Source organism: Nyctereutes procyonoides, unplaced genomic scaffold (genome assembly GCF_905146905.1).
Source record: "Nyctereutes procyonoides isolate TBG_1078 unplaced genomic scaffold, NYPRO_anot_genome, whole genome shotgun sequence".
Taxonomy (NCBI): Eukaryota; Metazoa; Chordata; class Mammalia; order Carnivora; family Canidae; genus Nyctereutes; species Nyctereutes procyonoides.
The window spans coordinates 5,710,098-6,177,365 of NW_026575025.1; the positions used below are offsets into that span (position 1 = coordinate 5,710,098).

General features: G+C 58.1%; 9 protein-coding genes across 19 annotated transcripts; 4 read left to right on the forward strand and 5 right to left on the reverse strand.

Annotated features, from left to right (window-relative positions):
- Positions 1-18,939: 18,939 nt before the first annotated feature.
- On the forward strand, positions 18,940-35,184 carry CD81 (CD81 molecule). The gene is made up of 8 exons (XM_055314260.1): positions 18,940-19,098; positions 28,955-29,069; positions 32,214-32,311; positions 32,945-33,019; positions 33,369-33,473; positions 33,884-33,985; positions 34,463-34,549; positions 34,631-35,184. The coding sequence occupies exons 1-8, from the start codon at positions 19,033-19,035 to the stop codon at positions 34,691-34,693; spliced, it is 711 nt and encodes a 236-aa protein (XP_055170235.1). The 5' UTR covers positions 18,940-19,032; the 3' UTR covers positions 34,694-35,184.
- Positions 35,185-35,791: 607 nt separating this feature from the next.
- LOC129503165 (basic proline-rich protein-like) lies at positions 35,792-37,849 on the reverse strand. Its single transcript, XM_055315137.1, has one exon. The coding sequence runs from the start codon at positions 37,847-37,849 to the stop codon at positions 35,792-35,794; it is 2,058 nt and encodes a 685-aa protein (XP_055171112.1).
- A 481-nt stretch (positions 37,850-38,330) lies between these two features.
- TSSC4 (tumor suppressing subtransferable candidate 4) lies at positions 38,331-40,912 on the forward strand. Of its 3 annotated transcripts, none has more exons than XM_055314292.1 (3): positions 38,331-38,465; positions 39,427-39,530; positions 39,797-40,912. In XM_055314292.1, exon 3 carries the CDS (start codon positions 39,837-39,839, stop codon positions 40,674-40,676), a length of 840 nt encoding a protein of 279 aa, XP_055170267.1. In that variant the 5' UTR covers positions 38,331-38,465; positions 39,427-39,530; positions 39,797-39,836; the 3' UTR covers positions 40,677-40,912. The 3 variants fall into 3 exon arrangements, with proteins under 3 accessions (XP_055170267.1, XP_055170250.1, XP_055170258.1); XM_055314275.1 differs by having other exon boundaries at positions 38,337-38,465; positions 39,691-40,912; XM_055314283.1 differs by having other exon boundaries at positions 38,426-38,560; positions 39,691-40,912.
- A 730-nt stretch (positions 40,913-41,642) lies between these two features.
- TRPM5 (transient receptor potential cation channel subfamily M member 5) lies at positions 41,643-57,274 on the reverse strand. Its single transcript, XM_055314301.1, is given in 25 exon segments — positions 41,643-42,133; positions 42,420-42,474; positions 42,758-42,830; positions 43,453-43,585; positions 43,877-44,058; positions 44,522-44,675; positions 47,019-47,193; positions 47,313-47,445; positions 47,639-47,757; positions 48,192-48,450; positions 48,545-48,637; positions 48,853-48,965; positions 49,211-49,356; positions 49,619-49,742; positions 49,824-50,099; positions 50,101-50,358; positions 50,664-50,782; positions 52,324-52,426; positions 52,795-52,986; positions 53,152-53,216; positions 54,298-54,481; positions 55,377-55,543; positions 56,170-56,350; positions 56,858-56,984; positions 57,244-57,274. Coding segments are annotated over 24 exon segments (3,528 nt in total). The 5' UTR covers positions 56,975-56,984; positions 57,244-57,274; the 3' UTR covers positions 41,643-42,026.
- Positions 57,275-70,869: 13,595 nt separating this feature from the next.
- KCNQ1 (potassium voltage-gated channel subfamily Q member 1) lies at positions 70,870-393,470 on the forward strand. Its single transcript, XM_055314312.1, has 16 exons — positions 70,870-71,298; positions 118,435-118,525; positions 153,415-153,541; positions 153,939-154,017; positions 154,441-154,537; positions 155,120-155,260; positions 164,388-164,498; positions 165,308-165,403; positions 167,629-167,751; positions 168,597-168,741; positions 219,203-219,323; positions 315,590-315,665; positions 320,830-320,924; positions 321,832-321,878; positions 323,138-323,199; positions 392,262-393,470. Exons 1-16 carry the CDS (start codon positions 70,919-70,921, stop codon positions 392,484-392,486), a joined length of 2,016 nt encoding a protein of 671 aa, XP_055170287.1. The 5' UTR covers positions 70,870-70,918; the 3' UTR covers positions 392,487-393,470.
- A 30,448-nt stretch (positions 393,471-423,918) lies between these two features.
- CDKN1C (cyclin dependent kinase inhibitor 1C) lies at positions 423,919-425,853 on the reverse strand. Of its 2 annotated transcripts, none has more exons than XM_055313776.1 (4): positions 425,712-425,853; positions 424,825-425,502; positions 424,188-424,322; positions 423,919-424,057 (listed from the first exon to the last, which is right to left on the reverse strand). In XM_055313776.1, the coding sequence occupies exons 2-3, from the start codon at positions 425,495-425,497 to the stop codon at positions 424,189-424,191; spliced, it is 807 nt and encodes a 268-aa protein (XP_055169751.1). In that variant the 5' UTR covers positions 425,498-425,502; positions 425,712-425,853; the 3' UTR covers positions 423,919-424,057; position 424,188. The 2 variants fall into 2 exon arrangements, with proteins under 2 accessions (XP_055169751.1, XP_055169742.1); XM_055313767.1 differs by having other exon boundaries at positions 424,825-425,507.
- A 7,326-nt stretch (positions 425,854-433,179) lies between these two features.
- On the reverse strand, positions 433,180-446,550 carry LOC129502248 (uncharacterized). 8 transcript variants are annotated; one of them, XR_008662926.1, is made up of 3 exons: positions 440,717-440,855; positions 439,241-439,319; positions 433,180-435,105 (listed from the first exon to the last, which is right to left on the reverse strand). XR_008662926.1 is itself a non-coding variant. In XM_055313799.1 (3 exons), exons 1-3 carry the CDS (start codon positions 441,095-441,097, stop codon positions 434,760-434,762), a joined length of 636 nt encoding a protein of 211 aa, XP_055169774.1. In that variant the 5' UTR covers positions 441,098-442,933; the 3' UTR covers positions 433,180-434,759. The 8 variants fall into 8 exon arrangements, 3 of the variants coding, with proteins under 3 accessions (XP_055169774.1, XP_055169780.1, XP_055169779.1); XM_055313799.1 differs by lacking the exon at positions 440,717-440,855 and adding an exon at positions 440,887-442,933; XM_055313805.1 differs by lacking the exon at positions 440,717-440,855 and adding an exon at positions 441,041-441,389.
- SLC22A18 (solute carrier family 22 member 18) lies at positions 440,774-460,784 on the forward strand. Its single transcript, XM_055313787.1, has 10 exons — positions 440,774-440,917; positions 444,001-444,098; positions 445,098-445,258; positions 445,478-445,610; positions 452,628-452,746; positions 453,467-453,574; positions 454,600-454,700; positions 458,175-458,276; positions 458,488-458,608; positions 460,549-460,784. The coding sequence occupies exons 1-10, from the start codon at positions 440,774-440,776 to the stop codon at positions 460,734-460,736; spliced, it is 1,275 nt and encodes a 424-aa protein (XP_055169762.1). The 3' UTR covers positions 460,737-460,784.
- Positions 460,785-463,032: 2,248 nt separating this feature from the next.
- On the reverse strand, positions 463,033-463,537 carry PHLDA2 (pleckstrin homology like domain family A member 2). Its single transcript, XM_055314660.1, has one exon. It carries the CDS (start codon positions 463,472-463,474, stop codon positions 463,079-463,081), a length of 396 nt encoding a protein of 131 aa, XP_055170635.1. The 5' UTR covers positions 463,475-463,537; the 3' UTR covers positions 463,033-463,078.
- Between the last annotated feature and the right edge of the window lie 3,731 nt (positions 463,538-467,268).

Here is a 467,268-nt window from a genome sequence, read left to right on the forward strand (position 1 = left end):
AAGCAGACCTGGGAGTGCCCGGGGGCGATAATTAGACACTGGATCATGATAAAGATTGACTGGGTGCCTGGGTGGCTCAGTTGGTGAAGGGTCTGCCTTCAGCTCAGGTCATGATCCTAGGGTCCTGGGATCGAGTCCAGCATTGGGCTCCCTGCTCAGCGGAAAATCTGCTTCTCCCTCTCCCTCTGCTCCTCCTCCCTACACGTGCTCATGTGCTCTCTCTCTTGTGCTCTCTCTTTCTTTCTCTGGCTCACACTCTCTCAAATAAGTAAATAAAAATATTTTTTAAAAATGTTAAGACTGATGGAGGGCCAGGATCCCTGGGCCCTCCCTCCCTGGGGTGGAGAATAGAAGTCCCCAGGCTCCTAGACACAGGAACCCCATGCACCGTGGCAGGAAAACCCACAGTATAGCCCTGATGTGGTCACCACCAGACCTGGAGATGGCCACGTGCATGGGCTGGCCGGGCCCCAAGAGCTGGAGCCTGTGAGCAGGCCTCCCGCCAGGTGTCTCCTCTTCTCTTAGACTGCAATCTGGGGTCTGGGGATGGATGTGGTGTCTGCCTGGTGGTGTCCCCCACCTGGCGCCGTCAAACAGCAGGCACGCAGCCCTGTCCCTCGAGCAGCGTCCATGGGACGTGCTCCAAGGGAACCTGCCCAGTGCCTGAGGCCATGTGATGTAGGAGCCAGACACTTTCTGTGGCCACAGCCCCATGTGGATCCTCGGCTGGAGTGTGGGCACCCCCCGTCGATGGCCACTAGGACATGGAGCAGGAGAAGCTCCATTTGAGGGGCATTATTACCTTCGTATTGGATGCTAACTGAAGCTGCCCAGCGACCCAGGGTCTCGGGTGAGGCTAGAGAGCGCTCTAATGGAGCCGATGGGGGTGGCGGTGGCTCTTACGGTACCATGCTACCTGGGGGGGTGCCAGGAGGTGGTGTGGGCAGGGAGCCCCCAACACACACACGCCCAGTGCAGGCTCCAGAACTGTGGGAGGAGGGCCGGACTCTACTATCCCTCAGACAGTGCCCTGCGAACAGATCTCGCCCACTGATGAAGAGCCGCTGGGGCCCAGGTGAACAGACCAGGTTCTGTGCTGAGGCCCAGCTGCCATCGGAGGAGGAGGAAGCAGACCAGTTCCACCGCCGCCCTGCACACCGCTTTCCTGCCACAAGGGAAGGATTGAGCAGTTGGGAGAAGCCCTGGGTCTGGTTTCTGCTGACTCGTGGGCCATGGCTGGCAGCCGGGCCATGTGGTCAGGTGGGCGGGTGATGGAAACCGAGCCTGTGGGAATGACCGAGGGAAGTGCAGCAGGGTGCCTGAGAAGGACGTGTCGAAGCCCATCGGGAGGATTCCGTCCGGGTTTGGAGGATGACGCATCCACAGCAGATATCCCGGAGTGCTCCCTGGAGGTGGAGTGGCTGCGGGGGCAGGGGGCCATGCAGACATGGGCCAAGCCTACACACATTCCTGGATCACCCTCTGAGACACCAGGTGCCAAGAAGGGCTGTTCTGTCTGCCACAGAGGAAGACGGGGTGCAGCGGGCTGGGCGGTGGAGGCCCTGCTGGGTGGCCCCGAGCACGGCTGGCCAGGGACGCTGATACTACATTTGAGGTCCCAGGGCTGCGGATGTGTCCCGGCCAGAAGGGACACTGGCTCTGGGCCGGGCTTTGCTGACCGGCAGTGGACGAAAGTGCTCAGGGTTTTCCTGGAGCAGGACACAGGGCCCCGAACTGAGTGCAGACCTTCATCACTTCAGCCCAAGTGAGCCCAGCTCACTTCATAGCCCCTGGCATCTGACAGCAGGCAGGCGGGCAGGCAGGTGGAGAGCTCTCCCCTCAGGCCACCAGGCAGTGAAAGCGGTGGTCATGGGCAGCACGAGGGCCTTCACGCATGTGTGCTCATACACAGTGTGGCTGGGGCTAACGGAGAGGCCCCTGTCCTGGGGACAGACCGTATTTCCCGTGGGTCTAGAGAAGGGGTGCTGGGGGGCATGTGGGCGTGATGACTGTGCTCTTCTGTTGCTACCCAGATCTACCCGGTCATCAGACCAGGGCTGCAGCCACTGGGGCCAGGGCAGAGTGCTCCCCGAGCCAGAAACGGTAGCGAGGTTTTTGAAACCAGTGTCAGCCTTCCCGGAGCCTCACCCCACCTGGCAAAGCAAGGGTCTCAGTGGAAACAGCTCTGTGGCATGGGGATCAGGATGAGGATGGACAGAGGGGAGGCAGTGCCCACGCAGGGCGGCTGGGCGGCCGGGCCTCAGGGCCCTTCCAAGGATACAAACAGAGAGAAGCAACAGGAGTGGCTGACAGTCTGGAACCAACGGTGAGCACGTAACAGGGGAGGTTCAACATTGCATCAAGAAGGTGGGAGGCCGGGATCCCTGGGTGGCGCATCGGTTTGGCGCCTGCCTTTGGCCCAGGGCGCGATCCTGGAGACCCGGGATCGAATCCCACGTCGGGCTCCTGGTGCATGGAGCCTGCTTCTCCCTCTGCCTGTGTCTCTGCCTCTCTCTCTCTCTCACTGTGTGCCTATCATGAATAAAAAAAAAATAAAATAAAAAATAAAATAAAAAGAAGGTGGGAGGCCATGCTGCCTCTTAGCGCCATGATAGTAGGAGGCCCCAAGGACAGCCCGTGGATGGCCAGGGGTGCCCCTGCCCTGGGAGCCCACATACCTGGGCCGCCAGACCCGGAGACACCCTCACAGGGTATGACACCCGGACGGGCCAATTCTACTACTGTGCCACCCACTGTGAGCTTTGTGATCATTTTCCTACAAGGATCTGGTCAGGGACCAGGGGTTGGCCAGCGACGTACATCATTAAAAATGAATATTTGGTTTTATTTTATTTTTTCAAAGATTTTATTTATTCATGAGAGGCACAGAGAGAGGCAGAGACACAGGCAGAGGGAGAAGCAGACTCCCTGTGGGGAGCCCGATGCAGGACTCAATCCCAGGATCCTAGGATCTTGCCCTGAGCTAAAGGTAAACCCTCAACTACTGAGCCACCCAAGCAACCCCATAACCCTTGATGTCTCTGAAGCAGTGAGAGTGTCTTGTGTGTCTCCATGGGGTAACTGGTGGCTTCAGGACAGGGGCTGGTCTCCGGAGAGGTCAGGCATGCATAGAGCCCTGGGGCATAGAGCCCTGGGGAGTGAGGAGGACAGGAGACTGAGTGACACCCCAGTGGCCAGGCCCATAATCACCCTGCCCAACCAGGGCAGCCGCCATGTAGGCCTCAAGTCATGGTCTAGCTGGTGAACCCATGCAGGTGCCAGAAGAGGGCATCCAGAGTGCGTGGACGCCCTGTGGTCCTTCCCCGGCACCTTGCCGCCCGCAGGCCTTCCAGAGAGGCTGCCCCTGACTTGCATCCTTTATAATAAGCAGGCCATAGCAAGTGAACCCCTTTCCTGAGTTCTGTGTGCTGTTCTGGGAAATTGTGGAACCTGACAGGGATCACGGGAACCCCTAATGTCCAGAAGCACAGCCTGGACTTGCAATCGGTGCCCGAAGTGGGAGCCACCCTGTGGGCCTGAGCTGCTCACCCGTGGGGTCTGACGCCCCTCCTTGGCCAGGTGAGTAAGAATCTCAGAATCGGCTTACGGGCCCTTGGCTGGTATCCAGAGACTCAGATTCAGTCGTCAGTGTTGGAAAGCAGGCTGGAGGGGCCACTGTAATGAAGCTGCCAGGCCGTCCACACACCCTCGTGCAGCCTCGGATGGATAAGAACCTGCCCACCCGCTGGAAGAGTCCCATGCCCGCTTCACCTCCTGCCCAACCTGCAGTCCTGATCCCTCTTACTTCCTAACATTTCTTGTTGCTTTTGTTTCTTATGATCCAATTGGCCAGACTGTTGGTTTTATTTACCTTTTCAGGGAAGCTCCTGGCTGGGGACCCTCTCCACCGCACCCCTCCCGCCACCACTTCGCTGGCTTCTGCTCTCGACTGTCTCCCTTGGTGGCTTCTGCCGAGCATCTTCCAGCTTCTGCAGCTGGCAGGGAGCTCAGCTCCTGGACCTTGGTGCCGGATGAACCCCAAGACCCACACTCCCTGGTGCCACTTTGCTGCAGCCCGCAAGGTCTGAACGCAGCTTTTTCAGTATCATCTGCCTCTAGGTATTTTCAAATTTCCATTGTGATTTCTTCTTGGGGCTTTAGTGGTTTGGAGTGAATGTTTTAAATTATCTGGCTCTTACGTGTGGCCCATGGGAAGCCGTGTCCTCCAGCTCATGGCGGGCATCGGGGGGTTGGGCTCCAGGTGGAGAACGGCCCAGGCCAGGCCCCACGTCCGCCATCCGCTGAACACCCTGGCCAGCCTGGCCCAGCTGTCCATGGGCCGCAGCCTGCCTGGACCACGTGACAACAAGCTCCCCCTCCCTCCTGTGGTCAGCTGGGGACTCTCACCCCACTGCAGGCTTTGACTTACTCCTGAGCACCAGAGATAGGCCCTGGTGCCATGAGAAGCAGCCCACGCCCCTGGCCACGTCCCTGCCACCCATCCCTTATCTGGTCCCACTACTACCCTACCAGTGCCCCGGCCTGGGAGGTCACAGGCTTCCCAGGTCTTCCTTGTGGCTCTTCCTAGAACGGCCTCTCTGGACTCCACAGAAAGCTTGCAAATTCTCCAGAAGCTGCAGCTGGACCTCACTCAGAGTTTCTGCTCAGCATCTGCCACCCAGGAGCCATCAGGTAGCAGGCAGCAGCCCCCCACCCCAGCGCTAGGTCACTTTCAGGCCATAAGGATCCAAACTCAAAAAATGCCAAAGGAGTAGCTGAGAGACTGAGCGGCTGGGCGGCGGCCAAAGACCAGCTACTGGGCTGATTGGAAACAGAGCCCCGAGATCTGCCAGCTGCCACCTCTGTGCTGGTCTCAGCCCTGGGGCTGCAGCTCCTGCAAGGCCACTGCTGAGGACCTCTGGGCACCTCAGGGCTGCCCAGGGTCGGGGTGTCAAGGTCTCCGGGCTCTGGAAGGGGAGCCTCGCCTTCCCCACCTGCCAAGCTTTCCCAGGTCCCACCCCTGCGGCCCAGCCTGGGGGGCTCTTCACAGTCCCTGCAAGGGTGGGTCCTCAGAGACCTCCCTGGAAAGGGCCCCACTGTCCCAGAGGTGTGCCCTCACCTTGCACACAAGCTACGGCCCAGAGCACCAGTACTAGAGGCCACAGGCAGACCCTTGCTCTGTCTACCCAGCTGGGCTCTTATCTGTCCACCGGACAAAAAAGCACTAAGCCTGGCCCAAGGCAGTGGCAGCAGCCAGTGAGGGAGGGAGGCCACCAGTGGGCAAGGGCTGGGCAGTATGGCCAGCCAGGGATGGGAAGTCAGGGGTGGTGGGAGCCACCCTGGGGGCCGGGGTCCTGGCCCGGCTAGTGGGCCAGCTGCTCAGCCTGGCTGTTGTTTAACCGAATGTGTTGGCTGTTGTTTTCTAAATCAAGATTTCCAAAAACTTATTACGGACAGAATGAGTATTTCCACTACTTAGGATAAAGCAAACACACCTCCTTAAATCCATTAATTTAGGTGCTTGCGGTTGCTGTGATTAGACTTTCCTGAGTTTCTTTAGCAGGTTTGCATGCATGTTCGTGGAGGCATCTGCGGCCTTCTCTTGGGAGGAATTCCACATTTTCCAATTTCCTCCTTTCCTGCCAGGTATTCATTCCATTTTGCATTCTCCATAGAAGCCTGGATCCGTGTAGGACGCCGCCAGACATCCTGTGGTGCCTCCCTGGCGTCTGACTCCCATAAGGACTCTAGAATCTCTGCAGCGAGACAAGCTCCAAGCTGCAAGGAAGTGAGGAGGCATGCGTGTATATGTGCACACTTGGGTGTGCATGTGCACACAGGTGTGCATGCGTGTATGTTGGGCACAGATGACATTCCATGCAGAGGAAATCAAATGCTCAACTGCCTGAAGGTGAGAGACCCAGTGTGTAGGAGCAAGGAAAGCTGCGTGTGGCATGTTATCGAGGTCACGTGGTTCAGGAGCGGAGATGAGGCAGGTTGGATGCCATCAAGCTGGGGTGGCCGCAAGGGTGGACAGATGGGAGACAGGACGAGGCGATGTTGGTGTGCACCATCCCGTGTTCTCTTCCTGGGCACCTGACTGCATCCTGGCCAGTGGATGTGGGCAGGAGTGGCTCCTCCAAAGCCCCAACCCCATCCCCCGGCACTCCCTTCCCCTTGCACTCCAACCCTGAAGCCCTCATGCCCTGCTGGCCTAGCTCAGGATGGAGGAGGGCTGCCCCATACCTGACTGTGCCAGGAGTGGCTTACAGAGCAAGCAAGAATCTTGTGGTTGATTTGCTCTCATGCTCCTACCTCAATGGCAGCCACCAGGGCCTCTCCTGGACAGGCCTTACTCCTCCTCTGATCTCTGCCGTGCGTGGTACTGGGCCTTCGTCTCAACAAAGCTCTTAAAATTCCATCTCTCTCTCTCTCTCTTTTTAATTTTATTTATTCATGAGAGACAGAGAGAGAGAGGCAGAGACACAGGCAGAGGGAGAAGCAGGCTCCATGCAGGGAGCCCGATGTGGGACTCGATCCCAGGTCTCCAGGATCAGGCCTTGGGCTGAAGGTGGCACTAAACCGCTGAGCCACCAGGGCTGCCCCTAAAATTCCATCTCTTAAAGTGACTGGTTTCCAATCTTGCAAAGTTCTGAATTTCCAGATATGTCTCTATGTTTGGTGTCATTTCTGTGGGCAAACTGGGCGTTCCTCCATGAGCCCATCACTTTCTGGTTCTGCTCAGTTGCCACAGTGGTTGTCACAGAATTCCACTAGCGTCATACGGATCCCTGTCATTCCTCCACTGTTGGGTGTCACTGCCAGCGGCCTGGCTGCTACACCAATGTCATATCATTTTAGGTTTAGGATTTATTTGTTACCACAACATAACCTGGTCTATCCTAACTGCTACAGAAATAGGTTCTCTGTAGGAAGGAGCTGCCATTAAAAAAAAACCACTTAAATTAATAAATACCCATAGAACCTCCATGGTGCATGACCTTAAGCTTTGTAGCTCATGTGATTGGTCTCAGCTTGACCGGACTCAGACAGGCCCATTCCCACTGCAGGGAGTCAGCTGCTGTCAGCAGATCTTGGTGGTCTTGGGGGGCACTAGCCTCGCTCTAGGCCTCTCTTCCTCCAGAAGGTGGGCCTGGGTATGCTGTCCTGATGAGGGCAAAGGTGGGTCACAGGACTGAGACTGGAGTTGAGGGGCAGAGCTCCCCACCCACAGCGGGAGTGCCACGAGGTTGCCTAGCAACAGCATGGGCAGAGGTGAGGGTGAGGCCTGGGGACCCTAATACAATGTGTCATGGGGGGTGCGTGGGGACAGATAACTCCAGTTTTCAAGTCAAAAGCTGCTGGACCAAGAGAAGTTGCACCCCAACCTGACGTGCTGGTCACCTGGTGATTCTGGACCTGGAGATGGACACCGTGACCAGATGAGCTTCAGTGAGGCAGAGGATGTGTCTGGTGGCAGTGTCCTCCTGGGCAAAATGCAGAACCTCTGTATTTCCCAGCCTTCCCTAGGGTAGCTCCAACCAATGGCAAACACGGGAAGTGAGATAAGCTCCTTGGTTCCTTTCAAGGTGACCCTGGAGGACACATGTTCCCAAAGACAGCTGGAAGGTGATGAAGAGCTGGTCAACCCGCACGAGACCACAAGTGAGTGGAAAATACAAACCCTGTGCGTTGGGGGCCCAGGTGCACCCACAAACCCTCGGGAAGCCTGCATCTGTGCCAACTCCCAAGGATCTGGGGGTGCTCCCAGGAGCACTGTGGCTGTGAGGACCAGGCAGTTGAGGCGGGGGGTAGAGTGTTGAGCACAGGAAACTTGGGCAAGCAGACTGCCCAGGGGGAGGCCGGGAAGGCTGGGGAGGCAGGGGAGGCTGGGGAGACTCGGGGGTGACTGTGGAGCCACCTGGAAGGATGGGACACGCTACGAGCTTGGGGTTTCCAGCCTCACCAGTGAGACGTTGTGAGATTGACGAGGCCCAAGGGGAGGCAGTGGCCTCACTCGCAGAAACGGAGGGAAGTCATTGGAGGCAGCCCGGGTGGTGTAGAGAGGCTTGTCCCACAGGGAAGGCACAGAGATGGGGCCCAGGGAAGGGGAGCTTGGGCCGGTCTCCTTGGCTGCAGCCCCTGGGATCCCGCTCCGTGCTGACAGCAGACCTCCTGGAAAACTTCCAAGGGCACAGCATTTTGATCAGCATTCTCCGGAGAAGCAGAAGCCGCAGTGTGTGCGTGTACACAGCAAAGAGGTTTGTTGCAAGGGATTCACTCATATGGTGACAGAGGCTGAGATGTCCTGAGTGCTGCAGTCCGCAAGCTGGAGGCCCAGGAGAGCCAAAGGTGTGAGTGCTGGTCCAAAACCCAGTAGGGGGGATCCCTGGGTGGCTCAGTGGTTTAGCGCCTGCCTTTGGCCCTGGGCGCGATCCTGGAGTCCCGGGATCGAGTCCCGCGTCGGGCTCCCGGCATGGAGCCTGCTTCTCCCTCCTCCTGTGTCTCTGCCTCTCTCTCTTTCTCTCTCTCTCTCTCTCTCTCTCTCATAAATAAATAAATAAATCTTAAAAAAAAAAAACCCAGTAGGCTGGGGACCCAGGAAAGTCCAATCTGTCAGCATGGCTCTGAAGGCAGGAAAGGTCTGGTGTGCTGGCTCATGCAACCAGGCAGGAGGTGGTCTTTCCCACCCAGCCTTCAACTGATTGGGTAAGGCCCACCCATGTTAGGGAGGACGATGTTCTACTCGGTGTATGCAAACAAATGTTAATCTCATCTGGAAACAGCCTCACAGACACCTGAATTAATGTTTGCCCAAATGTCTGGCCCCCATGGCCTGGTCAGACTGATGCCTACAGTTAACCCTCACACAAGGCTTCTGTCCCCATCGTGGTGTGGTTGGTGTCCCACTTGACCGACTCCTGCGGGACCACGGAGTCCCTACACCCCCTTGCTTCTGGAAGCTACTAAATCATTGCCAGGCAGGTGCTTGGAAGCAGGACAGAAAAGAAACAGTACTAAGTGCTTTGTCTACTGGGGCAACCGTGACAAACATCACCGCAAGGGCAGCTCCAGCCACAGACACTCACCGTCCCCCAGTACTGGAGGCTGAAGCCTGAGATCCAGGCGCCGGCAGGTGGGCTCCTCCTGAGGCCTCTCTGCGTGTGTGTGGATGGCCGTGCTCTCCCTGGGTCCTCACAGTGTCGGCCCTCCGTATGTGTCTGTGTACTGATCCCCTCTTCTCATGAGGACCTCAGTGACCCCAGTGACCCTGTGCCACCTAGATCACCCCTGTAAAAGCCCATATGAAGATACAGGCACATGGAGGGTTAGGACTTCACCATATGAACTCGGGTGGGTGGGGCTGGACAATTCAGTCTGTGAAATAAAAATGCGGATGCTGGAAAGGCAGGAGCACCCGGCTGGACATTACCCAGTGAGGCCAGTGTATGCATTTCCTATCACCACCGGAACATGGAACAGACAATCGCATGTTCAGGGGCTTGGAACCCGTGTTCTGTGGCTTCGCACACTCCAGAAGCCAGAAAAGGACCCCAGGGGGCCGCAGGGCCACATCCTTTGAGCAGACTCTAGGGGAGGATCCTCTCCTTGCCTTTACCAGCATCTGGAGTCGCCCTCCTCGGCCAGTGGCCGTCCTCCCTCTGCAAGGCCAGGAGGGCAGATCTGTGTCCTGTTTCCATTCTCTGCTAACTCTCCCTCTGCCTCCCTCAGGGGCCTTGTGGTGACACCGGGTCAGATCCCCCCAGCTCAGAGGCCCGAATCACACCTGCAAAGCCCCCTCGGCTGTAGAAGGGGACATTTGCAGGCCTCGGGGTTAGGATCCGGGTATCTCCGAAGGCCACTATTTAGCCAACCACAGCCAGAAAACCCACCAGCCGACTGGCATGTCCTGGGGAGCCCCAAAGGACACCTTGCTTGCCAGGCAAGGAGGAAGACGCTGGTGAGCGGGGCTCAGCGCCGCCAAGAGCTGCATGGAAGCCAGTTGCTGGAGGCCAGACTGAGGGCAGGAGATGCCCCTTTGGAGACAGACTCTGAGAGCAGCCAAAGCTGTGGTGGCCAAAGCAGCAGAGGCCAGGAGGGGGTGCTGTCACAGGAGCAGCAAACCTAAGAGCCTGGGGCTTAGGGACAGCAGAGAGCTCTGACTCGTCAGGGAAACAAGGCTTTCCTGGGCTGAGACCTGTGGGCAGCCAGGAGGTCCTGCTCCATCTCTACCATCACAAGAGATCAAGGGGGTTGTGCAGGAGGCTGAGAGCGGCCGCCCTGTTTCTGGTTGAATTGTGTGCCCCAAATTTCATGTGCAGGTCCTGACCCCCGGCACCTCAGCGCTGACTGTTTGGAGACAGGTCCCTTAGAGAGGGGGCTCAGGTAGGATGAGGTCAGAGGGGTTGGGCTATTCTGCACGTGGGTGCTGTCTCGCAGGGGTGCAAAGAGACTGACCTGTGAAAGTGTGGGCCGGGCCTCCTCAGTGTGGGCGGCCTCTCCCAGCCCGAGGGGAGCAAGGGAGGGAGGGCGAGCTTGCTCCCTGCCCTGTCTCTGCCCCACATCTGCCTGGCCCATGGTCTCCTGCTTTGGAACTTGGACCAGAACATACTGGGTGGGCTCTCCTGGTCCTCAGGCTTCAGATTGCTGACCTTGGGACCCATCAGCCTCCATGACAATGGCAGGAGCCCATCCCTTATAATAAATCTATTAGTGCGTATTTATCCCACCGGTCCTGCTCCTCAGAACCCTGACCAACGCAAAGCTCACCTGAGAAGCACGTAACTCCCAGTTGCTGGGCCAGCCTCCTGTCTCTCTGCCAGGGCAGATAGCACAGCCTTGGGACATGGTATGGGGCCAGGAGTCTCCTGAATGGGTTCTGTTCCTCCCCCATCAAAAAGGTGAGCCTAGAGGAATGACTATGACAGGCAGAGGTCTTGGGGGCACATGTCTGTGTCCAGCAGGGGGGAACACAGAGTGACCCACAGACAAGATGGCCTCTCACCTCGGCCACTCTGGTGCTGCCCACTGGGCCCATGAGCAGAGCAGCCCTGGGGACAGATGAGGAGGCCCCTCCCACCAAGCCTGTCCCACAGGCCACCGGTGAGTCCCTGCTACAATACCATCCCTTGGGAGGTCAGCCGGTCACTTCAGAGACCTCTGCCTATGAGGGGCAGCCCTGCATCTTTAGCAGAACTAACACAGAGGACAGGTTGGTCTGCTCTGAGCATAGAAGCTCAACCCACTCTGCGTGATGAGGGTCTACAGAGTGTTGGATTGTCCAGCACAGGACCTGCATACAATGGCCCTGGACCACGGGACTCGATTTACAATGTGGCAGGAGGAGCTGCAGTGGGCCAGTGGCCATGCGGGTCCTAGCAGAGGCCACATCACCTAGAAACCACCACCGCTGGCCCCACAGAGCATTGGGTGGCCTTTGGAAAGGTCAGCTGAGTGAAGTAAGTCAATCGGAGAAGGACAAACATTATATGTTCTCATTCATTTGGGGAATATAAATAATAGTGAAAGGGAATATAAGGGAAGGGAGAAGAAATGTGTGGGAAATATCAGAAAGGGAGACAGAACATAAAGACTTCTAACTCTCGGAAACGAACTAGGGGTGGTGGAAGGGGAGCAGGGCGGGGGGTGGGGGTGAATGGGTGACAGGCACTGAGGGGGGCACTTGACAGGATGAGCACTGGGTGTTATTCTGTATGTTGGCAAATTGAACACCAATAAAAAATAAATTTATTATAAAAAAAAAGGAAAGGTCAGCTGAGGCCCTAGCTTGGGGTTGAATGGGAATGAAGTGTCACGTTGTAGGAAGCAGTGTTCACCCCAAATCAATAAACATGGGCACTCTGTCCCCAACAAGGCTGGGACAGAGGGGTAGAAGCAGGAATGACCCACCTGGGGCCTGTGCCCACTGCCCTGTCCACTCACAGCTGTGCAGGTTGGAGGGGGCCACAACTTGACCTAGACCTCTCTAGGTCTCTACCTCTCTGTTCCTGCCCCTACACCCCTATGGCTGTTGCCCTGTCACTCCAGGTCCTTTGTCCAGAGACAAGGAGTCCTTAAATGAGCAGGGGGATGTGGCCATGACCATCAGAAAGCAGCAGGACTGCAGTCAGGTGACAGGGCCCTGGGCTGTCCACAAGCGGCCTGTCCAGGGCTGTTTTATTGGCTTGTGGACAGAGCAGCAGCCCTCCTGGGAAGGGAGTGGGCCCCAGGGGCTCTGACCCTCACGTGAGGCTCTGACTGGCCGCTGCCTAGGCCAAGGGAGGTGGCCACTGGGAGGGAGGGGATGGGGCTCAGGCAGCCTGCCCTGGCCCTGAAACCAGCTGCGGGGCAGCGGCTATAGTCTGTTGTCCTCCAGCAAATGCCCAGGGCCAGAGGGAGCTGCACCACCGACCTTCACCCTGGGGGATGCCTGTCTCAGCAGGAGGGAGCCTCAGCTCCAGGGATGTGCCCTGGTGCCACACGAAGCCTTCCCCCTGCAGGCCTCGTCCTCTGCTGTCCGCAGTCCTCCCCACAAGACCTCCGGCATGGATGTCTGTCCCACAAGGAACCTCAGCCAGCTCCCCAACACCGAACTCCAAGACGTCCAGGCCTCTTGCATGGCGGGCACACCCGAGTCTCTCTTCCTGAGGCCTGGCATTTTGCACGTGGTGGGCACGGCATGCCCACCCTGGTTGTCAAAATCCTCAATGATTTCCGTCCTGGTTTCGGCAGTTCCAGGGTCCCCATGAGGCTGCCTCAGCCCCCCCACCCAGGACACAGTCAGAGCACCCAGGGCACATCTAGGAGCACTGTGTCCAGGCCCCTCCAGACTGGCTGGCACGATGCAGTGCTGGCGGTGAAACACTGAGTCTCACCTGGGCCTCCGGGGTGGCCGTGACCAAGTAGCATGGACCAGGGGGTGTAAACAGCAGATGTTTATTCTCTCGTGGTCTCAAGGCTGGGAGTCAAAGACCCCAGCGTAGGGCGAGGGAGAATCCGGTCCAGTGCCTCCCCACAGGGCTGGCGGGTTGCTGGTCATCTCTGGGGTTCCTGGCAGGTAGAAGCATCACCTTGGTCTCTGCCTTCACCTTCACACACCTTCTCCCAGTGTCTGTCTGCTTTCCCTTTGCCTGCTGCGTCCACCAAACAGGACCCTCCGGGCCTGGGCATCCCCAGCCCCAATCCCAGCAGGACAGTTCTAGCCTGGGCGTCCCTGCATCCAAACAAGCTCCGGAGCCCAGACAGACCCGCCTTCAACCAAACTTCCCATTCTCTGTCCACTTGACCTAGGCCTTCTCTGTTCCTGCCCCTACAGCCCTATCTTGCAGCCACCAGACAAAGCCAAAAATATATACGCCCAAATCAAGTGCACCGAGACAACCCACTCCTGGCTGGCCACCTCCATCTCCCTGGAGCAACCACCTCCAATCAAATACACCTCAAACTTCCCCGTTTCCACCCTCATGGAATTATCATTCACACACCATAAAATCCACTCATTTGAAGTGTATAGTTTGGGCCTCCCGGTTGGTGGAGGAGACTCTTGGTCTCAGGGTTGTGAGTTCGAGCCTCGTGGTGGGTACAAACGTCACTTAAAATTTTTTGAAATCTTTAAAAAAATTTAAAAATCAAGTGTACAGTTCAGTGTTGTGTGTGTGTTTTAAAGCATATTCACAGGGTTGTGCAATCATCACCACCGATTTAACATTTCAACATCCCCAAAAGAAACCCTGCCCATCCCCCCCGAACCCGGCCCCAGGCGAGCACGAATCGGCTTTCTGTCTATGGATTCACCTGTTGGCAAACATCACAAATATTTCACATCAATGGGATTATACGACATGCGGCCTTCTGTGTCTGGCTCCCCTCACGCTGCATCCTCAAGGTTCCTCCGCGCCAGCCTGTGTAGATCCCATCCTAGTCTACGGCCGGATGGGATTCCGCGTCCTGGATGGGCCACACTTGGCTGGTCCACTCATCACCGGTGGCCCTTGGGACGTGTTCCCCACCCCCCCCACCCCCGGCCTTTGGCTGCCGTTTGAGTGTGCATAGGTTTCCGTTTCTCTGGGAAGCATCCGAAGGGGAACTGTTGGGTCACACGGTGACTCTATGTTTAGCCTCTGGAGGAACTGCCCGTCTGCACCCTGCGTGGCTGCAGCATTTCCCATCCCCGCCAGCTGTGAGCAGGCGCTCTGTGTCTCCACGCCCTCATTCCTGCATCTCCACGCCCTCATTCCTGCGAGTGAGTAGACACTAGCTTTTCTTTGGTGGCCGTCCTGACGGGCGGGAAGCCATCCGTACCTCCCTGACGACTAGTGATGCTGCTGAGTATCTTCCCGTGTGCTTATTGGCCATTTTCCGTCTTCTCTGAAAAAACGTTGATTCAGATCCTCTGTCCATTTTTTTAAGTCGCGTTATTGGTGGGGTGGGGTGGGGAGGGAAGTGGAGGTTGTTAAGAGTTCTTCGCAGGTCCTAGCTACTCATCTTTTATCAGATCTATGATTTGCAAATATTTTCTCCCATTTCGTGGGTTTTTTCCACATCCTCCGTGATATCCTTTGACTCACCAAAGTTTTAAAGTTGGGCCACAGGTCTAACTAACGTGTTTTTTTTTTTTTTTCTTATGTGGCTTCTGCTTTTGGGTTCGTGTGTAAAAAACTATCGTCTAACACAAGGCTGAAGATGTGGAGGACCGAGAGCCATCTGAGAGCATTTTGAGTTGATTTTTGTGCATCACATGAGGTTGGGGCCCCTTGACTCCATGGTGAACGGATGCACCCAGCTGTCCCAGCACTGTTGAGAAGACTGTTCTTCCTCTCACCGAATTGTCTGCCCCCCATCACCACTGTACTGTTGAAACCAACAGACCAGCAATGTGTGCAAATGTCCCTGGGCTCTAGGGATCCTCAGTCTGGCTTCACACGGTCTGGTACACAGGGGCACCACTGTGGCGTGATGACCGCAGTTCCCACTGAGCTCCTGTCAGGAAGTGTGCGTCCTGCAATTTTGTTCATCTTTTTCGAGGTTGTTTGGGCTCTGAGGCCCTGGCGGTCCCCAGTTATCTTCAGGATGAGCTCATGAAAAGCCCGCCAGGGTTTCAACAATGACTGTATGGAGGCTGTGGCTGAATTTGGAGAGTCCCAGCTTTGCAACAGCACCACATCTCCCAATCTGGGAGCCCTGGGTATCCATCCACTCAGATCTTCTCCATTCCTTTCCACCACGTTCCGTCACTCTCAGTGTGCAGCTGTGACACTTCCTTTACTAGATTTATTACTGGGTATTTTGTTCTGTTCCCAGCCATTGCAAGTGGGGGCGTCTTCGTGACTCCCCTTTTTGGGCGGTTCATTGCTAGTGTACATTGTTAGCACGCTGCTGTATTCGGATTATAAACTTTCTTTTTTCTCTTCCTTTTTTTTTTTTTTTTAAATATAAAACCATCCTGTGCCAGGCCTGCCTTCCAGTCTCTGCCAAATGCTGGGATGGTGGCTGACTCCCTCCTGCAGCACACTCTGCTTGAACGGCCTGTTTGCTTCATTTGGGTGGTCCTCATCTATTCCCCTGGGAGACCAAGGGGCAGGGGCGGGGTTCAGTGACCCCCCCGCAATAGCACCTGTGCTCCGTGGGAGCCGTCAGCTCAGCCCCTGCAGCTGAGCCTGCCAAGAAGCCTCTTAGTCTAGCAAGCCTAAAGGAGGCAGAGACCTCCCACCTCCCCTAGGCCAGGCCCTGCTCCACATTTCACCCGCCCAAGAATACTTGGAGCAGCATTACCACAGATTGGGAAACTGAGAAACCAGCATGAAATCGCAAGGAAGACTCGGAGCCAGACCTGGGGTGGGGGTAGAGCAAAGGCCCGCTCTTCCTGCCAGGCTGTCCACCCCCTGGCCATCCTCCTCACAACCCCAGCCCCCTTGCCCTCAGGGCAGCCAGCCCCTCACAGGATGGTGTCTCTCCCTGTCCCAGGCACACAGTACAGGCAAGTCAGTCCCTCATTCTCTAGCAGCCCCTCTGGGTGCTCGTCCTTTCTCAGATGTGCCCCCTGAATGCCCACCTGCCCCCATTGCTCCAACCTATGTCATCTCACTGCCACCCGTGATGTTTAGCTTTGCATGTCAGGGTAAGCAGCTGCCGGGTGACCAGACTGGCCGTGATTTCTGGGGGCATCTGGAAGGGTATCCCTGGACGACATGAGCTCGAATCAGCAGACTCGGCACAGTAGATGGCCCTCCCCAGAGTGGGTGGGCCTCACCCAGGCCCCTTAAGGCCTGGATAGACCAGGAGAAGGAGGAAAGAGGGATTTACCTCCTTGTCTGCCTCACCAGCTGAGCTGGGACATCTCATCTCATCTTCTCTGGCCCTGGAATTGGGACTTACACCGCCGGTGCCCTGGTTCCCAGGCCTACAGGCTCAGGCTGAATCATAGCATCAGCCTTCCCAGGTCCCTGGCGTGCAGGCGGCAGGCAGTGGGGCATCCTGGGCTTCTCGAGCATGTGAGCCAGTGTGAAACGTTGGACCTCCTTACATCTCCTACTGCTGAGTCTCTAGAGAGCCCAGAACCACTGCTGGTGGGTCCCCTATAGTCCCCACAAGGTCAAGTTGGTGGGCCACTGGGTAGAGCACTTCAGAGGTGGTCCCAGGGCAGAGCCCACCTGTGCCAGGCACCCAGAGGTGGCCCATTTCCCCTGTGAGCCCGGGGGCCTGTAGCGTGGATTCCTCTGCGGGGCTGAGGCACCTGCTGACATATGCCCCCATTCAGTGCAGCAGCCAGGCCTGTGCAGAGACCCTCAGGTGGCCCCCCGCCCCCGTAGTCAGATCTAACACAGCTCCATGCTGGGCTTCAGACCCAACTGCTGGCCCCCTACATCAGCATCTAGCTCTCTTGCCCCTTTCTGCCCCCATCTCCTGGCTTATTTCTTCTCCTCCAAATGTACCCCCTTTGCCTGGAATGCTCTTCCCCAGCAGTGCCCAGGTCTGGCTCCTTCTCAGTCCTCGGGGCCTCGGTGTACCATGGACTCCTCCATGCCCCCAGCGCTGGGAGACTGCCCACCTGATACTATTAAATTATCCTGGGAATTCCCGCCCTTCCCAGCATTGACCTGATTGTTGTGGGGTGACATGCATCACCTCGAGCAAGTTCTAAGGTCCTTGCGAGATGAGGTCCTGGCTGTCCACCTCCCGCAGCCAGGATCTAGAGTAGCACCTGGGACGCCCACTAACTAGTGGATGCACACCTGAGGACAAAACACGCTAGCTGGACTTGACTTGCTCTGAGGGCCGGTGGATGGAGCTTCTGCCCTCCACCTAGCTCCCTGATGGTGGGCTCATGAGCCCCCTCTGCTCCCCTTCCCAGAGGGCCCCGGGAAGGCCTTTCTCAGAGGATTCATCCCACAGCTTTGGCAGGAAATGAACCTATCACTGTGGTCAACGGGGCCTGATGGGAGAGCAGAGTGCCCAGGACATGTACGCAAGCATCCTGTCACCCTGGAGACCTCTTCTGCCTCCTTTTCCACAAAAAGAATCCTAGCAGGGCCACCTGGGGAGCTCAGTCGGTGAAGCATCTGCCTTCAGCTCAGGTCACGATCTCAGGGTCCTGGGACAGAGCCCTCCATCAGGCTCCCTGCTCAGCGGGGAGCCTGCTTCTCCCTCTCTCCCTCCTGCTTGCACACTGCCTCTCCCTCTCTCTCTCAAATAAATAAATAATCTTTTTTAAAAAAAGGAACCCTGGCAGACCCCAAGTGAGGATGTAAGCCATTTTTATTATAACGTTATCTCAACACACACAAACACTACACTATGTACAAACACATGCGCATGGCTCTTATACAAGCAGGAAGCCAGGATGGACTTTGATTTTATTATTATATTTTATTTATACCCCAACTTTTTTTTTTTAAGTAGGCTCCACACCCAACACTGGGCTTGAACTCACCATCTCCAGATCAAGAGTCCCATGCTCTACCAAGTGAGCCAGCCAGGTGCCCCCGGAACAGATTTTTTTAAATTAACCACCAAGAAAACTACAGAAATAAGAGTACAGAGACAGGAGTAAGCTAGGGCTGCTCCGGCTAATAGGAAGCTGCTGGCCACCCAGGGCCATTCCCACTGCAGTGAAGTACAATGAAAAATCTGGGTCCTGCTGGGTGGTGGCACTGGCCCCGTGTCAAGGGGTCAGCAGTCATTTGTGCCAGGGTTACACAGAACATTTCCACTTCTTCATCCGAGAGTCACCAGGCCATAGGTCCGCTCTGTCACCTGGGGAGAAGCACTGCCCACTTGACGGCCCCCTCCTGGCGGCATCCCCATCAGCCTGCCCCCGGCCCCCATCTTCAGAAAACCAACTTGACTGTGGGGTTGCCCTCCACGGGGGTGAGCAGAGTACACAGTGTTTGGAGGCTGTCCTACAGGTGGCTGGGGTCTCCTGGACATTTAACACCGGTCACCGTCTCAGGGACCTTTCCAAGCAGACACTGTCACCGTGCTCAACAACTGCCCTTACCGTGGGATGACCAGGATTTTCAAGCCAGGCCGGCTGGCTGTCAGGCTCATCACCCACCCTGGAGGGCACTCGCTGCTGCATCACCTCCTCCAGGGAGCCTCCTTGGATTGTCCGAATCGCCTGGGGAAGGCCGAGAGAAGGGGAAGGTGTTCGCAGGGCGCCGCTAGGCCGGCGTTGGGCTGGGGACACCCAGGTCTGACCCCCGCCGAGCGCGCGCTCCGGGGGCGGGGCCGGGGTGGGGCGGGGCCGAGGGCGGGGCCGGGGCGGGGCCGGGGGCGGGGGCGGGGCCGGAGCGCCCTATAACAGGCGGCGGGGGCGCGCGCGCGGCCAGAGAGCGAGCGCGCAGCGGCGGCGGTCGACCCAGCGCGCCCCGGCCCGGCCTCCCGCGCCCCGCGCCCCCGAGTACCCGCGCCCCGAGCACCCGCGCCCCGGGCCCGCGCCCCACCCCGCCGCCCGCCAGGCCCCGCGCCCCGCGCCCCGCGCCCCGGCCCGGCCCGCCCCGCGCACCCCGCAGGCCGCTCGCCGCCCGCGCCGCCATGGGGGTGGAGGGCTGCACCAAGTGCATCAAGTACCTGCTCTTCGTCTTCAATTTCGTCTTCTGGGTGAGTCCCGGCGGGGGGGCGGGGGCCGGGACGCCCCGAGCCCGGCAGGCCGCGCGCCCCACTAGGCCGCGCGGAGGGGGCCACCTGTGGGCGCCGGGCGGGGGGGTGGTCCTGGGCCGGCAGACGGGCGGAGGGGGGTGCTGCGAGCCGCTGTCGGGGCGCCGGGGCCGGGCCGGGGCGTCCGGGGGGCCGTGGGGCTGTGCCCGCCGAGCGATGGCGGGCGGCGCGGCGGGAGCGGGCTCGGGGCCGCGGGCCGCCGTGAGGGGGACCACCCTGCTCCGCGGGCACCGAGGGGGCTCGGGGGGCGGGGCTCCCGGCGCCCCGCCCCCATGAGCTCATCCGGGCCGCCGCCCCTGGAAGGACGGCGGGGGGGGGTGGGGGGGGTGGGGGGGGCCGGGGGGCGCGCACTCGGTGCGGGTCCTGGGAGCCCTCCGCTCCAGGTCGGCCCAGCGAGCCCTGCCGCCCCGGGGATGGCCGTGCGGGGCCCCCAGCGGCCCGCGCCTGGTGGGGCCGGCCCCCTGCACTGCCCCCCCCAGCCCGGGGTTGCAGCCTGCGGCCGCCAGGACCCAGGACGCGGTAGAGGCTTTGAGGAGAGGGGCCAGGGCGGGCAGGGGGCCCCGTGGAGCCGAGCGCCTCTGGGCCCCTCCGGAGCCTGGGTCCCAGGGGATGCCCAGGTCCGGGCTTCGGTCTGAGCTTGGACGTCCACCTTGGAAAGAGGTAGCCACTGGATGTTCATCTTGGGGTGCAGGAGGGTCTCAGGGGCGTCAGGCTGCTGACCTGCAAGTCGCGTTTTCCTGGCCTGGGTGGTAACTGCTGGCCAGGAACGCTGGAGCTTTGGCTTTGTTTCGGTTTCCTGCCTGTGTTGGAGTTGGGGAGGGGCCCCCAGTGGGTGCAGGAACCCCTCTCCTGGCGCTGCCCTGCCTCCTCGTGGCCAGTCATGTCCCCCATCACCCCCCCCCCCGCCCCCCACAGGACCTGGGAACCTTCCTGGGTGGCTCTGTGCTGCTCGCCACCCAGGCTGCTCACTCCTTCTGGGAAAGGACCATGACAACATCTGCTGGACAGTGTATTTCCCAAGTAGACGCAAGAGGGTAAACTTTTAAAATGGTCCCCAGAGCAAGTGTGTGGGATTGGGGACATCTGTTTCCGTTCTGGACATCCGAGGATCCCAGCGTGGATCTTGGGGCAGTGAGGTGTTTGGGGTGGCAGGGACAGAGACTGGACTGAGCTTTAGCTGAGGGTGAAGTGGAGGCATTGCCCCCCGCCTGGGTGGGGGGCACAGCTGGGGGTCGCTGTGGCCACTGGCCTCTGCCTGGGGAGTGGGGAGCACGGGGACTGTCAGGATGGGCCAGGTATGACCTTAACCTTGCCTGGGGTCTTTGCCGAAGAGGTGGTGTTGAGTGTCGATTTAGTATTTGCCTGCTATGGCCTGGGTGTATAGGGGTTGGGGTGAAGGGACACCCAGACACCCCTCTGTTGGCCTCTGAGCCCCTCCCCTACCAGCAGAGCCTGGATGTGGGTTGAGGACCCTGACCAGGAAGTGGAGGGTAGGCAGACATAGAGGCTGTCTTCTGGAGTAGATTCTTGTCCTTGGGCTGAGTGTCAGCGCTGGGGTAAGTCCCTCCCCGCTGCCCAGCTTGGGAGGTCTCCAGGGCAGCCCGCGCTCACCTCCCAGCTCTGCTTGAGCGAGTCCGGTAGTTCCCCAGGCAGCTGGGCAGAGGCCTGACACATCCCCAGGGGCTGCTCTTCATTGAGGCTTGAGGAAACGTTGCCAGGCCTCTCCTCTCCCAGCCACCCAGCTGAGCACTCAGCGCTGCGTCCCACGGTCCAGTTGCCTCGGTCCCACCCACCCCTGCAACAGACATGCAGAGCTGAGCAAGGTGGGGCTGGGGGCCACCACTGTGACAGAGCCCCTCTCTGTGCGGGCGTCCTGCCTCACCTGGCTGGCAGCATAGTGCCGCGGGGCTGGTTCTGGGTGGTGGAGCACTGTCCCCTCTGCTGCAGTCCTGGGCCTTAGAGTCCTGTCCCCTGAGGTGGACGTTTTCCACGTCCTGTCTCCCGGGGCTGGCAGATTAGCTAACACCCTTACAGGAGAGCTCAGGAGGTGGTCGTAGGGCACGGATGGCCGGCAGGAAGACTGCTGTCCTGCTGTCCTTGGCCGGTGTGGGCAGTGCCTTGGGGAAGGGGTTTCGGATGCCCCAGAGGGTGGTGGGTGAGGGAGGGCCCCCCAGTGCCTGGCCTGACTCGCTCACTGTGCACCGTGGCCACCGTACAGGAGTGGGTGCTGAGGGGGAGCCGGGAGGAGACTTTGACAGTGGGTACCTGCATCGGGGCAGTTTTAAAAGTTTCATTTCAGAGAGAGAAAAGGCTCACACATGGGAGCAGGCCTCAAAGGCAGCCAGGCTGGCTTCCCCAGGAAAGAGTGCGTCTCTCCTCCTGGAACCAGGACTTTGGGGCCCCAGGTGGCATGCACTCAGCATGCCTGACCACAGCCTGACTTTGGGGCTCCCTGGCCTGGCAGGCATCAAGCCACGAGTAGGACTGCAAGCAGCAACCGTGGCCAAGCCTGGGAGACGATGGCGCAGACACCCTGCCCTGCAGCGTGGAAATCCTCCCGGTTGGGGGTGGAACCCGGAGCTTCCTGGCAGAAGCCTGTGACCCTCGAGGCTCCTGCTGCTGGGCATTTCAGGAAGAGCAGAGGCTCCCTCCCTGTGACCTGGGGCAGGCAGCTGGCATGCGTGAGCCCCGCTTGCTTTCCTCATCTGTGAAGTGGGTACGATCACAGGCCTCTCTCTGGAGGCTGGCCAACGAGAGCACAGCGTCCTGGGCCTGGCCACTCCTCTCGCCTAATGCCTTCGGTGGCCGCCTTCCAGAGGCAGGGCAGCCAGACGGGGCTGGGAACAGGGCTGATTAGAAGCCTCACTAACTGGCATTTAATTCTTGCTTCCAGACAGCACATGACTGTCTGTCACTTAGTGGTGCTCTCGCCTTCCTTCCGGGAGAGGGGATGTGTGACCCTGCCAGGCTCTGGGTGGGGGTGGGGATTTCCTGTGCCGGCTTCAGTGGGGTGGGCAAGTGGATGGAGTGAGTGTCAGAGCTTTGGTTGTGGGATAAACGGCTTTGGGCTGAGACAAGAAGAGGAAGTCTGTGGTCTGTCCCTGGAGTGAAGTGGTCCCCCTCCAGGAGGATGTCCAAGTACCAAGAGGCCTGGGACCCTGGCTGGTGTGGTCCGCACACCCGGCTCAGGTCTGCCTCCAGAAGTTCAGTGGATCCCCTATCTCTAGCTTATACTGCTTCTAAGTCTGGATGGGGAGACCGACCCGCCCCAAATCATCCACCCCATGGCTTTATTTCAGCACCTGAAACCCTGTGAGGGTAGAACCTGGGTCATCCAATCAATAAGCCAAAGTCCAGGCCCTGTGGGAGAGGCTGATGATCGATCACCTTTGCACTGGCCCAGTGTTTTGGGGTGGGGATGGAGGAGACACACAGGAGCTCTGCCTCTGGCCCTGGCACCCCAGGCCCCAGCCCGGGGCACGTGGTGAGGGCTGGGTGGTTTTCAGGCTTGAAGCTGCCCATGGCCAGGTGCCTCGTCCTTGACTGAGAACTAGGCCTGCCTGGAATCGGCCCTCAGGACCCTCCTCCCAACTTATTTTCTAGTGTGTCCTACACAATGTGGTTTGATCCAGTGTGCTTCCAGAAAACCTCTAGACCTCTCAGGATCCACTCCCCCCAAAATACACATAGTTTCTACTTTGGGGCCTGGCCTAAGCCCCCCCCGCCCCGATGGCTGAGCAGGTGCTGATTCACACAAGACCACTTAGGGGCTTCCAGGTGCACCCCCAGATGCTAGGGGAGTCCCCACGGGCAGGCAGGGGCCCATGCCCAACAGGCTGGCTGAGGATTTCCCTTGCTGCGTAAGCTAGGTGCCAGGGACGGGGAGGCCACCTTCCCTGGGCATGACGTGGGGGCTGGCCAAAGGGAGGGTGCTCCAGGCCTGGGGGTGGGGGGCTGGCAGCACAGCCAGGTCCTGAGGGTTCATGTCTCCTTGTCCCCGACTCTGACTTTGGAAAGTTAGTGCTCCCCACCTATCTCTGGTGACTGGGTGACATGGTCATTGTCAAGATGATGAAAGACAGGAAGCCAGGGCCACCCGCCCTGCAGAGTCCGTGGCTGGGTGACCCACCCTAGCATCTGTGCCGTCCCACACCCGGGTTGGCCTGGGTTATAAGTTGCCCTGGGGGGACGTAGAACAGCTCCCTGTAACCTGTCTTACCTGTGCTATCGCCTATGGGTGGTTCTGGGGTTGATTCTGTGCCGCAGCTGACGGCTGGCTCCTGACAATGGATGTGAAGCTCAGGCTGTGGGACCTGTGGCAGGGAGGTGCCTGTGTGCGGCTGGGGTAACGGGAGTGAGAACTATCCGCCTCCCTGGGTCTCCAGTCCTGGCGCTGGGAGGCCTGAACCCAGGAGTTCGATGTCCTTGGTCTTGGGGGGAAGATGTGGGGGCTTCAAGAGTCAGTGGGTTTGGGAACCACCAACCGTGGTCCTGCCGCAAGCTCGCAGGGAGCTCACCCTCTCACATAGCTGTGGCTCTGCTTGGCCCGCACTGCTTCCTATCCCAGGGGCTCGGCCACCCACCTTTCGGACAGGCGACCTTTCACTTTGTTGCCAGGGTGATAAGAGCTCCAGCTCATACAAGGTAATGCTCCCCAGGGCCCTGGGCTGGAGCTGCCCCCTTGGGGCCTGGCCATCATCAGGCTTGCTAGGGCACTAGGAGGCTGAGGTCCCCAAGTGACCACGTGAGGAGGTCCAGTGCTTCACAGCCTGGCATAGCTCCAGGGCTGGGGCTCCCCGGGACGGGACCAGGCCGTCCTGATGCACCCTGGGAGCCCTCCACCTGCTCTCTGCTCCCCTGCCTGAACCCCCACCCCCCATCTCACTCTCTGGTAGATCTGGGCCACCCAGATCCTCCTTGTCCAATACATGTGGCCTGCTACAGCCTGACCTGTGTCCTTCTCTGGCAGGTCCCTGGGATGTCTGCAGGGGCCCAGGAGGCAGAGGGGCTTCCCACAGTGCAGTGGGTTTGGGGCAGGGGAGCAGGACACCCCTGGCTTCACTACCCAGGGATTGGGCCGTGAGATGAGGGTCTGGCCCTGAAGTGGCTCTCAGGTGCCCCTAGATGTGGCAGGGATGTGGAAGGGGCCTACACTCACTTCTTGGTGGCAAGTGGCTCCTGCATCTCCTTAGCTGGTGGGAAGGCCTGGGTCATGACCCCTTTCCTACCTACTCTTGGATGCGGGCCAGGAGGCTTCCTGAGGTCCGGGGGCCTCTGGAGAGGCTCTGCTTCCTGCCCAAGGTGAGGGTCTCCGCTCTTCCCTCCACACTTCCCTCCATACTTCCTGCCTTGAGTTGCTCCCAGAGGCCACAGTGGGGGCAGATGCCCACCCCCCCACCCCCCCAGGAAGGCCTGAGTTGGGCCTGTGTCACCCAGGGAGGAGTCTGGCCCTGTCCGCTCATTGTGCGTGGGGAGCGAGGGTCAGGGTGCAGGAACCCAGGACCCCTATGCAGCCCGAGGGGTGGCGTCAGGACCCCCCCTGCCCTGCAGCCCATCCTAAAAGCATCTGTGCCGTACCTCTTCCCTCTGACTTAGCCCCATGTCCCTGAGAGCATTTTCAGCCTTACTTCCTGCCTCTGGCCTTCAATGCTCTGTTGGTCAGGTGGGGGAGGGGGGGTCTCCACCGGAGCCCTAGCCAAGTGGGTGCTTCCTGGCATGTGTTCCCGCGAGTGGACATACCCCTGGATGTGGGGGGTCAGGGAGCAGAGCTGGCCTGGAGCCTGGTGCCCCCGCCCTCCTCGTGGTGGGGCTCTCCCCCACACACCCCTCCACCCAGGCACCCTGCGCTGCTGAGAGGGTGTGAATGACGTGCGCTGTCCTTGCTGCCTGCGGCCCCATGTGGGTGGAACTGGGCTGAGCACTCGGGCCGTGGAGGCCCTGCCAGCCCAGGACACGGCCGCCCCAAGCCTGTCCGGGCAGCACCCGCTCTGTCTCATTCCCTTTCAGCCGCTTCTTGGAAACGGCAGGCGGGCCGGGCAGGAACCCAGCGTGCCTGGCAGTCCCCTCCTGTCTCATCTGACGCCGTTAGTTATTAGTTCTCAGAACGGAAGAAAAAAGAAACAGAAACAGAAGCTTTCACAAGGCCCTGAACCGGGCGCACCATCCCTGCTGCTGAACCCTCCCCCGGGCCCGGCTCGCTGGCACCCTCCCCTGCACCCCTGCCTGCCCTGCTGCCAGGCTTCTCGGGGCACGGCTCTCCCGGGGCCGGAGCAGGTGGCAGCGGTGACTCTGGGTTGGGGGCGACACCACTGCTGGTCCACTTGCTGGGACTCTCGCTGCTCGTGTCCTCGTGAGCCAGCCGCGTACAGTGGCGTTGTGCTAGGCACCATGGGGATGTTAGCTAACTTTGTACCTTCATCTTACAAAGGGGATAAGGACGCACAAAGACATGGAGGTGACCCCAGGGTGGCGCAGGGCACACACTTGGCCGCCGTGCTCCGGCCCCGCCCTCTGCTGTGACCCCTGCTGTCCCCCAGGGCTGGACTCCTGTTCTGGAACATACATCCATGCTCCACCATTCCCCTTCTTGGATGCTCAGACATGGGATCTGTGGGCAAGACGTCAGCACGCCATGTCCAGGTGCTCACTGCAGGCCTGGGGAGCCCCAGGGAGCGTGGCACATCCGGCTCCTCACCTCGGGGCCCAGGTGGCACCGGCATGGCAGTCTGGATCCTTTGGGACCCAAAATATTGGCCCCTGAGAGCCTTGCTTACAAGTTCCACCTTCAAGGATTGGCTGGGCCGCTGGGGGTTTTAAAACGGCTTTATGGGGCATGAGGTACACAGTATGTATTTCAGGCGCACAGCTTGCTGAGTTTTGACATGGGCAGACCCCTGTGGCTGCCGCCGCCTTGTGATCAATCGTGGACACATCCATCAGTCCCCAAAGTGTCCTGGGGCCTCAGGATCCCTCCTCCACCCCAGGCGGCCAGGGCCTGTGGTCTGTCACAGCGCCTAATTAGCATTTCTGACACCTTTGTATAAAGGGAACTTTTTTCTTCTTGGTCTGGCTTCTGTCATTCCTCACAGTTATCAACTGAGTGGCACACTTCTTTCTGCCGCTGGGACTCCCCTATGTGGCCGCACCCCCCTTTGCCTCTGTTTGTCCCATCTGACCGCCAGTGAAGAACAAATGGGTGGGGCCCAGTTTGGGGCTGGCCCAGGTCGTGGTGTGGACACTTGAGTCACTCAGTCTCTGGGTGAACTCCTGGGGTAGCAGGTGCGGGCCAAGAGGCCAGGAAGCAGACCGCCCCACTGCTCCTTCCACATTCCCATCAGCATGCAGATGGGGGGACAGGAGCCCTCCCTTCCCTGCAGACGGCTTTCCAACCCCCTTTGGGGCAGGGTGCCACCTGGGTGGGCCTCTCCCTTGCAGGCGACCTGAGGTGAACATCTGCCCCCTGCCACGTGGGTTTCCTCATCCGGAAATGGGATGGTCCTCCCACCACTGTGTTCACCTGGCCCTACCCAGGGGGTCTGCTCAGGGAGGGCAGACTGGGGCAGCAACTGGGGGCACATCAGCACCAGGCCCTCCCAGCTACAAAGGTGGGACCAGCTTCCCTGTTGTTACCCCGCAGGTGTGAGGGCCTGGGGGCCACAGAGGAGTCTGCAGGAAAGCCCTTCCAAAGGGGCAGAGGTGGCAGCTGGAGGTTAGGAGGAGTACAGTCCAAACCACACTTCTGTTAGGACTGTGCACCCACCCCAAGACACTTGTCTCCCCAGCTCCTGCTCCTGGGGTGAAGGGGCTGCACGAGGAGCAGTCCCAGCCTGGCCAGGGGGCCTGCACCGCTGCACTCATGGGGATGGGGAGGCTGAGTTGGGGCTTGTGGCCAGGGCTCTGGGACTACAGAGGGACTATAGAGGGAGGCCCAGGACAGGGGCTTCCCCACCCCTCCCCCTCCGCCCTGGAACATCTCACAAAGGCAGCTCTGGACCACAGTTTCAAAACAGAACAAGTAACGGTTTCAAGCCAGAGTTACCACGGCAACCCTCAGCCTCGTTGCGCTGCTGCCTCCCTTGGAGCCACAGATGGCAGCCACCTCGGGAGGAGCTGAGGGCTCTGGGGCGCCCGCCCTGCCCCCACTGTCCCATGGGCCCTCTGGCCTCTCCTGTCAGTGACAGGTGTCACAGAGAGGCACAGGGTGCTGGGAGCCCAGGGCCCTGCCCTTGGAGGGCTGTGCGGTGTCCACAGGGCCGTGGGAGGGGACCCTGGCCAGAGCAGGTGCACAGTAGGCCCTTGGTGGACCTCCCCATACTTGCTGGAGTACAGGATGGAGCTGCAGAGCCTTGGCTGGCCCTCCCTGACCAGACCTGGAACTTTGGGAGAGGTGTGCTGGGAAACAGAAACCCCAGGCTGGAGGGGCGTGGACAGAGCACCCTCGCTTGGTGTGTGGAAGCCCAGCCCCCCACCCCCAGTCTTACCAGTAGCTGAGCCCAGAGGAGAAAGGCCTGGGCAACTGCTGGGGCTTTCTGTGGGGCGGCCTGCAATGCTGGGGCTCAGTCACTCATGCCCCACTGAGCAGGTTGGCCCCACCCACCATGTCAGGGGTCTGCTCCCTGGCCGGGTCTCGGGGCAGGTGCTTTCCTTGAGGTCTACTTCTCAGTTTCTGCTCCCCGTAGGTCACATAGCTCTGGTCCTGTTGCAGGGGCAGGGGGCTGGGGTCAGTGTCTGGTGCTGCGGAGGCGGGTTGGGGGATGGCCTCAGTTGCCAGGCCACGCATGGTAGGAAGAGGAAGCCAGGAGCGGATGGCTGCGCAGCTAGGCCCTCCAGCCTGCGCCAAGGCTTGTAGCCCTGGGAGCAGATTCCACCTCAGTGGGGCATCCAGGGCTGGGACAGCCCTGCAGAGAGGAGGCCAGGGACCTGGAAGGTGGCCTGGAGGGCAGCAGGCCGCTGGCTTGGGCTGGTGAGATGCTCATGTTGTAGGCCAGGCCCTGGTCTTTGTTTCCCTTCAGGGCCTCCCCCTCCCCACCCTCCGTAGGTGCCCTGTTCTCGAAGGACAGTGAGTCTCTGAAGGGCCTACCAGAGCCGGAAGCTCCTGTTCTCCTGCCAGGCTCTGAGCACAGCCCCCTTTCCTGCCCCAGCTGCTCGGGCAGCCCCTCCCCTGGCCTCTGGGAGCACAGCGTGCTTCCTTCCTCCTGTAGTGGCTTCCCTTCCCAGGGCTGACAGCAGCAAGGATTTATCCCACAGACGGCCGGGCCCCTCGCCCTGCAGCTTCCTGGATGCCACCAGCCTCTGTGGCCTCGCCTTATCTAGTTCCTCCATCAGCCCCACCAGGGCCCTGGTGGCATCAGATCCCCACCCCTCTCTCTCCGGGCACCAAAGACTTGGAGTCCCCTCCATGGGGTTCCCAGATGAGCAGAGGGCTGCTGAAGCCACCCCCTTGGAGGAGGGCCTAGCGGTCCCTGGGGTGCTCAGGTCTGGTGTGGACTGTGGCCAGATTAGCAAGTAAAAATAAAGGACATCCAGTTGAATTTGAGCTCCAGATAAAATATAAGTGCTGTTTTGACATAAGTGTGCCCCATCAGTATCGGGGATGTGGGCCCAATATCCAGGCCTTCCTTCCTGGGGCATCTCAAACACAAGGTCAGTGAAACAGACATGTGGAGCCACCTGGAGGGGGCCACCCTGGGCCCACTGGCCGGTGGAGCCGAGGGTCCCACACCTGCCTCAGTGGGCGTTCAGGGGATAGTATAGCCCATACTCAGCACTGCAAGTAACCCTAGACCCGTTCTTTCCCCAGTTGGCTGGAGGCGTGATCCTGGGTGTGGCCCTGTGGCTGCGCCATGACCCACAGACCACCAACCTCCTCTATCTGGAGCTCGGGGACAGGCCCGCACCCAACACGTTCTATGTAGGTAAGTACATGTGGGGTGGGCCCAGGACCTGGCTGGCACTGGGCTGGGGGCCAGCAGGAACGAGATCCACCAGGGTGTCTGCCAACAGGTAGTCAGGAAGGGCTTCCAGGAGGAGGCAGGGCATGGGCCAGGCCAGTGGGGCTTGCTGCAGTGCTGGGCGGCTGGATGTGGAGGAGGCCTGCCAGCAGGGGCTCTTGGGGAGAGAGAGTGAGACAGAGATACTGTGAGTGGAGTCAGGTCAGCCTGGGGCCCTCGGGGGGGCCATTCGGAGGTGGTCCAGCCTGGCTGGGTGGGGGGTGCATAGGGCAGGAACCAGGCTGCCAGGCAAGTCTGGAACATCCCAGGGTGTGTGGGTGGTTGGGACTCACCAGTTGGCCTCTGGGGGCGGACTCGGGGCAGGAGGGGGAGCTGTCTCATGGTGGGTATTTCAGGGGAGGCTCCCTGGGCAGGGGCGGGGCTGGATGCCTGCCTGGGCTGCTGAGGCCCCTGAGGGGAGGGGGACTCTGGGCCCTGGGTGGGGCAGGGGCCAGTGTGCCTCAGGCCTCCCCAGCCACACCTTGCTGCCTTATTAGGCTGCGTGTCTGCCTCCCAGGCAGCAGCTGTGCCCTCAGGGTGTCCGTGGGGCTGGGGGTTGAGCCCCCACCCCTGCTCCCCTTGCCTTGCAGAGCTGCACTCCTCCTTAGGTTGGTCCTGAGCCAGCGGGAGGCAGGGCCTGGCCCTCATGAGGCTCTGGAAGTCTTGTTTCTGTCCTTTAAAGGAAGGCCTGGCATGGCCCTCCTCCTCCCCAAAGGCCTAGCAGCAGGGCAGGAAGTATGTGTAGGCCTCTAGGTTGCGGGGCTCTGTATTAGGACCAGAGCCACCCCACTGGCCTGGTGCACTGCGTGTGGCCTTGACAGGGTCTGGGTCCTTCCCAGCTGGTGTTCGGTGCCCCCCCCTCCCCACACACACACACTTAGGATCACACTCAGTTGCTGGAGTGGGGATGGCCCAGGACACCCCAGGAGCATAGGGGGCATGTATGCCCCAACCCAGCCCATGACCCTCTGTGATCTGCAGGGTCGAGAGGTCTGACCCCGGAGCATCAATGAGGTGGCCCCTTTCTTCCCTGGAGATGGGAGCCTGTGGCTCTGGCAGTGGCCTCCCAGGGCCAGCTGACCTGGCGGGGAGGGGGGCTCCCAGGCCTCCATCTCCAGATTCCTAGGCTCCCCTGGGTGGTGGGGCCTCTCCCAGGTTTGAGTCTCTGGAGGACAGGGCCCCTCTACTTGCCTGCTCCAGGGATGCACATGGGGACCCCCACCAGTGCCTGGGCACCCTCAGGAGTGGGACTTTCAGCTTTGCCCACTTGTCCTACAGGCCTTCCTCCCAGAGGTTGCCTCCCCTTCCCCACAACCACTGGGCAGGACCCCGCATCCTGCCCGTGGGCTGCTGCTGTCTGTGCACCCTCTCCGGGACCCAGCATGCCATGGGTTTGGGCAGTGGTTTGGGAAGGGGTCACCCTCCTGCCCCATGGCCAGAGCTGCTTCTGCACTTAGAGCCCTCCGTCTGGCCCAGCATGGTAGAGGAGCTGAAGGCTCCCTGGGTGCAGGCCAGGTATGGGCTGGGCAGGCTGGGGACACTGGTTACAGGCTCGGGCCCAGGCTGGGAGGAGTGAGGCTGCAGGACTGTGCCCGAGCTCCTGCGGGGAAGAGGTCCCATAGGAGAAGCTTATAGGGGGCAAAGCGGGTGTTGTCCAGAGGCTGTCCCTCACAGCTACTACATTGGGCTGTTGCCATGAGGCTGACCTTGACTTACACACTGAGGGGAGCCTGCCCTGGGGAGGCAGCTCCAGCCCTAGGGCCACTGGAGGGCCCTAGGCCTGAGCTGCTACTGTGTCCCCCATGGGCTGCTGTGTCCCTGCCCATCAAGGACTGGTCTTCTAGAGCCTCCCACTGGCCTCAAGGTGGGCCAGGCCTGCCAGGGTGGTGGGGGAGCAGATGTACGCCCTGACAAGGGTTCTTTGTCCGATGCTGGCAGGGAGGCAGGTTAGCAGGGCACACTCGACACCCCAGGCAATGCCACAGGGCCTGGTGGGTCCCCAGCCACACTTGTGGGAACCAGACCCCAGGGTTCTCAAGGAGCTGCGGGTCAGATGCCTGCCCCTGGGTGTCTGGCCCCTGGCATGACCTAGAACATCTGGCAGCTCCTCCCTGCACCTGTTGCAGTGTGCCCAAGCTCCCGTAGTGAGACGGGATCGGGGACCCATGTTTCCTTGAGGTCCGAGGGCAGGGAGACTGAGCTGCAGGGTGCTGTGCCCCCTGAGCAGGAAGCCCCTGAGCCAGCCATGGCCGGAGGCCTCTCTTCCGCCAGGTCCACCAAGTGCTGTGCAGAGGCTTTGGCCAGGAGGAGGCCCTCGGCCATTTCCCAGCACAGCGTTTGGGCCTGGACGCCAGGCTGGCCAGACCCTGGAACCTGGGGCCTTGGCTGTATGGACAGGGGCTTGGGCTGCTGTGATGGCAGGGGGACAGGCCCAGGCCCAGGATTGCTGGAAGGCCACAGTTGGCATCTCCCAGTGGTCTCAGGGCCCTGTGTGGGTGGGCCAGGGGCATCCGCACTGGTGGCCCTCCCTGCTTGCCCAGGAGCACGTGCCCAGCCTGGTGGGCAGCCCCTGTGTGCAGTCACCACGCCATCCTCCATGGGGCCAGGCCCCCTCATCCAGCAGGCTCCGGTCCCCGGGATCAGGGCCTTGCAAGCTGGCTCAAGCCCCCTCCTGGGGTTATGTCCCCTCCTCTCCCCTTGGGCCAAGAGCAGGGCCCTGTGCACCTGGAGGGGATGATCCTTTGTGGTCATCACCTCATCCCAGGGGCTCTTGGGAACCAGAGTGGGTGCAGGCTGCACGGGCCTCACCCCGGGAACAGTTCGTGTGAAGCTCTGAGGGCAGAGCCTTCTGAGTGCTCGCCCCTGCCGGTCAGTCCCACCGGGCCCCCTCAGCAGCCTGGCTCCAGGTGCAGACATGCAGGGGGGTGCTCACTCCGACGGCCAGGCCGCAGTGCCCTCCACTAGCGCAGGGGGGCCCAAGTCCTGGGCTGGGGGTGGGACACATGGCTGGAGAGGGGCCGTGGCCTTTGGGACGCTGCTCACTGAGGGTGTCCCTGCTCTCCCACAAAGGCATCTACATTCTCATCGCCGTGGGCGCTGTGATGATGTTCGTTGGGTTCCTGGGCTGCTATGGGGCCATCCAGGAGTCCCAGTGCCTGCTGGGGACGGTAAGGTCGTGAGCGGGGCTGGGGGACACAGACAGAGCCTGGAGCTCTGCTGGGGCACCCCTTGCCACTGTGGGAGGCCCTGGAGGGGGGCTCGCAGGGCAGCCTGGGGACCTAGCCCAGAACGTCAGCCCCCAGGTTCCCTTTCTGGTCCTGAAATCCGGTTCTGGTTGACTGCTGGGATGTCTGGTTCCAAACTCAGAGTTCCACAGTTTTCCTCTCTGGTTTTAGTAAAAAGCCAGAAACAATAGGGCCATGTCCCAGTCCTTGGGCCAACCTCCACGGGGACACAGAGGCCCAGGCAGTCGGGAGATGGGGCGGTGGGTGGCCGTGTCACGATGCCCCCTTCCAGTGGGCAGAGGGAGAAGTGGGGTGTGGAAGGGGCTCCCTTGGGGCCCTAGCCCCAGCCTGTAGGGCTGCTGAGAACACTTGGTATGTCACTGCTGGGACTGAGTCTTCCCCCTCGCTGCCTTTCACCTCCGCACGGCTGCTCCCTGGATGGGACGTGCGGAGTGGAGACCAACCCCACACATGCACCTGCGGGTCACTCGGGCGTCCGGCATCTGTGTGGCCCCACGCCTGTTCTCACCCCGCATATCTCTGCCCTCCCCTCTGGGTCCTGCATGGCCTTCCCAGTTCTTCACCTGCCTCGTCATCCTGTTCGCCTGTGAAGTAGCTGCCGGCATCTGGGGCTTTGTCAACAAAGACCAGGTGAGCCCGGGAACACGGTGGTGGGGCCCATCCCAGCGGGGTCAGGAGGGAGGGGTGCCCGCCTGCTGCTCACCTTGGGCCTACCCTGGGATCACAGGGTGCTCTTTGGGGCTCCCCCTGGGGCCTGCCTGGTAGAAAGGCCACGGAGGGCTTTCTGGAGGAGGTGGCGCGGGGGCTGAGGAGAAGGCAGGGTCACCTGTCTCCCAGCCTCGAGTGGTGTTGGGGGGCAATCCTGGTCTACCCTGGAAGCATTATCTTCTCAGGAGAGCCAGGTGAACTGCTTGCCCCCCTCCCTGGGGTGGTCCTTGCTGTGGGGTGACCTCGGCCCTCCCGCATACCCTCCCCCCAGATCGCCAAGGATGTGAAGCAATTCTACGACCAGGCTCTGCAGCAGGCCGTGGTGGACGATGAAGCCAACAATGCCAAGGCCGTGGTGAAGACCTTCCATGAGACGGTGCGGCAGGGGGTGCTGGGGGTGCGGGAGGGTTGTCCTCCGTGAGTGAGGCCCAGCTAGGGTTGAATCTGGTCTCCGTGGGGCACTGGAGACCTGGAAGCCCTTCTGCTGGGGGGCCGTGGAGCCCTATCTGGGACCTCCCCCCCACGGGGGGGATTGTCTGGGACCTGCAGGGCCCCTGTGTGAGCCAGATGGGCAGCAGGAAGTCCAGGGCGCGGGGGTCTCTGAGCAGCACAGCCAAGGGTGGAGGGGATGAGGAGTCCTGGGCTGCTGTTCTTCCTGAGGAGCAGACCCTCCCTGGCTGGGGCACCCCTGGGGCTTGGGCAGCCCACGGGGTGTATGTCCCTGGCCGTGTCCCTGCGGTCCTCTGTGCACACAGCCCGGGCTGACCGCAGGTGTCCTCCATGCAGCTCAACTGTTGCGGCTCCAGCACGCTCTCCGCGCTCACCACCTCCATGCTCAAGAACAGCCTGTGTCCCTCTGGCAGCAACGTCATTAGCAACTTGTTCAAGGTACATGGGGCCCACTGGGCCGCCCAGGGTTGGCCCCACGTCGCGTCCAGCAGCCCAGCTGGGTTGGGCCCCTGGCTCCTGGTGGCTTGTGCGGCTCTGCACACAGCACATTCCGTGTCCACATCTACTTTATTTATTTTAAAGATTTTGAGAGAGAGAGAGCGAGAGCACGAGCAGGGCGAGGGGCAGAGGGAGAAGCAGACTCCCTGCTAAGCAGGGAGCCCAACATGGGGATTGATCCCAGAACCCGGGACCTGCCCTGAACCCAAAACAGATGCTTCACCCACGGAGCCTCCCAGGCGCCCCCTCCACGTCTGCTTTAAAATGGACGTGAGATAACCTGGCAGAGACCAGGCCCTGGTGGCACGTCTTCAGGGAATCGAGCCCCTCCTTTATCTTGCCACAATGACCCCGAGCCGCTGCACTGAGGGGCCCGAGGGCCTGCACTCCTGACCGTCGGCGGGCTGTCCCCCACAGGAGGACTGCCACCAGAAGATCGATGACCTCTTCTCGGGGAAGCTGTACCTCATTGGCATTGCAGCCATCGTGGTGGCCGTGATCATGGTGAGTACACGGGCCAGGCATCCACGCGAGGTGGCCCCACAGTCTCTGGGTGCTGACAGTCCCACCCACCCGTCCCCGCAGATCTTCGAGATGATCCTGAGCATGGTGCTCTGCTGCGGCATCCGGAACAGCTCCGTGTACTGAGCGGCCCCGGCTGCACCTGCTGCGGGGAGGGCCGCTGGGAACCCTGCAGGGCCCCTAGAGTGACCGGACATTCTGAGGAGGGGCCGTCAACGCCTGTGTATATAACTTCTCTGGTATTACTCTGCTACACTTATTAGCCTTTTTACTTCTGAGGTTTTCTGTCCTGAAGTCCCCCGTTACCTTTTGGGGCTGAAGTCACCTAGAGACGGCGTGTGAGTGGGCCTTGGGGACCGTGAGGCAGGGGCTGCTCTGCTTCTGCAGCTGCTTGGGGGCTCCGCCTGCTTAGTCAGGCCTCTCCCAGGGGCCCCAGGGCCCACCCACCTGCCCACAGGCCGCACGGCTCATGCCTTTTAACCCTCGTTCCTGTTGCCACTTGTCCCGAGCCGGGTCTGCCAGCAGCCTTCACCTTCAGTGCACCTGTCCTCTCTAACTCGTCACCTTCAGCTGTAATTACATCTTCAAAGTCATTCAATAAAGAAGGAAAAACCGGGCATGCTAACAAACTGTCTGGCCCCTTCCTGTGGCTGCGGCATCTGAGACCCAGGGCGCAGCTGGAGCGGCAGCTGGGCCGGCATGGGTGAGGCTTGGCTCAGCTCAGCGGACCTTGCAGGGTGTGAGGGGCCCCTTTGGTGGGCCCGGTGCCACCGTCAGCAGCTTCCACCCAGCCTCACCCCCCTACCCACTCTGTGGACACCACTGCCCAGAGGGGGCACTCAGGCAATGTGGCGTAGGGCCTGCAAGACTCCCCTCCATCCTGGGGGCCCTCTCTGTAGAGGACAGGCACACTGACCCTCCCATGCTCTGAAGGGACTCTAGGTGTTCCGTGGAGAAGCTGGGGAGCAAGGTCTCAGCCACTGTGTGCGGAGTCCACCCGACCCACCCCCGTCCTGGACCGGGGCCCAGCTGCCTCCTCCCACCCCCACCCCCTCGGGAGTGCTGGGTGATGTCACCATGAGCTGAGTGCAGGCATTGACCTGGTGTATGCTGAACTGGCCCCTTGAGGCCATGAGGGCCTGGCTGGGATTCATGTGGAGGGCTGACAGCTGCCTCCCTTGGCGCTTGTTTTGGAAACTGGCCCCAGCCCTACTTTTGGGGTCATCAGGTCTCAATGAGGTCTGCCCTCCTGCCACACCCCTCCACCTTGTGTGCCAGGGTGGGTCCCTGGGAGAACAGAGTGGCCCAAGGAGCAGCCCTGCTTACTTGCCCCTGCACGACCCTGGGGATCCTGGCCTGCAGGCACAGCACAGCCAGTCTGTGCTGGGGAGACAGGGGCTGGGGGTCCCCAGGAGGGCGGGGTCCCCGGGGCGCCCTCGCACAGAGGCACACTGCAGCTGCAGGCGGGGCTGGGGGGCCCCAGGAGGGCGGGGTCCCCGGGGCGCCCTCGCACAGCGGCACACTGCAGCTGCAGGCGGGGCTGGGGGGCCCCAGGAGGGCGGGGTCCCCGGGCGCCCTCGCACAGCGGCACACTGCAGCTGCAGGCGGGGCTGGGGGGGTCCCAGGAGGGCGGGGTCCCCGGGGCGCCCTCGCACAGCGGCACACTGCAGCTGCAGGCGGGGCTGGGGGGCCCCAGGAGGGCGGGTCCCCGGGGCGCCCTCGCACAGCGGCACACTGCAGCTGCAGGCGGGGCTGGGGGGTCCCAGGAGGGCGGGTCCCCGGGGCGCCCTCGCACAGGGGCACACTGCAGCTGCAGGCGGGGCTGGGGGGGTCCCAGGAGGGCGGGTCCCCGGGGCGCCCTCGCACAGCGGCACACTGCAGCTGCAGGCGGGGCTGGGGGGTCCCAGGAGGGCGGGTCCCCGGGGCGCCCTCGCACAGGGCACACTGCAGCTGCAGGCGGGGCTGGGGGGCCCCAGGAGGGCGGGGTCCCCGGGGCGCCCTCGCACAGCGGCACACTGCAGCTGCAGGCGGGGCTGGGGGGTCCCAGGAGGGCGGGTCCCCGGGGCGCCCTCGCACAGCGGCACACTGCAGCTGCAGGCGGGGCTGGGGGGGTCCCAGGAGGGCGGGGTCCCCGGGGCGCCCTCGCACAGCGGCACACTGCAGCTGCAGGCGGGGCTGGGGGGGCCCCAGGAGGGCGGGGTCCCCGGGGCGCCCTCGCACAGCGGCACACTGCAGCTGCAGGCGGGGCTGGGGGGCCCCAGGAGGGCGGGTCCCCGGGGCGCCCTCGCACAGCGGCACACTGCAGCTGCAGGCGGGGCTGGGGGGGTCCCAGGAGGGCGGGTCCCCGGGGCGCCCTCGCACAGCGGCACACTGCAGCTGCAGGCGGGGCTGGGGGGGTCCCAGGAGGGCGGGTCCCCGGGGCGCCCTCGCACAGCGGCACACTGCAGCTGCAGGCGGGGCTGGGGGGCCCCAGGAGGGCGGGTCCCCGGGGCGCCCTCGCACAGCGGCACACTGCAGCTGCAGGCGGGGCTGGGGGGTCCCAGGAGGGCGGGGTCCCCGGGGCGCCCTCGCACAGCGGCACACTGCAGCTGCAGGCGGGGCTGGGGGGGTCCCAGGAGGGCGGGTCCCCGGGGCGCCCTCGCACAGGGGCACACTGCAGCTGCAGGCGGGGCTGGGGGGGTCCCAGGAGGGCGGGTCCCCGGGGCGCCCTCGCACAGCGGCACACTGCAGCTGCAGGCGGGGCTGGGGGGGTCCCAGGAGGGCGGGTCCCCGGGGCGCCCTCGCACAGGGGCACACTGCAGGTGCAGGCGGGGCTGGGGGGGTCCCAGGAGGGCGGGTCCCCGGGGCGCCCTCGCACAGCGGCACACTGCAGCTGCAGGCGGGGCTGGGGGGGTCCCAGGAGGGCGGGTCCCCGGGGCGCCCTCGCACAGCGGCACACTGCAGCTGCAGGCGGGGCTGGGGGGGTCCCAGGAGGGCGGGTCCCCGGGGCGCCCTCGCACAGCGGCACACTGCAGCTGCAGGCGGGGCTGGGGGGGTCCCAGGAGGGCGGGTCCCCGGGGCGCCCTCGCACAGCGGCACACTGCAGCTGCAGGCGGGGCTGGGGGGTCCCAGGAGGGCGGGTCCCCGGGGCGCCCTCGCACAGCGGCACACTGCAGCTGCAGGCGGGGCTGGGGGGGTCCCAGGAGGGCGGGTCCCCGGGGCGCCCTCGCACAGGGGCACACTGCAGCTGCAGGCGGGGCTGGGGGGGGTCCCAGGTAGCTGCCCGGTGCTGCCGCAGGCCATGCTGGGCGGCCCCGGAAACGAGGGGTCCCCGGGCTTCCCGAGCACTCCAGGACCGCGGCCCCGAGAGACGCGGCCAGACCGGCCGTCAGGTGGGCAGCAAGGCCGGGCCGTCGGGACCGCGAGCCGAGCGCTCAGCCGGCACCAGGCCCGCCTGCCCCCTCCCACGACCCACGAGGGGGCGGCCCGCACTTCCGGCCTGACCGGAAGCACCCGGCCAGGATGCCGCGTGCGACGATGCACTTCCGGTCTGAGGCGGCCGCTGTGCTCGCGACTTCCAGCAGGCGGCGCTGGGGCCCCGGGAACGCGGCGCTGGCCGTTAACCCTGGAGCATTCTGGGAGTCGCAGTGCTGCCTCTTCCTCCTCCCTCCTTTCCCTCCTCAATTCCGGCTCTTTGCGCGAAGGAGAGCCGACGTTTCCGGGGAGGGGGGTGGAGAAAAGCGAGGACGCATGCGCAGGGGCTACGGGACCCGACAGGCCTCGGGAGTAGCGTCCCGGTGCCTTGTGGGAGGTGTAGTTCTTCAGGTGCGGACGCCGAGGCGCCGGGCCGGCGGAAGACTCGGTTTCCCAGGAGGCCGAGCGCGGCGAAAGATGGAGGCGGCCCGGCGGCTTTGAGCCGGTAGGCTTGTGGCGCGGGAGCGAGGTCGCCTTTTCGCAGCCTCCTTGCCCCACATCCCCGAGGTGTTTCGCGTCTTTGGTGGCTCCCCGAGCCTGGTGAGCCGCGGCCCGCGTGCGGCCAGACCCCCGCCGGGGCGGAGACAGCCGGCGCCGGCTTCCACCACGGGCGGCCGAGCGCGCCCCAGCCCTGCCCCCGCCGAGCTGCCGGCCTCCGCGGAGAAGCCCGGGAGCCGCCGCGGCCGCTCGCTGTCGCGGGGCGCTGTGCCCGACCCCGGGGCGCCCGCCGGCCCGGCCGCCCCCCAAGGTCGCGGTGGCGCCCCGCCCTCCGGGGCCTCTTCCCTCGCGGGGCCGTGCCCGGGCGCCGGCGGCCGCGCCTGGCCCCCTGCCCGGTCCCCCTGGGCTGGCAGGCGGGCGGGTGCACGGGTGAGGCGGGGCTCGGGACGTGCCAGGAGAGGCTGCTGCCGGCGCCGCGGGCTTGCCCCGCCCGCAAGGATGCCCCGGCGGCCACTGACCCCCACTTCCCCGCGGGCCTGACGGTCAGACGCAGAGGCCCCGGCTGCAGACCCGCGTGGAGCCCTGGGCCGTCTCGGCAGGCAGGGGCAGCCCTTGCCTTGCCCGGGCAGGCGGCGCAGCTGCGCTGAGCAGTTCGTAGACGCGCCGCCTGGTCGAGCGCCGTCGCCTAGCGCAGAGCCTGCTGCTGCCCCGGGGTCAGGCCCTGGCTGCTGCCTGCCTAACCCCACCCCCACCCCCACCCCCACCCCCAGCGGGCCCCTAGACTTAGCTCAAGAGGGCTGAATGAAGATCTTCCCAAAGGATCTGCGCCCAGGCCTGCCTGGGCCTGGGCCCCGGAAACCCAGGACCGCCCGCTGGGGGTCCCACTGGGGGTCCCACTGGGGGTCGCGGTACCGCTTTGCCCTGGTGCTCCCTGACGATTTGTCCTTCCCACCTTCTGCCCGCTACAGTGGAGCAGCTAAGTGGAGCCGGGACTGAGGCCACCAGGCGCCTTTGCCGGGACTTCACCCGCCAGAATTCTGGTGTCCGCACAGACGTTCATCAGACAACGGAGGTGAGACGTTGCGGGGGGAGAATCTCTGTCCTTTGTTTGCTAGGACATAGCTCTTCCTTTTGGCGCTGCCGCCTGCCTAGGGACTGTGGGTTTCTAGGAGGGGCCCGTCCTAAATGGGTGCAATCTTCAGAAACAAACTTACTGGGCTGTTCTGGTCTAGGTGTGGTGGCCCTGGGACACATGTCTGAGGTAGGGGTAGGAGAGCCCCTGGAAGCCGAGCGAGGAACAGAGGATGACGCTCTGCCTTCCGACACCGTCTCTCTTAGTGACTCGGACTCCGATTTCAGCTTGCCTGGCAGTACTGAGATGGAAGCTCTGCCCCCGGGGGTGCAGTCTGGGGAGGCCCAGGGGGACTCAGACCCCGATGAGACCCCTTTGCCTTCGAAAGGCCTCCCCACAGCCTCAGTACAGCCCTTCCACCTGAGAGGCACGAGCTCCACCTTTTCCTGGCGCAGCCGCAACATCTTTGACTGCCTGGAGGGCGCAGCCAGGCAAGACCTGGGTGACCATGAGGATTTCATGCAGCCACCGGCATCCTCACACCAGCCTCCAGGAGAGGGCCCGGGCAGGGCCAGTCAGAGCCCTGCCCCCACTAAGTTGCCCCCCATCCCTGATTACATGGCCCACCCTGAGCGCTGGACCAAGTACAGCCTGGAAAACGTAGCCGAGGTCAGTGAGCAGAGCAATCAGGCTGCCGCCCTGGCCTTCCTGAGCTCCCAGAGCCTGGCTGGCCCCAGAGACTACATGCCGTCCTTCAACCAGGATCCCTCCAGCTGTGGGGAGGGAAGAGTCCTCTTCACCAAACCAGCCCGAGCTGGCGAGGCCAGGCCTGAGAGGAAGAGGGCCCTGAGGAAGGCAGGAGAGCCAGGCAGGGGTGCCCCTGGGGACCTGGGAGCAGCAGGGGGTGAGGGCCCTGTGGAGCTGGCCCACCTGGCAGCAGAGCCTGGGAGCCCAGAGGCTGAGGAAGGGAACAGCCCCCACGGGGGGCTACAGGAAGTGGACGTGCCACAGGGGGCTGCCCATGCTAGGTCAGCGGCGGGGCCCCCAGTGGTGGAGACTGTTGGCTTCCACGGTAGCAGGAAGCGGAGCAGGGACCATTTCCGGAACAAGAACAACACACCTGAGGCCCCAGGTGCAGAGATCTGAGAGAAGAGACTGCCTGGCTGGCGTTTCCTGACCATGCGGTGGAGGAGGGCAGCCGGGATCACTGGCCACTTGGAGTGGAGTGGAGTTTGGGGCCCCCCGCCCTGGAAAGGGAGCCAGCGGCATGGGCTAGGGCTCGGGATAGTGGTCTCTGAAGCAGACAGCTTGCCAGTGGACAGCAAAGACCCTGGCCCACTACATGCCTGTGGGGCCACAGTAAAGGTTTTCGGTGTTGCTCAGCCTTTGTGTGTGTGTGTTTGTGTAGATCCTGCACCTCGGCCCATTGTCCACCATGCTGTACACCCAACACCCGGTTCTCTCATTTGAGCCTCTCCAACTTAATCTCCAGCGGACATGGAAGCTTTTTAAATGCATGCCTGGGTTCACCAGCAGGTCCTCTTTCCAGCTCTCCTGATCCAGAGCAAGAGGTGGAGAAGGCCCCAGGCCCTCGAGGGGGCAACCCCACAGTCCCAGGTGTCCAGCTTCTGCCCCCAACAGGGTGATGAGATGGGTCTCTAGGAGGCCGGAATGTGAGTGGGGACAGGGACCCTTCCTCATCCGGGCCATGTGTGATGATGACCAGTGTCCTGGTCACATCGCCAGAACAGCTGAGCCGTGTGCAGGGGCACTGCTGGTGTGACTGGCCCAACCTTGGGTTGGGGCGCATGGACCCCTGAGGGTGTCAGGGAAGGCAGACTAGACACAGATGTCTCCCCTGCTCCTGGTGGCGGGACCTAGCAGAGATCAGCCATCCTGTCCCAGGATGTAGCTCGGGCGAGCACAGGAGCCAGCCCCCACCCTCCTCCCCAACACACACACACACACAAACACACACACACACACGGCAGGTTTTCTCAGGACAGCATTTTCCATGTGAGCAGTTGAGGGTGTGCAGGGGTGGGAACCAGTGTGCATAGGAAACCCCTGACCCCAGGTCCTAAAGGGCAGAAGTTATAGCCGCTAGTGTTTTAAAAAAAAAAAAAAAAGTCTTTTAACAGGCAACATGAGTCTGATAGGAGACAAGTACAGGCCCCAAAATTTGCCCACCAGATAGGTGCTTTGGCCTGAGCTGGGCAGTTTTGGGTAAGGGCCCACAGGTTCCACCAGTCTGGGGGAGGGCCTACCATATACACCACCGTGCTTCCAGGTGGAGAGGGTGCCTGGCAGGGCAAGGGGTGGTTTCTTTTGACAAGGCTGAGAGCTACGTCCCACTGAGGGCTGCACTAGAGGTAGGGGAAGGTTGGTGTGTTCATAGGGCCTTGGGATGGCCAGCTAAGGGCCAAGACCCTGCCTGCCCATCCTGATCTGGGGCTCGGGGAAAGGTGGGCCCTGTGTGCCAGGAGTCCAAGTAGCTCAGGTGTCTGAGAGCGGCCGGCCAGCCTCTGGGTGCTTCCTGCCGTCTGCACCCCCTCTGTGGTCAGCAGAGGCCTGCTGGTGTCCACCTTTGAAGTTCTGGGAGTCTGGTGAGGAAGAAGGACCCCTAGCTGCTGGGTGTCCAGGGGGGTAGGCCCAGGGAAGGGAGTCTGAGTGGCCATGGCGTCACGCCTGGCTGAGGTGGTGGGCTTTGGCAGAGGGCACCTGCCCCACCCTAAAGACCACCTCCCACCAAGGGCCATGAGAGGCCTGGGCCAGTCCCCTTGCGGAACAGAAAGGCAGATGACACAGCAGAGCTTAACAGCCTTCTGCCTGCCCCCAGGCAAGCCTGTGCCCCTCCCGCAGCCCTGTCTTCTCCGGACACACACTTACTCCAGGAGGTGCTGCTCGGGGCCATGGAGGACAGGAGCACTGTACAGTAGTTGATCTAGAGGAGGGAGAGCATCCAGGGAATCCCCGGGGCCCCTGCTAGCCCATGACCCTCCTCTTTGGGGTCTGTACTCGAGGGAATGGGCGTGAGAGCAAGGCTGCAGGTGTGGACAGTGAGGGATCACTTACGGGGGCAGGTACAGCTCCTGCACCCCCCAGGGCCTCTCCCTACACTGCCTGCTGAGTCCAAGCCTGGCTGTGGGCCCGTTAGTTTGGATGTTGGGGTGCAGGGCTATGGGTGAGGGCCCCAGGTGAGAGGAGCATGAGGTTGGCCTGCTTACCTGTGACTCCAAACGCTTGATGCGCTTTTCTTGCTCTCTCAGGCCCCCGAGGTACTGGGCTACAGAGTCCACCCTGTAGCAGAAGCTGGTTGGCATGGGGTGCTCTCCATTTGGGCAATCTCTCCATCCTCCCTTTCCCTGGTCACCCAGACCCTTTGAGTGGGTTTGGGGTCACCGAGGCCTCTCTGCATGGAGTGGTCTGCCCTTGCCCGTCATCCCCAGATCAGGGTACAGAGCCTTTCTGCCCTCCCTGAGAGTTTGATGGGCTAAGGGGTTGCCAGTGAGGGCAGGGGATGAGGGCAGGCAGGAACCGCAGGCCTGATGGGACAGTGGGCACAGACCGTTTTAGGGGGACCCAGGGGCAGGGGCGGGGGGAATTTGTTCAGGAGGCCGCAGAGCAAGGAGGGGCCCCCCTGCCCCTCTCAGCTTCGGCCACCCCCACTCGGACCTGTGACTGGCAGGGAGGGCCACGCCAGCTTTAAGCCGCCCGCTGCCCAGCAGTGATGATGGCAGGGGTCTCGGAGGGGCTCTCACAACCTCAGGTGCCCCACTCGGGGTCTGGCCCTCCTTCAGCAGGCACCTCACCTGCCCTCCTTGCCAGCCCCTCTTGGTGGCCTGTGGGGTGGGGGATGCAGTCCCTGGTCTCCAGGCCAGGGGGTGGGGGGCTCCGGGGCGCCCGTAAAGCCCCTGTGTACCTGTGGGCTGTTTTTCGCAGCACCTCCTCCTTGCTGTCCTTTCTCTGCTTCTCCAGCTTGCTCAGGTAGTTCTCTTTCTGGACCGCCTCCCAGGTGACCATCTTCTGGTCCAGGGGCTCCGGCAAGTCTCTCTCTGGGAAGCCGGGGTAGCCACAGGCTTGGCTGGAGCCAGGTGGGCCCCAGGGCCAGGGGAGCCCAGGCTGTGCCCAGCGGGTATCCGGCCCCAGGAGCCCTGGCACCAGCGAGGCCCGCCCCCGGCCCTACCGGTTACTGTGCACAGGCCCTGGGGATGAGGTGGAGGGAGGGCAGGGGGTGCAGCCCGTGTCAGCTGCTCTGGGCCTTGGGGGCTGAGGAGGGGACCCGGGCCTCTGCCCACTTGGCACCTCGCCCATCCCCCTGCACACGGCCTGCCCTGTGTCCTCACCCAGGTGCACCCGCTTCTGCTCAGCCCCCTTCTGGAAGACCCTCTTGATCACCAGGCTCAGGTGGCTGAGGAGGATGAAGGGTGGCGCCAGGGCGGGGCGCTCGTGGTACTCCACGATGAGGTGGTAGCGCTGGAACTTCCAGAACGTGTCGGCGTTGCCCTGCACGACCTGGAATGTGTAGCTGTGGGGCAGGCATGTGGGCAGCGGTGAACACACAAGCACCCCATGTGCTCCCATCCTGTTCCCTCTGCGGCCTCAGACTGCTCCTGGGGCTGTGGGGTCCTCGTGGACAGAGCTCCCACCCTCTTCTCCTGTGATTGCCTCTAGCCGCTCATCTCGCTTGCGGGCTGTGTATAGAATGGGGTTCACTCTGCCCTCCGCTCTCCCGGACAGCCCAGGCTTCCCAGTGCAAACCTGCCCTGGCAGCCGGCCCCCACTGCAACCCTTCCCCACACCTGTCCTTCACTGCATCACCCTCCTCCAGCTCTGCCAGTTTGGGATGACACCCTACCTCCAGGCCTCTCCCCACATAAGCCCCAGACCCTTGGGGGCAGAGAGGCACTTGCAGCCCCGGGTCTGGAGGGTTGGGGCACAGGGGCCACCGGGACCACCCACAAGTAGAGGGAGAACAGGGCTTGGGCCACCTGAACATGGCAATCAGCAGGTTCATGAGCAGCACGTTGGTGACCAGCAGGAAGGTGACCAGCAGGAGGATGACCAGCCAGTTGGCGTAGAGGTTAGGGCAGGATGGGGAGCCCTCGTGCAGTCGGGGGTGCAGGGAGCAGTTCACACGGGATTCTGAAACAAGTGGCATTGGGGGGACACCTTATATGACACTGTCAGATCTTGAGAGCTTGGTCCTAGGGTTGAGGCCATCCAGGCTCTGAGGGCACTGGCTGCATGGCCCACCTGTCCTGGCTGGCTGGGGATTAGTTGGCTTAGCACTGAAAGTTCCTGTCTTAGGACACCCCAGTCCTAGCACATGAGGCCTATGGTCAGCCTGTGGGCACTGGTCCCATGTTCTCCTCCTCCTGACCACAGTCTCACCTAGGGCCACAGGTTCTGGAGGCAGAGCCAAGGCATCTGGGTCCTCCTCTGTGCCCCCCAGTTTCTGCTGGTAGTTGTATGGATTCCCCACCACCACCGAAGGTTGTGGTGTGGAGAGAGCTGGCCAAAGCAAGGGGTGACGGTGACCTCGTCCCCCGCAGGACTTGTCAGGGCCTTCAGGGAACTAAGGCCTGTCACATGGCACCCAGCTGGAGGGTAGGGGCAAGTCTACACCATCTCCAAAGTTCATGTGGCCTCACCACCCTTAACTGATTGCTGCAGACACTGTGGACACAGAGTGCCCTGGGCCAGCTCGAAGAACATGCTCTGGGCAGTGGAAGGATTGCCCGATCTGGGAACAGGCTGAGCTCCGTGTGCTGGGCAGGCATGCCCGTGGGGGCGGCGGGGGAGGGTGCTGAGGATCACAGCTGCAGCCTGTCACCAGCCTGACTCAACGACCCTCTCTCCCCAGCACCCAGACTCCAAAGCCACGAGACCCCGTGACTCTCAGACGGGCCACCAGGCTGGAGATTAAATTGTCCCCAGGTCTGAAGCCTGGCACACAGGGATGGGGAGGGCAGGGTGGTGCTCTGGGCCCCAGACCGACAGGCTGCACATCACCCGGGGGGTGGAGTTCCCCAGAGGCCCGAGCAGACAGGAAGCCCAGCCCAGGAGCGGAAGGGGGCTGCACAGGACCCTCAGGGAGCTGGCCCTGGTCACGGCCATGGTACTACAGCACTCTGCCCTCCCTGCGTGGCCCCAGCCTCTTGGGGAGCAGGGGCTGTGACCCCACTGCACACTGTCATGCGGCTGGGGCTGGCCAGCCGGAAATGTGGCCCTCCAAGTGACCCCGGCACCCCCTGCCTCCCGAGGGCCCTGCAGGACAGAGTGGGCAGGGGCCGTACAGGGAGGGAGGCAGGTTCTGCTGAAACTAGGCCTGGAACATGGGGGTGAGCAGACACCCAGGAGTCACAGGGCGAGGGGACGGGCTACACAAACAGACCAAGGAAGTGGGCCTCCAGAGCACTCTCGTGAGCTGACTTCCACGGCAGCACCGCTCCCCATCCCGGCGGCCTGTTTGTGTCACTCTTACCGTGTGTGGCGGGAACACTGACCTCACCTCATTAGCTTTGTGGTGGTCGGGGTCGGGCCTTAGACATGGTGCGCCTGTGATTGCCCTGGGGCCCCGGGTAGCCCAGCCCTGCACCAGCCTCCGTGAACGCCCCCCACCCTGGGCCCCTGGCCACCCTGGGCCCCTGGTGCTGCCTCACCTTCCCCAAGGGACTGGTTCCCTCTCCCCCTCCTCCTCACAGCATCCTAGCCATCCCCGGGGTCTGCTCAGGTGTCCCCGTCCCCCATGCTGGGGCTCCCTGCTCCTGTCACCACCCGGCCCCCCGCGGCAGAGCAGCTCTACCCCCACTGTACCCACGGTCCTGGAAAATTCTTGGAACCTCCACTGGCCTCAGCCCACATGAGCGCCGCCTTGGAGATACCTGCACCCTCTGGTAGGCCACACACACAGTAGGTAAGGCACACACTTGGCTGTGTCCCCAGGAGCAGCAAGGGTATTGTCAGCAACGGCCTCACAGCACAGGGGCCTGGCCTCGGGGGGCACAGGGCCTGATGCGGAGCCTCTGGCAGGTGGGTGGGTGATGGGGGCCTGCTGTCATTGCAGGTCCTCCAGGAGGGCAGAGGCTCTGGGGTGTGGGGCTGGCCTCGTGACGGGGAGGGGTGGACCAGGGCAGCCCCTGGTCCAGACCATCCCAAAGCAGAGGCTGGCCCCTGCCTGCTTTGCAGTCTCCTCACACCTCAGTTTCTCTCCTGGGGCCCAAAGTTTGGGGGCCCTGTGACCAACAAAGATCAGCCTAGAGCTGCCCCTGGGCTGTGGGGCCTGGGGGCTGGCCGCAGAGACCCCCATCTCGGCTAGCTCCTGGCTGGGGCCTCACGTGGCCCCAAAAGGCCCCTCTCAAGGGCCCCATGTCTGGGTGTTCTAAAAGGAGACTAAACTGGACCCCATCTGGCTGCACCCTGAAGTTCAGGTCCCACTCCCAGCAGCCTCAGAGGCACTGCCCCTCCCCGGGGCCGTGTGCTGACCATCGATCTCGTCCAGTGGGATTTGCCCAAAGATCTGCAGGTAGGGCCGGTAGAGCACGCGGCGGAAGACCCACTCCAGGCGGCCGTCGTGGGGGTGCAGCAGGGCCTGTGTGGTCACACCGTAGGCCACAAGCCACACGCTCAGGAAGAAGAGGAAGAAAAAGACGTCCTTCATCTCCCGGGGGCAGGGGGAGGGGAGGGGAAGAGAGGAGAGTGTCAGTGGTCATCGGGCTGGGGGGCGCCATCTCGCCAGCCGCCGGGGGCCAGGGCAGGCTAGGTGCGGCAGGGGCTCACCATGCGCTCCACGATGATGATCTTGGGGCCCAGCTGCTTGTGGATGGCAAAGATGTGGATGAGTCGGAGCGTGAACACCATGAAGTCAACAGCGAGCACTGTGCGACCCGCCTCAAACACCGAGGGCACCATCCTGGGGGAGGGTGGTGGGTTGGATGGGCTGCTAGTGCCCACAGACGAGAAGGAGCTTCCTCCTGTGTGAGGACACACAGCATGGGGGCCAGACGAGCTGGGATTTCTGAGGCCTTCTGCGGCTTCATATGCAGGTGGCCCGGCCCACTAGCCCAACTGAGGTGTCCCCCGTCAGGCCTCTGGGCCCCACAGACCTGCAGGTGACACCGACAATGAACAGGAAGATGGCCACCATGTCACACTTGTTCCAGTTATCCTCCACATAGAGTGTGAACTTCTTCACCAGATGTGTATCCTCATTTGTGAAGAATCCCTGGCAGAGGGGCAGGCAGTCCGTTGACGGCTCATGGGAGACAGCCCTGCCCTGCCCAGCCCAGCCCAACCCAGGCTGGGGTCGGTGGGGATCATGGCTCAGCCCAGAGCTGGGATCAGGCTCAGCCTGGAGCAGGGATCAGGGCTCAGCCTTCAGCTGAGATAATGGCTCAGCCTGGAGCTGGGATCAGGGCTCAGCCTTCAGCTGAGATCAGGGCTCAGCCTGGAGCGGGGATCAGGGCTCAGCCTTCAGCTGAGATAATGGCTCAGCCTGGAGCTGGGATCAGGGCTCAGCCTTCAGCTGAGATCAGGGCTCAGCCTGGAGCGGGGATCAGGGCTCAGCCTTCAGCTGAGATCAGGGCTCAGCCTGGAGCGGGGATCAGGGCTCAGCCTTCAGCTGAGATTAGGGCTCCTTGGGCTGGGCCCTCCACTGACCTGCCGGATCTCTTCCAACACCAGTGTAAAGACCCAGAAGTAGAGGGTGACCTCGGGCCCAGACGGCCCCTGAGGAGGCGGCCTGAAGTCCACCAGCAGGACGTAGGTGAACAGGAAGAGGAACGCAAAGTACATGACCACGTTCCCCAGGAACACGGTCACGGGCGCGCCCCAGAACATCCGCCAGCGCGTGAGCAGGAAGGCAGCACGAGGCCCTTGGTCACTCTTGGCCCCTGGTGCCTCCACCAAGTCCTCCGGCCTGCAGCACAAGGACAGCACAGCCGACAGTGAAGCGGGGCAGGGGTCCCCCCGGAGCAGGTGCGGCCCCCGTCCTGCCTGCCCCACGGCCTCACCGGCTGCCCGGGCCGCAGAGCAGGCTCTTCTCTGAGTCCAGGCTGTCCAGCTCTTGAAGGTCTCGGGGGCCCGTCCGCGGCGGAGTCTCCTCACTGCAAGCACAGGGGACCCTCGGCACCCGCGGGAAGGGCGCTGGAAGTGCCTGCGGGGCCCCAAGCACCAGCCACCCAAGGAAGCGCTGGGCATGCTGAGCGGGGCCCGCACAGATGCTGGATGTGGGAGCCATGGACACACGCCACCGCCGGCACTGCGAAGCCCAGGGCCCCCCCGCGGCTGGCAAGCCGGCAGCCTCCTGCGCCCAACAGACCTGAAGGTGATGAGGTTGGTGTAGATGAGGGCCGGGCAGAGGAAGGCACACAGCAGCCGCAGGATGGGCGTCCCCGACGCCATGTCCCCCCACCAGATCTTGGTCAGGAAAGCCTGAAGCAGAGGCACAGCCACTGGCCTCCTAGGCATCCCAGCGGGGAAGACCCCTTTACAGGGAGAGGCTGGGTTTGGGGGCGCAGGAGGGCCGTGCTGAAGCCGGAGGCAGACGGGGGGCTGGCCAGGGGCAAGGAGAAGGAAGCCAGGCTGGCGCCTCCCAGGAGTAGAGCCCCCCGCACCACGCCCCCTGCCCCGCATGACCGGGCGCCTCCTATCTGCCCTCCCCGAAGCCAGATGCTCACCTGCACCCCGTCGTGGGCAAAGAAGGCCTTGGTGTCGGCCTCGGTGGCCAAGTGCAGGCAGGTGGTCCTGCTCCAGCAGCGGTTCCTGCGCACCAGCAGGGCGAACGCGCGGTCCTCGCTGTTGCTGTAGCACTCGGAGAAGAGGCCTGGCCCGGGCACCGGCCGCTGGCACCCACACTGCCGCAGCCCCAGGCTGCACCCGCCTCCCCGCCTGACCTGCTGGGGCCCTTCCTTCCCCTGCCAATCACCCCAAATGCCCGACCGGCTGCAGGACCCGGTGTGTGCCCAAGGCCACGTCAGAGTTACCCGTCTGTCCGATGCTGGAATTTTAGGGTCCGCCTCCCCACTAGGAGGAGCCACAGACCCACAGGGGCGTCTGGTGGGCTGAGGGCCAGGCCAGTGGCTCACCCAGGGCCAGCTGCTCATACTTGGCCTCGCTCACGGTGCGGGTCACCTCGGCCCCCGTCTCCAGGTGCGACATCTCTCTGAGGATCTTGCAGGCGGCCAGAGCGGCGGCCACCCCCTCCTGGCCCTAGGAGGCAGGGTCTGAGGAGGCCACCTGCCTTCCCCCCAACCCCCCGCCCGGTCCCCCAGGAGTCCGGGGCCAACGCACCATGGCCCAGAAGTAGGTGGCCATCTCGTGGCGGTTCTGCAGCACGGCCCAGAGGAACAGGTCCCGCCAGGGGTTCTCACTCTTTCGGCTCAGATCCAGCGGCCACTTCCGGCCCTCGGGCCGCCTGGCTGGTCCCCGCTCCTGGAGGACAGGGCCGTCAGTCTCCTGGTGGCCCGGCCGCGCCCCTCCCCGCCAGTGGACGCTCACCTCCTGGTAGAGCCCGCGACAGGCGTCGTGCAGGAAGTCCTTGAGCAGGCGTGAGACCTCGTGCAGGGAGGGAGAAGGCGGGCAGGCCCACGGGCGGCTCTCGGGCCTGCGGGGTGCCCAGGCCGGCCAGCGTCAGGCGGCCCTCCTCGTGCTTGCGCTGCAGCAGGTCGAAGAGCAGGCTCTTGGGGGGCGCGGCGCGATAGAGCTGCTGCAGTCGCCCGTACGTCAGGAAGTCCCCCACGTCAGCGCCGTTGTCCACGAAGAGCCGCACAAACTCCGGCTTGTCGCTCACCAGTGCGTCCATCATCACCTCCTCCAGGTCACAGGACTTGGGCCGCCACGGGACATGCCCAGGTGGGGGAGACGGGCAGAGTGAGCAGGAGCCAGTGCTCAGGGAGCCCCCCCAGCTCCTGTGCCCCAGCCTGTCCCTCTGAGCGGCCACAAGGCCCTGGGCACTGGGAAGGCCCATCCTCCCCTGGAGGCCTGAGTGAGGAGCCCCCAGCAGGTGCCTTGGGCTCCCTGTCACCCACTCAGCGAGCGGGGAAGGGCCCACCAGTGGCCCTCAGTGCGGTCCTCGCCCTGAGTCAGCGAGAAGCGAGGCCTGGAGGCATGAGCTGCCCGGCAGGTGGGCACCTTCCACTCCACGTCCCCGTTGAAGATCTCGCTCTTGGCGATGTCCACGCGGTCCCAGGCCACGGCCAGCTTGAGCTCATCCAGGTAGTCTTGTGCCTCCTGGCTGTGGCTCTTGCAGGCTGCACAGAGTGGGCGGGAGGTGAGGGGTGAACCTGGGGCTGTCAGGACCAGTGGGCACGGGGCCCGATGGGACAGGCGGCGGTCCTCCTGGCTGGGGGACGGCAGCCGGCTTCACACCCCCTGGACAATAGTGAGGGGCTCATGACGTCACAAGACTCCCAGGAGCCGGTGCTGGGGACCCTGGCAGGAGCGCCAGCCCCCGAGACCCCGATGGGACAGGTGAGCAGAGCAGGAGTGAATGGACAGTCAGTCTGTCTGGATGAGCTTCCCCTCCCACCAGGGCGGCCCGGCCCCAAACTGCCTCTCTGGGCCTGGGTCTGTCTGGCTCCCCCAAAGTCAGTCCCTTGGCACAATAGCAAAAGGTATCGAGTGACAGCTGGACAGAAGGACAGCCCACGTGGTCGAGAGAGGAGCACAGAGACAAATGCGGGTCCTGGCGTGGAGCATCCCTCAGCCTTAAAAAGCAACGAGGCACCCACAGGTGCTGCAGTGTGCGCGATCCTCAGAAACACCGGGCTGGGAGGAAGGAGCCGATGGACGCGAGTTGTTGCCCAGTGATGGAAGGACCGACCCCATGCGGGCACATCCTTCTGTCCAGAGGCAAGTCGGTGGATGCCAGGGTGCCTGAGGGGTGCTGCCTTTGTCCGGGGCCATGAACACCATCCGGATTAGACAGTGGGGTGGCTGACAACTCGCAAATGGATTAAAAGCCACCGGATTGAACACTCGAAATAGTTTCTTAAATTACGGTAAAACCTGCCAACACAGGACCCTTTACGGATTTGCATGTCATCTCTATATGTCATTCTAGTTATGCGTGTGGCTGGAAAAGCAAGTGCTGAGCTTTGCACACAGGCACACACATACACAGGCACATGCATATAGACACAGGCATTCACACAGGCGCACGCACACGAGCACGCGCACACGTATAGGCATGGGCACTTACATGGGTACACGCACACACACGTGCACACATACAGGCACAGGCACTCACAGGTGCACATGCATACACATATAGACAGGCATTCACACATGCGCACGCACATGCACACACACGCACAGGCACTCACGCACATACATAGAGGCAATCACACAGGCTCATGCACATGCACACACATATAGACACAGGCATTCACACAGGCGCACGCACACGAGCACACACATAGGCACAGGCACTCACAGGTGCACATATACACGCATATAGGCACAGGCACTTACATAGGTGCATGTACGTCCACACATGCATGCCTATAGGTAGGCACAGGCACTCACACAGGTGCATGTACAGACACACATGCATATAGGCCTGGCACTCATGCACACACACACGTGCGAGTGCAAACTTAGTAGAGGGACACCGAGCCAGGGGTCCCAGCTGCTGACATTGCACCTGGGCAGTGGCCCTGCCTCACCTGCCAGCCCCTGGAGGGTGAGATCCATGACAGGGCAGGGTGTGGGAAGCAGCCCCAGGCCAGGCACAGAGCCCAGGGCCATGGGGAGCGGCGGCTGGCCACCCCACCTCCACCCAGGCCCTCACCTTTCACCAGCGCCTTCAGGATGACCGTGTCCAGCTCCTCGGAGCCCTCCTGCTCAAAGTCATGCACGGTGAGCAGGTGCGGGTGGGCGGTGATGTTCTGCAGCTGGGACACCAGGACAAAGGCCCTGAGGTGGCCCTGGGGGCAGGGGACAGGCCACGAGCCCCACATGGAGGGAGGCACGAGCTGGGCACATGGCGTGTGAGGCGGGTCCTGGCAAGTGTGCCAGCTCACTGCCCAGCGCACCCGGGCAGCACCACCCCAGCCCTTTCCCCCGGGGGGCTTTCTCCGAGGGCCTGAGGCAGAGCCAGCTGGGAGGCTTTGTGGGGAGAGGGAGGAGCTAGCACCTTCTGCATGGGGCAGGGGCACAGAGGCACCTGCAGGGGTGTCCCCCAGGGCCAGCCCCACCCGGGAGGAGGGGACAGGGCCAGGAGGAGGGCCATCGGCCCCTGCAGGCCCTGGGAGGCTCCTACCAGCTCCGTCCAGTGCACGATGTCCTCCCAGCAGAAATGTTCGCCTGGAAACTTCTCTTTAAACTGCTTCTCGGCCACCTGGGGCACTAGGAGGTGTGGCTGGTTCATCAGGGCAGCCAGCACGTCCGCGATGCCCCCTGAGCCCGCCAGGATCAGCCACGGGGCAGCGTGATCCACGGCCCTGGAAATCCTCTGAGGCGGCACGGTGGGGAGAGTGGACCCCACATCAGCTTGGGTGCCCTCCTGAGCCCACATGCCCACGTGCCAGAGGTGCCCCGTCCCAGGCCGGGCAGGACCCTGCAGGCAGCTATAGTTAGATTGGGGGCTGCCCCCAGGCCCCCCCTTCCCCTGCCCTACCTCCAGGGTGCTGGGGTCACCATTGACCAGCAGACAGAGGACAGGGATCTCGATGCTGCTGGTGCCTGTGGACAGAGCACCAGTGAGGTCTGCCCCGGTGCCCGGCAAGTGGGGAGCCTGGCCTCCTCCCTGTGGGCCCCCCAGGCCTCAGACTATCCACCCACCACATTTTCTGGGCAGATGCCGGCCCAGGGGCTTTTGCTAGTGACGTGTGCGCTCCAGGTGCATATCGCATACACATGCCCCTTCCCCCTTGGGACAAGGGCACCGTTCCACCCCCGCTGTCCAGGACGGCCACTCACGGCTACTTAAACTCCTCGGCCACACCAGCCACATTTAGTTCCCCCGCATCTATCCCCTCACGTCAGGAAGCTCTACTGGCCGCACTGCAGACCATCCGAGGCCCACAGAGGCAAACCAAGGAGGTAAAGGAGGGGCCTTGGCCGGTTTCATCCCCCAACCATAAATCAGAAATGAGACTTCCGAATGAGAAACTGGCTGGTGCTGGGGAGGCCAGGACCACCAGGCCCCTGGCTGGTCCCCTCTGGTTCTCGTCCTGATTGAATCTGAAGGACACGTCGGGGTGTGGGGGCCCTCCAGGCTCCAGCAGCCCAGAGCCCCGCGCCACCTACGTGGCTTAAACATGGCTTTGGTTGTGTTTTCATTTTAAAAGAACACTCAGTAAATATTTTATATTGCTCATAAATATCATAAGCAATTATATGTTTTGTGTATAAATTTTTGTTTCACACCAGGTATTTCTTAATAAATCTGGATTTCAAACCCACCCCTGGCAGCAGTGGCGCCTATTCCTCAGGTAACACTGCCCTCTGGTGGCAGCGTACCTCGTGGCCGGTATTGGGAAATGAGCCTCTCAAAACTTGCAAATCAATGTTCTCTCCAAAGCCCTGAGCCCACAGAAAGAGCCTCTGGGCAGGGGGGTCCCTGTGCAAACACACCTGTGATACTCTCCCATGTGGCTGTGTCCCCACCAACCCGCTGGCAGCTGCCCAGCCCTGACGGCCTTAGCATCCCGGCCTCCGCACCCGGCAGTGCTGTGCCTTCAGCCTCAAGGGCCCTCCTCTGCCCACCTGGAGGTCCTGCCCCCCCCCCACACCCCTGCCCCCTCCCTGGGGCAAGCCTCACCCCCGTAGCCGGTTCTCTGCTCCGAGATGTGCTTCTCCAGCCTCAGCCGCAGCTTGGTCAGCCCGTCCCCCTCCTCGGGGGGCCCAGGCTCCACCAGGATGAAGTGGGCCTGGTTGTTGTCCAGGGAGCAGAGGGGGCCCTGGCTGCCGCCTTCGTCCGCCGGGTAGTGGACAGGGCTGTGCTCCTGGACAACCCCCAACCCCAAACACACAGCGTGAGGCCTGGGCCAGGCTTCCTCCCTCCTCCTGCCAGGCCTGTTCCCACCCCAGCCCAGGAAGAGGGAGGGGGAGAGGGAGGGTTGCAGCTGTGCCTGGGGCCCAGGGACTGGGGGGCCGGGGGGGAGGGGTCCTCAGGATAGAGCGGGTAGAAGAAGCTCCCCTCGCTCACCACCCCGCCTCAGACAGACCCTGGAGTGGGAGTGGTGGCCACTGGGGCGGGGGGGGGGGGGTCAGGCCTCTGGGGATGCCCGGCACCTGTCCTGGGCAGGGCCTTGCTCTGTGCCCAGACCCACTGACCCCCCCACTGGACCCTGGGCACTGCTGCCACCTGCTGGCCGCCTGCAGGCCTGCCCCTCCTCCCTCCTCCTCTGCTTTCCCCTTCCTCCTCCTCCCCTCTCACTTCCTCTTTCTCCCCTCCTAGGCTTTCCTTCCCTCCTCCCTCCTGCTTCCTTTTCTTCTTCCTCCGCCCTCTGTCCCTTCGGTCCCTCCCCCTTCCTCTCCCCTCCCCTCCCTCCTTCCCCTCCCCCTGCTCCCTCCACTCCCTCTTCCCTCGCCCTGCTCCCCTCCCACAGCTTCACCTCAGTATCCCAACCCTTCAGGGTGCCCGCCTCCCTCCCCGGCCCATGAGCCCCCAGGGCAGGGGCTGCTCTGTCCCCCACAGGCCTGGTACTTGACGGCCCCCAGGATCTGTTTGCGAAATATACAGCAGGGAGCAGTGGGGGGCTGCAGTCAGCCTTCAAGGCTGCTCCCCAGGAGTATGTGGCTTCCCAGGGGAACCTCCCTCCCATCCTGGGGTGGGTGACACTTGGGGACCGTGAGCACCTCCCTGTTTCCTGGGTCCACCTCGCCCCAGATGCTCACCCGGGCATTGTCTAGAAGCTGGCGGTGCAGGACGCGGCCCAGCGAGGCAAGGCCAATGGCCACCACTCGGGCTCTGGTGGACGTGCTGGCCAGAGAGTGGTCGCGCACCGCCTGTCCAATGTAGCGGGCGAGGCCCACGCGGAGCCCGCTGGTCAGGATCCAGGCCCCTGCGGCAGGGAGCTCTGTGTGCCTGAGGGCCCCGAGGTCCCGCTCCCCCCAGCTGGCAGGCCCGGGGCCCCAGGCCCGTGGAGCCGCAGCACCTCTCGGGCCTGTGGGTGTCAGCTGGGAGTGGGCCCCGGGGGCCACCCTGGACAGTGAGCCACTGCTCTGTCCCGTGGTCCGAGCTGGACCAGAGCCTGGGAGGGTTTCTCCCAATCATGAGGCCCTCAGCCTGTGGGGTATGTCAGCTTTTCCTTTGCTGTCCAACGATCACCGCTGCAGTGAGGGGGCTGGGAAACCCCACGTCCCGCCCTGGCCTTCCTGCTGGCTCGGCCGCCCCAACACAAGCCCGGTGCTCAGGTTCTGACCCCAGGACCGTCCCGCCAGATGCTGCCCGGAGGGAGGCGGAGAGGACAACGGGGCCACTGCAGTCACGGGTGCAGACAGAGCCGCCACCCCCAGGGGTGTCTGGCCGAGGCCAGTGGGGTGAGCCCGCACCTCCTGGGGGACCTCAGCCCCCCCCCCACCGCCTCCCTAGGAGCTGCTCCCACTGCAGGGAGCTCCAGGGTCAGCGGGTGGGTGCTCCACTACCCAAGGGGCATGGCAGGGTCCTGGGGCCCCGGTGGGGCCTCACCTGTGCTCTGAGCCGCCTTCACGAGCCCCTTGCGCAGCACGTCCCGCAGCCAGGACTTCATGGCAAACGACCGCTCCTCACCCACCAGGGACACCACCAGGTTGGGAGTTGGCAGGTGCCACTCAGCCAGGAGGAGGTCAAAGAGCACGGAGGGGGCCACGTTGCTGGGCACCTTCACAAACTGCAGGGTAGGACGGTCTGTGACCTCAGGGTACAGGGTGGGGGGACGCTGGGCATGGGGGGCAGTGGCCTCAGGGTGCAAGGTGGGGCGTGTCAGGCATGGGGCACTGGGGGGCCCTGGGCGCGGGGTGGGGGGCTGCCACCATTAGGAAAGAAGCTGAACCCTTTCTAGGGGCAGGTGGCAGCAGGATGCCAGGGCTCAGATGGGTCCTGCCTTGACCTGCCCTGTGACCCGGGCGGCCCTGACTCGTGTCTGCACCTTGCTTCCCTTTCCATGGGGTGTTAGGGGTGGACAGAGGAGGGGTCCTGGATGTGCCCTGTGGGGGCAGAGGACACTCTCAGCTCCGAATTTCTGCCAGCCTGGGGGCTCTGAACATGCCCCCCCAGAGTGAGCAGACACCGGGTGGGGGTGCGCAGGGTTAGGGGAGGCAGGAAGCGAGCACAGGAGTTGCAGTGAGCCCTCAGTTGTGGCCAAGGGGCAGGGGGCGCGGGGAGGGCAGCCTCTTACCTTGCCGCGCTTCTTCCCAGACCCTCCAAACTCGATCTCGCCCCGGCACAGGCCGGGCCCCGACCCCAGCGCAGCAGCCGTGGGGCTGCCAGGACAGGTGCCCCCAGCATCCTGCATGAGGACCTTTCTGCAGGGACAGAGCCCACGTGCTGAGGCCAGGGCTGCCTTCCCGAGGGAGCTCCCTCTGCTGCCACACTGGTGGGGATTGGGGGGCACTGATGCGGGGTCTGCCCAGTGTCCACCCCAGCAGCTAGCCCTGCCTGAGCCACGTCCACACAGCCCCCTTCAGCAGCTGGCTGCAGGTGCAGGAGGCTCCTTCACCTCCCCTCCCCAGGTGGGTGCATCCCGGCCCCTCTACCTGGCTCCCTCCGGGTCCCGCTACTCACCCCGCCCTGGGCACCTCAAGCCGGCCACTCCCGTCACCACTCCTGCAGGGGCTTTGGTGGGGGATGTCCTAGAGAGCCAGAAAGTCTCATGGGCTTCCAGACATGCAGCCCCCCTGCCCCACACGCCCACTGGCCCAGGGTGGGGATGGGCATCCCGGGTGTGCCTGGGCAGAGAGGGGACTGGCAGGTGAGACGGTCGGGCAGGTGCACACAGCTTAGGTGCAGGGGACTGTGGGGACCTGGGGAAGATTGCATGGGTATGGGGGAGACAGACAAGCCCCCCTTGCCAGGAGGCCTGGGGTAGGGGGAGGCATCCCACACAGGCTCTTCCCATCAAAGTTTACTGCCCCTCCCTGGCCGGCTGCCAGGTTCGGTGCCCAGCACTGTGCCCCTGATTATCTCTGGTGGGTTGGGCATGTCAGCCCCGCCCCACCCCACCCTCCAGGGACCGAGGGCTGGGGGTCCACGGCCAGCCCAGGTGATGAGGAGCTGGGTCCCAGTGGCCCACCTGGCTGCTAGCAGACCCAGGTCTCCCCCAGCTGTCCTGCTCCAGCCAGTTCTCTTTGCATGCTCAGGGCAGGGGTGAGCCTGCAGGGCAGGGGTCTCCCCAGAGCCCAAGGGCCCTAGGTTCCGGGGCCCTCAAGAAGCCTTGCCCCTTCGACACCCACCCAGGTAAGCCCTGTGTCCCGGCCGCCCTTGGCTCCAGGGCCACCTGTCCAGGCGGGCTGTGGGCAGATCCCCTCCCACTGAGCTGCGTCCACAGCTTCTCCACAGCACCCCCCCGGCCCCCTGCCCCCCACCCCCCTGCCCCCCAACCCCAACCTCGATGGGAAGAGCCTTTGGTAAAATCCCTTCCCCCATCAGGCCACCCTCCGTTTCTCAGGGAGGCGCCACCCATGTTCACAAGAGGGGACAGACGGAGATGGGCAGGACCCCACAGGACGACAGGGACCTGCATCCGTGTGGCCATTCCTGCTATGTCTCCTAGAAGGACACGTCCAAGTCCTGACCCCTGGCACCCAGGAGCGGGGCCTCCTGTGGACACAAGCTCTCTGCAGACAGATTTGAGATGAGCTCGATGGGTGTCCCCTAACGCAGTGCCCGGTGCCCTCGTCAGGAAAGGGGAGAAGCCCACGTGACCCCGCAGCAGAGGCGGGAACCCCAGAAGCTGGAAGAAGCAAGGCAGGCCCTCCGCACGCTCCTCCGAGAGGGCATGGCCCCGTGACAGCCCAACTGGGAGATGGGCCGTGAGGACACGGGTTAGGCCCCCGGGACACCCTGCAGCCATCAATGCAGAGGCAAGGAGCCGAGGCCGGAGCCTTGCTGGTGACCCCCAGACCTCAGGCCAGAGCCAGCATCCCACCCTGCGTCTAGGCCTGGCTGTGCCTCCTGAGGCTCTGGTGATGCTCGGTCCTGACAGCCCTGGGGGGGAGGGGGGTGATGCAAATCCTCCTGGCTTCCCGCCCCCAGAGCACGAACCTGGGCCCTTTCCGGCTGGCGGTTAGCAACCTCTAATAGGAGGCTGGGGTCTGGGCCCTGGGTGAGTGGGAGCTGTGACCAGGCAGGGTGGTGGGTGACGTCCTCTGCTCCCTGCTCCAGAGCCAGAAGTCCGAAAGCCACGTGCCATGGGGCTGCGCTCCCTCTGGAGGCTTCGGGGAGGGTCCTGTCTGCCCCTCTGGCTCCCAGGGCTCCTGGGGACTCCAGCCTCTGCCTCCGTCCTTCTGTGGTCTTTCACGTGTCTCTCTGCCCACATGTCCCTCATCTCACAGGGACACTGGTCACTGGATAAGGGCCTACTCTACTCACCGTGACCTCACATTAACTAGTGACACCTGCAAAGACCCTATTTCCAGATGAGTCACAGCCTGAGGTCCTGGGGGACGTTCTACCCCAAAGTACAGGTGGCAAGGTGGGGCGTGCGTATGCCCTGCTGGGGGGTGGTGGGGACAGGACAGGGACCACAGGGCTGCTGTCTGGGAATGGCCCTCACTCCCACCAAGGACCTGTCATGCCGGCTGCAGGGTCATCGCTCGCCACCTCTGGACACATGCCCTGTGAGCAGGAGGGACATGGCTGGATGTGCCTCCCTGCCCAGGGAGTGGGAGGCTTTGGGGGTTTGGGGCCTGGACAACAGTGACACGCTCAAGCTCCATGAGCCGCAGGCTGGCCAGGCCGGGGATGGGGACCTGGCGGGGATGGCAGTGGGCGACCCCTGGAATTCCTCACTGACGGGACAGGTGGTCCTGAGCAGGAGTGTGGAGCACCAGCCTTGTCATCCCTGGGACCACAGCCGCTACCGCTCGCCCCACACTCCAGCCTGGGACCGAGGGGGTGTCCGGGCATTGTGCCGGGCACTGGGGGTGGCATGGTGCCAGAGGCCAGGCAAATGGGGCCACTAAGTGGGAAGGGTATGCAAACAAGCAGGATTTGCATGAGCAGGTGTCTTGGTCTTCAATGCCCCCCTTGTTCCTGGAGGGGAAGCTGGGGGGCGTCCTATATAAGCCCTGGTTGGAATACTAGCCCACAAATCCTGACTGGGGAAACTGAGGCAAAAATCTCCAGCCCTGGCAGCAAAGTTACCGGGGGCTCTCACGGGAGGACAAATGGCCACCCCATCTCAGAGGCCATCAGGGAAATGGCAGCCAGGCCCTAGGGGCCCCATCCTGCTCCCCTCACCCCAGCTGGGTGACCCTGGGCAACCCCCTCAGGTTCTCTGGGCTCCTTGCTTCCTCCTTGAGATGCAGGAAGGGAGCAGCCATGAGAAGGCACCGACTAGTCCCACAGCGAGCTCTGCAGGCCAGTGGTCAGTGCCGGGTCCCTCTGTCCGCCCGTGAGGATGTGGGACCCCTGGGATGGTGGTAAGGGGTGCGGATCGGGGAGAGGGCATTACGGGCAAGCCTCCCCCCATCGGGACAGGCACCGGCTCCAAGCCCCCACCTCCTGTGCTGGCTGTTTGGGCAGATGCTGCCCCAAAGTCCAGGACCCAGGGCCTGGGGGAGCCACCCCTCTGCTGGGACCCACCCTGAGCACCAGCTCTGGGCCTGGGGTGGAGGGGTGGCCCCTTCCCCAAGCCCCTGCCTCCCCCACAGAGAGGCAGGATTCCCTTGGGGCTGCAGACCGGAGCCCAGACCCTCCCGCAGCACCTACCCGACCCACCTGGGAGGGGCGCCCTGCTCCTGCTCCCACCGGAGGCTGGCGGCTCAGGGCACCTACCTGCCCGTTTCCTCCCCGGCGCCCCAACATGCAGCTGCTGGCCAGCGAGCAGAGTGGAAGCTGCCTACCCCCAGGGCGCCTGCAGCCACCTCCCTGCTCCTCCCCCTCCCCGCCCACCACCCCTGCACCCAGGCAGCCAATGCCATGATCAACGAAGCCACCACCTGATCTGGTCACGGGGACCCACAGGCCTGCTGTGGCTAAAGCCACCAGGCACCAAGGGCCAGGCTTTCCCGGCCCCGGTGACCCAACGGCCCCCAAGGCACGCTCGTTGCCGAGTTCCAGGAGGTGACCCCACGAGGGGTGGTTGTGAGACCACCCTGCTGGCGTCACGCCCTCCACGTGTGGCCAGGGGCTGAGTCCCGTCTGTGTCCCACCCAACATAACTGCGTTTCTCTCCAGCCCCAGAAATCCTAGCCCACAAATCCCAACTGGGGAAACTGAGGCAAAATCTCCAGCCCTGGCAGCAAAGGTACCAGAGTGTACGGCCAATACAGGTGTGTCCGGGGTGCGTGGTCCTGGGAAGGCGGCACGTCACAACTGTCTTCACCTGGGGCAGGATGGGGTGTCGGGGTTCGTGACTGGGGGTGCTGTCCACAACCCGAGGCCTGGGCTCATGCCCTGAGGATCCTTCAGGCTCCTTAACCACTCTGGGGCATCAGTTTCTCTAAAAATGGGCACCTGAACCATCCAGCTTCTGGAACTTGTGGGTCACACCTGAAAGCAGAGCCTGGGTGACACTTCTGTAGCCCCTCCCCCCGGAACACCTCCCAGGGACCCCTCATTCCCTGCACCCTCTGGGACCCCAGGGTCTCTGGTCTGGCCCATCGGCCACCAGGGGGCGCGCCAGGACCGTGCGCGGAGTCGGGGCGGGTGGAGGCGGTCTGGGTGGCGGAAGCCAGCTCTGTCTACCCCTGGACACGAGGGCTCAGGTCAGGGCTTGGGCACAGCTGCAGCCTCACCAGGCGCCCACCCAGGGAGGAGAGGGGCTCGCTGAGGCCCCTCAGGAGATAAGGGGCCCCGTAATGAACCACAGGCCCTGGGGCCTGCGCCTGTGCACCAGCTACCGCGCAGGCCGCGTGCAGGGCGCCAGCCTGCAGCCCCGGTCAGGCAGGGGCGAAGGGCCTGACAGCCTGGGCCCTGGGCCTGCTGGGGGTCCTGCTGTATCGGGGGCGTGTGCAGAGTGAGGGGGTCTCCCCAGACTCTCCAGCCTGTGGGGCGGGGCAGCCTTGGCCTCCCTGCCCGTGTTCCCCTCCCGCCCTCTACCTCTGCCTCCTGGACACCCGTCCCCAGTCACCCCCAGCTACTCTCCCACCTACAACCCATCCATGGCTCCCTCTTGTCACAACAGACCCCAAACCAGCTGTGGCCCTGCCCTCCCCGCCCGTTGCCCACCTCCCTCTCTCCAGGAATCTGGACTCCCTCGACCCTGCCCCACCAGCCCCGGGGTCCTGCCCACGTCTCTTCTGGGCTTCCTGGAGTTATTCTCCAGGGAACCTGGCCCTCTGGAGCGACTTTCCATGTATTTGTTTGCTGCTGGTCTGCTTCCTGCTCGAAGCTGCCGGCCCCTGAGGCCACTGGTGCCTCCCAGGCTCATACCACAGCTGTTGGGGGAACAGATGAACAAGTGGGTGACCGAGGGAGTACGCAGGGGTGTGTGCGTGTGCGTGAGCGGGCCTCCCTCACCTTTGCTACAGCTGCCCCGGGACCAGCACCGCGTGTGATGCCTGGGAGTGCGCTCATGTGACACTTCCATGTCAGCAGGGAGGGGGACCAGCCCCCAGGCCACTGTCTCTGGAACGGCAGACCCAACCCAGGATGTAGGCTGACCTCAGAGACCCACGGAGGCACAGCTAAGGCCTGGGAGGGAGGCCAAGAGTGGGCTCCAGCTGTCCTGTGGCCCTAGGTGGGCAGCCCTGCCCCTGCCCACTGGCTGCCTTGCAGGGTTTAATTTGCGGGAAGACTGGCACCCCTTGGGCCACCTTTGCTCTTTTGTCCTGTAGCAGGAACGCCAGGAGCCGCAGAGCCCTGGGTCTCCTCTAACCCTAAGCCTGCCTCAGGTCTGCATGAGGTCCAGACTCAGGGGTCCTCGGACAGGAAGGGGCCTGCCCTGGTCCTCAGGGGGATGCCCCCTCTGGCCACTCCCAGGTAGAGAGGGCAGAGCAGGTTCTGCAGGGCAGGGCCACCAACCACAGCCACTGAGCTGATCCAGTGCCCAGAGGGGAGGCCAAGAGCTCAGTGGGTTTAAGGGTCACCCCTGCCGAGCAGCCCAGACCCCCAGGCTCCCTGCACTCCTGGGTCTGCAGCCCCACCCACCAGATCCACCAGACCCAGCGACTACTCCTTCCCACCACAGCACCCATGGGTGCGAAGCTGCCCTGGGGGTCCCCATCCCCATGGCCCCAGCCACCAACACTCCTAGTGACCTTCAGGATCTCAGCCCAGGATCTCGTGTCTGGCAGGTGGATCCTTGTCTGTTGCCTTTGTCCCCAGGAGCAGGGACCAGGAAGGGATAGAGGGTGGCGGCAGGGCCTCTGGCCTCTGGCCTCACGGGCAGCACCTGGGTGCTGTGATCCCTGGAAGGGGGCGTCGACCTGGCACAGATGCAGGGATGGACACCGAGGGGGTCCAGCTGAGGCTCTTGCCCTCCGCTTCCCACCATCTAGTCTCAGGAACCTCCTGGAGCTGCAGGAAGGAGACACGCCCCCCCACCCCACCGGGGTGCACAGCGCTCAGACCCAGAAGCGCAAACAAAGGAATGTCTCCTCCAGCATGTGGGGTGGCCCTTCCACGCAGACCATCCAGAGCAGGTGTCACCAGGCCCAGGGAAGCGCTGGGCCCAAGGAAGGGGCTCCTGCACATCCTGGTGTGCTCTTACCATGTCTCCTCTGCATGTGTACATGTGTGGCCCTTAATAACCAAGGGGCCTGGACCCGAAGGAGGTGAGGACGCGATACCACCACCTGCGGGGCTTGTGGGGCCAAGAGCATGTTCAGACCAGAGGCGGGTGTCCCCGGATTCCCTGGAGCCCCTAAGCCCCAGGAAGCGAGCATGCAGTGAAGGGACTGGGGTACATGCGCATGTGTGCTTGTGGGTGTGCAGACATGGACACACGGGTCTCAACCTGCAGGTGCAGCTGGAGCTCCAGGGGATGGGCATCAGGTCAGGGTACACCTGCCAGGCCTCGGCTGCCCCCTCATCTCCTTCCTCTTGGCTCCTGAGGAGGCCAAGAAAACAATTCTCCCTTCCCTGGGGTCTGCAGGGCTTACTAAAGGCAGGCCTCCGTGGACACCCCCCCTCTTGGCCCCCCAGGGCACCCACCCACTCGTCCCAGCCTTGCATCACCCTTCCGCTCCTTCTGTCACCAAACACAAGTATTGAGCAACTCCATGTGCCCACACCGTCCTTGGCGTCAGGCAAGACATGGACAATGAACAATGAAACCTATCAGAACCAAATAAAAGAAAAATTATTTAAACGGCTGTGGAAAGAACAGGGGAGAACTGGTGGTTGAGGGTGAGTCAGGGGCTACCTCATCGCAAAGGTAACATTTGTGTGAGTAACTGAGGGAGGGGTGGTCCATCTGCCCACCATCCATCCACCTACCCACCTCCATCCAACCACTGGTCCCTCCATCCACATATCCATCCATCTGTCTGTCTGTCCATCTGTCCATCCATCCATCCATCTCCCCACCCATCATGCTTCATGTATCTGTGTATCCATCCATCCAAGTATCCGTCCATCCATCTGTCCATCTACTCACGTACCCATCTCCATCCATCCATCCATCTGTCCATCCAGCTGTTTGTCCACCTGTCCATCCATCCATCTCCCCACCCATCATGGTTCATGCATCTGTGTATCCAACCATCCATCCATCCATCCATCCATCCATCCATCCATCCATCCACTTTCTCACTAACCCTTCAGTGCATCCACTCTCCAACCGCCATCCACCCATCCATCCATCTGCCCATCCCTCCAGCCATCTACCCGCCCACCGTGTATCCACTCCTTCCTCTGGCCACCCACTCACCATTTGCTACCTCCCCTTGGGCACCTGGACTCACAGACACAAATGAGTCAGCCTCAGCCCTCAGGGTGCTCACCTGCCCTGCCAGTGAGGATGGCTCTGTCACAGGCTCTGGGTAGCCAGGGCGGGTGGGGGGTGGGGTGAGGAGGGGCTGAGGGGGGGCACTGTGCACAGCCTGTGAGGTTCCCATGTGGCTCCTTTCTCTCCTCAGTCTGTGTATCTCAGACAAAATCACGATCCCCCATAGGTGAGGCCTGGCCTTCTGCTCATCTGGTTTCCCCCACACTGTAGCCAAGCAGGGCTGGGAACTCAGTAGGCACCCAATAAATACCAGCATGTTGGCTGACTCATCCCTGACTCTTCCTCCTTTGTTCACCACATTTTGCTCTGGGCTGCGACATCCTGGCCTCCCTGCCAGCCCGTGGCCTGACCTGCACACCTGCCCTCTCCGAGTCCACTCTTGGCCGAGGCCCAGGCTGGCTCTGGCTCTGAGACTGGCCCAGAGGGCCTGCCTGTTGGCTGAAGTGCCAAGCCAGCAGCACCAGCCAAGTGGACAGGACCGAGGCCAGGACACTACCCCATGGCCTTGAAGGGTTGGGGACAGACCACCCAGTCCAGGTCTCCTGCCCTCCATTCTCCACGTGGCCAGGGGCACCCACCTGTGTGTCCAGCCGGGAAGGGCCTGATAGTGTATCAGATGCTCCCCGAGTGCAGCCACCTGCTGCCCCAGCACGGTCAGTGAGGCCAGGTAGAGTGGGCATGGGCCACTCTCCTGGGTGGGTGCCCTGTGAGGGCCAGGTCTTGGTCATCAGAAGTGGGGCATGTCAGGCCCCCGGCAGTGCTGGGCAGCCATGTGCCTCCCAGGGCCCCACCTGCTTAGAGAGCCCCTGACTTCACCCTACTAGCTCCCACAGGAAAGTGAAGGATTAGGGTGCCTGTCTGAGGGGGCATATTTTGGGGGGGTGATTTCACCAAAGGGCACCAGACCACACATCCTTAAAACAGCTGGACAGGCCGGCTAACATAGAGTCGGGTCTTGATTTTGCAAGCAGTTGGTCCAAATTCCCAGCAAAGGTATTACCAGGTGGCCCTGCCAGCTGGGAGCTGACCTCACATCCCAAACCGACTTCGCCTCGAGGGACTGCATCCGGGGCTCCTGTGGGGGTGCCCTGCCAGGCTCCAGCTGCCTTGGACCCTCATCACCAGGACTTTGGATTCTCAGGGCTGGTCCCTAGGTCATTCGTGTGGAAGGAGAGTGAGACTCACAGGCTGGCAGGGGGACAGGAGGGGACCCAAGGGTTCCTGCGGCATGGCCACGACACCCTTCTGAAGCTGAACCCCCAGGTGCAAAGCCAGTGCCAGTGGCCCGGCAAGCAGCGAGCATGTGGAGAGGCTGCCTGTGGGTGGTAGCTGTCTGGGAACTCCCCGAACTGGAGCAGTGATGTCAGATGACCTAACCTCTCAGACCAGAAGAAACACTGGGGGAGCTCCCCACTCGCCCACGGGATGCCGGGCAGGACTCTGTGTCCTGGGCAGGGAGGGCCGAGTGCGGGTGTGTGGTCCGCAGGTGGGACCCTGCCAGCAGGTGACTCCTGGCCCCATCTCTGTCCTGGGCTGGCTTCTCTGTTGAGCATCTTTCCTCCTATTCCCCCTTCTTAGGGGTGCGGGCAGGGTCTCTCTAGTCCCTGTCTGGTCATGAAAGGGCTTGTGCGGGTACACATGCACATGTATGTGCCACGCATGCACATAGGTGTGATACATGCCTCCCCGGGTGCACCATAACATGCGTGCACACTCACGCACATGAATATGCACAGCACCCAGACCAGTGCTTTGGAAAGGAGCGGGGTGGTGAGTGGAGGGGAAAGGGCAGGGGGCTGTGCGGGGCTGGCAGGTCCAGCTCAGTCTGCCCGCTGGGCTGGGAGCCCCACCAGGGCGAGGCCTCCTGCGCCCCAAGCTGGGCACAATTAGAGCCAGTCAACTCTGCGGAGCAACACTCATGGAGCCCCTGAGCGGGAGAGACATGGTCAACTCCGAGCGGAGGGACTCCCAGCCTTTGGCCTGGTACGCTGCCCAAACTGGGGATCTCCGTTTCCCCGCGTGGGAGGAATGCCGATCCCGGGCCCTGCCTAGCACCCCCGCCTGCGCGTCTGTGTCTGCTCTGGGAGCCGGGGGCGACTCTGCGTCCAGCCGCTGGAGGCCACTGCTCGGGTGCCATCCTGGACAATGGGCACTGGCAGGCCAGCATCTGGAGCAGAGGGGCCACCAGAGCCCCCATGGGCCAGCAGGGAGCACAGTGTGTGCATGGGGCTGGGGCAGCACAGTCGAGCTCCGCAGGGCTGTGGTCCTGCCCCCAAGGACCCCTTCAACAGACTTGTGAACTTGAGGAAGAGGAACTGGTGGCACCTGCCTCCTCAAACCCCCCTCCAGGGGCTTAGGCATCTATCCATTCCGTACTGAGCACCTACTGCATGCAGCTACTTCTCACAGTGGCTGAGGAGGGCCCTGGGAGAGTCTCTGTGTGGACGCTCCCCTTGGACCCTCCCTGGGGGTCACCCTCAGTAGCCTGCCCTCTCCCTCCTCTGGCTCCCTCTGTTTTCTGCCCCCCTCTCTCCTCGCCCACTCCAACCCCCAGGAGAGCACTATCCCTGCCTGAACAGCATGCCGGGCTGAACAGCATTCAGGGCATGCAGCCGGTGCTCAGCGAGGACGGGGGAGTGTGGGGGTGCCGAATCAGAAGTCCTGCCAAAGAAGGTAGCCAGGCAGGAGCCTCTGGTGCCACACCCCTGGCCCATAGACCTCGTGGCAGCCCCATACCCTGTGACCAGCCTCAGTTTACCCAAATGTTGACAGCCCTCCGGCCCCAGGGAAGGAATGTGGGGTGGGTTGCAGGATGCGGAGGCCACAGAGGGAAGCTGAGTGTGGGCCTCAGCCTGGGGAGGGGGCTGTGGGCGTGGGCGGGAGGGGCATTCCAGAGGGGGCCTGGTAAGCTGGTACTTCCTGCTCCGGAGGGCTGGCCCTGGCCTCACCCTGACTCTGGGTCTTTCCTTACCTGAGCCCAGTGCGTCCCAGCCCCATTCGCTATGCCTGCACGCCCAGCTCCGCCCCACTGCCCCAGCTCCCACCCACCAGCCCAGGTCCTGGGTCCTTCCCTCAGGCAGCCACCAGCTCCTCAGAGCTTGCAGGGAGCTCTCAGCAGCACCCCCCGCCCCTGGACCCCGACCAGCTTCCTATGCACCCCAGAGTCCCCCTGCCACAGCCCAGGGCCCCCAGAGTGGAAACCTGTGTGGCTCAGGACTCCCTGAGTGCCCCTCACTTTCTCCCCCCACCTCGGCCTCTGAAAAGCCTCCCCAGGTGCTTGAGTGGTGACCTGTTAAAATTTTAAAAATAAGGAGACATATAAAAAAGTAAAGTTGGTCATGTTGTGACCTCAGTCAGAGGCCAGCTCAACAATGGCCAATTCAGAGGCAGTTGGGTCTAATCTCTGCCCGGACTCCCCACCCCACCCGGCTGACTGCTTCAAAGCGATTCCCGACATCACACAACCCACAACAGCAGGAGGAAGTAGTGCAGTGCACACCTCCAGCACCTGTGCTGCTTCCCCCTGAAGACCAGTGCCAACGGGGCGGGCAGGAGCCAGGCCACCGGCCCTTCCAGACCCACTTTCAGAATAATGAGCCCTAGCAACCAGCAAAAGGTCAAGAGGATTCTCTGTGGCATCGTCATGAATGAATGGTTTTTTTAAGATATGGGATGTCTTTTACTGCATGGTTCTTTCCCCTGCTCTGGTCGTCCTTCTGTGGGTGGGCCCTTCCTGAAACTTTCTGGTGGACGGAGAGTAATTTTGTTTTCAGATAAAAGAGCCCAGTGCTTTACTCCCGAGTTCCTGATTCAAATTTAAGGATTGCTCCGTACTTCCCTGGTTTCATCCTTCCATGTCTCTCATGCTCAAAATCTTCGCTCCTAAGGGGTCTAACATCATGTACGCAATCCCAGAGTAACAACACGGAGGTTGTTAGTGACAACGCGGTTCCTTGGGATCCTTGGTCCTAGGAACACTGGCGGTTCCTTGGGATCCTTGGTCCTAGGAACGCCGGCGAAGATGCTGACTGCAGGCGACCTTGTGTGGCTGTGCCTGAGCACGGGGCAGCTCCCAGAGGGATATTCTTGTTGTCTGTGGTGTTTTCTGAGGAGAGGAGCACAGCATGTGTCACTTCCTTTTTTCCCCCAGGTCTTTGGGTCGTTCCTGGAAGTGGAACTAACCCGAAGGGTCTACTGGGCCATTTGCTAAGTGCACCCGGGGACCCTGCCGCTGGCAATGCCGAAGCACCGTCCCCACCCCCCTCCCCAGGGGCCTCGCCTGCGGGACCTGCGGGATGTGTGGCCGTGGCCGTCAAATGTCTGGATGCCCTCCAATCAGATAGGGGGGCAATGGTATCGGCCTGTACTTTTAATTTGCATTTTTCGCGTTAGCAGTGACGTCGCTCACTTTTTCATAAGTGCAAAGATCACAAGCTCCCCTAAGCTGTGAACTCTCGCGTCCTAGGCCGCCTGCCATTGCCTATCTGATTTTCAATGTCTTGAACAAGCCGGTGCTGTTAATCCTTTACCTGCCAGGTAAGTTGTAAAGACTCTTTCCGGGGGCCCATTGGTCTTTTTGACTTTGCTAATTTCAGCTATTGTCTTGATTTCAAGCGCAGTAGGATGCAAGTTCCCTCCCGGCCTTCAGGTGGTTGCGGAATTCCCCAAGACTGTCTTACAGAATCCATGTGACCCCACCTGGACTTTTACATCTAAGCCTTCCAAACCCATTCCTGTGTGTGCATGTGAGGTGGACCCACACTTTTTGTTCTCTTTTCTTTCCTTCCTCCACAGCTCTCCGATTGTCCCAACACCACCCACTAACAGATCATCTTCCCCCTTCGGGTTGGGATGTGGATGTGCAGACTGGGCTCGTTCCAGGTGCATTCATTCAGAAAGTATTGAGTGAATGCCAGCGGTGGGCCCCGCCTGTCCCCTGGGGCCCTGTGGACGCAGACTCTTGCTGGCTGCCTGCCGGTTTGTGGATTTGTGGATTTGTAGCCGCACTGCTGTGCTTCCCAGAAAGGTTCCCTGGCCTCAGGGGCCCTGGAGTCTCCCCAGTTCCCTGGAGCAGTCTGGGACCCACTGCGTTCCTTTTTCTGCAAATACCAACAGGTGGCTGTGTGTGGGCACCATCCCAGGTGTGGGGAGTGAAGGGCCAGAATTTCACTCTATCCAATGGAAGCTGGTTTTCTCATGGTTGAGGGGTACATGAAATAAATCAGCCTGGGGTGCTCAGTGAAGACCTGGGAAGTGTCTGGTAAGTGACCTGTCCCTCGAATGATGGCCGGGCGGTTATCCCTCTGCCCCGGTCAATGTCCCGAAAGAGGCTGTTTATTCAGCACCCCCAACTCCTGCACCCCAGCATGCAGGGAACCAAATGCCAGCCCAGTAAATGACCAGAGGCAGTGTGCAAGACCTCGCAAACCTGATCCCATCCCACCTCTATACTCCCTGCCCCTGGCATCCAGGGAAATCCCTGGGGTGCAGCGTCAAGCCCAGGGCAGAGCTCGAGGAGGACAAGACATCCATTCTGCATGTCCCCAGGACCTCAAAAACACCTTGCCATGACCTGCCCAGCAATCAAACCCTGCCGACACCCCCGACCGGCCACCTCCAGTAGGCCCCACATCGCCCACGAGCAGGGCTCCTATGGCTGTCCCTGACCAACAATGGCCCAGGTTTGCCCCCCGGGGCGGATGGCCCCTAGTGGGCACTGACCAAACCGCATTTTTCTCCACCCACAGTGGGCGGGCAACCCCCACTCCTCCAACACGCTGGAGGAGGAGCTAACACGCTGCCCTCCTGGTGTCAAGAGGGTCAGTCTGTGGGTGCCCTAGGGTGCTGCCTTCTCCCCATTATCCCCAGCCTCTCTCCGGTGAAGTGGGTTACGGTGCCCTACCCTGCTCTCCTGCCCGGGGCAGGGTGGTTTGCAGCAGCTGCACCTGTGCCCCTGGCCTTCCTCCTTGGCTCAGCTGGGGGCTCCTGAGTAGCAGGTGGGCGTGGGGGGGCGGGGCGCGCACGTGGGCGCACACCCGGCAGAGCAGAGGCGCGGAAGGCGCGGGGCGGGGCGGGGGGGAGCAAGCAGAGGCGAAAGGGCGGGAGCAGCAGGTGGGCGCAGGCCCGCGGGCTAGGGCGCCCGGAGCGCCGGTTGGTCCGGGCGGGGCGTCTGGCCAGGGGCGGGGCGCGCCATCCCCGGGGACCGGCCCGCGGCCACCACCCCCTCCGGCCCCGCCCCCACGCCCCGGCTGGCAGCGCCGGCCGCCCGCACTGCGCCCCCGGCGCCTGCTCTCGCCACAGCTCCCGGTGCCGCCGCCGCCGGCCCCCCGCGGGCCCAGCCTGGCCATGGCCGCGGCCTCCTCCCCGCCCAGGCCCGACAAGAAGCGCTGGGGCTGCGGCCGCCTGCCGGGCTCCCGGCGGGGCAGCGCGGGCCTGGCCAAGAAGTGTCCCTTCTCGCTGGAGCTGGCGGAGGGCGGCCCGGCGGGCGGAGCGCTCTACGCACCCATCGCGCCGCCCGGCGCCCCGGGGTCCGCGCCCCCCCCGTCCCCCGCCGCGCCCCCGAGCGCCGCCGACCTTGCTGCGCGGCCGCCCGTGAGCCTGGACCCGCGCGTCTCCATCTACAGCGCGCGCCGCCCGCTCCTCGCGCGCACCCACATCCAGGGCCGCGTCTACAACTTCCTCGAGCGTCCCACCGGCTGGAAGTGCTTCGTCTACCACTTCGCAGTGTGAGTCTGGCCCCGGCGCGGGCGGGGCACCGGGGGCTTCCCGCGGGCTGGGGTGGGGGGTGCGGCGCGGGGACGGACCCTGTCTCGTGCCACCTGCTGCCGCGGGGACCGTGCCAGCTGCCACTCAGAGAGGCGGGGAGGGAAGAAGAGGTTAATGGGGCCAACAGCCACTCTGAGGAGCCTGTCCCTTGAAGTTCAGGGCGGGTGTGGGTCTGACCCTGGAGGGGGGGGTGTCCGACCCTGGGGTGGCTGGCGGGAGGAGCTCCCCGCTGGCTCTGCCCAGGCATGTGGCGGGGCGGGGCAGGGCAGGGGGAGGCTGCCCCAACCCAGAAGTTGGCTGCACGCCTCCTTGGAAGGGCGGTCCAGGTGTTAATCCTTCTGGGGAAGGACGTGCACCAGGGGAGCTTGCCCTTGGGTGCAGCAGACAGAACTCCTCAGGGTCGTGAGGCATCTGGGACTCAGGAGCCCCCAGGAGGGGAGGGTCCCAGCTCAAGGCAGGCCATGTGTGGGGAGTGTCCTGTGCCGGGTGTGTGTGTGTGTGTGTGTGTGTGTGTGTGTGTCAGTGTGGCTGTGGGGAAGGCCCCACCCCCTTCAGGGACCCGAGCTCCTGATGCAGAGGACCCTGGAGGCGCTCCTGGGAGGGGTGGGGCTGGATCCACATTTCTAACCCTTCTTTGGAGGCAGCTGTGGGCCAGGAGACAGCAGGACCCTCGGCAGCACCTGACCTGCTCTCACCCAGGTGGCTCTGATGCCCGCTGGGGCATGCCTGCGGGGGGCAGGGTGCTCCATTCCTCAGGGGTGGGGGTACAAGGAAGTTACCTCCTCAGGGCCACCTTCCCCGCTGCCTGCCCTGGAGCCCTCCCCTGCCGTTCCTCGGCTCCACTTCCTGGCTGCCCAGCCCGAATCCTCTTGGTACGCTGCCAGCCCTTGGCCCGTGAGCCCTGGCGTGGCCGTCCCCACACTGATGGTGGGGCTGGGGGGCTCCCTCTGCTTTCTTTCCCTTTGGTAGTGACAGGTGCTCGTCCCTGCTGGCTGGAGGCTGGGAGAGACCCGGTTGGGGGGCGCAGTCAGAACCCTTTCTTCTCCTGCCGGCACTGCCACCGGGTCCCCAGGGATGCAACGGGAGCCAGGCCCTGGCTGGCTGGGAGCATTGTCTTGGGAAGGTGAAGCAGGCCGGGGTGGGGCAGACTCAGCCTCACACTTTGGCTCCTCTGAGCAGAGGTGGTAGCAGGGTCACTGCCCTCTGTGCAGGGCACAGGGACAGGTCTTTAGGACTGTGTCCCCAGAGGCAGAGAGGGCCCTAGTCTTCACCTCTAACCCACCCTGGCCCCCAGGTTCCACAATTCAGAGGGTGCATGACCATGACATGGCTGATCTGGGGTGGGGGTGGGGGCTCTGCTCACAGCTGCAGCAGAGGCTTGTCTCAGGGCTTAGGGAGATGTGGGTGCACTGACCCCAAGGGGTCCCCTGCACCAGACCCTGGTTGTGTCGCTGACCTGCCAGGGTCAGGCTTGTGGGTGCCCCTGTGCACACGGGCTGCTTGCCTCCTAGCCCTGGCCTGAGACACCCAGGGTGGGATGGACTCTGTGCTAGGCCCTGGAGGAGACCCTGCCTGCGCCTCTCCGTCCTGGAGCCCTGCACGCCGGCTCCAGGGGGAAGGCAGGGAGGCAAGCCCAGAGGGCCTCCAGGTGGTGTTGCAGTGCCCCACCCTTGGGTTGCTGCCAGGGCTGGGGGCCTCCAGAAGCCCCACAGGCTTCAATCCTGGGGGTACAGGCCCGTGGGTGCGTGTCACCCGGGCTCCCTGGCGGTGGCGGTGCCGTGTGGAGGAAGAGGACTCGCCGCGCCCCAGAGGAAGTCTCTGCTTACACTTGTGTTTTCTTCCTGATTCTGATTGTTTAGCTCTCGGAAGTTTGCTCAGCAGAGTCGCCTTCGCCTGGCCTTCGCAGGAGCCGGTGGGCAGGGGTGGCTTGGGGTGGCTTCTGAGGATAGTGGCTGAGCGTCTTCCCCGCGGGGGCGAGCCAGGAAGGGATGCTCCTGGAGTGACTGTGTGCCCTTGGCTCAGTCATTTCCTGCTCTGGGCCCTGCCGTGTGAGAGGTGTGCCGCGGCCCTGGGTGGTAGACACCCACTGCGGCTCTCCCGATGCGGGCTGGGGCTGAGGGGCAACCCTGGACAGGAGGGCTTGTGGCTTAGCTGGGGCCTGGGAAGGTGCCTCCTGCCCCTAATGTCTCCAGGAGGATAGTAGGCCCTGGACACTCTCTCGATTGGCCAGACTTTGAGGGGACCTGGCCTTCTAGCTGAGACTGTGACAGTGACCTGTGGCTGAGTGGTCGGGGCCAGGCTGCAGCCCCATGAGAGGGGTGGACAGCAGCCACCGTGGCCCTGGCGTGGTTCTCAGAGGCGTCCGAGGTAGGGTGAGAGAAAGCCCCGTCTTTGCAGAGCCACACCGTGGAAGGGGCAGGACTGTTGCTGAGGCTGGTCAGGCTTGCTTCCCTGGCCTTGAAGTGCCTGGCCAGGTGGGTAGACGTGGGAGCCACCGTCCTCGTGGGCCCTGCAAGGCTGGGCACACTCTCCCAGGCGCAGCTGGGGAAGCAGGCCAGGATATCCTGTCCCTCTCCTCTTCGGGGAACCCCTACTCCGGCCGGCCGCCAGGAGAGCAGCCTTTCCTGTGTGCGCCTGGCCTGCCCCGGCTGCTGGGGTCAGGGAGCAGGACTCTGCCTCCCGCTTGCTGGGGCTTCCTGCCCTCGCCCAGCGCCCCGCCCCCCCCAGAGTTCCCAGATCCTTGGTGTCCTCACCTTCATCGTGGGGCGGCTTCCCATCTAGCTGAGGGCCTGGGGGTCCTGGTCTCCTTGCTAGTGGGCCTCAGTGGAGCCAGGCAGGTAGGGGAGATGCCCAGATGGAGGAGGGAGCAGGGTTGTCATAGCAACCTCTGGCCCCTGGGCTGGGCCCCCTCCTCCCTCGTAGACCCTCAGGGGTCCCTGTCCTTCCCCTGACTGGTGAGAGGAGCCATGAGGAACCCAGCCTCCCCTCTTCCTCCCTCTTCACCCACCTTCTCTCCAGGCTCCCCTCCATGCCTCATCCCACCTCAACCTCTTGGGAACAGTAGGATGACACGGGCAGACTCTTGTCCCAGCTGCTCCTCATCCTGCCTCCTGCCACCCCTCCCACCACTGTGGCTGCTTGGCCTGGGCACCCAGCTCTCCCAGCTCCCATGAGCCCCTGTGGGGCAGGTGCAGAGCTCCCCCAACGGGCAGCATCCGTACCTGAGCCCTGATGTTTGGAGATCAGGTGCAGCTGAGAGGTTTGAGGGAGGGCCTCAGGAGAGTGGGGAGGGCCCTGGCTCCTAAACTTAGCTGGGTGCTCCCGTCGCCACCCTCTGCCACCCTGCCCTTCCTGGGTTCCCAAGGTGCCTCTGGCAGCACCTCCCAACGAGCAGGTGTTAATCATTGACACGCTGGAAGTCAGCCTAGTGGTTTCTTGGGCTGTGTGGTGGGCAGGGTTGGGGGGAGATGATGTCTCGTCTCTCCCCTTTGGGCCCCTCCACCTGTCCCTCAGCCCCAATTTCTGGTGAAGTCTTTTGATGCTTCTCTCCCTGTCGCCTTCCTGGGCATGGCCTGGCTTAGCTGTGTGTGTGTGTGGGGGGCATGTCGCAGGCATCCCTTATGTCAGGGTCATCAGCCTGGGAGTGGAAAAGCCTTGAGGCCACAGGGACAGTGGGAGGACAGGGGACAGTTCAGGGGTGGAAGACTTTGGAGCTCTGACCACACAGCGGGGCCTGGGGCCAGGAGGCCACGTGGTGCGGGATGTGGGGTGGCCAGGCAGTGCTGAGAGCTTGGACGGGGGATGAAGTTTCGTGTCTGAGCACTGTCCGTGGCTGGGCAGCCTCACCACATTGCCTGGCTCTCTGAGTGTGCATCCCCTCCTCTGTGGCAGGCTTGGCAGGCTGCTCGTGCCTTCCTGTAGGGTTGCTCAGATAGGAGGGAACATTCGCCTATGCCTGGACCTGATTCAGGTCCTGGGGGCTCAGTGCCTGTGGACTTTGCCTGCGCCTGTGGAGTGCCAAGGTGCTAGAGGGATAGAGGGACTCCTTTGCGCTTGCAGCCTCCACCCTGGGACCTTACCACGCTGCAGGGTGTCATGGGGCTGGGCGAGGGGTGGGGAGCCGTCCCAGAGAAGACAGACATGTGGTGTCTTGGGCTGCTCAGTGCCCACAGGGTGACCTGCCTGTGACGAGGAGGGATGGGGGGACTGAGGTGTCAGGGCCTGGCCATTGGGGATGGCAAGATGGGCTGTTGTGTATGGTGCAAAGGGTGGAGTGTACACTCACGATCACACAGGTGCCCTTTGCTTGGGTTAAGACAGTTGTGTCAAACCCCTGATGCCTGGGACCTACCAATGTGGCTGCACGTAGAGGCAGGACCTCCAAAGAGGTGATAAAGGGAACATGAGGTCACTGGGGTCCTCAACGAGAAGAGTGGGTCAGGACACAGACATATGAAGAGAGAAGACTCTGTGAGGACCCAGGGAGAGCATGGCCATCCACACACACAGAGGCCTCAGGAGGACCCCACCTGCCTGCACCTCGGGCTTCGGCCTCCAGGATGGGTTGACAGTGAGGGTCTGTGAGGCTTTGCGAGGGCCATCCCAGGGCACTCCTGCCCCTCCCTGCCTGGTGGGGCTGCACTGGGGCCCAGGAGCCGGCATGTCATGGGTGTAAATGCAGCAGCCCCTGCCGTGTGCTGTCCTGGGAACGGTGAGCAGCTGCAGGGCTGGAAACAGGTGGAGCTAAGCAGCCAGGGCCTGGGGCACCGCATCCTCCAGGGTTCCGGGTTCCACCTGCGCACCTGGCATCCCTGCTTCTCAAGGAGTCAGGAACTCAGAAGCCTCCAACTGCAAGAGCCAGTTCCCATCGTCCCTCCTCTGGTGCTGGACACCTTTGCTGGCACGAATGGGGGTTCCCTGGCCCTCGTACTCTGGGGATGCTGCTAGAAGGCAGGTGTGGGCCAGCAATCTGGGACCTAAATGTCCTTGTTCGCCAGCTCCCAGGGGAGGGGTGTCTGCTGCTCCAGGAGCACATCTGGAATAGAGAGGCGCAGACGCACGGGTCCTGGGCTTGAGTGGCTGCTCTTGCTAGGGGCCCTGGCTGGAAAATGGGCACAAGTAAGCTCTGTGGCCCTTCTCAGACTCACGTTCAAAACCAGCTTTTGAATGGTGTGATATCTTTTGTGATTCAAGACCCTGTTGTCTGGCGAGATTGTTGTGGCCGGGACTCACATCTGGCCCCTGTGAACTGGGAGATGGTATCCAAGGACAGCGGTCTGCAAGGAGCATGTACCAGGCCAGGAGGATTGCGGGGCGGGCGCATCATATGGGCCCTGGGGAGATGCCACATGGAAGCTTCTGGAAGCCCTGTACTCCTGGCCCCTGTGGCTGGAGGAGAGATGCCGCGAGAACTGCACCATCAAGACCTTTTGAACTCACACCCCGTGGATTTGGTTACCGTGTGGCAGGCCAGGCAGGTCTGGCTCCACTCTCCGAGAGAAAGTTCCTTGGAGTGAGGGTCAGAGCATGGAGGAGGTGGCCCTGGTCCTGAGGGCACAGGGGGCGACCGTCCACACCTCTTCCTGGGGGGCAGTGATGGCCACCAATTTCTGTCCTGAGGACTCCTGGGTGCTGTGAGCAGCCCCAGTGTCATGGAGGGCAGGGTGGTCTCTATTGACAGCAGGTGTGGGGTCTGGATGACCCCCAGTGACACTATGTGACTCAAGCCCCATGCAAGTGGAGGGGGATGGGTGGTGCTGTGTGCAAACCTTGGGGGCTCAGAGAGGGGAGGTGATGTGCCCAAGGCCACATAGTGGGGTGTGTGCCCAAGGCTGTTGGACTCAGAAGCCTGCAGTTCCTTTCTCCAGCTGGGGCTGGAATCTAGGTGGGCCTGCTGAGGCCCCCTTGGGTGGCAGGGGGTTATGATATTGACCCATTGTCACAGAAGGAGAGGGGAGGTACCGCTGGGCGGGGGTGGGGGGGAGTGGGAACCCTGGCAAGGCCCAGCCTGGAGGTACCATCTTGGCTGGTAAACTGACCCTCTGTGCGTCCTGGGACTGATCTCCCTGTGGGCTGGGTGTACCCATCAGCCTCTGGAGGCCTTTCATCTGGCTGCTTCAAGGTCTCTACCTTAAAGTCCTGCTGCCCAGAACCACTGGCTTCTGCTCCAGGCAGCCTTCCTGGATTGCCCCAGGCAGAGCCTTGCCTTGTTCCTCTGCCACCCCTTCCCCAGAGCTCAGGGCCCCTGATGGCTCAGCTGCTCTTGGAGGTCCGAGTGAGTGGGTGGGCAGGGCCACTGGGGGCTGTCTCGGTCCTCCCTTGCCTGGCAGTCAGCCGGGATGGGGGCACTCACAAGAGGGTCACCTGGCATCCGGCCTCCGAAGCCCAGGCCCCCTGTGGCCTGTGCCGTGGCGGTCAGCCTGCTGCCTGGCAGCTCAGAGCCCACAGACAGGCCGGGCCTGATGATCTCCGTCTGTGGGTATTTATATCCTGCGGCATTCCTGAGCTTGGGAGAAGGGAGTACTCGGAAAGCACAGCAGGAGAGTCCCGCAGGCTCTGGGGCATTTGAGAGGGTGTGGGGTACGCTTCGGAGCACTGTCCTCAGGCTGTGGCCATGGCAGTACTGTCCAATGGTTGTCCAGGGGTGAGGGCCTGGGGCCTGGGAGTCTGCTACCCACCTGCAGAGCGGTGCTTCCAGAGGATCTGGGCACCAGGCACGTGTCCCGAGGAGGTCCTGCGCCCCCTGCAGAAGCCTGGTGTCCGGTGAAGGATCCATGTATGAGCCCAGGGGACGGTGACGTTGCCCATGGAGGGTCCTGGGTAGCCAGGGAGGGTGGTGGACAGAACTCTCTGAACAGGTCCCTGACCTGCTGCCCGTCCACCAGCCCCAGATCAGGGGGCCCATCCCTGCCCACCTGGGGCTCTGGACCTGGTCCCTACTCCCCTTTTCTGCTCAGCTACTTCCCTGTGGGGAAACAGGTCTAGCCACTTGGCTCTTGCAGCCCCTAAAAGCTGCTCTACTTCTGCCTGGAAGTTTGTGTGATGCTAACGTCTTCGAGCAAGGCGGGGTCTTATTCCCGGAGTCACATCTAGTGTGTGTACTTCAGGCACCCCTACTCCCACCCACCCTTGCCTGCAATCTGCAGAGGCTCCCTCTGCCGCCTCCATAAAGCCCTGACAGCCACCCCCTCCCATCAGGTGCCACGTCCCTGAGAAGCAGGGGCTGTGGGCTTCCCCTCTGAGTGCCCCAGGGTGGGGGCCCTTTCCACTCCCTTCCCATACCATCCTCTGACCCTGAAAGGATGCTCAGAACAGTGGCTCCTCTGCCTCATCTGTTGGCTTTGCTGCTAAGGCCTACACAGAGAAGGTCCACAGAGAGAAAACAGGAGTGAAGGCCCAGCCAGCTGGATGGAGACCCCTGCCACCGTGCCCCCAGCTCCCTTCAGCCCTGGAGTACTTCTCTGAATGGAGGCTGCCCAGCCCACCTGGTCCCACCAGGGGCTGCCGCTTTCAGCTGCAGGCTGGTTACCACCTGCCCACCTGGACAGGCAACCAGGAGCAGCCCTGGACCAGGGGACAGGCCACCGCCTCCCAGGAGTGCCCCCACATGGCAGACGGGGTAGCCAGGGGCCTCTGGGGGAGCCCAGGAGAGCTTCAGGCAGTGCCCGGGGAACCACGTGCTTTGAACATTTAATCTTGATGGGTCGTGTGGTTTGGCTTTCTGTTCCATGACGTCTCCAGCTGGTCGCTTATAAAAGTCACATCTGCATTCTTGGCTGGGGCAGCTCAAAATATTATAAAATGTAAAGCTCGGGTAATTAAAACAGTGCAGAGCTGACATATGCCCAGGCAGATAAGCAGTGAACAGGATAAAAAAAACCCGCATACAGACTCAACTTTAGGTGAAAACATAGCCAAAACACAGTCCACCTCTCTGGTGGGAGAGGGAGAGTTGGTGTTTCAGTCCGTGGGCGAGCAGAGGCCCCGAGGGAGAGGCCCACACAGGCCTCAGGTGGAACCCGAGCACACTGAAGACAGCGGGGGCTCCTCCGGGACTCCAGAGCCAGGAGCGTGAAGGTAAAATTTGTGCGAGAAACAACCCTCGTGTGGTCCCAGTGCCGTAAGAACAGCAAAAGACAAAATCTGGGAGAGGGATTGCCTCTAATAGCAGAGGATTCACCTCTAATAACGAAGGAGCTTCTGAGTACACAAAAGCCCATGGACCCCATGGCAGGTACACAAGAGATGTGAGCACAGCTCCCGGGTCCTGAAGTGGGAAGGTGCTCAAGGTCAGAATGGAGCAGATGTGACATGCCAGGTGCCATCGGATGGGCAGGACCCCACCGGCGTGCACAACTCCCCCAAACCTTCTGGTGTTTCTGAGGCTCGGGGAGACTGCACTCCTGCAGGCCTGTCTGCGTGCATTTACCCCCTGCCCCGGCAACCCTGTGTCCTGCGACATCTCTTGAAAATATTGGCCAAAACAGAACAAAACCACCCTCTCCCCCCAAAAAATAAACAGGAAAATAAATACGGATGCACCAAGCTGTCTGTTAAAGCTCTTCTTCTGACAGTGAGAAAGACGGGGAAGATCCAGGTGCCCGCAGTGAGGACCGGCTGCATCTGTCCACTGTGCGCGGAGTCTTGAGCAGATGTGAGGGAGGAGTGTGATCCCTGTATGCTTCTATGGAGCGATTACCAGGATCTATTTTCAGTGAAAAAACCCCAGGGAGTGAAGTCACAGACAAGCCACGACTCCTCTAGTCAAGGAGGAGGCGCAAACACACAGGTGCTTGCTTTATGTGAGGAAAGTCAAGGGGTGGGAGGCCGGCCCAGGGCTCCTACAACAGTGACCTCTAGAGAGGCGGAGGGACACAATGGAACCCATGTGGATCTGAGTGTTCCTTGTCCGATGATAGCGCGGACTTTGGAACGACGTGGTTTCAGGATTTTCAGCTGTGATGGATCCGGTTTCATTTATTCCAAAGCCTGTGCACGGGATCTGTGGGTTAAGGCAAATGAGCAATTAGGTTGGCGTCCTTGATGGCCAAGATTTTTGGCCTGAGAGGAAAAAGCCAACCTAAGTTAGAGGAAGTTAAGCAAAACCCATCCTGCCTGCATTAGGAAGAGAAGGTATCAGGAGATGTTCCTCATGACTTTATATTTAAAGTTTATTCTTCTGTTGGCTGGAAAGGGCCAGAGAAAAGGAGCAACCCCATAGTGTGAGCACCCCAGCTCACAGACGGCGGCCCCTCTGTGCCATCTTCCGAGAGGTCCCATCCTTCCCAGACATGTGGCTGCATCCAGGTCTGGGGCGGGAGAGGTGCAGGTGGATCCCATTGCACTAGAAGGCGGGATGGTCGCCAAAGACCTCTAGGGGCCATATCACCAGGCTTCGGTGACAACATGAAGGTGTGCCCCTGGTTAAGATGTGACAACCCAGAGCGATGGTCACAGCGGACTGACATGCATCATGAGGACTCTGACTCCCTGAGCTCATCCCTCCTGTCGAGGGGCAAACCCAGCAGTCCCCTTTGGAAGCAATGTATTATTTTGTGCCCCCAGTGAGTAATGCGCGTGTCCCGGCTTCCCTACGTGTGACTCAGAGAAACCAAATAGTAGGTGAGGTCGTGTCTCTTCGGGACCCCACCTGCTCCCTGAGCAGGTGACCCCAGGGTCCTGGTGAGGGCCTGGGTCCAGCACGGAGTGTGACAGCGGCTGGCGGCCTCTCCAAAGCAGGCCCAGACGCTTTCCTACCAGAATAGACAGAGGAGTAGACGTGATGAAGCCTCGAGATGCGAACAGAAGCCTGGTAGAAGCAGCAGGGCCGGCAGGGCATGCAAAATGACAGCACGGGGCGTGCCCTCTGCCAAATCCCACCCGGGGGACCCTCCATCAGACAAGGGCCTGATTTCATCCACAAATCAAAGACCAAGAAATAAGAACATGAGGAATTCAGGCATTTGCATCAAAAGATTCTGTGAGAATCCTACAGACTGACCATGTTGTGCGACCCCAGCACCAGGCCCTGACTAAACCTTGTCTCCTTCAGCAGGACGTGTGCCTTTTCCAGCCAAGCGTCGCTGGCCTGGCTGCTGGCCCGTCATTACATCCTCCTGGTGAGCCGGCCCAGTTGGGAGGGCTGGGGGCTGTTCGGGCCCTTTTGCGAGAGGCTCCCTCCTTTTCCTGGGGCGGGGGATCCAGAGCAGGAGGTCCAAGTCCGCATCCAGCCCCCAGACTCCCTGCGGCCCCTTGGCCGTAAGCCAGGGGCACCAGGTGTCCTTGTGGACAGAGGTGGGTACTCTGTGGCCCCCATAGCTGCACCATGGTGTCTGCTGGCATGAGGTCAGGGGCTCCACATAGAGCCTGGGGTTGCGTGTCATGCATGGACACGAGGACATAGGATGCGTGTAACACAGCAAGGAGCCAGAGTGCCCCCCCCCCACCAGAGATGTGGGCTGGGGAAAGGGTGGGGGGAGACCTGGGGGGCCAAGGTGAGGTGCCAGGGTGGAGTTTGGGTCTGGGCAGGTGAGCTGGAGGGGTTGGTGGAGTGCCTTGGAGGGCCGTGAACGCAGACCCAGTTGGCTGGGCTCATCTGAGGGCCACAGGAGGTCATGGCCATGTATGTGTCTCTAAAGGCCACCTGCCCTGAACTGTGGCTGTTGAACTGTCCACCCTGGGCCTCACCCCTCATCTCCAGACCTGTGTCCTGCTGGGAACACGTCTCAAAATGTTGAAAGGTCCCAGGTGGCACACGGGGTCCTCCCTCCTTCACCGGGTCCCTGGGACCCCAGGTCCCCTCCCTGGGTCTGTGATGGCTGGCAGGCACACACCCGTTCCCATCGTACAGCCATGGCGTTTCCACAGCGCTCAGGACTTTCCTTCTCAACAGGTCGTAGACTTCTTCCACGTGCAGTTAGTCTGTGGTTCATGTTCAAGGTGATGCCAGAGTTGTCCCAGGTCTGTGGGTGTGTGTCTGGTGCTCACAGCCCTGCAGCGTGGGCCATGGTGGTCCCCGGGGGAGCAGTGTCCCTCATGGCTGCGGTGCCTGACTGGCCCCCTGTGTGGGGGTGTCTGACCCGCCGGGCTCCTAGCTGACCTGTCAGCTCTCCCGAGCATGTGAGGGTCGTGGCTGCCGCAGAGTAAGGGAGGGTGGTGCGCCCCTGTGGCCGCGCAGGCCCCCGAGAGGTGGGAGGAAAGATGATGGGGGATGGATAGATGGACAGTGGGATAATGGACAGAGGGACAGGTAGCAGGCAGGTGGGTAATGGAAGCAGGGACAGACAGCGGACGAATGGATGTTTGGACAGACAGATGTACAAACAGGCAGACAGGCGACTGGTTCCAGCACCCGCAGGCGCCCACTGTGGTTGGGGTGGGTGGATGCTCCGTCAGCAGGGCTGGGTCAACTTAACCAAAGCCCGGGACTCAGAAGGTGGCAGGATATTCTCAGGCCTGGGAGGGGACCAGTGCTGCGCTGCCCCTTCGTGACTCCGGAGCCAGTGGCCGTCTTTGTGGACGTTGCTGTGGGGGTCATGGGAGGCCAGCTGAAAGCCTGGGTTCTAGATATATGGGGGTGTGGGTGGGTTGCTATGCTGTCCCTGGGGCCACCTGGCTTGGGCATGTGTGTGGGTGGCCGGCGGGGCCTGGATTGGGCTGTGGTCCCTGGTGCTGACTCTGGACTTGCTGCCTCCTCTGACTGCCCTCATCCTGAGCCTTGCACCTGCCACGGGGTTCCCTGCAGAGGACTCAGTTTCTAGAATGTACTGTCTCTTGACACCTCAGGCAGTACCTGCTCTGGTCGGGGTGGCCTCCCACCAGGTCCCCAAGCTATTACCAGTGATGAGCCAGCACCGTCCTGCAGTGCTCTCTGCTCCTGCCATGTGCCCTGGGCACACAGGGAGGACAAAGGGGACAGATCCTGCTATTGTGGAGCTTGTGACCCAGGTTGGTGGGAACTCCATGGGTGACCCCGCCCGAGAATCACACAGCTCAGGGTGGCCAGACGGCAAGGGGGTGGGTGGGGCCGGTGGGCGGGTGGCCGCTGCTGGTGAGGGGCTGGAGGTGAGAGGCTGGAGGCGCCCGGTGGTAGAGGGGACACGGAGACCTGGCCAGGGGTCAGGTTCTTCCCAGTATGCCCAGTGGTCACACGGGGTCTTAGGAGTGAGGCTCCTGACCTGATCTGAGCCTCTCCAGCCCCTGGTTGGAGGGCAGGGTGGGAGAGCCCAGGGCGGGGGTCTTCGGGAGGTGTGGGGAGTCGGGTGGCCTCAAGGAGGCCCTGGCTTGTACATGATCCGAGGTGGGGGGGGGGGTCCTGACACCTGCCCCTGGCTCATGCCTGACCTGCCGTGTGCCCTTGGGTGACCAGATGACCTCCCTGTGTCCCTGGAGAGGCCTGTCCCTACCTCGCTGGGCAGCGGGTGAAATGGGAGGCCTTTCAGAGCCCCTCAGGTCCCCGGGGGCTGAGGCTGCTTTGCGTGCCCCGTGCCTCCCCCTGGATCAGGGCCTGCTCAAGGTCCCAGCGTGGAGTTCCGCGGAGACGCAGCACCTCCCGGGCAGCCCTGGAATGTTCTGGCTGCCCTTGGCATGAAGGGGGATGGGCAGCTGGGGGCTCCGCGGGCGGGTTGGCCTTGTCCCCAGGGTAGGCCCCGCCTCTCTGTTCTTATCAGGCCTCTGCCAGGCACCCAGAGCATCCACAGGCCTTTCCAGTCTCTGCTGGGGCAGGGGTGAGGTGGGGGCGGCAGTCTCTGTCCCCACGCCCCCGCCCCCCATGCTGGGATGGCACAGACACTCAGGGAGCTCCGAACCCACGTTGGGGAGACTCTAGTCTTAGAGCAGCGGCCTCCCTGCCTCCTGAGACCCCAGAACACTGCCTGGGAGGGGGTCAGCGGGTTCCTGGCTGCCACCCACTGTGTGCAGGACCCTTCCCCAGAGGGGCTGCCTCCCAGGAGTTTCTCAGCAAACCCATCACAGGGGACATGGGAGCCGGCACCCGAAGGGCTTCTGTCCCGGGAACTCCTTGTTGGGCACTGGGTTTGGGTTACTCACTGTGGCCCCAGGACGACAGGCCCCATCTCTGCAGCAGGGCAGCGCCCTCGAGGTGGTGGCACTGACAGGCCAAGTCTGGGCCCAGCCGGGTCAGGACCCTTGGGACAAATGGAACATGGACTGGGCTTGACCCACACAGGGAAGCGGGGCTCTCTGGCCGCAGATGGCCAAAACGGTCAGCCTGATTCTAAGCGGATCAGGACGGTTTTCTCACAGCCACCCCGAGTGTGGATTCTGCATTGACATTTTTTCAACTTTTACTGATATGAATTTTCTACTTTAAAAATATTGGCTGATAAGTAGGTCGTTAAAATAAGCAGCAAGAGGACCCCCAAAGGGGTTTCTGTGGCCCCCGAGTGTCTTCTGGCCATCCTGAGGCAGGCTGAACAAGATACGGGCCAGAAGGGTACCTGGCGGGCGCTGAGCACTGTCTGCAGGTCCCAGACTGACCTGGGTCCTCCTGTCTTGGGGGGCTCTGGGGGGTGGGGCTTGTATGGGGCGGGCAGGGCTACCATGTGGGGGACCCTGATCTCTCTCATGGGGTCAGGAGCACATGGCATGTGGTGGGAGCCCCACTTGGCCCTGGTCTGAGGTGACCTGCAGGGCTTCCTGCTGGATGGAAGGACAGTGGAGCTGGCCCCTCATAGGGGGATCAGGGTGGGGGTGGACACCTGTAATGGAGGCTGGGCCCAGAGATGAAGAGAGCCAGCTCCATGGGGGGAGGGAAGGAGGACCCAGACGCAGGCTCACAGCAGATGTATGGCCCTCCCCTGTGGGACAGACCCAGGAGCCTGGTCACCTGTCCAGGAGGAAAGCCTCAGGCTCAGGGCAAGACGCTGTGATGGTGGGTGGCTGCCCTGTGTCCAGCCATGTGGCCGGACACCACTGACTCGTCTGTGGCCCGGCCTGTCAGAGGTCAGAATTGGAGGGCCGTGTCCCCCAGGGCCGAGGCATCCTAGCACTGGTTACCTCCGTAGGGTCAAGGCCGTGGGGGTTCACAGGCACGTGCTCAGTGTTGCACAGCTGGTAGGGGACAGGGCTGGCATTGGCCCTCTCACGGGACTCTGTTGGGTACTCCCCGAGCTGCTCTGGGCAGCACCCTAGCCCATGCCAGACCCTCACTCTGGTCCTGCTCCCCCCGCCTTGGGCATGGGACAGGCCGTCCCCTGGGGCACAGAGCTAGGGGCCTGCTGGGTGTCAGGCTAGACTCCCTCCCCAGGTCCAGGGAGAGCCTCCCCCCCTGCTGACCTGCATGTTCCCAGGGTGGCTGGGCCTGAGCCAGGGACACTCCTGGCAAGTCCTTGGCCTGCTATTGGGGAGACTGTCCCAGCCTGCCCAGGGGCGGGGCGGGGTAGGGCAGGGCAGGGCTATAGGAGGTGGTGGGCTCAGTGATCTGTCTCCCCCTGCTGTGCTCCTCCAGGCACCTTCCCGGCTGCCGGCATCTGGACTGGAGAGAAGCTTTTGGAGGGGGTCACTTAGGGGCAGAGACCGGTGTGCACCCTGATGCCACTGTGTGGGTCGGGCCAGCTTGCCACCAGGTCCAAAGCCTGGGCCGTCCCTGGGAAGGACAGCACAGCCCAGCTGCTCAACAACCGTGCCTCCTGGGAGCTGGCAAGGTCATCGTCAGCCTGGCAGGGGCTGAGCCTTTCCGGGCCGTTCTGGATTTGGATGGTTCCTGGTGGCACCTGCCCGGCTTATAACCTGACTGTGTCCCTGGGGGAGCTGGTGACGGCCTCAGCTTGCCTCCCCAGAGTGGGGGTGGAGAGAGGGAAGGTGCTGCTCCCTCCTGCCCCAGGCTGGGACCAGCCATCTTGAGGTGCCCCAGGTGATCGACTACTCCTGAGGTGTCTGCACAGGACGTGTCACTTGCAAGGCTGGACAGTGACATGTGCGCCCCCCCCCCCCCCCCGCAAAGGAGACGCAGGCGTGCGGTGGCCGTGTTGCTCTATGCCGTGGCCTGACAAGGGGACTCCTGCTGCCTGGACAGGATGCTTGTGGTGGGGAGGCCCCCTGGTGCCCCCAGGCCTGGGCTCTCCACATAGAGGGGTTCCCTGGCGCGGGTCCCACTTGCAGGAAGAGGGCTCAGGGCAAGAGGCATGAAGGAAGCAGAGTGTGTGTGTGTGTGTGTGTGGGGGGGGGGTCCTCCCTCCTGGTCCTGGGCCTGCCCTCTGCAGATGCTTGAGGGTCTGGCTGGTGTTGCTGATGTGCTCTGCTCTGCAGAGTGGGAGTTGGGATGGCAGCAGGCATGTGCCTGGCCTCAGGGTGTGTGGGGGAGGGGAGGGGCCTGTGGGTCTGCCTTGCCTGGGGGCCCCTGGGAGCCAGAAAGCCCTTTGGGGAACTTACTGTCAGATGCCCCCCAAGGCTGGGCTGCAGGAAAGCTGGTCTGCATTGCCTAGGGGCTCCTGCCAGGTGGGCTCCTGGAGAGACTTCCTGCCGTAGGGGTGGGGGGAGGGTAGGCAGCGATCTGGCCTCTACCCATCTTATCTGGGGACAGGATCATGGGGCAGGGCTCCTCCAGCTTCCAGCTCTGCCCCTGGGGGTGGGGTGGGGCGGACCTGCTCTGTGGGGGTCATGCGGTGCCCTGCAGGTGCCCGCAGCGACCTCGGCCTGGTGCCCGCCACACACCGCTAGCATCTGCTGCCTCCACGTGGCAGTACGACCACCTCCAAGCTTGGCCCCGCTGTCCCCTGGGAGGCCGAGTGTGGGGTCCAGAATCTGGACTTAAGGAGTGAGTGTTGAGGGGTTGGAAAGGTGAGCACACGGGGGCCTCCAGGGAGAAGCTCTGGCCCAGGGTGCCCCTGCTGGGCACAGCAGGCGCTGTCAGGAGGAGGGCTGTGGTCTGGTGGCTTGCTGCCCGGGTGCCCCAAGGCCCCACGGGGCTAGTGCTTTCTGTGGGTGCTGCAAACCCAGGAGAGGCCATTGGTGCTCCTGGGAGGAGAGGGATGAGGGAGATGCGGCTGCTCAGGACTCTGCCCAAGGACCACTGACCGCAGGCTGTGTGGTGCCCGCATGGTGTGTAGCTGGGGCTTCAGGACTTTTAGGTCAGATCCCCAGGGTTTGCAGAGGTGATGCCCGTGGTCACAGGCCCGTTCTGTGGGAGCCTGTCACAGCCCAGAGGTCACCCCAGCCTTGCCCGCCCTCTGGCTGCCCCCATACATGCCTTGAGCCAGCCCTGCCCACCTGGGCCCCGGCCGCCATCACCACTGATGTTCCGAGTCCTTGAATTTGTGTGATGTGGGGCCCAGCTCAGCTGAGGCCTGGCTTGGCCGGCCTGCCTGCCATTCATCCTGGGGGACTGGCCTGTGGCCAGCAGGCAGGGAGGGCCCTTATGGACCCATGCTGATACCCTATCCCTCCTGCCCTGGCCCTTTGCACTTGGGCCAGCCTGGACACCTCCGCCTGCCTGTGCCCTCTGCCAGCAGTCTGCCAGGCTGAGGCCACCTCCCAGGGGTGGAGGTGGGACCCTGCAAAGCCCAAGGGTCCAAGGGTCCCTGCCCACCTGCTCCGGGCAGGTCACAGGTAGTGGGGGCACTCTGTCCTGCACTATTCACTGCCGGCCCGCCCAGGCATCTGCATGCACCTCCCCTTCCAGGGCCAGGCCCAGGTCACGGTACCGAGCGAAGCCCAGTGTGGGGGGCTGTGGGGGGCTGGTATATATGCAGGGTGCTCAGGGTTAGAGGCGCCTGAGGCAGCTCCCAAGGAGGCTGGACTTGAGTGGGGCACTTCACATGGTGGCAGGAGGTGACCTGAGCTGAGGAGCTGAGCTGTGGCTGAGAGCCAGGCAGCGTTGGTCAGCAGGCCCGTGGGATGGGTTTCCTGGGGGGCAGTGAGTTCATCCCCCTGTGGCTACTGAGGGTGGGGCTGAGCTGAGGATGCCCTCAAGGGATCCCAGTGTCCAGCAGCAGGTGGGAACCCCCAGGAGGTTGGGTCTGGCTCTTGTGTCAGCTCTGTCCCCTCCCAGCCCTTGGCCTGGATCAGCGGGGTCAGGATGAGGGTGGGGGTGGAGGCCCGACTGGGCTGTCACAGAGGATGTGGCAAGCCCAGGACGGTCAGCTGAGGGGCCACGGGAAAGCAGACACAGCCTCAGGAAGTGGCCCTTGGACTCCGTGCTCTGGAGCCGTTGAGAGTCCATCAGGCTGTGGGGGAGGGGAGGCCCGCCTCTGAACCACACGGGGGCTGAGTGAGTGCTGATAAATGGCCACTTCCCCTTGGCCTCTTCACCTTTCTCGTGCCATGGACTCTTCTCCAAGTGACCTCCTGCAGAGCAGCTCGACTGCAGTGTAACAGCTGAACCGCCAGCCTCACGTGATCAACATGTGTATTCGGGTCAGAGGGCAGGTGTGGACACCGTGAGGCTGTCAGTGGGTGAACACATCCACCCCCCTAAAGGTCTCCTGCCTATTAGAACCCTTCCTTTCTGCCCCTAGCCCAGGCACCCCCCCCCCCCATCTGCTCCTGGCTCTGTGGGTTGGTTTACTTTGGTAGAACTTTCTAGAAACAGAAGCACACAGTGGATACTTGTTTGGTCCAGCTTCTAACACCCGGCACCGTGTCCTTGGGTTTATGTGGGTCGTTGCGTGTGTGTTCCCTTGTGGGGCTCTACTGAGTGGGTGTACCCTGTTTACCAGCTGGAGGACGTCTGGGTTGGGCCCAGTTTGGGGGCCAGGGTATGGGCATGTGGCTGGGCTGGCCCTGTGGGCGGGCGGGGAGGAACCTGCCTTGCTGCCCCTGTGTGTTCCCCCGGCCAGGTGCGAGTCCCCCAGCTCCTGCATGTCCTCCAAGCGCTCAGCTTACTGGTTCTCCAGCCTGCTGGGTGTGCAGGTGCATACCCCCCACAGTGACCTCGGCACTGGGGGCCGGGATTCTGGAGCCTCTGATACTAATGAGCCTTGTGTCCCACCCATCCACCTGCCAGAGACCAAAGGCGGGTTGGTAGAGGGTCAGCAGACCCAGCAGGGCCCCCATGTCCCTCCACACACTGTGAGTCCCCAGGACTTAGAGGGCCCAGGGGCCCTGATGGGCCTGACCTGGTGTTTGACCTCAGCAACATCGTGGCCTTGTGTGTGTGTGTGCACCTGTGTGCATGGGTGTGCATCCTCGCTTACACAGAGAAGGGGACAGGACAGCCCCAGGGTCAGCCTGTGCCCCCCAGAGTAAGGCACCTGCATACGGAGAGGGAAGGTCGGGGGCTGGGGGCTGGAGCCTGGGGTGCTGGCCTCTGTCTCTGATGGGGCGGGTGGAGCAGCTGGGAGAGGAGGGATCATGCTGACGGGTTGGAGCCCCTGTGATGTGAGTGTGTGTGTGGGGGGGACAGCGGATGGTGGCGTTGGTAGCCAACTCACACTTCTGCCTGCCATGTGCACTTGGCTGCGCCTCTCCCCAGGCCCCTTCCTGGTCTGGGGGTGCACAGGAGACTGAGCCCGTTCTGCCACACCCCCGCTTGTTTGAGGAGCTTGTGTGATAGTGCTTTGAGCAGAGCTGTTCCGTGCTGTCCTCAAGGGTGTTGGGAGGACACCCTGACCTTCCTGGGGCTGCCATGGGGCCGCAAGACTCTCAGCTCTGGGCCAAGATTTGACCCTGGGCTTCCCTGACACCACAGGGGCCCCCAGCACCCCAGTGTACCCAGATGGCCATGAAGAAAGGACTCTTGTTGAGAGGTGGGTGTGGGTAAGGTGAGGCTGAGCCGAGCGGCATCTGTCATTTGGGGGCAGAGTTTCCTGCCCCTGTGCCCTGTCTTGGGCTCCATCGGGGAGCACCCTCCAGACATAGCGGGGTCCCACCCCTGCAGCATTCTATCCCTCACTTTACCCCAGGAGACTCCCACCTACAACTTGACTCATTGTGCTACCCCTAGAGTGTTCCCTTGTGGCTGAGGAGGCTGGTGTGGGACCACGTGCCAGGGGCAGCCCCAGGCAATCCTGTTGTTTCCCACCAGGACTTGGACAGTAGCAGACCACTGAACTGGGAAGAAAATCAGGAGCCTGGGGGTGGGTGCCAGGGACTCAGAGGGTTGGGGGCCTTCAGAGGTCCCGCTCTGGGGGCCAGGCTGCAGAGGGCTCTGTGTCTCAGCCCCAAGAGGGCAAGACTGTTTCCCATGGGGCCTGGAATCGCGTCCCTCGTGGCGGCACAGTGCCCGGCGTGGGCAGATGGTGGGTCACCTTGCATGGTTGGACTGAGCCGGCACGTGGGTGTTGCTCTGGGCCCATCTACAGCCTCCAGGCACGTGAGGTGCTGACACCAAGGAGGCTCATCTCCAAGCAGGGAGAGCCAAGGGACCAGCGTACCAAGGTGACCCTGGCCCAACAGCTGCCAGCTCAGAGCCCCTCAGGCAGGTGCAGGGTGATTGGGAGGGGCTTGGCCTTGCCCCCAGGAAGCCTGGGGAAGCCTCACCATGGTGGCTGCGGGACTGAACGTCCTCTTTCACAAATCTGCCGGTGAAGCCCAGGGACAGGAGCCGCAGGTGGTGGGCAGTGGCTGGGCCTGTGGTCTTTGCTTGGGTGTGGTAGGCATCTGCACCTGCTCACTGGGAGCCCCCCCGTCACCTGGTCTGTGGGGAGCGCCCCACTCTACAGCTGAGCAGACCAGGCTGCAGCGGCCAGCTGACAGGTCCTAGGGAGGCTGGCAGGCAGCGAGCACTGAGGTTCGCTGTATGCCCACAGGAGGCTGGGCAGCCGGGCTCATGTCTCTGAACCACTCATGATGCGCTGCCCCCGTGTCAGCTCTGGCACTGCCTGACAGAGGGTGCTTGCGTCAGGGCACTCGGTGTTAGGGGTAAGTGGCGCAGGGTGGCCAGGGCGAGCCCCCAGGACCGAGGGATTAGGAGCACAGGCTGCCCTACCTGCTGCTTCCCCTGCCCTGCCAGCCTGGCACCCCCTGCAGGCGGCTTCATGCAGCTGGCAGGCTTCAGGTTAGGGATGAGGAAGGGGGTGTAATGGGGTGGGGGGCGGTCTTCATGGCCCCGGGTGGATCGTCCTCCGTCCTGACGTGGGGGTCAGCCTGTGAGTTGACCCCAGACACGTGCTGGCACTTATGTGGACTCACTCCCCAAGCCCCCCAACAGTGACATCAGCCTTCTTACAGGGGGCAGAGGGGCAGGCCTGGGGGTACCTGGCTGGCGGGGGCAGAGCCAGGTGGGAGCCAGGTAGATGACCTCAGAGGTGACCTCTTGGCATGTGTGTGCTTGAGCCTGCATCTTGATTGTAACCTGAAATGTACCATTTTAACCAGTTAAAAGTGTCCAGTTTGGTGGTACCTCGTATGTCTGTACTGCTCCTAATTCCTGCAGCTTGTGGTTGCTGCGTGGGAAGCCCTGTGCCCGTGGGCAGTGACCAGCCCCAGCCATCCTCCTCCTGGGCCCCAGCCAGCCCGGGATCTACTATCCTTCCCCAGGGATTGGCCTGTTCCAGGCATTTGATGGAAGTGGATCCGTGGAGGGCCTGGTCCTCTGGGAGGGGCTCCTTCCACTCACCATCTTGTCTCAGGCTCCATCCATGCCCGGGGGGGGGGGGGGGAGCTGTCACATGTCACTGCTCTCAAGCCACATGATATTCCATTGCAGGGTGGCCGGCCATTGTGAGTAGTGCCACCCTGAGCATGTGTGTCCAAGTTTTTGTTTGAACACCTGTTTCTGGTTCTTTGGTGTCTATACCCGGGGGCTGGGGGTAGAGGGCTTGCCGGGTCGTGTGACCGTGGGTCCCAGCTGCCCGTGGGTTTCTCTGAGCACTTGTATGCTCTTCTCCTGCCATGGGTCTCGGTTTCTTCCTCCTGCCCGGCCCCTGACCCCCACGCCCTGGCCATGGATGTGGTCCGTTTTGCTGACCCCTCCTTGCTGACCCCATTGTGCCAGCCACCCAGGCTTTCCCAGGGCTAAGTGCTTCCCCCTGCCTGGAGTGCCCCCCGTCCCATCCATGAAACTGCTCCTGGGCCCCTGTTTGAAGGGTCAGTGGAGTCTCAGGCCCTCTGTGTCCACCCGTGATGAGATGGGTGGGCCACACTGACTATACCCCATAGCCCTGGTGGGCACAGAACGTGTCCTGAACTGGGCCCTGGGGAGGAGGCATCCATTCTCCTGAAGGACAGCGGGAGACCCCCACACACAACTCCACCCCACACCCTGGGTGGGGCAGCGCCCTCCTGGCCTCCCCCTCCCACCGCAGTGGCCTGGCCTTTCATGTCACTCTCTTGCCACCAAACCCCAAATCCCTCACCCACAGCCTTGCATCCTCCCTCCCCTCCCAGGGGTGGGGCACCCGTCCTTCCTCCTGCTTTCTGCTGGCTCTCCCGCAGCATGACCCCGGCCCCAGACCAAACCAGACCTGAAGCTGGCCCCCCATCCTGGCTCTGCAGCCCACTACCCCGACTTCCCTACCCTATTCTGCAGTCCCACCCCACCTCGTGCTACAGCCCACACCCCTGATTCTGCACCTCACACCCCCCACCCCGTTCTACAGACCACACCCTTGGCTCTGTAGCCCACTCCCCCCGCTCTACAGCCCACCCCACCCAGGTCTACAGGGCACACCCCCGGTTCTGCAGCCCACATCGCCCCATCTCCATACATGTAAACAATGGTGAGAGCCCCTTTCTAAAAGTCTGCATCTTAGAATAGATTAAAAGCAAACCCTATCTTGTCTATAAATTAAAAAGATTGCAAAATCAGCAGTGGCATCATCAAAATAAAAGAACTGCTAGAGATTTCCGCGTTTTCAGATTTTTCAAAATTTTCGGATTTTCACCCAGAGACAACAGAGGCACAGCCCGCATCTCAGTCAAGGTGCTGGTGTGAAGAGGGAAATTTCAGCCGTTACTGCAGTTAGAGGGTAGTCCCGTGACCTCCATGCCCCATAAGCAGGAGCTGCGCGTCGGAGGACATTCCAGGAACAGCCGCAAACTCAGATTTTATGCTTCACTGCCAAAGCCAAGATGTGTTCTAAAATTGATGGGCTGGATTTCTCTGATTTCAACCTGTGTTTAAACCTAATTACTGGTTTACTTGGTAACAAGTTTCAAGAAGAAAAATCTTAATGAGACAGGGCCGTGGCCTTATGGGGATTGGAGAGCGTGCCGGAAGGGACACAGATGTCCCTGGCACGGGGCCGCAGGAGCCTGCTGTCCTAGATGAGACGGAAGTCTGCGTGTAAGCTGGAGTTCGTGATAACCGAGACAGAAATGCAGAAATAGAACAGAAGGTAAAATACTAAGAAGCAAATTTTAAAAAATTGACAGTTTGGAATGGATTCTTATTTATTTATTTATTTATTTATTTATTTATTTGTTTGTTTATTTATTTATTTTATTATTGAAAATGACTTGCCTTTCGTAGTTCTAATCGAGGACAAATGGCAACTATAAAATATAAAATTAGACTCCAGAGTGCTCTTTAGCAACAGATAGCGGAGGTTTAACTTTGACCTGACTTGTAAACTTCTATTCCAACGGATTTGAGAGACCTCATGGAATGGTTGTTACTTGGGAGAAGATATGAAGCTAGAGCTGAACAAGGAGGAAGCATCTCAGTAGATTCAGAACATGCTTGGAAGGCCACAGACGTGGGAGGGAAGGTGAGAGCAGGGTCATGCACGACCAGGACCCTTGCCAGGTGTCTCTGGGGGCCAAGTGGCCAGTCACGGCACAACCTCCATTCTAGTGCTTGAACGTTTCCAAGTGTGGGATGATGAACATGAGAGAGAAGATGCTTCTACGGAAGGTCATCGAGGAGTTTCTCCCGGGAAGCCTGTGGCCGGGTGGCCTTACCCATAGGTCCCTCCCAGTCCAGGACGACACCATGGCCATGCACATGGCTCACCTCTTGGAAGCACAGTGTTGACCCGCTGGCTGGGCAAGGGCCCCACTGAGGTGACTGCATACTGGCCTTGTGCACAGGTTAATGTGGGAGACTTCAGAATAAAGCAACAGCGCACTAAATCCTAAAGCCCACTAGGAGTGGCTGCCCCACAAAGTGATGAGGATGTGTGGAGCTCGGGAGACAAGTACGTGCCTTGTGGGGCAGGTGAGAAAGCTCCCGCAGTCCCAGGCTGTCATCGGTGGGGGCGGCACCGCCCTGGTGGACAAACTCAGAGGGGGCAGGACGGTTCCATACCCAGCCTCAGAGCATCTCCCTCGAGGGTGACCCAGCAAAGGATGCAACCTTGCAGGGGTGAAACATTCGGGCGCCACCCTACCCAACTGATGGGAGGTAACATCCCCAGGCAGGGGCAAACTGACCGCAGGAACCTCTGAGGGGGTGTCCTCAGCTATCGTGTTCTTGCCAAAGACCTATCACGTGAGCCGAATCATAAGGAAACACCAGGTAACCCGAGTTGAACACCGCCCCAGGGACACTGACCTAAACTCTTTGAAATGTCAAGGTTAGGGGCGCCAGGGTGACTCCATGGGTGAAGCATCCACCTTCGGCTCAGGTCATGATCCCAGGGTCTGGGGATTGAGTCCCACATCGGGCTCTGTGCTCAGCTGGGAGCCTGCTTCTCCCTCTCTCTCTGCCACTCCCCCTGCTTATGCGTACTCTCTCTTTCTGTCAAATAACTAAATGAAATATTTTTTAAAAAGTGTCAAGGTCAAAAGAACGTACAGAGAGACTGCAGAAGTGTTCAGATCACAGGAGGAATATGCATATGCCAGTGGCAGGGAATGTGACTTGGGGTGGGGTCCTGGCAGGGGGAGAGGGCTGTGCACCAGCTCTGGAGTAGGTGGTGAGGATTAGGTAAGGTGTCCTGTGCGCATTCTGTTTCCTGGTTTTGACACCTGGCCTCTGGTTACAGACCAGAATGTCCTTGTTCCTGAGATGTGCACATGGAAGTATTTAGCAAAAAGCAGGCTCGATGTCTTCAGCCTACCCTCTGATGGTTCCAGAAAACCTAACGGATGGGAAGGGGGGGGGAAGAGGGAGGGTGTAGGGCAGGAAATGGGGCAATGACAACGCCAGTGAATCTGAGCTGAGGGTGTTTGGGAGTTCCTCCTGCTGTTCTTTTTTTTTTTTAATTTTTTTATTTATTTATGATAGTCACACAGAATGAGAGAAAGAGAGGCAGAGACACAGGCAGAGGGAGAAGCAGGCTCCATGCACTGGGAGCCTGACGTGGGATTCGATCCCGGGTCTCCAGGATCGCGCCCTGGGCCAAAGGCAGGTGCCAAACCGCTGCGCCACCCAGGGATCCCTCCTCCTGCTGTTCTTGCAACGGTCCTGTAAACTCGAGATTAAACCGTACAAATAAAAAGTTACCCCAGATTAGCACGGCCACTTTGCATTTCTCTCCCCACCCCACACTTGGGCGGTGTACTCCTCTCACATGTACAGATGTGATCTATGGCCTCACTGATGCTAATCAGAAGCACATGAGGGTTTCAAGAGCTGCTGGAAAGGCGCTCGATGATCTTGAAAACATAACATGTTTTTTAGGAGATCAACTTTTTTTTTTTAAAAAAGATTATTTTTATTTATTCACGAGGGACACAGAGAGAGGCAGAGACACACAGGCAGAGGGAGAAGCAGGCTCCCTGCAGGGAGACCAATGTGGGACTCTATCCCAGGACCCCGGGATCATGACCAGAGCCACCCAGAGGCCCCAGATCAGCTTTTCTGACTGTAGAACTCGGAGATGTTGAGCAGAGACCATTTGGAAATTTTAAAGAGGAAATTAAAATTACTCATCGGACCACATCCCAGAGATGCCTGCCGTCGGTTCCCTCCCAGTGTCACCCCAGGGCAGTTTGGGGTATGCGTGTGCCGATGTGCATTCTTGCAGTGTGTGAGGGTATGAAAGCACCTGTACGTCAGCGGTGGGGCCCCCGGCCAGCCTTAGCCTCAGGCGTGTGGCTGTGTGTGCCGTCGTGTCCTTCATAAGGTGGGGATGGCACAAGCCTTTGCCTGGCGTGGTTGCTGGAGGACGAGCGGGCTCTTTGGCACGCACCCCCCTTGGCGCCAGCTCGGGAAGCATGCAGCTCCGCTGTGCTCGTGTGTATCTGCACATGTATGTTTATTTGTGGGCACATTTGGTAAAATGGAGACAATGCTAAACGCCGCATTTGCATCTTGTCATCCCCCGATGGGGGTCGAATGTTTCCCACATCCACCTTCCACACGTGATGTCCAAGGCAGCCTGGTGGTTCTCTGCCTCCCCTCGCCTGTTGATGCTGCTTTATTTCCCACTTCATTCTTAGAAGATTGTGATGCAAATCCATGTACATTCATTTTTGCCCGGAACCTGGATTATTTCCTCAGGCCGCATTTGCAGGAGGGGACCAGTGGGATCAAAGCGTTCCCACGTTTTTATGACTCTGACACCTTCAGCCAAACTGCCTTCCGGGAAGCTTTTCCTAATTTAACCTCCCTCCTTGATGCTGGACAGCACTCGGTTTTTTTCCACCCTCTCCAAAGCTGGGTATTATCGTAAAAACACTTTGCCCTTTTGATGAGGCAGAAATAGCACGTTGTTTTTGTAGAGAAGGGGAATGCCTTTGTGTTTATCAGCCTCTTTGTACTTGAGCGGTGGACTCAGCTGCCCGCGGTGCACCTGTGATGCGCGGGGCTGTCTTCCAGGTTCCTGGGGAACTGAGTCAGACAGGATGGCTGTCCCCTGGGACGTGACATTTCAGAGAGCAGAGGGGATGTCAGACTGTGGCAAGAACCTAAGAAGGTATGAAGCGGGGAAGGGGGTGGAAAGCGTGATGGGTCCCCTTCTGTGGGGATGGTCCAGGGCCACCTCCCAGACTGGGTGGCGTTTGAGCAGAGACCCAGGGAAGGGGACCGTGCCCCACTCGTGAAGGAGGAGTGTGACCGGAGGAGACAGCATGTGCGAAGGCCCTGTGGTACAGTGTGCTTGGCACATGTGAGGAGCAGTGAGGACTGAGGGCTGGAGGGCCATGAGGTCGGGCTTGGGCTGTGACTCTGAGAGCCATAGAGGATGCCAAGGGGCTTGAGTGACCAGTGCTGAGATCTGTCCTCTCAAGTCCTATACTTTTTCTTTTTACTTTTTATTCTGAAATAAGTGTAGACTTACAGAAAAGTTCTGCACCAGTAGGGAGTTCCCACAGGCTCCTGCCTCAATTTCCCCAGATGCAAACGTCTTCCTGAACCAGATACATTGATGAGAACCAGGAAGTTGACATTGGTGTGCTATAGGCCGTGCTCGAATCCCACCATTTTTCCTGCCAGCATCCTTTGTTTGCTCCGAGATCCCTACCCTGAGTTCAGGTGTCCCTTCCCCTCAGTCCCCCGCAGCCCCTGGCCACTCTACTGGCTTTCCCTGCCTTTCGTGACCTGTGCGTTTTGGGCGAGTGCTGATCAGCCATCTGTAGACGGTCCCTTGATTTGGGTGTGTCTGATGGGGTGGCAATGGGATCCAGGCTGTGCCTTTCTGGCAGGAATGGCCAGGTGCAGCGTGGGTCCTGGGCAGGGCCTCATCCAGAGGGTGCGTGATGTTGGTGGGTCTTATGTGGGTGATTTTGACCTTGACCACTGGGGTAGAGGATGGTCTTTCAAGCTTCTCTGCTGAAAATGTACTGTTTCAAGCCTCTCTGTCATTAATATCTCGAGGGAGATACTTGGACACATTGCAAAGATCCCTTTCCTCCTCAGACCTTGCCCGTGCGTCTAACAGCAGCAGCTCCTGTGTGCACCGGCTCCTCCCTCGGGCTCCTCCCGCGGGCTCCTTCCCTGGCATTTGTCTGATGAGGATTTTCCACCCTTGCTTTCCTCCCTGCTTACTAACTAGAATTCACCCACAGGATGACCTGTCTCTTCTCGGAGCTTTGGTTCTATCCATGTGGCCTCATGGATGTGGATTAGATTTATGGGTCATTGTCCAATACTATCATGACTGATTTTGTGGCTCAGATCCCCCCAGCTTTGGGCATTGGGAGCTCCTCCAGGGTGGCTGCTGAGCCCTTCCAGGGCACCCCATCTTTGCCAAGCACAGGGTGTTCCTCAGTGGCTCCCCTGTGTGCTCCAGTCTTCGCTTGTTTTGTCCTTGTCTGGTGTGGAAATCAACTGCTTCTCCAAGGAGCCCTGGTTCCTCTGATTGGCTGGTGGGATTTAGACACCACGCCAGGGGCACTGGCAGTGCTCCTGGCTGCCGGGCAGATCCGGACGCACACAGCTGCTTCCTTCTGTGTGTCCACCTGTGTGCATGTGTGCTAGTCGACACGCGGGTTCATGCCGTGTCTCCGATCCCATTTCTTGACTGTGGGAAACCTCTCTATTTTCTTGTTTCTTCAACCCTGTGTGTCCATGATGTAGCCACAGGCCTATCCTTCCTCTAGTTCTCGTGCACTAAGCAGCAAATGCACAGGTATTTTCTTATTGCCTTCCTTCTTACACGAAGGGAAGCATCCCATAGGTACTTTCTGGTAGAATTTTTAATAACATACAATTTGTCATCTACATCATCTCGGGGCAATATGCACATTCACACTGTTGTGCAGCCGTCCCCGCCATCCGTCTCCAGGGCTGTCCATCATCCCAAACAGATATTCCGTCCCCCTGAGACACTGACCCCATCCCTCCCCCTCTGTGACCACTGTCCATTCTCTATGAACTTGAGTTCTCTAGGGACCTCACACGAGTGGATCACATAGTATCTATCCTTTTGTGACTGACCCGTTTGACTCAGCGTAGTGTCGTGTGTCCATCTAGCTGTAAACAGTATCAGAATGTTTCTCCTTGTTCAGGGTTAATGACAGTCCAGGTGCAGATGGACCATATCTTATTTACCCGTTTATCTGTCAATGAACATCTGGGTTGCTTCTGCTTTGACTATTGTGAATAATGTAGCTACAAACATGAATGTACAATTATTTCTGTGAGACCCTACTTTTAATTCTTTGGAGGATATACCCAGAAGTGGGATCACTGGATCCAATGGTAATTCTATTTTTATTTATTTTTAAAGATTTTATTTATTTATTCATGAGACACACACACAGAGAGGCAGAGACACAGGCAGAGGGAGAAGCAGGCTCCACGCAGGGAGCTAGACATGGGACTCAATCCCTGGTCCCCAGGATCAGGCCCTGGGCTGAAGGCGGCACTAAACCACTGGGCCACCCGGGCTGCCCTATTTTTAATTTTTTTTGAGTGATTCCCATATGTCTTCCACAGCGGCTGCACCATTTTACATCCCCACCAACAACGATCAAAGTGTTCAAGTTTGTTCACAGCATTATCAACACTTGGTATCTCTTGTCTTTTTGATGATCACCATTCTGGCAAGTGTGAGGTGGTATCTCCTTGTAGTTTTGATTTGCATTTCTCTGATGGTGAGTGATGTTGAGCACCTTTTCATGGTACCCATTGGCCATTTGTATGTCTTCTTTGGGGGAAAAAATGTCTTTTTAGGTCCTTTGTCCATTTTAAAATCAGGTTTGTTTTTTTTTTTTTTTTTGCTATAGTTTTATGAGTTCTTTGTATATTTTTAGATACTAACCCCTTCTTGGGTATGTGGTTTGCAAATATTTTCTCCCATGCCCGAAGTTCTCTGTTCATTTTGTCAGTGGTTTCCCTGGCTATGCAGATGCTTTCTGGTTTGGCATAATCCACTTGTCTAGTTTCACTTTTAACGCCTTTATTTTTGGTGTCAGATCCAAAAAAAATCATCACTAGGACCAATATCAAAGAAACAATTTTAATTCTTTCCTTCTGGTTTGGATGCCTTTTATTTTTCTTGCCTAATTGCTCAGGCTGGGACTTCTAATCCTGTGTTGAATAGAAGTGATAAGGATGCACATCGCTGCCCTGCTCCTGATCTTAGAGGAAAAGCTTTTTGCTGTTCCCCGTTGATGATGTCAGCTCTAGGCTTGTCACACATGGCCTTTGTGATGTTGGAGTGTGTTGCCTCCAAACCTGATTTATTGAGAATCTTCATCTTGAAAGGATTTGCATTTTGTCAAATGCTTTCCCTGCATCCGTTGAGCTGATTGTTATTTTAATCCTTCCTTTCAGTGATGTGGTCCATCACACTCACTGATGTTGAACCATCCTTACATCCCTGGAATAAACCCCACCCGGTCATGCGTGTGACCCTTTTGGTGTATCGTGGAATTCAGTTTGCTAATGTCTTGAGGATTCTTGCATCTGTGTTCAGCGGGGACGTTGGCCTGTGCTTCTCTTTCCTCGTTATATCTTTGTCTGGCTTTGGTGTCAGAGTAATGCTGACCTCAGGGAATAAGTGTGGGAGTGTTCCTTCCTCTTCTGTTTTTGTTGGAAGAGTTTGAGGAGGATTGGCATTAACTCTTGAAATGTTTGGTGAATTTACCAGTGAAAGCGTCTGGTCCTGGACTTTTCTTGGGGAGGTTTTTGATTCAGTCTCCTTACCAGTAATTGTTCTGTTCCGATTTTCTGCTTCTTCACGATTCAGTCTTGGTGGTTCTGTGTGTTTCCAGGAATTGACCCGTTTCTTCTCATCTGACCAGCGTGTTGGCGTACGTTTGTCCTTGGTAGTTTCTTATGACCCTATAATAAGTTTTCATGTCTCCTCCTCCATTTATAGTTTTATTTATTTGAGTCCTTTCTCTTTTTTTTTTGATAAGTCTAGTGAAAAATTTGTCTCTTTTGTTTATCTTCCAAAAAACCCAGCTCTTACTTTTGTTGCTTTTTATCTTTTTAGTCTGTATTTTGTTTGTTCCCCTGGGATTTTTATCACTTCCTTCCTTCTGTTCACACAAGGCCCAGTACTTTTTTTTTTTTTTTTAAGTTCCTTGAGGTATAAACTTGGGTTCTTCTGAAAGTAGATATTTGTCACCACAGGCTTTCCCCTCAGCACTGCTTTTCCGCATCCCCTACGTTTTCATTTGTCTCGAGGTATTTTTTATTTCTGCCATGATTTTTCCTCTGGCACATGGTTGTTCAGGAGCACATGGGTTAGTGTCCACAGATTTGTGAATTTCCCAGTTTTCTTCATGGTTTCTAATCTCTGTGGTTGGGAGAGATGCTTGGTACGATTTCAACCTTCCTATGTTTGTTGGGACTTGTCTTGTGGTGTACCGTGTGATCTGTCCTGGAGGGTGTCTCCCATGCTCGTGGGAAGACCACGCGTCCTGCCACTGCTGGATGGGGTGTGGTGGGTGTGCATGTCCGTAGGTCCATCTGGGCTAATGTATAGGTTAAATCACTGATTTCCTGTCTGGGTGATTGATCCGTTGTTAAAAGTGGGGGGTTGAATTCTCTGCTGTTATTGCATTACTATGTCTCATTTCAGATCTGTTAGCATTTGCTTAATATATTTAGGTGCTCCTGTGTTGGGTACATAAATATTTATCCGTGTTATGCTCTCTTGTGAATTGGCCCCTCATCATTATTTAATGAACGTCTTTATATCTTAATACAGTCTATTGTGTGCGATGTAACTCCTATTGTTCCTGCTCTGTTTGGGTTTCCCTTTGCACGATTACCTCTTCCCATCCCTTCACATTGAACCTCTGTATCCTTTTTTTTTTTTTTTAGCCTCTGTGTGTCCTTAAGGGCAAAGTCCGTCTGGGTTAGGGCAGCATGTAGTTGGGTCTCACCAATTTTTAAATTAGGCATTGTTGTTGAATTGTGGAGTTCTTTATATATGCTGAACATAAGATTTATAAATACTCCCTCCCATTCCGTGGGTTTCCACTTTATCGATTGTGTCTTGTGCTGCATGGAAATTCTTAACTTTTGTGAGGTCCAAGTGATCAAGTTTTGCTTGTGTCCTCAGTCCTCTTGGACTTGGCATAGCCAAGAAAGCATTTGAAAGCCTGACATCATGAAGCTTTTCCCTTGTGCCTTCTCTTCTAAGGGTTTTACACTTTGGGGGTCTCAGGTATAGGCTTTCAGTCCATTTTGAGGTCATTTTTGCATACGGTGAAGGCCAGTATCCAGCCTCATCCTTTCGTATGTGGAGATCTGGTTTTTCCCGCACCATTTGTCATAAAGACTGTAGATATTTGTTTGCATTTGCTTTTCTCACTTGACATTCGATCCTGGGAATCTTCCATGTCCTTTCTCCTGGCCGTCAGGGAGCTCACTGTGCAACACACTGTGGTTTGTTTATGGGCATTAAGTCCTTTCCATTGTTCTGATATCACAGACGATGTCGCGGTGAATAACCTTGGACATCTGCATCTTCACGTTGTCGGAGGTGTGCTCTTAGGGGAGCGTCCCAGAAACGGAAGTGCTGGGTGGCAGGATAAGCATGGAGCAGTGTTAGGAACAGATTTCCCTGCAACAGGCCTCTGCCAGGTGCATCCCCAGCCCTGGATGAGGGGGGCGTGCTGGCTCCCTCACAGGCCACCCGTCCTGTGTGGTCGTGCCGTTTTATTTTTCGCCAGCCCAATCGCTGTGTCTGAATCTACATCTCTACAGGTGTGTCTGCGCCTTTGGATGTTGTTCATCTGCCTGAAGGTCACGTGTGCCTGTGGGTGCTTGTCAATTGTTCACTATTTTTCGAGTTTTTCTACTGAGTGGTCCTCAGCCCCTTCATTTTTAAGTCATTTATATTTGAGGATATTCGTCCTTTGTGTATGGTCAGTGCCATGAATTTCTTCTCCTTGTCGGTCATTTGTCTTTTGACTTTGTCTCCGGTGCTTCTTGTCGTGAAGAAACATTCACACCTGCCAGACTTAGTCCTGTTGCCTCCGCGTCGTGAGTCACGGTGGAGAGACTTTGCCCCACGTACCACAGCTGAGGGCAGCTCACCGTGTTTCCTTCTAGAAGATGGGGGCCCCGTCGTCTGCATTCTGCTCTGTGTCCTGTGTGCTCTGGGGTCATCTCTTTCCGGTGGCTGTCCAGGGTTCCTTCCTTGACCATCCAGCCTGCTAACTGGGCCTCTGGGAGCGGTGGAGGCAGGGAGCCCAGGAGGCTGGCGCTGGGAGGGCTGGGGGCAGCTTGCTCTCAGGCTGGGGTGAGGGTGAGAAGGGAGGGGTCCATGGCTGAAGACGGGAGTCTTTTCTGGGGCGGGGGGCATGACCATGAGGTGTTTGCTGTGGCACCTGGGCATGTGGTGTCGGCTTCTGAGGCAGGGAAGGGGCTGGGGCCAGGCGGGGACAGGATGCCCAATGTGAGATGTGTCCAGGGGAGCTCGGGGGCAGGCAGGAGGGGCTCACGGGTCTGCATAGGTGACAGTGGGGGCTGGGGCCGCATGACAGCCCAGGTGATGGTGAGGAAGAAGGAACCCAGGAGGACAGGTGTCCCAGCACCAAGACAAGTGAGCGTGGGAAGACAGGGCAGGGGGCCAGGTGGTCCTGAAGGGTCTCAGAACTGACCCCCAGGGGCCTGGCTGCACCCCTGGGTGCTGCCCTCAGGCCGCATCCTCGCCCAGATCGGCAGGATGGTTGTGGATACAGATAAAAGTGTCCTGGCATCGGCAGGTGGGGGGTGATGCTACCCACGAGGTTGGGGTTCTCCCTGGCTCCATGCCGGAGCCCCGGGACAGGCCTCAGGGGGCGGGGGGCTTCTTGGAGCAGACAGTGTGGGGGACGCGGCCCATCTGAGTTCTGCCCCTGGGACCACAGTGACCACTCCAGCTTCCATGACAGAAGCGCCAGCAGGAGGGGGCAGGCGGGAGCTGTCAGGACACTGCTCCCCTCCTGGCTCACACGGGGCTCAAGTGTTTAGTCATATTGCCCCCACACACACCAGTATCCCCCAGGCCTTGGCTGCCCGGCCAGGCCTGCACACCTCACCGCTGCCCCAGGGGGGTGGGGACACTGGGACGGGAGGGGCCCTCAGGGGCAGAATCACACAAACCAGGGAAACAAAGCTGCGGCTGAGGGGAGGTGGAAGCAGGAGGCATCAGGCCCTGGGCAAGTGCAGTGTGGTTTGTGCGAAGCACTTCCCTGAGCAATCCAGGAAGCCTTCCTGGAGGAAATGTTGCTCAGGGTGAAATTGAAGCGTCCAAATCCCTGCCATGCCTGCCCTCTGTCTGGGGTCCCTGGGGAAAGAGCTGCGTCTATGTGACAAGCACTGTGTATGGCACGGATTGGGTGTCAGCAAACATCTAAAGATTTTTACTGCCGTTTCAGGAGATGGAGGATTTCAGTCTCCCGTGAGGTGTGGCTCAGGAGCAGGCTGGTGGGGGCCCAGGGCCCGTTCTCTTGGCATCAGTGATCATTTCTCCTTAGTGTCCCTGCTCCCAGGACCCCCGTGTGAGACCTGCAGGGCCTCTGCTCCCATGAGTGACGGCGTGGAGTGCGTAGCGTCCTGGGGAGAAGTGTCTGCGGGGGCAGAGCCGGGGGCGGGCAGGGCAGCGGGCTGGGGTCTGGGCCGGCCGCTCAGAGGATGTGCGGCTATTCTGGGCAGCAGGCAGGAAGCCTGCCGTGCTTGCGGCAGCTGCGTGGGGTGCAGGCCTGGTGTTGGCATTTCCGAGCCGCAAGCCCGGCCCCGGCCGGCCGGCTCTTCCTCTCCTTGGCTTTGTGTTGTCCTCGGCCACGGGCTCTGGGCCGGACAGGAGATGGTCCCCAGACGGCAGAGAAGCAGAGCTCCAGGGGGAGAGGGCGACGAGGCCTGCGGGGTGACCGGCAGTGACTGGGAGGGGCTCGCTCCGGGTGCCTCCTGTCTCTGTGCATCCCGGTATCGACTGCCTTCCTGGTGCTCAGAGGCTCCTGGGGTTTTCCTCCGGCCTCCTGTTGGTGCGCAGGAGAGCAGAGCATCCCCGAGGTCAGCCCATCTTCCAATAGGGGTCCCTGGGGCCTGGGCTGGGTGCCTGGTGGGTAAACAGCAGATGCCAGCCCCAAGCCGTGTCCACTGACCCGGGAGGCCAGGCACACCTTAGATGCCTGTCTTCCGCTCCTGAGCAAGGCCTTCCTCTGACCTTGTCACTGGCAGCCCTCCCAGTCCTGCATCCTGGTCCTGCCACCCTGGCCTCAAGCCTTCAAAACCCTGCCTCAGGGCCTTTGCATGACCATTTCCTGCCTGGAGCATCCTTTCCCAGGCCTTGCAACCTGTCCCCACCTCCCAGTGTGACCATTAGTGTGACGGTCCCTTTCTGTTTCCCTGAGGGAGCTGTCACTGCTCGTCATTCCTGTGTTTGTCTGCCTCCTTCCTGGAAGCCCGTGGGGTGCCAGGCGCCCATAGTGCTTTCCCCATGGGGCTATGGACGTGGCCAGGGGGTGTGGGCAGACCACACCGGATCTCACAGGCAGAACAGTGTGCATTTGTTTTGATCGCCTGGGGAACCACCCAAAGGCTTCCTGGAGGTGCCAGACGGCAGGGAGTGGGGCCCGGGAGGCCTCGTGGGCCCGGGTATCCCCCACCGTCAGCCAAGTCCTGGTTAGTCCTCAGCCGGGGGCCTCTCCCTCCTGACTGGCGGCTGGTGGGGGTGACCGAGGAAGGGATCTCCTGCCCCGACTTGGCCAACTGGAGCCACCGTCCTGGGCGAGGATGCTGACACCAGAATAAAACTGCTAATTGCATCCGGTGTTGAGTAAGGCGCCGGCGGAGAGGGGAACGAGGGACGCCGGAGCCTGGGGCCTGTCCTGCTGCGGGCTGGCCGCTTCCTCCCTGCCCACAGCGCCCCCCGCAGCAAGCGGCACCGTGAAGGAGGCAGGACCTGGGTGGGGGGCTGCGCTGGGGGGCACCGGGGTATCGGACCCCTGGTCAGGGCACAGCCCTCATCCACCCAGGCCTCTTCCTGGGGCCCCGGGGCGTGTTGGTGGCGCGGGCGGGAGGAAGTGGCGGAGGAAGCGGGAGCGCCGGGCTCAGGCCCGCTGCACAAAGCGGTAACGGCCGCCGGCCGGGCTCAGGAGGGCAGCCCCTCCGCGGTCGGCTCCTGCGGCCTCGTCTCCTGCGGCTGCCACGTGCCAGACGCCTGTGCCTGATGGCACGTGTCCCCTCCCAGGACTCATGTCTGCTTGGGGCTCCCGCCCCGGAGACCTGTGGGGGGTGGTGCCACTGGGCAGTTGAGGGGCTGGAGGGGCCGCGGGGCTGTGCCCCCCCCCCACCTGCTCCCACATGGCCCACGGGCCAGGTGCTCCTGCCACCTGTCCCCGGGTGCGTCTGGGGATGTCCTTGTGGGGCCTGGGCACGCTCTCCTTCCCTCCCGCCCCAGGCCCCAGGCTCACCTGCGGCACCCCCACCCCACCCCCGGCCACAAGTGTAACCCCGAGGGCCACACTGAGGCCACGGCAGGTGGGGTGCACTTCTGATCAGGAAACCCCACCCAGTGGTAGCGTGGACCTCACCCTCCCACGGGGGACCCTGCTGTCCTTGGTCACTGACTCTTCCCACCATGGCCCCAGGGCGGAGGAACCAGCAGGGGAGAGGGGGCAGGGGCTGGGCCAAGGTAGAGGAGCAGCAGTGGGTGGGAGGGTGGTTGTGATGGAGTCAGGGAAACCGTGTCTTTCTCCTACCAGCAGCACTCCATTCCTGCCTCACCCCCATTTCCTGCCTCACCCCCCCATCCCCGCCTCACCCCTCCATTTTTGCCTCCCCCCATATCCCCGCCTCACCCCCACATTCTTGCCTCACCCCCATTTCCTGCCTCACCCCCCCATCCCTGCCTCACCCCTCACATCCCTACCACACTTCCCCATCCCTGCCTTCCAGAGGCTTCTGGGCTGTTCTGTAGGAGAGCTGTGTGCAGCCTTGCCTGACTGGTCTCTTGGGTGTGCAGTAGGGGTGGGCCTGGGGCTGGGCCATGCTGGGGTCCCTGGGGGTGCTCTCCCAGGAGGCCAGCTGGTTCCTCCCTGACACCTCACACAGCACAGCGGGATGCTGGTGAGACACTGCCCAGCCTCCTGAGCCTTCGTGTGGGGGCAGAGCCGGCCGCGGAGGCCAGGTGAAGGGCCCTATTCAGGACGCCGCCTGGGGCTGTGTGGGTTGGCGTGTCCTGCTCCCTGCAGCCGACCCGTCACCATGTGTTTGTTTTGTCAGCAGAGGGCTTTCCTGGTCCAGGGTGGCAGAGAGTAGACAATGGGGCTTTCCTGCTCTGCAGGTGGAGGGGACAGGCTGGCTGTGGGGAAGCTGCCAGCGGCTCTGGGCCCCTGCGTCCTGGGGTCCTTGAGAGGAGGAGGATGCCTTGCTCAGGAGGGAGGCTGTGGCCAGGCTCCAGGGCCCTCAGCCCGCTCATGGGATCTGAAGAAGGCGTTGCCCCAGCAGAGTTGTGAAGCCGGCCCCTGCCCACTCTGGGCCATCTGTGGGTTCCCAGACGCCAGCATGGCGTTCTGGGAATCTGGGCCGTGGGCAGCTCCTTCTGGGCCTCCCAGGGCAAGAGGACTCTGGGGGCCACAGCTCACCTGAGCCCTGCACAGGGCAGGGACACGGCAGGTGCCTCTGCATCTCCCCTGGGCACCAACCTGCTGGGAGAAGGGTCAAGGGCCACCCCCAGTAGCAGTGGGTGTGGGGAGTGAGCTGAGGGCAGTGGGCTGCGTCTGCTTGGTGGGCAGCTGGCCATCTCTGGTTGCAAGGCATTGGGTGGGTCAGTCCAAGGGTTGGGTGGGCCCGGCCTTGAGTTGGGGGCTGCTGGGATGGGCTTTCCAGCTGCTCAGAGATGCATCCGCCTCCAGCCCACTGAGGAGTTTGGGGGTGTGGGGGCATTGAGGAGGGCAGGGAAGGAGGACACGAGGCTTGGCCTGACACCTGCCTTCTCATGCTGCCTCAGTGTCCGGATGGTGGCTGTGGCCCTGATTGTGTGGATGACCCCTCAGGGGCTGCCCTAGAGTCCTGGGGTCTGGGCTGGGGACGCCAAGGCTAGAGGCTGGAGCCTGGCGTTGGGGTGTTTTGGACCCTCTGGGCTGTGAGCCAGCCCGTCCCTGGGACCTGTTGCCCCCACCACCTCTCTGAGAGGGTCCCTGTGCTGCTCCCCATGAGGTGATTCTGCTGTGTGGTCCAGGCCAGCCCGCCCTCTCTGGGGCTCTGTTTCATCCTCTAGAAAAGCAGCCTGCTGGGCTTCCCTCCCAGACCCTGTGCTCAGCATTTTGACAGGATAGAGCTGCGGGGCTCCATGTAGGGCTACCTCCAGCCCCCTGCCCTGTGCTCTTTTCTCCTTCTCTGGGGGGACCCTGGGCTTGGCATTTCGGAGCCTCTGTTTTCCCACCTGTGAGATGGACGTGTTAGTACCTAACCTGCTGTGCTCACTGGGGATCCGGGAAGCCCTCAGGTGCTTGCAGAGCCAGGTTGCGTGCACAAGAACCCCCGGCTCTCACTGCTGTCTCTCAGTCAGTGACCACAGGCTGCTGCTCCCTGCTGGGTCACCTCCCTCCCCGCCCATGTCCAAGCATCAGATGAGGGACCTCAGCCCAGAAAGGTGGGCAATGGGGGCCCTTCTAAGGGGGGTAGGGTACCAGTATTCGCTGCAGACAGAGGGGGTATCCTCCCACCCTCCCCTTGCAGTGGGGCAGCCCCTCGGAGCCACAGATCCCTGGGGGGCTGGGACCCCCTCTCCAGGGCATGGCTAGGGGCCACTGGCCCGAGGCCTTCCCATCTGGTTTAGGGACCCACAGACATCTACGTGGGAAGAGACAGCAAATATTGGGGGGCTTTCCTCCAGTACCCCGAGTCTAGGGCTGCTACTTCCCTGCCTCTCTTGCCACTTCCTCCCTGAATTCTCTGCTGTCTCCCTATGGGCCATGTTTTCTCCTCTCCCCTGCCTGGACAAGGCCCCTACCTCTGAGAAGCCTTCCCTATCACCCCTTCCGAGGAGAATGGGAGAGAGGGGCTCCAGGGGAGAACAGGGCCCATCTGGAAGCCTCTATCTGCCCATTTCAAGTTTGGTGATGCCCCTGGGCACACGGGGAATGGGTGACAGGCCCGCTGAAGAGAGTGGAGGACATTGCCGAGTGTCTGGGGGCCACCTGGGGAAGGCTCCTTCCCCTGCAGGATCTTGCTGGTGGTTCTGAACTCTCCAGCAGGGCTGGACAGCATCGCACTGCAGGCCCCTGGTGCCCACTCCATAGCTGGGCTGGCCCTGGTACAGGCCAGTCTGGTCATGGCCACGGCCGAGGCGGCCCTTCACGGGGCCTGCGGGGCGTCCTTCCCATTGGGGACACAGGCTCAGGTCGCACGCGGCTCTGGTTCAGGGACCCCTCATTTTCCCAGGAGTGAGGCCAGAGCCTCCACAGTGGGGCCGGAGGGTCCTTTCAGCTGAAACTAAATGATAGCAGGAAAGACTTGGGTGCACGCAGGAGGGACGCGCCTGGGAGGAAGGAGCCCCAGCGTCCTGTGCCCTCCTGGCAGTGGGGGGGTTGCGGTGACCTGGCTGCCCACAGCTCCAGGGTCAGCGTCCTTCCTTCTTCCCCGCCCTGCTCTCTCTTGGGCCGTGGCTGAGGTGTCCTGGGAGTCCCGGGTGTGGCCTCGAGTCTTCAAAGCTGCCCGAGGGTCCCCTACACGCCGGCTCTGCTGGCGCCAGTCTCCGCACTCAGCCCCAGTCCAGCGCCACCCACCGCCCTCCTCGCCCCTGCCCAGGTGGGGCTGCAGGGCCAGCTGTTCCCAGGCTGAGGCCCGCTCCTGGGACAGGGGGATGGCAAGGTAGGGAGGGTGGTGGAGGGCGAGCACAGGTGAGTCCGCAATAGGGCTCCTCCAGGGGAAGAGGGCGAGCGGGCGCTCGGGAGCTGTGCGCAAGGTCACTGGATTCGTTCTCCTGTCACCTTCTAAGTATATGCTGGAGGGGTCTATTATCACAGGCTGTCCAGGCAGTGGGCTCAGTGGGGTGCCACCCCAGGGAGCCCGGACCCTGGATGGGCCTGGCTGCCCTGCAGGTGACCCTGCGGCAGGTGGGTCTCCGGCCCGGGGCCTGAGCCTTCCAGTCGCCCCATGAAATGTGGGCAGTGTGGCCCTGGTGGCCGCTGGGACTGGCCCTGGCCCTCCCTCTGCCAGGCCAGATGCAGCTCCTGGGAGGCCCGGCGTTCCTGCCACTCCCGATGACCCCCTGGGCAACTGCTTTCCAGGAGGCACGAGGCTTGCCAGGAGGAGGCCGCCACGGTTCCCTGCAGAGTCCTGTTCTCTGCTGGTTGTTTGGTGCTATGTGGCTCTAGGCAGCTACTTACCGTCTCTGAGCTTCTCTCCTCCTCCTGAGGCACCAGCCCGCGTCTCAGTCTCATGAGGGCTGGCATGGACAGCAGGAAGTGGGCTCCTGTGTGACTCACTGCCACCCTCCCGCCCTGCTGGGGCCTTCGACCCACTGGGTGGGCCCCTCAAAGCCACTTGGAAGGCTAGGTTGGGTGGCATGGTCAAGCTGTCCTCCGAAGTCACCCCCAGTAGGCATGGCCCTTAGAGGGTGACAGGGGAGATGCCCAGGCCCCCCTTGCACACCAAAGGCTCTGTGCTGAGGTGGCTGTGAGGAGTGAGGAGACCCCAGGCATTGGGATGACATGAGCACGACTCTCGTCCAAGCAAGCGCACAGCCAGTGCTGGGGGCAAGCCCTGTCTCCTACCTTGCCACCCTCCGGGCTGCAGTGGGGCACTGCAGGGTCAGCCAAGGTGGCCTGAAGTGCCTGTAGCCAGGGAGCCCCCTGTTTCTGTACCTAGCAGCCCTCGGGGCGAACAACCCCCCCTTTGTCCATCTGTCCTGAGGGGATGATTCTCTGTCTCTGTGGTGCTCTGCTGCTGGTGGGGCTGTCACAGGCCTTCCTGGGGGAGCATGACCCGTCTCTGGGTTATAGTTGTCCCCACGTTTCAGGAAGAGGCGGAGGAGGGGGTGTGGTCAGATCCTGGCACACCACGGTCTGGGCGGTGGCCTCGTGGAGCCTCAAGGGGCTGGTGGTGTGGATGCCACCCTGGCACAGGTCCCCCATGGCCACCTCCAGGGGCAGCCACTCCCTGGGGTCACACCCTCAGAACCTTCCCCCAGGGCCTCTTGTCCATACCACTGCCATCTATGTGCCCCCAGCCACTGGGGACCGCCTGCCCACTCTGTGCTCACTTCAGAGGCCCCCACCAACCCCCAGGCTCCTCTCTGCCCGGTGCCGTTGGCATGTGTGCATGCAGAGAGCTGCCTCAGTGCTCAGCGCTGGTCCATTGGAAGGGCCCCGTTGGGTCCTGGCTGGGCCATGGGTGTGGGGGAAGGAGGAGAGTGGGGCACAGGGATCTCACTTCCTTTTTTTTTTAAAGATTTTACTTATTCATGAGAGACAGAGGCAGAGGGAGAAGCAGGCTCCATGCAAGGAGCCCAATGTAGGACTCAATCCCGGGACCCTGGGATCATGCCCTGAGCCAAAGGCAGACACTCAACTGCTGAGCCACCCAGGCATCCCAGGATCTCACTTCCTGATGCAGTCTGGAGGCCTGCATGGAAGAGGCAACGCTGACAATTCTATTCACTGTGCTCCTGGGCTGAGCCTAAAGGTGCATTCAGTCAGTTGGTTGTTCAACAAACATTTGTGTGCCAGGCCTTCGGAGGGAAACCAGCAGATGAGACCCTGCCTGGGAGCCCCCTCTGTCGGTGAGGTAGTCATGGGCAGCAGGTGGGCAGCGGTCTGTGGGGTGAAGCAGGGGCCACGGGCCCAGGCAAAGTGTCTGAGGGCCTCCCTGCAGGGAAGCTCAGGCCTATGGGGCAGAGGCTGGCCAGGGAGGCTGCATCTGAGTTTGGGTGTCACTTAGAGGATCTCTAGCTCCAGAGAGGGCTGCTGGGATTTGCACTTTCCAGGACTGCCTGGCTGCCGGTGAGGGGAGGGGGCAGGAGGAGGTCCTGAAACCTGAGGTGGGGGGACCAGTGGAGGGTGGGCTGCAGATTGTTGGGGAGCCCCAGAGACTGATGACTCCAGGGTGGGGTGACCAACCTCCAGGGAGGTGCTCTGAGCACAGGACCCTGTGGGGTCCCCGCTAGAATGCGAGGTAGGAGGGTCCCAGGGCTCCAGGGTCCCCAGCCCAGACCACTTTTGGAAAAGATATGGTCTGAAACCCTGCAGGGCTGAGGAGAGCCCCCATCTGGTGGTGGGCATGCAGGCTTTAAGCTCCTAAAAGCTCCTAGCCAGGTGGCCCCGAGTCTGTTTAGTGGGATCAGCACAAGGGGGCCTTCGGGAGATGGGGACTCAGGAGCTACACCCCTACAGACCCAGCCGCCTGTTGTGGGGTCCTTGGGCTTGCGGATCGGGCTGCCTAGGCCGACCTTTTAAAGACATGAGCCTCAGAACCACCAAATGATCCCCTGTGGCAGGTTCAGGGCTGGGTGGGGGCGCAGAGAGGGGTGGCCGGGAAGCCCTTGTCCTGGTGCTCAGAGATTTTGGGGTGTGGCGGCCAGCAGGTGGAGGGGAGATGGCTGGGGCTCACCTGGGGGTCTGGCCGGTGCCACATGGGGACCTCGAGGGGACATGTCCACATCCTGACCTCTGCGACCCTGACCTCATCTGGAGAGAGGGTCTTAGACATAGCTCAGTAACAAGAAAGGGTGAACAGGAGCCTCTGAAGCTAGTTTGAATGATATTTTAAAAACTGATACCAACATTTATTTTTACCGGGTACCTAATACCGGCTTTAAAAATTCACAGGCACCGGATGCCTGGGTGGCTCAGCAGTTGAGCGTTTGCCTTCGGCTCAGGGTGTGATCCTGGAGTCCCCAGGATCGAGTCCCAGACTGGGCTCCCTACAGGGAAGGGAGCCTGCTTCTCCCTCTGCCTGTGTCTCTGCCTCTCTGCATCTCTCATGAATAAATAAATAAAATCTTTAAGAAAAATAAAAATAAAAATAAAAATTCACAGGTGCATCCGCAGTAACGATCCCCATGAGTGACTTGTTCGGGTGTGAACTAACCGTTGTGTGTTGTGGGGACTGAGCCGCAGCCCCAGAGATGTCCGGGTCCCTGGGGCATGACAGGTCCTCATGCAGGGACTGCCTCTTTGTAGGTAGAGGGGATTTCAGCATTTTGAGGGGCAGGGGTGATCCTGGGTGCCTGGTGGGGCCGGACGTGTGGTGACCAGCGTCCCTGTAAGACACACGGGCCACGTGACCACAGAGGCAGGGCTAGGATGCCTGGGGCCCCAGAAGCTGGGAGAGGGCACAAACCCCTCCCTGCCCAGGAAGAGCCTCCTGCCTCCGCCCCCCACCCCCATGGTTCAGCTGTGTCCATTCACAGTGCGGTGTTCCTGCCCCCGGGGACTCTAGCACCGAGTGCCATGCCCTAGAAGGTGGTTCAGTCTTGGCCTGAAGCTAGGGCTGGGGTGGGGGGACCCCAGGGTCGGTCAGCTTGGGCTCACAGTCCCTGTGGCCCTGGACCTGCTCCTGCTGGCTCAGAGCCTTGATGCCCCCATCAGTGCCTGTGACTCTGATTCCCCGGAGGACCCGCGGCACCTCACCCCAAGCCCCCACCTCCTCACATAGGGTGATGGGATTCCTGCTGTGGGGGGTTTATAGGAAGCAATGAGGGCCCGGGCTGGGCCAGCAAGAGGACCTTGGGCAGGGTTACCCCCCACCCCGGGGAGAGCCCTGCAGACCTGAGGCCACCCCCATGTGGGAGTCCAGTGTCAGGGGGCAGGGCCCGGGCACCTGCCCTTCATTTGTTCGGGGGCCTTTGGAACATTTCTTCCAGGATGACTTTTGTACAAAGAGAAGTTCCTCCAATCGCATTTGGGGTTTGAACGTCAGTTCCTAATCTGTTGAATCACACGCTCAAAACCCTGTCTGCCTTGGGCTTGAGGTCGCTGGGACAAGCCTGTTGTTTCTGTGCCTGCGAAGGTCCTGTCCTAGGTGGGCGGGCCTCTGAACCTCGCTCTGCCCCACAGACAGCCTGCCCAGAGCTCTGTCAGCTGCCACTGCTGTGTATAAGCACCTTTACTTCCTAAAATTTTTTTAAATGGTGGTAAAATACACATAAAATTTATGATCTTAGCTGTGTCAAGTGCACAGCTCGGGGGTATTAAGTGCATTCATGCTGTTGTGTGGCTGTCCCCACCATTCGTCTCCAGGACTGTCTGTCCCCTTGAGACACTGACCCCGTCCCTCCCCTGGCCCTGTGACCACCATCTACTCTCTGTCTCCAGGAGACACCCCGTCACTCCCCCTCTGTGACCACCGTCCACTCTCTTTGCCCAGGAGTCACTGACCCCGTCCCTCCCCCCCCGTGACCACCGTTCACTCTCTGTCCCCAGGAGACACCTCATCTGTCTCACTGTCCATTCTGTCCCTGTGAATCTGGGGACTCCAGGGACCCCGGGGGAATGGATCACACAGGATTTGTCCTGCGTCTGGCTCTCTTGGCCTGTCTGAGGCGCCTCCTCTCCCTGGGCCCACAGGACTCCTGAAGCACTCACGCAGTCCTATACTCAGTAAATTAAGCGTCCAGACCCAGCTCTGCTCATGTTCTCTGTGACCTCGAATTCCAGGGTAACCCCAGGGTAACCTGAAAGCAATGTTCTTGTGCACTGGGGGCCCGAGGACTACGGGAGCAGCTTTCTGCATGTGTGCTGTGTGTGGGGTTCACCTTAAGGATCATTGGAAGACCCCCACCCCGAGGTGAGAGGTGCCTCCCAGCAGGTTGGAGAGACCTCGCTGTGGCCTCAGTGCTCCCGGGGTCCCCGCACCCTGCTGCGCCCTCCTGCTGTCCTGGACCAGGGCCCTGGCACGCCACCTGCATTCTTCCCCGTTCCCAGGGCACCTGGCCGCCGCAGGTGCTGAAATGATGACCGATAACATTCAGGACATCCCCCTGGCACTCCCAGCCCCGGCCCCTGGCCAACAGCACAAGCAGGGCATTGTCCCTTGGGGACAAGGAGCTGCCACCGCGCTGGGGGCTGGCATGGCTGCTGGGGTGTCCACGTCCTTTGTGTCCCCAGCCTGGTTCCCGTGCCCTGACCCCGGAAATGGGCCAGATTCCTCCTTTCCTGAGCTGCTGTTTGCTGGCTCGGGTCTGTGGCCACCTGGTTCAGGAGGTTTGGGGGACGGGCTGGGTCGGAGGGGTGGTCTCACCCTAGGCTGTACCTCCACACCCCCCGGGCAGGGCCCCTGTCTCAGCATCTCTGAGGCTCCAGGACCACCCATGGCAGGACGGAGTAGATGAAAGGAGGCTTCAGGACACGGCAGGGCCGGGGAAGGACCATGTGTGTTTGTGCGCCAGCTGCCCCCTGACCCCCCAGGGAAAATACTCTGCAGGGGCCCTGGGCTGCTGGCTCCCACGCCCTGGCCCAGAGCTTCCGTCGGCACAGGGACCTCCCTGTAACCTCTGACCGGGGACCAGGGGTGCGGACCCCCATCCTGATGTCCCCTCAGAGGGACGGCCAGGGCCTATGAGGAAGTAGGGCTGCTTCCCTCCTGACTGCGACCCCCGCCCTGGGTTCATCCTGCTTCCTGAACATAGGCCCTGGGTGGTGGGCAGAGGGGCTCCAGGGCAGCGGGCGGAGGGCCCCGGGGCCCCAGCTCCCAAGCTGTGTGTGGCCCTCCTGTGGGGCCTCCTTGCTCCTGCCCGATGTAGTCCTGGCAAACTATCACCTTCTGCCTTGTAGCCAGAGGTCATGCTAACGGGGACGGTTGGTGCAGGACCACTGCCTGGCAGGAAAAGGGTTGAAAAGTGACAGCTGGCCGACGCAAGGTCCACGGGGTCCTGGAATCGGTGCCACATGGAGGGGACGCAGGTGGCCTCTTGGGGCCCCAGAGCTCAGCTATGGAGGGCCTGGCAGGTGGCAGGTGCACATCACGACACTCCTGAGAGGGCAGACGCACCTCGGTGCCCATCCCTTGCTTCCCCTGCCTCGGGGGCAGGAAACCCTACAGATCCTGGAGCTGGCTGCAGCCCCGGGCCTCACCTCTCTTGCCTGCAGGACGTGAAGGCCTGGGGTTGGGGATGGCGGGGGCGTGGGGTGTGGAGAGCGTGACTCAGGCACAGCTGCTTTTGTGGAAGTGGAGACCGTCGGTTAGAGAGTCACGGCTCCCGGAGATGTTGGCGTCCTGACCCTGGGACTTCATGCAGCACGGGGGGGGGGGGGGGGGGGCGGGGGGGGGTTGATGGTTGCGGCTCAGTGAGGACCTTGAGGTGGGACACCCTGGATTCCTGGCGGCCCTCAGCGCCCTCACAGATGTCCATAGGATGGAGGTGGGAGGGGCACGGGCAGAGGAGCCGCCGTCTCAGAGGTGGGATGACATGAGCCTGCCATGCTGCCCTCCCCGAGGCCACCTCTAGGGACCCAGCCTTCTTGTCACCTCATGTGACCTCACCCCAGGAAGCTCAGCCCCCACTTGTCTGGCCATAGCACGGCCGCATCCCCGGGACTTGGCTTACTGTCCCTAAAGCAGCCAGTGGGGGACCTGGGTGGTGGCGCCTGCTGGGGCCTGACAGGGAGGGGGCATCTATCCTCTGGGGCTGTGGAAGGAGAGGGCGCAAGCTTGGGGCTCGTCCCAGGCCTGGTCCCTGAGGCCCCCCCGGACATCCGGCTGCCCTGCCATCTGTGCCCGTGGGGAAGTCCCAGGGCTCTGGCTCATGTCGATGGCGAAATAGGCCGAGGCTTCTGCTCAGCACATGGCCGAGGAGGGAGAGGGCAGGCACCGTGTCTCCTTCCTCGGCCCTGTCTGCACCCAGAGACCTGGGGTGGGGCTGGGTGGGCAGCTCCTGGCCGAGCTGGGTAGCGAGCCCTCTGGGACTGGGGTGAGTGGGTAGGGGGACCAGAGGGGATTCTAGGTGTGGCAGGAGCATGTAGCACCGTGCGCGTGGCCCTTTGCCCTTCTGGACTGTGGCTGGTGAGCTCCGAGCCCAAGCAGTGGTCTGGCAGCCGGCGGGTGCTCACGTTCTCTGGCGGCATTTACCTAGGTCCTGGTGGGACGGGACCCCACCCTGCTCACCCCTACCCCTGCACGCATCTCATTCACCCCTGTCTCACTCACCCCCACCCCTGCACACCCCCCATGGTTCTGGCAGGAAGGCCTGGCCATACCTATTGAACTGCCTTACTGTGGGCTGGGGTCCTGCTTCTCCTTGGTGGAGGCCAGGTGGGATGGGACACCCTTCCAAGTGAGCGAGAGGGTCCGCAGAGTTGGAGTGGTGCAGAGTGTGGGTGTGCAGGGCCCCTGGCAGGAGATGGTACATGTGCAAAGACCAGGAGGCTTGATGCCATCTCAGGTTGGCCTAGGAGGGTTGGGGCGGCAGGGACAACAGCAGGTGCAAAGGCCCTGAGGCAGGCAGGGCCCAGCCTGCTCAGGAGGAGGGATGGGAGGTGCTGTGTAGCCTGGGCTCAGCATGGTGTCCTGCTAGGCGGTGATGTCGAGGGCTCCGCCAGCTGCCGGTGGGGTGGGCTGTGGCGGCCCAGGGTGGAGGCTGATGGGCTGGGATCTGGCTTTGCAGGTGGAGCCAATCAGCCTGGGTAGTGAGGGAGGCGCAGGTGGCAGGTCTGGGCCGATGCTGCTGAAGGGCAGAGGTGGGGTGGGAAGGGCTGAGCTGGTGCAGGGAGATGCAGGGGGCTTCTTGGTGGGCACGGGGTGGACACATGGGGAAGCCCCGGGAGCAGCGGGATCTCGGGCTGGGGAGCCACCTGGGGTCTGTGTGCCCGGCTACGTGCAGCTTCCTGCCGTCCCATCAGTGAGGAGCCCCTGGAGCCCCCTGGAGGACTCCCCAAGACCGACCCCCTCCCCAAGGAGGAGGGCTGGGGTTGGTCCCATGATGTCCAGGGATGTGGGGGGCATCTGCAGGGCCCCTGGTGACTGCCAGTCTTCTTTCCATCCCCGTGGCACCCACTCTGGATGCTTCGTATAAAGGGAGCCACACAGCACATGGCACAGAGAGTGGCTGCTTGGCACCTTGTGTTAAAGCCTGTCCTGCTGTGGGGGGTCAGGCCATCGGGGGGCTCAACTCAGTGTGGGGGGGTGTCAGCCTGCCATGGGGGTGGTCAGCCCGCCATGGAGGGGTTCAGCATGCCATGGGGGGGTGAGCCTGCTGTGGGGGGGTCAGCCCATCATTGGGGGGTCAACACACCGTGGGGGGGTCAGCACGTGTCCTCCACAGCTGGCAGTGCCCCCTGTGGGCACCAGGGTTCTGGCTTCTCAGATCCGGGGAGGGAGGGTCCTGGTCCCACGTGGCAGGGACAGGGATGGGGGCCGGGGTGGAGGTGGGAGGTGCCCCCCTGGCCCCTGGGCCCGTGTCGGTGTCGGTGGGGGTGGGGCGGGGAGGCTGGCCACTGGAGCTGACCGCCGGAGCTGACCGCCGTGTCCTCCCGCCCCACAGCTTCCTCATCGTCCTGGTCTGCCTCATCTTCAGTGTCCTGTCCACCATCGAGCAGTATGTCGCCCTGGCCACAGGGACCCTCTTCTGGATGGTATGTAGCAGCGTGAGGGGCCATTGCAGCAGTCACAGACGCTGGGGCTCTGGTCTCCTGAGCGAGCGGGCCGCGGGGTGGAATGAGCTGCATGATGACCCTGCCCCAGTGTCCCCTCTGCTGGCCAGCTGCTGTGGGACACTGGAGGTGTGGGGACCCCCACCCTCACTCCTACGTTGGTCGGGAGGTGACAGCCTGGGACTGGCAATCTGGGAGGGCTTCCTGGAGGAGGGGGCTTCTGAGCTGGGCTGGGAAAGGAGCACAGGAGGACCTGTTAGCAAGCTTGCCACAGCTGCCCCGTGGCCCTGGGTCTGGGTGACTCCTGACCTGGGCTGTGACCCTACACCGACCCTTCCCAGAATGCCTGGCCCACCTGGCTGGCCCCTTCCACTGACCTGTGCCTGTCTACCTGACTTGAGATGCTGTTGTCATAGTAAACCGCATGTCCAGGTGCCCTCGGATCTGCTCGGAGACTATCCGGTCTCGTCGCCTCCCAGTGCTGCTTCCCTGACCGTCCTTGCTCGTTGGCTCCTCCTAGTGACCCCCACTGTCGCCGTCGGCCTCACCATCAGGACAAACCTGATGGCGTCTGATGGGTGCGCGTCTGGCGGATGCATCTGGGGATGCTGGGGTCTGTCTGGGGTGAGGCCTTCCCGCCCACGACCACGGTGTCCGTTTGCCAGGAGGCCTTCGGGCTTTGTGATGAGTCTAAGCCGGTCACTGTGAAGGGGGTTCCTGGTGATGGTCGTCGTTTCTGGCAACTGCCGCCACAGACGGACTTGCCCTGCTGCCGTAGTTTCTGGAGCGGTCTCTCTCTCTCTCTCTTTCTCTCTACGTGGAAGCCACTGACAGTTGTCACCTGTACAGCCCGTGATTTTACGACATTTGATCGTTGCTGGCGGTGTCTGTTCTCTGGTCCCGCAGAGCTTTCTGCATGTGGGCTGATGGCGGCACAGGCCTGTGTCACCAGATTGGGGTTAGCGTGGTGGTCGTGACGCCCGTGGTGGCTGCGGGGCGCCTGGCTCTAGGGGGCGGGCCCCCCCCGCCCCGTGCTGCTCTGGAGGGGGTGCTGGCCTCGGGCTGGCAGGACCTGTGCTTTCCTGTTGGGCGAGTCCTTCGGGTCCGAAGTGAAGGTGACTTTGTCCATGGAGCGGCTGTGACAGCGTGTGTCCTGATGGGGGTCTGCTCGCTGTCCTGTTTTCTGTGGTCCTGTCAGATTTGGCTTTTTCATGTAAAAGTAGGGACGTGCTTAGCGTCTAATAACAGGGTGATGAGAGTGGCAGCCTTTGGGGGACAGACCTCCCCTCCTCCGCCGGGTCCCCTGGTCCTAGGGACCCACGGAAGCTGCCATGGGCGCCGACCTGGCCCCTCCAAGGACCCGGGGCTACAGCACCTGGGGAAGGCTGGCTGCTCCTGCATCCGGGCCACAGGTCAGCTGCCACCGTCCTCGAGGAAAACATCCCCAAAGCCCTGCCCTGGTGGCCCTGGTGCAGGCAGCGGGGCGGGGGTGGTGGTGGTGGTGGTTGTTGTTGGTGGTGTCCATGTTGACACCAAGGGCGATGCTTCTTGCTGGCCCTCCACCTGCTTCCCAGGGTGGGGACTGTCCTTTCTGTGGGACAGCCGGGGAGGAGCTGGGGGGGGGGACAGGAAAGGTGAGAGGGGTCTCTGTGTTTCGGGTTATCACATGGCCATCCGAGCCCGGGCCCAGACCCCATGGAGCGCATCTACTGTGCAAGTCCAGGTGTCTCCCTTTCCTGTCCACACGTCCGAGGTGACCGATCTCCTTACCTGCTGGAAGCTGAGGCTTTGGGAGCAGTGGCTGGACTCCAAGGGGCCTTTCTGCTGGATGAAAGTGCTGCCGGGCACAGGGGCTCAGAGAGAGTCGGGGCCCTGGGCCCGGGTCCTGTGCAAGTGTCCTGGGGCAACCGTAGCAAAGTCGCACAATGTGTGGCTCAGAGGGCATTTATCTCCCACAGCCCCAGAGGCCGGGAGTCATAGGTGAGCGGCCAGGACAGTGTGGTCACTCATGGTGACGCTCCCCTCCAACTGTGTCCTCACATGGAGGGAGGGGGCTCCCTAATGTCCCTTCTTACAAGGACACTGATCTTCCAGGGTCAGGGCCTCCCTGCAGCAACCTCCTGTTACCTCAGTCACCCTCGTAATGACCCCATCTCCAAATACAGCTGTGTTCTGAGGGGCTGGGGGTTGGGACACCAGTATGTGAACTTGGGGAGCACACAGCTGGGACCATAAGGCCCCCCTGAGTGGTTTGGGTGATACTCCGATACTGGGAGTCCTGCTCTGGGGCTTTAAAAGTCTCCAACAACACGGAGTTTCTGGGTTGCTGTGAGGCAGGGTGTGGGCACCGAGGGTCCTGAGTTCAGGTGGTGACCATACCACGTCCTCGGGCAGCTCCGACCCGGCCCCCAGGTGCAGCCGGGAAGGGAACAGAGCCTGGTGGAGCCACCCATGCCCGGCTGGTTGGGCCCCCATGGACACGGTTCCCAGGCCCTGTGCGGGGCGTGGAAACCAGACCAGCAGAGGTGTGACCCCACGACAGCCCCGGCGTGGGGGGCAGACCCCAGTCTGACCTGGTGCCCCCTCTCCTGTTGACAGCCGGCCAGGAGCACCTCCAACCCGGACAAGGCTTCTCACGCTCAGAGCTCACAGTTGATGGGCTGGGGAGGCAGCTGAGGGCTCCGGTCGCATCCTGGCAGCCCCCCCATGGCCCCTGCCCCCACTCAGCGCCCAAGCAGCTTCCCCATTCCACCCACCCTCCAGCATCCCACCCGCCCCCAGCATCTCACCCACCCCCAGCATCCCGGCTGCCCCCCAGCATCCCGGCTGCCCCCTAACATTCCACCCACCCCCAGCATCCCGGCTGCCCCCAGCATCTCACCCACCCCCAGCATCCCGGCTACCCCCCAGCATCCCACCCGCCCCCCAGCATCCCAGCCCCCCCCATCTACCTGCCTCCTCTCTCAGGGTGGGGGGGGCCCTCTCTGCCAGGCTTGCAGTCCAGACATCTGTGAGGTCCGTGCGCCATCTGGTGGCCGTCATCTGAACCGCAGGCACGGGCAGAGGAGGGGAGAGGCGTGTGGGTTGGGTCCTGTGCCGACCCAGGCCGCTGCCCTGTCCAAGCAGAGAGCCCGCTGCCGCTGCGCCCCACCTTCCTCGACCTTTTGAGGGCCGAGACCCCTCACAGCGTCCCATGTCTTCCGCCCTGTCATGTCTGCCGCCTCCTGTACCCCCCCGTCCCACCAGGGCCCTCTCCCCCGGCAGCCTTCTTTGGTTGGGGTGGGTGATGCTTTTCAAAACAAATCTGACCACTCCCCCAGTGCCCCGTTGAAATATGCTTGGCCTCTCCCTCTAGGCCTCCAGAATGCTGCACCTTCGGCACCTGTGCCCCCATGACTCTGCCCTCCCTCCCTCTACCTCACTCTCCCTCTATCCCAGTGCACTTCTGCTGACCCAGCTGCCTCAAGGCCTTTGCACGTGCTCTGCTCTTGACCTGCTATTTCTTTGGCATGTTGCATGACTGACTTCTCATCCAGTTCCAGGCCTCTGCTTGACTGTCGCTGCTTCTGAACCTGCCGTCCAGGGTTCCCCATTCCTCCCCCCTGAGGCATCTGCTCTTTCCCAGCAGTCTGGGTACGCATGGGGCGGGGGCGGGGGTCCTCCATGGGTGGGTTTACAGCTTTCCACGGTTGTCAGTCCCTGAGGGCAGAGGTGCAGTGATTGCACTGACCCCACATGCCCAGCCTGATGCTCCCAGGACTTGGGACTTCTCTGCCTTGAGGCCCTGTGCCCAGAGCTGCCCCCGCGGACACTCCAGGGCCTCAGCTGCCCCTGCCCTGTGAAGTAGAGGGGTGGTCAGGACGGCCTCAGACTTAGCCCTCCGATGGCCTTGCTAGGTTTCTAAGGACTCCCCGGCTCAGTGGCTGCATGGAGCTGGATATTCGAGGGGGTTTGAGCTGGCCATGTCTGGCTGCCACTGGACCGTTATGGCCATGGCAGGCACTGGGGCCCCAGTGGGGAATGAGCCCAGCCTCCAGGGGCAGATGTGAGTTATGTCCCGTGGTGGGGCCAGGAAGGAGGTGCAAGGTGCAAGGTGAGGAGGGACAGGGTGGGACATGTATGCGGACGCTGAGGGCTTATCCAAGGAGGGGAGAGTGCCAGGGGAGGGGCAGCTGCGGGGAGGGGGGAACCGGGCAAGCGCAGGGCCCCCAGGGAAGTCAGGGGCGCCTCCCCGGGGAGGTGTCAGACCCCGGGCAGAGGGAGACCTGCTGTGGGCTTCCGGGGTGGGCTTAGGGAGCCCCGGGCATGGCGGGCCGCCAGGTGGCGCTGTTGTCCGCAGGATGCGGGTGCTGCTGGCCGGGGCCCAGGGAGCGAGGGAGCCAGACCGCAGCTGGGAGCCCGGGAGGGGCCAGTGTGGGCTTGGGGCGAGGGGCTCCGCGAGCAGCCCGGTGTGTACATGGTGGAAAAACGTGTCTGTGAGCTGAGCTGTCCCAGAGAGCCCATATTTCTGCCGTTGCTTTCATGCACTCGGCGTTTACGGAGCCGAGCGCTGTTATCTGGCCGGAGCCAGGGGCCCCGGGGCGGCCTCCGAGGGATTAAGCGTTCTGCTGAAGCAGGCGGATTCGGTGCGCCTGCAAAAGCCATTTTGGGAGGCATCTCCTCTGTGCTGCAGGTCGGGCCCCGCCGGTTAGGAGGCCCACGCGGGACCTGAGCCCCACTCCCGCCTCCCGGGCACAGGGCTCCCGCTGGGGGCATGCGTGTGGGCCCTGGCTGTTGCACGGTGTGTGTGCCTGGTGCGTGCACAGCCCTGCATGTCTGCTGGTGTGTGTCCACGCGGCCGCGTGCGTGCTTCCCTCCTGCGTGCTTCCCGCCCACAAGCTTGCCCGCAGGCTGCAGCAGGCACCCCATGTCTGCACCCCCAGGGGCCAGTAGGCCCAGGTGAGGGGCTGGGTGTTGTCCCTCCCTTATGTTTTTCGGGTCCCACACAAAGAGAGGCACCCAAAAGCACGACACTAACTCCGCGGGTTCCGGCCTCCCAGTGCCAAACATACCAGGGACTTGCCCCGCGACGCTGTGGTTAACAACCCCGTGAGCCACGGCCCGGAGGCCTGGGTGATGAGGTCATCGCTCGTGGCTTCCTCCCTCACTCGGAGGCTCCCTCGGCCGTGGTGGTGACCCAGCCCTCCTGCCGGCTGGCCTCAGTTTCCTAGCTGCACCGGGACGCTGGGCTCCCATCCCCTGGAGCGGTGTCCAGGCCCTGTCCTCCGTCCCCCAACCCCGCAGGCCCTTCCTGCCCTTCAGACGCCAGCAGGGAGGCTCGGGCTCACTGCGGGGCCGTGGCAGCCGTGGCCCGGGAGCCTGCTGTGTGCACACCCTCTGCAGGTCCATCCCTCGCACCAAGGGGACTGACTCACGGGGCTTTGGTCACTCGTGGCTGAGGTTTTCCACTCCCAGACGCCAAGGTCTTATTTTCCTTGGGGGCCACCTCCCCCTGGGAATGCTCGCCTCACCTGGCTTTCCCCTCCCCACCAGCAAACCCCTTCCATGTCCCATGTAGCCCCGCTCCTGCACGCCCCACCTTCTGGCCGACACCGGGTGTTCCCTGCCTCCTGTGCCCAACCACCGGACCTTCCGGAGAGACCTCCTCCTTTGTCTCTCTGTCCCTGCCACGTGAGAGCCACCCAGGGGGCTTAGTTCCCACTGCCCGGCATTTCTCTCAAGTCCTGCCTGAGGCCGGGGGCCACCCCCACCCAGCACCCTGGTTGGGATGCCCCCCGCGTGTGTTCAGCCAGCAGACATTCATCAAGCACCTACTATGTGGTGGGGATAGGTGTGCAGACAGGACACGGCTTCGTGTCTGCACCCTGCAGGGCCCTGCCTGGGAGGGGCCGGCACCCAAGCTTGGTGGGGGGGTGGCTGTGCTGACCCCTCAGTCCCCAGAGCAGGAAGGCAGTGCCGTGTGTACCGCCGTGTGTCTGTGTCTTGTGCACACGTGTCCTGCGAGCTCTCGGTTGGGCTGTTGTCTGGCGTAGGCATTCGGATTGTCCCTCTGCAGGGCGGGGGCTCCCGGCTGACCCTGGTAGCCGAGCTTCCAGGGGCTGACCAGAGCCTTGCTGGTTTTAATAAAAACACTAAAAGCTTTAGCTTTAGCTCTTTAGAGCCCCAAACAACGGTAACCTGCCTTCTGGACATTTCTGTGCCTGTGAAATGGAGAAGAGCAGGGCGTTTCTCTTCAAGGGGCTCTGGCGGGTGGGGGGACGCGGTGGGCCTGGGGTTCCCGCTGCACGGCCGTGGTACCGAGCACCTGAGGCTCTGCTCAGCTTTCTGCTCATGTGCCCTGAACCCCACCTGGGGTCGCCCCAGGGTGACAGGCGCAGGGATGCTGGCCTCTGGGACGGGGCAAAGGTGGCCACGAGGGCCCAGGACACGTGTGGAGGACCTGGATGGTGCCTGTCTGGTGGGGGCATCTCCCCTGTGCCAGCTGGGGTGAGGGAGGCCCCAGTAGGCCCCACAGCCCCCTCAGTCCCCTCCGTCCAGGTCAACCCCCAGTGGCCCTGTTGGTGGCCCTGGACAGCCTCAGGGGCCTCTCAACAGACTCTGAAATCATTGCCCTCTAGGGGACTTGGCGGGGTCCCCAGAGCCCCTTGCCACTGGGCAGGGACCCCCGAGAATGAACCCTGCCCCCCTGGTGATGGTGGGCATCGGCCCGACCCACCTCTGCAGCCCCAAAGCAGGCCCCCAGCATGTTGACACCTGCTCCCTGGGCATCCCCCCACCCCGCCACCATCCCACCGCAGCCCACACTGCCCCAGATCTGGGGTGTGTTTTCCTCATCGTGCGGGGCTGTCACAGACTTGACCTCCGTGACCAGGGCCTTGGTCATTCCTTGGAGACCTTCCTCCCATGCTCTGCGGGGCTGGGGCTGCTGTGCCTGCTTTAGGAAGGGGACGGCGCCCCGGCCCCCGAGGAAGTGGAGGGCGAAGGGTTCGAGGCTCGCGGGGCTGCAGGCGGCGGCTGGGGCATCCCCGCCAGCAGGGGACACAGCCCCACCCCACCCGGGACCCCGTTCCTGGGGAGGGTTACAGGGTTGGGGCTGGCTGCGTTCCTGGCCTGGAGGCAGCTGCTCCTGAGGGGACAGCTGACATTCCTTCATGCGGGGTCTGCGCTCAGCCGAGAGCTGTGAAAGCAGGAGTCCTCGCTGTAACCGGAACCTTCTGCCAGCACACCGGGGCCCTGTGTGTGGAGGGGCCTGCAGTGGCTCGTTTTCTGTAACAAAGACGTCCTCTGTGAGGCCCACAGCCGGGCCCGTTATCTGTCGCCAGAACTGTCATATCGATCAAGCCTGCTCAGGACGAGGTGGGGGCTCCGACAGGGGTCGCCGAAACGGCCCCAAGTGTCTGACGCTTCCCTGCAGAATGCCCCAAGTCCCCCACAGATGGCCGCCTGGATCTTCCTTTCCACGTGGCCCTCGAGGGAAAGGGGAGGCGGCCCCTGGCTTGGGCCTGCTGCCGGGTCCCCGGGGTCCGAGGGTGACCCCACGAGGGCCAAGTGGGGGGCCCCTGAGAGCAGCCACGGCTGGCTGGCACCCGCCCCTCCTGCCCTGCGGGTCGCCCGGGTCAGGCCTCACCGTGTCTCCGTGGTACTTCCCTCTTGGCGGCTGTGAAGCCGCGGGCTGGGAGGTGTGTGCTGGCGTCTGCTGGGAGCCCGGTGAGAGCCCCGCCTGCTACCCCATCTGCCCTGAGCCCCCCGAGCGTGCTTGACCTACAGGCCTCAGAGCACAGAAGAGGTGGCCTGCCTGCCGGGGAGCACTTCCGCCAGGAGCCGCAGAGCTCGGGGGCCCCATGGCCTCCTCGGGCACCTGGGTGCCCGCGTGTGCGAGGTTTCCAGGCTTTTCTCCCCAGAGTGGCCAGGTGCCTGGGTGGTCTCACATTCCCCCCACCCTGTACCCCGCTGTCTTGTCTTTCCTCCTTTCAGAAATTGTGATGATTCAGCTCTGGGTTGGTAACCAGAGACAGAGCCGCCCTGGGCTGGGGTGCAGGGGGTGGTGGGAACGAGTGGGGCACCCCTGGCTCCGGGCAGGTTGGGGGGGCTCGGCTCAGCCTCCAGCGTCGGCTAGAAAGCAGACCCCCCTGGCCGCCTGGAGGGTGTTGCCCGTGTGAGGGTGCGTTCTCCTGCCCGGGTCACCCATCAGCCACCCCCGGGAGGACGGTCCCGGCGTGGCGCTTTGGGTCCGCCCAGAAGGCGTGAGCTCGTGAGGGAGGCCTGGGCTTCCTGGCGCTCCCAGGCCGGCTCCCGTGTTTTCTCCCGTGTTTTCTCTCCTGCCCGGCCCACCAAAACTCGTCAACGTCTCCCTGAGACCCGGGACAAAAGTCAGACTCTGGGGTGGGGGCCCCTTGCTGAGGGCCCCGCAGGCTCCTCCATTCGGGATTTAGCGGGATTAGAGTGTGCCGTCCGTGGGACAGGTGTTTCCTTTATGCTCTGCCCGAGGGCTGGAAAGACGCTCGTCATTAAGTGCCACATTCAGTGGGGGTCTCGGGCTCGGGGTAGCTGGAGGGCCGGGTTTTGTGAGGGCCTTGTTTTCACATCTGACCCCGGCCAGCTGGAGAGCCTTGTTTTAAGCACAGGGTAACAGCTGACATAACATAACGGGGACCGAGCTGAACAGGCAGCGTGTCGCCGGGCGCAGGCGGGGCCTGGCACTGGCACTCCGCGGGGGGCTCCCGGGGGCTGCCCTGGGGAAGTTGTCCAGGGTAATGGGATGAGCCCGCAGGGCCTCGTGGCTGTGGGGCACAGCGTGGCAGTGTCTGCCAGCTGTCGCGGCCCGCAGGAGCGGGCTGCCCGAGTGGCTGGTCGCCGGGCGGGGGCCACGGGCCCATGCAGGTGCCGGAGCAATTGCTCCAGGGCACCGCATTCAGACGGGTTATAATCATGTTCTCTGCCTCCCCAGGTCACACAGAATGAAAACCAGAGCCCCGGCTGTGCGGCCACTGAAGTGTGTCATTGTGTGACTTCACGGGCAGGAAGAAGGGGGCTCGGTGCCGCTTTGTGGGGTCGGGAGCCACGGCCACGCGCCCAGCCCCCACCCCCGGCCCCTGCCTCACTCAGCTGACCTCAGGGCTGGGGCGCAGTAGCTCCTCCACTGCCTTTTCTGCTTTCTGGTTATAAAATCACATTCTGATTGGGCACATTTTGTGGGGCAAGTGGAAGGGGGCACCGCAGGGGACCCCTGGGACTGGGGGCTGCTGCTGCCAGCCCTTTCTAAGAACCAGACAGAAATGGTCTTGACCAGGGGTCAGCACACTGTGCCCAGAGCATGACCCATCAGTGCCTTCTGCGCCCTTGGGTGGGCCCCAGCCTGGCTCCACAGGGCTCGATGACACCCAGGCTGTCGGAGGAGGCCTGAGTGGCCCACCAGGCATCTTCAGGTTCAAGGGAATTGGGGCAATCCTGCCCTCCCTAGCCTGTGGCTACTGAGCCCCTGGGAAGGCGAGTTCCAGGACTCTCCTTGGCTGGCGGCTGTGAGGCACAGACCCCCAGCCCGAGCCCCAGGCGAGGGGCGCCACAGTGGCACCTTCAGGTGGACCCAGCCACCAGCAGGCCAAGGACAGTTCCTCATGCCCAACGCCAAGCTGGAGCACCCGCGGCCAGTGGCACTGTGCTCCCAGCTGGGTCGAGGTCGAGGGTAGCTGACGTCGCCGATAGGGAAGACGTGCCTGGTGTGGCCCCGAGGCCACGGGCACACACATGTGCGGAAGTGTACACGCACGCCTATGGACACGCACGTGTGGACACACTCACGTGGCGCGCTTGTTCAGGCACCCGCACGTGTCTGCGTGCACACGTGCGCACAAGCACACTCAGCCCTGAGCTTCGGGCCGGCAGGGAGCGAGACCCCCTCGGGGCCGCGTTCCATTTGCACATTTAATCCAGAAACTGTCAGCACGGAAGCCTGGAGGAGAACAGAATGTCAAGTGTGTGCTGAGAGGCGCGGCCTGCCCCCTTTCCTGGCGGGCGATGATCTGGTCAGTTTCCGAGCACGATGAGCTGAGAATAATTTGTGCATTCAGAGCAGGGTTCGGCGGGAGGCCGGGGAGGGGCGGGCAGCTCGGCTTCGGGTTCAGTTTCCCGAGCTGTCCCTGAGCCTCTTCTCGGGGGGCCCGCTCCCCGCACCTGGCTGGGGAGGGTCGGGGACGAGGGCCGCGGTCCTTGCAGGTGGGACCCGCGCTGGGGTCCGGGTGTTCTCATTTCTCATGTCACCTACCCCATGGGGTCCTGGGACTTGGCGATCTCTGGGAAAGCCAGGGCTTTGCCACAGCCCCCGTGACCTCACTGCTGTTTCCGGGGAGTGGGGTAACTGGGGAGATGGGCTTGGACCCGGATGGGATCCCCTGAACTTTCCCTGAGACGGCCCCCACCTGCCATGGTCTCTGTCTTCATCGTGGGTTCAAGGTGATGTCCTTTTAAGTGAGGACATCTGTTGCTGTGCTCAGTAGCTCTGGGACGTGGGGACACCCGTCTCAGCTGGGTACTCATAAGAACTTCTAGCTTCTTCCCAGGGTTCAGAGGCCCCTGTCCTAAGACTCCATCACTGGTTCCTGTGTAGGCAGACAGCCGAGGGGTGGTGGGGGCAGCAGACCTGAGCCTCCAGGCTTCACCCCTTTCTGGTTTGAGAGAAGGAGAGGCTTGCTCCTAGGTGTGTCTCTCCAAGACCTCCAGCCCTGGGGCCCTGCTAGGGAGACTGAAGGAGATGGTTGGGGTCCAGGCCCCTTGAGACTGCACAGTAGGCCCACCCATGTTACCCCAGTTCCCTCATGTGGAAAACTGCAGTGATGTTGGTGGCTCTGACACCTGAGGCCATGGGGAGCAGGCATGTACGGTGCAAAGTTCTCAGTCCACAGGGCCAAAGGGACAGTGGTGGATGGTGGTAGACTGTGGTGGACGGTTGTGGATGGTGGTGGATGGTGGTGGACTGTGGTAGACAGTGGTGGGCAGTGGTAGCCAGTAGTGGATAGTGGTGGACAGTAGTGGATGGTGTAGACAGTGGTGGGCAGTGGTGGACAGTAGCTGATGGGCGGTGGTGGATGGTGGTAGACAGCGTAGATCATAGTGGACAGTTGATGATGGTGGACCATGGTGGATGGTGGCAGACGGTGGCCTCCTTGTCTGGGCAGGTGTGTGGTAGTGGGGTAGGGGTGCTGGGAGGTGGGTGGGAGGGCCATCTATACCCCACTCAGGTGCCCTTGTTACGAGCCAGCAACCTGGTGGTAGCATGGGTACCTGGACCTACAGGAGCCACTGGTTTATCTCCGCTGCTCTCTTAACCCAAACCAGCCACATTGAGGAATAATTGACACGAGAGAGATGCCATATTTCAAGTGCACAGTTTGGTAAATTTCGACCTGTGTAGACACCATGAGACCATCAGGACAGCAGATACCACCATCCTCCCCAAAATGTCCCCCTGTGCCCTTGGGATCCCTCCTCCCACCTGTCTCCACTCAGGAGGTACCCACTGACTGGCCTTTGTTTTCTAGAGCTTTCTATAAACGGACTCCTACACCGGTGCCTTCCTGTGTAGCTCCTTTCACCTGACATCATCTCTTAAGGCTCATCCAGGTGATTGTGTGTGTCAGTGGCCTGTTCTTTATCACTAGGTGGTATTCTGCTGCTTATTAAGTCATAAAGACTCTTTATATATTAAAGATACGTGGGTGTATGTTCACAAATATTTCTCCCCCGTCTATGATTGCCCTTCTCATTCATGGAACAGTGCTTTTTAAAGACAAAACGTTCTCCATTTTAACAACATCAGATTCGGGATCCCTGGGTGGCGCAGCGGTTTGGCGCCTGCCTTTGGCCCAGGGCGCGATCCTGGAGACCCCGGATCGAATCCCACGTCGGGCTCCCGGTGCATGGAGCCTGCTTCTCCCTCTGCCTGTGTCTCTGCCTCTCTCTCTCTCTGTGACTATCATAAATAAATAAAAATTTAAAAAAAAAAAATAACAACATCAGATTCATAGCTTTTTCCTTCTTTTTGCTTTTTGTATCTAAGAAGTCTTTCCCAAACACATGATTACTAAGATTTTCTTCTGATAGTTTTAGTGTTTGCATTTAGGTCCATGAGTTTGCTTTTGTATACCGTGCAAATTATGGGTTGAACTTCCTAGTTTGATACATGAGTGTCCAGTTGTTTCAGAACCGATTGTTGACAAGAGCGTCCTTGACCCATGCAACCATGTCACGACACCATTTTAAAAAGCCAACTTATGAGAACATGGACCTGTTTTTGGACGGTCTATGCTGATGCGCTGATCTGCTAACCTGCGTCTGCACCAGCACCGCACCACCACGATTACCATAGCTTTATAAGAAGACTTGAAATGAATTAAGATAATCATCCAACTTTGTTCCTCTCTTTTGAACTGCTGATTACCCCAGGTCCTTTGCACCTCTACATAAATTTTTGAAGCTGCTTGTCAGTTTTCACAAAGAAGCTGGTATGGGTTACGTTTGGGATGGCACTGAATCCAGAGATCAGCTGGGGGGAAGGATTGATCTGCTGAGATCGAGTCTTCTGGACCATGGACATTGTACACCTCCCCGTTTATTTAGATCTTGAATTTCTGTCCGGATGTTTTGTAGTTTCCAGGACAAAGGTCCCGTGCATCTTTTGTCAGACACCTAAGAGTCTCCCGTGTTTCATGCTGTAGTCTGTGGTACTTCTTTGGTTGTTCGTTGCTGGTATTCAGAACTATAATTCCAGTACCTTATGTCTTGAAACTTTCCCAACTTGATTCTTACTTCTGGCAGCTTTTTTAGTGGATTCTGTGGATTTTTAAAAAAGATTTTATGTATTTATTCATGAGATATACAGAGAAAGAGGAGAGACGCAGGCAGAGGGAGAAGCAGGCTCCCTGTGGGGAGCCCAACGTGGGACTCGATCCCGGGACTCCGGGATCACACCCTGAGCCGAAGGCAGACGCTCAACTGCTGAGCCACCCAGGCGTCCCAATTTTTTTTTTTTTACATCAATAATTATGTCTTCATATGAAGGCCATTTTACCTCTTCCTTTCCAGTCTGGATGCCCACTAGTGTCTCTTGTCCAACTGGCTGCCCCTGCAGCACCGTGTCTAACAAAGACAGGCTAAGCGGACATCCTTGCCTTGCCGCCAATTGTGGGAGAGACACACTGTGCCTCTCCCCACCACGCGTGTTGCGGGCAGGTTATCTGTAGACCTCCTTTCTCAGATGGAAGGAGACCCCTTCTGATTCAAATGCTTGAGAGGTTTTTTAACACAGGAGGATGTTTTTTTTCCCCATCTCTTGAGCAAAGTGTGGTGAATCACGTTGACCGATTTTCAGATGTTAAACTAAGCTCGCGCTGCTGGATAAACCCTACTTATGCGTGTCAGACTACTCTCTGTGTAGACTTTTGGGCCTGATTTGCTGAAATTTTGCTAAGGACCTTTGCATCTTGGTTCACGAGGGACATTTTCTCTGGTTTTCTTACAACGTTTTGGATTTGGTACCAGAGCAGTGCTGTCATGGTCAAGTGCACCAGGCTGTGTTCTCGCTTTATATGGGAGAAGAGTGTGTGTGGAATCAGTCTGTGTCTTCCCCACACCCATGGTGGAATCCGTCAATAAAGCTCTCTGAGCCTACACTTCTCTTTGTCAGAAGGTCGTTAACTAGGTTTTAAACTTAATAAAATATTCAGGCTACCTGTTTCTCTCTGAGTGAGTTTTGTTGTTCTGTATGTTGAGGGACTTTGTTCGGTTCACCCAGGGTGTTAACTAACATCTATGGGGTATGTAGTGATGTCACCTCTCTCATTCCCAATGTTGGTAATTTGTGCTTCTTTGGGTGTGTGTGTGTGTGATCAGTTTGGCTATGAGTTCAGTGATTTTATCGATCTCAAAGAACCAACATTTGATTGAAGTTTCAACGTCTCTTTTCTGCGATTTCACTGGTTACTGTACTGATTGTTATTCTTTATTGTATTTACTCAGTTTTCGTTGACTGTCCTTGTGTGTGTGTGTTAAGGTGGAAGCTGAGGACGTTGGTTAGAGGTCCCTGTAATAGGGGAGTTTGGGGGTATGTGTTCCCCCTAAAGACTGGAGTTGCATCCCACAGATTTTGATGCATTATGTTAGTTTCATTCCATTCAAATATCTCCTGATTTTTTCTTCTTTGATGCCTGGATTATTTAAGGGCATCTCTTCTTTAAGGGCATTACTTACTTCCCAAACACGTGAGGGTTTTTGAGCTACCTTTCTGATACTAATGTCTACTTTAATTCATTTGTGGTCAGAGAAAATACTTCATATGATTTGATTCTTTTTTAATGCAATTAAGACTTGTTTTATGGCCCAGCGTATGGTTCATGTTGGTATGTATCACACCGGGCATGGGAGAACAGTGTGCATCCTGCTGTTGGGAGCACTGCCCTGTAAACCTCGAGTGGTGGCTGCAGTTGGTGATGGGGTCTGCTGTGTCCTCCTAGGTGTCCTGTTGGCTCGTCCTGCTGAAGACCGCAGGCTCTGAGACCTCCAGCTCCAATTGTGGGGCTGTGTGTGTGTTCTTCGGGGCTGGTCACCCTTGCACAGTGTATTATGAGACTTTGTTATTGATGTATCAGCATTTAGGACCATTATGCCCTCATCACTACAAAGCTACCTTCTTCATTCCTGGTCATGTTCGCTGCTCTAAAATCTACCTTGGCCTCTCCAGCTTTCTTTTCTTAATGTTCCTGCAGTGGGTTTTTTTTTTTTTTTTTATTTTTAACCTATGTGTGTCTTTATACGTGTAGTGTGCTTTTTATGTGAAACATATGCTGAATCTTAACCTGATTCCAAATGCTTTTCTTTTAATGGGTCAGAGTTAAGTCCATTTGCATTTATTAGCATGACTTATATTCTTGGTCTCTGTCAGAGTCTTTCATGACTTGGGTATTTTGTTTTCCCTATAAGATGTACATTATTTGCTCTATAGAAATACGGTGATATTTGGGGAGGCTCACGCTTCTGTTCTGATGGCTACCTCTGCACTCACACCTGTAGCATTTCCCATCTTTGTTTTCTCATGTAACCTGTCACAGTCTGGTATGTTGGCACGCATCCACACTGCTGGACCCCCACCTGCCGCCCAAACACAAGTGGCATGCATAGCCCACCTGCGTCCAAAGCACAGGTGGACCTCTGGGTGCCCAGAGGAGAGACAGTGATGTGCTATGGTGACCTCACTGGACAATGTGGCTCCGTGTGAAGGTAAAGGACTGAGTCAGGTAAAAGTTTCTGTCGGGGGTGTTCCTAGCAGAGGGGACAGCATGTGGCGCCCTGTGTCAGCCCTGGCCTACTGGCCCTTCTGTGCCTGAGCTGGATGCGGCCTCGGACACCTGCCTGTGCTCCCTGTGGGAGCCTGTCTCCACTGCAGGGTGTCAGGGGACCCCCGAGGCAGGGGGCTTGCTGGCCCGAGGGCAGGAAGGCAGTCAGGCCCGGGCAGGGAGAGAACAAAACCATACCATGAGTGCACCGGTGTTTCTTGTGGGGGCCCCATATGTAACTTAGCTTCACAGGCTACACGTGCCCCCGCCCCACTGGCGAACAGCAAGAGCTTCTAGGACAATGTAGACACAAGTGGGTGGGGTGTATGCCAATAAAAATTCTTTTTAAAATTTATTTAATAAAACTGCTAGACTATTTTTCACAGCATGTTTTAAGCTTACAGAAAAATCGAGCAGAAAGTACAGAGTTCCCAAATATCTGCCCCCGACCCTGCGTCCCCCACTGTTCTTCCCATCTCACATTAGTACAGGGCACTGTTGCAATCGATGAACCAGCGTTGATCATTACTGTTCACTCATGTACACAGTTTACATTAGGGGTCAGGTTTGGTGTACTTTCTGTGGGTGTTGACCAATGGGGAAGGATGTGCTGGGTCATGCACGGGAGTGTCACTGTCCACCTCTGCCTCCCTCCATCCCTGAGCCCCCGCAAGCCACAGGTCCTTTACCATCTAGAGCCTTGGACGGGGTCTGCACTGGTGGCGGGGCTCAGCCCCCAGAGTGGGCGTGCTCTGCAGTGGCGCTTGTCCTGGGGCCTCTACACATATCATGCAGGTTCCATCTGGTGTGCGGGGGCACCCTGGGCTGGGCAGGCGGCTGCCATCTGACTTCCTGGGGGGCACGTCCAGGAGCAGAGCCCTGGGTCCACATCTCAGCCTTGGGGGCAAGTTGAGCCTTGACCGTCTGTGGCCTAGAGCTGGCCAGTACTTCTCTCATTCCTTTAGTCTTCTCTAAGCATTCATGCTCCTTGGCCATGAACTGGGCAGCACTCTGAGCATCCCCAGATCTAGGGCATCTCTCATGCCCTCCAGCACACAGCTCTGGGCTTGGCTGTGTTGAGGTTAAAGGTTGGGCTCTCTGACCTGGGCCACAGGGCTCTGATATGGTCCCAGGCAGGCAGCTGTATGTCTGGGAGGCTCTGGGCCTCCATGTGCCCTATCGCTTCTGCACCATGGGCTTCCCTTCTCCCCTAGTCCAGGCATGCTGGCTGCCCACCTGGCTCTCTCCCTCAGCCAGGCCTGATCAGCACCCATGATGATGGGTCAGGTCAGTCAGGTCAGATCTCCTCAAAAAGGGAATTAGATCCAGTCGCTGCCTTGTTTAGAACTCTCCGGAAGCTTCCCATGACTGTGAAGGGACACCCACACCCCTCCCTGTGACCTGCAAAGCCCCTCGAGGCAGGGTCCCTGCTCGGCTCCACTAGCTCCGCCTCCTGGACTTGGCCTCCCCGATGTCCAGCCTTCTCCATGTGCGACCCTCCTGTCCTTTGGGCTGCAGGTCAAATGTTGTGTCCTCAGGGAGGCCAGCCCTCCACTGTACCTTGGCCCTCGCTCACTCACCAGGGGCTAGGGCCCCCCGACAATGAGTCTTCTCGGTCCTGGTGCAGGAGTCTCTGCAGGGGAAGAGCCCGTGACACTGTGGTTGGTTTTCTTCCATGTGGGGTACCCTGACTGTCACCCCACCGCCCCCTCGTCAGGTCGCTCTGGGGATTAAATGAAATGCTGTGGGCGGAAGACGGAAGAAGCCAACATACTTTGAAGGTCACAGAAAACTCAGAACTCTGCAAATTCCCTACTGAGCAGCTCTGAGCGTGCACGTGGGGCAGGGTGGGGGGCTGGGGAGCCTCTGGGAGTGAGCTGGACGCCCGTGTGAGTAGGGCCAGAAGTGCACCTCCTGAGGTCGGCATGCAGGGTGGGGGCCGAGCCGACATATGGGCCCAGGTCCCCCGAAGGCAGGTGGGATGTGGGTCGTGAGTCTGGGGCTGGTGGAGAGGGCTTTCTGGGTGGGGGATGGCCCAGGAGCTTCTGCAGGGAGCCCGAAGGGGCCCCTCGGCTGCAGAGCACCCTATGGGTGATGCTGCGCTCACCCAGGATTGGGATGCAAGAGGGTTGGGGTCTCAGGTGTGAGGTTTGGGCACGATCTGGTCGTGGGGCTTCCTGGGTGCCTGTTTCCCAAGCGTCTCCTGTGCAACCAGCCCAGGGCATGGATGTGAGCCAGACTGAGTGTGAGGCACCCTTGGGAGCTCTTGATGGAGCGTGAGTCTGGTGGTGGCAGGTGGTCACCAAGATGTGAGGGGTCAGCATGCTGGGCTCAGTCTCCAGGGAAGACACAGAGGAGGACGGTGGGGGTGCGGGAGACCTCCTTGCAGGGGCAGAGGGTGGGGACAAGGGACAGGAGTTCGGTGGGCCTGCTGACGGCCGGACATCCACTCTGGGCAGACGGGGGGACGGATCTTGGACTCAGGATGGTTTTGTAAAATCTTCCAAAACCTGATCTTTGATTTCGCACGTCTCTCCTTCCACCGTGTTAACTCGTCTTTTACGGAAGGGTCCGTTTGATGGTACATCTCTTAGGTTGGCTTCTGTGTTTGTCTGATTTCTTTCTGGTTTCCACGTGGGCTTACGGAACCCCAGCTTCCCGCCGCGAAACCGCTCGTCTCTAGGTGTGCTGCCGGTCAGCGGGTCCCGGCAGACGACGGCTGTCCCACGACCACGGCCGCCGTCACCATCCAGAAGGTTCCCACCGCCCCCCGAGAGTCCCCCTGTGCCCCCTTGGCGGCTCACCCCCGCCCCCGCGCCCCCAGCACCTGGTAATCACGGATGTTTCCTGTCCCCGTCGTCTTGCCTTTTCCAGAACGTCATGTGAAAGGCATCCTGCACTACGGAGCCTTTGTGTCTGGCTTCTTTCACTGAGCAGAATGCATTTGAGCTTCATCCATGTTGTGGCCTGCGTTCACTACTTTGTTTCCTTTTAATTGGAAAGGATAAAATGTACCACAGTTTGTTTATCTATTCACAGGCTGATGGACATTTGAGCTCTTTCCAGTTTTCGGCTGTTATGATTAAAGCCGCCCTGATTATTGCACACAGGTTTCGAGTAGCCCTATGTCTTCATTCCTCTTGGGTAAATCCCTCGGAGCGGATGGCCGGGTGGTGCGGTCGACGCTCGCTGACCTCGCTGAGAAACCACGAGCTGTTTCCCACAGTTTGCTCTGTGGGGCGTCGCCTTCCGTCCACGCACGACTAGCTCGGTGGCTCTGGGTGCTCGCCACCGCCCGGTCCGCACCCCACGGTTTCGGGGGCATCTCCCAAGTGACCGGCGACACCGGGCTGACTCGCCACGCGCACACACGCTCTGTGACATCCTGCCCACGCGAGGCACTAGGTCCTTTGTCTCACCAGCAAGTTATAGGAGCTCTTCCTATTTTCCAGATAGAATTTTAGACATTAGACTCCGATGGTCAGATGTGCCTTTCCCCAATATCCCTCCCCCCAGCCCCCCGATCTGTGGCTTCGCTTTGCTCCCAACACTGTCTTTCGGAAGAGCTGACGTTTTTAATTTTGACGAAGTCCAATTTTTCAGGGTTTGGTGTTTTGGGGTTTTTTTTTCCCCCTTTAAATGTTCATGTTTTTTGTATTCTGTCTAAGAAATATTTGCCTAATCCAAGGTTACAAAGGCTTTTCTTCTATATTTCTGTACAAATTTTCTAGTTTTACGTTCTGTGTTTATATCTGTGATTCATTTCAAGTTTAATTTTATACGCAGTGACAGGTATTAAATCTTTCCTGCATGTGGTTACCCAATTCTTCCAGTGCCGTGTTTCCATCGAATTAGTTTGACACCTTTGATGAAAATCAGTTGACCATATGCGTGGGTCTGCTTCTGGACTTTCTAATCTGTTTTGCCACTACCACACTGTCTTGATTAATATGACATTTATAGTAAGCCTTGAAATCAGGCTGTGTTAATCCCTCAATTTTGCTCATTTTCAAAAGTATGTTGGCAATTCTTCTAGTGCTCTCTGCATTTCCACCTAAAGCTGAGAATCGGTTTGTTAATTTCTACCGAAGAAACCTGCCGGAATTTTGATCAGCGCCGGGGCGCGCCGGCCACGCACTTAAGTCTGCTGCACGTCTTTGTAACATTGAGCTTTTCTGCTTCCTGCACACGATGTGTCCCTGCACTTATTTAGATATTTTTACATACCACTCATCCGTGTTTTATGGCTTTTAGGGTGCAGATCTCACACGTAATTTGCGTGGTTCGTTACTGTTTTGTGTTTCTGACACCGAAATGCTATGGTTTTCTCAATTTCACTTTCGGATTGTTTGTGGCTAGCATGTTGACCTTGTAGCCTGTGGCTCTGCTAACCTTATTAGTTCTGGAAGCTGCTTTTTTTGGGGGGAGGGGGTTGCTTTTTTAGGATTTTCTATGGAGATGATCGTGTTGTTCCAAACAAAGTCAGTTTTATTGTTTTCCTTGTCCATCCCCGTGCTGTTTGTTCCTCGTCCTTGCCTGATACGTTGGCTCAGCTTCCACCATCACGTTTAGTAAATAGGAGGGAGCGGTCCCCCACATCAGGTTCCTGGTCTTGGGGGGAGGTTTGGTCCCCCACCAGGAGGTAGGATCGCAAGCTGTGGGTTTTACACATTTCCCCGGGGAGGCTTCTTCCCTACTTCGCTGGGAAGAGTGGCTTTTGAGACTGGCTGTTGCATTTCATCTGATGCTTTTTTTCTGTATCGTTGAGAAGACTGTATGTGTTCTTTCTCCTTCATGAGTACAGTGACCAGCACTCCATGATTTTCAGCGAGCAGACCAACCCCGGATTCTGCATATAAAGCCCACTTGGTCATGATGAGTTTTTAAAACATACATTGCTGGATTTGATTTGCTAAAATCTAGAGTTTTTGCATCTGTGTTCATGAGGGATATGGTCTGGTTTGTTTGCTCGTAACGGCTTTGCTTTTGGCATTAGGTAATCGGTTGGGAAGGGTTCCTGCTCCTCGGTTCAGGAAGAGTTAGGGCAAAATTGCTGCCTTCTTCACCGAACAGAACATGCAAACCATCGGGCCTGGGGTTTTCTCTGTGGGGAAGTTTTCGGTTAGAAATTCAGTTTCTTTCATGGGTTTTGGGCTATTCTGGGTATTTCTTCCTGAGTAACTCGTGATAGCTTGTTCTCTGATATTTGTCTCCAAGGACTGGGAGCCCGCCCCCACCCAGGGCCTGTCCCCTCTGGGAATGTGGGCACTGGGGGCTGTCGGGGGGAACCCTCCTTGGTGCTCCGACATCAGCTGCAGGCTGATGGCTTGTGCCCCAGAGCCACTCCAAGCCCCCTCAAGCCCCTCGCTGCAGCCACCCAGCTGGGCACCCCTACCGATGTGCTGGTGACAGGACGCGGTGGGGGGGGGTGCTGCAGATCAGACCTCCTCTGTTTCCTTCCAGCCCTGCTCTCGGGAAGGCCACCCCTTCTCAGAGGGATGAAATTCAAGTAGACAGCCCTTGGAGCCCACGGCACTTCTGCTTTTGTCTTACGCTTTTACTCTGTAAACTCCAGCCCTAAAACAACATACATCCTTCTGAAGCTGTTCACATATTAGCTCTTAAAACAGCAAAATCCGTGCACAATTTCCTCCCAATCCCTTAAAACATTCCTGAAAGAAAAAAAAAACTGTTTAAATTCACCGCCTGTCATTAAAATCTCTGGATGTGCGGAACCGGGCGAGGTACCCAGCAGTTGGGACCCGGAGGAGCGGGGGCTCGGCACACGCACCCTGTGAGGCCCTCCCCCAGGGCGGCAGCCCCCCGACCGCCGGGTCCTCGGAGCCCCTCAGCCTCTGCTAAAGTCAACACCGTTCAAACCAAGGCAGAGCCTTTCAGCACTTCAACCAGATAATTAGAAAGGGTTTTCATCCCCGAGTCTCTCTTGGTTTGGTAAACTTCTCGTTCTGGGTAAATTCTTAAATAAGACATTTTTAGAAGCTTGGGCTCTCAGCAAATAAAAACACCGCCTCCCCCTCTGCCCTCCTCACCCATCCCAGCCAGCTAAGGTGGCCATCACAGGGGGTGGAACTTCTCTGGGGTTAACAGCCCTCAGCTGTGAGGTTCCGGGGCTGAAAATAAACCCCATTTAGCTGGCCCATAGACGGAAATAGCCCTGTCTGGGGAAGACGGGGGATTTGCTTTAAATACGTGTAAAGCTGGCTGCTGGGCGGCTAATGGTGTCTGCAGCCGGGCACGGGCGGTCTCTGGGCCTCCTGCTCCCCCACCACAAATTGCAGGGTGGCCCGCCCGGCTACTCCTGTGTGCGAGGCCCCGGGTGTGATTCACGGAGCTCCTGGCCCCAAGGCCATGCAGTGGGGCTCAGTGGGGGTTCAGGATCTGCTTTCTGGAAAGCCCTACCTGCCTTTTTGACTCTTTAGAGCACAGGACACCGCACCCCTGCCCCCAGTACACACACATACCTACCTTTTCCTGCCCCGGGGCCTTTGCTTTGGCTAATTGTCAGGCTGGGATGCCTCTTCTGGTATTTGGGGTTCTGTCTTCAGAGCTGAGATTTTTCCATGGAGTGGGGAAGGCACAGGCCGGTGTTTGCCTACACAGAGATACTGTCTTGCCAAGGCCTGCAGGACCCCTTCCCAGGAGGAGAAAGCTTTGGGTCCTGTGACCTGGACATGTGCAGGGACCTTTGTTCAGCCCTTGGTCTGACCTTGAAGATAACCCAGAGCCCCTGGGCACCAATGCTGCCCCTCTCAGGCCAGAAGTCTGTGGTCAAGGTGTCAGCAGGTGGATTTCTTCTGAGGCTCTGAAGGGAGCTCTGTCCCAGCTTCTGGTGGTTGCTGGCTATCTGCGAGGTTCCTTGGCTCGTAGATGCATCACCCGGTCTCTGCTCTATCCTCTCACGGTGCTCTTCCTGTATGTACCCATCTCCCCACTATTTGTTAGGGTGCCAATCATATTGGATTAAGGCCCACTCTAATGACCTGGTCTTAACTAATTACATCTGCAAAGACCCTGTTTCCAAATAAGGTCCCAGTCACCAGTCCTTGGGTACAGGACTTCAGCACATGAGATTCGGGGAGGCACACTTCAATCCTGAACTATGTCTGGACCAGGGGAGTGGGCTGGGCTTATGAAGTGGGGGACATTGGGAATCATTTTGACCTGTCCTCTTCTGGCACAAGAAGTAGGCAACCCTTGGGGACTCTTGTCACCCATTGTACTAATGGTTCCCGGCCTGCACCATGGGCTTGGCACTGTGCTCAGAGCCAGGGACTTGGTCAGAGAGAGACAAGAGAGATCCCTGTGCTCAGGAATTCTTGATAATGGTGTAGGGTTTCATGAAATCTATGAAAAGTGATGTTGGGGAGCCATTGATGGGGGTTTAGGGACAGGGAGGAAGTGAAATCACAGACAAACTCCTGTCTCTCTGGGGATGAAGCCATCATAGGGGAAACTACAGTGGAACTGCCTCAGATTGGACTGGGTGTGGTTATAAGTGTCAGAAACAGAGGGCACAGTGATGAGATGAAACAGTTCAGTGAAGTGTCCACACAGGAACAAGGAGGGAAAGGGTAAGATGTTGATCACTTCCCCATCTTGAAGAAAAATGAAATAACAACATAAAATAGCAATAGTAGGATGGGAAAATGAAGCTTATGTATCAAGTTTTACATTAAATGTAAATGGCTGAAGTAACTCTATTAAAAAGCAGGACTATGAGAAAGGTTTCTATTTTTATTTTTAACAAATGCGTTTTCAAGAGGAATTCAGTAAAGCACGCTGATAATGGACACTTGAAAAACACAGGACCAGCCAAAGCAATGCCACACAAATACATGCAAAAGCAGAGTGCACACTGTCAATGTTGAGACAAGCCCACACGAGGTATCACTTCTGGAGGAGATGTAATTGTGGACTCTGATATGTCAAACAGCATAAAACATTTATTTATTTTTTTAAAGATTTTATTTGTTTATTCATGAGAGACACAGAGAGAAAGAGAGAGGCAGAGACACAGGCAGAGGGAGAAGCAGGCTCCATGCAGGGAGCCCGATGTGGGAGTCGATCCTGGGTCTTCAGGATCACGCCCTGGGCTGAAGGCGGTGCTAAACCGCTGAGCCACCCGGGCTGCCCAGCATAAAACATTTATAAAACAAAAGCTACTGGAAATGCAGGGCAAAATCAGTGAAATAGGGTCACTGCAAGAGACTTTAACACACCGCTTAGTAGGACAAGTTCTGGCAGACAAAAAATAAGAGAGGGTGTAGACAGTTCATGTTGCAGGGGATTCTAATGGTAATCTGGAACGATGGTTACCTACAGCCGTGTAACAAGCATCCCCAAACCCTTCAATACCGGTCCCAAGGGCTCACCAATCTGCAGTGAGCAGGGCTTCTTGGGGACAGCCCCATCCCCGCTCTGCCTGGCCTCAGCCACAGGCTGTCAGGGTGGCAGGCCCACCTGTTTCCCAGGGCTGCCCCGGGGTACACAGTTTCCTCACTGCTTGGCACCTGGGACGGGAGGTGGGCAGGCCTGGAGAGTGGGCAGTGTTATTCCACCGCCTTTGTTTGGTGCGTGGAGTTCAGATGCAGCAGGAAGAGTGGTGAAGAATCTTGGGGCTGTGTTTTAAAACCAGCACCATAACTATGGATCATGATATTAGAGATGTTCTATTTACTTATGCCCGCGGAACATCTGTAAAGCCAGTCATTTCTCCTGGCTGGGAAGAAGAACCTCACATACTTTGAGAAGTTAATATATAGTTGGCTGTGATCAGAACCCCATACAATTAGAAATAAATAGCTACCAGGTTACCACAAAGGCCCAGCCATTTGGGAATTAGCAGTGCTCGTCTCACTCACCGTCAGGACCAACGGGGGATGAATGTGGAGCGAGCACGCTATGTAAGGTTATGGAAAGTAGATCCTTCCTCATGGTGGGAAGCACTTTCCTGGCCTGCCCCCCACCCCCAGCACTAATTGTGGACACTTTTATACTATTGTCCACATTTGCTAGCAAGTAGCTTTCTTGTATTGGGAGTGTTGTCTCCCTACATGGGTTAAAATTCACTCATTAAAAGCAAATAATAGGTAGAATGTATACATCACACACACACACACATGCATGTATTTACTGAATGCCTCCTGGGTGCCCACCCTTTGCCAGGTGCTCTGGGGGTGTCCGGGGGCCATGTAGCTGCTTTATCAGAGTCTGTGATGAGCCTGTTCTGGGCAGGGAGAAGACAGCTGCCCTAGGGGCCACTTCCTGGCCACATCTGCCTCCCCCAGCCCAGTCAGATGTTCTGGGAGTGGCCAGGCCCTGGTCCACCTCCTGACCTCAGGAACACCCAGGTGGGGAGGGAGCAAGCAGTCCTTAGGCGCCCCTGCTATGCTGGCATGCGGTCTGAGACCATGAGCTGGGTCCCAGAACTGGGGCCCCTTGCCCAACCACCGGAGGCTTGTGTGACTGAAGTGGGCCTTGGTATGTCACCTGCAGTCCAAGGGAAGTAAAGTGATCAGGGAGCACCCTCTCCCACTGCGGGTGGGTGGCCTCTCCTCAGAGGCTGAGCCATGTGGCCTGGAATCTGAGGACGTGCTAGGGCTGCAGGTGTGGTCGAGTTTCTGGTCTGGTCTTACCCTCCCTGCTCCTCGAGTACATGCATCGCCATGAGGCTCAGACCCCTTTGCAAGTGCCAAGGGGGATGGGCATTGGGGTTCACAGGTGCCTGCAGAGCTCTGGACAGAGGAGGCGGCAGGCTGGAGGCTGAAACGGAGCTGGGGAGGCTTCTGCAGGCGGGCCAGCCTGAGCTTCAGGCCATAGGGGCACTTGCTCAGAAGTTGCCCTCCATTCTTCTTGCTTCCTCAAAGGCTTTCTGGCCCCCCAGAGGATTCCCTGGGAAGCCCAGGCATGGAGCAGGTGCCCTGTCTGCGACTCAGGACACCTACAGCCTGGCCCCAGTGACCACTGAGCCTGTGCAGCTGTAACGACACATTTGAATGTGAGGCCAGGGTGGTGGTATAAGGGGACCCAGGGGCCTGACCCCAGCTACAGGGTCGAGGAGCAGGAGTGCCTGAATCCTCCCTATACCCCCAGGTGGCTGCTTAGGGGGCACACAGGACTGGAGGAGGCAGCCAGCCGCCCACCAGGCTGGACAGCAGGCCTCCCTCAAGCTGGGTGCTCGGGCAGTGGCCCTGCACCAGGCCAGGGGGCCAGGCGGCAGCTGTTGCCCGCATGTAGGGCGGGGCTGCTGGGCAGTTGGGAAGATCCATCCCTGTGGTGACAGAACAAGTCTCATGGCCTCTCGGGCCACCCCAGGCAGTTGGCGGGGGGGCGGGGGGCAGTTCTTGGGGGAAAGTGGCCCAACGCCTTCTGAGTTGCCCCAAACCCGTAACGACCTTTCATGGGGGGGGGGCAGCCCCTGGGGCGGCTAACCTGTCCAGCTCTCAGCCTCCGGCCAGGGGCATCTACCTCTTCAGTGTCTGGTGACTCGTGGGGCCCTCATGGAATTTGGGGGGGTTGGCCTGTCGAGGAGAGGCTGCAGGGGGGCCCCAGAGCACCAATGACTTCAGGCAGGTGGGCCCCACCTACGTGGGGGTGGGGATCCATGTCCCACACACAGGGAAATGGCGCCTGGAGTGTGGCACCCACCCTGGGTGAGGAGATGCTGGGGAAGAAGCAGGCATGTCCTGCCTAGAGTTTCTCATGTGGCCCTTCGAGTACCAGCTGGGTGCCATGCTGGGGCTTAGCACTGAAGGCAGGCCCCGGCCTTGGGGGGATGGGCGAGGAGGTGGGGAGGGGTCCCCTGGGCTGGGATGAGTCCACTGCCTTGGCAGGAGGCAGGCCAGGCCAGGGAGACACAGATCAGGTCAGGTGGAGGTGCTGAGGCTTGGGGTGCATTGTCAGGGTCGGGGTTGTGCTGCAGGCAGCTTGAGGGTCCCGAGCCAGGCCTGGGGCCTGTAGGGGTGGCAGGGTGGCACTCCCCAGACCAGGTCGGGAGTGCTCCACCTGTCCATCCTGCACCCTCCTCCCCACCTGCCCCTGGGAGGTCCCTTCTACCTGGGGGCCGTGAATGCACCCCTGTCTTGTAGGTCCTTTCCACAGACCAGAGGGACTCGTCTCACTTCAGCCCCCTACCGCCCCCAAGAGGTAGACACCACCAGGGACCCCCATTTGATAGATGAGGATGCTCGGGTATTGGAAGGGTTGAGTGGCCCACTAGGGTGGTGCTGTCTCCTGCTGTCCTGTGGGGGGTGGGGGCTTTCAGGGGCCTGGCCTGCCCCACTGTCCCAGCCCGGAGCTCCCCTCAGGCAGGAGGGCCTCCTTCCCTGTCCTCCCAGTGGCTGATGCAAGGCCTGACCCACAGGCTATGTTGAGCAGGGACCGGACCTGTTAGGGCCACCTCAGGGAGCCAGGAACCCAGGCAGGAAGCGGAGGGGTCCAGGGCCAAGGATGTGTGGCTACACATTTGCAGATCTGTGGGGCCAAGGGGAAGCAGTCAAGCAGGAGGGCTCCCCATGGCCAAGGGGGGAGCTGACAGGGAGAGGCGGGGGGGGGTAAGCTCCCTGGTGGGGTCTGGGAACCACGATACCCCGCCCCGTGCAGGCCTCCTGCCCCCTCTGCTGGGTGCGCCGGGGCGCCTGCCCGAAGGTGGGGCAGCTCTGGCAGGGTGGGGCTGGTGTCCCCCGGGGTGGGTGGCAACTGTGCACCGAGGGCTCCAGCTGTGCCCAGCACATGTCACCGTGAGGCCCATGAGCCCTCACCGCGGGCGCGCGGCTGGGAGCAGCTGGCCACAGGCAGTCCCCAAACAAAGGGTGCTTTGAGCAGCCTGCACGCCTGCTTCGTGCTCTCCGGCCAGCTGACTGTCCTGGGAATGCCGGGACCAGCTCCCTCTGTGGCTTATCGGGTCCCACTTGGAGGTAGAACAGCTGGGCTGGCCCCGAAGCCCGCCGTCCGGGCTCTGTGCTGGAGGGACCACAGCGCCCCATGGGGACGCCTCCTGGCCCAGGGCTGGCCTGGTTTCCCAGGCCTGTGGGAGGAAGGGAAGACCCCCATGCCGGTCAGCCACACCCCTGCCCTGATGGGTGGCCCAGTCTGTCCCCACGTCCACCCCTCTCCCAGGTCTCTGGGCCCTCTTCTCTGTCCAGCGAAATCCCATTTGCCCCAGAAAGTTCAGGTGTCCTTCTCCCCAAGGAGGCCTCTGAGGGGGCCAGGAGCTCCTGGGGATGCATATGCCCGAGTTGGTCATGTCTGGCATCCACGGGGCTACTAGGGAGGCTGTTGTGCCTTTTGTCCTTGGCTCCAAATCCTGCCCTTTGTCATCCACCAGACAACCCGCAGGCCCCGCCACCCCACAGTCCCTGACACTTAATCCTAGGTGGCTGGTCTTCCACCTCTCTTTACAATTTTTCACATAAAGATAGTGGGGCAGTAACATCAGAGACCCCGGGATGGGGGGGGGGGTGTCTGTGAGCCTTCCTCTACTGGTCAGCAGAAGAAAATGTATTTTCCACCCAAAGAGTGGGGACGTGAGCTCAGCTAATCTCAGCGGGTTTAACCTTGGGGCCTCTTGCTATCTGTCCCATGTGAGCGGTTCGTGGCGGGATGCTCCCGATGCTGCTAAATCATGCCGTGCCCGCAGCGCTGAGCCTCAGAACTCGTGGGCTTTGGACAATCTTCCCGCCCATGAGGATCCACTGGCTGATAAAGAAGGAGAACAGTAGATAAGGCCCCAGCGACCTTCATCCTTCTCTGGGAGCTGTGGGTCCACAGAGTTACGAAACGCTTGAGTAATCGCAAACCTTTCCCCCGTGTGCACTCACGGCAGAAGAAACCAGATAAGCACCTGCTCTTCGGAGCCTTTATCTCGGCTCCAGGGATTGGCAGGTCTGCTGTCACAACACCGTTACCCCCAAACACCGAAGGCAGGTGCGGGCCGGTGTGTCTGTGTGCCGCCCGTACCCTCCTGTGACTCTGAGCTTTTTTTCCTTAGTCGGGTGGGACCTAGTGTCAGGTCCTCAGAATGGCAGGCTTTCAAGTGAGGACCTCACGGTGACGTCCTGGGGGCAGCGTGCCTGTGCCCTGGCCTGTCTGCGTCCGGGGAGCCCCGCCTGTGCCCTGGTGACACCACGATGAAACAGGGTGAGGGGATGTTCAGGGACCCCCACTCAAGGCCACCGCCCTCTGCAGGTGGCTTCCCCCTCCACCCCCACAGAAAGGGACCCGGTGAAGTGCCTGGCATTTTGTGTGCGGCATTGACGCTCAGGTCCCGAGAGCAAGCAGCGGCTGTGAAGACGGGGACTCGGGGCCCAAGGGTGGCCGTGCGGTGATGCTCCCAGCTACCGCGGGGTGACGCTCAGGGCCCATCCTTCTAGGCTTCCCTGAAGGTCGAGGGCAGGGCCCAGTGAACAGGCCCGGGCTGTGCCTGCAGGGCCCCACGGCGCACGTCTGTGTTGTGGTAAAACACACATAGCACCACGTTCAGCGTTCCCAGGTAGCGGCATTTCGTGCGTTCACAGTGTTGTGCAACCACCATGCCCCTGTAGTTCCAGAACTCCACTGTCCTCCTGAAGGAATGCCCCGAGCCATGGGCAACTGCCCCCCTCCCTCCCCCTGCCCCTCACATCCACTAATCTGCTTTCTTTTTATGGAATTGTGGTAAAGAACGCATACCGTACAACTTATCATAACTGTGTCTAGGTGCACAGCTCAGGGCCACTACGCACATTCACACTGTTGTGCAACCATCCTCACCAACCATCTCCAGAAGTTTCCATCATCCCAAACAGAGACTCTGTCCCCAGGAGACGCTGACCCCTGTCCCTCCCCCTGTGACCACCATCCATTCTCTGTCCCCATCCCTCCCCTGGCCCTGGCACCTACTCTTCCACTATCATTTTTTAAAAATTCAATTTATTTAAACTAAAAAAGCAAAACAGTTCATCACTCATTTCTCCCCTGCCCCAAGTTGCACCCCCACCTCTGGCAACCCCAAATCTCCGAGTCCATGGGCTTAGTTTCGTGTGTATATTTGGATTCCACGTACAGCCGAGCTGTCTGACTTGCGCCACTGACCGGGATGCCCTCGAGCCCCATCCGTGGTGTTGCGGATGATGGGGTCTCATTCTTTCAGTGGCTGAGTGATAGTCCACTATGCACACACCACCTCCTCTTCGTCCATCCGTCCATCGATGGGCAGGGGGCTGCTTCCATATCGATTGTGGTCAGCAATGCAGCCATGAACGTGGGCACGCAGGTGTCTGTTTGAAATAGTGTTTGGTTTCTTTCTGGTAAATACCCAGTGGTGCAATTGCTGGTCGTAGGGGAGCTCTGTTTTTAACTTTCTGAGGACCCTCCACACCGTACTCCACAGTGGCTGCTCCAGTCTGTATTCCCAACCGTGCAGAAGGTTCCCCTTTCCCCACATCCTCACCAACACTTGCTGTTTCTCGTGTTTTTGATTCTCGCTGTTGTGACGGTGTGAGGTGTTATCTCACTGTGGTTTTGATTTACGTCTCCCTGAGGATGAGTGAGGTTGGTGTCTGTTGATCCCCTGTGTGTCTTCTCTAGAGAAACGTCTGTTCAACCCATTTTTAAATTGGGTTTTTGCTTAGGAAGTATGTTCTTGAGAACACTTCTGACTTACACGGACAGCACGGCTATGAGCCACCCCGTAGCACCCGCCTCCGGTAAGACCCACAGGAAGAGCCCAGAAAGGCCTGGACTGAGATTCACCAAGCGACACAGGTGGGAATGGGGGGCTCAATAGCCACTTGGTCCCCCCACGGCGAGGAAATGCTTGGGTCTGTACCTTGGTCTCTGCACCCACCCTGACTCATGGGCCCCTCATCCATGAAGCTGACTGCAGCCAGGAGGCGGCCTTGCTTTTTCTGTGTGATGGTGGGAGGGGTCCCTCTGTCCCTCTGGTTTGGCTGCAATGTCAGCGAGGTCCCTGACACCAGCGTAGCCTCTCTCCTTGTACCTGCAGGGCAGAGCTCAGGGCCATGCACCAACAACACCAGAGCCTCCCGGCCTGCATCCTTGACCCTGTGCACAGCCGGGGTCACGCAGACACCACATGCAGCAGCCGGGAGGGCCTCTGGGCTGGCTGTTATCAGTAGGGGAGCCCAGTGGCTTCCACAGGTGTGCTGATGGGGCTCCTGGGAGGGCCGCTGGGGGCCTGAGCTGGATTGAGAAGGTGTGAGGACCTGAGCAGGGACATGTCGGGAGGGCACCAGGAGTATCCGAGGTGCAGAGCACTAGGGAGCTGGGGGTGGGGCAGTGTGGGGGTGGGGGGGTGCTGCCTTGGGTTAATGGGTGGCTCTCAGGGTGGGTTGGGGGTGGGGCCCTGGGAAGGGGGACACACGCCCTGACCCTACCTTGTAGGCTGTGAGGAGTGACAACGGCGGCCTCAGCATGAGGCCTGGGGGAGGCGACAGCTGTTGGCAGGGCCCCTTTAGTTCACCTTTGGGCTTGCTGAGGTCCTGGTATGCACGACGGATGGCCCTGGGGCCTGCTCCTGCCAGAGTGCAGGAAACTGCACAGAGGGTAGCCAGGGGCTGGGGGGGGGGGGTTCCCCACCTGGGTCCCTTAGCCCGGAACCATGAGGAGGTGTCCCTGCCCTCTGGAGAACCTGCCGGAGACGGAGGGTGTTGGCCCTACATTGGAGGAGGCATCAGGGACGACAGGGCTCAGCCCTCCTACGGGCCCCCTACTGCCCTCCGCCCCCTGGTCTCTACCAGTGTCCAGACGATTAAGCCCTGTCGTAGCCCCAGGCAGCCTCTGGCCTGGGATGGCCAAGGTCAAGCCTGTGAAAATATCCGGGGCCCCTGCTGGGCCGGAGCCCTGGGCTAGGAAGAGCCCTCTTGAGCCCAGGTCGGTGGACACATGGCTCTGAGAGGTAGCCCCAGGCCAGGCTGGCCAGGAAACCTGTCCCTGGGAGCCCCCACAGGTTCCTGCAAGCAGCGCTGGGTTCTGAGGTCCTGGCTGTGGCCTTGCCCCCTGAGTGCCACCCTGCCAGTGGTGGAGGTTGTTCTATCTCTGAGCAAATGTCTGTCCCTGCTGTCTCGTGCCTCTGGACAGTGAAGCCTCTGTCCCGTCCTTCACGGCGGGCTGACAGTGTGGCATCAGTGAGCTCGGCCTCGCCAGGACGCCGGGAGCGCCCCATGCAGCCAGCCTGCAGCCAGCCCGGCCTCGTGCTGCATTCCAGACTCAAACAGGATTTGAGGATTAGCATTGTTTTAAATTATTCTTACACCTCAGCCCTGTGGAGGGGAGTCCGTGTTCTCAGACCGCCAGCCCTGGGAGCAGGGGTAGCTCTGAGCTCGGGACCAGGGTCTCCCAAAGTGTGAGAGCAAGGTGATTTGGGGGGTGGGGGTGGGGACGCAGCAGTCCCTATGGTTACTTATTTAGTTTAAGGTCTTTTATAAGATGTGTCGAGTACTTTGAATCTGCTTAGGATACAACTGAAGAAGGTTTTTAAGTAATTTTTAAAAATGCATCAGAATAAGAACGTAAACCACGAAGCGATTGATGAGCTGGTTGGTGTGTGGATGTGCTCGGATGGAGGCTCTGGGGATGGCTCCTTTGGGGACCACCCAGTGGCCCGGCGACTCCTCTTCTATGAAGATGCCAGTGCCCGTGTGTCCACTTTGGGAACTCTGAGAGTGGTGGCTCCTGTGGCCCTTCTTGTGATGGCCAATCATGGAAGTCACACAGCCCCATCCTTTCCCTGCGGTCACATCACTGACCACGGGCTCGTCCTGCCTCCTGGGACTTGGCAGGGCCAGGTCCTTGGGGAAGACGTGAACGGGACACAGCCTTGTGAGCGGGGGGCTCTCAGGCTACTTACTGGCTTACTTGTGCGTGCGTTCGTTCATTCAGCAGACCCACGTGGAATGCCAGCCAGGGCAGACCCTGTTGTGGGGCCGCGGAGAGGGGCTGGGCGCTGAATGTGGCCCCCGCCCTATGGGCTCAGCCTGCTGCCAGCCTCAAGGTCACAGAGACTGCAGGTTCGCATGCCCCTGGCTCTCCCATCAGCCATGCACAGCGCCCCCACCCCCACCCCAAAGGATCCACGTTGTGAACTGAGAACTTTTTTGCAAAAGGAGAGAGAAAATTTCCCGTGTTTTCTCCCCATTATTCACTGAGCTTGCCTCCAACACCAGCTGGGTGGCAGGAGCACTATTTCACACCCGAATTAATGAGACTTGGGAGCCAGTGGGCAGTGTCCAGCCACCCCCTCGTGGCAGGCTCCCGGGTGGGGAGGGCAAAGGGGGGCATGGGAGCAGGACCTGCACTGCCACCACGTGGGGGCAGATGTCCCCTGCCAGGGCCAGACTCCAAGGGGAGGACGGGGCAGGGGGCCAGCTGGAGGCCAGCACGTCTAGCCTTTCCCCTCAGTGTGCCCTCAGGGTGGGTCCATGCTGGAGGAGGTGTCGGCATCTCCTTCCTTCATAAGGCTGAACGATCATCCCTTGTGTGGATGGACCCTGTTTTGTTTGGACTGTTCAGGGTTCCATGAGATTCCACATGAACCTAAGACCACTATTTCTACAAAAAAGAGAGAGAGAGCAAAGTCATTGTGTTTTTGAGAGAGATGGCGTTGCCTCCGTAGATCACTTTGGGTGGCGTTGGCAGCTCTGCCTCGTGCGGCCCAGGAACACGGGGCGCACCTGACCTTGTGTGTCTCCTTCCATTTCTCGACGCGGTATTTTCATTCTGCAAGACTTTGGCCTCCGTGGTTAATTCACAAATATTTTATTCTTCTTGACGCTACTGTAAACGGGACTGGCTTTTGTCATTTCTTCTTAAGATCGTTCGTTGGTGGTGGAAAGGGTACCATGCATTGGTGTGTGCTGACTTTGCACCCCACTCTGCTGAATTCTAGTGAGATTCGACAGGCATGTGCGCCTGTGGAATCTAGAGTTTTCCATGCATCAGATCGTATCTTCTCTGAATAGAGATAATCTTATTTTTCCTTCCCAATCGGGACACCTTTTCTTTCTTTTCCTCACCTCCTTGCTCTGGCTGGAGCTTGTCTGTCGCACAGCGTCACACAGGCTGGCGGGGATGGGTGTTCTTGCCTTGTTCCTGATCGTAGAGGAAGAGCGTCCCATCTTTCTTTCACTGTCATCATTTGTGCGCTATTTACGGTGGGGTTTTCAAATGTGGCGTTTATCACGTGCAGGTGTCTCCCTGTGTTCCTGGTTGGTCCGCTGCTTTCAACATGAAGAGGGGTGGCATTTTTTCCCATGTTTTCTCCATGTGCATCAATGGATGTCACGCATCCCCCCCACCCCTCCCCTTTGTTCTGTTAACGTGATGTGTTCTGTTGGTCAGTTTTCTTAAGCGGAACCATCCTTGCATTCCAAACATAGATCCCACTTGGTTATAGCGTGTGATCTAACTTGCTCTGGAACTGGCTCACATACCTGTGTATGTTCCTCTGTTCTTGCAATATCTTTCTCTTGCTTTGGTGTCTGGGGAATGCCGGCCTCACAGGACGAGTTAGGAAGTGTTCCGTCCTCTTCAGTTTTTTGTTTTGTTTTGTTTTGGAAAAATATGAGAAAGATTGTAATTAGACCTCTAAATGTTTGGTAGAACTCACCAGGGAAGCCTTTGGGTCCATGGCTCCTCTTTGCTGGGAGCATTTTGATCCCGGGTTCAATCTCCTCCCTGGTTATAGGTCTATTCAGATTTCATATTTCTTTCTGATTAATCTTGGTAGGGTTCAGTCTCTGGGAACCTGTCTACCTCACCTGGGTTGTCTGGTTTGCTGTTGAACTTGGGTTTTACACCATCTGCCCTCGCTTGTCCACCCATCCACCTACCTGTCTATATCCACTGCCCATCCGTCCTCTGTAGCCTGGATCTTGGCACTCTGGCTTCCCCTCCTTGATGCACCTGACCGCAGCCTGATGTATGGAGTGGTCCTTGTCAGAGCCCTGGCTGTGGAAGGAGCCTCCTGAGGGGCACTACTCCACAGCCGACCTGGTACCCGCCTTTCCTTTGAGGGGAGTGCCAGTGATGCCCTCTGAGACCCCATGCTGCTTCCTCCTGGTGTTCACCTCCCCTGCTCTGGGTGCTCTTGCACTTGGGCCCAGTGATAGCTACCAAGTGTCCCCGGATTCTGTGTCCTTGGTGACATGGTGGCTATGAGGTGAAAGAGGGGCCACCCCATGAGGATGGATGTTTTCCAACACCCACATGAGGATGTATGGTTTGAGCTCTGGGAGCTCAGTGGTTCAAATGAGTGCTGGCCAGAGAATGTGCACCCCAGGATGTCATGTTCTCAGGGCCAGGTGAGGACACAAGCCCTGAGCCTCTCCCAAGCCTTGCTGTGGATGTCCCCTTGGGCCTGCTTGGGCCCTGGTCTGAAGAGCTGCAGGTGTCTGCTGGCAGTGGACCTGGCCTATCCAGGTGGACCATGCACTAGGTGCCACCCACCCTTGGAAGACCAGGACCCAGGCCGGCTGCTATTGGGTGCCTCTCAGCAGAGGCCCCACTGGCTCACTCCCCTCTGCCCCTCAGGAGATTGTCCTGGTGGTATTCTTTGGGACGGAGTATGTGGTCCGCCTCTGGTCAGCAGGCTGCCGCAGCAAGTATGTAGGCATCTGGGGGAGGCTGCGCTTTGCCCGGAAGCCCATCTCCATCATTGGTGAGTCCCGCCTGCCCCCAGGGGACTTTTACCCCCCACCCCAGGTTTCCAGGCAAGGGCTAGGCACCCACCCCAGGGAGGGGGATCCGGCAGGGTGGGTCCCCATCATGAGCACCAGCAGCTGGAGTCTCCCTGAGGCCAGTAGGGTAACCCCCCCAACATGGGAGGCAGCCCCAGATGCTGCCCTTAGGGCACTGCTTTGGTTGTGCCCAGCACAGCATGGGGATCTGCTGCCCTGGTGGCCTGGGAGTGGGGCTGGGAGGTGGGCCAGGTATGCCTGGGTGTGCCCAAGATGGAGGGCCAGTCTCCCTGTCCGAGTGGCCCTGTCCTCCTGACCGCCAGGCTCCTTCCCCTGAGCCAGCTGCCTGGCTGGTGACACACCGCCCCTTCTCCTCAGACCTCATCGTGGTCCTGGCCTCCATGGTTGTCCTCTGCGTGGGCTCCAAGGGGCAGGTGTTTGCCACCTCGGCCATCAGGTATACCTGGGCTGCAAGCTATCCCAGCTGGGGGTACAAGAGCCCGGGGCAGCATGCTGGGGGTCGGGGTGCAGGCTTAGACCCCACACTGAGTTAGGCTCCCTGGGTTTGAGACCCAGCAAGAGCACTTCTGGGTCTTGGGCTGGAACCTAACCATCCTGGGACCTCAGTTTGCTAATCTGTAAACTGAGGTGATCCCAAGGCCTCCCCCCAGAAGTGGCCTGGAGACCAAAGAAATTTGGCTGTGGCCTGGCCTGCTGCCCTCGGCCCCAACACTTGTTTGAGGAGGGACGGTGAGGCTGGCATGGTGGCAAGTGGGCAGTTTCAGGGCCGGACTTTGAGGGGCTGCACTGAGGGTGGGGGCTGTTCAGAGGTGGCTGAGGGTGAGTCGGGGCCAGGGGTACAGAGGTATGTCCCCCGCAGGGGCATCCGCTTCCTCCAGATCCTGAGGATGCTGCATGTGGATCGCCAGGGAGGTACCTGGAGGCTGCTTGGCTCTGTGGTCTTCATCCATCGCCAGGTGGGTGGTCTGGGTGGGGTGGAGGGCCCGAGGCTGGGGGAGGATGGAGTGCTATGCCGAGTCTCAGTGCCTCGCATGCTGTGGTGCCCACGTCCCCACCTGCCAGGCAGATGATGTGCCCACACTACCCGGAGCTGGGGACCAGAAGCTGGGGGCAGAATGTGGGTGCAGAGTAGGGGGCAGAGCGGGGGGCAGAGCGGGGGGCGGAGTGGAGGGCAGAGCCAGGGGCAGAGCAGGGACAGAAGTACAGGATGGAGAGTGAGGCTCAGGGATCTCACAGTGGCAGATGGGAAAAGTCCCACGAAGGTGCAGCGCCTCGGTCCTGGGGCAAAGCTGGGGGCCTCGGAGCCTGTGTGTTGACCTGTCCCTCAGGTGATGGCCAGGGCCCGCCACTGGCCACTGAGAAGAAGTGGAGGTGCGCTGTCCTAAAGTCCAGTGCAGGCGTGCAAAGCACTTGGGGATTCACAGAGAACCACCTGTAGGTGCCCCCAGCCAGTGACGTCTGCCTGGAGCACTGTCACAGAGGCCGGGGACACCATGAGTACCCAGCTGATGCGGCCCCTCTGCCCACTGTGCCCCCAGGAGCTCATCACCACCTTGTACATCGGCTTCCTGGGCCTCATCTTCTCCTCGTACTTCGTGTACCTGGCCGAGAAGGACGCCGTGAACGACTCGGGCCAAGTGGAGTTTGGGAGCTATGCAGATGCCCTGTGGTGGGGAGTGGTAAGTGGGGGCAGGTGCCCGGGGCGGGAGGACCGGGGGCGCCGGGTTCTGGGACCTGCTGGTTTGGGTGGAAGGCTCTTTGTGCTAATGCTTGGGGGCCCAATGCTGGACCCTTTGTGCTTGGGGGATGCGGGGGGAGGGTCTCTATATCTCTGAGCCTGTGCAGTGGGTATCCAATAGGGCATGTGCTGGGCCTGGGAGCTCCCGCCCACCCCCAGGGGGGGCTCTCTGTGGCCAGACCCGGGGCACTGGCTGACCTTTGCCCTGGTCGCGTGGGGAGGTGGGGTCAGGCGCAGGTCCTGCCTGTCCGGGAGGATCTGTGCTGTCCCCAGGAGCACCCCTGCACCAAGGAATGCAGAATTAAATAGCAAACAACGCTGTGATATGACAGGCACAGGTCCTCAAGAGAAAGGAGGAGTGTCCCCCTGTCTGGGCCGTGTGTCCAGCCTGCAGATGCTGCAGCTAGGCCCTGCTCACAGAAGTGTGGGCTCCTCTGGCTGTGGAAATGGACTCCTGGGCCACACTACCAGCAGGGCCCGTACTTGGCACCCAGCTTCATTTGCAAGTGGTCCAGAGTATGGACTGGGTGGCTCTCGGCTCCCTGAGCTTCCAGTCTGCAGGAGACACGGACATGAGGCAGAGGGGCCCTCAGGAAGGCAGGCAGGGGCTTCCCAGGTCAGGCCTGCAGGGGCGAGGGACATTCCCTTGAGGACTACCATTGCTGGACAGCCAGGCAAGGCCTCTGTTAGCCACATGCACCCTGGGGCCTGCCCGTGTCCCTGTCATGTGGGCCCGCAGAACAAGTGTTTGGAGTGTGAAAGGTGCCCCTTATCACACCCTCTACCCACACCCTGGGCCTCGTGGGGAGGTGAGGCACTTGATGACAGGGTGGCTGGTAGCTTTACCACCCCCAGGGATCAGGCCCCAGGCTGGCGATGGCATGTGCAAGGCCCTGCCACAGCCCAGGATGGACCCTTGCTATGGGAGGGACGGGGCATGGGCCATAGGCTAGGTCCTCACGCTTCCCACCATTCTGGGGTGCAGTGCTCCCTCCTTCAAAGTGCTCTGGGGTGTGACCCACCAGTGCCTCAGGAGGGTCTAGAAGAGAACCAGGAGCAGTGGAGTGGGCAGTGGCAGGTGGACACTGGCCCTGCTGCAGGCTGATCGTGGCTGAGTGGGGCGCTCCTCACAGCTGGGGGTGGGGCGGCTGACATCTGGGCTCATGAAGGTGAGGGGGGCCCAGGGACAGCAGAGGGTCCTAGCCTGTATGAGATGTGGTGAGGCCATGGGGGCAGCACGGGGTCTAAGGGGAATGGGGCAGGGGGCAGGCCCCAGCCATGTCAGTCCCCAGTCTTTTCCCTTCCAGAGAAAATGGGCCCTGCTCTCAGCTGGGGCTCCCACCCCCCTCCAGAAAGGAGGCTGATCCCCGGTTGTCTGGGTGGACCGGGAAGCCTCCCTATACCCGGTACCCTTGGTGGGCACACATGCCCTGCTATGTCTGTGTTCCACGCCCATAAGGCCAAGCACACAGGCAGGGTCCCTGATGTCAGCGAGTCTGCGTGTTTTCTGGAAGCTTCCAGCGTGCCAGGCTGCTGGAGGAAGACGAGGACATGCTAACTCGACTCCATGCCTGGGAGAGGCCCCTCCGCACTCCCCACCACAAGCGCCGATGCCCCCATAGGCCCTGGCGTGGCAGGCCCTGGCAGGTTTGGGCAGGAGGGCTCGGCCGCCGGCAGGGAGCTTGCCGGGGTGGGTGGAGGGGACAGGCCCTGGTGGCAGGCCCACGTGGGGACAGGCTGCCCAGAGCCAGGAGGAAGTGTGTGGGCGATTGCCCGAGGCCGGCCGATAAGCGGTGCCCGGCCTTGGCGCTGCCCTCCCTAGCTCCCCGGGCGGCTCCCCTGCCCCCAGCCCCCGGCGGAGCGGTGCCCCCTCTCCCACACCTGTGCAAACATCCGCCCGCCGGCCGGGAGAACAGCCCCTTTGTACCCGGCTTGGCACCGGTGCCCCGGCCCCGCCGTCAGCTGCAGCCCCGGCCCCGGCCACCGCGGGCCCCGGCCGGGCCATTGTTCCCACCGGGCTCTGCGCCTCTGGGCCGCCCGGGCCCCCCGCCCCCTGGGGCTGTGGGGCGAACGCGCCCATTCATAGCGGCGGCTGCCCCTGCAGCTGTCCGAGCGGGAGCGGCCCGAGGCTTGAGTTATGGGCTGTGTTCCTGGCGCGGCTCGGACAAACAGCTCGAGAAATGCAAGACTAGGGCCGGCCCGATGGGGGCTTGGAAGCCAGTTTGGTGATTTGCCACTGCGCCCGGCGGTTGTTCTTTGCCCGTGTCCAGCTTGCCTCCCGTGGGAGGGGGCGCCGGGCCCCTGCCTGGCCCTGCCCCGAGGCTCCCTATCTGGGACAGATGGGGGTGGGGTGCCGCCCTGGGAGGCCCAAGGCAGCAGGTCCCCTGGTCTCCGCCCCAGGTCCACCAGGGCTTGGCCTGTGCACCCCTCCCACCCCCCACCCTGCAGGCCTGGGCTTCCCAGAGAGGCTCCGGACAGACTCCAAAGGAGGGCGTCTCAGCCCCCGGGGGGTGGGAAGGGTGGGCCCCATATTTCCCTCTGCAGAGCCATGGGAGTCCCTCTGGAGGGCTGGCATCGAGACCTCTCAAGCCCAGTGGTGGGGTTGTGGGTGCCCCTGAGGCAGCCCTGGGCATCCTCGGCATCGGATCAGCAGTGTCCGTCGTGTGGATGAATGAGAGGGTGGCGAGCCCGCGGATTGGTTCTGCCCATGGCCCTGGGGACAGTGGGGGCATCCATCTCCCGGGGCAGCCCCAACAAGGTCCCACAGACCGAGGCCCTTCAGACCAGAGAAGTGTATTGTCTCCCAGCTCTGGAGACCAGAAGTCCGAGATCCAAGCGTGGGCAGGGCCACGTTCCCTCCTGAGGCTCCAGGGGAGGGTCCTTCCTGCCTCTTCCAGCCTCCTGGGCTTTAGGCGTCTCTGGGTTTGTAGCCGCATCTTCTGTCGCTTGTAAGGACACTTGTCTCTTGTCTCTGGTTTAGAGGCTGCCTGGACAAACCAGGATGATCTCGACTCAAGATTTTACCATAAGCACCTCGACAAAGGCCCTATGTCCAAATGAGCTCATATTCTGAGGGTCTGGGCAACGTGACTTTCGGGGGGATGCTATTCAGCCCAGGACAGCGGTGTCCCGGCCAGACTTCACGAGAAGAACCCCCCCCACCACCAAGCTTCAGATTCTATGTCGTCTAGTGAAGCTGTGGGCTCAATGGCTGAGTGTCTCCTCCTGCCCCCCGACCCTGGTGGGGACACCCGACACTGGCGTGAGAGCTCCCCGCTCCCCCGAGTGTGGCGCCCCATGCCTGGCTGTGGAGGTGTTTGGGGAGGATTTAAGACTTTTTTCTTCGCCCTTGGAACAAAATGCGTTTGTTTGTGTTAAAGTTTGAGTGGAGGGAAAAGCCGTTTTTGCAAACACGGGCTCCTCTGTTAAGCGCCCGGGGGTCTCTAAAATCAAGAGGCTGCTGGGTTCTGTTTACCCCCCTGCATCTAAATTTAGACTTTAGAGCAAAAACGCTGGAAGCCTGTCCCTGCATTTCAACCGCCATTTAGAGTCTGATTCCTGGTCACTCTCTCCTCGGCTGGCAGCTCCAGGAGGGTCCAGCCTCCTGGGCCAAACTGCTTCCTGGCCGGGTGAGGTCGGGTGGGTCTGGGGGCTGAGTAAGGGCCTGGGTGAGGACAGGACCCCCAAAATGGTCACATGCCAGCCCAGTCGGCACCGCCAAGATCATGGGGCTGGTGTCAGGGCCTCATCTGAAGCTGGAAAAACTGAAGCCCATGGGCTGGGGGTGGCAGGCCAGGCCCCTGCCCCAGCACCCAGACCCACCCATGCTGGGGCTCTTTCTCTGCCTGGAGCTCTCTGCAAAGCCTGCAAGTGCTGTACAGCTGAGAACCAGGGTCTGCAGGAGCCCAGTCTTGTGTCTGTAGGCCCTCAGGTGTGGGGTAAGAACCGTGGGCCTTGGGAGCCCGGCCAGAGGGTCTTCCCCAAGGAAGGACCTTTGCAATAGGTTTTGCAGGATGAGTAGGAGTCTGCAATTGGAGTGCATCATCTTGCACTTCCTGCCCCCTGGCTAATACGTGGTGGGAGTGGGGGGTAGTATTTCTTCTGTGACTTGGCGAGCCCAATGAGGGTAGTATGTAGGACTGATTTCGTCTGGGGTGGGGTCCAGCTCATGTCAGCGAGGGTAAGGACTTAGCAGCTTCAGCCCCGTGGAAAGAGACATGGTCAGCATCAGGAAACACTGTGAAATAGGAAGCGGTGTGATGCTGTGGTCAGGGGTGTGGGGGTGGATCCCAGCTCCACCACCAGCCGCCTGTGTGGCCCTGTTCAGGTTACCCGGTCTCTCTGAGCCCGTCTGTAAACTGGGTACATACATGAATTATTGGGTAAGTTGAATCAGCAAGGACATAGGTAGCCTGGGGCACTGGGCACCCAGCAAGGAGGCCGCAAAGGCTGGCTGTAAATCGTGGGGGGCCTTTGCCAGTCACAGCTCTCTAGACATTCCCCAAAGCCAGCCACTTACATTGGACCTATAGCAAGCTAACTCACACTAAAGTGTATATGGCTGCCATGGTCCAGTCATACTCCTTAGCCCTTCTGGCTTTAGAGTCTTGCTGTGCCCCTGACCGGCTCCCCACGTCCAGCACCTTCTTCACAGAGTGGCCCCCTTCGGCACATGTTTTTTGGCTCCTCCTTGAATCCCACGGACCTCTTGTTTCTGATCCCCCTCCCCAGGGCCTCAGCCAGGCTGGCCACAGGGCAGGGGCTCGTGGACGGCTGAAGGCCCTTTATCAGACAGGTGGTGGAGACAAGGAGGGCAGACCACGGGTTCCACTTGCAGGGATGCCAGGTTAGCTGCACCGCTGAACTGGCCCTAGGGGCCAGTAAGCACATGATTGGTTCATTCCTCGGTTTCCCTGTCTGTAAAAGGGGGAGGCCACAGAGTACTTCCTAGGGTCAATGTGGGGCTCACTGAGGACTCTGCAAGCCCAGGAAGGCAGCAGAAGTTTCTGTGGCTGTGAAGACTCTGCTTGGACCATGAGGCTCTCTCGGCAAGAAAGCCTGTTTCCCCACGTGCAGATGTGACATTGGGACGTCACTGCAGTCCTGCTCAGCGCTGGCAAGGAGCGGCAGGGTGGTGGGCAGCCCTGGCCCTGTGCTCCCAGAGCTACAGCCGTGGTCTGCACGAGGTGATTTGCGGGGTCCCTGGAGGACCTCCTCTGCCCTAGCAGTCAGGGAGGGCCTCCTGAGGCGGTGACATTGGAGATAGCAGACCCACCGACTGAGGGGCTCTGGGCGGCGTGGGTCTGTCGTGTCCAGCTACTTCGTTCTGCCCACGGAAGCGAAGCTGGTTTCTTTGGGGTGTTTGCCGGCCTGGCTGGCTTCTTCTCTGGCCCCCATGTGCCAGCATATCAGCCGTTTCCCACCAGCCTGGCCGCGCCCCAGGGCATCTCCACAGCGGTCAGGGTAGGCGTGCCCTCGGGACAAGTGCCCGGGGACCTGAGATGGTCCTGCCACCCACCCACCACCCTCATCCACGCTTCTCTTCGCCCTGGCTGCGTCCTCCCTGCCTCCTCTGGGCAGGTTGGTGGCACGCGATGGCGTGGCTGCCTCTGGCCTGGGTTTTGCTCTGTGCCCTTGCCGGTGCCCCGGTTCCCCACCATGACCTCGTGCACAGTGCCCACGCCTGCTGGCCTCAGTCTCGCCCCCTGTAAGAGGGTCCTTGACTCAGGCTAAGGTCACAGTTTGCCAAGTCGGTGCACGTCTGGTGGTACGAGCCCTGAAGCGTCTACACTGGCACTGCCATCACGCTCACGTGTGGACAGACAGCCATGACACCTCCAGATGGGTCCGGCCTGGGGGTTTCTGTGCAGCCAAGGTTTCTGGTCTGGCCTGCCCATCTCGCCGGAGGCTAGCCTCCCAGAGGCTGCTTTAAAAAGCAGAACAAAACACCAGTGCCAGCTTCTCAGGGCAGAAAGTGTGGGGGTCGGGGATTTGGAAGGTTCCACCATGCCTCAAAATGTGAGCGAAGACGCAGAGGCGAGCACACACCCGGTGCCGGCGTCCAGAGGACGAGGACAGCTTGGTCCCCCTCCTGCCTGCTTCCACAGCCCCATCCCCGTCCCCTGCTGCCTGGTGGCTGGCGCCCAACGGAGGGCCGCGGTGGCCACGCTGTCTCCCCACATCTGTGGGCCTGCGATGTGCAGCTCTGTGCCCCAGATCGCCCTGGTCGGGGTGTGCACGGCAAGCCCAGCCCTGGAGACGGGCCATCCGAGCTGCCTGTGTCTGTAAACTCAGGAAAAGCACCAGCTCTGAGGGGATGGGCCGTTTCCTCCGGGGCCAAACGACGTCGTTAACTTGACAAAGCAGCTCTGTGACAGGGTCTGAGAGGCATGTGCCCTCCGCAGGGTGGGGGATGCCTGGCCGGGCACCCTGACTTCTGCTGGCCTGCTGTGGGGAGCACAGGCACCCCAGCCGTCATGGAGCCAGGGGAACCAGGATGCTGGTCAACCTGCTCAGGGAGACGGTGTTGGGGGCCCTGGCTTGTGGCCCATCCCACCCTGCCTCTGACATTCGCTGCCCCATCATCACGGGGATTCTTTTGGTATTAATTTTGATAATTTAAAAGGTTGTATTATGTATTATTTGACTTGATGTCTGAGTTTTCTGGGACCCCCTTAAACCTGGCACCTGAGGTAGGCATGCCTGCTGGCCGCCCCTGTCTCTCCCTGCCCGGCAGCTCTCAAACTTATGGGTCTTGGGTCCACTCGGCACTCAACAATTGCCACAGACCCTGGAGAGCTTCTGTTCACGTGGGTCATACCCATCAATGCTTAATGCATAGAAGAGTAAGACCGGGGAATTTAAAAATTGTTTCAGTATTCATTAAAATGGTAACAGACCCCTTCTATGTTGCTATAAATAAAATGACAAAAAATTTTATTTCCTAAAAGAGGGCTCAGTTCTCAGATGCCCTCACCCCCTTTACAGCCCCAGACCTGCCTTTGCTCTGTGTGCCCCGGCCATCTGCAGTGGCGGCTGGGGCCCAGGCCTCACACATGGGGCACAGTCTATCCAGAGAGGACACCCTGCAGACCACAGGGCTCCAGGCTTCCCCGGGGCCCCCTTATCTGCAGCTGGCTCTCAGCCTTGCCCATGGCCCCAGGGTGGTCTGGCTCCATCCACCCTGAGGGCACCTGTGCCGTGGTCTAGGTGTGCACGGCACGAGTGTGTGTGGCACGAGTGGAAATGGGCTGAGTGAGCCTAGAGTGTGTTGGGCTCACCGTGGGCACTGGCCCCTCCTTGTGCACCTTGTGGTGTAAGAGATGCATGCACATGCGTGCCACATGCTGCTGCCTGAACCCATCAGGCTGTTGCATGTGTGCTGTGTCCCACATATGGGAGGCACATTTGTGGGTGCACACCCACCTCCATGTGCTCATGGGGTCCGTGTAAAGGACTGGGCCATGGGCAGCTCAGCATTTTTGTGGATGTGTGTTTTGAGGGACAGTGAAATTGTAGAAGTGCCAGGAGCGGGGATCCCTAGGTGGCTCAGTGGTTTAGCACTGCCTTCGGCCCAGGGTGTGATCCTGGAGTCCCGAGATCGAGTCCCACGTTGGGCTCCCTGTGGTGCTTCTCCCTCTGCCTGTGTCTCTGCCTCTCTCTCTCTGCCTCTCTCTCTCTCTCTCTCTCTCTCTCTCTCTCTGTCTCTCATGAATAAATAAATAAAATCTTAAAAAAAAAAAAAAAGAAGTGCCAGGACCACTAGCAGACACGTGGTCAGGCCGCCGTGCCCGCGCACCAGGCAGGGCTCAGCAGTGGCCAGCCCTGGTCCTAGAGGCCGAGCACTAGCCTGCAGTGGTCTGTGTGCTGACCAGCTCGTTGGTGTGACTCGGCCTCCCGCATGTGATGCACCTGCCTCCTGTGTCCACAGGCCTGCACCCTTTCCGGCGGCTCCGAGCGCTCACGTGTTTCCCTCCCTGGCTGTGGCCACTGGGTCTCTCCCTCCGCGTTCTGTGGCTGGTGGGATGCACCTGGTGGGGCCCCGGGATGGCCTGGCAGTCACTGCCGCAGATCTCAACACTTCCTCTCTGGGCCTTGCCTTCTGCTGGAGTCTGTCGGCCTTCCGGGCCCTGATGCTATGTCCCCGGTGCCCCACACCAGCTCCTCGGGGTAGGGGGTCAAGTGAAGACTCCATGCAGACCTTCCTGAATTTGAGGTTCTCACTGGCGCTGCACCAGAGGCTCCAGAGGAGAGAAGCCGGGCTGCTCAGAACAGGACAGGCTTGACCTCAGGGCGGGCAGGTGGCAGCCAGGTGATCTCCAAAGGCAGGAAATGACACGGGCACTCTGGGCCACCGTGCCTACTGCCCTGGAGTGCGGGTATGAGTGTGTGCCACAAGATGTGTGTGAGTTAGAGTGTCCTGGGTCCCTGGCTAGGCTCAGAGCCGCCTCCTGCAAAGCCCACAGGCAGCCCCAGGGCCCAGCGTGCCGGCAGGTGTGGGCTGGGGACTTGGGGCTGAGTGACTGGCACAGCCAGGCTGGGGTCTCGGATCCTGCAGGATGTCATATTCAGACTCACACTGGAGGCCCCAGGGAGCAAACCTCAGATGCTAGCAGGAGGGGAGCCCAGGGTGGGGGCAGGGCAGGAGCAGCCCGTGGTCCTGCCACAAGCTCCGACGGTCTGCTCCCCCACCAAGAAGAAGGCTTGAGCTGCGTCTGGTTCTCTCAGAAGAAGGGTGGCTGAGACATCTGGTGCCCAGGGTGGTGTCAGGAAGTCGCGCGTCATCCCTGTCCCCTTGGTGGAGGACCAGCTCGGTGGGAGCTTCCGGCCTCCTGGGGGCCGCCACACAGCAACGTCGGTGGCCTGGGTGACAGGACTCCTCTGGGATGGGGCAGGCGGTGGCGCAGGGAGACCAGACCATCCACGGTGCTCACACTGATGTTGACCGAGCCTCGGCTGTCTTGGCGACAGTGGTGGGAGCTCCATGTTAGCTGAGCAGCAGGTTTGGGCTGGATGGTCGCCCGTCCCAAGCTTCCAGGCCTGACCACTGACCCCTGCCCCTCTTACAGGTCACGGTCACCACCATCGGCTACGGGGACAAGGTGCCCCAGACGTGGGTTGGGAAGACCATCGCCTCCTGCTTCTCTGTGTTTGCCATCTCCTTCTTTGCGCTCCCAGCGGTAGGTTCTCCGTGCTGGGTGCCCCCAGGGAGGCCCACTCACAGGCCCAGCTCACCTTCCACCACCCCCAGGGGGCCCTTTGCAGCAGGTGTGGGCAGCAGCCGGGGTGTTGGGGAGGGTCTTTGGTAGCAGACAGCAGGGTGCAGGCCGGGATATTCAGCCCCAGGGGCCACGGGGAGACACCAGTAGCAGCTGCCCCATGAAGGCAGAGGCAGAGTCTGTGTGCCTGGCGAGGCCTAGGCCAGGCCCTGACCTGTGTCCTCCCCAGAAATCACCGTGAGGGTTATACCTCCCATTCCCAGTGTGTGCACATAGGTGTGTGTGTGTGTTACATGTGTCCTTATGGACACACATGGGCATATGTATGATGTGTTACTATGTGCACATGAGTCACATACACACACCATGTATTGTGTGTTGCATGTAGACACATGTCCGTGTTCTGTGTGTATATGTGTCACCTACATATAAACACATGCAGTACGTGTGCACCTCTTGTGTGTGCTGTGTGCATACAGTATGTGCATTTGGGTTGTGTGTGTACAGTGTTTGCCCACGTGCTGTACAGTATGTGTGTGTGCATGCACGATTGATCCCCTAGGTGGATGGGGAGCTCCCTCCCTGACAAGTGGGTCCCGTCCATCCCATTGTCCATCCAGGGATGCAGCTGCACACCCTCCCACGGGGCTACCTTCTGCCCACCCTGTCTCCCCGACACCCGCACTGTCTCCCTGGTTCCCGTGTCCCACAGGCTGGCCAGGCAGTGGCTGCCTGCGTGGACATGAACCCTGGCCTCTGCTCCTCCCCAGGGGATTCTTGGCTCTGGCTTCGCCCTAAAGGTCCAGCAGAAGCAGAGACAGAAGCACTTCAATAGGCAGATCCCGGCGGCAGCCTCGCTCATTCAGGTGACGGCACCTGCCATTGTGATGGCCAGTCTCGCGTCTGCGGGTGAACACAAGCTAGTGTCCGTTCTGGGAATCCAGAACTGGGAACTGCTCTTGGCCGTGAAGCTCAGTGCGGGTCCTTCTGGAACATAGATGAGCTGATTTGGCAACACAGACGTACACACCCGTCGTGCCTTCTCCTGGGACACGCAGGTGGTCTGACAGGGTGGGCACTGGAGCGCGGGGCACCCATCTCCCTTCCTCGAGGGTTCTGTGGGAGGTCACATCCTGGGGGGCAGGCCAGGGGGCCAGGATGTGCCCTGGCCAGTCCCGGGGTGGGGTGGTCTTTCTGTGGGCCCCTCACCTCTCAACCACAGTAGCCAGCCTTGGCGTCTTTTTCCTCGTTCTCCTCCTGTGGCCACCCCTCTGCTCTGCACTGGAGCAGGTCTGGGAGGCACAGGGGAAGGGTCCCTGTGTGGCCATGTCCCAGGGTGGCTAGGGCTCTGCTTATGCAGCATGGGCACTTCTGAGTGTCCCTGGCACTGCACGGGGCTCAGGACTCCCCGGTGGCAGCAGGCGAGGCCTGGTGAGCCGATAGCATGGCTGCCGTCTGGATTCACGGGCCCCTTGGTGCCTGTAGGCACCCTAGGGAGGCTGTGACAAGCCTGGGGGGCTGGTGGCAGCAGAGCCTAAGAGCAATGGGGGGGGGGTCCTGAGCTCCTGGATGTTCCACTGTGCTCTCTGACCCAAGCTCCTGGACACACCAGAGGCTCACTGAGCCTTTTAATGCACACAAAGACTCAGGCGGATAAACCATTTGCAAACTGGGTCCCGGAGGGTCCAGGGGCAGCAGAGTACGGATGAGTAGGCCCAGGGCTCACCTGAGGAGGGCCGGGCAGAGTCCTGGGGCTCAGTCGTCATCAGCATCATCCACCTGCAGATGTGGGACCCTCTGCCCAGCAGGGCAGCTGTATCCAGCACTGGATACTCCCCTGGGTCACCCCAGTGGCCTGGTCTCCTGCACCCTCTGCGCCGGGCAGGGCCCCATGAGGGGTGGCCACCATCAAGCGCTGCTCCACCTGGGAGCCTCAGCTCAACCAGGGGCTCCCCTCATCCCTCTGAAGCCCTTCCGGAACCCACTGTCTGGGGCCTGGACGGTGTACCTGGACGGGAAGGAAATAGGGGCCATAAAGCCGAGGGGCTGGGCCCCCTCAGGCCTGGTTTTACAGCCCCACAGCCTTCTCCTTTCGGGGAGACCATAAATCAGGCCATAAAACCAACCCAGGCCGCTGTGGGCAGACTGTTGTGGGAGGGGAGCGTGGCGGGTTCCTCGCTGAGCCTTGGGCCTTAGGGGCAAGCACCCCTGCAAAAGGCCAGGTCTGAGTGGAATGTTCATGGGGGTACAGACATGCCTGCCACAGGAGGACCAGGGCCCCAGGGTGTGGGACGTGTAGCAGCCAGGCCATACGTTTGTGGGCAGGACACATGCCCACCACTGGGGAAGGTGGGAAGTGGACGTGATGAGTCAGCCTCGGAGGGGCCAGGCCTGTGGCCTTTCCCATGGGCGGCATGAAGGTGACCGGGCCTGCCCAGGTCCCCATCGTGGGTGATGTCACGGCTCCCCGGGAGCCCTGCCAGCCCCGTGGCCAGCAATACCACTAGGATGCGTCCTCATCTGAGGCTCCTGGCACCCCACCGGTCCCCCACTGCCCACTCAGACATGGCGTGTCCTCCCCTCGGATCCCCTGCTGTGGCATCACTTCCTCCCTGCGGTGGCCACAGGGGCATCTCTCTAGAGCATAGGCCCAAGGCCTTCTGCACCCGCATGACATCCAGAGGCTCCCCATGGCTACGGATGGTGTCCGGCGCTGGGAGCCCACATTTGGGCCTCTGGGAGGGGCCTTGTTTCCTGGGCCCTCTTGCCTGGTGCCCACAGCCTGGGGCGCCCTTGGTTTCTGTGGCCATCCCTACACTCGCCGTGCAAGCCCCAAGGAGAGGCAGCCACGGGTGTCTGTGCATCTGTGGGAGGGACAGGTTGGGGAGATGCTGGCAGGTGCATCGGTGCTCACAGGCGAGGGCCTCTGTGATGTCTGAGCTGTGAGTACAAGCCAGCGCGTGAGGCTGCCTGGTACAGGATCAGCCATAGGAGGTGGGGTGTGGGATGGGGTGTGGGCAGGATCGGGGAGCTGCAGCCCCCACGGGAGGCCCAGCGGGTAACTGACCGCCTCTCCCTTGTGCTGGTTCAGACGGCGTGGAGGTGCTACGCGGCCGAGAACCCCGACTCCTCCACCTGGAAGATCTATGTCCGGAAGCCTGCCCGGAGCCATGCCCTGCTCTCTCCCAGCCCGAAGCCCAAGAAATCTGTCATGGTAACGGCCCCCACCTGTACCTGCAGGTGGATGGGATCCCCGTTAGTGGGTGGGGAGGCTTCGGGGGCCACGGCTCCTGGGCAGGGTTTGACCTAGGGTTTCATCTGAGCCCACATTGGGGCATCACCACTACAGGCCCTGCGGGGGGGGGTGCATCTGTGCCAGGCCTTGCAGCCCCAGTGTCCCCATGGCTCGGGGCCCCTAGGAGCAGCCCCAGGAGTAGGATGAGCTGGGCTCTGGCCAGTGGTGGGAGAGAAGGCTCTGAATAGAGCCCTGGTGTCAGGCTTCCTCTGCTGGGCACAGTGGGTGTCTGTCAGGTCAGAGGTGGCATCCCGGCTCAGGGAAGAGGGTCTTGAGGTTGGTGTGCAGGGGATTCGGACAGGCTTCGGGTGGCATGCTGAATGAGGGTGGTGCCCACTCCCGTTTGGGGGTGCCCAGCTCTCCCAGGTGCCAGCTGCCCCCAAAGCCCCTGCACCCTCTGTTCCCTCCCAGACCCCTCCACCTCTTCCCAGTCACCTCCTCAGAGGGGTCTTCACCAGCCCCTGCTGTCCCCCCACCCCACATACCGTCGCTCTGCGGCCCTTGTCAGCACGTGCCCTGGTGCACCTTGGACGTTTACCTGTCCGCCCGCCCCTCAGCCCGAGCTCCCGGGCAGCGCCTGTGCCGAGCCCCCCACGGGGCCCCCGGCAGCATCACCACGCCACGGCCCTCCCTGTCTGCCTGCGACCGTGCCGGCACTTGGCCCCTGAGGTCTGGTTTCCTGGCAGGTGCCCAGCGGGGACCGCCAGGGGGTTCTGGGGCTGGCGGACGCCTGGGAACTGCCAACTTATTGTTCATCATCTTAGGTAAAGAGAAAGAAGTTCAAACAAGACAAGGACAATGGGGTGAGCCCCGGAGAGAAAATGCTCACGGTCCCCCACATCACATGCGAACCCGTCTCGGAGGAGCGGAGGCCAGACCACTTCTCCGTGGACAACTGCGACAGCTCTGGTGAGACACCCTCGCCCTGGGTGGTATTGCAGGGACGGGGACGGGCGCTCGGCTCCCCTGACCTAGCGTCTGCCCGGTGACGTCCTGCCCTCCCCACACCCCCAGCTCAAAGGCAGGTCCTTCTGAGGAGGTGGGACCCCACCCTGGAGGGACCCTCTGTCCTGCTCTGTCCCACACTCTGTGCTGCCGGGTGCCTGGCCCGCCTAGGTCACGCCATGTGGCTGGCAGCCTGTGGCTGGCAGAAAGGAGGTGGCCCATACATGTGACCCCCCCCATTCCTGGTGGCACAGGGACGGGGCATCAGAGCCAGCACTGTGCACCCACACTTGGCCCATTCCTTGGCACCGTGTGCCTTTGCTCTTCTGTCATCCTCTGCCCGGCACCCACCAGAACATGCCAGCTCTTCGGCAGTTGGAAGGGTAGTGTCACCATCTCGACTGTAGCAGAGGGACAGGCTCATATTGTTCCTGACCCTTTGTGCCTATGGGTGCCCACCCTGCCAAGTGCTCCGTTCTCAGGCGGCTGACCCCTGATGTGCCCCCCACATTGATCGCAGCCCCCCTGGCAGAAAGCATTCCGGGCAGGGGCTGCAGCCGCTCCCTGCTTCTCAGGGCCGTCTGTGGACCGGGCCGGGGCACCCACCCCATCGGGCATGGGGCCATCCTGGCCCCGTCACGCGCTGTTGGGATTCCGCTCTGGCTCGAATCTGGCCACTTCGCTGGTGAGTCCCCAGGACGCGCTCCCCGCCCGCCCCCCGGAGTGGGCACAAGGGACAATTGTGCCAACAAATGCCCACCCCCCCCAACTCCGGATTCAGGGGCAGGACCATTGTCGCCATGCAGATGGGGGCTCTCTGTAAATGCTAATGGGCAGGTCGGCCGTGGGTAGAAGCATCTCTGGCTGTTTGCTGAATGCGGAGCGCTCCATTCAGACTGTTTGCTGTTATTAAGTACCCGGGGATGCCTGCGGAATGTTAACGAGGCACGAGAGCAGGAAAGTCAGGCGCCCTTTGTGGAATGCTTTTGCACGGAGGAGTTTTGCTTTCCCGCTGACGGGATAAGTCAGCCCAGCCTGGAGCCGCGGCCGTTTCTCGTGCCTGAGCCGTTGGCCTGGCCCCCGGGGGCCCCGAGTGGCCCCCAGCCTGTGGGTGGCAGCAGGGACTCTCAAGAGCCCTGGTGGGGGAGGGAGCAGTGCCAGGAGGGTCTGCCGCTCGGCCCCCATGCGGCAGGGCGCCAGCAGCTGTGCTGAGTTCCGCCCCCAGGCAGGACCCAGGCCTTGCACCTGAGCCTCACCCGCGGGTGGCATCTGGGTGCACCAGGGGGCATGTGAGGCGGGTGCCATCTCCATCCCAGCACTGGCCTGTAGCTGTCTCCCCAGCTCCGTGGTTTCTCTCCATGTCCCAAGCTCACCGTGTCTCTGGGCTTCTGTTCTGTGACACCCAGGGTCTGGGAAAGAGCTGCCCACCCACATTCACGGCCTGCAGAGCCTCGTCTGTGCCCCTGTGATTCCCAGGCGGGTTTCCTGTTTTCATGGAAAGGGCCCGCAGGAGGACCCTTTGTGGTGGCAGGCAGTGTGGACAGCGGGAGCCCTGCCCACCAGGCTCCCATCCCTATGCAGGTTCCAGGCCCCCAGCTGCTCACATTGTCCTGGTCACTGGGGTCTGCTCTCAGGACCCCCCTGCATGCAGGGCCGGGTGGAGGCCCATGGGGTTGGGGTGGCAGGGGCTCCTTGGCATCCAGGGAGGAAGATGGGCACCAGCAAGGGAGTGGAGCATGTGGGCGTCTGGGGTATTAGCGCCAGGCTCAGCCTGGGTGGTCCCGAAGGCTTCTTGGAGGAGGAGGTGCCAGTGCCGAGTAGGGCTGGCTGGGGGGGTTAGCAGCAGGATGGAGATGGGGGGCAACCATGCCTCTGTGCGGCTCCACGTGGTCTCCAGCCTAGGCACGCCACGTGTTCTCCTCGTGTGAGGTGGGTGCAAGCCTGCCCTCCTCGTGGAGAGAGAGGCCCACGTGGGCGCCTGGTGTGCTGGTGCCGATGTGCCAGGAGCCTGCAGGTGTCAACCAGCCTGGGCCCTGGAAGTCCACAGAGCAGGAGGAGCCGCAGTCAGCTTTGTGTTCTCTGAGCCTCAGCCAGGATGGTGAGGACGGGAGGCAGGCAGGACGAGCTGGTGGGACATGGTCCCTGTGGGGCGGGGGGTCAGAGGAGCCAAAGCCGGCAGGAGGGGCCTGCGGACCCTGGGCAGCCTGGGTGCGACCCTCCAGGGCAGGGCAGTGTGAGATGCTGGGGGCGCCGGGTACAGAAAGGCCTTCACTTCCACAACACACTCGTCGTCCTGGGAGCTGTGCTGGGGATGCGCTGCCACGGAGCCCGGGGCTGCGTGCGGTATGTTCACAGAAGAGCCTGGTGCTCATGAGTCTAATTTGTGGGGTGCAGTCTGCAGGGGGCACTGTGCCCCTGGCCACACCTGCCAGGCCTCACCCCCCCTCCCTCCCCTCGGTTGGCAGCCATGCACATAGTGAGGGTCCTGCAGGGCTCCACCAGCTGCTGTCTTGGGGCTGGAACCCCAGATCCCACCTAGCACCCCGGATCCCACCCCACACCCTGTCTCCCACCCAGTGCCCCAAATCCCACCCCATGGCCCAGATCCCACCCCACACCCTGTCTCCCACCCAGTGCCCCAAATCCCACCCCATGCCCCAGATCCCACCCCGCACCCTGTCTCCCACCCAGTGCCCCGGATCCCACCCTGCGCCCCTTCCCCATGTTAGCTGCTGTTGGCCTCTGTTTAGGTTTTGTCTTTTTAAACAATCCTCTGAGTTAGTCACTTGTATGTGGTTGAGATGTGCTTACACTTACCAACAGGTTTGCTAGGTTTCCACTTCAGAGCTTGAGTTTAACGTCCTTCTTCCTGAAGGGCCTTGAGTGGTTAGTGGTTCCTCCAGTGATGATCTATCGACAATCACCTCAGTTTTTATTTGTCTGAAATCTTTGTATTTTGCCTTTGCTGTTGGGTGGTGGTCTGGTTGGGGAACAGTCGGGTTGAGATACATATTCCCTGTGAACACTGGCAGGTGTGCTGCAGTGGCCAGCATACACATTCTGTCCGGCTCTCTGGCCACCCCGAGTGAGTGACCTGTCCCCTGGGGATCTCAGGTGCATCTCCTTGACTCTAGTGCTGGGTCGCATCACCACAGTGAAGCAGGGAGGCGTTAGCTCTGTCTGTCCCACCATTGGTTGTGATTCCTGAACCTAAGGGTTCATGTCTTTTATCTGGTTTGGAAATTAGTACAAATGTGTCACAATGTACCACCTGCCCTCACGGCTCTGATCTGCCCTGGGAATGTCCCTTTGGCCGTTTCATTCTGACCTCCGTGGCTGGCTCTGGGACTTTCCTGCTTGGTCTTTCCACATGGCCTTCCTTGTGGTTTGTTTCCTGTTACCTCACTGCTCCGGCATCTGATCCCCAGCCAGGTTAGTCTACCTGCTGACATTTTAATTTCAAGGATTTCACATTTTTTCATTTCTGTACATCCTCATGTGAGGGCTCGATTCACTTGATCTTCACAGCGTGTATCCTCTGCATAGCGTACAATTCTGAATTTCTGGATCACCTGAACGTGCTTATGTCATCATCACGTCACAGTGTTGTCACCTGTGCTATGACATCATCATCCCTGTCATGATATCATCACCCGTACCATGATGCCGTCATCTGTGCCATGACACCATCATCCATGTCATGACGCCATCCTCCATATCACAACACCATCACCCGTGCTGTGATGCCATCACCCGCAGTTTATGGAGAGACTACCTCTGTTCGCTGTGGCTTCCCCAGCTCTTTCTCATGATGGCTTGTTTCCCTATGGTTGGTGGAGGTCTTTATCTGTGGGGCTCCCATGTGCCCTGTTGAGGGGACGTTGCTCTGCAGAAGTTGTTCCTTGGACAGGGTGACCCCGTGAAGCTGTCCAGAACGTTTGTGGTGTGGGGTTTTCTAGATAACCACGTGGTATAAATACAAGCCCTGAGAACAAGCCCGTCCACATGTAGCAAGAGGACACGTTTTGCTTTTACTCCAAGGACACAGGCCAATACAAACCGATTTTCTTTCTTCTCTGCATCTGCCATGCCTAGGTTGGCAGTTGGTTTCCATCTTGCCTAGTTTCTGTGATTTGCATCTACCCTCCTACCATCTGTTTGACTTCCTGGCAGCCCAGTTTGTAGGTAGAGTCTTGGTCCCCACTTCTTGCCTCGTGCTGGTTCCAGGCCCGGCTTCTTTGTCCAGTCCACACCGTGAGTGGATGCCCGGGACTGCCCATGTGGGTCTGCGTTGTGGCAGCAGCTCCACTTTTGGGCCTTGGGGCCAGCCACCCTCATGGAGCCCACAGAAGACATTTGGTCATTTCAGCGAGTTTGTTTGGGAGTTTGTAGAGAGAGGCCTGTGATGGCATCAGGGCCACTTATTACTGGAAACAGAAGTCCTCATCTTTGTGACAATGTTCCTGTCAAGGGGAGCCATGAGCTCCTGCTGGCAGAGGACAAGGTGGTGATGCTCCAGGTCAGAACTTCCCTGGGAGGGTCCCTCAAATCAGGAGGATTTCAGAGGTGGCCCCTTGAGATTCTGAGTCAGGGGCTTGCAGGAGGGCCCAGGAGCGTGTCTGCAGTGAGCCCCCGGGTTACTCTGGGGAATGTTCTGGGGACCCTGAGGATGAAGCCCAGCACTGACCACAAGGAGTCAGAGCAAAGCTTCGGTGACTTCCAGGTCTGTCTCACCTGAGCCGAGGGAAAAGCTCCTTGTTCAGGATGAGAACAGGGTCCCAGGCCCCCTTGTGGCACCTGCACCAGGGTTCAGGTCAGCCATTTATTACAACAGCAGATAGAAAAGGCTAAGGAGCTTCCTCCGTGTCATAAAGGCAATCAACATGTAGACTTTGGCTCGTGAGCTTAGTGAAGAAAGATGGGCTGCTTTTCCCCTGGGATCAGGAACACGGCAAGGATCCCTGCTCCTGTTACTTCTAGTCCCCACGGAACTGGAGATTCTAGCTGGTGGAACAGTCAAGGAAAAGACACTCCAGACATCCAGATAGGAAAGGAAGAGGTAAAGCTCTCTCTGTTTGCAGGTGGCGTGGTTTTCTGTGCGGAACACCTGGTGCGTGTGTAAGACAATCACCAGAACCAAGGTGTGGACAGAGCCAGGGCCACATGCAAATATCAACTCTATCTCCTCGTTCTAGCAGCAAATAATCTGAAGTCAAAATTTTAAAAATACCAGTTCCTGGGACACCTAAGAGGCTCAGTTGGTGAAGAGTCTGCCTTCAGCTCAGGTCATGATCTCTGGGTTCTGGGATCGAGCCCCAAGGCAGGCTCCCTGCTCAGCAGGGATCTGCTTCTCTGCCTCCGCCTGCTCTTGCTCTCTCAATCTCTCTCTCTCTCTCAAATAAATAAATGAAGTCTTTTTTTAGAAAAATACCACTTACTGTAACATTAAAATCATGAAATACTCCGAGGACAATCTGGCAAAGGATGCAAGCACTGCACACTGAAAGCCATAAAACGTTGCTGAGAGGCACCACAGAATCTCTAGGTCAGCAGAGAGGTGCGCTGTGCTCACAATCACCAGCCTCAACGTTCATCTCTAAATTCAATTAATAACAGTCAGAATCCCACCAGGCATTTTGTGGAAATTAATGAGCTGGTTCTGAAATTGCATGGAAATAACCCTGAAGTTCCAAAACAACATTTAAAAATGAACAAAGTTGGAGGACTAGCCCCAGCATAGAGATAAGTAAATAGATGATAAACAGCATAGAGTGTAGATAAACCTACACACACATGGACAGGTGACTTTTGACCAAGGTGCAAAGGCGGTATTGGGACAACGGGACCATCCACCTGCCAGAAAATGAACCTGGAGCTATGTCTTGCATCATATATAAAAATCAGTTCAAAATTTATCACGAAAATAAAGGTGAAGTCTAAAAGTTACAGAAAAGGGGCACCTGGGTGGCTCAGTCAGTGAAGAAGCTGCTTTCGGCTTAGGTCATGATCTCAGGGTCTTGGGATCGAGCCCCATGTCTGCTCTCTGCTCAGCGAGGAGCCTGCTTCTCCCTCTCCCTCCCCCTGCTTGTGCGCGCTCTCGCTCGCTCTCTCTTTCTCTCTCTCTCAAATAAATAAAATCTTAAAAGTTACAGAAGAAAATGCAGAAGAAAAATCTCTGTGACTTTGAGGTCTAGGCTTCTTGAACATGACACTGGCAACATGAACGACCATAAAAACCAGCCATTTGAACTTTTCAAAATTAAATCTCTTTGAAAGACAATATTAAGAGGATGAAAAGACAAAGCACAGACAAGGAGAAAATATTTTCAAACCATCCATCTGATAAAGAATTTGTGTCCAGAATATAAGAGGGATGCTTATGGCTAAGCAATAAGAAGACAAAAACAGGCAATGATGGAACAATCATCAGAGAAAAGAAATGGAAAAGCACAGAATATATTCAATATTGCTAGTTATTAGAGAAATGCCTGTTAAAACCTCAAATGAGATATTACTATACAATTATTATATTCATTTTACCAAGTGCTGTGACCCTACAGGGGAAGAGGCTAACACCCATGCAGTTACCACCCAGGATGCAGTGCTGGGGCCCTTGTGCTCTGCTGGTGGAGCTGCAAATGGTGCCACTCTGGAAATCAGACTGGGAGTTTCTTAAAACGTTGTATGTGCACCTGCCATATTATGCAGCCATTCTAATTCCTGAATACGTGTCCAGACACACATACTGACACTCATCCGTGGAATATGTTCATAGCTATTTCGCAAAAACTGGAAACATGGAAAATGCCCATCAACATCTGACAAAATGTTATCTGAATCACGGTATACCCACACAGTGATGCTCAGAAATAGCAGAGCATGAACCATGAGCGCACACAACAGCCTGGACAAATAGCAGAATAATTATGATGAGTGAGAGAAGCCAGACCAAAAAAGGAAAAAAATAAAAAATAAAAAGAGAAGAAATAAAGAAAGAAAGAGAGAAAGGTGGGGGGGGGAGTACATAGTGCTTTATTCTATTTATATGAAACTCTAAGAATTGCAGACTGTTCTAGAATGACAGCAGGACGAGGCAGCTGTCTTGGGATGCAAGGGAACAGGGATCAGATTGGGAGGAGTGCAGAAGGGCTCAAGGGGACCCAGGGTGGTAGGTACGCTCACGATCCTGATTGTGCCGACGGTTTCATGTGTCAGAAGTTACCGGAATTGTACCCTGTAAACACGGGCAGTTTGTTACATGTCCATTAGGCCTCGATGAAAAGAAACATAAAATATTTAGCATAGCAAAAAAAAAAAAAAAAAGAACTTTTAAAATGATAATCTGGGGAAAACAGCAGCCGCTCATATCATACACATAGGGCTAACTGCATCAGGATATTGGGAAACACTCTAAGTCCCAAAGACGAGAGGATAAAAGACATGAAAACAACTCTAGAAAAATGAGATACTGAGATTCCTACAGAGGCACAGATGCTGATAACGTCAGTTATGATCACAGAAATGTAAATCAATGCCCTGGGAGCTTGGCTCCTCTGCGGAGAGTCACCCGTGGGCCAGTGTGCTTGGAAACCCTCGGCCCAGCCACGGGTGTGGGAAGGGTACGGGTGTGGGAAGGGTACGCTGGTGCAAGCGCCTGGCCCAGAGATGCAGAGACGCTTCAGGGGATTTGCATGAAAATTCAAGATGCACGTGCCCTTCAGCCCTCCCAGCAATGTAATGCACTCACGTTGCACATTTGCAAAATGACCCACGATCAGGGCACTGATGTTTGCAGTCGTTAAAGAGCAAAAGATGGGCAAACCGCTGGCATCCCTGCGTGGGGCTCTGCTTCGAGGAAGTGTGGTGTGTGCCCCAGACAGCCACTGACGCGCCAGACTGTCCCCTCGGGGCCCAGGCGGCCGAGCGATCCTGGACGTGACCACAGCTCAGGCCCTGAGGACGAGGAACGCGGGCCCCCGCCCCCGCCCGTGTGTGCGGATGGAGGCCAGTCCCGGGACAGCCTGAAAAGAGCGCTGGGATCACCTTCTCGGAGGCTCAACAGCGGGCAAAGTTGTAAAACCATCTGGGCTGGTGCATGTGTTAAAGGAGATCTTTAATCTCTTTTTTAGTCTGTTTTATGCTAATTTGTTCTAAATCAATGTGCTGCCTCTTCGGGGTAATGTATTCATTGCTATTTAATCCTCGAGGGTTGCAATTATGTTGCTACTTGGTAGCAACAAAGTTACTTCTAGTGATTTTATGTTCTTCCGTCTTGGTCAGCTCTTTGTTTCTTGCTGGAGCTTTAATGGTTTTGCTTCCCGCCCTCCTCTCCCACCGCCACCCCCCACCCCCACCCCGGACCCCAGTCTCATGAGAGATTTATCCATTTTATTTTATTTCATTATATATTTACTTTCTTACCCGAAAATTACCTTTTGGCTATCTACGTTCTCTGTTTCCCCGGCTTAGGCTTTTATGTCTATTAATTCCCTCTCCTGGATTAATTCGCTTTTTAAAAAACGTAATTAAGAGTAACACTTGGCTGATTTAAAGTCTTTCTTCTACATGGCGTTTTAGAAGTTAGATGTTTTCCTCTGATCGCAGCGTTAGCTGCGGTGTAGATCTTGCCATGAAATATGTGCCTTGTCTTTGCTTTCTTGATCGTGTTTATTTTATGTTTTGACTTTCTCTTTAATCTAAAGAGATGTTTTCTCAGAAGATGTTTTTTATCTCTGTTGTTTTTAATTTAACAGGCTTATAGAGAGAAGATACGGCCTGTGAAATAGTTGCTTTTTTCCAGTAAAGATTTTCTCTGAATCCAAATGCAAACATAAAAGCATTGCTTTTGTAAATGTTCCACAGGCCTAAGTTAAGATATATTCTCTATCTGCAAAACACAGACTTTCATTTGTATACACAGATAAAACCTGCGTTGCGATGGATCGTACACACACACAGACACCCACACCCACATGCGCACGTACACATTCTGCATCAACCCAGATCTGCCCTACCTTTCCTGGTTATTATTACTGTTTTAAAATCTAACACCAAATTTTGAAACAGGAACAGTCAATCCTTCTTCCTTGACAATTTTGCCTTTAAAAGTCGAGTGGCACATGATGTCCTGGGCGCTGGGTGTTATATAAGACTGGCGAACCACTGACTTCTACCTCTGAAGCCAGTAATATGTCACATGTTAATTAAGTGAATCTGAATAAAAATATTTAAAAATGCAAATAAATAAAAGTCGAGTGGCAGAAACGTGGAATGGTTCCAAGAGCAGCGCGTAAGCCAGACATCCTGGGGCCCCAGGAAGCTCTGCCATGCTCTCCTGTGTGACCCTGGGCCAGTTCCTGCCTTCTCTGGGCCTCAGTTCCTGTACCTGGGAAATGGGGATCCTAGCAGGGCCGCATCAGAATTGATCAGAACGTGTGAGTGCTCAGCTTGGGCCTGAGTGGAGCCTGGCCGCCTCCTCCGCCAAACAGCCTGCTCTCCATCTGACTCCCCGTGCCACCAATCTTGGGGCTGGTCTTTTTTTCACAGTTTCTTAAAGTTGTGTTGTTTTCTAGTCTTCACACCTCTCACTCTACAGCTGGGCATGGCGCGTGGGCTTTGCAGAGGCCCTGGTCCTCTGCGAAGGGGTCGTTTGCTCGGCCCCCCTCCCCACTGTGGCTGGCGGGAATAGTCTAGGGATTATTCTGGTTTTCCCAGTCTCCTTCTGGAGCAGGGGCTCATCATGATGTGCGAGCTCGGGGGCTCATGGCACACTTGCACTCTTGCCTCTCCCGTTCAGTTCCCCATGGCAGCCCCCCTCCGCAGCTGCTGGAACAGTTCATCCTCAGATTTTTTATCTGTCCTTCATTCCCCACGGTGTGCACTTGCCACTTTTCCACTGCCAGGAATCTACTTTGCTTCGGGTTTGGGCCAGTCTTCCAAACACATCCCTGGAACCCCCCCTACAAGTACTTGCATCTCTGTGTGCTAATCGCCAGGATGCATTCGTTTGCTAGAGGCCGCCGTAACACAATACTACAGGCCTTGTGGCCTAAGCCACAGAAGCTTCTGTCGCCATCCTGGAGGCAGAAAGACTGGGTCAAGGTGTGGACAGGGCTGGCCGGTCCTGGGCTTACAGAGGGCCACCTTCTCACCTGCCCTCACAGGGTCTTCCCTCTGGGCTTGTGCATCACTGGCATATCTCTCTCTCTCTCTCTCTCTCTCTCTCTCTCTCTCTCTCTCTCTCTCCAGATTTCTTCCTTTTATAGAGACACCAGCCCTATGGGAGTAGGAGCCACGCTGACAGCCTCACTGGAACTCCCCCTCCTCGGGGGTCCCTTCTCCAAACGTCACATTCTGAGGTGCTGGGGCAGAGAGCCCCAGCATCTGGGTTTCAGGGACTCAGTTCAGCCCTTAACACAGGGACAGGTGTTTGTCTAACATCAGTGGGCGCTGCCCGGCCTCACCCTCCCACAGATGGGGCTCCCCTTCCTGGCACCCCCGCGGGCTGTCCGTGGTGGGGCAGTGTTCTCTCTCGCCAGCCGCGGGAAGCAGGGTTTCTCCAGCCCTGACATTTGGGGCCAGATCGGGCTGTGTGGAGGGGCCGCCGTGGGCACTGTGGGACGTCCAGCAGTGTCCTGGCCTCTTCTTGGGGACTGCAACCCCGTGTCCCCGTGTTACAATAATAAGCAGAATGTCCCTGAGTGTCCCCGGGGGTGGGCGTGGGGTTGGGGGGGGATGGGACTCACCACTGAAGACCACTCGGCTGAAGGCATAGCTCAGAGCTGTGTGAGGGGTTGTTTGTTTTTAACTGTGTATTTGGAAATAAATTTTGAACTGCAGAAAAATAACAAGAACAAGAATGAGCTCGGAAACATCCACGTGCTCTTTATGAATCTGCCATTCGCTGATCGTTAACATTTTGCCCCTGGTCCTTTCACCGTGTGTACCCCTTTGCGTATGTGCAATCACGTAGCAGTGTTTGCTGAGCCACTGCAGCGTAAGCCGCACACCCGGCAGACCTTTGCCCCTAGACATTCCGCTGTGTGTTTCCTAAAAATAAAGGGACCCCCCATTTAAAGAGACGGCACACTTCTCAACCTCTGCCGCTAAACGTGGCTCCAGTCTCTTCACCTGGTCTACTCTGAGGGTCCCCATGTTGCCAAGTGACGTGGCCATGCCTTTCACAGCGTGCCCCCCACCCCCACCCCCAGTGCAGCATCCAGACTGGGGGCCCGTATTGCCATCTCTTTAGCCTCCTGTAATCTGGAACGTTTCCGGTCTCTGCCTTTAACGACCTTGATGTTTCTGGGGGTTACAGTCCTGCCACTTCTCGGGGAGCTGGGGGTGGGGGGGCACATGCTTCCTCATATTAGATTCAGGTTGTGCCTCTCCAGCTGGAACGTCCGGTCAGTGAGGGGGGCGGGGGGGGGGGTTCTTCATGGGGTGAGCCAGCCCCGGGGCGCATGATGCTCTCCGCCCCTCCTGGGTGGTGTGACTTTAATCACCCGCCCAACAGTCATTCTGCTTTGCTTTGCAACCGATAAGCAACTGGGGCAAACCATCTAAAGCCCCGAACATATCCTGTTCCTTATTAAAAAATGTCTCTCTGATTTGGAGGCTTTCTGGAACCAGTCTTTATCATGGTGGTTGCAAAATAATGCCTGTCCAGCACTAGCACCCCTTCCACAAAAGCATTATAATCTGTCCAGCAAGAGTGGTATTCCAAGAGGAGACATCTCAACATTGCACCATGGGGAGTTTATTTCTCCCCCATTTATTTGTTTCTGTTGACTTACTATCTACTATGTAGTCCATGGGGCCATGGACTTTTTTTTATTATAATTTTTTACTGTCTTTGATTATTTCGATAATCAAATTGTCCCGGATTTAGCCGGTGGAAGCCCTTTCGAGCTGGCTTCTGTGTCCTTATGACATGCTCACATTTTTCTGTTTGTTTGTTTTTTAGCATTTCTTTATGTTCTGGTATAACAAGATTCAGGCTTATTTCATACACACTCTGCTCCAGCGCGAGTCCACCAATTTTCCAAGGAGCTCTGGTTCTTTTTAACGGGGGATGAAATTACTAGAAACCAAAGTCTGGGCACTGGGTGTGCTTGTTGCTACTAGACGTCTTTTCTGCTTGGCCCTTCTGTGCACGGAGCTAAGAGTGCACATGCAAACACATGTGTGTGCAGACATGCACGTACAGAAACAGATGCGGCCCTGGGACAGCTGGAGCCCACACTCGTGTCCCTCGTTCTCCTGTGTCCACACTGTGCGTCCTTTATCTGCAAGCCTCCTTCATCCACAGTGAGATGCCTGCCTCCCGGCCCTATTCGCACACAGACTCACTGCTCACAATGCACTGAAGATGTTTTATTAGTTGCTTTGTCCTTGCTACTGTCAAATCACACCTCCTGGTGTGTTTGTGATTCTCTCCCTCCTCCCACCCGAGACTGAGGCTGTTTAATCCAGTACTGTGGTCTCAGAGTGCTTGGCTTAGTGATTTTTCTTCTCTCTCCTACTCTTTCCGTTCTCTCCCCTTTCAGTGAGGTTCTGGCACTCATTTGAAAATTAGTTCCGTACGCTTCATTTTTTTTTTTTACTTGTTTTTTAAAACACCACTTCGTTGAGGTATAATTTACATGCCATAAAATTCACCCATTTGCAGGGTAATTCCAGGAAATTTATGGACTTATGCCATCATCACCACGATTCAGGTTTGGAACACCCCCCACCCCACTCCCACCCTCCGTGAGACCCTCCACGTCAATGCAGGTCCATCTCTGCCCCAACCCCGGCCCCAGACACCTCTCCTCTGCTTACTGCTGGTGGTCGTGGATGTGCCTGCTCTGGCCAATCATGCAAAATGTGATCTTTGTCTTTCTGACTGCTTTAAGCATGTGCTTGAGGTGCATCCAAGTTATAGCACCTAAAAGTATTTCATTCCTTTTCATTGCTAGAAAGTATTCATGGTGTGGACAACCACATTTTGCTCATCCATTTACCTGGTTAAGGGATCATTTTCCACATTGTTTTGTGTTGTTTCTGCCTTCTGGCGATTATAAGAAATGTGGTTACGAGCTGTGCACACTTTCCTTCCTCTTGGAGAGATAGCCAGCAGCAGACTGGCTCAAATGGCGACTCTCTGTTTCCCCTCCTGAGGAATTGCCAGGATGTTTTCCGAAATGGATGTACCATTTTACATTCCCATCAACAATCTGTGAGTGTTTCTATTTATCCAGGACTTTATTAATATTTCCTTTTGTTTGTTGTCTTTAGCCGTCCGGCTAGGGGTGAAGGACTGTCTCGCTTTGGTTTTGATTCGTACTTCCCAAGTGGCTAATGATGCTCACAATTGTTTCATGTGCTCGTTGGCCAGTTATGTATCATCTTTGGTGAAATGTCTATTTGGATCTTTAGCCCATTTTTAAACATCAACGTTAGTATTTTTAGACATTCGGATGCAACCATAAGAGAGAACACAGATTGATCTCATGCGCCCTTTATTTACATGGTTGCCCTGGTGGTCATGTCATCTGAAATCAAGAGTACAAAATCACAATCAGGACAGTGGCATTGAGACAGCTGAGAAGCAGGACACCCCATCTCAGGGGTCCTTGGTGCGGCCTCTTCATAGCCACATCTACTTCCCTCCCACTCCCAAATCCCCTCAGTCCCTTGAAACCACTCACCTGCTCTCTAGTTCCATAATTTTGTCATTTCAAGAATGCTGTATAGGGGCAGCTGGGTGGCTCAGTGGTTGAGTGTCTGCCTTCAGCTCAGGGTGTGACTGGGTCCTGGGATCTAGTCCTGCATTAGGCTCCTTGCAGGAAGCTTGCTTCTCTCTCTGCCTCTCTCTCTCTGTATCTCTCATGAATAAATAAATTTAAAAAAAGAATGGCATATAAATGGATTGCACAGCATCTGAGCATTTGGAATTGGCTCTTTTGACACAGCATAACTCTCAAGATTCATCCAATCTGTGTATCCATGGCTCGTCCATCTGTATTGGTGAGTGGTATTCCATGGTGTGGACACCAGTTGGTTCAACTGCTCGCCTGCTGAAGGACATCTGGGTCGTTCCCAGTTTGGAGCTACTACAAATTCTGGTAGGCTGAATAACAGCCCCCAAAGCATTGAGGTCCCAATTCCTAGAACCGGTGACTGTCACCTTCTATGGAAGACGAGATTCTGCACATATGTGCTTAAATTAAGGATATTGAGATTGAGGGTGATCCTGGATTATCCCAGTGGGCCCGATGTCACCATATATGTCCTTGCAAGAGGGAGGCAGAGGGGATGTGACGACGGGAGAGGACAGTGACATAGCACTGGAAGCAGGGGGAGAAGACATGGTGTACATGTGAGGAAAGGCCACCAGCTAGGGAACACAGACAGCTTCCAGAAGAGAGAGAAGGCCAGGAAATGATCCTCCCCAGGAGCCTCCCCAGGAATCACACTGGCCCATGGTGGTGTCCAGAATTGCCAAAGAACAGATTTGTGTCATTTTAAGCCACTGGGTTCATGGTAATTTATGACAGCAGCCCCAGAAAATGAATACACAGATCAAGCTGGCATGAATGAACAGCTATGTAGAGGTTTTCGTGTGAACGTGATGTCGTTCCTCTGGGATGAGGACTGGGAACATACCTGCTGAGCTGTATGGCATTCGTGCGCAGACTTGTCTAAGAAACAGCAAAGCTGTTCCCTCCTGCAGTGCGGGAGTGACTCCACGTCACCACGTCCTGGCTGACATCAGGTGTTGACGCTGTTCTTCTTCGTACCTGTTCCATAGGTGTGTAGCAATATGTCATTGATTTGAGCTGGCGTCCTCCTGAAGGCTGCCGGCACCGAACATCTCTCCGCAAGAGCCTCGGCCCCTTGTAGCTCTTACTCACTGAAGTGTTGGAATTGTTTGCCCATTTGTCCACTGTGGGTTGTTTCAAACTTTTGGGTTTTGTGAAGCCTGTCCATACACTAGTACTAGTCCTAAGTCAGACATGTCATCTGTGCGTGTTGTCACCCACTCTGGCGTCGTCCTCATCCTTCTCACTGGGCTCTTTCCAGGGCAAATATTTTAATTTCAGTGAGTCCAGTGTACCCTGTAGATGGATTGTATTTTTGCTGTCAAGTCCAACAGTTCTTTGTCCTACCCTAGATCCTGAGCGTTTTTTCCTGTAGGCTCTTTGGTAACAGCTCTATTAGGATGTAATTTGTGTACCATACAATCCAGCCATTTAAAGCGTACAATTCAGTGGTCTCATTACATTCCCAATTGCACTGTTGTGCAACCACCACAGTTCTGGAACCGTTTCTCATCACCCCCCAAAAAGAAACCCAGCCCCCTCTAAACACCATGTCCCGATCCCATTCCATCCTGTTTAGCCCTAGCCAATCACTCATCTGCCTTCTGCCCTTAAGGATCTGCGTATTCCAGACACTTTACGTACACGACGTCCTACAATACCTGGTTCTTGGTGGCTGGCTTCTTTCACTGAGCTCATGCTTTCAAGATTCACCCACCATGTTGTGTGTGTACTTCTTTTCTTTTTACAGCTGAATAATATTCCATTGTATGGATATACCATGTGTTTTTTATCCCTCCATCACTTAATAGGCATTTGGGTTGCTTCCACCTATTGGCTGTTATGAATAATGCTGCTGTGAACATCCATTCAGGTACACGTTTTTGTGCAGACATTTCATTTCTCCTGGGTAAATACCTGGGAAAGAAACGCCGAGTCAGATGGTAACTCTATATTTAGTGTTTTAAGAAACTTACAGATTGTTTTCTAAAGTGAGGGTGCCATGTTTCATTCTCACAATGTACGAACACTACAATTTCCCTGTACCTCCACCAACACTCGTTATTATCGGTGTTATCGTTATAGCCAGCTTAGCGTGTGTTAAATGGAACTTTGTTGTGGTGTTGATTAGCAATGCCCTATGACTAATGACATCGAGCATCTTTTCATGTTTTATTGACCATTTGTATATCTTTTTTGGAAGAAAGACCTATTCGGATCCTTCATCCTTTTCTAAAAATTAGAATATTTGTCTTTCTGTTTTTGAGTTGTAAGAATTCTTCATGTATTCTAGCCATAATTCCTTATCAGGTATATGATATGCAAATATTTCCTCCCCTCTGGGGGATTTCTTTTTGTTTTCTCTAGAATGTCCCTTGAAGCACAAAGCTTTAGTTTTGGTGAAGTTCAATATATCTTTTTTCTTTTGTTGCTTATGCTTTTGGTGTTATGTCTTAAAAAGTATTGCCAAATCTTAGGTCATGAAGGCCTATCCTTATGTTTTCTTCTAAGAGCTTTGTTATATTTTGGTCTCTGATACAGTTTGAGTTGACTTCTGCTTAAGGTGTAAGGGAGTGGTCCAAATTCATTTTTATTCATATAGTTCCAGCACCATTTCATAAGGTAGTCCTTTCCCCATTAAATTCTTTCAGTACCCAAGACAAAAATCAATTGACCACAGATAAGGCTTTATCTTTCAGACTCCCATCCTTTTCTATTGATCTAAATGTCTGTGTCTTGTCTTATGCCAGTACCACACCATTTTGAGTATTGTTACTCTAGTAAGTTCTGAAATCGGGGAGTATGAATCCCCTGGCTTTATTCTTTTTCAAGATGACTTTGGCAGTTCTAGGTCACTAGAACTTCCGTATGAATTTTAGAATCTGTGTGTCGGTTTGTATAAGGAATTCAGCTGGGATTCTGGTGAGTATTGTGTTCAATCGGTAGATCAGCTTGGGGAAGTACTGTCAACATGACAATGTTGTCTTCCAATCCATGAAAATGGGATGGCTTTCATTTACTTAGATCTTTTCTTTCAATAAGACTTTGTAGTTTTCAGAGTATAAGTTTTGCATTTCTTTTGTTCAATTTATTCCTGAGTATTTTTTCTTTCTTTATTGTGATAAAATATATATAAAACGAAATTTACCATTTTACCCATTTTACAAATCTGTGGCAGTAAGTACATTTGCATTGTTGTGCTTTATCCTTTTTTGATATTATCGTACGTGAAATTTTTGCTTAATCTCATTTTCTGATCGCTTGTCAAAAGTGTGTAGAAATACAGTTGGCTTCTATATACAAGTATATCTTGCAATCTTGCTGAACTTGTTTATCAGTTACAATAGTTTTTAGTGGATTCCTTGAAATTTTTTCCTATATATAAAATCATGTCATCTGTGACTAGAAATAGTTTTACTTCTCTCTTTCCAAAACTGGATGCCTTTCTTTTTCTTGCCTAATTGTCCTGGATAGAACTTCCAAGATAATGTTGAATAGATGTGGTGGGAGCAGGCATCTTTGTCCTGTTGCTGATCTCAGAGGAAAGCGCTGGGTCTTTCACCATGAAGTACCATGTTAGCTGTGGTTTTATAGGACATGCCTTTTATCAGGCTGGGGAAGTTCCTTTCTATTCCCCATACCCTAAATGCTGCTCTAGCCTCATGGAAGGGTATGGAATGTTACCAAATGCTTTTTCTGTGTCCTCTTTTGATAATCATGTCATTTTTGCCTCTTATTTTATTGATATGGTGCATTAGCATTAGTGTAGAACCCCTTCTGTAGAGTGCTGGATTTTATTTGCTGGTATTTTGTTGAACATTTTGCATCTACTTTCCTAAGAGTTATTGTTCTCTAGTTTTCTTTTCTTGCTTTATCTTTTTCTGGTTTGGTAGCAGGGTAATATTGCCCTTGCAGAGTGTATTCGGGTGTGCTCCTCCTCTTCTTCTATTTCTTTCTGGAAGAGTTTGTAAAGAATTTTAATTCTTTATATTTTCAGTAGAATTTATTAGGGAAGCCATCTGGGCCTTGTGGGATTTGGTTTGTGGGTAGTGTTTAGATTACTAATTCAGTCTCTTTATTTGTTATAGGTCTATTCAAATTTTTGACCAATTCCTAGTTAGTTTTAGTAGTTTTTTTACTTTCTAGGAAATTATCCATTTTATCTAAGTTGTATAACATACTGTTATAAAATTGTTTATAGTATTCATTTAAATCCTTTTTATTTTTGTAAAGCCAGCTGTAAGTTTCTCTCTCTCATTTCTAATTGTGGAAATTTGAGTCTTCTCTTTCCCATCAGCCTCACCAAGGGGTTGTCAATTTCATTGATCTTTCAAATAATGAACATTTGGTCTTATTGGCTGTATTATTTTTCTAACCTCAGAGATTTAATTAATTTCTATCCTACTCTTTATTATTTCATTTCTCCTGCTTGCATTAGGATTAGTTTTTTTTTCTTTTTTCTTCCAGTTTTTTACAGTGGAGAGTTAGGTTTTTGATATGAGGTCTCGTCTCTTTTTCATTTTTATTTTTTTTAAAGGTGTTCTTTATTTATGCATGAGAGACACTCATAGAGAGGCAAAGACATAGGCAGAGATCATGGGATCTAGGATCATGACCTGAGGTGAAGGCAGATGTTCAACCGCTGAGCCACCCAGATTCCCCTCTCTTCTCTTTCTCATTGTGAGCACCTACAGCCAGAGACTTCCCTTTCAGCACCACTGTCCCTGCATCCCAGAAATGCTGGCATATTGTGTCTGCATTTTCTTTCTTTTTTTTTTTAATAAATTTATTTTTTGTTGGTGTTCAATCTACCAACATACAGAATAACACCCAGTGCTCATCCCGTCAAGTGTCCCCCTCAGTGCCTGTCACCCATTCACCCCCACCCCCTGCCCTCCTCCCCTTCCACCACCCCTAGTTCGTTTCCCAGGGTTAGGAGTCTTTATGTTCTGTCTCCCTTTCTGATATTTCCCACACATTTCTTCTCTCTTCCCTTATACTCCCTTTCACTATTATTTATATTCCCCAAATGAATGAGAACATACACCGTTTGTCCTTCTCCGATTGACTTACTTCACTCAGCATAATACCCTCCAGTTCCATCTACGTTGAAGCAAATGGTGGGTATTTGTCGTTTCTAATGGCTGAGGAATATTCCATTGTATACATAAACCACATCTTCTTTATCCATTCATCTTTCGATGGACACCGAGGCTCCTTCCACAGTTTGGCTACTGTGGACATTGCTGCTAGAAACATCGGGGTGCAGGTGTCCCGGCGTTTCATTGCATCTAAATCTTTGGGGTAAATCCCTAACAGTGCAATTGCTGGGTCGTAGGGCAGGTCTATTTTTAACTCTTTGAGGAACCTCCACACAGTTTTCCAGAGTGGCTGCACAAGTTCACATTCCCACCAACAGTGCAAGAGGGTTCCCCTTTCTCTGCATCCTCTCCAACATTTGTGGTTTCCTGCCTTGTTAATTTCCCCCATTCTCACTGGTGTGAGGTGGTATCTCATTGTGGTTTTGATGTGTATTTCCCTGATGGCAAGTGATGCAGAGCATTTTCTCATGTGCATGTTGGCCATGTCTATGTCTTCCTCTGTGAGATTTCTTTTCTTTCTTCATGTCTTCATGTCTTTTGCCCATTTCATGATTGGATCGTTTGTTTCTTTGGTGTTGAGTTTAATAAGTTCTTTATAGATCTTGGAAACTAGCCCTTTATCTGATACGTCATTTACAAATATCTTCTCCCATTCGTAAGTTGTCTTTTAGTTTTGTTGACTGTATCCTTTGCTGTGCAAAAGCTTCTTATCTTGATGAAGTCCCAATAGTTCATTTTTGCTTTTGTTTCTTTTGCCTTCGTGGATGTATCTTGCAAGAAATTACTGTGGCCGAGTTCAAAAAGGGTGTTGCCTGTGTTCTCCTCTAGGATTTTGATGGAATCTTGTCTCACATTTAGATCTTTCATCCATTTTGAGTTTATCTTTGTGTATGGTGCAAGAGAGTGGTCTAGTTTCATTCTTCTGCATGTGGATGCCCAATTTTCCCAGCACCATTTATTGAAGAGACTGTCTTTCTTCCAGTGGATCATCTTTCCTCCTTTATCGAATATTAGTTGACCATAAAGTTGAGGGTCCACTTCTGGATCTCTATTCTGTTCCATTGATCTATGTGTCTGTTTTTGTGCCAGTACCACACTGTCTTGATGACCACAGCTTTGTAGTACAACCTGAAATCTGGCATTGTGATGCCCCCAGATATGGTTTTCTTTTTTAAAATTCCCCTGGCTATTCGGGGTTGCGTCTGCATTTTCATTCATCTCAAAGTATTTTCTAATTTTTCTTAGGAATTCTTTGATTATTGGTCATTTAAGAGTAAGTTGTTTAAATTTCACATATTTCTACTTTTGATCCATTGTTGTTCAGAAAACAATCTGTATTAAAATCCTTTAAAAGTATCAAGGTTTGTCTCATGGTGCAGCATACAGTCCCTCTTGGAAAACGTTCTGTGTGCATGTGAAGACTGCATGCCCTTTGGTGATTGCTTACAGTGTTGTGTAGATATCTGTTGGGTCTAGTTGGTTTATAGTATGGTTCACATCTTCTCTTTCTTTATTGATCTTTTGCTGCTTTGTTCTATCCGCTACTGAAAATGGAGTATTGAAGTCTCCAACAATTGTCCCTTTGGTATTTCTGTGGCTACTTGGGTTTTGGCCTAGTGCTCCAAGTAGTGTGTGATTGCTATTGATGTATCTTTTTCCATCCTTTTACCTTCAATCTGTTTGTATCTTTGAATCTACAGTAACTTCCTGTAGGCAGTGTGTCATTGGACTTCATTTTTCAAATCAAGTCTGACTCACCCTGCCTTTTGATTTTTTAATCCATTCATGGTTAATGTCAATATGGTTGGATTTATGTCTGTATTTTCCTATATCTTCCATTCCCCCATTTCTCCTTTACTGCTTTCCTTGCGTTTTGTGAATATTTTCTAACACAGTTTTTAAGGTTCTTTGGTGAGTTTTTGTGCTTGAATCACTTCCTTAGTGGTAGTTCTTACATTCATCATACACATATTTTTTTTATAATTTTATTTATTTATTCATGAGGGACAGAGAGAGTGAGGCAGATCCATAGGGAGAGGGAGAAGCCGGCTCCCTGAGGGGAGCCCCTTGCAGGACTCGATCCCAGAACCCTGGGATCACGACCTGGGCTCAACCACTGAGCCACCCAGGTACCCCTGTCATACACATTTTAATGTCACACTTGTTCTAACCTAAGCCTACTTAGATACAGAAGTGACTCCTGTATTCTTTCATTCTGTTTTACCCTTGTCTGTGGTGTTATTGTTAAATATATTATACCTGCATGTTATAAGCCCAACAATACACTGTAATAATGATGACTTTATGTAACTTTGTCTTTATAGAAGCTGAGAAAAGAAAGTATGTAGTATTTGTTTTATTAACCCACTTACTCAACATTTTGATGCTCTTCCTGTGTTCATGTGGATTCAGATTACCAGCTGGTGGCATTTCCTTAGCTCAGTACAGCTTTGCAGCAACCACCCTGCTTTGAGTTGGTACTGGCAAAAATAGTACATTCTAGACGATACAAGCCCAACAACACAACTAAACACATGTTGTTTTATACAATTACCTTCTCATTCAGTTAAAAGAAATGGGATGAAATATGCATTTATATTGTCATGTATCATTACTTAAGTATCTTTATGGATGCTTTTTGTTTTCTTTTTTTTTAAAGATCTTATTTATTCATTTAAGAGAGAATGTGTGTGAGCAAGCACAAGCAGGAAGAGCAGCAGGGAGAGGGAGAAGCAGATTCCCCAGTAAACAGGGAGCCCAACCTGGGACTCGATCCCAGGACCCTGGGATCATGACCTGAGCTGAAGGCAGATGCTCACCCGATGGAGCCTCCAGGCACCCCTGCTCTTTGTTTTCTATGTATAAATTTGATTTACTATGTGGAGTTACTTCCCACCTGAAAAATGATCAGTAGTTCCTATGAAATGGGTGTGCTAATGAGAAATTCTCTGTTTTGTTTTGTTTTTTAAATCCAGGAATGTCTTTATTCTGTCTTCCTTTTGAAAGATAGCTTTTCTGGATATAAGATTTTTTGTTAACTTTCTTTTTCTTTGAACACATTGAAGGGGCTGCCTCACTGCTTTCTGGGTACCATTGTTTCTGACAAAAATTCACGTGTTAATTTTTGTTGGAGCTCCTCCTTTCCTATTACTGCTTTCAGTGCTTTCTCCTTGTCTTTGGCTCTCAGCACTCTTACTATGATGTCATCTTTAAATAGCAACCATTTTCTTTTTTCTTTTTTTTTTTTTAATTTAAATTTTTTTCTTTGGGTTGCTTCCACCTTTGGCTATTGTGCATGATGCTGCTACAACCATGATGATACAAAATTCTATTTTTAATTTTTTGAGGAACCATTTTATTGTTTCCTACAGAGGCTACACCATTTCCCATCCTTCCCGGCAGCACATAAAGAGTTCCAATTTCCTCACATCCTCAAAAACCCTTGTTATTTTCTGTTCATTAAGAAAATATTCTTCAAGTAGCCATCCTAATGAGTCTGAAGTGGCATCTCATTGTAGTTTTGATTAGCATTTGCTTAATGATTAGTAATTTGATCATCTTTTCATGTGCTCATTGACCATCTGTATAATCTGCTTGGAGAAAAGCCTATTCAAGTCCTTTGCCCATTTCTGAGTTTTTGTTCTGCTTTGATTTTTTTTTTTTTTTGGTTGTTGTTGAGTTGTAGGAGAGCTTTATATATTCTGGATATTACACAGTTTCATTTTTCTTTTACAATATATGTGTCTCTTATTGACTTTTCTTGTGTTACCATAGTGGTCATAACTTCCAGTATTACGATCAATAAGAATGGCAAGTGAACATCATTGCCTTGTTCTTGATTTAAGAGGAAATCATTCAGCCTTTCACTGTTAGGTATAATGTTCGATATAGGGTTTTTTTGGGGGGGAGGTAGACAGTGTTTATCAAATTGGGGATGTTCCATTATCTATATTTTCTGAGCATTTGTATCATGAAAAGATGTTAGATTTTGTCAACTGTATTTTGTGCATCAACTGATATTACCATGTGATTTTTATTATTAATATTGTGCATTACATTGCATTATTTGAATACTGAACCAACTTTGCATGGAATAAATCCCACTGGCCATGGTATGTAACTCTTTTCATATCTTGCTGAATTCTATTTGCTAATATTTTAAAGGGATTTTTGCATCTACATTCATGAGGGATATTGGTTTGTACTTTTCTCCATTGGTAATATCTTTGGGTTTATTATCAGGGAAATTCTATATAAAATCAATTGGAAAGTAGTCCCCCTGTTTTTTGGAAGAGATTATGTGGCATTATAATTCTTTTTTAAAAGTTTGGGAGAAAAAAAAAAGTTTGGGAGAAATCTCCAGGAAAGCCATTAGTATCTGGGAATTCCTTCTTGTGAATTTTTAAATTAAAAATTTAATCTCCTTAAAAAAGTTAATCTCCTTAATGATTACAAAATGACCTCCTTCATATTGAGAAAACAGTAGTGTGCGCTTTTTGAGGAATTGGTCCATTTCATCTAAGTTGTCATATTTTCATGTGTCGAATTGTTTGAAATAGTCTCTTAATATCCTTTTGATGTCTTCAATATTTTTGAGTGGGTACTTCTGTATAGTTCTCTTAGTAATTGCCCTAGGTATTACAGTATACGTACGTAGTTTATCTTAATCTGGTATCAGTGTTCTTTGAGTGAAGTGTTGAAGTCTTACTTCCTTTTAGTTCCTTATATCTTTCTTTAATTTATTGAATTAATTTGATGTGTAACATTGTGTAAGTTTAAACTGTATGCTGTGTTACTTTGATACATTGATACATTGTAATATGGTTTTTGATATAATGATATTTATCACAGTTTGTAACTATAGCGTGGTATTATATTCATTATACTATGCTTTAGTTCTCTATGGCTTATTTGCTACTCGTTACAAATTTGTACCTTAAATGCCATCACTCTTAACCCTCATCCCCCACTGCATTTCCTGGTAACCACTGTGTTATACGTTATACTCTTTTTTATATATATAGAGAGATTTAGCTATTTTAGGTTCCACATGTAAGTGATATTATATAGTACTTGACTTTGGCTGACTTATCTCACTTACATTATGTGCCCAGGGTCCATCCATGTCACTGGAAGTAGGAGGGTATCTTCCTTTCTTATGATTGTATATTATTCCACCGTGTATGTGTATCTTTTTTATCCATTCATCCATTAATGGGCATATGAGTTATTTCCATATCTTGGCTGTTGGGGATAATGCTGTGATAAACATAGGAGTGTATATATACCCAGAAGTTGAATTGTTGAATTGTAGGACAGATCTATTAACTTTTTGAGGAAATTTCATACTGTTTTCCATAGTGATTGGGCCAATTTATATTCCCACCAACAATGTATAAAGGAAGGGATCCCTTTTCACCACATCCTTGTAAGTAGCTGTTGTCTCTTGTCTTCTTGATGATAGCCATTCTAACAGATGTGGGGTGATACCTCATTGTCAAGTTTGTTTTGTTTTAAATATTTATTTATTCATTTTAGAGAGGGAAAGGAGCAGAGGAAGAGAGCTCCAAGCAGCCCCAAGCAGACCTGGCTCTGAGTGTGCAGCATAACCCTGAGATGACCTGAGCCAAAATCAAGAGTCAGACACTCAATTGACTGAGCCACCCAAGCACCACTCATTGTGGTTTTGATTTTGCATTTCCCTGATGATTAGCAATGTCAACCTTCTTTTCCCATGCCTGCTGGTCATTTTTATGTCCTCTTTGAAGAAATGTCTAATTTAGTCCTGCCCACTTCTTAATCAAATTTGTTGGCTTTTTTTTTTGTTGTTGTTGTTATTGAGTTGACTGGGTTCTTTATATATTTTTTATTTTAATCCCTTATCAGATATATGGTTTTCTCCCATTCTGTAGGTTGTCTTTTCATTCAATTATTTCATTTTGTTAGTTTTTTTTTTTTTGCTGTGTAGAAGCTTTTGAGTTTTATGTAATCCCATTTGTTGATTTTTTTCTTTTATGTATGTTAGCATCATGCCACCGAAATTATTGCCACAACCAATACTGATGAGCTTCTTGTCTACATTTTCTTCTCAGAATTTTATGATTGTAGGTCTTAGGTTTAAGTCTTTGATCCATTTCAAGTTAATTTTTGTTTAAGTGGTATGAGACAGGGATCTAACTTCATTGTTCTGCATGTGTTTCTCCAGTTTTCCCAACATCATTTACTAAAGATGCCATCCTTTCCCCATTGGGTACTCTTGGCTACTTTGGAATATCAGTTGGCCATATATGTTGGCATTTAATTCCAGACTCTCTGTTCTGTTCCATTGATCAGTGTGTCTATTTTTGTGCCAGTGCCATACAGCTTTTATTACTATGGCTTTGAACTAGTTCAAACTAGTTTATAGTTTTAATGATACACACACCACAGATAGTCATGTATAAAAACATATGTGAAATATAAATGTGTATGCACACACATAGCAACATTACAAGCTAGTTTATAGCCATAACTCAAGATTGCTTTGTGGTTCCATACAAATTTCAATTATTTTTTTTCTATTTCAGTGAAGGATGTCTTCGGTATTTTGATGGGGATTGCATTGAATCAGTAGATGGCTTTGGGTAGGATGGCCATTTTAACAGTATTAAGTCTTCTGATACATGAACATAGGATGGCTTCCCACTTCTTTGTCTTCTATTTCTTTCAGCAAAGATTTTTAGTTTCCATTGTATAGACACTATATTTCTTTGGTTAAATTTATGCCTAAGTGTTTTATATTTTTATACTATTTTGAATGGAACAGTTTTATTTCTTTTCCAGATGCTTCCTCATTAGTGTAAAGGAATGCAGTTGATTTCTATATGCTGATTTTGCAACCTGCCACTTTACCAAAGTCACTCATGAATTCCAAGTTTTTTGACTGGTTCTTTAGAATTTACTATATATAGGATCCTATTATCAGCAATAATGACAATTTTACTTCTTCCTTTCCAACTTGGATACCTTTTATTTCTTTGTCTTGCCTAATTGCTCTAATTAGGACTTCCAATACTATACTGAATAGGAGAGGTGAGAAGAGACATCCTTGCCTTGTTCCTGGTCTTAGGGGAACACTTTCAACTTCTCTCCATTGAGTATGATGTTAGTTGTGGGTTTGTCATATATGGCCTTTATTATGTTTGGGTATATTCTTTCTAAACCCAGTCTGTTAAGGGTGCTAACATGTCAGATGAATTACATTTATTGATTTGTGTATATTGAACCATTCTTGCATCCCAAGGGATAAATCCCACTTGGCCTTAGTGTCTAATCTTTTTAATTCATTCTTGAATTCCATTTGCTAATATTTTGTTGAGCATTTTTGCAACTATATTCATCAGATAGCAGTCTATAGTTTTCTGGTGGTATCCTTATCTGGTTTTGGTATCAAGATAACGCTGGCCTTGTAGAATAAGTTTGGATGTATTCCCTCCTCTGCATTCACTTCCTCTGGTCTCCATGGTTTCCAATGACAAATGCACTGTCATTCAAATTAGTGATCCTTTAGAAGTAATGTTCCATTTCTCTTCTTCCAAAATACTTTGTCCTTAGTTTTCAGCAGTTTATAATGTGTCTTGGTGTGGATTTGTTTGGACTTATGCTTTGTATTCACTTAGCTTCTTGACTCTGTAGGGTTGTACCTTTCACCAAATTTAGGGAGTTTTAAGCCATTTCTTTGAATACAATTTTTGTCTCACTTTCCCTTTTCCTTTGGGACTCCAGTGATAGAAATGCTAGCTCTTTTGTTATTGTCAAACAGATCCCTGAAATTTTGCTCACTTTTTATTTTCAGCCCATTTTCTATTATTCAGATTAAGTCAATTCTGTTGATCTAGTCCCAAGTTCACTGATTCTAGCTTCTGTCATCCCTACTTCAAACTTGAGTCCATTCAGTGAGGTTTATTTTGTTATTATGTTTTTCAGTTCCATATTTACATTGTAGTAGCTTTTATTTCTTTGCTGTGATTGTGTGGTTTTTTTCATTTGTGTCAAGATAATTTGTAACTGCTTATTATGCTTATTAAGGAATTTTTATAATGACGTCTATAAACCTTCTCAAGTAATTCTGATATTTGATTTATTTTGGTTACAGGATTTCTTGATTATCTTTTTTATTTATGTTGTGACTATCTTGATTCTTGGCATGACAAGTGATTTTACATGGTACCCTGGAATTTTAGAGCTTCTGAGACTCTGGACCATACATATGTGTGTGTGTGTGTGTGTATGTATATGTGTGTACACATACACATACTAAACACACACACACATATATATTTTGCAGGCTGTTCCCTTGTTGAGGTGTGGCAAGAGGACCAGGTGAACATGAATGTTTAGCTTACCCCTGGGCCACACCAATCCCACTGGAGAAAATAAAGGGTACTGCCTTGTACTACTTCATTGTGGGAGGTGAATAATAGTTCCGTTCCCCTTTATGGCCACAAACATCTTCCCGATGGGAGGAGGGTTGCCAGCTCACACTGTCACATTGCCTGAGTGAGGTATAGGATCAGCTCCCTAGTGAATCCCACTGTAGAGTAGTTGCTCAGCTCCCCAGTGATCCCCCAGGACCAGAACAGGGGCAGAGGGAGGGCATTAAGCAGAGGGCCGCACAGCTTCATCTCACATGGGCACCATGGTTCCATTCAATGGTCCTAGTTAGGTAAGAGCTCAATACTCCATTCTTAATTGACAAAGGATATAAAAGACTTGAATACTATTGTTGACTAGTGAACTGTCTATTGTTGAGTTGTCTGCTTCTACAATTCCATCGGTTTTTATTTAATGGATTTTAGGACTCTGTTAGCAGCATACCCAATTTTTATTTCTTTGTAATTTTTTTCTTTATAACTTTCATACTTTGTGATTTTTATTTCTTCCTGATGAGTTAACCCCTTTATCATTATAAATGTCCCTCATTGTCTCCAGTAAGAGTTTGTCTTAAAGTCAGTTTTGGCTGGTATTTAGGATAGCGGCTCCAGCCTCCTTGTGTTTGATGTTTGCATGCCATCTTTTTCCATCCTTTTACTTTGAACCTATTTGTGTCTTTGAATATATAATGTATCTATTGTAAGCAGTATATGCTTGGCTCCTGTGCTTGGCAGTCTGGCAATCTCTGCTTCTTTATTGAGTATTTAATTCACTTACAGTTAATATAATTACTGATAGAGTAGGACTTACATCTGCCACTTGCTACTCATTCTCTGTAGGTCTTGTGTCTCTTTTATTCCTCTCTTCCCCCCTTTACTGCCTCCATTGTGTTGAATAGACGTGTTTTGGTGTGCCATGCTAAGTCCCTTGCTAGTTTATTTTTTCCTGTTTTTACATTGTTTTCTTAGTAGTACGGTCTGGGGGTTACAGTAAGCATCTCAACTGGACAGAATCTGCTTCAGGGTGCTACCAAATTGGTCTTCAGATGTGTTTGTCTGGCTCCCCCTCCTCTCCTTCTAGGGACTCTAATCACACGAACATTGCCATCCCTACTGGTAGCTAACAGGCTCCATGGCTGCACTCAGTTTTCTTCATTTGTTTCATGTTCTTTTGAACAAGTCCTCTTTACCAGTCTATCTTCAGGTTCATTGATCCTTTCTTTCTTCCGCCAGCTCATGTCTGCTGTGTAGCCCCTCTGGCTTTCCCTCCAAGTTGCTGTACATGGAAACCCCACGGTTTCTATTTGGTTTATTTCATAAATCGTATCTATTTACTGATGTTCTCCATCTGATGTGTCACCACCATCATATTTTCCTTTTGTTCTTTAATTATGATTTCTTTTCACTGTTTGAACATGCTTATCATAGACGCTTTGAAGTCTTGGCCCCCAAAGGCCAGCATTTTGGGCCTCTGGGAGATCGTTTCTATGGACTCCTCTTGATTCCTGTTGAAGGGTTACACTCTCTGTTTCTTTGCATGTCTCATAATTTCTTGTTCAAAAAAAATAATAATAATTTCTTGTTCAAAGACTTTTTCATTTTATATAACATAGGAACTCTGGATTCTGATTCTTCCCCCTAACTGGCGGCAATTATGCTGCTGGGTCTTTTGATGGTGTGTTTGTGCCCTGCCTGTGCCATTCTGCGGTTTGTGCCTCCTGCAGCATGTGGTCACTGGGGTCTCTGCACAGGTTGTTATTTGTTTCTTTAATATGCTTTTGTTTTTAAGCCTGGCGTTCTTTGTGTCACCCCCAGATCAGCATAGCCCAGGGGTCAGGCCACCATTGGTCAGAAGTCTTGTTTGAACAACTTGAGCCAATGAAGCGTCCTCCCTTTGCTGAGGTGATGTGCATGTGAGTTGAGACACTCACTCAAAGTTCAGACAGTTTACAAGTCTTTTGTGGCTGTTGCTTTCTGCCCGCATGGGGTCCCGCAGTCAGCCAAGGATAAGCAGATAACAGGTGTCCTTGCTTGTTTCTCTGGAGGGTGCGTGCAGTCTTCCAGATCTCAGGAATCCTTTAAAAATTCTTGCTGGTCTGTTTCTTGTCCCAACCAGTACCATAGCCTCTGGAAGCTGTGGTATCGGCCTTCCCCGATGATTTGCTGATTTGCCCCTGAGGTCACTGTTGTTTGAAGTCGTACATGGGGTCTTCCATGAGGCTCCGGGTCGGGTTGGCCGTCTTCATTGGCATCAGGACTGAAAATCCTCCAGGCTACTAGTGCCACTGAGCCTGTGTGTGGGGGGGGGGGGAATGGGAGCAACCCTAAGTGAAAGTGCCACTGACACAGCTGTCCTGAGGTTTCGTAGTTCTTTCTCCAGTAAACACTTTCCATTTAGCCTTCGGTTAATTTCTGGAGTTCTTGAATGTTTGTTTCTGACAGTCTTGTCTGGTTTTATCACCGCTGTCTAGGGAGAAGTTTCGCCCTCATTCCACTTTCCAGAGATGTGCTGCCTGTTGCTGATTTAATGTTATTTTTTCGTGTATGTAGAACATTGATATACTTCCCTCAAAACCATACAAGGGGGTCTACTGAGAGATTTCCCTCCTTCCCATGCCCTTCCATCCTAATTCGTTCCGTCCCTCATAGGTAACCAGTGCTGTCGAGTTTATTTTGCACGAGTGATGTGTGTATGTTCTTTGTCAAACATATGTGTTTATTTTCTCATTCACCTTTATTACAGAAAAAGGTGGTGTTCTAGATCTGTCCTTTTGTACTCTGCTTTTCTCCTAGAGATCACTTAGTATCCACTGGTAGGGACCTTTCTCATCATTTGTTACAGTTAGTTACATGCTGTTTCTCAATACCTATGTCCTATAGTCCTGACAACCAGTGTCTCAAGTTTGCCTGTGTAGGTAGTTTCCGGATGGCGGCTAGACTCACTATCCTGCAGCCAGAGGTTTGGCAAGTTTCTGACATTTTACAATTGCAAATAAAATGCTGCATTGAATAATCTTATGCATATTGTTTGCATATTGTTGGAGGTATACCCTTAAGGTAAATTCCTAGGAGTGGGATTACTAGGTTGCAATATAAACACACACTTAGATTTGTTAAATATTGCCAAATTCCCCTCCACGAGGAGTACCATTTTGCATTTGCACCAGCAGTGTGAGACTGTTGCACACAGCCTCACCGAAGGAGTAGGTTATCAGTACTTAAAATTTTTGTCGATCTCATAGGTAAAAAATGGTATCCTGAGTTAGCTTTAGCTTGCAGTGATCTTCTTTACAAGTGAAACAGCAATCTTTTCATAAGATGAAGGGCCATTCGTATATGTAATTTCCTGAACTGTTAATATCTTTTGCCTATTTTTCTATAACCATTTTGGTCCTTTACTCCTTCAGTTTTTACATTTTGTGTATATCATAGCTTTAGGCCTTCTGATAATGACATACATTGCAAAGATTTCCTTCCATTTTTGTCATTTGTCTTTTAATATTGTTTAAAATAGTTTTTTCTATGCAAAAGGTTTATTTTATTATGCCTGTCATCAAATATATTGATCTCCTCTTATGACATCTGGATTTTTTAGTCCGAGACAGGAGGCCCTTTTACTATGCGTTGTTTTTTTTTTTTTTTTAAATATTTTTTTTTAATTTTTATTTATTTATGATAGAGAGAGAGAGAGAGAGAGAGAGAGAGAGAGAGAGGCAGAGACACAGGCAGAGGGAGAAGCAGGCTCCATGCACCGGGAGCCCGACGTGGGGTTCGATCCCGGGTCTCCAGGATCGCGCCCTGGGCCAAAGGCAGGCGCCAAACCGCTGCGCCACCCAGGGATCCCTATGCGTTGTTTATAGAGGAGTTCACTCTGTTTTACCCTAGTATTTCTGTAGTCCTGTCAAGGAGATGTCCATCTACTGTACCTTCACAAGAACTCTTAGTAGGAATGGTTGATAAATTCTTAGATGTAATCATATGTTTCTTCTTAAAACTATCCATATGAGGAAATATCTAGAATTTTTGCATCAGCATTCACAAATAGTATTGGCCTTTTATTTTCATGTTCTATTTTTATCAGGTTTACATATCAGTGTTACACTTTAAGAAGTATTTGGAAGGCTTCCTTCATTTTCTGTGCTCTGAAACAATATATGTAGTATTAAGACTCTCCAGTTTCTAAAAGGCTTCAATAGACTTCTCCTGTGAAACCTACTGGATATGGCACATTCTCTCAGGGTAGTTTCTTAGTAACTTTTTCTTCTTATTTTTTTGGAAATCAGTGTGCGTAAGCTTTCTATTTCTGCTGAGATCAATTTTAGATAAACTGTATTTTGCAAGGAAGTTATCCATTTCATCTGGGTTTTGCAAATTCTTTGCATAGAAGTGTATCACGCAGTCTATCATTATTTTAAAAATTTTGCTTCACAGCACTTTCTCTTGTTGTTTGTTTTGCATGTTTGTGCTTTCTCTCTTTTCTCCCTAATTAAATGGTAGTTTGTCTGTGTTTTCCATTTTATTTTTCTCATGCAACCAGGATTTTATTATATTAATTTGGCTTACTATTTTACTGTTTTCTGCCTCATTAATTTCTTTTATCTTTGTTATTTCCTTCCTTGTTCTTTCTTTTGATTTACAGTCCTTTTTTCTAGCTTGTTCAATTGGTAGTCTGTGTATTTTTTTTAATTGATCTATGTGCTTAGACCTATAAATGTGTGTTCAAAAAAAAGAGAACTGTTTTCATGGGGGTAGTGTTCTCTACAAAAGACCTACCTCATGGACTATGTTCTTCAGATTTTTTATATCTTTTTCTTTTGGTCCACTTAGGCCATCCTATGAATGTGGAACGTTAGACTCTCCCTTCACCAAAATGTTTATATTTTCCCCTGTATATCCATTAGTTTCCGCTTTATACGTGTGGTTGCTGTGGTATTTGCTACATACTTATACATAATTGTTATAACTTCATTATGAAATACAGCTTTTAGCATTTTAAAGTATCCTCATTTGTCTCATTTAATGCCTTTTCAACATTAATTATACTTTTTCTGATACATGAATCATAACCCCTGCTTTCTTGGTGTTTACAGTTACCTGTTACATCTTCATTCATTCCTGTATTTTTCAGCAATTTCAATCACTGAATTTTAGATGTCTTTTTTTTTTTAATTGCATGGAGCTGGGTTTTGCTTTACGAACCAATTTGAATGTATTTTTCTTTTAAGAGGCACGTTTTTTACTGTCATTTATTAGTACAAATGACATGCTTGTATTATCACATATTGTGATTTTTGCCTGAATTATGTCCGACTGGTTTTGTTGTTCTATTCTGTATGTCTGCACTGCTTTTTCATTAATTATTTTGGTATTTAAGAATGTTTATGTATTCTTTCTTCTGGTGGTTTCCTTTGTGTGACTGGTTTTGTTCTGGTTAAATACCCCTTTCTCTTAGGCTTATTCTCCGTGATGTGCCAGCTTTAATCTAATCGTATCCGTGGACTCCTGTCGTCGTGTATGTAAGTCCTACTTCCTGGGCCCTGTATCTGGTCTATACTGTTTCCTCATTCTCCCTTCATTCTCTCAGATTCGTATTCTGTTTTGTCAAACTGTAGGATGTTCATATGTTCTCATTCAGCCATAACTTTATCTGGGTCTTTATTGGTAACTAAATATACAAAATGTTCACCGTGACTTCCCTTGCCAGAGCTTTCCCCATCCTTCCAGTGGTTGCATGTAGCTCATCCTCTGGTAAGTTCCTGAGCAAGCACATGTGTGTACATTTTATACACAAGTGAAACTGGTTTTCCATCACTTCGATATATGAAGGTCAGGTTGGTTGAACATAAAATCCTTGGTATGCACTTCCTTAAGGTTTCTGAAAATGTTCCACCATTGTCTTGCTTTCTGGCCTGTCTTTGATAAGTCCATTGCCAGCATGCTTCTCTTGCTTCCATAAGTTATTTCATCTTTCTGTCGGGAGACCATCTTCTTTATTTGTAAAATCTTGTAGTTTGACTGGGAAATGCCTCAGAATTGATTGTTCTAGATAAATTCTCTGGTATCTACATAGTATCAGAAATGCAAGAGTTAGAGTTTATTGTATTTATAGAAATTTCCTTAGATAAGGTTTTAAATATCATTTCTCTTATTTTTATTTTCTCCTTAAGAAACTTCAGTGATATGAATGTTGGGCTTCCATTAACTACAGCCACTGTCTTTTTATTACTTTCTTTATGTCTCTGCTTCTTTGAAGTCTTCTGTGCCTCCTCTATTTTTTTTTTAATGAGGTAATGTTCACATGATGTAAATTATTTTAAAATCAACTCATGGCATTTACCACATTCACAATGTTGTGTCTGTTGTTTATATCATATCTAACAATTTATTGCCAGATCCAAGGTCATATGATTTACCCCTATGTTTTCTTCTGAGAAACTTAAGGTTTTAGCTCTTGTATTTACATATAAGCTTTTATTTAGTTCTTGTATATGGTGTGAGGAAGAGGTCCAACTTCATTTTTTTTGCCTGGGCTGTTCCAGTTGTCCCAGCACCATTTGTTGAAGAGGCTATCCTTTCCCATTGAATAGTCTTGACACTCATTTGAAAATCAGTGGACCATGTATGGGAGGGTTTATTTCTAGTTTTTCCATTTTATTCCATTGTCTGTCCTTATGCCACTACCACATTGTTTTAATTACTGTAACTCTGTAAGAGTTTTGAAAGTAGAAAATGTGGGTCCTCTAACTTTTCTTCAACACCATCTTAGCAATTAGGGGCCACTTGCAACTCCATAAACATTGTAGGATCAATTTTTCCATCTTTTTTTTTAAAAAGAACATTAGAATTTTGATAGGAATTCCACTAAATCTGTGGATCACTGGGTGATATTGTCATCTTGACAATGCTAAGTTATCCAGTCTGTGAATATGGGTGCTATTGTAAATGCGTCCTTAAAAATCATTTTCTTTCTCAGTTTGCTAGTGGATAGAAACACAAATGATTTTCTTTGTCTTGACCATGTGCCCTGCAACTTCACTAAACTCAGTGGCTCTAATAGTGAATTTTCTTTTCTTTTTAAGTGGAGGATTCTATAGGATTTTCTACATATAGGATTAGGTCATCTGTGAATAAAAATAATTTTACTTCTTCCTTTCCAAAATAGATGCTCACTATTTATTTGTTTGTTTGTTTGTTTACTTTTATTTCCTAATTGCCATAGTTAAACTTTCTAGTACATTACTGAAAAGCAGTGGTAAAAACAGGCATTTTTGTCCAGTTCCTGCTTGAGGGGGCAAGTTTTCAGTTTTTTCACCATTGAGTATGATGGTAGCTGTGGGTTTCCCATAGGTGTTCTTTATCGTGTTGAGGAAGTTCCCTTCTATTCCTATTTTTCTAGGAATTTTTACCCTGAAAGGTCAATGGACATTGATTTCTGCCTTTGAGGTGCTCAGGTGGGTTTTTTCCTCTTTCTATCAATGTGATATATTTCACTGATTGATTTTTCTTTTTTTTTTAAATAAATTAATTTTTATTGGTGTTCAATTTACCAACATACAGAATAGCACCCAGTGCTCATCCCGTCAAGTGTCCCCCACAGTGCCCATCACCCATTCACCCCCACCCCCCGCCCTCCTCCCCTTCCACCACCCCTAGTTCGTTTCCCAGAGTTAGGAGTCTTTATGTTCTGTCTCCCTTTCTGATAGATTTTTCTTATGTTGAACCACCTTTCCATTCCTGAGATAAATCCCACATGGCCCTGGTGCATAATCATCTTAATATGCTGCGGGATTTGGTATACTGGTGTTGTTTTTTGTTTTGTTGTTGTTGTTTTTGAGGGATTTTGCATCCCTAAGAATATTGTTATCTAGCCTTCTTGTGGTATACTTGTTTAGCTTTGATATCAGGATAATACAATTCTATAGAATGTATACAAGGTCTCCCCCCAGCCCCATCTTTTTTGTTAGAGTTTGTGGATTGGTGTTAATTCATCTTTAAATGTTTGGTATAATTTACCAGTGAAGCCATCAGTTCCTAGACTTGTCTTCCTTAGGAGTTTGTTGATAACTGATTCAAACCTTTTATTTGTTACAAATCTGTTCAGAGGGATGCCCGGGTGGCTCAGCGGTTTAGTGCCTGCCTTTCGCCCAGGATGTGATCCTGGGGTCCTGGGATCGAGTCCCACATCAGGCTCCCTATGTGGAGCCTGCTTCTCCCTCTGCCTGTGTCTCTGCCTCTCTCACTCTCTGTGTCTCTCATGAATAAATAAATAAAATCTTTTTAAAAAAAACAAATCTGTTCAGAATTTATTTCTTCTTGAGTCAGTTTCTGTACTTTGTATGTTTCCAAGAATTTGTCCATTTCATCTAAGTTACCTAATTTTTGAAGCATGACTGTTCATAGTATTCCCCAATATTTCTTTTTATCTCTGTAAGGTCAAGTGTGCTATTCCACTTTCATTCACTATTTTTATTTATATGTATTTAATTTTTTTCTTAGTCATTCCACCTAAAAGTCTGTCAATTTTGCTGTTCATTTCAAAAAGAGCCAACTTTTTTGTTGATTCTGTTGTTTTCCTATTTTCTTGTATCTTTCACCAGTGTCATATTTATTATTTCCTTCTTTCTGCTAACTTTGGGTTTATTTTACTTTTCTTTTTCTAGTTCCTTAAGCTGTAAAGTTAGTTTAGTGGAGAACTTTTTACCTTTTTAATGTGGTAATTTGCAGATATAATTTTCTCTGAGCACTGCTTTCATTGCATCCATGTCTGGGTATTTTGTGTTTTCATTTTCATTCATCTCCAAGTATTTTCTAATTTCCCTTATGATGTCTTCTTTGATCTACCAGTTTTAAAAGAGTGTTCGAATTGTTTCAATTGCCACATAGTTGTTAGCTTTCTAGTTTTCCTTCCATTATTGATTTCTAGCCTCCTTCCATTTGGGTTAGAGAGGATACTTTATATGATTTTAATTTTTAAAATTTACTGAGACTGCTTCATGGCCTAACATGTTCTCTATCTTGGGCACTATTCCATGTAAACCTGAGAAGATTATGTATTCTGCTGTTTTGGGGTTGAGTGTCCTCTATATTTAGACTTCTTTGTTAAGTCTAGTTGGTTTATGATATTGTTCAAGTTTTCTCTTTCCTTGTTTATCTTCTGTCTGCTTGTTCTATCCATTACTGGGTGTGAGGTACTGAAGTCTATAATGATTATTCTAGAACTGTCAGTGTCTCCCCCTGATTCTGTCAATGTTTACTTCCATATTTTGGAATTCTATTGTATGAAGTACATATATATTGGTAATTGCTATGTCTTCTTGATGACTTGACTCTTTCCTCAATATATAGTGTCCTTCATCTCCTGTAACAATTTTTGACTTAAAGTCTATTTTCCCTGGTATTAGGACACCCACTTAAGCTCCCTGTTGGATGCTATTTGCATAGAATATCATTTCTTATTCTTTTACTTTCAATCCATTTGTGTCTTTGGATCTAGAATGAGTATCTTGTAGACAGAGTGATTTGTATAATTTCTTTTTACCCATTCTGCCAATCTCTTTTGGTTGAAGAATGTAATCCATTTACATTTAGTGTAATTACTGTCCAGGAAGGATTGCCATTTTGCTATTTTTGTTGTAGGTCTTAGACCTTTGTTTCTCATTCCTCTTTTACTGACAACTTGTGTTTAACTGATTTTTTAGTGGGCTACAATTTTTCTCTTCTCAGTCCTGTTATGTATATTTTTTAGATATTTTCTTAGTAGTTACCATGAGGATTACATTTAACATCCTAAATTTATAAAACTCTAGTTTGAACTGATATCAACAGCTTCGATAGCATACAAAACGCAGCTTCTGTATAGCTCCCCCTCACATATTTGTCACAAGTTATATCTTTATTCATTGTATTCCCAGTTACACAGGTGTAAATTATTGTCTTATGTATTTGTTTTTTAAGTCATGTAGGAAATAAAGGCAAATTACAAACTAAAAACACAATAATACTGGCTTTTATGTGCAGTTACCTTTTCTGGAATCCTTTATTTCTTTGTATAGCTTTGAGTTACTTTCTAGGGTCCTTTCACTTTGGTCTCAAGAACTCTCTACAGCATTGTTCGTAGGGCAGGTCTTCATTTTCCCTTCTTTGTTTTTTATTTTCTTTTGTTGTTATTCTGGAATGGTTATCATACAGTGTTATATTAGTTTCAGGTGCACAGTAGTGTCCCTGTATTGTTGAAAGATAATTTTACTCCTTATTGAATTCTCAACTCATTTTTCTCCCAGCACTTTAAAAATGTCATCTCATTCCCTTCTGGCCTTCACACTTTCTGATGAGAAATCAGGCATTAATCTTACTGCATGTTCCTCTATGTGATCGGTCATTTCTCTCTTTTTATGGTTCTGTCTTTGTCTTTTAACAGTTTGATTATGATGTGTTCCTTGAGTTCACTAAGCTTCCTGGAAGTATAGATTACATGCCTTCATGAAATTTGAAATTGCCAGATAATATTTTCTCAAATATTCTTTCCTCCCCTTTTCCTCCTCTCTTTCTGGGATTCTGACTATGGAATTTTGGTGTACTCGATGGTGTCCCACAGGTCCTTAGGGTCTGCTCCTTATTCCTTCATATTGTTTCCTTCCGTTCCTTAAACCGGATAACTTCAATTGACCTATTTTCATGTTCACTCATTCTTCTGTCTGTTCCAATGAAACCCTCTAGTAAGCTTTTCATTTCAGGTATCATGCTTTGCAGTTTCAGCATTTCCATTTAATTTCTTTTTATAATTTATCTTCATTTATATTCTCTACTTTTTCACGTATTGTTCTCCTAGGTCCATTCACTTCTCTGTCTATGGTTTCCTTCAGTTCTTTGAGCATATCTAAGAAAGTGTTTTGAAAGTCTCTGGTAAATTCAACGTCTGTGCTTCCTCAGGAGCATTATCTGCTCATTTCTTCTGTGAACAGGCTACACTCTCTATTTCTTTACGTGTTTCATAACTTTTTGTTGAAAACTGGATATTCTACGTATTATATGTAGTAACTGCAGAGATCAGATGCTTGCCCTTCCTTAATACTGGTTTTGTCTTGCTGTGGGCTATAGCTGGTTAGGGACTTATAACCTATTTTTTTGAAATCTGTAAACTTCGTCACATTTGGTCTCTGAAGTTTCAATTCCTTTAGCTCATACTTAGCTTGTACTTTGACCAAACGTTCCTTGAGAGCCGGGGCTCAGAAAGACAGAGGGAGAAGATGGGAGAGAAAAAACTAAGAAAGAATTCCTCCAGTCTTTGAAGCTTAGCTTTGTGCTGGGCACTTGGACATTTGCCTGGGCTGTTTACATCTCTGCCTTAGCCTTCCCTTCCTGATTGAGGGTGGGCAGAAAGCTCGGCCAGTGGGGAAAGCTTAGTGTGTTCTCGGGACTTTTTAAAGCATGCATCCTGCCCTGGGCATGAGCTCGGCCTTCCCAATTCCTCGGTGTACACAGTTGCTTCTGAGTGGTCTGATTTCCAAAGGAAATTATTTCTCCAGCTTTTTTGCCCAGGCTTTCTGTGCTCTACTGTGTCCGTCAACTATAATTTCTCCGCAGGTGGCTGGAATGTGTTGGACTCCCTGCCAGTGTTTTCAAGGAATCCCTCTCACCTTTCACCTCTCTGCTCCTTCCAGAACCAAGGATCAGAGCCCCACACTGGGAATGTGGACCCCCGCCCTCAAGCTGGCACCCAGCCAGAGTAGGGGTGTCACAAGGGCTAATACAAATGCCACTGAGTTTTCCTACCACTTTCACGTTGCCTCTTTCCTGACTGCTTCCTAGCTCTGGCAGGTAGATTCTGGCAGGTTGGGCTTGATTTTTCAATACCTCTGTGAAGGTGAAGGTGAATTGGAGGTACATACCCCCTTTCTTCTTCTTCTTAATACCTCGGTGAAGGTGAAGGGTCCTTGGAGGTACATACTCTCTCCTCCTCCTCCTACTCCTCTTCCTCCTCTCTCCTCTACCCCACTCCTCCTCCTCCTTCTTTTTTATTTTTTGCCAGGATCCCTCACTTTCCTCCTGTTTTTTTGGCAGAGTATCTTCAACTTCATGTCCTGACCCTGTAGCCATGGACTTGCATTGGTGGGAGGTGGTTGGAGCACTGTTCACATCTGGTTAATTTATATACTCAGGAGGTTGGAAGACCCAAGTGTTTGGTCTCCTCAGGCTGCCGAAGGCACACTCATCTGTGGCTTTAGCTGCACTCCTTGGTTTTGTACCTTGGGGGAGGCTTGGAACCAGAGGGAAGGGAAGGGAGTGGCGTGCTGCTGTTCCCCAGACTGGCTGGAAGTCTCCTAGAGGCATGCCTTCCTTGTAGTGCGTCCGTCTACTCCATTGGCAGAGTCTGTCAACCCTCTGACCTTGCCCACCCCTGCTTCCCCTCCAACCACCTCCCTGGGCCAAGCTGCTGCTGTTTCTTTGCCTGGCTTGTTGGCCTTCCATCTTTGCCAGTCATTCCGTTTCCACCACTTCTTCACACAGCAACCTGAGGGAGTTCTTTAAACATAAAGTGGACCTCATTGGTCTCCTACTTAAGATGCTCTAGTGGCTTCCTGTCACAGCGTCTTGGGTCAGTTCCACTGGATACAGAGCCTGATTCAGGAGTCCTCGTGCAGTGCACGTACTGAGCAAGGGCTCTGTGGTGGGCAGCTGGGGCGCAGCATAGAGCACCCCTCAGAGCTGCTCCACCAGCTGTTCAGGGAGCTGGGGTATTTCTCTCTACCCCTCAGGCCTGTGTACGGTGAGCAGGCCCCGAGGTCAGAGACCGTGCTCACGGGAGCATCTGGCAGGGCCCGGCGCACTAGGACACTGTGTCTCATCCAGGCAGCTCTGCAGAGCCACCTGCCCTGCATGGGGCTTGGTCCCCCCAGAGCCAGAGAACGGCAGCCCCATGCCCCCTGCTCCCTGGAACTGACCAGTTCTTAAGTAAGCTTCATCTCCTTTCTCCATGTATTCTCCAATTATTGGAAATTCCTCACGTTTAAACCATTCTGACTCCTGTGCTCGTGAAGAGGCCAGCGGCATGGGAAGGGGGCCTGTGGGGGACACCAGGCAGATGCCACCATGTCTTTTCACAATGCAGTGGTGTCCTCGCGAACTCGGGGTTGGGGGGGCAGTTATAGCTGAGTTCCCCTCAGGCCCCCTGCCCTCTCCCTGCCTCCCAGCCCTCCTGCAGCCAACAGGGACGGGGTGGGGGAGCCAGGCTGAGTTGATTATTTTTGACATCAGTTGTTAACATAATTTTGACGTGAAGCCTCCCCCCCGCTCTGGGGTGGCTCTGACTGTGTCCAGGCTCCAGCTCGGGGAGCCGTGGGGAGCCTCTCAGCCCCAGATCTGGCCTGGCTGGGAGGCGGCCTGGGAAGGGACCTGCGTTTCTCAAGCCCGCGCCCTCGGGGCCTGGGGGTGGGGCCCCAGCAGATGTCTGGATTTGGTAGCCAGGGCCTGGAGCCGGATGCTGAGAACGAGGCCTGCAACTCATTTCCCCATTAAACATTCTGAGAACATCTGCACCGGTTTCCAAGGCTTCTCCCTCACTAATTGCTCTGATTATTGTGTGAAGTGAAGCACTGGCACGTTTCCGCGATGTTGTGATGAAGGTGAAAAGATCGCTCTTAATTAGATTAAAAACATTTTTTTCTTCCTCTGTAATTTTGCCTTGAAAATCAAGGACACTTTTTTGTTTTCTTCATCCAAAGACCTCCAGAAACTCTCCTCCCCACCTCTCCAGAGGTTTCTTGGGAATGTCCTGTGAGCTCAACTCTTGGAGAAGACAGTGCTGAGCCCAGATTCCATTGTATATTAACGTTTCCCGGGGCTGTTCTTGCTGCCGGGAACCGGCCCCTGGAACCATGGCTTGGGAGGCTCGGACAGGGACTTCCTGGACCACGGGGACCCCAGAGGGTCGCAGAGCTGTGGGGGTGGCCATGTGGCTCCCTTTCTGCTTCCTGTGCTCGCTCAGGGCTGCCCCTGGCCCACAGTGTCACTGCCTGTCCCCCCCCACCAGCGACCCTGCTTTCAAGCCCCCCCTTGGGCCACAGGTCCATGTGCGCTGGAGCCGGGGGGTCCTGCTGCGAGGGGAGGTGCAGGATGCAGGTCCTTGGTGCCCTCTGCTCAGGGAGAGGGTGTGTGTGGAAAGCCCAGAGCCCCCAGGACTGGCCAGGGTTCCCAGGGTTGCCCCTGCCCTCGACTTCTACGTCGCGGCCCTGCTGCTGTCAAATGCGTGTGCACATCCTCGACCGGACATGACACCCGGCACGTTCCAGCGTTGGCGCCCATCACCTCCTTGTGCGGGGTGCAGATGAGGCCTCAGCAAAGGAGTCAGGGGAGCCGGCCACCGGCCCTCATCCCCCCTGCCCTGGGCCTCCCTGAGCACACGTGACCTTGAATCCCTGGGTCCATCGCTCCGGGCTCATGCCTCACCCCCCATTGGTCACACACATTCCTGAGGACTCTCTTGGTAACACGTGATGGAACCCCAAACTCAGATGAGCTGAAACACAAAGGGACATTTTTTGGCTCTACATCTGGACCCAGCTGTTCCAGACACAGCTGGACCCCGGGGCCGGGATGAGCTCGCTCGCTTGTTCTCACTCCCCCTACCCGCCCTGCTCCCTCTCCCCCTGTGCCCCGGGGACGGGGAGGGGGCGGCTGTAGCCTCAGGCAGCCCCTGCCCAGGGGACAAGACAGCTACCAGTTCAGCCAGCCCACAGACCGAGCTGTCTCCTTCCCCCACGGTTCCCACCAGAGCCTGGGGCCAGGTTCTCCTGTGCCCCAACCAGGGACAAGCTTCCTCAGACCTGCCTCTGTGCCTCCCAAGGCCAGTCCCGGACCACAGGCCCTTTCTCGGGGACAGCCCGTGGATCCCTGAACCCTGTAGCCTGGGAGTGGGGAGGGGGCAGCTCCCTAAGGACGATTCGAGAAGCCGCTCCCAAAGCCAGGCCTGGCCGCCAGGCGGGCAAAAACAACAGGTGTCCACTCAAGCAAGGTATTTTCCGAGCGGAACTGGGTGCCAGCTGTGAATATACATTCTCGCTCCGCTCCTCGCCCCTGTTCCTGGCAGCTGTTGTGGGAATGGCTTTTACACTCTCTGTCCGTGCCCCTTACTTCTCGCCTCTGAGTGGAGACACAGGTGGCGGCCCGGCCGCGCTGGCTCAGGGTCTGTGAGCCGGGCACAGGCAGCTGGCACGGGCCCGGGGCCACGGCTCAGCGATGTCACGCAGGGTCTGGCTGCAGCTGTCCGGATGCCCTGGGGAGGGGGTTCTCCTTCACGCTGCAGGATCCGCGGGGCTTTGGCAAATCCACTGAGAGGGGTGGATTTCTTGGGGGCGGGCAGGCGAGGGGGCTCTCACTTGGGAAGGACAGGGGCAGCTTCTGTCTATCCCTATGGGACTGGCCGGCCCAGGGAATGCGCCTGTGCCTGAGCCTGAGGGCCCGGACGGAGGGGGAGGCGGGAGGCGGGAGGCGAGGGTCCCAGGCGCACGGGAGCCCCAGGCCCAGGCAGGGCTGGCTCTGCCGAGGACTCGGGTTACACCTGGGGGATTACACAGGATTTTCATCAGTCACGAGGGGAGGTGGGGGAGGTTACCAGGGAGACTCTCCCTAGGGTGGAGGGCAGGGGGCTCAGGGGCAGGGGGAGGGTGGGCCAGAGCCAGACCACCGCTGACTTGCTGCTGGAGGCCCGGCCTCGTCTGTGTGAGAAAAGCTGTGTGCTGGGGCACAGCTTTTCACCCTCCTGAATCTCACTCTGCTCATCTAAAAGCAGGGATCAGAGCTGCCACCCCGTGGGGCTGATGTGACAGTGAAGTGGGGTCACACTTGAAGCAGCAGAGGGGAACTGGGAGGCCTCCTCCTGCGACTGCGGGGAGCCAGGTTTGCCCCAGAGTCGGGGTGACCCAGCCTCACCATGCGAGCAAGGGGGAGGCATGAGAAGCCTGGGACATGGGAGCCGACCCTGCTGGGAATGAGGCCCCGGACTTGTGCATGGGCAGCCGGGCCCCAAGGGGGATGCTCCCCACGGGTGGGAGACCAAAGGGCACAGGGTGCCCCAGAGGGCAGGGTTTGTGGGGCCAAGTGAAGACAGGTGAGGCACAAACCTGGGACACCCACAAACCGTTCCTCCCCAATGTGCAAAGGTGTCATCTGGGCTAGAAAACACGGACACCAGAAGGAAGGACGTGAAAATCACCTGCCACCTATGCACCAAAACCCAGGCACAGTGAGCATCACCATCTCTCCACCCAAACCCAGGCGCAGTTAGCATTTTGGTCTATTTCCTTCCAGTCTTTTTTCTGTGCCCATATTTTTTTTGTAAGAAAATTTAAATTGCCCTCTTGAGCAGAGCTGCTGGCTGGGAAGGAAGCTGCTGTGCTGTTAGGTTCTGTTCTCCGGAGGGAGGGCGAGGCTTGGCAGCCGGTGTCGCCAGCTGTGCCGGTCGCCACGCCAGAGGCCACGCTCGCCATCCCAGACCTCCCATTTTCCTAGAAAACAAAATTGTTTTGTTCTGCCCTGAAAACTTAGGACCAGATTCCGGCCTCGACAAGGCAAAGGCAGCCAAGGAATGAAAGTGTCAGAACACTGGGACCGTCTTAATGCAAGTGTGACTTCCTTGTCACCAGGACACCGCGCTCCCTGCCCCAGGGTCCGGCCCTCCTGGGAGGCGGGTGTCCGGATGCGCCGCCCTGGTGGGTCCACCGTAGGCTAGGTCTGCTCCGTAGCTGGGAGGCCGGGGCTGTGGGTTGCCTCGTCACATGTTGGGCTCCTTGGAGGTTGGGGGGGCGATAAGCCAGCCCTCCTGAGACCTGGCAATCGCCCCCACGCCCAAGCCTGAAGGGGGCAGCGTGCCGCTGTATCCACGGAGGATCCAAGGCCCCCGCCGCAGAATCAGGGAGGTGGGAGGTGGGATGTGGTCTGCGGCCCTGGCCACTGCCTACCTGTGGCGGGGGAGGCAGACCTCGCAGTCTCTGACACAGACACCGGGCAGGGCAGCGCCGTTCCTTTCGGTCTGGAAAAACACACCTGTGGAACCCCTCTGCCCCTCGCTGCGGGGCCCCTCGTGCTGTTCCCAGGATTAAACCAAACAGCACACATTCTTCTCTGGCAGGTGCAAGCCCCACCCGCTCTGGGCAGCCAACTGATGTGCACATTTTAATTTCCTAAAACACCAGGGCTGGGCCTTTCTCAGGGGTCAGGTGGCTCACCCTTGGCCTACAGGCTTTAGAGATGGCACTTGTCATCTCGGGTGTTTAGAAAGCAAGCCCCACTTTCCAGCCACCCTCCTGCCCTTCTTTCCTTCTGTATACAAGTGATGCAGACATAAAAATATGTATTTGTGTTCTTGTTCCTTTCTTTTTTTTTTTTTTTTTGAAAGAACATTTGAATCCTGGACGAAGTTTTAGCTCTGTCACTTGACAACTGTATAATATAACCCAGGGTACTTGAATCTCAGCCCCGAGTCTCTAAAATGGGGGCGGTAAATGCTCTCGCCAGGTCCCAGGCCTGCGAGCCTTTGACTGTACTTGCATTCTTCGAGGCTTACCGGTCACTTTCCTGCGCTCTCTGGGAATGTCACGGGCAGAGAGCCTCCTCTCGGAGCCCTTCTCCCGAGTGTGACTAAGTCATGTCTGTGCGGTTTCCTGCTGGAAGTCTGCCCCTCACCCCCACGGGCCGTGAAATCCCTGCGTTTATTTACATCTCCCCGATTGCTAGTCAGGAACAACACCTTTGCACATGTTCTTTGGCCATTTGGATCCCTCTTTGCCGACCTGCTTCTTTGTCACCCGTTTTCCATTGCACTGTTGGTGGTTTTCTTACTGATTTGCAGGAGTTCTTCCGATTTTGTGGGTACTCATCCTCTGTGGTCGTCTGTTTACTCCCGGAGGTGGTGTTTGCCCATTAGGTCTTGATTTTAGTGCCCTTGACTCGGTCAGTCTTTTCCTGTATGAATATTGTTTAAGTTTTAGGAAAACCTTCCAAACTCTGAGCTCATGAAGATAATTCTTCTAGATTCAGTTCTAAAGACTTTCGAGTTTTGCTTTTCTTCGTAAGTCTTCAATGGCCCGGAATGCCAAGAATGAATTTTTGGTGCATGGCGTGAGGGTCCAGCCTAACGTTTTTCCCATGTGGACAGCCAGCTGTCCCCGAACACTCTCCCCCACCCTGTACTGGCCACCTCGGATACGCAGCAAGCGTCCCCGTGCATGTGGGCTATTTCGAAGGCGCCACCCTGTCCTGCTGGCCGGCTGCCTCTCTTCGTATCGGCGGCACCCCATCTCGGGGGCCATGGCTTCGCAAGAAGTGCCAGTGTCTGGTAGAACCAGGCTCCTAGCTTGCTGTTCTTCAAGAATATTGTTGATTCTTGGCTTTTTGCATTTCCGGATCAATTTTAGAATCAGGTGCCAGGTTCCAACACACAAACGTTAGGATTTCTATCAGGTTTGAGGAGACTCTTCACTTTCAGTCTTCAACTCAGAGCAACAAAAGTATTTTTCTCCCCTTTGTTAGGTTATGTCTTCTTGAATGGCTCTCATCAAGGCTTTATCATTTCTCCTTAGGGTTCTTGTATATCCTTCATTAGACACTGAAGAATTTTCTGTACTATTGTATAGAGGGTTTGTTTGTTTTTTTTTAGGGTTGTTTGTTGTTGTTTTTTTACTTTTGTTTTCAAAATACTTGTTTTGATGTACAGGAGGGGCAAAATAGTTTAGAGTATCCTGTATATCTTTTACCAGCTTCCCCTACTGTCACCACTGTATATAACCACAGTGTAATTACTAAAACTAAGAAATCCACATTGCAGCAACAGTGTTATTAAGCTACAGTTTAGTCCATTCATTTGGATCTCCCCAGTTTAACTACTACTGTCCTTTGTTTCAAGATCCATCAATTACAGTTGCATGTACATTTATATTTGGCGGGTCTCAGCGTCTTTTCTGATCTGCAAAATCTCCTCCTTGGGCCTTCTTTGCTTTCCATGACCTTGACACCTGTGAGGACGACCAGTTGGGTGTCAGTGTCCCACGGTTGGGTTTGTCTGGTATCTCAGGGTAACACTGGGGTTATGGGTTTGTGGGGAGCAGAAGCGAGGTGCTTTGCCCCCTCTATCTCATCAGGATTCATGACATCAACACGATTTGTCACTGGTGCTGCTAGCCTTGACCCGCGTGGCTGAGGCTGTGTCAGATTCTTCCACCATCGAGTTACTGGTTTCCCCTTTCCAAAGCCACCTCATGGAAGCTGTCCCTGAGTCTGCCTCAAGGGGAGGGGCCTTGTGTTCTGCCTTCTGCGGGACAGGGTGTGAAAGAGTCAGTGGACGTAGGTTAAAACCACCACAGGGAGGAAGGGAGACCTGAGGGGAGATGCTTTGAAGTTTCTCCTTCAAGTTCCACCTGCTGATTTGAGCATTCATCCATGGAAGATCTGTCCCTCTCTTCCAGTTATTTAGTCATTAGTTTATATCAGTATGGACTCAGGAAAACTTAGGTTTTGAGCTATAATTCAATACTACCATTATTTATTTTGTTGTTCAAATTGTTCTGGCTTTGGCCCCTGAATTGAGAGTCCTTTGGGTTAGGTTCCTGTGTCCACTTGACATATCCCCCATCCATTTTGTATATTTATTTTTTGACCATTCTCTTCCTTTTGAGCACTAAACAGTACTTTGGGCTCCTTGTATTTTCTCTGCCCGAGTCCTAGAATCATCATCATTCAGCCAAAGAGCCCTGCTTCCTTTGACTGGAAAATGAATGGTTCTTAGAAACCAGGATCTGGCACTGCGTGTGCTTGTTACTCCCAGGTTGTCACTGCTTCTAGGGCCTCCCAAAGGATGGAGTGAGGAAGTATATGAATGTCCATAACCCAAGCACACACATGTATCTGTATTTATAGCTGCATCTGCAGTAAGCTAAATACAAGTTCATACAGAAATTTCTGGCCACAGGGTTCATTTGTACCCACCCCCATCATACACACTGTGTTTGCTACTGTATTTCTCTGACGTGAGAAAACTGGCTCCCATTATCTATAATTTATTTACTTACTTGTTTAACATGTGTACATGTAGTTCCCTTCCGAGAAACAACATTACCAACTAGAGCACTGTGTTTATGACAGTCAAAAGATGGTTTCCTAAAGCTTAGTAGGCCACCTCCTTCTTCCCCTTCTTTCCGTGCTATACGGTACTATGTCATACATTCATAGCGCAGAATTCACTTTTCACAGTCTGCTTTCATTCCTAGGATCCTCCAACAGGCTGGTTGATTTTTTTTTTTTTAAGTTTGCATCCAGTAAAATTCATGCTTGGAGATATACAGTTCTGCGGGTTTTGACAAATGCCTGGATTCATGTATCCACCACCAGAGCATCATAGAGAGAAGTTCCACAGCCCTAGAAATTCCCCCGTGTAACCCTTTGGAAGTCAAATACTCCCCCTCCCATAAACACTAGCAGCCATTGATCTGTTTTATGTCCTTGTAGTTCTGCCTTTTCAGAATGTCATATAAATGGAATCATATAATATGTAGCCTTTTACATCTGGCTTCTTTCACTGCTTAGCAAAATGCATTTGAGAGTCACCCATGTTGCTCCATGAATTATTAGTTCATTTCTTTTGATTGCGGGGTGGTGTTCCATTGTATGGATAGAGCACAGTTCGTTTACCCATTCACTTACTACTGAGGGATGTCTTAGCTCTTTCCAGCTTTTGGCGACCATGAATGAAGTTGCTATTCATGTTTATGTACAGGTTTTTATGAAGATAGATTTTTTATTCATTTGGGTAAATATGTGGGAGGAGGACCACTGGGTCACACCGCCAGTGCACATTTATAAGAAGCTGCTGAACTTTTTTCCAACATGGCCATATCATTGTGCATCCCCGCCAGCAGCCTGTGAGTTTCAGTTGCTCCATGTCCTTGTGAGTGCATGGTATTGTCAGGCTTCAGGTTTTGTTTCTTCACAAAATATAGCCATTCCAGTAAAGGTCTCATGGTCACTCACTGTAGATTTACCTTGCATTTCCCTAACAACTACTAATGTTGATTGAACTGAAAATCTTTCTATGTACTTGCTTGTAATCCATTTCTTAAATTGGGTTGGTGGCCTTTCCTGCTGTCAAGTTGTACGAGTTCTTTATATATGCTAGATACAAGTCCTCGACCGAATAGGAGATGTGGAAACACCTTCAAGTCTGTAGCTTATTTCTGCTTCCCTTAGCAGTGTCTTTTGCAGAGCTAGTGCCTTAATTTTGATAAAGTCCAATTTGTTAATTTTTTCCTCTCACTGACCGAGCTTGTAGTGTTGTACTTCAAAACTCATGGCCAAATCCAAGATCCAGAGACATTCTTCTGCATCTTCCTCAAGAAGTTTTATATTTTATGTTTTATGTTAGTTTCTGAAGATTGTATACAGTACTTCTACATTTTCAGATCGTTGATTAATGCACATAATGTTAGGCATAAATGCTAAATGTATAAAAATTTTACACACACAACATTCATACATTTAGATCACAAGTAAATTTAAGAGATGGTTGTATTACTTTGAAGTGGGAAAATCTTCCTTTTTCATAAAGCAAAAGATAGGCATATCACTTTCAACACATAAAACATTTTCTACGATAAAAACAACCATACTGAAGGCTACTGGGGAAGATATCTGTGCCTTACATGACAAAGGCTAATAATATCTTTAGTATATAAACAGTTCCTACAAGCTGACAAGCAAAAAAGAGCAAAAGGTATGAACAGGCAATTCTGCAAGAGAGTGCAAACAGCCCCTGAGCCAGAAAAGGCCCTCGGCACAAAAGGAAAAACAGCACCCCCCTTGTCTTTATCCATGCCTGGCAGGCCCTGGGAAGGGTGCCAGCAGCAGGTTTGGGCATGAACATGAGGAAGCTGTCACATTCACATGCTGCTGGTGAGGTCTGGATTGCTATAACTAATTGCGAAAACAATTAAAATTACCTAGGGAGCACCCTCTCGCCTGGCCCCAGTGTCAGGTTTTCATATAATGGGTGGCGCATCATTGCCTTAAAGTCGTGACTTAAAGCTCATGGAGCCTCGGGATCTATCAGCCACGGAATGGCTTAGTGACCTTAGCCATTGGTGTAAACCACAGACTATGATCCTGAGATCATAGTCCAAAACAGAGATCCACATCTGTGGTACCTGTAGAAGAATGAGATGACAAGAACAGAGCTGTCTCACCTGGTATCAGCTGTTATGATGAGCTGAGGGATGAGCCAGGAATCCATTTGGCAGTTGACACGTGTGACCTTGCAGGAGGAGGGCCTTCATGAATCTTTGAGTTGTTTCACTTTTTACAATGAGTACTTGCTTCTTTTAAAATATAAACTTTAAATGAAGAAAAGAAAACTTAGTCCAAATTGAAAATCGGGGTGGGGGGGTCAGCCTGGCATATATCCTTATCAGCCCCAAGCACCATCACCAGGTTGTTGGGGGTGAGCCCAGGAAGCTGGACACCACACCAGCAGCTGGGGCCAGAGAATTCCTGCACCCCTTGGGGTATGGGTGGCAGGTGTGGCACTGTGGCCTGAGCAGGGGGCTGGGGGCTCCATGGCTGCCCCTGTCTCCCGAGCTTGTGGCTCCTCGTGGGCAGGAGTGCCACCACCCTGGGTCTTCGCCGAAGCCTGAGAGCGATGGCATGGTGGCAGGAGTCAGTGTCTCACCAGACCAGGGCTGATCAGCTGTGTTTTACTGTTGACCTGAATGTCAGGTGTGAGCCTGGGGACAGGCCCGGCCACCTGAGCTCAGCTCGGGTGACCCTCACCCTGCGGAGGTGTCACAGACCTGCTGCTCCTCAGCCTTTGAGACCTCAGGCTCGTGGGGGCTGTTTTAACGGATCCTTGGGGCGGAAGCTTCACGGACCATCCCCACTCATCACCCAGCTCCGTGTGTGGAGGTCTTGTCAGTTTGTGGGAAGGTTCAGGGCATGCCAGTCCGTCCTCAGCTGGGGTGGTAGGTTGGGGTGGGTATCAGAGCCCAGCTCTGGCTGGTCCCATGCCCCCTGCCCCATCAAGCCTTCCACAGAGGCCTAACGTACTGCCCCACGCCTCTCCCCACAGTGAAGAAGAGCCCCATGCTGCTGGAGGTGAGCACAGCCCACTTCATGAGAACCAACAGCTTCGCCGAGGACCTGGACCTCGAGGGGGAGACGCTATTGGCGCCCATCACCCATGTGTCACAGTGAGTGCCCGTGCGCCCGCCCAGGATGGGCTGGAGGGGTGTGGGGCGCGCGGGGGCCACCTCGGGGCCCAGCCCTGGGCCTCCTCACCCCGAGCCCGCCACTTGCCGCCTGCCCTCGGCAACCTGGGGCGGCCTGCTGCCAGGGGCCGGACCCAGTGCCTGGGCACCGAGCGGGGAGGAGCGCCCAGGCATCGCCCGCCAAGTCTGGGAACATGATCCTCTTGTTTTGACTTATGGAAAACCAAACTGATCATTTTCCACTTGTTTGTGTGCCTTGAGCGTCTGAGAAGATTGTCTTTCTCTCTCCTCGCCCCCCCGCCCCCCAAAAAAGAGACGACTTTGTTTTCGAGCGTTTCCCCGTAGAACCCCGGCCAAAGCCACGGGGCAGATGCCGAGCGCCGGCTGCCAGTTGCCGCTGCTGTCCTCAGGGGCTCCTTCAGGTGGAGGAAATGGCTGATTCTCCACGCCTTCCAGTTGGCCTTCCCCCGAGGCACAGCTGGCCTGGGACGCGCGCCCGGCCTCCCCCGCCATCGCAGCACCGCCAGGCCAATCCCCAGGGCCCCGCCGTGGTGTGACTCCCTTGCGAGCTATGACTCAGTGCTCCCAGCAGGGGCACCCAGTGTGACCGAGTGCTGGGGTCAGTGGGGCACTCGGGCCCGTTCCGGCCACCGCCCCACGGGGCTTCCCCTGCGATCAGACAGGCGCTCCTCTCAGCCCCACCCGGAGTCCCTCGCTGACGCGCTCCCCTCTCCACGGACCCGTCTCTGAAGGGTGTTTTCATTCTCTGGGGGTCTCGGAGTCCTCGTGGGCCGTGTGTGCCTTTGTCACCCTGTGCCCTGGGCCGGTGGCCTTTGCCTTGCGGGTGACTGGGGACGTTGGGACCCGGTGGGGGCTGCTCATGCGGGACGGGCAGGGTCGCGTAGCCAGAATGAGAGAAAGATGGGACTGGCTCAGCATGGGGCTGTGACAAGGCAGGACTCGTGGGCCATCTTTCCAGGCTCCCAGGCTCCGGGGGCGCTGGGCAGCACCCCGTAGTTGGAGGCTTGGTGGGAGCACCTTGTCCTCATGGACAAGGCCCTGGGGTGGGCTGCTGGGCTCCCACCCGTCCTGGAGGGGATGCGACAGGCTTGCTGGATGCGTGGCAGGAGCCGAGGCACGCACAGGGAAGGCAGGCGGGCTGTGCGGGGCAGGCCGGCGCCCCAGGCAGAGTGGGGGGGACCTCTGTGGCGGAGGCCTTTACAGAGTCCAGGGCGCAACAGAGACCACAGAGTGCAGTTCTGCGGCTGGCGCTGTGGGTGGCACAGGTGCAGTGCCCGCTCAGAGTGAGGACAGCCCGAGCCCACTGGGAGCCATGGCCCAGGGGCAGGCGGACTCCTCCTGGACCTCCCTGTACCTGCCACCCCTTCGGGTCCCCAGGGTCACTGTCCTGCCAGAGCCCGTTCTCCTGTATCCTCTTGGCTGTGGCCCAGCCCCTTGAACACACACGCAGGAAGTCCCACCCTGGAAGGACAGGGCCGCTACCACCATCCACCCAGCTGGGTGCTGAGGTCTCTCCAGCTCCCTGGCCCTGCAAGACCCTCACAGAGGAGCCCAGGGTAAGGGTGATGAAAGACTCGGGTCCCAGGTGGCTCTGTAGTCGAGGCCCCAATGGTCACCCCTTTGGAGGTGAGGGCCATCGGCGGCCCTGGAATGAGCACTCACCAAGTGTCCTGGGGCCACAGGCTGCCCACCTGCTCCGAGAGCCCACGAGGCCACCCACACCAGCAAGACTGGATCATCCGGATGCTAAGCCGTGTCTCCTCCAGGGCTGTGGCCCTAGGCTTGTGGGATCCGGGGGCATCAGCGTCCTAAATGCCGGCTGTGGATCTTTCCAGGCTGGCACCCCCAGAGGCGCAGGTTGGCTGTGGGGAGGTGTCTGCCGTCAGGCCCAGTGCCATCGGGGCCTGTACCACCGTCGTCAGCCAGCCAGGTCCCCAGGCTAGAACTTCGAGGGCTTCTCCCAACAGAGCCATCCGGAAGCAGTAGCTGGATGTGAAGCCCCTGGGAAGGGGGAAGGGGTCCAAGTGTCGTACTTGGGTCATGGTGGGGCTGGGAGCAAGGAGCCAGAGGGGCAGCAAAGGGGCCACCTCATGGCATCGTGGTCCAGTCAGGGCATAGTCAAGGCTGAGCTGGCAGGGGACCTGCACCAACTTGTCCTCAGTACAAGGTACCATGCCTCAGGGAGCCCCAGTGGGGAGAGTAGGGTAGAGGCTCACTGAGAGGTTTCAGGGCCCAGGACCTCGGCACTGCTGGGGCTATAAGCTGGGCAGAGGCCCCAACCTACCCTGACTGTTAGAAGAGGAGGCTCCAGTGGGCACAGTGCCCGCCCTGTGTACCGGTGCTGGGGCTGTGTGCCTCCACCGTCAGCCGGCCCTCCTGGTGATCGGTGCCCCTAAATAAATTTGGCTCCGGCGGCTCAGGGACACTACTATCAACTGCCCGGCCCTGCGGACCCAGCACGGGGAGCAGACGCCCACGCCCCGGTGTGTGTGCTAGGGCAGGGGTGCACACGGGGGTCTCACAGGGGGCAGAGTGGGTGGGAAGCAGTTACTGAAAAACAGATTCATTTTTCTTCAGCATTTTACTGAGGTTAAGTGTATTACCACGTTGGGTCAGTTCCAGAATTCAAATTAAAAGCATAAATAAAGACACATTTTGTTTCCATCTCAAGCTCTCCCCACCCGCTGGGCCCCAGGGAGGTGAGGTCACTGCAGCCTTGATTACGGGAAGGTCCCTGGGGCTGGGCGAAGCTCCTCTTTCCGGGGCCTGCTGGCCATTGGTGGGGCAAGGGGTGGGGGTCCGGGGGCCGGTGAGCAGGCTCGGCGCAAACTAGGGAGTCGCTGGGACACAGCGGGCTGGGGAGGCGGCGTGGTCCTGGCGCTGTAAGCAAGCCCCACCCCCATCCCCGTGCAGCCCTGGGGCCCCCACACAGCTCTGGGGAGCTGGGCCACGGCCCGACACACCTTTCAGGCAGAAGTCTGCCTCGAGCTTCTGCACCTGCGTCCCCCACTCAAAGCCTTGCCACAGGGCTTCCAAGGGGCAAATGTGAGGTAGAGGTAAGGTAGAGGTAGAGGTAGAGGGGCATCCAGGGTAACAGGGGGACCGGGGGAGCCCCTGGAGGGACTGTGGGAAGGAAGGGCCACCGCTGTGTGCATGCCTACACCTCACACATGGCATCCCCATCTGAGAAGGCCTTGTCACTCATCTTCTGCCATCAGAGGCTGGTTGTGTCATCCTCAGCTCGGGGAGGCCCAGGCCACGTGCTCTGGCTGTCAGGGCCTCCGTACCAGCTCCCTGAGCCCTCAGATCGGGCCCTGGGACCCTTCTAGGGTGTCTAACTCCCTGCCCAACCCTCGGGTCCTAGGGAGCAGGGTACGTGTGGCTCCTCTGAGGTGCTCTCTCCCTGGCACTCCCGAAGCCCCAGGCCACATGAGCCCCAGGACTGCAGCTCCTGCCCCACCAGGGCCAGGCCAGCCTCACCTGAGGGAACAAGATGGTGAGGGCGGTGAATGCTTCGGCAGGGGTGTTGGTGTGCAGGGCAGAGTGCAGCTAGGTCAGAATGGCCTCAGCATGAGCATCTGTGGCTCTGACTGGGCCTGGGTATCCTTGTCCCAGCAGCCTCAGGAGACGGCAGCCACTTCTGTGAAGCCCCCCACTCCCTGCCCAGCTGCAAGGCAGCCAGACTGGCCAGGAGTCCACATCTGTCCCATACCCTAGGCACCTGGTGCAAGAGGCCAGGCCTGCTGCAGACACTGAAGCCTCAGGCTCCTCTGGAAGAGTTGACGCCTGGTCCTCTCCAGGTCTTCTGTTATGGCATCCTGGCTGGGCGAGGCTCCTGCTTACCAGCCACCCCGTCCTGCTCCTCAGGGGAGAGCATAGTGTGCCACCCCGCGTACAGATGGGCATGGGGAGGACCACAGGCCTCCCCAGGAAGGGAGGCAGAGGGAAGGCAGGGCTGGGGCACTATGGGGCCCACCAGGTGACCACGAACACCTCCCTGGCAACTATGTGCTTGCTGGCCTCCCATGACAGGATAGCCCGTAGATCCTTGAGCAAAACCAGCCCCATGTGCGTTAATTAGAATTTCCATGTCTCCAACTTTCTCCTGGACCCTGTGGAGTCTCATGCCAAAATGCTCAAGTGTGTCTTTTCCAGAAAGGCCGCTGCAGCCTGGCTTTCGTCCACATCACTGCTAATGTCTCTTGAATTCTGCGTTTGTCAGCGAGGCCAGGGCCAGCCTCGTGCCTTCTGGTAATGGGGGCAAATGTCACAAGGCTCAGCCCCACACTCAGTAACATGGACCGGAGGGCTAGCTCTTTGGTAGGGACCAGTACGGCCCAGGACATCTCGGAGGCCTGGGGCAGCTGTGGCTTGCTCCCACGGACCCAGAGGCGCCAGGCGCCACACCTCTTCGAGCTGCCATGCTCCTTGCTTTGTTTCTTGCCCTGCAAACATTGGTGGGAAAGGATGAGGAGGCCGCTCCGAGGCTAGTGTCCAGGGGGATGAAGGAGGGGGCTTGCCAGGAACAGATGAGACCAGTTTGTCTTTCCAGACCGGTGTCCTGTCTTCTCTGGAAGCTCCAGACCACCTCTGTCTGCGTGAGGTGCCAAGGAAGCCCCGTGGGAGCCGGCCCGGGAGTGCTGTGCAAAGCTGCATGAGTCACAGGCCCCGTCAGAGCCTCCCAGCCCTGGCCAGCTCAAACCCGTCTCTGAAATGCACGGGGGGATTAAATGTTCTCCTAATTAAATTAAAAGCGAGGCGGAGTGGCTCAGTGGGAAAGAGACGGGACTGGGAATCAGATGCCCTCAATCTGGCTCTCAGCCTGCACCGGCCCAGCTGTGGGCCGGCCCCAGAGGCCCCCTAACCCCTGGGAGCCTCACTTCCTCCATCTAAGCACGTGAGGAGGATGCAGCCCGCCTCCCGAGGCCGCCGCTCTGGGGAGTGGGCCCTCAGTCCAGGTAGAAGGCCCGGAGGAACGTGGGAGGCTTCTTCCTTCCTCGGTGGCCGTGGCGGTATCGCCTGGTCTCGGGGTGCCCCCAGGCTGGGCTCAGTGCTCTCCTCCAACAGGTCTTTGGTGAGGTTGGCCTGGACCAGGCAAGGAGCGCTGGAGAATGTCAGAGAGAGGGAGCATCCATACCCCGGAGGTGGGTGGAGAACAAAGTGACTTCACAGACAGCCCTGGTGTGGCTACGGAGACCTTTCTGGCAGTCCTGGGCCCCCCACAGTGTTTCCCTAAATCTGGAAAGGAGGCTGAGCCCTAGGGCGGCCGGGTCAGGAGGCCTGAGTCGGGGTCCGGGCCCACCCCTCTCCGGGCACAGGTGGTCCGGCTCTCAAGTTAGGCCCAGAAAGTTCCATTCTTGCATCTAGGGCACTTTGACCATTCTAGTTGAAGGACAAAGTGCACACAGATGAGCACACACATCTCAAGAGCACTTGGGACATGTCAGCCCAAGGCCGCTCGTGACTCGCACCCAGGCAGAGCGACAGAGGTCCCCGGGGGAATCCCTGGGGCTCCTACTTCCTGTCCCACATTCTAAGGGTCACCGCTGTCTCCGCTTCTGGCAGCAGGACTCTGCGCTGCCCATTGTCGAACTTTCTAGAGTCAGACGCTCCCGGCGCACACACGGTGCGGACGTCTGGCTTCCCGGGCTGAGGGCCGCGTGGCTGCAGGGAGCACCGCTGGCACGCCACCGTGTGAACGGCCCACACTTTGTTTATCCGCTCTATTGTCGACGGCTGCGTGGACTGGTGCCAGCGGCGGGTTGTTATCATTAGTGCTAAGAATATCCTGTACAGGCTTTTTGGCGACGGTACAGGCTGCATTTCCGGTGCGCGCTGCCTAGGTGTGGGGCCGCCGGGCGCCCGACAGCGTGTTTACTTTCCCGGGTCCTGCCGAGCGCTTCCCCGGGCACGGCCGCCCCGCCGCCAGCGCCACTTCTCGGGCTTTCCCTCTGGCCCGGCGGGCGGCGGCAGGGATCTGCGGCATCGGGTGGGAGGCATCCCCGCCTCATTCCTCAGTCCGATGCTGTCCTTGGTGAAAAGGCGCAGGTCTTGTGCCCATTTTATTCTGGGTGACCTCTTCTCCGTGATGGACGGTCGTTCTGTCTTCACGCATCCCAGTAGGGCTCATGGGCGGCGGAGACATGCGTGCCGAAGTGTGCCGGCACACACACCCCCGAGCACACCTAGCACAGAAACCCCCCTCCCTTCGCGGGCCGTCCCCTCCTCGTCCCCTCCTCTCTCGAGGGCGTCTTTTGATGAACAGAAGAACTTTAAGTGAACTCTTAATGTGATCCAGTTAATCAAACATTTCCTTTCTGGATTGTGCTGTTTGTGTCCTATTAAAGAAACTTTGACTACTCCAAGGTCATAAAGATATTCTGATTTTTTCTAAAGCTTTATTAGCTCACCTTTCACATGTAGATCCGTGGTCCATCTGGAATCGATTTTTGCATCCAATGTGAGGCTGAGGTCAAGGTACATTTTCTCCCCCTTGGAGACACAGGCTGGCTCAGTACCCTCCACCCCCTGGCCAGCTCCGCACCGTCCCACTCCGGTTTGGGGCCCTGCGCAGCTCTGCAGGGCAGACTGTAGCCCTGGCTCCGTCACCACTGTGGTTTGATAACAGGTCTGGGGCCTGTGGAGAAGGCTCTGGCTGGGTCCCCTGCCTCCAACGGGCCTGTCTCTGTGCAGCCCACCTCTCCCCCTGACGGCCAGCATCCTCTCTAGGTGAGGAGAATGAACATCGTCATGATACCAGGTCTTTGCAGCTGTGGCCTCCACGCATCCCCCGTTGACTCCAAACTCCTCCAGTTCCCCACTGTGTTCTGTAGGTTCCAGGCCCGTGGTCACCTGTGGCCTATCAGAGGTTTACTCCTCATCAGTTGATGTTCGAGTGTTCACCAAACCCAGGGAAACAGTCTTCCCAGGAACCCCAGCTGGGAGGGACACTGGAGCAGTCAGCTCACCTCTGAGCCTTGGCATCCTCTCACAGACCCTGGAGACGGGCCTCACGGGGCGGGTGTGAGCGCTTGAGGCCCTGGGGCCCATGTCCAGCCCGGTGCCTCCTTCGAGAGTGTGCCTGATAAATGTCACCTTGGTTTGGGAGACCCCACGAAGATGTCCCTTACTTGACCTGAGGGCTTGGTAAAGCACCAGATCACAAGTGTCCATGGGATACGGCTGGGGTCAGTGTGTAGCCATTAGGTACCGTCGCTCACCAGGTCTGCCTGCAGGCCTTCGAGCCTTGGGCTCCACGTGGGCTGGAGGCAGGTGTACCACCCACAGCCTGTGGTGGCAAAGAAAGGAGCTCCGGCTCCCATACAGGTGCAGGGAGAGACCTAGGCCCCCCATGTCCTGCTTCTTCGGCAGGGAGGGGCATCCTGCTGCCATGTGTCCTCCTCGCCGTCGGGCCTACCCGCCAAGGATGGTGATAGCCTTCCAGCAGAGATGGGCAGCATGGGCCCGGTGTCCTGCCTTCTCTTGGCCCCATGCAGCCCCCTGGGCGGCCTAGCAGAGGAACGGCCCAAATATGGCTGCAGCGGTCATGGGCTTGCTGGCTGCCAGGTGCTCAGAAGAGGCTGCATGTCTTGTGTCAGGTTCGTGAGCAGAGGCTGTGCTTAGCTGAGATCCACAGCTTGTGTCCTTGTGGGTCCAAAACAAACAGAGGGTCGGTACCTCTGCTTCTCAGGAGAGTCAGGACTTGCCAGTGTCACTTGCGAGGTGGGGGCAGAGCCAGGGCTCATCTCCAGGCAGGCGGTCTCTTGGGGAGCCCAGGTCCTTGAGGGGGAGGCCAGGCTGGTTCCCGGAGGGCTGGTGGGCAGGGAAGTCACAAGCCCACAGAGACAAGGCGGCCGGCATCTGGTGTGGGGTCTGGGCCTCCCAAAGTGTTCCTGTGGCCCATCAGCAGGAGAGACGGCGTGTGGAGCGAGTCAGTGCTTTGGCCGAGTGTCTCTTCCTGGCTGCCTGCTCCGAGAATTCTGCACGGTGTCTCCACACACCATGGGCCTGGCACCTCCATGCAAGGAGGGCAAGGCTCATCTGCCTCGGGAAAACTGGGGCACCACCTAGGAGGAAGTCCTCATGGAGGGAAGGGGAAGAAATAGTGGAGGCGGGGGGGGGGGGGGACGGACACGGGAGTCCAGTCCGGCCTCAGAGGCTGGCACCCTGTCAGCCCCACACCCTTACCCCGACCCCACGACTGCTTTGATCATCTCCATAAGTGATGTCTGCATGTGGGCAGCAGCCCCAGCAACCCTCTTGAAAGACGGCGCTGCCTGTGTCTGGGGAGCAGGGAAAGCCTCCGCGTTTGCATGGAGCTGCTCCCACTTGAGCGGGCATGACGGCCGCTCAGCGGGGTGTGCACACAGCTCTGAGACAGGATTGGTTTGTTTGTTTGTTTGTTTGTTTTGTTCGGGGCAACTCAAGGGATTTGCAAAGGGAATTGTGACCCTACGCGATCTGTCTCCTAAGACTTTGGAATTGAACGATCGTACAAGATCATACTACGCTGCATCCAAAGCTCAACACTTGCCACAGCAGTTTCCTGTGCTGCCCTGCTGGGGAAACTGAGACAGAGAGTGGGGTGCCATCAGTAGGCAGTAGAGGGCACATCTGGAAGATGGTAGGAAGTCAGGGCTGTTCAGAGCACAGAGCTCCACTCCCTCGCACACGCACACACTCAGCGTCCTTCCCCACGGCCTCGCTGTGGCCAGGGACCTGGACCGGAGAGCCAGGGCCCCTGAGCAGGTGGGCAGCTCCCAGCAGCCGGCCCCAGGGCCCCTACCTCATCCCCCGTAGCCGGGCTCTGTATCTAGGGTATAAACTGCAAGGTAAGGTCATGCTGCTGGGACCTTTGGCTTCCAGCCTTTGAGTGTGCTCTGGGCCTGGCTCCCTGGCCCTGCCTGGGTGGCTCTGGGGCCCCGTGTTGTCCACTCCCCGGCCCAGGGATACCTCTCTTCTACCTATTCTTCCTCTTGGGCCTCTCGGTGGCAGGCTTGTGGTTCCTGTTGTCCTTACGTCCTGGACTTGTCAAATCAAGTGGAATCTTTCCCAGTTAAAACACTGGAATGCTTTTTTCCAGCTTTTCTTTTTGAACTGCCCCATGGAAGCCCCCAGCTGGGTGTGTGGGCTCCAGGTGGGAGCTCATGGGGGCCCGGCTGCAGGGCGGGGCTGCAGCAGGAACAGGGGGCAGACTCATGAGATGGGTGTGGCCCTGGGTGGGGCGGTGCCCCCAGCATGATTGAGCTCAGGCTGGCAAGTGTGTGCGGTCTGGGGCTGGTGCCACCCGAGAGGTCCAGAGGACTTCATCTGAGATGATGTCCCAGTGACCCCCACAGTCCGTGGCAGCTCTAGGCTCACAGGTCTCTCCATCAACAACCCCCAGCCTGTCCTGGGCGGTAGACTTTGTCAGACTAGGGGGGCCTAGGTTTGGGGTAGGGAAATATCTCTGTAGGTTTCAGGAGATAAACAGCCTGGGAAGTGGGGACCCTGACACCAGAGATGAGAGGACCGTGCCCAGGGGATATGCCAGCTGCTGACAGAGCTGGGACAGGCCCTGGGATCCTGACCCCGAATCCCATGCATGTTTGCTGTTCCAGCAGGGCCCATCTGCTCTAGTAGAACCTGCATCCCACCCCGCACCAGGCCTAGGTCAACTGACTACCCCAACCCTTGTTGGTAGGGTAGCCTAGCCAGGGCACTTCCCTGAACGCCATGCTCTGGGCACCTGGCTACCAGGAAAGCAGCATGACGCACTTCCTGAAGGCCGTGGCCATGGCCTTCTCCTCCTGCTGCTTCTCCCACACACAGACCCTCCCCAAGGGATGCGGGAAGAGTGTCCCTCAGTTAAGTCCACTGTGGGCCATGCTTGGAAGGAGAAGCCAGTAGAGCCGAGGCATTCCAGAAACACTAAAATGTAAGGTCTGCGCTGGCCAGAAGGGACAGTACTGTGGCCTCTCAGGCCACTGCAGGACCTTATGGCACTTGGCCCGAGACCCCAGTGAACACGACCAGGGCAGGGATGCCAGCACTCCCAGCTCAGGAGGGTCAGAGTGGCCCTGAGCAGGGGCAGGAGCCCAAGCAGAGACTCCAGCCCAGGCTGCAAAGCTGCAGCCTCCCCCCGGGCAGAAATTCAAGGCCCAGGGAGCCCCCACTTCTGAAAAGAGTCTCCCGAGCAGACAGAGGGGCCTGTCTGGGGGGGATACGGCTTGGCTCTGATTTAGCAGCAGACCTGCTGTGCCGGGTGCTGGGCCTCCATGGGTGCTGAGCACCCAGAAAAGCCAGCAGTGCTCCTGCTCATCAGTCCTCACCACCTCCGAAGACCTGTGGGACGACCATATTCTCCACCTGTTGCTACCTGGCCACGCAGGTGGCGAGGTCCCAGGGACTGGGGTCAAAGAGAAGCTAAGCGTGACCAGCCTGTCCACCGTGTGTGGCTGATCATGGACTTGTCTCATTTACTGGGCTGCTGTTGGTGTACGCCTGTAAATGTTTAACTCCCGAGGATGCCAGATCTCAGGGCTCAGAAGGCCCAGCCTGGATGGTGGGGTGGGGGCGGGGAACAGTGCTTCCCATGGTGTGTGGGGAGCGTCTGTTGGGGGGGGGGTGGCACCAGGGCGGCAGCCAGGAGGGTACAGGTGGGATGTGAAGAGGGACTTCCCGCAAGGAGCTCGGCCCTGGCTGTGCTGTTCGGGGAGTGAGAACTGCTGAGAGGAGGCCCCGGGTGGGATGCCCAGCCCCTCGGGCCCCTCGGTGGTTTCCGGCTGCCTTGGGCTTGGGGTGCGGCCCCCTCATTGGCGCTTGCTGGCCGCCCCATGAGGGCCTGGCCGAGGTCTCCCTGCCGGTGGGGAGGGAGGTGTAGAAGCGGGGTTGTGTGGCCACCCAGTGTGGGCTCAGGAAAGGAAGGAATGTGACTGAGGCCGGGTGTGGCTGAGGAGAGCACAGCCAGTTGTGGGTTTTTCTTGGGGCCCAGATAGACGTGAGCCGAGATGGAGGCCCCTCTCTCTGGGCCCCCACCACACACACTAGGACCTTTCTTCAGTGTGTGGCTGTGGATCTGGGAGCCAAGGACACCCTCTGGAAATCTGAATTCCATTCGCTCTTGGCAGGGAGCAGCTTCCTGCTCGGGGAAGGTGTGTGCGCGTGTGTGCGCGTGTGCGCCCAGGGCCACGGGGGCTGGCCGAGGGAGAGGCACGTGGGCGGAGGGGTGTTTGAGGAGATGTGTAAGGTGACCCCGCGTTTCCCGGCACTGGATGGCACTGGCAAAGCCCGTCCCGAGGAGTTGAGACAAATACCTGGACTGAATGAATCAGAAACGTGCGGGCTGCGCTGCCTTTGAAATAATCTCTGGCTGAAAACAGTCACGGCTAAACATGCCTTTGAATTTGAAAGCCAGAACTTTTTGCAAAATAATTCAAAAAGTTTGTTGAACCTTAAACCTTCCCTGATGATTCCTTCCTTCTGAAGTTAACTCGTTAAAGTTGCTCCAATCCCAGCCTGGTGCCAGACCAGCTTCCTGGAAACCCTCGCCAACTGCTGGCCTTTGGAAAGGCTTGTCACCCTAATAGCTGTAAAAAAAAAAAAAAAAAAAAAAAAAAAAAAAGGAAGAAAAAAAAAAAAAGCCCCGCTCCCTGGGCACCTTGGCTGCAGTCTGAAAGGTCCTTTGTGTCCGCTCCAGCTGCAGAGTTTTCCAGGCCTCGCTTGTGGGGCTGACTGGAGCTGTTTCTCTCTGTGTCCTCTTACGGTGGCGGGCTCGGGGCTGGCTGCTTCCCGCCCGGCCTCCCCACGCCCAGGCGGGGGACGGGGATGCCAGGGCAGGGCCCCTGTGGAGGCTGCATGTGGACGCGTCCGGAGTGGGTCCCTGGCCTCGGCTTCCCCTCCGCGCCCCCCTTGTCCGGCGGGGGCAGCACCTGGGCCCCCTCCTAGGTCAACACTGTCACTTCCCCGGAGGACCCGGGTTCCACGCGGCGCCCACCCGCACCGTGCCGTTTCAGAAGTGGAGATAAGTCGCTCCTCCCCAAAGCTGGGTTTTGGCAACAGAAAAGCATGGACCTCAGCTAGGGTCCATGCTCCAGGTTTGGTGCTTTTCCGTATTTTTAAGTTGTGAGTAGTATGCGTTAGAGAATATTTACATTAACACAGACAGGAGGAGGTGGGTCAATTGAAAGATACATCGTGTTGTCATTGCTGCGTTCATTAAAGTCAAAGATTACCTGAAAATGGGAGTTACATAAAAACTAAAGTATTTAATGAGACGCGGCAGCCAGAACATGCCATACACGTACACGCTCCTTTCTTTAGAGAATCACTCACTCCTCTCCAGATCCTGCAGTGACAGACCACAGGCAGCATCTCATTTCCTAGGAGAGCCTGTCGGTCTGCAGAGGGGTGGAGGGCACCCCTTCCCATTAGAGTGGGGGTGGGCTCCCTGGGAGCCTGCCCAGGGTCTGCTCTCGCTCTGGTTCTGCCTTACGCTGTCAAAAACCTCTTTGTGCTGGAGCAGCCCCTGCTCCTCGGAGTGACATGAACCAGAGCCCACAGCACCATGCGGCAGAGCTGCCTCCCGCCAGCCTCCCCAGCCTCCGGCACAGGGCTGCCCGTTCACCGCCTGGCAAAACCTCCACACGCTCTGCGGCACACCGGGCTTCACCTACCGCAACGCCGTGCTAGGAAAACGGTCCTCATAATGGAGCGGGCTTTCCACGTACACACGGCAAAACAGAGCACAAAAGGGGCTACGGTGAAAAATCAGGCTGTCCCCACCCCAACCCCAAATTCCTGAGTTTCCTTCTCTAAAAGTTAGCACTGATAACAGTTTCTGATCGTCTTTTTCCCCGGTGTTTCACGTGAGCAAGTATGTCCGTGTGCATATCCTTACCTGTACCACCTTTTTCCATGAGGTGTCACATGGTGTGCGTGTTTGTCCGAGGTTTCCCTTTTTTGAGCTAATGTATGGATATGCCATGCTTCTTTTTGGGCTGCCTGGGTGAGGTTGGTTTACATAGGGCAGCGCCTCCAAGAAGCACTGTCATTAAGTGTTCCGTGCGCACATGCACGTGGACACGCACACGCACGAGCCGGGGACAGCTGCGTGCCGTGTGGTTCTAGTGTAGCTTCCAGGAGACATGGCCTCTGCACTCAGCCCGCCACACCGGGCTTCCCTCACATGGGGCTACAGTCCTTATGGCATCGGTTCTGTTTCCGGTGAACACCAGAGCCCATCTTGCCCAAAAAGAGACATCCAGACGGTGGGGTGAGAGGGCCGTCGGGCCAAGGCGTCGCGCTTGGGTGGGTCGGCGAGCAGCCCATCAATGGAGGCAGGGGTGGGCCGCACAGTGGACCTGAGGACAAGACTTCCCTGCAGCTGGCAGGACAGGCCCAGCAGGGACATACATGGCGATTGGGGAGGCACTGCAGCCTGGGCAGGAAGCGAGCACCAGGCCCCCGGAGAGAACGGAGCCCTGGCTGGTGTGCCAGGCTCTAAGGGGACGTTTCAGCAGCCCCTGAGCAAGGCCACTCGTTTGTTGGAGAACTCGCGGCCCCAGTGTGCACTGTTCAAAGGGAAGATGCCTGCGTGTTCTGGAGATGGGTCTATATTAAGACATCTAGCGCATCTCCCTATTAACAGCTGCAGAGCATTCCATTGTGCCGTTAGGACTGAACAATCCCCTATTGATGGATGTATAGGGCAGCTAAAGACGGCCATTAACCATTCAGATACGTACTAAGGAACTGCCCGATTATGAAATTAGCCCGTCCCTCCCACCAAACACTACTGTCTTCCCCCAGGCTTATCCCTGCTCCAGCTCTGTTGGCGGAGCCTCTTTCTAGGCTGTCCCTTACCAAACAAGCACCATACAGAGTGAATCAATTGTAAAGAAGAACTGGAAACCTTGCCAAGATGAGAGATTCCATGAAGGGAACTGAAGGCTGCCCCAGGAATCAAGCAGGGTTCCCCCAGTTACCGGGGGGAGACAAAGTCAAGGCGGGTGCCTGGATGTGCAGCTCAGGCCAGAGCCAGTGAAGCAGTCGAGGGTTGCGGACAGCCCCTCGCACTGCGGCGAAGCCCTCCCTTCTACGAAACGAGCCTTTCTGTGGAAAAGCTGCCGACGCCTGGGCTGTGGTGAAAGGTGCCCCACAGTGGTGCCGCGGGCCGGTGGTGTCGCAGGACGTTTCACGGCCACTAGCCCCAGGCCGTCTCCGCTCGCTCATTCCGAAATGAGCAGGTGTCTGCCGTGACAACAGCTTCTCCTAGGACAGGCTTGTGTTCACAGCTAGTGTCGATATTGTTCAAGGAAACCTCTCAGTCAGATCCGTGTTTCATTTAATTTCTGTCTCCATTCTAAGTGGATTCACTTCCAAAAGTCCATTTTCCCCATATGTACGTGTTTTCACAGATCCTGCCAAATGGCAGCTGTGCCTGGGCCCGTGAAGGTGGCCCTGCCTGGGCCCTGTGCCCCCTGTACCCGTGAAAGCGGCCCCATACACCCGTGACCGTGAGTCCAGGATTGTGAGCGGGCCCCTGGAGCCCATGACCGTGACTGTTAATGTGGCCCTGTATACCCTGCGCCCGCGCCCACACCCACACCTTCCCCAAGCAGACATGCAGTCCTGGCTTTTATCTCCATTCATCTGATGGATGAGAAATGCCATGCTGGAGTTCTGATATACACTTATTATAAATGAGGGCTTTATCTCTTCAAATAATTAAGAGCATTTCTTCTGTGTTCCATCTTCCTGAACTCTCCTCTTTTTAAGCCCCCACCCTCCTTTTACTGATTTATAGGAAGTCAGCGTGTGTCAAAAATATCTTACCCCAGTTGTTCATTTGTCTTTTAGCTTCTATAATATTTTTCTGCTGGTGGGAATTTAAAATTTTGACCTGAATTTTGGCGGTGTTTTGTGACTTAGGGTCCTTTGTATACCTGAAAACACTTCTTTCTTCTGAGCTTGTTCTAATGGACTCTCCCGTGTTTTCTTCTGCCATTCTTTCACCTTTTTACATGGAAATAGTGTTTCATTGGGATTTGGTGTAAGAAATCATTAAATGCAGTGTATTTTCCGGGCATCTAACTAGTTGTCCCAACATGAGCTGTTTGAGCGCATCACCTCCTCGCTGCTGACTTCACTGCTCCCTTGATCGTATTTCAAACTCTCCTGTCATCTGTGTCCGAGTGTAGACGGGCTTCTGGACAACCAGCGGGCCAGGGACAGGCCAGGCTGGGTGCTCTGACTTGGGAACTTTATGATTTGCTTATCAGTATGGCAGGGCCTCCGTATCCCTATTACTGGAAGGCCAACGGGGGAAACTGCATTTCCCACGGCGCAGCCGACCAGAGAATCCAGGGTGTGGATCAAAACGCTCTTCAGATGTAGACACAGGATTAGCTCTGGAGCTGATCGGGAAGCTGAGTGTCTGGGGCCGAGGCCTTGCCTCGGCAGCTTGGAATGTTAGGAAGCAGGAGTGTTTGTTTCTTTCAGGCTTGCTCACATGGTAGAGTCCAGCTGCAGAGGGGATGCAGGTCTGACCCAGGGGCCGCTTCCCACCCATGTGTGATCCTGTGTGCTTCAGGGCATCATAGGAAACGTGAGTTCAGAAACTCAGCAGAGAATAAGAGTTTAGAATAGTCCTAGTTCAAGGAGAAAGCTGCAGTAAGGATCTGTACGATCCAGCCAGCCCCACCCTCGGTCACCACAAGACCCCGACCCCATCAAGCCTGCTAGCTCAGGTGCTGGCACAAGCAGTGCAGGTCAGCACAGCTCCACGGCACAGCCCAGACCATCTGCTTGTCTGGGCTCCCTGGACCACTGCAGCCTTTCTAGCCTGTCCTTATGAAACCAGCCCAGAGGAACGTTGCCCCCAGTCCCCTGCCCCCCTGCTTGGGGTCCTCCTTTACGGACTTGGTAACAAAAAGTTGTGGCTAAGGGCAAAGCTGCAGCAACAGCCCGCATCCAAACCCCGACTGTGCCACTCCCTACCTGCTGGACCTTGGGGGAGCTATGTGGCCAGAGTCTCAATCTCCCCCTCTGTAAAATGGAGATGACAAGAAAGCATGCCTTACAGAGGGCTGCTGGGAGGATTGCAGGGACCCCTGCATGGAGTGCAGAGACGGGTGCTAAAGCGCAGGAAGGCTACGGTGCCCAAGCAGGTGTGCATCTTTTACCACATTTACTATGCTGGCTGCATGACGAGGCCACAGGGGAGGGAGTCTGAGTGAAGAGGGTCAGCTTCAGAAAGAAATGCAGTGTGTCCTCCTGAGACTATTTAGGATGCCGGGCAGTCTTTAAAATCCAGCCTTTCTGGAGCTTGAGAGAGCCAGGCTGCCACCAAAGAGCTCCAGATGATGCCTCTTCAGAACTTTACAGACCTTGGAATCAGCTTGTCTGATTAAAAGAAAAAAAAGCACGTGCACATGTGTGTGACCCTCTACATTCTCTTCGTATTTTCTATGGAAGCTGCGATCAATTTAGATTAACTTAGAATTATCTTTTTTTTTTTTTTTTTTTACAAAAAATGGCCTTCTAGGCACAAATAGGAGAGGTTTATCTATGTTCAAAGAGCTATAATGTCCCTCAATATTTTTCAGCCCTCTGTGTGGATTTTGTACATTTTAAAATTCATTATTGGGTATTTTTAGGACTGTTGATTTTTTAGTATGAGGATCATGATTCTTTTAATTAAACTTTTTATTTTGAGATAATTGCAGATTCATATGCAGTTGTAAGAAATAATTGATTCCATGTGGCCTTTACCACTTTCCCCCCTCGGTGACATCTTGCAAACTGTAGGCTAAGATCACCAGCAGGATACAGACACTGCTCCAGTGGCACTCCTGTCATCCGCAGGGTCCCTCGTGTCACCCCTCAGAGCCATACGCGCTCCCTCCCACCAGCCGTGTCCTCAGCCTCGGCAGCCACCCATCTGTTGTGCATTTTTTGAAGCCTGTCCTGCTGAGCATGCTCTGTATGTGGGACAGCAGACTAGGGGACCTTCTGAAGTTGACTCGTGCTCAACCCACTTCCCTGGAGACCCACCCAGGCTGCCGGGCCTCCACTGGCGTTCTCAGCACGACCCTCCCTGCTCCGGCTTGGATTTTTTAAAGCCAATGGACCCAAGTTACTAATATTTTCTGTAGGGTTATTGCCTTATCATAGATGAGATAGGTGCGTGTTCCTGTATCGTGTCAGCCTTGCCAGATGCGGACGTCAGTGGCATTTGGGCTCCGTTAAAGAGGCTCTGGAGGATTTCATCAAGAATGTGATTATTTTAAACTATATGCTCAAAACAAAACAAAAGTTCCTGTGAAAAAGTTTATTTTTGGTTTTGCTTTTCCTTTCTTTTAGCCATTTCATTGAGGTATGATTGGCATACCAAGTCTGTACAGAAAGGACGTGTGCAGCATGATGAGTTTGAAGAGAAGTCACACACATGAGACCATCACTGTGATCTCAGCCATAAACTGTCCCTTAGCTCCCAAAGCTCCCTCTTACCCTTTTGCTTGTATTATTATTATTACTATTATTATTATTATTATTATTATTATTATTATAGAAGGGTGCTTCATGCCAAACCTGCCCTCCCAGCAGCCTGTGAAAGACACCGTGCAGTGTGGTTGACTGCAGCTCTGGTCCGGCCCCACTTGCCCCACGGGACTGACCTTCTGCACCGGGGGGCTGACCCCAACCCCGCCCACCACCACCCTCCGCCTCCAGCAGTCAGGGCTTTAGACCCCTCATGTAACTGGCATCGTGCACTGTGTGTCCTCCTGCGTCTGGATTATTTCAACATCCTCCACATTCACCCATGTTGTCACAAATGGCAGGATTTCCTTCTTGTGAGAAAATTCTTGGACAACAGTTCTATTTCTGAATGCTAGCAGGACACAGAAAAAAAGTCCTTTTATACCGTTGACGTTTGATGAAGAGTGGGATGGAAGGAAGCAAGTGAGCTCCCTGTGGGACAGAAGCAGGGGTTCAGGGAGCCGTGAGGAGAGGCCGGGCTGTGGGGCATTCCTTGAATGCTCCCCCTATGGAGGGTCAGTACCCCCAGGGCTACCCGGCTCCGTCTCTCTCCCCCCAACTATGTGACCCCTCACTGTCCTGAAGCCCCCTAATCACCCCCATGGACAGATGGTTCTAGGAGCTGGGATGACTGCAAAGAACAGGGATCCTCATGAAAGCTCTAGGAGCAGGGTTGGGACTCGCTGACCTCCTTGGCCTCAGGCTCCCTTGGTGGAAGATGGAGGGCCCCACCTGGTCTGGGCTGGACCCACCCCTGAAGCCTGGAAAGAACTTGCCTTTCATGTTTCTGGAGGTTTCTAACTGTCCCCGCTCACCCCTGCCCCCCACCACCGCCACGCACACGCATTTGGCTAAGAAGGACAAGGGGCAGTTCCAGGCTGGAACTCTGGTTGCCCCCCAGGGCTGGCACATGCAGGCTCCAGGCTCTCAGAACTGATATAGAGGATTTGGGGTGGCCCTCTGTGGGCAGGTGGAGGAAAGGTGCCCTCTGGCCCGGGGTTTGGGGGTGTGCAGGGGGTGTGTGTGAGCACCCCAGGCCCTGTGCGGTCCCCGAGGACCAGCAGGAGTTAGACAGGTGCAGCCCCGGCTCTCTCAGGGCCTGCTCTGCACTTCTTGGGCATACAGATGTTCCAGAGGAGGCCCAGCGGCGCCGTCTGGGCAGAGGGAAAACTCACCAGCCCCGCACACGCTCTGAGCTAAAGAATAATCTTCAAAGAATAAGAGCACTGTACTTCCTCTCCGCCAGGCGCTGTGCTAAGCGCTTTATAAACATGATTTCACTAATCTGCCCATCAGGGCAGCTTTTGACGTAAGAATATTATCACTCTTGTTTTATATATGATCACCCTGAGGCTTGAAAGGTTAAGTCTAGGGCCGAGGGTCACCAAGTTCAGAGCGACCTTGAGTGGTACATCTAATGAAGTCGTCGTGGCTCTTCCAATATTCTCTTGGTATCATTATACACCTAGGCTCTCCCCCGACCATCTCCCCTCCCAGGCCCTGTGGGCCTTAGCTGGAACGTCCCCACCTCAGACTGGGCTGCTGAGAATCCCGCCCCCCCCCCCCATTTTTAATGGATAACTGCGTGTTTATTTGTGCTCAAGGGTTTACTGGCTGTCTCCGGCAAGTGCGGGGGGCCGGTGAAGGCAGAAGCAGGCCTTTGGGCTAGTGCTGTTATCTTCAGGGCTTAATCCATGTGGAGCCCATCACAGCCTCTCTGTGAATGTTTGATGAAGAAATAGGTGAATGAATAAACGAGGGGGATTTGTGCCCACGCCAGCCACGGGGCAGGACCCGGGCTGTGGCCCCTCATCCCGCCAGGGCCTGCTAGAGCCCACATAGCCTGCGGTGGGTCCAGAGCAGCCGTAAGGCCTCCCCACTATTTCTGGAGCTCCTCCGCCCTGGCTCTCCCTGCAGGGCTCACATTCCACAGGCCATGGCAGTTGGGAATCCAGAGTCGACCCACGGTGTTTGATCACAAAGGATCCCTCCCCTTGACCCACTCCCTTCTGCTGCCATTTCTAGAAACGCAGGGAAACCAGATGCATTAACTACAACGACCCTCCAGGGGTCTCATATGTAGAGGCTTTTCTGGGTCAGAGGCCTGGGGATGGCAGAGGTGCCTGGACAGGCGGTGGCACCTGGAGAGGTGCTCAGAGGCGACACACGCGGAAGCCAGGAGTCTCCCTGCCACCAGGCTGTGCTCAGAGGCTTTCCATGCGTGGCCACCCAGCTCTGTCCTCCCGGGGAGGAAGTCTGCCCCCACCTCTCCATGGCAGGGCCTCCTCCCATTAGCCTGAGAACCAGGGGCCTTGAGATCCTGCTGTTCCCAGGATAATTCTCAGCAGCTCAGGAGGTGTGGGGACAAGCCCCTGGCGGGAGTGGGACCGGCACCTGATCACAGGCCCCTGCCAAGGGTGCGGGGCATGGTGGGTGTGGGCCCAGGCCTGCGGGAGGCATCTTAGTTTGCAAGGTGAGCCATGTGGGGAGGCCCGCTTTTCTGTGCCAGGCGCTAGGCCCCTCTGCAAAGGCTGGTCCTGGGGCTCTCGTGGGTCGAAAAGAAGTAGGAATTGCATTATGATTCCATCAAAGATGGTTTTCCTATTAAAACAGGACTCGTTAAAACATAGGGCTTAGTTCTGAATAAACATTTCGAGCTGCTGAGGAGAAGCAGAGATTTATAACCCAGAGCAAGAATTAAAGAAATAAAAGCCCCTGAATTCTGACTGAGACGGTGAACATCGCGCCGAAACACCACTCGATCCAACCTGCTCTCGTCTCTGCTTCTGGGAGCGTCCCTGGAGTCCCCAGGCAGCCTCGGGCGGCCCAGGTGGCTCCCGCTCGGCTCGGCGCACCGGCTTTGTGGCGTCCTCGCCCTGGCCCCACGCTCGCCGCCGCCCGTCTCTTCCCAATCATAAACACAAAAGATGGCCAAAGGTACGCTCTCGGCAGCATTTCTGCTAGTCAGACAAAACCCGACGACGCTCTTTTGTTTCTTTCCACTTAGAAGCATTTCCCTGGCAACCCTGTCTCTCCTTAGTCAACACCAGCTAACTCCATCGGTCCCCTTTATCAAGACATTGTTTAGAGCAAAGAACTCATTAACTGGTCCGGCAACTTGGGAAGTCTTTCAGAGCGGCTCTCAAGAGGGCCTTTCCCCTGAGAATGGGGCAGGCCGCCGCGGAGGAAGAGCGGTGCCCGCAGGGGCCCGGCCGCCTCTGCCGGGGGACAGGCAGCTGTCACTGACCAGGTGGGCCCGCCGCCCTCTCCGAGGACGGAGTAACGGAACAAAGGGGAGCAGGCGTGGCTGTGGCAGCCTGCCCTACTTCTGTCCCCGTGGCCTCCCCGGCAAGGTGGCCCAGCAGGGACACGAGGGGCCCCGGGGCCTGCTGCCCAAACCCCACACAGGCTCCAGGGGGCCGCGTGGGCTCGGTCCTCGCCAACTACTTGGCTCCACACAGAACACACTCCTGTGGTGAACAGTGTTCCAGAACTTTCTAGCTGACCTCCCGTCTCTTCCTTGTCTTCCACCGTCAGGTGTCAGAAGAGCAATAGGTTTGCTTTCCTGGGGTTCCTGAAGTGACCCCCCGGCAGGGAGGCAGGTCCCTTGTCTGTGGCACCAAAGCCGAGGCTGAGCTTTCCCAGGTGAACAAGAGGCTGGGAGCTAGCGGCGAGGGGCCTGGAGGAGCCCCTCGGAGAGGCATGTTCTCTAGAAGGGCTACGGGAAGGGCCTGCTCGGGTCACTGGTGGGTGGGGCTGAGGTCTCCCTACCAAGGGAGCCCCTGGCCAGTCTCTGCCAGAGAGCTCCCCAAGACACAGATCAGGGTTTTACAAAGATTTTCTATCAGAATAGATTGTGTTCCTGACCCACACAGGACATAGGAGTCTCAGAGGCCCCTTGTGGGCCTGGGGTCTGTGGAGGCAGGCCCCCACCTCAGGCTCCCTCACTCGGTCCGCCCAGAAGGCCCACGCAACGCAGTGCATCCCGGGAGCACACCGGACGGGTTCCTAGGCAACCTCCTGGCTGAGCAGGGGCGCGGCCCCCCACCTGGGCTCAGGGAGGCCACGTGCTGTCTGTGGACGAGCCCACCCATTCCTGAGTACCAGCAGCAAGGCCTGCATACCCCAGACCCCGGTCCACTCCCAGGAGAGTCGGGGCGGGGGTGCTCCCTCTAGCCGCCCTTGGGCTCCTGGTAGCCCGGGAGATGGCAGAGCAGAGAAGGGTGCCAGGCCAGCCCTCCAGCAGGTCTGAGTCGATGGCAAAGTGTGGGCCTTCACCCCGTCTCAACCCCTCACTTCTGGGTTTTCATGCTTTCCTGAGAACACAGCTGTGCCCGCCCATCCTGTGTCCCTCCATCCCCCGCTGGCTCCAGCCTGGCTATGTGACCCTCAGGCTCTGTGATGCACGGAACACACGTCCCCACCCCCGTAATGCTGCTGGCCTGGGAGGCCGGACCCCAGACCACACTGCTCCGTGCCTGGCCGGGGGAGGAACGTGCTCAGTTGGGTTTAGTGGAGCATCACCCCAACCCCTGACCAGGAGACCCAGATCCCAACGCCCAGAGCCCCTGCCTGCCAAGTTTCTGTGATTGTTTTGAAACAATTCCCACCAACAGACACCCCTGCCCGCCCCCAGGGTAGCCTCATACGCAGCCCTGGGCAGCCCGTTCCTGTGAAGACAGCTGCTGTAACCAGATCGGGAGCCTTGCTGCCAGCACTTCCCACATGAGCGTGTCTGCTCGTAGGCTGAGCTCCGCACTGTACAGAGCCAGGCTGCTGAACTGAACGTGGGTCCCCACCTGGATGGCAGACCTGTATCTGAGGAGGGATGTCACAGTTAGCCCTGGTTTCAGCCCAGGACCAGCGGCCTGCACCTATAAAACCGCGCACCCCCACAGAACAGCCAAAGGGACTCAGGTGCACTTCCCTCTGGCCTGCTGACCCTGGAGTGTGTCTGCCCGGTGGCAGACCTAGAGGGCCAACCCAGATCTAGGAGAGCCTTTGTGATGCCTGGATCACTCCCTCATGACCAGCTACAACTCCCAGGGGCAGGAGCAAGAGCTCAGGATGAAGACCTGGCAGTCTCAACTCCAGGCGGAGAGGGACCCCAGGGAGTGACACAGGCATCCTAAAGAGAGCGTACGAAGTAGGCACGTGGCCACAAAGCCCCCTGGAACCATCGGAGACTGGCCTTGCCCACCTCGTGCAGGGTCTGTGGGCATGCTGGGGTCCCAGACTGATGGCCGTGGGATGAGGGCTGGGACAGCCCGGCCTCTGCGGGAGGTTCTTCTAAGTGCACACCACCCATGGGCCCGGCTGTCCAGGCCGTGTCCCTCTCCATGTGGGGGCTGTGGCAGCGTACTCAGGAGGGTCCATCCTGGGAACCTAGGACTTGGGGCTATTCATACATGGGCTGCTCAGTGGCCCTGCCTGGCACCCCTGACCTGTATTGGGGGTGTGGCTGCTGGGAGAGGGGCCCTCTGCGAAATCTGTAACCTTGTGTCCCCAGCCAGGTCCCAGAGCCCAGGCTGGTGGTCGGATGCACCTGAACCAGCAGCCGGCAAGGCTTGGGGATAGTGAGGACTGGGGTCTTCCAGCATCCCTCGTCCCCTGCCCCCCCTCAGGCTCCTGTCCCAACCCTGGTTCTTGAGGAGCCTCAAAGGCCAGAGTCGGGGTGTCCTGTGGAAATCCTGATGGGGTGGAAAATCCCCAGCAGTTGGGCCAGGGGCTGAGCTGTGACACTGTGCTTCTCCCGCCTGCTGGGGTCAGCCAGCCCCGAGCTTCCTGCTTCCCTTTGATGTCTCCCATGTGAGGGAGGGGTCAGCACCCCTCTGGGCGCGGGCACACTTGCTAGCTCGCTCGACTGCAACGAGGAGTCTGTGCTTTGGGGCCTGGGTATGCTGGAGTCAGGCAGGGGACCCAGTGGGGCCCAGAGGGAGGGAGGGTGGAAAAACCCAGCCTTAGCAGAGAGCTCCAGAGGGAGAAGGAGGGTCTGCCTTGGGGCGTGGGGCATGCTCACTTCAGCAGGGCCCTCCCACCTGAGCCTGGGCCATGGATCAGAGAGCTTCTGTCTAGGTGGGGAACGGAGGCCCCGGGAGAGTCCACCCTGTCATGTGTAGGGACTCCTGGGAGCCCAGGAGGCAGAGTGGTCTGGCCCCCACCTGCCTGTACACATAGGCCTTCAAGACCCTGAGAAGGGCAAGCTGAGAGAGGCAGGTGACCACGAAGGTCCAGGACCCTCCTCTTTTAATGTTCAAACCGCTGAGCCTGCTGCCTTTGATGCAGGGGGTGAAGGAGCAGCTTTGAAGTCAGCCCTGGGGGGATGTTCCTATCAGCCCCTGCACAGATAATCTCCCACCAACCCTGGGACTCAATGCCACTCTTTGGGATGCACCCCCCACCAGCCTGAGGTCTTTTTGGTGGCCTTGGGGAGAGGAGCCTGAGGGGGCTATAAGCCCCAGTTGGGGAAATGGGGCGTGGGGAGGGGGGGCGCCCTGCCTGCCAGCACACAGAGACCCCTGCCCTCTCCTCCACCTCCCTTGGCATGGGCTCCACCCTACTAGAGGTGCGAGGTATCTGGAGAACCAAGCCCTCTCCTTAGTCCCAGAGCCTCGTCCCCCCACCCACTACCACCCAGGTTCCACCTCAGTCCCCGATTGGCTCCCCCACCCCAATTGGCTCTGCCAGCCCAGGAGCTCACAGAGGGGCCCATCTGACAGCCCCCGTGTCCCAGCACCAGGCCTGCACAGTAGGGCCAGAACGAACGATGGATCAGTGACTCAAGTGGAACTCTGTTGGTGGGGTATCTTCCGGAATCGCCAAAATCCAAACATTTTAGGAGCAACACAAGCCAGCAAGTGGCTCACAGCCCTGGTGGCAAGAGTGGGAGGGGCAGCTGGGCAAGTGGTTGGCTGGGGAGGGCAGCGCCGGCTGAGTGGCTGCTAGGGACAGCTGCCCTCTGCACCTGGACCGGGCACAGTCCCACTTGTTTACGGGAAGCCGGGGGGGGGGGTGGCATTTGGCTCCCTAGCAGCCCATGCAGGAAGAGAAAGATGCCTTCCCAGGGTGGCACTTGGCCCTCCCAGGTGTCCAGCAATGGCCTTCGGCATCCCTCTTGGCATCCAGCCCTACATGTGCGGGGCAGGCCTCTTGGACTCCCAGGCTGCCTTCCTCCACGACAACGACAGTGATAGGCCACAGTGGTACCTGGGGACAGGCTGCTCGGGTCAGCCGTCCCCTCCCCTCCCTGGCCTGGTTCTGCTACAGAGCTGAAGGTTTGACAAAGTGTCTCTCTTCCAAGATTAGGATAGTTTGGGAACCAATAAAGGCCCCATAACCCACCTCTGGCATAAGAGGACTTGGTGGGCTGGTCTCCGCAGGGACCCAGCTAACTTCTGTGGTGTCAGGGCCCCATGGCCTCAGGTGAGACACTATGCCACGTCCAAGAGTGTAGGCCGCACCTCCCTCCCTGTGGGGCTGTTGTGAAGACATCCAGGAACTGAGGAGTAAAGGCACACTGCGGCTGCAGGGGTGACTGTTTGGCACATGGCATATGCCCCTACTACAAGGGCTGTCTCCCTCCCTTGAGGATGTCCCAGAGCCAGGAGTAGGACTGGTGTGAGAGTAGAGGCCGGGTCCTAGGACCTCGGGAATGGCTGCAGGGCCCAATGGGATGGGATCTCTGCTTCCATTGTTAAGAAGGTGCCAGGGGACTGGGGTTTGAGCAGTGACAAGAGGGGACAGGACCCCAGGCCCTGTGAGGGGATAGGACACATGATGGGCGTGCGGGAGTCACAGGGGTGTGTGTGAGCAATGTTAGATTTCTAGGTGGCTGAAGATGCGGTGCGCACCCCAGAGCCCTGGGTCTGGGGGCGGTGGGAGGGCTCTAGCCCAGGCACCCTGGCTGTCATCCTCCCACTGCCAGGAGTTAGTGTAGCTGCAGGAACTGAGCCATGCCCCAACCCCAGGGGTTCAGGTGGGTGGGAGTCCAGCTACTCTGAGCCGATCTTGAAGGTTCATCTAGAAGTCACGGCCTTGTGTTCAATTCCACAGGTGTGGACGGAGGGCTTCAGGGACAAGTCTCGTCTCAGGCGTCAGAATGAGCTGGCCAGCCAAGGAAGGGAATGGGGAGCCTTTGTTCTCAATGCACAAGGATGACTGGCAACACCAGGGTGGGGGCTGTGCAGAGTACCTCTCAGGGCCTTCTGGGAGGGGCGCTCTGAGCTCAGCTGTGTTTAAAAATTAGCAAGCAGGGGAGTTAGAGGTTCTGCACTGAACCCTTCTGAGCCTCTGAGGCCTGTTTGAACTGTTAATCAGGAAGGCTGAGCAGGAGGGCCACCGCCCCCATGAACACCCATCCTGCTGGGTCTGTGGGTCTGGGTGCTGGGGCCGAGAAACCGCTGGAAAGTGCTGTCTGCGTGGGGTCCACAAAGCGCCCTGCCCCCGCCACAGCTCCGAAGTTGACAGCCTCTTTGTTTTCTCTTCGTGGTCCTATTCAAGGCCATTTTTCAGCTTGCCAGCTTTCCGTGAAGATTGGGGGGATTTTCCACCCCAGGGAGGCTCTGAGATGGCTGGGTGAGGACAAGGCCTCCCTCCTGCCCACGGGGAGCGCCTCTGTGTAGTGAAACCACAGAGGGGGCAGCAGCCTCCATCCCAGGCTCCCCGGGGGGCCACATATGGGTCAGGGGCCAGCCATGGCCCAACGTTAGAGAAGCAGGGGTGCCGGTCCCCAATGCCATGACCCAGAGGCCAATGACGGAGTCCCTCCTTCCCGGGCTTCATCCTCCATCTCCTTCCCAGGCCCTGAATCCTGAGCTCCTAGGACCCACCTGGGGCAGCTTGTCTCTCCCAAACTGGTCCCCCAGCTCCTGTAGCATCTCTCCAGCTTGGCCCCCCACACTCCATCATAGGCCCCACCGCTCCCTTCCACCACCAGGGTCCCTACTGCCGTGTGTGCTGGACCCCCACCCCTGGCACTGTGAGCCCCCCAGTTGCTGCCAGCCAACGTGTCCCCTCCAGGCTGCCCTCATCACCTGCCGGCCTGGTCCTGCCCCCTGCTCCCTGGGCACTTCTCTAGGAGCAAACGTTGCTCTGTCACCTTCAGTCCCTTCTCCACTCAGTGGAGGGCAGATGCCTCCCCAAGTGGGACCTCTCAGTGGCTCCCCGAGATCTCAGAACGGGGTCAGATCCTGCAGGACACAGCCTTTCTGGTCTGGCCTCTGCCCCAGCTGAGCATCTCCTCCTCCTCAGCTGCTCCCCATCCCTCCGGCTCACAGGCTTCCTCCACCAGAGGGCCCTTTGCCTTCAGCCGCTATCCTGTACCCCCCTCCCCAGCTTCCCCAGGGTAGCTCCTAGGACCCTATTCAGGTGCTTCTGACCCTGGGGCCAGAGTGCTCCCCTCCAAATCAGGGTCTGCTGGGCCCTCTCAAATCCCTGCTGCCTGGGCCAGCGGCTGGTGCCCCATCTGTAAAATGGGGTGATGGTCATCACCCTGCCCCTCAGACACAACCCACTGCCTGGGAAAGCCTCGAAGTTAGCTGCGCCGTGGCCTGTGTCACTAGGAGGCGTGTGGCACCATGGCACATGTGTGCTCAGTGATCAGTGTCGTGGGGTCTAGGGGGCTCTGGAAGCATGCTGAAAGAGCAGAACTCCCCTGTGGAGGAGGAGAGAAAGGACTGTCCTTGACCACACCAGGAAAAGTCGTACCCCCCCTCCCATCTAGAAGTAGTTTCCTGCCACCATCAGGTGCTCCCCACTGCTGCCCTCCTGTATACACAGGCACATGTGGACTGGCTCTGGGAGGGCCACATGTCCCAGACCAGGGTCACCTGTCTGGCCACTGGCCTGAACCCTGCCATGACTCCCCCGGGCACACAGGCAGCCCCGCCCTCTCCCACCCCACCCCCACCCCCACCCCCACCTTGAAGCCTAGCCAGGATGTTGGTGGGGGCCCAGTCTGCCTGGCAGGGGGGCAGCCCCAGGAGCTGGGGACAGCCCTGTGTGCCCTGCACCGGCCCCCCAGGGAGTCCCCATTCTGTGACACTAATTGCTACAATTAGCAGTAGAAAAGCCTATTAGATCAGTTTCTTCTCCTGGCTGAGGCCCGGCTGCCAGGGAGGGCGAGCCTGAGCCCAAGGCTTTTCGGAGGAGCAAGGACCCTTCCATAAATGAGGCCACATTTAAATTGCAAACAAGGGCCTCGCCCTGCCCCAGGAAAGGCTCCCAGAGAGAAAGGCTTTAGTAGGGGCGGACAGAACTGGCTGGGGAGTGGGTACCTGCTCTGGCTTCCAGAGTTTTCCTGGCTGCCCCTGGGTCGACCAGGCTCCAGTCAGTGGCCTGTCAGCAAGGAGGAAGGCGGCAGAGGTCAAAGAGGGCACAGGGAAGGAAGGAGGGCAGTGGAGGCTACTCCCTGCCCTGCACTGGGCCTGTCCCGAGGCAGGAAGCGGCCTCCTCCTCCAGCACATTGCAAACCCTCCAGACCTGCTGTCCACAGAGAGCCATTCACTCCTCCATCTGCACTAACTGGAGGTGAGAGGGACCTTCTGACCTCCATCCAGGCCAGCTCTGATTCCAACTAGCCACACAGGCCCAGGCCGGAAGTGGCTTAGGATCTGCCACTAAAGATGCTAAAGCCCCAGGTGGCAGCCGAGGGGCCGTGGGACGTGAGGCCCCCACCCACCTTGGCTAGGGAAGGGGGTGCTCCAGCTGGCTGGGCTGGAGTAAGGGTCTCTCCCGCGGAGGGAGGGAGGCAGGCTGTGGGTACTGGCTATAGTAGGATACAGGCCAGGTTAGCTGTATGTAAAGGGCCATCCCAGTCCCCAAAGCTGGCCTCAGGCAGGGGCCCTCATTGGGGTAGCCCCAAAGGGACCTGCGGCAACATCCGCAGACAGCTCCGCATATCACAACTGAGGGGGAGCCACCAGTATCTACTGGCTCGAGGCTGGCCAGGCTGTTACACATCCTACAAGGGGAAAGACAGGCCCCCTAACAAAGAATGGTCCAGCCCCAAATGTCACCAGTGCAACAGTTGGGAACTCTTGGTCTGAGGCGCGAGGATCCCGATGTGTTGCTTAATTTCTGTGCTCTGAAAATGGACACATTTTCTTGGCCTGGCCTCTTCCCTCATTCAACAAATCAATGAAGCCATTTAGCAGAAATGCATGACACAGCCGGCGTGCAGACCCCGTAGAGGAGACAACGCGCCCTCGGGAGGCCTCCCTTCTGGTGGAGGAGCGGGATGGGCAGCAAGCACGGAGCTGACCCAGAGCTAGAAAGCTCTATGTTGCAGCCTGCGCTTGTGGGGGCCTGACACCTAGAGCTGACCTCGCCAGGGGAAGCTCACAGAAAGGTTCCCCAACAAGCAAAGGGGAGAAGGAATGGTCACAGGAAGCCCACAGGCCAGGCTGGCTAAGCAGAGGGGGCTGGTGAACCGGCCCTGAGGCACTTGGCCAGTCTGAGAAAGAGGCAGGAGGCTGGCGTGACAGGAACTCAGGAGGACACCGGGCAGGGCAGATCTTGTAAAACCTGATGGAATTTGAATATTATTTCCTAGAAATAGAAACCACTAGAGGGTACCTGGCAGGAGAGTGATGGGATGGGCATTCATTCCTTCCTTCTTGGCTCTGGGGACTTGACTACCTAGGCCTTGGGGGAACTCACAGCCGCGAGTCCGTGAAACTGGGTCCCCCTGTAAGGGTCCGTGGGAGGGAGGCATCGCTCTGTTCCTTTCCATGCTTTTCCATCCGATCTCCGTTCTGCACGCCCCCCCCCCAAGCTCCCCTCCCACCCTAGACAGCTGCTCCAGTGTAATTTATTTATATCGTTGTGTGCATGTGCCCTGGGAACGCATGGAATATCTGCTAGCATGTCTGGGTGGTGTGTCATTTTAATTTAAGTACAGAGCCGCGTACTGAGGCCCTCGTTCTGTTTGGCGTCGGTGCCACTCAGCGCCGTGTTTGCGCATGTCTCCAGTTTGTGAAGTGTACATCTAGTCCTTACTCCTAACCACAGTGCCGGGTTCCAACTCCCCACCCCCACGGGCAGGGCTGCACTGAGCTTGCACACACACAGCCCCTCGTTGTTCTGCTGAGGGCTGCTCTAGCTGTTTACCCAGGAGGGAAACTGCTGGGCTGCAGGTATTAAATATTTTATTTGAGGAAGAAGTGCTGGAAGGCTCTCCAGAATGTCTGTGCCTGTCTAACATGCCCACCTGCAGCACACAGGGAGGCTTGTTTCCTGCATTTCTGCCAACACTTGGCATGATCCTACTTTCTAATTCTTCTCTGATGAAGAATGCCCCTTGCTTTCATCTGCATTTTTTATTCCTAGGGAGCCTGGGTATCTTTCTATAGGTTTGTTATCCACAGTCCCCCGGCCCCACCCTGCAAACTGCCACTTCCTATCACTGGCCCACTGTTCTTTTGGGCTTCCTATCTTCTTCTCATTGGTTTGCAGAGTGTTCTAGTGTATTTTGGCTATTGTTCTCAGCTTTGTTTCAAATATTGTGTCATTTGTCATCTGTAACCTGGGCAAAGCCACACGAGCAAGAGTGAAAACAGCAAGTCACGTCTCAGAGGTGTGACAAAAATAGTTTTGACGTTCACCACAATGGAGTGATTTAACAGAAATACTTTATTTGCACGTATTCAAGTCCATAACTTCAGGTCCCGAGGTCTGTGCTTTCCGGATCCGCGTGTAAGGCCGATGCCCCCCGCCCCCCAGGGCCATGAGGTTATTCTCTCCGGCACTCTCCTAGTTCCTAGTAAACAGGCATCAGCTCTTTCTAGGGGGTCAGGTAGGAGTCCACATTCCGAGTCCTCCGCTCAGGGCGAACTTCCCCCTGATCGTCCTCTGCGTGGTCCCCACAGACATGTGGCGCCACGTCCGTCTGGGGCCACCTTCCTCCAGGAGCGAGCCTGCCTCTCGAGTCTGTCCTGGGCCAGCGCCCCCCGCCGCTCCTGTTACTGAGGCTTGGAGTGGGCCCCGGGATCTGCTGGTACAAGGCCGCCTCTGTTCTCCCTTTTCAAAGTGTACTTGGTGTTTGCAGATCTTTTCCTTTCACATACATTTTAGAATATGTTTGTCAAGTTCCTCAAAAACTCCCACTGGAAGTTTAAGCAGTTGTACTAAACTTACAGATTTGGACAAACCTGCCTGCTTTCTCATGCTAAGCTGCCGCATCCAAGAGAATGGAAGGTCTCTCCATATCAAAAGATCTTCCTTTAAGTCCTTCTGTAGAATTTTAAAATTTTCTCCGTAAAAGTCTTCTTTGTTCATTCTTAGACCTGAATGTTACTGTTACTACTTTAACTTCTGTCCTGCTGCTCACTCACTACTGGCCGAAGTGCTGGGGGTGGGGGGGGTGGGGGGGGCGGGACGCATCGATCTTCTATCCAAAACCTTTGCTCAAGTCTCTTTTCCATTCTGAAAGTTGACTCTGTTTTTCACGCAGCTCAGCAGTTTTCAGAGTGTGGTTTGAGGACCCCAGAGAGCCCCGGAGGCCCTTTCGCACAAGGTCAAAACCACTTTCATCGTAATACTCAGATATTATTTGCCTGTTCTGCTCTCACTCTCACAGAGTTAGAGTTTTCCAAAGGAAGCGTGACCCTGCTGGAATCTGTGCTGTACGGCCCTGGGTTTGGTTTTAAATGTTTCTCAGTTTTAACTTCCAAGAAGGTAACTGACTACCAACAGATCCAGCCCATGTTAACAAAAGTTCTTTGGGGACCTCCGTATTTTGTCTGAGAAGCCCAACACGGGCAATACTTCCCAGGACAGGCGGTTCCCCCCTGCACCCTCACCCCCCACCCCCTCTCCTTCCGGTCTATCCCCTTTCCTTGTGTGAGGGGACGCCTGTGACCTGTGATGGGCCCCTATGCCTACTTCTTATCTGAAAGGATACACTCTGGGCTTCTCTATCGAGTTTGCTGAAGAGTCAAGTGTTGGTACAGAGCTTGTATCGCGTCCAGGCCGTACTCTTCTCGTCCTGGCTGGCTAACTGGTATCCCCCCACCCTAAAATCATGCATAGGCCTTAAACTATATCATAATTTTTCTGTCTCTATTGAGAAAACCATATGGTTTTTCTCCTCTGGACTCTTAATGTGGTGAATTACATGGATAGAGTTTCTGATACTGGATCATCTTTGCATTCCTACGAGAAATACCACTTGTTGAAGAGCTGTTTAATACACTGTTGGATTCGGTTAGCTAATGGTGTACATGGGACCTCAGCACTCATAAGGGAACTAGTTCATAATTTTCTTGTGCTCTCCTTATTTGAATTTGGACATGCTCTGATTCCCAATTTAAAAAGATCCCTCTAGCTGGAGCATAAATCCTGAAACAGGCCTACTTTTCTCTTTAGCATGTTTGGAAACACATTAAAATAGAATTGTAATCAAGCAACCCAATCCTTAAATTTTTCTCCCAGTGAGTATCTGGAAAACAGGTGCAGAGATGGATCATTTGAGACACCATAGAAATCTGGTTAATCCTGCCTGCCTGCGTTCCTTCAGTATTGCCCAGGCAAGGCTGTGTATCAGGCTCTCGGCTGGGTGTGGGGCAGGCAGCAGAGAACAGAACAGAGAAGTTCCCCCCTGGGAGCTCGAGGCCCAGCATGGCCCCGCAGCAAACAGAGGGACTGGCAAACGCACCTAAAATTCAGACATTACCGTTCTAGCAGCGTTTCCGTGTTCTGTGACTCTCGGGCTAGGACAGAGCTATTCCATGGGGACGAATTCATCCCTCTCATAACCAGAACCGTCCTGTGGGAAGAAGGCACTCATTCCCATTTTACAGAAAAGGCAATGTGATGTGCCCAAGGAACACATGATTTGGGGTGGGGGGAACTGAACTTGCAGGCTGTCCCCTGCTCCTGTCCAGCCTGAGACCCGTGACTCCAATCCTCAATTCCTATCCCAGACATGACCAAGAATTCTATTCCCTACTCCCTCCCCTACCCAGACTCATGATTCCAAATCCCAACTCCCAGCGGACCTGTGACTCAGACTCCCCATCCCGACTAGAAACTTGGGCTTCAATTTTGGACTGTGACCTCCAACTCAGACCCCCTAACCCCAACTCCAATCTCCAACTCAGAATCCCAAAAACCCCAAGTCAGATCCCCCACCCAGACCTGACTCAGAAACAGACACCTTCCACATGCGGTCTCTGATTCTGACTCAGAAGCACCACTCCAGCTCCAACCCCACCTAGGACCCCCTACTTCAAACTCCGATTCTAACTTGGGCTATTGATCCCCCACCCGCACCCCCCAACCCTGGACTCAACCCCAACACAGACCTGGGATCCCGACTGATTCCGCCCCCAGTGGCCAACCCTGGAATGTGCCACGTAGGCAGGGAGGTAGACTTAACACGCAGACTCAGATCCCTGATTAGGACCCTGGACTCAAAATCCCAAACCCGGGATCTGACTCTGATCCCGCCCTCAGATGACCAACCCTGGAATGTGCCATGCAGACAGGGAGGTAGACTTCACACGCAGACTCAGATCCCTGATTGGGACCCTGGACTCAGAACCTGCACTGAGACCCAGGATCCCGACTCTGATTCCGCCCCCAGTGGCCAACCCTGGAATCTGCCACGTAGACAGGGAGGTGGACTTCACATGCAGCCTCAGATCCTTGACTGGGCCCCTGGGCTCAAAACCCCCAGAGACCCAGAATCCCGACTCTGATCCCGCCCTCTGATGGCCAACCCTGGAATGTGCCACGCAGACAGGGAGGTGGACTTCGCATGCAGCCTCAGATCCCTGATTGGGACCCTGGACTCAAAACCCCAACACTGACCCGGGATCCCGACTGATCCCGCCCCCAGTGGCCAACCCTGGAATGTGCCACGCAGACAGGGAGGTGGACTTCGCATGCAGCCTTCAATCCCTGATTCGGACCCTGGACTCAAAACTCCAACACAGACCCAGGATCCCGACGCCTATTGCGCCCCCAGTGGCCAACCCTGGACTGTGCCACGTAGACAGGGAGGTGGACTTCACACGCAGCCTCAGACCCCTGATGGGGACCCTGGACTCAAAACCCCAACACTGACCCGGGATCCTGACTCTGATTCTGCCCCCAGTGGCCAACCCTGGAATGTGCCACGTAGACAGGGAGGTGGACTTCACACGCAGCCTCAGATCCCTGATTGGGACCCTGGACTCAAAATCCCAACACAGACCCGGGATCCCGACTGATCCCGCCCCCAGTGGCCAACCCTGGAATGTGCCACGTAGACAGGGAGGTGGACTTCACACGCAGCCTCAGACCCCTGATGGGGACCCTGGACTCAGAACCCCTACTGAGACCCAGTATCCCGGCTCTGATCCCGCCTTCAGACGGTCAACCCTGGAATCTGCCGCCAACCCTGGAATGTGCCACGTAGGCAGGGAGGTGGACTTCACATGCAGATTCAGACCCCTGATGGGGACCCTGGACTCAGAGCCCCCACTGAGACCGGGATCCCGACTCTGATCCCACCCCCACTGGCCAACCCTGGAATGTGCCACGTAGGCAGGGAGGTGGACTTCACACGCAGCCTCAGATCCTTGTCTGGGACCCTGGACTCAACCCCAACACAGACCCGGGATCCCGACTGATCCCGCCCCCAGCGGCCAACCCTGGAATGTGCCACGTAGGCAGGGAGGTGGACTTCACAGCAGACTCAGACCCCTGAAGGGGACCCTGGACTCAGAGCCCCCACTGAGACCCGGGATCCCGACTGATCCCGCCCCCAGCGGCCAACCCTGGAATGTGCCACGTAGGCAGGGAGGCGGCCTTCACGCGCAGACTCGGACCCGGACTCGGAGCCACCACGTGGACTCTCCCCTCCAACTCAGGACTCCCGTCTTGGCTCCCACTGCCCGCCGTGACCCCCACCGTGGAGCCCCGAGCGTCGGAACACGGGACCCAGGCGCGGATCCCAGGCGGACGCGGAACCGCGGGGCTGGACCGGGAGACGGACTCAGACGCGGAATCCGACCCCCGGAGACATCCCCGGGGCTGGGCCGCCAGGTGGGTCCTGCGCCCCGGCTCCGACCCCGGAATCGGGACCGCGAGGCTGGACCGCGGGGCGGGGGCGGACTCGGGCCCGGCCCCGACCCCCCAGCTCAGAACCACGAGGCTGGACCGCGAGGCGGACTCCGGACCCCGGCTCCGATCCACGACTCGGATCCACGACGCTGGACCGCGAGGCGGACTCCGGATCCCGGCTCCGACCCCGACTGAGCCGCGAGCTGGACCGCGAGGCGGACTGCGGTGCGGACCCGGACCGGACCCGGACTTGGAACCACGATGCAGGCCCGCGGGGCGGACTCCAGGCACGGAATCCGACCCGGACTCAGAACCACGAGGCGGACTCCAGGCGCGGAACCCGACCCCCGGATTCGGATCCGCGGTGCAGGGCCGTGAGGCGGACTCCAGATGCCGAATTGGACCCGGACGCGGGGCGCCGACGCGGGGCCGCCGGGCGGACTCCGGGCTCGGAGGACCCCGCCCGCACCCCCGCCCCCCGCCCGCACCCCGTCCTCCCGCCCGCCGGACGCGGAGCTCACCTCGGTGGCCGCAGGTCGGGATCTCGGCGTCGGGCGGCCGGAGGACCTCGCGGCCGAGGAAGGGCGCAGGGTGCGGCCGTGAGGACAGCCCGCCCGCAGGTCCGCCTCGCCGAGAGCGCAGCGCCGACTGAGCCGCGGGGCGACGGTCTGCGGAAAGCCTTCGGCCGCGCCCGGACCCCGGCTGACGTGGCGGCCGCCCGGGCGCCGATTGGTCGGGCCCGCGGGGCGGGTTGCCGCGTGCCGCCGCGCGGATTGGCTGGGCCCGGAGAGCGGTGTACCACGCTCTGCCATTGGCCAACAGGGGCCAGGCCCGATGCCACCGGGGCTGGGATTGGCGGGGCCCCTGGAATGCCACGTGCCGCACCCCACCCCGCCCTGGCTCGCGGCGCAGTGTCCACCCCCACCCGCATCCGGTCACCTCCGCACGTCCACACCCCGCCGGGTGCCCCGCGGGACGCTCTCGGCTCTCAGCACGCAGCCAGCCTGCGGTAGACCCTTGCCCCACGGTCCACGGAGGCAGGCAGCGGCCTCCGCCTCCTCCTGGGGGCCTGCGAGGGGCGTCCGTGCTGCCCTCGGGGGCTCTGCCGAGGACGTCCTGTGGTTGACTCTTCGGGAGACCTTGTGACGGGGGAGGGGGCGCCCAGACCGACAGGCGGGCTCTTGAGGGAGAGGACCTGCCCAGGGTACCCCAAAGGAGGTGACCCGGGTGCTCAGCTTCCCTCCTGGGCGGCTACAATTCTGGGTGTAATCTCCAACTTAGGATGTGCCTGTGCCTGGAGGCTGGGTCCACTGGCTTCCCTACTGTCCAGCCACCCACCCACCCAGCCATGGGCACATTTACCACCCAGCCATCTCTCCATCCACCCACCCACCCACCTACTCACCCATCCACCCACCCATCCATCCACCCACCCATCCATCCATCCACCCACCCACCCACCTACTCACCCATTCAACCATCCATACATCCACCCACCCACCTATCTGTCCATTTGCCCACTCAATCATCAATCCACCCACCCACCTAACTGCCCATCCAATCATCCATCCACCCAATCACCCAACCATCCACCCACCCACCCATCCATCTACTGACCCAACCACCCATCCAACCACCTGTCTATCCATCCACCCATCTGATCATCTGTTCATCCGTCCATCCATCCAACCATCCTCCCCATACATCTGCTGAGCTCCTTATAGCAGTGACATAAGCAGAGACAGTCTATAGTGAACAGCCATCAGGAAGTCTGTCCTCAAGGGGCTCTCACTCCACTGAGGTTTTACCAGCAAATCTAGGGCAGTTTAGACTTTCTGTGAACTCTCAGTATTTTCTCAGAAGTTGTTACCCTCGCTCTCCCCCAACCAGGGTTGACTTCAGGGGAGGAAGGGGGAAGTTGGAGCCAGCCAAGCAAGCAGCCATCCCTGCACCCAAAGCAAGCAATGAGACCATTCATCTCAACTGCTTTTGCCTGAAATATTTGTCTACAAAAAGAGCCAGGAATTTCTCCAAGGGTGACTGAGTCAGTTTTTTCTTTGTGGTTCAGCCCGGAGGAGAAGGGAGAAATGGTGTTGTCTTTTTACACATCAACAGCTTGCTTTCTGACCTTCACAAGCAGTGCCAAATTGGTCACCTCTCTGTCCCCTGACCAGCCCCTGGGAAGGTGGTACAGCTAGCCTCGGTTGGTATAGTTGACAGAGGGTCAGCCAGGCCTCACCACCTGGATGGGTGTTTCTGGGCATCTGCCTATCCCAGAGGCAGATTGTGACCAGGAACATCACATGGGGCCCTGCCCCACACACAGGGTTTTGATGCTTTGCTGTCACCATCTTGAAATTCTTAATAATTTTATCTTTGAACTTCTGTTTTGTTAAGTGAAGTCTGATGGGACAACAGAGCATGCTCCAGGGGCTTGGAGCCTCAGCTCACATAGGGTCCCACCACCTTCCTACCACCTCTGCATGCTCAGCCTCCCTCTCCCTACTTCCACGGAGTGACCACTGTGACCCTCTGCCCTGGTGGAGAATGACAGGGAGGGATTGAAGTCCTGGCCCACACTGTGCGACACTGGGATTCCTACCTGGAAGGTGGAAGTGATGCTGCCAGCCCTAGTGGAGCTGTTGAGACAAGAGTGAGAGGGAATGCTGTGCTGGAACAAGAGGCCAAACGTGGCCTCAGGCACTGCCCTGGTTCTTGCTGCTGTGAGCCAGTGGGATAAAGCTCCAACCTCTGCCTCCCATGGCCTCCTGCACCCTCCTGTGGGAGGCGAAGACCCTTCCCTGGATAGCCTCCAGGCGTGTCCATTTCCACCTCCCCAGGGATGCCAGGGGAGGGGGAGCCCCAGGTCCTCAGAGTGATTTCACAGATTTCCTGCCTCTGTGGGGTTTATATTCCAGTAGGAAAGACAGACAAGAAGTTTTCAAAGCGCTCTAGACATTCTTCTTTGTCAGAACATACAGATGCCTAGGCTGTGCTTGTGAACTGCATCTTATTTCCAATAGTTGACTTTTCCAGTCTTTACTCACAGCTTCCCCTCAGCTTTTTTGTTTTGGTTTTGTCTGTAATCCAAGAATATTGAGCATGGGATGAAAAGCCACCTACAGCTGGTCCTCTTAAAATGGTGGTCCCCCTTTAAAAGAGTGACAGTGTTGGTTGAGATTTCATCTTTAAAAATGATTTTTTAATCGTGAAAATGGAGTTGAGCTGATCTGAACAAAATTGGGGTTCTAGCTATGTGATTGGGTGGGGGCATACCTCCTGAGCAGACAGATTCATTTGTACGTGTTCTCTGGCAGCTGTACTTGCCCCACTGAACCCTCCAGCCTCAGACCCTGAGATCCTGAACACTTGGATCTTCTCCTAAGAGACCCCCTCATGGAGAAAGTCCATGGGCACCACATCTTGGGACCGTGTTCTTGGAGCCGTGCTTCGAGCCAGGCCAAGGAGCCTGCTGCTGTCAATTTTGACACAGTGGTCAGGGAAGATGGTTCCGAGTCACGTGCGGGCCGTCCTCAGCCCTCACCCCCTCGCTGCACATGGGGCGCCGTCAATCAGCTCCTGCTGCCTGCCAGCTCCAGCGCACCTGTTGTGTGCCCACACCAGCCTCCCTCCTCTGCTCTAGTCCTTTGGGGGAGACACAGAGGAAAACATTCTGAGACTGAGAGGGGTTTGTTGTCTCGTCAGGAGACAAGAGACATGTGGGAATTGGCTGGAGAAGTATGTAAGGCTGGGCGGCCCCCAGGCCAGCCTGGGGGAGATGGGGGGTGCCAGGCGTGCTGGGAGGGGGGGCCCAGAGCTGGCTTTGGCACATGGGAATTCAGGAGGGGGTGGCGGGCGTGGCCAGCTCTGGCCTGGGTTGTGCTGGGGGGAGTCCCTCTCAAGCTTGGGCTGGCCTGGGGGCTCTCAGGTCCTGGAAGCTGGGGACGTGGCTCGGGGACTGCGGGGCGGGTGCCGGGCAGAGAGCCCGGGCACCTGGTGGCCTCCACCTCCGCTTCCCGTGTGACAGAGGGCATCTGGTTTGTCTCATCCGTACGTGGTGGGGGCTGACCTAACGTTCCTTGCACTCCCTCCAGCACTGATATTCGGGGTTCAAAAGGTTTCCCCACAGGCCTCTGCACCCGAGTGTGCGCACGCATACACGCACACACAGCTGAAGAGAATTAGGCTCAAAACGTCCACTCGGCTTTTCTCTTGATTCCGAGGTATTTAGAATGGGGGTGGGGGATTAGGAGAGGAAGTCGCTGAGCTAATTCTCCCGCATTTGCCAGCACAGAAGTGCAGATGGGGCCCAGAGCCCCGGGCGCCCCGGGGGGAGGGGGGGGGGGACACCAGCCCTCCTCCCACAGGGCGAGGCAGGGGGGAAGGAGCGGGTGGGAGCCCCTCACCCGAGTGGCAGGACATGGCAGGCACCGGCCCCGCGTTTCCCTGGCCGTGGCTCACCCCCCACTCCTTCCACGGCTCTCCCACCCCCAGAGTCTCAGGGTGGAACCAGCTTCAGGCTCAGCCAGGTTCCCAGAGAGCTGCTTCCCTCTGAAGCAGAGAGGCCCAAGGCCACGCGGCCGCCCCAGCACCATCTTCCCAGGAAAGATCCTTGCCCTGAGCTGCTCTCCGATGTGGACTGGAACATGGAGGGGGTGAGGAGCCCAGGGCACCTGAGAAGCTTGCTCTTAAGGACAGCCCATGCACTCAATAGCGACCATGTCCACGTCCCCAGAACCAGTGGCCCCTGCTCGGTGTCCCCAGAGCAGATTTGTACACGCAAGCATACATGTTTGCACACACACCACTGCAACTGTCCTGGATGAGGTCTCTGTGACCCCCATGACCCTCCATCCACCAGCTTCTTCACTGGTCAAAAGTCTCTGCTGGCCTGGCTTCCCACATCCTCATTCCAGAAACTTCCTCCTTTTGAGGCCTCCAAGAGCCTCGTGCCCCTTGGCCCAACACTTTTGGGTATGTTGGCCTGTGGATGATGCCCCGCCCTCACTCAGCCCTGACACGTGTGTCCCACCTTCCTCCCCCAAGATCTGCCTTGTACCCACAGGTGGCACGCCCTTCCATCCCCACTCAGAGCACTTGTCTGCCGGTCTCCCTGCCTTGTGCTCCTCCCATGCTCCAGTGAGGATAAGCAGACTCCAGGACATTCTGGGTTTCAAAGGCCATGGAAGAGACCTAGCACAGGGAGGTATCTCTGGGAGCTTTGGGGAGTGTCATGGTGAGCGTCAGGTTTCCTTTCTAGAAAGACCACTCTGGCTGCTGAATGGAGAGAGAATTAGGGAGTGGGGATGGGAGTGGAGCCAAGGGGGTCTTGCCTGGTGGGGAGACCTGCCATCACCCCATTGAGAGAGGCAGGAGGCCTGGAGGAAGGTGGTGCCCCCTGGAGGGGTGAGAGGCAGCCAGGCGGGGCTCCCACAGGAGGTGGCTTTGGCAGCACTCTGTGGCTGAGGGCAAGGAGGGCTTCAGGTGGCCCCTAGGTGCATGTGGAAGGAAGGTGAGAGTCAGGTGGGCAAGCTGGATCTTAATAAACCTGTGTACATGAGTCAGCACCCGTCCCTCTGCTCCGCTATGGTGATAGCAGCACAGTTATGGGGCATCGTCGCTCCACGGGCATGGCTTGTCACGGCGCCGTTCCCTGTGTTAGTGGCCTAGGGCACAGAGCAAGGTGTGTGATCGATGTGGGTCCTGTCTCCCCGGGATGGTCCCAGCTCCAGGACAAGCATGGGCCCCCCATAGTACCCCTTCTTGGAGAGCAGCCTGGCAAGGGAATTTCGGGGGTGCACCATTAGACAGCTATGCCATGTTAGGGTCCGCCTTGGCTCTCTCCCAGGAGCGGATCTGCTCTCCTGTACTGGGGTCTGCAATAACACGAGGCCAGACGGGTGGGGGTCTCAAGACCAGGCTGCCCTGATGAGTGGCAGCGTGGGGTGTGGGCCGCTTCCCACCGAGAGGGCAGCTGTGCTGTGTGTGTATGTTTCGGCGTTGTACAGCCAAGCCTTGATTAGCCAACCCTGATTCTCCCAGAGCCCCCGCTTCGATGCGGGTTAACTCAGCAGCTGTCTCCTGAGCACCTGCTTGGGGCCTGGTCAGATGCCAGGCTTGAGGGGTGGGAAAGTAAAGAGCTAGGCCCTGCCAGACCCATTGCCTAAAGAGTCTTTTCTACCATCACCTTCCAGAGGCAACTCTTCCCACTGCACAGCCCCCTGGGGCCTTCCTGTCCCCCACTTCCTGCCCAGGCCGGCCATTGGCACAGCTGCCACTCAACGACAACCTCCCTGGCCCTGGGGGCTGGATGGGCCCAGGCCTTTGAGGACATTGGCACTGCCAGGATCAGCCCAGAAAGAATTTTCTATTATTTCTGAAGTTCTGGCCAAAGCATTGATAGGAAGCCCCATCCCGGTTGCCCTGAGGGTTGTAGGTTGTTTTTAAATGTCAGAAGGTCCTCATCTGGGATTGACAGTAAGAACAAATACTACAGAGAACCCATATATACATGTCTCTGTGCCTGTAGGGGGCACGGCTCCTCCAGTGGAAACTGCCAGGCCTCCAGGGAGCAGTGGGCAAAAAATGGTTGACTATGAGAGGTTTTGGGGAACCGAATGAGACTGCTCCCATCAACTTGGACAGCAAAGACAAGAATGAGGAGATAGGGCCATCGGTTTGGGGTACCACACGGCCGTGTGGTTTTAGATCTGTCCATGAGGCCTTTGAGGTGCCTCCTTCAAAAGATGGAGCTTAATTCCCTCCCCTTGATTTTTTTTTTTGGACTTAGTGATTAGCTTCTGATAAAAAGAATATGGTGGCAACATCTGAGTGTGCCTTCCAAAACTGAGTCACAAAAGGCAAGGGAGCTTCCTTCTCACTCTCCCCCTGGGATCCCTGATGTGGGAAGAAGCCAGCCACCATATTGTGAGGACACCCAAGCAGCTCAGTGGAGACCAAGGCCTCCCACCGATGGCCTCGTGAGCGTGCCATCAGTGTGGGTCCTCCAGTCCCACCCAAGCCATCAGGTGGCCACAACCCTGGCCAGTCCTGACTTCAGCCTCCCAAGAGACCCTAAGCCAGAACCACCCTCAGATCATTGCTTGAAGCTGGGAAGTTGTCGGGCAGTTTGTTACAAGGAGGGCCATAACTAGCTGTTACAACCATCCTCCCAGGGGCAGCGAAGAGGGCTTGGCCCACCTGTCAGCTTTTGCCAGTGGTGAATGGCATCTGGGCATGGGAGAGAGAGTGCTACAGCCAAAAGGCATCTGCCCCAGGCGTAAAGACACATTTCTGTTTTGTCAGGATCTGAATTCTGTCCTCCAGGCCAGTGGCCATTAACCTGGGGTGCCCGTGAGATGAGTGTTTGTGACTCAGTGGGCAGTCTCTGGGAAACAGGTAGGGGCTGGGGTTTGAGCAGAAGGGCGACTTTGTGACAATGTGCTCACAGTTGAGAGAAAGTAATAGCTAGAACGTGATCAGGCACCTGTAATAAGTGATTTTTTTCTTCCCTAGAGAACATCCAAATCCAGTTCTTTAGCTCATGGGTAGGATGAAAGGCAATGCCTATCTCTCCTGAGGCTGGTGACCAATGATGCCGCACTACCACGGAGCCTCCCAGGCATCCGGGAAGGGGCTTGGTTGCTAGGGTGCATTCTCATCTGTCTCTGAGTGGGCCCCCAGGGTTCTGCTCCCCAGCATGCCTGGCAGGGCACACACCCAGGGCAGCCGGGCACTATCCCCAGTAGTAGTGACTTTCCCTTCCCTCCCCTTCTCCTGGCACCCTGCCCTTGGGGGCTGGCAGTAGGACCTGCACATGGATCCTCTGGCTTCACACAGGTGCCATTGTGACCTGTGGGCCCATGGACTGACCTTGAACATCTTCATGCCTGCCCTGCACTGATGGTTCTTCATGACAAGGGCCCAGTGGTGTGTGTGTTGGGGGGGCTTCAGGCAGCCAGCTCTATCCCAGTTTGTTTTCTGTTCCTGGGAGCATGGTGGAGCCCTCTCATGGGTTAGCCACAGTGAAAGAGGAGCAGACCCGTGAGGGTTGACAGCAGGATACCCTGTGGGTGGATGGTGGCACTGGGGACTCCACGTGGGGAGGGCATGGACTGTTTTACCTAAGCCCCATGGCAATGGGGACCCCAAGGCATGGATGTTGATCCCACATGCACTGCCCCGTCTTCCCTGGAGCTTCTCTGGATACCCAGTGTGGGAGGAGGTGTGGGCAGTCCCCAGCCCCCCAGGTGCCAGACCCCCCAGGGTGGTGCCTCTGCCCCTCAAAACTCCCTGAGCAGACAAACAAACAAACAGGAACCACTTGCTCATTAATTGTCCCACTTGAACATGACCTCCTTTATCAAGTAGCTGGGGACACCTCAGAGCATCTCCTCTGCAGGAAGAGGACAACTGCCTCACCCAGACTCTCTCAGCAGCAGCTACATATCAGACTGGCCTTGAACACTTTCTCAGCAGAATCTCTTCCTTTCTGGGGTGTTGCAGCCTGACCCCCAGCCACCAGCTTGGCCACACTGAACCGGGCAAGGTGGTGAATCAAGGTTACGTTTCAGTATTTCTAATCCACCCATGCCCCTCCTCTTTCTTGGTACCCCACATCCCTGGGGAGAGTGGGGTGCTCAGACATGGAGTCAGCATAGGCGCAGGGGGCACCCCACAAGGGGGCCAGTGCACCGGACAGGCAGCAGCCTGAAGCCTTAGCCCTCTACCCAGGTCTACATGTGGGAGGTGAGGGCTTTATGCAGCCTTAGCTCCAAGGAGACAGGGCTTTCGGTCTCGGATGGGGGGCTCGGTCTCCTTCACCCTCTTCCCTTCCCAGGACCATGGCTGAGCCAGAGTCCTCCTCAGGACATGTCGATGGCAGCAAACATTTTACAGATGTGACATGCTCCAAGCCTGGCAGCAGGGGCGGCTCCAGCTGCTGGAGAACGTGGTTGGATTTATGTCCACAGCAAAGCACCCCGTCACCTTTCTCTGCTTGGAGTGTAATCTTTTTTTGGAAGCCTTGCTGGAAAATCTGAATCTTGTGAGCCATCAGCTGTTTATAATCAGAGAAGCATATGTTTAAAAGAGCTGAGGGGCCTTATAAACTCCGTGTGCAAATTACCTTTGGGGCTGCCTGCCCCACCGCCCCTCCCCACGGCTGCCATCGCTGGTGAGGGGCTCAGCGCGCTGCACAGAATTAGCTGTAACCCCGTCGTGGCATGGGGTCTGTTTAGCTTTAGTCACGTCAGCTTGGCTCTGGAGCGTGGGAGCCTCCATCTCTGCTGCACAGCTTCCAGGCCCCCCCCACCCCAGCTGCACAGGACTTCTGGCTCCCTGTTCCTGGGCCTTCACCATGAGAAATGTCCAACCTGGGGACTGTGTAGCAGGACATGGGTAGGAACTCAGCCGTCTGGGCCAGCGGGGGCCTCGCTCAGAGTTGGGGGCCGCCTGGGGGCCGACTGGGGTGCTGTGGGGGCTGTTTGTTTTGTGTTTTTTTTATTATTATTATTTTTGTTTCTGTACTGGCTTTATTCAGCAATCACTCGCATTCCATACAATTCACCCATTGAAAGTGTACGATTTGATGGTTTTTAGGATACTCAGAGTTGTGCAACCGTCAGCACTGTGTAGTTCCAGAACATTTTCAGCACCCCTAAAAGAAACCCCATCCCCAGTAGCAAGTGCTCTCCACTCCCGCCTCCCACATCCCAAGCCCAGGCAGCCACAAATCTGCTTCCCGGCTGTGAGGATTTGCCTGTTCTGGACATTCGTAGAGAATCACACACTACGTGGCCTTTCTTGACTGCTTCTTCACTTATCATCATGTCCTCCAGGTCCATCCTTGTGCAACAGATGTCAGGGTTTCGCTCACTCGTATGGCCAGGCAACATCCCGTTGTGTGGCTGGAGCCCATTTTGTTTATCCTTGCATCCGTTGATGGATATTTGGGCTGCTTCCATTTTTCAGCTGTTATGAACGATGTTGCCATGAATGTGAGGATGCAAACTTGTACCAACATATATTTTCACTGCTCTTGGTAGGTCATTGGGAACTTGATGTTTAACTTTGTAAGGAACCACCCGACGATTTCCCACAGTGGCTGTGCCATCGTACCTTACTGCTGGCATCAGAGGAAGGTTCCAATTTCCACCCATACTCGCCAATGCCTGTTACTGTGGATCTTTTTCACGTTGGGCACCCTACAGGGTATGAAGTAATATCTCATGGTTTTGATTTGTATTTCCCTGATGGCTAATGATGTGGGGCATCTTTTCATGTGCTCATTGGCCATTCATATCTCTTCCTTATGAAATGTCTATTTAGATCTTTCCCCAATTTTTATTGATCACTTTATTACTGAGTAATTAGAGTTCTTTATATATTCCAGACACAAGTCCCTCATCGTATATATTTTCCCCCATTTTGTGAGTTGTCTTTTCACTTTCCTAACGGTGTCCTTTGACTCACAGTGATTTTTAACTTTGATAAAGTCCAAATAAACTACTTTTTTCTTTTGAGGCTCGTGTTTTTAGTGTTGTAAATAAGTAGCAATGTGCAAATCCAAGGTCACAAAGATTTATTCCTATTTTCTCCTGAGAGCTTTATAGTTTTAGCTCTTGCATCTGAGTTTTTGATGCATTGGAGTTAAATTTTGTATAGAGTGTGAGGTAGGGGTCTGGCTTCATTCTGTGGCATACAGAGATCTAGCTATCCCAGCACCATTTGTTGAAAAGACTGTTTTTTCCCCATTGAGTGATCTTGAAACCCATGTCAGAAACCAGCTGACCGCAAATGTGAGGGTTTACTCCTGGGCTTTTAATTCTATTATGCCCTTGATCTGTATGTTTGTCCCATTGCCAGTGCCATACTGTCTTGGTTACCGTAGCTTTGTGGTAATGCTTTGAAATCAGGAAGTGTGAGTCCTGCAGCCTTCACAGGTGAGCTGCCTGCCTGTGTCCATCCCCTCAGTTGGGGCTGGGCCAAACCAGGTGAACCAGATTGGTCTTCCAGCTTTGTTCTTCTGTCAAGATTGATGAGCTGTTCTGGATTCCTTGAGTTTCCATATGAACTCTAGGATCAGCTTGTCAATGTCTGCAGAGAAACTAGATGGGATTCTAGGAGGGATTACAATCAATCTTCAGATCATTTTGGGAAGTATCAGCATCTCAACAACATGAGGTCTTCTGGTCCATGAACATGGGATACCTTTCCTTCTTGTTTAGGTCTTCTTTTTGTTGTTGTTGTTGTTTGTTTCTTTTGTTGATGCCATAGGATTTTGTGCAGCAGTGACCAGCAGCTGTCCATCCTGCCCAGTCTCCATACCCATGCTCCACACTGCTCCCAGCCCTGAGCCCCTTCCTCTGGGCTCCAGCAATCTTTCATCATCCCAGTTTCATGCAGGGCACAAAGTGTTGCTCTGGCCAGAGTCTCTTCATATTCCCACCTGGGACACATACTCTCCTGTCTCCGGGAGCATCCTCATGTCCCGGGGGTTCCCAAGGTGCCCCTCACACCCAGGAGCTCTCTTACCTCTTCACATATCTTGATTGTCTTCCCCAGGTGTAGTGGCCACCCCCAGACTGTGGCTCCCAGAGGCCTGGTGGCTCTACTATATCACCCACTCTACTATATTACCCCAAGACTAGGCACAGGGTGTGGGAACCCCAGTAAGGTCTGTAGGAATAAGTAAACTGTCTCCTGGACAAGTAGTTTTATCACAGCCCCCTCCTACCCCCTCCCCAGCCTCGATAGAGAGATCATCCTTAATGCTGAGTGAGGCATCTTAGGGCCTCACCACCAGGAAAACAGGACTTTGGCAGCTTACAAAAGGAACTTGATTTTTCAAATTTCCTTTCAACTCAAAGGTCTCAAATCTCGTCTGTAGCCCTAGAGGGGAGGGTCCTGGCATTGCTTCTGAGGAGGGTGCCTTTGAGGGGAGGCAGAACTGGCTCCTGGTGAACTTGCCTGAAGCCAATGGCAGGCAGGTGGCTGGGGCTGTTAACTGCTCACCTGTATCTAATCCTTGGATGGGGCTGGGTCAAGCTGTTTCGACCAAATTGGGTCACTGACAGCTGGTATACCGCAGACTCACTGGGCCTCTCTCCCCTTAGGGAAAAGGGGCATACTCCCTGTATTCCCTGCCCCCTAGAAAGCTGGGAGGGGACCAGGTACAAGGAGGCCATAGTTTATGTCCTTTGGGAACCTGGGAGAGGCTCTGCACATGTGTCATCTCGTTCAAGCTCTATGTCTCCTTCTCCTCATTCATCCATGGACTCTGCACATATTCAGCACCTGTGTGTACCAGACCCTCTGCTAGGAGTAATATGGATGGACACTGGAGCTCCCTGACCGCAGGGAGCATATAGTCCAACTGGGCTGCCTGACCTCAGCGATATCATTACCGGCTGGCTGGGACCCAGTCCAGAATGGGGATAGCAGCACCCCAAGGTTGTGGGGAGGCTCAGAGCAGGGCCTTCAGGGGTCACACTAAGGTGTTCTGGGGCAGAGGAAAAGGCTCCCTGCCCACCTGCCTCCCCCACGGTGCCAGGCCAGATTATGGGCACTTCTATAGGCTTATCTGCCACACTCTCTGAACCTCACCCCTACCTCATAAGATGGGGGGGTAGGTCAGGGAGCTCTGAGGGCTTCTGCTCCTCTTGGAATGTGCAGATGGGGTAGGAAGGGGCCTGCAGTGGGAGTCTCCTCTCCTCCATGACAACCACAGCCTGAGGCCCTCTTTGCCCTGGAGCGCTGTACCCTGTGACCAGGAAGCCAGGGGGGCTGAGGTCCTGTGCTGCAGCCCCCTGGTATGGGGTGTGCATGTTCTCCCTTGGAGAGTCCTTGGCTGGATGTGGGGAGGAGGCTGTGGGGGACCCAGAAGGATTCCCACCTCTGCCTCCCCATGAGGCTCTTGTCAAAGGTCAGCTCCCTGGGAGACCCCTGGCTGTAAACGGGGTCGAGTTGGGGGATCCTGGTAGGGATGGGGAGCCAGAGGCCCTACCCCTTGACACACGGGCACCAAGGAGGCAGCCAGCCAAAAACCCCCTTGCGCTATTAGCCACGTCATGAAGCGTTTGGCATTTGGGGATTTTACATTAGGGAGGGATGAATGAGCCTCTGAAATGAGATCCGAGAGCAGTCAGGACCCTGCCTGAGATGCAGCTTCCGTGGATTGAGTGTGGGGAGCCCCCACTCCTCCCGGCGCCCCAGGCCAGCCGGACCTGCATTCCGCTCCTCCTCCCGCCTTCTGGAAGCGTTCCCTGAATCACATTGTTCGCCGCGCTCCATCGGGCCTTCTGGGCTCTTCCTCTGCTGTTCGCCATAAAAACGCTCCAGTCATCTTTTCCGCTGTGGTTTTTATTGTTTTATTTTATTATTCCAGCTATATTAAGTTGGGAAGAGCTACAGAAATGGTTTTTTCTCCCCCAGATTCCAGAACAAGTCGTAGCCATTGTAGATTTTAATTAATCACCACCCCCCCACACACCACATACACACACACTTATGTGTTCTCCAGCGTCGTCCTCCTCCCTGTAAATGGGCGTCTCAAGGACAGGAGCTGGAACAGGTCTCTGTTTCCCCCACTCTCATCCAGTGCGAGAAAAAAGTGAGCTCAGATGCTGGGTCAGCCCTGTTTCTGGAGGCCATGGCCACAGGCGCTGCTGGCCCCTGGCTGGGCTGGGCTGCGGTGGAAGCCAAGTGCAGGGTGAAGGCCTGGGGAGGAATCTGGGTTCTTTTGGCTGCTGGTAAGATTATCCATTAAATCCATATTCCTCACTGTAGAGTTCACGTATTCAGAGAATATCCCGTACTCTGGCCGCCTTACATTTCTGCAATATTGCTTCCAGATGGGCAAACACCCACTCAGAGCCCGGCCCTTGCAGATGCTCCGGCCCAGCATGCTGCTCACCACCGTGCCTTTGTTCCGTCCCCGATTGCGTGGGGGGGTGGGGGAGGTGTGTGTGGGGGGTGGGGGAGGTGTGTGTGGGGGGTGCCAGGCCTGTGGTCCCTGGCCCCACTAGAGTCCCTGTAGAGACAGAACAACACGGGTCACACAGTGTCTTCAGGCCTGAGCTGTGGCCATGGAGGCCTCCTTCCTGAGCCTGTCCTGTTGTCAGAGCCTCTTACAGCCACGGCCAGTCCCGACCCCACCAGCACCTGGGCTGCAAGGGTCCTGCCTGTCTACCCTCACTCCAGGGATAAGTCAGACAGGAGTCTTCTAGCATTCTATACCCGGCTGGCTTGGATTGGGCCCCACGTTCCTGGCAGCTTGAGCACCGAGGCCAGCCCCTGAGGCCCTGCCCGGCCCCTGAGAAGCAGCCTGTGTGCTCTGATGGAGCAGCCTGCTGGGCCATGGACTCTAGGCTTCCTCTTGTGGCTCCTCTGGTAGGCCTGAGTGCCCTCTGGGGGAGTCAGGGTGACCAGGTAGCCATTCTGTTATCAGTGGAGACAAAGGCCTGCTCTGTGCTTCTGCTCATCTCAATGCCCCCGGGCTGAGCATGAGGCTCTCACCGCATGTGTGCTCTGAGTGGATAGAAGGGCTTTCGGGAGTGGCAGGTGTCAGGCAGACTGGTAGGGGGTGAAGCGTCAGCCAAGGAAGGCCTCACAGAGACAGATTCTCAGTGGAGGAGACAGCACGCCGGGCAGACCCAATGCGGCAAAGCTGTGTCGGGTGAGAGCGCAGATGTGGGCAGTGCAGTCGGGCTCTGGGGGGCGGGAACAGGATCTGAGGCTAGGGCAGTGTCAAGTGGCAGAGGACCTCGAAGGCCAGCTAAGGTGTCCCACTATCATCGTTCAAATGGCAGCTTTCCCTTCGTGAGCAAGAAAACCGTGTAGACAGATGTGCCTTTCTTTCCCCAAGAGTCCAGATCATAGGACCTGAGTCCTCGTTCCCTCACATACGTGTTCTCCCACTTGCCAGCCTGGACACTGGAGCGGGGAGTCCCGGCCAGTCTTGCATTGCACACACAGCTGTGAGGCACTGCAGCCCTCGAGCACGTCCATCATTGGTGCAGGTGAGAAGTAGCAGGATGGACAGGCTGGTAGTGACGCTTGGCAACCAGTGACAGCTGGCCCAAGTGGCCCCACACTCATGAATATGGTAGGAAGCTCTCGGCAAGGGCCCTCCATGAACACCAGCCCCGACTTTACAGACCAGGTGCGCCAGTATAGACACATTCACTCACTCACTGGGAGCCGTGCCAGCGGAGTTTGGATCATGCTCCTCTTGGGGTCTGAGCTCTCCTGAGAGCTCAAGGGAGGCCATTTCTTAAAGGCCTTATCCCAAAGGAGTCAGGGAGGTGTGGGGCAGGGCAGGGCTGTGCATGTCACCCAGGTCCCTTTAGTGACCAGCGGGGGATGGGAGAGAGTCTGGGAAGGGAGTCTGGGCTGCCTGGGCAGGGCTTGTGGGACAAAAAGGACAGGGAGGAGGTGGGAGCAGATCTGAGCTCTAGCGCCTGGTACCTGCTATGCGTGAGGGCCCAGGGATAGGGGGCTGGCCCTGGGCCTTGGTTTCCAGCACACCCTGAGAAAGGCCCAGGCCTCCTTTGTCCTGCCCTCCCAAGGTCTCTTAGAGGAGACTCCCATCCTTTTTGGGCCCCCACCAGCCTTGGGAGCCTGTGACCAGCTCAATAGTTAGATCTAGGAAGACCTCTCTCAGGGTGAGTGGGTGCTGGCTCGGGTGGCCTAGAGAGCACTCCTGGGGCACCGGCATATCACACTCTGTCTTTCTGGCTGCATTTCTACTGGCCCTGCCTATGAGGGTTGACCAGCCAGGTTGACCCCATGCTCCCCTGGAGCCCTGTGTTGACCTGAAAGCCACTTGGCCTTCTGGGGTATGGGAGCAGCCACCTGAGCCCAAGCTCTGGTGGTCGAGTGGGCAGGGGGCAGCCAGGTCAGAAACCATGCTGATGCAAACCTCAAAACCATCCCCCTGAGTCTCCATCAACCCCCTCTCCCGCCCCCCTTACCCCCCTCCCAAATCTGGCTTGCTGTGACGGATGGCAGGGAGAAGCCACCCTCACCCAGGGGACAAATTTTGGACTTGACTACCTGAGATAAAGCAGGGCTTCCTGACAACCTCAGACCTGCAGTTTTGGGATTGATTCCCTACCATAAAAGCACATCCCAGAGGCTGTGCCCTGCCTTTGACCTCCCCAGCACTGGGAGTGGCAGGACAAGCTCCGTTGGCAAAGCGCTGACCCGCCCGTGGAGGTTAGACCCCCATGTCTCATGCACCTCGTTTGTCTTGGTTGCAAGGTCCACGTTAATTGCCGCTTGTATCACTTACAATTTTTGACATGTGGGGTGGTCATACATGACCCCGGGGCGGTATGCACCCGCTCAGGGCCAGGCTCAGGTGGTTCTCCTGCTAGGAAAGAAGCCAGGAAGTGAATGTGAAGCCGAGGGCCCCTGGACGTCCTCAGACATGCCACGGTTCCTCTGGGGTTCCCCTGGAGGGATGGTTTCAGGGGCTAGAGCTGTGCGGCTAGCTGGCCCGGCCATAGCAGAGGAAGGCCGTCCCGTGGTTGGATATGTGGCCTCGGCCTTGCTATGCACGTGGCACCTATCTAGAAACTCTGGCCTCTCTTCCAATGACAGCTGAGTCTTTGGCTTCCAGGGCAGACCTTGGGCTTCCAGGGCATGTGGCTGCCCGCCCAACTTCCAGGATTGGCCTGCCAGGTAGGGTCAGCACAACCGCCTCACTCCTGTGACACCCAATGGACTTCCACTCCCTGCCTTCCAGAACATCTTCTTCTGAAGTCTTCCCCAGGATGCGGGCATCCCTTGGAGAAGGGGAGCTGTGGAAGGCTTGGGCACCCTGGTGCTTCTCTGGGTGAGGTGGAACCAGGCAGCCCGCATCAAATGGGGCAGAGCACCAGTGTACTGGTTCCAGTGCGTTATTTCTGTTTCTGCTTTTGAAGAGAGCAGTGGGCAGCCAGGAGCCTGCCGTATCTGGGTCCTGAGTGGGAGCTTTGGGGGTCACACCTGGCCTGAGGCCAGGCACACAGCAGGACACCAACTTATGGGTCCCGAAACAGTTCCCAGGTCTTAGTGTCAGCTGCAGGAGAGTCTGTGAACCCGAGACTAGTCAGGATGGCTGAGGGCCTGCTGAGTAACAAGCAGCCCTGGAGCTCCCACTGCTGCCCTCTCCTGCTGCTCATCCCACACAGGCTGGCCAGGGTATGTGCACGGGAGCCCCGGCCACCACACCAGCAGAAATAGAGAGCCCAGAGGGATACCATGAGGGGTGTGGGGTCCCTCCTCTCATCAGAGTCTGGGGGCTGGGGAGCAGGGATCTGGGGGGCAGGATTGAGGCTGGCTTTCTGGAGGGCCTCTGACCTCAACCCTCAGGGTGACAAGATGACGCTGAGCCAGCCGGCCTCTAGCCCCAGACCCCCAACACATGCCACTCACCATGGGGAGCCCTGAGTTTACATCCCAGCCCATTGCCCACAGGCCTGACATTTAATCTCCCATAGGGTCAGCTTGGGGAGCACGAGACCTTCCCTGCAGGGCTGTGCCTGAGCGTCCCTGAGATGCGTTCCCATGAAGCCCTAGCCCAATGCGCATGTGAGAAACACACATCCTGGGGGTTGTATTGTTACCGACGTGCCAGCCTCGCGGCCTCTGCCCTCTGCGGCGCCTTCTCACGGCCCGCAGGTGTGCAGAATCCGGCACCTGGGCCTGGAAAAGTTAATGGTCAGCCGGAGCCCCCGCCCCGCGCCGGCAGTCCTGCTAGCTGGTGACGCAGTCCTGCTCGAAACCAAGCTGCCCCGGGGGCTAGGAGGATGGACGGGGCGGAGGGGGGGGAGAGGGAGGGAGAGTTCCTGAGCAGAGGCCCCTTCCCTTCCCTCTCACCCTCACCCCCCCCCAAATAGGGCAAACACCCACCATGCAGGGGCGAGGTGGAGGGGCTGCCCCAGCAGTGTCCCTCCAAGGCAGGGGCTCAGGTGGGCCCCTTGGCAGTATTCAGGGTGTCTAGGGGGAGGGGACTTCGGAAGGCAGCCCACAGATCACCCCGAGCGGGAGGGTTAGCAGCGGGGCCTGAGCTCCCACTTAACTACACACGGTTTCTCCAAAACACTCGGTATTTGGAAGCCAGCAGAAAGGAGACGTGGAGGTGGCCACGGTAGAGTTCTCCCTCCCTCCAGGCTTTCCGGCCTTTCCCTGTCCTCCTGAAGAGCCATTACCTGCGCCTGCTCCACTGGGCCCCACGGCCCCACGGCCCCCGTCGGCCCCTGCTGGGCCCCACCGCCCCCGCCCGGCCCCACCGGCCCCCGCCGGCCCCACCAGCCCCCGCTGGGCCCCACGGGCCCCTGCCAGGCCCCATGGCTGGGCTAGGAGGAGGCTGGGGCGGGGGAGGGGAGCTCCAGGAAGTCACGGCCCTCCCCCCACCCCGTATTCAGGAAAGTTCTGCAGGCCCCACCGACTGGCTTCTTATTTTGTTCTAACCACAGGCTCTCAGAAGAGCAGAAGCGAAGGTCCCCCAGGACAGCGTCAGGGAAGGGACAGTCAGGAACAGGGCAGTGAGGGGAAGGAGCAGGAAGGGGAGTCCGTCCAGGGCCTTGGGACAGAGGACCAAGCCCCCAGAGCCCTCCAGGTCTCAGTACCCCAGGGTAGCGACTCCTCCGGGGCACTGTTGGGGTCAGAGAGAAAACACTCCTTTGGGCTGCAGGGGGCTGGGCAGGGCGTGTTGGCCATGCGGAAGCTTTTCTGGCTTTGTTCTGTCGCAAGGGTGTAGCCCCCATGCCCTGGCAGCTCCCCGCTTGGGGTTGATCCCTTCTCTCAAGGTGAGCTCTGGGTTGACAGGCTGACATGCCTGGCCTGGATTAAACCCCTTGAGGAACAGCCCCAGCCCGCAGGGTGGGGCTCTAAACAGCAGTCCAGCCTCCAGTCCCTTCTGACCACAAGCACCCTGCAGTACCCTGGAGCCCCCCAGCAGGCCCTGGGCTTAGCCTCCTGCCTCTGGGCTGAGGCCCCTCCTCATCTCTCCGGTTCCACCCACGGAGCCTCCCCCACCACCCATCACCAAGGCAAGCTTTATGGGATGCAGCTCCCAGAACAGAGATGCCAAGGTAGAAGGGCAGGGAAGGCTTCGCTCCAAGAGTTGGCTTCCAACGGCTGCAAGGTTGACTGGGAGAAGCCATCAGGGAAAGCTAGGACCCTGAGCTGAAGCTCCTCGGAGCATGTGCACAATACGGGCCACCGTTCAGTGCCATTGGGGTTTGTCACGGGAAGGGCAGCTGCAGTTAGGACCCTCCTTGGTAATGACCCCACCCAGCCCTCAAAGGGTCATCAGTAGGTGGCACCTGCTCCCATCACCCCTGCTCGAGTCCATGCTCGGGACAGGAGGCCCTGTGGCTGCCGACCTCTCCAGCCCCTACCAGGCCGCCTCCTTGCAGTGCACTCTCGGACGCGGCGCCAGCCTCCCGAGCCTCGACTTCCGTGTCTCTCAGGCGGGCTAACAAGCCTCGTGATCACAAACGAGAGGTTATGAATACACATATTTAGCCCTTCCTGAAAGGTGACGGTGGTTAACCCCGGTGTCACGCCTGGTGCACAGGTTCCCAGAGCTTAGCAAACACAGACCAAAAAAACAAGAAGTCAGGAGGATGGTCATGGCTTTGCCATCCCTGTACGAGTAACGCTGCCCTCGGGGCGGCCAGGCCTATCTGGTAACCCCAGTGCCCAGGGCCCACTTGTGGTGGCTCCCAGACCTGGGGCAGCCTGCACAGCAGCACTTCAGGCTGTGCACCCTGTGGTCTTAGAGAAACACACAGCCCACTTTGGGCATGACCTCTGGAGGCATCCAAATTTTCTATAATCTTCAGTCACGGAAGGGTGGATATGAACACAGATGACTCTTATCGCAGATGTATGACCAGGTCACGCACATGTGCCAGACACACGGTGCCTGACCCCTCCCCCGTCCCCTCAGAGGTGGGGCCGCTCTGTTGTGGAGACAGACACCCTGAGCCTCACCACCTCCCCAGACGGGCTTCTGAACCCACCCCTCTCCCTCCACCTTGGGGGCAGCTCTTGCCAAAAGCTGAGAGTTTGGCCGGGGCTGGCGAGGAGACCCTCCTCACACCTCAGATAGCACGACACCTTTCCAAATTGATCGTATATGCAAGGCTTAGAGGATTGAGACAAACCTAATGTGCCCGACATTTATTATCTTTCCAAAGGACTGATGTCCCAAAAAGCTCACATGTGTCGACAGCCCTACATGTCCGGCGGATGTGCACACGCAGGCACACACTCCCTGGCTCAGCTGCCTTCCGGGGCCAGGCTGAGGTCAGGCCTCCTTCAGGCCAAGCCCACGCTGGCCTTGTGCGGGGACAGCTAAAGAAGGCCAGGAGGAGGCCACTGGCCTTGGGAGAGCCTCCCAGAGCAGAGGCAGCCCCCTCGAAGGTCACCTGGCTGCTCTCTGCAAGGGGAGTGGGACCCAGGCCTGGCCAGCAGCGCAGGCATTAACCCCTGCCTGCCGGAGCTCCGAGCTCCTCCAGGGGCCTTGGCCGAGCATCCTGCATCAGGGAACTCGCCCCAGTGTACTGGAGGCCCAACAGTGGCTTCTCAGCCACCGAAAACGGGAGCTGAAGCGCCAGCCATGGTGTCCACTGCCCGTTGGCAGGCCTGGCTTCCAGAACCCGAGGGCCCCGTGCCTACTGGGGAGATTCCTAGCTTCTCTGTGCCCCCAGGCAGTGGGAAGTCACAGCCTTGGAGCGTAGTCCCTCATTTCCCTCACTCAGTGGGTCCGGTTGGGGGGCAGCCCTTGCTGGGTGTTGGAGGCCACCAGGGCTCGATGCCAAGAGAGGAGAGGTGGTTCTCCTGGGTCTTCCCACCCCAGAGGCCAAGCTGGGCCCCTCCCTGCCCTTCCCCAGCTTTCCAGCTAGACAGAGCCACTTGCAGAGGCCCGCCCAGATGCAAGCAAAGGGTTTTGTCTTTGGAAGCTTGTAAAGAGTTAAAAAGGCAGGGAGGGGGGAGCAGGGGCCTGCTTCAGGTTCTCCATTCTGAATGTCAAGAGACTAGCGGCCTGGGCCAGACCAACCCCAGGGAGACAACCCGACAAGTTACAAAACATCCAGCAGCATCCACGACTAATTTCTTCCCCTGTTTGTCCTGCGGAGGAGGCCTGAGTTAAAAGGCAGTGCTTTGGGGGTTGAAAGGCTCCCTGCGGGGGTCTGCGTGCAAGGGGACCCCAAGCCTTTGCAGCTTTTGTTCAAGACCGCTAATAAGCCGACTCCCGCTGGGCGCTTTGAGGGCCTGAGGCCGCCATTCCAGGGCCCAGGCGGCTGCCCCCTCTTCCCGGTGCCGGCAAATCTCCATCTCCAGCCCGGGCCCTGGAGGCTGTGCCCAGTATTTCCCCCATCCGTGGTGTGAGTGGAATTAGCAGATTGTATCAAGAAATATTTCTAGGGATTTACATTCCGGTGGTCAAGAGTCTTCTCGTGGCTTTTCTCCTGCGTGCAGGGGTGGGAGGCGCCCCGCAGAGTTGGCCCCGGGGGAGGTGGGGGCGGGCCTTGGGGGTCACCATCATCGTCCCCACGGGGCCTTTATGAGAACCCCCTCCACTTTGCAGCAAACAATGCAAGGCAGTCATTCTGCAGAACTGCTTGTCTTCTCCAACAGCTGCTGGGGTGACCAGCCCAGCCCAGCCGCAGCAGCACAGGCCAAGCCCCCCAGGGTCATCCCTCTGCTGTCTGGGCCCTTCTGAGACCTCTGTCCCTGCATCTAGCTCAGGGAAGCCCCACGGTGGGCTTCTCTTGGCCCATGAGACCCAGCTCCCCTGCTGGGGACCCAGCACAGGCCTAGCACCCCTCCAGGACACCCTCACTATAAGCTCAAGCAGTCCTGTTCCATCCACGTCATCCCCTGTCCCCAGGACACATGCATTGTGGCCTTCCCCACACACTGTCAGTGATCACCTCAGCTTCCAGGGGGCCAGCATCCCTCACAGAACATGAACAGAACATGCAGCCTCCTGGGGTCCCACCTGGCACAGGCTGTAGGAAGCCCCACACCTGCTTAGAGCAGGGCTGATTCCTGAGGTCCCCATGTGGGCTGGCCTGGGCGAGTCAGGGCATGGGGGGTGGGGAGCTGCAAAGCTGACACACCCTGCACCCCCCAAGCTCACAGGTGACGTGACATCCCATCAGGTTGACAGGTGAAGAAAAGCAGGCTGGGTGAGGGCAGGAAAGGATAGGGGGCTTGGGGCGGGGCTGGGTGTGACTCGTCAGCCACGGGGTAATGGCTTCCCCGTGGGGTGACAGCGGGTAGGGCCGAGGGAGGCCAGTCATGCTGGGGTGGCAGGGGCCGTGGGGGGTGGGCCTGGGCTTGAGGTAGGCGCCGGGTTCTGAGGGATGGCTGGAACAGCCCGAGCTGCTGGGTCCAGGTTCCAGAGGCCTCAGCCACTGTGGCAGCGCCAGGCTCTGGGTACACCCCAGTCCCATCCTGCCAGGGGCAGGTGTAGCTGCCACATGAGCTTGGAGCACCATGCGCCTGCCTATGACAACTGGACACCCCACCCCAGGGTGGTGGTGTTGACAGTCCTGTCCCCATTTACTGTGGGGATGCACAAGGGGTCCAGGCTCTCAGAGCCTCCCAAGGGATGCTGGGCTTCTTGGGGGCACTGTACACATGTGAACACACCCAGATGAGGGTCGGTCCTGGCTCTGGCCCTTGAGACCCCAGCAAGCCCCTCCCTCTGTGTGCCTCGGTGTCCTCATCTGTCGGGTGGGATATGACTCCGTCCTTGATATGTTTGGGGCGAGGTGGGGGCAGGTGCAGAGGTGAGAGCCTGCGGTACTTTCTATGTTCCTGGTGTATCTGGAGGTCCCACTCGTGGATCTGCCCCGGTGTGACAGTGGTGCCTGGAGACAGTGGCATCCAGTTAAGGACAGCGCCGAGGCTCAGAGAGCCAGCAAGTTAGCTTTGCTGCGAAACAAACTATCCCCTAATCGTGCAGCTCAAAATAGCAAACCTTCCCAAAACCTCGCTGCTCATACTTTCGTGGGGGCAACCCAAGCAGGCTGCCTGGACCGCGCGGGGGCTGGGCGGTCTCGGATGGCCTCTCTCACAGGTCAGGCCCTCGCCTGGTGGCTGGGGCCTCTCCAGCCTGTGAGCTGAGGTGGTTCACACGGTGGTGGCCCAGAGTTCCCAGCCATAAGAGAGGACAGCCTGATGCACAAGTGCTTCTGTGCTCCTGACCCGGGTGGCCGGGGCAAGTCACGTGGTGGTGGGGGGTGGGGGTGGGGAACAGACTGAGGGGGGAGGGGCGGCAGCCCTAGGACCCGCTGCAGGTGTGAAGGAGCTTTCTGGTTCCCCAGGCAGAGCAGAGATGCAGACCAGGCCCTCGGCCCCTGACACAGAGCCTGTTCTCCATCCACATGCCCCCTCCAACCACCAGCTCCACTTGGGGCCCCAGGTCGGTCCTCCTGATAGAAAACCACATCTGGGCCTAGACACTCCAATAAAATCATCGGGGAGCCCCAGACGAGGAGTCCAGGAAGGAAAGACAGAAAGAAAAACACGCACACTTGCAGGCTCAGATAATATACGGTCCTCCCACTGGCTCAGTATCACTTTACGGTGTCACCTTTCGGCACGTAGCCACTTACTTTGTCAGGGCGGAGAGCCCTCCAGCTCTGCCAGGTGACGGCCCTAAATCCTCGGGAGCGGCAGCCATCCTCCCGGCTGGATGGGGTTCTGCAGAATGGCACAACGCTGGCAGCCAGGGTCCCCATCCCGCTACAGTGGGGTTGCTGGCGGGGGGTGGGGTGGGGGCACCGCCGAGTGCCCGCTGGGACCGGGGCTCCAGTGTTGCCTCAGGAAGCCCAGGTAGCCCCCAGAGTGGGGAAGGCAGCAAATGTCAGGCAGCAAAGCAGGAGAAAGGCCAGGACATCCATACATGGGGCACATAGGAGTGGGTCCTGCACCTCAACACGGCACCTGGTTTGCAGGCCCTCGAGGAGGAGGGTGGAGGACCCTGGGGTGGTGGGTCTGCCTGTGGCTTCAGCTGAGTGCCAGCCTTGTGCTCTGGGAGCTTGTGCTGTGCTCACGTTCTCCCCTCCCCCCAGGAGGCGATGCCATGGCATCCTGGGCTCACAGATGAGGACTGGAGGACTTGCCTGGGCAGAGCTGGGAGTCAGGATGGGGGTACGGGTCACCTGCCCTGCATGTAGGGGGTCTGTAGGATCAAGCTTTCAGCCCCAGTGCAGAGCTGGCTTTATCTGGTGCTTCCACTCTGCAGCTGTGTGGTTTCAAGCAAGACCCTTAAATTTCTGGGCCTCGGCAATCTCAGCTGTAAAGTGGGGGCCCAGTGGTCTCTGTCACAAGGCGCAGATCCCTGATCTAGGAATCTGCGCCAGGTAGCGAGGGCAGCTCAAAAATAGACAGTCCACTCAGAACCGGCACGCCAGTCCAATGCCACTGGGCGCCCTGTCTGCTCACACACAGCCAGCAAGCCCAGCAGTCACACATGCCATCTGCTCTGGGGCACCTCAGTCGGGGCACAGTGGGTAGACTTTGTGAGCCAGACAAGAGCACAGTGCCCGGATGGAAGGCCACCCCACCAGCCATGGTGCTCAACCCTTCCCGGAGCCCCAGAGGACGCGGCTGTGGGCCACCCCTGCACGTGGCCTTGGCTCCTTGGCACCGCAGTCAGGGGAGGTGGTTCAGCCCACCTTTTGTGTTGGAAGAATGACTTTTGCAACAGAGACGCCCCACCAATTGTCTGCTAGGGGTCCCTGACCTCCCTGAGTCGAAGCAGAGGCATCGTGTTTACCTGTGGTTGAGGAGGCCCCTTAGCTGCACAGTCCCTGAGGTCAAAGGGCTGGCTTCCCAAAACCCCTGCCCTGCTTGCTTTCATCCCCTTCCTGGACAGACCAAGGCCCTGTCATTCCTTCATGCCCCAAGCTCCCAGCTGTGGACCCCACGGCCAAGGCTCGCTTCCAGCTGAGGGGGACATAGGGGAAGCCAGGGGCCACTGGCTTCCTGAGACCTGGCAGCTTGTGCAGACGCTGTCTCCCCCCTGCCCAAAGTTCAGGTCACCTGCCTGGTTAATCAGCCCAGGGCCCTGCAGGTCAAGGAGAGGCAGGAGGCCGACTCCAGCTTCTCAGATTCTGCTGACCTAACTGAAACCCTAACCTTCGGGCTTCCCCGCTCATTTGTGATAAGGCCTCGCCAAGAAAAACAGCAGGCCAAAGACCCCTGATTTCTTCACGAATTCCAGAGCGTTTGGTTCATTCCGGCAGGGAAGGGGCCCGAGGCGGCCGTGGGTGCAGGGCTGGGGACGGCTCTCAGAAGCCAGCTAAGGAGGACCACCTGCCCGCTCCAAGGAGATTGCTTCCAGCTGGCCTGGGCAGCAGAGGCCAAGGGTGGGTCCCGGGCGGTGGCTCAGGCTGGGCTGTGACCGCTCATGTGATGTGTGTGTGCAGACGTGGCCTGGCTGGGTGTGGTTCACATGAAGGCTCATGCACCCAGTCTCCTGTCCTGATACCCCTGGGATCCCCGGATGGATCTGCGGGGATCTGCCAGTGACCTCAAATCGGGGCGGGGGGGGGGGGGAGGTAGCGGAGCACATTTGAGGGAGAGGGCCTTTCTAGAGGTGAGCCTCAGGCCAGCAACAGGTTTTCCAAGAGCCCAGACCTGACCCAGGGTGATTGCTCTTCTCTAAGAGCTGTGGAAACTGAGGCCCAAGATAGAGGGGTGATCCCCTTCAGGGCCCGGATCTCCCCACCCCTGCCAACCATGGCATGTGTGACAGGAGGGGCATATGCGGTGACAGGAGGGGCAGTGAGGCCACAGAGGTGGGCCAGGCACATTCCCAGCCGTGGAGGAACATTATTTGCTAGTTCTTCCCCAGATCACGTACTTTTGTGTTGGCTCGAACAGGAAGCATGAGGAGTGGGGGTTTGAAGCACCAGTGTGTCTGCGTTGTGCGGGACTGTGCCATCCCCCGCTCAGGAGGCAGCCCTCCCAACCTGGGCACCGGGGCCACAGCGGGCCTCCTGGAGGCTCAGAACACCCAGGCCCTTCCCAGCCGCTCCCCGCGGACGTCCGCTCTACCCGGAGAGAGGGAACCTGCCCAACCCTGTGCACCCGGCTCCCCTCGCTCTGCCGGGCTGGAGCTCAGCAGGCAGCCGAGAACTTCTGAGCCGCTTGGTGTGGCTTGGGCTCCGGCGGTCTGGACAAAGCCCCGCACTGACTTCCGGATATCCTGGCAGAAAGGTCTGTGCCTGCTGCCTGCTGTTCTGGAAGCTTCTTAGCTCTAGGCACATGTCTGTCTAGGTTGGAGGGAGATACACAAAGGACTCTGGGAGGGATGGCCCCAGGTCTGGGGTGGGGGCATGAATGCAGCTTGCAGGTGCTCTGGGCTAGGGAGGCAGACACCAGGTCCAAATCCTGCCATGCTGAGGTTAGGGGCAGCTCACAGTGTCTGCAAGGTCCCTTGTCCTGTCTGTAGAATGGAGGTAATGAAGCAAAGCTCAGTGTGTGGGGTAGGACCCCATGGAAAGCAGGCAGCACCTTGGGATCGTCTGTGGCGGGGGGCAGTGTCCTTGGAGATCCAGCCTGGACTCAGAGGCACCCCACAGCCCTGCAGAGTGAAGGTTGCATGAACAGCTCACCTTGAGGAGAGGAGCACAGACCCGAGATGGCAGGGATCACAGCTGGCCCCGGGGGACCCCACCACACAGAGACCCAGAGTGGGGGCTGGCGGAGAAGGGCTGTGTCTGGGGGGTGAACAGACAGTGCCAGTGGGACTGCACTCATGCTGGGAAGGGGCAGATGCTGCAGCCCCTGGAGGGCATTGCTGGGGGTCGCAGGGGCTCTCCATGTTCCCTGGGACTCCTCCTCCGTCCTCGTGACTCTCACCCACCCAAGGTACATAGGGCCAGTTCCCCCTCAACTCCTACCTTCTACCCTCCCCGCAGCCCCTCACTACAGGCTGTCTGGCCTTCTTCTCCTCCTCCAGCCTTTTCCAGTGCATGTCTGCCCCAGGGCCTTTGCACATGCCCCGCTCCAGGTCAAACGATGGTGTTGCCCTTCCTCCCAGCCTCTCCTGTCCCCTCATCTCCTGCCTTCCTCTTTGACTCTGACAGTGCCTCCTCTAGCCTTTGGGGCCAGGGCGGAGACTCCTGTTCCTGTTCACCAGGGTCCAAGCTTCTTCCTCCAGAGATTCTCAAACCACCCCGAGGCTGCCCATTCTCAGAGCCAGGGCCAGAGCAGGGGACAGGGCAGCCAGGCCCCGCACTGCATCCTCCTGGAGGCTGGCCCAGAGAAGACAGATGGCCAGTGTGGCCCGTGAGGGCTCAGGCTGGAGGGGAGCATCCAGGAGGGACCTGGGGGCAGTGTCTGCCTGCCCCTGGCAGCCTCTCGCCGCCCCAGAGGGCCGGCCTCCATAGATGCTGTAGAACCTCCAGAAACTTAATCTATTATTACACAGAAACTTGTGTGAAGTCGGGGGTTTGAACTCCCCACAAGTGTTTGCCTGATTTGGGGCCGATAGCGGGGTGATTAATGCCGGCGATAAGGTGTTGATTGGTTCTGGGAGCTGCTGCAGACACAGGGGCCGGTGCAGCCGGGCGGCAACCGTGCTCACCCAACAATAGCCCGTTGATCCAGCACCCCGCCTGCCCCCGCCCGCCCGGGACAGTCAGAGAGGGCACGTGGGCCGGAGCCCAAGAGCCCGTTCCCTTCAGGGAGGCAGCCCAGGGTCCCTGCGTGCTCCCCCTCCCTTGGGCTCCCCACGGGCTGGGGCCACTCTGCGGATGACGAGATCCCCCGGCCTCAGGGTCCATGCCTGAAAAGTGAGATAGTAAATGGCCACCCCGTGGGGGCTGCCCGCCCTGAAATTAGAACAGCCAGTAAAGCCCCGGAGGAGAGATCCGTGTGCGTGATCCCAACAAACACAGGACACCTGCTCCAGGTGTGGGGCAAAGCTGACATCAACTGACCCAGAGCTGGCACAGACCAGAGGAGCCAGCATCCAACGAGGGGACAGTGAGAGAGACCGAAGGAAACATATTTAGCTCCTCACGACTTCTTGATAAGGCAGACGTGGCTGGCACACAGAGGGGGCCTGTCCTAAGCTGGGTCGGGGGACGTCTTATGGGGAGGGTGTCCGGTTAAAGCCTGAGGATGATGATTTCGTGGCTCTGGGACAAAGGATGCTGTGGATGAGGGTCCCCAGGGGGAGGCCTATGTGGCCGTGACTCAGGGCGTCTCACCAGGCCAGGACACTGGCTTTCACTCTAGGTGGGGCGTGACCTGGCCCAGATGGCAGCACAGTCACTGGGCCGCAAAGCCAAGGACGGCCTATCAAGGGACCCGTTGTGAGCCTGGGAGCCCAGGGTGTGCAGACCGGAGGGGACAGCGGCTGGGCCGGGCAGGGGGAGGGAACCGGTGGACTCTGGGGCTGCTGGGAAGGGGGACAGTTTGAGTGTCCTGGAGCTGCTGTAACAAAGGAGCACAGACTCACCATCTAACGGTCCTGGAGGTCATGAGCCCGAGGTGGGTCCCACAGGACTAAGATCTGGGTGTCAGCAGGGCTGTGATCCCTTCTGAGGCTCCAGGGGAAATCCAGTCCTTGCTTTTCCAGCTTCTGGAGACACCCACCTGCCACCCAGTTCATGGCCCCTTCCTCGCAGAGCTCGGACCTTCGCCCCCAGCACCTCCTCCTTGTGCTTGCTCTCCTGCCTCCCTCTTGCCCTGTAAGGAACACAGGATGCTCCCAAGGAGCCAGGAGGTAGGCAGTGTGGCAGGCGGGGCCCAGGAGGCCCCAGGGGGAGGTTGACGTTGTCCCCGGGCAGCACGTGCTGGCAGAGGGCTTGTGCGGCCACAGCCTCCCTGCTCCTGCCCTCATGCCCAGTGGAGGCAGGTGAGGGCACGGGCTCCAGGAGTGCGGCCGTGGTAGCTCGAACAGGCAGAGGCGGACAGGGAAAGGAGGCCAGGACTGGGAGGCTGTGGACAGGAGCTGGGCCAGGCCCTTGGCCAGATGGACCAGAGGCTGCCGCGCTGGGACCGGCCGCAGGGACCAGAACCCTGGCCAGGCCTCCTGTGGCTCTGGAGGCTCAGCTCCACTCACACAGAAGGGCAGAGGCCTGTGACCTCATGTTGTGAGCAGACACCTGCTTCCGGCTTGACAGGAAGAAGCAGAACTAGGTGAAGGTCCTGGGGCCTGGTGGAGGGGGGACCGGGTTGGCCTGGAAGCCATCCCCACCACCACCTGGACTCCCCACGGCCCCCCGCAGTTCTGCAAGGTGGTATCAACCCCGCTGCCCATGGCTGTGCAGGGCGGATGGCACCCAACACCCTCTTCCCATGGTCGGTGTGTCCAGCCCCTGGGGAATTCAGCCCCGTGAGTCCAGCACATTCCAGTGGTGTGTCCGTGGGAGAGTCCCTGGAGAGGGAGCCAAGGCCGCCCACCACCACCCTGCCTCAGTGCTGGACACAAGGAGTGAGGACCTCAGCAAGGCTGTGTCACCCGGCAGGATGCGGACTTCCCTCACCATCCTGTGTCCCATTGCCAACCCAGGCGAGGCCCTGAACAACCCTACTCCAGACAAGACCTCAGCATGGCCCATGCAGCCTGTCTGCCTGGGGAGACCCCCATGCTGGGGGGTCAGGGCCCTAGAATTGCCCTGGGCAGTGCACAGAGCAGGGACGTCGGCCAGCCCTGGTGAAGGAATGTGTGCAGCAGGCCGGGGCAGGGCAGGCTCCCGAGCCTGGGTGCCCAGCCGTGGCACCATCTCTTTGGAAGCTTCTAGAAGCTCTTCCCTTGGGTTTCTCGGGTCACCTCTCAGCCCCTGGTCCTCTGATTGAAAGGCAGCTTTGGGGGGACTCACTCTGCAAACATAGATCCCTGGGTCACTGTGGCAGCCTGTCACGATGTCACCACTGGGACGGCAGCTTGCCCGGACCTCTAGGCGCCAGAGCTGGGAGGCTGGCCTCCAGCAGTGCCCTCGAACATCCCCTTCCTCAGCCCTCCCTGCGTGTGGGGGGGTGTGGGTGAGCAGGCCGCCTCTCCTGCCTCTGGGCAGTGGCCGAGGCCTACCCCCAGCACAGCCCCATCTCCATGGAGCTTCTCCCTGGAGAAGAGCAGACTGGCAGCATCGAGGGCACAGCAGGGAGGTGATGTGGGGGGGGGGTGACCTGGGGGGGCCCCTGGGGATGCCACATCATAGGCTCTGGCCCTCCCCCATCAGAGGAATGGAAGACCAGCCTTGGATTCAAGATCTTTGTCCTTTAGGGTTTCGAGATCAGGGCAAGCCAGGAGTCTGGGATGCGCTCACCCCACACTGCCGTTCTAGAAGGTGGGCTGCAGCCGGGGCCCTTCGGCTACTAGGCTGGGTGATGGCTTGGTCCTGCTTCAGTGGGGGGCAGCTGGGGTAGCCCCCCACCAGGTCTGTCCGCAGCCCTCACCCTGGCACCCCGCGTATCCAAACCCGGGCCATCACTGCTCCGTGCGCCCGGGGAACAAACTGCCCCGTCCCTCCCAGGCGCTGGGGCCTTGGGCCTGCTCGCTGCCCAGCTCGGGGTGCCTGCCCCGCTCGTGCAGGCCGACTCCTGGCTTCCCTTCCCTCTGCCCTCGCCGGGGCCGCCTCGCAGGCCTTGCCCGGCACCTTCCCTCCCGTGCCAAGGCCCAGAGGTGATGTGGACGGACGGGTGTTACAGCTGGGAGCGGGCAAAGGGGCCTGAGGCACCAGTTGCTTCCGACGGGGCCCGAGGGGCGTCTGACCTTTCCGGCCACGGGGCAGCAGTTGCGTGAGCGCGAACAATCGCCCCAGTGTGAGAGGCACAAGCGGCCTTTTCTTCCTCACCAGGCCAGCGCGCACAGCTCCCAGCCTGGCTTCCCTTGAACAAACATATTTATTGTGGCCGCCACCGAGGGCCTCGCCTCACAGCCGGAGCCCGGGGGCCTCTGTCCCACCCACCGGGGCCCGGGGAGGGGACCCCTGCCCTGGCGGTCTCCCCCACTGGGTCCCCTGCCCCGCAGGCCCCAGCCCTGTCATGCCCCAGGCAGGGTGGCTCCAGCCACCCCCCCAGCCCCCCAACCCCCAGTGGCTGCTGGCGCTCCCGCTGGGAGCCTGTGACCACCCACAGGCAGCCAGCCAGCTGCGAGCCACAAGCACGTGGGAGGAGGGGCCTCCGGGGCAGCCACACCTGAGCCCGCCCTCACCCCCCCCTCCAGCGTCAGGCAGACTGGGGAGTGCCCCCTCGGCCCCCTTTCCTTGTGCTGTTCTACATCCTACAGTCGGCCCCTGGAGGGAAGGGGCTCCTGGGCCCCTGGGGCATCCTGGCCCTTCCCCACTTGGGCCTCCCTGGGGCCCACTCCCCTGTCCTGCGCCCCATCTGTTTGCTCCCCGCCCCCATCAACTGGCAAGTCCCAGGCTCTCCCCATGGGCCCAGTGACTGTGGGTGACCCCCAGTGCAGTGGACTCGGTCAGGTTCCAAGATGTGAGCAGGTTGTCAGGGCCACACAGCTTAGGGCAGCACCCCCAGCTTGCCTTTGGGGGGCTGGCAGAGAAGGGACGGGGGCAGGGAGGTCCCACAGGGAGGGGTGGATAGGTGCTGCTGTCTCCCCCTGCTCTGGGGCAGCTCGGCCAGCCGGACCCACGAGTCTGCGAGCACAAGGGAGGCAGAGAAGGTGGAGCAGCAGGAGGCCAGAGGGAGACTTGTAGGCCCCAGGGGATTGGAGAGAAGAGGAGCTCAGGACAGGAAGGGACCTGAGGGTGGGGAGTCCAAATACCCTCCCTGCCCTGAGCCTCAGCCTCCACAGCTTGGGCCCGGGGGCTCACCTGTCCTCCAGGTGGCTCAGGCCAGAACCCTGGACCATCCCAGACCTCCCCCCAGTCCAAAGAATGTGTCCCTCCTGCTGGGGGCCCTGGTCCTGCAGACCCCTCGGGTGCCACCTCGTGCCTCACCTCACCCCTGTCCCAGCTGTAGCCCTAGCGCTCCCTCTGACCTCAGGGCCTTGGCACATGCTGTTCCCTCTATCCTGCCCTGTATGGTTTTCCCAGTACACACTCCTCCCTGGCTAAGTCCTGTTTAGTCTTTGGGCCTCATCTGTCGCTTCCCCTGAGACTCCTCCATGGTCCAGCCCTTCGTGGTCTCCTCCCAGCCTGGGCCTCATCTCACAGAGCTTCTGGTCTCTGATGGAATGCATCAGGGGGCTAGTCTCACACACATCTCTCCCTGCGAGTTGGGAGCATGGGTCCCTGGAGGGGGTGGGGAGGGTCGCTGTCCTGGCCCTCCAGGCTCTGGACATGTGCCTGACAGGGTGCTGAATAAACGTCAGGAAAGCAAACGAATGAAAACACACACGGGCCTGAGTGAGAGACAGCTGGGGAGTTTCAGAACCAGAAAGCAGCTGGGTCGGGCCAGAGCCCTGGTGGGTGGCGCACTGGGCAGGGGTGGCCGAGAAGGGCCTGCTGGTCCCTCTGGGCTGAGGGCTGGGACGCAGTGGGTCAGATGAGGAGGCGGAGGCAGGCTCTCTGCGGGTGTGTTGGGCGGCCCTGGAGGCTGAGGTTGGGCTGCTGGGTGGGGGACAGTGGTGCTACCCCTGCACCGAAGACCCCCCCAAAAGAGAAGGAGCAGGCCTCAGAGTGGGATCTCCCACTCTGGGTACCCCCCGAGGAGCCCCAGGTCCCAGGTATGCGCAGCCCCAGCTGAGCATCTCTGGCCTAAGCATAGGGAGCTGGCAGTTCCAGAAGCTACTCTGTGGATGGGGCAGGAACAAGAGCACTCGGCTGGCATGACTGTGTTCTCCAGCCAGCGGCCACCGCTTCCCCTCAGTTTCCCTGGGGTTGGGACCATGGAAAAGTGAAGGCCCTGCAGAGGCATACCCTGGCCTGCTGGAGGGAGGGGGGCAGACACACGTGTGGGTCGTCACCTGGCTTGCACTGACCTCCCCAGCGAGCATGTTACACCCATGGTTGGGGGTGGGGGGCGGGTTCTGTGCACAGAAACAGCAGCAGGAAGGCAAGGACTGAGAAGGGTTCTTGAGGTCCTCACCTCCACCGGGAGCTGCTAGGAGAGGCCCCACCCCTGTGGCAGGAGGACACCACGGACCTGGGGTGGGGTGGGGGGACTCCTGCCATTTGAGGCCCCGCATTGCAGGAGGAGGACCTGTGACCGCCCCCTCCTGCCTTGCCTGCCAAGCCCGTGTGCCCCCTGCCACCTTGTTCAGAGCATTCTGCCACCACCCTGCTTCATTCACTCCTCACCCTGCCTCGTTCACTCCTCACCCCACCTCTGACCTCAGCTTCATGGGCCAGGGGCACCCAACACCACACCCTGCTGCATCATCCCTCTAGAGATGCTATCCCTATGCCCCCACCCATTCATCCACCTGCCACCTGTGCTCCAAGGCCTGGCCAGCCCTCCCCGCCCTCCCTGTGATCTTGTGCTTGGCACCTCTGTGAGCTCCGTGCTTGTATCAGTCAGGGTAGGCTGCTGTAACAAACAGCACAGGTGCTCACTGTCCCCCTGGTCCTGGAGGCCAAAGCCCGAGGTCCAGACACAGGCAGGCAGGGTCCTCCCGAGGCCTCTCTGCGTGTGTGTGGATGGCCGTGCTCTCCCTGGGTCCTCACAGGGTCATCCCTCCATGCATGTCTGTGTCCTCATATCCTCTTCCTATAAGGACCCCTGTCACACTGGATCAGGCTCACCTCAGTGACCCCATTTTAACTTAATTTTCTCTTTAAAGACCCCATCTCCAAATACGATCACCTTCTAAGGCAGGATGGTGTGGCCGGGATGCGCCCATCCCATCTCTTCTGTGCCTAGAGGCCCACCCCAGGCAACAAGGTAATCTCTGCCCCAAGAGGCAAGAAGGCTTTTGGGGATGTGGGTACAGGAGGCCCTGTAAGCTGTCTGGAGCTGATGCAGGACAGGGTGGTCCTGTGGATGCCCTGGCAGGTCTCCTGCCTGCCTGCCCTAAGGGCTCCCAGTGCCCTGCATCTGAAGGAAAGCTTCCCTGGCCACCATCCTGGGGCAGCTGGGATTGGGACTACATTAGATTGAGGAGCACTGAGAATGCAGGGGTACTTGTAAATATTGGAAACCTGGACAGGATGCAGGCACCAGAGTCTCTAAATCCCTGAGCATCTGGGGCTGGAGAGCCCAGCTCCATGGAGGGCTCTGTGGAGTCCCCGGGGTCTGTGGGTCCAAGGAGCCTGGGGAGATTCTGGGGTCAGAGGCCAGCTGCTGTGCTTGGAGCACAGGGCGGGGTGGGGTCCAGAGTGAGGGGTGCCAGCTGCTAGTTACCTGGAGAGGAAGCCCCTGGCTTAGACCTGGAGTCAGGTGTGTGGGGGGGGGGGGCGGTCAATGTGAAGTCCTTGCCATGGCAGACCTGCTCAGGCCTCCTCCTGGCCCCTGGGCTGCAGGGCCTGCAAACCCCACTCAGCCCCTTCCAGGTGTCCTCTTGGGGTCTCTAATGGGGCCTACTCAATGGGGCAGGGACTGCCGGCAGGTGTGGGCCAGGCTGCCTCGGTGGGCTCTGGAGCCATGCTGAGGGCTGTGTGCTGGCACCAGGTGGGCCAGGGCAGTGGGATGGGGACACTGGAGGCAGGGTCCCCAGGCAGGGCAAAGGGGGGAGAGCCCAGGTAAGGCACGAAGGGGAGGGGTTGGTTCCCTGTGCAGGCCGCCGTGTGGGTGGAGGTGGGAATGGGAAGCAGAGCCCCCCACCCAGTCACCACACTCTCTTGTGTCCACTGCGCAGTGGGGGCAACAGGCCCAGGCCCACCAGGTTGGCCCCAGGGCCCTGCTGGATGCCTGAGAACAGAAGCCAACTCCCAACCCCGTAGACTGGCGAACTCTGACTCACAGGGCAATAAAGTGCTTGTTTTAAAAATCAGTATATTAGCTTAATTTTTATAGATTTCAGAAGTGCTACTTGAAAATAAAAATATCCCCATTATATTTATGATCCCAACGTGAATCCATTTGACTCCGTTCTGGTGAAGAACCTTTGTGTAAAATGCTGGGAAGCCCTGGTCCTGACTCGGCCCGAACAGACTGTAAAACACAGCTGGTAGGTCTGAGCGGGAGGGCGCGGGTCACAGAGAAAGCTCCATCGGCCTGCTGCAGGGTAGGAGGCCCGGCCTCACGGGGAGTCAGTGGGTGTCAGGTATGAGGACTGGCCGGCCTGTCACACGTTCTTACAGGTGGGGCCTGCTGTTGCTGTCAAGACAAGTGGGAGTCAGTCGGAGTGGCTGCAGTGGGGGTGGTGAAGGCGTCAGTGCTCAGACCGTCCAGAGGAAGGACGTTCTGGGGCCTTTCTGGGGGCGAGGGGAGAACCATGTTACCCTCCCAGGGCAGGGGAGAGTGTCCTAGCCTGAGCTTGACCAATAGCCTGTGGTCAGTATGGGAAATAGAACTCAAAACAAAGAAAGCAAGCAAGGAAATCTTCAAACAGCAGGGAGAAAAGGGGGGAGGTGTGAAATCTTCAAACAGCAGGGGAGGCCAGGGTTTGGGGTGGAGGCCCTCACAGCAGGCTCCTAGGCTACATGCTGGGCAGCAGCATGGTCATGAGGCCAAGGTGATCAGGGAGGGGCTCCCTGAGGAGGTGATATTTGTATTGAACCTGATAAGAGAGACAGAGAAGGTCCTCCCTTTCCAGCCTAAAGGCCAGAGTGACACATGGGAGGTGTCAGGGCCACCGACACCCCGTGGATCTGCTTCAGACGTTGTCTGGGCCTCTGCTCACCTTCCCAGGGGGCAGAGACCCGCCAGAGCTGTGGGATGGGCCTGAAGCCTGGTATCTTTGGAGGCCAGAGGAGGCCAAGCCCTGCTCACCCCAGCCTAGCAGGGTCCCCAGGTCGTTGGGAGGCCCGGGGCTTAGCCTGGTATGGGCCTATGTGGCCTCCAGGTATGTGTGTGTGGGGGGGGATATCTGATTTCCCCGGGGGGCCCCCAGCTGGGCAGACCACGCACAGGGCGCCAGGCACACAGACACGAGAGGGGATGTCCTCCCCCAGCCCGGCTTCTGCACAGCCGTCTGCCCCAGGAACCAGAGCAGCCCTCGAGTGGGCCATAACTGGACTCCAGGCCAGGTCTGTTCCTGCAAGGGCGAGGTGGGCACCCAAGGCCAGGTGGGTGAGCACAGTGTGGCTGCCACACATCCTCAGTGAGGACATCCCTGCAGTCTCCATCTCCTTGAGAATCGGGGATGAGGACGCTGGCCTGTCCTCCTGGGGTGACTGTGACAGAGGACGACAGGCCAGGTGTGGAGACAGACCGTGGGTGCAGCAGGGCCGCTCCCCAGGGTGGCCAGGCTGACCCAGCATCCGTGATGGGTGGTACTATGAGCCTGTCCCTGGGAAGTGAGGGGCAGGCCCGAGGTCACCGGAGGTTACACAGGATTAAACCCAGGACCTCTGACTCCTGACATGTGGCTACTTCTACCCTGTTGTTCTGTTGGAGGCCATGCTCATCTCTTATGACAAATGGCCAACTTCGGTGGCTTGAGACAATACAGATGTTTCATCTTGGTCCTGGAGGTCAGAACAGTCTCACTGGACTAAAGTCAAGCTGTGGCCAGGCGGGGTCCCTTTAATCAGTGCTGGGGCTTTAGAAGCCACCCGCACTCCCTGGCTAGGGGCCCCGTCCTCTGCACAGCAGCCAAGGCCGGCACGAGCCCTCCTCACTGGGCCTCTCTGACCTTCTGCACAGAGTAACCTCTCATCCTCTGACTCTGCCCCTCCTGCCACTTGCCCTGCAAGGATCCTCGTGACCACAGATAATCCAGGGCAATCTCCCATGTCAAGGTCACCTGCTTGGCAAACTTCATTCCATCGTCAGCCTTTCCCCCATTGCCGCAGAGCCGAATCTGTCCCTAGGCTTCAGGGGACAGGACGGAGGAGGCATCTTTGGGGGACATTGTTCTGCTCACCATGGTGCCCTGGGCCCCTGCAGCCTCCCCGTCCTCACCCCCACCCCCTGAGCCGCCGAGGGCTGTACTGCCTCAGATGGGAATCAAAGGGTCCCTCGTGTGGCTGTGGACCAGGGTGTGGGAGTGGGCACCAGGTCCCCGGGATCTGGGGGTGGGGGGCCCTCCTCCCCTTAGTTAGATTCCTCTGTTCCTGGTGCAGTGTTCCCGAACATTTTGCTGTAATTTGCCTGCAGTCATCACCCCATCACTGTGAGTGGAGGTCCTGGGCTCCTTGACAGGGGCAGCCAGCTGACCCCTCCCATCTCCAGCTGAGTCCCCCTCACTGACTCCCCAGGGAGGTCTGGGAGCCCCCAGAAGCCCCCTGCACACCCCTCTGACCATTTTCTGACCTCCCAGAACTCTGTTCTGAAGTTTGTCTATTGCTGTTGACTATTACAGGACAGTCTGCTGGGCCCTGTGACCTCGTTCGATTTTTTTACATTAAAAGGCAAAAGGAGGGATCCCTGGGTGGCGCAGCGGCTTGGCGCCTGCTTTTGGCCCAGGGCGCGAACCTGGAGACCCGGGATCGAATCCCACGTCAGGCTCCCGGTGCATGGAGCCTGCTTCTCCCTCTGCCTGTGTCTCTGCCTCTCTCTCTCTCTCTCTCTCTCTCTCTCTCTGTATGACTATCATAAATAAATAAAAAAATTAAAAAAAAATAAAAGGCAAAAGGAAGAAGAAATAGAAGTTCTAAAAACAAACCAGGCTCTCCTGCCCTGGCCTACGCTCGAGGTGGTGGAGGTTTTGCTCAGAGTGGACATTCTATTCTCTCTTGTTCCCCCCCTCCCCAAGCAGGTGTCTGGGACTCACACTGGCTGGAACCACCCCAGTGAGATGGGTAGAATGGTCCCGATCAGGGGCTGCCTGGTGCCCAGAACTTAGACACCACGGGAGGTGGCCAGTGGCCTTGGGGCCTGATGGTTCCCACCAAGGAGCTGGGCCTGGCTGCCCGTTTGTAGCCTGCCTTGGCACCCGGAGCCATCTGGCCACTGCCCTGGTGCTGGGGTGGGGGCCCTCTTGTCCAGTGGGGCATCTCCCCACGCAGCTGTACTGCCTCCCAGGAAGGATTCGTTTGAATACGAGGCTGGGGCCCAGGCCCCCCACCGCCCTTTCTAGGGGCAGTTTGCACTTTGCAGCTGAATCAATCAGAGACAGAAATGCCATGCGGCAGCGGGGGAGGGGAGCTTGTTTACTGATTTGGCTTTTCTGAGGCCGAGGATGCTCTGTGTTTGTCCAGGCTCTGTCCTGCCAGGTCCTCTGGGAGCTTTGCAAACAAGAGCCCTAGGAGGGAAGGAGGCCTCCCCTCCCCCAAGTGCTCCAGGGGAGCCGTTGGGGCCTCCTGTCTGAGTGAATGCAAGCAAGCAGAGCAAACCCAGGCCCTTGGGGCCCCAGGGGGTGGGTGCAGGAAGCCTGGAGCTTTGAGGCCTCTGGCTGGTCTGGGCACTGAAGCAACCCAGCAAGGATGCACAGCAGCCACTCGACGGTCCACCATCGCGGGCAGGCCTTCGAGTGTCAGGGATGGCTTGTTCCTTGCTTGTATCCAGGACAGTGCTCCTCGCCCAAACCCAGAGGTGGAGTCCTCGGATTCAGCAGAGCCATGCAGCCCCCCCCCCACCTGTGAGCACTGAAACAGGCTCAGGCGCATCAGAGCTGAGCCAGGAGCCCCGGGCTGTGACATCTGAGAGGGAAGGGGATGTTCTTGACATTCCCTTGGGGACAACTGGTGTGGCCCAGAGCACCTCAGCCCACGGGAATGAGCAGGCACCCACGCCACAGCCTATGTATTCTCCCGCTGGACTTGCAGCCCTGTAGGGACCGATCTTTGTCTCTGGGGGTCTCCCAGCCCCAGGATTCTGTGCTCCTCAGGTGGGGGAGGTCTGGGGCCTGGGCTTCCAGGGGTCATCTTTCCAAGAGTTCTTCAAACCCCTCCCCCTCCCCCAGGACCTCGCCTCTCATCCTCTCTCAGGGGCTGACCCTGTCATTGGGAATAACCCTGGCCTTGCCCGGCACTCATGTTCGAGATGCCCCAGCCCTTGTGGTCATCCCACCCTGAACTCCCACCAAGTACCCTGTCTTGATCCCCAGGAGAGTATAGGCAGGGAGGGAGGGAGGCCCCAGAGGACAGCAACCCTACCTGACCCGCTTTTGAGGTCTGCGTGGCTGGGCTGCAGGGCTCTGCATGTGCCAGTGGTGCCCAAGGGGGTCAAATTGGGGTGCTGCTAACCAGCATCCACCTGCCCACTACGTCCACTCTGTCCACCCCAAGGCCCTCTACCTGAGGCCCTTCGGGAAGTGCCTAGCACGCTCTGGTCACTGCCCAGATGCAAGAGTCATCTTTCTGGTGGACCAGACACACACAAGCTCATACCCACATGTGTGCCAACACATGGTGCTCTGTGATGTTCTCTACTCTGACTCTGTCCTGTTTTAAATAATCCTGTTTTACTGATAATATTACATAAATTTGTGTTTATAATAACGTATCGTAAGTGCACAGAAAATAAGTCAGAAGTATAATGTGTCATATCATAATATTGTTACCATTATTAGCTTAACTACTTTTAGGAATGATCAGGACCTGGGGTTTGGATTCCCTGTTCTTGCCCACTCATTCCCCCTGTCAGGGCACCTGCCCCCTGGGACCCTGCTGGGTCAGCCGTGGGGGTGGGGGGTGGTGAATGGTTAAAGTTCATGTACCCGAGCTCCTGTGCACAGATGTGCATTTCAGATTTCTGTGGAAATGTGGACTGGAGACTTCAGGAAGGTTCCATTGAGGTGTGTGGGGGTCTAACGACTGAAGGGACCAGGAGAGTGTTTGGGGGGCGGGGTTCTGTGCCCAGACCGCCCCGTCAGGGCCTTTACATTTTCTCTCCACCTGAAAGAAAAAGCCGAGAAATTCTGGATACTCTCAGAGTATGGTGGAGCAAACAGGACTTTGGTCTACACTGCAAGGTTAGGCAATCGGTCCACATGGGTCGTTTTGGGGTCAAGACGATGTGTCTCGGGTGGCCGTGTATCAGATCCCTTACTTCTGTGTTCTGTCCAAACTTTCCGATGATCTACCACCTACTGCCCAAGTGCACAGCATCACAGGCCACCTGCCCCCAGCAGTGGCCTGGGATGCCTATTCAGTCTACAAACTGCCTCAGGAAAGGAATGTTACCCGCGGCCGGTCCTTCCAGCAGGGCAGGATGTTTCAGGGGAAATCACACAGGTGTCCTCACAAAACATCAGCTGCAGGCCTGCCCTGGTAGGCTGGGGGGCAGGGGTGGCCGCCCCAGGGCCTGCTCCTGCATGTTCTCACCTGTGCCATCCTCCCCTGACCCCGGGTACCTGCCCTCCTCAGCCACCCCGTCTCTGGCACCCACAGCCTCCTCTTGGCCACAGCTGTCTCACTCATGATCACATGGTTATCCCCTCCTAGGACACTCTGATGCTCCCCCAAACCATGAGCCTGATGCTTGGGGGCCACTTCTGGGGCCCCTTAGGGCCACCACCTTCCCCGGCCACCCTGCCCTGACCCTCCAGGCAGCCTAAGGCTGCTGAGCATGTTCATCATGCCCCATCCTGCTCACTGAAGACTCTCTGCAGCCCTGTGCTTGGGGGGTGGATGAGGAATGAGAGCTGAGGGACAGAGATCCAAGCTCTTTGTTCAAGGAGTGTGGGGGACAGGTCTGTCACTGTCCATTTGCATGGCTCCTGGTGCAGCCAGGAAGGAGCCTTCCCAGGACGCCCCTGGGGACTCAGCCAGAAGCTGCAGCTTACATCTTGCCTGGTTAGAAGGCCCTAGGTCCATGCACATGATGGTGACACCTCATTGTGAACATGAGCATAGGACTCCGGAGAGAAGGTTCTGGGCCAGGCTGACACCAGACTGGCCACTCAGCTGGGGAGCTCCTTGGGGGATCTGAGTTCCCTTAGATTCTTCTGGGCCTTGGGAGGGAGCAGAGGATAAATTTCTCACCCATGCCGGTCCCGATGAGCATCTGACACCAGTGGGGGGGATGAGGCGCATCTGCTTAGAGACCCTTAGCTGAGGCTGGGCAGAGCTGAGACTGGCTCGGAGCCTGTGCTCATACACTCGTCTCACCCTCACCATGTCATCCTGTCACCCCTGCATGCCAGGCACTGTCCCAGTCAACAAAAGAGACAAAGTCCCCTCCACGGAGCTTAGGATTTTTCTGGGAGGGCAGCAGGGAAGAAGGAGTTTCCATAAAGAGAGGAGAGGTCCTAGCCGGGCAGCAGATGGTGGATGAGAACGGGGCCCTGGGCAGAGAGGACAGCCCAGATGCCCGAGGGGGCCCCTCCGTGAGCGGGAGCTCCAAATGGTATCACCCCCCCACACACACACACACACGCATCCACACGCATCCACCTATGGCTTCATGGGGTGTGCTGTCAGGAGATACTCTCCTGCATCTTCTTCCATGGGTTATAATCCACCTTCTGCCACATGGGCCTTCTTCACGTCCAGGGACACCCCTGCGTGCCAGCTGGGGGGCGAGGGGGGCAGCCTCGTTTCCCTCTGAGCGGTAGCTATGCCTTGCCACCCGCCTCCCGGCCTCTCCAGCCTGTCCCTGGAGGGTAGCGGTGTCATCTTTGTGGTCAAGACTGTTCCCAAGCCTGCGGGGAGTGTGACGCGGGTCCTTCCTCTGCACCAGTGGTCTGCTTTCCGGGGGGACACGCCAGCGCCATGTAGACCTGCTGCTTTGGTTTGCAAAGAGGCACTCCTGCCGGCAGCGCACCTGCCCCCTCCGCCCTGCACGTGACCTCTGTTAAAGTTTGACCTGCCTGTTCCGGACATTTGTTTCTCCACGGCAACATTATTAAGTTTCTTAATTTCAATAGGAAGTTTGCTTGGGGTTGCGTTGGATTTACAGGTTGAATTTCGGGGAAATGGAAACAGTATATTATGTTCTCTCGCCCAAGAGCAAGGAGTCGCTCAGAGCGGCTCGGGTCATCTCCTGAGTCCTCCCCTGGGGTCTGGGAGCGCTCCGAGGGGACTCCTCTCACGGGGGGCTGCTTTATGACCCCTGACAACGCACCCTCTCTAGTGCTAGTTGGGCGCTTATTTTCCCTAGGAGCTTCTCGCTGGGGGAGAGGAGGCTACGGGGTTGGGCGTCCACGGTGGACACTTTCGTCAGTTCTAATTATTGATCTGTTGGCCTTGCTGATTTCTTAAGTAGATGATCTTATCAGCTGCAGATAAGGACGGTTTTCTCTCTCCCAACCCTCATGCCTAGTTCTTTCTTTCTGTTGCATGAAGTGGTACCTGCAGGACTGCCGTACAGGGTACCCGGTCCCAGGCGTCCTTGTCTCTTGCCAGGTCTTCACAGAAATGCATTCTCCTTTAATTAATAGATTATTGACATTAATAGAAACATTCCCCACACTCCTGGGACGGTCTGCGCTAGCTTTTGGTCTATAATTTTACCAAATTAAGGAAGTTTCTTTCTAGTCCTATTCAATAGGAATTTTCACTTAACTTTTTACAAGGAGGTTTGAACTTTATCGAATGCTTTCTGAACTAACAGGGGTTATGAACTATGACCTGCCTCCTATTTTTGCATGGCCTGTGAGCCCAGCATGGTCTTTACAGTTTTGAAAGGTTGGGGGGGGGGGGAGAAAAGCAAGAGATGAATAATAGTTCTAAGAAATCCACAGTGTAATGTTGTGAGAGGTGATTGGCATTAGCACACCGCCACGGGCACATCCCAACTTAGCACCTGCCGCGCTGCCTTCCATTCATGGCACACTCCTGCTCTATGTCTAGTCCCGGCGCGTGGGGCCCATCAGTCAGCCTTGTCTCATCCCCCCCTAACCCACCCCCTCCCTGGCACCTCCCCATCCTCTCCTCCGTGGGCCATGCCTTGCTTGGGGTGGGGGGGCATGGCTGGCATCTGTGCAGGATGCAAACCCAACCCAGCTGACACCGTCCGGGTGCCGGCATTGCTTGTCTTCACTCAAGTTGATCTGGTGGCTCCTGCCGTCTCCCCAGGCACATACTCCTGCCCAGCCTCACCTGGTCGTGGTGCCACCTGAGCTCGTGGCAGTCCCGTGGTAGGCCCAGGCCAAGGGACAGTGCCCATCATGCAAAGCAGGAGACTAAGGCTGGAGAAGATTTTAGGACAGTCTTAGAATCATGGGATGATCATGAATGTCATGCAGAGGCTCCCATCCGCCTCCTCCCCAGCTTTTCCCATCATGGACATTTTGCATAGGATGGTACATTTGTCACAACTAACAAACCAGTGGCTATGCTATTGCTAACTGAAGTCCACACTTGATTCAGATTTCCTATTTCTCCCTACTGTCATGTTCCTGCCCCAGGACCCCATGTGACGTTCAGCTGCCATGTCTCCTTGGGCTCCTCTTAGCTGTGACAGTTTCAGACTCTCCTTATTGTCGAATGACCTTGACAGGTTAGGTATTTTGCCGGACATCCTTCCATTGAGATTGATCTACTGGTTTTCTCATGGTTAAACTGGGCTTATGGGCTTTGGGGAGGAAGACGCAGAGGTGAACTGCGTCTTTGGCCCATCATGACAGGGCACATGCCATTGACGTGCCCATAATGTGTCATGAGGTGTCCTATCCCCCATGATGCCAACCTGGGTCGCTTGCCCATCAGGTGTCTCCTCTGTGCACTTGCTCTCCTTCCCTCACGTCTACTTGGACACACCTAGGTTTGGCTCTGGGGTCCTAGATCATCCAGTAGACCCCCGGGAGCCCCCCGGGGTGGGCAGATTCAGGAAGAGACCCCCCCGGAGAAGGAGGCCTGGCCTTGGCTCAGATCAGAGCGGTGCCCTGGTGTGCGGGGGTGGGGGAGCCGGGACGGCAGACGGAGTGTCAGGCCAGACGTGGGAATCCACACATGGCCCCTTCTCAAAGGCGGGTGCTGTCCCCGGGGCCCCTGCGGGGTCCTCGGGCCTCTTTCATTGGGCACATCCGAGCCTAGCCTGGCCCATGGTGGAAATGCAAATCTAATTAGTCTGGCATCGAGCCCGTCTTAAAAGTATTAACAGAGCCTTAAACTGTGCAGTTGGACGGGGATGAAGAAACGCCCCAGCGAGGAATTACCGGATGGTGACAAAGCCCCAATTTATTAGTCTTCTCCAATGGGGGCTGTGCAAAGGACGTTAATTACTTTAATGGGACTTATTTTGCTTCGTTGCCCAAAGTAATTGGTTTATTAACCTCTCCTTTCCTTTGGGGGGAGGGAGAGGCGGAGGGCCGAGCGGTGGCCCCGGGAGAGCCTTGCCCCGCGCTCTGCCCCCGGCCCGGCACGCCTGACCGCCCGTGGCCCAGCCCCCCACCCCGGCGGCAGCACCCTGTCCCCGCTGGCCTGGGCCGGAGCAGCCCGGCACCGTGGCCTTGCTCTTGTGTGCCGGGCACTCTCCGTGTGTCAGGCGCTGGGAATGCAGCCGTGAGAAAAACAGGGCCCTCAAGGACTTTGCTGGGGCCCCACACGCGTGCCCCAGCGGAAGGGAACTTGGCGTCAGGGAGGTGCGGGCAGGGGGAGGAGGAAGAGGGCAGGCTGGGCAGGGGGGCACGGGCCGTGGCGGGGGCAGCGGAGTCCCCAGGTGGATGGGCACGGCAGAGGGAGCAGGGTGCACAGGGCAGGCGGGGCTGGACGCAGGTGAGGCACCCGGCCCGGGGAGCCGGCTTCCCCAGACTTGAGCAGATAGCAGTGATAACGCTTGAGTTTCAAAAACAATCCCTCCAGCTCTGAGCAAGCCCTCTCAGGAACTGGCCCAGCTGCTCCCCCACCTCCGACGGGAGGATTCTCCGGGAAGACCCGCTCAGGCCTGGGGCGCTGAAAACAGTATCTGATCTGCAGAAGTCTGCATGACACTCGTGCTCGGCCCCAGGGCCTGGGTGAGAGGCCGGCTCTCCCCTCGTGGACACCCGTCACTGTCCTCGCCGGCCCCAGGGGTGCCCATGACTAGACAGGAACACCTCCACCTCAACCCCCAGCTTCCCAAGGAAGGTGGGATAAGGCGGTGTCCTCATGCCCCTGGACCACGGGGGTCAGGGAAAGAAAGTGCCCCTCGGAATGCAGGCCAAGCCAGCACCTGTCCCCCACGACTGACCTCATGCAGCCTGCTTCTCCATGTGGATCTCACTTGTTTGTGTGTTGAGGGAGCATGGTGGCTGGGGACTGGGCCCCATCAGGTGCCTCCCCTAGGTGGAGCCCCTCAGCATCCTGGAGGGAATGCCCTGTGTGACCCACCCCAGCTGAGTCGAGGGCTAGCTAGAGGCCTCTTGGAGGCCTGGGTCCGGGAGCCCCTGTCCCTGCATCACCAGGAGCCCTGGCTGGTAGGTACCTCGCAGTCTGGGCCCATGGAGCACCTGTCCCATGGAGGGATGCACGAGGCATCCCTCACCTTCAGGGCCTGTGATCTGCAGCCCCCACCCCACCACCAGAGCATCTACCTCCTCTCTTCACAGTTGTCACTTTGTCCATGGGTTTAGCTGTGGCCTGAGGGGCCAGCCCTTGGCCCTCTGTGATATGTCAGACAGGGCCTATTTGGCCAGGGCTTGGGGGGCAGCCTTGGGAGCAGAGAGAGGGCTGTGGGTTGTGCTGAGCAAGTCCCTGCTACCACCCTTGGAACCCAGAGCAGCCCCGGGACCCCTGGCACGAAGGAGACTCAGTGCCTAGCTGGGCAGCTCAGAGATCCCCAGCTTGGCAACTTCACCCCTGACCTGGGGGCCCATCCACTCAGCACTCCAGCAAGAAGGGTCAGTAGATGCCATGATTTCCAGGAGGGGTGGACTCTACAAAAGCAAAATGGCCTGAAAGTCAGGCCGAACCTCCGGGGCCTTGGGAGACACCTTCTCTAGATGGGAGACACCTGGGCAGTGGGGGGTGTTTGAGAGGCCCCAGCTGGGGCCAGGCGATGAGGAGGGCAGGCGGCAAGCGGAGACCACATCCCCAGGATCCACGCCGTGTCTCCCAGTCTGGCGGGAACAGGCGCTCTGCAGGCGCTGAGTGGCTCTGCTCCCCAGGCTCGGCCTCGTCCTGTGCAGTGAGCGTAATGGAGCAGAGGCACCGTGCGTCCAAAAGCCAGGGTCTGGCTCCTGGTAGGTGCCTGCGGTCCATGCAGGGGGCGGGGGGAGCAGGAGAAGGCAGAAGGGGAGGACAGTGTGGAGTCCAGGCAGGGGACCTGGTGCCGGGGTGTCTTGCTGGGACCCTGGGGGCCCCACCCGAGGTTTGGTGTCTGGGGAAGGGCAGGTCTACCGGCCCAGGACCGTGGTCATGGGAGCTCAGGGTGCAGTGTGGAGCGTGTGGGTGGCCTGGCAGGTTAGGGAGTCTGGGTGTGGCGGGAAGAAGCAGGGTCCCAGATGCAGGGGGCCCAGCACCGGTGCCTGCAGCGGACCCCCCAAGCCCTCCGTCGCAGTGCCGGGGGGCCAAGAGGGGCACCCAGGGGCCGTGAGGGTCCCACACAGCTGCTGGGGTGACTTGTTCTCTGCTCCTGAGGGCAGAGAGGAGGGTCTTCCCCTCCCAAGGGCCAGAAGGTCCTGGCAGTACGTCCTGGCTTGACCCCCCAGGGCTCACCCAGCCCGCCATCCCCTGCTCCCCACGTCTACACAGCCCTGTGCGGGCTTTACTTCCCAGTCTTTCCGTCCTGCCCAGGACCCCGAGCGGCTGCGGAGGTGCTGCCCGGGGACGAGGCTTTGGGAAGGAAGTGCACACAAATCACTTTTCTAGAAGAAAATCAGTGAGAAGCCCATGTAATTCTTCTTAGACGTTAGGGGTTCTCTCCCCTTGTTTTAATCAACAACTCCCCGGTAAGTCATCCCAGCGAGGCCATTACCAACGGCTCATAATCTCCCGGGGCTGCGGGCGAAATGGGACCCCCTGGCTCTTTCGCTGAAAACACTTTTCTTGTTTTCTTTCTCCAGCGTGCTGGCAGCACGCCAGCTCGCCAGTTCCATTAACTTAATGAGGGCTGACAGCCTGCAACAAACGTCCCTCATAATCTCCCCGGGATTTAAATGGGGTCCTCCCAGCCGCCTGCTCACACCCAACCTTTCCCTGTGTCTGCGCTCCCGGCCCCTCCCGGGGACAGAGGCCGGACAAAGATGCGTTTCTTCGCCGGCGCCTTCCAGTGACCCCACGCAGGCAGCGGCGGGCTTTCAGGACCACGTCCCGTCGGGGGGCGAGGACCCTGCCCCCCACCCCTGAGGGGCCAGAGCCTGGCCCCAGTGTCTTCCCGAGCGCTCATAGCCACCAAAGCTCGGAGCTGCGTGTCCGTGCCACTCTGAGACCCCGTGTCCCCCCAGGGCCACATCCTTGCTATCATGCAGCCTGGGCCACGCTGTCTTTGTGGGGCCCCCAGCTCCCGAGGGCTACAGGGATTTTCTGGAGCCAGCCGAGGCCTGGCATGGAAATCAGTTTGGGGTTCTCTCAAGCCCTCATCCAAGCTCCCACCTCCTATGCCCTGCTTCCAAGGGGGGACCCCCAGGCTCTCAGAAGGAGACAGATCCCAGCGCTTAGGAGAGGACCCAGGTCACGGGGCAGGGGTCTCCATGGGCCAAGGGGAAGGGACGATTGACCCAGATGTCCGGTGCAGGCCACAGCTTCGGGTCCTACTGCTGGGAGACCCTCCCCTGACGGAGAGACTTGGGGGCGGCAGGTAGGGGAGGATGAATCACATTCGAGGGACCTCAGGTCCAGTGCCCAGCTTGGCTGGCTGCTACTCACCACAGTGGTGGTCACCGAGTGTACTCCTCTTTGACAGTGCCCCTTTCTGGAGGGAGCACAACAGCACTGTCCACATCCCTGGCCGCCCCCATATGTCCCCTGCTGCCCTCACTTGGGCCATTGGCCACACTGACTCCTTCCCTGCCCAGTCTTGACCACTGTGTCCTGCCTCTCCTCATCCCTACACAATGTCGCTTCCCCAGCTGGGCCACTCCTCACTGTCTGGGCATCTCTGCATTTGGACTCTTCCATCTTCATGGCTCATTAGGCAAAGGTGGCTTGGGCCAGGGAGGGAGCAGGGCTGTTCGTGGCCACAGTGTCCCCAGCAGCGGTCACTGTCCTGCCTGTCTGGATTCAGCTCCTCGGGAAGCCCCCCCACCCAGTGTCAGCTTTTCCCCCCCAACTCACATGCTGTCTTCTTAGCGTCCCTGAGGCAAGGTTGGTGGCAGGCAGCAGCACTCCCTTGGGGTTTTTGTGCTGGTCTGGGGCCACCCTGTTTCCTTGGACACCGCTGCCACCGTGGTGCCTCTCTGGGGCGCCTTGTACTGCACCCCACACTCTGAGAAGCTATGCAAGGCAGGGCCTGGTCTTCCTCACTCACCCCAGCTTCTACCACAAGGCCCGCTCTTAGCAGGGGTTTGGGCACCCAGGTGCAGGTGCGTCACCTTGCAGAGAGTTGCCCTCAGGCTGCATGGAATTGGAGGGACTAGTTTCCCCGAGCTCCTTCTGGGCTGAGACGTGAGAAGCAAGCTGGGTAGGAGTGGAGTTGATTGAAGCTACACAGGGCTGGGTTAAGTAGGGAAGTTGCGATGAGAAGCTCATTGGTCTGACCTGTGTTGGGGGGGTCTCGGGGATCCAGTAGGAAGCCCCTGATCTTGGAGAGAGAAAGAATTAGCTCCTTTCCCCTGGTTCTGGGATGTGTTGAAACCAGTTTCCTCTGCCGAATCTGTTTCGGTCACCTGTCCCCAGGTCCTCGAAGAATTTCACTGCCAACCAGGGCCAGCATGGGATTGCTCTGATCTCTGGATCATCGGTATGTGGAAAATCTCACAAGAACCTCAGAACCACATGCATTTGGTGACACATGATGCAGAGATCTGAGGGGATGGAAGTGTGTCACCATGGGCCCAGCCTAGAGTGCCTGCAGCTCATGTGTTATTTGTCCGGGTGTGTTGTGAAGGGCCGAGCAGGCACCCTCAGAGTCTGGACAACACTGGGCGGGCAGTAGGGAGCCATGGCAGGATTTGTGGCTGTGGAAGGGGTGGATCTGCAATCTGTCCCTGGGAAGCCCCCCCAGTGGCCATGCTGCAGTGGACGGGTTGGACGGGAGAGGCTCAGACAGGCTGGGGAGTGAAAAGGCCTCTGTACCTGCCAGGGATGCAGGAGGCCTATGGTGGCTGCACCCCTGAGGCTGCCTGCCTGGATCCCTGAGCTGCCTGAGGAAGAACCCCAAAGACGGCTGTGCCCTGGGCAAAGCCAGGAGGGCCAAGATGCCCCCTCTCCTTCCCTGCCTCCCCAGAGAAGCACCTAGCACCTCCATGTGCCTCTCCTGCCTCCTCCTAAGGAGTGGCCTGGGGCAGCCTCCACCCCCCTTGTGTTCATGGAATGGAATGCCCACCACCACTGCCAAGATCTAGAACATTCTGGTTGCCCCCCCCAAAGCAGCCCTGCACCCCTGCAGGGTTACTCCCCACTCCCCTGAGAAGAAAACATGAATCTGCCTCCTGTCTCCATGACTTCACACGTTCAAAACATTTCACCCAATATGTGTCCTCTCACTTGGTGTGATGTTCACGGTGTTGTGTCAGGAATGGGGGGGAGGGGGAGGCAGAGAAGTCTGTTGACTGAGCCTGTCCCCCCCCCCCAGGGGAACGAACCCCAGGGTACAAGAATAGGAAGAACTAAATGAACGGCAGCCCAGAGCCGGGCCGTCCAGCAGCGGTGAGCCATCTCCTCGCAGAGATGCGGCTTTGAACCAAGGCTGAGCACGCAGCCTGAGTCCAGCTCGGCAGCTCGGTTTCCACAGCCATCCCAAGCACGTGAGAGGGACAGTTCAGGCCACCACTGGTCCCTGTTCCGGATCTGGACCCACCCAAGTTTCCAGCTCCTGAGGGCTCACAGGCCAGGGCGCATCACCCGCCCTCACCCCCAGCTCTGTCTCTGGGCTCACGGCACGCTGGGTGTGGGGAGCACTGGCCACGCAGCCTCAGCCCCAGCACAGTGACACCTGGTTCCACGGGGTGCCCCAGGGATTGCATGATGGGAACACCGGCTGCGCTCTGGCCAGGGAGGAGGGCGAGGGGCACCCGCAGGGAGTACAAGCGCGGCCCCTGGTGTGGAGAGGGTTTGAGGACAAGAGGCCGTGGTGGAGGAGGCTGTGCGGAGAGAGCAGAGCAGTAGCCCCCCTGCGCCTGGCTGGGCGCTCTCCTCCCGTAGCCCTGGGCTGGAGGTAGTCACGGCAGGCTGGCTCTGGAGCCACCACGGGTCAACTCAGGGCCAGCACAAGACAGGTGTGGTGTCACGATTGCCCTGTGTTTCACCTGACCTCCAAGCGCAGTGGCTTCTCTAACCCAGGCAGGACCATGCCCGGGGAGGGAGCTGGCTCCAATTACCGGGATTGCACAACCAGGGCCCGCGGGGCGCAATTTGTGAAGTCACCTGACTGGGCCACAGAGTTCCCTGCATCTCCCCGGAGCCACAGGCTGGAGCTGCCAGGGAAGGGCAGGTCACAAGCAGGGGGAAACTGCGGGGCCCAGGTGGATGGGACAGGGACCTAGAGCCCAGCACTAGCTGGCGGGGAGGCCTGGACACCCAGCCCCATGGACGGGAACCTGAGCCTAGGCGAGGGCATGACCCAGCCCTCGCTCAAGCCAGGTCCAAGCAGCGGCCTGAGCTGTGATGGGGGTGCCCCTGGGAGTCCAGATAGAAGGGGGGCCAGGCCACGGTACCATGGCAGGTGAGGGCCTCGGGTGCCACACATTGGGGCACAAGACTTCGCACTCCTGCCGACAGAGCCACTTGCCTCCCTGGTTGGTTGCCTCCCCTGTAAGATGAGGTCGCAGCTGACCACTGCCTCCCACATTCATCCCGAGGTTGAAATAAATGAGCTTTGGGAAAGCACAGAGCACAGCGCCCACTTGCTGCCGCAGCAGGTGACAGGAAGTACCTGGACAGTAGGCACCCTGGGCTGGGATGAGGGACAGGCCAGGCAGGTAGGCAGTGGACGAAGACAAACAAAGCTGGACACGAAGGTCGTATTTCCTAAAGAAGGCAACTCCTTCAGGCTGATTGTAAAGGCATATGGGCTGTAGAGAGGAGAGCATTTTCCTCCAGCAAACCCTCCAGCTTTATGGAAACTCTCCCTCTGAGTCCCGGTCCCCAGGCTTGTGGGGAATGCTTCTCTCAGTGATGCACCCCCAGCCCCTGGGTGGTTCCAGGACGTGCCCGGCCCTGAGGCCCTCAGTGAAACAGGCGGCCTTGCCTTCTGTATGGTGGCCCATGGGAAGCCCAGGACACAAGGCTGTACCTGCCTCTGGGGCCTGCTGGGGATACCCTGCCTTCCCGTCAGAACTGGTGCCAGGAAACGAACACACAGTGCCAGACATTACTGACCAGTGAGGCAGGTAGTCTGAGAGCTTGAACTGAGGCATCCCTCCTCCCAGACCCCTGAGGCCTCTGAAGGGAAAGTGGCAGCAGCCCACTACCTCCCCACCCCATTCCCAAACCTCTTCCTTTGGAGAGACCTAAAAGAGAATCCCCAGAGTCAGCCACGTTCCCGGGAGAGGGCAGCAGGGGTGCTGGGAGACACGAAGGCTGGTTAACTGAGATGCTCCCACAGCCTCAGCTAGGGGCCCTGGGTGCCAGCCTTCAGGGTTGGTCACCACAGGGCTGGGTCTCAGGCCACACCAACAACAGCCACCCCGTCTGCTTACTTTGGGTTTAATTTGCTCGTCTTTTTCTAGATTTTTAGGGTAGCCACTGAGATCCCTGGTTTCAGACCCTTCCTTTCTGTTACTGTAATCGTGGAATGCTATAAATTTCCCCCTAAGAGCCGCTTTGGCTGCATCCCTCAAATTTTGATATGTTGCATTTCCATTTTTTGTTCAGTTGCAGATGTTTGCCTACAGCCAGGAGGCTCTGTCCTGTGAGAGCGGGGTTGAATTTGGGATAAGGCCACGGGGGCCTGGTGTGTTCTTGTGGGAAGGTCTTTAACCACCACTCTGATACCTCTGGTAGTTGCAAGCTCGTGCAGACATTTTATCCCGTCTTCTGTCAGTTCTAAGGAGTCAGAACTTCTTCTAAGAATGTGCCCAGTTCTGTCCAGGTTTTCCAAAGTTGTTGGCATATAGTTGTTGAAAGTATTCCCTTATTATCAGTTGTATCCCCATTTCTAGTAATTTCTCATTTTCTTTTGTACTACTTTTATTTGTATCTTGTCTCAGTCTTGCCAGAACTCCATTTTGTTAGCTTTTTAAACAAGCAAGTTTTGCCATATTTAGAGATTCTCTTTTTTCTTTTTTTTTAAGATTCTATTTATTCATTCATGACAGACACAGAGAGACAGAGACACAGGCAGAGAGAGAAGCAGGCTCCCTATGGGGAGCCCAATGTGGGACTCAATCCCGGGACACTGGGACCACACCCTGAGCCAAAGGCAGACACTCCACCACTGAGCCACCCAGGTGCCCCAGAACCATTTCTTGTATAAGACCCCAAAGCACTAATGATGACAGAGGAATACTGATACAGTTGTTGATAAGAAATAAGAGCTCCTGTCCCTCCAAAGGCACCTGAAAGACAGGGAGGTGACTTGAAACTAGGATTTGTTTTCTGGTGTTGCTGTAACAAATTACCTCAAACCTGGTGTCTTGGCCCAACACACATTGAGGATCTCTGGTCCCACACATCAGAAGCCGGATGTGGTCTGACGGGTCTGAAAGAGGTCGCAGGGCTGCTTCCTCCAGGAGGCCCTAACAGAGAAGCCATCCCCGGCCTTGTCCAGCTCTCAGAGCACCTACACGCATCAGCTCACAGCCCCGTCCTCCATCATCACAGCGAGGATGCTGCCATTCTTGCCTTGACCTCGTGTCAGGGCTCCCTCTGACCACAGCAGGGAAAGCTCCACTTTTAAGGATTCTGGCATCTCATGAGCCCGGACGAAGAATCCAGGATAATCTGTCCATCTCATGGTCCTTAATCTTAATCACATCTCTAGTCCCTTTTGCCTTATAAGGTAACATTTTCATAGGTTTTGGGATTAGGACATCTTCCAAGAAGCCTTTCTCTGCTGCCACAGGGGTGGGTGTTCCCTACACATAATCAGACAAAAAACTGGTAGGTACGTAGGTAGAAATTATATAGACAACTGGAACATCAAACTCATCAATAAGAGCCCAAGTAGCCAAACAGAGAAACAGCCCGGAGATGTGTTCAGCCTTCCTTGTGGAAGAAGCACCCGGGGCCAACTGGAGTGTGAAAGTGTTCACACTCATTGGAATGAATGATGAAAGCTGATCATTGGGGGTGTGGTCAGGGCTGTGTGGCCCAGGGTCCCCCGCACAACTGGGGGGGGGGCATGCACAATGAGACCACTGCTCTAAGGGGCAGTGCAGCATCACCTACCAGATTTGAATCCACCGATGAGCCAGTGATCATGTGCCTGGGTGCCACCAGAGGAAACCAGTCTGTGCCCAGCCCAAGAGGGTCATTGAGTGTCGTCCTGGTCCTTGACATGAGCCAGACGCCTGGCCTCCAGCCGCATGCCCATCGCAAGAGGAAAGTGAAGAAACCTAGAATACCCACACAGAGGAGTATTTTCCACCAATCAAAACAAATAGGAGTGGCACACAACCGTGCGGGTCATGGCAATGTCATACTAAGGAAAAGCATAATGGCATTTTTATAAAGTCTAAATCACTGAAATAAAATTATATATAAAAATAAAATATAAAATAAAATTATATATATATACATATATATATAATATATATATGCCTGGTGAGAGCTACATGTAGATTTGATAAAATGACATAAACAGTAAAACAAGGATGAGAGGAGCACTGGTTTGGGAGGATGGTCGTCCAGGGTGGCGAGGCTGGAGGACAGCAGCATTGGGGACTGTCGAGGTGTAGCTTTTATTCTGAGCAGTGGGTTCCTGGGGTTTTTCAGTATCATTATAAAAAAGAAACCACAACTAATTATGCAACCATGTCTAACAAAAATGAAACCCCACAAGCATGTGATAAGCCAAGCTGGCTCAACATTCAAAAATCAATTAGTGTAACCCTATGACATCAGTAGGCTAAAGAGGAAAAATCCTACCCGATCAAGTAATGGGAAAAAAAGCATTTGACGAAGTCCAGCACCCACCCAGTCCTTGTCCCTATGGGGATGAGGGGTTCTCCGTTCTCAGGACCGAGAGGAGGGGGATGCATGGCATGACCGCCCCTACCCAAGGCCCTGGCCCTCCTGCCTTCCCAAAGGGTGGGATGGCCAAACAGGTCCATCCTCCCCTTCCACAGATGGGGAGCTTCAGAGTGGGTGTCAGCTGGGTATCGCCTTCTGCCCACAGGGTGCCATGCCTTCTCTCTACTGAGGGCACAAGAACCGCCTAGACTCTACAGGGCCTCTTTCCCAGCTGGGACCCCATGGTGGCCCAAAGGGTCCTTGCCCGGTGACAGGTGATTCCAGGCTAGCCCCTTGGCCAGGGCGGGGTTCTGTGTGGGTGTCAGTAGCGTGTTCTTTTGTGGTGCTGCGCGACGTTACATTATAGGAACACTCTGCTTCTCTCTGCTGCTGTAGTTAGACATTTGTCACTTTGAGTTTTATTTACCATGAGTAGAGCTGCCATCAACGTTACATGTGCACTCACTTTTCTGGGGCGTGTACCTGCAAGTACAATGCTGGGCCAGGCCATGGGCCCATCCACAGCTACCACCAGGCAGCTTTCAAGCACGGTGGAACCAGCGTCCGCTCCCACCAGCAAGCAGCACACGGGGTCAGTTGTGCCACATCATCACTGACGCTCCACATCGTCGGCCTTTTTAATTCCAGCCATTGCAGTAAGCACATGCAAGGACCTCATTTTGGTTTCGATCTGCGTCTCCCTGCTGAGTGATGGTGTTGAGCATCAGTTCAGGCGCATGTTGACATCTCTTGTTGGTGCAGTGCCCGTTAGGATCTTTCGTCTATTTTTTTTTTTAATCATGTGGTCTTTTCCTTCTTGATTTGTAGGAATTCTTCATGTATTCTGGATACAAGTCCTTCACGAGAATATATCCTTTCCCAGCGCGTGGAGTGTCTGTTCGTTCTCTTAATGATGTCTTTCGATGTGGAAAAGTTCTTAACTTCGAGGAAGCCCAATTTGTCAAATATTTTTCTTTCATAATTAGTGCTTCTTGTGTTTTGTTAAATCTTGGCCTTTCCCGGGGTCGTGGAGATACTCTGCTGTGTGTTCGTTCTGCAGGCTTGACTGCCTTTCCTTCCTATAGGTCTCTGCCCTTGCTGGAATTACTTTTGTAACCGATGTGTGGCCGGGACCCACAGCTCATGTTTTTTTCATATGGATGTCCAATTTGTCCCAGGGCCATTTATTGAAAAGAACATTCTTTCCCCAGTGAACTGAAACTGCCTCGGTCATAAGACAAGTGACCACATATATATATGCGTCTTCACCTTTGAATGTTCCATTCTTTTGTGCTGAAGTAATCCCCAGGCTAATCTAGTGCCACCTCATTAATGGTGTGATCTAGGACCGCCTCCTCTGACACCCACTGTCCATGCCTAATGCTTGACACTGAGCCTTGAACTCCATGGTATACATCCTCCAACTTCATTCTTCAAAATTATCTATTCTGGGCTCTTTGCTTTTCCATAAATATTTAAGAATCAGCTTGAAATCCCCCCCCAAAATTATTAAGAAATAAAAGCATTCAGAGACTGATTGGAGTCACATTGAATCCATACCACAAAATTAGCACCTTACAAACATTAAACGTTTCAACTCATAAACATTATGTCCTGAATTAATTTAGGGCTTCTTTCCTTTCTTTCACTTAATGTTTGGTACTTTCTTGGGTAGAGACCCTGCTCATGTCCAGTAGATTTACTCTCAGGCATTTTATGGTTTGTGATGCTGCTGTAATTGGCATTTTTGTTTTATTTCCTAATGGTTACTAGCATGCAGAAATACCAATGATTTTTGTATGTTGTCTTTGAAACCAGCGTTCTCGCTACATTCATCAATCAAAGAGTTTATCTGAAGATTCTGAAGATTTTTTTTTAATATCTGTGATTACTTCAATGCAAGTCATGGTGGTTTTATTTTTTTTTTTCCTGTCCCATGATCCTGTCGTTCATTTCCTTTTAACCTCCCTTGGCACACTGGCTGAGACTCTCGGGACAATGTCAGGTAGAAATGGTGACCATGGAACAACCTTGCCTTGCTCCCTCTCTCAGAAGGAAGGCCTCCTACTATTTCACTGTTGAGTGTGATGTTTGCTCTCCTGGGTTTTGTCTTGTTTCATGTTTGTATTTGTTTTCTATGTGATAGAGTTCCCCTCTATTCCTGCTTTACTTAGAGTTGCATTTCTAATTAGGAATGGCTCTTGAGTTTTATCAAATTTTCTCAGCGTCTTTTGAATTGATTATATGTTTCCCCTTATTCCGTTGATTTTATTCTGTGATTATAAAACAAATATAATCTATTCTTAACTTATTCTGTGGCCAATTATGTGGGTTGGTTTTCAGATGCTGACGCAGCCCTGGATAACTGGATTAAACTTCATCAATCATATGTCTTCATAGATGGCATGGGGTTCAGTTTGCTGCTATTATGGGCAGGACATTTGCCTCTATGTTTATGAGAGAGATTGGCCTGTGGTTTTTCTTCCCTGAAACATCCTGTCCGATTTTGATATCAAGGCATGCTACTTTATAAAAATGCTCCATTCTTCCTTAAATGTTTACAAAATCTACTGGTAAAATCACCTAGACTTAAGGTTTTGTTTGTTTTGTGCAAAGATCATTAAAATTTCTAATTTAAAATATGTGATGAATATTGAGAAACTTGGATTTCTTATTTCTTCTTGTGTCTGCTTTTATGTATCATGTTTAAGAAATTGATACATTTTAACCAAACTATCAAAATTGGTTTTGTACATAATGTCCTCCAAATAGATTTTTTAACTCTTGAGGTCTGCAAACATGTTGATTTTTGATGCCTGACACTGGCTGGTTACTCTTGCCAAAAGTTTGTCAATTTCATTACTTTCTTCAGAGAATCAAAATTTGGCTTTGTTGATGTTTTTAATGTAATGTTCATTTTCTATTTTATTGAGTTGTACTCTGCATTATCTATCTACTTTCTTTGGGTCTAATTTGTTATCTTTGTTTTTAACTTCTTAAGAGAGAATTTGGCCTCCCTCTTCTCTAATATATACATCTAAGGTCATAGGTTTTCTCTAAGCACTTATTTCATGATACCTCAGTCACTTATTTAGCTGTGATATGTGAGCTTTTTATTATTATCCAATTTAAGATACTTTCTGATTCTTACTAGATTTCTTCTTTGACCTTGGGTCGTTGAGATTAATCTCTAAAACACTTAAGGATTTTCTAGCTATCTTTTTCTTATTGATTTTAGCTTAATTTCACTGTGGTTAGAGAAATACATATTTGATTGAATTTCTTTGAAATTTGTTGGAACTTGCTTTTAAAGCCCTGTGTACAGTCTGTTCCGTAAGCATTCCATGTGCACTTGGAAAGCTTATGTACTCTTCAGCTACTGAGAGCAGTGTTCTGTAAATGTTGATTAGGTCAAGTTGCTACTCATGTCATCCAAATTTGTCTCTCTGTCAATGGTTTGACTGCTTTTCTATCAGTTACCAACAGAAGTGTATTCAAATCCCCCACCATGATTGCGCCCATTCTTTCTTACCTTTGAGTCCTGCCACTTTTGCTTTATATTCTTTAAGGTCATGTTTTTAGGTACATACAGATTTAGATTGGTATCTTCTTACCAAAATGACAGCTTTTTAAAACATGAAACATCCATCTTTGTCTCTGATTATATTTAAGGTTTACTTTGTATGATACAATTTACCTACACCAGCTCCCTTTTGGCTACACCATGATATATCTTTTTCTATCCTTTTGCTGTCAACCTTTCTATGTCTTCATATTTGTATAAAGATTTTTTTAAAGATTTTATTTATGAAAGACACACAGAGAAAGACAGAGACATAGGCAGAGGGAGAAACAGGCTCCCTGCAGGGAGCCTGTTGTGGGACTCCATCCCAGGACCCCGGGATCACGACCTTAGCCGAAAGCAGACACTCAACCGCTGAGCCACCCGGGTGCCCCCTTGTATAAAGATTTATATACAAATTTATATATTTATATATAGATTTAGAAGCAACATCAAGTTGCTTTTTTTTTTTATTTTTTATTTTTTATTTTTTATTTTTTATTTATTTATGATAGTCACACAGGGAGAGAGAGAGAGAGAGGCAGAGACACAGGCAGAGGGAGAAGCAGGCTCCATGCACCGGGAGCCCGACATGGGATTCGATCCGGGGTCTCCAGGATCGCGCCCTGGGCCAAAGGCAGGCGCCAAACCGCTGCGCCACCCGGGGATCCCTCAAGTTGCTTTTTTAACCCTATGCTCTGCTGTCTTACATCAACCCTCCTTTGTCCCATCACTTCTTTCTTATCTCCTTTCCTGCTTCTCTAGATGAATCAAATACTGATACTACTTCATTTTTATTCTCTGTTAACTTGTTACTTTTACATACTTTTATTATTCATCAGTACTTTCCACCTTGACTCATCGGGGTCAACCTCTGATTAGCACTTCTACCAGTTCCCTGACAGCACAAGGTGCTCACAGTGCAAGACTCCATCCATACCCTCTGCCTTTTATGCTATTTTAATCATGCAGTTTTGCTATGCATGTACATATGTGTACGGCTTTTATGTGCATGCAGATCTAGGATTGATACCTTTCTACCAAACCGACCATTGTTTAAAATTATGAAATATCCCTCTTTGTCTCTAGTAATGTGTGAACCTCATGAAGCATTACCATTTCAGTCAATACAAATTTAAACTTTCTCATAAATCTGTCCTTTTATGTGTTTTTAATTCCTTCCTGTATTCTCCTGCCTCCTTCTGGGATCATTTTTCTCTGCCTGTCTCCTGAATCATTCTTCCAATGCAGTTCTCCTAGCGGTGAATTCTCTTGGTTTTGGTTTCAGCTTCTTTTTTTTTTTTTTTTTTGTATTGTGGTAAAATATACATAACCATTTTTGTGTGCAGCTCAGGGGTACTAAGCATATTCACATGTAGTACAGCCGTCTCCACCTTCTGTCTCTGGGACTTTGTCCTCTTGTGAAACTGAAACTCTGTCCCCACAAAACACTAACTCTCCCTCCACCACCCCATCCCCTGGCTCCCACCATCCTACTGTCTGTCCCTATGAAGCTGACTCCTCTTGGGACCTCATCTGAGGAGAGTCCTACAGGATTTCCTGACTTTGTTCTTCATTTTAAAGGGTTTATTCAATGATCCAGAATGCTAAGTTGGTAGTAATTTCCCTTGAGCACTTTACAGATGCCACCTGGCTTCTATCCTTTCTGTTGAGAAGCCAGTCATCAGGATAACGTGTCGTTGTCCCCATTCCCTCCTTCACTGCTTCTGTGACATTCCCTGTGCCTTTGGTGGAGGCAGTGTTACTCTGATAAGCCTAGGGATCCAAAGAGCTGCTTGCATCTGCAGCCTGATGTCTTCCATCATTCTTGGAAAAGTCTCAGCCGCCGAGCCTCCATTTTGTCTCCTTTCCTACTGGGATTCCACATGTGTAGGAATCATATCTCCCACATCTTGCATTTTTTCCATTTGTTTAATTCTATTTTGTCCCCATACCCCCACCTGGCAGTTCCCTTCCAGTTCACACATACTCCTTTCTTGCACATCTCCTCTGCTATCAGATTCATCTGTTGCATTCTTAATTTCCATTATTGTCTTTTCTGTTCTAAAATTTCCATTTTATTATTTTTAATACAGATTTTATTTCTCGGATGAAATTCTCCATCTATCTTCTTGAACCAATTAATCATGGTTATTTTAAAGTCTTTATCTAAAAGCTCTGAAGCAAACCACAGCCATCTGTTTGCTCATGAGTCTGTGGGTCAGCATTTTGGGCTGCTCATCTGGGTGGTCTCCCTTGGGCTCATCCATGCAACAGCTTGGCAGGACCGGGTGGTCTCAGCCAACCGCACGTGTCTGGAGCTACCCAGCTGTTGGCCCGGGTGTCACAGCTCTCCTCCTCATTGCTCTTCCAGCAGCCTCACTCAGACACATGCATGTGGCAGCAGCATTCTGACAGGATGATAGTGGGAGCTGTGAGGGTTCTTGAGACCATAGTTCAGACACATGGTCCACTTCCACCATGGTGGGAACAGACCCATAACTTTTTACATTCTTCACAGAACAAAATTCACTCACCCTTCCAAGGACACCAAAAAGTCTCATCCAATTAATGACAGCATCATGCTCTAGGTCCAACATATTAGGATCTGCCATTTTCTTCCAGCCTCTGTCCAATCCCTGGGTCCCCAAACAAGCTCCATGTGTTTGTGTTTGAAGATCTTGATATGAAAGGACCCCATGTTGGGAGTCCTAATTTCTTTACCTGTAATCTATTGCTGCCTAGTAAACCACACCTAAATTTAGTGGCTTAAGACCACAACTCGTTTTCTTATGATTCTGTGGGTCAGCAGTTTGGCGTCAGGTCAATGGGGAGGTTGTTTTGCTGGCATTGTGTGTGTGTTCGTGCAGATGCAGTCATCTGTAGACCTCCTGAGGCTGAATTGTCAGAGACGGTCTTACTACATGTCTATTGCTTGATTCTGGCTCTTGACTGGGGCACCTCTGTTCTCCTCTGTGCAGCCTCTCCAGCCAGCCAGCTCAGGCTGGCTCATGGGGCCACATTCCAAGAGCACATCACATATACAGTGTGACTTCCGAGCATTCTTTTTGTCAGAGCAAGTGTCAAGGTCAACCCAAATTCAAGTAGTGGGAAAACCAATTCTATCTCTTGATGGAGGAACTACAAGCATTTGGACCACTGAATTTGCCACATCTCGAGATCTGTTTCTGTGGTCTATTTTTTCCCTTGGATTTCAGTCTTTTCAGTGTAAAAATACATAAAGGGCCCAAAATATTATCTCCCTATAGATAATTTGGTTTTCTCCCGTGTGTAAGAGGTGCAGGCAGAGCACTCTGTCCCTGGCAGAGGTGTGGTCACATGCAGTCTTGGTGGCCAAAGCCCCACCACTTCCATTTGGGGGAATTTCCTTCTGTATTTCCTTCTAGACTTTTTTTCTATGCACATCATCAGTCATGCTTCCTTTGTTGATGTTTCTAGACAGATCTTTGTTTCTAGAAGGATCTAGATTTCTAGAAGGCACTTGAGAGGAGAGATGATATAATCTCCTGATCAAGTGATGTAGCTAGTAACTGTCTCTGCCTAATTTGTCCTGTGACCCCTACATTTTCCAGTGTATGCCTGTGTATGGGACATAGAATGTTCCAGCTGAAAGGGGCCTTGGGCACCCTCTCTTTGCACTCCCTCCCCATTATACTGGTAAGGAGCCAGAAGGCCGGAAGGTAGAAAGAAGTTTCTGTGGCTCTGCTGTGAGTTAAGGGCGTAGCCCATGTGAACCCAGGACACTGACTCCCGTACCATTTCCAAGCAACAGGCAAGGCAAGGATCCCTCTGGGACCATCCACTAATTAAAAGTCTCTTGCCTCCGGTCTGCTCTCCTCCCCAACCAATGTGGAGCCTTGAAGTCCTCCAATCCATGGGGCTGAACATTCTCTATTTCTGGAAGGGCCCAGCCCACATGCAGTGGGAGGCACTTGGGAAATTGCCAAGCTTTGGAAAATGCTGGGCACAGGATGACCATTACAGGGGAGCCACTCATGCCTCTTCTCCATTCTCCCTCACAGGCTGCGGGAGCACCACCGGGCCACCATCAAGGTCATTCGGCGCATGCAGTACTTTGTAGCCAAGAAGAAATTCCAGGTGAGTCCTACTAAGCGCTTCTGCCCTTGGCCCAGCCCCAGGAGCCCCTGTCCCACCCATGGCAAAGACTACAGGCCACCCTTCACCCCACCCTGCTACACCCTAGGCCTGACCCTCATCAAATATCCTGCAACAACTTCATTTTCCCTCTTACAAGACAGCCCCTGGAAGGACCCTGCCCTGAGGTCCAGCCTCAAGCCAGGTACACACAGAGCCTCAGGGTCTCACCCTTCTTTTCCCCTACTTGACTGGCAGATGACTCAGGAGTGGCAGAGAGGGTACCAAGCCTGCCCCTCATCACCCGGGCAGGAAGTGGGGTCCCCTAGACCCCGGAGCCCTGTCCCACACAGTCGGTGCTCTCGGCCCTATTCACCCCCTGCCCCCAATGGGAGTCACGAGAACAGAAGAGAAACTTGGCCCTGCCTGTGCCCTGGGGGCCGACTCACCTTTACAGGGAGAGGGAGAGGGTGAGGCTGGGGCCTGAGGGTTTCCCTGCCCCATCAGCTCACCCTCTGGGTCCGGGTCCAGGTCTTCTGCAGCTGCCCCTTGTATCCCCTGTTGCCTAAGGCCCCCCTAGAAAACCAGTTGGTGGCAGGCTCAGCTCCCCTTCTGCTGTGGGAACAGCCCTGGGTCTGAGAAGGTCCCTGGCTCCACCCTCAGTCTAAGAACATGTAGACTTCAGAAATGGGGACCCTCAGGGGTGCCCATTCTCTTTCCAGAAGGGCTGATCACCAGTGCCTTCAAAAAGTGAGTGCCCAATGGGCTGGGGACTGGGGCCCCAGGGAGCAGTGGTAACATCCAGGTCCCCAAGCAGGGAAGGTCGGGGCTGACCTGCTCCCTTCCTCCAGCTGGTCCCAGCAAGGCTGTGGCAAAAAACGGGGCCCCTCTGTCTGCTCCAGGCTGTGTCTCCTGTGCCATCCCTTCAGCAGAGACCACACCACTTGGGCCATAGAGCCCCATTGGGGGTGGACTTCTGGACGCAGACTCCCACCCCAGGCAGCCCTGGGTCAGTTCTTTCCCATCTGTAATGGGAACAAGAGCCCAAGAGATGGTGTGAGACCACATCCTTGCATAGCTCACAGGGCCCTCACCCATGGCAGCCCGTGGGCAGCATCTGCCCCAGAGCTGACCACCATTGGTCCGAGCCCCAACAGCACCCCTCAGTGAAGCGCTCCCTGGCCACTGTGTGTGTACCCCCCATGGCTTAGCAGCTGGCTGCTGTTTGGGATGGCTGCACACACAGTCCCTCGGTGACCTTCTGCTGCCCATCTGTCTGATACCCCGGGCAGGGAGGCCATTCACCACCAAACCAGGGCAGGTCGTGCAAAGGGTCCCACTATGGCCTGGGCCTCCTCGTTGCCCAAATAGACAAGTCATGGTAAGTGCCAGTCTTGGCTACACCAGGAGGTCTGCCTGGCAATGTCCTGGGCAAGACTGATGGCCCCAGAGCTCTCAAGTATCTGGTCTGTGGCCTTCCTCCCCAGGGGCCCTGGCTGCCCTGATGGTGGGACAGCTTGGGAGGGCACTAGAGAGGAGGGCCCAGCCTTCTCACAGCACCAGCACAATCCTGGTGGGGAAGGGGCTATGGAACCCCCTCCGGGGGTCTGCTCTGAGCAGCACCAGGGAGGCCCTGGGAAAGGCCAGGGTGTATTGGTGAGTGGCTTAGCAGTGACAGCAAAAACCCCAGACATCAACCTGGTGGAGCAGAGGGGTCAGTGGGGCATCTTCTAGGGATAAGGCTGACCTCCAGCCTGAGAAGCCAGGCCACTGAGCCTCCAGGGCAGGGCCCTGCAAAGCAGCCTGTAACCTACCACTTGGGGTGCAGTGAGGACATGGGGAGGCTGTGCCAGGGTGGACAGTGGGCTTGCAGGGTTTAGGGGCACCCAGCACAGAAGGCAGAAACATGAGGCTTCTGGCAGGCTCGGCTCAGGGGTTATGTGGGCAGCTTCCAGCTCAGGACAGAGCTCATCCTTGGTAGAAGGGCACCCACCATGGCTGGAACTGACTTGGGGAACACCCTGTCCCTGAAATGCAGGCAAGAAAACTGCCTGCTGGCCTCAGCAGGGGCCCCATCCTTCCTTCCAGGCCGGGATTTGCCTTTTCTGCCACAAGACACAGGCCAGGGTCCTGCCAGGGTCCCCAGAAGCAGGCTGGACAACCCTATCTCTCCTGCTTTCTGCCCCACCCTTATGCCTGGGATAGGGGGCCCTGGAGGAAAGCATGTGGGGCCCTTTGAATGCAGATGCTCCTGAGAGCCTCTCAGTTTGCTCTGGTGGGGGACAGAGGCTCTTGAGCAATGTGGGGTGGGGCGGGGGGCTCAGCCTCAGCAGCTGGCCCTCGTTGCCAGAGGCAGCACGGAGGCCCACGGGATGAGGAGGAGGGACCCACGGTGGAGCGCCTGGCTGTGAGGAGCTCTGTGAGGCTCCAGAGCAGCCTCCACCCCAGGCCCAGCTGTCCGGGATGCCTTCCCTTCCCCCACAACAGCCTGTCTGTCTGTCTGCCTGCACCCCACCCCCGCCCCCGGCCTCAGGGGCTGCAGACGTGGCGGGTGGCCCCCCGCCTGCCCCTCTGCCTGGCCGATAAGTGCCCGGCGGGCCGCCCCTGTGTCTGGCCAGAGGAGCCAGAGGCTCTTAGCCCTCCGGGTTTGCCTTGAACTCCCCTGTCCACCGTCGGTCAGTCTGGACAACCCTGCATTATCTCAGCTCATCTCAGGCTCCTGCTGCTGCCGCCAGAGGAAATGAGCTCTGGGGAGAAAGCTGAGATGGTTCCTCCAGCGGGGCCCAGGCAGCCCCTGCAGGGGCCTCCGGGAGTGCGGACCAGACCCCGGGGGGCTCAGCAGCACCAAGATAAGTCTCAGGGCGCCTGGGGCCCCGCCAGTCCCTGGGTCCTGGGGGCCAGCCAGGCGTTGCTGGCCCTTCTGCAGTCCGTGCTCTAAGCAAGGGGAGGCAGGGCTCCCCAGCTGCAGCCCGGAGCCGTGCCCAGCTTGCCAGCCCCGTCCTGCAGACACACATGCTGGGGCACACACTCATCTTCCCCCTTTCACACACACACTTTCTCCTGCTTTCCCAGAGGCATGTGTGTGCGCGCACACAATTTCCCAGCACACTCAGGTGCCCACATTCACCTGCATTGAGTGGCCATGCTCTCCAGCCTGCCCCGGAGCCCAGCCCAGGGGCATGTCTCCTGCAGACCAGGCCTAGGCCACCTAGAGCTCTGAAGGCAGCCAGCCCCCTGCCGACCCCCAGCCTCTCTGGCCTGCCTGCAAGTGCCTCATGCCTCACGAAGCCTTGGGCCCACAGGGGGCTGACTGTCATGACCCATAGCCACCTTCAGTGTGTGCACTAAGGAAGAGCTCAGACTCTTCCAGAAAGGAGTGTAGGGCTCAGTGTCCCCTGCCATCTTCCAGAAGGGAGGGCGGGGCTCAGCAACCCCCATCTTCCAGGAAGGAGCGTGGGGCTCAGCCTCCCCCATCTTCCAGAAGGAAAAAGTAAAATCTGAAGCTATTATCACTAGCCCATACCTGTTGTTATGACTGTCGTCCATCTGAGCATGCAGGGAGCCGAGGGTCTACCTAGAGACCCTGGGATCTCATGACAGGCCTGGCACATAGCCCACAAGACCATGCAGATGGTTCCACTGCCCAGCATGGGCCCCAAGGGTGGCATATCCTTCTGTCAGGGGTACAGCTGTGGTTTGGGGAAGATCAGGTTAATCCCAGCCCCACCACCACCCCACTAATCTCAGGATCCTGATTCAGGGCCCAGAGAGGGGCTGCACACTGCCTGTGAGGCCCGAGGGCCCCTCCTGGTAGGAACCCCCCAGACCTCTGAGGCCTAGCCCCTGGGAGGGAGGAGGCCCCCGCCTGAGAATTCCTAGTGTCCAGAATAATAACGGGGCATTGCCCATGTTGATTGCAGAGTCCCTGGGCTTGTCAGAAGCACACTCAGGTGCCCTTGGGTACCCCATTTTACTGGGAAAGCAGGGCTGGGCCATGGTCAGACTAGGGTAGCCCCAGTCTCGGGGGAAGAGGACACCTCAAGGAGAGGTTGGCCTCTGGTGGGCAGGAGAGACACATTCCTGGGGATCCCCGGGATTGAGACGCAGCCCTGACACTCGGTGGGTATCTGAACCTTGTTCCCTCTCGCCCCCACCCCAGGCGGGCCCACTGCACCTGGATGTCTGGCTGGCCTCCCAGGCCTTTGCCCTCCTCAGCTAGAGGCAGTCACCCCAGGCTCATTGCTCATGTGGACTCCTGGGTGCTAATGAGGACCACTCTGGGTGCCCCTGACCTGGCATCCCCACAGCCCCTTGGGTCAAGGGGCTCTATGTTCCCACACAGCTCTGGCTGGCCTGTGTGTGTGAAGGGCCCCCTGGGCCATCAAACCCCCACTCAGCTGGCCTGCTGCTACCTGGGGGAAGACCCTCGGCCCACAGGCTCCTGGGAACAGGGCCATAAATGTGGCTTGAGGTTTTGCTGACATCATAAGAAGCCTCATTCTCTCTGTTGTGGTTTCTGGTGATTTCACCTGAGCCCCACATGCATTGATGGGCTCAGAGCTGGCGCCAAGCCTCGGTGCCGTGGGGTCAGCGGCTCCACCCTGTGTGGCCCCAGGCCTGCTGTGGGAGTGTCCCCTCTGCCCTGGCAACCTCAGAGCCGCAGCAGGCAGCCTGTCCCAGAGCAGGCACAGCAGGCTGGGGGTCCCCTGGGGCCACCTCTGCCTGCCTCTCCCCAACCCCGAGAATAGTGGGTGTGCCTGCCAGAGAGGGTGTCAGGGCTCAGCGCGGGGCCAGGAAGACAGTGGCTGCGCAGAGCGCTGCCCCTCCTGGCCCATCAGCTGGACTAGTTCTTTCCAATAATAGGAGCTGGTAACCTGCAAAGGGCAAACAGGCAGGCCCTGCAGTGAGTGGGCAGGAAGCTAAGACCCAGAGAGGCCAAGCCGCCAGCCCAGGGCCACCCAGCCCCAGTGACTGAGAATGGAGTGGCCGAGCACCAGGGGAGAGTGGGCCACCGTGTGCGCCCTGGGCCAGAACAGCCCCATTGCACCATAGGGGTAACCTCCTTAAATTCCCAAGAGGCCCCCCCAGGCAGGCAGCATCACTGTCCACATTTAGTGCTGGGCCGAGGGGGCACAGAGCGGGGGCTGACTGTCTTTGTGGCCTACAGCAAGCGCGGAAGCCCTACGATGTGCGGGACGTCATTGAGCAGTACTCCCAGGGCCACCTCAACCTCATGGTGCGCATCAAAGAGCTGCAGAGAAGGTGGGCTCGGGTGCTGGGAGTGACCTGGGGGGATGGACAGGGGGGAGTTGCTGCGTGGGGCTCCCTCCCCCTCGGGCTGCACCAGCTCCACAACCCACCCAACCCTCTGCGCCTGCCTTCGACCGCACCGCGTCCAAGGGGGCCCAGGCCCTGCCCAGGACTCACCCACTTCCTGGGAACGCCCTGCCGGGCATGGAGCCCCACCCCACGGGTCTGTGTGCCTGTGCTCTCCCTGTCCCAGACCTGCAGCCAGGAACTCCAACCATTGGGAGCTGCCGTGTTTCAGCTTCTGGCTTAGAGCCTGGAGCTCATTCTCATGGAGGCAGCGTGGTCCCTGGGGCCGGCACAGGCTCACACTGGCTGCACCTCTCTGCTGGGCTAGCCTGGGAACCTAAGTCCCTGTGTCCCGGGATAGGGCTGGGACCCTGTGCCCGTCCTGACCACACCCAGAGGCTCAGGCTGGCGGCTGCCCCCCGCCATGGCTAACCCACCATAGGGACATGAAGCCCTTGGCTCAGCAACCTGGCCTCACCCTGGAAGGACCAGCTCACAGGACGGTCTCCGTGAGCATGGCTGAGATGCCCGGTCTGGGCCAATTACAAAGCAAAGACAGGACATGGGGCAGTCTTGAGGCCCTGTCCTGGCCAGAGAGAACATCTAAGGAACTTCCAACCACTGCCCCTCGTCTCTGAGCCCCCCCCCCCAGCCGTAGTATAGACCTCTGGGGCCTAGGAGGCCCCTGGTGGGTTTGTGGGTGGCAGTGGTGGGTGTCCCCAGAAGGGGTGGGTGGCTTGTCACCCTGCCAGGCACCTTGCTTGTCCACCCACCATCAGGCTGGGTGTATGTGTGGCGTCCAGGTCAAGCGTGAGCTGGTCTCTATCTGTCTCCCTCCCTCCCTCCCTCCCAGGCTGGACCAGTCCATCGGGAAGCCCTCCCTCTTCATCTCCGTCTCAGGTGGGTTTCCGCATCAAACCACCCTGCCCACACCAGACCCTTTGCGTACCCCTCTACCTGCACCTGCCTCTCCCTGTCAGAAGGGGCCACAGGGCCTTGGAAGGGCAGGATAGGCCACACACACCAGAGGGGAGCAGGTGGCCTCCACCCTGAGCCAAGCGCCTTGGAACATGCTTTACAGTTAGTGCAAGAACCCGCATAGATCCCCTTAAACTGTCAGCCTCTCTAGGCCATCAAAGATCGGGGTGTGGACCCCAGCATCCCATGAGGGGGGAGACGTGGGGAAGTTTTGCAAGGTGAGTCGCCAGCCCAGAGGGACCAGAGGGACCATCAGCCACAGGAGGGTGGGCATCATTGTCCAGCTCTGACTCCTTACGTCCCCCGGACCAGGCTCCATCCAGGGAGGACAGGGCCAGGCCCATTCCTGGGGTCACCCTGGCCCAAGTCATGGTGAGAGCCGTGGCTCACCCAGGGTGGGACAGCAGGGCAGCTGAGGGAGGCCAGCGTGGGGGTGGAGGTGGAGGGAGTGCAGAACGTGCAGACCCACGGCAGCAAAACCCCACGGTTGTTCCAGACGACTGCAATAAAGCAAATATTGCGATAAAGCCGAGTCTGAAGAATTTTAGGGCTTCCCAATGCAGATAGAAGGGATGGTTATGCAGTGCCATAGTCCAGTGTGTGCAACAGCATTGTGTGTGAAAAGCGAGCGTGCAGACCTTCACTGGAGAGGACCTTGGGGCTCGTAAGTGCTGACCGTCACCTGAGCCGTCGGCAAGTCTTGTCTCTGACGGCGGATCACCACAGCGCGGGTAGGAATTCAGACACAGCTGAAACAGGGCGAGAATTACTCACATGGGACATGGAGACAGGAAGTAAGCAAATGATGTTGGGACCCGGTGCCCACAGACCCGCCCAGTGCAGTGTCGCCACAAACCCTCCACCTGAAAATCCACGCCATACCTGCGCAGCAGGAAGCAGGCAGCGTCTGTGCTGGGTTTATGCAGCGCAGTGGGCACCATGTCCGTGGCCCCCGCAGGGTCATCTTGCCCTCCTGCACCAGGCTCTCGGAGGCCACAGAACCAGGAGTGGCGGCGGCGGGCCACGGGGCACCCGGTCCAGCCCAGGCCCCTGCCTCCCAGAGCTCCCACTGTGGAGGAGCTCACAGGTGCAGGCCTGTGACCCTCAGCTGCCCCACCCTCATCACCCTCCCCCAAAGGCCCCCCAACACACATCCCTGATCCTGATCCTCTGCCCCACAGAGAAGAGCAAGGACCGTGGGAGCAACACGATTGGGGCGCGCCTGAACCGAGTAGAAGACAAGGTAGGCGAGAGTCCCAAGCCACGCTGGCTCTGCCGGTCACCATCCTCAGGGTCAGGGTGCTCCCCATGGCACGGGGGTCCCCCACCCCCCTGAAGCCGGGTGGTGGTGCCTGGAACCTGGTTTGTAGGCCTCTGGCAATGGGTGTCTTTCCCGATGAGCAGTGCCCAGTACCCCCAGGGCCCCCTGGGAGAGGCTGAGGCTGCCCAGTGCGCCGTGGGGTAGGAAAAGCTGTCTACACTGCTGTCGCTGTGTATACTCGCGGAGGTCAGAGGTGCTGACGGTGGTACCAGGGGACTTCGGGGCGTGTCGGTGGGGAGGAGGGCCTGCAGTCTCAAGGACCCGCCTCCATAGGGATGCTGGGTGGGGTGCAGTGCCACCCAGGGCCCTGCTGGGTGTCCAGGAGGGATGTGGGACCTATGGGTCCTCTCCTGCAGAGGGGGTGCCAAGCCTGCACTCCCTCTGTTCTGTCACAGGCCCCTTGGCCTGTGCAGCCTCTGCCACCGGGATGCCCCATGCATCCTGTGGGCTTGTAGGCCTCTCAGCATGGGAGCCTCTTCCCGGGGTGTCCTGGGGGGTGAAGGAGCCCTTCTTAGGCTCAAGCCCACCCTGTGAAGTCTCTGTGGTTTGGAGCAGCCTATTATCTTGCCCGACAGCTCGTCCGTCTACACGGGCTTTATCTCAAAGTAGCCCGGAGGCTAAAAATAGAGGGATTTCGGTTGGGCAGGGTCTGTGTCTGCCGCTCGGTTTCCCTGGTAACGCCGGGCTCTGGCCCACTTCATCTCCGCTGTAGCTGGGCAGGAGGGGCAGGGGTGCAGCTCCCACCTCACCCCACCCCAGGGCCCGGCCTGCCACATCGCCTCTTCCCCACCTGCACGATCTGCCCTGGCCTAGGTGGCCATGGGACCGTGACACAGGATGGGACCAGGCAGAGAGAGGGAGGGCCACTGTCCATGTGCCCACAGGGGCCCTCGCTTCGGGCCTGGCTGGCTGAGACTGTGACATTGATGTGTGGCCCTGCCAGACGGACGACCTGGTGCTCTGGTCAGCACAGGCCCAGGAGGCTGGTACCTGTCTGCTCTCAGGCCAACGGCCCAGTGGGAGATGTCCCTGTCCAACAGGATGAGACCAGGAGAAGTCAGTCACATCCCCAGGCAGCAGATATCAGAGGCCTGGGGACCCTGGGCTTGGCCACTCCAGTGAACTAGGTATATCCTTATCAGGTGCTCCTCTTGGTGGCTGGGGGCAGCCCGTGGCCACACCCAGTGCAGCAGTCCAGGCACCCTGTATGTGTGGGAGGGGAGGCTTCTAGACATCAAAGGGAGGAGAGGTAGAGCAGGGAACAGACCCAGGCCCCTCACCCTGCCCTGGAGCCCTGGCCGAGGCAGTGTGGCCCCCACTGCTGATGAGAATCGTGGTGTCCTGGGAGCACGTGACCCTTCCTGCCCCCAGCAGCGCTGGGAGTGGGCCCTGCTTCTGGGTGTGCTCACCTCTCCTCGACCTTGCTGGTCTAGGGTTTTCTTATAGCTCTGTGTCCTGCTTCTCAGGGCGGGCCACCCTTTAAGCTCAGACTAGAGCCTGGAGTCCTCTGGGGGTGATGCGGGTAGGGGACAGGGTCTCCTGGAACAGTGCCCCCTCCCCGGCTGGAGCAGCAGACATCCAGCAGCCTGCAGGATCTGACCACCTGGATGCCCTGGTTGGCCATGGTCAGCAGGGTGGGCTGAGGCAGGGCCCGCACCGGCCTTGGGGATATAAATAGAACTAGTGCCCTCATTTCTGCGGATCCAAATGACAAAGGGAAGTATTTCCCATAGCCCCTGATCCCTGGGGGCAAGGTTTGGGGACACAGTCCCCCAGTGGCCCCAGCACTCAGGGGCTGTCGCTGGGCAGTGAGGACTCTGGGACAGCTACACACATGGTCACTGGGGAGACTGATTCTGTCCTGACTCTGTCCCAGTCTGCTGTGAGGAGCCGGTTCGGTCCGAGAGCCGAGCCCACCTGCCTGGAGTCTCCAAGGGGACGAGCCAGCCGACACTCTATGCCAGGTCGAGGCCCCCACCAGCCCCCTCGGCCTCCAGGGCCTCCTCCGCTGCTGGCCCATGCCCCCTCGACGGCAGACCCTGGGAAAGGGCCTCGCCAGGTCCAGAGGGCACAGTGGCACTTCCCGGGCCCCACATTATCACAGTTATCACCGGGGCCATCGGGACCATAAACAACCCCCGAGCAATCCTGCTGACTGTGGGAAGTCAGAGGCAGGAAATCCAGCAGCCACCAGCCCTCAGAGGCCCAGCAGGCCTGCAGCAATGCCAGCGAGTCAGAGACCCCACTGGGCAGGCCTTGAGCGGGAGAGGAACCTGGCCCTCACGCCGAGAGGTGTGGCCATCTGTGCTGCTGCTCCCATCCCAGGAGGGCTCACTCAACTGCAGGACACAGGCTTGGAGAGGAGCTGTGTGGGGGACATGTGGGCTGCACAGCTGCTGGCCCCCATTCTTGGGACCAGATCAGTTCTGAGGATCAGGGGGCTGAGATGTCCACTTGCGGGGAACTGCCAGGGAAAGCTAGATCAGCTTGTCCAGGGGTGCCTCAGTTTCCCTGCAAGGAGCCCTTGCCTCTGGGCCTCACAGCTTGCCAGCCAGGGGCCACAAGGGGGAGGAGGGTCCCATGTACTTCCTGCCCACCAGAGCCCTCGTCACAGCTCCGGCATGCTAGAGTGCTCCCCCCACCCAGTGCAGAGTGCCCCACCTGCCTGTCCCTGGGGTACCTTGCACCTGGTCTGGCCTGGCCGTTGAGGCCTGCCTCACTCCCAGGATGGGAAGAGCAAAGTAACATTCCCATCCCACGGCCTGTGTCCCCACAGGCATCACCCCCAGACAGTTGGGAACCTGCCCCCCATGTCTCAGACCCGCTCCCCACTGGCCTCCCTTTAGCAGGGAAAGAGAAAGGCATGAGCTGCTCCTTGCATGCTTCTGTTTAAAAATCACCAGAGCCGCCATGTGCTGTTTCGTGTTGTCTTTATTCTGGAAAGGAGGGACTTTTATTTCCCCAAAGAAATCCTTCCTTACTGGTGAGGAAACTGAGCCCCAGAGAACTTGAGCAGTTGCCCAAGGTCACATAGCTGGTTAGGGGATTAAGGGAAGAGGACGCGGCAGATGGGAGGGGGAGCAGAAGTAGAGAGACAGAGGGACCCAGACAGTGCTTCGTGAACACAAAAACGTAAGGGGTCAGTTGGAAAGGAAGCAGGTACGGCGTGGAGGGCCCAGCTGGGGCCTGGGGGGTCCAGGGCCCTGGGACAGATTCAACAGAGGGGCCTGGCCTGAGAACACGAGCCCCCCAGCCTGGCCCCCAGCCCCCAGCCCTGCGAGGGCTGCTGGGAGGCAGGCGTCCCCTCAGCTCTCTGGGGATGCCACAGAGAAGACTGCTCGAACCTTCCTCCCCCGTGTGTATTCTTAGCTCGGTCCTCAGGACCTGCTGCAGTGTTTATGTTGAGCCCTGTTTATTTTGCAAGCTCAGCTCATACTGCTTGTGCTGATATGAGGAGCGCAGTGGGCTGGAGGATTTCTTTCTTCTCTGTTTTTGCCGGAAATGTTCATGGCTTAGAGCCGGACACAGGGAAGGACTGGGTTTGCAGGCCCCAGTTCAGAGGGCGTGGGTAGGACGAGCCCCCCCACCACCACCTGACATACCTTTTGCAGCCTCCTGTCCTAGAATCCTGGCCAGCACACCTTTCTCCTGGAGTCCAATGCCCCCAGCCCGGGAGCCCCCCCAGCACACCTGCCCCAGACCCCTCTGCTGACCACATGCTTGCCCTCCCCTTGGACCAGACAAGGCCAGTTACCCAGGGCTTGGCATCTGCCCCAGATGCTGCTCCTCCTTCTCTGTCCTCATCCCAGAGCGACTCCTCCATACCCCCAGCTGCCAGCGGGCCTGAGACCCTGTCATCCCAACAACCCTCTCCCTACCCCGCTCACCCCTAAGAGCCACCTCAGTGCTGCTCACCTGGCTCTCTGGCCCCACGGCCTCCCTGAAGGATCTAGACAGTGGTCATCTCCCTTGGTGATGATTGTCCAGCCATCCGTGTGGCCTGTGGCCCTGCTCCAGCCCTTCACATCGTGCGTTGTTAGACACATCTGAAATCTGCCTGCTAATATTTCCTTCAGAATTTTTGCGTTGACATTTGCATGTAAGACACATCCATGACCTCATTTTCCTTCTTCATACTGTCCCCATCAGGATTTGGTGTCAAATGTATGTAAGCCTCACCGAATGAGTTAGTTGAGAAGTGTTCTCTCTCTTTCCATATTCTAAAAGATTTTATATGGGATTATGATCACCTCCCCCCGCCTTGAATGTTTGGTGAAATTTAAAGGTAAAGCCATCTAGGTCTGGCGCTTTTTTTGTGGGAAGACTTCACACTCTGAGTCAAAGACATGGCGGTTATGGGAATGGGGGTTTTCTATCTCTTCTTGTGTCAGTTTTGTTCAGTCGTACATTCTAGAGATCTGTACATTTCCTCTCAGTTTTCCAGTTCACTGGCATTATCATTTTAATGTCCATATCATCAGTAGCTAAGTACCTTGTTTTATTGTCAGTATTGTTTATTTGTGCCTTCTCATTTTTCCCCATGGGTCAAGCTTGCCAGCTATCTGCCAGTTTTATTAATATTTTCAACAAAATTTTGACTTTATCGATCCTTGCTATTATAAGTTTTGATTTTGTTTCATTGACTTCTCTTTGTTTTCTTCCTTCTATTTACTTGGCCTTGATATATTGCTCTTTCTTAGGTTCAGTAATTACTAATTTTCAGACTTTCTAGATTTCTAAGGTGTGATTTTAAGGCTATACATTGTCCTCTAACTACCACTTAAAGTGCATTCCCCAGTTTTGATAGGTAGAATTTAAATCTAATGTCCATTTACTTATGTATCTTTCTAATCTCCATGATGGCCTCTTGTCTGTCCCAGAAGCTATTTATTGCATGACTTTTGTTGTTGTTAGAATTGTGAGAATTTCTAATTGCTCACTTGTTAGAGAAAGTGATTGTGTGACACCAGTCCTTTGAAATACTATGAAACATGTTTTATGGCACAATAAGTGGTCCATTTCTGTAAATGGACCTTCTGTGCCTGAATACCATGTGTATTCTAATGCTGTCAGCTGCAGGGTTATATTTATGTCCATTAGGATGAGCTGGCTAATTGTTTTTCTTGGAATCTGTATTCTGATTGGAATATTGTTATCTACTTGATCCGTCATTATTGAGAAATACATCAAAATTCCAACTACTGTGGAGGATGTGTCTAGTTTTTCTTATATTTCTGTCAATTTTTGCTTTATATGTTTTTAGGTCTTATGATTAGATGCATATATTAAACTTTTTATATAGTCACTGCTGGATTCAATGTTTTATAATTACACACTATCCTCTTTATATCAAGCAGTGTTTTGTTTGCCCTTAAAGTCTATTATCATTGCTATCCAGACTTAAATTTGTGTGAACATCTTTTATTTTAAAGCTTTGTTGAGGTATAATTTGCATGTCCTAAAGTTCATGCAATGTACATGTATAACAGATTTTAGCAAATTTCTAATTCGATGAGCAACTATCATCAAAACTAAGTTTTAGAACATTTTTCAATATCCCCCAAATTCTCTTAATTCCATTTGCAATCATTGCCAGTTTCCACCCCCAGCCACAGTCAAAAACTATTCTGCTTTCTGTCTTTGTATCCTTAAATTGTGGTGGGGTTTTTTTTTTGTTGGGGGGGGGTGTTTTGTTTTGTTTTACAGAGGGAAGGAAAGAGAGAGGAGGGGGAGAGGAAGAAGGAGAGAGAGAATCTTAAGCAGACTCCATGCCCACTGTGGAATCTGACATGGGGATCAATCTCACAGCCCTGAGATCATGACCTGAGCTAAAATCAAGGGTTGGACGCTTAGCTGCCTGAGCCACCCAGGTGCATTCCTTAAATTTCTGTAAGACTAGAAATTTGCCTTTTGTAAAGGTTTCATATAAATGGAGCAATCCAACATGTGGTGTTCTGAGTTTGGGTGTGTTTTGTTTTGTTTTGTTTTTTGTTTTGTTTGTTTATTTGTTTTTACATAATGTAATGTTCTTGAGGTTCATCTTTATTGTGCCATGTTTTTCTTTCCTTTCTGATGCTGACTAGTATTCTGTTGTATGGATAGACCACATTTTGTTTACACAGTTGCCAATTGATGGACATTTGGATATTTTGCTGTTTGGGGTTATAGATAATGCTGCTGTAAACTGTTACCCACTAGCCTTTGTATGGACATACATTGTCACTTCTCTTGGGTAGGCTCCTAAGAGTGGAATTGATGGATTCTATGGTAAGTTTCTTTCCAACTTTCTAAAAAAAACTTATGACCTGTCTTCCAAAGGGCTCTGTACCAATGTGATTTCCCGCCAGTCATATACAAAGTTCCACCTTCGCTGTATCCTTGCAGATACATGGTAAGGTTGGTCTTTCTTATTTTAGCCAATCTAGTGAGTATATGACTGTGTCTCATTATAGGTTTGATTTACATTTCACTAATCTCCAGTGATGTGGAGCAGCCTTCCACATGCCTATTCAGCATTCGTAGTCATGTGTAGTGACGTGTGCATTCAACTCTTGCCTGTGTTCTGGCTAAGTCGTTTGTTCTGTTACTGGGTCCTAAGAATGGTTTCTATGTTCCAGACACAAGTCCTCTATCAGATAAACAACTTACAAATATTTTCTCCCCTTCTGTGGCTGTCTTTTCATTATCTTCATCATTTCTTTTAAAACAAAAGTTTGACATTTTAATGAAGTCCAATGTATGTTTTCTTTCATAGTTCTTGCTTTCGACATTCTACTGAAGGCCATGAATGTTTTCTTCTGTTTAATTCCGGAAGTTTTATGGATTTAACTATCACACTTTGCCCTGTAATTCATCTTCAGTTAATTTTGGGGTATGGTATGAGATTAAGTCTAAATTAATCTCCTTTATTTTTTTATTTTTTGCTTATAGATATCCAAGGGTCTCAGCACCTTTTGTTGCAAAGACTATTTTCCCCATTGAATTGTCACAGCACCTTTGTCAGAAATCAACTGAACAAAAATATGTGGGTTTATTTCTGGATTCTCGAGTCTGTTCTCTTTGTCTATATACCTGTCTACAAATCCACATCACATTTTCTTGATTATTGTAGCTCTATAATATGTTTTGAAATCAGGTAGCATAAGTCTTCCAAGTGTTTTCTTCTTTCTCAAATTGTTTTGCTCATTCTAAGTCCTATGAATTTTTCTATGAATTTTATAATCATCTTGTCAGTTTCTATCAAAAGAGAGAAAGAAAGAAAGCCAGCCAGCCTGCTGGGATTTTGATAGGGATTGTGTTGAACCTATGAACCTGTTTGGGAAAAACTGATCTCAACAATAGAGAGTCTCCTAATTCATGAACACAGCATATCCTTCCATTCATTTTATCTTTAGTTTCTTCCAGTGATGTCATTTTTGGCATATAATTCTTACACATATTTTGTTAAATTTACTGCTAAATATTTTATGACTTTTGGTGCTACTGTTAATAGAACTGTTTCCTTCATTTCATTTTTGAATTGTTTATTGCTAGTATGTAAAAATACTATTAATTTTTTATATAAAACTTGTAAAATGTGACTTTGCTGTTATTAATTTTAGTAAATATTGTTATTATTGTTGATTCCTTAGGATTTTCCACGTATAGAATCATGCCATGTGTAAATAAAGACAGTTTTACATCCTTTCAATCTGGATGCCTTTAATTTCTCTTTTTGCCTATTTTTCACTGGCTTGAACTTCCAGTAAAATGTTGACTAGAAGGAGCCAGATAATATCTAACTGAGAAATGCACTCAGTTGTTCACCACTAATTATGATATTAGCTGTAGGTTTTCCACAGATGCTCTTTATCAGGTTAAGGATTTTTTTCCCTTCTATTCTTAGTATGTTCAGAGTTCTTATCTTGAATGGATCTTGGATTTTCTCAAATGCCCATTCTGCATCTTTTGAGATGGTCACATGGGTTTTATCCCTTATGCTACTATTATGGTAGGATAACCAATTTGGAGATAAGAAACTAACTTAGTATTTCCCACTTGGTCATGGTTTATAATCTCTTTTATATGTTGCCATATTTACTTAGCTAATATTTTGTTAAGAATGCATCTGTATTCATAAAGGATATTGATCTATAGTTTTCTTGTGATTTTTTTTTTCTGATTTTGATGTCAAGTTTTAAAAAAATCTTTTCTTTTTAATCCTATATACGCATTTTGGATATCTTTTAGAAACACTTCATGGCTGAGGGTTTTTTTAATCATCTAACACATTTATACTTAAAGTAACTTCTAATATATTTGATTTCTAGCAATGTATTTTGTGTTTTCCATTTGTACTAAATTTGTTAATGTTTATTTTGCTCCTTGTGTTGGGTTGATGGTTGTTTCACATTTGCTTTTTCTTCTACTGGTTTTAAAATTATGTATTCTATTGTCATTCTTGTAGATGTTAGCCTAGAACATTTAAAATAGATATATGGCAGAGTTAATTGTTACTTTTACCCACATCTGTAATATAATAAGGACATTATAATACTTTTGATTAGAACACATTAGTCACTCTCCTGCTGATTTATAGTCTTCGTTGTATATTTTAGTTCAATCATGTTTATTTTTTAACCCAGTGAGTCATAAATAGTAGTATTTGATACAATCAATATGTGTTTAAATTTACCCACCTATTTGCCTCTTTTGTCATTCATCATTTATCATCATCATGTCACTCATCATTTATTTTTCATCTCAGAACTTACATCTGGGATCACTTTCTTCCAACTGAAGTATTTGTTAGAATTTCCTTAGTTGAAAATCAAAATCTCTCAGATTTTATTTTTCAAATTACTTATTTTGCTGTTGTGTTTTAAAAAATATTTCCACTGGGAATAAAATTCTAGGTCCTAGATTACCAAAATGGTTTTCTCTCAGCACATTGAAAATATTATCTGACTGTTCTTGGGTTTATACTGTCAGTCCTCAGAACAAAGGTGAAGAGGAGCTCTTGCTCCCTGGAAGGTGGTGTATCTCTTCTCTCTGGCTGTTTTAAAGATCTCTCCTGTAGTTCTAGTCTCCTGTATTTTTACCAAAGGGTCTTCATGAAGTTTATTTTGTTTGTTCTGCTTGGAATTTGGTGAGTCCTTAATCTACCGTTTGGTGTCTGGCATCAGTTCTGGGTTACTCTCAGTCATTAGCTCTTCAGATTTTACCTTAGCTAATTATCTCCTTCTGGAATTTTCATTAGGTATGTGGCAGACCATCTCACTCCCCGCCATGTTTTTGAATCTCTCTCATTCTAAAATCACATTGTTTCTCTATACTGTATTCTGGATCATGTCTTCTGATCTGCCTTCCAGTTCACTAATTATTTCTTCACCTGTGTCTAATCTGTAAAACCTGTCCAATGAATTTTCAATTTCAATTATTTTTCTATTTATGGGAATCCTATTTGGCTCTTGTTCACAACTGATAGATCATTTTTATAGTATCTTCCTTTTCATTTGTATATTTAAACTTAAAAAAAATCTTGAAGTGTATTGAATGTGGCTATTTTATATTTAATTTCTATTAATTTTGTTATCTAAACTCATTGTGAGTCTGCCTCTCTGGTCTTTGTTTTTTCCCTCCTGATTTTCATTCATGGTGTTTCATTCCCTTTGAGGGCTTTCTTCTTTAAAATCTGAAGTGTATATATCTTAAAATTTATCTGTGGTTATTTTTAAGGCCCAGTGGAGTTCAGGGTCTTGGGGAAGATCTATGGCTCCCTCTTCCTTTGCTATACAGGTGGGAGCATTACCACTCAGGACTTTAAATTCCAGGCTCAAAGTTTTCTAGACCACCCAGGAAGTGTACGTTTGTGCTTCCAAGCTGAGTGTGGATGTGATTTCTCAGAGCAAATATTGTTCCACTCCCCTTAGCAGCAGGGGATTCTCTTTAGTCTTTTTGAGAAGTGGGCTATTTCTCATTGACCCTCACACTGAACGTGGAGTCCTTTGAAGGTCCCAGCTTTATGTAGGGCTACGCTGCAAGACTCCCCACCTGGGGCAGGCCTGGGCTTGGATACCATCCATCACCTGTGAAACTCATGTTTGCTCAGCTCATCAGATGCCTTCAGGGCACCTTGTACGTCTGTGGGTTCCACTTTCGCTGCACTTTCAGCCTCTGACCTCCCCTACTTCCTGGTGAGCTCATTAATGCCAGTGAGTCTCTTTCTCCAACATGTGATCAGACAAGCTCTCATCCTAACATAGTGGATAGAATCAGGATTTTGAAGGTGAGATTTTCCTGGAAAGCCTGGGTCTCGTGGCTGTGGTATCCCAGCTCCCTAGACTGGTTCCTGACTCTGCTACGTTCCATTCCCTCATGACACTGGGAGCTACTGGACAGTAGTGACAGGTCTGGTTTATGCTGGTCCCTGGGGTCTCAGTCATAAGTGGGTCTCATGCTGGAACTCCAGAGGGTTGGGTTGGGCTTCCAGCCCTCGGCAGGCTAGACCAAGGACAAACTCCTACACTCTCTCTACCCCCCAGAAAGGGAGGAGTCCCTCCCACTAACTTGTACTGAGGCCCACTGGCCTAATTCAGTTAGGGGCCAGCAAACTGGGACCTCTGGGCCAAATCTCAACCCTGACCTATTTTTACACTAATAATAATAATAATAATAATAATAATAATAATACAATTTCTTAAATAGAAAACAGAGCTTGAATGTGATCCACAACACCTATAATATTCATTGGCCCCTTAGAGAAAAGTTTGCTGACCCAGACTCTAGGCCTGGGTTGTCCAACAGAAATCTCATGGGAGCCACACATATAACTTAACATTTTCTAATAGCCACATTTAAAAATATATAAAGAAATAGATTAAGTTCATTGTAATAATATATTTTATTTAACCCAATAGATTGAAAATATTATCACTTCAGTATATATAATCCATACAAAAGAATTGTTGGGATTATCGACATTGTTTCTTCAAAAGCCGGGTGTGTGTGTTACGCTTACAGTACACCTCAGTTTGGATGGTACATTTTCATAAGAACTCCTCAGTCTGCACTTAGAGGTAAAATTTACAGTTAAAAACGAGGCTCTCTTACCCAAGTAATTCTAAACATAGTTAAAGTTTTCCAATTACTGAATCGGGGATCTATATTTAAATTTAAACTTGAATCTGCTTAACTTAAATTAAAACTCCTTTCCTGGGTTCCACAAGCCACATTTCAAGTTCTCCATGGCCAAATGGCGCTGGTGGCTTCTTACTGGACAAGCCACTCTCATGGGGACGCCCCCTACCAGCATCCAACCTAGGCGGGACCCGGGGAAGTGCCCCGTGAACACCGACATGTTGAAAGGGTGGGCAGATGAGCAGCAGTGGGCAGGGAAGCAGCATCTCCTATGCCCTGATGTCCCCAGCAGGGACATGTCCTTGTAGGCTCCTCGGTGCACGCTGGACAGAATCCTCCCTGGATTCCCTCCCTCGAGCCCCCAGAGCCCATGACCCAGGCCTCCCTGCCCACCGTCTGCCTGGGACTCTGGTCCTTGCACCACGCCTGGTCTCCCACCAGCCAGGCTGCCTCCACTTCTGCTTTCAGGAGGCCGTGAGGCCACATTTGCAGGCTCCCCACAGAGCACCCCACCACCGTGGGCTCCGTCATGCCCTGGCCGCCCACTCAGGCGGGTGGCATCTGGAAGCTGGGTGAGGTATGGGGCTCCCACGACAGCGCTGCCCTCTGCACCCCTGTTCAGAGCCCCCCCTTCCTGTGCCCCTCCCCAGCCTGCTCTCCTCGCTGGTGAGCCGCTCTGGAGTGACGGGGCCGTAAATAGGCGAAGGCGTGGGCTCCAGCTGATCAAAGGGCCCCCTTCAGAAGCCTTCATTAGCTGCTATTCTGGGAACTGGTTATTTTAAGGTTAGTGTATTTTTTCTTTCCTGAGGAGCCGTCTTAGTGGATGGCGAGGTCCTGAGGTGCTGGCTCTCCAGTCAAACCACACAAGCCCTGTTTTGTCTAGGGTTTCAAAGATAAACCTATAATGAAAGCGTCAGTTGACGCTGAGCGCCACCGCCCCCCTTCCTGGGCAGAGGGGGGCGGGCCTGCCGGGGAGTCCCCGGACCCCAGGAGCCCAGGAGACCTGGGGCCGCCGCTCTCCTAGAGGGAGCCTGAGGTCAGGGCCGCCCGGGCCCGCCACCTGGGGCCTTGGGGACGCCGAGCCCAGTGTTCTCACGGCCGCGGCCACCCCCGCAGGCCGTGCCCGGAGCCGGGCTCTGGAGGCTTCTCCCCATAGAAGGCCCAGCTTTGGCCAGCCGTCTTCGAGGGGAGATGCCCGCTCTCCCCAGTGGCCAGGGGGACCCACACTAATGTCAAAATTGAAGAGGGTGGTGATGCTCTGTGCTGGCATGCATGTGGGGACACTGTCACTCATGTCCCTCGCTGGGGGGGGAAGCGGATCCGGCGCAACAGAGCTCTGAAAGGAGTCTGGCAATGTCTGTTAATGTCAGTAAAACACGTGCCCTTGCGTCTAACACGGGCTGGTGGAACGCCTGGGGTGGGGATTCACTCGTCACACCGCAGCTTGTAAGAGCGAGAGTTGGGGTTGCTGGGACTTGGGCAGGCCCCCCAGTGGCAGGAGGGACACTGTCATGAGCTGCTGAGGAAGAGGACTGAGAACCGGGCTACTGGAGCCCCGAGGCCCGAGGTGGAGCCAGAAGGGCAGGGCTGGCCTCCAGGGTGCGGGGACTGCCGGGCAGCGGACGGCCTGCGCATCTCTGAGAAGTTCTGAGATGTTCGGTGATGTTCGGTTCCTATCCGTTGAGAGGCCCCTTACGATCCATGTGTGCATTCCCAGGTGTTTCAGGGGAGACCAGGCGGCCACCCTTCCCTGTCCAGCCCCCTGCTCTGGTGCTTGGTCCTCTGTCCACCAAGGCTGCCCTCCCACCAGGACCATCCCCAGGGCCACCATCCCCCGGGCTCCAGCCCAGAGCGTCCCCTCTGCAAGGCTCCAAGTTCACTCTAGGGCTCGGCATCCATCTGAGCCTCTTCCCCCTCAGTCAACGTGAGGACGAGGGGTGCAGTCCATGGGGCACATCCAGGCCCCCTCCAGGCCTGACAGTCCCCCTGGAAGGGATGCACGCCTGGCTTCGGCTCCACCCTGTTGGTGAGAACGAGCAGCATGGCCCTTCCCAGAGGAGTTTGGGGAATGGAGTCCCAGCAGGGTGGCTCTTTTCCAGCCACGTGATGGGAGGAGCAGGGACCTTTGGAGGCGTCCGTGGGTCAGGACATCTGTCTGGCCATCCACGTGCATCCAGAGGTGATGGCAGACTTACCTGTGACTCGGGCCTGCCTGCCTGAGCATGGGATGGCCTCCACAGCCAGCCTGCTCCTGCCCACGCACACCTGCCACTGAGTGCGCCAGCAGCATGGCCAGTGGCTCAACCCTCTGCCCCGGCAGGGCCCTAAAACAGTCCAGCACCCAAGGGACCTACATGCTGGGCTTGACTCTGTGGGTCAAGTCCTCCCAGGTTAGAGGGCACCCAGAAAGAGAGGCCTGGGAGGCACAGCCATATCTGGCCATCTGGCCCTCCAGCCCAGGCTGGCTTCCATGTCAGCAGTAGGCATGCTTGCACAAAGGGACAAGAAGGGGTGATGGGAGGGGACATGGTCAGCTGCAGCCTGCCATCTGAGCCATCTCCCAGTCCTGCCATCTGAGCAACTCCTCCTGTCACCCTCATCCCCATGCTCCAGGTGACAGGACCAGAGCAGGAGTCCCTGCGTGAGGGCTGAGCCACATCCGTGGGGAGCTGCTTCACTGAGGTCAGAGAAGTGGGTGGGCCCTTGTGACAGGGGGTATCAGAGTGGCCCCGCGGCAGGCAGCCCCGGTCACATCCGTGGGTCTGAGTTTCTGCTGGAGGTGGTATTTCAGAGACTCAGTCTCCCCCTTGTTGAAGTGAAAGCATGGATCAGGTGACCTTTGAAGAAGCTGCAGGCATTCTTCCATCCATCAGGCGTGAGACCCTCAGGCCTCTGTGGTGTCTAGGGGGTTTGTCCGCCAAGAAGCCATGGTTGTAGGACGGAGGTCAGAGCTGGCCTGGAGCTGCAACCTGGACCTCCTATCAGGGCTGATGCCCAGGGCAGCACGCTGGCCAGAGCGCAGTCCTGGGCCTCTCCAGATGCGAAGGCAAAAGGCAGGAAGGCTGACCTCATGGTCAGTCCGTTACTGACCACCTGTCCACTCCCCCCCTGGTCAGCGGGAGCAGATGCCCCTTGGCTTCCCAGGAAGGAATGTGAATGCTGGCATCTGAAGTCTGTTTCTGGCCTAGAAGGCCCCCCAGGGGCCCGAGAGTCTCACCCTGTTTGGGATGGAAAGGTCTGCAGCTCCCTCAGTGCCACATTCTGGCATGGGATCTAGAGTTGGGGGTTTTACATGACAAGCAGTGATCCTGAGGGTGGCACCCCAACCCGGCAGCAGGTCCCCATCTCTGGAACCCGGAGCCACTGTGCCTGCGCAGGGCCTGGAGGAGCCCATGGGGAGATACCCAGTGCCCCCAGGGCTCACAGCCCCCCGAGCCTCTGTGTCTCCTCCATCCAAGGCAAGGAAGTGGGCAGGAGAGAAGTACACTAGTTCAGGGCCACTCAGGCGGGCCTGGTCTTCTGTGGCCTCTGCCCACGCCCCCGATGCCCGAGAGGCCCAGAGCTTGCCCAGACAGCTGCCAACGGCTAGGCCCACTAGGTGCCTCCCTCCAGGGCACCTAATTTATGGGCCCAGAGCCTCGTCCCTCCTGCAGCCCTGCCTCAGTGAAGCAGAGCCAAGATTTGAGCCTGGGCGCCTGGCTCCCGTGCCCATGTGTTCTCCAGTTGCACACGTTTGGCTTCTAGTTGATGATCTAGGCCTCCCACTGATACGTGGGAAGGCCCCAGGGACCTTCCCATCCCCCTCCCCATTTTACAGAGCACAAAATCCGGCCCTCCCTTGGCACTTACACAGCCAGCAGCTGGGTTCAAGCCCTGCCCCCTTGGCTCACTGGCCATGAGAACTGGTGAGTCACAGGGCCTCAGTGAGCCCATGAGTCAGTCAGTGGAGAGGGTGATTTTAGTGCTACTGGGCCAAGTGCTGCAGAGCATTCGAGTTGACCCACATCCAGGCCCGAGGAACCTCACGTGCAAAGGCCCTGTGGCATGGGGAAGTACAGCAAGTTCAGAGATCTGAGTGTCTGATTGTAAAGCTCAGAACAAGTGGGCACGAGAGTGGACTGGCCATTGGGCAGGGAGCAGCCTCAGGAGCCAGCCAGGGCGTTTAAGCTCTGCTCTAACCCCACTCACCGTGGGGCCAGGAACAAGCTTTCTGGGCCTGAGCCTCAGTTTCCCCGGTTGCACCATGGCCCCCTGCTCTCTGTGGCTTCAGCCAACCCCAAGAATTATTCTCCCCCCCCCACACCTCCCTCCCTCTTTCCTGGGCGTTTCCCTTCGGCCTGCCCAGTGACGATACCCCCGCCCCCGACAGCTCGGCCTCTCCTGAATGACTCTATTTATAGGCCACAAAGATTGGCCAGAAAGGAAATGTGCATTTTTTGAAAAATGTAGCTCAAGTCCACGCGAACTTCTGTGGGTCCACGGAGGCAGGCGGGGGCCAGGGCCTGGTGGCGGCAGAGGCCCACGTGCGGGCAAGCCGGCGGCGCATGGCGGCCGGGGCCCCTCCGTGGGTGTGTGATCCACGGCATCAGCTGGGAGGGTCGGGGTGGGCAGGCCGTCTGCGGGGGCCCGGGCGTGAGGGCGGCCGGAGCCTTGTCTCTGAGGCGAGCCCTCCCAGCCGCCTTGGCCGACCTCAGAAAAACATGTATTTTGATCAAAATGGGCCCTTTTTAAAAATTTGTCACCCTGCGGGTCAGGGCACAGCCTGCCCCCGGCCAGTCCTGCATATTAAGCAGTGGCTTGGTCACCACCAAAAATAGATGTCCCAGCCCAGAGGCAGGGCTGTCCCGCCCGCCGGGGAGGGGGCCCCGGCCCCGCGGCCCGAGCGTGGCCGTGGGGAGCCCGCGCCCGGCACGTTCGGGGCCGCCTCCCCTCGGGGTCCCAGAGCCAGGCCGGGGGACGAGGCACGCACGTCTGGGCGCACCCCGGGGCGGCAGCTGGGCCCCGCGACCGGGCCTCGCCCGCCGGGCCCGGGTGGCAGGTGGACGCCGGCAGGTCCCCAACCGCAAAGCCACATGCAGCAAGTAGCGGGCGGCCTCCACCCCGCCCGGGCCCCCGCGCGGCCCAGGCGTGGGGCTCCCTGCTCTTCGGAGGCCCGTGTCCCCAAAATGGCTGACGCCGCCCTCCAGGCCGGCTGCACACGCAGGGGAGTCGCCGTGAGGAGCTGCTGTTTATTTTGCCGAGCGCACGGCCTTTCGTTGCCTGGTTCCGAGCGCTCCAGAGGCAGATGGAAATTTTTGTGGATTGAACACGGGGCTGAGGCGCGCTGGGCTGTTTGGGTTGGCAGCGGGCTCCCTCCCCGCCCCGCTCCTCATCCGCTGCTCCCGCCCCCGGCACCCGAGCGTCCATTCATGCCTCCGCGCCCGTCCCCTCCCCCGGCCCTCATGCCCTCTCCCGCTGCCACTGCCGGGAGGGGGGGGGGGGCCTCCAACCCCTCCCCACCTTCGGGAGAGGCTGCAGGGCGCGGGGGCCCCTTACACACTGGGGACCCCTCCGACCTCCAGTCCTCGTCGATGAAACGGGGCCGCTGTGCAGACGAGGCAGGCAGCGTGGGGGGCGCCTGTGGGTCCAGGACCAGGAACACGCTCAGGACGCGAGACCCGTCGTGGGTCCTGCTCTCAGGAAGCCAAAGGGCGGCCGGGCAGCCCGAGGGGCAAGGCTTGCTACCTCCCTCCCGCTCAGAGGAAACCCTGTGTGTCTAGGTGGGCCCTGGGCCCGCTGCCCTGCGGGAAAGACCTCTGGGCGCAAGGAAGCCAGGCATGTGGATCCCTGGGAGAAGAATGTTCCGGGCAGAGGCCACAGCTGGTACAAAGGCCCTGTGGTGGGGCCGGGCCGGACTCGTCTGAGCGGTGTGGCTGCAGCCAGGGCTGGAGGGGACCTAGAGGTCAGGGCAGACAGGGAAGGGGCTGGGCGACCCTGAGGCCCTGTGGGCCACCGGAAAGGCCTGACACGTCAGCAGAAGGAGGTGGGGGTCTTCAGGGCCGAGCGAGGGTGGTGGAGACCTCACTCACATTCTTAGCTGTGCCACTCTGGCACATTGAGAACAGACGGAAGGGGCGCAAGTGTGTACACTCCCCATGCCCACTGCCACCACCCCCGCCCTGGGACACAGGCCTGTGAGCGTGCACAGCCCCCCCTCTGTTTGCTGCCAGCCAGGAGCCACAGGTCAGGTCTGGCACATAAAGAGCCATCTGTGTGGGCAGCGAGGTGGCCGGCCAGCCTGCCGCCCGCACAGGGACACTCTATCCAGCAGGCCCACCCTCCCCCTCGCTGTTGGGCCACCTAGCACCCACCCCGGGCAGGAGCTCCTCGGGGCAGTGTGAGGCTCTGGCCCGAGGTACTGACACCTGGGCGACCCTTGTCACCTGGCCGCTATCGGCCCCAAGAGCCAGAGCGATGAGGCCCGGCAGAGGGCCTGCGGTCGTATCCTGGACGCACCAGCAAACACGGGGTCCGGGTTTTAAGGCTTTGTGACGTTACCTATTTAGAAGAGTGATTACATCTGAAACCTGGGGTGGAAATCGTGGTAGCAGAGTCCCGGAAGGCGTCTTCTCAACCCTGTACCTTCTCCAGGACTCACGGGTAACCTAGAAATGGAGGCCCCTCTGGTCCAAACAAAGGAGCAGAGGTCACGGGAGCAAAAAGTAGAGAAACCAGGACAGGAACCCTCCTGAACTATTGCAGGCGTGCAGGCGAGCATCCATTCATCTTATGTCCACTGGGACAGGACGATCTCTGCCCCTTGGAGCACCCGGCCTGGCAGGCAGAGGAGGGAATGCACAGAGTGACCCATAAGTACCTATTTCCCAGTATGTAAAAGGGGACCACCCGGCAGGCAGGCGCTTCCCTTGTCAGGAGGGCAGGACGGAATCAAGTGGAGGGCATCGTGGGGTGGAAGAGTATCCCAATGAGTGGCCCGTACAAAGGCCCTGGGACCCAGGGTAGGTGGGGTACAGAGCCATCTGAGGCTGAGAGAAGGTGAGTGAGCCACTGCGTTCTGCAGCCACCACCCTTTTCCCACACCTGTCCCTCCCAAGTTCCTCTCTCCTGGTGGGTACAAACTTGGGGAAGCCCATGGATCACCCTCCCTTAAAGGCAGGAAGATGCCCATGGGCAGGCAGAAGGGCCCAGTAGGATGTGGCTCATCACATCTGCACGGTTGCAGAGGGCAGGAGGGTGGGGCCCAGGCAGGTGGCCTCCTGCTCAGCTCAACAGCACGCAAGCCAGCCCGCCCTGGCCTCCCTGGGTGCTCCGAGGGTTGGGCGGAAGCCCCTTGCACAGGTGGGGAGCCCCGTGCCCCTCTCAGGGCCTCCCTGTGCTGGGGGCTGAAGGGTGAGCAGGGCCTGCGGTCCCGGAGATGCACCATCGATGAGGCCTCGGGGGATCGGGTGAACTGGCTTCTCTGCCCCCTCCATGTGCCCTGCCCCCAACCCCAGAGCACCAGGCCAGCGCCCAGCCACAGCCAGAACAGTGAGCCCGGGGCGCAGGTGGGCACCATGGAACCTCCCTGCTCCAAGCCGGCTCCCTGCCTGGCACACACAGACCCTCGGTGGCTTCCACTGGGGCTCCCCTGGGGTGACCAAAGTCCTCAGAGGTCAGAGTGCTGCCCCTGCCGTCCTGCCAGCTCCAGGCTTCCCGTGGCCACTGTGACCCCCGGTGCCCCACCCCAGCCACAGAGCGGGCCACATCTCCCCTGTCCATTTGCAAGGAAAACCACCTTATTTTTCAGCTCATAAATCCAGGGTGGGGTGAGGGGTTCCTGTGGCCTCCATCTTTCCCCGACCAGTGAGGAACATTCGCGTGCAGGCGCCGCCCAGCAGGGCCACATGCAGCCACGGGCCCATCTTCCAGATGAGGAGATGCAGGTTGGTCCCTGAGTGAGGAGGACACTGCCCAGCCCCCATCCTGCCGCACCCGTGGGCTCCCGACTCACACCATGTTTAACGCCATGCGGGTCACTCTGCACCCAGCAGATGAGATGGTGGGAGACACCCCCCCCCCCACCCGCCCAGGCCTTCCCAGCCCCGTCCCTCCTCAGCCACCGTGAGCCTGAGAAACTCCCCTTGTTTCTGACTCTCACTGTCACAACCCTTCTCCCTCAGGAAGGAAATGTCCCTGTGGCCTCTGTCTCCCTGGCCCAGACCCAGGCCCGCATGTCCCCCCACCTCAGAGCTGGGACCCCCATAACAAGCACGCCAAGGCCCAGGACGGCAGGAAGGCCTTGCGGGTTCCCCGGAAAGCCAGAGCCCATGCGCCCTTCTGCCTACTGAGGGCCTGTGCATTCCCCATGCAAGCCCATTGCTGCGCTGCCCCTGCCCACCGCACCTGATAGTGTGCCTGCCGCAGGACGTCAGCGCAGGTGCTGACACACGCGGCCTTCATCTGGTCATGAATGGTTTCTGTGTGGAGCAAGCTGGTGCCTGTCCCAGACCTTGCCCCCCAGGGCCGGTGAGGGAAAGCTGGACCCGTGGGAGGGACCACCGTGTTTGGCTGGTGGTGGGCGGTGGCACGTCATCCCAGGGGGCCATGGCGGGACATTGTTCCAGCCTCACCAGGGCTGCCTCCAGCATCCCGGGATTTATGAGGACTCTGCCCGCACCCCCCAGGCAGACCGTGCCAGGCAGCCTCAGAGGCCCGACACCCCCCTAGTGGTGACCTGTGACCATGACGATCCCGCGTCCCCTGTGGCGGGCAGGTGGGGAGGGCTCTGTGCCACGAGGGCTAGACTTTTAGTGACATCTGATGCCGGCTCCTGTCTTCCGTGTCCCCCAAAGCCCCCCCGGAGCCCCCAGGGCCAAGCCAACCCCACATCTGCTGCCCACACAGCCTGGCCGCCTCCCTGCCCGCCACTGCCACCTACCCTTGGCCCTCACACTGGGGGCCCAGGGTCCTCCCCTGTGTGCACCTGACCACCCTTTGGTAAAAGGCTCTACGGCCCTCCTTGCCTTCTTCCCAGGGCCGGGTCCCCTCCCTGCTTCCTCGGCTCCAGCCCCACGTTCTTGGGCACATGGGAGCCTCTCACACCCAGCCTGGGATGCTCTTTGCATATGCACAGTGTGAACCCTGGGGGAGCAGGGGACACGGATGCTCAAGGGGCTGGGGCGCATGTCCTGGCCACCCTCCATCCTCCTCCCACCCCACCACCATCAGAGGGGGCCACAGACAAGGTTGCTCAGTCCCGAGCACTTACCCAGCCCCGGTGCCAGCAGTCCCCACAAAAGCCTCCCTTGGGCACGTGGCCACTCCGCAGACCCCCCACTAGCCAGGGTCACCTTAAAAATAGCCATGGTGGGGTTTGCGGCAGCGGACACCCTTTCGGACTAATTCGTTGGTAACAGCAAAATGATGCCGAGTAAAAAAAATACCCACTCTATTTCCTCATTAACATAATTGCAAACAGAACGAATCTTTCTTGATTTCATGTAAACAACAGCTTGAAATAGTTTATAATCCTTGCAGGTATCAAATTAAGTTCTTACTTATGGTCTGGAAATTAATTACCCTTGCAGCGAGACAAATGTGAAAACTGTGTATTTTTGACAAGAAAATTAAGCAGCTATTGGGGGAAATGTAACTTAATCGTCACAGAGAAAATTGTTTATAAATTGGTCGCGCGTTGTCTGAACTCTCGCCTCTGCAGCCGGCCGGGGGCTGGGCTAGCTTGTGGGCTTGCGTTGGCCTTGTTTGGGGCTGGTTTGGGGACTATGGGGGTTTGCAACAGAGGAGGGGTCAAAGGGGCTGAGAACAGGGCAAAGAGGACCCATGCAAAGGAGCAGAGACCGGGGCGCGGTGATCGGGGGGCAGCCCTTTCCCGACCACAGAGCAGAAACAGGGACTGGACGGAGGGAGGAAGCAGCTCCCTCAGGTAACTGGGAGCTCTGGGCAGAGGGGCAGCAAGGCCAAAGGCCCTGGGGCAGGGCTGTGTCTGAGCAGACAAGAGGCCGGGTACCTGCAGCCAAGTGCAGGCCAAGAGCTCTCAGACAGATGGCCATTGTCTAGGGGGTGGTCTGTGGTGGTCCAGGTGTGTGTGTGTCGGGCCCCAGGTGGCGGGAGCGCACATTCAGCGGGACAAATGCACCCAGTGCTCAGGAGAGCATGCAATCTTTCACCATTGTCTATCCTGTTACGGCAAATCTGCTCCAGTGCCGTCTCCTCTTCCAGGAGCGGGGTTTCTGGGTCAGCGGGAGGAATATTTACAAGAACTCGGCAGTCAGAGCTGGTCCACAGCAGGGGTGAGGTCCCTAGCACAGGTGGTGGCCAGGCACCTGGCAGACTGCGTGGAGGCATGTGGCCCCGGGAGGGCGTGTCTTCCACACCTGCCACTCTGAGCCACCCCCCCCCAGCCCTCCACCCCCACCCCATGAGGCTCCTTCTCTTCCCTTCCCGCTGCCTCAGCCCACCCCTCCCCACGGGGCCCCCTCTGATGTGATGTACGGCCCAGCGAGGTGGTGAGGAGGAGCCAGAGAGGACGTGCCCCCGGGCCCCGACCTATGGTGGCAGCTGTTGGAGTAGGCAGGGGCAGGGTGAGGGCTGCATTTGTGCAAGTGGACATGTTGCATGGCCTGTATGTGCCTCAGATTCCTCAGCCATGAGGTGGGGGATGGGAAAAGCCATAGGGCTGTTTTGGGGTTGGGGACATGCCAGGTCACACACCTAGAGCTGACACGTAACTCTCACCAGGGGTGATGGGTGAGCACAGTTATCCAAGTTATGGACTAATCCAGCTGCGACAGGTGGCAGAGAAAGTGTGGACCCAGAACAGGAGGGGGGGTTCAGTGTGGTCAGTGTCCCCAAGGCCATGGCCCTGGGACCAGATCCAAGGGGTAGAGAACAGGATTGCACGGCCCAGTCTAGCTGCCCAGTCTAGAGAATGTTCCAGAAGGGAGACAGAAAGCAGGGGATCAGCAAGCCACCCAAATCAGGTGCTGGTGATAGGGAGGTACGCGTGGCACCAGGTGAGAAGTAGTAGTGGCACCTGGTGAAGGACAGGGATGAAACCAGGTCGTGGCTTGGTGGCCTTGCCAGTGGCTGAGATGGGGTGGCACCGGGCTCAACAGGGCACCCCCAAAGGTCTCGCAGGGGAAACGTCAGGTGGTGCTCGGCGTTCCCCTGGGACCCCACGCCCGCCTTCCCCCCATACCATGGGATCCATGCTCCCCTCTTGCTGGCTGGCCCGTTGTATCAGTAGGCGCATGCTGCTGTAACAAACACCATGAAACCACAGACACTGGTTTCCCACACCCCTGGGGGCTCCAAGGTCAAGGGTGCAGCAGGACTGGCAAGGACTGTCTGGCAAGGACTCTTCTTGGCTTGCAGACGGCCACCTTCTGGGGTCTCCTGTCATGAGGACATCAATGCTCGTGGAACAGGGCCCCACCCTATGCCCCCATTTAGCCTCCAGGTCTCCAGATACAGTCCTTGGGGGTGAGGGCTTCAGCATGTGGATTGGGGGTGGGAGGGACGCAGGGGTCACAGGCAGGAGGGGAGGGAGGGAGAGCTGGAGAGCCGGAGCAACCTTGCCCCCTTCAGGCCATGTCCGCTGGCCAGGTCAGGGCAGCACAGCCCCCGTGCACAGTGAGGGCACTTGAGTCCGCGCAGCTCCCCTGTCTCTGCCGTCCCCCCTAGCCCGGGGCATCGCGATGGCCTCAGAAGGCCCCAGCCCCTGGGCCCGCCCTGCCGCAGTAGCAGAGTCCGGGCCTTCATTCTGCCTCAGAGGTTGGGAAAGTGGGAAACTTTGGGGTCAGGCATCAGCTGCAGGAGCCTGGACCCTGCTGGCCTCCCTGAGCCTGCTTGTGGTTGCTGCAAATTTGGGATGGTCCCCCGGCCTCTGCTGCTTTGAGGTAGCACCCAGAGGCCCGGGGGAGGAAAGCTGCTGACCCCGAGCAAGAGCGGGCGTGGTCCCTGTGCTGACCGTCCAATGACCGGGACAGCTGCTGGGAAGGTGTTGGACGCTCAAAGCCTGTCCCGTAGCCCGGACATGGGGCCTGGTCTCCGCCCCCCAAAGTGCCGCATAAATTCCTAAGCGAAGCTGTGCCTGGCACTGCCTGCCCCACTCCAGACCCTTGAATGCTAGAGCGGCCCACCCACCCAGACCCTGCTGTGTCAAAAGCCTGGGGGCGCTGGGCTGAGCCACTGAGGGCCCCCCCATCCTCCAGCCACCAGAGAAGCCACGCAGCCTGCATGTTCTTCCCTTTGGAGAGGAAGCTCAGGCTTTGCTGGCAAAGTAGAATGCCGGGCAAGGCCACCCACAGCGCTGATGCCCAGTGTCCTACCTACCTTGACGCCAGCATGGGCCTGACTCCCACCCCTCTCAGTGGGGGCCAGACCCCTGGGAGCCCTGCCCACACTGGGTCCTGGGGTGGAGTTCGGCCTCAGCTCTCAGCTCCTCCCTCCTGCTGCCTCCAGACCCCAGCAGATCTGGGAGTAGCCCAGATCGCCTGTCTCCCGCTAACTGGCCTTGGGGCCTGGGCAGCTGACACCTCTCCTCTGAGCCTCCATTTGACCACCTATACAATGGGGATGATGGGAGACCTCAACTCAGAAGAGGCAGGGGAGTCAGTAGGATGGTATACAACAGGCTCCCTTGGCGGGGGGTTCAGCTAAGGGTGGAGGTGGCCCTGTGACCAGCCACCCAAGAGCTCAGATGAACCACTCTCTGGTCATGGGGAGGGTTGTGTGGAACCTTCTAGACTGCCTCATCTACTAAGGAGGAAGACAGCAAGACAGTGGACTCATACCCTGGTCCTGGGCCCTGGCCCCCTCCCCATCCTGGCCAGTGGGACTGGGGGCACCAGTGTAGCCTTCCAGATCTTGTCAATATTAACTGCCATCTTGAGGGGCCAGCCCTGGAATGTGCCCCCCCTGGACCCAGGGGCCCCTTTAAAGGCCCTGCTAAGGTCTGTTTGCTAAACCCACCAGAGACACCGGCCGTGCCTAATAGGGTCACATTTTATGCCAGGCCACGCCTTCTGGGGCTCAGGCCTCGGCTCACTGGCGTCTCATTAAGGTCTGCACTTTAGTGACCTTGACGGCCACCCCACCTAACAGCCCCAGCCCAGTGCTGCCGGCGCCCCAGGAAGTGAGGACAGGTCTGGCAAAAGCTGATCTCCCCAGCCACCCCCCAACAGTATGCCACTTTTCAGAGGGCAGAGGGGCACCAGCGCCTCCTCTATGGCCACATTGGAGGCTCCAAGTCCAGAGAGTGGGGATCACAGAGGGAGGGGAGCACAAGAGAGGATTATGTATACAAGACCTTGGGCTGGAAACAGTGCCCAGCTCTTCCACTGGGCCCAACACATCAGGCCTGGCAGTAGGGTCCAGGATGTCCCCAGGCTTTCAGCAGACCCTCAGCATCACCCTCGCTGGCCAGGCTCCCATGCACATGGCTGGAGGGGGCGGCTAGGCAGTGCTCTGGGCTCATCTACTCCATGGAGCCACCCCTGGGCCCCCACCTGGCCTCCATGTGTCCATGAGACCCACTGGGATGAGCCCTGGCCTGGCCACTCCTCGTGAGCTAAAGACAGGCAGGCAGCACAAGTCCCAACGTGAGCTGGGCATTGGGGTACCTGCCCATGCAGCACCCGCAAGCCAAAAGCCTGAGAAGGGACAGAGGCGGCAGGGACACCAGCAGCCCCAGACCCCAGCCAGGGCCCCACACTGGACACACCCAGGGTCCGACGTGGCCTTGCAGGAGTTTCTGGGGCTGTCTGAGTCGATCACAGAGAAATAAACGGTGTGTGCGAGGCCAGCAGGGCCTCCGAGGGGCCGCGTTAGCTTGCGCGGAGCTAGGGCTTGGCTAGGCAAAAACACTCCTGGCCAAGGGTCAGCCTCAGCCAAGGCGGGGATGGGCTGGGGTGGGAGCCGGGCCTGCAGGCCCTACAGGCAGGGCCGGGAGAGAGGAGCTTAGCTGTGTGTTCGGGGGGTTGTCTGCAGAGGTCTTGTGCACAGAAAGACGTGTTCTTGAGCCAGAGGGGGTCACGGTGTCCCCCGTACCCTGGAGGATGCACCCAAGTCTCCAGGAACTCAGGGTGCCCAGTGCTGTGATTGGGAGCTGGAGCCGGTGTACCCCCAACCTCACCCCTGCAGGCGGTGCTGATCCAGGGCAGGGCTGCAGAGGGGTGGGCATGTTGGGGGAGGGTCTGTGTGCTGGGGTCGGGGAGGGGGCTCAGAGCAGCCTGCCAGCACGGGGGCGTGCAAGCCTGGACCTGTGCCCTCCCCAGCTCTGCCGCCAGCCCCTTCCTCCCTGCCTGCTCCAGCCTGCCCACTGCGCAGCTCAGGGGCTGGTGCCCGCCTGCAGCCTGCCCCCCAGATGCCCGAGGCTGCCACCTGCCCCAACTTGCCCAGGGAGCTCCTGCGGCCCTTCTTTCTGTCCTCCCAGCCACATTCACTGTTCCTCTCCCAGCCTCTCTGCTACCCTCCTGCCCCCAGCTCAGCCCCACTGGCTCCCATTTAGCTCTCCTACAGTCTCATGAATACATGGAGCACTCAGGGTGCCCCATGCCTGCCGCTGGCCCCAGCTGCCAATTCCACAGCCCCGAGGTCAGTGGAGTTCAGCCCAGCCCCGGGGGTGGAGCCACCTTAGATCACCTGCTGCAGCCACCTGGCAGGTCCCCTTGATGCCGAGCCCAGGCCACTGCAATGGTAGTAACCCCTGGGGCAGGGCAAGGGCCACAGGGAACTGAGGGCCAAGGGGCAGGGCAGGGGGACAGGTGTCATGACTGCTACAGCAGCGTGTGCTCCCTTGGGTTTGACAAGAACCAGGAGCTGCTTCTATATCTTAAATTTGAGGTGTTTTAGGGGTCACTGAGTTCTCCATGATAGCCCGTAGCCAGCTAGAGGATAACGGGGTGTGGGGTACTCTGTTCCCAGCATGGCAGCTCTATACCCACCCCACAGATGAGACTCCTCTCAGACATAGGCCTCCATGATGACGCCTTGCAAGAAGGAAACTGAGGCACCCCTGGTCACACAGCTCGCTAGCGGTCCCTGGGCTGACCAGTGTGCTGAGTGCCAGGAGCTGAAAGCACATGGTGCAGTGGTGCTGGGAGGAGGGTAAGCACTCGCAGGTGCAGTGGAGCACCCATTGCCTCAGTGCAGAGGGCATTGCTGCCCTCCTGTCATGCTCCAGGAGGCTGAGGCCTGGGTGCACAGCTGTGTAGCTCTGAGCCGCATGTGTGGGATTTGTCCCCAACCCACCTGACCCCACCTGGGACTGGCCATAACACTTCCCAAGGGGCAGACAGGGCAACATCACAGACCAGATGGGACGTTGATGACACCAGCTACTTAGGGGGGAAATTAAGCTAGTGAGTCACTGTGGGTACCCCAGACCCCGTAGGTAATGAGGCCATAGATGCAAAATTGAACTCATTGGAAAGGCACAACCAGGAAGACTGAATAGCCTGCCCATGGGCAGCAGACAGAGGTGGCCTCTACGCGGCTCTGCAGCAGGGGCTGAGAGCTGGACGCAGGGAGAGAGGCTGCAGCCTCACTGGGCCCCCGCCCGGCCAAGCCTACTCACCAAAAAACGCAGGCGATGATAGAAAGACAGTTTTTAGTCAAAAAGCCCTAAAGGGAGGGTGCCAGGCACTGGAAAGACAGTTCACAAAAGAAGGGTCACAAGCTGAGAAGAGGCCTCACTCCCTCTGTCCTCAAAGCTGGGGCTGGTCAACCACAGTCCGGAGGTCTGATCTGGCCCCCAACCTGTTTCATTAAATAAAGTTTTATTAGAACACAGCCACGCCCATTCGTGTAGGATCCATGTCTGGCCGCCTGCAGGTGACAGCAGAGTGGAGGAGCAGTAACAGAAACCACCAGGCCCCCAACACGTGGCCGTTCACAGAAAAGTTTGCAGACCCTCGCTCTGAGAACTTAAATGGAAACATGAGAGGTCGGCAGAAATGAATGTGAATTCTGTGCTCATGACACCCCGATGAGATGGGCCTGGACACCGGTGCCCCTTCCAGAAAGTGCTTCACTGACACACTGCTCTCCCTGCGACCCTGTCCCCCTCCGTCCAGGAAGGAACAAATCTGAGTTGCCCCAAAGAGTTACATGCAGACTAGTTGGTCACAGTCTTATTTTATCAGTGAAAAATCAGAAACAGACCACACAGCCGACATTCATGCATTAGGGACAATTGTGAGACTTCCAACGTCCAGGGAGAAGGCATAGTGGACGAGGTGGCAGGGAGACAGACAGGGTGCCGCACAGTCCCAGCAGGCAGTGCACGCGTGTGTGTGAACACTGCCTCACAGGAGGGTGGGCTTCAGGATGCATGTTTGAAAGAGATTTTCCTGTATCTTCCAGAATCTTCTGTGCCGAATGGTTTTGGTTTCAGGGGGTGGGAAAGAGTAGGAGATAATCGTGCAAGGGAGGAGGCTCCCTGCAGAAAGACCCTGGCCCATCTGGCCCTGCCTCCCATCGGGCCACTGTGCTGCCGTGTCTGGGAAAGGCGATGACCCCAAGCTGGGCCGAGGGAGGACCTTCGAACCCGTGAGCCACTCGATCTTCTCACCTGGGCTGGGGCAGGGGCTGGGCACGGGGACCTTTCTGCTCTGCTTGCTGGGAGCCATTGGGTCCTGCTGGGGGCCATGCATAGGGTGGGGAGGACAACTCCCTGGGCTCCCCTGCCTGACCCCTCCCTGCCAGCCACGTGTACCCCAGCTCATTTCCTAGGGTAGGCATCATCGCATGGCTGCCAGGGGAACATCGAGGCCCAGGTTCCCCCTTCCAAGTGACTCCCCCGGTGGGGGCTGTGCCTTCAGGCGGGACCCACCCTGTGCCCCCAGAGGCTGACACCCTCCCTGAAGCAGCACCCAGCCCAGCCCCAAAGCCCCTCCGAGGCCTCTGGTTCCTTTGGCCTCCGCACCGGGCCCCCACCCAGAGGCAGTTGCAAGGGCCCGGGTGCGGGGTGGGCAGAGGGACCCAGGCGAGTGGCCGTGGCCCGGGCACTGGAGAGTCTCGGCCCTTTCCAGAGGCGCCAACATCTCCTTGTCACAAAATGAAGTAAATGGGACAGTGGGGGGGGGGGCAGTTTTTAAATTGCCGCTTTAAGCCATTTGGAAGTCTGCTAATTATTCTCTGGGGGAAAGAAATGCAGGTTCATTATTATAATGAGCTTTGGGCAAAATATTTCATCGAGTGTGACGAGCCCCAGTGGCTCCTGAAGCGAGCAGCCTCCCCCTGCAAGGCCTCCCGCCCGCCTCGGAGCTAATTGGCCCGGGGTCCGCCCGGCCCTGTGCTGTTGGTGTGCTATTTTAATTCGCTTATGAAAAGCCCCCGCTTTGATGTCCGGGACCAGATAAGGACGGCCGCGGGGACCAGCATTGGGAGCGGGTTCGTGCCGCCCGCCCGCGAGGCCTCCCTGCCGCCCGCTCTGGGCCCCGGGCCAAGGCGATGTCATGAGGTAACTGCACAAACAGTCCTGCCTGAAAAAATATGCTTTTGTTTCACTAATAAATCTCTCCTTGGAACACTCCCCGCGGGCTCTCGGCTCTCCTTGGGCTGGCCACTGCCTGGCGGGGCCTTCCCGCTCGGCACCGGGCACGGGGTCCTGCCCGGGACGCGTGGCCTCAGGGCAGGCCCAGCGCGGTCCCCTAGCTGAGCTGATCCCAGGCCTGCCAGGAGCACCCGGCCTCCCCGGCCTCCCCGGCCTTCCCAGCCATCCACCCCATTCCATTCTCTCCCGCTCTCTCCCCCGACTTTTCTGGGCTGGGGCAGGGGCAGATCAGGATGTGGGGTAACCTCTCTGCACTTCACATCTTAGGCCTCCCAGGGACAGCCCACCCCCACAGCCTCACCCGCCTCCGCCTCCCTGCCTTCGGTAGGCCCAGCAGACCGTCGCCCTGCCGTCTAGAGCACAGAAGGCAGCCTGGCCTCGCCTGCCCACGGCCTGTCCAGGGTCACAGCGTCCTGCTCTGTGCAGGAGGGGCAGCACGGCTCCCGGGCTCTCTTGGCCAGGATGGGGGGGTGAGACCCTGCCCATCCCAGACAGACCCAGAGAGCCAACAGCCCTGAGATATACAGGAGGGTCTGGGCCCATGCACAGTGGCAGGTGGCTGGCGTGGCACCCCTGGCCCCAGCTCCCATCCCGGCCATCACCACCCCGTCTTTGCTCCTCTGCCCCAACCTCAGGAGCCTGCCTAAACTCGAGCCTGCCTGGCCGCCACCTACTCTCACCTCTGCCCCAGCCCTCATGCCTCCCCCACTGCCATCCAGAAGCCCTCCTTCCCTGGCCTCACCAGCTCCCCGAAGCCCTGGGATCTCCCCTGTCAGTGACACAAGTGGTGTTCCCAGCAGAGAAAGCCAAGTGCAGACCCTTGCCCTCCCGCTTCCTAGCTGCACGACCCTGGCCACCCTCCATGGCCCCTCTGAGCCTCGGGTTCTGCATCTGTAAGAAGGAGACAGGGACACTAACTCTGGGCCCCTGGCCAGGATTACCTGGAGCCCTGTCTGGGGAGCACCTGGCCTGGCGCCCGGCACGTGGCAAGGTGGAAGCTCTTGATTCCCGCCCCCTCTTGTGGGCACCACTGTGGGCACTGTTGTGGGTTTGTCTTCCCCGCCCACTGCCGAGCACCAGACAGGGGTTTGATGCCATCTGCTTGGGGCATCGAGAGCCTGGTGGGCTGCAGCTCAAAGTGAATGCATCCAGGCTGACCCAGTGTCCCCGCCCCCCAGCCCCCCGCACCACATCTCCGTGAGCATGTGCTCGAGGTGCCACAGGGACAAGACGGCGTTCCCGGAATTATGGGGCTGCCCCCGATCAGAAATAAACCATGAGATTACAGACCCGGGTAATGACCGTGCAGCACTGTGACGGAGGGGGCTGGAGGGCCAGGGAGACCTCTGAGGGAGGGGCATCTGAAAATAGCTCTCAGGGTTGCTATTAATAGGATTCCATGCAGAGCTGTCCAAAAGGGAAAACAAAAAGAAGACCCTAATTTCTCCATAGATGACTATCATTAATTTTATTCAATGAAAGTGTTTGGATAGATGTTTTAGTTCTACTTGAATTTCTAGAAAATTCAAATAGTACAGAAAGGTTAGAAAATGAAAGTGAAAACCTCCAGGGCTTCCCTTCTGTCCCTAAGGATATCTCTTATTATCCCAGAAATATCCATCTTGAATGTGAGAGGAGCAACGTTCTAGACATTGAACTGCGTGTTGCATGGAAAAAATGATGGGTGGATAAATGAATAGATAAGTGGGCATGTGGTTGTAGGATGGGGGAATGGATGGATGTGTGCACGTATACATAGATGGATGAGTGGATGGATGGATGGATGGATGGATATGTGGATGGATGGCAGAATGAATGGGTAGATGGATGGAGGAGATGAGTGGATTGGTGGGTGGGTGGGTGGGTGGGTGGATGGATGGATGGATGGATAGGCAAATAGACATACCATCAGAAATAATTATGAATATGGTAGTGCTACTTTTGATTTATTTGTTCTTCTTAACAAAGAAAAAAAAGGGAAACCAAAAAATGCTGAATTTAGATAAGCATTTCTTCACCAAAGAAGTTCATTTCTAAACATCACTTTCAGGTTCAAGGGGGGAAAAAAACATCACAAAATGTGGGAAGTTGGAGTCATTGTGGGTTTTCATGGTCTTATTTCAACTCCGTGTGGTATTGAGTGGCTGCAATCCCACCCACCCACCCCCTTTCTGCCTCCCAGGATGAGTCAGTCACGTCCGTGTTGTGGTCCTGACATTGGTCAGACCTCTAGCACGTGCATGCGGTTCAGAGGCCCTCCCTCCCTCTGTGGGTTTATCTTGGTTCTGCATGAAGGTGAAGTTGGGGCTCACCTCTCTACCCACTCCTCAGTTCTTCATTTCAGTTTTTTTTTTTTTAATTTATGATAGTCACAGAGAGAGAGAGAGGCAGAGACATAGGCAGAGGGAGAAGCAGGCTCCATGCACCAGGAGCCCAGCATGATTCGATCCCGGGTCTCCAGGATCGTGCCCTGGGCCAAAGGCAAGGCGCTAAACCGCTGTGCCCCCCAGGGATCCCTTCATTTCAGTTTTGATTGCTCTCCTGGTTAGGTGAATTTCTTCCTCAGGTGACCAAGTCTGGAGGGTCCTCCTACTGCTTGCACTGTCTCCCTCCTTTGGCCCTCTATCCAGGTGGGTGCCCTGTCTCTCAAACCACCTGTGTCCTGGCCACATTGCCTCCGGAGCCCTCCTTCTTCCCTGCTCCAATCTGGATTTTTCCCCTCTTGAGGCCTCCTGCCTAGCATCATTCTAGAACTTGCCTTTATGATTGTCCTAGGTTCAACTTACTATTCCTGGACCTCACATCTTCTTTACTGTTTGTTTCCTCTGCTTTCTGGAAAAACTTCAAACGCCTTTCTAGTAAGAGGTATGTGGCATGGATGGTAAGCGTTCTGAGTCCTCAGAAGATCTAGATTCACCTTTGTTCAATCATTGTGCCTGTTGATAGTTTAACTGGGTATAGAATCACAGGTGTTCCTTCAGAATCCGGCAGACCTGTCCTGAAGCTTCCTGGCCTCCAGACCTCCTGTGGAGACCTCTCATGCCCGCCTCAGCTTCAAACTTTCTTCAGTGTTCTTCCCTTTTTCTGTTCCCTGGAATTTTCCCCATATCTACATTCTAGCCTTGGAGGGTCTGCATTTCCCCCTGAGGTTCCTTTGTGGCCAACTTTGTTCATTGAGGGTGCTGAGTATTTGGGGGGGGGGGAGTCTTTAGGAACTTAACTCCTTGAGCTCCAGCAAAGTTCTCTTTCTTGTTTCTGATCATGTCCTTCATGACATACATCATGTCCCTTGTCTCCTTCAAATTCCTTTTAATCAGATGGAAGACATTTTACAGGAAACTTCCATGTCTCTTTTCTCTCTCTTCTATTTGTAGGATTACATCCCCGACTTTACCCTCGTAATGAAATCCTATTACCAAACCTGTCTTCGGTGTCCTGTCTTCTTGTTCTGTCACATTTGTGGTGGGGTCCTGCCCTTGCCTGGTGGGTGTAACAGTTCCTGGAATCTTTCTGGGAATTCCAGATACATTTTCATATCTTGGAATCGCGTCACTTCCTGATCCTCTGTTTCTGTTTGATCAGCCTGGCCTCTCTTTCATGTTCCAAGTATTTTCAAATGTTTACTCGGGATCAGAGCACGGGTAGGCTTGTTGGCATTTAGGTTGTGCTGACTGTGATTGGGTGGGTGTCAGCTGCGCACTGAGGGACCCCATATGTCGCAGTGCTGACGCAGGGCACTGCTTCCAAGAGCTTTGCCTAGAGACAGGGCTGGCGGCTGGAAGTCCAATGGGAAGACACTTGGTGTGGCAGGAGGATAGGATGAGAACCTCACGCCCCCTCATGCCGACTACCCCCTCGGTGCTGTGGGCAATTTCTTGGCGTGGCATTCAGCTGGCTGGCCTCAGCACTGTCACTGTCCCCAGGTCACCAGGATGACATGGTCCCCAGCACATCTCCACTCCCTTCCTGCACACTTTGGTTGTACCATGTTGTCATACCCAGCCACCCTCCTGCAGGCCCAGCATGGAGTCCTCCCTCACGAAGCCACCGTGCTGTCCTCCTACTGCCCTGGATCACTGTCCATAGCATAGCCCAGACTTCCGACATTCCTTCCCATTGGAGCCCCTGAGCCTGAGACCCTCTCATGGTCCGGAATCCTCTGGGTCCCTCTCTGTGTCCCCAAGCTCAGCTCCTTGGCACTGTCACTGCTCTGTGCATATAGCCAGAATGTCCTCCTGAACCTGTGTGTCGGTTAATTAAGCTATAGCTACACATTTCATAAGGCCTGGAAGGGGGAGCATGAGGTCGTGCCTGTGGGTCCCAGCATCCTGCTGAGGTTCACAGCCTCTGGTGCTGCCAGGTAGGAACCAGGGACAAGGAGGGCAGAAGTGCTGAGCAAAGGGGTGGCTGAGTGCCTGCTGGGTGCTCATCCTGCTCCTGTGCTTGGGGTGTTCTTGGCAAGGGCAGTGCTGGAGGGTGTGGGCAGACTACCATCCAGAGGAGAGCAGATGGTGGTGGGCATGGTGGCCATCACATGGTGGACGTGACCCGTCACATGAGAGTTTAAGTGGCCACCTCCACCATCATTGTCTGTGGGACCACACGGGTGTTAGACCTCCTGAGTCTGTTTCCCCTTCTGCTAACTGGGCCCACGGGGCCACTTTGAGGACCAGAAGGGGCAACTTGTGTGCCCTCCCCACCATGGGCCTTAGTGTGACTGCCAGCCTCCCGCATCATGGTGGACGAGCCAGCCCCAGGGCCCTGCATCCCAGGACAGGGCTTCCTGCTGTCATGTGGCCGCCTCCTCCCTCCAGCTCAGCAGACGGAGCAGGATGGTGGGTTCAGGGGGGGCCTCTCTCCACACAAATGGAGGCCCTGCCCCGCGAGACGGGCAGCAGGTGCTCAGAGCCCTGTCAGCACCAGCATCCCACAGTTCTGCAGTGGGGACAAGTCGCATTACTGAGAATATAGTCTTATTTTTAACAAAATTGGGAGAGGAGAGGGTGCCCCGCACTGGGGGTTGAGTGAGCACACACTGGGGGCCGAGCCCGAGGCAGTAGTCAGTTACGCTGGGTAACAACTATGGGCTTTTCCTCAGGCGCCTGCTGGGGTGCCAGGGGCCGGCTGGGCAGTGCAAACATGCCATGGGTCAGGGCATCGTCCCTGTGGGCAGTGGGAAGTTCGGGACATGTTCTCACGATAGCAGAGGTGCCCACTCTGCCCCTCCCCGGGGACTCAGAGTCACTGGTGCCAGGTTGTGCATGATTTCCAGGATGGGAAGTCAAGGAAATGTTCCTGGCGGGCAAGGGGGTGGGGGTTGCAGTGAGAATTCCTCCCTGGGACCTGCCTGCCCACCTGGGCTGGCCAACCATGGGGACCGAGGGGCTAAGACTTTCTGACCCCGTGGGCTCCACAGGACCTGAGCGTGGCTGAGGGAAGTGGGGCGTGGGCTGGCCCAGGAGCTGCCAACCCGAGGGCTGCTCTGGCAGGGGAGCCAGCCAGGCAAGTGCCAGCAGCGGGGAGATGGGCCCGTACCCCACAAACAGGCCTCATAGCCCAGGGAGAGCTGGGGGCCCCAGGTCTGGAAGTCACCCCCAAGCGGCAGGGCCTCCAGGTCCCTGATTTTAGTGAAAGAGAAAAAGAACACAGGATGGCTAAGGTGAACAAGGACTTTTTGTATAAGTATATCCCAAATATTTTCTACAATGTTTTATACTAGAGGAAATTCATGGTTTTTGAAAATCCCAACTTTTAGTCGTGCGTCCCATAGTTGCTTAAACACCCCTACCCTGGAGGGTCTCCTAACCCCTCTGAGCCTCACCCCTGCCTCTGGTGTAGGACCCCACCACCCCGGACTAAAGCAGAAGGGACTACAGGCTGCTGGAGTGTGAGCTGTGGCCCAGGCCTACACATGCACGCACACACACCAAGTCAGTGTGGACAGACTGCCTTCCTCCTCCTCCTCCCCCTCTCCCTCCCTCCCTCCCTCCCTCCCTTCTTCCCTCCCTCCTTCTCCTCTTCCTTCTCCTCTCCCTTCCTTCCTCCCTCCCTCCTTCCTCCCTCCCTCCCTTCCTTCCACCTCCCTCCTTCTTCCCTCCCTCCTTCCCCCTCCTCCCTCCTTCCTCCTCCTTTCCTTCCTCCCCCTCCCTTCCTTCCTTCCACCTCCCTCCCTTCCCCCTCCTCCCTTCCTTCCCCCTCCTCCCTTCCCTCCTCCTCCCCCCCTCCTCCTCTTCTCCCTCCCTGTTGATCTGGGATAAGGAGGAGGGTTCTGTTCCCAGCCCCACCCTGACAGCAGGACCAGGCCCCAGCTCCTTGCTGCCTGCCTGGCTGGCTGCCACGGTGGGACTTATGGGACCGTCCTATCAGCAAAAACAGGCCCTGCTTGCTCATGAGGTCTGGCCTGTTGGAGCTAGGACCCCCACACCCACAGGGGTCCTGAGTCCTTGACTGCAGAGGCCAGGGTGCTAGGGGCTGTGTCCTGAGCCACAGTGATGGACTTGCCACTGTTGACATCATGTGCAGCAGCCCAGGGGCATCAGGCTCCTAGCTCTGCTGGAAGCCACACTAGTGCCCCCCGCAGGGAGCTCCTTGTCTGTTGGGCCAGCTGTCCACACAGGGGAGGGACTGCAGTGCATCCTGTGTCCCAGGAAGGTCCAAAGGGCAGAGATTCCAAGGAAGAGGAAACCACTTGAACCGTGGGCATCCAGGGAGGGCTGCCTGGAAGAAGTGGGCCAGGCGGTCAGTGAGGTTCGCCAGAGCCCTGTGGGTGGCGTTACCAAGGTCACTTATAGCTGAGAACATGGTGGTGTGGAGGGAAGGAAGCCGTGCGCCCCAGGGCCATGGGTCACAAGTACTGGGGAGATGGATTGGAAATACAGCCTCCTTCCTCTGCAGCCTCTGCCAGGGTGGAAGGGCATTTCCGTCAGACAGGCACAGCATGTATGTACGCAGTGCTCCTTCCCAAAGATGAGGGCCAGCCCATCCCCAGGGGCGCCCGGCTTCCCTCGGCCCCTGCATTCCTGTCTCCACGCAGTGGCCACAGGGACGTCTCAAACATAAACCAGACCACGCACTCCCAGCTTAAAACCCCTTCTCCCTGGAATGCACTCCAGGCGCCTTTCCACAGCCCGTGGGTTCCACAGCTTCATGAGTCCCTCTAGCCTTACCTGCCTGAAGCTCCCATTTTCCACCCCGGCCTCCTGGGGGTCCCTCCTCAAGGCCTCTGGGCCCACGCGAAGCATACCCTGGAGCTGTGCCGTGGCCAGCCAGCCATGTGGCCATACCAGGAGCCACCGCTTGCTCCTGCTCCTCCCTAACCTGACATGCTGGTCCCCACTGCCTTCAAGTCTATGCCTCCAGAGCCCTGGCTGACATGCCTCCAGTGCCCCCAGTCCCTCATCCCCATCCGACCCTAAAGCTGGCAGGGGTGACTGGCTCCCTCATGGGGAGGGTAGCTGCCCCATGTCAGGACTAGTGTAGGATTGTCCCTATGAAAGCCCTGTGCCTGGACCAGAGCCTGGTGTGTAGTAAGCGCCTAGCAAACTCTGTGGTGGCCTTGCTGTCTGAATGAATTAACCATGAACAAAGGTCAAGCTGAGCCTCCCACCACCAACCAGCTCCCTCTTGGCATGTGTCAACGGGGTGGGCGGGAGTGGACAGCATCTGTCCCCACCCGCTCCCACGTGCCTAGGGCAGTTCGGTGGGGGTTCTGACAACCTCATAAACACCCTGGGGCCATTTCAAGGCCACATGATCCTAGGAGCCCAATGCTGGCCCAGCCCACACCTGTGTGTCCCTCACTGGGGCTCCTGGGAAACCTGGCTCCTCACACTCACTGGGGCCAAGATCAGGTGCCTCCTCTTCCTCCCCCAAGCCTGCCTTCCTTGGGTGCTTGCCTTCTCAGCAGATGGCCCCATCCAAGACATCAGCCAAGACCCTGAGAGTAACCCCCTTCCTCAACCCCACACCTGGCCGCCAAGCCCTGACACCCCCATGCCTGTCCCCATGATCTCCTTTGATCTAGGCCCATTCGGCCCCAGGGAATGTGTCCCTGTCGAGAGGGGCAGGGACTCAAGAGAGAGAGGAGGACTAGAGAGAAGGCCAGCATCTTGATCCTGGTCTATTTTTAGTTAGTGGCAGGCTGTCACTCCAGAGGCCAGCGGCTGCGTCATCAAGGCCTTTTGATCTTCTTGTCATTGCTGCAAGATACACAGGAGGCAGCTGCTAACTGCTTGTAGAAGGAATGAAAGCAGGCACACAGGCCTGGGGCAAGGGCGGGGCAGGGTGAGTGTTGTGGGTGGGCAGTGGGAGGGTGGGGAGGTGGAGGGAGGGCAGCATGGAAGGAGAGAAAGAAAAGGAAGGGAAACAAGGAAGAAAAGGAAGGAGGAAGGGAAGATGGTGGATGGACAGATGGATGGAATGGAATTGTGGAAAGATGGATGGATGAATGAATGGATGGATGGTAGGTGAGCTGATGGATGGGTGAATGGATAGATGGACAGATGGAGGGATGGTGGATGTATGGATGAATGGACGGACAGATGAGTGGATAGATGGATGGATGGATGAATGGTAGGTGAGTGGATGGATGGGTGGATGGATAGATGGACAGAAGGATGGGATGGTGGATGGAAGGGTGGAGAGATGGATGGACAGATGAGTGAACAGATGGTTGGAATGGTGGATGGATGGATAGATGGAGAGATGGGTGGGTGGATGGATGGAATAATGGATGGACAGATGGATGAGTGGACAGATGGATGGAATGGAATGGTGGATGGATAGATGGACAGATGGGTGATGGAATGGTGGAGGGATGGATGGAATGACAGATGGACAGATGGAAGGGAGGTAGAGAGTGAGCAAACAAGCAAACTTGGTGGAGTAGATGAAGGAGCTCAAGCAAGGATTCCTGGGAGAAGGAATGCGTGGGCCCCAAGCCCTCAAGGCCGGCTCCCCTCCCTGTTCCATTTGCCTCAGACAAACAGCTCTGTCATACTGCCAAGGCCTAAGTATTGAGCCATTTCCCTCTGGGACTCTTCTTTGCTTGTGTGAAGGTGCTCCTCCTCTGCTTCCTGGCCTGCCTGACCCCCTGCCTCCAGGGCTGGCTGGGGGGCTGCTGAGAAAGTGTGTGTCCCACCTGCAGCCCTGTCTCGTACACACCCATGCAGGGAAACTCAGGACCCTGATGCTCTGTGGGCATCACTAGGTTTTAAAGGGACAGGTTGGGGCTCTCCTGGCCCAGAGTCAAAGGTCTTGAGATCCCTCCCTCTCTGTACACCCAGATACCCGATGCCCCTTCCAGAGCCTTCTGGAGTGGGGACAGAGTATCCCGTGGCAGCAGCCAACCGCAAGAAAGACAGGGCACCCAAGACACCCTGGCCTGCCAGGACAGACACATGGTACTGTCACCACCCCGTCCCAGGCCGAGACAGACCCAGGCCCCTCCCTGGAGAACCCCCTCCTCCTGTACAAGCAGAAGAGCAGGAGGTGTTGGAGGCCTTACTAGGCAAGGATGGGCAAAGAGAAAGAGCAGCAGAGGCCTTGGCCTGAGCTATGCCCACCCCTTCCCGCCAGACTCCCCCGGAACTCTGAGGCCCCACCCTCAGCCCAGGCAGGCTGCTCAGGGGTCTCCTGGCTGCATCCAACAGCTGCCTGTGCTGAGTCACCCACACCTGTTGGGGGTGGGGGGGGCGGGCCTGGGGCCTGGGGGCTGGACCAGCTGGACATACATTCCCTGGCAGGCGGCCCCTGGCACTGGGGGGCCAGAGTGTGCACACAGGCCTGAGTGAGGGTCGCCTGCACAAGATGAATGTGGGCAGCTGGTAGCCCGGCCTGGAGATAGCAATAAGCCCCTGAGGAAACGGACCACAGCTAGAGGCCTGAGGCCCATCAGCACATCCCCTCCCAGCGCGTCCTGTTTCAGGGAATAAGACCAGACCTCCCCGTTTGGGGGGCCCCCTCTGTGCCGTGTGTGGTGGTAAGAGGGTGAACAGACACAGCCTACAGGACACGGTGCAATCACACACGGCATAAGAAAGTCCCACTGCCATGAAGACACAGCGTGGGCCAAGAGCCCACAGACTGAGGTCTGGGAGCTGGCCATAGACGGCAGACTGGCAAAAATTAAAAAGAGGAGTAGTGCTCAGTGCTGGTGACGATGGGAGGACACAGGGCTGTCCTGCCCGTCTGGGGAGACTTTCTATGGCCGTCAGATGTAGGCTGTGCTTGCCCTTTGGCCCCGCCACCACCCCTCAGAGACTCACTCCCAGGGCGCCAGGCCCAGGTTTTGGACAGACCTCTGGACCATGCGCGGTAGCACTGGGAGCGGTGCTGGAAGGCTGAGCTCGCCCGGCGGTGCCGGAGGTGGACAGGCGAGCTGGCCGTGGTGGGATCGTGCTGAGAGAGCGTGCTGTGAAGGGATGCCTCCCCCAGCGGTGGCCGCGGGGCCGTGGCTCCTGGGCTGAGGCTGCCCACTCCTGCTGGTGCCCTCCGCCCTGGGCTGACACCTCCCATGTACCCCCTGCTCATCCATCAGGCGTGCCCAGCTCTCCAAGGCCCCCCAGGACCCCCAGGTACAGTCTAACATTCTAGGTATTTTACTGCCTTGGTTCTCACGTCTCTCTCCCCGACCCCGGAACACCACCCGAGTGCTGCAGGCCTTATCTGCCTCCTTGTACCATGCACAGCACCTGACACAGTGCGGCCCACTCAGGGTCCCTTGGGTGAGTGCACGTGAGTCTGAGTCACGGCCTGAGCCCCGGGAGGGGCTGCGCCTCTGCCTCTGGAAGTTGCCCCCATATCCCTATGCTGTGAGCGTATGGAGGTCCGAGGCCGCGCGGGGCCCTCTGGGGGCAGTGGAGTCCAGTGACGTTCTGCATGCGCTGTGCCTGCCCCGGGGGTGGGGGGCACGGCGCCCAGGCCTCACCCCTGTGGGGGCCCAGGCCTCATCCCTGCAGAGGCCAGGCCAGGGCTCCACCCGAGCACACTCCCTTCCAAGGGTTAACGCGAGCTCCTCAGGCAGCGGCGCGTTTGCATTTCACATGAAGATGTTTTTGCAGCAGCCCCGGATGCCAGCATTTCTGTGGTCACAGTCAGATGTTTTTAACTACATTGGACAGAACCCACGACGGCTCTTTCCGTGGCTTCAGCCAGTTTCTGAGCGCTACCTTGAACCCCCGTCATACCCCAAGACCAAGGCCGTGTCGGCGCCCCCAGCCCTGTACAGACTCCAGCGGCCCCAGAGCGGAGCCGACCCCAGCCGGCGGTGGGGGGGGGGCTTTCCCCCAAACCCAAGCCCAGCCCGCCAGCCCTCCCCACACTCGCTCCGCTCCCGGGGAAGAGCAGGTTCCCCAGTGTCTGTTCTGGTGCCTTCCCAAGGCTCAGCCGGGGGCCATGGCCACAGGGCAGCGCCCAGGGCATTAACTCAGGGCTGTCCCAGCTCCACAAAGCCCGCGGGAGCCTCCGGGGGCGGGGACAGGTGGCACAGCCACCCTAGGGGCCAGCCCTCCCCACACAGGGTCCCGGGCAGAGGCAGAGCATCGCACTTAAGGAAGCTCGAATCCTTGGGACGTGCCACTCAGCATTCCGACTGTGGTGGTGGGTTCATGGTCAGAAGAATCCCCAGAACCTTCCAGATACACTTTCCCTTCCCGACTGTGCTCCGCTCCCCCAGCTTTGTGCAAAGCATGCTTATCTGCGTGTTAAATGCTCTGAGAAGGCCTGCAAGGAGAAGAACCTACTTTGTTTAACCCAGCTGTTCCCGAGCGACTTCTCCACGAAACCTGTGTTCCCTTTTTCTGGCGCATACACGTTACTGTCTGAGCTGTTATCTTTTCAGGGACCTTGCAGGGGTGTTGAACACACAATCACCCCCTCTCCACCCTATGTCCCACGCTGATGGCACCCAGCCTCTCCCGGCCCCCAAAGGGGGATGTGCACATGTCCCACTGTGCACATTCAGGAGACCCTGCAGCGTGTGCACACTGGGGCCACCCAAAAGTACTCAAACAGTCAGAGGACTTTCTTGGGTGGAAAAGCCTGTCCCACCTGAGCTTGATGCTGGGGGCCACCACAGGATGTCACCACTGTGCAGAGGGGCCCAGAGGGCTCCTGCCCAAGGCCCCCGTGTCCACCCCCATATACACACACACGCACACGCACACGCACACACACAGCTCAGGCACTGTGACGTGGCCCCGGGTGGCCCACTCTGACTCCAGTTGTTACCAGTCCAGCTGCCAAGCCCCGACCCGGCCCATCTGTCAGGCCCCAGGTCCCCAGTGTCAGCTGCCCAAAGTCCCCCTCCCCAGCTCCCCCCAAGCCTGCAGGCCCTGCTCTCAGCTGCCACCAGGGCCCCCACCACACCCTCCCCCACAGGCGTCCGTCCCGCTGCCCCCGAGCCAGCAGAGTTGTGTTGTAGGTGTGAAGGCAGGTGACATGAGAGGCCCAGCCACCAGCAGAGTCACGCAGCACCTGCACCAGCCCTGTGGGACCCCCACCTCGCTACGCTCCCCCTTCCAGCCTGGACAGGGTCAGGCCTCTCCGTCCCCTTGCACAGACCAGCCCGAGCTCCCCAAGGAGCTTCTGCCCAGCAGGACCCAGGACTGTCCTCTCCTGGGCCTCATTCCCTCCCTCACAGATTTGTTCAATCAGCAGGCCCTGCACACACCTGTGCCCCGAGCATTGGTGCTGGGCAAGAGCATGGGGGTCCTGGCTCCCAAGGGGCTGTGGCCTGTTGGGGAGGACAGACAAGAATCGGGGAAACAAAAGTGGGCAAGACAACCTTCAGATAACAGTAAGAATGTGGGGGGCTCTGATACAGAGGACTGGAGGGGGCCAAGGGGCGTCTCTCAGGAGGTGAGGCCTAAACGACAAGAGGGAGGCAGCGTGACAGAGACTAGGCAGAGGAAAGAGCAGGTTTGAGAGCCCTGGGGTCAAAGTGAGGGGCATGGGGCTTTCCCAGAGAGGCCCCACATCCTGCCCTGGTTCCTTTGAGAGTGTGCTTCTTTCCGGCCTGGTTCCACCCCTGTTTCCTGAGTGCCGGCCAGGTACCCGCACAGGGCAGCTGCTGTGGGGCACATGGCCCAGGGGCACTTGAGGGAGCGGATCTCACTGAACTAGCAGGTGCCCAGGTACATGGTGAAGGCATTGGGGGGGGCTCCCAGCAAAGCACTCCCCACCTTCTGGTGCCAGAGCCCTGGTTTCTCTGCCCCTGAGAGGTCATCTGAACGCCAGTGTATATCCATGGGTTCATTCAACTCTGAAACACCTGAACCACCACCACCCCCGCCTCCGGATCCCAGGGCCCCTCTGCTCCCATCAACCTCAGCTCGCTGCAGGGGGAGGCTGGGCTTCCAGCATCACCACTGGCTGCCTCCCATCCCCTGTTGCGTGTTCTGTGCACCCATCTCTCCCTCCCTCCCATCACAGGGTCACACCCTGTTTGTGCAAGAACCATGGTTGGTGGGGAAGATTGCACAAAGCTGTGTGGAGGTAAACACCAGATGGGTTCCACAGGGACCCCCCCAGGTGCCCACCATGTGCCTGGCCCTGAGTTGTGGCGGGGCGAGGGGCTGGAGACAAACAACACTCGAGAATAACAGCCAGGGCAGGCAGGGCTGGCATGGTGGGGGCAGGCCAGGAGCTTGAGGATGGGGGACACATCCCAGAGCCCATCAGCCCATGGTGGCAGGAGAAGTCAGGTTGAAAACGCACCTAAGCTAGAGGCCAAAATAGACCATGTGAGCTAGTGTGTGGCTCAGCTTCCAGGATCAAGCTGGCCTTGCATTCTAGAGACGCCTCTGAACTGCCTGATCCAGTCTGCTCTCTTACAATACAGGGGACACGGTGGGGGTGAGGGACTCTTGTTTGCAGCTGGCTTTGCCCCTGGCACCTGGTTGGCACCTGGTTTTATCTCGTACATTAAGCGATGCCCCATCTTTCCTGTGCTCCGGAACACTTTGTGTGAGATCCATGTTTCTACTTCTTGAAAATATGGTAGAATCGCCCCCAAAAAAACTAGACTTGAGCCCATCTGGAGGAGAATAAGTGACTATTATTTCACCTCATCTGGGGGCTTCAGTTTATTGGGATTTCCTCCTCCATTGGCTGCTTAGGGTAATTTTTCCTTAAAAAGCAATTCATCCCGTCAAGTTTTTGGTTTTGTAGGACATGACGTATTCCACTCACTCTGCACCTATGGCTGTTCCTCCTCTTCCAATCCAAATTCTTTGTCTGCTGCTTCAAGCTTTTGCATGTCATTGGCTCCCAAACAACCCTCCTTTGGTTTTACTGACCAATTCTGCCTTCATAAACACTTTTCTGTTCTGCTCATATCTTCCTTTATCCTCTCTCTCTAGTTCTTTCTCGGCAGTTATCTTGCTGTTCTTCCTCCACCTTCTTGAGTTGAAGCTTCATTTTTCTGATTTTCTGGAATGGCTATCAATCTTCCTCTGAATACCCTCTTGGCAGCATCCCACGGGCTTCTATCATTCTTGTCGTGGGTCTTTCTAGATGGATTTAATTGCTATTTTATATCCAAAGCATCGTTTGGAACTACATTATCTTGCAAAGCTCCTTGTGTGTCAGTTTTGTCACTCCTTTCCTGGTATTAATTTCCCATTTTACTCCAAGGTATGAACTTTTTGAAATGCGTGGACTTTTCCCTTGGGGCCTAAGGGGGTTGTTTCCGTGATCTTTCTGTGCACATGTAGAGGCAACCCGGGCCATTCTGCTGATTGACTTGAACTTGCTAGTGGAGGAGTTGGGTTCCTCCACATCCTTATTTTGTTTGTTTGTTTTTCCCGCTGTGGTATGTCAGCTTCTGACGACAGTGCCGTAGTTGCCAACAACATTGCGGATCTCTTGACAACGTGTTGGTTTTGTTTGATCTTTCCTGCCCTGCACTCCAGGCACATATGTGCCTTCCCGCAGATCCGTGCAAGGAGCTCTGTTCCTCGCTGGGTCTCCCTGACTGTCTCTGGAACCTCTGCCTCTGGGGCCCTCAACCTCTCCCTCCGCTCACTGCTCACACCCTGCTCTATGGCCATGTCTGCTGACGGGGTCTTCAATTCCCTTCTGTTTGTGGACACCCAGCCCTTTAGCCTCTCTGAGAACATCAAATCTAATCTAAAGGCCTATTTGGCTTAGCCTCCTCGGGTGTGAGGTCACCGCCTGAGGCATGGCTCTTGTCCCACAGGGAGGGTCAGGCTCCCCAGGTGTTCGGTGACTCCTTATCTCGGGGAGAGACCCTGTAGCTTGGGAGGCAGTTACAATGTGAGTGTTGAACTCTGCTGCTGCCTCTGCCTCTCAGCAAGGCCTCACACAGGACAGGTATTAGGATGGAAAGGGGACCAAGGACCTGGTGGGATAAGTCTGGGGGCACACAGTGAGAATCCTGCACCTTGGGTCTTCATGCTAGCCCCAACAGAAGCTCTTGAAAGGTTTTAAGAGGGGTTGTTGTGTGTTCTGAATCACTGCTCTGGAGGCAGGGGTCAGGGGACACACAGGGGCTGGCCAGATTGACTCAGATGGGATGAGAGGTCATCAGACCTGGGCCAGAGCAAAAGATGACAGGAAGAGAGCCCAGGAGATGCCAAGGAGGAGTGGCCTGTGGAATAGTCCTGTGGAGGCAGGAATCATGCTGCCCTCTACCCCCATGGTCAACAACAGTGTCCCCTGCCCTTATTATAATTCTAGCCTGTTCGTGGTGGCTTTTGGAGCTTTAAGGTGGCCCCTGACCCCCCTACCTCACATCATCCCTCCACCCAGGAGTTGTTGAAGCTGTTCAGGGGTGCTCACCTTAATCTCCTTGCCTGTGACATCTCCCCTTCCTTACCTGGCTGATCTTCCTCCAGGAGATCCAATTACCTTCCACTGAAACCCTATACTTTCCCTGCAAGTGCATATGAGCACTGGAGTCACATACCACCCCCAGGGATGTCCCTGTCCTACTCCCTGGCACCTGACCCGGCAAAGGAGACTTTGCAGATGAAACTGAGTAAGGGATCTCCAGATGGGAATTACCCTGGCTTATCTGGATGGGCCCAGTGTCATCACAAGAGTCCTTACAAGAAGGACACAAGAGGTCAGAGACAGAGGAGCGGCTGTGACAGTGGAGGCAAAGGCTAGAGAGGAGAGAAGGTGCTAGGCTGCTGGCTGTGATGGTGGAGGATGAGATTATGAGCCAAGGAAGGCACTTCCAGAAGCTGGAAAAAGCAGGAAGTGGTCTTGGTCCTGGAGCCTCCAGAAGGAGCATAGCTGTGATGACACCTTGACGTTAGCCTAGTGAGCTCCTGGACTCCAGAGCTATAAGATTGTCAGTGTGTGCACCTGAAGTGTGTGGTGACTCGTCACAGAAGCAATAGGACATGGATACAAGCAGCAGCCTAGTGCCGAGCCCTGGGGCACAGCAGCAGACAAGGTGAACCAAACCCTGCCCTAAAAAAAAAAAAAAAAAAAAAAAAAAAAACCTCATCGGGAACGTCCTCCAGGAGGTAGGGGAGAATGGAGACAGCTATGTAGTTAGAACCATGCCAAATGCTATAAAGAGAGCTGGGGCGGGGGGGGGGGGGACATAACCAGAGTTGTGATCCTGTGTCAGAAGTTAGCAAAGGCATCCATGGAAGCACCCTGTGATATGAACATAAAGCATCTGTGGAAATTAGATAGACTACACAGAGAGATGCAGAGAGCATCCAGACAGGGGTGGCACACACAAAGGCCCCAAGGCAGGAGGGAACATGCCTGGCTTGTGGATGTGAATAGAAGTAGGGAGCTGAGCACAGGCCAAGAGGGAGGGTGGGGTGATGGAGGTGAAGTGCCAGATGGTGCTATACCCTGGGGCCCTTTAAGGGGGCCAGCAGGGCACCCCAAAGGACATAAGGCAATGGAGTTCTGCATTTATAAGATCACTCTAAAATTCAAGAAGGTAATGTAATCATTAAAACAGAACAGGATGCTGTGAAAAAGAAACAAATGGAAAACCAGAAAGAGCTCCTGGAAATGTAAAATATGTTGCTGAATTAAAATCAGGAAAAAAGAAAAAAAACTTGGTGAATGATTGACATAAATCTCCCCTAAAGTGAAATAAAGAAGAGAGGTGAAAAGTAAGAGGGAACATCCAGGAAGCATGGTGGCTCCACCCAAGGAGGCCCACTACCCTACTCCCAGACATTCCAGGGAGGAATAATAGGAAAGACTCACCAAGAACCTGGCACTAGATAGAGCAGCTGCCATGTCTTTGTGCCCTTCCACCCTGGAACTCCCAGGAATCTTCTTAAAGAACTGACCGGTGACCTACCAAACCATGGGCTGGTCTTCAGTAGGGATTTACAGAAACACCTTCAAACTTCTGAAGGAAAATAGAATTCTATACCCAGCCAAAGTACCCACGAAGGGTGAGGCATTTTCAGTCACTCAAGAGTTCATAAAACTTTCTTTCTCCGCCTTTTCCCAGAAAGTTATAGAGAACATGCCCCAGCAAAATGTGGGAGATAACAGGACAGAGGAGGCCCTGGAGGCAGGCAGGGAGAAGGTGGAGTGGCGCCAACCAGGGGATGAGCAGAGGACATCAGGTCCAGGGTCGGCCTCCCAGGAGAATGAGCAGTGTGGGCTCAGAAGCAGACATGGTGCAGCAGGACTTCCAAAACAGCAGGGTGTCACGCTGAATGAAGGCATTGCTAGAAAACACAGTGGCAAACCGTGGACCCTGTGGCTCCAAGGGAAAAGGCACTGGGCACGGATCACTGTGGACTGAATCCAAGCAACAGTGACACTATACAGGGAGATAGGAGGCCCAAGAATCATAAAATGGTGAGAGTTCCATCCTTAGTCCCCTGCAAGGAAAGATATCAAAAGTTGATAAATGGGGAAATCCATGGCAAGCATGTTTCTTAAGGCTGATGAGGGAACCGCCAAGGGGGAGCCTTGAAAGCGACTGTCCCATGAGTGGGGCAGGGCACAACCTGGGGCCTACATGCTGCTTCTTCATCATAAGCTGTACAGTGAGCATATCCTTTGGGTTACCGTGCCCACTGACATTTACCCACGTGTAGTTAACTCTTCCCGGAAGGGCCACTGTCTGGCTGCAACATGATGTGATCCCAAAGGGACAGGGGAGACAGGAGGCACTATGGCTGAGGTCCTGGGAGGGAGAAGGGAGAGAGAACCAGGGTTAGAAAGAAGGGTGGACACAGGAGATGTGGGAGGGGGGGACCAAAATCCAGGCATGAGAGGTGGTTGGATCGGGGGATGAGGGAGGGGCATCATCAGGAAAGCCCTCTCCAGGCTCTAGTTGGCCATGCAGTAGGGGAGAAGAGGCTGCTGTGATCCCCAGGCAGACACGGCCGGGGATGATGTGATGGGTCTTTGAGATGCTGCATCGGGGCTTCTGCCTGTGGTCAGGGTATGAGGCCAGGGGACAGGTCCGAGCTGAGCGTGAACTCTGGAGAACGGTGGGAATGGCACTTCTGATGAAGGGGTATGGACGAGGTCACCAGCAAAAGATTGCAGGGGCAGGAGAGTGAGCCAGGACAACCACAGAAGGGTGAGCAGATGTGGGAGGCATGAGGCTCAGGTGTCCCCCAAACTCAGGGGAGCTGGCTTCCCAAAGGGGTGCCCCATGCCACCCAGAGGACAGGAAGCAAACCGGGATGTCCCATTGGGTATAGCCACTTGGAGCCGTGGGATTTCGTATTCAGTGTGGCTCCACTGACCTCACAACACACTGTGCTGATCAGGGACTTAAATCACACCACCGTGGTCACCACCACCACCTCCACTGGTGTCCCGTAAGTTCCTGTGGCCTGAGTGCCTCGGTGAGGTAGTGGGTGTTTGGGGCGGGGACAGCCAGGTGTCCGCAGAAGCCGGCACTGTCCAGCAGAAGGGCCCACTGAGGGGAGCTGAGGGCCTGCCCCACAGTCCACGTGTTGGTTTCTGCAGGGGGACAATGCAGGAAGGGTGGCACCCTGGGCCTGAGACAGAGGTCAGATGGACCTGGACAGGGATATCCTTGTGCGCAGAGCTGGTCACAGAGAAAATGGACCTAGGAACAGTGGGAGCAGCTGCCTTCCCAAGGTGCATCCAAGGCTGGGCCCCCACTGGAGCCTCCCTCCCACTGCAGCCCCAGACATGGGGTCCCCCGGCACGGGCCTGCTGCTGGATTGCCAGAGCACAGACCTGGTCCGACGGGGGCAGGAGGGAGGGCCTTCCAAGCCCACACAAACCAAGTCCTCCACCCACCCCACCTCAGCATCCTTCAGGGAAACAGGCATTTCCTGTGGGAGAGCTCCAGAGGCCCAGGTGTCAGAGAGAAGCGCGGAGGGGAGCAGGAGTGTCCGCAAGCATCCACTTGCCAGCATCCCTTTGGCACTTGTTGCCAGGAGGCCCCACCCCGTGTGCCTGAAGTTACACCATTGGCGCTTCCTTCTTTGGGTTAGATGTTGTCTTCAACAAATATTTTCTGAATGTCTGCTATGTACTAGGCGCTGGGAACACGGGGAAAGTATGTGGACCTGCCTTTGAGGGAGTAACGTACAATGGGGCCACGGACAGTAAACAGACAATTAATTATCTTCTGCAGAGAAGGAGGGAATTCTCCTCACACAGTTAGTCATTCACACTTCAGTATGAATGAGTTTTTCCCTGCGCTTTCCTCAGTGATAGGCTGGACCGGGGTGGCCTCCTGCTTGGGAGACTGAGGTGCGGGTAGGGGGTCAGAGCAGAAAGGGACAGGGCAACTACTTCCCACAGAAGCTTCCCCAGCTCCCAAGTTCCCAGGCTGCATCCCGGGGGCCCCCGGGAGGCCCTCCCTGGAACCCACCCCCACCCAGCCCGGCCTCAGCTCCTCCTGCCCCCGTACCCTCTCCGAGGCCTCGCCCTCCCCGCCATCCTGGAAACGATTTTGTTGTCTGCGGAGATCATGTGTAACTGCCTGTGAGTTATAAGTCTCCGGAGCAAGCAGCCTGTTACCTAACCAGGCCTGGCTCATGCCAATGTCTTGAGTAATTATTGGGGGGTGGGGGGCCATCCAGCCCACAGCAGAACCTCTCCGAGGGAGTGCTATTGTTTTTCATGTCAGCTGCATTTTAAGGCTACATTTCACGTCAGCTGTGACTTGGAAGGAAAGAGGGCCTGGCCTTTGAAAAATTGAGAAATTGAGACTGGGGTGGTGGAGGGCAGTTTAACCCTTCGGGCCCCCAGTGCTCCCTGGCTTCCCAGGGTTGTCTGACAGAGGGCAGACTTGTTGGGGATCAGAACCCGTGGCCAGGCCCGGCAGCCGCCACTTGGCAGCGCCGATGGAAACCGCCGTGCGGTTACGCACAGACAGTCACGGAAACTCGGGAGGACGGCAGTGTTGGAGGCTGCGCCAGGCCTGGCCTCTGAGCCCTTCCTCCTTCTTCTCCCACGATCGGCGGCCAGGTGCCCACAGATGGCTCTGGGGTGGTGGTGGGGGGGATCACCCAGCACCCCCACCCCTACACGGTCCACCCCCGTTGGGTCCCTGGGAGCGCAGAGAGGGGTGCAGGGCAACTGCCTCTACCCCAGATCCATCAACCAGTGACTCGGGCACCTACCGTGTGCCGGGAGCTGCGCCAGGTGCTGGGGAGGCCGCACAAACCCCTTTCTCAGGAAGCTTGATCCAGGGAGAGACGGGCAGGAAGCCCACAAGCGCCAAGGATAGGCGCAAGGTTACAGAGCAGCAAGGACCAGGAGGAAGAAAACCCCAGTGAGTGAGCAGCGGGGTAGGTGGGGGTGGCAGGAGCCAAGTGAGGGGCCCATGAGCTAGACAGGCATCCACGAGCAGGGGAAGGGCTGCCCAAGTCATCCTTGGCCCTCCCAATACCTCGCGGTACTGACAGCCAGGCTCTGACCCCCGCCAGAGCCCTGGAAGGTTCTTGTGCTTTCTGATACTGAAGTCTGCACTGACTCACTTGCTTAACTGTTCTCTATGTTGTTCAACAAAACTTTACCCAGGGGCTAGGGACATCAGTCCTGAGGTCCAGGGGACAGTGGCACCTGGGCCAGTGGGGCTCTGATGAGTGGGACTAGGTGAGAATGGAGTGCTGGCAGGACCAGATCGGGTCTGGCAGCCCTCATACAGAGATGGACTCTGATGGGAAGTTGTAGGAGGGTTTTAAGGTCTAAGACCAGAGGGGACATATTTTGATTTACATGCATCCAAACTGCATATAGAATGTGGTGGGGACACCAGAGGGGGTGCAGAGGAGCAGTTGGCAGAGGTGACAGACCAGGTTCAGGGCAAAGGGATTGGTTCTAGCTGTTGCCAAAACAATGACATGAGTGGTAGCCTAATCCAGACAGAATTTCGCCACCCCTGGGGTCCCAGGGCTGGGGTGTGCACAGCCCTACATGAAGACCCAGGGCCCTGCTCTCTGCTAGCTTCATTGTCCCCAATACACATCTGCCTCATGGCCCCTAATGGCTGCTCCCACACCATCATGTCTGCATTCCAGCAGCAGGAAGGAAGGACAAGACCCTATGCAGAAGCCACTTGTATCAGTTTCTCTTATTTCCACTGACCAAAATGTAACATACACACCCAAATCACTACAAGGGCCCCTGAGAAGCCAAATCTCTACTACAGGCAAGCATTCAACCCATTTAATTCATGGTCCTTAATTAAAGAAAGAGAGAGAGGGAACAGCTATGGACAACTTACCATCTTTGCATAGAACAAAATTCTACAAGTGGTCTGGAGGCTAGAGAGAACTCAGGTGGGAACTAGATGGCACTGTCATTTCCTGGGATGAAGGGGACAGGGAGGACAGAATGTGTCCATTCAAGATGGCCCTGAGATACCAAAGTGGTAAGGCCAGGGCCTGGGGCCCCGTGGCCTGGTTGGCCCTGAGAGTCCAAACCAGGAACCATCAGTCTGTGGACATGGTGAGGTTGGCAATAGAGGGAGGGCAGAGGCAGCCAGCCGACCAAGGGGATCACAGAGTGGACTTGGCAGAGAAAACCCAGGAAAGTGTGGGTCCCAGGAGCTGGAAGGCTTCAACAGGAGGACCCACCCCCCAAAGAGGAAAACCTGAGAAGTCAGGACAGAAGACACATTGAAGTGGCCACTGGGAGGCCACTGGTAACTAGAGCAGTTGTGGTACCAGGGACCACAACCCAGATGAAGAGAGCTGAGAAGTTAATGAAAACTTCTGGTTAAATATGGCAAACTAACACATGTATTTATCTCTACCTCCTCCAAACCCCACTAAAATAACAGTAAAGGCATTAGGTGTTTTAAGATATAGATCAACAAATCTAAAGTGATCAGAAGAGGAGACAAGAGAGGCTAAAAACTATCAACAGAAGTTTAGAAATGGGGAACCAGAAGGACTTGTGGACACCAGGAATATAGACACCAAGCCCTGCAAAAGCAAGAGATGTTGATAATGGAAAAGCTCTCAGCCTGGAACCCTGAGCAGGCTCAGGGTCAGGCACCCCAGCTAGCCTCCAGAGTGCTAGAGGGAATGGCAGACAGGGAGGATATTTACCGAAGATTGTCTGAACAGCAGACACTTCCCAGGTCATACATCCTACCACCCCAGCCCATGAAGCCAGGTACTGCCTGTCCTCCAGTCCAACCAGAGACAGAAGGCTTAGTCCCTGGAGAAGCTGAATCCAAGAGGTTCTGAATATGAGGACACAAGGAGCAGCTGTGGGTGGAGAATGGGCCATCATGATAAAAACAAATGGGTTCGGTGAACACTTTTATGCTAAGAAGTAAGAATCCTACCCTCTTCCCTCCTTAAACCCCTGAATGCCCTCACTGGGGCACAAGATTTGACCTAAGAATACCACCAATAAAGTGGATACCTTAAGTTTCCAGAGAGAAAAAGTAGGTCACATACACAGCCTAGCAAGTCGAAATGGCATCAGACTTTTCAACAGCAATGCAGAAAGCTAGCACATGATGAAGAAATGCCTTCAAACTCCTGAAGGAAAAAAACATTTCCAATCTAGAATTCTACACCCACACTTTCAGGTATGAAAGTAGGTTAAAGGCATTTTCAAACATGCACAGTCAAAAATCTTACCTACCACAGGCTTTTTCCAGCAAATTACTTGAGGATATGCTCCAGGAAAATGAAGGGAAAACCAAAAAAGAGAAGCATAGGATTTAAGAACCAGGAGAATCCAACACAAAAAAAATAGATGATAGATGATAGATAGATAGATGATAGATAGATAGATAGATAGATAGATACCAGCCAACCAAGGAAATTTCCAAAATGAGGGGGGAAAGAGTTCTAGTACTACAGCTATTCAGCAGGCCTGAAGAGCAACCAGTCCTCTGAGGACTGCAGAAAGAAACTTCCAGGAGAAAAAAAATAATAAAGCTGATAGATTGCTGGTGCTCTCAACTAAATAAATAGAAGTTTTACAATTCAAGCAGAAAGTTCAAGAATTAACTGGTTGATAGATGCATTAAAAATTCAGCAAAACAGGGACACCTGTCTGGCTCAGTCAGTAGAGCAAGCAACTCTTGAGCTCAGGGTTGCAGATTTGAGTCCCACATTGGTTGTAGAGATTACTTAAAAATAAAAATCTTAAAAAAAAATTTAAGCAAAACATGAAGGCAATTCTTAACCCCAGGGAAAACAAAAAGTTATAGTCATAGACCACATGACTCAGCTGAAAACCTCATTTATTAAGCATATAAAGTTACATAATTTTTACACAAATGTGAACAGTAAATATTTTTAAAAGATTTTATTTATTTAATATATACAGAGAGAGAGAGCATAGAGGAAGAGGGAGAAGCAGACTCCTGCTGAGCAGGGAGCCTGATGCAGGGCTTGATCCCAGGACTCTAGGATCATGACCTGAGCCAAAGGAAGACACTTAACTGACTGAGCCGCCCAGGGGCCCCACTAAATATTTATTTAGCCTACAACTGCAATATATTGAGAGGATAGGAGAATGGCAAAAGCAGAGATTGTAAAAATGAAATCTTGATCTCTCATCTTCCATGTTAGGCAGTGGCTAGACAATGTCTAAAACTGCAAAAGCAAGGAATCATAATATAAGCAAGGGATTTAGAAATAGAAAGGTAAAATCAAGAGATTGCTGAGAAGGTTGAGGAGTCGCCTCTGGGGATGGAAGATACAGCACCCATGGGAGCTCTTCAAGTGGGCTTGCTGACTGGTGGTGAGAAAGCTCCATTATGGAGGGAAGGAGCAATGGTGTAGGAGAATGGAAGGTCTGACGATGCTCTGGTGAGGAGGAAAAGGGGGATGAGATGGTCAGCAGAGGATCAGGGGCTTATGGGGGAACAGTGAGGATGTGCGGCCAAGTTTGGGAAGAGCAGAATAGTGGGTAAGGAGGCAGGCACTTCAAGCTGCATGTGCAGACATAGAGCTGGAAGGTCCCTGGACAAGATCCGGAGGGTTAGGGCTGTGTGAGAGGGGGCTGCAGTGAGAGGGGAGGGCTCAGTAGTGGGCACCCACTCCCCACCTTTAACTGAGGTTGAGAGGAGGACAGAGGCCCCTGCCCAGTTGGGCCTCCCAGAGCTATGACCTAGGTGGTACCAAGGATGGTCTCCAAGACCCCTGGATCAAGACACACACAGGGGAAAAAAAAAAAAAAAGACACACACAGGGAACCTGCAGTCTGTGACTGTTAGTGACCCAGGTCCCCTGGAGGCCTACAGACCACACCCAATCTAGTCAGTGTGGGTCCCCCCCAGCCAGGCCCGGTGTCCCCAGGAGCTCTTCCTCCCAACCCTAGGAGCAGGAAGGGCAGGCTGGGAGCTGCAGGATGGGGCCTGAATCTCTCATCAGCCCTCAGGTCAGCCTGGGCCAGATGGGCCCCCAGCCAGCCCCCAGCCTCCTTCCTGGGTGGAGGCCTCCCCACCCTTCCCCTCACCTTCCGAGCATTGTGGGCTTTCCTGGGAACCCCCACCACTCAGCTGTCTGGTCTCCCAAGGATACCCCATGTCTGTCCCCCCAGTGCCCCAGCCTCGTGGCCTCAGGCCCCAGGGTCAAGGCTGAGCTTCCTAAGGTCACAGCTTGGGTGTGGAGGCTGGACTGAGGGGGATGAGAGTGCAGGGGAGCAACAGTGAGGAGCTGCAGGTGGCCTAGTCAAGGGTTCATAAGGGTGAGAAGACTCCATGCCGAGGAGCGTCCTTCTTTGCTTTGCCACTTTGACCTGGTCCCCATGCGGACTCCTCCTGCTGGGGGTGGGAGGGTGCTCCTGGGTAGCACAGAGCCAGGAGGCTGGTGAAACGGCTGCGGGGGGAAGCTCTGGGTGGAGGGGGCATGCTGCCCCTTCCCCCAGCACCAGCACAGCAGCAGCCCCGCAAGCGGGCCATGTAGAAAAACAGAGGACCTGACCACCCCCCCTGCCCACTTCCGCAGATGGTGGGAGGCCTATGGGCTGCTGGAGAAACCAGCGAATTAGAGGCCCAAGAGCAACAGAACTGGGGCCAGTGCCCTGCAGTACCCGCCAGCAAGGGGCAAGCCTGGGACCCCAGAATCCCAGGGCCCTGGGCCAAGGGAAGTCCTTGTGTCCAGAGACTGTCTCTCTTGGCCTAGATAGCCTTCACCACAGCCCTCCTGTTCCCTACCCAGGGTATGTGAGGGTTGGGGAGGCCGAGAGCCAGGCCCCCCACCTGCCCTCAGACCCCAGCCCTGCTGGGCTCCTCCACTTAGGACCAAGCCCCAAGCAGGACCCCAGAATTGTGGGGATTTGTACCCTCCCCCAGTGCCTCTCTGAAGACCACCTTGATCGGTGGGTCACCTGAGCCCCAGGATGGGCCCCTGGGCACGGCCACCACGTTCTGGCCCTGGCACTTGATCAGTGACTGTGAACATAAACCCCATCCCCAGGACCAGGAAGAAGCTGCAGTACAGGGGGCGGGGGGGGAGCATGGAGACATTGGCCCAGTCCTCCCTCACCCCCTGAAGCATCCCTTCTCATCCCTGTCTTACAAAAGCCACCACAAAAGCTGAGAGAGGTGACCAAAGACCAAGTCCCATGTATGCGTGTGGCTGGACCCGGGCTGCTGAGCCGGCAAAGAAGGGGAGCACGTGTGACCCACAAGGGCAGGGGCCCCAGGGTGGGACGGCAGGCAAGAGCAGGGAAGGTGGGCCAGGCAGCGGGGAGGGAAGGGAGGGCTGGGAATGTCCGCCTGCCTGGGAAGGAGGGGTTCTGGGAGCAGAAAGGGAGCAGGACCTGCCAAATATGTCCAGATGGGGCTGGAGCACTCGGGGCCTGGCCTGGAGCCCCAGCAACTTCCTGCCCGCCCACCCTGCTCCCCCACCTCCTCACCCACTTCCCAGACAGTCGGTCTCAGGGTGGGGGCAGGGGTGCAGCAGCAGGGAATGTGACCAGGGCCTGGGCACCTGGGCTGGGGGTGAACAGAGGCTTGGGTCCACACCCCCCACATGACACAGCACCTGCCGTGCCTGGCTGTGGTCAGGTGACAGCACAAGACCCCCCCAGACCCACCCATCCCCTCAAGATGGGTCCTGGGGAGGTGCCCAGACCCAGCAATGCGGGAACCTCCCCAAGCTGAGCCAGGAAGGGTGAGGGACTTGAAGGGGGGGAGGTGGGCAGAGCACAGGCAGGGCAGAAGGTGGGGTGTGGGCATGGTGCCGAGATGCCATGGAGGGGGCAGTGGAGGACAGAGAGGACAGGGTGCCCTGGAGGGTCCCTTGTTGTTCTCAGTAGCTGGAGAACCAGGAAGAGGTGTGGGAAGCCTCACAGAGCTGCTCACTCCTGCCCCAGCCCCAGCCTCTAGGAGGCCCTCTCCCCTGCCCGCAGGGAGGGCCTGGCCCCGGGCAGCTGTGCCAGCTGCACCCACACCCGGAGCATGGGTGCTGGTCTTGCCCGTGAGCTGCTGAGTCCCCTGTCCCAGGGAGCCAGAGCCCGGCCGAGGAGGGACAGGTTGAGGGGCTTCTGGCTCCGGGGCTCTGGGCCTCACAAGTCAGGAGGGAACAGGCTTGGGAGGGTGTTGTCATTTCCATGAGGTGGAGAAGGCACACCCAAGCCCCCGGCCGGGCCTCAATTCCAGGCAGGACACTGGGCTTGAGCCTGTAGGGGAGGAGACCCCTGTGACTTTCCCAGGAAAGCAAGTTCCGGGAGGGGGGCTCCAGCCCTGCCGTCGGGCACGTCCCACGTCTCCCTCCCCACAAGCCTCTTCCAGGTGCCAGGAAAGGGGCCGGATTCCAGATTCCAGGCCGGGCCACCCAGCCCCCATCTGGGACCCCAGCCCAGAGCCCTCGGGCCCAGCCTCCAACCTGGTTCCAGCCTCAAGGGAGGCTGATTCAAGGAATCCTGTCCTAGGAGCATGAGCAGGAAGTGGGGGTGGGGGGAGCGGCCCTGAGCTGGGTCCCAGCCCGGGGGCCCAGGGGCTGGGGGCCCGGGGGGCTGGGGGCCCGGGGGCTGGGGGCTGCCTGCCCGTCTAGGTCAGCTGCAGCTGCAGCCCGGCCCTAGGCTGCTGAGTCATGGGGCTGCTGTCTCCAGGCCAGGACCAAGGCGGGAAAAAAAGTGAGGCCGGACACCCCGGCACCTAGAGGGCAGGCAGAGGGCTCCTCCAGGGAATGAGAGCGGCCAGTCTGTACCTTAGCTCTCCCAGCACCCCATCCCTGCCACCACCCCTGAGTTCTCTGGGTGCCAATGCCCAGCTTCCACACCAGGCGCAGCCCTCAGCACAGCCCTGGTGGAGGCCTGCATGTGCACGCGCGCGCGCGCACACACACACACACGTGTCTGAACACTCTTGTGTGCAGGCCAAGGCCCTCAGCCCCTCTGCTGGTCATCCTCCCCGGGGCTGTCCTGAACAGTTCTGGCATCTCGTGGTGGTGATTCACTCATTCTGCACATCTTTGCTGAACACCTACTATGTGCCGGGCCCTGGATTAGCAACCACGACACCACAAGCAGGAGCTCCACCCTCAAGGCCGGCTCCACTGACTGTCTGCAGTGGACAGAGGCAGGAGAGGAGACGAGTCAGCAACATTGTGCTGAGTGCCAAGGACAGGGCGGCAGCTAGGCGGCGGGCATGCCCTGGTGAGCCCTGCAGGGGCACTGAAGGGAATATTTGAAGGAAAGCAGAGGCAGCCTCAAGCTCATAGAGCTTGCCCTACGGGCAGCAGGTGCAAAGGGCCTGTGACAGCAGTAAGCCCTCAGGGATAGAGCAAAATAAGCCAGGGCAGCAAGGAGGGTGTGACCAGTTTGCGATGGGCCTCAAGCCATGACAGTAGCCCCAGCCTTGGTGCTGGGGGCATGGAGAGCCCCTATTTTATCACCCTGGGGGCCTCAGAGTGGCTTTGGGACCATAGGTGGGAGGCTGCTGTGGCATCTGGGAGGTGCTGATGGCTCAGCCATGGCTGCGGGGGGTGGGGGGGGCAGGAGAGAGGCTGAGATTCCAGATGGCTTTGCTGGGGCTCCAGAGCTCTCCAGATCCCTGACCACGCTGGCGTCCCTGGGGCTGCATCAGATGGCAGGTGTGACAGAAAGGAGCCAGGGTGGCCCCGGGACTGCTGACCTGATCCCTTACCTAATCAGGGAGCCCTGAGAGGAGCAAACAGGGAGAGACATCCGGTCCAGTGAGGACTTGCTGCGTTCTAGACACCTTGTGACCTTGGAGGGGCGGCCCAGCAGGCAGGAGGTCTGTGTGCGGCCTAGGCCCAGAGACCAGAGGCCAGCACCTCTAGGAGAGACGGGCAGCAGCCACAGGTGGCAAAGTCAAGAGAGGGCTTTGTGTGTTTTGCTGTCGGGGATGGGGTGTCCGCTGGTGGAGGGAGGGGCATGTAGTGATTTGGGGATGAGGAGAGGGCTAAGCTGGGCCGGTGGTCTCAGAGGGGCACCTGGGATAGCTGCCAGGTGGCTCCGAGGACAGCCCAGGACAGGGTGGAGGACTCCTCTCCTCCAGATCCTGGATGAGCAGAGCAGGGAAGGGTGCAGGGCTCTAGGGCAGGCAGCGCAGCGTGGGAGATGAGTGGGCCCCTAGAGGGGCCGGCTGGCCGAGTCAGGGGAGACCCTTGGGCAGGAGTGGCTGGGGAGCTGGGGGCTCAGTGCGTGTCCTCGCCAAGCGGCTAGGCAGGAGTGATCCCTCCTGGTGACAGGAGATGGCTGAAGGACGGAGGTGCTCTATCAGGGCTCAGTGGCTGTGGGGTGTTGAGGACACATTGGAGTTGGGGTCACAGGAAGCCCACCCACCTGCAGGGAGGCCCCATCCCAGGAGGGAGATAAAGGAGGCAGAAACCTTCATCAAGAAGGAAAGTCATCGCTCAACAGTTGACTGTAAGCCCGGCGGGGCAAGGAGGGGTCAGTGAGAGCAGAAGGGCAGGTATAGGGACCATGTGGAGGGGCCACTGCAGAGCGTGGCCTTGACCATGGCCCCTGGAAGACCCATCCCTGGGATGGAGTCCCCTCCCTGGGGTCCCTGGAGCAGGCGCAAGGGTGCATCCGCCGAGCTCTCAGCCTCCCCGCCTGCCTGGGGACACCGACCACGAGACACCCCCAGAGCCCCGCGAGAAGGCCCCCTGCGCAGCCGCCCCGGGGGAGCAAGCTCCGTGGACGTGTCTCAACAAGGCAACCTCAGAACCTGTGTTGAGTGAAAACAAGCAAGGAGAGAGCCACGGTGTCTCATGTTACCATTTATGCTAAAACCTGCCACGGAGGGAATCCGCAGCACATGTGCAAGCCGGGGCTGCGAAATAGCCGGAAGGATAAACAGCAGATCCGCGAGCCGGTTACCTGGGAGAGGAGAGCACCGGGCGCGGCGGGCCCGGTCAAAGGCGATGCTTCTTTGAAATGTTTTCACTTTTCAGGGACAGTGTTCTTGAAGAGTACTCCTGTCATACGAAACCTGGTAAACCGGCTCGTCCAAAAGCAAATAGCCCAGCTGGGCAGAGCCGTGGGCGTGGAGGGGGCGCTCTCCTAGAGGCCCGTGCGGCGGGGCCGGTGGGGTCGGGGGCCAGGCCACAGCCATCCGGGGACCAGGCCGGGGAGCGTGTGCCATCAGGGTGCCGCCGGGGAGGCTGGCATGAGTGTCCAGAGAGGGGACGTGGTCCCCGGCTGAGTGGGGACAGTGAGCGCAGCCTGAGAGATGTGAACACCAGGCTGTGGGTGCAGCTGGTGTTGGGGGCAGGGAAGTGGTCAGAGGTGCTAGGGAGCTGGGGGACACCCCGGGACCTTCTCCCCTGGAGCCTTTCACAGACCTGAGGGGCTGTCCAGGGAGGGGAGCAGGACCCTGCCCCTGGGAGGCCCAACCACATGCTCACTGACCTCCCTTCTCAGACGGGACCCCCACAGCTGCCCTACCTGCAGGACGGACCCACTGTCCCCTGCCTGTTAGGCCTAGAGTCACCACCCAGCCAGTGAAGGTCAGGGATGGCCTGGCAGTGCCCCTGCTTTCAGGGAGGTGGATGTTGAAGCAGACAATGCAAGTGGTACCATAGCCAGCTGCGGGGATGGAAGGACAGCACGGAGGAACGGACCTGCAGACCAGGAGGGAGCAGGAAGGAGAACCTCTCCTTGGGGCCAGAAGAATGGGGAGGGTCTGCAGGCTCAGCAGAGCAATGGATTCTTTGGGAAGCGGGACCAGCTGGTGCAAAGGCCCTGAGGCAGGGAGAGGCACATCCAAGGAACTGGAGGAAGCCAACCTGGGGCATGAAGGGGCAGTGACTGTGGTGGGACATGGCCCAGACCATGTGGCCAAAACAGGGCTGTGTCTTTATCCAGAGAGCAGTGGGGAGATCTACAGGGGCTTTATTCGGGGCAGGGACAGACTATGAGTACAGATGGGAAGTCCGTCGGCCAGGGAGAGTGGCAGGGAGGATGAGCCGAGCGTCGAGGAGGCTGGGGGATGGCCGGGGATGGGGGTGGCCAGGCCTGGCCAGGGCAGCCATGGCCACGAGCACGCTGATGACAGAGCCACCGGGCAGCCCCTGCCCACCTGCCAGCCATCGCTGGGCCCGGTGTCACCCTCCCACCCAGCCTGGGGTTTGGCGGAGGCAGCCAGACGCTCCCTGGCTCCAGGTACGAAGTGTTCTGCCCAGCGTCCCCCTGGCTTCCGGGACTTCGAGGGCCGTCAGAGGGGCAGTGCAGGAGGGGAGGCGGGGTGGGGGGATCAGATGCCGGTGGGGCCTCCCTCCCGCCAACACAAATACGGCCTCTCACTTCCAGCCCCCGTCTCCAGCCTGCCCTACATTCCCGCCTGCCCGGCCCCTGAGCAGGGCGCCTGCATCGTCGGCCTGGCCTAGGGCGGCCGGACGTGGGCAGGGCGGGTGGCCGCCCCTGCTTGGCCTCTGCTGGCAGGACCCCCCGGAGGCCCGGCTAGGGGCTGGCCAGCCCGTCGGGGAGTCCCAAGCCCCGCCCAGGGTCTCCCCCAGCTCTCCCCACCCTGCCTGGTGGCTGTGGGCAGCTTCCTGGCCGCCCCACCCAGGCCCCCTGACCCTGCCACTGACCCCCTGTGTCCCATGAGCCCCCTCCTCCCTTGGGCATTACTAGAAGGAACAGCAGCCTCAGCAGGGCTTGGTGGGGCTGTGGATGTGTCGGCCCCGATGGAGACGCAGGGGTGGGGAGGGCAGGGGACCGAGTGTCTACGGGTATGGACTGTCGACGAACATAGCACACCCAGATTCTGCAGGGCAGCAGGGGACGGAGGGCAACAAGAAGCAGGTGTGAGCTCTGGAGGAGAGGTCGACAGAGGCCAGAGTTGGGGGAGCATCCAGTACAGAACCCATGGAGGCTTCACGGAGGAAACAACAGACTTGCAGACGAGCTAAGGGCACTCGCCACGGGAGAACCCAGGAGGGTGTTCGTGGGGCAGGAGTGGGGACAGACAGGGGGCGCCCTGAGGCTGGGGCTGACTAACAGGTCAGGGATGGGCTCAGACTACACAGCACCCCGCAGCCACCACCCTGGGACGTCACCCTCTGTTCAGAGCTCAGGGTACAGTCTTCTCCCAGTTCTGAGCAGAGGAACGGGGATCCCCCAGACCGGGGTGGGGGGGGCCGAGCAGAGGGGACCACCGTTGTCCAGGTGAGCTGGTCCACACTCTCCCGCGGCCTCTCCTGCTGGATGCTCGGGACAGAGCTGCCGAGGTTTTCCCCTCCGGAGAGAACAGTCGTGAGAGAACGCGGCACTGGCCAGTGGCAGAGCCTGTTTTTTCTTTTGTTTTTGTTTTTTTTTTAAGATTTTATTTATTCATTCATGAGGGACACAGAGAGAGAGAGAGAGAGGCAGAGACATGGGCAGAGGGAGAAGCAGGCTCCATGCGGGGAGCCCAGTGCAGGACTCGATCCCGGGTCTTCAGGATCAGGCCCTGGGCTGAAGGCGGCGCTAAACCGCTGCGCCACCCGGGCTGCCCGGAGCCTGTTAAGGGGCTGCCATCTCTGTGTTTGAGTGCAGACGGCAAGGTAGGCGGAAACACGAGGAGCTCCGCGTGTAAGAGGGTATCCAGTGCAGTGGTGGGTTGGTAGGTTACCCCCTAAAGTGCCACGCAGCATCAGGATCATCACTGAAAACTGGTCTGTAGTCCAAAATCAATCCCATGCCAATCAAAGATGCATGGGAAAAGTATGAAAAGCACCAGAAAAGGGGTGCCTGAGGGGCTCAGTCGGTGAAGCATCTGCCTTCGGCTCAGGTCATGATCCCGGGGTCCTGGGACCATGTGCCGTGTTGGGCTCCCTGCTTCTTGGGGAGTCGCCTGCTTCTCTCCCTCTGTCTGCCCCTCCCCCAGCTTGAGCTCCCTCTCCCTCGTGCACGCCCACTCTCTCAAATAAATAAGAAAAATATTTAAAAAAAAAAGTTTCAGTGTTGGAATGCAGAAGACCACCCTGCACAGAAATCTAGAAATCATAAAGAGAGGGATAACTCCCACTATGTGAAAAAGCAAACAAATAAATAAGACTTTTGTTGCAGCAAGCCAAAAAATAATAATTATGATTGTCATAAATCGGTTCATGACACAAATAACACACTAGGGAAAAACATGTGTGATGTACATGCTGAAGGAAAGACTTCCTTAATATACAAAGAGCCTTTATAAATCAATGACAGTGAAAAGGCCCAGCCAGCAGTGTAAGCCATACTCCTGGCCCCTGCTCCAGGGAGGGAGCAAGCATCTGGCTTGGAGGACCTCTGTCCCTCCAGCCTGGCACTGGGGCCCCAGGAGAATGTCAGGGGTCTCACCTACTCACCCAGCAAGTATTCGTGGAGCACCAACTCTATCCCACGTGTATTTACCAAGCACCCACTGCATGCCGGGCTCTGGGAGGCCCTCTGGGGATACCACTGTGACAGCAGTTGAAGGCCTGGCCTCGGGAGCCTTCTGTTGGTAGAAGGGGAATCCCCAGGACACATTGGGGAGTGGTAAGGGCTACCAATAGAACAGTGAGGGTCAGATGAGGAGGTTCCTGGTTAGGAAGGTCAGGGATGGCTGCTCTCAACATGAGCTGAAGTGAAAGGATGTGGTGGCAGAGGGGAGAGCGAGTTCAAAGGCCCCCTGGGGCAGGATTGAGAGGGACATATGTGCTCGGGATCTGAGAGAAGTGGGCCAGGGGTACTGAATGAGGGGCTGCAGATGACATTTCACTCTGGGTGCACTGGCTGAGAACTCCACGGAGGGCAAAAGCTCAGGTCAGCAGGGAGAAGCTCACCTGGCAACTGTCTGGGGCAAGTGGAAGTGAGCTAAGCCTAGTGGCAAGTGGTGACCTAACAGTGCCGGTGAGGGATATGGCCAGTCCAGGCTGGGGTGTCAGTGAGGGAGAGGAGAGCAGTCGGATACGAGGCCTGTGTTTAGAGCATGCAGGACCGTGGCTGAGACATGGGAGGACAGGCTTGGGGGCAGGACTCTTGGAGACGTGCTGTGCTGAGATGCCATGAGACCCATGTGCCATGGAGGTGAGGTGCTAGGGCCCCAGACCTGGGGGTATCTGTGCAGAGGGAGGACCTAGGACCGGGCACGGAGGGTGGGCAAGGTTGTGCCAGCCCGGTGAACACAGACACGATGACCTGTGCCCACGGTCAACCTGAAACAAGGCAGCACTGAGCTCCCTGGCAGACCCTCTCATCCACAGGTGGCCCCTAGGCAAGCAGGGGTCTGTGAGGCAGGTAGAAGGGCCTGCTCCCTGTATGGTGCTCTCTGGGAAGGAAGCAACCTGCACTCCTAAGGGATAGTCAGCAGGCCTCCAGAAGGGTCTATGGGGGGCGTGGGGTGGGCCCGACCAGGTCCTCAGCCCTTTGGTCACAAGTGCCAGAGACTCAGATGAGACATGGCTGACCTTCACAGTGGCTCAGACCACCTGCCAGAGCTTGGCTGCCTCCATCCACCCTGCAGCCCAGACAGCAGGAGATGCGAGGGACAGACGCTAGGACATTAGGAGATGCAAGGGACAGACGCTAAGACAACAGTGGATGCAAGGGACAGATGCTAGGACACCAGGAGATGTGAGGGACAGACGCTAAGACAGCAGTGGGCACAAGGGGCAGACGCTAGGACATTAGGAGACGCGAGGGACAGACGCTAAGACATTAGGAGATGCGAGGGACAGACGCTAAGACAGCAACGGATGTGAGGGACAGATGCTAGGACACTAGGAGACATGAGAGACAGATGCCAGGACAGGATATGCAAGGGGCAGATGCCAGGACACCAGGAGATGTGAGGGACAGATGCTAAGAGCAGTGGATGTGAGGGACAGACACTAGGACATTAGGAGATGCAAGGGACAGATGCTAGGATGCCAGAAGACGTGAGAGACAGACGCCAGGACACCAGGAGTTGCGAGGGACAGATACTAAGAGCAGTGGACGTGAGGGACAGACGCTAGGATGGGGGCCTGGGTCTCGGTCTCTGACCCTGTTGCCATAGCAAAGTGCCAGGTCATCGACTGCGCCGTGACACCGGTCCCAGGGCCCCCACACAAGTGGCTGCCACGTGTCCTGTGTCCCTGGGTGGAGACTCACCCTAGCCTGGACTCTCCCCGAGTGCAGGGCCCGGTACCCTGGCGGAAGGACAGGTGTTGGTGACGGTGAGTCCGTGTCAGAAGTCCCCGGCACCGACAGAGCCCCTTGCCCGGAGGGCTCCTGCTCAGCCTCTGCGCTGCTCTGTCACTGCAGGGTCTCCGGCCGTGGCGGTGCTCACCTCCTTAGCAGGTACAAAGGCCCAGGGGCCTAGAGGTCCTGGTAGGCACTCTCGTGCCCTTGGCAGCACAGGGAATGGACAGTGGCCTGTGTAGTCACACTCGGAGCGGCCAGTGCATTCTCCAGCCTAGTGTCCCATGTCCCAGAAAGCCCGTGTGTGCACACTCATGCACATGCACACATCTGCACACACGTGTGCCAGCCAGGCCACACAGGAGTCTCTCTCAGCTCATTCCATGCGGCAGACGTGCACAAACACTCACTCGCAGGAATCAGCGGCAACCCGTCAGTGGGACACCTCGTGGGAGCTTAGCGAGTGCTGAGCACCATTTCCAGAGTCCCGTGCGTGCGTGAATTCTTTCAATCCTGCCGCTGCTACCGAGGGAGGCTCCGCCGTCATCCCTGTCCAACGCGTGGGGAATGGGGAGGCCGAGGGACTTGTCCACGGTCGCCAAGCTCAGAGACAAACCCAGGTGGCCCATCAGGTGCCGTGCAGCCCCCGCTCTCCAGACGTGTCCTCACTCCAAGGCCGGCCGCAGTGTGCCCCCGGCCCCCGGCCCCCGCCACGTGCGCCCCAGAAGGCCCGCGGGCCGAGTCAGCAGTGGGTGTGCGACGGCGGTGGGTGCGCGGCGGCGGTGGGTGCGTGGCGGCGGTGGGTGCGTGGCGGCGGTGGGTGCGCGGCGGCGGTGGTGCGCGGCGGCTTGCCACAGCTCGAAAAGCTCCAGCCAAGCGGCTGCCCCGGGGACTGGCAGTGAAACCGCAGCAACTAGGAAGGCGCTGGTTTCTCTCCAAGAGCTAAAGCACTAAAACAAAGTCATAAACACAATTACACCGTCTCCTGCCATAAATTAGGACGTTATGAAGCGCCGTGATCGATTCCCACTCATGCCCAGCCCTGTAAGACGGCCCAACCCCATGGGCCCGACCGAAAGGGTGATTTATGGGCGCTGTTGTCAGCTCCTTGCTGTGGGGGTGGGGCGCGCCCGAGCCCCGAGGAGTCCAGGGCCCAGCGCCAGGGGCGGACCCACGGGCCACAGGCGTGCTCCAGGGCCGGCTGCGCTGCCCGCTGAGCAGGACATCCCTGGACAGCTCGCCCCAGACAGATAGGCACCCTGCTCCCTCTCCCTGTCCCCTTGGTTCAGGGGTTCCACAGAGGCTCTGGAGTCCAGGTGCCCAGCAGTGCGCCCCCACAGTGCTCGCCCCCCAGGGCTGGGAGGAAGGGCCCAGGCCCCAGGCTCTTGGAGCCTCATTCTAATTAGAGCCACAAACACACACACGCACACACCAAGTGTCTTGGGGAAAATACGGGCTGCTCAGGGTGGGGTGTGGTGGGAGGGTCAGGAGGGCTGTGGCCAGGGAGGGAGGTGACCTCAGATCAGGGATGTTGGTGACATCCCAGGGTGCAGGGAGGCTGGTGCAGGCTGCAGGAGCAGCAGGGACGTAGGCCACCATGTTTAAGGATCGGCCACGAGCTCTGGAGCAGAGTGAATGAAGAGGGAGGAGGACGGGAAGCCAGAAAGCAAAGTGGGTGTGTGTGCCAGGACCACACAGGGACTTGGGCTTCTGACAGTGGGACAGCGGCTTGGGTCGGTGTGAGCAGGGCAGCGACGTGACCCAGCGTGTGTTTGGAAGAACCACCATGCAGAAGCATGTTGAGGCAGAAAGCTGGCTGGCAGGCTACTGCACCTGTCCCAGCAAGAGAGGACTGGGGTGGGCAGGGGTCTCCCAGGCTCTGCAGACAGCAGAACACCGAGCCCAATGCCAGATCTTCAAGGCATGGCTGGGGCTCTGGGGGACAGGGGAGGTGGCCTTCTGCACTGAGCTCTCCAGCACAGGGCTCCCTCCTGGCCTGGCCAGCATGGGGGCTGGGAGGGGGCAGGCCAGGGAGCCCTATCCTGAGCCCCTCCTAGACCTGCCCTCAGCTGGGTGCCAGCCACACCCCTTCCTCCAAGCCGTCTCCAGGGACTCAAGGCCCTCCCAAGACGGTGGCGGGCCGGAGTTGCTGGGACCTGGGCAGTGCTGGGCCTCACAGGTGCCCCAGGTCTGCAGCCAGGAAAAGAGGGAGAAGATGGCCTATGGCAGCCCCACGGCACCACCACCCCCATTCCCGGCCCTTCACTCTCTCACCTCTGTGGTATCTGTGAAGTGGGGGAGCCAGGGAGAGCCAGGGGCCTGCAGGAGGGACGGGGTGGGGGTCAAGTAAAGGATAAAGTGAACGCACAGCCGGTGTGCAGACGTGCTGAGTGATTGCGGCCGCGTCCCCGTGCATGCCCCTGCTGTGCGTGCCAGGGTGCAGCTAGCTGGGACCCCGGGCTCCCCAGTCCCTGGCCCTGCACCTAGAACCCCCCAGGTCCCGCAGCCCAGGTGAGTCCAAGACAGTCTGCAGTTCCAGTTGCCCTGGGACCCTACCAGGGCCCTAGGATGTCCCGGGAAGAGGTCCCGCCCCACCTGCAGACGCCGATCAGGGGGGGCCCCAGGGCACCACGAGCTGCTTCTCCGGCGGGGGGCTCCCTCCCCTGGATCCCCGGCCTCAGCATGCCGCCCCCCACCCCCGCCTGTCTCCCACCCAAGGGGCCAGGGCCATCAGCAGGTCTAGAGCCGGGATCAAGGCTGAGCAGGTCCTGCAAAAACCTCCCTTGAAAGACTCTTTTTCAAGATTTTCTTTTGAAAACAAATTCATAACCACATCACACAGGAACCCCGTCGCCTTGGGTTTGATCACCAGCCGCCTGGGGCCCTCTCGCTAGCTGTTACTCTAATTGCTTTTTTCTCCTCGGAGGGCCACGTGCGTCGTCTGTGGTTATTAATCTGGTGAGTCGAGGCCAGGAACAAGGGCCCTTTTGTCGGCCCTGTCTTTTCAGTCTCTATCAGATTGCAAGGAACCGTGAGGTCTGAGATCCCCAAAACTGATCTGCCCCCACAGCTCCGGGGAACGGCTCCCGGTCCCTGCGCGGGGCTACCTTCCCCAGGGCCCCCACCAGGTGGATGCACCTCTCTATAGCTGGGGTGTGGCCACGCAGCCACCCCAGCCCACTGAGCCATCACAGTCCTACATGTGAGCCGGAGAAAGGCTCCCTGTGCTCAAGCAAAGGGAGGACGTGGGACAAGGCCACTCTGGGGGCCATCTCTCCAAAAAGTGACAAAGCGGGGCCCAAGGCCAAGCAGGACCTACCTGCCCTCACCCTCGCTCGGGCCCTCCAAAGCCCACAGGCCCCAGGACCACCTGACACCCTGCCCCAGAGCAGAAGAGTGTCCAACTCCACCGGCCATCAAGGGAGCAGAGGCTACCACAGGGCCTGGACACTGGGCAGGACACCCTCGGGCTGCTCAGAGCCAGCAGCGGAGCCCACGGCAGCCAGGGGTGGGAAAGGGGTAGCACTAAGGTCAGTTGCCAAGTCCCAGAGGGGGCATAGCTCTGGGGTAGGAGGTAGGAGGCAGGGGCCCAGAGGGGCCCGCAAGGCCTGGGCCACCCAGCAGCAGGCGCTACACCTCTGCCTGCCCCCTGCCGGCCCGCAGGATGGTGCCGCACCCCCTCACCCCTGCCGCATCCCAACCACACTGCTGTTTCCTTTTTGTCCAAGAACACCCTATAAAGGCTTCCATACCCACTTGCACATCTGGGGGCCTCCACAGATGTTCAAGTGCTGCTGAGTGAAAATTTATGAAACCACAAATTCTCTTCTGTGATATATTTGCTGCTTTAATTAATGCCAAACCAATTGATCCCTGAGCTGGGGCCTGCACCGCTAGATGACACGGAGCCACGCTGGGACATGCCACCTTCAATGCCACTGGTGTGCAGGGCCCGGGAAGCCCAGGTGAATCCTGCCCCAGGGGTCAGAAGAGGGGTGGGGCTTAAGTGTGATGGCAAGCAAGTCCCACCACCCCATGTCCCCTCCTGCCTTGCTCTCTGTGAGCATCCACCCAGCCTTCTGAGCTCCATCCACTGGGATCCCCACTCTCACCCCCTCCCAGGACCGCTTGCTTTAGCCCTGACCCCTCCCCACCTCACCCTCTTGTCTTCCCAGCATGGAAGCCCAGGGGCGGGCGTGCAGGGGTGACATGGAAGAGGCAGGGGTCCTAGTTGGTGACCAAGAGCAAGATCTTCTCCTCCAGGAGCCTCGGGGTCTGTGTCTGCAGTTTGGGGTATTGGTCTAGTCTGTGGTCTCCAAACAGCTTTACAGAGAACAAGAGAGTCCAATAGTCATCAGGGGATGGGGGTGGTGAGCTTGGGGGGGTCAGAGAGCTGAGTGGCCTCCAGGCCCCTCCCCAGCCAAACAGAGAAACCCCTGCACCACTTCCCTTTATTGCCTGGGTTCCCACGTCAGATTTACCTGGGAAAATAGAGAAGCAGCCCCCCTGGGCCTGGGCGATGGGGTGACGGGACCTCGGACAAGCAGCTGCCCCAGGGCCTGACCCCCCAGTGCCACCCCAGTCTGAGCTATACCTCCTCTCCAGATCCAGCAGCTGCCTGGACCCTGTCCACCGGCTCACCACTCACAGGCCCCACAGCCCCTGCTGGCCTACTTTCTGTGAGCAGGTGCCTCTCAGCAGCGCCAGACCCAGGGTGCACCCTGACTCCCCACACCTCCCTGGGCTAGTTTTGGCCTCATGCTCCTGGACGTCCAACAGCCTCTACTGGGAATGTACCTGTTGGCCCCAGTCTACATGGCCCCCACCTTTGTTTCTGGTTCTGCAGGGTGACCCTATCTGTTCACCATGGGCAACTCCAGTGCTCAGAGCAGGGCAGGCTTTTGATAAAGCGGTGTTGGGTCATGTGGCCAGAAGGAGCGTCCCAGCCTGACCCCTGGGAGATTGGTGTAGAGGGGGTCCTGACTTTCTGGCTCCCTGGGAAGACCAGCTGCTGGTAGGGGGACAGAGGGGCAGACAGAGGACAGACCCTACGACCCTCCAGCACTTCCCAGGGAGAATAATCTGTTCCACTTGCAGAAGGCAGTGAAGGGGAAGGTCTCCCTGTACCCTCGTGTCTCCCAAGCACAAACACACACAGGGGGCCACTGCCATGCGGATGCACATTCCCTGCACGCAGGTGTGCACAGCTCACACCTGCAGGCACCTCCCCTCCCCCAACCCCCCCCCCCCCCCGCCGGCCGCCAAGCCCAGGCCCCAAGGCCAGCTGCTCACCTGGGCTGCTCCCACCCAAGACTCACCCCTGCTCCTGTCTCCACAGGTGACACAGCTGGACCAGAGGCTGGTGCTCATCACGGACATGCTTCACCAGCTCCTCTCCTTGTACCATGGTGGCCCCCCAGGTGACCGCCCTCCCAGCGGGAGCGGGGTCCAGGTGGTTCAGCCCTGCAGTTCCATCAACCCCGAGCTCTTCCTGCCCAGCAACACCCTGCCCACCTACGAACAACTAACTGTGCCCCGCAGGGGTCCCGAAGAGGGGTCCTGATAGGGGCTTGGGGCCCCAGGCCTGCAAGGGAAGGTGCAGAGATGCCCTGTTCAGCCTGGCCCACCTCCCACCCAGCAGGGGCACCCCACTCCCCAGGTCACTGGCACCTTCCTCAAAGGCTCAAGAGACAAGCCCCTCCTTCCCAGGCCCCAGAGCCCCCCAGGGGCCAGGCCACCCTGAGAGCCCCAGCCAGTGGGTACTAGAACTTGACTGGGTCTGGGGGCCCCTCTCTGCTCTGAGACCATGGCTCCCCACCTCATTTGTATGGCAGTTGGGACACAGTGGCAGGGCTCAGTCTCAACCACCCCCCCCAGGGGGGCTGGCATCCTAGGCACTTGTTCCATCCCATGTATGGCCAAGAAACAGCACAGGTGCATGAAGGCCCACCTGGGTGGCCCAGGGGCTTCCTGAGTGGAGACAGAGGGACAGTCTGGACAGGGTCTATGGGTACCCCACCCCCAGGCTCGGACCCAGGACCCAGGGAGGAGGCAGGTAGGGCAGGGCAGGCCCAGCCCATGCCAAATCCAGGATGACCATAATCAAGGCCTAGAAGCCTCACTCAGAGGGCCCCGGGCCTGGGACGTGCTCTCCACTTGGCCGTGCTCTCCACTCTGCAGAGACACCGGCTCTGGGGGCCAGGACTGTGGGGGAGGGGACCCTGAGGCCACTGCTGTCCCCGAGGTGTCCACTGGGGGTGGAACGTCCCCCACTTTGGACTGGCAGCTTCTCCTGCCCACTGCCCCCTGCACGGCCCCCACCTCCACTCCACACCAGGTCTGAGCCGCTGAGAAGAATGGCCCCGGGCGGCTGCTGAGCGAAGGGGGCGCGTGGGTGTCACGATCCCCGCACAAGACAGGGGCTCCTCCTGGGCGTCATGTCTCACAGAAATCAGAATAATTTGTGGTGATTTGGAATCTGTGTTTTAATGAGTTTCACGGTGTGGTTTTGATTGTTAATTGTGGCGCTTTTCCTAATAAACGTGGAGTCACGGAGTCGGTGTCGGGCCAGCACTCACCCTGGTGACGGAGGGCATGGTCCGCCTTTGGGACACCCCGTCCTCCTGTCAAGCTGCCACCCTGCTTTCAACACTCCGGGGTGTCCTCGTTCTGTGTGCCATGGCCTGGGAAGGGGACAAAGACGGAGCCCCCAGCTCTCTGTGAGGAGGGTCTCCCACACTGGCCCAGAAGCATGTCGAGGCCAGGCCGTTACCGCCCCAGCCCCAGAGCCAGCACCCGGATCAGCTCTGTCCACAAGAGCTGAGCAGACAGAAGGAACATGGCCAGAAACACGGCCTGCCCGCCGGCCTTTGCTGGAATGTCCTTCCAGCCCTCACCTCCTCGTAGTGAAGTCACTTCTTTGGTCTATGGCCCAGCTCAAAGCCCCCTCCTGCAGCAAGCCCTCCCTGAAAGCCCCTCATGAGAAGCAGCCCTCCAGGCCTCGGGACCCCTCGAAGGGACAGGGCTGATGGACAAGATGGTGATGCCCAGAGACCAGCGCTGGGGGTGGAGCTCGGGGACCCTGTCCTGCAGGTACACGTCCCCCACACCAGCTCCACCCTCAGCTCCTGGGCCACAGGGTTGGTATGGACAGGACAGCACCCTAGTCTTCCTGCCCTCCCCTGCCTACCGACCTATGGACATCGGGGTGCCCCACCTCCTCCTGGGTCCATCTCTCTTCCCTTCCTGCCCAGTGGACAGGACTCCTACAGTGTCCAGGTGGCTGCCCATTTCACAGAGGAGGGGGCTGGTGTTCAGAGAGCTTGCTGAGGCCATGGATCCAGTCAGAAGCTCCGGCCCTGGTTGGCATGGCCCCAGTCGGGGCTATTGTAGCCCTGGAGCCTCCCCCTGGGGCAGCCCTTGCCACCCGCTATTGTCAAGATGTGGTCATTGCCTGTCTCCCAGCAGCCCTGAGCCCCTGGGGGTGGCGGGCACCTTGCCAGGACCCAGCATGCAGTCCAGGCCTGGCCTGGGTGGAGCTCCGGGTGCTGGGCAAGAGGGTAGCTGCCTCGGGGCACACACTCAGTCCTCTCCATCTGCCCCTCCTGGGCCAGGCTGGCCCTCAACCAAGGACCCAGAAGCCCTCCTATGGCACTGGGACATGTCCTGAAACCCACCAGGAGCTCAGGGAGCACAGACTGGATCCCTCCTGGGGCAGGTGCAGGGAATGGTTGGGGCTCCAAGGGCCCAACACGGACCTGTCTGCCCCCTCACAGGCCTTTATTTCCTCCATCAGTAACACGGTGCTCACTTGGGCCTGCCCAGCTTCAAGCAGGCTGGAGACACATGCGGGCGGGACCCACTTGTCTTCACCGTGCCCCATGGGTGCCCACCGCCTTCTGCATGCCCCCCCAGCAAGTCCTCCACTTCATCTGACAGATGCAGGCACGCTCGGCCAGGTGGGGGGATGGCTAAGTCCGCTGAACACACCTGACTGTTCCTCCATCCTCTGGGACCACTTCACCCTCCCGTTTCCCTTCCAGAGCCCACCCACGTTCCCACGCCGGCAGGGCTGGGACGGCTGACATAGAGAGGACCGACTGTCCCAAGGCCACTGGAAGCAGCTGGCGGCCAGTGTCAGGACGGGCAACCCAGGTTTCTGACGGAGCAGGCGGGGAGGGCCCCAGGTCCCGCTATGCTGAGCCCCACTGGGCCGGCGCCCCCCGGGGGCTCCCACTGTGGGGACTGGGTATCCGGCCTGAGCGGCGCTGGCCAGGGCAGGGAAGGACAGGAGGGGCGGCGCAGAGCCCGGGGCCTCCCCCCCACCGCCTGCACCCACCGGGGGAGGGCAGCCAGCAACAATTACTGGAAAGGCAAAAGCTGTTGTTTCCTTGTTGGGTAAATATTTGTGGAAACCCCAGGAAGCGGCTGGCTGCAGAGCAGGGCCCTCAGCGGCTCCCTGGGGCCCCCGGCCCCCCGCAGCCCCGGCACCCTGGCCCCCAGCCCCCGGGGCCCTCGGTGCGCTCCGGCTGGGGCCGCCCATCTGGGCAGGGCACGGCCCCTGCACCCAGCCCGGCTTTGTTTCCCGTATTATCGACTGCACACAAAGTGCCTGAGTGCTTCACTCCTGGACGGGCCATTGCGGCCTTCTCGGGTGTGAAATGCAATTTACCTGAAATAAAGCCCAATTATGGAATTAGCTAATTAAAGCCCGCGGTGGAGGCTGGGCCGGCCGGCCGGGCGCTCAATGCCCGCCCGGTGCCCGCGGTCTGCGGGAACAGATGGCGCCCCGGCCCGCCGTGCCGGCCGCATTCCTTCACTCTGCCCCCCGATAAGTGACTTAGACAGCACACGGCCATCTGGTGTATGACACGTCCTGTGTGCCCCGGACAATGGCCCAGCAGACCTCTCCGGGAGAGGGCCGTCGCCCGGGCAACGGTGGCAAGTGCAGCCTGGGCCGTTCACGCCCCCTCCCCCAGCCCCTTTGTGGGCCTCGCGGCGGCCGCCTGGCCCTCACTGCTCGCGGTGTCCATGAGTATTTGTCCGCAGTGCCCGGCCTTTGTCTCCAAATTGGGCTCCCTCAGTGAGGTGCTCAGTGTCCGATGGGTGCTGGGAGCATCTGCCGGGGTAGCAGGTTGGGGCGGCCGGGGGTCTCCCCATCCTGGGCCCCAGTGCCCCTCCCCTGGCTGTGCTCTCGGGAGCCGGCCCTCTCCCGGATGGCACCTCTCGGGCGCTGGGCTTGGCCGCAGGGGCTGGTGTCTGAGGCCCGTGTCAGCCCAACCCGGGACTCTCCTGGTCTTTGGGCAAGGGGCCGGAAGCTAGGGGGGCGAGGGTAGAATAGGCCCACACTCCTACTACCCCGTGTCTGTGAAATGGGAATGGTGAAGGTGCCCCTCAAAGGGGTGTGGGGGTGGGGCTGATGGAGATAAGACATGGGGGCTCTGGGCCCAGGTCGGCACTCAGTAGGTGCTTAATAAAGGCAGCCAGACAAACAGCCTAGGAGATGCCTGGGTGCTGGGCTCTACCCACCTGCCTGAGCCGCATGAGCCCTCAGAGCAGCTTCCCGGACCCTCCTGCCTCACATCCAGGCCCCTGCCAGAAGCCAGAGCAAGCTGTCGGCGGGCCCAGCAGGTTGGCCCGTGAGGCCCTGTGAGCTGCAGCCCTGCCCACCCCCCAATGGCATTTCTCCCTGAGAGCCCCCAGTCTCTGGCCAGGCCCACATCCTGCTTATTGCTGTGTCAGGCCCCAAGCTGCCAGGGAGCACGGCAGCACCCACCGGGCTGGGGTCAGGAGCAGTGCCCACCAGCAGGGCCACTGGACTCCCAGACCACAAGGAGAGGTCAGACCCCAGAAGCCTGGCACTGGGTACTCAGGAAGGGCTAGTTAAATGAAGGTTTGGAGGGGCACCTGGGTGGCTCAGTAGTTGAGCATCTGACTTCAGCTCAGGGTGTGACCCCGGGGTCCCGGGATCGAGTCCCACATCGGGCTCCCTGCGAGGAGCCTGCTTCTCCCTCTGCCTGTGTCTCTGCCTCTCTCTCTGTGTCTCTCATGAATAAATAAATAAAATCTAAAAAAAAAAACCACAAAAAAATGAAGGTTTGGAAAGAAGCTACTGGCACTGTGGGGGGAGGGCTGCATGGCAGGGCATGGGAGGGCACCGCCAGCCTGTGCCACCTGAGGGATGCATGGGGTAGGGGAGTCTACCACCCTATGCCCTGAAGAAATCAGGCAGGTGTTTTGACTGGCATGGCCAGACAGCTGGGGTGGGAGATAGGGTGGCAAAAGGCAGATGTGGCCAGGGATCCTGGGATGGCCCCCCACACAACCCCAAGACAGCGTCCTCCTGTGGGAGTCTGGGGATGGGGGTCACATGGAGGGATGGAGACCTCCCTTCATGCAGCCAGTCTCCCTGGTTGGGGGCCCTTCCCAGCTCGCTGGAAACCCACCTGCTCCAACGCCCTGGTTTCATTCCAGGACCACCTCCGAGCCCTGGGTCCCAGTGGCTCCCTGGAGGTCTGAAAAGGTGTTTCAACCTCACCATTCTCAGCCCCCTACGGCAGCCCCCTCCTGGGTCTGGCCCAGTCCCTGTTGCCCCTGAGGCCCTGGGGTCCCTGGCAGCTGGGCCTGCAGCATGCTTGTCCACAGAGCTGGACAGAATTCCAGTTTCCCTTGACCTCTGAGTGCCAGGAGCCCGGGGATAGGGCCTTCTGCAGCCAACAGCCCCCACCTGGGCCCTTTCCAAGCCATCGTGCAGCAGGGCGCTGGCGGGTGGGCAAAGCAGGTCCTGCCGCCAGGCAGCACGGAAGCCCCAGGCAGGCAACCTCCGACCTCCCTGGCCAGCTGCTGTTTTTTCACCTGCTCAATTGGGGAGTTACCTCCAGCTCCAGCCCACCAGGCCTGGGCGGAGGCTGGGCTAGGGGCTGTCAGCACAGTGGTCTGTCTGCCAAGCCAAGGCCCCTGAGGCTGGAGCACCACCCCTCCCACTAGGTCCCTCCGTGACCTCCTTTGGCCCTCCTGTCGGCACCCCTGTGAGGCACCAGGATGGGGACCATCCTGCTGTCTGTCGGATCTGGCCTCCTGCTTCCTCAGGTTGCAGAGGTAGAGCCCCCTACCCCCTGTCAAGATCGAGTGGACAGTGTGTCGCTGGGACACCACAATGACTCCCACCTGCCCACGTCTCTGAACCCCCCCACACCCTCTCCTCTCCCCTCCCACCCAGCCCCCTCCACACCCTGCTCGGTGAAATTATCTCCCGGTTTCTAGCCTGTAGGAAGCGTGTGATCTTTCTGAGCAGCATCAAAGCAGGGGCCCGGGCTGCCTGGATCAATCATGCCGGCAGCCGTCTTCCTGCCTGGCTCCCGCCCCAGGAAGCCGGTAGGATGTTGCAAAACACACAGTGAGGGAGTCCCAGGGATGCTCCTGGGGTGCAGAGATGGTACTGCGGGGAGGCAGACACTCAGAGCAGAGCAGCCTCGGGGCCCACATGGGTCCTCCCTGCCTGGTACAGAGTTCCAGGCCAGAGCTGGCCCAACGTGACACCTATTTGTGTGACTTTGCATTGGAAAAGCCCTAGAGAAGAAGCGGGACTTCCAGTGACAAAGAAGCCTGTTGCCAGGCTAGGAAACCGGGGGGCAGGTAGGGAAAGACTGGCCTTCTGGGTTAGATGGAAATGCCAGAAAGGCCGGGTCTGAGGAAAAGATGCAGGGCATTGCCAGGTGGTTTGAACACAGCTCCTCTACTGGTCCACGTGGGCCAAGAAGCCTGGAAGCCGTATGCCTACCCAATACAGCCCAGCGCCCGGTGGTCCATCAAGGCATGCCCACTGATTCCAACAAAGCTGCCATTGCTCCTGCATGCAAGAACATCCAAACCCCCCCCCCACTCACACACACACACAGAACCTCAAGAAATTGTTACAAGCGTGACTGATGATTCAATCTACCAAACCCCAGTGAATTCACTGTGGTTGTTTCTTTCTCCCCCCCTACCACCACCCCCTAAACACATACAGTGCAAGACTTCACAGGAACATCGGGGAAGGTAGTGGGGATATAGAAAAAACTAGAGTCTGAGAGCCAGGATCCTCTTGGTCCCATCCTGGCTCAGCCACTCTCTTGCTATGCATCCTTGGGCAGAGCACCCGGCGTCTCTGAGCTTCAGATGGCCGTGGCCACTGACCAGAGCTGCCAGCAGGGCACGAAGCAGACAACAGTACAAAAGCCACAGCAGCCTCACACCCAAGAACCAGCAACAGCGCTCACAGAGCTCAGGGCGGAGTGTGTATACGGACTGCCATACTCAGGAATGTGCCCTTATGTGCCACAGCACCGCAGATCTGTCCCCATGTAGACGTCTCGAGAGCAAACCAACGAACAGGAAAGCTGCTGGGCTCCACCCAACTAACACTATGCCTAGGGACTCATTCACCTCCATTCACTTCTTCTGGAACGGTCAGGGAAGGCCAGTGGGGGCCAGGGTCCGTGGGGATGAGCGGCCCCTGCAGGAGACTGAGATGCCCTGGCCTCAAAAGCCTCAAGGAGCTACTCGCAGGACACCCCCTGCCAGCCTCGGCCCCCCGAGGCCAGAGCACCGGCCTGAGGGGTCTGGGGCTGGCGCACAGAACCCTCAGGACGCTCCGAGAAGGCGGGGCTGCGGCCCCTCTGCCAAGGACAATGGGGGTGACAGGTCGGAGATGGATCGTCAGGCCCAGGGAGAGGAGGCTCGTGCTGGGAGAGGCCGGGCCTGGGGTAGGGCTGCCCCAGGCACTTGAGGGGGAGGAGATGTGGGGGCCCTGACCACGGCGGGGGCCCCGGGACCACAGCATTGCCTGGGAGAAGGGCCTGTCCTGGAATGGGAGGCGGGGGAGGCCCCTCAAGAAAGGCTTTCTAAAGGGGGTTGTCGGGACGGTGGGTAATGTCATTAAGTAATTTCAAAGGGTCTTAATCAAATCCCCTCTCCCGTCCACAGGACTTCGTCAAAAGGCCTCTGGAGAGGAAAAGGAGGCCACAACAATCGACTTGGGCCTTCCACTTGACTGGCTGTCCCTGTGCGGGGCCTGTGGGCTCCTGTGAGCTCCTGCTCCACCTAGGATGCTGTGTCCGACCCCGGGCCGCCCTCTTGCTCTACGGACACAGGGCAACCCCAGACAGCCCCTCCTGGGAGACCTCAGAAACACCCCTTCCAATGCCTCAACCGCACAGCGGCTGAGAACCACCACATACAGAAAGGGAGACTGAGGCTCAAGCAGCCGCCCAACATCGAGGATACCAGGTTTGGAGCCTCTGAAGCCTGGGAACTCAGGCTAGGAACACCACTCCTCTGTACCTCTCAGTCTCCCCGTTGCTCAAACGTGGGTGAGACCACGTCCTAACCCATGTGGTTGCGTGGCTGCCAGTACGGCTACGCGGTAGGTGTTTCCTGAATGTTCTTCAGCGACTTCTCAGGCCCCCCAGTCCCTGAGATCCTATCCGTTGGGGTCTTTCAGAGCCCACTCTTTTCCCTTCCACCCTTTTCTCGAGTATGGATATACATAGGTCTCACCTTGTGTTTCCGAACACCCCAAGGCCACAGGCTGGGAAGGCGCAGGCCCCTCACCGCTCACCCCACCCGCCCCCTCCTCCCAGAAGACCAAGGAGCAGACACACGCCTTCCCAGACAGTGTCCCGCAGCAAACGACCTGTGTCCATGCCCACGGGGGCTCGGGGTCCTGGGCAGCGGCCTACAGCCTGAGCTGTGCTGCCACGGCATTCTCCCCACTGGGCACGAAGGATCCTGTGGACCCTTTGACCTTACATCGTCCACCTGCCGTGAGCATGACAGCACCCCCACTAACGGGCACTCATTTGCTTCTAAGGGGTGGCCACTGGGGCCAGCTGGGGACGCCCATGCCCACCCAGACCCCAGGAGCCACAGTTGCTCTCCAGGAGTGGATCCCCGCAGCCCTGCCTCTGCTCCCAGTTGCCCCGTGGGCCAGGGCAGCCCGCAGGCTCACGCAGAGTGGCCACGGCTCAGAGGCCGTCTCCTGTCGGGGTCTGGGGGCAGCCACATCCCTCTGAGCCCACCGGCTGGGACTCCTAGTCTCGGCCCCAGGCGGCCAGGGGAGCATCCCGGTGGGTGGCTGTGGGGAGGGGGGGGCCCAAGGAACAAATGAATGAATGAGTCTGAAAGTGTGCCCCGGTTTGGGGGACAGAACAAGAGCCCCAGAGCTTAGGCCCACAGCAAGCAGGCACCCCATCATGAGTCCAAATTCCCTGCTCTTCACCGCCAGGAAGCCCTGAGCCTCCTCGACTCCCAGAGCACCCCTGCCTCCCACAAAGCAAGCAGGAAGGGCCAGCCCCTGCTCTCACCTCCCACAGAACCTGAGCTGCCACAGGGAAGCTGAGGCAGCCGGTGGCCAGTCACGGTCCCTGTCCCTGGGCACCCACCTCTCCTCCACCCCCACCCATTCCCCCCTGCCGCCAGCCTCAGGGTAAGGCAGGCAGAGCCGTGCCCTGCAAGTGCTGCACAAACCCTGAGTGTGTCCAAGGGGCTTCGGTTACCCGGTGCCCGGCTGGCCCAGCCTCCCTCCAGCCCTGCCAAGGCCTGGCACCACCGCCCCGCAGCCCCTCTCACTGCCAGCAGCCCGCGAGGCCTGAGGGCCCAGGCAGATTGCTGTCCCCCTGCCTGCACGGCCCCATTCCCCCGGGAAAAGGCCTCATTGTTTACCCCCAGCCCCCTCCTGGCTCAGAGACACTCGGGCTCCAGGCTTCGAGGTCACCCGGCCTCTCAGAATCCACCTGCAGCCGCACCAGCTCCAGGAAACCGAATCCCAGCGGCAGATGACAGGCACAGGCGGGCAGGACAGAGCGCCATTCAGCCCGAGCTGGAGCCGGCCTGGCCTGACCTAGGGGCCGCCTCCCCCACCTGGGCCCTCCCACGCCTGGGCACTTGCCCCGGGGAGCCAGCGCAGCTCAGACTGCCTGCCAGGGGCCACGGCAGTGGGCAGAGGGTCCCAGGACAGGTGCAGCCCAGACTGAACCCAGGGACCCTCCAAGCTGAGCGTTAGACAGTCCTCCAGGCGGGTCCAGCACATCAGGCAAGTCTTGCTGCCCCCATCTTATGGATGAGGAACCCGAGGCCAGAGCACTTGACTTGCCTGCCCAGGTTCCCACACAGGTGAGGAGCAGAGTTGGGTGGTGCCAGGTGTGTCTGGCTCCCCAGGCCTGCCCCTTGCCCTCCCCAGGGGTCCCCTGTGGATGAGCAGCTGGAAGGAGAACAGCCCGAGTGGCCACGATGGGAGAGAAAGGTGGTAGAGGGAACAGTGTGAGCAACCCCAGGGAGGGCCAAGGTCTGAGGAAGCTGGCCTCCTGCCCCGCAGACAGAGATTCTTGTACCCCTTCTACAGATGGGCCAGCAGTGGGGGGCCATCTAGGAAGCAGGCAGATACACAGAGGAGGCCCCCACACTGGCCCTCCCTCCCCTACAGGAGACACCCAGAGTGACTTGGGCTGGTCGGGCCCTCGTCGCCTCCTCCCCGCCTCCCATCCCGGCCTCTGCATTTGGGCACAGCCTACAGCCCCACAGACCCCCACCTCGGGCCCCGCTGACCCCCAAGCAGGAGGAGGTCCTCTCTGTTCCAGCAGAGCTCCAGGTAATGGTCTCCAGCAGCCGTGTCTTCTGTCCCATGCGTGGGCCAGGCAGGAAGAGAGGGAGGTGGGCTCAGGGCCTGGGGCCTCGGCACCGTCCTGCCCTCCATGCAGTGGCTGGCGGCACCCGGTTTCCCCAGCGCACCCTCTGGGCCGTCCCCGGTCACCACTTGGCATCCAGCCTCCGCCAGGACTCGGCGCAGAGACGGTCCTGCTCTCCAAAGGCAGGGCCACGAGTTGCCTGTCACTCAGCTCTTCTGCCCCGCTGCTCACAGTGAAAAGAGCGTCCTGTAGCTAGCAGGCATGAATATCGGCTCAGCCCACTGCAGGAAGCAGAGACTGGAACCTCCGGGCAGGAGGAGGCCAGGCTCCAGGCCCAGCCCCCCATGCTCACAACCCCCTCCACCAGCAGCTGTCCTGGCTCCTCCCATGCTACCCCTGCTGTGGCCACCACCACCTCCACTACCCTCCAGATCAGCCCTATCTCCCCTTCTCCATTTAGCAAACTCCTACTCACTCACCGCAGCCCAGGGCACAGGGCCCTTCTCCATGAAGTCTTCCAAAGAGCCAACCAAACGTGGCCCCAGCTTCCCCGCCAAGCCCTTGGTGCCCTCGATGCCCTCGACGCCTCCCCCAAAGACAGCAGCGCCCCTTCAGCAGATGATGGAGGGGTTGCCTAACAGGGAGACTCCTTGGACACCTGTCTAGGAACTGCCAGTTTGCAGGAAGCCAGCTCAGCTGGACCAGAAGCTCCTGAGGACAAGAGCCGGGAGCTGTGGCCATTCACGACCCTGGGAGGCGGGCTCTGCTGCTGGCTGAGTCCTTGGAGCTGACCTGGAGAATGGGAGGTGCCCATCAGAACCACGGAGAGAGGGGGCACACCTGCCACCTGCTGTCCAGCACCCTCCCCACACATCAGCCACACACTGCAGCCCCTCAGGAGCCCCGACCACGGGCCGACCCACCCCCAAAACTCTCCTTACCCACATCCCACATCAGTAGAATTTTGGAGGCAGCGTCAGGAGAGCAGGTTTCTGAAATTCTCTGCACCCTATCTCCTCCAGGGACACAGCCCCAGAGATTTGTGAGAACAAGGCAGCATGCACCAGGCCCCAAGGGCAGACCCAAGCACAGATTGGGCCACCATCCCCACCATCCCCATGACTGGCCTGACTTTGCTTTGGGGGGCATCTCACACACATAACCTTGTCTGATGAACCCTGTTCCAGCTTCCGAAGGAGACCTGAGTGCCAGGTGCCACCAGGGTCCCAGGCGCCACACCTCCCAGCTCCCCTGTAACAAGGGCAGAGGGGTGCTAACCATTCCCACAGCAGAAATGCAAGGCCCAGGTGGAGAAATCCCCCACCCAAGCCTCCCATGGTTCCCAGGCCAGAGACCTTTGCCCCACCTCGCACGCATGGCCCGTAGATGAGGCCAAGGGTCTCTCAGCCACTTGGCAGGTGGGGGAACACAGAGCCCCCACTCCTGCTGCACGGCTCAGAGTTCTGGCATCCCACACCCTCCCAGTCTGAAGCACTCCTGTCCCAGAGACTCCATGTTTATGTACTGGCCCCTGGACCCCTAATTTCCAAGAAAATGAGTTGGCAGACCAATTTTCACTGGAGTGTTATTGACTGCCCAACTTCAAGCTTGCTCTTTCTGACAGTATTAGCACCCCAGAAGGAAAACCTAAAGAAGACCGTATCTGACCCCTGAGGTTTCAGACATTCTGGCCACTGCTAAGGGGGGGATATTTGAGGGTCCCCCAGAATCATGACTCCATCTAGCACTCACAGCCTCACGACCCGACCTCTCCCTGGGTCTCCAGCATCCTCCTTGTGCACCCTAACCAGGATCCCAGACCCCAGCCCCACCCCACCCCACCCCACTGAGCCCGGGATGGACAACCACCTCCCCGCCCCTCTCTGCCTCAGGTCTGCCTCCTGCAGGAAATCTCCCTCCATATGCTGGGAGCTGGTGCCCCAGGGGAAGAACAGGAGTTGCAGAGGGACATCACCCTGAACAGGATCACCAAAACTCCCATTTGTCCACCTGGAGAAACTGAGACCCAGAGATAGATACACACCGTCATCTGTTGTCTCACATCACCCTAGGCCTTGAGAGGGTGCCAGAGTCTGAGCAATACTATCAAAAGTGCAGGGGACTTAGAGGGGCACCAAGTGACCCGGGCATCTGTGTGTAGGGCTCCCGGTCCTGCCTCCATCCTCCAGGGGCTTGGCCTTCTCTGCAGCCTCCTTGTGTCACCCAGGGCTCTCACAGGGGCGGGGGGGGGGGTGTCTAACCACACCCCTCAGGCACCCCCTCTCACACTGAGTTCTTGAGGGCTTGGTGCCAGGCAAGGAAAGAGAGAGCCTCAAGACTATGAGCCCTGGCTTGTCTCGGGAGATCCCAGGTCACCAGGCAGAAAAGCATCGTGCCCATTGCCAAAGAGTGCCCCCGACTGTGAAGGCCTGTCAGCCACCTGAAGTTACCGTTTTCAAAGACTGGGGGCATTAAACACCATGGGGAAAATACCAAAAGCGTGCAGGGGGCCAGGGGGCGGGGTTTTACTATCGGCCGTGCAAACTCTCCCACACCTGGCCCCCACCCATCCAGGCACAGACCCACCTGCCAGGACTCCAGCCAGGATCCACCTGCGCGGCCAGAGCACAGAGCATCATCAGAGCCTGATGATGATGGGGGTTAGGGACAGGGCCTCTGCGGCTGGCAGCGATAGGACCGGCAGGGACGAGGGACGCTGCGCAGCTCAGGCCGCCCCAGGCCTCCGGGTGCCAGGCCGGGTCCTGGGCCGCGAGGGGCCGCGGGCCGGGCGGCGGGGGCGGGAGCGGGGTCGGGGGTCCGGCCAGCTTTAATGCGCTGACAAAGCCTCATTTGCAGGTCAATGCCGCGGCACACTCGCCTCTCCCCTCGCCCGGCGCCCTTTGTCCGGCCGCGCCCGCTCCTCGCGCCAGATGGCCACGGAAATGCTAATTTCGGGCGCCCCCCGCCCCCCGCGTTTAATTGCGCCTTTGCAGATGGGCCGCGAGTGTGCGCTTCATGCAGATGAGCGCGGCCTGGCCGCCGGGGGCCTGCAGGCCGGCTGCCCCAGGGCCGGGAGCCGCGGCCGGGTGGGGGGCGGTGCGCCGAGGGTGGAGGGCAGGGGGCGGGAGGACAAGGGGGAGGGGCGCCCCCCAGCGCGCCGCCGGGCACGAGCGGGCACCCAGCGGGCCGGGCGCCGCGCGAAGCGCGCTTTTCTCTTTTCATTTCTCCAAAATGGGATCTTAAGTGATTCTGAATGAAAACAAATTGGTCCGCTTTCTTCTCCAAACAGACGCGCAGGGCGGTGGGGGCTGCGGGCGCGGGGGAGGGGCGGGCGGGGTGGGCCCCAGAACCCCAGCTCAAGGGCGCTGGCTCTGACTCCGGGGCCCTCGCCCGCAGGCGGCACCGGGGGCCCTCTGGTGAGTCCGGGCAGGCTCGGGGCTCTACTGGAGCCAGGGCCCCAGGACGCTTCAAGCAACCCGAGTGGGACGGGCGCCCCTGCCTCAGTTTCACACTGGCAGGACCCAGCACTGGGGCAGATGGCCCGACCCCCGCAGCTCTGAGCCCAGAGCCAGCTCCAGCCTGACTACACTGAGGGCAGCAGGATGAGGGCTCTGGGGCTTGGGAAATTGAATGAGTGAATGAGAGAATGAATGAATGAATGAATGAATGATGGGAAAGGTCCCTTTGTGACCTTTTGGCATTTTAACCACAAACTCAGAAAGCTTATGCATTGGTGGGTGAAGGACTCACCGCCCCCCACCTCCATCAGCCATGACACGGGAGGAAGGCCAATTTCCTGGCCAGCAAATACTCCTGGCACGTAACTCAGGCCAGAGCCACCGTGAGAAAGGAGACCCTTTCTTTCGTCCCTCAGATTTTCTGTTGTATTTCCGTAAACTACTCAGGCAAAGGGATAATCGCCCAGGTCCAGAGCCAGCCAGCATGGTGAACTAGTCCAGTCACCACTGGCCTCATTCCGTGCCCCACCGCTGAACCCCTTGCCTGGAGTACCTCCCTCCAGCCCTGCTCCACCTGCACCCCCTCCTAGATACCTCAGGGCTTCTCAGGAGCAGCTCCTCCCAGACAATCCCCAGGCACCTCCATGACCTGGCTCCTCAGGGGAGCCTCCCAGCACCTTCACCAAGGGGTGCCCGTCATTCGGCACAGTCTAGCCCTCTGGGGGACTTTACAAAGGCTCCAGCTGACACTCAGGCTCAGCCTGGAGGGCACAGCTGACCCTTGACACCTGTCCTGCCAGGCGACGATCTGTGCCAACACAGGGATGAGCCATGGGCAGGGGGTGGATCCTTCGGAAGTGCACAGCCAGGATGCACCATGGAAGTTTCCATGGTCATGGGATAGAAACCGTTTCCTATCAGTGTGGAAATAACAGGTGCCCTCCTCAGACTTCTCCTTTCATTTCTTTCCAGAAAACAGTTCAAACACGATTTATGAGACAAATATGGTTTGGTCCTAACCCCCAACAGGCATATCATGAACCAGAGACCTCTGTATTCCTCCTGGGCAGCCGAGCACCCCACCTCTGCATGGTGTCCTGGGACCCGCAGCCTGGCCACCTTGCTGACTGCCAGGACCCATGGCACCGGTGGCTCCATCTGCACTCCAGTGTCTTTCTTTAGAGCATCTGTATTTCCTCCTGTTCTGCTGCCACTTTGCAAAGGCAGCGTTCCCCCCCACCCCAGACCTGGGACCTGGGCACATCTGGCCCTCTTCTCACTTGCTAAGAAGTAAGCCAGCTTCTCCCATCTTGTATGGTCACCAGCCACACTGAAGCCTTTCTCCCAAACATTCATCTGCTCCTCCTTTGTTTACCACACTCACATTATGGATCCCTTAAACCTTTCATCATGGTTAAATATTTTGAAATTAAAATAACATATGTGTGTGTACATCTATTTACTCTAAGGCTTTAAAATATGTACTAAAATATGTACTCTGGACCTAAAGAGTAGATGTAGGTCCCAAACTAGTGTCAAGCCCCAAACTGCCATCCATCCATGGCTCTCTCCGGGGGGGGGAGAATCCAGTGAAGGAACTTGTACTTTCTTCTTTATACATTTCTGTACTGTTTGCTTTTTTTTTTTTTTGAGCATATATTTCTACAATCAGGGAAAATACAAGGCTATTTTCATTTTAGAAATTACAAAAATAAAAAGCACCAGGCTTAGAGCTGGCCCCACCAGTGGGGGAGCCTCAGCCCTGCATGGGGGTCCGGCGACAGGACCCCTGAGTCCTGGGGGTGCCTCAGGAACTAAAGCCCCTTGGACAGAAGCCAGGGCAGGCCCACTACATGCCAAATCCCACTCGGGCTGCCCCTCAGATCCAGCAAAACTCTGAAGTATATTGTTGTTGTCGTTACTGTTTTGCAATTACGTGACATTTTTTAAATGCCTGGAGTGTTTTTTCAGCCATTTTCATTAGGTCCTTCTCACTCTGCCTAGGAGACAGGCCAGCATCTTGCTGGCCATGAAGCAGGCTAGCCAAGGCTCAGAGAGGTCAAAAAAACCAGTACAGGTCACACACCAACACAGGGGCCGGGCGAGGATGGAGGTCAATGTCAGGGCTCCAGCCCCAGCTCACCTTGCAGAGCTGTGAACTCTACATCACATTTCAGCCCCCACTGGACTTTTATTTGGATTTAGGAATTTGGGGGTGGGTGTAGATTTGGGAAAGAGAAGAAAAAGCAGGAATGTGATAAAGGAAGGATAAGGAAATAAAGGAAATAAAGGAAAGGAATTTAGAGCCAGACACAAGAGGAGGAGGACCAACACCACAGGCACAGGCTCTGCAAGGGGGCTGCAAGGGGGGCCAGGCCCCAGGTTTTCAGTGTTCGTGGGGGTCCGGGCAGGCGAGAAAGCAACCTTGAGGAGACTATCCAGTCCAGGAGGGGTCCCAAAATGAGGAGCAATCCCCAGATGCCGCTGAGGCCTCTCTGAAAGGTAGGAGGCCCCAGAAGCTGGATTAGTCATGAACCCCAATCACCAAGCCAACCCCCAGCCCCAACTCTAGAATTAACCAGGCTGCCAGAGGCCTGGACAAGGCAGCTCAGCATCAGGCACCCCGGATCTCGGGGCAGGAAACCCAAGGTGGAAGCCCAGTGTTATACACAGGACTGTGTGCTTCCCAAATTCCCATGTTGGAGTCCTAACACCCAGTATCTCAGAATTTGACCTCAGAGGGATTTTAAAGAGGTAATTCAGATAACATGTGGTCACTGGGGTTGCCCTGATCCCCTGTGACCGAGGTCCTCACAAGAAGAGGGGATCAAGACACAGACACACTCGGAGAGACGACCCCGTGAGGACCCTGAGGACCCAGGGAGAGCATGGCTATCCACACATAGGCAGAGAGGCCTCGGAGGACCCTGCCTGCCCACGCCTAGACCTTGGATCTCAGCCTTCAGGACCATGGGACACTAGATTCTGCTGTGAGAGCCACTTGGTGTGTGGGACTTTGTTACAGCAGCCCTAGAAGACTACTATTCCCAGTGTCCACCCGAACCCAGCTAGACAGAGGGGAGGGAGGACCCCGGTCCAGACCCACACACCCAGGGTAGACAAAGAGACCACAGCCCAGGCCTCCAGCAGAGACCCCCACCCACACCCAGCTGGTTTCCTTTAGAAGCATCATCTCAACACCCAGGGACACATGATGAACCTGGGGAATCCCCCATAATGCCAATTCCCAAGGCCAAGACAGAAAAGCCACGTACAGAGCCGAGGGTTGTCCCCCTAATGCTAATGGGGGACAGTGGGAAGGAAGTGGGGTCCGGCTGGGTGTCTGGCGGCAAGATTTGGTGCCCCAGAGAGTCAGGGCCCGGCTGGAGGGTGAAGCCAGGCTCAGGGCTGGGCCTCCCTCCTGCTCACCGGAGGCTTCATTAGCAGCAGCATCCATCCAGCTGGAGTCAGCTGATTAGCCCATTCTAGCAGCGCTGGGAGTCCCCATATCTCTTTTTCCACCCACACATGTTCAATTAAATTTTGCTTTTGTGTCAGAGAGGCCTCTGATGTGAGCGTTTCTTGGGAGTTTCTCCATGTTTCTTTATGTCCTCGAAACCAAAGTCAGCCACCAAGTTTCAGAAAACACCCTCCTGGATTGGAGTGGGTAAGAGGAAAGAAAAACACCAACACAAAACAAAAGCAGAAGAAACAAAAGGGAAAGCACTGGCTGCCTTTATCCAGAATCCTCCTGTGAGGAGACAATTCATTCCGATTGAAACGTTTCCATTGTGCGGTGTTCTCCGAACGCGCTTGTCGCGTTGGGCAGAAATGCAAATCCCTCCTTTTCCTTTGATTCAAATATTTAAATTTTCAAATATATATGCTGTGACAATGAATGGCAGCTGACCTCACTTACTTTCATAGAAGAAATGCGGAAGCCATGGGGGCGGTTAATCTCGCCAGCAGTGGCCCCCACGGTCCTGGGGGGGCGGGGGAATAATCCTTTTATTCAGACATTTGGCTTAAAAGAATAACAAGGGGAAAAAGCTGGAACATAATTGCATTGCATGGAAAACAGAGCAAGATTTCTCTCTCGCGCTCTCTCTCTCTCTCTCTCTCTCTCTCTCTCAAATGTGCCTTCTCTTTTCCTTCCTCCAAGAATGAGGCTCATGGCCAGGAGCTATTTTCTTGGTAAAGAAATTGGGAGATTGTTCGTTCACGGTTGTCCCCACTACTCCCACCCCTCCCCGAGGGATTTTCCTAGTCCTGCAGGCTGCCGCGCTCGCTCGCTCACTCACTCATTCAATCATCGCGGAGGAAGACCTAGTGTGTGCTCAGCCCACTGGGCTCCTGGCTCCACTGGGGCTGGGGTAACCAACCAGACACCCCCAAGGCCAGCTTCCCTCTAGTTCCTGGGGGGTGGGGAGCCCTCCCCAGCCCGACAGAGCCAGCCCTTGGTCCTTGGAGGCTCGGTGCAAAGAGGATGGGCCATCGGAGCAAGCCCAGCTCCCTTTGCACTCCCCGCGCGCCGGGAGCACCTGAGACCAGGCCTCAGACAGCCAGGAGAGGGGGTGGAGGAGGACAGACCCCTCCCGGGCGGCAGGGCCAGCGTCTGCCACCGTGGCTGTTGCTAAGTCCCGCTCCTGGGCCGGGGACTCCCAGAGGACCCCGGCCCAGCCCATCAGCAAGGCTGGGTCTTTAATATTTAAAGAGCTCTCCCGGACATTTCAAGAACTCCCTGACACGATTTTCTGTGATGCGTGTGCTGTCGGGACATCTGTCTTCTATACGTAATAAAGTCGCCCGATTCCGAATGAACTCCTCGGCACCGCTTTGAACCCGGGCTCACATATGGTTGGTAATTAGCTGGCTATCTCTTGGAGTTAAATGATTTTTTTTTCTCGCCCGTTCGCATCCATAATAGACGCGAACAGAGTTGTGATTGTTCCCTGTTGCGGGACATTCTGCGCCTGAATGAGCGGGGGCTGCTGTGTCGACGCGGATTTGCCATATGGTTGCGCGGCGCAGGGAAGAATGGGCCCCTGTGTGTGCGCCCGGGACGCCGCGGCGCGGGCCGTGCCAGCCAGGCGAGCCGGGTGCCCGACGGCGCAGGAGGAGCGGGCGCCACGGCCCAGGGCGCACGGTCGGCGCGCGGGGTCCCCGCGGCAGGGCGGGCGGGGCGCGCGCGGGCAGGGGCGCGGGGCGCACGGGCCCTGCTCCCGACGCCGGCGCACGGGGGCCGCGCGGACGGACGCACCGACGGCGCACCGACCCCCGGCCCGCGCCGCCGGCTCCATCGCGCCCGTGCAGGGCTGGCCGCGGCGGGGGCCGGCACGGCGGCTGCGGCGGCCCCATTGTGAGGCCGGCGAGACAATGGGCGGCCTGAGGAGGCACCTGCTCGCCTGAAAGGCCCATAAATCGCCGCCGCGTCCAGCTGCCTTCCCGCCCCTCCCCGCGGACCCGCGAGTCGAGGAGCGAGCGAGCGAGCGGCCCGCGGCCGGAGGAGGAGGCTCCGCCCGCCGCCCCGCGTCCGTCCCTCCGTCCGTCCATCCGACCGGCCGGGGGCGCGGGCACCGCTGCGCTCCCTCCGCCCGCGTGCAGGGCAGCTGCGGCCGCTCCCGAGAGGCCTGGCCCCGGGCTGCCGGCCCGTCGGGCGGGGGGCCGGACCCTTGGGCGCAGTCCCTGCTGGGGGGCGCCCACGCATCCACGCGCCCTGCTGCAGGCGGCTTCCGAGGGCTGGGCTGGGGTGCTCACCGTGCCGCCTTTGAACCAAATCCTTGAACTTTTGAACCCAGCGGTTCCTGCTGCTGTTTATAGTGTTGGGAGCCCAGGAAAGCACCCTCTCCCGGGAAGAGCTCGCAGGCCCCCCGCTGCTCCCCCAGGGCCGGAGGAAACAGCTCCACCTCTGCCAAGGCCGTGGCTCTCGCCCATTGTGCCACACGGGGCCAGCCCAGTTGGGGACCTGGCACCCCTTGAAAGCAGAGACTCTCCCTGTCCTTGCCACACTCAGCACCCCTGTCCTGGGTGCCAGGCTGAGGGCCCCCCCCCCCGCACTTCCTAGCCATTGCCCCTTTCAGAGGTCCAGCTGACGCTTCCAGCTGGAAGGGAGGGCCACTCTCAGGAGCCTGGACTCGCAGCTCATATCTCCTGATGCTTACATGTGCACCCAGCACTGACCCCCCCTCATAACAAAGACCAGCTTGAAGCCTATGGTCCCCTCCATGGACCCTGGCTGGGGGTGGGGGTGGTCAGGTGGTCAGGGGGCAAGCCTTTCCCAACATACACACTCATCAGAGCCCAGGCCCCACGGGTGGGGGCTTTGACTACCAATTTTTCCACATCATCTGATGCAGCCTCGTATCTCCCCAGATGTTACTGTAAACATCTTTGGTGGCTGCAAATCTCTTTCCTTGGAAATTAGAAGCAGGGGCCGAGGCACACAGAACATGGTCAGGAGTTGTTCCAGGGTCTGCATTTCCACTAGGGGTGCACCCAGATGCAGAGGCCACAGAGGCTCACTCGGGGCACAGGCCACAGAATCCGGAAGCAGGACCCCCACTCCAGACAAGCCAGCCTCAGGTGGGCCCTGGAGATGGACCTCGACCTGAGGGCCCAGGAGTAACTCCTGGCTGTGGACAAGGGTGCTGAGGCCAGCATCCCCTTGGTTGGACAGACACTGCCTCTCTCTCCACGGAGGGAGCTGGACACGGGCTCCCGGACGGGCATCTGCAAGTGTTGGCACACCAGATCAGCTGGTGTTTCCTTCCCAGAAAAGGAGCGCATTCAGCTTCCAGGTCTTTGGCAACCCTGGCCCTGTGCTGGTGGCCTGCAAGCGTGTGCTCCAAGCCATGAAGCATCCCTTGCCCTGGAGAAGCTGGCTGGGATGGCTCCGGGGTGCCAGGTAGAGGGGCACGTCCAGAGGGCCCTGAGCTGCCACTGGGGTCTCCTGGCTGCGAAGAGGTGCTCGCTCCCAGCGGGTCGGCAGGTCGGCAGCTCTGGATTTTCATCATCTAGTGTCATCTCCTCCCACCCCTCCCCTCCCCACCCTCCCCTCCCCAGTAAAGGGCCGCATCCTCCCCATGCCCTCCCTTCTCCATGACATATTAGAAGAATGTTTTCCATTTTCTTTGATGTCTTTTACAAGTTGCATCTCATTTCCTGCTTGGGCATTTCTGACCTCGAGTGACTTCTACCAGCCAGGCTGCGTGGCTGCGTCTCCTCCTGGCCCCGCCCTGACGCCGGTTCTCCTTCCTCCGTGTCCTCCCACCTTCCCCACCTTCTCCGGGGGCCTCTGAGAGGCAGCCGGGCTGGCCTGAGCCCGAGGTTCCCCAAAAGACACCTCTCTGGAACGCCCAGCTCTCCCCAAAACACACACGTCTGCCTCCCCAAGACCCATGTGTCTCGCTCTTCTGATGGCATTCCCCTGTGGGCTGGCTCCTGCTGCTCATCCTGCCTTCCTGGTGAGGAGAGGGTCATGGGAGGTGCAAGGGCCAGTGGGCTGGGGGGCTACAGGCTGCTCCCTAAGTGGGCTCCAGGAGCCCCAGAGCAGCAGGTAAAGGCTGAAAAAGCAAAGTCCCTGAAAGGAGCCATCAAAGGAAAAAACAAACAGAAGTGAAATGGTGCCTTTCTCTTTCCCTCCTTCCCTCTTTCCCTCCAGCCTCCCTCCCTCCCTCCCTCCTTCCCTTCTCTCTCTCTCTCTCTCTCTCATATCCAGGCACAGGGCTCTGGACTTCAAGCATCATCAGCACCAATGGGATTTTCCAGGGCAGACTGGGAACCAGGTGCTGTCACACAGGTCACAGCCCCTGCCCCTTTAGGGTATAAAGACCAAAGTGATATCCCCTGGCACATGGAAGGAATGGCTGAGAAAACAGAGGAGACAGACATGTGCCTTTGCCTTCAGCCCACAGCTAGACTCTCACGAGGACCGGAGCCAGGCAGAGAGGTGGCTGGGGCTGTGGGTCAGCAGCTCAAAGCCCTGCCTGCTGGAGTGCTGGCTGGGAGAGCGGCCCCTGACCACTTGGCTTCAGTCGGTGGACACCAGGTGGCAGGTGGCCTCACTCTGGTCTCTGCAGTCTTGACTGTGCCCCTGTGGCCAGTTTTCGGGACCCAGAGTGAAGGGCCAGGGTTGGGTAATAAGCGACGTGACCATCCCAACAAAAGCCCTGGAGCTCCAGGGTGGGGGGCTCCCTCCCACCAGAGGGACCAGTTAGGTCTCCCAAGCCTGAACCAGAAGGGCCATGGATGGGGTCCTCAGCAGCCACAGAGGAGGACGGATTTCAAACCACCGTGGGCTTCATAGACCCCAAGGACATTGAGCTAGATGGGCCTTCAGGGGCCCCAATTCTTCTTTGCTAGAGCAGAAATTGAGGTTCAGAGAGGGGAGGGCGTTCATCCTTTGCTTTCCTCATCATGGAGGGGCCCCACTCAGGAGAGAGCAGTGGGGGCTGGGATCAGAGCCTGTCAAGGAGTGGGAAGTCAGGAATGGAATATAATCAGTAAGACGGCCCAGTGCTGGTCATGACCACCACCCTGCCCCCCACCCCCGCTGCCACCCCCTGACAACCCCTGCCCTTCATGAAATGGAGTTGGTCCAAACCCCCTGCCTGTTCTCCATGAGCCAGCCACCCCACACCCGGCCCCTGCCCACGAGTCCCCAAGACCCCCCTGGGATTGCCTCACTGGCGCCCCCAAGAGCCCCTCTGGATGTAGCTGCAGGGAGGTGGCACTTTCAAGGAGAAGGGAAATGATCTGTGTTCACACACACACCACAGGTGTGACCCCGTTGTGCTCCTGAGGGCCGGTAGGTGTGGCCAAGCTGCCACGCATCAGGTCTCTGCAGATGTGCTTTCTGCCATCTGCGCACGAGGCCTTGTGTGACACTTCCATGTTTATATGATTGCAGCCACCAGAGATGGACCGATGGTTCAAAAGAGGTCCCAGAAAGCAGCAGCACGTTGACACGCCAGGGCTCCAAGGCAATCATGACATGGTCTCTACACGCAGGACTGTCCATTACGTGCGGCATGCCACGGAGGCAGCTAGAAAGAAGTGAGGCCCTCCAGGTGGTGATGCTGCACTTGGCCATCCCTGGACGGGTCCCCCGTGCAGGGTCTCAGGAAGTCTGGCGTGGCGTGGCATGAGGACAGCAACAGATCTGTGTCATTTTCACTGGAAGCTGATAGTGTTCTTCTGGAATAAGGGGAAAGGCATGGTTCCAGGACAAAGCTGGCGGGTGGCACACGGAAGGCGGGGAAGGGCACTGTGGGTCCAGGCTGCATCTGCGGAAACAAGGCTGGCCGGCTCCCGTTGCAAGGAAAGATCAGCCCATGAGAGGACACAGGGTCTGGGATCCAGTTAAAAAAGAAAAAAAAAAGTTCAAAGCTAGAGGGAGGAAGCAAATCGGCAAGATTAGGAAAATGTTAATGATCGTCAGCCCTGGCTGGTGAGTACACAGAGCCCACCATTAACTTCGTGCATGATTATGAGCTCCCGCAAGAACTTTTTAAAGGAGGTACAAGTGATATTATAACTACTGCTCTCGAAGTTTAAAATCTGCTACAAAGTTAATGAAAACAGAGAAAGTATGTAAATGCATGTGTGTGCCTGTGCATAATATAAATACAGTATATATGTGTGTGCATAAGACAGATGATATATGAATGTGTATTTACGGTGTGACTTACATACACCCGTACACGTAGGTAAATACACGTGTGTAAAAGTCAACGAAGGCAGAAAGGCCTTATCGGGTGTTGTCATGAGACCATCTCCGTGGTCTTGGAGAAGAGGAGTCCGTGTGGTCGTGTGCTCACAGCTCTGCCTCCGGACTGGACCCAGCTCTGATGTCTGAGCAAAACATCGTGATGGGTCAGCTCAAACCCGGGAAGCACTCAGTGACCCGTGTTTCTGTGTGCTGCTGAACATCCATGTGAATGGAAAACAGTGTTGTTTTTAATTTAGGTAATAATTCGTTCGCGAGTCCCGAAGCGAACCCCCCAGCATTTGCTGGGGCCCAAGCGCCAGTGCCGGGTCCTCTGGGAAGGCCGCTGTGGCTAAGGTGGCCACAAGATCTCTGGAGGAGCAGGGCTGGGTGCCCGCCTGGGGGTCCTGGGCCGTCTCCATAACTCGCCAGCTCAGCTGGATGAGGCAGAGGCACTGTTGCTCGACTGCCAGGCAAGGTGGGGGCAGCCCCTGCAGCTCCTGCCTGGCTCCCGGGACAGCACCCTCCGAATCCAGCAGCCACGCTGTGAGGAAGCCCAAGGGGGCCCGTGGAGAAGTCCCAGAAGGAGGGGCAGAGGTTCCCTTGCCAGCAGTCAGTCCACCAGGCCAGGCATGGGAGTGAACCGGCTTGGAGGTTGACCCCCCCCAACCCTGATCAAACCACCCTAGCTGACACCCCATAAAGCAGAGCCAAACTACCTGCCGGCACTTCCCAAATTCCTGACTCATAACATCATAGGTATAAACAAAACCGTTGTTTTAAACCACAAAGCACTGGGATAGTTTTTACTTGGCAAGAAATAATTGGAACAGGTGTTCTCGTGCCAACGGAAGAGAAGGTACCGGATGCCAGGGCTCACCTGACTTTATGCCCCTAGCATCGCAGAGTTACAGTTGTGGTCACGCTTTGGGGCTGAGAGGTAAATATGCAGCCACCTGACACTGAGGCCTGCGGCTCCTTGGGGCTTTCAGACAACAGCTAAGATCAAAGCAGATGCCACTCAGGCCACCCGGGGCCTTTCTATTTTGTATTTCAGAGCGTCTCTCGGCGATATGATCTGTATCTCCACTGCCCCTGGACACTCCCTCAGGGTTTAAATAACACTGGGAAAGGCAACCGGGCCTTCCTAGGGGTGCCCCTGAGCACACAGTTCTGTTGCTGAGTCTGTGCCCACGTCCCAAAGTGCACATCTTTCCTCCTTCATCAAAGGGAAAAAAAGAATTACTGGATGTGTATGTGTGTCTCCTTGTGTACATGTTTGTACGTCTCTGTATGCGTGTCTGTGAGTGTCTATGAGTTTCTCTGTAGGGGCGTGTCTGTATGTGTGTCCACGTGTGTGCATGGGTGCAGGATGCTTTGTCAGGGATGCTCGTGGACTCACCCCTGTGGCAGAGGGAAGGGGCAGGTTGGGAAGACAGAAGAAACCAAGTTCTCAGCCAATTGCCCCAAGAGTCCTGGAGCTAGGATGGTCCCTCAGAATTGTGTGCTTGAGCCAAGGGCCTGGCTCTGTCCCCCACAACCACCAGTTGTCGTTGGAGATAGGCTGCCTGTGGGAAGGGGTCACGACTCTGGCCGAGGCAGCTCCCTCCCACTGTGGGCAAGCCCTGGAGAAGACCTCACCTCACCGAGCCATCGAGCCATCTGCGGCCAAGCCTCCTGCAGCGGTGAATTGATGCTTAGTCCCGGCACTTACGTGTCCAGTCCACACTGTGGCTTACAGAGCCGGGGCCTCGGACAGCCCAGCCACACTGTGCAGTGCTAGGGGCAAGGGGTTGGGGGGGGGGGCTGCAGGAGTTTTCATTCATTTGGAAGTTTGTTACTGGTTCTGCTGCCCCAGGAAGGCTCAGGGTGATTAATTTCTGTAATGGGGACGAACACAGGCCACTGCATGCCGGGATTTGGGCAGAATCTGGGTCCCTGTCACACTGGCCACGCAAAGCACGCTGTCCGGTTCCAAACAGGAGTGCTCTTCTACTCCTCTCTGCCATTCGTCCACCTGTAGCCCCTCTGCCCGGCTGCTCTCTGCCTCGCCTCCTGGACACTTTAAAAAAAATTTTAAGACTTTAATTATTTATTCATGAGAGACACAGAGAAAGGCAGAGATATAGGCAGAGGGAGAAGCAGGCTCCAGGCAGGGAGTCCGATGCGGCACTTGATCCCAGGACAAAGACAGATGCTCAAACCGCTGAGCCACCCAGGCGTCCCTCCTGGACACTTTTTAAAGCACAAACAGTACAGAATAGGAGACAGCCAGGAAGGATAGGGAGCCCAGCCGTGCAAACGACCCAGCCTCCAGCCCTTAAATGAAACAGTACAGAGTCAGGGCCTGGAGGACACTGAACATGGTGCCCAGAGAGGAGTCTCCATAACCTCAGACACGTGTCCAAACATCCAGGACAACCTGACAATGCCACCAGGCCCTCCTGTCATTCCTGGAAACCTAAAACGGTGAGTTGGGAATCTTCAAAGAAGCTGTGTCTGTCAGCTGAATTTACTTTGTGCTGTGTAACAAAGACCTCAGCAGCTAACACCACCTGCAGAGAATTTCTCAGCTGTGACAGTCCCGGCCTGGCGGGACACAGCTGGGCTGGGCTGCACATCTTGGGAAGGGGCAGCCTCTGCTGGGGCCCCACGGTTTCCTGGTTGAGCGAGAGGATGGTGGCACTGTAGGGCAGCTCCTCACTGTGGCATATGGCACAAAGAGCACATTTTATTGGCCAGGGCAAGTCACGTAGGCAAGTCTGTACCCACCTGCAGGAGATGTAGAATCCTTCCACAAGGCAGGGCACCAAATATTTGGGCAATAATGCAATCCACCAGAGCAGGCTGGATAAGGAGCTGACCAATAGCCCAGGCTCTCCATCTCGGCCAGGTGGAACCCGCGAGGCGCTCACTGAAAGCCGCGGTCATCACAGTGCATTTTTAAATCCCCTTGTCCTTGTGTCTACATTGTGATGAAGTTTCCTTTTTCTCTTTACTTTTTTTTTTTCAATTCACCTAAAACCTGGTGGTTGGTGTGGTCCACACAGAAGAAACATCTTTAAAACAGTGCCTGGGACAGAAACTCTCATTCACCGCTGGTGGGAATGCAGAATGGGGCAGCCACACCGGGAGACAGTCAGTGGTTTCTTACAAAACTCGATACAGTCTTGCCATCTGGACCAGCAGCCATGCTCCTTGGTACCGTACCCAGTGGAGGTAAGAATGTATATCGACACCAAAAACCTGCACAGCTTTATCTAGAATTGTCCAATGTCAGAAGCAACCAAGAAGTCCTTCAGGAGGGTGGTGGGCAAATAAACGGTGGTCCATCCAGACAACGGGATATTATGCAGCACTGAAAAGGAACAAGCTCTGGAGCCACGAGAGGTCACGGAGGAACCATAAATGCACATCAGTGGGTGAGAGAAGCCAGTGTCAGAAGGCCGCACACCATGACCCCACCTCTAGAACATTCTAGAAAAGGCAGAACTAGGGACATAGGACAGAGATCAGAGGTCATTAGGGTTTGGGGGTGAGGGATGAATAGGGGGAGCTCAGAGGGCTTTAGGGCAGGGACCCCATTCCATGTGACACCGTGGTGCTGGACACGCATCATCACGCGTACGTCTGAACCCATAGGACGTTCACCACCAAGAGTGACCTCTTATATCAAATATAGACTTTAGTCAATAATGATGTATAGGAACGCCTGGGTGGCTCAGTGGTTGAGCAGCTGCCTTAGGCTCAGGTCATGATCCTGGGGTCCTGGGATCGAGTCCTGCATCAGGTTCCCCATGGAGACACGGAGAGCCTGCTTCTCCCTCTGCCTGTGTCTCTGCCTCTCTCTCCATCTCTCATGAATAAATAAACAAAGTCTTTTAAAAATGATATATAATTTCTTTTTAAGAAACAGTTGCTCTTGAGCCTGAGGGGGAGCTATATCCTGGCTGGCCGCCCTGGGCCAGTGGTTCTGCGTGTCTGAACGTCCCATCCATGCCTGTAACATGAGCACCAACGCCTCCTTGGCAAAGTGGAGAACTAAACACGTACCCTGGGGTCCACAGGCCGGGTGACAATGGGAATCAGGGCAGGGAATGGTCTGAATGACAACTTACGTCCAAAAGAAGAGGCTCTGTCTCTGCTGTCCCCTTCACTATAAAGGCTTCCTCAGCTCTGAGAATGACCCACATTCACACTACCGGAACCCCAAACCACAGAGGCCTCCCCCCACCTGTTTTCCCAAACCGCCTGCAGCCCTGCTCACCCTCCCTGCCAGACCAGCTCAGCTCTCTCGACCCCATCTCCCACCCCAGCCCCTCTGGCCCATTACTCTATGAAGACACCAGGCCCCTGGGCCTTTGCAAGGGCTGTTCCCTCTCCCTAGAACTCCTCCCCCAGTTAATCCTCATAGCTCGTGCCCATCACCCGTCAGGCTCAGACATCACCTGCTGGGGGCTGGAGGGAGCCCGTGGGGCACAGCCTGCTTTAAGCAGTCGCCCCCTGCCCTCTGCCCTGGCACAGCGGCTCGGGTGATGCTACGATCTCTGCTGTGGCTCACTTAGCACGTTTCACCACATCACCTCCCACCACAGAGGCAGCTCCTACTAGCGGAGACCGACTGTGCCCCTCTCTTTCATTCTCTGCCGTGGCCCTGGTGCCCCCGAGAAGCACATAGCCCGCTGAAGGCACTTGGAATATTTGCCAAACTAGTACCTGGGCCTGGGTGGCCTTGGGAGCCCCTCACCAATACCTGCCTCCCCCCACCCAGCAGCCTCAGCACACTTTCAAAAATTGCCACAACTGCTGTCACCTGAGGGGCTCCCCACTGCCTACAGATAAAATCCAACCTTTGACCCCAGCCCATAGCCCCAGGAAGGTCCAGAAAACCAAAGGAAAAGGAGAGGGAGCGGGGAAGCCCGGCAGGAACGCCCCAAAAGACACTCTTAGATGAAATAATGTCTCAAGCACGGGCGAACCCAACACCCAGTGGCAGGCCAGGCCAGCCGAGGGCCCCGGTGCCAAAAGAGACCCCCAAGCAACCCCCTCGCCCCACTCTCCCACCTCATGCAGACTCTCCCACCTCCCGTCCTCCCACCTCAGATACACTCACCTTGCCTCCCTCACGACCTTTGTGCCCCCTTGGCCTCCAGACTCTGTTCCGCCTGTGCATGTGGGGCCCTCTCCTCCTGCACGCCCTCCCCCCACCCCCCAGCCCACCGCTGCTGCCCGGGTTGGCCCGTTCCCAGCCTCTACCTGCCTGGCTTCCAGATTAAAGGCTCTACATCCTGTCTTCCTAGCCTGGTCTGCAAGAAGCTGCCGTGTGGCAAGAGCCTAGCATTTGCTCAGTTAGTGTTTGGGGGAGCCTACATCATCTGAGCCCCTGGTGGGTACTGCATGCCTACCGTGTGCACCAGGCACAGCGCTCCACGCTTCATGTGTGTGTGAGCTCACACCTCCCTCCTGCAGCCCTTGGTGCCTGGCTCCCCTCCCCACCTGCCTTCCCAGGCACAGGCTAGTGCAATGCAGCTGGTCCCCAGTCCCTCAGCCCCACCAAGTCAGTGACCACCCTCCAGCAGCTTGCTCCATGCCTCAGTTTCATCCTCAAATAGGGACCATGACAGGGCTGAACTGTGTTCAGCATTTGCCATTAGGGCCCCAATACTGGTTGTGTTGGCTGTGGCTGTAGTGCTAGCATTGTGGTTAACAGCAGCAGCATGGATGCCCAGGGGCATGCCGGCTACCAGCCTGCTCCCTGGCGCTCCAGGCTCAGGCACGGCCTGGGGGTCCAGAGAGGAGAGGGCTCGTTCTGACAGTGGGGCGTATGCTCATGCTTTCTTATCAGGAGCCCAGATAAGAGAGTTTGGGGCCATCAGATGTTACTGTGTCCATAGCATCCTCGTACGAGAATCATAGGGCACCAGAGGTAAGAATCTGAGGCCCAGGGAAAGAAGGACTTGCCTTGGGCCACATGCACCCAGGGTCCCACCAGCGACTCCACATTCAGTGCTCTTCCCTGTGGAGGGCAACCTCTGGGTATCTGCTACCAGGACGGACCATCTCTAGAAATGATGCCACCGTCCCATCTGCAGGCAGCCCTTGCCCTGCTTTGGAGAAAACCACCCTTGGGTGACACCTGGAAGGGACATGTAGGCTGCACCCCTGGGTCAAATGCCAGGGCTGCGTGCAGAGCAGGGCAGAGGCCTCAGGGGCCGTGGTGCTGGGGGCCCATGAGGTGTCCCTCCCCTGCCAGATTCTATCATGGGTAATGGCTTTTAATTCAGGGAGACTTTGCCAGGTGCTGGGCGTCGCGGACCCCCACTCACACCTCAGCTGCATGGTCCTCCCTTCCCACCAGGCTGTGGTCACACGGGTGTGGGGTGGGGAAGGCGCCTTCTCCACAGGAGAGACTTGAAGCCTGCTGTCAGGTCTATGCAGCCCTAATGCCCAGGTTGTAATCACGCTGGAGGGGGCAGGGCCCCCCTCTCTGACTGCGGGGGCATTTCTCAGTGACCTGTGAGACCCCCATCTCCCTCCTCCAGGCTCTTCTAGGCACTTGGAAGCTGAGTGCGTTCCAAGTGTGGATGCATCTTCAGAATCCAGGGCTGAGCCCAGCCCGGGTCCCTGAGCCGTGGGAGATGTGAGCAGGGGTGTCTACAGCCCCTAAACGGTTAACTTAAATGCACCACCAGTTCCCCCGCTTCTCCTGGCCCAAGGCAGCCGCACGAATCCGAATCCGGCTAGCCCGTCAGTTTGTGCTACTTCACGTCATCCTTTCCATTGTAAGCCATAATTTTCAGAGGTTTATAGGTCAGCTATAAAAAAATAAAATAAAATAAGCCTCCTCTTTTCGACTGAAAGGGAGTACTTTGAAAGCCGAAGGCTGGTGGGTGCACGCGGGTGGATGCGCCTCGAGTTCCTCCTCCGGGGCGGCGGCGGCGGATGCGGCAGGAGCCCACCCCTCCCCACCTGGCCCCTGGCGCCTCCCTTCCCCCCCCTTCCCCCCTCGCAGGCCTTTGGGCTGCCCCTCCCCCCACCGTGGGCGCGAACAGGCCAGGAACCCCTGAGGGACAGGGGTCTTCTGGTCCCACCCTGGTGGACCCAAGCCCACGAAGCTGGGGACCCTGGAGCCCTTGGGGCCCGAAGAATTGAAAGCTCTGGTCCCCAGGCGCCGGCGCCGCGGTAGTCAGCAAGGGGGATGGGCGTTGGCCCATCAGACCTCACCCCCACCCCGCAAGTGCCCACCTGAGCCCCATGCGGGCTCAGCCCAGGGCGGCTGGAGTGTGGGTAGCTTCCCTGCAGCGGGGGAAGCCGTGAGCCGACCCCCAAGTCTCGACGCACAGCCACCCCCCCCCCCGCACGAGAGGGGGCGGAGGGGGCGGGGGAGGGCTGGCAGAGCGAGGGCGGGGCCGCTCATCCCTAAGTTAGGGGCCTGCAGCAGGTGGTGGGAGGCCTGCCCTATCGGGAGAAAGTCCCTGTGGCTTTGGGGCCGATGGCCTAGCAAGTGTTTGGGCTACCCCCTGTGTCCGCTGTCCTATCTCCCTAACTTCTGGGGGAGCCAGAGAAGGGAGCTGGAGGCAGTTCAAGCACACACGGAGCTGACTTGCAGCGTTTTTCGGCCTCTTTATTTAGAACCCGGCGGACGAGGGGCCGGGGCAGTGGTGCAGACGGCTCAGGAACCATTTTTAACAGATTTGTCTTCAAGTTTAAAATAATCATAATAATAAAAAGAGACAGCGAAAGCGCGAAGAGAACTAGCTAGATGGGCTTGTACGGCAGCTACAGCTTGTGAGCGACCCCCTCCCCCCAGAGTCCGCTATAAAAATAAATTTACATTTGTCGATAACCAGATGCGGTGACGTGCCTTTGGCATAACCAATAACCGAGCTATCGCGTGGCAGAGCGGCCCACGCCTCGACATAAATAGAAAATATAAGTTAGTATAACTTTAAAAACTTTTTGTACAAATATACATGTTTTTTTTTCTTTTTTCCTTTTTTTTCTTTTTTCATTTTTTTTTTTTTTGCACTGAGTTTCAGCAGAGATTAAACATTTTATATAAATGACTCTTAAAGCTTTACACCTTGGGACCAGTGTACTCCTCGTGCAGAATACATTTAGATATAAAAGACGTTATTAATACATTGCACAGTTATTTTTTTTTTTAAATTTTAAACACGAAACCGAACGCTGCTCGGTGGCAGCTGCCGCCGGTTGCTGCTACATGGACGGTCCCAGCCGAGGCCCCGCGCTCCTGTCCTGTCCGCTGCCCAGCGGGCTCCCTCAGGGCTCTTTGCGCGCGAGGCTGCGGGAGAGAGGCGCAGTGAGCACAGCAGGCCCGGCCCCGGCCCCGGCCCCGGCCCCGGCCCCGGCCCCGGGCGCGGGCCCCGCGGGGCCTGCCCTCCCCGCCCGGCCGCGCGCGCGGCCCTACCCACCTCATCGCAGCCGCTTGCGCGGGGTCTGCTCCGCCGAGCCCACGGCCGGGGCGGCGCCAGGCGCGGCGCATCCCGCGGGCACCTCGTTCGACGCCTTGGCCTCGGGCGCGGGTCTCTTGCGCTTGGCGAAGAAATCTGCGGGCGACAGCGGCGCAGCGGCTCAGGGCAGGGTGGGCCGGGGAACGCGCGGGGCCGGGGTGGGGGCGCCGCCCCGCCCGCGCCGAGGTCCGCGGCGGGTCAGCTTTGTTTACGTCGCCCGCGCAATGTGCTGTGCAAGCATTTCTCCTTGTCCCGCGGCCAAGCCCCCCGGGGCTGCCGCCGCGCTTAACCCCCTCGGCGCCGCGCCCGCCGCGCCCGCCGCGCCCGCCGCGCCCGGGGCGGGGTCCCGCGGCCCGAGCGCGGGTCGCGCGCCCGGGGGGCCCCGAGCCCGCGCGCCCCGGTCCCGCCCGCGCCCGCCGCGCCGCAGCGCAGCCGCAGGCCGGGCCGGGGTGCGGGCGCGGCCGCGCCCTGCGCGCCGCTGGCCCTTTAATGCCACGGGAGGAGGCGGGGACCGAGGGAGGCCCCCGAGCCCGGGGGAGCCCGGCGGCCGGACAAAGCAGGGCCGGGCCGGGCCGGGGCGGGGCCGCGCGGGACTCACCGGAGATGAGAGGCCCGGGCAGCTTCTTGATCGCGGCGCCTCCCGCGGCAGCGGTGGTGGCCACAGCCGCGGCGGCGGCGGGAGCGGCGGCGGCAGCGTTGGCGGCGGGGGCGGCGCCCCCGGCGGCGGCGGCGGCGCCCGGCGCGGGGCGCCCCGCAATCCCTGAGTGCAGCGGCTCGGCCAGCGGCTCCTGGCTGCGCGGCGGCGGCGGCGGCGGCGGCACCGCCTCCTGCTCATCGCTCTCCGGCGGCGGCGCGGCAGGGGCCGGGGCGGGGGCCACCGCCGGGCCGCCCGACGGCGGCGCCGGCGCCTCCCCGAGGCCGTCGAGGGGCTCCTCGGCGGGCGGCGCGGGGGGCGGGCTATCGCCTGCGCCCTCCGGGCGGGGCCGGGGCGCCAGGAGCAGGCGGCAGCGCCCCACCTGCACCGTCTCGCGGTAGAAGGCGGGCACGGAGTCGCTGTCCACCTCGGTCCACTGCAGGCGCCCGGGGCCACGCAGCGGCACGTCCTGCTGGAAGTTGTAATCCCAGCGGCGCTGGTCCTCCGCACTCAGCTCGGCCAGGCGGATCTGCAGCTCGCGGCTCAGCTCCTCGTGGTCCACCGGCCCGAAGAGGCTGCGGCAGGCGCTGGTGCGCGCGAACAGGGGAAAGGTGCGGCGGGCGACAAGGCGCTCCATCGCCACTGCGCTGCGGAGACACACGTCGAACCTGGCCCGGGGCGGCGCGGGCCCGGGCCGCGGGAGAGGAGAGGAGAGGAGGAGGAGGAGGAGGAGGAGGAGGAGGAGGAGGAGGAGGAGAGGAGGAGGGCGGAGGCCGGGCGCAAGGGAGACCCCGCGCAGTCGGAGTCCGCATTGGCAAAGGGGCGCGGCGGGAGGGCGGCGCGGCGGCTACCTGGCTGTCGGGCCCGGGGCTGCTCCTGAGTGTCGCTCGCGGTGTCGTCCGGCCGGCGGCCGCGCCCCCTCGGTGCCTGTCCTCGCCCGCTCGGCTCGTCGGGGCCTGGCTGGCACCTACCGAGCGCAGAGCACTTGGCCTGTGGAACGCCCAGCCCTCGCGCGCCCCTTTATACGCGAGGGTCCCACCCCGCCCCCCCGCGCGCGGGCCCCGCCGAATTAGCATATGTAGTATTTTCAGTTTCAACAACACCGCGGCGATTGGCCGGGGCCGCGGTGCCCCCGCCCCGCTGGCGGCCCGGCCCCCGCGCGCCGCCCATTGGCAGCGCGCACACACCCACCCGAGGGCGGGGCGGGGCGCGCGGGCCGATTGGCGGGGCGCGGGGCAGTGAGCGGGGCGGGGCCCGAGTTAAAGGGCGCTGCGGGCGGTAACGTGACACCGCGGCGCCCCGCCCCCTCGCCCCATCCCCCCCCTTCCCGCCCCCCTCCGGCTCCTTTGTCTGCTGGCGGGGGCTGCGAGGCGGCGGCGGCGGCGGCGGAGCGGGCGCCCCCTCGGCCGGCGCGCCCTCCTCGGCGCGGCCGGGCCCGGCGTCCGGCCAGCGCCGACTCGCCCCCCGGGGGCGCCAGCCCCGCCGCCCGCGCTCACCATTGGGCCTCCAGCGCCAGCTGACGGGCCTTGAACCCGCCGCGGGCATCTCGTCCCCAGCGGGAGCGAGCTGGGGTCTTCGGCTGCCCCCGCGCGGCCTGCCTGCGGCGCCCGGGGCTGCAGTCGCCGGCAGGGTTCCGCGCACCTGGAGCCCTAACACACCTGCTGGCCCTAAGGCCCCCGGAACCGCTCTTTACCCCAAAGGGCGAAGTCTCAGACACCTTGGAGTGCGGGCCCTCAGTCCCTGGAGTCCTGAGGTCTTGGGGCCTGCCCAGCCCTGCCCGGTGGATGGGCACCCACCCCGGGCTATGTCCACCACCTCAGGGACCCGGTGCGAGACACCTCTCTCTCCCGCCTCCGCTTGGCCACTCCAGGCTTCCGCCACACAATGCCAGAGGTCGGACTACTCACACCAGCCGGAGGCTGTTGTTCTGGATGGGGTACTGGACAGGGCACTAGAGGCTTCTCCAGCCACGGTGGGCCTGGCTCTGCCTAGCCTAGGGCCTTGACTGGGTATCCTGGTCCTCTGGGGACCCCCAGGTGGGAGGTAGGGGTGAGCGGTGGGCAGCCCTGCTCTAGCTGCTGTAGGAGCTGTACCTGTCTCACCATCCTGGAAGGCTAGCACCCCCTCACTGTGACTAATCAATGTTGTTGGGAGAGAATGATGGGGCACGCAAGCCATGGGGCCCTACTCTGGCTGCCAGGGGAACGGGGAGGGGAAGGACTGGCCAGGACCCAGACCCCTTCCCCCAACACATGGGGCCTTGCTACAACCCCAGGTCCTCCTCGGTGGCTCTCATCCCCACTGGGCCAGGTCATGGGAGATGCTAACTCTCTGCAGCTTTCCCTTTGGCCCAGCCTGTTGTGGGGCAGGGAGCCTAGGAAATGCTTCCAACTCCTCACCACCCCCTGCCCCCCCCACACACACACACACGAGCTAAGAGCTAAGAGCAGCCCTGGAGGCCTGGGGGGTGGGGAGGGTCAGGCACCTGCCGGACAGTCCAGCAGAGTCCTGAGCTGTTGGCCTCTGTCCCTGATGAGCCCATGAGCCGAGTAAGAGAAATAAGTCTGACCTGACCCCAACCAGACTGCCTCCCCCACGGGGTCAGGTGGGTTCTAGGACTTCTTAGGGATGGGACGCTGTGAAAGTGTGAAAATGTGTCCTAGAGGAGGTATCCTGGGTGTGGGTGTGCCGAAGGTCGAAGTGAGGGGATGAGACAAACAGGAGTGGGCACTGGCACGGCAGGGCAGGGGTACAGGGCAGGGTGCTGGGCTCTTGATGACAGGACCACAGGCAATGGCTCACGGTTGGTTTTTATTCTGTTCTGTGCACTGGATTCCAAAGTTGCCACAGGGGTAGATGCTACAATTTTGTATCTTCAGGAGCTTAAAGAGGAGCTGATGAAGGTCCCCCAAGCTCTGTGGACTCCTTACACCAGGCTGCTGTCACCCGGCCTGGGGCTGGAAGGAGGCAGGGCCTGGCTATGCCAGCCTCCCCAGTGCCCTAGCCCAGTGGTGACCACAAAATGTGGAACCAAGTGGCCCCCAGGATTTCCCGAGAGGTCTGGATACCCTGGCTCCAGCTGCCCAGGAGGGCAGGCTGGGGAAGGAGCCCACCCGCAGCCCAGATTCAGCCTCCAGGCCGGCTCCCTTCCTAGAAGAAGGAAGCCACCCCACTCCCAGCCCCCGCTCCAGACACTCAGGGGAGCCCGAGCTCTCCTCCCGAGCAGGGACTGTGCTATGAACACCTGTCTGCCCTCAGCTCCCTAGAGGAGCTTAGTAAATGAGCAGGAGCTGACCCTGCCCTCCCCAAGCACTGTCCAGGGCAGAGGTGGGCTTAGAGGGCCATTGCCACTGCCTTTGGTGCCCGCCCTTACACCTCCGTGGGTGCTGGCTGAGTTTAGACAGGAGGGTCCCAGCACTCCTTCCCACCCCCACAGTGACATAACTAACAGCGTGTGGCATTGAGTTCTGCCTCCAAGGCCTGGGAGTGGCAGACCCACACACCTCGTGTCACACAGTGCGGCAATAGTGGCTGCCATGAGCTGGGACCAAGGATGGCTCTCCTGAATCCCCTTGCTGGCTCACCTGTTGTGCAGAGAAAGGAGGGAGCACAGTGGGGAGGGAGCACTTACTCGCCATCCTCTTGATGCCTGGCTCTCTCTTTGCTTTCCCTCTAGGCTTTCTGCTCTGATTTCTCCAAAGGCCATGGGCACACCTCCCCTCTTGGCCTCGTTAGGGCTGGGAGGTGACCTACTCTGAGTCTGTGCCCCTGAATCTGGTTACGGATGGTACCCACCGGCTTACTGAGTGGCTGGTCCTGAGCCGGGAATGGGTCTGGAGGAGGACAGCCGAGGAGCTGGGGGCCGGGAGTCTGAGAGAGGGCCCAGGGCTCCACCCCAGGGGCCCCCGAAGCAAGTGAACATCTCTCTGAGTACAGTAACGAAGCTCTACTTGTGTAATTAAAAATATATCCGAAGGAAAAAAGGAAACAAAAGGCATGATGTTTGTACTCTGTGTTGCTGCAAACGGTAGAACCTGAGATGGGGTGCTGGCCCCTGGGGACCAGCCAGGACAGGCTCCCGGGATGCCCCAGCACCCCACATCCTGCCTGCATGGGAGTGGGGGAGCCCGCATGCAGGGTGAGGGGGTCAGAAACACTGGGCCCCCTGCTGGCTTCTCCAGTGTGCATCTCTGCCCTTCCTACCCCCGTCCAGCAGAGGAGCAACCCAGTAAAGGCACTGTGTTCCCCAAACCATTTCCTCTTCCTCTGAACGAACAGAACAAGACCACATTCCCAGCCCCTCCGCTGCTGGGGGGCCACGGACACAAGCAAAAGCATGCTGCACCCTTTCCAGGCTGGGACCCAGCAAACCAGCCAAGCTATCCTTCTCCCTCTCATCCCTGCCCTGCCAGCTAGATGGTGGGCAGGGGTCCAGGGAGGGACTCCTGGGGACAGCAGAAGCTGTGAATGACCACAGGGAGCTGAGCCAGCAACCCCACCAGCTCCCTCTGCACACCCTCCTGACGGAGGGGAGTGAGAAAGAAACGTTTATTGCATTTGAAGCCACCAGCCCTCGGGAGTCGTCTGTTACCGCAGCCACCCAACTCCCCCGTGTGGCACGGGCCTGCTCGGGGTGTCGTTTTCTGGATGAGGAGACAGGTCTGGGCAGATTGAAGAAGTTGGTGCAGCTCCAGTGGTTAAGGCAGCTAACCCCCTAACCCAAGCCCTGGAGGGGCCACTGCTCCTCACAGACTGCCCCCACCCCCAGTGCTGAGGGAGTGGGCCCCTTCTGCACTCCAGGAAACTGAGTCACAGGGAGGTGGTGGTGGTGGGGACACTCTTGCCCCAGCAAGTGGCAGTGCTGGGTGGGCCGGAAAACGTCCTCAGCCACGGGCTGCTGCCTGGTGGCTGACTTCCCCACCGGGTATCCCCAGAGCTCCCTCCTCCTGGGGAGCCACATGGAGCTGCTTCTGGAAGCCCAGTAGGGCAGTCTTCGTACTGGGCCCCCCCCCCCCGCGTGCTCCCTGGGACCCTACGAGGGGTGTCTGCCTGCAGCCCTCTGGGACTGTTTGCCAGGTGGTGTCCCTCCACCCCCAGGAGTGCAGAGGGAGGTTACCCATGCTGACAGCACCAGCTACCCTGAGCCCCCCCTGCACCCGGGCTCAGCTCCTTGCCTCACTTCATCCTTCCAAGAACCCGTACAGGGAGGTTTTCTGATGCCTGTTTAGCAAGGGAGGAACCAGAGGCTCAGAGAGGTCGAGCAACCACTCAGCGCTGAGTGGCAGCAGATCCGGTGCCTTTCCCTGGCCCTGAGCCCCTATCTGAGCATGAAAGCTGGAGAGGAAAGAAAGCAAGAGTCCCCCAAGGGGGGAGGGAGCCGGAGCTGGGCATCCGTGGGGGCTGTGGCCCTGGCCTGGGAGGCATACCCCTCAGGTGCCTCCCATCGGGGAGCTGTTGCCCAGCCCAGGCTGCCCCCTCCTATGTAGCTCTTGGCCTGTCCACTGCATACCCCACCCCCTGGCCATGGGCAGGGCCAGCCCCGGGGGGCCCCAAGCCACAGCACCCAGCAGTAGCCCTGGACAGGTCCAGCCAGACCCCTCGGGGAGGCTGCTGCCCCTCGGAGCGTCACCTTCCCCTCCGTAAGACGAGGCCTGGAGGCCCCGAGGAGTGTGGAGAGTTAGAGATTAACTAGCCAGCCTCCAGCGACAAGCAGCCAGCCCAGCTTGGAGCTGGGGCTGGCGGGGAGGGGGGGTTTCCTAGCACACTTGGCCCAGGGCCCAGCGCCGGCGCAGCAGCAGCAACAGCAGCAGCGGCAGCAGCAGCAGCAGCGGCAGCAGCAGCGAGAACCTTCCTCCCCGCACTGACTTCCCGCGCTCCTCTCGCCCCGCCCCCAGCCCCCCCAGGACGGGCTGTTCTCGGGGCGGCTGCCAGGCACGTCCTCCGCAGGTGCCGGCCTCCCTCCGGTGACGCGTCCACAGGCCTCACGACGGGAATCCAAAGCTCGGATTACAGGGGCTGCCTTGTGCTCTGGTCCGGGCAGGCCGGGGGTCCTCACTCCCCGGGAATTAGCAGGAGGGGCTGGGCAGGCCCTGGGGGAGGCGCAGAGGGAGCAGGGAACAGCCCCGGACTTGCGGGCTCCGCTGCCCAGTCCCCCACAACAGGCGGAGGGCCCCTTCCCCTGAGTCTCCAGCAGGAGGACCACCTCCTCCCAGCTTGTCCAGGACTGTTCTGGTTTCAGCACTGACCATCCCAGGAGGCCCGTGACCACTGGTTATCCTAAGCTGCAGACAGACCCTCCCGGGCTCTCCAGGGAGGGGGGCAGGTATGCAGGAGGCTCTTAGGACACTTTGGCCACTCGGAGCCCCACCGGGCTTCCCTCCTCTGCACCACAGAACACAGACTGGGCAGGTCCCCGCAGCTCAGAGGCTCACCCTGCCAAGGAAAGAGCTAGGGAAATGAATGTGGGTGAGTGGATGCCCCTTCCTGGGTCTCATTCCACCGTGCCCCTGACTTCCTGCCCGGTCTCCTTGAGCTAGGGGGACCCCTGTGAGTCAGCCTCTCCTGTCCACAGGGGACACAGGGGATCCCAGCTCCCACCCTGCTTCCAACACACCCACATGGCGTTCAGAGAAGTGGAGAGCCAGAGAGGGGACGAGAAGGCCTACATCTGCACCTCCGCCCCTCGTGGGTTCAGAGCCCTGGCCCTGCAGTTATGAGGAATAGGAGCTGGGAGCCCACATGCCCACTAGGCCCCGGGGCGGGGTCTCCCTGGGCCTGTGCTGGACTGGGCAGTATGGGAGCTCCTTGCTCCCGCCACAGCCCCGAGCAGGCCCCAGAGCAAGTTGGCCACCAAGGCCAGGGAAGGAGAGCCTTCCCCACTTCGTTCATTCACCTTGGGTTCCCATTGCCCTTCCCCCAGCAGGGTTTCAAAGGTGCACCGTGGTTGGTGGGGACGGAGGCCAGGAGGTAGAAGCCGAGTCCTGGCCGGTCCTCCCCATGCCCTGCAGGCCACACAGAGTAGGGGCTCAGCGGAAGAGGTGCCTGTCCCCTCCCTCCCTCGATGGCCCTGGCAGGGTTTGAGGGGCTGCTGAAGCCTCCCTCCGAGGTGACCGCCCCTGAGCCCCGAGGGCATCCAGCCTCAGGCCCTGAGGCCTAAAGCTGGACGCCTGCTGCCCCCTGGTGTCCATGGCTGGCACTGCAGCCAGGCGCCCGCCCACCTGCCCGCAGGCAGGGAACCGGGAGAGCCCGGGGAGAGCCCGGGGAGAGCCCGGGTCACCCCCGAGCAGCCCTCAGCACCCCCCATTCATCCCTCACTAGGTGGGGAATTTGGGCAAGGGCCTTGCTCTCTGGGACCGTAAGGCTCCTCGAGTTTAAATGAGGAGGGGCTACCCAGGGTGGCCGGTCAAGGCTGTGCTGGGGGAAAGCCCCATTTTCAAAAAAAAAAAAAACCCTCTCCCCTCAGTGTTTGGGGAGGCTGCCACTCACACTTCTCTGGGAAAGAACACACGACTTTTCTCTTCTCTGGTGAGCAGGGGTCAGGGGGCCAGGGGCCCAGGAGCAGGGAGAGGAGGGGAGTGTCCACCAGGTAAAGACCCACAGTAAGGGAAGGCCCCCTTTCTTCCTCAGCCCCAGCCCCTCTTCCCCTTCCTGCGCTGCCCCCCCCCCCCATCCTCCTCTGCCTGCTGTCCCTCCATCAGTGCTGCTGGCCAAGGCCCCGGGCGGTGGAGAGCCCTGAGGCTGCCTGGGCCTCCTCGTTAGTCCTGCCCTTGCCTTTGGGCCCAGACGGCCGCCGGCCGACACTCAAGCATAGCACCGTCCATCGGTCACAAGAACAACCCGGCTCCAGCTGCTTCTCACAATGGAGCCCACCGAAGCGGTCACCCGAAGTCCAGCTCTGGGCATGGAGCCTGGCCCCTGCTGGGAGAGCAGCAGAGAGGAAAGCAGGCCTGATGAGAAGTGTGTGCCCCAGAGTCCCACAGATGAACCTGAAGGGAACCCCGTGGCCAGGAGGGAGGGCCTGGGTCTGCCTCCCAGCTGCCCACGGCCAGGTACAAAGCCTGATCTAGGATGGTGGGAAGCAGGAGTACAGCAGGAGCCCCCATCAGAGCCCACCCGAGGACTGGGATGAAGAGGGGAATCTGGGAAGGGCAGGGGTCCCAGGCAGAAAGGTGGCCAAGCCCAGCATGGCTGGTCCCAAGTAACCCCAGAATGAGCCAGATGACCAGGGCTGGCTTCAGTGGCCAGGCGTGCGGGCCTGGGACTCCAGCCTGGGAGCTGGTGACATCTCAAAGGCATCGAGGAGCACAGGAGGCTTCCAGCTTGGGGTCCAGGGTCCTGAGATTTAATGGTGGCATCAGGTGCCGTGAGCAGAGGTTGGAAGGGGGGGAGAGGAATCGGGGAAGTCAGGCAGGCAGGAAATCTTGGTGGCCCCGGGCCAGAGCATAGGTGGGTCCTGGAAAGACAAAGTCAGAGGGCGCTGGGACCCTGGGGTATGGGGCGTGACTAAGGAGAGGCCAGGAGGGGTTGGGAAGGATGGTTGCAAGAGGTACCTCCATGATGCTGGGTGCCCCTTTGCTGGGGGGACAGAGGGGATGGCCCTAGCCCACAGCCACCCCCAGAGTGTGGGTGGGCCTGGATTCCTGCTGGCGGCCACGTGGCTTTTCCACCTCTGGCCACTCCATGCCCGCAGCATTCTCGTGGTGAGGGGGCTGGGGCAGGGAACAAGGGAGGGGGCACTGCCTGGCCAAGCACAAGCCTTTGGGCTTTAGAGTCAGAGCAACCGCCTCTTACTGGCTGTGTGACCCTGGACAAGTCACTTAACCTCTCTATACCTCTGTTTTCTCACCTGTAAGGCTCCTGATGGGGCTCGGGGGCCATGTCCACATGAGCCTGGCACAGTGGTCGGCACCCTCCTTGTCCTAGAGCGGCAGCAATCACAGCCCCAACACCAGTGGCACCTCCAGCTGCCGCTGTAATTTAAACTGGACTTTTGCTCTGAGCGCAGGGACATGGGCTGGTGGGGAGATGCAGACCCCAACACAGGCATGCATGCCCCCCACCCAGTCACAGGCAGTTCCCTAATAACTTGTCAGGCAGAGCAGAATGGTCTTTACACACTAGGCAGCTGGACAGTGCCACCATCCCCTCCAGAGCCCAGAGGCCCATGGGATGCAGGTCATTCATCATGACTCTGGTGGCCTGGCTCCACTGAGCACTCAGACCCATCCCCCCCAGCTGTGTGCATGCCCAGTGCTCAACAGGGTCCTGAGCCAGCCCCGGCTGGATGCTGGTCGGCACCCAGCTGCTGCTGGTGGCACCCTCTCTGTGCTGGGCAGCCCCGTGCATGCACCTTATATGCCAGTTATCTCATTAATCCTCCCAGATGGCAGAGATTGGTCCTGTCCAGTTCACAGACGGAGATACAATCTTGAGAGCACAAGCCCCTTGTCAAGACCTGGAATGCACACGGGCTGCTGGGGTTTTACGGTTGGAGCCTCCCTGAGGAGCCTCCTGCCCCGGATGCTCTGAATTCTGATTTATGGAAAATAGTGAAGCAAGTGACTGCCTTTGGGTTGGACATTAGCTATGGTAGCCTGGCAGGCCCCTGTTGGCAGTGTGACCTTGAGCAGGCCCTCCTCCTCGAATGTCCAATCAGGTTCTAGGCTAGGAGTGTTTCCCCAGTCCTGAGCCCTGGGACCTCAGGGGGGGCCTCCCCTCCAGGGGCTTCCAGGCTGGTGGGTGGAGTCAGAAACAGGTGAATAAGCCAGGGCAGGTTTGGGGCTGCTGGGTACAGAGGGGCCAGCTGCCTGATGGAACAGGCTCTGGGGAGGGTTTTCAGGGCCGTGACTCCCGTGGGGGCCAGGGGCAGAGTGGATGCTGGGGCTATCACTCATTCTTCTTCAGTTCACTCGAGATGTGTGCAAGAGCCAGCCATCCCTGGAATGGAGCAGGGGCCCAGGGGCCTTGGGGCGGGAGGCACCAGGTCCCCTAGAATCTCGCCCAGCCAGGTGCCAGGGTGTCCAGCGTGTGGAAGGGAAGCCGATGTCGGTGTGGTGGCCCCCAGCAGACACCAAACAGCCAGGCACCTTAAAAGTGCCATCCAGGCAGGGGAAGGTGGCCGGGTGACAGCCACGGAGTTCTCCAGAGTAGGAAGGGGTTTGTGAGTTTGTGACTTCTGGTTTCCTGAAAGTTCTTCCTGCTTCTTTCTGGACGGATTCTCTATTGAGTTTCCAACGGACAGAGGTTCTAGAAGACACCAGATGTGGGATTGGATGGTCAGAACATGGTGTTGCCTCTTCCAGCTGGTGCTTGGAAGAGGTTTGGGTACCTAAGAGGCATTTGCAGACCTCCAGCCCCCACCCCCCAGGCATGTTTTGTTGGGAGACCAAAGCCCCGGGGCTCATCAAGAGGAGTGTATTCGGGCCACACATCCTGCCTTGGTTTCCCCACTGCAGCCTGGTGGACAGGTGCGGGGCTGCTCTCTCTGAGGCCTGCTCCCCTGGGAAGTTCAAAGGCCTGTGTCTTCCTGAATCCAGACTGCCCTTCCGCCCTCCCACACCCCCTCAGAGGCCCTTGCCAGGCCAGACCACCAGCTGCTGGCCACTTCCCCTCCGGCCTCCCTGGATGGACACCCCCTCCTTTGAAGCTGTTCCTTCCCGAGTACGGAAGTCAGGGTGAGGCGTCCCTCGAGGGTGCTGGAGGTGGGGACCCCATGACCTTGTGGTTCTCACCACCCACCCCCCAGCATCCTCCCTCCCTCCCTCCCTCAGGCCAAGGTCCACCAGCATGAGTCTGTCTGGCCTCCAGGGATTCATAAAGGGAGAGTGACCAGCCATCCAGGTTTGTCCCCATTTTTACCTGGAAAGCCCCATGTCCCAGAAACACCTCAGGCCAAGTCTGAGTTTCCCAAGACGGGGTCCCCTGTTCCTCCTCTGCTCTGGTCGCCCAGACCATTGTGGGAGGAAGGGGACCTGACCACCCCACACTGTCCCACTGGAGGGTCCCAGGTCTCCAGTCTGCAGGCCTCCCACCACGGACACCTCCAGCAGCCTGCTGGGCCCTGGAGTGAGGGACCCTGTGTCCCAGCACACAGCCTGGAGAAGAGCAAAGCCCAGTGTGAGCCCGGTGAGTGCTTGTGTGTCCCAGGACCCCAGCTTCTGCCCCCTGAGCAGGCTCCTGCCCTCATTCCACCTGATTCTGGGGTCACTGGATCACCAGAGGCCGGTGGAGAAGCCCCCTGGGGATGCGGCCATGCTATAACCTAAAGGCTTCAATCCCACACACCTACCTAGAGGGTGAGTTAGAACCAACCCAACACTCAGCTGGAGAGAACCAGCCTTGGACTAGGCGTAGCCCCCCCAGGCCCCCACCCAGACCCCAACCCCAGCAGCCTATTTGCAGACTCCAGCTCTGGAAGATTCCTTGGCACCTGCCAGCACAACCCCTTGTGTGGCACCTGCAAAATGACTCTGCCCTCTAAGACCCTAAACCAGACGGCCTCTGGGAAGGAGCTGGTGAGCCAAGGCCCCCGCCACCCGCAGTGGGCTGGGGCGCCCCTTATAAGGCTCTGACTCCGAGGACAGCGCACCAGGTGGAAGCAGGAGCCGCACGCCCTCCCCCAAGCTGAGGCCCCAGCACAGATGCGTCTGACGCCCCTGCTGGCCGCGGCCCGGAACAGCACCTCCACCGTCCCGCCGTCCCGCCGCCACCGTCCGGGTCCTGCCACCAAAACCCCGGGGCATCCCTGAAGAGGCAACGCTTGAGGTGGGCCCTCGGGGAGTAATAGCAGAATGAGCACCGCTGACCTCTCATCGACCCTCAAAAGGGCTCATCTCCCGAGGATGGTGCCCGAATTCAAGCCTCCAGCTCAGACCGCGGCTGCAAACCACACTCTCCCGCAGCCTGCGCTGACCCACGTCTCCGCCCACCTGGGCATGGAGTTCCAGCATGTTCTCCCTGGAGAAACCCCCACCTCCCGGCTAATGGCAGGCCATACTGCAGGTGCTCTCTCGGCCCCGCCCCGTCCATCAGGACACCAGCTCTTCCTTCCCCAGGTGTGCAGAGTCCTGCCACCCCTTCCGCTGCCCCCTCACCCTACTGGGACAGCAAGGCTCCCTGTGCTGGCCCTTCCCCCCACTTCCCCCTCGTTTGCCCAGTCCCTGATCTGCACATCAGCCAGAGGCTCCTTCTGGAAGAACATAAGGGAAGCTCAGAATCCTGCAGTGGCTCCGTTGCAGAGCAAAACCCACACGCTCACAATCACTATATAATTTACCCATCACACATACTGGGTATTATCTACCCCCTCACACACACACACACACACACACACAGACAACACGCATACATGCACACACCTGTACACATGTGTGTACATGTATATAAGTGCTCGCATATATGCACGCACATGCATATACATATATGTGGTGTACTTGTACACCCATGTGTCTACCAGCATACGATTGCACGTGTACATGCATGCATGCACACACGTACATGCACCTGTGTGCACACACACATGAACATACGTGCACTCTCAGGCTCACTATAACAAGCCACACCGGGGCAGTCACATTTGTGGGTTGAGTATCCCCAGCACCTGGCCCAGAGCCCAGCGTACAGTGGGTCCTCAACAAATGCCAGTCGGCCTCAGCGAGTCTGCCTATTGTGCAGCCCATCCCCAGTTCAGATGCCCGGGCAGGCCCTTGGGTCCTGCCAGCTCTGGGAGACACCCATGGGTCTCACCCTCCAGCATACCTGAGCCAGAGGGACCCTCTCCAGGGCACACCTCCCCTTCACCCTGTGCCTCCCCCTCCCAGCCCTCTGGGGCTCCCCCAGGGCCTTACTGTGGCCAACCAGACCCTCAGAGATCTGGCCTCACCACTCCTCTCCAGAATTAAGTCTAGCCCCACACACACCTTTGCCCCCACCCCATCAAAGGTTCTCAGCTTTCAAAACACCTGAAATTGGGCTCAGCTCTCAGTTTGGCAGGCCCTTCCTGCACCTGGCCAACCTTCGCTTATCCTCAAGACTCCTCCTTATCCTCCTGTCACCTCCTCTGAGATGCCCTCCTCCCTAACCCCGCCCCTGATTCCTGCAGGGGCCTGGATCAGCCTTGCCCAGGAGAATTGTGGCTCTGGGACTGGGCGCGGGTCCTAGAGAAGTGCCCCGCGAGTGCTGAGGGGCCGAGTGGGCAGGGCAGACTAGCCCGGAGAAGGAAGAGCCATTGGGGCTTCCAAGTTCCCCCGCTCCTCTCTCCTGCGGCCCAGAGGGCAGTTTTCCCACACTCAGGACCAGGAAGCTCCCCGCCCACACGGAGGAGCTGGTTCATGACAAATACTCAGGTAGAGCCGATTACTTCTGCTCCAACCAGTTCCAAGCTCTCCAAGACCCTGCTGGACGCAGGAGGAAGGGAGGTGAGTAACCAGCTCCTTCCTGCCCACCCCACGTGCTCTGCAGTGGCCTCGGGCTCCCTCACCTGCCCTGGGGCAGGCTGCAGACTCTCACTCCTCCCTCTCCTGCCTCCTGACCCCCAACTCCTGCCCAGAGAACCCAGAAGGAGCCAGATGATGTCCCGGCCTCCTGACCAGGTCTGTGGCCTTGGGGGGTGTGGAGCCTCCTGGAGACAGTCCCATCCCCCACCTCACCTCACCCTCACAGAGAACAGAACCACCTGGACTCCAGTCCTCCTCCCAGGGCTCCTGCATCTCCAACACCACGTCTCCGTCACCCCAGGGCAACCCTTCCTGGAAGTTCTTCTGGGAACCCCCTGCTGGTCCACCTGCCCGGGCTCTGGGCTCTCAGCGCAGCCCCTGAGGCTGGCAGAGAGCAGGGGGTCCCTTCCCCAGGTACAAACACATGTCCCCCATTTGCACCGTGGGGATGGAGCTCTTCCTCAAACATAGGCCCGCTATGTGGGGGGTGTGGTGTGAGCCACACCCCCTGCTGACCTAGGCCAGCTGGCCCCTGTCCTGAAATCAGGCCCGCGAGGGCCCCAGGCTCCCTGGCTGCGCCCCTAACAGCTGGGTGTTGGTTTCCCCCCAGCTGTCCCTGGGCACCCCAGGAGGACCTTGGTGGCTGTCGGCTCTACCTGGCTGGGCTCCTCGGAACTGGCAGTTTTCTGCTCCGTTGAGCTGTGGTTAACAAAAGGCTGAGGGGACTTTGGCTTTGACATCTGGGCCTGTGGCCTGGCGCCGGGGGCGGGGCCACCGTGTCCTACACCAGCATCCGGTTCCTTATCTGGGGAATCGTGTCTGATTCCAAGGGGGCATCTGTGTGCTCCCGAGGACTCCACAGAGGATCGGGATCAGGGGCTGTACGCACTCCACTGCCCCCCCAAGCCCTCCCCCCACCCCCAGAGACGACTTGAAGCCAGGTGTACCTGCATTCCTTGGGTCTCTGCTGGCCCCGGCCAAGGGGTGAAATGGCAGCTGAGTGACATGAGGGATTGATCCACTGGTCTGTAGGCGGAGGTAGGGAGAGGGCCCAGGAGCTGTTTCCAGAAATGCCCCATTCCCCAGCCCCTCCTCTGGGTCTCTGTGCAGACAGTGGGGGCGAGGGGCAAACAAGGATCCCTGCCCTCCTTCCCCCTCTCCCTTCCTTCCCTCCACTTGTCTCCCCTCCCATCCTTTCCTGCACTGTCCCCGGTCCCTCTGCCTTGTCCTCCTCTCTGTCCACCCGATGTGTGGACTAGACACCTGGCTCCCTTCTAGAAGTCAGAATCCCTGCCTCCCCCACCAACCTGGAAGAAAAGCTGTGGGGGGAGGCACCATGCCCCTCGAGACACGTTGGGCCAGAGTCCCCGGCACCCCAGGAAAGCTAGTGTCCCAGGTCACCCAGAGAGCAGGGGTACCTAAGCCCAGCAACGGAAGGGCCAGGCCAGAGCCCACCCCAGGAGAGATCACCCCACTGGATCAGAACCCTAGGATGAGGCAGGCACCAGAGCTCACTCTGGCAAGGGCATCCCCTGGCGTGCACTCATGGCAGTGTGGAGCCTCTGAGTAGCCAGCCGGGTGCCCCTGACCTGAGGCTCTCAACCTCTACCCGCCTCCCCCAGCCTCCCTGAGCCTGGAGGGGGAGGGTGCCAGAAGCAGCAGTCCTGGGCTTCCTCCTGCTGTCACCCAGGCTGGATCCCAGGCTCTGAAGCCCACCCTTGGGGCAGGGGCTTCTGTGGAGCCACAGAATTGAGTTTCTGCCAGCTGGGGGGCTGGAGAGCAGACCTCGCCCTGCAGCAGAAGGTACACAGAGCTGCCCTGCCTGGGGGTCCTGGAAAGCTAAGCTGTATCCCCCACCACACCCTCAGGCCACTCCCGATGCCTCCTTGGGGTGTGGCTGGGGAATTGGGGGTGGGGGGTAAACCTTCCTCTAGAACTGCTCCATCGTGGTGGGGGGTACACTGTGGGCCTAAGGAGCCACTCTCCCAGCAACAGGGCCCCAAAAAACAAGGCCCACACATGCGGGAGGCGCCTACCTGAACTGCAGCCAGCAACCATCTGGGCCTCTAAAATGGGGCTCCCCTCATTAAATGGGGTGCTGGTGCCTTCCTGTGTAAGGCACGTGGGGCACAGAGCCTGGCCCCCACAAGCCAGCAGGGCCTCTGTTGCAGGTTCCCAGGGAGCCATGCGCCCCCGCACTCAGAGTTGTCAGTGGTGCAGGCGGAGGGCCACCTGCCATGTTCTCCAAGGGCAAGAGTGGCCTGACCTTGCACAGTAGGTGGCTAGAAGCCCGGCTGGGGGTCCTGCAGCACTGGCCTCTCCCACAGGCACTCTCCTCGACGCAAGGCCAGGCCGGGCACTGCCCTCCTCCCGCCCCGTGACTCAGCACCCTTGGCCAGCACAACAGGACTTTTGCCCCCTACCTGCTGTGCCGGCTTCCTGCTCGGATCCGGCTAGGCTCTTCTGCTGCACCTGCTAGGATGCTGGGAGCTGGAGCCCCTGGGGCCCGGGGCCAGTACTCCAGGGGGACAGGCACCCCGGGCCGTCTCCGGGTCATCGTCCTCACCTATGTGCTGGTTGCCCTGGAGCTCACCTGCCTCTTCATGCGGTTCTCCATCCTGCCGGTGAGTCCCTGCCCGCAGGGGGCCTGGCCTGGCCACCGGCATGCAGGAACTGTCCCCCTCACTTTCCCTGTGTGCCACGGCAGGGGCCGGGGGTGGGGGCCCAGGGCTGCCCAGGCCACTCACCACGTTGGAGCTGAGCAAGCTGTAGAGCCTGGGGACTGTGCCTCTTGGTCCATCCATCAGCACTTTTTGTGCTCTGGTGCAGGGCCAGCCCTGGGGAGGGGCCACAGGGAGCCACCCCCACTGTCGCAGTCATTCTTGTGGCCCTGCCTTGCTCTGGGCTGGCCTGGCCCTGTCCCTCCCACGCCCTGGGGGCCATTGCCCTATTGATCCACTGCACCCGCTGGGTTCTGTCCTTCCTGTTCACAGGCCTCGGCTCCGGCCAGCCTCCTCCGCGACACCTGCAGACCCTAGAACCTCTTCCCCACCATCCAGATCCTGCGTGGTCAGCCCTCCTGCAGGTGGCCCACGCCCCACATCCTGTGGCACAATATTAAATTACTTGTCTCTCCAGCCAGGGCATGAGGGCGGGCCTGGCCCCATCTCCTCCTCTGTAACCTCCCCAGATCTGGAACTCTGCCCACGATAGTAGGCGGGTGGTTACAGGCCACTTTAAAAGAACTCCTAGTGGGTTCTCCTGAGCAGCCTGTGCCCCGGGGATCCAGGCAGGAGAGGGCACTGCCTCTGCCACCACGGTGGGCATGGCAGGGGCTCCCCACCAGACAGTGAGCCTTGACTCCCTGCCTCTAAGCCCTGACTCCATCCTTAGCAGCCCAGGGGCCTGGGCAGACGCCTTGCCATCCCATCATGAATGGGCCACCATGTCCCTCCCTGGGAAGGTTGGTGCAGGGAGTGCCAGTGAATAGTGAAAGGCCCAGAGCAAGGCTGGAGCTCCCAGGAAGGTTGCATGTTTTGTTCTTTAAATGCTCACCGAGCGCTTACTGTGTGCACCCTTTCTCAGAACTTGGATTAAAGCAGATGTAGACTCACGATCCGAGTCTTAGACTGTGCTATGTGCAAAATAAGGCCTGCTGCAGGGGCTGAGGGTGCCCACAGACAGCTGGTGGGTTTGGGGGCAGGAAAGCCTCCCCCAGAAGGCAGCCTTAAAGGAAACAAAGAGCAAGCCAGGCTGGTGCAAAGGCCCTGGGGTAGTAGTGAGAACAGTGCAGCTAGAGAGGAGGGAGGGGAGGGCAGGAGAGGGGAGGCAAAGCTCCAGAAAGGCGGCTGGCAGGGGAAGGCAGGAAGCTGCTAGCCTTGGGGACTGTGGTGAAGGTCGAGCACAGTAGTTGCCAATGGACTGGATGTGGCTGTGGAAAGGCAGAGGCATCAGTGATGGAACAGAGGAGCCAGTGTCTGGGGGAGGCCATGGGAGCCAGTTCTGGATGTCCTGAATTCCAGATGCTTCTGGACACGGAGTGGAGAGCCAGGGGCAGTTGAGACGTCCTGGGGTGGCAGCGGCTGCCTGGGACCCAGCCTGGTTCCCTGGAGTGAGTGTGAGCAGAGCAGGAGTGCGGGGTCATGCAGGAGGGGGGTGCGGGGCATGAGTCATGCAAGTGGGAGGAGCAGCAGAGCTGAGCCTGGGGGAGCAGGGGAGGGGGCACCCAGCGGGTGTGCAGTGGGAGAGGCAGAGGCTAGGAAGCTCCTCTGTCCAAGGGTTTTGCTGTAAAGGGAACAAGGTTTGGGGTGGTGGCCAGAGGGGAGGGGTGGAGGGAAAACAGGAGAGACAGCGGCAGGTGTGCTTCCCTTAATGGAGCCAGAGAGAGGAGGCCCTGGGGAGGTGAGAGGTGGGATGCCGAGGAGACAGAGACTCAGGTGAGGACAACGCAGGTGGGCAGCTGTGGCAGCAGGGATAGGAGGGGAGGACGAGGCAGGTTTGAGAGGGAGGAGAAGGTGGGATGCAGTGGTGGGGGGTAGAGCGTGGGCTCGCTGGGGAACGGGGATGATGGTCCGGACAGCCAGCAGGGCTCTGGCTTCTCCGGCCTCACTCAGCAGCCCCGTTCCCCTTTGTCCCATTCTGGGAGGAGAGGGAGGGAGGAGGGGGATCGCTAGCTGCCCTGGGATGCCAGCTGCCCTGGGGAGGGGGGTGTGTGAGAAAGAAGGCAGAGGGATGCCCTTGACTGAGCTTCGGCAGAGTACAGGGTGTGAGGTTAGGGATGAGGCACATTTGCTTTCTGGGGCTCCCTGGCAAAGCACCATACACTGGTGGCGGGGGCGGGGGGGGTTGGTCTTTGCTGCCTCTTCTAGCTTCTGCTGATCCCAGACATTCCCCACATGTTCCAATATCTGCCTCTAACTCCTGACATGGCTATTCCTCTGGGTGTGTCCATGTCCCAAATCCCCCTATGTAGAAAGACCCCAAACCCACCCTAATGACCTCACCCGAACTTGATTCCCTCTGTAGAGACTGTATCTCCAAATAAGGTCACATTCTGAATACTGAGCAATAGGACTTCAACAGAGTTGGGGGGGGGGGAATTCAACCCATTATAGGGGGGCTCACTGGAGGGAGGAGCCAGGACCTCAGAGGCCAGGGTGGGGGACAGAGCCGCTACAGGACGTTGAAGTCAGAGGAGTAGAGAGGGCTAATCTGGGGTTCCCAGACTCCTTTGTTCCCTGGAGAGACACTGGGCACTGCCTTTACCTCCCCAGAGGGGTTCCAGGGGAGCCTGGAAGCCCCAAAGAGCAAGCCTGTGTCCTACTGGGAAATGGGCCACCTTCTGGATGTCATCAGGGCATTTGGGGACAATCTCTTGCTGGTCTGGGAGATGCTACAGCCCACCAGGCAGCTTCAAGTGAATGAAGCCAAAATGGTGGTCTCTCCTGCATCAGGTGTGCTCCGCAGAGGGGAGGGAGGGCCAGTGGCCGCCTTCACCGGGCCCTGGGCCTAGTGAAGCCTGGACCCAGAGGTCCCAATGGGCTCGGGCTCGGCTCGCGGCTCTGAGAAGAGAAGCTGAGTTCTGGGCCCCAAGGCCTCTCCCAGGCCCCCTGCAGAGTGGCCAGAAGGGTGCCCTCCCACCCACTCCCTACCCACTGAGGACGCAGGACCCCCTGCCCCTTCCCACGGGCCTCTCCTGTGTTTGCAGTACCTGACTCGGCAGCTGGGCCTGGACTCTGTGGCTTTCGGCTACCTGCAGACCACCTTTGGGGTGCTTCAGCTGCTGGGCGGGCCACTATTTGGCAGGTACTGTCAGGTGGGGAAGTTTGGGGGCCCTCCCCTGCCATGACCTGGGTCTGCCCCTCAGAGGTCATGGGCTGGGTCATGCCGGCTTCCCAGACCTGACCCTGGGCCCACTAGGGTGACAGCAGCTCCTGTTCCAAAGAGGGGGACGCTGAGCCCAGGAGATCTATTTATCAGGCTAGTAAAGCCCCTGCCCCCCATTTCCACCAACGCTGGTTTGCAGCCACACAGAGAATCATACTAGCAATGCTCTCATGGCTGCACACGGACTGCTCCACCTGGACTGAGCTGGGGGTCCCAGAAGAAACTCTTCTGGGACCCCCAGACCCCCGCCAGTCTCAGGGAGGCGGGAGCATTGGGCCCAGGGCCATCGGCAGGCCTCCTCCTGCAGGAGTCAGATCTTTAGGGTAACTGTGCAGAAAAGGGGCTGCAGAGGCAGCAGTCAGACAGAGCAGGGGCCCCGGGGGGGACAGGTGCAGATAGGGCTGGAGCCTGGGAGATATTTTATTTTATTTTTTAAGATTTTATGTATTTATCTGGGAGAGAGAGAGAGGGAGCATGAGCAAGGGGAGCAGCAGAGGGAGAGGGAGAAGCAGACGCCCCGCTGAGCAGGGATCCCAAGGTGGGGTTGGCCCCCTGGGGCCCTGAGGTCACAACCTGAGCCTAAGGCAGATGCTTCTCCCACTGAGCCCCCTGGGTGCCCCTGGGAGACACTTTCTGTAAAACACACACACCCGGGTGCTCCATCTGGACCCCACAAGGTCTGCTCAAAGGGAGTAGGAATGCCGGGCTGGGTCAGACACCCCATCACTGAAAACTGCCCCAGTGGAAGGATGGGGAAGCCGAGACCCCACAGGGACCACGGGCACCCAGGTCTCCCTGGTGGCCTTGAGCAGATCCCGGGGCCTAGAGATCCGCAGCCCCAGGGGGTGGGCGTCAGCGGCAGAGGGGGCGGGGAGGGCCCGCCTACTCTCCGCGGCCTCACAGGTTGGGGCCCCCCAGGTTCGCCGACCAGCGTGGGGCGCGGGCCGCGTTCACGCTCAGCTTCCTGGCGGCATCCACCTTCTACCTGCTTCTGGCGGCCGCCTGCAGCCCGAGCCTGCCGGGCCTGGCCTTGCTCTACGCTGCGCCCCTGCCCGCCGCGCTCGCGCACGGGCTGCCAGGTAGTGCCAGGCGGGGTGCCTCCTGGCTGCGGGAGGACTGCGGGGGGGGGGGGGGGGGCACGTGGGGGCGCCTGGCCCCGGTGCGACCTGGGAGGTGGGGCGTGCCCAGAGCCAGCCAGAGGGCGGGACAGGGGTCGCTCAGGGGCCAGGCGGGGCGCACAGCAGGGGTGACACTGGGCTCCGCGAGGGGCCCCGCGCTCAGCCCCCGGCCTCCCGCAGCCGCCCAGATGGTCATAGCGGACCTGTCTGCGCCCGAGGAGCGGCCGGCGGCCCTGGGCCGGCTGGGCCTGTGCTTCGGCGTCGGCATGATCCTCGGCTCGCTGCTCGGCGGGACCCTGAGCGCCGCGTCCGGGTGAGCGGCGAGGCGGGGAGGGCGGCGGGCTGGAGGGCGGGTGCGGCTGGGCCCGGTGAAGGAAAGGGGGGGCGGGGCCGGGGGGCCGGGGCGCGACTGCAGCTCCGCCCACTCGCCCCTTCCCCGCCAGACGGACACCGCGCACCCACCGCACCCACCGTCAACAGGCGCTGCAGCCCCGCAGGGTGCGCATCGGGGCAGCGCCCACACAGTGTAACCCCCCCCCTTGGCCCCAGGAGGTCCCAGCTGGGGGGACCTGTTGCCGTCAGGGGTCACGGGGCAGTCAGGCTGGACCTAGAGAAACCAGAGGGCAGGCCCTGGAGGCGGGGTCCCGGCAGGGCCAGTGGGCGCCCTGGGGGCCGCTTCTGGAGGTTTCGGAACTGCACTGAGCTGTCTGTGCAGCGGCCCTAGGAGTGCCCCCCCCACCCCGGGGGAGAAGAGCGTGACCTTGGACCCGGCACGCCTAGCCCTGGAGAGGCCACACCAGGCCAGGGAGGGGAGCCTCGTTTCCGCTGGGAGACCGGCGCCCCACCCGGTTCCTCCTCCCCACCCCTAGCACCCCAACACTCACTCCAGATCGGCCTCTTTCATAGGAATGGACCTTGCCCCTGGCCTTCATTCAGACACAGCCTTTGCTTTCAGTTCGGAAGCAGGAGCCCAGCTGTGGGTGGAGGCCCGGTGCCAGCTAGTGACCCAACCGCCCTGTGCAGGCTAGGGGAGCTGCCCTGGGACTCCGCTCAGGGGAGGAGCCCTCCTGGTGTCTGAATCACACACACACACACACACACACACACACACACACACACACTCATACATAAGCACACAGGCCTTCCAGTCTTGGGTGGACCCTCTGCTAGCCCTGGGCCTCTGGGGGCATCAGCTCCCCCAGGCTCCCCAAGTACCTCCAGACGGACCTCAACTGCAGTAGATGTGGGCGGGGCATGGCTGATCCCTGGGGACTAGAGAAGAGGAGGGGAGGGTGACCTCCTTACACCAGCTTCCTCTGGACGGAAGTCCTTGACCCCACCTGTCTCCTCCCCAGTACTTTCACCAGAGCCTGGCTTGTGGATGTCTGTCTCTGCTCAGGCAGGAGGCTGCAGTGGGGAAGGTGGGGCTCCCTTCACCTGTTCCCTCACCACTATTTACTGAACAGCTAAGTGCCCTGGGATTCCAGGTTCTGGGACACGGCGGTGATGAGGCCAAGTCCTCGGATAAAGTGAAAATGATATGTATTTCTATAATGTCAGGGTGAGCTGCATGGAGTCAAAAGTAATACAGCAGGATTAAGGGCAGTTCAACAGGTGGCCTCCAGGGCCTCACCCGAAGGAGTTGAGAAGGGTGGCAGGAGGACGTCTGGGGACGCAAAGCCCCACCAGATGCAAAGGCCCTGAGGTTGGGAAAGGGAAGAGGCTGGTATGGCTGGAGTGGGGGAACAGGGAATGGATGGAGGGGAGGTGCACAGGGGGCCAGGCCAGGGAGCCTGAGTGTGACCCAGCTACTGTGTGGAGAACAGGGGAGCAAGGGCCACTTCAGGGAGACCAGTGAGGTGGCTATTGTACCAGTCCAGGCAGGAGGGGGCAGCTGGACCAGGGAGGGCAGTGGGGGGAGAGGGCAGAGGGCAGGGTATGCCTAGGTTTTGCTGATGGGTGGGATGTGGGTGTGAACACAGGGCCATGCCTAGACCCTGGGGTGGCCCTGGGCGAGCCATGAATCCTGCTGAGATCTGAGCAATCCATGGTGCTGGAGGGATCCGGGTCACATTGGGCTGAGTCTGGTGCCTGTTAGGCTGTGGATCGGGCAGCTGTGGGTCACTCAGCTGAGTGAGGGGGTGTGTAGTGGGCAGAGCGGGGCTATGTCCTCACATGGGTGGTTTTTAAGCCCTGGGAACTGGTTCAGGTTGAGCCCTGAGCCCTGAGCCCAGACCTGGCACTTCATATTAGAAGCGGGGCTCAAGGGAGAGACACAGTGAGGACAGGAAGGGAGCGAGATCCAGGAGAACATTGCAGAAGCCAAGGGGCATGTGGGTCACAGAGGGGAGGGCCCTGCCACTGGGGTGGTGGGAGCAAGAGAAAGAGGATCGGGGGCATATTAGGGGGGGTCAGGGGGTAAAGAGGGTGCAGGAGAGGGAGAGGCAGGGCAGGGAGGAGCCCCCAGGCTGCCCCACCCACCTGGGCTCTCAGCAGCCCAGCCACCCGCTACGGTGGACCTCGGGGCACCTACTGTCACCTACCTGGACAGGTGCTCTCACCTGTGAAATGGGCGCACCCGCACTGTGTCCAGGGTGTGCGGGGATGGGTGGGGAAACAGGTCCCCAGGAGAGGGTGTCTCCTCCACGGAGCTCCAGGTCTCCATCCTGTGCCCCATGGCAGGGGCCAGCGCCCTGTCTCCCTGTCTCCCCACCGCAAAGACCACATCCCGCCTCCCTTCCCTGTCCCCAGTAGAAACCCAGGCACATTGTCAGGGCTCCTTGTCCATCACCTTCCTGCCCAGTCTGTACCCTGTGACCCGTCCTCCGAAAGGGCTCAGCCATGCCCCCTACCTCCGGGGCAGCGGGGGGTGAGGGGGAGGAAGTGGCTTTGGCAGCCTCAGGATGTGGGACGGGCACTGGTATAACTGGTTTGGGCTCAGCGGGGAGCTCCAGCTGGGAGGCCAGGGCCCTGAGTCACTTAGCAGGTGGGGAGCACTCTGTGACTCACGGCTTTGAGTTAGGTCCCAGGGGATGGGGTCCAGGGGCTCCTGGAAAGGGGAGCCATCCTGCAAACCCTGCTGGCAGTGGGACCGGGTGAGCCCCCCAGCCTGACTCCTGGACTTGGTGTGGGCAGGCCTCCCACCACCTGATTCTGAGGGGCTGGTCCCCGCAAAGTCACGGGGTATAGTCAAGGCTCTGGTCCCTGGAAGGGCTCGGGGTTTGGACAGATCCCCATGGGGATAGCAATTCCTTTAGGCTTGGGAGGATTTGCAGCCGGCCAGGGCAACTTCTGCTCCCGGAGGTCAGGCAAACTGACTCTGTGTCACGGTCATCTGGCAGCCCTGCTGGGTACTCACTGGCCAGTGAGTGGCCCTGCCCCGGCCCCAGCACTGCCACCAGCTTTGCCCACTGGGCCCTCAGTGACTCAGAGGGAATTTACTATGCTCCTTATCTCCCTGAGGACTTGGGATGTTATCTCAGCCTTTGGTCTGGCCTGGGGAATGGGAAGCCCTTATCCTGTTGACAGGGTTTCCGCCCCGGTGACACGGTGACACCACTGCTTCCCCTGGAAGTTAATGAGTAAACACTCGGGGCTGCCCTGAATGACTCTGAGACAGAGTGCATGGTGGCTCAGCCCAGCAGCCTACTACACTTGCTGCTCATGCAGTCTCACCGAGGCTCTGCAGGGTCAGCCAGGCCTGCTGGTACCCACCATGGGAGGGTAGGAGGGGACACAGAGACCCAGCAGAAGGACCCCGGGTGTTCCAGGCACTGGGAAGTGCACGAACAGGACCCAGCTGGCCCAGAGCATGCTCAGTTGAGACCTGACAGGGGAGGGAGAAGTCAATTGTTGAAGGTGGGACTGGGATGGGCGAGACCAAGGGAAAGCCTGTGCAAAGGCCCTGGGGCAGGAAGGAGCTTGGGGCATGGGGCATGCTTGGAGGCCTGTGTGGTTGAAGCAGAGAGATCAAGTGCTCAGGGAACACAGGGGGCTACAAAGGGTCAGGCCAGACAAGGCTTTTCATCCTTTTTTTCTGGGCCCCAGAAGCTAGAGGGGGGCTGAATCAGGAGTGGCCCCACAGACTTTCATTTTCAGACATTGTTCTAGTGAGAGTGTCATGGGATTGGGGAGGGCAGGGTGACTTCTCCACCCCAAGCTCCAGGCTGGACAGCCAATGACTTTCACATCCTTGTGTCACAGGAAGCTGGGTCCCAGCTGACCCCAGTCTGTCCCCCAGGTCAGATAGGAGAGGGCCCGGGGACCCTCAGGGCAGGGGCGAGGGCAGCACTGGCTTCGTGAGTACTGTCACCATGTGGTCGGAGAGGACAAAAGCATAGCACCCACAGGGTGGGCAGATGGCCTGGCCCGCTGCCCTCCTGACGACGTCATGTTGGTGAATGGCAGGCCCCAAGCTAAGGACGAAAGGCAGGTCGCAGTCAGCCGTACCGTTCCACCAGCGCCAGCGACTGGCCGACAAACTGTGGCCAGTGGTCAGGGCTCCAGGCTGGCCAGGCAGCCCCTGGGGACCTGTGCAGCCCTCGGTGTCCCAAGAGGGTGGCCTTCATTGCATCTGAATGAGGTCACTGCAGAGAAGGGCAAAAGGACAGAAAGATCCAGCAAGGTCACTGCAGAGAAGGGCAAAAGGACAGAAAGACGGATGTCCGGAGTCCTGCCGGGGGGTCCCTTCATGGCCTGCATCCCTCGGGCCTCCTGTCCGTCCATTCAACCAAAACCCGAAGGGGTGGGTAGGCAGAGACACCCTGAACGTGGCCTGCCCTCGGGGTCCACACTCAAACTGTAACCCCGCTCCAACGAGCCAACAACCGGACACGGCCGTCCGCGATCCTGCACAAAGGGGCAGGAGGCTCCGGTGGGGAGTTGACTGTGCCCGGTGCTCAGGGGTGCACCTACCCACACGTCCTGGGCAGGGGCGCCAAGCTGCGCCCTGGAGGCCAGAGGGCTCCCAGGCTGAGAGGATGCCCTCCGTGCAGGGTGGGGCGGGGGCTGAGCTGGCCGCTGTGGTCCCTTGGCTTTCTGCTCCCTCTGGCATCTGTCCTGGGGAGTCGGCGGGGGGCCTGCGGCGGGGGAGGACACCCCCCACGTCCCCTGGGAAGCTGAGGCCCCCTACTCCCTCTGGGGCCCCCTGGTTTAGCAGCCATCACTGAGGAGTGGGTGCAATGCCACAGGGAGGGCCCTGGCTCTGTGCCACCGGCCCTCGCTTGTCACCAGCCTCCCAAAATAGCCATCTAAGTGGCCGCCTCTGCTCCCGCGAACTTCCGGGGCATGTGGCGAAGAAAGCAGGTTCTGTCCCTGCCCGCCAGGCCCCAAGCAGTGACGTGCAGGTCCCGAAGAAAGGGCCCTTCTCTCTGGGGCCAGCCATCGGGGCCGGGGAGTCCCTGCCCGCGTCACAGATCCGTTCCTGCTGGCCCTGGCCCTCCCCAGGGGGCTGAGTCCGGGCCTCTGACCCCCTGGCCTGTCAGTCGCAGACGCGCCCGTTCATTCAGAAGCCTGGTAGTCAGAAAGCCCGATTATCCACCATCCAGGGCGGTGGGAGTCGGCTGGGGGGCCACAGATGGAGTGGGGGAAGGAAGGCCAGCTCCGCCCCTGACCAACGGTGTGAGTCTGGGGGGGTCCTAGCCAGAGATGCGGGGTGATCCTGCCCCCACAGCCCCCCTGACCCCCGGTGGAACAGGGCCTTTCCTGCCTGTGGTTTGCCAAGGGAGCTATATGTGTGCGTGTGTGCCCCCGCGTGTCTGTGCGCACGCGTGCAGCAGCAGTGGGCAAGAGCAGGAAGTCCTTTCTCTGCACCCCGCAGAGAGCCGGGGCACCTTGTGTCTATGCCCTGAGGCCTTGTACAGGGCAGGTGTGGGGCTGGTGAATTGGGGTCAGGACCTTGTTCACACATGTGTTCCCTGGTCTGATGTTCACTGGGGCCTTGGCACAGGGTCCCACCCGGGCCCACTGGTCCTCGGGGCCAGCCACTTCCAACTAATGGAGCAAGCCCCTCTTGGAGGACAAGGTGTTGGGGCTTGTGGAAAGGGCTCTTGCAGGTTGTATAGGAGTTTCCTCTGCTGCTGAGGGGAAGGGCTTCATGGCCGCGCACCAGCCTGGAAGGTCAGAGCGGCCTGGCCCTGTAAGTTCCCATTCTTTCCTATCTTCCCCTCCACACCCTGGAGGGGACAGGTTGGCCTCCAGAAGAAATAGTCATGATCGGGGTGGCCAGCCCCCACCCAGGGCCCATGCTGTCAGGTGACACTGCCTGCCTGGCCACTTGTGCCCTCCATGCAGTGACTCGTGGTTGGGGAAGGACTGTGTCAGGAGCTGACGCTGAGGGGCCTGCCTGAGTCTGGGTCCCTGGTGGTGGTCTGGGCAGGCCGGAGGGAGGGCATCTGAGGGTGGTGTCCGAAGCCCCTTCCCAAGCCCAGCATGGCCAGCCCCACAGGAAGAGGGGCACAATGGGCAGGGGCTCCTGAGGCCATTGTGAGTGATGGGAAGGAGGCATGAAGGTCGCCCAGACACAGATGAGGCCGTGTGGGATCCCATGGTCTTCTTGCAGGTGGAGCCAAGAGGCAGGCTGGGCCCCCTGCCACCCCTGCACCTCATCCTGGTGTCCTGACCCCAGTGCCACCTGACACATAGCTCCCCATCTGCCCAAAGGGCCAGACGTGTGTCACCTAAAGGATGAGGCGAGCCGCCCCCCCACCCCAGGAGGCCACTCCAGTCCCACCAGAGGGATGAAAACTGCTCTGGGGCCAGGGTCCTTTCTCCAGGAGCCTCAGTTTTCCCCTCTGTAAAATAGGCAGGACTCATGGCCTGCCCCCTTCTGCCGGGGGTATGCAGGGAGCTCCTCTGTGTTCGAAGACATGGCCTGGAGCTGAGCCCTGGGACCCCCGACGTGTGACTCCCCTGCCCTGGCTGAGACCTGCCATCTGGGGGCCTCCCTACCCCTCAGCAGTCTGGGAGCTGCCCATCTCCCGAGAGAAGCCGCCCCTCCCCTCCCTCCAGGGCTCAGCTCCGGGGCTCCCGCCACTGCCCACTCTCGGAGACCCGGGGCCCACTTGCCGTGGCTGCCAGAGGCTGCAGCTGCATGTGAGCCTCGGGCCTGGAGACAGCTCCACGTGCTTCTTCATCACATCACCTCATGAATGTGCCCTGTGAGTCCCGCCCCTGCCCCCAGCCACGGGCTGTGGGGATGTGGCTGCTGGGGTTTGAGCTGTTCTCAGCTGTCCAGACCCCAGCTTGGCTGAGGGGCTTATGGAGGAGATGCCGCACGCAGTACCCACACCCAAGGACCCAAGTCCTGTGTGACCACTGCTGTCACCCCCAGGATTCAGTGTCCAGCCTTCGTGGCTCTTGTGGCCAGCCTTGTGGCAGCTGTCCTCAGCTTCACCTGCATCCCCACCAGCACTAAGGGGGTTAGCGCCAATGCCCAGGCTACCCCTCCAGGTAAGCCCCACCAGGTATACCCTCCAGGTAGTTCCCAGCAGGTACTCCTCTCCGGGTGGGCCCCACTGGATACTCCCCTGGAGGTGTGCAGGAGCACTGGTCCTGGGGAGTGCCAAGGTGGGGGGCAGAGCAGTGCAGCTAGGACATGTGGGACCTCCCAGGCTCACAAGGGAGGGCAGGGCTCCACAGAGGAGCCAACAGGGGACCCCTGCCTCTGTGCCCAGTGACTGAAAGCCTGGACCCAGAAAGGTCAGGAGGGAGGACATGCACCGGGCCCTGGAGGGGATAGAGGCACAGCCAAACTGGCCTCCAGGAGAGCTGGGCAGGTGGGGAGGGCAGGGGGTGCCCAGCCACACGCAGCTGGAAGCCGATGCCACAATGCTCAGAGGTGGTCACTGGGTCAGGAAATGGTGGGTGCTCGCAGCCAGACCATGGCCCCCACTCCCCAGCGGCTGCCGGTGGCCAGCAGGTCACACAGGTCGGGGGAGCGAGGGCCAGGGCTGAGCCAGGCTGCCTGCGAGTGGAGGTGCTGTGTTTCCGGGGTGCCTCCCAGGGTCAGTGGGAGCTGAGGGCTTGGCTCTAGGAGTGTGCAGAACTGCCCCGAGAAGGGCCTCCCCGCAACCCTGCAGGCCTTCCCGCCCCCTCCCAGGGCCCAGGCCAGGTTGGGGTGCTGAGGAGAGGGCCATGCAGTGGTCTGAGCAGCCTCCCGGGGTCCCCTAGGGGCACCCAAGGCCAGCATCTTTGACCTGAAAGCCATCAGCCGCCTGTTGCTGCAGCCCGGTGTCCTGCCCGTGTTCCTGGTCAAGGTGGTGTCCGGCTTCCCCTCCGGTAAGTCCCCGAGCCTGGCGTGGATCCCTCCCTCCGCCGGGGGGGCCGAGCTCTGCAGCCTCCCCGTGCCATCACCCATCACATGGAGGACAGGCTCCCGGTTCATGCTGAATGGCTGCAGGAGTGAGGGCGGTAGGGCAGCCCCAGTGGCTCAGCGGTTTAGCGCCGCCTTCAGCCTAGGGCCTGATCCTGGAGTCCCGGGATCCAGTCCCACATCGGGCTCCCTGCATGGAGGCTGCTTCTGCCTCTGCCTGAGTCTCTGCCTCTCTCTCTCTCTCTCTGTATCTCTCATGAATAAATAAATAAAATCTTAAAAAAAAAAAAAGGAGTGAGGGGGGTAGAACAGAAAAGCAGTGCCCCTCCCCCGCAGCCCTCAGGCCCCCCTCCACGCAGTCCTCAGCACCCCACCGGGCAGGCTCCAAGCCCCCTGTTCTGGGGGTCCTCTAACTGGGGGCAGCACAGGACAAATTAAGGGGGTGTTGTGCTGGCGCCAAAGAGTTCATCTCTTGCCCTCAGAGAGTTCTCACTCTTGCAAAAGCAGAAGTCTCGGGGTTGGGTCCATGGGGGTGAAGGAGGAGGCAGATGTTGCCCGGCAGGGGCCTCACCAGCTGTGCCGGATCCAGGCTGGCTCTTCGGGGCTGACTTCAGTTAAAAGGGTCTTTGGGGGCCACCAGAGGGCCTGGGGTCACATCCTCCCACATTGTCAGCCCTGGGGCCCCCCCGCCTCCCAACAGCCCTCACACAGGATGCCCTGATGCCCTGGGCTCCGGCCAGCCTGGCCACAGGGTAGCTTCTGGCACTTTCCTAGGCATTGTCTCCATTGGTCCCTGGGGCCATGTTTCCCGTGCCCGAGATCCACAGAATCCTCAGGAAAGCTGTCAGGGACCCGGCTGACATCACCTGCCAGTTGTCCTTGAACCAGTCACTGTGGCTAGACCAGGGCTCCCAGCCCAGCTGACAGGGGAGACGGGCCCTGCGGCCAGTGGCTTGGGGACAACCAGGCAGCTGCTCCTTGCCTCTCCTAGGACTGTTCCTGGTCATGTTCTCCATCATCTCCATGGACTTCTTCCAGCTGGATGCCGCTCAGGCCGGCTACCTCACGTCCTTCTTTGGGGTGCTCCAGATGGTGAGTGGCTACCAGGGGCTCAAGGTGCGCCTCAGGTAGGTCAGGGGTCTTGGGATGCGATGGACCGTGCAGCCTGCCTGCCTCAGTTTCTCCACGGCTCGGAGGCTGTCCTGCACTCCTGCCATCCACATTCTGCATGGTTAGCTTCCGGCTGCCCTCCTGCCAGCCGGGGTGCACACTGTGCCCCCAAGTGGGCTTGCCCTCCTGTCCCGGCTCCAGGCTCCCATCAGTGGGCTTGTATCCTATGTCCACACCCACCCGCCTGGAGGTCCTGTCTGCTGAGAGGGCAGGAAGGAGGCTAGTGCCCAGCAAAAGCTGGTGTCAAGGGTCCACCCGGTATCCATCTGGCACCCCACTGCGGATGGGCCAGGGCAGGAGTGGTGCCCGTTGTGGGGAGCACATGACAAGGCTGCCCACCCACAGCAGGCAAGCTCTCCAAGCTGAGGTCCCCGTCTCCTTGTCCATCCAGTGAGGCAGACCACAGTGACTTGTGGGCTGTTTGGTAGATTAAATGAGTGCTCAGAACAGGCCGGGCATCTCGGGGGTCCCACCCAAGTGACAATCACTGTGTCCTCATGAAATGCCCCGAGACTGGTGGCCCCAGGGCAGGAGGTACCTGAGAAGAGTGTTCAGGTGGGACAGGTGTCCTGTGTGCCATCTCCCAGGCCCTGGCTCCTCCTAGGCATCTGTGCCAGGCTGGGGGGCCGGGGCAGGGACAGGTGGCGACGCACTGCCGCCGCCCTGGACGCCTGCCCAACAGCCGGAGTGCGGGAGGGGCTATTCTGGGACCGTCTGGGGGGAGGCAGCTTGGGACCTCTCCGGAAGCGCATGACATTCCCAGCACCTCCAGGCCATCTGCTCCCCATGCTGCCGCCACCGCTGGGCCCAGAACCGGTCCGGACCCCGCTGCTAAAATAGTAGCTCCCGTGGCGGCTCCGCAGGGCAGAGGGAGGGCCTTGGCGCCACAGGCCAGGATGGGCTGGGCGACAAACAAAACAACAACGACAGCAAACCAGATTTGGGGCCACTGGGGCAGGGTTCTAGATGGCTGCCCCTGGCCACCCAGGCTCTGCCCTGGACCCCGGGGATAGACTAGTAGCCTGCGGCCTGGGCAAGGACCTGGTCCACAGTGGCGCCCCTGCCTGAGCTGGGCCTGGGGTTCCAGCACCTGTAGGGATGGCAGGCTACCCTGGGGTGGCTGCTTCTGGAACCTCTGTGCACAAAGGTGGGGGTCTCACGTCTACAGGGAGACGCCTTAAGGCCCCTCATCAGCACCGCCCCGTCCCCAGGCCCCCTAGGGTAGGGTTGCTCACCGAGGGTCTGAGAGGCAGCCCCACTGTAAGGTGAGCCGAGCCTGTGCCTGGCACCCCCCACCTGCTGCCTCCCTCCACAAACCATTTCCTGCCCCCTCCTGAAGTGTGGCATTGGCAGCCGGACCCCAAGGGAACCACGGCATCCCCTGCCCTGCTCCCTGGGTGGTCCTAACGCAAGGAGATGGTGGTGTCTCCCCAGGGGACTTGCAGACCCTCCTGTGAGAGCCCCCACTCGGCCAGGTGCTGGGCCACCGCAGTGGCAGATCAGCACCCAGCCACCTACACACCTGATGTGTCGGGGTGACCAGGACCTCACGGGAGAACAGGGTCCTCAGAAGGGCAGTGGTCGGGGGCTGGGAGGGCTGCAGGTGCAAAGGGCCTGTGGTGGGGAGCTTGCCAGCTGCTGAGCAGACTGAGGCAGAGGGCCTAGGCTCTGAGGACGCGTTGTGGGGGGTGGTCTGCAGGGCAGGAGGGGCCTGGATGTCCTGAGACTAGGGTGGGGGCTGCAGAGAGGGTCTGCGCAGGGGCTGGACATGGTCATACAAGGGTCTCTGGGCGCTGTTAGAGAGGGGTGCAAGGAACGTGAGTGCTTCACGGAGCCCATGTTGCCCCTGGGGGAGGTGTGAGCGGACGGGCCTGTTTGTTAACTTCCAGTTCCGTGTAGTAACCTGCAAGACACGGAAGTTTAGGATTTTTTTTTAAATTCATGAGAGACATAGAGAAAGAGAGAGAGGCTGAGACACAGGCAGAGGGAGAAGCAGGCTCCCTGTGGGGGTCCAATGCAGGACTCGATCCCAGGACCCCGGGATCACGCCCTGAGCTGAAGGCAGACGCTCAACAGCTGAGCCACCAGGCGCTCCAGTGTAGGATTTTTTTTAAGCGAATAGGGAAACTGAGGCACAACAGCACTGCCCCAGGGTTTTGGTCTGGGTGTTTATATGAATGGCGAGGCCAGATGTCACCCCACCATGGTCTTGAGAGTCCTCCAGCTGCGCTGTGCTGAGGGACTTGCCTAATAGACCTTCCTCTACAAAAAGAGGCAAACAAATCTAAGATCAGGCAAATCTGAAAGTAGGATTTTTTTTTAAAGGTCATTTATTTATGGTTCTGGTTTGAAGCAGTTTTTTTAGGCCAGGCAGGCAGTGAGGGGGGCGGGTGACCCCACTGAGCAGGGCTGGGCTGGGTCCATCCCAGGACACGCAGCATGTCCCTGATCCCCAGGGACGCTGACCCCCAGCCTCCCTCCTAGCCCCTGAGGGCACCCCTGGCTCTTGCTGCCTGCCTGGTGGAGGCAGGGAGAGGACCATGGGGAGCCCCATCCTGATCTGGGAGCAGCCTGCCCCTTGAGGCCCGGCCTTTCATCTGGCTTCGGGGAAAGGAGCAGTGGCAGGAAAGGGAGTGCCTCACCTTCCCCTGGCACCTGTAGGTGCTGGGGTTCACCATCCATCACCCTGAACCCTGCTCCTGCTCTGGGACCCGGGGCAAGTGACACCAGCCTGTGGGCCTCGACTCACCTGCTGTGACTGGGGCGTGGTGAGGACGCAGAGCTGCGGGACTGGTCCCCGTCCGGGGATGGCCCCTGGTGGACAGTGGCTGAGACGTCTGCGGGCCCGCCATGTGGAGGAGCCCACACGGGCACACGTCCCTGGGCTCGGGCCTCCCCATCTGAGACACGCCAGGTCCTGCCCCCGACCAGAACGCTAAAGACGTGGCTGAAGGGGACAGGGGCCACTGGATGGAGCTTCCCGGGCCACAGGGGTCCCCTGCTCTGGAGTCAGGGCCGCACAGCAAGTGCTTCTGGAGGAAACCCCGTAAGCGTTGCCTCCCGAACCTGCCCTCGGCGGTGGTCCGGCCTCCTTGGAGGAACATGTGCTCATCACACCAGAGATTAAGGACACAGGATGGGTTTCGGAGGAGCCGGTGGCCTATGAGCAGCTGCACAAGGGAACAGGTTCCTGGGTCAGGGGCCTAGGCAGCCCCATCTCCCCAGGGACCCTGCTGCTGACACACACACTACTAGACCTTCTCTTCTACCCTGACCTGATGGCCGCTAGGTCCAGGAGGGGACCCCCAGGGCCGCCGACAGCAAGGGAGGTCCCCAGGGCAGGGGACAGCCCCGTCCAGACCCCTCCCACCATCACCCCTCCCCCTGCCTCCCCAGGTCATTCAGGGCGTGGTCATCGGGTGGTTGAGCAGCCACTTCTCCGAGGGGACCCTGCTCCGGGCCAGCGTGCTCGTCTTCATCGCGGTGGGAGTGGCCATGGTGAGCCCTTCCCTCAGGGCAGCCCCCCCAACCCAAGGCACCCACGACGAGGGGCGGGGTCCCAGGCCCATCCCCCTAAGCCCCTGGGCCCCTTGGTCCCTCCACTTCCTCCAGGGCCACCCCTCCCTGGGGGGTTTCAGGGATGGGCACTTCCGCCCTGGTCCCGTGCGTCCCCCAGTCGCCATGGCCTCCCCGCCCTGCCCCGTGCCAGGCCCTGATGTCCAAAGTCCTCCACTTCTGCCTCTTGATGCCTGGCCTGGTCTTCAGCCTGTGTGCCCTCAACGTGGTCACCGACAGCATGCTGACCAAGGCTGTCTCAGCCTCAGACACAGGTGAGAGCCGGGGTGGGCATGCGCTGGGGAGCCCGGGGCCTCCTCTCTGCAAGGCTTGCTGGGCAGTTTTAGACGGAGCGTGTACCCCGATTGCAGGCTTAGTCTGCCTGGCCCCAGTGAGCATTGAGTGGGGTGGGCTGCCTGGGGTCTCCATGGGCAAGGCAGGGCTGGCGGGCCACAAGATGGCTCAGGTGACACTTTGCACCCCAGTCTGGGCCAGGCCAGGGTGGGGGGGAAGTGGAGGGGTGTGAGGAGGAGAGGAGGGCTTCCTGGGGGCCGTGTCTGGCTTGGCTCTGAAGTGTGGGCAGGATTTCCCTAAACAGGAGGGTGGAAAGATGGCAGTGCAGCCATCCCAGCTGGGCAGAGGTGTGGAGTGGGGTGTGGAATGGAAAGTCCCCTGCAGAGGCCGGTCAGGAAGATGGCCCAGGGGCGCCAAGTGTGCTCAGCCCAGGAAGGGGCTTGCCTGCGAGGCTGGAACTCGGGAGCCGGTCTTGTGCTCCCTCTAGCACCCGGGGGCGGGGGGATGGGGTGCGGGTGCTTCCTGAATGAGTGAATGAAGGCACGCAGCTAGTTGAATCCGGGACACCCCCAGCTCCCCACCCCGGCCCCCAGGGGAACACAGATGTCCCCAGCCCTCATTCTGCACCTTGCTCTCTTGAGGCTTGAGTCTCCCACCCAGATTCAGGTCCCTGGGCCTGACTGTGCCCCTGCTGCTGCCCATCCCTCACCTCCACTCCCACCCCCACCCCCGGTCCAGGTGGGCAGGGGGCAGGCAGGAGGCAGGCCGAGTTCAGGGGTTCCTGGAGCTGGTGGAGGGTGAAGGACCTAGCAGGCTAGAAAGCTCAGGGGGCCTGTCCAACCCTCGCTCCATCCACCTGTCTGCCTGGGAAGGACAGACGGAGGTCTAGAGGCCCGGATGGGAACCAGGTGGCTGATGGGCAAGGCCTCTTCCCCCGTGGCCAGGCACGGCCTGGAGGGTGGCCTGGAGTGGTAGCCGATACCCAGGAGAGGCCGGGAGAAGGCAGGGGAACAAAGCGAGGAGGGTGGAGGCAGGGCCTGGCAGGGAGGAGGGTGGAGCGTACCCCAGCTACCGGGGCCACCCAGAGCCCGAGGCACCACCCCTCAGCTCGGAAGGAGCCAGGAGCTGGTTCCCAGCACCAGCCTGGGAACCCGAGACCACAGAGGGGGCGTAGTAATTGCTCCCCGGTGTCTGCAGGGCGTGTGGGCGATGGGAGAAGCCGCTCTTAAATTTCCCCCACGCCAGGCCCTGAGCTCGGGCAGGGCCTCACCAGGCCGTTCCCCACTGGCACAGCCGGCTTTCTGATTCCTGGGACAAGGGACGGGGCTCTGAGCCCCAGAAGCCTAGGACCCCCAGACACACGTCATGCTGACAGTACCCCCATGCACGCTTGCCCACACGGGGCACGGCTGCTGGGAGGTACTCAGCGACAGGGGTGTCAGGTAGCCGGGAGCACAGGCAGTCAGGTGAGCCTGGGAAGTGGGCACAGAGAGGCGGGGGGGGGGGGGGGCACGCTCCCGTCCATATGAGGGTGGTCGGGGCTGGAGCGTGATCCTGGGAGTGTCGGCCTGCCTCGTACCCCAGCCCCCAGCCCACCCTACCCACCCTACCTGGTTCCAGGCCGGCTGGGATGCCATCTCCCTGGCAGGCCTAGAAGGGCAGGGCCTGACCCATGACCTGTGCACCCCCCCACCTCCCAGGCTCCTCCTGTGCTCTGGAACTTTCCAGGGCAGGGCACAGGCTGAGCTCCACATCTGAGAAGCACCAGTGCAGCTTCTGCACAGCTGGTGATCTGGAAAGAGCAGACCTCCACGTCTGGCTGGAGGGAGCTAGGGGAGCAGAGGGATGATGGTGGGGACAGGGGAGGTCTCAGCTGTGTCCAGGGACCCGTTGTGACTTGCCCTCCACCCCCACCCCTCAGGGACCATGCTGGGCCTCTGTGCCTCCATACAGCCCTTGACTCGCACCGTGGGGCCCACCGTGGGCGGCCTCCTGTACCGCAGCTTTGGGGTCCCTGTCTTCGGCCACGTGCAGTTTGCCACCAACGTCCTTGTCCTCCTGGTGCTCTGGAGACAGCCTCTGCCCCAGAAGAGGGACAAAGTCGGGTGACCGTGGTCCCAGGGCACAGACTGGCAATAAATTCCTCCTCCTGCCTAATTTTTGCAAACTCTCATGGGTCACACGGGACCTGGGGGTGAGTGATGCAGTGATGCAGCCCCAGAGGCTGGAGAGCTTCCTGGAGGTAGGGGGTGGGGGGTGGCCACAGGGCCCAGCGCTCTGGCAGAGCTGAGTCACCTGAGCTGTCCCTGTGCGTGGGCCCTGCCCCCTGCAGCGCACTGCCAAAGCCAAGGCCAGTTAGAAGGCTCCCCCTGCTGCCACCGGGACAGCTCTGCTCAAACCCCCAGAGACGGGAGCTTTCTGGTCACCCCCAGTCCACCATCACTTGGCCTCAGGCTGAGCACACTGCCCATTCGCCCTTGTCACTCACCCCACGTGAATGGAAACAGCTTGTTTTCAAAGAGTTCAAGGCTTGGAAAGAGGTCTCGGAAAACTGCCCCTTGCTCCCTGGTGGGTAGCCCAGTGGGTAGAGCCAGGCAGTGAGTCCTGAGGACTGGGGAGCACGTCCCTCCTCCTCCCTCACCTCCCCAACAGAGAGAACAGTCCCAGGAGGAGGGGCAGGTGACCCTGAAACCAGGAAGGTCACCCCTCCCCCCAATCCACCCCCTACCGCACCCGCCCCACCTGCACACAGGCTGCCTGGAAAACAAGCTATTACAGCTCGGGACCCCCAACTCCAGAATTCCGTGGACCCAACCAGAGGGGCTGCAGAGAGCAGAGGTCTAGAACCCTCCTGACCCAAGAGCTCAGACCAGACTGGCTTCTGTGTGAACCCCACTGGGGATGGGGCTCTCACCCCAACTTTGGCCCGTCGTCAGGATGCAGGTCTGGACAGAAGGCTCCAGAGAGTGGCAGGATGGGGTGCATTGGGGGCAATGCAGGCCCTGGGGCCCTTCTCTCTACTTCTTCAGAGGAATCCCCTCCCCCAACAACAAGTCCTGTCGTTTGGGGGAAAGTTCCTTGCAGGGAATGGTTTCCTCTGGCTTCCCAGCAAAGGGAAGCCCTGCCTGGGTCTGAGCCCCAGGGGCCCTGCGATGATTTCCACCAGGCTTCCCAGGTCCCGTGTGGGTGACGCCAGGACCCAATTTCGGTCCTTCACTCCCCACAGCCATCCTTCCAGCCAGAAAGGTCACCAAAATGAAGGTCCCCTCAACAGGTGGAGATCAGTGTCCTATCCTTCTGTCCTCTGGCTGGTTCATCACCAGTGGACCTTCCAGCTGGAGGCATACAACTCTGAGTCCTCCCACTGGGCAGCCCTGGACACACTGTCTCTGCTCACCCCAGAGGACGCAGCCGTGCGGGGAGGGCAGAAGTGGCCGGCTGGCCTGGCCAACCATCAGGAATGGTGTGGATCCCCCCTGACTTGCCCGGGAGCCCCGCCACTGCCTTCCTGGTTCCAACACTGTGGGTGCTGGCTAGCCAGGACCTAGCGGCTGGATCGCTGGAGCTGCCCGGGGCCCCTCTGTGGGGTGGGGTGGGGTCAAGGGGAGCAGAGGGCTGGGGGCTTCCTTCTGGAGGGCCTTCGGACAGGTGGCATGTGGGTGGTGGGGGGCAGCTGCGGCCGGCTGGGCGCAGCTCATGGCGGGGGTGCGCTGACCACGGCCGGTGAGGCGAGGCGAGGCGAGGCGGGTTGGGAGGGCCCTCCCTGAGCAAGCAGTGGCCCCGCGGCCTTCCGGCCTCCCGAGGCACACCCAGGAGCAGAAGTCAGCCAGGGCCAAACCTCAGGGCACTTCCCAGCCTCGGGAGAGGTCGCCTGGCAAGGAGGGTGTGAACACGGCCCAGCAGATGACACTGCGTTCATTGACTTCCCTGCCCCTCAGACGCGGGGGTGCTGGCTTTCCCCACCCCGCCCCACACCCACAGAAGGGGGCCCCCACCCCCCCACCCCGGGGCAAGAACCTCACGCACCACGCCGGGGCTGGTAGAAAAGGGAAAAGACCAAGTCGTTTATTTGGAATGAACATATGATGCAAAAACGAAATATTAAGACAGACGGTTCCATGACAACCATCACAATAAATACATAGATAGTCTGATAATTTAACGCGCCTGCTCAGCAGGCCCAGGCTCTGCGGTTCCGCGTGGGAAGATCCTTCGATGTGGGTCAGGGCCTCGGCTCCCGGCCTCGGCGCGCACGGTGCTCGGCGGGTGCGCGGCGCGGCGCGGGGCTCCCGCCGTCCCGGGCGGCCCCGGGCTCCTGCCGGCGCGGCCCCGTGGGGCTCGGTCCGCAGCGCCGGCTCCTGCGGGGGCGGGGGCGGGGGCGGGGGCGGGGGCGGGGGCGAGCGGGTCCCCCGCCCGGGCCCGCCCGGCGGCCGGCACTCACCGCGGGGCGCTCAGGGCGCGCGGGGCGGCCGGGGCTCGGGGGGCGCGGCGGGCGCGGCGCGCTCCTGGCGGCTGCGGAAGTCCTGCAGGGCGCGGCGGTTCTGGAAGTCGATGAGCGCCAGCGTGATGGCCGCGTTCCAGCAGCTCTCGCCCGCGCAGCGGAAGTCGATCTCCTTGCGGTCGGTGGTGACGATGGTGAAGTAGACGTACTTGCCGGTGCGCTCCACGCAGTCCACCTTGAGGATGGAGTGGAAGCGCAGCTCCTTGGGGCGCGCGCCGGGCCCGGCGGGGAAGAGGCGCAGGCGGTCGGGGGTGAGCACGCCGCGCTTCTTCTTCCAGAGCTGGAACAGGCTGTCGCTGCGCTTCTCCAGCTCGCCCTCGCGCAGCACCTCGCCGGGAGTCTTCATGGCGGCGGCGGCGGCGGCGGCGGCGGCGGCGGCGACGAGAGGGCAGCGCTCGCGAGGCGGCGGCGACGGTCTGCGCCCGGGCCGGCCCGGCGCCGCCTTTATGGGGCCCCGCCCGCGCCGGCCCCGCCCCGCCCCCCGAGGCCCCGCCCCTTCCCCGAGGCCCCGCCCCGCCCGCCCCGGGTCGCCCGCGCCGCCGCTGTTCCCCCGCGCGCCAGCCCCGGCCCTCGTGGGGTGACTCGCGGTCCCCACCCCGCCCCGGACGCCGGGCCCGCGGAGGAATGCGCTGCGGCCGGCCCTGCCCGCGCTGACTCACCGCTCGGGAGCCCCGGGAAGCGCCGGCGACGGGCCCGGACCCCCACCGCCCAGGCGGCCCGGGGAGACCCCCGCCGGCCCCGCCCCGCCCCGCCCCGCCCCGCCCCGCCCCGTCCCGCCGGCCTGCGGTCCCACCTCGCCCCCCGCGGGCCGCCCTGCCGCGACCTGCCCTCACCCCCCGGGCCACGCCGACCCGGAGAGCAGGTGCTGCGCGCCTGCTTTCCCTTCTGCGAAATGGGGACACCAGTACTTCTGTTAGGTTAGGGAACATACGCAAAGTGCTGAAACAGCACCCGTTGGAGCTCAATAAACGCGAGGGACCCCTCCTTCCCGCGCCCCCTGGCAGAGGGCAGGGGACGACCCTCACCGCCTGCACAGCCCAGTGGGGAGAGGTCCCTGCTGGTGCCGGAGGGTCAGCCTGGAGAGGGCGGCGGGGGCGGCTGAGTCATGCCTCCCAGCCAGGGCGGGCAGGCTCTTTTTTTTTTTTTTGAAAAAAAAAAAAAAAAAAACTCTCTTCCTTTAAAGGGTTTATAGGAGCCGAGCGCTCCCGGGCTCCTCCCCGGTTCCCAGGGGTGGGGGTGGAGTCGCAGGAGGGGTCTCTGGGGACCTGGCGCTGGCAGGGCACCTACCTTTCCAACAGCTCCACCTAGCTGTGACTCTGGGAAAGGACTGCAGACAGACGGAGGGAGGGCCCGGGGCCCCAGGAGGTGGTCAAGCTTGCAGGGTGGTTGCAAAAGAAAACACGGGTCCCTGGTTCAAACTAGACTCCAGTGTTCATGCTGGTGACAGCAGAGCATAAAGGAGTGCAGGACCCCTGTGGGAACAGGGCCATGAAGCTGGCCTGGACTGCCCCTGCCCCTCACCCCTGCTGTGCAGCCCTGGGGAGTCCCCTAACCTCTCCAAGGGCGTTCGGAACCCTGGCCCAAAGGGTCACTGGCTCCCACGAGAGGCTTGGGCCAGGCCTTGGCAGGTGGAAGACAGAGCTATCCTCTCTCAAGACAACGCAGGTGGCCATGGCCTTGGAAGGGGTCAGTCCGGTCGGTCACTACAGGCATCCCAGCAGAACTGGCTTTTCATATCAGGCTGTGTGCGACCGCTGACCCTCCATCCCCCAGAGCACTCGGCCTTCGTGGGTTGGGGGTGTCAGGCAGTGAGACCCAGCAAGAGGCAGTGGGCCACCAGGAGAAGCAGACCAGGGACAGAGGTCCCCACGAACCTGCCAGGAGCCCACCGCTCTGCCTGTACCCCTTGGAGGCCTGTGGGTGCCCACCAGCCTGCCTCCCCTCGCAGCACTCCTCTCCCTGCCTCCCATCGGCCAGGCCTCTCTGGGGAGCTTTGAGGGGACAGTGACCTGTGCTCTGACAGGTGGGTGTCAGAGGGAGCCAGGAGGACAGTCTCAGGGGGTGGAGAGCCAGGGGCAGGGCAGCCTGAGTGTGTGTGGGGGGGGGGTGGATATTGGGCTGGGGATCCCAGAGGGTTGGGGTCGGGAGTTGGGCCCATCCAGGCAGCTTCACTACTGTCAGCGCCTGCCCCAGTGCCTGAGACCCCATCCACCAGAGGCCTCCTGGGGAACCTGCCAGCTCTGGCACACCGCTAAGTTAGACGCCCTGTGCCTGCCCCACCCCCCAGCAGGCCCATCTGGGGACCCTCTGGGGTGGGGAGTGGAGAAAGGATGATGTGGAAGCAAAGCACTGACCTTGTAGCCCTAAGGGCAGACCGTTCAGGGGAGCCCCTCCCTGAGCCACTTGATAGCCAGGGCCCCAGAAGACACACCAGCCAGCTTCCTGCCAGGTACCAGGGACCCTGGGGTGGACTTGGCCTGTGTCCCAAGGGGAGCTGCAGTTCATCAGGGTTCTTGGCCAGGAGAGTGCTGGACAGCCAGCCACAGGCTGGGGACATGGGGGTGGGGGAAGCAGCACCCCGCAGGTCTCCAACCCTGTTGGCCTCCTGACAACATGGGGGCTGCTGTAGTGGCTTTCTTGGGTTTGCAGGGAATGGAGTGGGGGTCTCAGAGAAGTTGGGGACTCAGCTGAGCTCATCCCCTGGGACCAGCCAGTGGGATCTGGATCCACTGTCCTGTGTGCGCCCCAAGGCCTGGGGGCAGGAAGTGGCCCCACCCAAACGACCCGGGAGGGGCCCCTGCACTGGGCTTTGCCTCCATACATGGCGTCAGGCGGTGTGGGTCAGAGCCAAGTTTACTAATATTTATCCAAGGGTCGCATCTGGGATTCATGCGGGGCCTGCCTGGGGGGGACCCGCTCCCGCCCCCGGGCAGACAGGTCCCCCAGACATCTGGCCAGGGACACCTGCTGTCCTGCACAGCTGAGTGAGGATGTCCCCAGACACAATGAGGGCACCTCTCTCAAACGCCCCTCATGAGGTCATCCGCACCCTGGAGGCTCTTGCCCAACCAGCCTGGGAACAGTGGCCGGTGAGGAAGCCATGCGTCACACCCGGCCCAGTGCCCGGGGCTCGATACCACCCTCTTCCTGTGGGAGGTGGTGCTCAGAACAGCCCCGGGGTGGGGCTCTCCACGTCCCCCGCCTGGGAGACTCTCTCCGCTGGCCTCCTCCAGGAAGCCCCCTGGGATTGCCGGGGTATGCCCTAAGGCCTGCTCCCCGAGCTGTGTAACTGCTGGGCCTTCGGGTCCCCGGGATGGCTCCAGTGTGAACCTTAGGAGGGCAGGGGAGGCCCACAAACCAGGGAGGCGGCCTGATGCCACCTGACCTGAGTGTGCCATAGCCCATTGGCCGCCACCCGTGACTCAGGCCTGCCCTGGATCTGTATCCTCTGGGCGGGGAGCCTGGGAAAAGTGAGAGGCCCCAGAGCAGGAAGCTGGTTTCAGGTTTTCACTGTCAGCCCGGCTTGGCCCCGCAGAGCTGCATCTCTTGCTTCTCTGAGCCCCTTGGCTGGAGTCTGATGGGCAGGGCCCACCTCACCAGACATAGTGACACTGACCAGAATACCTTTCCCTCCTTGGCCCCCGGCAAGCTCCTATTCATCCTTCAGTGCCCTGCTCAAAGGTCACTATCAGCCCCTGGAATGCAGTGATAAGGGTCTCCGTCTTTGGGGCCCCTGGGGCCCAGCCCAGGTGCTCAGGAAAGGTTGTGGGAGACATGTGGAACTAAACCGCAGTGACCTCGGGAGGGGCTAGGGCGGGGGGGGGGGGCAGGCCTGGGCTTGGGAGAGGGGCGGGGAGCCCACGGGGGAAGATTGCCCAGGGCCTGGTTCCTGGGGACACGGGACCTCTCTGCAAGCTTGAATGAAAGGAATGCGCCAAACACAGGGTGGGAGGGTGGGCGGGAGGGCAGAGGTGAACAGGGTGTGGCTGCCACCCTGTGGACAGTGGTCAGCACCTGCAGGCCCCGGGCAGAGTCATCATGGGACAGACAGGACATCTGGCTCCTGCCCACCCCAACCCCTGAGGGTGGACTCTTTACTAATATTTATCCAAGGGTCCCATCCGGGGACTCACGTGGCGG

Coding starts and splice junctions, on each gene's coding strand:
- KCNQ1 (XM_055314312.1), top strand. CDS start 70,919: ATGGCCGCGGCCTCCTCCCCGCCCAGGCCCGACAAGAAGCGCTGGGGC. Junction 71,299..118,434: donor TTCGTCTACCACTTCGCAGT/GTGAGTCTGGCC, acceptor CCCGCCCCACAG/CTTCCTCATCGTCCTGGTCT. Junction 118,526..153,414: donor CAGGGACCCTCTTCTGGATG/GTATGTAGCAGC, acceptor TCTGCCCCTCAG/GAGATTGTCCTGGTGGTATT.
- PHLDA2 (XM_055314660.1), bottom strand. CDS start 463,474: ATGAAGACTCCCGGCGAGGTGCTGCGCGAGGGCGAGCTGGAGAAGCGC.
- SLC22A18 (XM_055313787.1), top strand. CDS start 440,774: ATGCTGGGAGCTGGAGCCCCTGGGGCCCGGGGCCAGTACTCCAGGGGG. Junction 453,575..454,599: donor GGTGTCCGGCTTCCCCTCCG/GTAAGTCCCCGA, acceptor TGCCTCTCCTAG/GACTGTTCCTGGTCATGTTC. Junction 458,277..458,487: donor TCGCGGTGGGAGTGGCCATG/GTGAGCCCTTCC, acceptor GCCCCGTGCCAG/GCCCTGATGTCCAAAGTCCT.
- LOC129502248 (XM_055313799.1), bottom strand. CDS start 441,097: ATGGATGGACCAAGAGGCACAGTCCCCAGGCTCTACAGCTTGCTCAGC. Junction 439,320..440,886: donor AGAACCGCATGAAGAGGCAG/GTGAGCTCCAGG, acceptor CTCCGCCTACAG/ACCAGTGGATCAATCCCTCA. Junction 435,106..439,240: donor CAGAGACCCAAGGAATGCAG/GTACACCTGGCT, acceptor GGTGTCTTCTAG/AACCTCTGTCCGTTGGAAAC.
- CD81 (XM_055314260.1), top strand. CDS start 19,033: ATGGGGGTGGAGGGCTGCACCAAGTGCATCAAGTACCTGCTCTTCGTC. Junction 29,070..32,213: donor ACCCAACACGTTCTATGTAG/GTAAGTACATGT, acceptor TCTCCCACAAAG/GCATCTACATTCTCATCGCC. Junction 33,986..34,462: donor TCATTAGCAACTTGTTCAAG/GTACATGGGGCC, acceptor TGTCCCCCACAG/GAGGACTGCCACCAGAAGAT.
- TSSC4 (XM_055314275.1), top strand. CDS start 39,711: ATGTCTGAGGTAGGGGTAGGAGAGCCCCTGGAAGCCGAGCGAGGAACA.
- LOC129503165 (XM_055315137.1), bottom strand. CDS start 37,849: ATGGCCTGCGGCAGCACCGGGCAGCTACCTGGGACCCCCCCCAGCCCC.
- CDKN1C (XM_055313776.1), bottom strand. CDS start 425,497: ATGGAGCGCCTTGTCGCCCGCCGCACCTTTCCCCTGTTCGCGCGCACC. Junction 424,323..424,824: donor GCCCGGGCCTCTCATCTCCG/GTGAGTCCCGCG, acceptor TGTCGCCCGCAG/ATTTCTTCGCCAAGCGCAAG.